The 518991-nt window shown below is 41.8% G+C and overlaps 1 protein-coding gene, 2 long non-coding RNA genes and 1 pseudogene across 6 annotated transcripts; 1 reads left to right on the top strand and 3 right to left on the bottom strand.

Moving 5' to 3' along the window:
* Nucleotides 1-74599: 74599 nt before the first annotated feature.
* On the bottom strand, nucleotides 74600-112713 carry LOC142830294 (uncharacterized). Of its 2 annotated transcripts, XR_012905448.2 has the most exons (4): nucleotides 112443-112713; nucleotides 107643-107823; nucleotides 77909-78093; nucleotides 74600-75977 (listed from the first exon to the last, which is right to left on the bottom strand). It is a non-coding gene; the product is annotated as an uncharacterized LOC142830294 (long non-coding RNA). The 2 variants fall into 2 exon arrangements; XR_012905447.2 differs by lacking the exons at nucleotides 74600-75977; nucleotides 77909-78093 and adding an exon at nucleotides 101640-104081.
* Nucleotides 112714-140825: 28112 nt separating this feature from the next.
* GALNT13 (polypeptide N-acetylgalactosaminyltransferase 13) lies at nucleotides 140826-485108 on the bottom strand. Of its 3 annotated transcripts, XM_075933416.2 has the most exons (14): nucleotides 484839-485108; nucleotides 462156-462270; nucleotides 461477-461726; nucleotides 337281-337449; nucleotides 303147-303313; nucleotides 300703-300910; nucleotides 298022-298192; nucleotides 286194-286311; nucleotides 269720-269900; nucleotides 211061-211200; nucleotides 205915-206013; nucleotides 179526-179660; nucleotides 152919-153117; nucleotides 140826-145985 (listed from the first exon to the last, which is right to left on the bottom strand). In XM_075933416.2, exons 3-13 carry the CDS (start codon nucleotides 461616-461618, stop codon nucleotides 152932-152934), a joined length of 1716 nt encoding a protein of 571 aa, XP_075789531.2. In that variant the 5' UTR covers nucleotides 461619-461726; nucleotides 462156-462270; nucleotides 484839-485108; the 3' UTR covers nucleotides 140826-145985; nucleotides 152919-152931. The 3 variants fall into 3 exon arrangements, with proteins under 3 accessions (XP_075789531.2, XP_075789533.2, XP_075789532.2); XM_075933418.2 differs by lacking the exon at nucleotides 152919-153117; XM_075933417.2 differs by lacking the exon at nucleotides 462156-462270.
* Nucleotides 409319-411860, bottom strand: LOC149524050 (uncharacterized; annotated as a pseudogene).
* A 2990-nt stretch (nucleotides 485109-488098) lies between the features above and the next one.
* LOC106732197 (uncharacterized) lies at nucleotides 488099-495329 on the top strand. Its single transcript, XR_012905166.2, has 4 exons — nucleotides 488099-488237; nucleotides 489038-489123; nucleotides 490080-490197; nucleotides 493011-495329. It is a non-coding gene; the product is annotated as an uncharacterized LOC106732197 (long non-coding RNA).
* Nucleotides 495330-518991: the final 23662 nt, after the last annotated feature.

Raw genomic sequence — 518991 nt, 5'->3', positions numbered from 1 at the left:
TCAAAATAACTAAATTTGACTTAATACCTTCCGATTTTACAAAATTGAAATAGCGTGTCCACACTACGGGGAAGCCTCGAAATTAGTCCAAGGCAGGCTCCATTAATGTGGATGCGCTACCTTGACTTAGAGCTTCAGGAATCACTGGGGAATAATTAATTCAATTTATTCTGGGCAGTAATTATTTTGAAATAGCGGCACTGGAGCATCCACATAACGCTATTTCAAAATAACTATTTTGAAATTAGTGTTATTCCCCAAGGAAAGCAGGAGTACAGATTTCAAAATAAGCAGCCTATTATTTTGAAATAATGGGTGTGGTCCTTTCAAAATGGGTTACTCACAGGAAACTTCTTATATCCTGAATAATATTTATTATATATTTAGGTTTTAATGGGTTACTCATAGGGCTATTTATTCAGGAAGATGATCCTTTAGGTATTTTGACTAGTGTTTCATTTATGTCCAAATCCGCAGACCCATGAAGAGCAGCATCTAGCTCAAATATTACTGTTAAACTTTTCGAATCAAGGCCTGCATGAGTCCGATCTGTTACACTAACGGTTTTTCGTACAGGATTAATTACATTCATTCTCCTACTTCCATCACACGGAGTTTGTCTGAATGATTGTTTCTGATGAAGTTCCATTCTAGAGGCTGGCCCTCATCGAGTACATTACAAGGGTGGTATTTGACTGTCTCCTCAGTAACATTGTACCTAATGATCAAGTTCTCTAATTTCTGTGGACAGACTAGCATAAAAGCAGTCGATATTTTATCATCTTTTCTCAATTGGAACTGGATTTCAATCCATCCTTCGTAAGGGAATTGGCAGTTTTAAGATCAAGCCCATCTTCTATTTCCAGTAACGCTTCAAGCTTTCTAAGACATGTCCCTGGGAGATTATCTTCCACCCACTGACTTGAGACCATGCACACAAGTGCTGCAGTGTCCCTTCAAGCTTTTTAGTATACTTTATTGAGGAAATACCATGCTTGCCATATGTCACTTTCCAACCAAATTAGCTGTTTTGGATTGCTGGGTATTAGATGACAAATGAAAGCTGCTACTGGTAAAGCAGATACAGTCTTAGTTTGGTAGCTTCTTTCTTATGATTTTCCTGACTGACATTCTGAGTGGCAGTGGTCTTTCCTACCACATGTGAAATAGTGGGTACAGAGTGTTGCTTCTGCCAGATTCCCGACAGTTAGCACATCCTCTTCTTTGGGGTTGCCTGCCTGAATTTCTGTTCTTACTGTAACCCTTCTGCCAGATAGCACTGGCAGCAGCCAGGGCCGGGTTCAATATCTAGGGGTTCCTTTTCATCCATCCCACACAGAACTGGCTCGAGCCTCCACACAGTAGTCTGGGAAATCCACACACACACCCCTGGGCACCTCTGAGAGGCAATGCTTCCCCACTCACAAGAACAGAGTCTGAGCATAGAAAAAAAACTTTTTAACAAAAGAGGGAGAGAGGTAATATGGCATTAACTTGGGAAAACACCACAGACAGAGTTATAACCAAGCTCAAGCTCCTTTGCCTCTCAGGCTCGCAAGTCCAGCAATATCCCTTTGGTATATATGGTCATGCCAATTTTCTTCCCCAATTTGATCTCTGAGGAAGTGGGTCTGGCCCACGAAAGCTCATCACCTAATAAACCATCCTGTTAGTCTTTAAAGTGCTGCATAGTCCTGTCTTTTGTTTCAGCAAGACCAGACTAACATAGTATTACATCTCTATTACAAGTCCAGCAATGTAAGCGTTCCATTCACATGCCCTTTCTCCTCACCCCACTCACAGTTGCTGCCCTTCATCAGGGCAGACCAGAGCTCAGAGGTGATTTTCAGAGCTTACCCCCCACCCTTGGGGGGGAGGGGAATAGGAGGTATCTCACCCACTCCATTGGCCACTCGCCACTGCTTCTACCAGCCACCCACCGGCTGCTCCCACCAGCAACCCTGCTGCCCGCTTGCTCCTGCCAGCCACCCTGCTGGGCACCTGCTGCTGCTTCCGTGATGGGTCTGGCTCTGGGCCAAACCTAGTGATTTCAGCTCTCTATCAGTTTCTCTGTGATTTCAGCTCTTGACCCAACATCTAGGCTGGCCAAAAGATTCCAGCTTCCACTGGAATAATATTTCAAAATAATAAAGAGACTCCTTATGGAGTCTGCTTAAGTCTATCCTTAGAACAGGGGAAAGGGAGACAGATTGAACCAGACTTACAGCTCACTCCTGGAGGGCATGTAGCTGGCTAGTTCAAGTTCCTTCCCCCCCAAATTCAGTCCACTTTAGTTTGGGGCTATGTCTAGACTGCATCCCTCTGCCGACAGAGGGATGCAAATCAAGCACTTCAGAAGTGCAAATGAGCCTGGGATGGTTTATTAGGTGATGAGCCAAGTATAGATCCTGAGGAGTACAGGATCTGCCAAAAAAGCCCCCGCTGTCGGCAGAAACGCGGCAGAGCCGAGGCTACAATTACTTTCACTTTCAACACTGAGCCTGATCGGCACAGCGTCGGAAAGTGAGTATGCAAATGAAGCCCAGGATATTTAAATCCCGGGCTCATTTGCACTTCCGAAGTGCTTGATTTGCATCCTTCTGTCGGCAGAGAGATGCAGTCTAGACACAGCCTGGAAGAGAGAGGCTTGTCCATCCAAGACTCTTTACAATGACAGTGTCTCTCCTGCAAGCACTGGTGGTCATATTTTATAATTCCTACATTTGGGGTTAACATGGTTTGTGACCCCACAACAGCCAAATTAGTTACAATACACAACATTCTATTCCAACAATTGACCATCCATCAGGCCTATAGCACTGGATGAACTGGATTTACACAACCACATCTACGATCGCTTTCATATTCCAGCGTGAGCGGTATTTACATATCAACAGTTGATTATCGTGCAGGGCTAAATGAACATAACCACACCCAGGAATCCTTTCTCCCTTTCAGCTGGCTGCATTGGAAGCAGTGGTTCAGACACTGCTTACATTACTATTATTGGTTCTTTTGCTGTGCGTCTGGACAGCTTGCTCATATATTAATTTGGGCTTCCACACCTTTGATTTCATGAGTTCTGGCCTTTACTTCCCATCATTCATCACGGAATCACCTTTAGAAACTTCTTTTTCCTTGGAAGGCATGCTGCTGTCTTCTGTGATCTGTGCCCTGTGTATGATGATTACACAAAAGTACAAGTTGCCTTAGAAAATTATCACTTCCCCAACATTTGTTGTTTCTCTACCTCATCACCTACAGCAGCATGCAGCTTCACAAAGTCCAATCTGCAATCTAATTATCTTTTTCAAATAAGGCTGTATATCAGTCCAAATGTTGTCATTCTGCAGGCCTGACAGGACTGAATGGAGGAACATATTTTGTACAGGTTCAGATCAGTTCTGCCTCTGAGGCTTAGTCCTTGGTGAACTGCCCTAATTATAGCTTCTGTGATCTCTACCTCTGTGTAACTCTTTTGAATGCCACTTTCAATCTGATACACCAAGCTGCTTAGATGGGAGTCCCCACTCTTTCCAGTTATTTTAAAGTCTTTCTTTAAAATGAGTTCTGTTTTCTGGGGGGATGGTAACAGATTTTCCACAGAGGTCTGGCTTTTAATGTCTTTAATTCTTTAGTGAAACAGTATTTTCAAGTAATCGAAGGCTACGTTTAGACTGGCCACAAATTCCGGAAAAGGGATGCAAATCAGGTAAGTCAGCATAGGGAAATCCGCGGGGGATTTAAATAAACATGTCCGCCGCTTTTTTTCCGGCTTGGGGAAAAGCCGGAAAAAAAGCGTCTAGACTGGCGCGATTCTCCGGAATAAAGCCCTTTTCCGGAGGATCTCTTATTCCTACCTGAAAGAATAAGAGATCCTCCGGAAAAGGGCTTTATTCCGGAGGATCGTGCCAGTCTAGACGCTTTTTTTCCGGCTTTTCCCCAAGCCGGAAAAAAAGCGGTGGACATGTTTATTTAAATCCGCGGGGGATATTTAAATCCCCCGCGGATTTCCCTATGCTGACTTACCTGATTTGCATCCCTTTTCCGGAATTTGTGGCCAGTCTAGACGTAGCCTTAGTGTTTTAGTATACTGTTTCTGAGTTGTCTGTACTTTGGTTTTTCCATTTGCTCCTCTTCTGATGTAGCAACAAGATGTAAAATCTTGGTTTTTAATGCCCAGGGATGTAGACAACCCCTGATTTTCCAAGTTTTCCTGTCCATTTGAGTAGCTTCTTATATAATTATAGCAAGATTTTTTTTGCTGCAATTCACTGCAACTTGTTCCAGAAATGACTAGAGAGCCACAGACTTCTCTTAAATGTTCATCCATTAACAGGTGTAAAAGTCCCTTCTACCTCCATATGCAGGTCCTCTCTTTCCCAGCCATAGTGCTTGCAAATAATTAATTTTTTTCTGGCATTTTTTCTTGAACAGTCTACAGCAGCTTCAGGTAGGCTTTTCTTTCAGTGAGGTCAGATCATTTCAATGTAACTTCTCTGCCCTGTGCTCATCCCAATGTTATACTGCTGTTAAAACTAGAATTTTATCAAACTTATTATTTAAAAAACAAATTAATACAGATTTCACAAGCCCTATTTTGGTGCAATCCTTAGATCATACACATCTCTTCTGTTTCAATCAGAGCCATCCTATTTCACTCCCCCTCCCCCCCCCCCCCCCCCCCCCAGCAGACCTTCCATCCTTAAAGGGACAGGTCACAAGTAAATATAACCCTGGCATTTCCTTATGAGTGCTACAAAGCCATCTGGTTTAATGGGCCTGACTTCTCTAAAACTACTATGAACTATTTTAAAACTGCACATTTAAGTTCAACTTCATCAGCAAAATTAATGGACTGTCATTTTCAAGACCTCTGGTGCTATTTCACACTGTTTAATCAGCAGAGTTGTTTCCAAGAGGGCATAAGCACAGTTGCATCCATTTTTGATAAGTTAGAGGTCAGACTGAAGTACAGTATCACATTTAAAGAGCCTTATCCATTTTTTGACAAGTGATGATTTATTCCAACCATAGAACATTCAGTTCATTATCCAACAGAAGATTACCAGCCTGTCTCATGATTTAGAGAGTCTGATGGATGGTAAGGAGTACAGCATTTACTGTACATAGAAATAAGTTTAATAAAATGAGCTAGCTTTTAGAAGACAAAGAACAAAACAAAAGAAAAGGTAGTCAGTAGAGGAAAAAGGCCCCATTCCATTCTCCATTGGTGTTTATTTCCAAATAGATGGTGGTTAATATGACAGCTAAACAGATTAATACATACTTTCTTTTCATAGATATCTTTTCCTCTTCAGCTGTTTCATCTGGTTTAGATTAATGTTCCCCTAGTACATACTCTTCCTCTTTCCTTCCCCCAACACATTGGCTGCGTCTAGACTGACAAGTTTTTCCGCAAGGAAAAACTTGCCAGCTGTCTACACTGGCCGCTTGAATTTCCGCAAGAACACTGACGATCTCATGTAAGATTATCAGTGTTCTTGCGGAAATGCTATGCTGCTCCCGTTCGGGCAAAAGCCCTCTTGCACAAATGCTTTTGCAAAAGAGGGCCAGTGTAGACAACGCGGTACAGGCAGTCCCCGGGTTATGTGGATCTTACTTACGTCAGATCCCTACTTAAGAACGGTGTGAGGGAACCCCGAACTAGCTGCACCCCCCCCCCCAGCAGACCGCCGAGATGCGCCGCAGCGGTCCCGCTGCCCACGTCCTCCACAGCGAGAAAAGCTGCTCCGCGGCTCCCAGGTCTGCTGGGGGAGGCCCCCCAGCAGACCAGGGAGACGCGGAGCAAAGCCGCGGAGGACGCGGGCGGCGGGACCGTGGCGTGTCTCGGCAGTCCTGACGCCCGCGTCCTCCGCGGCGAGAAAAGCCGCTCCACGTCTCCCTGGTCTGCTGGGGGAGGGGGGCGCAACTAGTGCGCCCTCCCCCCCCTCCCCCAGCAGACCAGGCTTTTCTCGCCACTGGTCAGTTTCAGCAGCGGCTGAATCAGGACGCCTGGAGTAGAGCAGCTGGGGGGCTGCCGGGTTGGTCCCACAGTGCTGAGGTGCGGCGCTGCGGGGACCTACCTGGCAGTGCCCCAGCTGCTCTGTCCCAAGCGTCCAGATTCAGCCACTGTTGAAACTGATCAGCAGCTGATTCCAGGAAGCCCGGGGCAAAGCAGCTCTGCCTCGGGCTTCCTGTAGTCAGCCGCTGGTCAGTTTCAGCAGCGGCTGACTTGGGGACACCTGGGGCAGAGCAGCTGGGGTGCTGCCGGGTCGGTCCCGCCGCGCCGAGGGTCGGCGCTACCAGACCAACCCAACAGCACTCCAGCTGCTCTGCCCCAGGCGTGTCCGATTCAGCCGCTGCTGGTCAGTTTCAACAGCGGCTGAATCTGGACGCCTGGGACAGAGCAGCTGGGGCGCTGCCGGGTTGGTCCCAGCAGCGCCGCACCTCGGTGCTGTGGGGACCAACCTGGCAGCACCCCAGCTGCTCTACCCCAGGTGTCCCCAAGTCAGCTGCTGCTGAAACTGATCAGCGGCTGATTCCAGGAAGCCCGGGGCAAAGCAGCTCTGCCTCGGGCTTCCTGTAGTCAGCCACTGGTCAGTTTCAGCAGCGGCTGAATTGGGGACACCTGGGGTACAATATGTACCAGTTCTGACTTACATACAAATTCAACTTAAGAACAAACCTACAGTCCCTATCTTGTACGTAACCCGGGGACTGCCTGTATTGTTTTGTGCAAAAAAGTCCCAATTGCGAAAATGGCGATCGGGGCTTTCTTGCACAAAACCGCGTCTAGATTGGCACGGACGCTTTTCCATGCCAATCTAGATGCTCTTTTCTGCAAATGCTTTTAATGGAAAAACTTTTCCATTAAAAGCATTTGCTATAAATCATGCCAGTCTAGACATGGCCATTTTGTCTTATCAAGGTCTTGGCTAGTCTCACTATTTATTGTTGATTACATGGGAATAGTCGTGAACAAATATACTTTGTGCTTACAAACTAAATCCATGCCTATTCTGTGATTGGGACATTCTTGTATACAGCATTGTTGCATAACGGGCAAACACATTAAAGAAAAAAAAACATTGAATTAATACAGAAAACAGAATACAGTGTTTTCATAGACATTGCCTTATTGGATAAGTTAATATTATCCATCTATAGCAGCGGTTCTCAAACATTTTGGGCTCCAGACCCCTTTACATGCGTAAATATTTATGTCGAGCCCCAGCTGTCCACTGATTGTACGTGTTGTACCTATAGATGTTTCCAGTTTGTCAACCTCGCAGAGCCCCTGGAGATGTCTCGTGGAGCCCTGGGGCTCCGCGGAGCAGTTTGGGAAACACTGATCTATAGTATCTGGTTTTGTGTTTTGTGTTATAATAGACTGATGTTAATTTTACTTTAGTCAGATGATTGGCTATATTGAAATCAATGCACTTTTGTGACACATTTCTAGTCTTATTAAAGTGTGAACATATGCTATAATTATGAAGGGCAAATGAGTAGCCATCTTTATCACCACACATCTCTTCCTTTTCAATCACTCTTAGACCAAATTCAGTCATATTTTAGTACTAAATTTCCCTTGTTCTAAAACTTTGTTGCAGACCAAATCAGAATAGGTCTGATATAGGGAGAAAAAAACCCACACAGAATATGGATTTTTATATATATATATATATCATTACTGTCTTCCTCAATAGACCTTAAAAATGGCTTCTGAGATAACATGGTAATAAACCTCTGCTGACAGGAGAGAGTAGGCCAATCTTTCCCTTAATGCCTTATATAGTCACATGGAACTCAATTTGATGGAACTACACAGAATGACCGTAAAGGTAGAAATTGGCGGTACACAATGAAGTGCCTTGATGCATATCAGTTCTAAACATCTTCCCTCATAGCTATGGCTTTATATCATCCTTTTATATTATTTGTGCCTTCATTTTATAGTAATGTTTAATTTTTCATAAACATTGTGGATTCACTACACTAGGGAAGTTGTTCTGAATATTCACCTATGGGATATGGGGAATCTTTTATGCAACAGAAGGTCCTTTTTGGTTTAAATAAAAGTTGTCAGCTGTTCCAGTTTTTTATTTCATACAGAATACTAATCAGTCACTCACAAACATCAGTGAACGGAGCTATTTTGAATATGGGTATCTCTTGAGGATTACCTAATACTGGTCTGCAGCAGTAGGCAGGCAAAGTGATTGCCAAGAATCCAAAGACAGCCAGAGAATCTTGAGCTCAAAGAAAACCAGTATTTCTTGGAACAGTCATCTAATTTTTATATAGTTTTCTATTTTATAAACAGTATTTCACTTATAAGCTCTTCAATTTTGCTTGTTTACAGGTATATAGCTCCACAAATTGAATAGTACCAGTATAATTACATCCATATACAACTGGAATAACTCTGCTGATGTCATTGGAGGTTCCCTGGATTTACGTTGCTATAGCAGAGATCAGGATCTAGCAAAATAAAAATTGGGCAACTAGTATGTCCTTTCTTCAGTTGCTGCCACCACCTAGGGTGTGTCTAGACTACATGCCTCCTTCGACGGAGGCATGTAGATTAGCCAGATCGGAAGAGGGAAATGAAGCCGCGATTAAAATAATCGCGGCTTCATTTAAATTTAAATGGCTGCCCCAATCTGCCGATCAGCTGTTTGTCGGCAGATCGGGGCAGTCTGGACGCAACGCGCCGACAAAGAAGCCTTTCTTCATTGGCACAGGTAAGCCTCGTGAAACCAGGTTTACCTGTGCCGATGAAGAAAGGCTTCTTTGTCGGCGCATCGCGTCCAGACTGCCCCGATCTGCCGACAAACAGCTGATCGGCAGATCGGGGCAGCCATTTAAATTTAAATGAAGCCGCGATTATTTTAATCGCGGCTTCATTTCCCTCTTCCGATCTGGCTAATCTACATGCCTCCGTCGAAGGAGGCATGTAGTCTAGACACACCCCTAGTTACAGACTTGGCTGAGCATGAGCTCATTCCATTAGGTTGCCTTGTATAGCTGCACAGAACACAATGCCTTTTCACAGTGAAGACAGACAAACATTACAAACAGCAGCTTTTGAAGAGAAGGGCGGAGAGTGCAAGGTATGGCTCAGTTCCCCTTTGAGCAGAACCCAGGAGGCAAGGAACTAAGATACTTTCACACCTTCCATTCCTGCTTCTCCAACTTCAAATCTGTGCTAGTTTGAATGACCCTATCAGGCTATTCAAGCAGCTGAAGATCAGAAGAGTAGCATGCTAGCCACACCACAAGGAAAGAGAATAATGTAGAGCTGACTATGCCATCTGTGAAGTCCCCTCCATCAGAGGAATCAACAACTAGTTGTTTAAGGCAGTGGTGGCCCATGAGTCATTTTGTTTACCGTTGCCCTTGCACAGGGTTGCCAGATTCTGCTGGTTTTAATCTACGTAGTATTTTTTTCCCTACCAGTATTACCATGCACCTTCTGGGTGTAGTGTACTGTCTTGTCTAGTGGCGCTGAGTGCTTCCTCTTCATCCAATCAAAATGTTGCTCAGTGACCGCTGAGATGAAGGAGTGCTACTTAGGCAGCCCACTCAATAGCCTAGGTTGCCCCTCGTTGGTTTAAGATGTCTTGCCCCCTGCAATGTCCACCGTGCAGTGCTCAGAGGCAGAATCTATCCTCCAACCTTTGATGCTTTAAGTTGACAGAGTGTAGATGTTGGAACACTTCATGCTTTGACATGGAGCAGCATTCCTTTGGTGACAAATTAATTAATGCATATCATGCTTGGTGATTTAACTCATCTTGTGTGGCAACCCAAGTTATGCCTGACCGGTCAGAAGCTCATGGCCAAGATAAGTTTAGTGGATTTATCTAGCAAGCCTGACAAGGTTGCATTTCCTTTTAAACAAAAGTATTAAAGGTCACTGAATTGCCACAACTGTCCTTGTAATACCAGCATCACTGACACTAAGTGAGGAAAGGGAATGACTCTGTCACTCAGAAGACCAAACCACGTTCTGACATTTGCACGGAAAAAGAGAAAGACAGTCAGAGAAACATCAACACTTGAAGTATTTTCCTTCAAAATGCAAGCTTCACTAAAATGTAATTTATTCTTTAAGTATGCAGGATGAGAAATAAAGTGTCTTATGTAACAATGGTTAACTGTATTTTATTTCTAAAATGCAATGTCTTCTATTACTATGAAAAGTAAATGACAATGCAAAGCCACCTTTTCACCTGCAGTCATGCACAATTTCGCCAATCTGTTTCCACTGTAGTCAGAACAGACTACAGTTTCAGTACAAAATTGTAATGAAAGAGATTTCCCCACTCTCAGAGGTAGATTCCTTTATGCATTGTTCCAGGTTTCAAATTCATTTTACTTATGCATCATAATTTATAATTATACAAAGACCAAAAATTAACACAGCATATTACAAATACAGAGAAAGACAGGTGTTTATGTATAAAGCTAAAGAAAGCAAACAGTTTTGACAGAAAGCAGCATAAAAACTCACTGGTGAGATGCTGAAGTTGGCAAAGTAGGAGAGCCAGGACAGCACAAAGTTGTGGAACCTAAGAGAGGGGAGGAAAAAGAAGAGAAAAATGATGACAGCAGAGAGGTTCAAGGACAAAAGTAGGAAAGCAGGAGGACATCTATGATCTTAGTCAAAGGCTTTGTCTACACTGCCAGTTTTTTTTGGCAGAAAATATGCTAATGAGGGATTCATTAGCATAAATCATGATCTCATTAGCATATTTTCTGCCATTTCTTTTTGTTCAAGGGGTTTTTGTGCAAAAAGAAGCTGTGTGGACTTTTTTTTTTAGTGCAAAAAACTCATTTTGCGCAAGATCCTTATGCCTGTCCTGGAGAGACATAAGGGTCTTGCTCGAAACGTGGTTTTTGCACACAAAAAAGTCCACACTGCTTCTTTTTGTGCAAAAACCCCTTGAGTAAAAAGAAATGGCAGAAAATGTGCTAATGAGATTGCAACTTATGCTAATGAGTCCCTCATTAGCATATGTTCTGCCGAAAAAACTGGCAGTGTAAACGTAGCCAAAGAATTTTGGTGAGAGAAGCAGCATACTGAAGATCTAATATGGAGTTTTAAGACATTGCAGTGCTATCCAATAGAAAAGGCAAAAATCATGGCTAGTTACAGCCTGTGAAAAGGTTGGTTACATCCTCAGGTCTAGTTGAGATCTGCGTGGTGCAGGACCCCAGGCAAAGTGGGGTTAAGGTTGTATGCTGCCTTTTCATCCTCCCTGTAAGGGGACAGATTGGGGCGGGCTCACTTCTGCCAAATTAATCTTAGGTTTGGAAAAACTTGAACCCGGCTGCATACTCCAGAACTTTGGAAAAATTAGGATAAGGAAAAAGGATGGTGTCTAGAGACACAAATGAAACTGAAGCATAGCTTTCCTCCAGGACAAGTGAAATCAGGTATGCTGATGAGGACAAAAGGGACCTGGTGATTAAAAAACAGTGGCAGCCAGAGCCCAAGGCCCTTTAAATTACCACTGGAGAGTTGCACGGTATTCTCCAGGTGGCTCTGAGGACTGGCTGTGGGAGGAAGGGAGCCAGCGTGGCATGCTCCGGGAAGTGCTGAAAGCTGGCTGCTTCCAGCCTTGCCCCTTCTGGGAATGTGGAACTGGGCCCTTCTCACCTTGCCCAGGGGCCTGGCAAGGCTGTCGGTCCCCTGGGTGAAATAAGACTCCAGCTATAATACTTGGTTTTGCTACAGCTTAATTCATTGTATAGCTGTGTCACATCAGTTAAAAGACAATTTATTAGCAACTTCTTTTATGTAAATTCTGCTACTGCATGAGAGTAAACATGGATACATTATTTAAATGGGTGAAATATAGCGTTCTTTACTAGAGTTCTGTTTCAAAACAACAATTCAAACTGTTTCATAAACAATGGTATAAGAAAATGTGTTTCTGACACTGAGCTTGATATACACACATTTCATCTGTATTTAGAATTTTAAAACCAACACAGAAATGATAATTTTTTTAAAAATCAATAAACAGGAAGCCAAGTCTTTTTTAGACAACTATTAGTTTAAGATTGTGAAAAAAAATATGTCCAAACACCATCAGGCCAAGCAGACCTACTGAGAGAAATTTAGGGCTTCAGTGCATCATGTTCTTTGGGGCTCTACCGCCTTCCATTTCACTTTATTTAAAAAGGACATTAAAGACATTTGGGGAGGTAGGCGGAGCTCACAGACCTATTATTATTGTTTTCATTCCTCCTCCTTATCAGCCTGAGTAAAGCTTAAAGAGATGGTTTTGCAGTTCAGGCTTAGGGCTAAATTGTCAGTGTACGAACTGTCTGGAGTGAAGGGTAGTGCAATGTTGTGCTGCTTCTCGAGTAGCTTGGGCTGGGAGACAGTGTGGATGCTCTGCTTATTATTTTGAAATAAGGGGGGTAATTTTGAAATAACTCCCTATTGCTCCTCATGGTTACTATAGCTAAGCCTCCACTCCTTCCTGCTACTTGTTACTTCCAGGAGGTGGGATTTAGTGGCTCTTTAGAAACAGCTACTCCTTGTGTGTGGCAAATAGCATTACAGCACCGAAGCACAAGGAAGTAAAGACACACTTTACAGCTTATTCTCTTTCCTTGCATAAGGTCCAACATCTGGGTAGTAATGAGTTGAGGTAGGGACAGAATGAGCAGTTTAACTTGGAATTTCTATGGTTCTGCAAGTTGTAGTTTCCTTGGAAAAGGATTTTAGTCTGGCTGCATAATAATAATATTTAACATTGGCTTTTGCATTTCAATAATGTCTGTTTATTGCACAAGTCATATTTGCATTGTTAGATTTCAGTTTATCATTTCTATTTTGTCTGTGGGAAACAATCAGTTTTTCTCTGTAGATGAGCTGAAAGGGAAAAAAAAAGAGAATCCATGACACAATGTACTGAAAACAAAACAAAACAAAACAAAACAAAAATCAACAACAAACCCCTTTTAACGCCTCCCCCAATGTATTTATTTATTTGAATCCTCTTTTGTTTTCTGGTCAGCTGCATTCATTACTCTACTGATTGAGACTGTGAATAACTCAGCATATTAGCCTGTGCCCTTTACACAGTACATTTCCAACAGGGAATAAAGGACAAATTTCCCAGTTCTAGCTCTCATTCTTCTGAATTCTTGCCAAGTGTACCATCTTTATAAATGAAACTGTAAGTAATGGAAAAATATTTCCAAGGTCACAGCTCAATAAGACTACAGGACCAAATTAATCAATTAGCCTGTGAATGAACTTCAGCAGAGTTTGAGCCATGTTTACTGGATGAAACCAATGACCTTTACAAAGACAAAGAAGAATTTTTACTTGAAGTCAATGGAGTTAAGCTAGCAATGACTCTGTTACTAAAGCTTTGCTATTGTCAGCTATTCCTAATCATGGAATAAATAAGGAAACAAATAACATGATAGATCTGTGTTGTTATGTTCCTGAACACATTACTGGAAGATGATGAGATGCAACAGTAATGATGGTAGTGCAAGAATTTATATAGAATTCAAAAGAACAGAATAATGCAGAAATAAGGTTATCAAATTTAAAGTGGACAATTATAATTAATTTATCATATGATGATCATGGTTTAATATGTCAGTTTCAAACTGACCATACTAAAATTTGGTTTCAAAGATGATGGATAGTTCTTATGAAAAGATTTAGTCTGATATAAAGGCATTGATAATACTCATTAAAACATTTCCATTTCTAACCCTTCCAAAAAACACATCCTACATATGTTAAGGCTGCTCTCAGTTCTTCCTAAGGATCAGGGAAGTACAAATGAGGCTTTAACTACACAAGCTGCACTGAATATTTGCCCCATATTTTGATGCAAAAACATTTCTAAATAAAATTAAGACACAGTGATTTAAATAAGCTACACAAACTACTTTTTAGAACATTTTTGTAACTATATAAATTTCTACTGAAATGGAAGTGCTGGCAGTATTCATTTTTGAGTGAAATTAATATATTGGTTGTCAAACAACAATCCATTTGCAGTGGATTTTCTCTTGATCCGATGGGCTTTCTGTTGAGCCGGAAAGCACTATTACTTCAATATGTGTTTTAATCATAAAAAACAGCATGAAAACAATTTAATGAAAGAAACAATCTAAAAGAGAGTCAGGTATAATCCAGTTGAGAGAGTCATGACTGGGAATCAAGAGACCATTGCTTTGGTGCAAGTCATGCTCTCTCAGTTTATGTCTTCACTGCAGGGCTATTTTGGGATACTTCTGGTATCCTGAAATAGCTATTCTACATCTTTGAAACAAGCCCAGTATTTCAAAATATAACAGGCTCACTATCCCGACATCCCTGTAAACCTCATTCTATGAGGATCAAGAGATATAGTGGTTTATTTCAAAATTATTACAAAATAAGCTATTTCGAAGTTACCTTGAAATAAACTATGCAATTTGTATAGCTCAAATTGTGTAGCTTATTTTGAGATAAAGGTGTAGTGTAGATGCACTCTCATTGACTTAATGTCTGATTGTTGGCCTCTTTGTACCTTTATTTCCTCATCTGTAAAATAGAAATAACAATGCTTGAACAATTTTACAAAATACTTTTTTAACTAGTGCTAAACACTGATATTATTAAAAACTACTTTAAAAACAGTATATTATTCCTCATGAGACAAAAGAATCAATATAAGCAAATAGATTCTAAATAATGATGGCACACAAATTAATGTTTCCATTAGAAAGGACTCTAAAAAATAAAGATGATCATGATCTAGAATCCTGGATGCTACCACCTTGTCCCCTTGGATTTCAGAAAATATCCAATATAGATATAAATTTTGCATTTTGAATTAATCTTTGCAATAACTTAAACCAGATGAAGGGATGCTAATTTCTGATCTAAACTTGCTAATTGCCACATATCCTATGCATGTCAATGCACCGTACAACACAGCATATATTCTTCCAAGTGCTGCAACATCTTGATAGTCTGGAAATAGTAACAGATAATTAAGAAGAGAGACCTTTGCTACTGCGTTCAGCTGCTAAATAGGGCTTCTTTACATTCTCAAAATGTAAAGACCTTGGCAAATTTTGTGACAATATCTACTTGCACTCTTTAGTAGCTTGTAATTATTGATCATATTTAAAGCACTGGCACATTTTTTAAAAATATGAGAATCTATATGGTGAGTCACAATATTTGGTTATAGTCGGTGTAATATACTAATAAAGCTGTCAAGATTAGGATATAAATAGATATATGGAGCTGGATTGTGATCTCCCAAAAATGTATCTCGTGAGTAACTCATGAGTTGCTGAGTACCCAAAACAAACATTTAAATCAATGGATTGAAGACTCTGGCTTCTTTGTCTCTGCTGAAAATCAGCTCACTTATTTAGGTGCCTAAATATTGACATGGATGCACATTTCAAAATTCTGACCTACATGCTTGTGAAAGTTGTTAGTTTATTATTATTATTATTATTTATATGGTGGTAGTATCAAAAGTATTCAGTCATTGTGTGAGGCACTGCACAAACAGATCACAAAAAGACTTCCTGTTCCACAGAATTTATCATTCAAGGTTGACTTCTTGTTTTCCTCTTTGAATCTGCAGGACCAGTACAATAGAAACAACAATGCTGTAAGTCTTCTCCCTAATTACACATGTCCAATGCACTTAATTTGTGTGTACATATAAAATGTATGTACCTTTGAGTTTAGAGCATAGTGAAGTACCTCCATTCAAAAGAATTCTCTTTCATTCAGTTTAATTTGTTTATAGCACACAGCACATTCCGTTTCCTTGTTCATAGATGCAGAAATCAGTACATTTACAGCACAGCAGCCCTGTCACCTATCATCTCATGTAGTAGCTTAAATTGGAATAAAAGAGACTCTGTCTTTGGGCTTTCAGGTTGCCACCTGTTTCTCTTATGGTTCTTATCATGCTGTATCCTCTCTTTAGACTCTCCCTCTGTAGTTAAAAAATAACTAGCCCTAAACTTGCGCATTCAGCTCGTCCTGTGTCTCCTTCTCCTGGTCCCTAATTCCTTGTGGAAGTCAAACCAGTAATGCAGGACCCAGATTTATGAGTAGAATTTGGACCAACGAACCCTCAGTTCCTTCCAGATTGGCCTCAAGTTTTCTATGGAATGTGGTCATGGACTTTGGATGTTTCCCTTGTAAATATAAAAAGCCTTTGGGCCAGCTATTCAGTTGTGACACACCTTTAGTAATGACAGCGATGGCAAGAGAGATCAAAGATGGTTTTACATCACCTTTACACTCCTTGCTCCTTGGGACAGCCAAGGGTCAAAATGGGCTCAGTTCAGCACATAGATAACTATTCAATTCTGATGGCTTGAATGACTCCTAAGCTATGTCTAGACTACGCTTTTTTTTTTTAAAGAAGAAAAGCAAATTCCACAGGAATTTGCATATCTTCTTCCAATCTGACTTTTGAAAGCGGGTCTTTTGAAAGTGAAAGTAGTCTGGATACATTTTTTTTCAGGAAAAAAAAACCCTTCTTCAAAAAATTGTTCTTCCTTAAAAAATGAGGTATACGCAGTTTTTCGAAAAAGGGATTTTTTCTGAAAAAAACGTGTCTGGACTACTTTCACTTTCGAAAGACCTGCTTTCAAAAGTGAGATCAGAAGAACATATGCAAATTCCATGGGATTTGCATATCCTCTTTCAAAAATAAAGCTTAGTTTAGACGTACCCCTACGGAGTTGTTATATTGTTCAGGGATTGTTGGAGTACAGCATACTTCAGCCATGCCCCTGAAACATCTTTCCTGGGAGAGGCCTCAGTTATCAATTCAGAGCAGCCCTTTGGCCTTTTTGCAAGACCAGAGTGGAACAAAATGACTGGAAAGGGGGCCAGACTCTGGCTTCCAGACTTCTAGCCTATTCTGTAGATAGCTGACATACCACAGAGTTTCCACATTTCATCAGAAATTGTTGAGTTGTTTTTGTTTACCAAAATGATGGGGCACATACAAATACAATGTAAAAAAGTTGCTGAAAATAAAACCAAACTCTTCAAAAAACCAGTATCTCTAGGATGCCTAAACATCTTCCACCTCTCATAGACACCCGTACCCCACCGTTAGGATTAATACAAAAACAAGTTCTCTTCTGTACTTATTCCTGGGGCCAAGTGCCCTCAAAAGCATGCATTTCAGTGTACAGGTACATTACAAACTTAGCCTTGGGAGGAAGTGGTGTGTTTGAGTGATTTGGTAGCTAATTGCTCCACAAGTACCCAGAAATGGTATTGCACCTTGTGCATTCTGGGACACTACTGATAGTGAAGTCTTGGAATGGAGCTGCAATGTCAGGCGCAGGCAGAGAGCACATCAACAAAATGTACAAGGGGAAATGTCCCTTTTGAAGTAAATGCAAATGTCCAGGCAAATTCTTATTTTCAGGTGAACAAACTTAGCCACTCTTAATGATAAAGTAACTGTACTATGGACTAACACGGTGACCCCCATCTAATTATTTTTGGTGCAAATCTGTGTGTATTTGAGTCTTAGCAGAAGCAGTAACAGTGCCTCTTCAGTAACTATGAGTCATTTTTCTTTTTGCAGTGAGGATTTCAGTGTAAGTTATGGCTGCTGCTGTTTATTAAGTGAGAACTTATAGTAAATTTATGTCTGAAAATAGCAAAGAATTAGGACCTTAGGGTATTTCTATATTGCATTCCTCTTTCGAGAGAGGAATGCAAATGCAGCCGAGCAAAATTGCAAATGAAATGCAGATTTGAATTTCCCGTGCTTCATTTGCATAATTGCGTCTGGTCACTATTTCAAAATAGTTTCTTTTTTCAAAATAAGGTATTTTGAAATAACACCCGGATGCGATTATGCAAATGAAGCACGGGAAATTCAAATCCGTGCTTCATTTGCAATTTCGCTCGGCTGCATTTGCATTCCTTTCTCGAAAGAGGAATGCAGTGTAGACATACCCTTAGTTTCCAGAAGGTATACTATAATTTGGGAATATTATAAAGTGTTCAGTAAAGTTTTTGCTCATTTCATATTATTTTTAGTCCACATTAGGAAGGACTATTTTGTTTTTATCATTTCTTTCTTGCCCTGTAACATGCTGAAAAATGACATCTGGTCCTACTGTTCCCAAGTGGGTTGCTTGACATGTTCCAGAATGAATACAATGTTTGAACATTTCTCATTCAAACCAGCTTGAGATGTTGTGATATGTTTTGCTTTGTTGGTTCCTTCAAAATGAACTTAAAATAAGCTTTAAATTCCAAAGCGAAATTATTTTCAAAGAGCATGACTGAAAGCAATCCACAGCAATGTCACATGAAACAAAACTTTATAATATGAAACTGTTACTGAAATAGCTATCAAGGTCACCTTATGGAATCAGATTTTGTACTTTTTACAAAAACCTCTCAAACAAATGCAGCATTAGGAAGGTAACATGAGTGATCTGAGCACAGGGCTAGGAGCTAGAGATTCCCAAGTTCCTTTACTGGTTCTGTGGTCTTTGAAAAACATTGATTTCAATGGAAGTAGGATGGGGCCTTCATGTTTGTACAGTGTTTTGAGGATGAAGACAGCCAATAGCCCATAAAAAATCGAATATACAAAAAAAGAGATATGTATCCTATATCACCATAACAAATAGATTGATGCAAATGCAATGAGGTGTCCTGTGGCATCTGTGAAAGTAGAAAGAATTATATTGTAAGAGAAAGATGAATTATACTGTAATATGTTTGTAGGTATGCAGATCAGAATGAAGCCAGGTGTGCCTAAGGTAACAGGAAAAGGAACATTAGGTGTTAGGCAGAAAGTAATTAAGGTAACCAGAGAGATATGGACAGGAGATTGCTGTGTGCTTGATGTGGAAATGAAGATACTTGACTAGTCTCATACTAATCATGTGAAGTTTTACCACCTTTTAATCTTGTTAAGTTGGCTTTCTTTTGACTGTATAAATCTAAGGGGTTTGAGCCTTGTATGGTACTCACATTTTCTGGATGTATTAGCAGAGCGGCTTTGCTAATAAACAGAGTGGTCTGACAAATCTGTGAGTCCTGTCTGACTTTGACACATCTTAGGGTACATCTACACTGCGGGCTAAAGATGCGAATTAGCACACTCAACGTCAGCTATGTTAATTGCATAGCTGAAGTCGAAGTACTTTAACTCGGCTTCTGGTGCTGTCTTCATAGCAGGAAGTCGAAGGCAGAACATTCTTCCTTCCACTATCCTTATGCCTCCTGAAAAGAGGGTTACAGAAGTCGGAGTAAAAAGCTCATTATTTTGAAATTATTTCAGAATAATGGGGTTGCTGTGTAGATATGCACACTGTTATTTCATAATAATGCCACCGTGCAGACATGACCTTAGAGACTAACAGATTTATTAGGGCATACGCTTTTGTGGGTAAAATCCACTTCATCAGATGAATTGGCTTGGAAATTATAAAGGCAGGGGCATCTATAAGAACAACAAAAGAAGTTATTTGTCAAGTGTAGGAGTAGGGTTAGATATATTGGTTTTGAGGAAAAGAGACAGATCAGTGATTGGCAACCAAAAATAGGGAGTGGGCCACGTGAGGGGCCCTTCTTCATCTTAATGGCCACAGCAACCAACAGCCCACTGGGATTCCCCCACAGCCTGTGTCTGTCCCCCTACTCAATTAACCTAAGACTATAAGAATGACCATACTGGGTCAGACCAAAGGTCCATCTAGCCCAGTAGCCTGTCTGCCAACAGTGACCAGTACCAGGTGCCCCAGAGAGGGTGGACCGAAGACAATGATCAAGCAATTTGTCTCCTGCCATCCTTCTCCAGCCTCTGACCAACAGAGGCCAGGGACACCATTTCTATCCCCTGACTAATAGCCTTTTATGGACCTAACCTCCATGAAATTATCTAGCTTCTCTTTAAACTCCGTTATAGTCCTAGCCTTCACAGCCTCCTCTGGCAAGGAGTTCCACAGGCTGACTACGAGCTGTGTGAAGAAGAACTTTCTTTTATTAGTTTTAAACCTGCTACCCATTCATTTCATTTGGTGTCCTCTAGTTCTTCTATTATGGGAACGAATAAATAATTTTTCTTTATTCACCCTCTCTACACCACTCATGATTTTATATACCTCTATCATATCCCCCCTCAGTCTCCTCTTTTCTAAACTGAAAAGTCCCAGTCGCTTTAACCTTTCTTCATATGGGACCCGTTCCAAACCCCTAATCATTTTAGTTGCCCTTTTCTGAACCCTTTCTAAGGACAAAATATCTTTTTTGAGGTGAGGAGACCACATCTGTACACAGTATTCAGGATGTGGGTGTACCATAGTTTTATACAGAAGCAGTAAGATATTCTGTGTCTTATTTTCTATCCCTTTCTTAATAATTCCTAGCATCCTATTTGCCTTTTTGACCGCCGCTGCACACTGTGTGGAAGTTTTCAGAGAACTATCCATGATAATTCCAAGATATTTTTCCTGATTTGTCCTAGCCAAGTTAGCCCCCATGTATAGTTGGGGTTATTTTTTCCAATGTGCATTACTTTAGTGCACTGAGCACTGGACCCCTGCACTTATCTTCTTCTGCCCCTCCCTCCCAGCACTTTCAGAGTGCACAAATTGCCTGATTTACTCTCTGTCCCCACTCAACCCCCTCCTTTCCATAGCTTGAACAGCAGCAAACAGCTGATTTGCAGTGTTCCAGCTCTAGGGGGGGAGGGGGGGGGAAGTAAGGACAGAGTGCAAATCAGGGCAGGAAGTGCACACGGGCTGAGGTGCCCTAGTGTGCGAGAGCCACATTGGGGAGGGAGACAGACAGGGGGTCCACAGGCTGTAGGTGGAGCCTCATTAAGCCATATGTAGCCCATAGGCCACAGGTTGCCCACCACTGAGTTAGATGAAAAAAATAGTGGCTACAGAGGGAACCTAGTCCTGATCACACTTATCCGTTCACTGACTTCAGTGCAGACTCCTCATTCATACAAGTGAGATTAGAATCTGGCCCAGATATTGTAATGGGAAACATATACTGTGCAGGTCCACATAAATCATGAGGTTAAACAGGACTAACAGAGGCCATTATGGTCAAATTCCGACTTGATTTAAACAAGGTGCAAACCTAACTCAGCCCCAGCAAGTCTTTGAAGTTTCATCTGCATAGGCGTATGCCAGTTTTTAAATTTAATCTCTCTGAAAAATTCTTCTTAACCAATTGTTTTCATTTTCAGATGCCTCCTCTATTGATTTATCTCTAATTATTTTGAGGACCAAGGTGGCCTTCAGCGATTTTCAGTGAGTTTCATCCTGTATATTTATCAAATTACTCATATCATGAATCTTATAATGTTTTTTCCTCACAGGGAAAACAGTTAGTCCTGTGCTACATTATAAAAAAAAGACAAGCTTTAGAAGAGAAATAGACAAGGATGTACATGGTAAAAAAGCAACATCTTCCATATTCTTAACAAAGAAAAGATTTGTTGTTCTACCTTCATCAAAAATATTGATTTTTGTTTATAGATACAAGAATCATTTTGCAAAGAAGTTTAGCTATGTGGATTTTTTTCTTAATCTTCTCTCAGGGTGTGTCTACACAGCAGGGCTTAACTTGAAATAAGCTACATCAATTGTGTAGCTTATTTCAAAATAGCTTATTTTGAAATAGGGAGTTCTACACAGCACATATTTGAAAATAGAGCACTCTTCCTCTGACTTCCCTTATTCCTCATACAATCAGGGTTACAAGAGTCAGAATAAGAAGTCCTCCAGCTTGACAGTATTTTGACACTATTTCGAAATAACTGCCTGTTGTGTAGACGCAGACGCAGACTAAGTTACTTCAGAACAGCGCTAGTTATTTCAAAATAGTGTTTTAGTGTAGATGTACCCTCTCTGGAATAGGCTTAAAGGGAGACTGGGCTATGAGTCTGACCCAGCAGTCCTTTCTCACATCACATGCAGCAAACAGACCCTGTAAAGAACATACATATTATTGGTTTACAGCACAATGGAAATGGCAAAAGAATCTGAAAAATGATTTGCAAAATATAGTTAAGAAAGAAAGCAGAGCAGTAATAACTTGGGAACATAAAAATAGCCACTGCCCTCCATATCAAGATAGTCATTGTTAGACATTTATCTGAACGGGAGCCTCTGAGTGTTCAGAATCTTTGAATATCAGGTCAGTTAATTAGTATTCTATTGATATATTGTGTATTTGCGTGTATATATATATATAGTTGGAGCTTAGCATTAGAAACAAAAATGTGAGTGTTACTTTGTTTTCCCTAAACATGTATTACCAGGATCAGCTCTAGAATATTCTCTCTGCAGTGCTCCATATACAGTACTTAGCAGAGAACTCACAAATCATTTATATTACTCCTCCTCCTCTTCTCCCTGAAACAAAGTAGGTCCATGCTTAGTTCATAGCATGCCAGCCGATATACTCAGACATTAATTATGTGATAAAATGTTTCATTGTCCCCAAAACTGCCTTTGTACAGTAAGTAGCATTAACTTTTTACACTAAGATAGTCAGATTTTAACTGGTTCAAAGCAGCTTTACAGCTAACTTAACTAGTTCCTAGAGCTTTCTACAGCATGGGGATATTCCTGGCTAGTGCAGGGCCTGCTTGAGTAATTTTATGTTATCCCCTTTACATAGCAGACATTTCAAGGGAATGGCTTTGAGGAAATTGAGGGAACTGCAACCTGCATCTGATGCCCTGTAGCTAAAACAGCCTACTAAAGTTAAAGTCATTAAGGGAATGCAATTAAACACCTGCAGCTGGCCCATGTCCACTGACTGTGGCTCAGGCAGTGCAGCAGTTTAATTGGTGAGTAGACATTCAGGTTTGAACTGCAGCAAGGGCTTTGGGACCATGCTCCCCCCAGTCCAAGAGCCCTGGAGTCTCTCCTTCCCAGGGTCCCAAGCTTCTTTGTTTTGGACTTCACCAAGAAGCCCGATGATGAAGAAATGTTTAACATAGTGAATATTCGCAGAAAAGGGGTAGGTTTAGAAGATAAAATAAAAAAGAACAAGTTAAAAATTACTTAGAAAAATTAGATTTATGCAAGTCACCAGGGCCTGATGACATGCATCCTAGACTACTCAAGGAGCTGATAGAGGGGTATCTAAGCCTTTAGCTATCATCTTTGAAAAATCATGGAAGACAGGAGAGATTCCAGAAGAATGGAAAAGGGCAAATATTGTGCCCATCTATAAAAAGGGAAATAAGAACAACCCAGGAAACTACAGACCAGTCAGTTTAACTTCTGTGCCAGAAATATAATGGAACAAGTAATTAAGGAATTCATCTGCAAATATCTGGAAGAAAATAAGATGAGAGGTAATAGCCAGCATGGAATTGTAAAAAACAAATCATGTCAAAACAATCTGTTAGCTTTCTTTGATAGGATATCAATCTTGTGGATAAGGGGTGGATGTGGTATAGCTAGACTTTAGTAAGGCATTTCATGGTCTCGCATGACCTTCTTATCAATAAACTAGGCAAATAAAACTTAGATGGGGCTACTATAAGGTGGGTGCATAACTGGCTGGATAACCATTCTCAGAGAGTAGTTATTAATGGTACACAATCATGCTGAAAGGACATAACAAGTGGGGTTTTGCATGGGGTCTGTTTTGGGACTGGTTCTGTTCAATATCTTCATCAACCATTTAGATATTGGCATAGAGAGTACGCTTATTAAGTTTGCAGATGCTACAAAGCTGGGAGGGGTTGTAACTGCTTCAGAGGATAGGGTCATAATTCAAAATGACCCGAACAAACTGGAGAAGGTCTGAGGTAAAGAGGATGAAGTTTAATAAGGATAAATGCAAAATACTCCACTTAGAAAGGAACAATCAGTTTCAGACATACAGAATGGGAAACAACTATCTAGGAAGGAGCACTGCAGAAAATGGTCTAGGGGTCATAGTGGACCACAAGCTAAATGTGAGTCAACAGTGTGGCACTATTGCAAAAAAAGCAAACATGATTCTGGGATGCATTATCAGGAGTGTAGTGAGCAAGACAAGAGAAATCATTCTTCCACTCTACTCTGCACTGATTAGGCCTAAATTGGAGTATTGTGTCCAGTTCTGGGCAACACATTTCAAGAAAGATGGAGAAATTGGAGAAGCTCCAGAGAAGAGCAACAAGAATGATTAAAGGTTTAGAGAACATGAGCTATGAGAGAAGACTGAAATAATTGGGCTTGTTTAGTTTGGAAAGGAGAAGACTGAGAGGAGACATGATAACAGTTTTCAAGTATCTAAAAGGGTGTTACAAGGAGGAAGAAGAAAAATTGTTGTCCTTTGTCTCTGCTGATAGAACAAGAAGCAATGGGCTTAAACTACAGCAAGGGAGGTTTAGGTTGGACATTAGGAAAAACTTCCCATTAGGGTGGTTAAACACTGGAATAAATTGCCTAGGAATGTTGTGGGATCTCCATCTCTGGAGATATTTAAGAACAGGTTAGACAGACATCTATCAGGGATGGTCTAGAAGGTGCTTGGTCCTGCTGTAAGGGCAGGGGACTGGACTTGATGACCTCTCAAGGTCCCTTCCAGTTCTAATATTCTGTGATTCTATGATTAAACTATAACCTCAGTATCAATAATATGAGAGCTCCGTGTACCTTCTCATATCTTGTTATCTCTTCTGTTTGGCCAGAGTGGCAGAATGCTATTTATTTTTTATAGACTTTTTCTCAGCTTGGACTAAGGAAAATTATGGAATCCAATTTAGGAAGAGCGAGGTAGTTTTCCTTAGTTTTATGATTATATTCCAGTTTGATATATTTTTCCAGAAATAAGGAGGCCAGGTACGGGTCTATATCTTTGCGAGTCTGTGTTTAACACTTGACAACCACAGTACAGTAAAGTGTGGGGCCAAATCCTCACTGGTGTGAACTAGTACCGTTCCATAGAGCTCAAAAGAATACTGAGGATCTGGGCCATAGTTTCTGCAAGAGAGGTACAGTAAAACTCTAATACTCCAGCACCCAATTGTCCGGCACTCCTGATAGTCCAGCATCAAAATGGCAAGTGTTCCTGACGAAACCAGGACGGAACTCAGAACCACTCAGGTCAGCTGCTGTCCCATGGGTTACAGCAGGAAGGAGAAGTGTTTGGCTCCAGTGAAGGGGAAGGGAAGGGGGATTGGGTTACAGCAGAGAGGAGAAGTGTTTGGCTCCAGTGAAGGAGAAGGGAAGGAGGAGGGTAATTGGGTTACGCACAGCATCCCAGCCAGCTGATTGAAAAGCTGGACACTTAGTGCACGTGTCCCAGTGCCTGAAAGGAGACACACGTCTATATTCCGGGACCCAAGCATAAGGTTGCAGGTGGGGAGGGGGATTGTGTTGGGAATATGCAGTACCTCCTGATACTTGGGCACCACCTAGGTCCCAAAGGTGCTGGATTATTGGAAGTCTACTGTAATAGCAAATAATTTTACTTCTTAGATAGGGTAAGCAGAGTGCCTGCTAATTTAATCATTTCCAGGGGCATATTTATTCTTCTATGCCCTAATAAGATTTTTTTCCTTTGGCCTGAATTCAGTTCAGAGCTATTTTAATATGGTTCTGCTTATTGTGTATTGGCCCAGTTCAGAGGTGCTAAGTGCTTCCTCTGAAATGTGACTAGGAGTTGAGAGCACTCTGCAACTTGTAGGAAGAGCCAGCACTCTGAGTGATCCAGGATCTAATCCTATTCCCACTGAAGTCAGATGGAGTGTTATAACAGATCCCATGTCACCCTAAGCCATTCAATATGTTTGCAGTTTAAAATATTCCAAAGATTATTTATTTTGATATGTACATTCAGCAAAAAGTATCCTTTGCTATAGGTGTTCCTTGAGTAATCTAAACAACATAGCTATAAAACCAAGCTACTCCTGTAACCCTGCTTCTCAGCAATAATTAATACATATCAGAAAATACATGTGATCTTTACAATCTCCCACAAGTTCTCTCTCAGCCCTCATAGATAGGCCTTGAAGAAGATACCAAAAGTTGATAAATTATCACCGTTTCGGACTGGGGGAGCAAGTTCCAAAGATAACCCAGCCAGCCGGCTGCTTTTCTCTAATTCTGGTGGATCTGGCTGGAGTGCCTCTGCTAATTATAAAGATGTCAGTATTGTTCAGGGAAGAGAGGCAGACTTTCTTGTACATAAATCACAAGCTATTTAAGACTTTATATGTCAAAAGCAATACAGGACTAAAAAGTAGTATTTATAGATCTGTCTATCGAGGCCCTTCTTTAGTTCCCTAATAACATAGTAGAGATGGGTTGGATCACAGGGGTCCCCCTTGGGGTTCACCCACTGTGCTGGTCATGCCACTGAGCCCACATACCTGCACTCTGGTGCATCCTGTCACCCTCCTGTCCTGGGCCAGAAGCTTGGATCTCCCCAAGAGAGTTGGGATAACAGGTTCCCACAGCAGAGCAACACAGATACTGAGGCTACATCTACAGTACAAGTTTTTGCAGCAGAGAGTATGCTAATGACAAGCTCACTAGCATGAGTCGTGATGTCATTAGCATATTTTCTGCCTATTTTTGTGCAAGGGGGTTTTGTGCAAAAAGAAGCAGTGTAGCCACTTCTGTTTTTTTCAATAAAACACTTTTGCACCAGATTCTTATGCCTCTCCCAGGCTACACTGCTTCTTTTTGTGCAAATGCTCTGGCCTGGGTTTACAGTTCTCTGTGTCTTTAGAGTTCTTTGTTTTCAGCTTTCTTCATGTGTATCCTCTTAAAGTGGGAAGGCAATTTCAAAAGTCAGCTGACGACAAAAGACTTGCCCCTCCGGGCAGGAATCCTTTCTGTAGTTTCCCTAGACCCAGGGAGATATACCAGATTCAAGATGGATTCAATAACAGGTGGCATGGTCACATGTCTTTCTAGGACCAACCACAGCTGGGCGTACAGGAAAAACAAAACCATTCACTGAGCCTAAAGTATCAATAATGGCTTTTACGAGAGTACCTGGACTAATAGAACAGGTTCCCACTTAATATTTCTAACTTCACATACAAGAAAGATATATATGCACATACATAGAATATACAGATTCAGCAGATTACAATTTTAAAATGGTATGTCACATGATGTTGTTGCCTGTTAATCATAAATCAAGATCTGGGACGTTATAATTATAAGGACATACGAATCCAAAATGGAGTTTGTGGACTGAGGGACATTTAAAATGGAACCCAAAGGAGCTGAGAGACTTTTGCCACCAAAACTTAACATCTGCACACAGTGAGAAGATCTGCACTTGGCACTGATTTGTTTGCACCCAACACAATTTTGTGCACTAGAGATGCTCCAGTGGTTTTCCTGCCTTGGGACCTTTATAAACTCAAGCCCCAGAAGAGATCGGGTTCTGTTCCATTTCCGCTCGCTTGGTTTGGTTCGTTCATCTGCCTGACCATTACAGCAGCCTGCCGTTCCTGAGACCATGGTGAAGGCCCGGGATCTACTGTGGGACGGATCACCATCTCCAGCTGCTCACAGGGTGCTTTGGCCCACCACTGTGGCGATTGCCCAGTACAGTGGACCCCAGCTACTTGTGTCCACAAAGTAACACCTTTGGACTGTTCCTCCCTTGAGGCTGTCAAGCAGCCAATGGGTAGCAGGTCCTGAGCCTCGGCTGTCGTCTCCATCCTAAACATACTGGCTGTGTCTACATTGGCACCCTTTTCCGGAAAAGGGATGCTAATGAGACACATCGCAATTGCAAATCCGCGGCATTTGCATTTACATGGCTGCCGCTTTTTTCCGGCTTGGGGATAAGCCGGAGAAAAGCGCCAGTCTAGAAGTGATTCTCCGGAAAATAAGCCCTTTTCTGAAGGATCTTTTATTCCTACTTGAAAGGGTTTATTTTCTGTAGAATCACGTCTAGACTGGCTCTTTTCTCCGGCTTATTCCCAAGCCGGAAAAAAGCAGCAGCCATGTAAATTCAAATGCCGCGGGGGATATTTAAATCCCCTGTGGATTTGCAATTGCGATGTGTCTCATTAGCATCCTTTTTCCGGAAAAGGGTGCCAATGTAGACACAGCCAGTATGTTTAGGATGGGAGCCAGCCAAGAAAAAGAACATTCACTCTTCCTGCCTCTCCCATTTTTCATTCTTTTTTCTTCATCCTCCTCCTATATTATCTTATCTTATAAATATTTCTAAAAGTTTGTTTGTGTTTGTTTGTCCTGAAAGATCTCCGAAACGGTAAGAGCTAGGAACACCAAATTTGGTATGGATACTACTGATTTCCTAACTTAAATAACTGGATTGTTTATTTCTCAACATCGGTTCCTCCAGTTCCCCCAGAGCCCTAATTGGGCCCACTGGTAATTAGCTTTTAGTAGCTCCTGATCATAGAAACACAAAGTTTTGCACGGATACTACTGATTTCCTAACTTCAATAACTGGGTTGGTTATATCTCAAAATTGGTTCCCCCAGAGCTCCAATTGGGCCCACTGATAATTAGCTTTTAGTAGTGCCTGATCATAGAACCACAACATTTTCCATGGATACTACTGATTTCCTAACTTCAATAACTGGATTGGTTATATCTCAAAATCAGTTCCCCCAGAGCCCCAATTGGGCTCACTGATAATTAACTTTTAGTAGAGCCTAATCATAGGCATTTGCTGGACTCTTCTGTAAGTGTGTCACATTAACTACAACTATGAGATCCTAGAGAATAAAGCATGTGGGCAACTGCAGCACTATCAAGGGAAAGCCTATGGGGGAGAGGCTGCAGTGGGGCAGAGAATCAGCAACCTCCCCTATACTAGGGCACCAGCAGGTCTCCAGGACAGACCCAAATGTAGCTGATGCTGGCTGGGGTCTAGCCTTGCTAATTGTGGCTGGGAGAACCTCCAGCTATCACAGCCTCTCAACATCTTCATGCAGCCGGGCTCCGACTGAACCCCTTCTGGAAACTAAAGTTGCTTCCCTCCCCCCCACACCCAAACGAGCCATCCCACTACTTGCCCTCCTTTGGGTTGCGTGTGTTCTCCTGGCAGGGGTGTGTGTAATACCGGCAATTGCAACAGGCATTATGCACTTTGCAGGATTCAGCTCACAGTACAAAGAGGAGGTAGGTAGGAGGACAAGGTTTTGAGCATCATGGAGCCTGAGGAGGACACGATACACTCAGAACAGCCTATTCTCATTAGAACAGGTACGTTCAGGTGCTGCACCTGGATATCACTAATTGCACCTGGTCTGAAGGTCTTTCACTTTGTCTGATCAATGCAACTGGTCCAGCTGCTACTAGGAAGTCCATTCAGGTTACCCCATGGAGCGTGCACTGAAGGCACTCGGGGACTGGCTACTTGGGGAACAGTGATTTGCTGCTGCTGCTGCTGCTGCAGAACCCAGGAGACATCCCCTCCATTTCTCAGGGCTTCTGGCAAGGAGGCTGCAGGCATTGGTTTGCATAGAGTCTTTAAGGGAAGAGGACCTTTCTGATTTGTGCGGATTGAGAAGAGACACCCTATGGGATTTGTCATTGTGTAAGCACATGACTAGCAATGTTAATTTCTTAAAATAATATAGCAGAGAAAAGTATTTCCAATAAAATATGCTACGTTAATGTACTTGACGTAGTTCATTCATCACACCTTTTACTATATTTTCCCCAGGTGACGCTGGGTATTTCTGTTAGTAAGTAATAAGAAGTAAATGAAATAAAGTGAGGTACATTGATTGTTTTTGTAGTCTAATATTTTTCTAATTTTTCTCGGTGGAGCACTTAATGATCTTTCCAAATATTGTTTGCACCATTAGCTAACTATTACAAAATGCTTGGGATAAGAGCACTTTATAAAAAAACCCATAACAACCTTTCCTCGGTACACCTGAATGGAGTTCTCAGCGTACAGTTTAAGAACTTCTGATCTATCTGAAATCTAGTATAGAATATCTCTTGCAACATTTCTCCAATTAGAGTGCCCCTCAACCGTGTTTTTTTTTTTTTTTTTTTTTTTTTAACTATGGTGAGGGTATAATTTGCAAACATAACAGCAGATTGCCTTGATGGCTTAAAAAAAATCAACCAATTTCTCATTTCTATTATCCCATTTTTCTTTATCCTCAGAAAATGGGATTCATTAAGACTTCTAAACTGCTTTCATCCTCCAATGTCATAATCTTCTACTCAAATTTTACATATTACCTGTGTTTTTCTGTTTATTTACTAAGAAATATTCTATCACATCCAATGAAATGGATTTTGGCCATAATGCAATATCTTCAGGGTAGGTTTCTTCCCTTACTTCAACAAAATTACCAATATTTTGTAGTTCCATTGCCACTTTCGAGAGTCCACTTGTTCAACTTTTGCCGTCATCATGGTATCTCCACAACTCGGGAAGTGGTCAAATAAATGAGATGTTTCCTCGCCCATACTTTTTGATGAATGTCCTCTATTCAATATTTCAAAATTTTTAAAATAAGTTGACAAACTATCTTTTTGCCTAGCTTCGACTTTTTGCCTCACCACTTTTTTGTGTGTGTGTTTTTGACTGCCAGACTCATAGTTTCGCTTCAAGGGTCTAGACTGTGCTTGGTCCTGCCGTGAGGGCAGGGGACTGGATTCGATGACCTCTCGAGGTCCCTTCCAGTTCTAGTGCTTTATCATTATATGGATTATTGCTAAAAAACTGACCTTGATTTTTAGGCAGATTAAAAATGTCTGAAAGATCAGAGGTGGAGCTACAGGTGGGCCATCGTCTGGACCACCCATTCCCCAATTAGGTTTAACACCGATGGAACTGGAACATTTTTAATAGTGGGGTGCTGAAAGCCAGCCCCTGCTGATAGAACAACCAGGTACCTGGGCAAAGTGTGTGTGTGGAAGCAGGTCTGGGCCCCCAGAAGGGCAGGGCCTCGGGACCCAGCACAGAAGCAGAGCTGCCATGGTGGGTCCGGAGAAGAAAACTGACTGACAGAGGAGATATGAAGATCTCCATGGCCACAGAGGACAGCTTCAGGCACACCAATGGGCACATGTGCGCCACCTGAAGGTGAGGAGGGTATCTTTCCATTGGCCATCTGAGTGCCCCACCTCCGTGCTCCGGGATCTCCATCTCCCAGCCTCTCTCCCTCGGGCAGCAGCCATTCGCCAGGTGACAGCCAACAGCAGTGCAACATTACAGAGGCTGGAGAACTCAGGAGGAGGGGGCAGCGCAGCCATGCAGCCAGCTGCCGGAGAGAAGTGGCACTTTCCCACTTCAAAATGCGGCTTTTTCCCCACCAGCTATACAGCTTGCAGGCTCTCCATCCTCCAGCTGCCCCCTTCCTGCCATGGGCAACCACAGCCGACCACTCTCCCCACTCTGCCAGCAGCTGCCACTCCTCAGGTGGTGGCCAGCAGCATGAACATGGGCTGGAAGGCTTGAGGGGAGCACAGGGTAGCTACACAGCTGGCAAACAGAAAGAAGCACTTTCCCACTTCAAAGCACCGCTTTACTGTGCTGCTGCCCTGTGCTCCTCTTAAGCCTTCCAGCCCATGTTCATGCTTCTCGCTGCTTCCTGCCAGCTCTCCTAAGGCTGCAGCCTGAGGGTGAGCCTCCCTGTTCTTCTGCCTCTCCTGGCACTTCCCCCCTGCAGAATGGCTGCGCTCTATGAGAGGAGGAGGGTGCTGGAACCAGTGCTGGACTGGCTGGACCTGGAGGCCCCATGTCATTGGGGGGACTCTGTGCCAGGGCACAGTATGTTTCATTGTAACGCCACCCCTGGATGATCTATCGTTGCACAGTCAGGTTGTAATATAAAACACAAAGCTGCATTTAGGCTGTGATTCAGCAAAGCACTGAAACACATGCTTCCCTTTAAGCATATCAGTGTTGCATGCTTAAACATGTGCTTCAGTGTTTTGCTATACTGGGACCTTAGTTTACGTACCCTTAAAAGGTACATGTATAATTAAAATAAAACCATATATTATGTCTTATCTTTTTCCCCCAACCAATCTTTTGTGAAGCTGTTACTATATTCATATATGAACACTAAGGTTCAAAGAAATATTTAAATTGGAGCAAAAAATACAAGTGCTGGTTTAGAGTCACTCTGTGATCACATATGCCTATTTTATACTGCAAAAACAATTATTTTCTGGTTTCATTCCCTTCCTTTCTTTGTTCCACTGTCTAGCTACGCCATTCCTTTTCATTTAATCTTTTTCCTGTTTATCTGGAAGAGCCAAAAGAAACAGTTACAGTTGTGTGTTTGTGCCAGAAGGATTCAGTCACTGCTGTTCAACTCCTCCGCAGGCTTCACAAGGTATCTTTCTTTCGATTTATATTTTCCCAGTCCAAAACTGAAAAGCTGCTCAGGTTTTTGGTGATTAGGAGTCTCAGCACAGTTCTAATTTTAATGAAAACAGGTATTGTATTTTTATGTGCACACACATATAGCTGCCTAGGTAGCATGGAAGCATGTATCTTGCGTACATACACCCCATTTGCAATATTTGTTCTAGGTGGAAATATCTAGATTTAATAGTTCAATGATTTATCTGTGTAACCTTAGTCATAGTTCTTTTCAACCTATGACTCCCTGCAGAACAATTAGAGACAAATTGCTGTTACTGCATCAGTGGCTGGACACATGCTCACATATGATGGATCCAGTTTTACAACCAGCCTGAAAGCCAGCCCCCACAATTGCACCATTTGATGCAAACAAAAGCTGCATTTGGTAAAACAGGACTTGGCATATGAAGATGGGTTACTAAGCCTTCTAGTCCCCACTGATCTAAAAAAATATATAGATTCTGTACCCACGAACATTTGTACACACACAATTTGAGAGTAATTTTCAAGATTGGCATTGAAAATTTATTTATCAGACCAGTATAACCTGGAAATATTATAGAAGCAATTTATGAAATATCTTACTATTTTTTACACAGTTAAGTCATATTTGTACAATAAAACATTTCCAGTAGTATTTCATACTGTGTTCTCAGCATATTATGAAAGGACTGCATATGCAAACAGCAACAGGCTTATAAAACCATAGCAACCGTACCTCTGAATTTACTTTATAAAGCACAACTTTGCTAGTCCATTAAATAGCTTTTTCCATTGAATTAGAGCTATATACAGATCATCAGAGTTTATAATAAAAAGGCAAATATCTACTGCAAAGAGAGACAGAAATTAGTTCCTTATGGAAACTTTATATTTTTTAGATTACTAGGAGAGGGGGAGTAAGGGGGTTAATGACATTTGAAAGATGTTGATTTGGATATTTTGGGGTTAAAAGGCCAAAATGTGAATAATTAGCAATGAAAGGCCCAATTTTGTTGTCCGTTGCACAGGGTATAAATCAGGAATAGCTCCATTGAGTTGAGCTGCACTGTTATAGAATGTGTTTAAATGAGATCAGACCCAAAGGATTCACTAGAGAATGAAAGTTTAAAAGAAATGAAGTCAAATTAGGACTCTATTCCTATTTTAGAGCCATTACAATCTATTGCTTTCATCTCTAAGAAGTAGCCAATGAAAGCTGGTAGTATTGTTCTTTAATTTCTGCCATTTGTCAATGAGCAGACATACATCTTTATAGTTAGCAATTGCTGCCTCTGTTGCCATACACTTGATATATGAGGGAGATCTTGGAAATGCAAAAGTATAACTATAGGAGAAAAGGACTGAATGACAGAGTTAATTGAATTTCTCTGCTTTCATGAGTTTAAGTTACAACTTAGGCATCACTGTTTTCTGCCTGTAAAACGTTAATCCATAAGGAGACACTCACATCTAAAACCTCTCCTAAAGAGAAATGAGCTGTAATTATGATTACATCTTTTATTTGCTCTGCCATTGGAGTCTCATAAAGCAACATTCTTTCTTCTACATTTTAAATAACCGTGTGATGGAAGGATAATAGAGCACTAGTCATCCATGGAGCACAAGAAAAAGTTCCATTACAGTGCTGTACTGTAGTAATAACTGGGATTAAAAATTATCCTAATTATAAGATGAACTGTAAAAAAGTACATAAAATGTAACACAATAACCTATCAACAAATATTGGTAGGACAAGGCATGAATGGGAGACAGCAAAACCGAATGAGTCTAAACAAAAAGGCCTACCGATATAACTCAATGACTATCTTTTTTATACTTGATAAAAAACAGAAGACATGGAACTAGAAATTGGAAGCATGCTCCTGTACATACACCCCATTTGTAATATTTGGAGCTGCAGCTCCAAAACTGACATAGTATTGTAACCCCCTTTTTTCTCCCTGGGTTACTTGGGAGTAGGTCACACTCACAGGTGTGCCTGGGTGCCTGATGGTTTTAACCCAAAAGGAGATCCTGAGCACCCCAGGGGTGATGGTGTTTAGTTGGGGAAAGCCCTATCCACCCCCTTGCTGCAGTCCCTTGCTCGTAATGAATGTACAATGGTGGTGCCTCCACCTGGCTGGCCTTGTACAAACTTACTGGTGTGCCTTGAGAGCCTCCAGGAACATACTCATTCCAGCTATAATATGGATCTAATTCCAGAACAACTACAAATCATATACATTTAATAGATTACTTTAAAATAAACAATCTTTACTTAAATAAACAGGGGTTAACAGATTAACAATGAATAGCATTAACAAAGTGCACAACAATAATTAGAGCTTATATATCTAGCCTTTGTACTGCCAATATTGATCCCACCCCAGTGTGCACACCCCTGGACTCACAGTCCCAGACTCTTGCTTGCCTGGGCACGCTTGAAGAACTGCGGCTGTAGTGGAGATTCGGTCCAAAGCTAGGCAGCAGTTCTGTCCCAGGCAGCACTTTCCCAACAAGGCCCAATTACGTTCTGCCTCATGCTGTGCCTAGCAGAAGCAGCCTGCTAGATTCCAGTTCCAAAAGGCATCTAGTCCCAGTCTGTAGCTGCACTCCAACAGCCCCTGGACTGGAGCAAACTCCTCCACAGCAGCATGGCTCCCCTTCGGTTCCAAACTTCAAGGGCAGAGTCCCAGACTGGTAGGCTTCTCTTTTCATGCACATGGAGAGCCTCTGATCTCCCACACAAGAGTCCTTCCTTCCTGTTTTTCCCAAGGGCTCATAGGAATTGTAGTCTGGATTTCAGCATATGGGTTCTTTCCAGAAAAAAAAGAGGCCCTTTTAGTACGGGACTACGGTATCATGAGCTTTTGTGAGGAAAACCCACTTCAGGTGAGCTGGAAGTGAAGACGTGGGTTTTGCCCACAAAAGCTCATGATACTATGTATATTTTTGAGAGTCTCTAAGGGTGCATCTACCCTGCACCATAACTCAAAATACGAGATGTAATTTGAGCTATGCAAATTGCGTATCTTATTTTGATGCTATTTCAGAATAGTTTATTTTGTCATTTGGCGCTATCTGTACAGCACCAAATTTCGAAATAAAGCACTATCCCAAAAGGTCCCTTACTCCTCATAGAATGAGGTTTACAGGGACTTTGGACTAGCGAGCCCAAAATAACGGGCTCAAAATAGTAGGATAGCTATTTCAGGATATTCTGGTATCCCGAAATAGCATTGCAGTGTAGACGTACCCTAAGGTGCCACAGGACTAGGGATGTAAGAGTGTAGGCGATTAACCGATAAGCAAAAGCTTATAGGTTAATGCTGTAGACAACATTCACTTCCCCCTCCCCCTCCTTACCTGTAATTTTTTTAGCAGGCTGGCCAGCAGGCCAGCTCAGTCCTGGCTTGTGATAGGTCCGGATCCCCTCCTAGACAGGAGCTGTTGCCACCATTCACTGCTGCCTCTTTCTCAGAGGCAATAGCACAGGGCAACAGGCAGCCAGTCTGTGAGGGGAGCTGTTTTTTAAACCCCACCGCGGAGTGGTAGGGACTCCTTGGGAGTGAGGCCACAGTACACTGGCTTCTGGCCCCACCCTCAGGAACTATAGAATAGTTGACTAACTGATAAGAATTCATGAAGTTACTCGACTATTCAATTAACCGATATTTAACATCCCAACACAGGACTACTTGTTCTTTTTTAAAGCTAGAGGGATAGCCATGTTAGTCTGAGACACGAAATTGACCTGAGAGACATTAGGACCAATTAGTGGACAAAGTAATGAGGAGATAAGCTATTCCATTCACCACTTTCTTTGTGGGTCCTTAAAGACATAGATGGAGAGAAAGAGATGAAAGAGCAAATAGAGGCTACTGAAACGAAACTCACCATCAAGGCTGCCTCCCTACTACTTCCTGGGACCCCGGGATTTCATCATCCAGATCTTGAGAGATGTCCCAGTTGGACCACGAGTAAGAACGGGATCCAGATGGAATCTCAAACTCTTCCAGGGCCCCCTGACTTCCAAATACCATCTGGGATAAAATGGGATGGGCTTTAACAACAGCAGTGGCAAAAACAGCTCCAGTTACTCTCAAATAACTTCTTTTACCAAAAAGGACAATTATTACCATCTAAGAGGCTGTCAAACAAGGGAGTTCTTCTTTCTAAAATATGCTACATCTTAAGAGGACAAGAAATATTAAAATGAAAACTTTAATTAATGATTTACATTTCACATGCTTTCACTCTTTGCCATTTGCACTTTATCTTTAAGATTGAAAGGATGCTTTGTGGTGCGTTTACCTATGGTATTAAGAAGTCTGAGGTCTCTGTATACCAAGCCCCAAACCTTGTTTAATGCTGTTTAGGGTAAGACATTGACTGGGTAATGCTAACAACTTGGGCCTGCTTATTTTATCTAAATTAATACAACAGTACTACCGCCTAATTACCAGAAACCACTACCAAATTTGTATATCATAGCTAGCATGGATTCTGACATTCTGACATTTTTTATTTTCCTGACAAAGTATTTTATACTATTTTGTCACCACTTCAGAAATTGCAACTGATACCAATAACTCATTACTTGGTTCATTCTTACTACAACACAGTGCATCACATGGCATTCTCATAAGAAAAGAATCACTTATGAAAGTGAAAAGGGACCAAGTATGAATGATGTAAACTTTTAACCTACACAAAGTTTATGGTGCCATTTCACTAGTGTTTACAGATAAAACAGTGGGTTGATAGGGAGTGAAATATATTTCTGTTGTTGATTCCAGTTGAGCAGTTAGAGCTGAAATACAGTGAAAATATTCTACCTGGGAAAAGTGGCATGTAAAAGGCTATTAGCTGCAACTCAAATACTCTCCAATTTTCACATCTGATATATTAGTGAACCAGCTTTTTCCCAGTTTACCCTAAGATAACAAGTGCATATACTGACAGATTATCCTATCACAAGAGATTGCTGTTGGCTATAGGAAGGTTGTTACTCAGCTGCAAAATAGTAGATATTTTCTTCTAGTGACAGTAATAGGATCATTGTAGGTCACATACAGTGCAAAGCAACACCATTTAAACGCACTCTTGACATTGCTTTGACAATGATGCCTGAGTAAAATACTGCCTTTTAAAGCCAGTTAACATGAATGACCACTGCCTGAAATGAAGCAGAGACTAGCATCATAGATGGTAGCTTCTTGTATAGGTTCTGTAAATATTCCCAAAAATTAAAACTAAATTGCCAGAAGTCAAGCATAAACAAAAAATCCCATAAAAAAGAAATATGGTTTAGACAAAAATGAACAACTTTTGTTTCTTTTTGAATGTTGACTGCAAGATCTTCCAAATTGACTAAGTAGCCTGTAGCTTCTTATGAGTTAGGTAACTCATCCAGTATGATATTAACAGTAAAAATAACCATTGTAATGAATTCATCTATTTAGCTGAAATAAATTATCTAATCTTTTTTCATAAATCTGCAGTGTGTAGCTACTACAATAGTTGCCATTAAAAAGTCACCAGCATTAACCAAAACTGTCTGGTTATTCAAGTCTAAGAAATACCTGTGGCATCAAGGACTCAAGCATGGAGTGGCAAACATGCCTTGTCACCCTTACTACTCCATCCATAAGTACAGGCAGTCCCCGGGTTATGTACAAGATAGGGACTGTAGGTTTGTTCTTAAGTTGAATCTGTATGTAAGTCGGAACTGGCATCCAGATTCAGCCGCTGCTGAAACTGATCAGTTTCAACAGCGGCTGAATCTGGATACCAGTTCTGACTTACATACAGATTCAACTTAAGAACCCCAGGCGTCCCCAAGTCAGCTGCTGCTGAAACTGATCAGCAGCTGATACCAGGAAGCCCGGGGCAGAGCAACTCTGCCTCGGGCTTCCTGTAGTCAGCCGCTGGTCAGTTTCAGCAGTGGCTGACTTGGGGACGCCTGGGGCAGAGCAGCTCGGGTGCTGCTGGGTTGGTCCAGTAGCGCGGCCGCTCCTTGGCGCTACTGGACCAACCCAGCAGCACCCCAGCTGCTCTGCCCCAGGCATCCTGATTCAACCGCTGCTGAAACTGATCATCAGCGGCTGAATCAGGACTCCTGGGGCAGAGCAGCTGGGGTGCTGCCGGGTTGGTCCAGTAGCGCCAAGGAGCGGTGCTGCGGGACCAACCGGCAGCGCCCCACCTGTTCTACCACAGGCCCCGGGCTTTGCTCCACGTCTCCCTGGTCTGTTGGGGGGAGGCACTAGCTGCGTCCCCCCCCAGCAGACCAGGGAGATGTGGAGCAAAGCCGCGGAGGACCCGGGCCGGACCGCGGCGCTTCCAGATCAGCACCGCGGTCCGGCCCGGGTCTTCCGCCGCTTTGCTCAGCGTCTCCCTGGTCTGCAGACCAGGGAGACGGGGAGCAGCTTTTCTCGCCCCGGAGGAGGTAGGCAGCAGGACCAGGTGTCCCGCCGCTCCAGTCCTCCGGGGCGAGAAAATCCCCGTTCGTAACTGCGGATCCGACGTAAGTCGGATCCGCGTAACTCGGGGACTGCCTGTAACCTTATGTTTCCTTTATTATGAACTTTAATCATAAAGCTACATTACTAGTTTAAAAATCCCTACATAAAAATATACATTAGTTGGAGAGACACAGCTGTGAATACACTATGAATAGATTACACCCTTCACCCAGTGACGTTTTCACCTGCTCTTGCCCTGCGGGTTAGTTCAATAAATTGTGAACTAGATGATATTTGTTCAAAACCAGATTTATTTCATTATGTTTTTCACTACTTTATGTTTGTAATACTGTAACTGTAATCCCTCGCCTTGCTTGTTTCTTCTTGTTTCTTGAATTTGTTAAGTATTATGGTTGCTTTTTTAGAAGAATTTTTTCAGACTTATCTATTCATTGAAATAAGGTGACAGTTCACCACATTCTTTGATGTAGCCACATTCTGCTTTTAATTGCACTTATGGTAAATCTGGAATAATTCCACTGAGCCTCATTCTCTTTTCACTCAAACCAATTTTACACTGCAGGAGTTATTACTGAATTGCACTGGAGGAAAGAGGCCTGTTACTTAATGTCCCCCAGAATAATACTTAATGTTCCCTTGAAATGCAAAAATACTTTATAAGAAAATTATTTTAGGCTATTCCCTCCCCCCTTTTTGAAGTGGATAAGTGCATTTGTTCCCGCAAACCTGAGGCATCAGTATTAGTTTGAGCCATTCAGTGGGAAGAAATAGCTCCCCGTGAAATATCTCCCTCCTCCCAAAACTATGTAGGATTTAAGCCACTCCTCTCCCTTTCACATCTGTGTAAATGTGGAGCAACTCCACTGGAGCAAGTATAAAAGGATAGTGCAAAAGTTCACTGAATGATCTAGACCTTGTCTCCAAAAAGTTATCTGTGTTTAATAGAGCAGGCAGTTTTGCAGACCTCTGGAAAGAAACATGCACTGCTATCATAAGTAATCTTGCTTTTTTCCCCCTCATGAAAAGTAGAACCTAGGATTAAATTTTTTGGTTATTTTGGTTTTTTCCCCCCTAGAAGTCACAGAGAAACATCCCCTGGGGTACACCTACAATAGAGTACACCTAAGTATTCCCTTTTCTTTTTTATGGAAGTATACAGTTTCTGATAAAAAACAGAAGTAAAAAGAACATAGATGGTTGAATGCCTTCCGTGTAGGCACATTTATTTCAACATGAATGAGAAACAAAGAATAGTATTTGAGTACTATAATAGGACTATAATAGAGTTTAAAGAGAAGCTAGACAGAGTTTAAAGAGAAGCTAGATAATTTCATGGAGGTTAGGTCCATAAAAGGCTATTAGCCAGGGGATAAAATGGTGTCCTTGGCCTCTGTTTGTCAGAGGCTGGAGAGGGATGGCAGGAGACAAATCGCTTGATCATTGTCTTCGGTCCACCCTCTCTGGGGCACCTGGTGCTAGCCACTGTCGGCAGATAGGATAGTGGGCTAGATGGAACTTTGGTCTGACCCAGTACGGCCGTTCTTATGTTCTTTGTAATGTTTCATGCCATCTAATTTAGGGACACCTGGGGCATGCTTCCCTAGAATTTTTTTAAGTAGGTTCTTGTATTGTGAACTATAAGTGCTCATTTTAAAGCCAGTTACTTTGTGAACTAGGACAAAAAGCAGATGCTTTTTTCCCCCTTTGTGTTTATATAGAATTTGGTCTTTACCATCACTTTTCTATACCTCTAGTCTCTTTTTCTTTGTTCATTGAGTCCTGATATCTCAGCTTCATTATACATGCAGCTCTGGTTTCAAAGATCTTATTTATTTTTATTTCCTTCTCCCTTTCACTTGTTTCTCCAGGTCTCACTCTTAATGTTCTTCATTCCCCCCCACTCCCATGCATCTTTTTTTTAAGTCCCACATAAGTTATTCATTTGCTTTTAAATTCCCTCTATTGCTTAGCAACATTACAAATTTAATCTGTAAACCTGAACCACTAAATTTTCACATGTGCAAGTAAATACACAGGTCAGGTACTCAATTCACTATATGTCTGAGACATCTACAAATATATATATTTGTACAAACATAAGACCCATATGGCCTTTCAGCCACTTCATGTTCTCTCTCTTCACTTGAATAGTTCACAAACAATTTACTATATATATATATATATATATATATATATATATATAGTGCTTTTTTGTAAGAAAAAGGGTGCCAGTACTCTGGGGCAAACTTGTGGAGCAAAAAATTTTAAAAAGAAAAACTTGATCCAAACAAACAACCACACCAAGGGCCAAAGAAAAAACACTGTGCATCCTGATCAGGTTTCTGTCAGGAGCTGAGCCACCCCAAGAAAACAGCTGCCGGTACATGTGGGGGAAATCCCACTCCCTTTCTGTGGGCTGGGAAAATAGGTGATGGTACATCTTTCCGGTCAATACCATCACAAAAAAAGTGCGTGTGCGTGCGTGCGTGCATGCGTGCTCTTGCTCCCCCCTTATCAGTTGTTCATCCCTCTCCACCCTCCCTCTCCACACACTCCCCCACAGAGAAGGTTTTTAAAGAGATCTCATGGCAGCCTGAATCAGCTTCACTTGGTCCTTAAATGATTGGTAGCAACCCTGTCTCAGCTGCCCGTCATTAGCCAGTGATAGAGATGCAGCCCTGTTAGTCTGGTCTAGCTGAAACAAAAGACAGGACTATGTAGCACTTAATACTATACTAACAAGATGGTTTATTAGGTGATGAGCTTTCGTGGGCCAGACCCACTTCCTCAGATCAGTTTGTGGAAGAAAATTGGCACGACCATATATACCAAAGTGATACAATAAAAAAAAACACATAAAAAATTGACAAATCAGATTTTAGAACAGAGGGAAGGTGAAGGAGGAAGGTTAGTGTCTGTGAGGTAATAATATAAGGGGTGATAATTGGGGAAGCTATCTTTGTAATGGGTGAGAAAATTAGCATCTTTGTTAAGGCCCATACATAAAGTGTCAAATTTAAGCATGAATGACAGTTCTGAGGCTTCTCTTTGAAGTCTGGAGTTAAAATCTCTTTGAAGCAATATGCATGTTTTAAGGTCATTGAGAGAATGGTCAATCTGGTTAAAATGGCAAACAACAGTTTTCTCTCTGTGATGTCTGTTTTACGTGCATTGATTCTTTGGCAAAGTGTCTGAGAAGTTTGTCTAATATACATAGCAGACAGACAATTTAGGCACATGATGGCATAAATTATATTTCTGGATGAACAGGAATATGTGTTCTTGATCTTGTAACTGGCATGGTTAGGTCCAATAATGGTGTCAATAGAGTAAATATGTGGACAAAGCTGGCACCGGGGTTTGTTGCTAGGGAAAGTTCCAGGGTTGATATTAGTGTGGTATGTCCTGTGGTTGTTGGTAAGAATCATCCTGAGGTTTGGTGGTTGTCTATAGGAGACTATGGGTCTGTCTCCCAGAGCCTCTCGGAGGGTAGTATCCTGTTCCAGTATAAGTTGTAGTTTATTGATAATGCATTGGACAGGTTTAAGTTGGGGGCTATAGATGATGACAAGTGGTGTTCTATTGTTGATTTTCTTGGGTCTGTCTTGAAGTAGATGGTTTCTGGGTATTTGTAAGAGCTGCCTCTCTGCCCTTCTACCAAGACCTATCAAAATATACACACCATTACATGGTTGAATTTCCAATATATTGAAAATAACCCTCATATGTTTGAGCACATTGTACTAGGTTTTTGTCCAAATCAAGTGGCAACGCACTTTACAATTTTTAAAAAAAGTAGTGTTATGGCAAGAGTCACCTAATGGAGCATTACACATAAACGTTCAAGTTCTTTTTCTTAGCGTATGAGCAAATGTTCAGTTTTGGGAAGGTCTTCTGTATGTTATGTTATGTTATGTTATGTTATGTTATGTTATGTTATGTTATGTTATGTTACAGATCTGGGCAGAAGGAGCAGTATGAGCAGCAAGAGAGTTTGCTTCCTGCCTGGACACTGCTGTAGGGCTGAGGTTCCTGAGAAAGGGGATTGCTCTGTATGTTGTTTTTGAGCAACTCTGTTCTAGCAATAGTGTGTGTACGTAAATAAAAATAATCAAGCTATTCTTACAATATCTCTAGACTCTGATTTCTGCTCTTCTTGAAAACACCCCTACATGGTCCCAGACATCTGCTGCCACTTGGTAGAGGTAACAATATATTATAGAAAAAACTTCTAGTGTTCAAAGGCCATTGCTGTTCAAAGACCAGGCATAGCTTGAGCAGTCACAATACAAACTTTCCTGTACCATTCCACCAATATGCTTTAACTTTGACCTGCAGAGAACACTCTTAGGATATGTCTACACTACGAAGAAAAGCCAGAAAAAGATATGCAAATTGCAGTTTACAATTTGTGTACCTTTTCCCGCTTTTCTTTTGAAAGAGGCTTACGGCACCAAATTTTGGAAAAACCTTCTCTTCCAAGCCATCCCTTCTTCCTTGTGAAACAAGGGTTACAAAGATGACGAAAGAACACGTCCGCTTTTTCAGATTTTTTTTCCGAAAAAGCGGATGTGTTCCTTAGACTTGACATAGCTTTTCCGGGATTCCTCCAGTATCCCGGAAAAGAGCTGCAGTCTAGATGTAGCTTTAAATGCAACTACTAGTTCAGTCTCCATGGCCATTCAGGCCTTTACTTTTGTGTCAAGATTGATACATTAGGTTTTTCTGCAACACGCCTTACCGTACTATGGACCTTCCCGCAAGAGGTGACTTAAGTGTCCTTTCTATTTACTTTTCTTGGTGCTTGCTATCAATATTTAGAGCATCTTCTCCCCTCTTCTGATGTGGGCTGGATCTTAGGTTCTTTTTCCTGGCACTTGGTACCTCCACTAAAAGAGACTCTACACTGTGTCAGATACACAGGATTCCCACGTCACAACCCACAAATCTGGGTCCTCGGGATTCCCAACCAACTGATATCTCCTTGCTTTCACCCAGTAGCTCACTACCTGGGGGAGACACCATGAAATTTGAAGCTACAGTTGGTAGCTGACTTTGGGCCTTGATTGGAGGAACCCAATAACATCTGATTGGTCAGGCCTTCCCACTTAAATTCAAAGAATGGCACTGGGAATTGTCTACACAACTGGACACTATTGGGCTGCTACTCAGACCACTTACCCGGTGCTACAGACTTTAACCTGCCTGATTCCTAGTAACCTGACTTTAGCCTGAATTCTTGCAACCCCAAATAAATGCCTGACCCTCTGCCTATTTCCCAGTAATGTGAACATGACACTTTTGAGCAATGTAAAAAACCACTAGACCTAGCATCCTACATGCTGGCCATGACATCGTATCCCTTACAAATTCATAACAATACTCTTAGCTGTAAAGGAGTTTAAAATCCAGAACACAGGAGGGAATCATGTAAATCAAACAAATACTAGCAAAGGAATTCAATTTCAAAAAGCAATATAAGAGAAGGAAGAGTTTACTGGGTCCAGAAAAATAGGATTTGGGAAAGGAAGGAAGGAAGGAAGGAAGGAAGGAAGGAAGGAAGGAAGGAAGGAAGGAAGAAGTTTACAATTAATACAAACTAACAGTAAACACTAATATGTAATGCAATTCCCCTAACAAATTCCTCTAAACCCTAGCTCTCTCCCTGACACTTTCCTGAGGTGGATGACACAGCTGCTGTTACCTGCCTTAGATAATGTGTCGCAGTGCTGTGGCACTGGCCTGTGTAAACAGAAAAGTCACCCTACTTTACCTCCCCTTCCCTAGTGGAAACAAGCTCACTTGTTTCCATGCTCTGGAATCTTCTTAGGCTTTCAGCTGGTTCTTGGTAGCCAGTGTTGGTGCTGAATTGTCTCTGTCTGTCTCTGGGTACTAGTCACTGCAGTGCAGGGGCTGGCCGATTCACGCAATGCAAAAACTCTCTTCAGAGGAGGAGGGAATTCATCAGAGACTTGGGGAACTGTGATGCTTGTCATAGTTCACAAACTCAGATGCTTCATTTCTAAAGTGAGGCTTCAATTCTCTAGTCAACATGCTAGAGCTGTGCTGCTCTGACTCGCCATTGGTCCAGTAGTCTGTTCATATTGATCTCCCCATACAGAAACCTCCTTATTGGTCCCAGGAGGGATTTCTAATATTTCTCTCCCCACCCCTGACTCCACCCATGCAGAGAATAGAGTCAAGGGGCTTTGGCAGACATCTTTGTTGTAGAGAGCTCCCTACAAAATCAGACTGGAGCTATAGGAGATGGGAAATCCAGCACAGCATTTAATTGTCAAACACCTAAGTAATTGCATTGTCATCAAAGCCATTAATGTCGAGTACTTGCCAATGCAAAGATTGCAATGTCATATGTGTTTAGTGGCATTATTGTTATGTGACTACAAGAACTGACATGTTTGATCAGACCACATGTCCAGCTAGCCCAGTATCCTGTCTCTAACAGCAGCCAGTACCAGATGAATTAGAGGCAGGTGCAAGCAACTTCACAGTCGGCAGTAAGCCCTGAGGCATGAGGTTCACCTCATGACAGGGAACCAAAACTAAGCCCATCAAACTCATTGTACATAGGCCATCAAAAGCCATCAAAATAATTAAAGGCTTTAAAGAAATCATTAGCTAGACTCTCTCACTCCATTATCATAGATCATCTTTAAAAATAGCATATAACAAGGAATATTTTATTGTGAACTGTCTTGGAGACAATTCATTTGAACATAAGTTTGAAGACAATAAGATTTCAGAGTTTCAGCAGTGATGCTGCAACTATACATTGTACTCTTGTTAGGTTGTCATAGCTGCAGTGCTGACAGACTTTTCGTCTTGGCTTTTATACTGTGAGCTGGCTGCAAGACTTTACATTAGGACCAAACCTGGTATCTAAGATTTCCATAAAGAATAATTTTGGAGGTGGAGGGAGAATTATATTTGGGGTTTGTCAACATCCCTCTAATCCAATTGCAGTATTTTATTTTAACAAAATGGGTCAGCATATCCTGAGTAACCTTGAAATGTCAGGCTGAAATTTTAAAATGGGCTGTAAGTCTGGTGAGTATTCAACTATTAATTTTGATTGGGACTTGGACATCTAACTCCCTTAGGCTCCTTTAGAAATCCCAGGCTAAACCATTAATAAAACACTCCAGCTACACTCCCTGGCCACTTTACAAGATTCATCTTTTCTGAATATGAATTGTAAGCAGGATGGATGCGTAAGACTGTTATAAAAATGAAATCTACTAAACAGCAATCTAGGTTTATTTGGTCCTGCCTCAGCACAGGGGGCTAGAAGTGATGACTTCTTAAGGCCCTTGCAGCTCTACATTTCTATGACTGGACAACTTACATTATAAACTTACCTGTTCTCAGAGCCTTATGATAAACTAATAATTTATATAATACTTATAGTTTTCTGAGACCAGTGATTTCTTTTCCCATATCTTGCACTGGATGTTATACCTATACCACTGTTTAGTTTGGTTCATTATTTCTCCTCCTCCCCCCTTTTCATTTGTGTTGTGTATTGTTTTCATACTTCATTTTGATTTCTCTGTATTTCATTTTGCTGTTCCTTTGTCCTGATTTTCTTAGTATTGACTGTACTATCTCTTCTTGCCCTTGAGAAGCAAAAGTGAAATGGAATGTAAGTGCATGGATGAAACAATTCTTCTGTATGGCTCATTGCAGTTTTAAAGGACTCTGAGTTCTTACGTTCTCTGAATTAGAGGACAGTATAGTTAAATTATGGAAACAATTACTGAGACAAGAAAAGCAACATTTAGATTTTCTTGATCAACTAATGGAATGAAATCCCAGAATACTCTTACACTACAATGAGAGAGCAAATCACCTCAGGATTGGACAGTGTCACAACTTTTGTGGGGATCACAGGGAAAAAATATAAAATAAGTAACCTCAAATGGACATTGTAAGGTGACAAGTCACTCTGTAGCTGGGCTCCAGCCAATCTGCCATTCAGGAACCAGTCTGGTGACTCCCAGGGTGGGTCACAGGAAGAACAGCAGCTTAGTCTGGTAAATGTCCCACCAGGGCATGGAACTCTGTCTTGCTTGATGGTTACAACAAACTCTTCAAACCTTAGACTGTGCCATCACTGTTCTTGCTGTTGCTCTGCTCCTACTCTGACTCAATCCCTACTCTCACTCCAGCCTAACTCCAATCCAGCTCTGGACTCCAGATTCCAGCTCCAATCACTAGGCCCGAGAGCCATGGCTCAACCACCAAATCTGACTATGATGCTGGATTATTTGGGATAGAAGCAACAAGGTGTGTGGTACATAGCAGGAATGAGAAGAATGTGAATAGTGGTGAAAACATGAATATTAAATATGCATACATGATAAAACAATCATGTAAAGAATTTGAGAAAGTGGCACTATATTACCATATTTTCCACTTGGCCATCAGGCTTGTATGAACAAAATATGGTCTGCTTATAACCAACGCTATTTTTATCTTCCTGCAACAGGACCAAAAATATAATGTGTATTAAAGGAGGTAAGTCTCCTTTCTATTATAGCTTTCCCCCCTAATTCTGTATAACTCCCTCTGCCAGGGGCCATATTTAAAATCTGGCTAGTTAGAAGCAAAGCTGTAGCAAAGGACAAATATTTGTGGCATGAATGATCGAAGCCATAGCAGTACTTTGAAGCACAGAAAATTTATTTTAACATGAAGCTGGAGAGCTTATTACCTCTGCTCCTCTCTCTCATAGTAAATTGTCTTTAGACAAATCTAAATCTTCTACTTCCAATTTTATATTGAACTCATATTTTTAAGTAGCATCGTGAACTGCCTCTCCTAGTCTGTGCCATTCAGCCTTGGCCTGTTTCCTTCCTCTGAGTCCGTAACTAAGGAGATGAATTAAGTCAACACACTGTAGTGAAGGAAAGAGAGAGGGAGAAATGAACTAATTCTGCAAATACTTGATTAAATGATCCCACATTCAGTTATGTGAAATGGAAAAGTTAAAACAAAAATAGCCAAGGCTTGGGAATTGTAGAATTGCCTCCCCCTGAGGAGAGGGCTTTATGGCCAAGTGCTGTGGGTATTTCAATCCCTATCTGTGTAGCCCATGCATTGAGGGTCATCTTCTCTATTTGGCTCCTTAGATTCCCTCCCCCCATCAGTGAAAAGCTGCACAGAAGGCATTAATGTACAATCTAGTAGTGGTAACTACCACAGGAAACTTTGTCTCCTTGGAGATCTGCAGGGCTGCTCAGAGAGGCATTCCCACCTTCCTCGCACTGCCTCCCAGTAGCTAGCCATTTCACTCCCCAAACCCGACAGGAAACTCTGTAGTGTTAAAAAAGAGGGACATTCACAAGCTTGGGTGGGAAAGAGGGTGATGTGTCACTTTCCCGTTAAGTATGGACTATTTGACATACTATTACTTTTATCTACTTGTTGCGCATCTAAAATTGAAGCAGAGGATCTGGCCAATTAATTCTAATTTATTTTATCTCATCCAATATTTTTATGCCTGGTGCTGAAGCATAAGTAGCACACTTCCAGTGTGCCTTATAAAAGAGTTTCCTCTTAGTTATTTTTTTAAACTCAGTCTTATTTTTTATTCTTATATCTATATCTATGTCTCAGAGGTTTCTGACTGCCATTGTGTCTGTCAGTGACTCTGTTTGTTCAAGAACTCCTCCTAAATGGCAAGAACTAGGACCACCACATTTGGTACTCAGCTTCCTCTTCTCCTAACTTAAAGCAAATTCAGGGTTTGTTTGTGCCAAGATAAAAAGAAGCCCTGGGAAAGCTGTTTGGAGGGACGTGATACTGAGAGTAGCCACTGAGGGCAGTGAGCCCACAGGGCAAAGCTATCCTACAGAGTGTCCACTGTGGACAGCTATACCACCAAGGGAGTGACTGAGGGGAGAGAAAAGGCCCCGATGGCTTGGGGAGTGGGGAGAGGCAGAAAAATAGCCTGTGCCAGATGGGACCCCCCCATCCTGAGTGCCTCCTCACCCCCCAACCTTCATTTACCCCCAGCCTCATGCTTGCTCCTCGCCCTCCCCCCTCCCCGCCAGCTCAAGTTCCTGCCCTGACTGCTGTATCCTCCACACAGCCAGCTGTATGCCCTCAAGGACCCAGGCAATGAGGGGTAAGTCTGCTAGTTCAAAAAAAAAATCAAAATATTTCCTATAGACCTGCAAGAATTTGACTTTAACAAAGGTTTTTTATTTTTAACAAAGGCTCAAGATATTTTACTGCTTGAGGTTAAAAATTATGATAATGGTTCCAATAAAGAAGGAATTATATTTACCACAAACAAAAGTTTGCTATATAGGATAAGACATCATTGTGAGGTGAATATGAAAACATCGTCTCTTTCCCCCATTTCATTGCATGGTAGTGATACATTGAGGTCAACGTTCTCCTTGAATTACTCAAAAAAACACAAAAAAACCCAACCAAACAAAAAAACTAACGCTACTGCACAAGATTGTTATAAAAATAAAGCATCCTGCTAGAACTATTATATATCTTATTTAGGGAATGTCATCTACTAGCATATTACTGTTCACATATCATCTGCTGCACTTAGCAGAATGCTTTATTTTTATAACAAAGAGTTCTCCAGTGGCACATTTTGCTAAAGATACGTGGGGGAATTTGATATAATTTTGCAAAATAAAATTATTTAATATTTGTATATTTTTATAAATCGATTCTAACAAAGATAATATTAGAAGAGTTTTCATACCTGTAGTGAAAGCAATGAACAACCTGCATGAAATAAGAATTCACACATGCAATGGATTTTTATTTTAGTATGCTTACCACTTTTCATCTTCAGATGCTTTAGAACCATTCATTAATACTCCCAACATGCTGGAGAGTCACAGTTGATAAAATAGTGAGCACTATTTACTCCATTTTGTATTTCCAAAGTGGTCAGTGAATGTCCAGATTCAAAATTCTAGGTGCCAATTCTGCAATGAACAACAATTTGGGTGCACTCATGCACTGGTCTAGAACCTCATTGAAGTAAATGTGGCTGCACTAGAACATAGAAAACCCACTGTAAAGTTGTGGGCCCTAGTTCTTATCTCATAACTACAAATCACAGTTTGATTGTTTCAAGCACCATTCAGACCTTGTGACTGAGCAAGGAACATAAAACAGGTATTTTGCAGCTCCTCATGTACACTAAAACATATGTTTATTAAATAAATGCATAGTTAGATGTGCTAGTGCAATTACCACACTTTTGAGAAATTACTGATTTGCTGCTAGATCTAATTTAACTATGGGTGTGTCTAGACTACATGCCTCCTTCGACGGAGGCATGTAGATTAGCCAGATCGGAAGAGGGAAATGAAGCCGCGATCATTTAAATTTAAATGGCTGCCCCGATCTGCCGATCAGCTGTTTGTCGGCAGATCGGGGGAGTCTGGACGCGATGCCCCGACAAAGAAGCCTTTCTTCATCGACACAGGTAAGCCTCGTGAAACCAGGCTTACCTGTGTCGATGAAGAAAGGCTTCTTTGTCGGGGCATCGCGTCCAGACTCCCCCGATCTGCCGACAAACAGCTGATCGGCAGATCGGGGCAGCCATTTAAATTTAAATGAAGCCGCGATTATTTTAATCGCGGCTTCATTTCCCTCTTCCGATCTGGCTAATCTACATGCCTCCGTCGAAGGAGGCATGTAGTCTAGACACACCCTATCTGTCATTGTCCACTAGAAGCACAGAAGAGATAATATTATTATTAGCACCACTGTTGGACTGTTAACAACTGAACACACCATTCTTCTCACCCTCCCCCCCCCCCATGTAATATCAAATTATACTTTGCAATTCTGCTGCTGAAGAACAAAGATTTAACTTGTTACTAATAGCAACTGTATATACCTGGACCAGCGCTCGGAAGCTATCAGTGCTATATTCAAAGATATTTAGGGTATGTCTAACTATAGCAAACTCAACAGCATGTCTCAGAAACTGGGTCTACAGACTCAGGCTTGCACTCTGGTGCTAAAAATAGCCATGCGAATGAATGTTTATCCTTGGTCTGGAGCTCCAGGGGGTTTTTTTGGTTTGGTTTGCTGTTGTTGTTTTTTGGGGGTTGTTTGGGGTTTTTTTAGGATTTTTTTTAACATGGATACAAGAATTCTATGTAGCCTCTCAATATTGGTGTCACCAATACCATGTGCAGAGGTAAAAATCACTACTTTCCATGATACAGTTCCCTACTCTAAGTGTAGTAGGCTCCTTGAAGGAGGGAGGAGGCTAGTGGTAAGGATTCACTCAGGCACAGGGTAGTGGTAGGGGAGCCCAGGACCTTTTCCAGGGTCTGAGCAGCATCAGTACCATTGATGAAGAAGAGTGAGGGTGGACTCTCTGAGTTACCCTTCCTCTTCTTCTGGTCCCAGATAAGGAAAATGGAAAATTAATCTTCACCATCAGCCCCAGCCAGGCTCACCATGCTGCCCTAGTACTTCAGGGAGGTGTTTCTAGCAAAGGATCTTGGCGCTCCCACTCCTCTGGGCTCCAACTCAGGGCCCTTTGAGGACTATCACGGTGTGGTGTTTCAGATGCTGCTTGTAATTATTAGAACTGAGAGCATTGGCTGTTGGGAGTCTGGAAGCACAGGAAACAGGAAGGAGTGGGGAGAAGACTGGCAGGGGCTGAGAGAGCTACTGAGGGATGCAGCAGCTTTGTAAAGAGGTTCCACTTTTGGTAAATAAAGTCCTGTTGAAGTTTGTTAGTACCTTGCTTGCATGATACAACATTTTGGCAACGAGGATGGATCTTCTGCCTCTGAACCCACCTGCACCCTATCTGCAAAGCCCAGGTGAGCCTCCAATTGCTTTTACTGCCTGGATTCGTATGTTTGAGATTATCTGCTTGCAGTCAGCGCTACAGAGATTTCTGAAGTAAGAAAGCATGCTCTACTAATCCACTGCCTTGGAGCAGAAGGCAAGCGTATATTTTATACTTTTCCCCTTGCAGATGATAAATATGAGACAGCACTCACTTCATTAAAGAACTTTTTTGCACCAGAAGTGAATGTAATAGCTGATCGCTACAGATTTCACCAGCGTGAGCAGAAACCAGGGGAGACTATAATGCAGTATATTGGTTTTCTGAGGAGTCTGATTGTAACTTGTGACTTCGGGAATATGGCAGATGAGATGATTAGAGACTAGCTCATTGAGAAAACAACCAAGCTTTGTGTAAGAGAACGCTTGCTTCTAGATCCACAACTTCCACTGGAAAAAGCAATAACCACTGCTACCCAAACTGAGTCAGCTATAGCAGAAGCCAAAATAATGAGCATGGATACAGGAGGCCCAGTCCAGGCTGTAACGCCTTTGCAGAAAAGTCCACTATCACAGCAGACAAACAATTACAAGGAGAAAGCTAATGAAAAACCACAGAATCAGCAAATTCAAAGCACAGAAAAAGCATGCTTTCACTGTGGCTCCCCACAACAGCTCGCAAGCTACACAAGATGTCTTGCAAAAGTAGCTCAGTGCAATCATTGAAAAAAGATTGGGCATTTTGCTAAGGTATGCCACAGTAGCCAGTCCAATCAATAGGTGCATGCAGTTACAATACCAGATGTTACTATGCTGAGTGTGGACAAAATCACTACTGCACATATTCCAGAACAGATAAGGAGCACTATAAATGTTTCTGCCACACCTTCAGGCAAATCACATCCTATTCAGCTAATGTTGGACACTGACTCAGCAGTATCTATACTACCTAATTCCATCTATTTGCATTACTTTAAAGATGTGACTTTTACTGAACCCAAACTTCACTTGGAGTGCTATTTGAAAAACCAAATTCCAGTACATGGCTGCTTGCTAGCAATGGTGACTTTTGGTGATTGCTGTGTAACTGCAGAGTTCTACATTGTCCACAAAGGCACTCCTATCCTTGGCAGAGATTTATTGGCTGCTTTAAACCTCAGGGTAGTTAATGGAGGAACTGACCTTCCTCAGCAAAGCATTCTTGCAGTACACACACCAGTTTCAGCTGGGACCCAAGACCAAGTTGAGGAGAAACCTGGTTGTGCTTATGGGTTTGTGCACAAAGTTAAAATGTGATATAATGTGATGCCTGTATGACAGAAGTTATGGTGCTTGCCATTTTCAGTCAGGAAAGCTGTTTTAGAGGAACTTAAAAAACTTGTACAAAAGGACATTATTAAAGAGATTGACTCATCTGAATGGCTTTCACCTATAGTGGTGACACAGAAGAAGGATGGAGGCATTTGCCTTTGTGTGGACTTAAGGGAGTCAAATGAAGCTATTGTGATTGACAGCCACCCACTGCCTCACACAGAAGTATTTGCAGAACTCTGTGGGGCAAAGATGTTTTCTACTCTTGATTTGCAGAGCCCATACCACCAGGTTATGCTGCATGAAGACAGCAGAGATCTCACAGTATTTATTACACAAGGGACTATTTCATTTTAAACATGTTCCATATGGTCTTGCATCAGCCCCAAGTGCCTTCCAAAAAATGATGTAATTGATTCTGAAGAATCAACATGGAGTTCAGTGCTATCTGGATGACATTATGATGTTTGGAAGACTTCTGAGGAGCATGAGAATAACCTGCAGTCTGTACTAAACTTCATCAGCACGGCAGGCCTCAAGCTCAACTTGTCTAAATGCAAATTTAGACAAAAAGAACTCTCCTTTCTGGGGCATACCATTTCACCAGCTGGACTAAAACCTGATCCAGATCATATCCTAGCAATTTCAAAGGCTCCTCCTCCAACAGATTTGCAAACCTTACGTTCCTTCTTGGGTCTTACCTCCTGGTGTACAAAATTTATTCCGAATTATGCTTCTGTCATTGAACCATTATGAGAATTACTACAGAGAAGTGCAACATTGGTGTGGACAATGGATGCACAAGCTAGTTTGGAAACTGTGGAAGACTTGATTGTACATAATCCAGTGCTTGCACTATTCAGTCCTGCATCGCCCACAATTGTGACTACTGATGCTTCTGATTATGGACTTGGGGCCGTCCTCACACAAGTTCATGAGGACAACATGGAGAGAACTGTTGCATTTGCTTCAAGGACACTGAGTGATGCTGAGAGAAAATATTCTACAGTTGAAAAAGAAGCACTTGTCTGTGTCTAGGCTACTGAAAAATGAAGAACTTATCTGTGGGGCCTCACATTCAAGTTGTGCACAGACCACAGCCATTTGACAACATTGCTAACCATGAAAGGACTAGGAAGAGTAGGAAATCGTATCGCTAGGTACTCTGCAGGAATACTCTCTTTCAATTATGAACTGGAATATAAGCCTGGAAACCAAAATGTGATAGCTGGTTGCCTTTCTTGCCTGCCTTTGTCTTTACCAGATGGTTCATTGGAGGATGAAGTAGTTGTGCTTATTACAAGCACTCTTACTGAGGTAACAAGAGAGCAATTCCAAGCTGCTCATTTGGCATGTCCAAATCAACAAAAGCTATGGGAATTTCTGACAAAGAGATGGCCCAGTAACCCTAAAAACCTTGAGCCAGTTTTGCTGCCTTATATTAGAATTCAAGATGAACTTTCTTTGATTTATGGCTGTGTGCTACTTCTGCCAGAAGAATTACAGTCAAAACTCATATACCTGGCACACGATAAACATCAAGGAATTGTCAGAACCAAAAAATGACTATGGGCTCTGTATTGGTGGCCAGGGATGGCCTCCAAAACTGAAGCAATCATAAAATCCTGTGTCAATTGCCAAATGCATGATAAGACAGCAGTGACATGTACCCCACCATTACAGCCTGTTCCTCTTCCTGATTCTGCATGGGAAAAAGGTGCGATTGACATGGTAGGATCCTTTGATACTGCACCAATTGACTGTCGTTGTGCCATTTAAAAGACTATTTCAGTAAATGGCCTGAAGTAGTGTGTATATCACAAATCTCTTCTGCTACAGTAATTAAGTTGCTCTCTACTGTTTTTAGCAGGGAAGGTAACCCCAAAGAACTGTTTTTGGATAATGGTAGTCAATTTACTTCCCTGGAATTCAAAACTTTTTTAGCAGGGGGGAATATTTTACATAGAAGATCTTCCCTGTATTACCCTCAAGCCAATGGGGAAATCGAAAAATTTAACAGAAGCTTGAAAGAGAGTTCGCAAATGGCTAAACTGGAAGGGCGATTGTGGATAACCTTCACTACTGATTTCTTGCAAGCATACAGGGCTACATGACATGCCACAATACAATGATCACCCACAGAGTTACTGCATGGAAAACAGATGAATGCTAAACTGAACATTGCTGGACTGTTAAAGTCCAGACTTGATGCACCAAAAGAGGATGATGTGAGAAAAATAGTTGAACAGAAGCAAGTATAAAGCTTTCACAGACAAATGGCAGGGTGCTAAGGAACCAAAGATTGAGTGTGGTTCCTTTGTTAGAGTAAGAAAACCTGGAATTCTGCGCAAAGGGGACCATAAATTTACATCTCCCCTTAAAATCATTGAAGAGGGAACCTTGCGCCTATCAACTTTCTGATGGGTATGTATGGAATGCTTCTTATCTTACACCTGCATATACACCAAGAAGAGATGAGGCCAATACCCAGCCCATGTTGGATGACTTCACAATAGTACCAACACAACAAGACATTGTACTAGAAATGGGGTTTGAGAGATGGTCTGTCAGACCCAGACAACCACCTGTTTGGACTAGAGACTATATTATGTAGTATTTACAGTGTAATATTTCTGCCAACAGTATAGTGGCTTGTTCCATATGTGTTGCTGTGGTTAGAACAACGTTTGTTTTATAATTGAGAGCGCTTCTTAAGAGAAAAGGGAATGTGGTGTTTTAGATGCTGCTTGTAGTTATTAGAACTAGGAACATTGGCTGTTGGGAGTCTGGAAGCACAAGAAACAGGAAGGAGTGGGGAGAAGACTGGCAGGAGCTGAGTGAGAGCTATTGAGGGATGCAGCAACTTTGTAAAGAGGCTCCACTCTTGGTAAATAAAGTCCTGTTGAAGTTTGTTAGTACCTTGCTTGCATGATACAACACACTGCTCTCACAACTAGGGCTGCCCTCCCTAGGCCAGTTCCTATTACCCCTGCAACTGTCCCAAAGTTACCATCTGGGTGTAAGAAGCATGATGGATATCTGCTCACCAACAGGCATCTTCTGGCATCTGCGTGTAGCAAAATCACTCTTCTCTCTCTCTCTCTCTCTCTCTCTCTCTCTCTCTCTCTCTCTCTCTCAGGATGCAACTGGAGGATGGCCTTCCCTCCTCAGCCAGCTCAGTCCTAAGGCTTTCCTCCAGTGGGGTAGTCTAAACAAAAATAAAGGAGATTAACCTAGTCCAGAATTTGTATGAGAGGAAAATGAAGCTGCCTCCCTCTCAAGCTGTCTTTGAAGCATGGCCTCCATTTCCTCAGGGAGGGACCTTTGGGCAGTTAATTAAGGAGAGATTCTACCTTCCCTCAGCTCTTCTCTCCAGAATCTACAGGTCTGCTCTCTTCCCTGGTTTGTCACTAGGGCTACTGTACACTACAGGGTAAGCCTCTTCTGAAAAAAACTATCAGAAAAAAGTATGCAAATTGCAAGCACAATTTGCATACCTTTTTCTGATAAATCATTGTAATGAGCACATTTGCTACAAGTGTGGCAGGCTGGGACTGGCTGGACCAAGAGTAATTCCTTAACCCCTTCCTAAACGCAGCTCTTCACACATGGAAGTTTATCCATGTCACTACTTTTTCTTGTTGCCCGTCTCTGAGCCACCTCTGTTTCAGCTGTATCATTTTTTGTGATAGGAAGGTACGGCCTGAAAACAATATTCCAGATAAAGACATAGCATGTTAAGATATTTGGGTATGTCTACACTTTGTTGAAGCAAAAAAACACTCCTTTCTGTTTAGGCAGCTAACAAACAGCTTTATTAATTAATAAAGCACAGCATGAGCCAAACGTGGTCCCAGCAGAGCCGGGCCCAGTAAATCTGTTTAATACAATCAATCCTAGTATCTTTATACCCTTAGCCAAACAGTCTGACGTCAGGGCATCCAATTACAGAAATCCTCAATTAAACTTGGAAAAACAAAGCCTTATCAGCAAGATGGCAGACAGGTACGAGGGAGTACATCTCCTGTCCCAACCAGCCCAATTAACACATACCAATAGCCCATCCTGTAGGCTTCTTCTCACGGGGTGACAGAAAGTTCACTCTGGTCTATGTGCTTAAGAGAAAAGTTGAAATGGTTTCTGTTATACAAGATAGCTTCTAGCTAAATATGAAATGGTTTCTATAGCTTCTACAACTTGCAGCCTAGTTCGAACTAAGGCTGCAAATGTAGGCATTCGGAATTGCAAATCAAGCCCGGGATTTAAATATCCCATGCTTGATTTGCATGTTCCCGGCCGGTTGCCATTTTTGAAACTTACAAGCCCTAACTAACTGCCCATGTCTACATACTGCAGGGAAACGGGCAATCGAAATAAAGCCTTATTCCAAACTACCTGTTATTCCTCCTGCAATGAAGTTTAACCGGTAGTACGGAATAAGGCTTTATTTTGAATGCCCGTTTCCCTGCCGTGTATAGACATGGGCAGTTAGTTCGGGCTTGTAAGTTTAAAAAAAAAAAAAATCCCAGGCTTGATTTGCAATTACGAATGCCTACATTTGCAGCCTTAGTTCAAATTAGGCTGCAAGTGTAGACATACCCTAATGGTTATATAGTATTTTGGGTATTATTTTTCCATCTGATTCATTATGCTTTGTAACATTATGCTGCTGTCCAACAAGGAGTTTTCTATGCCCCTTTAAAAATGTTACACAGTTAATACTAAATTTTGTAAGTCCACTGCTTGTATTTAATTGGTTAATAATAAAGATCCACGTGTATTACAGAGAAAGAGTGTATTTTCAATTCAAATTTTTCTGGCCGAGTTGTACATAATTATTTTCTAATTTACAAAGCAAGCAAAGATGCTTTGGGTTGTCCCCAAGCCTCCTTTTTGAAGCTTCAATTCTTTAACACTTTGTCAGATGGACTTAAGGTTGTCAAAAAGATGTGTAGTTCCCTTTTTTCTGGAATGTAGGCTGCTAAATTCATATTCAGTTATGTTCATCTGTAAGTGTCAGCATATGCGGGTCAGAGCATTATTTCTTTCTTGTTCCACCTTTTCTTTTCAAATAGCCTACCATTGCTCTATTGTCTGGCAGAACTTGTTTTATTTGTTCAGGTACCCTAGGAGTGGAACTGACTGAAGATCTTGTCACAGATTTGGTGTCCTTTGAAAAGTGTTTGGGAGAAAAAGACAACTCCTTTTTCTGTCTACTTCAGATTAAAAAGGAGGTTAAGCTATCACGGGCTCAGAGGTTAAGCTATCACATTTAAGGCTATGCACAAAGAGTAATATCTGTCTGTGGATATTACCTCTCCTGCATGGTTTGGTGGGGTAAGAGGAATAGAGCATATGCTTAGGTTGCTTCCACGTCACAATTTCCGCAAAGGGATCTCCACAGAATCAGGATCCATGCAGGGTTAGGGACCAGGTAGGTCATTAGAGAAAGCCATGCTTAGTTCACACCAAGTATGGGTGGATTATTTGGAAGAAATTATTTGTTAAAATTTAAGTTTCTGAGCACGGATGAGCTGTATTTTTCAAAGGCTTATGACTTGGGCAAACTTGGATAGATTTTTGGGCATAGCAAAAGGCACATCCCTGACAAAAGATCTCCCTCTGGCAAATATCAAGTCCCCTCCAAAGCACAAGGGCATTAGGACATCTCAATAAAAAGATCACTTGAATTTGTTAACATGAGAAAAATAATTGATTTGTCCTAGCTTTGTTTTTAGAATTGCCTGAACCAGTTGGGCTGAAATTTTTACTCAATTAAAAAAAAAGTTTATTCCATTTTAACATAATTATAGAACTAAAAGTTGAATATTTCTTATAGGTTGCCTGTTTAAATTATTTTATATGATTCAAAATCTGCTGACATCTCTAGATCATATTCAGATTGTGATAGCAACCCTTTAAGTGTCCCATGTGAAAGCATTTAATTTGGATTCAATAGATTTTTTTGAGAGTTCTTTTCTTTGAAAGACTGCAGATATAATGTGTGTTATGAAATATGGTTTTTGAAGCTTACAACAATCATTCAATCTTATATAATATGCCTCAATGTATCCTGTCTAAAATAATGCTTTTTCTTTGATAGTCAATACAGGAAACTTATAGAATGTGTTTTGCATGTATGACAGTAAGAGCATTAGGAATTCTTCAAACCCTGCAATTTCTCTTTGCGGTGCTACTGCCACTCCCCCTTTAAGTTTAAATAAATTATAGCCATGACTCACCCCTAAAAGCTTTCCGTTGTCCTTTGAATTATAAAATAAATGTACATCTCAAGGAAGAATAAAATGTTGTCACTGCTTATACTGAAGGAAAAAGTTGCAAAACAAAGGTACTCTTTACTCTGGATTAAATTAATGGAGATTGCCTATCTCCTAGAACTGGAAGGGACCTTGAAAAGTCATCAAGTCCAGTCCCCTGCCTTCACAGCAAGATCAAGTACCATCCCTGACAAATTTTTGCCCCAAATGGCCTCCACAAGGATTGAACTCACAATCCTGGGTTTAGCAGGCTAATGCTCAAACCACTGAGCTATCCCTCCCCCAAATTAGTACCTGGTTAATTTAAAATACAGTAAAACTGAACAGTCCGACATTCAATAGTCTGCCACTGGCATTGTGTGATGCTGGACAATGCTTGTGCTACAATAAAAAGGGTTAAAAACACTTTATATATATATAAAACCAGCTTATAGTACCTCCTGATAGTCCGTCATATCCGATAATCCGGCACCACCTAGGTCCCAAAAAGGTTCTGGATTATCGGGAGTCTACTGTATTTTGAAAATTCAGTTTTCTTTAACTATTATTTTGGTGATACTGCATTAATTTTTCCTAGCATTTCTTTATGACAGTGGCTGAATTTCTGTCCTTCACTTAAGATGTAGGTTGTTATAACCTATTCAAAATATTTTAGAAGCTTTTTCATAAATTAATAGAATACTAGAACTAGAAAGGATCTCAAGAAGTCATCGAGTCCAGTCTCCTGCCCTCACGGCAGGACCCAGTAACGTATAGACCATCCCTTCTCTTAAATATCTCCAGAGAAGGAGATTCCACAACCTCCCTGGGCAATTTATTCCAGTGTTTAACCACCCTGACAGTTAGGAACTTTTTCCTAATGTCCAACCTAAACCTCCCTTGCTGCAGTTTAAGCCCATTGCTTCTTGTTCTATCCTCAGAGGCCAAGATGAACACGTTTTCTCCCTCCTCCTTATGACACCCTTTTAGATATCTGAAAACTGCTATCATGTTCCCCCCTCAATCTTCTCTTTTCTAAACTAAACAAACCCAATTCTTTCAGCCTTCCTTCATAGATCATGTTCTCTAGACCTTTAATCATTCTTGTTGCTCTTCTCTGGACCCTCTCCAATTTCTCCACATCTTTCTTGAAATGCAGTACCCAGAACTGGACACAATACTCCAACTGAGGCCTAACCAGTGCAGAGTAGAGCGGAAGAATGACTTCTCGTGTCTTGCTCACAACACACCTGTTAATGCATCCCAGAATCATGTTTGCTTTTTTTGCAACAGCATCACACTCATATTTAGCTTGTGGTCTACTATAAGCCCTAGATCCCTTTCTGCCGTACTCTTTCCTAGGCAGTCGCTTCCAATTCTGTATGTGTGAAATGGGTTGTTCCTTCCCCTTGGAGCACTTTGCATTTGTCTTTATTAAACTTCATCCTGTTTACCTCAGACCATTCTCCAGATCATTTTGAATTATGACCCTATCCTACAAAGCAGTCGCAACCCCTCCCAGCTTGGTATCATCTGCAGACTTAATAAGTATACTTTCCATGCCAATATCTAAATCGTTGATGAAGATATTGAACAGAGCCGGTCCCAAAACAGACCCTTGCAGAACCCCACTTGTTATACCTTTCCAGCAGGATTGAGAACCATTAATAACTACTCTCTAAGAACAGTTATCCAGCCAGTTATGCACCCACCTTATAGCAGCCCCATCTAAGTTGTATTTGCCTAGTTTATTGATAAGAATATTGTGCAAGACTGTATCAAATTGCTTACTAAAGTCTAGGTATACCACATCTACCGCTTCTCCCTTATCCACAAGACTCATTATCCTATCAAAGAAAGCTAACAGATTGGTTTGACATGATATGTTCTTTACAATTCCATGCTGGCTGTTCCCTATCAACTTACTACCTTCCAAGTGTTTACAGATGATTTCCTTAATTACTTGCTCCATTATCTTCCCTGGCACAGAAGTTAAACTAACTGGTCTGTAGTTTCCTGGGTTGTTCTTGTTTCCCTTTTTATAGATGGGCACTATATTTGCCCTTTTCCAGTCTTCTGGAATCTCTCCTGTCTCCAATGATTTTCCAAAGATGATAGCTAGAGGCTCAGATACCTCCTCTATCAGCTCCTTGAGTATTCTAGGATGCATTTCATCAGGCCCTGGTGACTTTCAGGCATCTAACTTTTCTAGGTGATTTTTAACTTGTTCTTTTTTTATTTTGTCTTCTAAATCTACCCCCTTCCCACTAGCATTCACTATGTTAGGCATACCTTCAGACTTCTCGGTGAAGACCGAAACAAAGAAGTCATTAAGCATCTCTTCCATTTCCAAGTTTCCTGTTACTGTTTTACCCTCCTCACTGAGCAGTGGGCCTACCCTGTCCTTGGTAGGCATATATGACTATGAATATAACAGGATAATATATTGTCAATAAATGTGGCATTTTGCTTTATCTCCCTAAATAGATCCTGCAAAATTATTTCTGGTATAACAAAGTGAGATGGCTTGAGAGACCCCAGCATAGAGATTAGTGTCAGGAGTCAATGAGACAGGAAGGGTTATCCTGTTTATTGCACCCAGTGTAGCATGTATGAATACCTGCCCTGTGGACAGGTGGTGCATATGTGCATTTGATGCAAAGAAATCCTGGCCCTCAGAGACTGCATACAGGCTTTGGAGGCCAGGGTGGCTGAATTGGAGGTGCTGAGGGAAGCAGAGATGTACATAGATGAGGCTTTCTGGGACACTGTAGTACTGTCCCATCACCAATCAGGCAGCCCCTGTGCTGTTAAAGAGGGTGAAAGACTCAGAGAAGGAGAACATTCAACTGGAGCAGAGGGGAATCATCCCATAGTTGGAATACTCCTTCCAGATGATGTTGTGGTATCCTCTCGCACTGAGAATACCTCTCTAGGGGAGGGAACTCTAGTCATTAGGAAAAGGCAGGTGTTAGTAATGGGGGATTCAGTCATTAGAAATATGGACAGCTGGGTTTGTGATAACCAGGAGAACTATCTGGTGACTTGCCTGTCTGGTGCAAAGCTTGTGGATCTCTCCAGAAATTTAGATATACTTATGTATAGTGCTGGGGAGGAGCTGGTGGACATGTTACATGTAGGTACCAAGAACATAGGGAAGGGTAGGAGAGAGGTTCTGGAGGTCAAATTTAGGCTGCTAGGAAAGTGTAGGGATTAATGGCGGAAGAACTTTATATGCGAAAGCATAGGGGTGGTGAGGCACACATCCTCCACCCTCCAGCTGTATCTGATGAGCCAGAAACAAGCCTTCAGGAACACACGCCATTTAAGATAGGTGGCGGTGCCATTATAACAAAAACAAGTTATAGGTAAGAGTAGGAGAAACAACAGGAGCATATAACAATCTTGCTTAACCAGATGTATTAATCATGTAAACAAGGTCAAAGGACAAGCAGTACCAGATCGATAGTCAACAGCCAAGCTATACCGTAACAAGTGATAGATAACCCCCAGAAAGTTCCAAACTGCAAAACAAGGGTGAAAACCAGTATATAAGCTGCACAACAGTATGGCAATTTGGACCTCACTGATGGACTCTGGTACTGGTGCCTTGGAAGCCTAGACAACCTCCTATTTGTCCACAGCTGAATGAGGTTCCCAGCTTGCAGAAGGGATGTAAGAGCCACTTTTCCTAGAATGTTCATAGAATCATAGGACTGGAAGGGACCTCGAGAGGTCATCGAGTCCAGCCCCCCGCCCTCAAGGCAGGACCAAGCTCCGTCTACACCATCCCTGACAGATGTCTATCTAACCTGTTGTTCTGTTGTTCTTTTAGTTAAGGGGTCTGGCTGAAATCTGTCAGGAAATAAATGGCTTGGTACTCAGAGAACCCAGTGTCAGACCTGAGAATTAGTCTTTTAGGCAAAAGAAAGAGATTGAAATCCAGAACTTCTATGGTAGCATTCTCTGAAATGCGCAGGGCCAGATAGGCAGGCAGAACTTCAGAGTTTAATTCATGGATGAGACGATTTTGTAGGGAGGAGATGCATTAGGAACTTGGGATACTTTTGAGAAAGGGGGAGCCTATACAAGAAGGATGGGCTCCACCTAAACCAAAGTGGAACCAGACTGCTGGCACTTAACATTAAAATGGAAGTAGAGTAGTTTTTAAACTAAGGGATGGGGGGAAAGCCAACAGGCGTGGAGTAGCACATGGATTGACAAAGACATCTCTTAGGAAAGAGTCTATTAATAAAGATTCTCTATGTTCTAGTAAGGAGGAGAGGATTGAAGATGATAAAATATGGCTAAGATCAGATGAGAAACAATCAAATTAATAATCATGCCATTCAAACAAATCAGGAAATGGCAGACAGCTAAATAGTGACAAATTTTAAAGTGTTTATACAACAATGCTAGAAGTCTAAAAAATCAGATGGATGCGCTAGAGTGCCTCCTATTAAATGTAGACATTGATATAACAGACATCACAGAAACTTGGTGGAATGAGGACAATCAATGGGACACAATAATACCAGAGTACAAAATATATGGGAAGGACAGGATGGGATGCAGAGATAAAATTTCTTGATACCTTAAATGACTGCTTCTTGGAGCAGTTGGTTCTGGAACCCATAAGAGGAGAGGAAAATTCGTTGAAACTATAGTAAAGGATAAACTTGTCAGATACATAGATTAGATTAACATAATTTGTTGAGGAAAAGTCAACATGGCTTCTGTAAAGGGAAATCATGCCTTACTAATCTACAAGGGTATGTCTACACTACAGCTCTAATTCGAACTAACTTAATTCAAATTAGTTAATTCAAAATAAGCTAATTCGAACTAGTGCATCTAGACCTAAAAACTAATTCAAATTAGAGTTTTGCTAATTCGAAATAGCATGTCCACATCGAGTGGACCCTGAACCGAAGTTAAGGCTGGCCGGAACCAGTGCCAGAAGGGCATCAGGTTAAGACATAGAGTGTGGAGCTGCTGCCTCAGGCTAGTCAAGGACTGTGCTTAAAGGGACCCAACCCCCACCCCGGACAGACAGTTTTTAGGGTTCCCCGCTTGCTTGTCTAACTCAATGAGGGACAGCAAAGCAGTCCTGTCTTGGAGTGCCCTGAGTGCCCACACTCGGCACATCACAGCAGGCTTAAATCTAATAAAAGAAAGTTCTTCACACAGCGCATAGTCAACCCGTGGAACTTCTTGCCACAGGAGGCTGTGAAGGCTAGAACTATAACAGAGTTTAAAGAGAAGTTAGATAAATTCATGGAGGTTGGGTCCATGGAGTGCTATTAGCCAGGGGGTAGGAATGGTGTCCCTGGCCTCTGTTTGTGGAAGGCTGGAGATGGATGGCATGAGACAAATCGCTTGGTCATTGTCTTTGATCCATCTTCTCTGGGGTACCTGGTGCTGGCCACTGTTGGCAGACAGGATACTGGGCTAGATGGACCTTTGGTCTGACCCAGTACGGCCATTCTTATGTTCTAAGCTCAAGGTAAGGGGTTTCACTGGAACAACTTGATTTTCATGGAAACCTGCACCTGGGTTCGCATGTGGCCTTTGGTGGCCAGGCTGGCAGCTATTCTGCCCTAGACAGCCGCTTTCCTGTGCCTAGTGCAGAGATTATGGACGTTGGAGGCCTCCCCCCAAATCTCGATGAGGTCCACGTTCTCCACACTAGGCCAGGCAGGCGCCCGCCTCTTGCAGCCCTGGGCAGGCTCCTGTGAGCCTGGTCCTGGGAAGAGGCGGAGGGCGGGGTGGCAGCAGGTGGCTGGCTCATGCTGTGCCAGGTGCAGGGTCTGCTGGCTGAGTGCTGGCAGGCTTGCAACTGGCACAAGCACTGTAGCCAGACCGTGCCCCTTTAAGGGTTCCAGGGCCGGGAGGGGGGCAGAAGATTTTCCTTAGTGTGGCCTAGAGTGGCCACCACTAGTTCGAATTAAGTGGCTATACAGCCCTTAATTCGAACTAGGCGTTACTCCTCGTAGAATGTTTACCTAGTTCAAATTAAGTGCTCTGCTAGTTTGATTTAAATTCGAACTAGCAGTTTGTATGTGTTGCCCCTATTAAAGTTAATTCGAACCAACAGTCGTTAGTTCAAATTAACTTTGCAGTGTAGACGTACCCCTAGAGTTCTTTGAGGGGGTCAACAAACATGTGGACAAGGTGGAAACACTGAATACAGTGTACTTAGATTTCCAGAAAGCCTTTGACAAGATCCCTCACTAAAGCCTCACCAAAGGCTCTTAAGTAAAGTAAGTTGTCATGGGATAAGAAAGAAGGTCCTCTCATGGATGGATAACTGGTTAAAAGACAGGAAACAAAGGGTAAGTAATAAACAGTAAGTTTTCAGAATGGTGTCCTGCAACAGTCTGTACTGGGACCAGTCCTACTCAACCTATTTATAAATGATCTGGAGAAAGGGATAAACAGTAAATAGTGAGGTGGCAAAATTTGTAGATGATACTAAACTGCTCAAGGTAGTTAAGACCAAAGCAGACTGTGAAGAGCTACAAAAAGATCTCACAACAGTAAGTGATTGGGCAACAAAATGGCAAATGAATTTTAATGTTGATAAATGTAAAGTAATGCACATTGGAAAAAATAATGCCAACTATACATACAAAATGATGGGGACTAATTTAGCTATAACTACTCACAAGAGAAATCTTGGAATCATTGTGGATAGTTATCTTAATCATCCACTCAGTGTGCAGCAGCAATCAGAAAAGCAAACTGAATGTTAGGAATCATTATAGAGATAGAAAATAAGACAGAGAACATCTTATTACTTTCATATAAAGTCATGGTACACCCACATCTTGAATATTGTGTACAGATGTGGTTGCCTCATCTCAAAAAAGATATACTGACATTGGAAAAGGTTGAGAAAGGGCAACAAAAATGTGATTAGGGTTTTAGAATGGGTCCCATATGAAGAGACATTAAAAAGACTGGAACTTTTCAGTTTAGAAAAGAGGAGACTAAGGAGGGATATGATAGAGGTCTATAAAATCATGACTGGTGTGTAAAAAGTGAACAAGTAAAAGTTATTTACTTGTGACATAAGAACTAGGGGTCACCAAATGAAATCAATACGTAGCAGGTTTAAAACAAACAAAAGGTAGTTTTTCTTAAGGCAGCTCACAGTCAACCTGTGGAACTCCTTGCCTGGTGAAGACCAGGACTTTAACAGGATTCAAAAAAGAACTAGATAAATTCATGGAGATTAGGCCCATCAATGGCTATTATCCAGGACAGGTAAGAATGGTGTCCCTAGCCTCTGTTTGTCAGAGGCTGGAAATGGATGACAGGAGAGGGGTCACTTGATGATTATTTGTTCTGTTCACTCCCTCCGGGTCATCAGGCATTGGCCACATTGGAAGAGAGGATAGTGGGCCAGATAGACTTTTGGTGTGATGCAGTATGGCTGTCTGGGGAAATAGCAGCACATGGAAGCCTTTTTGTTCGCCTGCAGGCTACACCCCAATCATTCCTATTGACTGAGAATCATGGCCAAAGGAGCAGTGCATGGGGGGAGGGTCAGTGGCTGAAAGCATAAGGCAGTGCGAAGCCACCTGTGCCATCCCCTCAAACAGGAGCAGTGCCAGGTAAGCGCTCCAATCCCCTGCCTGCTCCCACAACCAACTTCCTGCCCAGATCCCACATCTCCATTCCCAGCTCACTCCCTGGCAGCCTCCTCACTCATACTGAATCCCTCATAACGGCCCCACCCCAGAGTCCAGAGGAGCTCCATAAAATGTGCTAGCCTTGGGCAGCCAGAAGAGTTCAGCTGGCCCTGGCAGGAGGTCCTGCTCTTGATGCCCCACCCCCAGGGCTGGCGCTCAAGCGGAACTCTGGATCCCTGAGTTGCATGCGTGAAGTGCCTCTCTTTTCTGCTTCTCAGTGGGGGGTCATGTCCCGTGTTCCTTCTACGCTACACAGCAGATTAAACACCCGTGAAACGATGCTGCACAGTTTAGAGGGAACACTGGTCATATCAGCAAAGTTTGGTGGTGGTGGTAGTGGTGGTGGTGAATATTTGGTTTTTGGTTTTTTTGCTTCTCACTTGTGTGTGGCCCCCCAACAGATTTTTCTGTGGGTCAGTAGCCCTGACCCAAAAAAGGTTCCTCAACCCTGCATTATGGATGATAAGCTCCAACAGCACTATTGCCATTATCTAATCTGGTCTCCTGGGTAGCCCAGGCAACAATACATCCCCCAAATATTTTCTAAATATATTTTTGAAGAAAGCACCTTAATCTTCTATTTGTTAAGTGAAATAGAATTGAAAGTGCATTTAGATCTGTAGCACTGTTAAAAATGTGTGGAAAGCAATGTTGAATAATTTAAAACTATAGTTTGAAAATTGAAGCTCACAAATTTAGAAAACAACTGTCCCCTCCAGAAGATAACAATATAGAGAATAGCAACCTTTGGAAAACAATGTCCACTGCTTGTTGGAAATGTAGTAAATAGGATGAGACTTTAATAGTAATGTTCTAGGATTATGAAAAGCTGCTTTTAAAAAAATTCTTTAGAGGATAAACTTATTTGTTAATATTTTACTTCTTGATAGCCTCTATTGATGAGAGTAGTACAATTTTTCAAAGGAAATGTTATTGCACTAGTAACTTTTTTTCTCCAGTTGCCTACACTAATGAGTAAACCATAATAATGTATTCTAGTTTTACTGCACTGTTTTTCCTATGATACTGTCATAGGACCTATGAGATATTATCACAGTAGGAATCTATAAAGTTGGAATTGCCAATGTGGAATAACATTTAAGAAATCAGTATGCTAGCTCATCAATTTCTGATCCATGGGATCAGATTAATTTCAGATCTTTTCACTTTTAAAGTAGTACAGTAATTGATGGAAGGAATGATCACCATTACTTAGTGTGGAATAATGTGGTATTTTTCTGCTTCCTGAACTTCCAAAACTTAAATTTAACTGACACAACCCAGAATTAACGTGATGCTCTAGAATATGCAGTTTTTCAGAGAATCTCATCAAATGGAAATCCCATTGTGAACCGCAGTGTATATACAGTCACATGGATTCCCTGAATGATTACAATTTATATAACTGTTTTAACTTTACTTTGATATTTATGAAATATCAAAACAGTCAATTTTCTATCTTTATAATTTAGACAACCTTTTACTGTGGCTAGACAGATCAGTTCACACAATTAATTAATTGTAGTATATCTTTGCAGTGTCAAGTGTCTAGAATTTAAGGTTCTGTTAGAGTACAATAATTACTAAAATGGAAACAATATAAATGGTAATACTTTGATATAAATATGTACACATTATATTATAGGGAAATATATAATCACACAACTTCTGTGAAGAAGAGAAATAAGTATAAAGTGTATGGGTTTAATGCTTTTCTACCAACTGCTATTATAACTGAATGTGCCATCCCCCCACCCCTCCTATCTGCCCTTTCAGCTTCAGTTTGAACAAAGTTTCTATAATTTTGAATAGCTGTGGTCTAAAGAGTTCCTGTCCAGAAAGTCTCCAATAATGTTACATGAGTGTTAAAATCACATTGCCTTAATAAGATCAATTGTATTCCTACTTATGAATATGTTTGAGTGCATGAGGAAGTGTGAGTGAGAACTGCCAATCATGAGGCAGAACAGCATGCAATACCTCTTATGTCTGTAAGGAAGTGCATAAATGGATGTAACAGGTGGCCAGGTGGGGTCTTCCCTCAGAAAGATGTAACAGCATGCCAAACCTGAGACTGAACTAGAAGCAGTAGAGCCCTCTTGAGAATCTGAAGGGACTTTGAGGACTCTCGTGTCGCCTTGTGGCCGATCTCTGGGGAAGCTGTGGGCTGGCCAGTCTCAGCCGCCTGTGAAATTGAAACTAATTCTTGCTGCCTGCAGCCTACCTCCAAACTGTCATCATGAACGTGATGTGTGTGTATGAGTATTGCCATATCATAAAGAATCTGTATTAATAAACAAGCTTTGGTGCTGCTCAAGTTCACCCTTTGTCTGGGCTTGTTCCTTGGCTGATTCCAAGGGCAGACAACAGCTATACCAGAAATAATTACAGTATAATGAACTAATATAGCATCATTGTGCCAGTCAAATACTGTTCCATAAAGAAAAGTGAACTGTATTCTTAAATATCTTTAAAAACCTAAATCATTGGGGAAAAAAACTTTAAAAAAAACAATGAGTGGCCCTGTAGTACCATAGGCCTGGTGGTAGCGTAGTTCCTTCGAAATAACCCCCTTTAGGTCAAATTTATAAGTGAAGCGTCCACACTACCAAGCCCATTATTTCGAAATAATAACGGTTATTTGAAAATCTGTACTTCTGCTTTCCTTGGGGAATAACATTAATTTTGAAAGTTATTTTGAAATAGCATTAGTGTGGACACTCTGGTGCTGCTAATTCAAAATAATTGGCCTCCGGAGGCCTCTCACAGCTGCAGCTCTGACTGCTCTGGCCACAACTGGCTTTTCTACTGCTCCCCTTCTTCTGAGGAGCTTAAAACTCCTGGCAGCAGAAGAAGGGCTTGTGCTACGTTGGAGAGTACTGAGAACCACATGTGACAGGAGCAAGCAAAGGAGCCATGAGCAACCCCAATGCTCCCTCAGAGCCTCCCATAGCTGCCAGCACTCCTGCTGCTCCCTTAGCTGCCACTGGCAGGAGAGTTCTGGTCTCGATTGGTGTGGAGATCCTGGATCTCATCAAGGTCTGGGGGAAAAGACAAACCTCCAAGATCTCTGCACTAGGAAGCAAAATACAAAAGGTCTACGGCTGGATCACCACCAGCTTGTCTGAGAAAGGCCACACCTAGACACTCAACCAGTGCCAGATTAAGATTCAAGAACTCCAACAGGCCTACCACAAGGCCAGGGAGCAGAGTGGACGCTCTGGGGTGGCACCACACAGCTGCTGCTTTTATAAACAGCTGGATGCAGTCACCTCCCCCCGAATGTCATGGAGTTTATCCAGGACATGCCTGATGGCAGCCTCCAGGAGGGCGAGGTGGCAGATAAGAAGGAGAAGGAGGCGGCGGCCAACCAGGCAACGATGCCTGCCAGCCAGGACTTGCTCTCTCAGCCTATTCAGCCTGGGGGCCTCACAACAGCCTTTGCAAGTGGATATACATAGAGCACCAATCCGGAGCACTTAGCTCCACTGCACTCTCGCACAGGAGCCCCTCAGTCCTTCTCACAAGGTTCCTGGAGAGGCCTGTCTTATTCTGGCCTCCGTGGTGGGACACTTTCCCATAACAAGCCACCACTAAGGAGTTTGGGGTCATGGAAGCACACACATGGCACAGGGTCATGCCTGCACTCAGGCAGCATTCGCTCTTGGTGAAGGTTGGTGATGTGGAGGAGACTGATCCCCGGCATGGGTAACTGCTGTGGGGAGGAAAAGAAGGGGACCCCAATAGCACTCACTCTAGTAAGACATGTCTGCCACTCACACACACCTCCCCCGACACCTCTCGCCCCCTCCAGCAGGCAGGGATAGAAGATCTCTCTCTGCACGATGCTGTCAGTGCTGGATCTGGTGTGTGCAGGACACAGAAGAAAGCCAAGCTGCCCCACCCCCCTGCCCCACCTGCAGGCTCCTGGCCTGGCTGGCACCTTCCCATGCCTTTTTGTTCCTGGGCCGTGCCATTCTCTTGTCCCTGCTTGTCCCTGCACCCCCATTCTCTCCCCTCACCCATCCAGTCCCTCCCCTGCTGTGTATACCCCCAATAAACAGTCCTGTTTAAAAAAAAATGTATTTATTATTTGCTCTGCAGGGTAGGGATGGAAGATAGAAACTGAGGGCCAGGGAAGGGAGAGGTGTGGGGGGGAAAGGCACACAAAGGGAATGCAGGGACTCCTTGTGGAGAGGCACAGGGGAGAGTCTCACAACTGGCCTTGCACAAAACTCTCCCTCAAGGCCTCTGATGAGCTCAACCCCTTAATGTGCTCTTCATATGGCACTGGTGTCCGGCTGCTCTAATGCCCTGGCTAGATGATTAGCCTCTGCCCCACACCTGGCAGAAAAATCTTCCCCTTGCTTTTGCAAAGGTTGTGGAATGCACAACAGGCCCAAAGAAAGAAGTTCTGCAGCCACTTTTGGTTGTCCCATATCTGCAGGATGATGCGGTCCCACCAGTGTGAGCTCATCTGCTGCCAGAACTGGCATTCTGCAGTGTGCAGATGCTTGAGGGGTATGCACAGCAGCAGGAGCACCAGGACCTGGGTGAGCAGGGCCTATGATCCATGCTGCGGTTTGTCCTGCAGGTACTGGTCTTTGGCCTGCTGGAGCAACATGTGAGCAGTCTGGAAGTATTGCGCCATGAGGTGCAGCATGAGGCCCATGAGTTTAACACTGCTTTGCAGCACCTCTGGCTCTATGGTGTGAGTGCTATGGCTGCTGCAAGGGCAACCAGAGCACACTGTGTCACTTTCGTGTCTCACAAGGGGAGAGGCAGTGGAGGAATGGTGTGAGAGATGCGGCCATACAGAGTAACCCCTGAAAGCACAAGTCACAGTTCACCTGACCAAACAGCCCCAGGAAGTATCTATCCCCCTGGTGCCCTCCCCAGAGTACTTCTGGGGGCTCTAAGTCTGAGGCAGGCTCCAATCAGTGTGGACACACTATTTCAGAATAATTCTAACTAATGTTGATGTTCCCCCATAGTGGGGACATGCTATTTTGATTTTGTTAAATTGAGAATTATGTCAATTTTAATTATTTTGAAATAATTTCCTAGTGTAGACATGCCACTAGAGAGTAACAAAAATATAGCTAGTATCATGAGTTTCTGTGGGTACAACCCACTTCTTCATATTTGTCATCTGAAGAAGTGGGTTGTGCCCACAAAAGCTCATGATACTAGCTATATTTTCGGGTTAGTCTGTATGGTGCTAGAGGGCCACTTGTTTTTTAAGGTTTTTTTGAGTTACAGGCTAAGATCGCTACCCCTCTGAGACTAAATTGTGAACTGTCTACATGATGCCTTTAAAATTACATTGTCATTTCAAATCAAAATCATATTTGAGAAGAAATTTCATTTTTACTAACACTGAAAGTTCTGTTCCCAGGACTAGATGGATCTGTCCCCATCTTGTCTTTCCTGATGGTTTCCCTGGCACACTTCCATTGTGTCCAGGACAAAATTGGTGATGGGTCATTGTGAATCAAATGGATATTGTTTTCTATCTGAATCTAGTAGCATTGTCTCAGTTTCTGTGGGCAAACTGTTTGGGGAAAGACCTGAGAAATCATAAAGGGTTTACACAACATCTATTTTTGACCTTTCATGTTTAATAGCCAATTTATTTTGTTTAGTTGGTTTATTTTTTTAAATAGTGTGAGCAAATAAGTCTATTTTGCCATACTACTTCTGAAGTGTGTGCCTGCAGTAACCCATACAGGAAAATATAAAACAGTGATTATTGTATCCTCCAGAAAGGCAGAGAAGTATATTAAGGTTATAGGGTTAGGCGTTTGTTATGTAATTGCTTTAAAAAAGAAGGAATAGGATGAGGAGAACAGAGCATAGGCAAGCATAGTCTTTTCTTTCCTTTCCACTTGTCTAACACATTCCTCTTCTTTTCTGTATCAGCAAAGAGTCACTAGGGTTGCTTTTGATGTGGGAGGGGGGAGGGAGTAAATCTTCAGAATGGATTACAATGTGTTTAAAAGAATTAAATGTCACACTGGGCCTGACATACTACTAAACTGGTCTTTGGCTAAAGGTCTCTCTGTGGCTAGTTGACAGGAGTGTCTGCTTTCAGCAAGGCTGATTCAGTGGTGATTAGGCCAGGCAGACAGACTGGGTTATTAACAAGAAGACTGTAAAAGGACAAATACAATAGAAAGAGAAGAAGCTGCATCTTACACTGACTATAACTGTACAGTTGGTACACACTGTCTTCCCTGCTGAATGGGGAAGTGAGGCATATATATTTGAGTATGCCTCAGATATGAGGAGACATACCCATGCTAGCTCTGATGGAGCTAACTTGCTAAAAATGGAGTGTAGCTGTGGAAGCGGGAGACAGTAGCTGTCCCGAATATAACTCTATGTGAGATCATAGGCACATACTTGGGGCAACTAGCCCCTCCCACTGATGACTGCTATGTTCTGTTTTTAGCCAGATTAGCAGGAATGTGTCTCCTCCAGTTGGGAACCATATCCCTTGCTCCAAGTGTAGGCAGTTTGTGTGTTTGGCAGGTCTTGGGCATGGAGGAAGAAGAGAAGGAGTAAGTGCACTGGAAGAAAACAAGCTAACAAAGTAGAGAATGACAATATCTGAGAATATCTTAATAGTGAATACGTCTGTGGATTCCACTAGTGAGCAACTTACTTTTGATGGGAATAATGCAGCTAGAATATCAGATCCCCACTTAGTTGCACCCTAGTCTTTAAATAATACCATTTAATGTAACCACTTGAGCAGTAACATACTACTCAGGGTGCATGTAGGTATTAGTATCTGGACCAGCAGAAATAATCTTTTGTTAATTTTTGTATGCTTTATATTGTTGTACCTTAAAATAAGTACTATGTATGACAGATAGGAGGTATGACAGCATCAAATCCTGAAACCAAGTTTGTTTCAGGACTGTCAATTGTATTATAACTTCCTGTGACTCAAACTATTATGTGGATTAGAGCATCATTTTATAGTTGGACTATAGTTGTCCAAGAATCTACAGTAGACCCATCAAAACCCCTCAACACTGAATGACTGTTCCCTACTGGAACAATGGATTTGCTAGTGATAGGGCCATTAACTTCATTTGACTTCCTACACCGAAGCTAACAGTGGGACTGGAGCCTAGTATTTTCCTTAGCTGAAGCACCAGAGATAAAAAAGAGGACAGATGCCATTTAGAAAGGTAGGTGTTTATCTGAGCCAGAGCAATTACACATGCAAAAAGACACAACTAACAGGACTGGAAGAGCTGCCTGATGTAAGCAAATTGAGCGAAGACATGGGAGCTGCATTCAAGATTTTCATTGTGTGTCAAACATTGCAACTCTCTGTGTGTTAAAAGTAAAGTATCTCTAGTTCAGAGGCTCCTGTGTTAACACAGACTTCCCTGTTTTCCTGCCAAATTGTTCCTGCGTGGGTTAACTAAAAACCATGGGTCCTACATTCAAATGGACTCTTGGGAAATATGTCAAAGCAATTAGGGACTCTGATGGGCTGATTATATTCCAAAAACAGTTTAAGTGGCCAGATAATGGAGTCCCACTGCCCAAGAAGAATGTCAGATATCGGTTTTGCATGTTGAAGGGGCCTTGGAGACCCAGAACTAGGTACAGCAACTAATCTCTTCTGAGACCCAGGAGGTCTGAGAAATACATGGGAGCTGGGATCAGGTCTATGCAGAGAGGAGATTAGATCAGGTTGTGACAAGGAAGAAGTTTGTTTATTGACTCTAGAGTGACTTGGACTATACTAAGAAAGGTTGGCTACTACCGGTCTTACAGAATGCTTTATTTACCTGTTCCTAGTTGCAGGGGATGCAATGGAGGGCAAAGGTAAAATGAATTAAAAGTTGGGTTGTTGATGTCACAGATTATTATTTATTCACTGCAGATATCAGCTCAATGAAAACACCAGGTTGAATCCTCAGGTACATCAGAACAACACTCAGCATATTGGAAGAGGATTGGGGAAAGGGAGTGTTTTTCCACCCTGATTCAGGGGACAGCTATGTGCCAGTTTGTCTCTCTATATAACTTACACAAGCACTAGGATTATTTCAAATTGCATTGTCTCTTAATAGTTCTCAAGGGGCTGTTACATCATTGGGCATCTCTGGAATATAGAATGTTCTAGTCACAACCTCCCTGACCTCAGCATTTCCCATTGTGAGAAAAGAGAGATGGTCTAAAGCCTTTATACTAGTCAAAGCCCCACTCCGCTCCCCTCCCTACCTGCTCGCTTTTCATTCCTTAGATACACCCTTTGAGCAGCTGGAATGTACAGCCTCTCCCCGAGTTACGAACAAGTTACGGACCAAACACCTGGCTGTAACTCGATCTGTTTGTAACTCAGACCCCATTGAGTTACATAGCGACCGTGCTGTTCGTAAACATGGGTTGCATTCGTAACTCGGAGACCGCCTTTATGACTTCTCCATGGGAGCTTTGGTCATGAATGCGAACAGTCGTAACTCGACTGTTTGAAACTCAGGGACCAGCTGTTCTTCACCCCACCAGAGTGGCACAAAGAGCACTAACAACAAATAATCATATTAAACAGACACTAATATAAATTCCAAATCTTCCAAACATCTTGAATTCCTCCCTCTAGGTATAAATGTGGACTAAATAAGAATGCTTTTGCTGGAGATCATGCAGCAACCTAATATTACTGGATCACGCCCCAAAGGAAACAATTAACATAATATAAAAATAATTGGATTATAAACTTCCACTTTATAGCAGGTATTCTTACCATTTTTTCAGCACTATTAGATTCAGCTAAATGATGGATTTTCATTGCTTTTTATCTCAATCTTGGAGGTCTAGAGTGGTACTTTTCCTATAATTAAGGATTGGTATCTGGAGATGGCAGAGGTGACTTCTTATGAGCATTTGATATAGAAAATGAATGTTAAAATGTCAAATTTTGCATGTTTAAAATTATCCTGGATGGAATCAGAGAGGGGGGAGGGGGTCAGAGAGTGAAGCACAGAAGAAAATGGAGTCAGGGCAACATGGCCTCTGTTTTCTTCTTTCCTGTGAGCTGGAATGAAAGATTAGCAAGAACTTAAGTTTAAATCCATGAAGCACAATTTCATCCACTCCAATTCTTTCCCTTTTAGTCCTGTGCATCCTCCATTCCATATAAGTGCATTCATTCCCCCCCCCCCCTCTGCTCACTCATTCTACACTCCACATTTGTTAACTCTTCCTCTCACCCTCATTCCCAACCTCGTCCTCTGCCTCTTCATTCTGTCTTTCTTCCTTGCTACACAATCTCCCTCTGTGTAGGAAAAGGAAAGAGAAAGGGTGTGTCTAGACTACAGTTTTGTCGACAAAAGTGGATTTTTGTCGACAAAACTATACCTGCGTCTACACTACCACTGAGTTCTGTCGACATAACATCGACAGAATTCAGCAGTTTTGACGCTGGTAAACCTCATTTTACGAGGCATAACGCCTTCTGTCGACAGAGTTCTGTCGACAGAAGGTGTTATTGCATGTAGGGTTGTGTCTAGACTACAGAGTTTTGTCAACAAAGCAGCTTGCTTTGTCGACAGAACTGAATGTAGTCTAGACGCTCTTTGTTGACAGAAGCTTTGTCGAAAGTATCTGTTGACAAAACTTCTGTCGACAAAACCCTGTAGTCTAGACGTACCCAAAGGGTGGAGACAGAGAAGAGGATACAGGAATTGAGACAAAGAAAAGGGACTGAAGGAAGAATAGTTCTGGAAGCCTTCCCTCATACCAGCAATATGATAATGGAAACAAGAACCCTTGATCCCCTTCCCTCTATCCCCAGAAGATCACCAGCTGAGATCACTACAATTATGAGAGATCACTATCACTGGGAGAGATCCTTCAGTCCACTCAAGGTTCTTCTGTGGTTATCAGCTGGTAACAGCTTTTGCTTAGAGCAAGGAGATACATGAATCTCTCCTTTATGCAGATTTCCTCCAGAACAGCTAATCAGCAGACAATGGTTTTCTGTGCAGGATACTGCTTTAAAATGTGAGAATTTGCATTCCCCTCCCCCCTCCCCCAAGTATTTCCTTAACATTGTTCTTTGGTGTCTGGCACATTAATTAAAATAGTCTTTTGAAGCTCGTAACACTTCCCATTACTTTGGCCACATTTCTCCCCTAGAGAAGTTACCTGCAATAGTACAAGAATATATACATGCTGCATTAAATACAATGGACTCTGAAGATACTTAAACTTATTCAGTAAAGTTTTTGAAGGATATTGAAGTAAATTGTTCTGTCATTTAGGGAGAATGTGACCGGAAGAGCTGCCTCCCCAGTATAACTATGCATGGATCTATACCTGTGGTTCTCAAAGCATGATCCACATGCTACCAGAGGTCTGCAATCATCTTGCTGCTAGGTCACAGGCTTGGGGCTTGCTTGCCCCCTTGCAGAGGGAAGCCCACACAGGTGCTTCAGCCTCCCCTCATCTCTCCCTTCCCCCCCCCCCCCCCCGAGCCTCACAAGTTGGCTCCAGCTCACAGGGGAAAGAAGCAGGTCCGCGTGCTGCTCTTCCCTTCTCCCTCCCCCCCCCGAGCCTCACAAGTTGGCTCCAGCTCACGGGGGAAAGAAGCAGGTCCGTGTGCTGCTCTTCCCCTCTCCCCAAGTTGGAAAACAGCAGTGCAGGAAACTGCTTATCTGGAGGCTTTCCTTGATGCTCCCATTGGCTGGAATCCTGGCCAGTCCCCCACACTCAGCCTGCTCCTGCACCATACTTCCTGCCCAGACCCCACATGACCCTCATCCTATAACCATTTTGTTATCATCGGTGGTTGGCTGATGCCCACTGTCCTCACTGGATCCTATTTCGTGTGCTGGCTGATAACTCACTCAGATGGAATAGAGACAGATGGGAAATACACTGGATGTGATTAGTTGTCCTACAGTCAACAATGGCCATAATCTGATGATTCACAAGAAGCACTACAGAAGAAAATTGTGTACTAACCTGCCCATGGTGGAAATCTCTAGCCACTGTGGTTAGAAATGGGCTTATCTTCTGAAACATGCAATTTTATAATCCCCTTCTCATTTCTTTTAAAATGCTTTTTCAAGTGCACTTGATTCCCAGTAGAGAATGAATGTTCTCTGCAGATGATGTAACTACTTTTTGTTGCTCTTTTCTCTATACACCTGCAGAGAGAAAGGGAGAGAGAGAGAGAAGAATGTCCTTATTATATGACCATTTTACAGCATTTTTTCTTTTGAAAAAAGAGTTGGAAAAAGCCATCTGGGACTGTAGAATAGGAATTCCATGTATGGTAGTTGGCATGTTACCCACTCCCCACCTCTCGCCTCCCCTTCCCCCGTTATGTTAGCTGCACATAGTACTGTACATATATTTTTATGAACACAAAACAAAAATAAAAACTTTCAATCAGACAAGATGAACAGGTGCAACCCACACGCATACTGGGTGTGGTTCACTGTCCTGTGTAGTGACACATCGACCACTTATAGAGATAAGAATGAGTTTGTTCTACAGCCTTAGCTGAGAGCCAGCTGGCTTTATAGCTCAAGCTCATGCACTAAGATCCAGAAGTCCCAGATTCAATTTTGCCTGTCGGGCACTACTCAGACACTTGTTTATATCATCACCTAATTAAGTTGGCATGATAAGACTAATTAAATGTGGCATACATGTTTGAGACATTGAACTCAAAGAAAAAATGCTCTCTTTACATATAGATTTGAATTTAGGAACTGAAGCTAAACTCCCAGATAGATTATTGTGACTGTATACAACAGATCAGTTGTTTCAATACTTCCAATAATCAAGCTTAAAACTGGTCTTCTTATGGTGAAGTAACCACATTAATCTTCCAATCTTTCTCAGAGCCACAATCATTAAAATTGATCTGGTTATGCAAACTCAGGGATACATATATAATTCTGGGAAAACAGGGATTGCAAATTATATAAAGAAGACAGACTACTTTGCAAAAATGCTATCACTAGATCATATATCATAGTCCGCCTTCTGTCCTTATTTGCTGACTCGCAGGGTTGCATAAGTATAAGTGATGACAGAATATGATGCTTCAGTTCCCTCATTCATTTGGTTTTGTTTCCTTGACCATGACAGAGAAACTATTACATGGCCTAATGGATTGTCACCACAGATTCTATAGTATTAAAAATATCATCCTTAACTCCTTTGGAAAAATAATTATTTGGAAATTGGACAAATCACATATTTTCTATTATTATATGGAAAAGTATAAAGCAAATGAAAGCATATAAACTATATGTACGTTTAATTCATAGTGCTTTTCATAAAAAAATCTAGAAAAAACTTTACAAGCATGAATTAAGCTTCTCTACAACAGTGAAAGTGATTCAACACTGGATCAAACTACCAAGGAATGTGATGGAGTCTCCATAATTTCTAGAGGCCTTTCTGAAAGATATGGGTTGGGTTTTTTTCAAACACAGGTTATTGGTCTCCATACGGGGATGCCCAAATAACATTCCATGGCCTGTGATAAACAAGAATCAGACTAAATGATCTAAGGATCCTTTCAGGTCTTAAAATCTCTGAGGAAGTTAAGTATGATCATTTCTAGGTTACAAATGTGTAAATGGGCACTGAGAGCTTAAGGGCGATGCCTAAAGTTTTAGAGCAAGTCAGTGAAAAATTCAAGAATGGAACTCTGGCACATCAACCCCGGATTCTGTGTTCTGAACAATATTCCCAGGATGCTATGTAAAGAATCGCGGTACCTAAACTGAAATACCAATTATAAGTATTATGGCTGAATTTGAGAGATTATGCACAATTGAACATATAACCAACTTCCTTCAACTGTGAGCCTGTACACAAAATAAACCATTTAGGGAATGAATTTTCTTTGTGTGTTCTGAACAACAATATTAGCCCTTATACTACAAAATTACAACTGTTTTTTACTATAGCAAATGTTGGTGCACTTAAAATCCCCCCACAAACTTCACATTCCAGTTGATAATGCTTGTTTGGTAGTAAGCAGTTTGCTGGAATTCCATATCTAAAATCAGCAGCTAATGGATTATGCGGGTGTGGGTGAATATACTGCTTACTTGGTGGTACTTATCTTCACTTGGTGGACCTGATTCACTTCTGTATTAATCCAGATTTATATAGGTGTAACTTCACTGAAATAACATAGTGGTGAATAAGGTCTAATATGTTGGTAGAATGGATCTACTAAACTTCAGCCAAATTATTTTCCATGTGTTTTCTCCTGTAAATTATACAATTCTTCAAAATTAAATCATTTAAAGCCTATTACTAAAGATGGTGTCATGTAATATTCATAAGACTACATATTTCTGAATTCCTCTAAAGCAAAATAAGTCACTTGCAGCTCTTACATTAGTGCAGTCCGGAATGCTTAAAATTCCACCTGACTTGCACAGAGAATGTCATTGAAGAGCAACGTATTTCTACAGTGTGATAAAAGGGGTGGGGAAAGTCTGTCAAACAAACAAACAAAAAAACATTTAAACCTTTAAAGTTCATTTTTTATTAATACCATAATTAAAAATATTAATATAACAGATCCACATCTCCTGTTAAGATACAAGAAGCAATGAGGCTGCACATTTAATGTAAATAAAGGTTACAACAGAAGACAGGGAAAAAATAGAATGAGCATATTGATCTACTATGTTATAATCCCTTCATATCACTCTAGTGGGCCACAGCAGTCATAAAGCTTGGCTGGGCGTAAGAGTGGACTCAGTTCCTCGATCCATTACATTTTATTTCCCTTAGTTCCTAATGTTTTATCTACATAACAGGCCTGAGGTAAGGAGGGGGAAAAACAAAAGAAAGCTCATCCCCTATGATCCACATCATTATCTTGATGCTCTGAAGGGGTAAGACTTCTGTTAATATGTAATTACCACAACAACAAGGCCATTAGAAATGAATGTACAGATTAGATTACATGATAACCTGGATGTAAATGTAAAATCCAAGCAGTTCTTCCCCCCCATGATATCTAATGGTGTCCATTAATATAATAATACCTATCATATGTACTTTGCAGAAGAACATTCACTCTAATATTATTTCTACCTGCCTTCCCAACAAGATATTATTTTCAGCAATAGCTTTGGATTTGTGAAGTAATACCAAGACAAACTTTAACTCCTGAACCTTTACATCACCTTCTTCAGCTCTCTGTGGGATTCTTCTTTGGATACTTTCCCATCCAAAGTATTTTCTTGCCTTTCATTTTTTTCTGTCATTATGCTGTCAACTTTTAGGCTATGTCTACATTGGCGCGATCTTGCGCCAAAGCAGCCGCTTTTGTGCAAAAACATGCTGTCTGTCTCCACTGGTGGGGAGTTCTTACGCAAGAACACTGATGTTCTAATGTGTGAAATCAGTGCTTCTTGTGCAAGAACTATGATGCTCCCGCTCAGGAATAAGCCCTCTTGCGCAACTGTTCTTGCGCAAGAGGCCAGTGTAGGCAGGCAACAAGAACTCTTGCATTAAAGAGTATTTGCACAAGATCATGCCAATGTAGACTTAGACTTAGGGTTTTAATGTGAATAGGCAGATCAATGTTGCACCCACTGTTGTGTGTTTGCCCCAAATTTGGTTCAAAGTGGGCCATGTGAGGTGTTAAATGAAAGCTTATGCTGTGCTGACTATCTAGACTGCTCATGTATTTGTACAATCTCTGTGTGTAACATTACAAATATGGTCTTTGTATTTATATTTTACATTTTATCTGCTGGGAGGGGTGGTTGCTCGACACTGCATGGACAATGGCTCCTGAGTGCCACCAATTGACACCTGAGAAGCACACACCTGGGGACTCCACATGCCTCCTTGCCTAAAAAGGAAAGAAACTGGTTTGTGGGTCATCCCATTTTGGAAGGCACCAGCACTTAGGAGAAGAAGATTATAAAAGTACTATGAGGGTGCCTCCATCTTGTCTTTAATCCTGCTATGGCCAGAGAGCCAGGAAGGATCTGATGACCCATCCTGACATAAGATGTACAACAGAAACCTTTAAGTTGACAATTTGTTACATCTCTGCTAAGAACCTGCATCGAGAACTGGGTGATTGATGTATGTAATATATTCTCTTTAACAATCTCGCTCTTAACCTTTTCTTTCTTTTTTTATTAATAAACTTTTATATTTTAGTTTCTAAAGGATTGGCTCAGCGTGCTTTTTTGGGTAAGATCCAATGTACAAATTGACTGGGGACTGTGGCTGGTCCTTTGGGACTGGGAGAACCTGCTTGGAGTTGTGGAGATTGGTTTTATAACCTCTCACCTGCCATCTTATTGTGGCACAGGGAAGGCTGAGGTGTCTAACGGGTTTTGCTGGTGAGGTTTTTTGCTGGCCCGAGTGGCAGCTGAGGTGCTCTGTGTGACTGGTTTGGTGCCTTATAAGGAAGGACCTCAGTCTTGGACTCTAAATAGCCCTGGTTTTGAGCAATTCCCACTGATCTTACCCTCTCAGTGGTGCCCAGACCAGCCTGTTATATTACATATGCATACTCATAAGAGTGGGGAGCTGAATTAAGGCTGCAATGGTAATCTTTAACTCTGATATTTCCTAATTTGAATGTTTGATTTTGCAACCTTAATGTCCTTTACACGTATCTTGTTTTGTGTATTATGTAACAATAATAATACTTCTAACACACTTATTAAGTTTTAAGATGATACCAAGCCAGAAGGAGTTGCAACTGCTTTGGAGGATAGGGTCATAATTCAAAATGACCTGGCCAAACTGGAGAAATGGTCTGAGGTAAATAGGATGAAGTTTAATAAGGACAAATGCAAACTACTCCACTTAAGAAAGAACGATCCTTTCATACATACAGAATGGGAAGAGACTGTTTGGGAAGGAGTACTACAGAAAGGGATCTAGGGGTCATAGTGGACCACAAGCTAAATAGGAGTCAACAGTATAACACTGCTGCAAAAAAAGCAAACATGATTCTGGGATGCATTAACAGGAGTGTTGTGAACAAGACATGAGAAGTCATTCTTCTGCTCTACTCTGCGCTGATTAGGCCTCAATTGGAGTATAGTGTGTCCATCAATTTCAAGAAAGATGTGGAGAAATTGGAGAAGGTCCAGAGAAGAGCAACAAAAATGATTAAAGGTCTAGAAAACATGAGCTATGAAGCAAGGCTGAAAGAATCGGGCTTGTTTAGTTTGGAAAAGAGAAGACTGAGAGGGGACATGATAGTGGTTTTCAGGTATCTAAAAGGGTGTCAGAGGGGGAAAGGGGGAAATTGTTCTCCTTGGCCTCTGATGATAGGACAAGAAGTAATGGGCTAAAATATCAGCAAGGGAGGTTTAGGTTGGACATTAAGAAAAAATTCACAACTGTCAGGATGGTTAAACACTGAAATAAAAGGACTAAAGAGGCTGTGAAATCTTCATCACTGGAGATATTTAAAAGCAGGTTAGACAGACATCTATCTGGGATGCTATAGATTGTGCTTGGTCCTGGACTTGATGATCTCTCTAGTATTCTATGATTCTGTGATTTTATGATGACTAGAATGGAAGGATTGCAAATTACAGTGGCTCATGTAAGTGTCTCTTACTTTATAAACAGGTGAACAATATGGAGATGTTAAGTGGGTTTCCTAAATCACATAGCAAGACTCTATCATCATGGACAGATTCCAGAACTTGTGATTCTTAGTCGTGCTCTCTGGACCCAGTACATGAGTCAATCACAGACAGCTTGAACAGGGCAATTCATTTTCAGACAGCTGAGCAAGGAGCACAGATGCTGAAAGTTAATTTGAGTTTTAATTGAACGTGTTCTTAGAAATGCACCAAAACATATAAAAAGGGTGTCATTTAATTTCCTATGGGAACAACCTGCCAACTTAGCCAATACAGAATTATAATCTCCTAACTTTCTTCTGCTTTTAGTTGTTCCTTCTAAGCATCACTGCAATAGTTGCTGGCTAGAAATGTTAGCCAAGGGACCAGCTTCCTTATCTCTATTCTCCTCATTCTTTCCTTATTAAGCTGGCAAAACATGTGAGGCCTAGAGGCATATGTGATGGCGCGTTGGGGGTCCCCCGTCTCCTGCACCCCGAAATGGCATGAACAGACTGCACCAGCCGGTGGAATAGAGGAAGTTTATTGCCTCTCCAGGATACAGCACAGCACAGATGTAATCTGGTCACAGAGCTGGGCTAGGATGCCTCAGGCCCCCTTGAGATGGGGGAGACTGGGCCCCTAAACTCCAGCCCCTTCCCCTAGGCTCTCCTCCATGCTCTCAGACCGCAACTAACTAACCCTCTTCCAGCCCTGCCCCCCAGCCAGGGCAGCATTCCACCTTCCTTTGTTCCTCTCCATGGGGGGTGTCTGGCCACTGGTTCAACAAGTTTGGCATTACCTCTGGGTCTTGCTCCAGACAGCAGGGGTCACCACATCCCAGCAAGTACCCCCACTACGTCACAGCATATGCACGTATTAACTGGGGTGGGAAAGAGAGAGAAGTTTATCTGTCACTCTTGCATACATTCATGATTAGCAGGGTAGTAATGTTGCTTCTTTTTAAGTCCTTGTTCACAGTAATAATATGGATATGAACAACATGCTGTTACTGCATTATTAAAATTCTATTAAGGAAATGTATTAATTTGATTTCTGCAGTAGTTTTAAACTTAGAGGTTTTTTTGTAGAAAAATGAAACATCTCTTCTGCTTTTTGGTCACAAAACTACTGTGTGGATAAATGGTGTGGAAAATTTTAAACAGCTTCAGTAGGGCCACTAATCTTAGTGGTACAGTTATTCAGTCCTTAAAAACTGTGAATGAGAATTAGATTGTGTTTGATATGTTCTGTGGGTCAAATTTCCTTTTGATTCTACACTTCTCTAATTTTTTTAAAATAAGTTACTTGACAATTAAACTGGTTCCTGTCATAATACAAGTCTCTCTTCTCTCGTATGGTTTAAACCATTTGACTAGAGAAGGATGTCGACACAATCCACCCATACACTATGCACTTCACCACCACTGACTCTATATACTCTATGGCTATGTCTAGACTGCAAGCCTCTTTCGAAAGATACTTTCGAAAGAGCCTCTTTCGAAAGAGAGCGTCTAGACTGCACGCGGAACTTTCGAAAAAGCAAGCTGCTTTTTCGAAAGAAAGCACCCAGTGAGTCTGGATGCTCTCTTTCGAAGAAGCCCTATTTACATTCAAGAACGCCTTCTTTTGAAAGAAGGCGTTCTTCCTTGTGAAATGAGGTTTACCGCCGTCAAAAGAAAAGCCGCATTCTTTCGATTTAATTTCGAAAGAACGCGGCTGCAGTCTAGATGCAGGTGAAGTTTTTTCGGAAAAAGGCTACTTTTTCCGAAAAAAACCCTGAGTCTGGACACAACCTATGGGTATATAGAGAACACTTATCTACTGATGCTTCAAAAACTCTCACACTCACACAGTGCCTTCTTTTTTAACTTGTGTAACATGAATTTTATTTCAAACAGTAGCATTAGTAAAATATGCTGCTTCAAGTACTTTCCACTTCTGTTTTCCAATAAAAAGTGATCACTAGTGAGAAGAAGCCATTGTAAAAGAAAACAAACCAATAAAGAAACCTGAACATAATTTCAGGCCCGGAACCTTATACAAGCGTAATTAACCATCAGTATTATTCCATCTTCACCATCAAGAAACATTGAACAATGGGGTCTTATTGTAACAACACAAAGGAACCATTACTCTTCAGAAGTTGACATGAGGCAGTTTTCTGAGGATCCCCTTGCAAATATGGGCATAAGGAGTAGGGGGGAGGAGGCTTGTTGCAGCAGGCCAGTCACCCAGCCTTTGCAGTGCATTTCTCAGGGAGAAGCAGGTCCTTTTGAAATGTGGCTTTGCTTTTGCTTTTGCTTTTGAAACATGAGAAATTATACAGCTAATTGGTTTTTTTAAAGTGCAAGGTGAAAAGTATGAACATGCTGTGACTGTACATCTCCCTCTCTAGTACTTTTAATAAAGAGTAATGGAAAAGGGGTATATGGTGGTTTCTCTGTCATTAATGATCAAATCCAAAATAATACACACATATACTCACATATATCTTTCAGGGCTGTACTGGTAGTGAAGGTACTCGTGCCATAATTTAGACAGCCTGCCTAAACTAGAGCAGCCTCCATGGAGCTGCCTCACATTTCTGTAGAACTGCATGCTGCAACATACCCACCCCACCCCTTATGCCCATACTTGAAAGGGGATCCTCAGAAAGCAGCCTTATTGCTATTTTCTGCAGTACCTGAACCTAGGGATCTTCTAATAACTAGGGTCAGCACTTTGAAAGCCCAATTACACTCTTATAGAACTTTTATCTAGTATAAAGCAGACAGAGGATGAGGACCTCACATATACGGTTGAGAATGAATTGTCAAATCTAAAATACCAAACCAAATCCCTTCTAAATATAGGGTGTTATAAGGAGGAGGGAGAAAATAGTTCTCCTTGCCCTCTGAGGATAGGACAAGAAGCAATGGGCTTAAATTGCAGCAAGGGAGGTTTAGGTTGGACATCAGGAAAAAATTCCTGCCTGTCAGGGTAGTTAAACACTGGAATAAATTGCTTACGGTGGGTGGGGAATCTCTATCACTAGAGATATTTAAGACCAGGTTAGACAGACACTTGTCAGGGATGATCTAGACAGTTCTTGGTCCTGCCGTGAGGGTAGGGGACTGGACTCTGTGTTCTCTCAAGGTCCCTTCCAGTTCTAGTGTTCTATGATTCTATAGATCCAAAGTAGCAAAGAACATTTTTTCTTACTAAAAGGCAAATACAAAGAAAAAGTGCTTGTAGGCTTAATTTACAGAGATACCTCATCAGTACAGGAGACATTCAATATAATTATACCTTGGAATGGATGGGAAATGGATATTTATATATACCCACTACTGGATTGTGACTTTCAAGCAAGGGCTACTGAAGAACAAAAGCAAAAATTAATGTGTCATTAGTGGAAGACAGAGTGAGAAAGGTGGACTGGAGAGATGAATTTTAAAAAGCAGAAACTAAAAAAGTATGAGCCACATTAGGAAAGGCATCACACCTAATTAGGAAAGGGATAGCTCAGTGGTTTGAGCATTGGTCTGCTAAACCCACAGTTGTGAGTTCAATCCTTTAGGGGATTGTACTTGGTCCTACCATAAGGGCTGGGGGACTGGACTCAATGACTCCTTAAGGTCCCTTCCAGCTCTATGCGATAGATATGTCACTTACATAGCTGCCAGAATAAATGTAATATTGAAATCTCTTGAAACAGTCCCTTTAATTCTGACTGATGTCCCAAAGTGACTCACCAACTATATTACAAACAACAACATTTTCCAGATGAATTTCAACTTAAGTAGCTGTTCTGGATATTTTAGCCCTAATTCAACCTAAATGTAATTCCACTAACTCCAACAGAATTATACTGGAAGTGAATTTGATACATCTTTAAATATCCCAAAGGCTCTATTTATAAGTGACTCATGGTTTTATATATGATTTTTCATGTAATTTACATGGGGGAAAACCTTTTTTATGGCCTCTACCAAATAAGTAAAAGAAAACAGCTTTTCATCAATATGATTGCTACACAAAATAATATTTTAGAATACACCCACTATAGATCTTTTAGTCCATTTAAAAATGGACCAGAAGAAGAAATGGGAGGAATCATCATGCACAGTGAATGTTGTAATGATTTAAATTCATTAAATATGACAAGAAATTCATAAGAAACTTAAGCCTCTCAAGGTATTGAAGTGTGGATGGCAATGGTAGCCTCTTTTCACTTTAAAATCTATGAACCTAAGTGTTATTAAGGCAACCAATCGACAAATTCACTGCATATAGCTGTACCATGAGCAAAATGAAAGAATCTAATATGTCACCATGTCTTTAAAAATCAACTAATCTGGGACTACAAACACTATTCACCACTATCAAGATTATATGGTGGTTATGTGGTATTATTAAGGGGAATGTCTACAGTAGAAAATTATTTCCAAATAACTTATTTCAAAATAATAACTCCCCAAATAACTATTTCAAAATAAGCTTATTCCCTGAGGAAAGCAGGACTACAGAGTTTGAAATAACCAGCCTGTTATTTCAAAATAACTGGCTTCGTAGTGTGGATGCTCCGCTTATTATTTTGAAATGGGGAGGGGGTGGGGTGTTATTTCTAAATAATTCCTCAGTGTAGACTAGGTATGAAAAAGAGTAGTTGAGTCAATTACTCACATTCCCTCCCCCCCCTTGCCTCCTCTAGATCAGAAACAGCAAGCGAGAAGAGCAGGAGCTGGTGCTGGGGGGGGGGGGAGGGGCACTGGCTTTTAAGCCGATGGTGCAGGGGGACAGGAGAGGGGGGGGGGGGCCAAGGGAGGCAGAAGCATGCAGGAAACCTGGCATGAGTGGAGACTGAAGCAGTCCCTGCTCACGCCGGGTCCTGACTGCTGCACCTCTGCCTCTTAAATGTAGTAAAAGCTGCCTGGATCTTACTACATTTAAAAGACAGAGGCGCAGCAGTCGGGACCTGGCATGAGCAGGGACTGAAGCAGTCCCCACTCAAACTGGGTTCCCTGCTATACCTCCCTCCTTTATTGACTAGTCAATGGAAATTCCATCAGCTACTCAATTAGCTGATTAATCAAAATTTAACATCTCTAGTGTAGATCATGGCTAAATGTCAGAGATATGGTTACTGTATCTGAGTACTCTGACTGCTGTACTCTTCTCTTGCACACATTTGAATTTCTTTTAAGTTTAACTTTCCCTCTGAATTTCCTACATTTATAGATATTTTTATAAAGGTAAAATTATTGTGGGGATGTTGCAGTTAAATTATTGATATGTACAAAACTTTATATTAACATAGTGTAATTCCAAGGTTGAACTAAGGGTCAAATTGGGTTCTACATTCTGAGAATGTGTGTGAATTGTAAATCCTTCTAGGTATATAGTTATACCATGTCTTGCTTTTGTTAGTTGACTTAAAAAGAAATTTTGTCTCAATTGTTTTGTAGGTGTCAAAAGTCGGTCTCATTAAAGTCAATGGAAATTTTATCATTGACTTCAATGAGATCAGAATTCGATTATTGGAGTTTATCCCAAAATAACCTAACAAAAAACATAGATCTGCAAGAGTAAGAGCAATAACAATGTAAAAATATGCAGGTATAGTGAGATCATATCCATTTTATCTCCTTTTTGAAGCATACATGAAGAGAAATGTATTATAGTGTTGCTGATTGCTGCAGCACATGAATAGTGAATGGAATGCTGTCATGTAATGATTATGTAAATTAAGAATTTTGCACTAGAGTTATTAAGCAATTTTCTCTGATGCTAATGTTCAGCACCGAGAGGCAAATTTTCTTTTCTATGTTTCGGATAATCAGCATTAACTTTCATACTTTTTAAGCCTTTTTCTCAAATTGTAATGAAGCTGGTTAGTCACACAACAGACTAATGTGATCCTAGTTATGAGGCAAGGTAAGCAGAATGACATATTGCAGAGGACTTCCTGATTCAGATACGGATATAGCAGGGCTTATATTTAATGTAGATTGATTGTGTTCACTGCAAAGACTTTCTATCTCAGAGTTCATTTTTAATGGAATAATATAAAAAACGTCCCTATTTCTGTTTAAAGAATGTTCAAAGCAGCTGATCTTTTCCTTACTTAATTTTCTGTATCTAGTAGTGAAAAAATATTTCATTTCCTAGAGCCATAATATGTGTCATTCAGCTATGATATAAATGGAAGGAGCACAAATATTCTGGCTTCTCTCTGGTGCAAAGTCCAAGACTTATTAGTTAAATTATTAACTCATATTTCCCCTTAAGAAAAGTCCCTTTTAGAGCAACTCACTGAGGGCAACAGTGGGTGTCCCAAAAGTTCTGAATGTCAAGAAACACCAATAGCATTAGATGTTTCTGTTGCTTCAGCCCTTCTCTCTGCTTCTTTGATATCTCTTCCTAGCATTGTAGTGGGGAGGAACAGTGCATGTTATCTCTGAACACTGTTTTCATTTTAAATTTTGAATTAGTTCATCCAACTACCGAAGTTGAAGTGTCCACAGAGCACCAGGATTTTCATGAAAAATTCATTTTCACTCTAGCAATTCAATAAAGCCAAAATTGGCAGCATTACCTATCACCAACAGTAATGCTTTTTGCAGCAACAGCAAATGGAGGAGAGTTTGCAAGAAAGACATTTATAATCCCTGTGCAACATAATGCTTTATCTTTTGGTCTTGAAAATAGTTCTGAGTTATTTCTGTGTGCCTCTGCCCCTTCCCCTGTAATTTGTGAGAAAGGGATACTTGAAAATAAATGCATTGGGTTAATAAATGCTCAGTTGAAATAATTAGTGTATTTTTCCCAAAATCAAGGTACAAGCTGTTCCATGTTAGTGTAAAATGCATAAAGCAAGAAAATTAAGCTGAGAGCACAGACTGCAAACCTAAGCCAATGGGTATTAAAATATTCTGTTCTCAGAAGTGGGAGTGGCAAGGCTAATTATATATGATCTTAAATGACAAGAACTGGCAGAACAGAGTGATGAATAAGGAAAGACTCTTTAATATTCACTATAGCAAAACTAGGAATCTAGTGCACTGATAAGCACAGGCAGAAGGGAGCACTGCCAGTGGATAATACTTCCTGGTACTCAATTGTTATTCTGGGGTTTTGGCCAAATCTCACTGGAGCTGGTGGGCATAACCACTGCCCTTCATTCAACATAAATGTGAGAAACAATTAAGCTTCTTTATGAAACCAGATAGCTGAAACAACAGAAGCAGCCACCCAAAACACAGGCACATGGCAAGGCTTATGTAGAAGGTGACGCGTATGGCCCCAGAGGTTTTCCTGGAGACTCATACAGCAAACATAGGGACTGAGGTATTTACTGGTGGAGGCATCTGTTAAAGGGAGACAGAGAGAGAAAGAGAGAGCAGAAATGCACCAGGTACTGAGAAAAGGAGCAACGAAGCCCAGTCACATCCAGAGAAGTCTTAGTAGAATAATACTGAAGAAAAAACTGTGCGTGCACTTTGGGGTAAAGAGCTTGGAGTGGTGAACAGACACACTTATTCCTGCTGTATTCAAGGAAACGGAATTTTGTGCTTTCTTTAGTGAATAAAGATGATTACATCAAAGAAGTATCTACTCCATCAATTTCTCCTAACAGAAACAGTGTGCAACCCCCCAAAGTTGGCTAACCACTGGGGTTAAAAAAGGGGGTAATAATATATTTAATGGCTAGCTCTGAGAGAAGCTAGCTAATAGCCAAATATATTTCTTTGTATTATTTCTATTTCTTTTCTCAGGATTCAAAGAAGAACTAGATAGGTTCATGGAGTATAGACCCATTAAGGGCTACTAGCCAAGATAGGTAGGGATGGTGCTCTTAACCTCCGTTTGCCAGAAACTGGGAATGAATGATAGGGGATGAATCACTTGGGCTATGTCTAGACTGCAAGCCTCTTTCGAAAGAGAGCGTCTAGACTGCACGCGGAACTTTCGAAAGAGCAAGCCGCTTTTTCGAAAGAAAGCACCCAGTGAGTCTGGATGCTCTCTTTCGAAGAAGCCCTATTTACATTCAAGAACGCCTTCTTTCGAAAGAAGCACTTTCGAAAGAAGGCGTTCTTCCTCGTGAAATGAGGTTTACCGCTGTCGAAAGAAAAGCCGCATTCTTTCGATTTAATTTCGAAAGAACGCGGCTGCAGTCTAGACGCAGGTGAAGTTTTTTTGGAAAAAGGCTACTTTTCCCAAAAAAACCCTGAGTCTGGACACAGCCTTGATGATTACCTATTCTTTTCATTTGTTCTTACTTGGCACTGGCCACTAACAAAAGACAGGGCTAGATGAACCTTTGGTCTGGCTCAGCACAGTCATTCTTATGTTCTTACTAGGGAATTGTGCCCCCTGCTTGCTACATTTGCCAACTCTCTTCTCGCAGGGGGGAGGCAACACCCACAGCTACTGGAGAAGCCCAGGCTGTGGTTGTGCCAACCCAGGCCTCTTCTTTCTTTGCACGCCCATGCCAGCCCAGGCCCCTTCTTCCTCACCTCTGCACCTCCCCTGCCCACACCACCCCCACTCCCCGTCACCACCAGCCCTAACCCAAAACACAGGCACATGGCAAGGCTTATGTAGGTGACCCGCATGGCCCCCAGAGGTTTCCCTGGAGACTCATACAGCAAACATAGGGACTGAGGCATCTGTTAAAGGGAGACAGAGAGAAAGAGAGAGCAGAAATGCACCAGGTACTGAGAAAAGGAGCACCAGGCCCAGCCTGGCCCTGGCCCTGCCCCTTGTGGCCAGGGAGTCCAGGCTGCAGCCATGGAGCACCCGCTCTGGCTGCACCAGCCTCAGCTTTTTCATCCTCCCTGCTCCTGCCAGGGCCAAGTCTGCACCAGTCCCAGCTCTCCTCCCATCTCCTCCCAGCCCCAGAAGCCCCAGCTGTTTCCCCCCAGCCCTGGTCCTACCCTCTTCCCTGGTCTCGCCAGGCCTAACTTTCACCCCCCAGCCTCTGGGGGGTTGGGCCAGGCCGAAGCCATGGCCAGACCCAGCTCTCTCCACCTACCAGAAGGGGGTTGGGCTGCCCCCACCCCAAGCAAGGAGGAGGGGGGAAGTCTGCATGGCTTGTAGTTTCCTCCAAAAATAGTGGGGAGTGGCCGCATGTCTGGCAGCTTCACAGTGAAGGCCACAAGGCTAAGGGTGAAGGGAGGGGCTGTGGGACGCAGAGTGATGCATGATGTCACTGTTGTCCCACAGGAAGATTTTTAAGGAGAGCGAGAAAGATGTAACTGGTTCAGTGGAGGTTTACTGTAAATGAATTCTACCTACATCACTACAAAAGTATGGATTGTATCCTCCAACTTTATTTCAGCAATAGAATATTCAACACAAATGGTGACAGTGCTTACCCCTAGTACACACCAGATGGTTTTCTGAGAAACTGGACAGTGACATGGCTACATGACAGCTGTGTCTGCTGCCCTACACATTTTGACAATGCCAGCATCCACTGGCTTAGCTCCATACTTGAAATTATTAATAGCAGTAGAACCCCAGCTGCTCACAATCTCAAACTGACTGTTAAAGGACTCCATTCAACATTTGTTTTGTTGAAAGACAAATTAGGTGTTTTTGATACTCATCTTTAAAAATCTGAGAGGTATGAGCAAAGCAGCCATCACCATGCTGATGGCCAACTGAATGGCCAATGAACACCCATCGTTCAGGTGACATTGTTGCAGTCAGGCTACGATGTGAGGTCTACATCAGTGGATATGTGCCCCAAGAGTGTTTTGGTGTTGCTTACCTTGTCAAAACATGTGGGAACAGCTCTTTTATTCCACTACTGCTGACCTAACCCTAGAAGCACAGAAGGAGCTCCGAAATAAAAGCAAAGGAAAAATTAGCTGAACATTTCATATCTCTAAAGCAGTAGTTTTCAAGCTTTTTGACCCATGGACCACCTGGCTCAATGCAAACCTTTCCCCAGATCACCAGTTGCAAATGGAAACCTTCAATTAATTACATAATTACACCCGAGCTATTTTGATACTGCTGCAGTTAGGGAGAATGGTTTGATTTAAATTATTAAACAGATAAACTAACATGAGAAAGTTAAAACACTTTATCAAACTTCATTTTAAATAAAGTAAAACATTAATTTATGTCCAACACAAAAGATTCCCATATTTTCCTTATTTATGGTAGGGATGGGGAACCTTTTTTGGGCCTGGGGCCACGGACCAACAGAAAAATCAGCTGGGGACTACACAAGTGAGAAGCAAAAAAACTCCTCCAAAAACTCCCAACCCTCACTGAGGTGGCCCCCAACTGAGAAACCTGACTCCTCTGGAGCTCCAGCCCAATGGGGGAAGGGGAAAGGAAAGGAAGGACTGAGGTTCAGGGCTTTCCATAAGCCAGATTTAATTTTCTGGGATTCTAGAGTTAGTGTTGCCCTATTTGAATACTCAAATAGTAATGTATTCTCTTTGGGTATGTTTGTCTTTTTGTGTTTGCTTGCCCTGAATAGTTTGATGAACATGTTTACAGGTGGGAAAATTTGCCAATACAACAAATTTTAAGAATCTATTAGAAAATAGTGAAGACAAGTTTTCAACAAATTTTCAACCAGTATATTTGATATTTCATACTTGAACATTGATTCTGGCCCAGATTGAGAAAAATGAGTTAGCTTATGTCTAACGTTAAGTCAGTGGGCTACTCACATGCTTAAAATTAGACTTGAACTTAATAACTTTTCTGAATCAGGACTTCTAAGGCAGTGTTGGGAAAAGAAACAAAACAGTATGAACCTATGTGCTCAATGAAACCTAACCAACACAGATTTAATTTCAAGTACAAAATGCTCACATGATCAATCATGAAATTAATTTGGTGAACAATATGGCATGAATAAATTTGAGACAACCACAAGCTGTTCATAGATAATTTACTAGTAGAAAATAATTGTTATTCAGTGAATGTCATTTATTTCCTACAAAACTCATAGACTTTGAGGTCAGATGGACCATCGTGATCATCTAGTCTGACCTCATGCACATTGCAGTCCACAGAACCTCATCCACCAACTCCTATAATACAGCCTTAACCTTCGACTGTGTTCCTGTCTTCTAGAATGGGTCATGATTATTTGCAGGGGAGGAAGAAGCAAGAGCTGTGTAGGTTTGCCACATGCAGTTTTATCAAAAGGAAAATCAAGGTCTAAATTTTGCATTATACTGTGGTAAATATTTCCCAGACTGTATTGTAAGAGAAACAGAAAGGAGAGGGAACAAATGGAGTTCTACAGAATAATACTGATCAAAGGAGAAATTTCACCGTTTATTCTCTTGAATACCACCACCTCATAAGCCCACACTGTGATGAATGGCACATGAACACAATAGTTTCTGCTTGCGTTGCCATGAGAACATTGATTATATTTGTTGTCTATTACATATGGTAGGTTTCTCACTGTACTACTTTACATAGTGACAAAAGAAAAGCCACAGGACTGTCTATTACTCATTTGTACCCAAGTTCACAGCAGGAGAGGTTGTTGACCAATGCAATGAAGCTTATGAGACTGCAATGAATAGGCATTCCTTTGAAATGGGGTATGCATCATGTTAAATGTTGTCTAGGAAACAGTGATACCTTGAAAATCTCATAGAGAAATGAGCTGAACTAGTACTAAAAATGAAAATAAAAATACTTAATTTCCTGTCTGGGAATTTACGAGTACATGTCTCAATATAGGTTTTTGTGTTACCTGCATCTGTCATAGCTAACTGTCTATATCAGTGCTCAAAATAGGCAGGGAGAAGACAGAGTACAGGTACTCTCCCACACTCCATCTTTTTGAGACAACCATGACTCCAATGGGAAGGTGCAACTTGCTCTCCAACTCTGGCGGGAGAGGGGCTTCCATCTAGTCCTCCAGACCTTGAGGGTCGTGTTAGAGCACAGCAAGCCCACAGCTTCCATGATTCCCTGCTCACCTTTGGGACTGACCCTGGGTGGCTCTGCACCTCTGAGGGAGTGGCTGACACTTCGAGTCACAACAATTCTCTATCCCACTCCCCCATGAAACACACACACTTCACCTCCCTGAACACCCAGGGTGGGTCTCCACGGGTGCCAGATGGTGGGTCTCTTTCAGGTGGAGGTATGAGGGTTTTCTGTTATTTTCATGTAGAAGACTTACACAAATCCAGGGGTACGTCTAGACTACAAGCTTTTGTCGACAGATACTGTGGACAAAGCTTCTGTCGACAAAGAGCGTCTAGACTACATCCAGTTCTGTCGACAAAGCAAGCTGCTTTGTTGACGTGACAGTGTAGACGCAAAGGACAGTGTAGATGCAATAACACCTTCTGTCGACATAACTGTCAACAAAAGGCGTTATTCCTCGTAGAATGAGGTTTACAGCCATCGACAAAACCGCTGAGTTCAACAGAACTCAGCAGCAGCATAGACACAGGTATAGTTTTGTCAACAAGGCTGTGTCTAGACTACATGCCTCTGTCGTCAAAGGCATGTAGATTAGACACATAGGCAAAGTCACATGAAGCTGTGATTTAAATGATCGCGGCTTTATTTAAATTTACATGGCTGCCGCTCTGAGCCGACAAACAGCTGATCAGCTGTTTGTCCGCTCAGCGCGCTAGTCTGGATGCTCCCCTGCCGACATCAAAGCCCTTTGTCAGAAGCCCCGTTATTCCTCGTGGGATGAGGTTTACCAGGGCTGCCGACAAAGGGCTTTGATGTCGGCAGGGGAGCATCCAGACTAGCGCGCTGAACGGACAAACAGCTGATCAGCTGTTTGTCGGCTCAGCGCTGCAGCCATGTAAATTTAAATGAAGCCGCGATCATTTAAATCACGGCTTCATTTGACTTTGCCAAAACAACAAATCTACATGGCTCCATCGACGGAGCCATGTAGTTTAGACGTACCCCAAAAGTCCACTTTTGTTGACAAAACCCTGTAGTCTAGACACACCCCAGGTGCTTATGCTGGCTGGAGTGAGGGGAAAGGGTCTATTTCAGCCACCTCACTGTGGGCACCCTACTCTCCCTAGACCTATAGCCAAGGATACTTGGGGGTCACCTCCAAAGTTGGGCCAGCTCACCTGCTTCACCTCCCATCCTGCCCAGAGAGGTTGACACTCAAACTCATTAACATCAGTTCCCTGATACCATGTCCAGGGAAGATGTGTGTCCTTTAGCAGGCATCTGCCTTCCTCATCACTCTGGATTCTCAAAAGTACCTGGTGCAGGGCAGGGACTTCAGTATCACACTGGATGTGTGGATCCCGCTCAAGCCCCAGGGGATTGTTAGTTGTTGGCTCCTTCACAGAACTGTGAGCATGGTCATGGAGCTAAGATGGTTCATGATCTCCCCCTGCACCTGCAGCAACAGAGAGAGCCTGGCATACATTTGTGGAGGACATGCTATTCTGCAGATCCTTTCCCAGCACCTCCAGAACTTCCTTCTAAAGTTCCAGCTGCACTTTCCCTTCCACCCCCCACCACCTGAGCCACACATTCCCTGGCCATGTCCTCATACATTTACAAGACCACCTCATCAGCTGTCCTCCTGGCCCTAGCCTACATGGCCATACTTCTAGGCTAACAAGAAGGAAGACGGATGAGGTGGAATTTAATCTACCTCTCTGCATACCTTCAAAGAACAGCGTCTTCCCTCTTCATTCCCATCCCCATATTTTTCATTTGTCATCCCCTTGGGGGGTTTTGGGTTCTGTAGTTCCTCCCCTTATGCTGGGGGGTGGAACTTTAGGAGTGAGTAGACTCACATCTGCCACTCCCCAGTGCCTCATAGGGCCTCCTCCTCCTCTTCTGCTTCCACCAGCACTGCCTTCTCAAAAGCAGAAAAGAATTGTCAGCATACTGCCTAGCAACCAGCATTAATGGCAGCAATTAATATCAACTTCTGTTGGGGTAGCAGCTAATGGTAGAGAAGGACAAGTGCCCTCTCTAACATAGGCACTGCAGGCATTAGCTGGGGACCCTGCAGATTGTCAATGAGTGACTCCCCTGGATTTACAGCGAGGTCTTTAAGATCAGTTGTGTGTTTATAAGCTCAAAGGGGTATCTGAATGAGACTGTAATAGGAAAAACAACAAATAATCTAGTAGCACCTTAAAGACTAACAAAATATGTAGACAGTATTATGAGCTTTCGCGGGTGCAACCCACTTCTTCAGATGACTGGAGTTATAGTCAGTACCACTAGCATTTGGGGGAACCAAATGCACCAACAAAATCATAAGATGGCTCCTGAGTGACAGCCAGAAAGTGGGGCAGGATTGTAAACAAAATTAAAAAGTCAGAAATTAAAAGGGCAGCCATTCCCTTCCTCTCCCTCAATAAAAACTGCCAAGGTCACAAAGCAGGAGTGAGTTGTCCTAGCGCAAGCTGTGCCCTAGATATTGGTAATGTGTACATCATTGGAATACATGCAGTAGCCCAGCATGAGATGGGCTGGACATTGTAATAACTGTGTTATAACCTGGGCTACAGCCAAGTCACAAACCCTTAGTCTCCATCTGTTTGGCTCCCCCGCCCTTCCCTGTCTTTTTCTTAATTTCCAGACTGTACTCTGCTCTGGATCCTTGTGCTGCCCAGCTCTGCTTCTATGTCACATCTCTATTCCCACCAATACAGCTGTTTATCACAGTTCCCCCTGCAGCCCTATAGGCTGCCCTTCTTTGACCCCCTTGTGAGGGTATCCTCCTCACCCACTCCCCAAGTAGCTTGTCAGTTCTAGTCTCTTTTCCCCCTTGGTAAATTTTTTGTCCCTTTTCCAAGTCAGAGACACATTAGAGGTTCACAGTACCAAATGTAAGAATTTTTTTTAACATGGACAAGACAATGGATTTTCCCCTAACCTCATTCTGACAAACCGCCAAAGCATTTTTAACATGGAAAAAAGTTGGCTAGACACCAACACCTGGTACACAAGAATTCACCCCAATCACTAAAAGTCTGTCAAAGTTATAAGCAACTGAAAACAGTTTTTTGTGGGAAATATCACGTGGCTTCATTTCTACCCACACTGCCTATAGTCACGATGGCTATCTCCATACACAATATTTTGCATTTAGTTTCAACCTCCTCATCAAAGTTTGACTTCTTCTTGAATGACAGCTTGTCTTTGAGAATGTGAGATGATGCTATGTGAACTCCCTCATATTCTCTAGGACAGATAAACCTTGACATACCTTCCCCCCCCCCCCTTCCCAGTGAGTAAACAAGTTGCCAAAACATCTGCCTAAGCAGCTGGTCGCACATAATTGGAATTTAAGACCAAACAGGAGTTCAGAGCACTGAAAAGTATGCCTGCTATCTTGCAGCAACCACAGGAGAAGAAATAAAGTGCTCATCTCATTTTAGCTGAGCTATTCACTATCCACAGGAAATGATTTCTCAAGGATAATGATAATCCAGATACAAACATGGTTTTACAATTTATCCAGCTACAGCATTTGTGGGGAGGGAGGGGAAAGGTAGAACATATTTACAATGTAAAGGAAATGCAGCTATAATCTCACTGATAGGAAATAGAAAGCTTCAGTGGGGTAGCTGAGTTAGTTTGTAACAGGAAAAACTTAAAAAACAAAAAAAATAGTCTAGTAGTACCTTAAAGACTATCAAAGCATGTAGGTGGTATCATGACCTTTTGTGGGCACAACCCACTTCTTCAGTCCTATCCTCAATATTCAGATTCATTGAAATGTCAGGAAGAGAATAAAACTGACAACACTGAATGATTCCTATCTAGAAAACAGAATACTTGGCCTTATTCAAAATGGTATAAATGGAGGCAACTGAAAACATACACAATTCCTGGAGAAGCTGGAAGGACCTTCCCATAAACCAAGCGCTAGAAGAAGATTTTGCATTATTTTCCTCTGCCTCTTACAGAACGCTGCAAGATTCGCTCACAACCTGAGAGAAAGAGAACCTGAAATCTCATCACCGTAACATTGGTATAAGAGAGAGAATATTATAGCACTCATTGTCAGAGTATCTGCATTTAATTGCTCTAAACGTGTTGTTAAATTGTGAAAAACGATACAGCTATTATGAAAGAAGATTAATCTTTATCCTTCTTCTCTTTTGCTGCTCTGACCAGCTTTGATGTTTTTATTTTATTTTTTTTACAATGACAAACATACAGGACCCACTCCCAATCCCTTACCCACATGAGCGATACCAATGATTGTATATATATACACGTTGCAGGATAAACCACTCTTCACTGAGTTTGTTTTAATTTGGTAATTGGTTTTAAGTCTCAGACTCAGTCATTTGTTTTGGAATTGTCATGTGCCAAATCCTCAAAGTGGAATGAAAAATAAACCCAGTTTTAGCTGAGAGGGGAAAGGGTAAAGTGCATTTAAAAATGATAGCCTCCTACATAACTTCTGCACTCCCGATCATTTTGATGCAGTCACATCATTTATTTAAATTTTCCTGGCAATTCAAACGGGAGACATGATATCAACCAAATTCTGGCAATGTTTTTATCAGCAAAGCTGTGAATCACTGTGAATTAAATATGAACTCAAACCCATAGTTGTGAGCCAGATGAGATGTTCCCCAAAGGGATGTTGGATCTAGGTTTTGGGTTTGCCCAATGCAGAGAAAGAAGACCCCTGAAAAGTATTAATCCAAATCTAATTTTTCCAAAAAATCATTAGAATTTGAATCTGGCCATTTTTTCAGATTTGCCTCTATTGAAAATTGAGGTTTTGAACAGCTGTTAAGACGTATCTAATTATAATACCACTGTTTTACAAAAAGCACTGTCCTGATCAGGCTGAGCCAGGGAGAGGTACCAAGATGACACAACCACCTATACTTGCTCTAGCTGAATCTTGACCACCACCTGGAATGTAAGACTTTATCACCATCACCCCTTGTGCCTCCTTTTCCTTTCCCCCATTATATCTTCTCTTTCCTTTTGCCCTCATTTAAGAGTCAACCATAGCCCGCCAAGCATTTTTTGGAACACTGGTATGAACTATGATCAGAAGGGCAATTACAAGCAATGCCATGCACAGCCTGATGCTGGTGTAAATTTGCCAGGTCTCAGGACAGGCTGACACACCATGTGTTGTACCTTGTGTTTTTACAGCAATCAGGTTGCAAGTGATACCGAGAGACAGAAGCTGCATTTTATAGCTTTGCTATTCTCTTGCTTTGTGTGTGCGTTTGTCTTGTGTCTACTATGGTCATTTGTTGTTCCCAATAATTTGATGAGGTGTGGATCAAGAAAAGAGGCTCAGGCTTTAACAGCAGCATGTCCGGCCCATCTCAATCAACTTCTCTTTTCCTCCAAAATACAGTTATTGCCATCTTTAATGCCCTTTTAAAAAATTCTGAATTGGGGTGGGGAGAAGTAGCATTCTAAAAACTCTCCAGCAAGAAGGAAAGGAGGGATATTAAAATAAAAGCCTCACTTGATACTTTGCATTTCAAATGCTCAACTGTTTTTTCTTTTCTGTATATTCAACAAAAGGTCAAAAAGATTTTTTAATGATGTGTTTGCCATGGTATCAAGCACGCTGTGGTCTCTTTCCAAGCCCTGAACCTCATTTAAAACTGTTTAATGCAGGACTGTGACAAGATCATGTTAATGTCTTTGACTCTTTGGGAGCCAGTTCTTCCATCAAAAATAATACAGTATAAAGGATGGTGGGAAATAAAACTACATAGTCTATGAACTGCTTCATAAAATAATTCCTTTGTCCTAGTGGAATCAGGTTCATCATCAGTCATCTGTCACAGGATCAGAAAGAGGGAGAGGAAAAGGATTGAAGAGTTACAGAATTACATACTACCAAGGAGGTAAACTGTACACAAACTGTTCCCTATTCACTGGAGTATGGGGTATTTATGTGGGTCTCTCACCAATGCTCCTGTTTAAGCTGTTCTACATCATATTAAATAACTAACTGTTAATGGAGTCAGGAAAAAAACAACTGCAGTCTTACGTGAGAGGGGGAAGGAGGGCTTACTTGAGAGGTGGGAAAAACTTGACCAAATCTCTTCTCATCACACTGAGTGGAGACTTGATCTCCTACATTCTGGGTGGGTTTTCTAACCAGGGATCTAATGGTTGTGGAGTTAGGCAAGTACTTAAACCACTCCCATAAACCACATCTTAAGCACTTAAGGTGCCTGATTACAGGAGATAGGTTCCCAGTTGCAATTTGTAAGCAGGGATAGGCACCTCCCTGTAACCCAGACTTAGGTGCCTAACTTAGGATACACACTTCTTCCATCAATCCCATTCTCAGGTGACTCTCGCCTCATTCATTGCATAGGGAATCTAGGCCCCAACTGGAAGCCACACACCTGTGATTTTCAAGGTGCCTAAAAGTTAGATATTATAATGCTCAGTATTACAATGTCTTAAGTCTGTTTGTGGAGACAGTCATGTGTGTCATTTATGCTGTAACACATAAGATTAAAAAGTTGATACCTACTGAAAGTTCAACAAGGTGTCTGTTATGGTCATTTGTTGCTCCTAATAATTTGATGAGGCACGGATCAAAGTTTCAAAATTATGTTATTATTTTGATTTACAAGATTAAATGTTGGGTCCAGAATAGCTAGATGTGAACAGAGATGACCTTCATAACTTCAATATTTTAAAACTATTAAATACTAGTTTCCCCTGCTTTTGCCTAATGATTTACCAAAGGACCAGAATGGAAGTGTTCTCAGCCCTCAAAAGGAGGGGAAGCAGTGTTGAATCTTTCACTTTTTACCAAGGACTTCTTAAAGGTTTGGACTTCAGCAGGTTTTTCAAAACCAAAGAAAAATAAAACATTAAATTAAAACAATTTGGCTAAATGTCCCCTCTCTCTTAATTGAGGTGTGGGAAGATAATGCTCAGATTTTAATCTCTTGTGATGTCCTATAATCCCGCTTAAATTTGTAATATTCCATAGGCTTTTCTGATGAAAAGAAGGAAAACAAGACTGAATATTTCAGTTGGAAAAAGACAAACAAGAACAGTCTTTTAAGGAATACAACCTCAAGAAGAGCAAAATAGCTTTAAGTTCTTCTCCTTTCATCATAAAGCAGGAAAAATGTTTGGTTTTTGTTTTGATTTTACAAACAACGTGTTTGGCATTTCCCCTCTGCAGTTTTTGTGGAAAGCTGACACTCAAGAAATCTAAACATCTTGAAAATAAAACCTTTTTTAAACAAGCGTCCAAAGGAAAGGCATGAGAACTAGTGAAATGCAAGGGCTAATGGGGTTGTGCGCGCCACAGGAGATGTGATTTTAAAAATGCACTAAAATGGAGTGCATTAATTGGCCCATGTAGACCCTCCTGGTGTGATTTAATGTAGTATTATTTGAAGCAGTATTACATCAAAGGGCACTAGGGGAGTGTTAGTGTGCACCACTATCTACCACTAGTGTGCATGGTCTATCTGGATCAGTTAATGCCCAACATATCGTGTTTAGAAATCAGACCCGCATAGAGCACTTTATTCTGCTGTGTAGACAAGCACCAAGATCTTGTCCTCAGCCTCCCACTATTAACTTGTCTGTTTTTTCCTCATTATAAACTGCAACAAACACTACCTGCCAAAGCAGTAGATCTGGAAAAGGTGCTGAAGCACTGAAAGAATGCTCAGCTGGCTCTCTGGCGGATAAGTGCAGTGTTCTGTTAATCACTAGTGTACAAGATAATTAAGTTATTATTAAAGCTGTTATCCTTTGGCCAACATTATCGCAGTAAGATTATACAATTGTGCACTCACATAACAGCATATGCTTCTTGGTGATGTTTAACTGCTCTAATGATAACTAAAATAGCCATCATAAATCATTTGCTGGGCACCTAGAGTCAAATCCTGCTCTCTCCAATAGCAATAGCAGTTCTGAGTCCTTGGATGTCAATGCTAGAGATTTATGCTAGTAATAAGTGCAGCAGACAGCTTTCTAGGCACCAAAGCTTAAACGATTCATCTTCTCTAAATCAGTAATCATATGCATCCCCCAAAATATACCAGGGACAAGAAAAATGTTCTTGGGGGGGACAAGGGAGAAGGAAATTCACCCATAGCCATGAAACAAATTTTTACTTTTTTAATTTTAACCCTTACATGTGGATGTAATTAAGTATAAATCTACTGTATCCCCTCAGAGAAGGTACTGTTATGGTAAATGATTGTAATAGCATGTGGTATCTAATTAGGTATTTATCTTAAAAGGTGTAATTGGCCTCCAAGAAATTATGAAAGTAATTTGAGCCAATATCTAGGTGAATTGTCCATTGCTTGCAGACAGATATCTGAGCTAGTCAAAACAGACAGCAATTTTTGGAATGTGATTTGTGCATGAGCCTGTGTATGAAAGCTTACTTGGCAAAAGCACACAACATCAGCCTAATCCTATTCCCATTGAAGTCAATGGCAAGACTGATCTTGACATCGACAGGAACATAGTTATGCCAACAACAAGCATTTAACTGTGACCTCTTAATCCATAGTCAGCCTCACTTCCTAGTCTTCATGCAGTAGAACAATCCTGCAGTGTCTCGGCTTCTGAGAAAAAAAGTAAAAAAAGTGAAATTTTGTGCAGCACCTCCAGGAAGCACAGCATGGAAAGCACAATCCAGGTGGAAGGATGCCAAGGGTGACTTTCAACCTTTGCATCCTCTGGAATCTTGGATGTTCCAGAAGCTGTAATGGTCTTCAAAGAAACAGTCTTGAAAGCTAGTTCAATTTCTGGTAACTTTTCTGATTATGTCTATAGCTTGTAGTATAAACCAGAAGAGCAATAGTGGTTTGCTGTGAACTGACACCTCCCGCTCCTGGCTTTTCCCCTATTCCTGATCTTGCATTGGGGTGATTCTAATAAGTTCTGCACTAAAGGAATTCTCCCTTCTCCTAGAATGCTGTTTACCCCTATGCAATACCATCATATCTAGTTTTTAAATAACACTTTCCATCAGTTGCTGCCAAAGCATTTTTCAAAGGAAGTCAGCATCATTATCCCCATTTTACAGATGGGGAAAGTGAGGCATACAGAGGTAGAGTGACTTGCCCAGGTTTGCCAGGTAGAGCAGCAGCAGAGCTGGGAATAAAATGAATGTTTCCTGACTTCCAGTCCACTGCTCCAGTCATTAGCAGAACCGTTTGTCAATTATTTTCATTTACAAAAATGAAGAGATGTGTTAATTTTTGGTAAAGCCTATGTTTTAAGTTGACACTTTGCAGTGTCCCTTTAAATAAAAATGGCTTTGTTAAAAATGTGGAATAATGCCAATTTAAGCTGCCACAGTAGCCAATATGCATTTCCTGATTTATAGCCCTAAACAGTTCAGAGCTAGAGCCATAGCATAAACAACCACAGTGAAGTTCAGCACAGCAGGAATTAATAAATGATGCATGTCTGAAATGAGAGAATTGCTGCTTGCCCGGGAAACATCAACAATGCTCTGCAATCATTGTTCTACCAAGTTGTTTGCGGTAACGTTTAGTTCAAATGCAGCCGAAAAAGCCTCTTGAAGTTTTGAAGACTGATAATAAAAGGTAACAACAAACTCTTGACCCTCTATTTTTCATCTCCTTCACTTGCCTTTTTGCCTGACTTTACTGGTTGATGCTGATTTTTGGGCTGATTTTTAGTGGCATACAGGGTAGAAATGGCTCCTTTGAGTGAACACTAGGCCCCTTCACAAAACAGTGTCCCTAAATAAAAGTTTTAATTATAAAGCTCCTGCTCCTCCAGTTTTTTGGTTTATCACCTTGTAAAATTGGTGGTATCTATTGGTCTTTTTTGCATAACGCATGCAGTTACAACATCATTGAGGTCAATGGAGTAGTTCCCATGTATACTGGACTGATGCAAGCCCTAAAATTCAGTGACAGATTAAAGTGATTGTAGAATATTGAGTATCACCTTGAGTAATTACTGACACTGGTTATTTCCCTCTCTTCCCATGCAGAAACCAGACTCCAAAAGAAGACAAAGACAAAAACCTAGTCTGTTAGTTTTCAGGTAAAAATAATTTCAATTCCTGTACAAATCATCCACCCCACTGATCCCTGGTCTATACTAGGAGTTATTTCAAAATAATCCCCCTTATTTCAAAATAATGGTCACAGTGTCCATACTACCAAGCCCGTTATTTTGAAATAATGGGCTGGTTATTTCATAATCTGTACTCCTGCTTGCCTCAGGAAATAACATTTATTTCAAAATAGTGTTAGTGTGGATGCTCCACTACTGCTATTTCAAAATAACTACTCCTCAGAGTAATTCAGAGTAATTACTCCCCAGTGCTTCCTGGGGCTCTAAATCAGGTTCGTTCATCTACAATAATGGACCCTGCTTTGAACTAATTTTGAGGCTTCCCTGTAGTGGGGGGACACTATTTTGATTTTGTTATTTTGGGAGTTATTATTTCTAATTTAGTTATTTCAAAATAATTGCCTAGTGTGGACATGCCCATAGAGAACACTCTTAATGATGGGGGCTCTTATCTAAAAAAACCTTTAGTTTTAAAGAAAACAAATTGGTGTCCTTACTACACTTTCCCTTTTGAACCCTCTCTTCTCAGATAATTTCTGCTGTAAGTTTGCCAGCAAAAAATTAAAGAAAATTTCAAAGGGGAAAATAAATATATATTGGATTTGTCAATTAATTCTTTCATTTAGAGAAAAATGGCAATCTGAATAAAAAGAGTAACAAACCACACTATCATCATCCGACTCCCTAACTGCTGAATAAAGTCTGAGAAAAGTAATCCTCAGATGCCCAAAAGAAACATTTCATATAGTCAATTTAGAACCTTCTCTGATTTCACATTGATGATCCCACAACAGAATTAAGCATCAAAGATCCATGAAAAACTCTATCAGAGATACAGAATGAGATGGAGACTATGTGGTAGGATATGCACACCCGGTCCTTCATTGGGGGGAATGGTGACTCTCTGGGCATAGTCTCCTAGACTTTCTTGGGTTCTCAATGGCCAGAGTCAAAGAGACTGCCTTTGGGGTCAGGGCTGCGTAACCTAATAGACCAAGACAATATGGCTGTCCATGAGTGCAGGGCACTGTGACCTAGTGGTCAGAGTCAAAGTCACTGTCAAGTGCAGAGCTGTATGACTAGTGGCCAGAGTCAACATAGTGGCCTTCAATCACATCCCCCAAAGGTTTTGCAAATTAGTATTATAGTTTACAGTTGCTCGAATTGTTCTAATGACCAGCTAGACTGAGCATGAGTAAGAGAGTTGGGCTTCAGTCAGATGCATCCAAAGCTTTGTTGATGCAAAATAACCCAAAGCCCCGCAGCTCTCAACCATCTTTTATAGCAACCAATTCTCATGTAAACCTAGGGACTCTGCTGTCATGCTTGGTTTGTTAATTACAACCTGATTGCTCTTGCAGTTCTTTTTCATCAATACCATTTTGTTCTCACAGCTATCCTCTAACTCCTTATTTCGTATTTTGTTCTTGATTTAAGGCAGATGCCTTTAGCACTTTAGGGTCATTAGTTTGCACACACTGTCCAGCCATCAGAGGCACAAGATAATGGTGCTAGCATCTTGTTTCTTCATTCCCTCTTTTGTAACTTGCTGGCGTCTTTTCTCTTATCTACTTACATTGCACACATACCTCATTCACACAGAACAAAAGCAAACTTTTAACAAAACAATTCTATCACACAAAACAAAGCCATCTCCAATGTTATTGAATCAGTATAAAACTTTAATGCACAAATTTATATTAAAATAATTTAATTGAGTAAACTTATAATAAAAAACTAAACAATTTCATCCCAAATCAATTTTACCATACACAGGGTAGTTTGACCTAGTAGCCAGAGTCAATACGGCAGCTCTTGAGCATGGTGCTGCATGGTCTCATGGCTAGAGTCAATAAAATGGCCCTCAAGTGGAAGGTTGCCTAACCTAGTGGCCAGGGACAATACAGTGGCTCTCAAGCATGGGGTTGCATGGTCTAGTGGCCAGACCCAGGGGCTGCCACTGAAATGTCAGCCAAAGTAAGGAGACTCAGGCCCACCCAACTCCCTCAGTGGCAGAGTGATCCACCATTGGATAAGCAGGGAATGCAGCCACAACATGTTGACCGTACCTGGGTGGGATTGATCAGTCATTCCAACTCCCGGGGCTGCTTCCCAACTTGCTTCCAAAAGCTGTTGTCCATATGATGTGAGGGTTTCCAGGCTCCGCAGCACAAGTAGCTCTCTGCAACTCCAGCTCCAGCCAGTCAGTAGGTTACAGGTCTCTGGTCTAGCTCTCAGCATCTCCAGCTCCTACAAACAGGGGCTGCAGTGACTCTTGGGCTGCATCATCAACCAACATCTTTTTTCCTTTTTGGTCAGTCCTGATTGAGTGGGGCTGCTCTCCTGTAAACTAGCACAGCAATTGGAGCATGCCCAGCACAGCCTAAGGGGTGGGATTTCCTCTGTCCATAGTCTAGGGTTAACCCTTTCCAGCCTAGTGCAGCATATGTTCCCTCATCTTATTCCTTCATGTGTGAAATAAATGTTTGTGTGTACAGAGGCATGTGCAAATGTGCACCAACAGTAGAAACAAACGAACAAAAAATCTACTGTAGGGGCTCTGCTAATCAGCTGGGCAACATCTGAATCTCCCCCAGAGTGCCCGCACAAGCACACAACTTACAGGGAACATTGTCTTTCAGGCACACTTGTACATACAATACACGGAGAAAATCCATAGACGTTGAGTGTGCTGTACCTTAATGATGCAAAATAAACTATATAGAAAAACAGGAGTTTTCTGTACCAATTTCTACACTTTTTTCAGAAAGCAGGGACATTTGAGAGAGCTGTCTATGGAAAAAGACACCTTTCGGGTGTTTCACTAGATCAGCATGTTTTAAATAAAAATGTTCAGCACTTCTCAGCAAATCTGTCTTTAATACTCATCTTTTTACCAGGGGATCTTTAGTAATTCTGAACTAGATTTTCTGCTCCTTTTAGATTCTGCTGGACACAGTGAAAGGGGCTGCAGGAGACCAGATTGCAGCTGCCTAATTATGAGGTTACTTCCATTTCCAGTGTAGATTAGCGACAGCTTGTGACAGTTGTCAGTGAGCCATCCACCAACAAGGGATTGCTGAAGAACAATACACTCTGGCGACACGCTCTCCATTAGCACACTGTGTACACCTCAGGTTACAGAGAGAGAGGAAAGATGGTACGGAAGCCAGCTATAATGGCTTTGTTTGCAGGTAGCCCCAGCTGCTGAAAGACTCCTCAGCTTGGGAGATCCATTAGTTTCTAATCCCGCACCCTTTGTTCCACTGGAGAAGAGCAAAGAGGACAGATTATGCTAGAGAATCTTGTCCTCAATTTTAAAACAGAAAATTCTTCCTGCTCCACCATAAACAGGATAGAATAGGAACATTTAAAATAATTCAAAAGCAGCTGTTAGAACTAAAGTTTCCCCAGCAAGTACAGAATTTCTGACCCATAGGAAATTCCTACATTTCAAGATTGTTTTTGTACAAAATTGGGACAGGAAATTGAAATCTCAATTTTTTTCATAGAACAGACTCTGAAAAAGTTTTGATTTGGTAAGGTCTAAATGTTTTGACATTTTCAAGTGAGACAAAATGTTTCAGCATCCTTGAAGCTGAAGCACTTCATTCTGATTTATTGAACTAACCCTATATTGTTTCAGTTCAAGGTAATTCAATTTTTAAACTGCTTTTTCTCCATAGTGGCACACTGCCTTATGGAGGCTGTGCTTACAGTTGGAGTTGGCTGAAGGCCTTCTTGTTGAATTAGTTAATCATATTTTAGTTAGGCTTGAAATGATCAGATTATCAGTAATGTTGACACTGGTCGATTTCACTGTACAGACACAAGGTAATGGAAAAATATTTCCAGTAATTATAGTCAAAAAAACACTCCAGAATTCAAAGTTTGATTTAAGGCCAACATTTTGACACATGCTGACAGCTTGTGTTTTAATGGTTATAAAGCATTTAATTTTGTGAATCTCAGCCTCTGTCATTAATTGTTGTCTTTTCCCACCTTCCAATTTCCTGCAACTGTGAAAATTTAAATAGAAAAAATGCTTACAAACATCAATATTATCCATCAATTTTTTAAAACATTATTTTAAAAAATCCCTAATTAAAATAAATATTGCTACACTCACTTATACTGTATTTCACATTGAAACTACTCTTACCAGGTTGAAATCCTTTTCAAATGATACAGCAGAGTTCACAGAGCAGTTAATCCTGTAAACTGTGTGCACAACAAATTACTGACTTGTGCCTACAAACTAGCAGTTAACAGCCATGAGAGAAGAGTTCTGAGGAAGTTTTTTGGAGATAATCTTCTGCAGTAGAACTGGATTCCTCTCTAAATTGCCATGATGCTTTGAAATGAAATATTGATTCATTTAGTCATACAACACAAAGGCAGGTCAAGGCATTGCTAGAACTCTTTGTATCTCGTAATAATAAATTATTGATTTGCTCAATATTTCAGAAATATTTACGAGATGGTTGAGATTGATTTATATTTACATTCCAGTAACATTTTGTGACTATTTCAGAATCTTTAATAAAAATTCCAAATTGGAAAATATTGGTACACTTTTTAATCTACAAGAAAAATCACATAATTGATTGTTTGCCTATATACAGTATATGCTTTATTTTAATCAGATAAAGAGCCCCACTGACGTCAGTGGAACCAGATACAAAATTTCCTTGGGATCTGTTAGCATGGACCCCAATGGTTGTCTAGAACCCTGCTGGACATGGGGATCAATGGTAGTGGATTTCCTTTGCATTATCTTAGGTAGCAGAGAGTGTTGGATTGTATGTGCCAATAAACAGTGTGCTAGAGGATTGTTTGATCAAACTAAAACTATTTCCAATATATCAAATTACTAAGCACCATGAGAATTAAAATAATTTTCACAATGGCTATGTCTACACTGCAGAGCTTTTCCAGGATACCTCTTAGAAATCTGACAGCTTTCAATACTGGTTTTAAATGAGTTGACAGAAAGTAGTTTTGTTTAGAATTAGTTCTTCTTTACTTATTTTATAGGCAGACAAAATCTGGGAGTTTATTATAAAGAATAATCTCTTTACCTCACATTGCCAGTAATCGCCTCCCCACTTGCATGTAATCATTGTCGCTATCACATCAAATTATTTGTCTTCATTTTCAAGGCCCTTCATCGCCTGTCCCTTCCCTCTTCACCATCTCTCATTCACGATGGAGATATCAGCCCCTGTGTCTCCAGTCCACACAGGATACCAGCTTCCTCCTTTCCTCACATGTTAATGGCCCTCAAAAAGCAACTTTGTGTCTTCTGCTATGCTGTCCCTTACATTTCAGAGTAGTTCTTGGTAAACATCTGCAAAATTACCATATTATCCATCCTCAAATCTCCTCATTTCTGTGATGTCTATGAAAAATCTGACCACTGGGCTGCCAGTGTTCTGAGACCACTGCTTATCAAGCTGACCAATTTTATCTTACTGTTCACTTGAACTCCCCCATCTGTCTGTCTGTGTCCATCCGTTGTCTTTTGTAATAGCAAGGACTATTCTTTTTGTTCAGATCTTCTCCGGCAGTTAGCACAATGAGTCCTTGGTGCTGACTATGGATCCTAGGTGCTACAGTAATACAAATAATTAACAATTTCCTGACCAACTAGTCTCCAGCAAACACTCACATTGTTCCCTGTCACTATAACAATGAACAGATCCACCAGCCTCATATAAAAAGACCGGCTCATTCAAACAGTCAGTGACAAACACTGAAACAAAATTGCTCAAATTACAATAGTGTATAATTCCTATCTAATGGGTGTTAAATGTATTCAGACAGACCAACTGCATTCTCCTGACTTTAACTTGAGGCCAGGAATGAATTATTTAATTTGATAAAATATATATGGAAAAGTGAGAAGTAACTGATTATGATTACTGTAGATTTAGTAAAGTATGTGTCAATCTGTTTCTTACACTCTCATCCTACAAAGATTTATGCAGATGCTTAACTTTTACTATAAGTGGTTTTATTGGCTTCTATGGAACTACTCACATGCATAACCATTTGCAGAATCTGAGTCTTAATCCTTCCAAAGAACATTGCTTATAAAAGTCAGCCCCAAATATAGGCTCTGTAAAATCAAGTAATTTTCTACAGGCAAAATTTAAGATTGCTAGATTTTTTCTGGTGTTTAATTTCTATGGAAACCATTTCTAAAATCAAATATTCCCTTGAAGAATTTGCAACTCAAAATTGCAGTTCTGTGTTCTTCTGAAAACCTGAAAGTGAATGTGTATAGGAGCTAAGATAGTAGGCACCAAAAGGTAGGTCTATTTTGTTTGCTCAAGAAGAGGCAAGTTCAAATAAGAATGTGAGCAATAAAGATCACGAAAGCATTTAAAATATATTTTAAAGCATAAAGTTATTAGCAACACAGGGTAAAACTAAGGTAAGACGGGCACCTGCACAGGAAAATGTAGTGGAGTAATATTTTTGCCCTTCCCCCATCTCTTTCCTTCCTGCATGGCCAGCCAGAACTGGTTGGGGCCCAGTGCAGAGTTAAGGCCACTTATTACCCCCTAAGCCTGTAGTTTGGGAACAGTCCCACTACCAAACCCCACTACCTTAGCCAATGCTGTTGATCTAATGTGCAGAAGCAAGGGAGTGGAAGAGCTGCTGGAGGAGTGGAGTGCAAAATTGTGGCTCCTTGAGTTGCCCGTGGAGTAATGCACAAACAAGTTACCCCTTTCCCAGGGCTAGGGCCTAAGGAGGCAATATAGCCCATAAGGAATATTGTTTTTTTAAAGGGAATGTAATGGGGTCGACACTTGCCTCCCACAAGCACCCCTGTTTGGCTGAGTGCAGGTTCTTTCACTTACCTTGGTTTTTGTTTAAAGCCTTGTAGCTACTCAGCCCTCCAGCTGAGTCACACACCCTTGCATGAAATCACAAACCCCTTCCAAGGTACACCTGTAACCAGGGCCCACCCCAGTAACCCTTTAAAGAGTGTCTCCCTAAGTCCTGTCTCTTTGTCTGTGTCCTCACTCAGTAAGAGAGTGGTGCCTCCAGGATGGCTACACCTCCTTAATTACTTCCCACTCACAGCTGTTCTTGGCTCTGCCAGCCAGTCAGACACCTTGACCTTCTCCCTTCCAGGTCTGGGCTGCAATTGAGCTGCTTCTGGTCCTGCAGCTTCTTTTGTAGTCCCTCCTGCCTTCTAATTGGCTGGTTCCTCCACAACCACTCTGGAGGGCTTCTCTATAGCCTTTTTGGCCTGAGGACCTAGTCCCATTACTGGGTGTTTTAACCAAACACAGTCCTTTAACAAAAATGGTAGCTTTTCTATTTCCCATGATTGTGTTTGTAGTATTATAAGTAATCGATGGCCATCTTGGACTTTGCAGTAACTAGACTGAGCCCCAGAGTAGAGATGGAAAATTAAGAGGCAGCAAGAATAAAATCCAGAAATGCCTGCTCAAAGAGCAAAGGGGTATACAATTAAGGAAAGGCTTCACACAATAGCTAGGACAGGAAAATGGTAGAGTAGCTGCAACACGCCCCACAACTAGATGTTCATTATAGTTCTTGGGATTCAAATTAATTTTATTTGATAATTTCCAATTTATTTTTCTATACTTTTTAGGAAAGGAAAAGGTAATTGAAAGGCAGTCACACATCAAAGAAGTGGTAAATTTAAATAACATTTTTTATAATATTCCATTTTTGTGATATTACTCAGTGAAGTCAGTGAGAATTGGACAAGGTCACACAGAACAAAAAAAATACCCTTAAAAATAAGTAGTCATTGTATCTCTGGACATTAAAACAACACTATAAAAAGGAAATGCCTCTCTAGATTATTACAGCTACCTTTAATGTAACCTGCAAGTGAAAGCTGTAACATGAATCATACTCCATCATACTCTAGAAATATTAATATTCTTCAATGGAAAACATTCCCAGAAACGTAACTCTTTCCCTTTTGACTTAGCATGTTGGTTAACAAAGATTAAACAGCGATACCCTCATTTAAAGTAGTATAAATCAAAATTTGATAAATCTTTCATAGTTAATATTTGAGGGACTGAAAAAGAATGAGAAAAAATTAATATATGATTTATTTGATGGATAATAAATAGAAACTATCAGGGATTTTCATGTTAGAAAGGCTTTTCTCATAATTTCACCTGGCCTCTGCTTTATTCTCTTGATTACAGTAGTTTAAATTAGCACACCAGCTTTATTTTAATACTTCCCTATATCTAATAGCCTGTTTTTCTTGATAATGATAGCATAAAATAAACACAAATGGAAGTTATACAAAATCAGATTCCATAAATACTGATGTGTAAAAATCCCTTAATGAAATCCAGATTTTCCGTGTACTTTATCATAACATGGAACTATATTTTAAGAGAAAAAAACAACATGTTTATAGCCTTTATTCATTTATTCCGTGTTACTGAATGGATAAAATGGAGGCTACTGAATTCATTGTTAATTCTTCCCGTTAGAATTGATATTAACATTAGCCATAGCTCTCTTTTATATACACTGGTAATTTAAACTTATTAGAGTTTGAATCTGACAATACGCATTGTAAAATCTCATGAATGTCAATAGACATCATACACTTAAAGCACTGATATCAGTATCTTGCCTTTCCCCCTGTCCTGTTATTGGATTTTAATGTGAGCAGGCACGTCATTGCTGCACCCACTCTTGTGTGTTTGTCTCATCTGAAGAAGTGGATTTTGCCCACAAAGGCTCATGATACTATATGTATATATATTTGTTAGTCTCTAAGGTGCCACTGGGCTACTCGTTACTTCATAGACTTGTCTTACTATTATCTGTTCTAGAGATGTCCATTGAATAGAAGGCTTTAGTCTTTATTGCTAGTTAATCCAACACTTATGAAACATACCAAATGAGTAAAGAAAAAATGGGGGCAGAGAAGATAAGACAGGGATACAATTTCCTTTGTTCCAGAAAGCACTGGCAGATTTGAAGGCAAATTTGTTGTTGCAAAGATCCTGCAAGCTTCAGACTCTCATCGACTTCAATGAGCTGTGAATCAGGCCCTAAACTCTGGAAATTCCATTTACTACAGGATGATTCTCTATATAAGGTCTGATTTGGAACCCTGTGAAGTCATTGGAAAGACTAAATATCAACTTCAGTGGGCTTTGGATCAAACCCATAGTAGCTACCCACTAGAACCTCACCTCCTCCAAGCTGACTCCCATTCCTTCTGAAATCTTGTAGTGCCTCACCACACTGATTTTGGCCAGGGACTCAGTGGGCTAAGTTGTGGGAAGAAGAAGCCTCTTTCTCATTTAGCAAGCACATTTGGCTGATTGAATGTTATTCCCTCTTGCTGGGGGTGCTGTATCTTTGAATGCATTTTAACACTGACTTTTCTCAAATTCTCAGCTTTCATTTATAAGCACACACATGCACACAAATATGTGCAGGATAATATATGCAAGTTTCATTGGCAGTAGTCTGCCAGTGCATCTTTTCTAGTTTTGTGACCCAATTCATTTGTGGTGAAAGACCACACACACTACATCTACTTTCCTCTCCTAGAGCAGTGTGGCAACCTCCTTTATGAACATCTCCCCCAATCCAGGATAATCCCAATCATAATCAGAAATGCTGATATTTCTTTTTTTTTTCTTCGCCACATGGAAAATGTGGGATATTTAGGAACTAGCTGAAAAGATTTCAAGCACAAAACCACATTCTTATTCTTAAACTATGTTCAAACTTTTGTTCCTCACACTATACAACTTGTCACCTATCAGACTTTTGGCCAGAATCAATTACAGACACCGGGATACAACTTATGCTATAGTAAATTTATTCTGAAGTCTCCTACCATATTTAGTAGACACCTGGCATTCAATTAGAGAGTTTAAGAGAGTCCAAATCATTATGCTTTCTTTCTACAATATTAAATATGTGGAATGCATATAATAAAGGTAATGGTTGTAGAACTTTAGATTAAATGTGCTACATTCTTCTTGCTTTTGTTACCTGACAATACAATATCTCCAAGTAAATACATTGTAACAGCTTATCAGTAGCACTGGAAATACATTTTTTGCTAGGCAAATAGTATTCCTTTCAAACAAAGCTATATCTACAATTTCCAAAGGCGGAGCAATATAATACAAAATAAATTGTGTCCTTCTCTAAAAATGGACCTTATCAAGAGTAAATTTTTAGTGTGTGCATGAGGCAGAAGGAAGTTTTTCTCAACAGTATTTTGGAACTAAAAAAAAGGAACCTGTTAGAATGGATTTCATCACATTCTAAATGGCACAAGCATGATATAAGAGTTTTGAGCCAACCTGGTTATTTCTAATGTGTAGTTATGCTTACAAATTATTAACATTTATTATTTTTAAAGAGATGATTTTAAAATATTACCGAATATATGGGAATGTTTACACAGCAAAGTTATTTTGAAATAACAGCCATTATTTTGAAATAACTTTCCTAGCATCTATACTGTCAAACCGCTATTTTGAAATTAATTCAAAATAGCGGAGCACTTATTTCAAATTTGGTAAACCTCATTCTATGAGGAATAACGCCAAATTCGAAATAGCTAAATCAAAATAAGCGCTATGTAGATGCTTATTTCAAAATAGGGGCCTCCAGCCCTTTCCAAGGTGCCCTGGTAGCCACTCTGGGCTAAACCAGGAAAACTCTTCTGCTCCCACTCAGCCCCAGAGGCCTTAAAGGGGTAGAGTCTGTTTGGCCACAGGGCCTGTGCCAGCTCCAGGCCTGCCAGCCCAGAGCCCAGAGGTGCTGCCCCAACCCAATTGCCAGCATGAGCCAGCCAGCCAGTGCCAGCCAGCCCTCCACCATTCCCTAGGAGCAGTCTGGCAGCTCCCAGGAGCCTGCCAGGGGCCGGAAAAGGTGGGCACCTTCCTGGTCCAGTGCGGAGATCATGGACCGCATTGAAGTTTGGGGAGAATCCTCCAATGTCCATGATCTCCACACTAGACACAGGAATGCAGCCGTCTACAGATGGGTGGCTGACAGCCTGGCCACTAAAGGCCACATGTGCACCCAGGAGCAAGTGTGCATGAAGATAAAGGAGCTGAGGCAGGCCTATGCCAGGGCCACAAGGGGCAGCTCCCAACCGGGGGCAGACCCAGACCCCTTGCCCCATTTCGATGCCCTGTACTGCATCCTGGGGGCCGGATGGTCCGTGCCCCCGAGGTGGTCATCGATGCTGGGGCAGAGGCTCTTGACCAGGGCGCGGAGGAGGAGGAGGAGGACAACGACAATGGCCAAGAGTCGCAGGAGCCTGGAGAGAGCGTGGCACTCACCTAGGACCCCCAAGCAGGACATGATGGTGTGGAGACCTGCCTTCCTCGCCTTGCAGAGGGGGGCTGGGCTTCACCTACTGTGTCTCCAAGGATAACTGACCACTTCTCTTGTTTCTTCACAGCCACACCATCTGGGAGTGCAGGGCGCACCACCCCGCCCGAGACAGCCTCCCGAACCTGGGCCAGCAGGCTTACACGGAACCAGGAGGAGTACCAGCAGCAGCACCTGGGGTTACTGCGAAGGCAAGTCCGCAGCCAGGAGCACTGGGTGCATGAAGACCCTCAACTGCGGAAGGAGAGCTTGCAGGAGCTGCTTGACCAGGGCTGTGCCATTAGCGACCATCTGCAGATCCTGGTGCAGAGATTGCTGCCTGCTGCTGCTCCAGCCCTTGTGGCTGCCCCAGCAATTGCCCCTCCTTCCACTCCTGCTCCCCCTCCCTACCCACCCCACCCTCCATACCCACTCCCCTCCCGAGGATGCCAAGGCCCCCGCACCCACAGTGCTGGGAGACAGGTGGGCTGGCAAGACACCCAACCATGAGCTTCTCCTCCCCCTTCCTCCCCATGCCTCCTCCTTCCAGCTCCCTTCTCCCAGGTTTCCCCCTCCCCTCTCCTACTCACCCCAGTTATGGTCAATAAAGAGAGTTTGGTTTTGGCAACACATGTTTTTATTTTACAACAGGAAGGGGGGTTAGGGAGGGGAAAGTGGAAGGATGTGAGGAGTGGGGCATGCTAGGGAGACTTCACTCGTCCTCCGGGTGGAAGCTTTCCTGCAGGGCCTCCCGGATACAGATAGTCCCCCGATGGGCCTCCCAGCTGGCAGCCATGTAGAGACCAGCCAAATGGTCAGCCTCTGCCATCCAGGCTGGCAGGAATGCCTCCCCCTTCCTCTCGCACAAATTATGCAGTACACAACATGCTGCCACCACGTGCAGAATATTCTGCTCGGTTAGGTCCAAGCGGGTGAGGAGGCATCTAAAACGGGCCTTCAACCAGCCGAACACCCCCTCCAGGATGATGCGGGCCCTTTTGAGCTTGGCATTAAAGGCCTGTCTGGAGGGGTTGAGGTGTCCCATGTAGGGTTTCATCAGCCAGAGTTGTAGCGGGTAGGCTGCATCCCCCACCAGGCACACAGGCACGGCCACATCCCCGACCCTGATGTGGCGGTCAGGAAAGAAAGTCCCAGCGTGCAGCCTCTGGTACACGGAGGAGTTGTGGTAGACCCACACATCGTGTGCTCTGCCGGACCAGCCCACGTTTATGTCCACGAAGTGGTCAGACCCAGCCTGTAGGATGACCGGGAAGTATCCCTTCTGGCTGATGTACAGGGAGGCCTGGTATCCAGGGCACGGATGAGGATGTGCATCCCATCAATTGCCCCCCCATGGTTGGGGAAGCCCAGGGTGCCAAACCCTCGATCACCGCATCCAAATCAGTGAGGCAGATGACTCTGTGGAGCAGCACTCTATTGATGGCCGTGACCACCTGCAGAGGGACACACAAAACCGAGAGTCACTGGGGTGCCAAGGTGGCTGAGTCTGCTCCTTCCCTGCCACTGCCACACGCCCCCACTCCCTAGGAGCAACCCCACCCCCCCCACCCCCCGCAATCCTGGCCACCGCGGGCAGTCCGTAGTGTGGCTGGGACAGAACAAACTCTCCCAGGGAGGGGACTTTCACCACCTTCCCCGCTTTTCCCTAGGGCAGCCCATCCCCTCCTTTAACCCCCCCCCCTCCTGGCACAGTGGCTGGAGATTGCCATGCCTGCATGAGCACTACTCTGACGGTGGATCTCCCCACGCCAAACTGGTTTGCCATGGATCGGTAGCTATCCAGCGTGGAGAGCTTCCAGAGGGCAATGGCCACATGCTTGTGGAGGGGAATGGCGGGCCTCATGTGCATGTCCTGTCGCCACAGAGCAGGGGCGAACCACTCACAGAGCTCAAGGAAGGTGTCCTTCTTCATCCTGAAGTTTTGGGCCCATTGTTGGTCTCCCTAGCACTCCAGGATGATGTGGTCCCACCAGTCGCTGCTGGTGTCCAGACGCCAGATGCGGCAGGGCATGCTGGTGTCTGGGTGCTGCTGTTCCTCCTCCATGACCCCCAGGGAGGTCAGGAAGAGGGTCTGGGGGTTGGCAGCCTGCAACAGATGCTGCCAGTCAGTCTCCAGAAATTGCAGCCAGGCTTGCAGCAAGACATCCGAAATGAGCACCAGAGTGCCCAGGGGCAGCTCTGGCTCCATGTTGCAGAGTGCTGTGTTGTCCTGAGTCAGGGAAACCAAAGCAATCAGAGAAAAAAATGCTTTGCTGTCCCTCAGCGAGGTAGGCAAGCAAGCAGGGAAAGCTGAGAACCGGCTGTCCAGGGGGGCCCCTTTAAGCACAAGCCTCAGATAGCCTCAGGCAGCAGCCACACAAAGCAACTACTGACCTGATGCCCTGCTGAAACTGGTTTCAGCTGGCCTTAAATACAATTCAGCATCCAATCGGCATTTTGTGTGTAGATGCATTATTTCAAAATAACTTAATTCGAATTAACTATTTCAAAATGAGATATTTCAAAATAATGCTGTAGTGTAGACATACCCCATGAGTACTAGAAAAACAGTGTTATGTCCTTATTTTAAGTACAAATCTTAATGCAACCTTAAATATGGAGTCTCCATAATTAATGTGCGTACTGTTATTATACTAAAATCTTGTTCAGAATCCTTCAATGACAAATTCATAACAAATTAATACAACTTGGAATATAGGTACTACAACTGCCATTTAGTCTCAAATAAAAGGGATCTCTCAATAAATTCTATACAAAATGCTGCATTGAGATTAATGTCACACAATTTTAAGCATTCAACAGTCATGACATTATTAGGGTTGCACATGCAAGCTTAACTCTCTTTCATAAGGCATACAGCATATATATGGTGGGGCAATCTGTAGTACATGCTCGTGCAGTATTTTTCAAATAGTAGCTTAAAATCATAACAGTGTTGAAAACAATCTACACCTTCTGCTATGACAGCTCATAAAGTGCACCCCTAACTGTGAACAGAAAGCAGCTCAGTTTAACATGGAGCAACATATTCTGAAGTGTAGTCTCTAGTGACAATTCCTGAATCACAAAAACGAGGTCTCAGTTTATAAGAGGGGTGCGAGCATTGATGAATCTGCATAATAAGGGAGAGATTTTCTAAGGCACAAAGGAAAGTCAGGGACCCATCTCCCGGTAACCCTAATTCTCATCAGCTCCTCACACTGATGTCCAGCTGCTCTTGGTGCCTCTGAAAATCATCTTTTAGCAAAGCAAAACTTCTCCAACAGGACCAGATTTTAAACAGTGCTTAACACCTACAATAGGAGTTACCTGTTCTCCGAAGAGCTCAGCTCATATTTAGTCTCTTCAAGAGGTGCCAGATTTTCAAAAGTGCACCCTACTACTGCCATTGTGATGTTTACAGGCAAAATTTCAAGAGTCCAGTGTATTGGCCCTTTCTGTATATTCAACATTGAACCTGGTTGGGGAGGGGACACAGGATCCATTCTGAATTGAGATTTAAAATCCTGCTAGGATTCCTTTCTGGAGAACAAAGATATTTTATTTCAAGGAAATTCTTGCCCCTCACTCAGTACGGAATATCAATTTATACCCAACTTTCCATTCTCTCCTTTATCCCTTTCTCCCTCCCCCAATACTTTTTTAAAAGGGTAAACAATAGTTATAATGGAGTATTCTACAAAGATTTAAAAAATGATCTAACTTAACTGCCAAACACTATTCCTTAGTGTTTTGGGAGCAGCATAGGTCCCAAAACATGGAGAGTTAAACAATCCTTAGGAATGTGACAATCCTTCAAAACTATGGTAAATCCAAAATACTAGAGTGCTAGGTGTTTACAAAAATTCAAATATCACCTGCTTTAAAATAAATCTCAGCTACTGATAGCACATTGATCTTATTGAGTTCATCGGGGAGAAGAGGAGTCCTTACTTTAGAATGATAATTTTTTTTAGAACAGACCCTGGAGTAGAAATAAATAATACATTCATAGCCAATTCCATGTTCAGCTATGGAACATCTATGCATTTCTGTTTAATAAGTGTCATCTGAAACATGTTGCACCATTCTGATATGACAGTTTTCTTTGTCATCTTCTCTTGAACCCCCAAAATGAAATTAATGTATCTCTTACCCATGTATGAACTCTCTCTGTGTGTATAAAAAACAATGTGAAAATACTTTAGACAAAACTCTCTTGAACTTGTATCATCTAATGCTCTCTTAGAAGTTTTGCTGACCAGTTGATTTAGAAACTTTCCTGAACATTGCTATGCAGAGGCAATAGAGACAGTAGGGTGATGTGCAGCTCCCCATCTCTGGTGAGAGAACACCCCCGTCTTGCCCCATGTATGCTCACTACGTAGAGCTAAAGCTGGCATGACTTCTTCCCTAGTGCAGAGTGCTCCCTTTCCTTTTTCATCATGCACCTCTCACTTAGGAAGGGAAAAATTAAGTTAAATGAAATGACAAACTAAAAAAAAATCACCCTAGAATGTAAGAAATATTTCAGTATAACCCACCCCTGTGCCTATACACACACTGCAATGTATTGGACTGTTTGTTTATCTACTTCCCATCTTTCACATTTACCTTTGCACATAAACTGAACTAGCCTCCTCAAGGCCCCTTTAGTACCTCCAGGAAGCCAGGCAACAAATAATGACTAGGTCAGGGGAAAGAGAGAAACATAAGCCGTGTCATATTTTTTAATGGGTTCAGAGCCATCAGGTAGAGCACATATCACTACAGCATTTCCATTTTCTTAATTACAAGAGACAATGTGTGAGGGCCTTAAGAGACACTGTAGGCTTTTCAAAATAGGAACCACATATTTTTGCAGTAAAAATACATAGATAAGACAACTGAAGCAAATCAAGAAGGATGGAATTTAACCAATAGCAAATGCAAAAAAGTTAAATAATCCAGTATATTTAAACTAAAACCCCACACATTAAATAAAATAGGAGAAAAAATTCAGTCCAACTATTCATTGATAGAGGTTAGTTCTCTTAATTAAATACATCCCTTTAATTCCTTTCCCCTCTCTTGACTGAAAGCTGCCTAGCAACTACCTGCTTTAAACCCTGACGTGGGTTCCCCTCAGGCCCTGATCTTAGAAGGGTATTCACTCTTTTATTCAGCCAGGTTTTCCCTCTTCAGAATCACTAGGAAAAGAGAAGGCAGACCAAAACAGAAATACACTAAAAATGGCTTGATGAGCAAAGAAGAAGTATTTACTGTGGAATAGGCACCAAAATTCATTTTAAAAAGATAGTTATTTTCACATGATTATTTAAATAAACAGTTCTGACAAAGCTGGGACAATCACAATTAATAACAATAAACTGGCAGCAGTAACTTTTTGAAAATAGTATGTGAAAGTGGCCTTAACAGTTTAGTTTGATCAAAAAACACAATATATTTGGAACAAAGTTTATTTTTAATTAAATAAAATTATTCTGCCACCTGGCATCATTTCTAAATAAACAGCCAAATGTTTTTGTACCTATTTTATTTCCCCATGCATTTTCATATTGGAGTGAATAATGTTGGTACAATCCTAGCCAAGCAGAAAAAAAGTAATTTTAATTATATTACTTATTCCTTTAAAATTATATGTTTTGCTTTTCAACCACTTCTTGCTGTATTTTTAATTAGATGCTATCTGAAGCCCATATAATTGGTAAATTGCAAAAATCTCCCTGCATTAGAGCTGTGAGATTAGTGTTTTCAGAAAATATTATTCACTATCTACATACTATAGAGAGAACTGGTAAAGAATATGCACATACACATCAAGGGCTAGCTAATAACATTATTTAAATTAAAAATGTCAAGTAAAAATCCTGTCCTTAAAAATTATTTGAAATGAAAAGTTCAGCTAGTGTAAAATACAGACGTCTATCTATTTACTGGAGCAAGTTTGACCAATAGAGTCCACCTGTACGCACTGCACTGTCCTCTCTTTGCAGTTGGGTACAATTCAAGGTCCTCTTTTTAACTAGAAAGTTCTTCAAGTTGCCAGACATGACTTCTTGAGGTTCCCCTGTCTCATCCTGCCATCAAGATATCTGGAATCATCTCAGATGCTCATATTGATAGTCTGTAGATATGGTCTCTTGAGAAAGGGACGGAGGGAGGGAGTTGTCTCTGAGGTGTCCCTCTCTGGAGAGCTTGTGCCCTCCTTCACAATCTTCAACATACTTATGAGGTAGGGAAGAGTTATTTCCATTTTACAAAAGGGGGCCAGAGGCAGAGGCCTGGTCTACACGGTCAGCTTAAGGAACGCCATCCAGCTAGGCAAAATGCGTAGTGGGGTTTGGCATACATTAAGCCGAGCTGCCGCCGCATCTTCATTGGGAGGCCAATGGAAGCACATGCTCTTATCAGCTTCCCTTACTCCTCACAGAATGCTGAGCACACAACACTAGCAGGAGTAGTCCTCAGCGTTCGATTTGGGTCTACACTAGACCTGCTAAACTGAACACTAGAAGATCAACTTTAAAAGGGTCCATCTTCTCCATAGTGTAGAGAAGCTCAGAGAGACTAAGGCCCAGATCCTATTTACGAACCGACCTCCTATTGAAATCGCTCTCACATTATGGGATTTTGTTTCTCCTTTCACCCACGGTGGATTCATTTACCTCGTCACTATTTCCTGTGCTTGCCTCTCATTATCTCTCTATATCAAGATTTCAATGTTGACTAGTTCTTTCCCCCACTCAGATTGCACAGATTCACAGACTCTTGAACCTAAGCAGCATATACAGGCAGTCCCCGACTTACGTGGATCCGACTTACGTCGGATCCCTAGATACGAACGGGGTGAGGCAACTCCGGCACATGCGCAGCAGCATTCCCGGGGCTCACTCACCTGGGTCCTAGGATCCTCCTCCTTCTCGGGCCGGCTCCGACTGGGGTCCCGCAGAGCTGCCGGGCAGAGGAAAAATGCCCCCCCCCCCACCCCTCTGCCAGCAACAGGCTGCCCCCTCCCCTGAGCAACAGGCTGCCGAACAGACAAAAGCAGCCTCTCCGCCCCTCCTCCCCTCTATACATGCCGGGCTTCCGGAGCGCAGCAGCGTCCCCGGGGCTTGCTCACCTGGGTCCTAGAATCCACCTCCTCCTCCTCTTCGGCCGGCTCCAACTGGCCTCTGCCTGCAGCAGCTGGCCACAGGGACAGGGATCCCGCAGAGCTGCCGTGCAGAGGAAAAGTGCCTCCCCACGCCCGCTGCCCCCCCCCCGCGGCCTCGCATCCTGCACGCCTCCCCCCTCCCCCCCTGCCAGCAACAGGCTGCCCCCTCCCCTGAGCAACAGGCTGCCGAACAGCAGACAAAAGCAGCCTCTCCGCCCCTCCTCCCCCTATACATGCTGGGCTCCCTGGGCAAACAAAGACTCCACCAAAACAAACAAAGTGCGTGGCCTCATTGTGTTAGCAAAAAAAGGACCCTCCTCCTAGAACCCTGGGTGGTGTGTGGAAATAAAGCTATTAGCTCAAAGCATGGTGCAGAGCTGTTTGGTATTTGATGAGTTACTCCTTTAGTCCTGAGTTTGTCACAGGGACAGAAATAGATGTGAAATCTTCTGAACAGGGGAACAGACAGCAAAACAAACATTAGAGGGGAGTTAACCTTTCCCTATGCTATCCAAAACTAAAAAAAATGTTTGGCTAGAGTTTCCCCTACAATATGTACCAGTTCCGACTTACATACAAATTCAACTTAAGAACAAACCTACAGTCCCTATCTTGTACGTAACCCGGGGACTGCCTGTAGTCATTTTCTGCTTTAGTGAGTGATCAGTGCACCAAAATAGGACACAGCACAAAGTTAAATGGAAGTGCACGCTCACCACAGCCACCTGCCTAAAATACACCGTTGAAAAGTTATTCATTATATATTGTATAAACACTTTTGCTGACCTAGCTGTTTACTCAACTGTTCTCTTTCCTTGCTAGACAAGCAGGCATTTTTTCACATGTCCCAACACCTCATATATACATTCCAATTATTATACCTACATCAAGGCTTGTCACCACGTGTCACTCAGAAGCCTAGAATGCCCGCTGAGTCGCTATCAAGTGAAGGAAACAGCCACTAACATGGTTGAGAACTCTTTTGTTCAGAACATCACAAGGTTCAGTCCTCACTGTGATTCACTATGTCACCAATCTGTTTTTAAGTTCTCAGGTATTTCGACTTTACCAATTACACTAGTGTGAGACCAGGGCATGTATCTGTGCCAAGCCAAGTATCCTATGCCATTCTGAGAGCAGAGGTAACTTCAACCAATTACCACCCTTCACTACAGCTAACGTGCATGCAACTATCCATGCAAGACTGCATGGATTACTTGGCACAACACCAACTCCTTTGTGACAGCATGAGCTTTCAGCTGCTACTCAGTAAATAAGAGTTACATCTTCTAGAGTTAAGAAAAGCCATCAGGGTTAAGTCTGTAGAAAACCACTTGGAATAGGAATGAATATCTGAGCTTTTTAGAATCATTGTTTTCCTTTTGGGTCATGACCATCCTCCCCCAAATTGCCTCTCTAGTCATAGGAGACATATTTCTTTCTAGGGATCAGTTCCTATTATAAGCTCTCTCACTCCATCTGTTGCATTTTATCTTCTGTCACACCTTATGGCTCACACAGAGCTCTTGAAAGGACAGCATGTAAGCAGAAATAAAACCTTAGTGTTTGTTTTAAGTGAAATCCCAATGAACTGTTGAGATTTGTGTGGTTTAAATGAATTATAAAAAGCATTTGCCCTGGAACAGAGAACCAGACTACGAGCTGAGACACATCTGAGAAATAAACTAGCTCACATATTGTGTTAGTGTCACAGACCTTTATTTCCGCTGGCAGTATTAAATGTTTGACTGTGGAGTCCTATTCCAATATTGTTTTAATGCCTAAGCCTACCCAGCATGAAAACCCTTCTGAAGCAGTATCTTTAGCTACACATAATGCATGCAGGGTGCTAGCAATACAGGGACATTTAGTCTTTTTGCAAATTACATTTTTTCTGATGAGCTGAAGAAAAATAAAACTTAACAGTTCTGGTTGCAATGCTCCCATAGGGACAAATAAAAGCTTTATTTTCTTGCCTAACATCACATCAACAGCAGAAACCCATGTTCTTTATTATTTGCCTGAGAAATCTTCCCCCAGTGATAAAAATGGGTCAACTGCTATTGCCATTATAAATAAGAAAAAGGATACTTCTAGTCCAGTTAGTTAAAGGGTGTTTTACAATTGCATTTTCTAACTTACTCTGCACCATACAGTTCAGCACTACTAGTAGTGCATTGCAAATTATTCCACACCTATTATTTTATTTTTGATGTGGCAATTGAGAAAGATTGTATGCCTTAGCCTTGCCATGTGATGCAAAACATGTCTGAGAATTCTATCCTGAAATAGGAACTGAAGAAGGGATATTTTTAAATGAAAGTAAAGCTGTTGAGTAAAAGCCTCAGAAGAAGTTCCTGAAAGATACTGTACCTACCTCCTACATATGATTAACTTCTGAATAGATTACTCAACAAGAGCAGCTCCCTTGCTGGTGTCAGTGTAATTACCTTCTAGATCTATCTCTATACCATGCTGTCCATCCTTGAGCCAGCCATTTTTACTGACGAGGTGACAAGGGCAGGAACCAGAAATAAGACTTATGACTTTGAATAAAAAGACAGTCATCCAATGACCCTGTGGGGGCAGTGCAGAAGGATTGGAGAATAGCAGCTATGACTGGAAAGAGAAGCAGGGACTCAAGCAGAAGAATATATTTGACTTACAGGCAAATGTAAGTAATCAGAGATGTAAGAATTCTACTGAACGAAAATGTATCCTGGTACTCTACACAGAAACATGGAGGTAAAGTGTGGAGCCTTGTGCGGTGTTCAGCTGAGAGTTTGGTTCACCCTATCACAAAAAGCAAAGGACTCCAATACATAGGCTACTTCCAGACTGCATCCCTCTGTCAGCAGAGGGATGCAAATCAAGCACTTCAAAATTGCAAATGAGCCCGGGATTTAAATATCCCGGGCTTAATTTGTGTACTCACATTCGGGTGCTGTGCCGATTATGCGCCTTTTCGAAAGTGAAAGTGAAGTCTAGCCGCGGCTCTGCTGACAGCGGGGAGCTTTTTTGACAGATCCTGTACTCCTCTTTTTCTGGAGTGTGGCCTCAGTCACTTCCACATAGGGTGCTGGAAAAATTTGTGTAGTGGGGATGCTGAGAGACATTGAACCAAACAACAAACCCTGTATATAATGGCAGCTACTTTAAGATGGGGTGAGATGGGGTGCAGAAGCACCTCCAACAACCCTGGCTTCAGCACCTCTACCCCTGCATGCTCCAATTGCTTCCCCCAGATGTTTTATCACTAGAGAAGAGCAGTAGGGATGGAGATGGCAAGAGAAAGAGAAACCTAAACCCACCTACTTCACCAGTTTCAACTCAGGGACCATAGGGACTTATCAAAGCATCCCACGCAGTTTTTGAGTTACCCCTAAATTATATTTGTCACAGATAATTTCCTACTAGCATGGAGTACCTCAGTTTGTGACATGATTGCTAACTTAGCAGACTCTCCTTAGATTGAGTAGGACACTATAAGGCCAATCTCTTTTTGAGCTTTCATCTTCCAAAGAAAGGGGGGAAATTGAAACCTCTTCCATAGAGCAGCCTTCACAAGGCTGTTGCCACTCCTGACACAGCATCAGCTTTGCTTCCTGATGTCACATGCAATGTATGCCACCCTTTCCGTGGCTATCAACATCCTTTTAAACTGTTCCTTCACTGGGAACATCCCCTGCACTTGTTAAGGGGCCTCTCTAAACCAGTATTGCTCCACTCCCAGATCTAATCCAGTATGGGGCATGAGGACCCAATCACAGGGTTCTACTGAGCCAAGACTAGGGTGTAACAAGACAGTCCCCCAGTCATGGAGAGCTTACAACCTCCACAGACAAATATTAATTTTATGGAAAGGAAAATATCCTCTGGGCCTGTGCTAGGTGCAAGGCTGCATGTTTTTCCAGGACTTCATCTCTTATAATAAAGAATTGTTGCACTAAGAGAGTTGAGACACCCAAGGAAAGAGGCAGGACGTTTCAGTTCATTTGGCAGTATGCCTCTGGCATATTACTCATTAGAACCCTCACCAATTGTCAACATTGATTCACTGGGGACATTTCTTTTTCAAATTGTCCAGTTTGCTTTGTTTGTTCACATTTAACATAATCACCTTGCTCCATTAGGAGAAAGCCATTCAGGGAAGCAGCTGAGTAGAGTAAATACGTAATAGCATAACCAAAGCAGCATGTCTGTCTCTTGTGACTCGGCTTCTTATAGTATTGCTCCTTCCCACTGACAGCACTACTCTGAAACGCCCACTCTCAGGGTATGTCTACACTACAAAGTTAATTCGAACTAACAGCAGTTAGTTCGAATTAACTTTCATAGCGTCTATACATACAAACCGCTAGTTCGAATTTAATTCGAATTTAATTCGAACTAGCGGAGCGCTTAATTCGAACTAGGTAAACCTCATTCTACGAGGACTAATGCCTAGTTTGAATTAAGTAGTTTGAATTAAGGGCTGTGTAGCCACTTAATTCGAACTAGTGGGAGGCTAGCCCTTCCCAGCTTTCCCTGGTGGCTACTCTGGGCCAAACCAGGGAAACTATTCTGCCCCCGTCCCAGCCCAGGAGCCCTTAAAGGGGCATGGTCTTGCTACGGTGCCTGTGCTAGGTGCAAGCCTGCCAGCACCCAGCCAGCAGACCCTGCACCTGGCACGGCATGAGCCAGCCACCCGCTGCCACCCAGCCCTCCGCCTCTTCCCAGGACCAGGCTGGTGGCTCCCAGGAGCCTGCCTGGGGCAGCAAGAGGGAGGCACCCGCCTGGTCTAGTGTGGAGATCGTGGACCTCATCCAGGTTTGGGGGGAAGCCTCCAATGTCCATGACCTCCACACTAGGCACAGGAAAGTGGCCTTCTAGGGCAGGATAGCTGCCAGCCTGGCCACCCAGGGGCAGGTTTACATTAAAATTAAGGTGGTCCAGTGAAACCCGCGACCCTGAGCCCTGAGCTTAGAACATAAGAACATAAGAACGGCCGTACTGGGTGAGACCAAAGGTCCATCTAGCCCGGTAGCCTGTCTGCCGACAGCAGCCAACACTAGGTACCCTGGAGGGGATGGACCGAAGACAATGACCAAACCATTTGTCTTGTACCATCCATCTCCAGCCTTCCACAAACAGAGGCCAGGGACACCATTCCTACCCCCTGGCTAATATCACTCCATGGACCCAACCTCCATGACTTTATCTAACTTCTCTTTAAACTCTGTTCTAGTTCTAGCCTTCACAGCCTCCTGTGGCAAGGAGTTCCACAGGCTGACTATTTGCTTTGTGAAGAACTTTCTTTTATTAGTTTGAAGCCTGCTACCCATTCATTTCATTTGGTGTCCTCTAGTCCTTCTATTATGGGAACTAATGAAGAACTTTTCTTTATGCACCCTCTTCACACCACTCATGATTTTATACACCTCTAACATATCCCCCCTCAGTCTCCTCTTTTCTAAGTCCCAGTCTCTTTAGCCTCTCTTCATATGGGACCTGTTCCAAACCTCTAATCATTTTAGTTGCCCTTTTCTGAACCCTTTCCAAGGCCAAAATATCTCTTTTGAGGTGAGGAGACCACATCTGTACACAGTACTGAAGACATGGCGTATCATAGGTTTATACTTCCCCTCCTCCTTCTTCCCCTGGCTTCCCCCTTCCAGCTCCCTCCTCCCAGGTTTCCCCCTCCCCTCTCACACCCTCCCTGTTCCCCTCTCCCACCTCCTTTTCCCAGTCTCCCCAGAGGTTAATCCCCCCCCCCCCAGTTTTGTTAAATAAAGAGAGTTTCTATTTTTGACCACGTGTCCTTTATTTTTTACATCAGGAAGGGGGGCTAGGGAGGGGTAAGTGGAAGGAGGTGAGGGAGGAATGGGGTACGAGCCCCCGATGGGGAGGACTGGGGTGGCTCTGCAGTCTCCTCGGGGTGGAAACTCTCCTGCAGCCCCCTTACTAGCCCCCTCCCGGATGGCAGCCTGCGGCAAGTGCAGCCAGGCTGATGGCCGAGTGCTGTGATGTGCCGAATGTGGGCACTCAGGGCACTCCAAGCCAGGACTGCTTTACTGTCCCTCATGGAGGTAGACAAGCAAGTGGGGAACCCTGAGAACTGTCTGACCGGGGTGGGGGTTGGGTCCCTTTAAGCACAGCCTTCGGCTAGCCTGAGGCAGCAGCTACACACTCTAAGTCCTAACCTGATGCCCTGCTGGCACTGCTTCCGGCCAGCTTTAACTGCGGTTCAGGGTCCACTCAATGTGGACATGCTAGGTCGAATTAGCAAAACGCTAATTCGAATGAGTTTTTAGGTCTAGATGCACTAATTCAAATTATCTTATTTCGAATTAACTAATTCAAATTAAGTTAGTTCGAATTAGTGCTGTAGTGTAGACATACCCTCAAGCTGCAGCTGGCACAACACCACATATTACCAAGATATATGCATAAAATGGATGGAGAATAATTCAAAAAGCAAACTCCTCTATATTAATGGAAGATGAATTATAGAGCACCAACTTCTTAATTTCCAACTATGACTAATTTGTTCTGGTTGGCATAACCTCATGGAATATGAAGGAGATATTATCATAGGAGCAGAGAAAAACTGAATTGTTCAGATTAAATGCTTAGTACCTTTAGACAGATAGTTTGATTAGATGCACCAGACTGAATTTAGTACTCAGAAGTGTCTATTGAATGGAATGCATGAGGATATTAATTTAAAAGAGAAAAATAAAGATTCTCAGGTCAGATTCAGAAGCGAGTCTAAGGCATTTTTATGGACAGCCTCTGGATCGTCAGCATAACTTAAACTCTGCTTTCACTGACATCCGCAACCAGCCCCTTTCACCTACCTGGCTGCCTTCTGCTTAGTGTGCCGGCCTGCAGGAGAGTCCCAGGACAGCACTTCCTCCTGCAGCCAGGAGCCCCAGCCCACAGGCTCCTTTTTGCCGGAGCGGTGTAATGGTGAACTTCACATCCGTGCTTAATCCATCCCACTGTTCCATTCCCAGAGCACAGCACTAGTCCTGGGGAAATGTAAGCACTGTGGAAGAAGTTCAAGTTATCCTTGACTCTTCAAATGCACTTGCCTGGCCTATCACTAGGGGTATGTCTAGACTACATGCCTCTGCTGACAGAGGCTTGTAAAATAGGCTACCCAACATAGTCAATGAAGCAGAGATTTAAATATCCCCAGCTTCATTAAAATAAAAATGGCCTCCACGCTGTGCCGGCTCAGCTGATCGTCGGCACAGTGCGCGAGTCAAGACGTGGATCGGTCGACAAGGGAAGCCTTTGTCGAACGCTCCCTTATGCCTCGTGAAATGAGGTTTACAGGAGCGGTTGACAAAGGCTTCCCTTGTCAACCGATCCACATCTTGACTCATGCACTTTGCTGACGATCAGCTGAGCCGGGACAGCGCGGCAGCCATTTTTATTTTAATGAAGCTGGGGATATTTAAATCTCCGCTTCATTGACTATGTCGGGTAGCCTATTTTACATGCCTTTCTTGGCAGAGGTATGTAGTCTAGACATACCCCAGAATGACATTTGGGGTAAGGGCTGACTGGAACAGGGTGGCCATAGAGCAGGTGCACCTGCTTGCTGCCACATTTTAGCCCTTTGGTGACAGACCCAGATACTAGGACCTTATAGTGCAAGGCCTTTGCCCTCCAGCAAGGGAGTCTTAGCTTGGGCAGTGGCACAAACCCATTGAAGCCAATTGTGACCAATACACACATGAACATCTGAGCCCTATAATGAATTTTCAATTCAAGATTTCCAAAAACAGGAGCTCTTCAGAAAGTTAGGCCACTTATTGAGATTCCAAACCTAGGATTTAGGAGATTAACTTTAGTTTCCCATATCTGAAAATCTTGGCCTCCATTCTTAAACACAGATGACGGTATCCTTCCCTCTGAAAGAGATTTCTATTGTTAGTTTCAAACATTTTTCTCGTGTCACAGATGAGGCGTAACGATTTCCCAGATCATAGGAGATGCACTTTTGATTTGGTGTAAAACACTGAGTCCAAGTTTGATGTTTGGGTGTCAGAATGAGTGAAGAGTCTGGCTCCACACAGATCTGTCACTTGTAAAAAAGAGCCTAGTCTGGTACAAGTAGCTTTCACTAAGCCCTACATCCTTGATAACTAAAGGCTATTCTGTTTTGGAAAACATGATTTATAAGTTTTCAGATGACCATAAATCTCCACTTATACACATTTAGAATCCCTTATTGACCTCGGGAACTTGGGAAAATCAGTCATAAAATATTGCTGTCGTTATTCTCCTCTGAAAGACTACATGTTAATGCATTACAGACTAGACAGTCTACACTCAAGTTAAAAAGACGGTGCTGTCTGCTTTTTTACAATACAGTACAGCAAACTATTCTGACCTCCTGCCTGACTACAGAGCTGAATAAGAAAAGATTACTTACTAGTAATTGTTTGTCACAATCCTACCTTCTCCTATCCAACCTGATACCCATTGCACTCACCATTCTCCATCTGTCAGCAAGCAGGAGGTAAGTAATAACTGGCAATTTATATGTTGACCTCCACCTGCTTACTTTTTTTTACTAGCTAGGCACTTTCAGTGTGAAAGAGTATGTTAGAATAATAAAAAAATATGGTAAGAGATACTAATGTCATGTATCCTGCATGATCATTGGTATACTACCTGAACACAGAGACCAATGAATCTGTGGCTGAGTACTCACCTAAGGTGACATTCAGGGCATTGACTGGCTGAACTCTGATTCGTCTGGAGATGAGGGTCTGGTTGATAATGACAGATGAACATAAGTGGGGATGAGCAGAAGCTGCCCAGCAGATGGAGGGAGCAAACACTGTAGCTCTCCAATCCTCAGATGGCCACTCTCCAGTGGCGAGCAACTTGAAGAAATTGCAGTTTGTTTTTATTAGCTTGGTCCTAAGCGAGGAAGACATAGACCATAATCTATCTCGTTAGTAGTCTAGGTTTAGCTGAAGCCCCATGTTTACCTGCAGAACAGTTAGTACTGGGAGCAAAATTCCAAATTCTTTTGTCAGGAATGGTGAGATGAGGCAGAGGGATATTTTGATCAGGAGAGTTCAAAAATCTTCCTCCTGAGCATAGGTTTATTTTTGATCGTATAGTCAGGCCATTGGCTGGGAATCTGAGGGACAAGGTCTGGCAAAGAACCTGCTAGCATGCAGAGCTGGCTACTGGGTTTTGCATTTAGAAAAATTGTTTCAAATTTTGAAAAAGTGTTTTTTTCTCAGCATGTCCCCATTCATTCCTTATCTAACCATCTTTACTAACATGCTTCAAATTGATCTCCTTTTGCATCCAGCTATTGATCTAGATCGCTGCTCTGAGATGGGGAGTATAGAAGAGGGAGGGTACAGTGTTTTCCTTATGTTCCTCTATATGCTTTTCTGATACAGAAAGCAAAAAATGGTGTGTGGTATAGCTAGTTGACTGACATTTCTTGCTTACAGAATACAATAGATGGAGCTTGGAATGCTGAACATTATGGCTACTGGCTAGGATAAGAAACCTAGGATATGACAAATAATGATATCTTTCTATAGAACTTTTAAACCAGCCTACAGAATGTAATAGATAATACCTTTGCTATCACTTAATTTAGTAATTCTACAGAAAAGCAGCACTCTACAAAATGCTTTTGGACTTTTTCATAAAGGTAATAACAGGTATTTAAAAGTAATAAGAAAAAAGTTCAGGACATTATATTTTTCACTGTAAAAACTATAAAGCCTGAAAACTTGATGGGTATCATGTTATACAATACTTATTTCACCTGTCTCCAAATAGTACAGATGTAATTAAACTTTCTTATATATATATGTTACTCCCAAGTATACACTGAATATAATTATGATCAAGAGATTGAGAGCTCTCAATGAATCAAAACTGGAAGTCTTATCGTTCACTATAATGGGTTTGGAACTAGGCTTTGATTTTACAATTTATATATTAGCCACATCCATTCTGACTTAATTAGCACTGTTGTCACACTCTCATCTCTGTATATCTTCAGCAGCTAAGGAAGCCCATTGTAGCTCATGAAAGCTTATGCTCTAATATCCTCATAAATATAAAAAACAATGAATAGTTTAGTAGCACCTTAAAGACTAACAAAACACGTAGATGGCATCATGAGCTTTCGTGGGTATAACTCACTTCTTCAGATGAATATAAAAAACCCCCTAAAACAGCTGCTCATGAAGCTCCCTGATACTGTTCAGGACCAAATGTACACTCACACCTCCGCTATTCCCCGACCAGGAATTTTCTATTTGCTACCCAAGATACACAAACTTGGAAATCCCGGACAACCCATCATCTCAAGTATTGGCACACTTACAACAGGATTATCTGGCTATATTGACTTTCTCCTCAGACCCTATCTTCGAGACACCACCGACTTCCTGAGGAAACTAAAAAATATCAGTAATCTTCCTAAAAACACCATCCTGGCCACCATGGACATAAAAGCTCTTTACACCACATTTCACATGAAGATGGATTACAGGCTATCAGGGACACCATCCCTGAAGACACCACTGCACACCTGGTTACAGAGCTCTGCAACTTTGTCCTCACCCACAACTACTTTCATTTTGGAGACAATTTGTATCTTCAAGTCAGCGGCACAGCCATGGGCACCCACATGGCTCACAATATGTCAACGTCTTTATGGCTAACCTTGAACTCCTCAGCTCTCACTCCATAGTTCCCTACTCTACTCCAGTCTTCTGAAGAAATGAGTTGCACCCACGAAAGCTCATGATACCATCTACATGTTTTGTTAGTCTTTAACGTGCTACTAGACTATTCATTGTTTTTTAAAGTTTTTCTAGTTAGGGAATAACTCGGCTACCCTCTGAAGATCCTAATAAACGTGTTAGTTTTTAAGTGCCACCAGATGCCTTGTTGTTTTTTTCAATTATGTTACCCTCTAATGATCCCGTTTGCTTGACACTGAAGCCCAGAGTGATACAAGCAGGACTCTAACCTGTGCTTTTGCATCAGAGGAATAGTTTGCATCTACAGAGTTGCATAGGAAACAAGCTAAAGAAGGGTAATGTGGTGTGTACCTTCAGCATCAAACACAAGCCTGCTGGAAAGCTTCCTTAGTCTACATTAAGATCCTGGCTCAGCAAGATTGAATTGGGATGATTTAGATGTTTAAAGATGGACGTGCTTAAATCCTTGATTGAATTGAGGCTAAAAAAGAAGCCTTGATACAAGCCTTGGAGCAGATCAAATTACATATTGACTCCGTCTCTTTAGCTATGAGTGTAAGCATGTATAGTAAGTAAATGGCAGGTTTAATTAGAGATATCTGAGCACACTAGTGCAATAGGAACATTGATGTTTTAGACAAAATCTAATAGATTAGAAAAATGCTTAGTACGCAGGCTGACAAAATATATTAAATTGCTTGTAGAACTGTTTGTATTCCCAGAGGATGTGTCTTTATAGACAATAAATGGAACACTGTATACTACAGCCCTCCAGGGCTGGTACTTTTTATGTTGTGTGGCTGTTTCTACTAAAGTCAACCACTTGCAAGAATGAGGCAAAAATGGCCAAGAAAACCTTGAGAAAGAATCATCACTGGCTCATCCCTTTGGGGTTTGCTTTGATGATGATGTGCTACTACTACTTAGATCAAAGGACTCAATCATTTAAGAGAATACATGCTACAAACTACATTATTAAGACAAATGTATCTGAAATTAGTGGTTTCTGTTTCTAAAATCACAATAGTTTGATGGCATTTGGCAAATTAGAGTATGTCACCATGAATTTGTGACTCATGCAAACATGGTTGCAAATTTCAAAAAATGGAAATTTTATTCATTTTCATAATTTCTTTAGGGCTGACAAGTTCTCTTTATCCCTTAGCATCTCCCTTATGGCAGCCACAATATCTATACGGATGTTCTCTCCGTTTTCCCACTTCAGGGCTGTGAAGAGCTGCACTAGAAGCTTTCTTATGGTTTGTGTGGGTATGATTTATTACCATAAAAAACTGAAACAGTACCTAAAGTCCCCAAATACCATGCATTAACACAACACACATTTAGCTCCGGAGACGTGTGTGTGTGTCTTCAGTTCCAGCGTGTGTGTGCGTATGTGTGTGTGTGTGTGTGTGTGTGTGTGTGTGTGTGTGTGTGTGTGTGTGTGTGAGTGAGAGAGAGAGAGAGAGAGTGTGTGTGTGTGTGTGAGAGAGAGATACCCTCCCTGGCTCCTTTTAACTGGAATGCTTTCCTACCTGTAGTTCATGCAACCCTCTCCTGGCTTGTATAGTCTGTTCTTTGGTTTGGACAGGTCAACGGAAATCCCTCTGTTATTTCTGTGGCTCTCAGCTTTCTCCAGTCTCAGGAGTGGCCTAGCCATATTACAAGACTATGCAGAAAATATGTTCCCTTGACCAGTGAAAGTGGATGAGCCTTAAAAGCCAAGTGGTGCAGCAGTAGGGCTGGTGCCTCCTGGAAGTTACACTCCGGGTTACCTCTCTCTCACCCATCTGGAACCAGTCCAGACCAGCACCAAGTCTCTGGTTTCACTAATGTGGGACTCTCTCTCAGGCTATGTCTACACTATGGGTTTTGCCGGAAGACGCAATGCAAATGAAGCACTGATTAGAATTTTCTCATGCTTCATTTGCATAATCTCTTTGGATTTAGGTGGGTGGCCTGGGGCAGGTAGCTGGGGAGAAAGGGTGGGGGACAGAGGCAGGCTCTGACTATGAGGCACTTATCTAAGCAGCTCTCTGGCAACAGCGCTGCAGGAACTCTGCCTCTGTGCTGGGCAGGCTACTCTACATGGCTCTGTTCCACCACAGGGAGAGGGGAGTGAGGAGATTTCATTTGCTGCCCCCGCCTTCAGAAAAATTTCTCATCTCCTATTGGCTAGAAATTGGCCAGTGGAAGCTTGGGGATTTTGCTAGGGGGCGAGGACACTGCGTGAAGCTTTTTCCTCCCTGCCCAGTTTGCAGAGCAAGTAGCAGCCTGCTGCTTAAAGCAGGTGCAGCTGCTCTATAGTAAGGGTGCCAGAAAGGTAGCTGTGGACCAGATCTGGTGGCTTGGTGGGCCCAATCTGGCCCGCAAGAGGCTCCTTGTCCACCCCTGGAATAAGGTAAGATTTGGCCTGCCAATGTTAATTAACACATTAACATGACCGTACATTAATCATTCGTTAGTGAGTGTCATGCAGCTGGAGTGACCTAGTGAACAGATATAGAGTATAAATAATTAACATTTTAGTAGTAAGTTCTGCAACTTGAATTTATCCTTGTTGGTTCTAGTAAATCCATATTAAAATAATATGGACCGATGTCTTGTGATTGAACATCAAATGCAAGTTCTAAATGCAAAGCTAATTAAATTTATGGTATAACTAATGCTTAATTACATTTATGATATAACACAGTGGTATCGTGTGTCTGTTTGCCTGCATATTATGTGTAAGGAGACTCTTACATATCACTTTACAGTGAGGACAAATGTAAGTCAGATTCAAGAGCCCATTGAAAATCTAGGGTACACTACCTTTCTAACTACATATGGCTTTTCTAATAGTAGTTCAGGAGAAGTTCAGGGTTGATTGTTTGCACATTAATCATGTAATTTAGTTCCCCAAGAGGAGAACAAGCAATGTGGTTTGAGACGTTTGCAACAATATTGGAAAAAAATTAGTAAATAATCAGTAGGTAGCCATCCTGTCGGGGCAGGAGGAATGACTGAATGACCGATCACTTATGTCCACCATTTGTAACACAGATATGCAATACGCTGAATATCAAGCTGCTTTTGGACACTCATCTAGTGGCATACTGTCAATTTGTTTCAATCTTAGTTTGTTCAGATGTTTGTTGCTTGCTACGGTTATCTGACATATTGCATCCTCGGGAATATTTTACTTCAACATACTCTTCCTGGTGTTTCAACCAAAACCGTTTGCAAACTGTGGCTAGTACAGAAAATAATATGGCATCTTGCCTGCCGAATGCTGCATCTTGGATGTTATGTATCACATCTGGTCCCCATGGTCTGGAACGATCTCTGCTTATTGAGTGCAATTGGAGGTGTTGGTTCTCAGTTCTTACCTATGAACCAGTAAATAGTTTGGGAACCAGCAACCTGTGAGAGTGCCCCATCTTCACATGATACCACAGCAGTTGAGATGAGCTGAACACTAATGTGCATTGGTAAAAACTGGAGAAGGTGGGTGGCAAGGTGTTAAAAAGGAAGGAAATCTAGAATGATTTAAAGGGGTGAGTAAGGGCTTATTTGTCTTTAATCTTTAATATTTTATTGAATGGGTGATACTGTATTCATCTGAAGAGAGTTGTAAATATTTTTAAGTGAATCTACCATAAAACCATAGAAATGTAGTCCTGGAAGGGACCCCTGAAGGTTATGTTGCCCAGCCCCCAACACGGAGGCAGGACCATTCTCAACAGGTGTTAGCCTAACCAGTTCTTAAACATCTGTATTCAAAAATGAAATGTATGTAATTTTATTAAAATAATTAATGCTGTTACATACTTACAAATACAGACTATATTTCTGCATTGCATTATGTTCCATGAACTGTTCACAAACATAAAAGCATATAGTATCAGAGCAACAGGACCAAATGTTGCAGACTTTACTCAACAACACTTATTAAAATAAGTTTGCAGCCTGTCTGCAGGAACAGGAATCTGATTTTGTGAGCTGTTGAATGCCCTCAGGTCCACTGACTCAGGGATTTGCTCTTAGAGGAATTTTGCCAGCATAAAGACTCCAGATTTTGGTTCATTGTGCCAGGACAAGAGAAAATATAATTTTATTAAGGAAAACAAATTGTGGACTGTGGCTTCTTCTCTAATATTAGAACCACAATTAGCATTAATTTATTAAATTTTTGAGTGCAGAGCAGTAAAGAAACATACCTCAATTTCTGCATTCAATACTCAAATAGGGGTTTTTTTGTGAATCATCTATCGGTTCACATACTGTAATTAACACAAGCCCTACAGTTAATTGCATCTTTACAAAATAGTTTCATAATCACTGTAGTGGTTTCAAAATCCTTTTAATTTCATACATGTGCTGAATGTTGTATATAAACAAGTGTTCATCAGAAATAAATAGATGAGTAAACATTTCTTAGGCAGTCTAGATCATTTTAGAATGAGAATATACTGAAGGTATTTGAACTCTGACAGGGAATTGTTTGGAAGAGATTTCTGCCTCTTTATTTGCATAGGTAAGAGTGCCAGCATTCATGGAGATAGTTTATCATTCTAATTAACAAGCTAAGAAGAAATCAGTACAATATATTACACTACAAAGGGAGAGTTTGAAAGAATTTTTTGTTAAATGTCTCTGAAATTGCCGCTATTAAAAAAATCTTCAGCAGTGCTGTATAAATTACTCAAAGAATTGCAGACCAAAGCTAAATAAATAAAAAAATAAAAGTATAACTTACCCTTGGTATTTCACGAGGTTAACAGAGAAATCTGAGATAATCAAGCAATTAGAATTTACAATAGAATTCAAAATAATCTAAAAATGGCTTGCCACTATTCTTCCTGAAATTTATTATGAATCACTTTCTCTACTGAAGTAGGATAACTTTAACTGAATGAATATTCTTCCTCTCCTGGTCTCCTGGGATGGATTTAATGTTAATTTTATTCACAAATTCTTTATTTTTCTGATAGCCTCTCTCTTTGCCTCTTACTAGAAATTATTTTGTCACTGCACCATCCAACATTTTTTACCTCTTGTCATTAACATAGATTATACTGAATATCTGTTACTTTAAGTATAAAATGATTCCAGATTTCCCTCATTTCTCTGTAATCAGAGAGTATTGTTATGAGCTATGGATGAAAAGCCTCATGAATCAGCAATCGTGATTGCAGCATAAGATTGTCCAGCTTGGTCCCTTTAGTCCTTTTTTAAAAGAAATGAGAAACAACACATGAATTTGGATGAAAACTATTTCCTTCCCATTAACAGAGTTTTTGAAAAGTGTACATTTGATTAAATACATGAACAGGATGTATCATGCAACTTGAATTTAGGGAAGTTGATCTATTAAGAATTGGCCTTTATGACACCAACCCATCCATTTGTATATGTTCCTTTCTTTTGGTGCTACTTAGAGTTGCCAACATCATGACTTTACAGAAGAGGCTCTTCTCTGAGGCCCCACCTCACTCACTCCATCTCCCCTCCCTCCATCACTCACTCTCCTCCACTTTCATTTTCATGGGCTGCGGAAGACATGGGAGAGTCCAAGGTATTTGGCTGAAAACCAGACACCTGACCATACTAGTTCTATTGTAATTTTATTCATGGACCATATAGGGAAGAATTTGCTGTACTTAGGTCCTGTAAGCAGAACCTCCTTGAGCTGAGCTCTGCTAATAACAGTAGAGCTCCATATAGTTCAGCTTCCAGGACTGAGGTTTTGGTTAGTACCACATGTAAGGTGCTGGCCATCTGTGACTGGACAGTTCCTATGCACTTCTCTATTGTACACCATGCTACCAATAGCCACTCTGGATATTTCTGTGCAAATTTAGAATGTGGGTAAGGGAGCTTCAATAAAATTCTATGTATTTGAACATAACAGTCTAGTTCATAATATAGATCATCAATTGAACAGGAAAGACATAACTGTATATTTATAAAAAGAGAACATACACCAGAAGAAAACTAAACTGGTATATTTTTATTCTACAAAAATGTATAAATATTTAAATTTACAGCAAAGAGTAACATTAGACCATTAAATAACTGTTACAACATTTAAAATGTGTAATTCTTTATCCACAATCTACTTTTATAAATTTGAGTTTCTGTCTCAAGCACTTATTCAGGATGCTTTATAAGTGAGTCCTCTAAATAAACTGACACCCCAGCCTCTCTCTAGCTCAAAGAGAACAGAAAATACACAAGGGTCTATACTTTATAGATGCTTTTATTTTTTAACAGAGATTGATTTGTATACTTAAAATCATAATAGCTATGTTTGAAAATCAACACATTTATCAAGCTTCCTGAATACGTGCCATTGGAGAATGAAATGGGGACTTCAAGATATTTGAATGAGACTTGATTTAAGAAGTTATTGAATGTAAGAAAAACACTGACACTAAAATTCACATAACTTCGCTAAAACACATTTCTGGTGTTCATTCAACACCTTAAGATCATTCAATAGCTTATATTTAGTAGCAATTTAAACATGGTGTATTCCTACCAGATGTGTTCAGATACTGTACAGGATAGCAGCTGACTTATCTATTCCATATATTGAAATACAGGAAACAGAACAATGGTTAGTGATACACAAAGAGAATTCTGAAGTGATAGCTGTCACAATAGTTAATTAAATCTTTGATGGCTTCCTGAATTATGGGCATTAAAGATTTTCAGATGATAGATAAAATGCAAAAGGATTTGTGGATAGTGACATTTCCAACACTTAAGTCCTTTTTATTTCCCCACACTGTTCGTACCAGTGAAAACAATACAATCTATTTAATATCTTTACTCTTAAGCATCTGAACAAGAATTGCCTCATGTGAGACTGTATTCAGCATCTACAAATCAGATGCAACTAAAATTTGTGATCAGATATGATCTCTGCTTTCAAGTGTAAAATACGTAGGTTACCAGTACAATACTTGTCCTTTCTTTAAAATGTCATTCATGCTAGTTTGCAGTAAAACAAAAATCAAAGAAACTAACAAAAATTATTCCAAGAATAAGGACATTACATCAGTCCACAACAACCCTTCCAGTCAAAACTAACTTAATAAAACTGTCTTATTTCACTTCACATATTTTACAACAGTTCTCTCCTCTTCAAGTAATTCCTGAAGGTACAGGGGTAAAGAAAAACTGCAGTACTTTTGCCCTATTTACAGAAATAACTTGCCCTTCAAAATGCTCACTTTATCGAATGGTGTTAACACATTGCTCTAGACTTCTGTCCTGCTTTCATTCCCTGAAAGCAACTCTTGAAAAATATGAGAACTGGAATATCTGTTCCACTAATAATAATATAATATTTAGCATTTATATAGCTCTTAACATTTTGAACACGCTGTACAAACACTATTTGTTATTCTTCACAAGACCCTGGGAGATAGAAAAGAATTAGCTCCATTTCACAGATGGGGAAACAGATTCAGAGGTTAAGGTCTAATTTATTTTTCAAAAATATCCTTTAATTGTGGGTGCTTCAATCTTGGGTATCTCATTTTGGACACATCAAACTAATTCAACCATAATTAAAGACTGCTTTTGAATAATTTTGGCCTAAGTGAAATGCCAAGGCCTCACAGGAATTCAGTAGTAGAATTTGGAATTAGAACCTAGAAAGTTCCTATTCTTATGTTTACTTGACTAGCTTCAGTACAAAGGAAAGGAAATAGCATTTTACCTCTCAAATTGAATGAGAACTAATATGGTCCTTAAATATCTTAAGATCAACACAATAGTCACTTGGTGCATGGCAGGTCATCTCTCCTCATCCAAGTTGCTTATATTAGATTTCTTTCTGGTGGCTTATTTGGTTCCCTCTACTTTTACATAGGATGTAAACTTAGTGCTCAATCCCACTGAAGTGAAAGGGCATACTCACAATGAGCAAAGTTAAATATTTCAGATGTGCTTCCAGCTCATCTGAGGAAGTGGGGATTGCTCATGAAAGCTCATGATAGATATATATATGTCTCTAAGGTGCCACAGGACTACTCAGTTTTAACACTTCATAAGAGTTTGCAATATGGGGCCTATATTCAAGCTGTAATGCAATTCTGACAAGCCTTTGAACAACATTTCTGTTCTAAGCATCAGTATTCACTATCATCCATCAATCAGCATAAAATAAAATAAACAAATGTATTTTTTCTTTTTTCTAAGTCAAGCAGCTCATCTATAATATAGCAGTGCAACTGTTGATATAATCAAGGTGCATCAATTGTAATCAAGTAGTATAACAGTCAGAATTCATTGCCAGTCCACTTTATACAGAGAATAAGGTATTAAATACCGTAGTACTGCATGCCAAGCAAAGAAAGTTTCAAAAGTTTCATGATCTGTATTTGAAGCTCTGTTCTTGAAATCAATCTAGATATGATGCCAGTCCCTCATTACTTTCCAGTAATGTCAAGAATAACGTGCAATGAGAAATGGACAGTGCAACTTTACAAGTTGCAGTTAGATACGTGAGATATTATTTAATATGATATGTTAGAAGTTAAAAAAGATGGCAGGCACTACCATATGCACTCCTATAATACTGTTAAAGGGTGTTAAACATTCTCATTAGCACCACTATTGTTACAGCGATACTATCAAGGCAAGTAGCCAAATATTTCATCGATCAGCATGAATTTCTAAATAACTGTGTGTGTGGACCGAGAGACCTTTGAAAGGCGATGATTGAAAAAGCGATAATTTGTTCTGCATTAAGCTTGGCATTTAAATGATTTTGTTTGTGATTTTTTAATGTTCCTTTCATGTAGTAAAATTATAGCCGCGTTCAGTTTTGATAGCTGTTCAGTTACGATGTGAACAAATTGTGTGTGTGTGTATGTGTGTGTGTTAAAAAAGATATGAGGAATTGAAAAGCAGCTACTGTGAATGCATAGTAATGATTTTTCAAATTTAATATGCATTTGCTATTCATTTAATGATCCATATCAAGAAAATGTGCATGAAATATCAATCCATAGTATGCAAATACATGGCACTGTTAATATACATTCACCAAAGGAGCCAGTTCACACAAAATGAAGTCTGTTTCACCTTCCTGCTCCTAATAATGCAACAGGTTTTGTTTGATAAACTGTGGGTGGTTGGTAGAGATAGGATCTATCCCCTGGGTAGGATGTTTCTCATGTTGCTCAGCAGCCCTTCTGTGGTACTGGTTCTGTTGTACTGGGATCTCACAGGACTCCTATGCCCCTGGGCAAATGACATACATTAAGAACTGGGCTTGATTAGTTTAGAACAGAGAGGACTGAGAGAGGACTAGCTGTTTTCAAGTATTTAAAAGGCTGTTATAAGGAGGGAGAACAATTGTTCTCGTTGGCCCCTGAGGATAGGACAAGAAGCAATGGGCTTAAATTGCAGCAAGAGATATTTAGGTTGGACATCAGGAAAAACTTCTTGCCTGTCAGAGGGGTTAAACACTGGAATAAATTGCTTAAGGGGGTTTTAGAATCTCCATTACTGGATATATTTAAGAGCAGGTTAGACAGACACCTGTCAGGGATGATCTAGACAGTTCTTGGTCCTGTTGTGAAGGTAGGGGACTGGACCTCTCGAGATCCTTTCCAATTTTAGTATTCTATGATTCTATGATTAAGCCTGTTGCTCAAAGTCTAGCCACAGCATTTCTATAGGAGACCCATTATGTGGTGATATGCGCTGGTGGATTAGCTCAAATGTGTGTTATGAATATGTAGGAAAACAACACAAAACATTTTTGCAAACTCTTACTGTGTTGTTGATATGGCATTGGTTCCTATGAAGCCTATGAAGACTACAGCACATCAGCAGCACATTTTTAATACTCATGTTAAGAAAAAGAACAAAAGAAATTAAGACACAAACTATTATTTAAAAATATAAATAAGCATCTATCATAAACATATGAAAGCAAGAAAGTTCTGAGTTAGAGCTCAAACTCCATCCTTAGCCTGTCCCTTTATGCTCTGATATTGCAAAGATCTCCAAACTTTGGATGCCCTTGTATACATTAGACAGTCTGCTGCTACACTTATGCTCAAAACTAGGGGCTACAGATTGAGCTTCAGACTAGCTTTTCACTCAGATGGCCAAATTCTTCGATCAGTTCCATTCTCCACCCATGCAACCATTTAGGGTTAATGGAGGTGCACACTGGTAAATGAGGCCCATAGTGATTTCTATTCTGACTGTACAGAAATCATGGGTAATACCAATTTGCATTAATCTGGGTTAGTCATGTAAGTTGCCTACTTCTTAATATCATTCAAATGTCTTTTATTGAAGTTTCATTTGTTATACAGTTTCCGTTTTTACCGCATTCTTTGTTCAGTTTTGCTATTTTTAAAAGAACTGCTATGTATAGCAACTTCATTGTTCCTGGCACAACAAATGAAACATTCGTTATGTACAGTAAATGTACTGCTCGGTATCCATTTCAGTTTAATCCTTCATTGAGTACTAAATGACACAATATAGCAAAAAATATTCTCACCGTGTTGCTATGGAGGACCAGAACAAATTTATTAAATTTATAAATCTTTCACAATATAAGTTTGTGTCATAAGGCATTTTCATCATGTCACTTCCAAGCAACATTATGTGACATAACCAGAAACACCCTCCTCCTTTCCCCCCAAAAAAACCTTTTGATATTAGGCTCCAAGGTTTTTCTGGATATACTTTTCCAAATGTATCTGGCATTGATAGTAGCAGATAGTATGCTATTTATAGCTTCTAATGTGCTTCTTTTGAATGGACACAGCTTTCAAAGAGGCATGTGCAAGCATGCCATAACAAGCAAAAAAACAAATGACTTTGTTCTGACAGCTGGACTTCTCAGAGGGCTTCAAGGCCTTTCAGTTCACCAAGAACAAAGAAAGGAGAAGGAATATCCTTTCTTCTGATTTAGATAAGTGAAGAATGAAAGCCTAGACACCTTGCAAGGCCTGAAAGAACATGGGAAGTCTCATTTAGGCACCCAAGGTCATGTTACGTAGCAACCACTGTTGAGATCGACTTTCATTGCAGTCCTTCATGGTTGGAACCATTTTGTCCTCCTCAGACGGCTCATCAAGACACTGGTTGCTGTTGACATGCCGCAATGTGAGCCGCTGTAAAGTCAAACAAAAAGAAATGAAATAATTGCTTAAAGATTATTAAACATTCTGTTCACAACATTAATTATTTCCCTCTTAATCTAGCTATTCTAGATGTTCCAAGAAAGGAGCATTTCATCCTCATCAAATATTCCTGTGCCAACCACCACGTGGTCACTACCACTTGCACAGCTTTATCACACAGTGAATGCTAATACAATGCCACCAGGCGGAACTGAACCTGGAATCTCTGGAACTCAGTGTCCCTACAGTGCTAAAAGCCAGCTGGCTCTCAACAGCTGGCTCAGCTGGCTGGTGCTCTGTAGAACACCCTCATTCTTTCTCTCTGCAAGTGGTCTAAGTGCCACTGCGTGGGACAGTACATTCCACCTCGTAGGTAAGTGGGTTACATTAACACCTTGTATCACATCACTTTTCACATTTCTGATGGAAGTAAAGGGCTTACCTTCCTTAAATGTTATGGCTTTGACTCACACTTAAAGTGAGGCACTGTGATGTATGGGTAAAAAATATACAGAAAAGGTTCCAATTAATGCAAGTGAATATTATTACAGAACTATTATGTTTAAGTTCAAGAAATCAAAGGTCTAGAGGTTCAGTCTAGACCAAGTCCTGCCCTACCTTTTTATTCTCCTCACCTTTAAATTTGTGGAGATTATAGTGTTTGCACCTGAGGGTAGATGTTACACACATCAATGGTAAACCATTGCTTCAAAACTGAGTCCTTAAAATATTTTTTTCAGTTCTATTCTTAAAAAAATGTTAGCAATGCAATCACACTGCAGTAACATTATTAGCACTATTATATTATTGAGTGGAAACCCCAAGGCCAGAAAAGCAACTCAACATGCCAGGGTAAATTTCCCTTTATTGCAGTGCTGTTCAATTTGCATTCCCCCAAGGATTTGACTTGATATAACTGTGGTGGGTCTTTGGTTATGGGGTTAGTCAAGGTAATGACAGGCAACTAGATTTGGCAGCATTCTTTCACACACTGATAGGGAGCAAACATTGTCGTGATGGCAGTCACTGAAAGTGCAGTATGGCTCCAAGCCTATTCTATCCAGGAAATGTTCCCCTCCCTCGCCTTTCACAGGAATCTGCCAATGAAGAACTCTGAGATGGAAATTATTTGGGGAAGCAGAAAAATCAGCCCCAAAAGTACATGATCAGTCAAAAGAGGGGTATTTTCTATATACTCAAATCTGTATTTGATTTCTGATTGCAACAGACTGATCTTGGTTCATAGTTTATCAAGACAACACCATGGGTACGTCTAGACTACAGGCTTTTGTCGACAGAAGTTTTGTCGACAGATACTGTTGACAAAGCTTCTGTCGACAAAGAGCGTCTAGACTACATCCAGTTCTGTCGACAAAGCAAGCTGCTTTGTTGACATGACAGTGTAGACGCAAAGGACAGTGTAGATGCAATAAAGCCTTCTGTCGTCAGAACTCTGTTGACAAAAGGCGTTATTCCTCATAGAATGAGGTTTGAATGAGGTTATTCCTTGTAGAACTGCTGTATGTCAACAGAACTCAGTGGCAAGATCTCAGCATTGGGTCCTCAAGAGAGTGCTGAGGTCATTTTCCATATAATTCCCAAAGGAGTGAGAAAGGTATATGCAGGTATAGTTTTGTTGACAAAAGTGCACTTTTGTCAACAAAACCCTGTAGTCTAGACACACCTCATGTGTACAATGTTGCTTATACACACACATATACTTGAGCAAGAGATAAACTAGGTACACTTCAAATTTGTTATATGAGTAAGCATACAAAGTACTGGAGACTCTGTATTACAGTACCTCCAAAGGAAAGCAAGGAGCTTTCCTCTTTCCTCCCTTGAAATCTGTACACATTATTTTTAAATATGGAGCATCTACCTATCTAAAACTCGTATATATCCTTTGTTGGGAGAGCCAAAGGAAGCTAAAACAAAGCATTAGGAAACTGCTGTATTTATTAAAGAACTTGTTACTAGTTCTGAAACACCTTGTATTGTATCCACAGATGGGATAACATTCCAGAGTAAACCTTTATCTCCATGTAAATACACCCTAAATTCCTCATCTGCAGGAGAATTATATAACCCATATATTAAAATATACAGTAACAATCCCTGACTCTAATGTTGTAGAACAGCAGTGTCAGCCATATGACCCAAGGTGAAATTTAATCTGTCCTTCCAAGAGATTTAACGCCAACTCATCTGTCCCCCACAGCAATGGCATTCATCATGTAAATTTTATTCAAGCGCCTTGCTCCAGAATTTATTAGAACACTGGGTTATTGGATAAAATACCATTCCTTCCCCTCCCCCAAACATGTTCATTATTTAAAAGCAGCTTGAGATCTATCGACCAATCATTATATCATGTAATGTTAATTATCAGTAGCCTTTCGAGGTTAATGTTTGTCATGAACTCAATTCTTCTCCAGTAAAAGCCCCTCTGTTTACTGAAGTACATGACAGAAAAGTATTCTTTGGTTTCTGAAAAAAATTTAAGGCTTCTTCCCCCTTTTTGCTCTACAGTATTGCAGAGCCCATTCTGAAATGCTTATGTGATGTGGTCAAAGAAGGCTAAAGCCATTCAACTTTATAGCAGCTAAGGGATAGATTATGACTAACCTTAATGAGGCCACACATGAGAAACAGAGGTGTAGGATCCTTTTCTCTATGGCTGGCAAGATCTCAGCATTGGGTCTTCAAGAGAGTGCTGAGGTCATTTTCCATATAATTCCCAAGGGAGCGAGAAAGGATTTGGCTAGCAGTAGTCTGGCCCAATGGGACGGGAAGGAATAAACTGCAGCTCGATAAAGTCAGTAGGAAATTACCCCCCGCAACTCCCCCCCCCCACACACACACACTGTCAGGAATCAGGGCCTGCAGGGTCCTCAGTCTGCAAGCAGAGCCTGCAACAAAAAAATGGTGGCCAAGGGGCATCGCTGACCTGGAATAGGTAGCCTGACTAGCTATACTGCCTGACTAATGTGAAGAGTCAGCAGACTGGCTCTTGAGCCCAGCAGCAGAAGCTCAGGGGCTGCTCAAAACTGGTCTGTGACTGTGTCCCACTCCAGATAACCCAGTTCTGACCCTCAGCTCTGTCATTCACCTGGACTCAGATGTCAGCTCTGACCCATGAGTGTGATGCTGAATCTAGCCATTAGGCTGGAATGCCCACATCCCTATCACTGACATAGAGCACAACCAAGGTGCCCAGGAGGAATTTTTCCTCTGAGATACAATGCCTCCAGAACTGGTGCAGCCAAGTAGTGCCTTTCACTCGCAGTGCACAAGATGCACAATCTAGCCCCAAATTCCTCCTGTTAAATGTAACTCTTAGAAGGTGTCCAACACATCAGGAAACACACAATCATTGTGATTCAGACCATTTACTTTGTGCTTTTGGAATGTAAAACCCTTTCCTGGAGAATAAAAACAGCCCTACTGTGACTCTGACTTGTGGACAATCCCAAAGGAGAGACTAATCTAAGAATATGTCCTCACTACACCCCCCTCTCCAAAAAAGTGTTAGTTAACCAGAATGAAAACAGAGGTGAAGACAGAGCAATTCATCTCCTAATTTAGGTTAGTAGCTTGGGCTCAACTCTAGCTTCCCTATAGACTTCAACTAAAGCTGCTAACTTGAGTTGAAAGCTGAACTGATGTTTCTACACTGCTGTTTTAACTTGATTTAGCTACTACAAGTTAGTAAGTGAGTTAAAAAAAACACTCCTTTTTGCTATGGAGACTTATCTTGGGAAACAAATGATCCTGCTCAACCATTTCTTCCCAGAAAAGTACACACAAAGCTTTGAATAAGTTGCATTGTCTTATTTTAAATGAGTGGGTGGATAAATGAACTATCATTCAAAGCTACATCTAAATTGCTATCTGGAAGTCTGTGTATTGTATGCTGTCTGCTGCAGTAATCAGTGTACCAGAGCTCCTTCTGTGGCAACCAATGTATCTCATAGATGCTTGCTACTTAATACAAATCCAGCAGTAGGTAATATTTTACATGGGTGCTTTTCAAACGTATGGTTCCCAAAGTGCTTTATGAAAACTAGCATTTTCATACACCACCTCTGGATTGCAGAGAAGAGAGTGGCAATCAAGTGGAGTGTGTGTATTGAAGGGCACATGCAAGAAGTTTTAGGCAAGCCCCATGGCATATAAGATATGCAATAGAAACATAAGTGTCTACATGAAGCAATTAAAATCTGTTTTAAAGTCCTATCTAAAAGACCCTCACACATTAAACTGCATTCTCAGTGTATTTGCCTCGGAAATATGAAGGGCTGAGTCAGTCCTGCTGAAATCCAAACTTAGTTCTAGGGATGTTGGATATTTCCAAGGCCAAAGGCAAGCCCCACAGCTCAGGTTCAATGTGTGAAGGTCCAGGTGAGCTGACACAGCAGCTGGAAAATGTGGTGGGACTGTATCCAGCTTTTTATTGGGACACAAAGGGCTGGATAGTTGGTGGCAACATCATTACTGAGGATGAAAACTGTTATTGGGTAGAGGAATGGAGACCAGGCAAGAGTAATTCTCCCCATGGGGCAAAACTGTAAAAAGAGAGACATCTGGTAGGTGGTAGGATATCTCTAGAAGCTAGACCACATTGATTAAGGGACCTCATGAATTTAGGCTGCAAGGTAATAATAATTTACTGGTTAATCACAGCAATGAAATTATAACCAATGGTCTTTAATTCAGAGAGCTGTATTTTATTCTGCATGTTCCTTGGGTGGCCTCAGAAACCACAGAGTGACATGCTGTCAATTTCAGTATATCCTTGCCAATTCAGTTTGTTTAAAATGTTTTTAGATGCTATTTCTCCAAAGACTTGAGCAAGACCTGTAATTATATTACCCAAACATCTCTCCTCTCCATTGCAGAAGATATTAATTCACTGTTCATGTTGGATTGACATATGTCACATTTCAACATTTTATGCAGCACATAATTTCTCCTGGGACTATTCTTTAAGAAAAGCTTTCCCAGAGGCCTGCTCCTCAGTTCAAAACAAACTGTTACACAATTCCCAAAGAAAGGCCTACATCTGTTTTACTAAATCATTCAGGGCCATTTAATACTCGCTCAGCACTGTGAGATAAGCCATCTTTTGCTAATCACAAGAGGAAAGATAGTAATGTTAACAGAAGTTGCTTGTTTATTAAATAACCCTCTTCAAAGCATTAAAGATATTTGACTTATATGTTTTTAAGATCAATTAAGCTGCTCCCATTCTCTACTATAAACAGTAATGCAAAGAAGCATATAAATGATACTGCTGCCTCCATCAGTTGCTCCTTTTTATTCAGTGTAGAATTTCATATAAGACTAGCATAACATTGAGCTTTCCAATTGTCTCCTAAAAGCATTTTTCTCCACTGTATCATTATTAATGCTATTACAGAAAATGCTCCTTTGTTTTGAAAGCAATCAATTACTCTGGGTAAAATAAGACACATACAAAACAATCTGGAATTTCCTTTTATATCCAGCATCAGAATGATTACACTGAAGTAGCTTTAGTTATAAAAACACTCTGAAACAGAGCAATCCTCTGTGTTTTCTTACTCACCAAGTATAGGTAAATAAATATCTTCTGATGAGCATACAATTCACTTGCATTATGACAAACACAATACAATTAAAACTGGAGATCCTTTTATCCTAGCAGCTCTAACATATAATTATAAATATCAAAGTGATGGGAAAATAGTTAAGTATTATCAAACTGCTTAGAGGAAATGATTATTATGAATCATTTTATCTGAAAAAGATACCAATGAAATGTTATTTAAATGAAAGGTGAATTAACATTTAGAAATATTTTAAGACATAATCATGAGAAAAACAATTTCAGTGTTTGTTTGTTTTTTTGCTATATAGATGTTTACAGTATATACTGAGAAACTGTATCTCAGCATACTACTAAATAGCCAATGCATCACAAAAAATATTTTGCTCTGAACTATTTATTTTGTTAATGGACCATATACCTCACACTACGTTCTGCTCACTCACAAACAGTATACACTATACAACTTTAATTTTTTTCACAAAAATGAAAATTAACTCTCTCCAAAGACAATCTCAGAAACAAGATTCTCCCAGAATATTATTTTAAAACAAGATACTTAAACATAAATGGATAAAATTCTGGAACCTATATTCAGATAACACTTCTATCAATGCTATGACTCTGATTCTGGAGACTCCAACGAACATAATTTTAAACACATGAGCTGTGTCAGAGGGTAAAATGGGAATGTTGCCATTGATTTCAATGTGGCCAGAACTTCACCCATAGACTTCAAATATATTACGCTTATGGTTAAAGGGAAGCATATCCGCATTCATAGGGTATGAGGTGCATGTAAGAAATTAGGCTTAAATCCTGAAAATTAATGTAAGTGGCCCAACTTCTTCTGATAGGACTACTTAGTGAATAAGGCAAGGAACATTTAGCATATTTGCTCAGTCATGTATGACTCAGTCAATGGCAAATGGTTGCTTACGTTTTCCATTAAAAGTAGATTACATTTTGCTAAATGGAAACACATTAAAAAATATGAGTTTCTGAACATATCCATCTGTCACAGAGATCATATTTTCATAATTAGCAGTACTTGTGTAGGTTGGAATACACATCTATAAAAGGATCCAGATCCTTAGATGGCGTAAATTGTTAAAGTGCCATTGAAATCAATGGAACAGCAATCTGGCCCCAGATATTTAAAGTTGCATTTAGGTGATAAAAATCAATACTAATTTTTCTCTACAAAATAACAATAGTAATGAATATAGCAACAAAAAAGGAAGGGAGATGAGATAACAGGTAGAAAATGGAAGACAGTATTATTCAGAGAAAATCATGATTGAAATACATTTATTTCACTCTTCAATACCAACCTCGAATAATTTGCTAAAGGAAATAATCAGTGGGGCTGTAAAAAATATTCCTAAAAACTTCCAGCCTTGTGTAGTTTCTTATCATCCACATTTGCAAAGGGCTCCCATTACAAGTCTCCACGGTGGGACCATGGGTGCCATCCTCTATTTTGCTTATTGTCAGACACGATTGGGTGATTATATGAAGAAAGGTGTGGGTCTGTGTGACAGAAAAATTGTAAAAGCAAATATAAAGAGAGGAAAAACAAATAAAGGATGATTAGTGAAGTGTTCTATTATGCATCTACAACGGTATAACTGGGAAATTATGATAAGGCAATATTCTCATCTAACTGCATTTGTGAGCACTATTCCTACTGTTGGAGGATATACTTAAAACTTACAGTGTTTGGATAGTTTTAACCCAAAATGTGAATGTGCACAACCACAAGTTCAGGGTCAGATCCATCATGAGGCTCTGGATCAGTACATACTTCCAGTGGGACTTTTCTTGATCTCAAGGGACCAGTCCACATAAAGCTCCATGCAGGAACAAGGAATTGGTGCAAGTGAACTGGGAGCAATTACCACAAGGCACAAATAATAGAACAAAATGTTTGACAATGCTGGGCAAGGGGTGTGCTGAGAACGTTGCTCACTACACTTATTTCACTCGTTTTCCCTCCCCCAAGCCACATTTTTTTGTTTTATGTTTTTTTGTGAGTTAACATGTAGAAAATGGAAGACAGCATCCTGGTGTCTCTACATATGCTAAGAGGAAAGTTGTTTTTTTTTAATTGCATGTGTGCCCTGTGCTTGGTGCAGTGGGTCCTGATCCATGATTACTACTGAAATGTAAATAATAAATACTATAATGAATGCACATGTTTCACATAAAAATGTTAGACAATAAGAATTTGACTATCAGGCGTATTTTCAATTCCTTGCCCCTATATTTCCATATAAAATCAAAATCATAGTCAAACAAAATAGGAAAGATACATTATGGCAGAATTTAGCCTGTGAACAACAGCAGGACATACTATAAAGCTCTTTATCACAGGCCCATATGCAGGAATTTCTGTGGGGGCTGCTGTTTTTGTAAATGTGGACTGCAATTTTTTCCAAAAGGAGTTCAAAATAGTCATGCAATAAGTGTACATGAGAGGTTAATGGAAAACTGGAGTGGAAAGAGTGATTATGAAAATGGTTTTGTTATAACATACTAAACATGTTTACAGCAATTATAGTTTTATAGAAATTATCTTCTGGGATCATGATGGGCAATGCTGCTGCCATGGCCCCCTGCTCCCTCAGTCACCTCTGCTTGCTGCTGCTCTGCCTGGCCAGTGCTGGGTGAGGCTTCCAGCCAGCAGGGCTGGACCAGGGCTACTCCTCATGCGTGGAGAGTACTGTCCCCCCAGGCCTGCTGCATTGCCATCAGTCCTGTCCTCCCATTGCCCTGCAACATAGTGCTCTCCCCTTGCCCTAGCACAGTGGTTCTCAAACTTTTTGGTCTGTGACACACCTGGCTCAATGCAAACCTTTCCCTCGACCACCAGTTGCTAATGGAAACTTGTTGTTAATTACATAATTATGCCCAAGCCATTTTGCTAGTGCTGCAGCAAGGGAAAAGAGTTTAATTTAACCAGAAAGAAAGGAAATACTAATTTAAATTATTAAATTGACTGAGTGCTTTACCTTTCTCGTGTTAGTTTATCAAACTTCATTTTAAATAAAGTAAAATATTAATATATGTCCAACACAAAAGGTTCCCATGTTTTCTTTATTTATGATGGGGTGGGGAAACTTTTTTGGATCGGGAGCCACTGGCCCACAGAAAAATCAGTTGGGGACCACACAAGTGTGAAGAAACCCCTCCCCTCCAAAACCCCTCAGTGATGTGGCCCCTCAACTAAGACACTCCTCTGGTATTCTAGCCCCACTGAGGGAGGGGGAAAGGACGGAGGACTGAGATTTGGGGCTTCCCATAAGCCAGATTCATTCTTCTGAAGTTCCAGGGTTAGTAGATTTTGTGGACCCCTAAGCTCTGGGATAGGGACAAAATGGGGGGTTCAGTGTGCAGGACAGTGAGAGGAATGGGCTGTCTGGAAGTAGGGTGTTTGGCCAGGTGGAGGGGACAAAGGGGGCAAGGTGCAGTGTCTGGCCAGGAGGGAGGGTGCAGGAGTGGGCCAGGGGTAGGGTGTCTGCCTAGGGGGAAGGGTCCAGGAGCAAGGGAGGGTGCAGGAGCCAGGTGGAGGCAGGGTGTCTGGCAGGGCAGAGGGTGCAGAGCAAGGGGGATGCAGGGGCAGGGTGTCTGACTAGAGGGGAGGGGCAGGTGGGGGGTGCAGAGTCTGGGCATATGAGGGTATGTGAGGGGGCCTTACTTGCCTTCACACCACCTACTGCTGCTCCCACTGGCCAGATTTCGGAAGGTGGAAGGGCAGGGCTGGAGCCCCAGCATAGGCTCAGAAAATGGGGGCTGAGCTCAAGCCGTGGACCACAAGGAAGCCAGCCGTGGAACCCCCTCTTGCTTCCTTGGGGGACCATAGAGAGATATGTTCGCATCCTTAGCACCTCCTTGGGTACAGACCTGTATCTAGTAGCTTGTATTAAATTGCTGACAATTTTGGCACATTATTATGAAAAATTTATATTTTCCCATAATTCACCATTTCAGTGGTGCTCAACAAGGAGCTTTATAGAGATGTTATTCTATGTAACTAATGCACTGAATATTTATTTCCTTCTAACTCATGCTAGCATGTGTTGTCCCTCTGTAACAAACTCATGAGGGTTTTAGCAGAGTTCATACTTCAGAGATTTGCCAATCAATACAACAGTGAGACCACACAACCTCAGTCCAGGTTTAATGTATTTTGCAAACCTGGAGGGAGGATGTTTACAAAGTGCAGTATTCAGAGATTCCTGCCTCCTTCTCATACGGCTTTGTTGCTTTCAACTCAACCTAATGTCTACTAGATTGCTAGACTGACCTTAGCTCCTGTCATCCTGTTGTGGGGAAAAGAGCAACCCTTCCTGCCAAAGACTCACAATAACCTCTGGTGAGATGGATTCTTTGTTTTGACCACAATCAGTCAAAGCTCAGTGAATTTTGCTACATTTCACTTCTAATACTTGTTCTGTTTTAATTTAAAATGCAAAACTCAAGTTGGTATGAAATCACAGGAGGGAACCATCCTGAAATCCTAAACTTATGACCTACACATTTTTGGATGAATGAACAAGGTATCCTTTTTTTGAACAAATAAGAGAATTTAACTTTTGCTGGGAGGAAAATTTTCATGAATAGCTCCTACAGATTTATAAAAGTTGCATGTTGAATCTAAAGGACCACAGCCTTTTGCAAATCTGTATAGAGAGTTTTATGTACGTAGAGTTCAACCAGCTGCTTTAAATTTTTTCACTTGAATTAAAACAGAATAGAGTAAAGCAACTTTTTAATGTCTTGAACCAATATACATTGGATCTGTACAATATACAGACTTTATATAGACTCTGCGATGTAACTGCAGGGTTTTTTAAAATTAGTTTAATGCTAGTAGGAAATGCTGTCATTAAAAACGGAAAGAGCAGCACTCAAAGAAAGAAAAGGTTACTTGCCTTGTAACTGTTGTTCTTTGAGATGTGTTGCTCATGTCCACTACAATCAGGTGTGTGCACGCCGCATGCATGGAGTTTTAGAGCTTTTTTTCTTAGCAGTATCCATAGGGCCAGCACAGGGAACCCACTGGAGTGGCACCGGCATATCGGTGCATATATACCCCTGCTGGCCCCTCACCCCCTCAGTTCCTTCTTGCCTAATAGCTCCGATGAAGGGGAGGTGGGTGAGATTTGGAATGGACATGAGCAATACATCTCGAAGAACAACAGTTACGAGGTAAGTAACCTTTTCTTCTTCTTCGAGTGCTTGCTCATGTCCATTCCAATCAGGTGATTCCCAAGCCAAAGGCCAGACGGTGGGGTCAGAGAGTAACAACGTCTATTTGGCCACAGATTGCAACATCGCCCTGCCTACTGATGCATCTTCCTTGGCGTGTTGTGTAATCGCATAATGTTCCGAAAAGGTATGGACTGAAGACCATGTGGCTGCCCTACAGATGTCAGTGATTGACACCTGAGCCAAGAACGCCACGGATGCCACCTGCACGCTTGTGAAATGTGCCATCAGTGCGGGGAAGGGGGGTGGTTTCTTTAGCATGGTAGCATTCTTTAATACAGGAGGTAATCCATGAAGATAGGCACTGGGCCGAAATAAGGGATCCTTTTATTCACTCCATGATGGAAATAAAAAGCCGTACAGATTTATGAAAGTTGTTTATCCTATGTAAAAAGTTATGGACCTCCTCACATCTAGACAGTGCAAAGTCTGCTCCCTAGGTGAAGAATGAGGCTTAGGGAAAAGCACAGGCAGGAAAATGTCCTGGGATGTATGGAAGTAGGATAGCACTTTGGGAAGAAAGGCCGGGTGAGGTCGTAATAGGACTTTATCTTTGAAAAAGACTGTATACGGTGGCTCTGAGGTCAGCACTCAGAGCTCTGATACCCTTCTAGCCAAGGTTATCGCTACCAAGAACGCTACCTTCCATGATAGGTGTAATTAATTAATATTAGCGAATTAATTGTTTTAGCGAACAAGTGGCTAGAGGCTCAAATGGAGGTCACATGAGACCCTTAAGGACCACATTAAGGTCCCATGGTGGAACCGTGGTGCGTGTACCTGGTAACAGTCTGTCACTCCCTTCCATGAATCTCTTTACCATGTGATTGGTGAATACCGACCTCCTGCCCTCTCCTGGGTGAAAGGCCATAATTGCTGCGAGGTATACCCGCAAAGAGGAGGTAGCAAGGGCCCTGATTTCTGAGATATAACAGTTAGTCCAATATCAGCGGAATACTGGCTGTGGTTGGTTTGATTCCCCTTCTCAGAGTCCACGCTGTGAATTTCTTCATATATGGCCCTTGTGGATGGTTTCCTACTTTCCAGTAACACTCTCTGGACCTCTGCTGAGCAATCCCATTCTAGTGCAGAGACACATTCAGGAACCAAGTTGTGAGATGGAGGGCTGTCAGCTTGGGATGGCATAAGGTTCCTTGCCCTAGGTCTTGTGTAATTAGATTTGGGACTAGAGGCAGGTGTACTGGTTCCTTTATTGTCAACTCCCACAAGGAGAACAAGTGTTGTCTTAGCCACATCAGCAGTATCATGATCACCATTGCTCTGAACCGTCTGACCCTGAGAAGGGTGCCCTGTATCAGCAGAAAGGGAGGGAATGCATACAGGGGCTGGGGAGGCCAATTTATGTAGAGAACATCCCTTAGAGACCCCACGCCTTGACCCATGAACGAGCAGAAGTTCTGGCACTGGGTATTGGTCCTGGAGGCGAAAAGTCCAAAAGGGGATAGCCCCAGTTCCGGAAGACTTCCTTTAAAACATCCCATCATCCTCTCATGGACTTGAAAGGATCGACTGAGTTTGTCTGCTAGAGTATTGCTGGATCCAGGAAGGTAAGTTGCCTGCAGCTGGATGCCCCTGGAGATACAGGTTTCCCAGAGCCACAGGGCCTCCCTGAACAGAGGGGAGGATCGAGCGCCCCCTGCCTGTTGAGGTAGAACATGGCGGTGTTGTTGTCGGTCAGCACTTCCACCATTCTGTTCTCCAGGTAAGGCAGGATGGCATGACATGCTAATCTGACAGCCCTAGCTCTCTTATGTTTATGTGCAATCTCAACTATGTCGGTGACAATAACCCCTGCGTCCGGACAGTCTCTAGGTGGGCTCCCCACCCAGCATCTGACGCATCTATCACCAGTTGCACTGACGGGACTTGTTTGGTGAAGGGTATCCCCGCACCTACTACGTCTTCCTGTATTCACCAGTTTAAGGCTAGAAGTACCCCTTCTGGGATCATGACTACCATGTCCAATGGGCACTGCACAGATTGTGGACTAGTCATAGCCAACTCAGCAGTGGATGAAGCCTGAGCCTAGCATGGGTCACCACGTACGTGCAGGCTGCCACATGGCCCAAAAGTCGCATGCAGTTGCAGGCCATAGTTATAGGTGATTTGTGAAGGTCCATGATCATCCATCTCAGGGTTTGCAATCTGTGATTGGATAGAGAAGCTGTCTCCAATGTGGAGTCTAAATGAGCTCCCACAAACTCTATTATTTGCGTGGGTATTGCGGTGGATTTTTCTTCGTTTATTATGAGGCCCATCTTGAGGAACAGACTTCTGGTGTTTGCAATGTGTCCCATCACTTGCTCTCGGGAAGATCCCTGTATCAGCCAGTCGTCCCAGTAAGGAAAGACGTGTATACCCTGGCGCCTCATAAAAGCCTCAACCAATGTCATGCATTTTGTGAATACCCTCGGCGCTGTGGATAGACCGAAGGGCAGGGCTGTGAACTGGAAATGGTCTGTGCCCACTACAAATCTCAGGAACCTTCTGTGCGCCGGGGCAATGGTGACATGGAAGTAGGGGGGGCAGAGGTGGGAGTAGTTGTAAAGGGGATAGAAAATCCCTTCGCTACCAGGCTCAGGACCCATTGACCCGAAGTTATGCTTGACCAGGCCTGGTAGAAACGGGAGAGGCGGAAAACAAAAAGGGGTTGGAGTGGTGCACTGTCCTCAACCGTGCCTTCAAAACAGTGGTTTGGACTGGTGTCCCTGGGACGTAGTTGATCCCCTATCATGCTCGGACCTGCTGGCCCTCCGTCTCCCGCGGGGTTGATCATGCCGACCATTCCCATGGCCCCTTCTCCTCCCCCGATCTATACTGAAGCCTCGCAGGAATGGCCTCAAAGCCAGTCGGGGGTTCAATGGTCTTCTTAAGGGTCTGGGCGTATGAATCCCCAGAGACTTTAGGGTCGCTCTTGAGTCCTTCAGACTGTGTAGCTTAGAGTCCGTTTATTCAGAGAAAACTCCTCCCCCTCAAATGGAAGGTCCTGCAATGTGGTCTGCACTTCAGGGGGCATGCCCGATACCTGCAACCACACATTTCTCCTCATTACAACGGCCGTAGCCATTGTTCTAGCCTCTGAGTCTGCGGAATCGAGGGCCGCCTGTAAGGTCGTATGGGCCACCGTTTTGCCCTCCTCAGTTAGGGCTGCAAATTCTTGGCAGAACTCCTGAGGAAGCCAGTCCCTGAATTTGTCCACGTCTGCCCAGGTATTAAAAGCATACTTCCCCAGCACGGCCTGTTGGTTAGCGATATGCAGTTGTAATCCTCCAGTGGCGTATGTTTTCCTGCCCAACAGGTCTAACTTCTTGGCTCTTTTGCTTTGGGAGTGGGACCCGGGGGACCCTGGTGCCTTTCTGTGTGGGATGAATGGAGGCAGGAGTCAGCCATAGTATTTTTGACAGTTTCTCCTCTGTCCTGTTAAGAGGCAACACTATCCTCCCAGGGATACTGGCAGAGAGGATGTCCACCATCGGGTCTGACTCTTGTTGGACTTCCTCTACCCTCACTGACAGGTTCGTAGCCAGCCTTCTCAACAGTTCTTGATGTGCCCGTGCATCCATTGCTGGGAGCAAGGGAGCTGGGTCTGTGAAGGCCTCATCAGGGGATGATGACAATGAGTCTCTCAAGATGGGGTCCCCCCCATCGGCTCATCCTCATGCTGGCTTGCCCGTACACCACTTTACCTGCCGGCTCATGCATCGTAGTCTCATGGGCAACCCCATTGGCACTCATGTCACTTGCCTCTATTGGTCTAGAAGTAGATGCAGTCATTGATTTTTCTACCTCTGATGCGGGGGCACAGTAAAGTGGTGTTGCCAATGGAGGGGACCCCTGTCTTGAGGGTTCCGACACCGAAGCCATAGGGGGTGGCCCCTGGGCCTGATGGTATGCCCAGGGTGTCCAAAAGGGTCATTGTTGCAGTGACCAGGCGTACATTTGAGGCCCCATCTCTTGTGAGGTTCCATGATAGGAATGTGAACGGCGTCTGGACCTTGACCTGTAGGAAGTCATGCCCGATCGTAGGGACTCTGCTTCTGACTCAGATGAGTAGTCCAAGGCTGACCATGGGGGGGCAGACCTCTGCTCCTTTTGCCATCGCCCTTCGTTTCCCATGAGATACTGAAGGCGGTGCCGGAGGCAACAGGGTCTGTGCCGGTGCCGCATGCATGGGTGCTGTAGTTTGTGCACACGGACCCAACGGTGCCAGGGGGGACATTAACTGCTCCCAAAACTGACCACATGGTGGATAATGGCAACATCGTAGCCCACGTCAACAGCGATGTGACTGGCTCCAGCGGTACCGGGGATGGCGCATGGCTCTGTGCCAGGGTTGAGATCGGTGCGGGGATTGGCATGCGCATGGGGCTGGTGCTGCTGCTGCTACTGGTACCGCTGTCGGTTCTGTATATGGTAACAGATACGGTGCCGAAGTCAACAGCGGAGCTGGTATAAACAGTGACTGCAGTAACCCTGGCTCTGTACCCCATGGTGGTGCCAAGAAGTGTCCTGGAATCCAGGGGGTAGGAGTCCCGGGACACACAGATGCTGGTGGTACCGGGAACTGGGAGGATGCCACTGACGAGGTCAGCACCAGCATAGTAGCTCCCCAGTGCACCGCAGTAGCAACTAGTACCAAGGTGTTCAGATGTTGTGGGTCTGGTACTGCAGGCAGCAGTGGCTCTTGAGCGGTCATTGCTATAAGGTCACGTGCCACATCAAAAGTTTCCGGGGTCGAAGGGATCAGTTCTGGGAGTGGTCCTTCGGCTTCTTCCCTCAAGGGAGAGCTAGTATGGCCCGACTCCTTACATGGCTCCTTAGGTGTCTTCGCTGCCGAGAACCCCATCTTTCGGCGTACTTTTTGGTCCCTCCTGACCAGTGATCTTCCTCTAGCGTCCTTCGGTCTCCTCTGCACCAGGGAGTGGAAGCGGTGTTGTGAAGCCTCAGTTTTATGCCTCGCCAGAGCCGTCAAGCCCTCTGGAACTGAGGAGGGGGTACCCTGCACCGACTGAGGTCCCTCCGGTGCCGGCGGCTGCAGAGTAGACTCTATGATGAGCCTCTTCAGTCTGGCGTCTCTTTCTCTCCTAGTTCTGGGCTTGAATCCCTTACAGATTTTACAAATCTGCTTGGACTCTCTCTCCCCCAAGCACCTCAGGCAGGAGTCATGGGGATCGCCACAGGGCATAGGTTTAAGGCAGGACACACACTGCTTATAACTGTGGGGTCCTGGCATCCCCTCCCCGGCCGTGGAGAGGTGCCGGAGATAAACAGCCCTTCTTATAACAACTTAATAACAAACTATTTACAACTATATACTAGAGAATTAACAGGAACATTAACTAATTACAAAGAAGCTAGGGGTAGACTGATTGTCTAGAACACTCCAGCTACCATCATTGGCGGTAAGAAGGAACTGAGGGGGTGAGGGGCCAGCAGGGGTATATATGCACTGATGTGCCAGTACCATTCCAGGGGGCTTCCCGTGCTGGCCCTACGGATACTGCTAGGGAAAAAGGTTCCGAAACTCCATGCACGTGGCACGCACACACCTGATTGGAATGGACACGAGCAAGCACTGGAGAAGAATTACAGCTAGTCCTGAATGAGACCTTTCTTTAAAATCATATTTCATATAACCCCTAAAACAAAATGATAGTGTTTTATGTATAACTCATTGCAACCATCCCACCTTTTGTTCCAAAGTAACTAATAAAACACATGGAGCCTACAAAAATTCAAGAACAAATGTCCTTATAATGTCATTTTAATTAACCAGAATGAACATCAATTTATGTTTTTGTTTCATTATGTATCATGCTTCATGTTCATATCCCTCTCATCTGTCTACTCTATTAATGAGAAAGCATTGTTACATAAACGACGAGGAGTATACCCACTTCGTCTTTGCCCACGAAAGCTTATGCTCCTACACTTCAGTTAGTCTATAAGGTGCCACAGGACTCCTCGTCGCTTTTGCAGATTCAGACTAACACGGCTACCCCTCTGATAATTGTTACATAAACAAATTAATGAAAAGATTTAATAATCTCAATGTATTGCATATTTATATGTACATACTGTATATTTAGAAGATTCAACAGCTAGGTACAAATACTGGGATGCATTATTTTAATAGACAGACCAATATATTTTCTCAGACAAGCAGGGTCAGATCTGGCAGGTGGTGTAATTCAGCACATTCCCATTGTCATCAAAAGAGCTCTGTTGACTTATGGCAGATGAGAGTCTCCTCTTAACGTTTTTCTTTTTAAAAGTGTAAACTCTGTATTTTTTTTCCATTTAAAAATGCTTGGGTCCTTTTGGATCACTTGTAATCAGACTGCAATTTACCTAAAGATCAGATTTATGAGCCAGCTGCTCAGGTGTTATAACTTTGTATAGCTTCACTGACTTCAGCTTATTGGCCCCATAAATGTACAGTGTCAGATCAGCAGAAGCAATAGTTATTTTAATGATGCACACAGGTAAATGTGAAGTTAATGGCATCACTGCATGTTAAGTCAGTCATGACTGCTAAGGCTTATCAGTTGATATAAGAATAGTTGCTCAAATTATTGGAAAGATATGCTTCTATATAGTTCTCCATTATCATTCTTTCTTGCATATTGTGGGGAAAATGTATTGTCTTTGAACAATATGTGTTTCATTACTAAAACCAACGCAAGATTTGCTGCTATAGGCATAAAGTCCAAAATAGGTTTTTGTTTAGCAAAAATCAGTTAAGGGTTTCAAAGGACATACATATTGCATTTTGTTGGAGAGAAGCAGACTTGATATATAAATGTACTCCCCCTGTGCCAATTATCAACCTAATTTTTGTTTTCTGATACATGCATAGGGCCCCAACTACATTCTACTAGATGTCCTGGATACTTACATGAGGGAACCATGACTCAGTATTCAGGAACTTGTGTGTACATCTTCCATCAATAACAAGTTTTGAAGATGTACCCCTGAGTTATCAGTCTCTCTAAAAATTAATGCATTCCACACAAAACATGTACACTTATGGGAACTGCACACTGAGTAAATGAAAAGTTAAGATTTACAATCTTGAAATACAGTCTACTGAAAATGTTGCATCACACCACTAGAAGAAGAGGGAAGTACTCAACTAGAAATTATCACAGGAACTGCAAGCGTTGGCACACTTACCTCAAAGCTATATTCCCATTTCCCTACAGACTAATGGAAGCACAGAAATATGAAAGAAATGAACTCAGGGAATTTTTGTAAATCTTTCAGTGAATGCTTATCCAATAGGTTTATACTATAATAACTTTAGGTGATGCAAATTTACCACAAAGGATCAAATCTTGAAATATTTATTCATGTGTTATATATAAAGGATAATTATACAATTTTTTTCCAGAAAATATTGCAGGTTTATAAAAGATAAAGGTTTATAATTTTTTCTTGTACATATTGCCATATGTTATAAGAGACACCATACACATTAGCACCACTTTGATTTTAATGCAGAAATGCCATTGTATTGGCAAGTTACATGAGCACAGGCACAGATTTGTTTCATAGCCTTTTCATATGTATTTCATGGGCCTAAATGTTACTGTAATATAAATGTTACATCATTCAAACCCAGAATGCCAGAAACTCTTGAAGTTTGTGAGAAGTTTAGATACTACACTAATGAGGAAAACAGAGGGAGAGAGAAGTTATGGGGTTTGGCTTGACTGTGCAAGTCACAATCTAGGTTGAAGCATCTGAGCTGGCTTCAAATACAGGATTATTAAACAAAGCAAGAGAGGTAGCTATTCAAACCTATAACCTTTTCAATACTGATGAATGTATATTGGCTAAACTGGACAGTCTCTATGAGAAAGAATGAATGGACACAAATCAGATATCTGAAAAGGCAACACACAGAAACCTGTTAGGGGAACATTTTAACTTACCCTGGCATTCATTAATGGATCTCAAAGTCACCATATTGTTTCAGGCCAATGTCATAAGCCAATTCCACAGGGAGGCCTCAAAGCTCAATTTCATTTATAAGTTTGATTCCTTCAACAGAGGTATGAACAAAGACATTGGCTGGATGGCTCACTACATTCCACATCCCAATGACATTAAAAAAGAAAACCAATGTGTACTTAAGAACACTTAGTGCCTTCTCTATTAGCTTCATGTAGCATAGACTCTCTAATTGAATATTCTTTTCCCTTTTCTTCCCCCCATCCGTTATTTATTTAGAAACTGAACCTTTAATAAATCCATTCATCTGAAGAAGTGGGTTGTGCTCACGAAAGCTCATGTTACCGTCTACATGTTGTATTAGTCTCTAAGGTGCTGCAAGACTATTTGGTTATTTTTTTACACTTTTTTACATTGTGTACTTTAGCCTACATTTTATGGGAGAGCCCAAAGGAAAACTGAGAAATTCTTTTGTCTCAGCCTATTCATATAACAAGTTGGTGAGGTTGTCCTTTTAATTAAGTCATTAGATTTCAAAGGGGAAGCAGTCCAAGAATCTTACTGTGCTATTTGAGAAGTGGGAAATAACATTAAGAATCAATGATGAAAAGGATGCCAACTCTGAATCATATCTCGCAGAAACACTTAAATAAACAAAAGTATACTTTATGAAGAAATTAAGTACACTGCCTTGGCAAATAACTTTTTCAAGTGGTGGTCTGCATGCTGCAGGTTTACTGCCATTGTTGTTTTCAGTAGCATCAAATTCCCCTAATTTGGAATGATGCTCCCTTAAAATTGAACAGCATCTCTACGATCACTTATGCAGGGTAGGAATTATTTAAACCACCAAAGAAAAGATTTAATGTTGTACTTTTGTTCTGTTTTTATAGGAAACCTTATTTACATGCACTGCTTTTATCCATAAGAATATCAGCTGGGATAAGCTAAAGTGATGATGCTCAGTGAGGATGATTTTCTGGGAAAGTCACTCAGCTTAAATAAAAGATTGTATTTTTTAGATATATTTGCATACAGGTGTCCGAATTCCCAGTCCTAACCAGTACCAGCCTACATGACATGTTCAGTATAGTGTCCACAGACTGGTACTGTCATGCATCCATTCTTATGGGCAAGTACATGCACGCAATTTATGACCTCGCTGCTTATAACCCAGAGGCAGGCAAAATATGGCTCATGGACCAGATCCAGCCTGTCACACACTCATATCCAGCCTTACATGATACTCTGGATCACCAATGTCCCGATCAATGTGGGTCACTTTGCCTACCACACCCCCCATACACTGATCAAAGTGGCTGGCTGCTAGGGCCAGCATCTGTGTCTCTGTGTGGCGCATCTTTTTGGGGTAGGGATTTCCATGCCCTGCTTCCACCCTCAGCACAATCCTCACAAATCCCATTGGCTGGTTTCCAGCCAATGGGAATTGCCTAGGTCATATTTGCAGGCTTGTGCGGCATGCTGAGCACCCCGCCCCCAAGGGACGGGCTGTGCAGAGACGCACACATTGGCTCAAGCAGGTGGCCACTTTCAGCAGTGTGTGTGTGGGGGGGGGGGGGGCGTGTAGCAGGCAGGGTGCTGGCCTGAGAGTTCCACTGAGCTGCTTGCCAGGAGCTGCCTAAGGAAAGCAATTCCCAGGTCACAGCCCCTCCTGCCCCAGGTCACAACCCAAACTCTCTGCAACCCTTCCCCATGTCAGAATCCTCTCCTACACCCAGGCCTGCTGAGAGGGGTGGGGATAGGAAGGGAACAATTATTCCAGGGTCCAGTGATCCAAAAGGGACTGGTGGCTGGAGCCCAGGGTCCTTTAACTCACTGCTGGACCACTGGGAAATGCGCTCTAAGGGTTGCCTGGGAAGGGGGGCTTAGCACAGCACACTCTGGGTGATGCTGATGGCTGGCTGCCCAGCCCCACCTCAACCCACCTCTTCCACCTATGGCTACTCCCCTTCCAGGAACGTGGAGTCAGGCCCCCTCCTACCCTACCATGGGGCCAAGCAGTCCTGTCGACCTCCTTGCCTGCACCCAACCCCCCCCAACAGTGCACTCCTGTCTGCATCCCAATCCTCTGCCCCAAGTCACAACCCCTTCTTTCACCCAAGCTACCTCCCAGATCCCACACCCCTTCCTGTACCCCAAACCCACACCCTGAGCTATCTCCTGTACCCAACTTCTGTCCCAGACCCTGCACCTCCTCCATTAATATCATAGAAAAATGCGGCCCTTGACAACTTACCAAATTATTGGAGTGCCCCCTGCTATAAGCCCATCCCACCTCCCTCTTCACTCTTCCAATGAATGAGCTAAGGTGGCATTTGTCTCTAACCCAGACAGTATCTAGTCTACATTTCCACTGGAACCATGCCAGGTCTGTGTTTTTCACAGCCATGAGGATTTCATTCCAAGCACAAGAGGGTGGTAATAAACATCACAATTGCGTCACAACAGGGAACGGAAACAGCTTCAAACAAAATAAAATGCCACCTGAGGTGGATGGCCTGCGAGTGCAATCACCCGGTCTTCCAGTGGGTTATTTGTTTCTTTTGACCCTATTTGGAAGCTGCTTTGTTTTTGTTTTTTGAGTCAATGAACAAAAACAACATCGAGGCTCTTAGCGACAAGAAAAGACCTGTCTAAATCACTTTTGACCATTCACTTCGATACATAATGTGAAAATAATCTTTGTAACTGCAGTGGTAACCCTTCGTGTCAGTGCTATATTTATCAAAGGCACACTGGAGCTACAGCAGACTCCTTGGCTAGAGCACTGAGCTATCATTTTTCAGTTTTTAACAACTGGCCTTTTTGTAGTTCTCATCAGTGGAAAAATCCTGTCCACTGGTGAATATTTGATAGATCCTCAGTCACAATTACCTTTGGTCTCCTCTGTAAGACAGTATTTAAACTCAGATTTATGTGTCTTTTCTCCTCAAAAGGTGTGCATACCAGGTCAAGTATTGCAACCTGTGTACAAAACACGTCCACCAATTCAGCATCCATTATTAATGATCACTTTGTGCTACTGAGGTTTGCTAGGCTCTAATACATGCTATAAAACATGTTAATTGGCCCCACTCAATGGCTTAACTGAAGTGATGTGATTAACCATCCAGTAGCAGTTACTTGGTAGCCTGCCCAGTGAGTCATAAGCTTGATGGCAGGCACTTTACCTGCTAAAGCTTATAGGGCCAGATTTTTAAAGGAATTAGGAAGTTTTTAGAATTCCAAATATGCCCCTATTTGCATCGTGAGATGTGTATGTGTCATAGGGACTTTAGCACCTTCTTGATCACTTCTTAACACACACATATGCACGCTTCAGACAAAAGACTGATTTCCTAGGGCTGGCAGAAAGGAAAGGCTTAGTAAGCTACAAGAAAAGATAAATTCCTAAGTCAGGGCCGTCCAACAGATGGTGACCTTGCCTGGTCTGTCGCTTCTAATCCAGCACTTTTTTTAAGGACAAATAAGTATTGGTTTGTAAATCTCACAGGCCAGGGTTCAGTCCTATCTCTTGTCTGTTATATGTGTTTTTTTAAACCACTAAACTTCAGGCAGCTGTCATTCAGTTAAAAAAACAGTTTTGGTTTCTCTCTAGAATCCAATGACCGAGGGTATAAAGGTGATACATGGTGTATGTGTTGGGAGGTGGAAGTCCATCTGAGGGCTAAGGCAGGCTTTGTGCACTCTTGGAAGTGGCCAGCACCATGTCCTTGTGGCCCTGCGGGAGAAGGCCCCTCCCAAGTGCTGGCTCTGCAGTTCCCATTGGCTAGTAACTGTGGCCAATGGGAGCAGTACCTGCAGGAAACCACCACATGGAAACCACCTGGCTCCCCCACCTAGGAGTTCCTGCCAGAGGAATTTGCCAGTCACTTTTAGTAGCCATCCACTATAAGCACTGCTCACTCATTCTCCATCCTCTGCCCCAACTCAGAGATAGAACCCAAACTTTCTCGCAGGGCCCAACCCTTGCACTCCCTGCCCCAGCCTGGTGGATGTGAGTGAGGGTGGGGAAGAACCAATGACAGAGGGAGAGGAAGTAGACTGAATGGTGGTGGGGCCTTAGAGAAGGGGTGGGGCAAGAGTATGGCCTCAGGGAAAGGGCAGAGAAGGCGCATGGCAAAGATCTTTGGTTTGTGTGATTAGACAGTTGGCAACCTTGTTGGGTGGGCATGTGGAAACCTTAGCTATGCTGGAACAGTGTGTTCAGTAGGGCAGCCGGTAGCTTACTGGACACCTGCCAATGCAGACACAGCAACACACTAATGTCTAGCTTGGGCTGAGGTAGAGAAAGAGGAGCAATAACAGGTTATCGGTCTCAGCTTCTCTTCCTTTTCTCCACTTCTGGGCTGCCCTGTCTGTACTTGTGGGAGAGGACAGCCATTGTACACGATGTAGTCTCCTAGGATCAGCCAGCCCAGCTTCTATCTGCTCTCCTGGGGGTTCCCAGAGCCCTCGAGGTGAAAAAGTAAAACCCGAGGGAAACAAGTGGCCCCAGAAGACAGGCTGTTCATCACTGACAGATGCTGAGTGCCATGGCTCCAAACTTGCAAGGGCCTGAAGTCCTGCTCACTTCTTACTCAGGCACAAGTGAGTAGGGATGGTTACCGAGTAAGGACTAGAACAGGACTTCAGTATATGTCCTACTGTCTCTGCCAGTTGCAGGGGCTCAGTGTTTTCCCAACCAAAATCTACTTTAATTCCATTCAGAGCTAACACTTCTTATCTTTAGTTCGGGACACCTATTGCACTTTAAAGAGCTTGGGAGTGAACTGAGGGCTCATGAAAGTGATAGTCTTGTAGTGCTGAAGTGAGGGTCAGTGCTGTGCAAGACGGCTCATACAGCTTAGCTCCTGACCTGCAACACCCAGCTATGCCTTGTCTTCCATCTCACTTAAGTGGAGACACTCTATTGTGTCATACTCGTGGGGTTCTTTGAGTGTCACCTTGTTCTACTTTCTCCTGTACACTCAGTGTGAAGTGATCGCACTATGGAGAGGCAGTACACATGACAGCAGCCCGCCTTAATGAAGCGCGGTGGAGCCATATTTTTAAAATATCAAGAGATGATATCGCTCACATGTAAGGAAAATTTCTTAATGACATTTTATTGCAATAATGCTATCATCCCAAGAACTAACTGCCTCTTGAGCTAAATTAAAAACGTTTAACAATGTATTTACCAGTGATTCAAGCATTCACTCAAGCTATTCACTCATTTGTAATTTTGGGCAGAGTAGCCTGTTTCAAGACAATTTAAATCTTTGCCTCTCAATTGATGTGTGAAAAATAATGCCTCTTTTTATGGGCAACTCTAACATTTCCATCTAGTATACACATCTTGAATCAATATCATTGCCATGATTCTTTTTGTTCCCCAATAATTTTGTAAAGACCCTCTTTCTTACTGCTCTTAGCTCTGCTGCCCACAGATTTATCTTGATGTTCCTTGACTTCATTATCAGAAATTCCTAATTTCTGATTTATATTCATTATTATCAGCTTTCCCATTCTTCCAGTTTAATCAACCCCAAGCAGTGTACTCAAAATCAAGCACTCAAAAATCATGAGTCAGGACCCAAAAAAATCTTAAAAACCATAGCATTTATATGGTCTTTTTATTTCTGAGTCTTTAGGCTGCCTGCACTTCACAATTTCATGCTTTTCTTGCCATCCATAATGGCTAGAAACTTACTTTTGGAAAAAAAAAAAAAAAGAGAGAAATTCTCATGCAAGCTCTTGATTCCAGCAGCGTGGGTTTAAACCACCATAGCTACTAACTGATAATCAATTAAATGAATGCAACCACTGGACTTGAAAGGATCGTCAACTTTAAGAGATGTATGATTTTTGCCCTGGAGTCTTTGTCAGTCTTTCATTTAAAAAGTCTTATGGTGACCATATTTCCCTATGCTGAATACAGGACAACTGGTAAAATTACTCATATTCAAGTGACTTGAATATCAATCAAACATAACCATGCAGGACCCATGTTCAAATTAACATCAGGTTAACTGAGCCCATATTAAAAAGAAATACTGAAGTCTTTTTATTTACCTTCTTATTTGTAAGGTTTGCATGGGGAGAGGTGACACACAGTCCTGTACTCCTCCCCCACACAGGGATGGGGGTGACTGACCAACCTGACCCAACCCTCCCTGCCCAGTGCTCACCACAGTCCATGCTTCGCTGGGACCCCAGGATGGACTGGATTCTTCTGGTACCTGGTGCTGTGGCTTCTGGGGGAAACATGTGGGCTGTACAGGGTCACAGCACCCCCCTCCCCCACACACACTTCCGTCAGGGTTCACACCAGAGAATAGATAGTAGCAGCCTTTGCACTGTGTGGGAGAGAAGGGATGGGAGCTGATTCCAGCTGCAAGAAGGCTTGGGTGGGGGCTAGGGATCACCTAGCCCACCCACTGAAGAGCACTCCCCGCTCCTCTGTGGCTGGAAGTAGCTTGTCTCTTCCTGCCTCCAGTGTCAAAAGGCAGTTAACATCTCCAAGCTGCTGCTGGCCACTGACATAACCCAGCCACCTCTTTCCCCTGTCTAAAATGCAGGCAGGAAAGGGTTAAGCCCTAAGGATGCATTGTGCTCAGAGGCTCAGAGAAGCTGAAGCAGGAGCTCCAGGGAACCTAGCCAGAGAGGTAGCTCAGCAGGAGAGGCCTAGGGGACAGAGAAGTTCCACATACCTGGGGGCAGGACCTAGGGTGGGAGCAGCGTGAATAGGCTGCTATGCCCTTGTCTGTGGGGCTGCTGTGGAGCATGTGGGGTTGGGGTGCAAAGAGGCTGGAAATAGTTTGCTCCCCACCACTGCAGAGCTCAGATGGGGTATGTCTACACAGCAAAGTTATTTCGAAATAACTTTTCTAGCATCTACACAGCCAAACCACTATTTCAAAATAAATTTGAAATAGTGGAGCGCTTATTTCAAAGTTGGTAAACCTCATTCTACAAGGAATAACGCCAAATTAGAAATAGCTATTTCGAAATAAGTGCTGTGTAGACACTTATTTCGAAATAGGGGCCTACAGCCTTCCCAGGGTGCCGTGGTGGCAACTCCAGCCTCAACCAAGAACACTCCTCTCCTTCCCCCTCTCCCTGGAACCCTTAAAGGGGTAGACTGCAGTCACTGCCCCATACCCAGTGGCCCTAAAACATGAGTCAGCAAGCCACTGGCAGCCAGCCCTCCACCGCTCCCCAGGAGCAGTCTGACAGCTCCCAGGAGCCTGCCAGAGCCTGGAGAAGGAGGGCACTTTCCTGGTCCAGGGTGGAGATCATTGACCTTATTCAGATTTGCAGGAGATGCCCCCAACGTCCATGATCTCCGCACTAGATGGAGGAACGCGGCCGTCTATGGCACGATAGCTGCCAGCCTGGCCACCAAAGGCCACAGGTGAGCCCAGGAGCAGGTCTGAATGAAAATCAAGTTGGTCCAGCGAGACTCCCAACCCTGAGCTTCCCCTCCCACTTCTTCCCCTTGCTTCCCCCTTCCAGCTCCCTCCTCCCAGGTTTCCCCCTCCCTTCTCCCACTCTCTCTCCTTCCTCTCCCGCCTCCTTTTCCCAGTCTCACCAGAGTTTCATTCCCTCCCTCCCCCGAGTTTTGTTAAATAAAAACAGTTTGTGTTATGAAAAAACGTGTATTATATTTTACATCAGGAAGAGGAATTGCAGGGGAGTTTGGGGGGGTAAGTGGAAGGACGTGAGAGAGGAATGAAGCACAATCCCCCAGTGGGGCAGACCAGGGAGACTGTTAGTGCCCCTCAAGGTGGAAGCTCTCCCACAGGGCCTCCTGGATACTGACAGCCCCCCAATAGACCTCCCGGATGGCAGACTGCAGAAAGTGCAGCGAGGCTCGCAGCAACGCATCCAAGAGAAGCACCAGAGTGCCTAGGGGCAGCTCTGGCTCCATGCTGCAGAGTGCTGTGGTGTCCCGAGACAGAGGTAGGCAAGCAAGCAGGGAAACCTGAGAACCGGCTGTCCAGCGGGGGTGCCTTTAAGCACAGGCCTCAGATAGGCTCAGGCAGGAGCCACACAAAGTAAATCCTGACCTGATGCCCTGTCAGACCTGGTTCCATCCGGCCTGAAATGCGATTCAGTGTCCACTCAGTGTGGATGCGCTATTTCGAAATGCATTTTGTGTGTAGACATGTTATTTCAAAATAAGCTATTTCGAATTAACTATTTTGAAATAGCTTATTTCAAAATAACGCTGTAGCATAGACATACCCATGAGGGGCAGAGATGCTTCCCCATGCCCAGTGCTGTGTGGGGCTTTGGCACATGCAGGACTTGACTCCTCCTGACCAACGTCCTGGGCCAGAGGGTCTTGTGCTTTCCCTGGGTGGCAGCCCAGCCAGAGGCAATGGGGGAAGGAAGCAGCCTGCCAGCCAGGCTGTTGGTGAGCGGAATGATCTGACCAGGAGCTGTTTCTCCACACAGCACTGGGAGCAGGACACACTTTGTTGGGAGAAGGGGGTTTGATATGGAGGAGCAGCAGGGATGAGAAGATGAAGGAATACGACAAGGAGAAGACAGTGAAAGGGGAAGCAAATATAGGGCTGATGGGTGAGCAGCAGAGGCAATGCATAACCAGCCTCTGCCAACCCACACTCATCAGTAATCAGCCAGTGCTGGCTGGAAATGGGGGTACGGTGGGGTGAGAGCCTGTGGGCCAGGAGCTGGCATGCAGATGGGACTGCACTGATGGACCAGGAGAGGGAGTGGCTGGCCCTGCATGCTGCAGGTTTGCCCAACCACCAGCCTTGCAAATCAACAGTCACCAAACCCACCATCCCTCTTTTGCAGCTGGAGAACAAGGATCTGGCCAGCAGTAGGCCCCACCAGTACTGATGGGAGGGGAGAAACAGGGACAATTAGACCATTTTTTAAAACGTAGAGACACCTACAGGAGGGTTGAAATATGGGACTGTCCCTGATTATTTCTCACTTTCTCCAATACCCAGGTACGGCTGGGCCATGATTTAGGGAGGTAGGTGATTTTGACATCACCTGCTTTGGAGAAGACATTCTAAATGAGCTAAGCACTGGCTTAGAGCCGCTGATGCCAAAAAGCTGGGATTTAGACACAGGCAGATAAAGAATCCACATTGCTGAACTCCATGTGAGCTCTGTGCATGACTGATTATAAGTGCAAATCTTCCCGCAGGCATGGAGGTTTTCTTTGCAGCTGAATCTGTGCTAGTCTGCTCTTCCAAGCAGGGGTGGGGGAATGAGTCGTCCTTCATTGGCTTAGAGCTCACTTCTCCTCAGGAGCCGTTTACACTGACAAGGAAACTGAGGGGAAGATCCACTGTGCATAGCACAGCAAAGCTATTGCAGCAGCATGGGTACACGACAAGTTCAAAAGACTCTCCAGCTGCCCTGTACCCTAGGGAGAAATCGTCTCTTCACCACCACATCACCAATCCTGAGGACAAGAGCCGGGGGCATCTCACTATTCAAGTGAGGTGCTGCTGCCAAGAATTTGAACTAGAATTTGAACTACTCACCACTTACCTACAGTGGGACCAGGTGTATTAATAATGCTTTCCTAGTACAATTTAGCAGTGCTCTGGATGAAAAAGTGGCCTAGTGATGGGTTATGGTAGCTGAGGTCTCAAGAAGTTTGATGGAAGCATTCAAGGCATATAATCAGTCCTTGCTGAGGCTTTTGATCTGACCTTCAGTATAAGATCTGTTGGGTACATGGTGCTGAGCACCACAAAAGTCCATAACAAAACTCCAGTGTCTCTCAAGATTTGGCTCTGCCTCTTGACCCCAGCATGTAGGTCGGCTCATCATTTCAAAGTATCTATCAGAAAGCTATAACAGAGTATAACAGCTGTTTGGTCTACTGAGTGAGACCAACACAGATAAGGACAGCTGTGTGGGAATACTGTTCAGTTCTTTTTAGGCTTCTTCAATACCTTTTATGCCCACTTTAAGGACTATGAGGCTAGTTTGGAGTGGGGGGACCACTCTAGGTATGAAACACTGACTAGAAATTGACATGAAAGCATGGATCACATCCATGTGTATCTTTAGTATGAGACCTGACAAGCATTTATGGTGCTTCTTTCATGTGGGCTGTCTTGCAGTCACATTCTAGTGCTGCTGAAAACATACATGCAACAAGGAAAATATATATATAAATCCAGATAGTATGTTGACAGTTCCCTACAGGGAAATTTCACTAGGGTAAGGTTACCCTGAGGGAAAATGTGGTAACTATGTGCCAAAAGGAAGGGGAAGAGGAACAGTTGAAGAAAAAATGAGTGTCTGTACATGCAGAATAAGAGTTTCTCAGACATCTGTGCATAAAATGGATGGCTGTAAGCTGTACAATGTAAAATGCATCTCTGTAAGCTATGTGCTTGAGCAACCACCCAGGAGAGATTCAAATCCCAGCCCAGGGAGGTTGTGGAATCTCCATCTGTGGAGATATTTAAGAGTAGGTTAGATAAATGTCTATCAGGGATGGTCTACACAGTACTTGGTCCTGTCATGAGGGCAGGGGACTGGACTCGATGACCTCTCGAGGTCCCTTCCAGTCCTAGTATTCTATGAAATGCCACCCCACAGATTAGCAGAGTGCCGTGAAGTGGTGCGCATCCTCACATGCCTCAGAGCACACAACAAAATGTATTCCACACATATATGGAAAAAGTTAGAGGGAACATTGAAGACAAGCGAAGTAATAGCTGACAATTATGCTTCTTTAGCAAGTGGTCAGCCTAACTCTTGAGCTATGAGCCTCTCAGATGCCAACCACACATACTATGAGCCTTTCAGATGCCAACCACACATATACATCCAAGAATTGGGGCCTAACATGTAATCCTTCTCTGAAGTTTTTGCACCGATGATTTATAAGAGACATATGTTCTCCACGGAGCTTTGTTTAGATATCAATTTTATCCTCAAGGATATGTTAAACGCTTTCTTTTTGCATTACCACAAACAAATAATAGATATTACATATAATCTCTGTAGGTTTGGAAGTACAGTTTTTGGAAAATGTGTAGTAAGGATGTTTTGCAAAACATCAAACTACCCACTAAGATGATATATAGATTACCCCTAATGTTGATGAAATAATTGACCATTGGCTCAGGACATAACACCGAGCATAGTTACTTTTTTCCAGCTTGTAGCATAAAGTCATGCAAAATTGTTTAATAATATTTCTTTAATAAGCACATGGACTGCAACAGGTAGTAACAGGTGGCCCAATCCTTCCACAGATATCAAGGATGGGGAGAAGATTTTAACTTTAAAATGTACCAAACCCATTCCCATAAGGCAGAGGTGACTGAGAAGAGAACTATGCTCAGTGTTACAAAGAATCACATAACCTGACAGATAATACAGTGTGTTCTATAAAATAAAGTCCATGAATAAAGCATGCAAAAATTCTATTTCTCTACTTAATGTAACTGCTTGTGTTTTTCATGTGAAAACAGATGGCAAAACAGAGCAATGTTCACAGAATTCTCATATAAAACTGAACATGAAGCACAGTGACTATTTCTTTTTTATTAGCGCCATCTAATGGTTGATTTTGTTTTTATAACTGGCTTATAAAGTCTTCCATTATGCTAAATGTTATGTTTTATGTTGGATCCCTCTAAATAGAAAAGATAGCATATTAAAAGGAAAGTGATGGTATGGTTTGTAGAAGGAAAGCCATAGATAGAGAATGTGCTAGAGAATTTACATGTCTAATCATTAATAGAATTAAAGTAGTTTTCCAAACAATTGTATAGGTGTTATAAACACAATATTTTTTTTAGACTTACTCAAAAAAAATCCAATTTGGCATTTGTTAAGGCTCAGAAGAAAGCCACAGGCTCCCTTGACTCTAGCTAATCAGATTAAGAACCAGATTCTGATCTCAGATCTACAGAAATGTATCACTGAGTATCCTGTTAAATCAGCTACTGCAGGCAATTCATACTAGTAAGAGGATCAGGATTAAGGCCATTATCTTTGTGGAAGCTTATTTTAAGCCAAGCTATTCAGGAAGGGGAGGATTCTATATTTATTAACAATAATGCCTCTCTGAGTTTGATTTGGGAAAAATATTTTGAAATAAAATCCATTTACAAATGAGAACTGAAGTGAGGGAGGATATACTTAGAAACATCCATGGCACAGTGGATTATCAATATGAATGCTAGGCACTATATGTACCTCAGCAAAATCAATAGGAGGTGACTTAGAATCATAAAAGATTAGAGTTAGAAGAGACCTCAGGAAGTTGTCTAGTCCAACCCAGGACCAAGCCCAACTAAATTATTCCAGCCAGAGTTTTATCAAGCCTAGTCTTAAAAACCTCTCTATGGATGGAGATTCCATATACTCCCCCTTTCCCCAAGACAACCCATTCTAGTGATTCATCACCCTCCAGTTAGTTTTTCCTAATATCCAACCTAGTACTCCCCCACTGCAATTTGAGACCATTGCTTCTTATTCTGTCACCTCTGAGAATAGCCTGGGTCCGTCCTCTTTGGAACCCCCTTTAGGTGAGTGAAGCCAAAACCGGACACAATACTCCAGATGTGGCCTCACCAGTGCCAAACAGAGGGAAATAATCACGTCCCTAGATCTGCTGGCAATGCTCCTGCTAATGCAGCCCAATATGCCATTAGCCTTCTTGGCAACAAGGGCACACTGTTGCTTCATCCAGCTTCTCATCCACTGTAATCCACAGATCCTTTTCTGAAAAATTGCTGCTCAGCCAGTCAGTCCCCAGTCTGTAGCAGTGCTTGGGATTCGTCAATAGGGTCAGGATTTCCTACTATAAGTAATGTGCTCTCAAGAGATGTTCCGATAATAGGAACATACTAAAAGTAAGTTCCAGGGAAAACACAAGTGCCTGGCTGCTAAGCAGGGGACACTGTCCACTCTTCTTCTTTTACAGCAAGTTTGTACTTATTTAGATCTGAGATGCATGCAGACCCACTGGCTTCACCCCCATTCTTTTTTCTAGAGCGCTGCTGTTATTGCATAGTATGCTCAGGAGTCCCGAAGCCCCTGGCACACATTCTCTGCTGATTCAGACTCTTACGTGCAGCACTCACCCAGTAGTGAGCAGGTTTTGGACCCTGCACACTTATAGTACACACCTGAAGTTTGTATCCAAGTAGCATTCATTTGTGGGCCTCTGGTCTTAGATAATTTAAACAGCTATGAAGAATTTACTAAAGATCCAGCGTGCTTGGAATTAAAATATGTGCACAGATTGCAAACACATTTTTTCAGTACACCAGTTGGCTTGGATAAATTAGGTCTGACTGCTTTTGCATATGAAAAAGAGACACATAACTTGATAAAATAGGTCACCATGAGCATCAGGAAGTTATATCAGAAAATTCCCCAGTGGTCTTGCTCTTTCTAGCTTCAGATTCATTAATGGGCAGAGAGCTCCTTTTTAAAAATAAAACAATTAAAGTTAATGATAGAAAGGCCATTTGAGCTGGTCTCATGAGCCTGAAATACCTCAATTCAATAGCCTGAATAGCTGACATTTAAAGTAAATGCCCCAAGTAATCAAACTTTTGAGAGTTGAGCTGCATTTCTGGAAAATCAAAACCAAGCTAGCCCTGTTCCACTAAGTTTTACAAATCTATGCTTTGTATTTTGTATATAATGAGAGTTAAAGCATTCTTAACAGTTTGGGGAATGAGATGATTTTGGAAACAGTCAGTTGCTTGTAGCACTGTGTAAATCTATTGCCTAACAAGAGCAATTGATCCAAATATAAATGACTATTTGCAATTTGCAGTCTCTTAAATTGCACAGATGAGTGTTAGATCAAACTTTTTACAACAAGCAGCCTGAATTTACAACAAGTATACCAAACCTATGGTGGAAAAAAGTAACTCTAAGGACTGACTGTGCAAGTGTTGAGGTTCCTCAACTCCCACTGTTTTGAGGGTACTCAGCACTTCACAGAACTGAGCCAATCAAGTATTTCATTTACATTGTGGGACTGATCCTGTGAGGTGCCTAACACTTTCTACAAGGTTCCAACTCATTTCAACTCCAGCAAACTTCAATATGAATTGAAGAGGCCCAAAATTTCTTAATCTGTTGCCTACAATGGGACTGCTCTGCTCATTGCTTAAAGATGCATTCCCTCTCCCCAAGATCAGAGTCCTGTAAAGAAAGCTGCCTATCACAGTGTTTCTGATGTTAAAATCCAGACCCAAGCAACTGCCATTTAAGACCTGGTAGAAAAAACAGTAGCATTTCGAAATTTTTACTGTATTTTTAAATATTTAACTTTTCAATGCACATTTCTGAAAAAGCAAAAACCTGTACTGTGTTCTATAACTCTACCAAAATTACAGTAATTTTTCATCTTTTTTGTGGTTTTGGCTGAAAAATTGAAAACTGAACACTTTTCAACCAATTGTATTTAGTTTAGCACCCTGCATTCCTAAATTAGTAGGAAACAATCCCATCACAATAAAAGTATGATAAATTATTCCCACTGGCCACTATCAAACTCACAAATTATTCTATGTGACCAAAAACTGACAAATGTATACTTATAACACACCTATGCCAAACAATAGAACTGAAATTAAAATGGGTAGCAATGGATATGAAACATTGGACCTCCAATTTTCTGCTCTAGTTATTAAATCGTTATATACCTCAGCATCATACTCCCAGAGCTGATTTCCTCTCATATGATGGCATTTCAACATGATCACAGGGCCATTGAGTCTAGAAACATCCAAGCATAAATCATCTGTGCGGATCTCTTTATCAGCAGTAAAGGAAAATACCTGAAAACATAAAATGATGAAAGTTACAGGGGGTTAAGGACACATACTTTTCCAAATGATTACTGACTTGTACAAGGTATGATTTTGATTTACGTTAGTGACCTTTCAGCAGTTCCTTCTCTGATGTTGGGAAGGACTGAAAAATGTTGTTGTGTGTTTCATAGAAGTTTGCATAAGCTTCGCTGTACGATTTTAAGAAATCAATGTATAATAGAAAATGAGTGAAAAGCCCTGAGCCATCGAAGACTTTCACATGTGCTTAACTATATATACACACAAGTATTTTGAATCAAAGGTGCAACTCAGAGTATAGAGTTAAACAAGTTTAAGTCTTTACATTGAAAGAACACTACAAAAAGATGAAGTAATAATGCATCACCATAGATATGGGTATTTCAGAAACCATTTCACAAGATCTTTTTTTTTAAACAATGTTTAGGCTAAGAGCACCCATCATTTGAAGAAACTGGGTGCTCTTAGCCTAAACACTCAACTTCCCAATTTCCTGTACCAAAGATTATCATGTAAGGCAGGGGGTTTCCAACCTGGGGTACGCGTACCCCCAGTGGGTACGAGAAACTTGTCAAGGAGGTACAGGGAATATTTGGTAAATAACTAGATTATCCTAATTGAAATATTCTAAAAGTAGCAGTGTTAGTGAAAAAAGTTGTGGATTCTAGAGTCTAGAATTTATTTCCTTTCATATTGAATAGGGGATACGGGAAGGTTTACTAAAAGCCAAGGAGTACGGGGACCAAAAAAGGTTGGGAACTCCTGATGTAAGGTATAGAGAGTTACATCTTGGAATGAGGAACATTGAGTAACTTGATAAAATGGAGAGGAAAACAATGGGTCATCATAAACAAAACCATTTCAAGCTATTTTTCAGCACATGCATTAGAGGGACTGCTGTTTTACAACATCTTGAATAAGTGATAGTAAAAATCAATATTTGCAACTTTTTAGATAAAAATGGAAGTAGTGGTAAATTAATAAAACTATTACAGGCAGTCCCCGGGTTACGTACAAGATAGGGACTGTAGGTTTGTTCTTAAGTTGAATTTGTATGTAAGTCGGAACTGGTACATATTGTAGGGGAAACTCTAGCCAAACATTTTTTTTAGTTTTGGATAGCATAGGGAAAGGTTAACTCCCCTCTAATGTTTGTTTTGCTGTCTGTTCCCCTGTTCAGAAGATTTCACATCTATTTCTGTCCCTGTGACAAACTCAGGACTAAAGGAGTAACTCATCAAATACCAAACAGCTCTGCACCATGCTTTGAGCTAATAGCTTTATTTCCACACACCACCCAGGGTTCTAGGAGGAGGGTCCTTTTTTTGCTAACACAATGAGGCCAGCACTTTGTTTGTTTTGGTGGAGTCTTTGTTTGCCCAGGGAGCCCAGCATGTATAGGGGGAGGAGGGGCGGAGAGGCTGCTTTTGTCTGCTGTTCGGCAGCCTGTTGCTCAGGGGAGGGGGCAGCCTGTTGCTGGCGGGGGGGAAGGGGGAGGTGTGCAGGATGCGAGGCCTGCCGGGGGGGGGCAGCTGGCGTGGGGAGGCACTTTTCCTCTGCCCGGCAGCTCTGCGGGATCCCTGTCCCTGTGGCCAGCAGCTGCAGGCAGAGGCCAGTTGGAGCCGGCCGAAGAGGAGGAGGAGGTGGATTCTAGGACCCAGGTGAGCGAGCCCCGGGGACGCTGCTGCGCTCCGGGAGCCTGGCATGTATAGAGGGGAGGAGGGGCAGAGAGGCTGCTTTTGTCTGCTGTTCGGCAGCCTGTTGCTCAGGGGAGGGGGCAGCCTGTTGCTGGCAGGGGGTTGGGGGGGCAGCGGGCGTGGGGAGGCACTTTTCCTCTGCCCGGCAGCTCTGCGGGACCCCAGTCGGAGCCGGCCCGAGGAGGAGGAGGATCCTAGGACCCAGGTGAGCGAGCCCCGGGAATGCTGCTGCGCATGTGCGGGAGTTGCCTCACCCCGTTCGTATCTAGGGATCCGACGTAAGTCGGATCCACGTAAGTCGGGGACTGCCTGTACTCTATAAGGTCTTATATAGATGTATCTCTACTTATTTGCTCATTTAACTGTGGACATCTTCAGGCAGAACAAACAAAAGGCTCAGTGTTTTGACATGATTATTAACTCTTGTACCTGAGTAAACATGGAAAACAAATCATGCCTATACTGGCAACATTTAACATAATTATTTCTACAGTCACATTTAATATACAGAAGTAGCAGTGTACCTCAAGAGTTAAGACAAGGGGTTGAGATTCTGCTGCTGCACTTCAAAGAGACTGTTGACTTAATACATGGCAAGCCGGGATACACTACATGGCAATCTATGGTATTCTAGCCTGCTGTGCACTAAATGGCCACGCGAACTCCATTATCGCGTGCATAAATTCTGTAGAGTACTTTGACGTACCGGTCTTCAAGCAAAATATTGTGACTAACACATTGTGTCACAGAATGATTTGGACAATAGCTATACACAGAAGTAATGTCTTAGTAATTATATTGGACAATGTGTAATAACGCAGTCAAAATCACTGAGCATTGATATTTCACTTACAAAGGGCAAATGTGGCTTAACAGAGATCAATACAAATGATTAGAGCATTGTCAAAATATTTAATTTTGACAAAACAAGGAAGTAAATACACAGCTACTGGAAATCTTTTCAAAGTTACTGATGTACAATCTCTATGGGATTAAACTCAAGGCATCCAAATAGGAAAAAAGTTAAGCATGGTAGAGTCATGCGTTGCCAGAGGAATACAGTACAAATCAAAAACTTGGGATTGCTCTACAAATCCCAGATAACTCTCACCTAGTATACAATGCTATATCTATCTATTGAGATGGCCAGTATACTTCTAAACCGATGTAATTGCCCATGAGATATCTATCATCCTACAAGAAAACCATTTTTTTAGGGCTGTCAATTTATCTTCGTTAATGCCTGCGATTAATACAGGACAGGATTAATGCATTTAAAAAATTAATGCGTTAATCTCAGGCGTTAATGCTGTGCTGCCCTTTGAAATGCAGCTCCAGCGCTTCAAAAGGGCAGCGCTGCATGAAGCCCGGGGTCAGCTGGGCTATGTCTAGACTCAGGGGTTTTTTCGAAAAAAGTAGCCTTTTTTCGAAAAAATTTCACCTGCATCTAGACTGCAGCCGCGTTCTTTCGAAATTAAATCAAAAGAACGCGGCTTTTCTTTCGACGGCGGTAAACCTCATTGCACGAGGAAGAACGCCTTTTTCGATGGAGATCTGTCGAAAATAAGTGAGTGTGGACGCAGGGAGGCCATTTTTTCAAAAATAATGGCCTCCAGGAAGAAGCCCTGGTGGACAATCTGGGGCATGCCTTGCATGTCTCTGGTTCCTGTCTGCAGCCATTTCTTAAAGGGACAAGCACCCTCACAGCCACTTGTGGCAGCAAAGCAGCCAGAGCACACGGCTGGTTAAGTGCAGCATGTCTCAGCCCCAAGACCCTCCTGGCCCTTCTAGAGAGCCTTCTGGGGACCCAACCAGGGGCTCCAAACGCCAGGCACCATCATGGTCTGGGCCAGAGCTCAAGACCCTTCTCGAGCTCTGGGGAGAGGAGGAGGCCTTACAAGCCCTAAAAAGCAGGCGGCGAAATGCGGACATTTATGGCCACATGGCAGAGGCCCTGGCCCAGAAAGGACACTACCCCCGCACCCAGGAAAAGGTGCGCTCCAAAGTTAAGGAGCTGCGCCAAGGGTATGTGAAGGCCAGGGAGGATAGCTCCTGTTCTGGGGAAGCTCCCCACTCCTGCCCCTATTATACTGAGCTGGACCAGATCCTGGGTGGTGGTGAAGCACACACACCACAGCGTCTCGTGCAGTCAGGCTTGGCGGACCCTGTGGTGGACGCGCCAGAGCAGGACCCAGAGCAGTCTGGAGACTGGGACATGGTGCCAGAGGAGGACAGTGAGTATTTCCATTAGAAATACATAGGGACAAGAAATATGACAAAATCTTGTTAACAGATATTTGAATTTTATGAACAATGTGCTTAATTACAAAATAAAGAAAAGCAATGCATTCAGCTACTGTACATGCTACAAAGCTATCTTTCTCACTGGAACCATGTCTTCATGACACAGAAGATTGACGCTGCTGTGGTTGATCTTCTAGAGTTCGATTTAGCAGGTCTAGTGAAGATCTGCTAAATCAAACTCAGAGGGCACCCCAGTTGGCACCCAGTAATCCTGCTCTTTAAGAGAAGTAAGGGAAGCCAATGGGAGCATGTGCTGCTGTTAACCTCCTGCTATGCGGGTGGCGTGGAAACACAATTTAAGATACGTTGGCTCCAGCTACGTAATTAACGTAGTTGCAATTGTGCATCTTAATTCCACCTTCTGCTGTATTGTAGACCAGGCCTAAGAGAATTTCTTCAGGAGAAGCAAAACAGGTAGTCCTTATAATAGGCTAAAAACAGATCCCAAAGTTTTGGACAAAAGCTATTCGCATTATCCATGCACAATAAAGCATATGGAAAATACTTAGAAATGGGTTCCCCAACCTTTCTTCAAAAGCTCAAAAATGACTGCAGGATTTTCTAAAGCAGCACATCCACTTGCACTTCTGACCTAATGCTCATAGAGAAATTTCAGAACACAAATTATGTTTTTGGAGAAATTTATAAACTGAATATAACAAAAAGAATATTGGTCCTATAAATCTTAGTAAGTATTGATATAAACATAGAACCATAGAATCATAGAATTACAGAATCCTAGAACTGGAAGGGACTTTGCAAGGTCATCAAGTCCAGTCCCATGCACTCACGGCAGGACCAAGCACAGTCTACACCATCCCTGATAGATGACTGTCTAACTTGCTCTTAAATATCTCCAGAGATGGAGATCCCACAGCCTCGCTAGGCAATTTATTCCAGTGTTTAACCACCCTGACAGTTAGGAAGTTTTTTCCTAATGTCCACCCTAAATCTCCCTTGCTGCAATTTAAGCCCACTGCTTCTTGTTCTATCATCAGAGACCAAGGAGAACAATTTTTCTCCCTCCCCCTTGTGACACTCTTTTAGATACTTGAAAACCACCATCATGTCCCCTCTTAGTCTTCTCCTTTCCAAACTAAACAAGCCCAATTCTTTCAGTCGTCTCTCAGAGCTCATGATTTCTAGACCTTTAATGATTCTTGTTGATCTTCTCTGGACCTTCTCCAATTTCTCCACATCTTTCTTGAAATGTGGTGCCCAGAACTGGACACAATACTCCAACTGAGGCCTAATCAGCACAGAGTAGAGAGGAAGAATGACTTCATGTCTTGCTCACAAAACTCCTATTAATGCATCCCAGAATCATGTTTGCTTTTTTTGCAACAGCGTCACACTGTTGACTCATATTTAGCCAGTGGTCCACTGTGACCCATAGATCCTTTTCTGCAGTACTCCTTCCTAGACAGTCGCTTCCCATTCTGTATGTATGAAACTAATTGTTTCTTCTTAAGTGGAGTAGGCTATGTCTACACTGAGGGGTTTTTTCAGGATCCAGAGAATGTATTTGCACTTCCGCTTATTTTGCAGAAATGCAAATGCGCTCTTTCGGAAGCCCCTGTATTCCTCCTTCCATGAGGAAGAAGGGGGCTTTCAAAAGAGGGTTTTTTTCTGACATTTGGCCCTATTTAGATGGACCAAATGTCAGAAAAGCCTCTTCCGACAAAAGAATCGGAAACAGCTACGCAAAATGCGGAGTGCATTTTGTGTAGCTTTTTCCGATAAAAACATGTAGTCTAGACCTAGCCGTACTTTGCAACATAGCACTCTTCCAGCAGAACTGGAGTTGCAGCATGGTTTAAAAGGTGTAATAAAAATGATTCCAACCATAGTTGAAATGTTCCTTAATTGCCCAATGGTTCTTTTCACACTGAGAATATTCTTCAGTATCCAGATTATAAATTTCACTCCCCCCCCCCCCCCGTCAAAGTATGGACAAATTCTGTCTGACAGGGCTGGATAACATATATTTAGAATATTAAATACTTACCTAGGGAAGTGAACAAAATAGGTAGGCAGAGCCTGACAAGTACTCAGAAGTTATCTACTTCAAAACAGGACCAACAAGGAAAACAATAAAACACCACTGGTCAACAATAGCCCCCCAGCTTAAACCCTCCAGTGCATCACTGACAATCTACAACCTATCCTGGAAAAGGATCTCTTTCTCTCACAGACCCTGGGAGATAGGCCAGTCCTCACCTACAGACAGTTCCTGCCCCCAATTTTAAGCACATACCAGCAGCCACATACCACATCACACCTCAGATACACTCACCCAGGAACCTACCCCTGCAACAAACCCCATGGTCAACTCTGTCCACATTTCTATGCAAGCGACACCATCACAGGACCTAGCCACATAAGCCACATCATCAGGGGTTCATTCAACTGCACACCTTCTAATGTGATATATGCCATCAAGTATCAGCAATGCTCCTCTGCCATGTATATTTGCCAAACCAGACAGTTCTCTGCACCAAAGAATAAATGTACACAAATCAGACATCAGGAAAGGTGACATACATAAACTGGTAGGGAAACATTTTAACCTCCCTTGACATTCAATAATGGATTTTAAAGTAGCTATTCTTCTACACAGGAGTTTTATCATGCAATTAAAGAGTGAACCTGCTGACCTGGAATTCACTTACAAGTCTGACGCTGCCAATTTAGGCTTGAATAAAGATATGAACTGGTCTTAAGGCACTACAAAGGCAATTTCCCCTGCCTTTGATATTTGCATTTACATATTGAAAGCTATGAATGGGACACACCCAGCTTGACTCAATTAGCTTAATTAACACTGGTCCTACAATTGACAGGTAACTGCTTTTGCTATTATATATACTCCGATTATGTAATACCCACTTCAACTCATCTGATGAAGTTGGTTTTACTCATGAAATACAATAAATTCATTAGTCTCTAAGGCTATGTCTATACTGGGATATTATTTAGAAATAACTCCCCAGTTTAGACATGCCCTAAGGTGCCACGGGAGTGCTCGTTGTTTTTAAAGTTATAGACTAACATGGCTACCCCCTCTAAGATATATTTAAAATGTCACAGACCTGTCTTTAAGCAATCATTCAGCAAAATAAGCTCATCTAATATGTGTGTTTGATTGCTATGATGCACACATTTGAACCGAGCATTTATGTATACATACAGGGAGAGCTTTTTTTTGGCCACCAAATGCAATAACTGAAATCAAAACAGAATGGCTGAAAGGTTTGGATTTATCTGAGAAGCCACTGGGACTATTCATTTCCTGAAGTTACTGGTTGCTGAGTGTAATGCTACTGTAATTACCCAAGAAGTCCTCTGGTACTTCTACACAATACACAAGTTTTTTTAAAAAATATTATATTCCTTACCTAAAATTCATTTGATACATAAAACTTAGCTGATATTAATTTTGCAAGAAACAAAACCTTTAGCCCAAGACAACTGTAATTATAATTACAAAAAACAGAAGAATGACTACAAAACTCAATGCTTAAAAAAGAGGAACTAGCACTGAAAAGTGTATATCTGATTCCAAACTTTTCTACATTTGTGGGTACTGAAAGCTATAGTTTCAGCTTAGGCTCATTTATCCACATCTCAGTTACATAATCTTAAAACCCTAAAATCTGTTTGAACTTGGCAATTTTCTTCTTTCCTCAAAGAAGTTTTTGTATTTGCATGTTATGAAAAGGAAACCATTATTATTTTGAAGTCAATTCCTTTATGCAAGTTTACATTTCCTTTTTATTAGCAGTACAGTAAAACTCCAATTGTCCGGCATCCAGTGGTCTGGCACTCCTGATAGTCTAGCACCAACTGGAACCCGGAAGTGCTCCAGCCAGCCGGACAATTGGAGCTGCTCCATGCCGCTTCCCCAAGTCCACTGCTGCTGCTGCTGAAACTGACCTGCAGCAGATTTGGGGAAGTGGCGCTGAGCTCAAGCCGGACCGGATGGCATAGACGTTCGAGTCCTTAGGGCCCTGGGCTGGGGTCCGTGAGAGAGGCGGGCCCATACCCCCTTCTCCCCACCTCGGGGGCTAGCGAACTCTCAACCTAGAAGAGACCCTACGGGCCAGTGGTGAGACAAACTTGGACGCCGGAGGGTGATTCAAAAAGGTGAAGGGAGCACGGGACCAGGGGAGGGGTGGCGGTGCCAACGGGGCACCCTATAGACCCATTTACAATTAGTAAGTAATATTTTACTAACACCTGAATAATTATTTCATAATATTAAAAATGTAGAGTTAAATGGAGCTTTTAGCCATGTGTAATGGATGGTTCATAGCTACGCTGTTCTAAGAGGAAAACAAGGAGTGATTCACAGATGATCACAATTCCTTCAACAGTGTTCTATGATGCCACAAAAAGCCATTTGCAGTAGCCTTATTTTGCAATGTAGCTTCCTTGTCAGGACACTAGATGTCAGGGTAAAGTTGTCACCTATCCAGTTTTTCCCAGGGTCATTCCTTTTTTGAGGCAGCTCTCCCAGGAAGTCACTAAGGGTGCTCAGTATTCATAGCTGGTTGTCTAATTTTATTGGCTAAGGATCAACCCCAAATGTCCTGGGTTTTTGTACCTTTGAAGTGGCACAAAGGTATTCCATCCTATACTATTCCTCACCTACATGTTCTGTCTATGAAGATGGGAAGATGAGGAGAAGAGCGCGGGCTACCGGGAAGTAGAGGATACAATGGAGAACATGCCCCCAATAATTGTGAGGGGTAGAGAACTTTGGCCCTGGGACTGTGGGAGGAGGGTGGGGAGGAGGAATGAGTTCCTCTGGGCCCTGAGGCAGCAGCTGGAAAGGGGGGAATGAGAAGGTCTTGGCCCTAGGGCCACAGCAGGGGCACAGAATGTGCTTTTCCAAAAAGAGTTCCAATTAAAATTTCTGTGTAGGCCACTGTTGGGTACTCAACCTCTACATTCAGCCTCATCTGAAACTGTAAATTGGAAAGCCATAAACTGTGAAGTGACTGCACATGGGGAGGGGGGATGAGACTTACTCTCCCTCACTAACTACACAGCTGTGCATGTCTGGGTAGCAATACAGCCCTTAACTTCTAATCATTTGTTTTAATGTACTGAACATATAAATAGCCCCAAATTCTGCCAGCTTTACTCATGTTGAGTAGAATCTCACCCATAATTAGGCAAATTCTAAAACTGTGCATTACACACACCAAAGCCCAGAATGGAATCTGCCTTCATTGAATAGTTTGTTTCTGTGGCAACCAAATACACTAGTAGTCTGAGGAGGAGAATTAAATATTATAACTGAGAAATACCTAACAAAAGCACAGACATAAATGTTATTTTGTTTGGTTTCTCATGCATCTCTTTATCTAGATAAAATATTTAACTACAATAACTGCATGTTGCAATATCTACAAAGAATTTTAAATTTGTTGTTATTAGTAAAGCTAAAGTGTTTCACCTATTCACCATAAAGCTAATTTGTCTTCCAGAATATGGGTTTATTTCATTATGCACATATCATACGGTATCTGTCTATCCAGTATATATTTTTGTAGTATGAAATGTTTTACAATTTCTAATTCACTGACCAGATCTACTGCTTAATAGTGACCAAACTACTAGAGAAGAAATTGCCATGATACTGAAAGAAAAATATATGTCTAATAAGAATAGCAAGTAACTGCATAGCAAAGAAATTAGAGGAACTAAAGTCTGAAACCTTAGATTTAAAAAACCTTCCATATAGACTTTTGTTGTTATGGAAGAGTTCCCCCAAATTCCTTTCCTTAGCATCTGAGCCATCTTTTAGTCTTGAAAGTTAATGCTGTGATGTTGCTAGTTTTCTAACATAGTTTCGTTTTTCATGAGCTGGCAAGAGCAAATGAATTTGGCCTCTACCTTAATCTCTCTAACTAGAGTTGCTCCAGGGGGACATATATTTGAACAGTTACATTTTAATAGTTTAATTCTAAGAGGTTTTCCACAATAGCTTAAGATGAAAGATTTTTCTACATTAAAATGTTGGGGTCACTAAAGACTACTGCTTGTTTCTCTATAGGACTGACGCATTGTGATTCCAAATGCAATGACTGTCATCATCTTTGTTCCTTAGATGCTAATCACATCCAGTGGAATGGAACTGAACCAAATGAAACATAATAGAACAGAACAAGATTATCTGGAAAGGAATCACAACATTCATTTCCCAGTCCAGGGTCTAGTTATTGTATGTGTTGCTTTGTTACCCAAGAAACCTCACAATCTGTTACACACTATTATATGATATGGTAAGAGTTATATAACAATGATTTACATCTATATCACTCATGCTGACTGATTCCAAAGTGGCAAGAGACAGAATTCATCCAAAGGCTATTGCAAAAAATAAGGGGTTTTTTTTCTGATATCCTTAGTGATATTACATACCTGTATAGCCAATCATATGACTCATTTCCCACAAAGGCCATTCATCAAATTTCCACCTTCAAAAGCCATTCCATTTTTTAACTTGTCTATGAACAATTTTTCAGCCAGGGACTAATGTTACATCAATGGATATAGATAATAACTGAATGGGTACCTGGATTTATAGAATCCATGCCCAATACTTTAAGTTAGCAGACCATGAGAAAGAAGCAGTTATCAGCCGTAGTCCCAAACTCTTACCTCCTTTTCCTGGAAATACCTCTCCCCAAAATTCCCCCACCAAACAGAAAAAAAGAAAAACAAAAAGACCCTCATTACATATCTGTACAGTTACCATTCTTCAAGATGTGTATGCAGATGTGTATTCCACACAGGAGTTGTTCAGCTTTGGCATGCTGGGCACCAGCATCCCTGAGTGAAATATACATTTGTAATCATTAGAAGAACCAAAAAACCATCATTTTTCATAACTCTCCCAACAGATCATAAGAAGCAGAGCTGACACAAACACCAGAAAGGAGGAAGTATGGTCAAAATGTTGAGTAGACTCATAAGTAAGTTTTTATACAAGCTTCTTAGTTCTCAGATTAAAAAAAGTAAATTTCTAGCCCTCAAACCGTGATGAAAAGCTTGAATATTAAGCACACCGGTTCCAATACCAGAAGGCAAATTAAATTAACCCAATATTTATTATTTTCAAATCATCATGATTTTAAGCCAGTCTCGTGATTTGAGGGCTATAAATCAGAGGTGGTTTGCTAGGGTTAGCCCCTGGTGGTCTGTCAATGCTTTATTTACACATACTTGCAGATCCCATTGGCCATGGATCACCATTCCCCACATGGCAAAAATGTGACATCACTTCCCACCACTCTCATTCATCCCTCTGATGCATTTATAAAGAGCAATCATATATCGCCATAGACTTCATCTGATTAGGTTAAACAAGCCAATCACCTTAAGTCCCCTCTTATGAGGTAGGTTTTCCATTCCTTTGATCATACTAGTAACCCTTCTCTGCTCCTTCTCCAGTTTTAATTCATCTTTCTTAAACATAAGAGACCAGACTTGCACATAGTATTCTCAATAAAGTCTTACCACTGCCTCTGCTGCTTCCAATACAGGTTTCCCTGTTGCAAAAATTCTTGTTTCTAATCTAATCTAATCTTGCAAGGAGGTTTAATAGTAGTTCGAATTAGGAGCTTTAATTCCAACTACCTAGTCCGTGCCACGTGTAGCCACGGGCAGGTAGTTCGAACTATGGGCATTTAAAAATGGCGTCCGTCTGGGAACATGCAACTGAAGCCTGGGATATTTAAATCCCAGGCTTCATTTGCAAGTTCGAACTAGGGTAGAAGTGTAGACATATCCAAAGCTATTACTCCTCAACTGCTCATTACCAGTGTTCCCTCTCAACTGTGCTGCAGCACAGCTTCACAAGTGATTAATCAAATCAGCCCCACCCAGTCAGAGGTTCAGGATTCCATTCAGGGAGCTGACTGACTAGGTGGGGCTTATTAATCACCTGTGAAGTTCTGCTGCTGTGCAATTTAGAGGGAACCCTGCTCATTACCCCTTTAAAAGCCGAAGCAAAGTATTTGTTTAGATGCTGGGCCATGCCTAGATTATCCTTAATTTCCACCCCCATCCTCAGTACTTGGCAGTCCTACCTCTTCTTTTCTTAGTTTATTTATACCACATCTTACTATTGCTTTTAACTTCCTTTGCAAAGACCAACTCTGCTTGGCTTTAGACTGTTCTCACTTTCCCCCTACTACACTTTCTGAAAGTCAAGAGGAAGCTTCCACTTGTTAGAAGCACTTTCTTAATAACTTGTTTCAACAACACAGTTAACTATATTAAGTCAAGGACTGATACAAATTTGTACCAATTTCCCTCTTTGGGGATTTTGAGTAATACTTAAAATTCTATTATTCTTTTTATGTTTGGACTATGCAACATGGTGCTTATTATATTCTGCATCAAACATCTGCATCAACAGCACATTTATCTACACACAAGCTTTTGGTGGGTGTGATCTCTAGGGGGAAAAGAATATCAGTTTAAATGTTCCAGAGTTCCTTACCACACAATAAAACAAAGTATATGTGATTGAACTCATTATGCCGTGCTCTGCAGACTATCATGTACGAAAGATTGTGACAACATTATTCTAACTAGACACTCCCCCAGAAATAAAGTTTTAAATGGACAAGGTTTGTACAATCACTGGATCAGATTTAAGAGTAACAGACTTTCAATGCCTTTTTGCCTCATGAAGGACCAAGCATAAAATAATGGGAATATGCTCCCCTCAGCTGAAAGCAGTGGGTCTATGTCTGGGCAGGTGAAAAGGAGTAATGGCTCCTTGAAATGCCCCCACTGTCCGCGGTTATGAGGGGAAGGACAATGGGGCAACACCACAGGTGAGCAAGACAGAACCAGAAGGCCAGCTCAGATCAGATAACATTTACTTATCTTATCATGGGGAAGATTACTTATAACCTTATGCCCTCAAGGTGGAATTTTTGACCACCGATCTACAGACTAATAGGAAGGAGACAGGCAGTGTAGAAGGAAGCAGGACAAATGCCGATAGTATGATGCAATGCCAAATTAAAAAGTAGACAATCATCTATGGACAAAATTCTCCTCTCAGTTCCACAAGACATTATTGTATGGATCTCAGAGGAAATTTGCAGCAAATATATTTTAAATATATTTTATTAATTCTCTGCAGAGTACATAAAATAAGATTTCTAAGCCCAGGACATTATATCTATTGCTTATATATAGTGCTTTTTTTTTTTTGGTAAGAAAAAAGATGCTGGTACGCTGAGGCAAAGTTGTTGAGAGAGAGAAAAAAAGGAAACTTGTTGAGGAAAAAAACCCAAAAAAACCACACGCGCGCGCAACTCTGGGGGCTGAAATGTGGTTGCGGCCCCTTTAAGAGCCAAAATGCCACACCGGGCGCTGGACAAAGAAAAAAAAAACCAACCACGCTGCGCATCCTGAGCAGACTTCCATCAGGAGCCAAGCTTCCCCAGGAAAACAGGTGCCGGTACGCACAGGGGAAATGCCATTCCTTTTCTGCGTGCTGGGAAAATAGGTGACAGTATGCCATCACAAAAAAAGCACTGTATATACATATATATTTAAATACTCTTCAAATAGTGAAGAAATGTTCTTTCAAAACAAACAAAAAAGCTTCAAAATCAAGGAGCTGGCAAGGACACTCCTTAATGGACACTACTCAGAAACATTGCAGGTGCTCCCAATCGAATTTATTCTGGCTGCCATACTAACTATCCCAAGTCTCCCAATTATTTTGAATTCACCTTTCCTAAATTATTTAAATCATTCTAATAAAAAGTACAGGCTGTGAAAGACTCACCCCCCACTCCCCAAGCTTTATGAAATGGGCTTATAGACATGAATATACACAACTCAAAGATGTTTTGAGCGAATTATTTCGTGTAACCCATCAATCTTCATGTCATGATCTGCTGGTTCTGTTTATCTTACTTTGATATATGTATCATTTGTGTGTGTAAAATGGAGTGGGGAATACTTTTTGGGTTTCAAATGTGTGAATGAGGGACATGGAGGAAGTCTATCCTTCGAAGTCTTGATGAGCAACTGTTAAACAATCTCTTTTGTCCTTAAGTCTGAGAAGGGCTTGGTAGGGAATGGCCTCAATTCTTTAGCAAAAAGAATAGGAAAGCATGGGCCTTCGTCTTTTGGATGGGCTGCACCTGGAGGAAAGGAGCCAGAGACCCCAGGGTGAGGGAGACAGCCCTGGTTTGGAGAGGCAGATGGAAAAGAGGTTTTAGGGTGAGTTTGAAAAGTTTGTACTGAGGTTTCAGGGTAGAATTAGCCAAGTGTTTTTGTTTCTTTTGATTTGTAACCGACTTTGCTCTGTTCTCACTTATTACTACTTAAATCCTACTGCTTCTACTTAATAAAATCATTTTTATTTTCTATCAAATCCAGTGTAAATAATGGTTACCGGGGGGGAATGGGGGACCAGAGTGTACATTCCCCCTTTCATTGTTAAAGGTAGGTGGCTTACCTAATTCTTTGGGATCTGATCCCATTTGGGGAGTGGTATCCCAGGAAGCTGGGCCCTAAACAGCACTCTCCTTGGACCTGAAGAGGTTCATTGTACATACTGCTTCTCAGAGGGGCAGAGATCTCAGCTCGGGGCCTTGGCTGGGGGAGACCAGCGGAGCTGCCTCAGCAGGACCGGAGGTTGAGAAACCCCAGAGAGAGGGAAGGTGACCATGTCAGCACGCTGGGAGGCACCCCTGAGGAGTCATCTGTGACCGCACCCCATCACACAGGCAAAGTGCTTTCTCTTTCCTCTCACATTATGTTGATTCACAAAGACATTAATTGATGAAAGCCACCTTAGGCAAAGCTGTCAAACTGAAGTTGATTATACCACTAATTAAAGAATACATGCATATGTTACAAAGTTTCCAATTAGGACTTTTAGAGAGGCAAAATGTTACAGAAGATTTATGCATACTCTGTTTACTCATTTTCAAACTTAATAGTTAATTATGAAATCTTATAGTTCATCAAGGTATTTTAGCATATGGACAAAACCAAAATGAAAATGCATCAAATGTAAATATTTACTAATGAATAGAATAGACAAAGCATAATCAGACATTTGGCAATACTGTATTTGAAAATGATATTTTAGTATGTTTAGTAACCATGACTTTTCAAACACTATGTTATTCAATGGACAAGCAGTTAAAAACAGTCAAATGCCTTCTTGAACCAGGAATTAGATGAGGATATTTAACTGAATGAAATTAACTCTTATCTAGCAGATTTTTGTACCGACAGCAGCGATTTCAAACTTGGTCAAACCAGCGTTAATGTTATAAAATATACTAATGGAAAATTTACTGCACTGTTCTCTTAGCTCTAATAATAATCTACTATATATTTGAGAGACTTTGTATGTCTGGCTGTCTGTCCATATGTGAATCTGTTTGTTCAAGAACTTCTCCTAAATTGTAGGACCACCAAATTTGGTATGCAACTTCCTCTTATCATAACCTTAAAGTGAGGTAAGGGTTTGGTTGTGCTAGGACAATGGGATTTGCCTGGAATATGATTGTTACTCATAAAATGAATAGGGTGGGGTCTACTAGCAGGCACAGTTATACTGGAGAATGACCACAGCGGGGAGTGTACAGTAAGAGTGTGGCTGGCTGGGGACAGGGCTCTGAATATTGCCAGCCAACTTACACAGTTAAGATTCCCATGCTGGTGAGCCCCTGGCTGGGCAGTATGCCCACCCCCTGTCCCAGGGAGCCATGCCCAAGCAGCGCAGCTCCCGCTGCACTGGGAAGCCACCGCCTGGGCAATGTGGCCCCCAGTTCCAGGGATTGGCCAGCTTCCTGCACCTTAGGCCTTCCCCCAACAAATGAATATATTCTGCAAAATCACCAATTTGTCTTTCTTTGACACAAATTTCTTACTTTAACGTCCCATTGCAATTAACCTATTTGCCCTGTGTGAATTAATGTGTTTAAAATACATTTGTATAAAATGTTAAAATTACTGCTGCATTATAATTAAAATATAATTGGGTGAATAATTATTACACTTATAGGACCATATTGTGATTTTTAAAATAATTCTATTGAAATTAATGTCAGGTTCTGCTTAAAAACAATGGCCCAGTATAGCTCTTAGTCTTTATGATTTGGCAAGGTATTTATGGCGTAAAACCTTACTTTACATAACATACATTATAATTGAACATTCACTGAAAATTCTCTAATGCAAGATAAAACATACATTTGTAGTTACACTCAAAATTGAGTAGATACTCAAAGTTAAGCATATTCCTAAGAAAATATTTTTCAAGCATCAAGACTTTTTTCCATGTAATTGTATACTTATTAGCATGTTACAAATAACTATCCTCTAATTGTGTGGACATAGAATGAGAATTTCATAGATAGCTAACAACCACTAAAGATTAGTTACTTAGAATGTTACCCTGGAGAAAGGGCTCTTCTTACAATAAGCTACATGCTTTAATCATTCAGTTTCTAATCTAAGTGGTCAGTATAAGACATAGGGGAAAATGGTTATGTCATACCTATGTTTGCTAAAACAAACATATAACATACCTGTTCTAATGTCACTCTGCAACATCTACCCTGTGACGTTTTATTAATAAAATGAGGAGAAAATCTGTCTGGATTTATTTTGGATTCATTAAGAGCCCAATCCCACACCACAGAGGAAATTCTCAGCATCGTGAAGGATTGGGTTCGAACTACCACATATACACTGCCACACACACTCAATCTGTGTCACAAAGTCTGTGTCTCACACACAAAGTGTCTCTCTTTCATTCTCACACACTTTCTTTGTCTGTAGCCCCAAACCCCTCCCTTTCTGCCTGAGGACCTGCCCCTTCTGGGGTGACCAGAGCTGGCATGTAAATGATTGCCCACTCCTGCTTTAAAAAGTCCTTGCTTTCATAGCCATCAAAGTTGCCCTTGATCTAAATGTTGCTTCCTTCTCAGAAGCAGCTGCATATAGTTGAATCTTTCAGTCTTTCATTGCTCCTGAATTCTGTCCTTTCCTGTGCAAGGCAGTGAGATCATGGGAGACACCGAGCAGCAGTTGACAATCAGTTGGCTTCTTAACAGGCTACAAGCCTGAAGTTGAATTTTGCTGAAGTGGAACAGGAGCTGGCAGCCAGCGTCAAGGGGCTCACGTAGCTGAGTTCTTCCTCTACAAGTGGTGATCACCATGGATGGAAGAAGGAGAGAAGGAAGATCTGTCTGACCTTGTCTCCACAGCCACTGAAAGGTGAGATGAGTCCCAAATCTGTGCAGCCAGTAACTGGGGAAAGGAGAACTGAGGAGCCAGCATAAGCATGGTCACTTTTTATTTTTAAAATGTAAAAGAGGACTTGAATAGAAGTAGGTTTCTCTCCAAGAGTCCTGCTTTTATTGTGGCCACACCACTGGGTTGACTACAGCTCTAGTGTTTAGTTACTGCACAACTGCACGACAGGGTGAAAGTTGTAAGTATTTACCCAGTGATCTCCTCTCTCCCACTTCTCTTCAATTGTCCTCACTGTTTACTGATCCAAAGGGCAACTCTACTTTCTGCACGATTAACCTAGAGCATTAGAGCCCTATGAAACCTGTTAGAGCCTTAATAGAACTATCCTGTAACTTTTAGTTAGAATAAAAAAATATACTGTTTCAGATTTCACTGAAAGAAAATACCCTGGTCAGACTTAGACAAACATTGGGACATAACTCACAGCAGATTCTGGGGCCATTCTATGGACTTCAGCATGGCACCACTATGTTGCATATTGTGACCTCATTCCCATATTGCCCTTCTACATCCATGCTAGTGCAGGAGTCCTCAAAATGCGGCTTTGGATGGATATTAGTAAGTTAGGATCCCTTTATGCCTCACTGCAGGGGTGGGGAAACTAAGGCCCAGGAGCTGGATGTGGCCCCAGGCTTGCCTGGATCTGGTCCTCAAGGCTCAGGCTTCTCACCTGTGTCCGGCTGATTTTTCTGTGGGTCAGCAGCCCCCGAGCCAAAAAAGGTTCGCCACCCCTGCCTTACTGGCTCATAAACCTGATGTGAAAAGGCTGGAGCAGTAAGCTCTCACCCACAGCCACCAAACTGATAACATTTTTTTAGTTGCTTACTGCCTGGCTCTATGAGGTGCTGTTCATTTCCAGAGATAAGCTGAATGCTGTTCTCAGATGCATGGAGGAAGCTCTCAGCACCTTGTAGGACTCTCCAAATCAGCAACTGCAATATTTAATTTAGGTTGACTCGGCATTTATTATTCTTAGAAGAACAAGCCCAAACTGATTAATAGAAAGAATTAAAAAACTGAAGAGGGCAATTGCTGAGAAGTGGTTCAGTTTACCATATTTATTCCATCATTTAAATAGTTCTGAAATTTGTATCTGGATAAAACAACAGAAAGAATTTTTATCTAAAGCTTCCCTCTCAGTTAGGAACAGTCATTTTTCTGCTTTTGCTTTTACAAGTCAGACTTACAGACAGCTATCAATACAACATCCTTCTTGTGCATGAAATTCAGAAAAGTACTGTCCAAAGGAAAAAAAAGATTTGGCAAAAGCATTAATCACTAATGCTTCCTTAAAATAAAATAGAACGTCAGCCCCGAATAAGCCGCTACCTTTAAAGAAATCAATTTTCAGCATTACCATGTAACACTCTCTTGTGATGTCCTGATACAGCAGGACAAGATAGAGCTAAGCAACCATGACTAAAGAATCCCTGAATAACTTCCTAGAATATGGTAGAGTGAATGCTGACTAAGAAAGGATTAGAAAACTGTGATGTTAAAATGGAGAAACAAGGATTGCAAAAGTGACCACAAACATCACTGTGTAATACCCTGAGAGCACTTTACAAACACTGGATTCATAGTAACTTACAGCACACAAAAAGTTATTGAGGGAGTTTTGAAGGACAATCCCCTTCTTTCATCATAGAATCATAGAATAATAGGACTGGAAGGGACCTCAAGAGGTCATCGAGTCCAGCCCCCCGCCCTCAAGGCAGGACCAAGCTCCGTCTACACCATCCCTGATAGATGTCTATCTAACCTGTTCTTAAATATCTCCAGAGAGGGAGATTCCACCACCTCCCTTGGCAATTTATTCCAATATTTGACCACCCTGACAGTTAGGAATTTTTTCCTAATGTCCAATCTAAACCTCCCTTGCTGCACTTTAAGCCCATTACTCCTTGTCCTGCCCTCAGAAACCAAGACGAACAAATTTTCTCCTTCCTCCTTGTGACACCCTTTTAGATATTTGAAAACCGCTATCATGTCCCCCCTTAATCTTCTTTTTTCCAAACTAAACAAGCCCTGTTCATGAAGCCTGGCTTCATAGGTCATGTTCTCTAAACCTTTAATCATTCTTGTCGCTCTTCTCTGTACCCTTTCCAATTTCTCCACATCTTTCTTGAAATGTGGTGCCCAGAACTGGACACAGTACTCCAGCTGAGGCCTAACTAGTGCAGAGTAGAGCGGCAGAATGACTTCACGAGTTTTGCTTACAACACACCTGTTGATACAACCTAGAATCATATTTGCTTTTTTTGCAACAGCATCACACTGTTGACTCATATTCAACTTGTGGTCCACTATGACCCCTAGATCCCTTTCCGCCATGCTCCTTCCTAGACAGTCGCTTCCCATCTTGTATGTATGGAACTGATTGTTCCTTCCTAAGTGGAGCACTTTGCATTTCTCTTTATTAAACCTCATCCTGTTTACCTCTGACCATTTCTCTAACCTGCTAAGGTCATTTTGAATTATGTCCCTATCCTCCAAAGAAGTTGCAACCCCACCCAGTTTGGTATCATCTGCAAACTTCCATGGAGTTTCATGCTGTGAGGTGGGTTATCCGTATTATCTTTGCATTTTCTGGCAGAGATGCGGAGACAAAAAGGTTAAGTGGCTTACCCAAGGAGAGAGAAGGGGGCTCAGAATGAGAAATGGAATTAGGACACATGAATTCCTGGGGTGTGAGCCTCATCTCTGCTCCAGACTCTTATAAACTGGGTTAAAGGTCAACACGAGGTTAAAGGGGCCCTAAAAGTGTCAAATGTAGCTGGGGGAGATGACCTTAGTGCAGATATTACAGAGATAGTGGAAAGGCTCCAATAACCTCACAGCAAACAGTGGCACAGGGGGAATATTGAGGAAGGAGGGCAAGAGGCAGAGCTTTATTGTGCAGACCTTGCCAGGGCTGAGTCTCGGCACTTCTAGGCTTAGCTGCTCATAGCCCCTCGGCTGGCTGCATTAGTTATGAACAAAAAAATTACTTGAGCCCAGGATTAAATGCTTGAACCCTGGCACTTTTTTCATTACAAGTTAAGCATTGCCACGGTCTTTGCATGGAGTGAGAGGAGGAGGGCTTTAGCACTCAGCACATCTTGTGACAGGCAAAGACCAATCAAAGAATCCCATGTTACCCTATGGGAGGGTGGTGAGCCTAGGGTTTGCACTGTTTGGGCTCTGAAGGCTTACATGGCAATATGGTGGAAGGAGGGAGGCCCTGCTTTTGTGCATGGGGCTGGGAGTCCCTTCAGGGCATGTCAACTTGTTATCATGTTGTGATGGGGGCTGACGAGATTGGAGCTGCCAGCCCATAGATTTGGTTCTCATTCATTCACAACAGGCAGCATCACAGATAGCTTTGGAAGCAGGCTGTCCAGGCAATCGGGCATTGGAATTCTAATTCATACTAAATGCATTAATCTGTTGGGTTCTCATTCAGGTGCTGGATAGCCAGCCATGCAGACAAGGGTCTGGATCTGCAGGCACGGTATTGTCTTTTGGGCATATAGGCATGTATCCAAGTCACCTGAGGGCTGGGATTCGGTGGTGAAACAGCAATTAGTTGGCATTCATGGAGGGGCATGTTATGGGATAAACTGATACCACTGTTGTATGCTGTATGAGCCCATCACTGACCATCATATATATATAATTGATACACATACAAGAAAATGAGTTGGAACACTTAAAGGGGTGGAACTAATGCTCTGAATAAAGAAGGACCTGAACCAAATCCTGGAAATTTTTCCAGGCCTTAACATTGTCTGGTCAGATATGCTTCAATGTAGGGGCTGGCAGGAAGCCATGAACCCTTCCGCAGTAGACAAGACTAGGAAATGCAAGAACATGGAGGGGCCGAATTCCTGGTACCTTTGGGTGGGATAGTAACTGTTACATTCTAGCAAGGTCTAAGGGTGCCATAATTATTTTGGGATATTGGTGTGCAACAGTCAGATTCAGGTGCTGTCATATCAAAAAGGGCATTGAGAGATGTCTGAGCATCTGGATGCATGTGAAGAGGAAGCAACCAAACGTATGGCTGGCGCCTCCTTGTGGTGGATTTTCAGTGCACGTACCCCATAAAAAAGCCACAAAGTAACAGATAAATGGCTTGGGGAAAGGACTTAAGGAGAGATGTTTGATAATTAAGCAAGCTGGGGGTAACTGAGGACTCCTATGATTGGTATGGCATGGAACCAGTTCCCCAACACTGTAGTCCACCTTACAAACCACCCCCCTCCTAGAAAGAATAAGACCAAAAGAGATATTGCAACGAATGCCATAAGAATATAAGAGGATGTTGTGAAGACCAATACTTTAATGGGGTTCAAGACAGAACTAGATAAATTCATGGGGTTAGGTTCATCAATGTTTATTATCCAGGATGGGCAGAAATGGTGTCCCTACTCTGTTTGTCAGAGGTTCGGAAGGGGTGAGAGATCACTTGTTCTGTTCATTCGCTCTGGGGCACCTGGCATTGACCACGGTCGACAGACAGGATACTAGATTAGATGGACCTCTGGTCTGACCCAGTATGGCCATTCTTATGTTTTTACGAAATTCAAGCTTTTTTTGTTTATTTAATTTACCTTTATAAGAGGAAAAAAGAGTGATTGGTTATGCACTCTTGCTTTTCTTATAAATCTGTGTGGCTAAGGTAGACATTTCCCATCTATTAACACAGAGTGTCCATATTAATAAATGTTAATGTTCAAAAAGACAGCTTCTTTTGGTAAAGCTAGCACGTAGCAGTGGCAATTGTACACTTGCATTAATCTCAGTTCAGACTTCTTTTATTTCTTTTCCTTGTGTGTGAATAAGAGTACGATTAGATTACGGTTATGAGCAAAAGTTCTATTTCTGAATAACCACAGTAACAGAAGTTATTTCCATGGTAACATAATAAAAGAGTAGCCATGATGCTTATGGAGATTATTACAGGCAGACAAACCATACGGCTGAGTAATTCTCTAAGGGCACATCTACACTGCAACACTATTTTGAAATAATTAGCACCATTCCAAAATAACTCAGTCCACATCTACACAGCAGGCAGTTATTTCGAAATAATGTCAAAATTCTGTCAAGCTGGAGGACTTCTTACTCTGACTCCTGTAACCCTCTTTGTACGAGGAATAAGGGAAATCGGAAGAAGAGTGCTCTATTTCGAAATAAGTGCTGTGTTGATGCTCCCTATTTTGAAATAAGCTACGCAATTGACATAGCTCAATTTGCTATTTTGAGCTGATTTCGAGTTAAGCCCAGCTGTGTAGACTTACCCTAATGACCAGTAAAATCAACTGATTTCAATTAAAATAACAAAAATCCTAGAAGTCAGCTCTTGCAAAAGTGGATTGATAATGAAGCTTTACCTAATGTTTGATGTTGGTAAGCATTAATAATGACTCACTTATTGCTAATGTTCCATTTAATCAAAAATCTATCTGCAGGTACATCTTTAATTGCCCTCTATCCCTCTCCTCCCCCAGCCCAAGCACCAATGGGTGAGGAAATTTGATGGGTCTGGCAGTGAAAGGGAAACAGTCCCAGCAGTAAAGATGATATTAGCCAAGGGACAACAGGCAGTTCCTCCCCTTGTGAGGCTCTGGCACCCACTGAGTGAAAGAGGTGCTGATTAGCTAGCATTCCTGAGACCCCAGGATTTAGATCAGCACAGGGGCCATGTGGAATCTTTTTCAGCTACATTCCAGCAGTCCACTCTACACACTCGAATTAGGAATGGAGACCCAGCCTGACAGATCCTGCAGGGTCTAGCCAATCGTCTGCTTAGGAGGTCAGGAAGACATTTTTTCTCCCTTGGGCAAACTGGCAGAAGACCTGAGAGTTAATGCCTTCCTTGAAGCACCTTCAGGCCATGATGAGTTAAACAGAAACATGCTAAGTTACTGAAGTGGAACAGCTGATTTGTCTCTGCAGCTGCACTGGAAATTGGCTGCATAAGAGAATAAAACAAACTGTTTCCAAATGATAAAAAGCTAGAATTTTTATAATGGGTCTTGGACTCATGTGACAGGTTGGGACTATTTGGCTCTTGCAAGGTGAGGCCTCACCCTGCTGCACTGTTTGTCTCCTTCACAGAGGGGAAGGTGCTAAGATTCAGAAAGAGCTGAGTTTTGACAGGGAAGGTAGTCTGCAGATATCCTATCCCATGTTATGGGTTATATGGTACAGCGCCCTGTAACCCCTGAATGAGCTATGGCTTCCTATGGTAAGGAGCCCCGTAACCCATGCACTGGAACCAATTAAATGTCTGATAGAAAAAAGGATGGGTGATGGGGAGGTGGAACCCTTCCCTCTGTTATAAAGTATAATAAAAGTTGTGGCCTGCCATCTAATTCCATGTGTTATGCTAGCAGACCCTAGTCATCTAGAGCTTAGTGCATGAGCTTCTATTATATGAACTAAAAGCCACCTGGCTATTAGCTAAGGCTGTAGAGCTAACTCATTCTCTCTGTAAGTGGTCTAGGTGCCATTAAAATGGACAATATACCACACCCAGACAGTATGTGGGTTACATGTGTATGCGTCTGTCATTTTGCTGCTGTGTCCACATCAAGGCATATATGTTCTTTCCACTCAGATACAAGTACACAAAATCTATTGACTCTATTGAAAGCCACGTCCCCACAACGGATGGAAGTATTTGGCCTCTGGGTCATAGGAAGATTTTCCTTTGCACAGAGGCCAGTTTTAAAAGTTGCAGTAAGTTGTACTGTACAATTTGTAGCTTTTTTTTAAAAAAAAGCAGTTAGTTATTAACTTATCAATGCATCTCAATTGGTGGTGAGCAGTTATCTGAATTGCACAGGTCTGCATAACCATGAAGCCTCTCAAAGCATTTTATCCTGGCAACATTGCTAAAACGAAGGACAATGATTTCTTAACCCAGAATACATCAAAAAAATCTAACACACAGTACTACACATGGATTCTTAATCACCAGAGCTAATTTTCTTAAATACTTTAAATACATTTTTCATAAAAGAAATGTTAAAATATATGGTTTTTTCTAATACTTAAGCCTTCAAGTCCCTTGAAATGCTTCTGAGATGTAACAGTTAAGCACATAAGAACAGCCGTACTGGGTCAGACCAAAGGTTCATCCAATGAATCTGGTATTATTTTTGACATCCTTTTCAATCTGAAACAGTTCTATTTCATAGCTGTATTTTGTTAGCTATACCATCAGTCCCTCTAGCACTTGCATTCTGTCCTATTTCTCTTTCTCCTTATGAATCCCCATTAGTGATAACAGGAGTCATATATGAGCACAGAAGGATAATGGATCCCTATATATAGGTCAAATATGAGCGGTTCATACTGAGTCAGCAAAATTAATGCCAGAAATGTAAGATAATTCATTTGCATAAGCCAATGTCAAAATGTGAAAGTGCAATGGATGAATTCACACACTGCATGTGCATCTATTGTGCTTATTTTGGAAGCCACTAGTGTGTATGTTTGACGGATAAAAATAATCTGCAGATTTGAGAATTCTTCAGTGGACTGTGACGCCAGCCCAGGGAAGCTCAGAGTCTGAAGAAAAATATTAGATTCCAATCCAGCAAACACAACTACCAGCCATGTGAATGCCAGTGGGAGCACTCAGGGCATGTGTACACTGTGGTGTTATTTCGGAATAACTGATGTTATTGGAAATAACATAGTCCATGTCCACACTTCAAGCAGTTATTTCAATATAATGTCAAAATTATGGAGGACTTCTTACTCTGACTCCTGTAATCCTCATTTTACAAGGAGTAAGAGAAGTTGGAGGAAGAGTGCTCTTTCTTGTACTTCCTGCTGTGTAGACAACACCAAAAGCCGAAATTAGCTATTTCAACTTAAGCTACACAACTGATGTAGCTCAGGTTGCATAGCTTATTTTGGCTTTAGACCTACTGTGTAGACATACCCTCATAGTGGTAAGCACAGTTGCGATGACTGAAGCTATGAGTTCAACTGCAAAAACTCAGTGCAAGTTCATAAGATGTAACAATAACCTGCAACAACAAACATAGCTGGGGAAAGGAATGCAATAATCCTAAATAAAAAGGAGAAAAACTGACTACTTGAGCGACTGCTACCTCCTGTGAGATAGGCAAGTATTATTAATGATTATCATAGCAATCATCACAACTTAATAGCAATAATAACAATGACAATAACAATAATAAAGCAAAATTATTACTTATGACAGGTGCCAAGTTGACATCAAATATAGTCAGCAGCTGTGCAATGATCAGTCCCAAAACTAAACAACCTGCCTGAATCCTGACCCTACCTGGAAGGACCAGTTCTTGAGTATTTCATTCTCCGTGTTCATTCAACTCTTAGCCTCTGCTAAAGCTTTGGAACTGACACAAATTACTGGTGAAACAGGCCTTCTGAGTACTGTTAAAATTCAGAAGTGTTCTGAAGATCAGAAGTAAGCCTGAAACACTGCCTTAATCTTTCATTATTTTGCTCAATAATTGCAACCATAGTTTTTATTTTGTAACCTCTAAATATAAAGTGATTCTAAAATTCCTACATTTCTGCTGCAATATGAAAGCACAATTAGATAAAAGGAAACTGCTTCAGTGCTGCCAGAAGTAAAAGGTACATGGGACAAAACACATTAGTTGTTGCCCTGTGCACATGATGCATGCATATTTAAATACCATCATTTAAAATTATCATCCCACTCTGCATCAGCAAAAAAGCAGCAGACAAGTGTTGAAGAGTGAAATTTTAGCTTTGACTCTTTTTTAGCTTCAGCATTACGTTTGGTGAATTTAAATCAGGCTGTTAATATTATTTAGATGATTGTTGTGCCCTAATTTCCACAGCCACAGATTAAAGAACTTCATTCTTTAGCCAATTACTATGTAGCTAATGATTTATTTTACCTGATTTCCTCCCATGCCATGGCAGTTGAATATACCCACTTTTTCATTTTCCTTGCGGCCCATGTTATCCAAACATTGGTTGGTCTCAACATTTCTGATCTGAAGAAAACAAAGGTTAAAACAAGGGTGAAAACAAATGCAAGTAGTTAAAAGGAAGAGAAAAATAATATAAGCCAGAAGACACTGCAAAAAAACGTTAGGATTAAATTGGTAACAGATGCCCTTTGAAAAATACACCTCCAAACCTCACTTTGTATGTGAAAAGTAGGTAACTGCATGAGCAACGAAGCCATCTGAGTGTTCAGTTACATGATCCAGATGCACCAATATTTCAACCTGAAACGTGTATGTATATTCCCAACTTTGAACAACGAACACCTCTTAGCATGTGAAAAATATCACAAAGCAACACACCACATTTAAATGGTTTGTATCTATAACTGCATAGATAACAATTTACCTCTCCTTTTATGTCAATGGACTCTTTTGTCTTAATTATCTTATAAAATATGGCCTTTCCTGCAGAAAGTGATATGGGACAAAATAATTTGTCTTAAAAATTTGTTAAAAGGATGATGCTTACTGGGTAACAAGTTACCTGTTCACATTCCTAGATCCAGCCCATCACAATAAGCTTGGCCTCTTCAGGGACAGGTTCTCTGGTGTACATGGAAACAAATACTCTGCTCTACAGGTAGAACCTATGGTTTTGCTTGAGGAACTGAGTTCATTTACAAGAGAGTACAGGTTGGACCTCCCTGGTCCAGTACCTTCGGGCTCTGAGTGTTCCTGAACCAGGAAGTTTTCTGGACCACGGGAGGTCAGAGCTTCCCTGCTTTCTGTCATTGTCTCTGCATCTACAGTCCATAAAATGGGGATTGCAGTACAAAGTCTGTAGCAGACTTCATGTATGATTCAAATGAAGGGAAAGGGAAGGTTCCAGGACTAGGCTGTTCTACTATTAAAAAGCAGAAGCAGCTTCAGCAGCTGGAGACTGAGGACTACTCCTATCATGAGACAGGAGCAGATGGACAATCTGCTCTTCATCTGTCGTGAGGGAGAACCCTATTTCCCAGAGTTGTTGAGGAAGGCTGCCTGTCCAAGCTTTATTTACCTTTTCACAACAGCATCAAATTATTCACTCATATTAAATGTGTGATCCATTATAACAGTTAGATCCCCTTCTGCAGTGCTGCTGCCTAGCCAGTTCTGCATTTTGAATTTGATTTTTCTTTTCTACTTTACATTTTTGTTACTGAATTTCATTTTTTTTTATTTCAGATCATTTCTCTAGTTCATCAAGATCATCTGAATTCTAATCCAGGCCTCCAAAGTGCTTGCAAACCCACCCAGGTTGGTATCATCTGTAAATCTAAGTATGTTCTTTTATCACACTGCTGGGAATAGCAACAGCCGTGTGCCACAGTTACCTTTCTACTTGAGCAAGAGTAAGAATTAGTTATCAGCTTGTGTGTCAGTTCTCTGCCACACAATCTCCCTCACCAGCAACCTGCTTAGGGGCTCTCCTGGCCCAAACTTTGCCTAGCAGGTAACAGTCAGTGAACGCCAGGTCTACCAAGCTCCTTGGGTAGGTTTTATGCATTCCCAGATGATGGGTTCACTGTTCAGGACATCATTGCTTATTCATTTAATTATGGTAAATATAGCTAAAGCCCAGCAAATCTGTAGATATCTGCTTTGTATCTGCAGATAATTTTTGTGTCTGTGAATCCCAATTTTGTATCCATGCAGGACTCTAAATATAGCCTTCCCTTCAAACAAAGCACTGAATTGGTTGAAAGTAAAAAAGTTCATTTACAAAAAAGCCCTGATTAAGTAATACTAAGTAAAAGGAATGAAGATAGTGATGTCACAAGCAAGTAAAAGAGAAAACATACATCCAAAGACTAAAATTTAATTTAGTGAGGTACAGTCTTTTTTCAAGATGGTTTATTTCACCCGCGGGTTCCTTTCCACCTTTTAACTGACCAGCTTAGCCAGGAGCTATGTCAAATCAAATTGCTTGGTTTCTTTGTCTCCTAAGGTGGAGAATAAAGATAGTCTGTCTCTCAGTCTCTCTCTATCCCCCCTGCCTATATCCTTAAAGGGATTTTTTGTTATACAAGTCAGGAAGGGCTCTGGGGATTCAGTCTTCTGTGCATCTCTCTGGGACAAAGGAGCCTTGTGAAGTCTCTGCATTTCAAGTTCAGGATTACAATTGGCCCTGCTGGTTTAGCTTGATAGCTTTGTTTAAACATATTCCTTTGTCTAGGTCAGACCTGTAGATCATTTTTACCTAGGCTAGGCTATGTGGCCTTACACATATTAGCAACACCATACAAAGGGAATTCATAATTCATATATAACATTTACATTTTACAATGACAATGACCAGCACTGTCATTCTACTTTATCCAGCACTGGTAAGGCAAAATCTGAAGTACTGCAACTAGTTTTGGGCCCCCCGCTACAGAAAGGGTGTGGATGCATTAGAGAAGGTCCAGTAGAGGGCAACCAAAATGATTAGAGGGCTGGAGCACATGACCTACAAGGAGAGGCTGAGGGATTTGGGCTTATTTAGTCTGCAGAAGAGAAGAGTGAGAGGGGATTTCATAGCAGCCTTCAACTTCCTGAAGGAAGGTTCCAAAGAGGAAGGAGAGAGGCTGTTCTCAGTGGTAACAGATGGCAGAACAAGGAGCAATGGTCTCAAGCTACAATGGGGGAGATCTAGGTTGGATATTAGGAAAAACCATTTCACTAGTAGGGTGGTGAAGCACTGGAAGGGGTTATCTAGGGAGGTGGTGGAATCTCCATCCGTAGAGGTTTTTAAGTCTCTGCTTGATGACAAAGCCCTTGGGCAGGGGGCTGGACTCAATGACCTCGAGGTCTCTTCCAGCCCTAGGATTCTATGATTCTATGTCTGCTTTCTTATGATACATCACAAGGCATATTTTGTACAACTATCACTGCACTAGTGTGTAGGCTGTGAATACAGAGATGCCTATAGTCACAACTCTCAACTCCATTCGAGTCAAGTCAATAATGAAAATATTCAATAGTACTGAACCCAGGACATACCCTCCTCGGCATTCAATTTGATATGACCTCCCAGTTTAACAGCAAACTATTGATAAGTACTCTTTTAGAATGTTTTTTCAATCAGTGGAAAACCCACTTTACAGTAATTTGAGCTAGGCCCTATTTTTATTGTTTGTTTACAAGAATGTCATATGGGACTATATCGAAAGCTTTCTAAATTTCAGGAGTATCACATTTACTACTTCACCCTATCCATTATCTCATCAAAGAAGGAAATTAGATTGGTTTGGCATGATCTGTAACAGAATAGACTGATTTAAACCATAATTTACATATCACCAAAAATCATTGATGTAAATCAAGTTCCCACTGATACTACAGATATTTCTGGAAACAAGGATGTAAATCTGATCACTAAACCATGTTACAGCTCAGTACAGCATTTTACATCATCTAAGAGGGTATATGTTGTGTAATTCTTTTAGATGACTTGATTTTGATTAATACACATTACTTGTATCAAGCTGCAGATGTAGCATCTGCACATGTTTATGAGATTGTAAGTGTAGGTTTAGCATGTTTGTGATAAGATTTAATTGTAACTTATTTTTAAATCAAAATTTTAGTATTTTATTGATGATTTTTAAGAAAATAAAAAAATCCAGTTATAATAAAAAAAATTGATCTGATTTTTTAGTAATTTGATCTAGTATTTCCGAGGCATCAAAGTTAGGTTGATAATTCCCCAGATCCTCCTTTTCTTCCTTTTTGAAGATAAGAAATGTTTGTCCTTCTCCAGTGTGCTGGATCTCACCTGTCCTCCAGAAGTTCTCAAAGATAGTCAGGAATGGTTCAAAGATTGCTTCAGCTAGCTTCTTAAAGGCTTTAGAGTGAAATTTATCAGTAATATGAATGTGAATAATATAACTCACATAAATAGCCTTTAACCTTCCTGTGTTTTGGCAACGGATCCTCTCCCCTTGTTGTTATTAATTGTGTTAAGCATTTCATTACAATTAACATTTTTGGTGAAGACTAACACCAAAATGCCATTAAGCACATCAACTTTTTTGGTTTCATCCATTATTTGGTCTCCTTCACCATTACATAATAGATGTATATGGTTCGGTCTTTCACTTCTGCTCTTTTCAAATTCCTTGTACTATTGACTGGTTTATAGGGGCAAAAATCCACCTTTGTTGCTCGGCTGGCAGCCAGCAGCTGAAATTGACAAGCAAGAATTTTAGTTCACAGATGCTGCCTGACTTTTTCTTCCTGTTTCCATAGAAACCAAGGCCATATTGGTGAAAATAAGGTGTTTTAATAACTATTTTATAATTTTCACATATCTGGGTTTGCCATTCTGATATTCTCTTCCAAACCCCTATTATTTCATGCCTATTAAGTATGTTTTCTCTGTGATATTTTTAACACTGTGTTTGGCTTACTTTTTAAATAGTTAGACTAAAAACCCTTCTGTGGTTTTTACTTTGCATAGCAATTCTGAATTATTATGTTGAGATTATTTACCTGAATGTAGGAAAAACACAATTCCTTTTGACTGCTGTGCTAACAATAGTTATCTTTTCACACAAGTATTTAGAGCTTTTAAAAGTCAGCTCAGATAAATAATTTTAAATAGTACATTATTTGACATTTAAAGAGTCCTCTGCACTTTTCTCTATTTAAATCTGCTATTTGTTAGGAATATTTGTGATATTCAGCTGTAATCTGCACTACCAGATGAGAGGGCATAAATAAACCAACCAATTTGTCATAAATGATCTCAGTTATATTGCTCTATCCATAATCACGTACATACCACTGGAAAGTATGTTCTCCAAGTACAGTAATGCACATTATTTTCACTTTTAAAATATTAGTCACAAGCATTATTTTTTCAACAGTGTATCCAATTAAAAAGATAAATCTTTTGGTATGAACATTCATGAAGAGATTTCCCCTTATGCAAAATACAAAAGAAAAGCAGCATGTTTAAAATAAAAAGATAGATCAGATGTGGGGAATTATTTCCAATGATTTAATTGAGAAAGCTTCAGAAACAATTTACTTTTTTTTAAATTTAACCAAAAGAAATAATTCATACCTCACCAAGTGAGTAATAGCGTCTTGGAATCTGAGAGTCTGGATAGATGTTTTCTAGGTACCATGAAAACGGTTTACACTTCAGATTTTCTCTTAGTGCTTTTCTGACTGATACATCGCCATAATCCACTTTGACAACACCTAGAATTTTTCAGATAAATACATAATTAATGTATAGATTCTTTACAGCTACACAAAAATATCACTGATCATTTTATCATTTTCCAATTAGTATAATTATAGCTCGACAATATACAATTCCATGTAGCAGCTGTTACAACAATGAGATTTTTGCTGCCATCGGCAATAGCAAATTAAAGACTAATAAAAGCAATATTTATTCTATTTATAATACATTAATATAGAAAAATATAGCCATACAAATATCTTGATTCTCATGTTGGACATTTCATACCATGTGTCATTAACTATTAATCTAATGTCTTAGAATCAAAGTTAAGTAACTGTTTCATTTTATATTAGAAGATTTCAAAGCAGATAGGCTATGTCTACACAGCCCCCATTTTGCACAAAAAATATGCATAATTAATGAGGCTCTATTTTTGCACATTTTTTTCAGGAAGAACGGCTCTTGCACAAGAGGCTTTTTTTTGCACAAAAAGGAGCTATGCAGATGGCTCCCTTTTGCGCAAAAACCTCTTGCGCAAAAAGGTAGCCTAAATTATGCGCGGCGATATTCCACGCTTCTCCTCATTTGCATATTTATTGCTCAAAACAGGTGCAGTATGGACAAAGCCATAATGTTTAAGTTCTGTCATTCACACTGTTCCCTTTTGCATTTACCATTGGTTCTATGTGCTTTGATTTTTTTAAGAAAGAAAGAAAGAAAAAAACTAGCTAATTTTAAGTGCCATTTTAAAAAGCATCTTGCTGGTGTGTCCAAATTTAATAAATTGATTTGAGAAAAATAACTCAAAAGGAAGATAGGTTGTTTTAAGAAAAATAAGTTCATTGTCTTTAAAAATTAGTTTGTTGTCTTTAAAAAATAAACCGACTGTCATACAGAACACACTGTCTTATCACACGTATGGAAGTAACAGTGCTGCTTTTTTCCGATCAATTTTGTTATTTCTGTGGGAGAAAATCCTGCCTTTCCTTCCCTCTACTGTATGGGTGCATGCAGCCTATGAGGCAGTGAAAACTAATGCTACACACCCGCAATAATACAACAAACACAGTTCAGCTAGTACAAACAGTTTAATAATTTAATCTTTATAAACCAACAACAAATGACTACCCCAATGAAAAAGAGAAACAAGGAAGAAATTGTGCCTTATGGAAGTGCTCCAGAAACACAATGCCTCATGGTGCTGCTGTAGTGTGATATAGTTAAGGCTCATCCATGAGTAAGGTGCAGTGTTCACTAAAATAAATACAGGTTGAAGCTCTTTAGTCTGGTACTCGCTGGTCTGGCAACAAATGGTCCAAAATGATCATTTTAGTTTGCTGGATGTCCACTTCTCACAGGTGTGGCCATGTTACTCATGGTCCCATAAAGTTTGCTTACAGCCACCAGTCCTGGCTCTTAGTGGTCTGTGCTGTTATTTAGATCTAGTTTACCCTTAAATATCTTCTAAAAGACCAATAAGCAGTAAAGTGTTGGTAATGCTACTAGACAATATTGACATCCCATGGTTCAACAAATTCTCTGGTTCAACGCTAGTCAGGTCCCGAGAGTGCCAGACTAGAGGGGTTCAATCAGTACAATCAGTATACAATCTGCTTTTCAGCATTATGAAGTTTATTTCTTCTTACAGTCAATATATGCTCAAAAAGTTAAGTTCACAACAATCTTATTTTCATTTTATTTCCATTTTTTTTTATTACGGGATTTGACATTCCAGAAATTACAACACAATTTATCCCATAGCCACTGAAATCACCTCCTTGACATTCCTACTTCTTAAATATTTCATTTTTTCTTGGGGTTGTTTTTTTTGCCATTTAAATCTATTATTCACCATCTCTTTTTCTTTTGTGTTTGGCTGTTTCTAAAGGACTTTTCTGAAAATAAATAAAATGGACCAATATTCTCCAGAGGATCTGTCATTACATACAGGGCCAAATTTTTCCTCTCAATTATATCTGTGTAAATCCAAAGTAACTCAGTTGATTCAATTACTCCAGGATAAGATGAAATCAATAAGATTAAATTCAATAAGGCAAGTGTACTACATTTAGGAAGGAAAAAATCAAATGCACAAACAGAAAATTGGGAATAACTGGCTAAGCAGCAGTACTTCAGAAAAACATCTAGAGCAGGTATGTCAAACTCAAAGCCTACTGAGGGCCGCAGAAATGAAAACTGATAGATTTTAGGGCCACAGGGCCACCAAAGAAAATGTACTTTGTTGGAAAGTCATGGCTATTTATTATTATTAGATTATGTTTTAGCTATTTTATAATACTGCAATAATTTGATGTGTAAAATTGTTATTTGCTCATATTAAGTAATGTTAAAATTAATTTAACATAATTTTTAATGTAAATATAAATTTAAGGAACTTTTAAATTTTGTATATGATACATAACTGTTTTGTTGAAATAAAAACAAGTATAGACCATGGTTAATCAAAGAGAACAGGCTTCTTTGAAAATTTCAGATACTTTGTAAGTTTGAGATTTTGCATAGATATAATTATTCATGCAGTTGCAAAAAACGGACATTAATTTTATATCAATAAATATACATTTTGTGATTTTAATTGGGAATACATAAATAAAAAACAAAATATTAACAAAATAACTTCTTCCTTGCCCCCAGAGCCAGGGACTCCCATACCCCCGTTCTAACCCAATCCCCCTCCGCTCTCCCAGAGTCAGGGCCCCCCCAACATAATGCCTCTCTCCTGCCCCAGAGCCAGGCACTCCTAGCCCCCCCAACCAAATGCCTCCCTGAGAGCCAGGAACTCCCAGCTCTCTTCCCCTCCCCCCCCAACATAATACCTGGGTCCCAGAGTCGATGTTGCTACCTGAGGTGCTGGGTTGGCGTGAACACAGCGGCCAGCTTTGAGCGCCTGCTGGAGTGCCCAGCGCAGAGCACCCAGCCGGCCGTGAGCATGTGCACAGAGCAGCCCGGCCCACTGTGAGCTGTTGCTGCAGTGCAGAGTGGCCCAGCCGGGATGTGAGCGGGCACTCGAACACGTGCTCCAAGCGGCCAGTGGGCCGCACTTCCTTCTTTTATAAAAGTGTTCTGGCAGGCCGCATAATATTTCGATCGATCTGCATGTGGCCCCCCAAATACCAGTTTGACATGCCTGATCTAGGGGTTACAATATAAAACAAATTAAATACCAGTCAATCATGTGACACTACTGCCAAAAAAGGCAAATGTCAACAGAGGATAGTGTTAACAGGATGTAAGAAATGGGAGTAATTGTTCAACTCTTGTTGACACTGAGATCTCAGCCAAAGAACTGTGTCCAGTTTTGGGTGGTACATTTTAAGAAAGATATGGCATTCAGACTTGAATTTTAAAAAGTTTCTATTCATTATTTTAGTTGATAATTGTCTCACTCCTGCATGTAGATTTGATTTGAAAATTAATTAAATTAGTTTTGTATTTTGTTCTGAAAGTACTAAGACTTCTGGTCATTCTTGACCGATCTGTTGTGTTAAACAAATTCTATAGTCCAGGGCCAGCACCTGTATTCCCCCACTAATGAGCCTTGCTCTTCTGGTCAATACTTCCTTGGTTTTAATGGAATCTACCTGGTATGGGTGGTCATAACTACAGAGGGAAGGTATTCCCTCAGTTACCTAGGGACAAGTCTATGGAGGGCTTTGAATGTTAGGACTAAGCTCTTCCACAGGCCTCTGTATGGAAGAGGAATCCAATGCAAAGAGCATAACTTGATGGAGATATGTTCATAGTGACCCATCTTGCTAAACAGGATTATTGAATTTTGAACCAGTTGATGCTTTGCTGAGTTTTATACCAGGGTGGGCTGCTTCACTCCTAGAAATAATGGGTTGTAATATTCAAACCTAGTCATGTAGCCAAATCTATGTCTAATAGCATGGAATAGTATCTGGCCACTTATAGATGGATGTAGATTTTTTATTTTATTTTATTTTTTTGGCCACCATGGCTATATTGATTTTGAGAGGATTCTGCATGGTCATCTCACACAGTTCAGATGGGGCCTAAAACAGAGGTTCTCAAATTTCTTTACAGTATGGGCCACAATTCAATAGCGATACCTGCCTTCCTATTACCATCAGAAAGCATCCATCTAGCAATGACAATAATTAATTATAAGTAAGGGCATTAACAGATAAGAACTCAAAGCATTTCAGATGAGTTATAATAAGCACTATGTGATCATGAAGAAGTCTGCAGACTTTCAGCAAGGTATCTACAGCTCAGTTTGAGAACTTGATGCTTTCATAACACAAAACAAATGAAGGGAGAAGGGAAATGCAAATGAGTAAGGTGACCAGATGGTGACTGGCTACAATCTAATAATATATCCCTCATTCAAATTAAAGGAATATAAAGATTGCCTCTGTCTCAATTTCACAGTACTTAATTTTTGATTTTTGTGTGTATATATCATGGTAGATCTGAATGATGAAAAGGCAGTGGTCTTATGAACCATATACAAGCCAGTGTTCTATATGGGCCAAATTCTGCCCTTGATGATGTGCCCAGTAAGGTCAGAGAGAGAAAAGTTTACATCTGAGAGCACAGTATGGCCCTAATCTGATTTTCAAAACTTGCAAGTGTTTCTATAGCTTGTGATTTTTCTGTGTTTACTACTCCCTTATTTTAAACTATTTCAGTTCATTTACCACATTGCAGCCTAACATTGAAAAATGAAACATTAGCCACTTGAACTGTTTGTTTGTTTATTTTTTTGCAGCACGCAATAATCTGGATCTTCAATTTAAAATAACTATGCAATAGTATATGCTATTTTATTAACTGTCAGTGTATTGCCCAGTTGCATTTAATTTCCTAACTACAATCATCCATAAGCGACATTACCTACAGCAGACTGGCAATTACTGCAGCCTTTACATGTTCTCATATGGCTATGTATGTCACTGGATAAGCTTCCTGAGAATGTCAACCTCAATAAGAAACACATTTGATGGTAGTTATTTTAGACAATGTAACACAAATTGGAAAAAGTAGTATAAATCTTTTCTGACAGAAATTTGATTTTAGAGATGCTGGCTGCATCTCTCTTGTTAAGTAAGAGGGCTATGTGTGCTATTAATTGCCCAGTAGAGGATGTTAAGCATACATCTAATAGAAACCTCTTCTTGGAAATAAAGCATGCCATTCCTTTGATATGCCCTGTTACAAATGAGGAAGACTCCTAACATGGAACTTTGGATAGCACTTGTGGTTTTATGCTATTCCTTGCTAGGGTGGTAGCAAAATAATATTTCACCCGCTATAAACATTGTCTTGAGGGAAATACAACAAGCTGACGTTCTTTCTTTTTTTCTACTCCCTTATCAAGTTGTTGTTTTTTTTTTTTTTTTGCAGCTCTGTCCATAATTTGTCAAAGAGGATCACAATAGTAATCTAATGCCAGGCAATGTGAGTTCTGCTGCCACCCATCCCATGCCTCAGGGAAAGAATGGGAGAGAAGAATAATGGGAGAGAGCAGGTAGGCCATTCCAAGGACACTTGCTACATAGTCTAATTTGAGTTATTTTACAGCAGAGAATAAAAAAACCCAGCAAAAACCATGACTGTCTAAAGATCATGCTGAATTAGTAACTGACAATATTCTACAGCTTGCTCTAATTTTATATGCAGTATAGTTATAGATGTATCAGTTCCAGGATATTACAGTGATGCGGTGCATGAGGTAATATTTTTTATTGGACAAATAAAAAAAGAAGATTGTGGCTAGAAAAGCTTGCCTCTCTTACTAACAGAAGTTGGACCAATGAAAGATATTGTATCAACCACCCAGTGTCTCTAATTTTAGATCACAGATAGCAGTGACTAGGCTTCCACTGTACCTCGTGGAAAACTATTTTTGTCTGTTTAATAAAAGTTTGATTCATTATCTTATTCTCAGTCAGAATCCCTTGGAATACCCCATCAATAAATCCTTTGGTATGTGCAGCCTTCAGATACTAGTAGATAGTTATTATAACCACTTGAGTCCTCATCTAGTCAAGATATACTTCTTTGTCCTTGTCTGAATTTCATCCACTCTCCAGATACCGTAAGTTAGTGAGATGACTAGAACTAACTGGGGATTTTTTTTTCCATTGGAAAATGCAGATTTGTTAACAATGAAACATTCAGAAGCAGGCCAATGTTGACAATTTTTTATGTAGGAAAAAAAAATTACTATACCCAATCCGTCAAGCAATCCACAAGCAGAACTCATTTGTAACCACAGTGAATCATAGGGAACTAGTAGGAATGGGCCAAAAGATTAAAGACAAATGATTCAATTAAGCCAAAACTGGTTTTGTTTTATTTCTATTCCATAGGGTGTTTTATATTATGTAAAGTGTTCTCAGACTCTTCATTTTTTAAGGAAAGGTCTCTTCTCTCAACAGAAATAGTCATTTAACTCGGACAATATGCCATCCATCAGGATATGCTAATAGCTGCTGATCCTACTGTATTTGAAAAACAGTACTGAAGAAGTTTAGCATTCTGGCTGTTTCATAAAACACAGTATTAAACAACAGACAGGAAGTCCACAATTTAGAATTGCCACAAAGGAAATCTGCAAACAAAATAAAACAAAAACTAGCAAAGGTGTGATCCCCCAAACTACATTCATCTCTCTGAGGAAACCTGGGTAACACCCTACCCACGTAGTGTGGGGCTGTATAGGGATGCTACCAGCAGACTGGCCCATCATTGTGACTTCTCCCCTTTTCAGAGTAATGAATACAGTCTAAAGGCTACAGTAGAGGGAAGCATTGGGGATAAGTCAGATGGAAACCATAAAAAATGCCATCAGACAGGATCAGTGTCCCTAACTCCTAAAGCAGGTACACAATGGGTAGCCATGTTGCACCGGCCCGCAGAATGGAATTGTAGCTAAGATGACTGTCCATGGGTGGGAAGGTGGTTATCCTGTGACTTCATGGCTCTAGTCTAGATCTAGATTGAGGGATACTGAGTTGATATTTACACACATTGCACCCCTCACCTGCATTAAAGCTCCATTTCTGAGAATGCATGTAAATAAAGTGAATATTATCCAGCTAGAAGGTCATAAAAACCTGTACAAAAAACCTTAAATAACATTGCACTTCTCTTACACAGTTTAAAACATGCATCATGCTTTGATTATTTGTTTGCTTATTCGTTAATTAAATCCCTCAAATAAATATAGCTCTAGATAGGTCAGCATTTAGAACAAAATGAAAAATCTAGACAATGTAGCATTTCTATAAGTACATAAATGCATTTGTGGATGTATTGAGTTGTACACTGTCCTTTACACATAACATCCAGCAGATGGAACTGTTTTCCCATTAAAAACTGAAGCCAGGTAGTCAAAATTCATTAGAGAGGGATGGAGATGAAATACTGTCTATGCTACTGGTAGATTATGCTGCTGTATGCCCAAATCTGCAGATCTTACTTAGGCAAAAATGCCATAGAAGTCAATCAGATGAATTCTGTAGTCTTTATTGAGTCAAAATTTTGGCAAGAATTCTGAGTGAAAATTATTGGATCTGATCTTATACATACCGCTAATGAGGCAACAAGTCTCTGCTCAAACACTGTTCAGCTATTATAGGTGTAACCCATATAGAAGCAATGCCAATTATCACAAATTTTAATGCAAACCTTTCAATATCTGATTATTTTCTTAAACTCTTGGGTCCTGGAATCATGTTATTATCCCTCCTTCCAAATTTCTGGCCATCATTGTTCTGGAGAAAAGCTCAGGCAAAACAAGAACACCACAATTTTAAAAAAATGATTTTTAAGCCAACCTTACAGTTGTTTGTGGTTGACTCATAATATGAGTACTTAAGTACCTCTTAATTTCCATTAGATTGAGTTTGTTTGAGACAGAAGAGGAGAAAGAGCAAGCACTCGTGTGCGCATGCATAGGGAGTCATGGTGAAAAAAACAAATAAAAGTCTTTGAGTTAACAACACGATGCTCATTGTATTCTCTTATGCAGAGAAAGCCCTGTAACCTCACATCATAACAGCTTTTACAGGAGAAAGAGGACTACGCTGTCCATTGGTGGTATGTGTGTGAGAAACACAGTAACAGAATCTACGCAGTGGGGCTGGGACTGAGATTGCTTGAGGAAAGGAAGATAGCTGTGGGGTTGGAACCTGACAGGACCCCTTGCCACAGGGTGATTCTCCTGGAAAGGCAATACACCTGTGTTTGTATTATCTGTTCTGCACGACCTCTTTCAAGACATCGAGCCACAGCACAACCGAATCCAGGGGGGACACCCTGATAGCCCAGCCCCTATTTGAAGTGCACTGTGGAAGCATACAGAAAATGCAGGGTCAGAATATGGACAGTGGACCTCTACGTGAATGGGTCCAAGCATCTTGTAGATCACCAAGTATCTTCCAGATTTGAATGTGAACAATTCCCACAGCCATTTGGAATAAGGGAAGAGAACTTCAGCAATGGACTCATGCAGTTTTCCTGCTGGAGGAGGGAGTAGTGTGGCCCTGTGTTACTTAATAACTGATCTGAAAGTATAGTTGATATCATGACTATGGTTTGCTCTTTTTCCTGCGCCTTTGGTTTCCTGACTCTTGTCTATTTAATTATTATTTGCTCTCATTATTTTAACTGTGGATTTGTATTTACACAAACACACACAAACCATACCTAAATGTTGGTCAATAAGATCATAGCTACACAATAAAGATACATGTTATATAATGTTATTCTTGGAACAGCATCATTATATACAATTTGGTACCAGGGGACAAACTAACCACTGCATCTGGACTTCTCCCTCTTTTTTATTCGTCCACTATTATTAAGAAAATACTAGCAAACTGAGTGCTAAGTGTTCCTTTGTGGGATTGCAGTCAAAGCAAATATATGAACATTGAAACAGTTCTAGCTTTAGAACCCAGTAGCATTTTGATGATTCATTCTCAAAGCCTGACAAATATAAGAAAAAGAAATGGAGGGAAAGGGGAATTATCAGAGAAACTGTTATTCTGCAAAATAAATCCCTGCAAGTCAACTTCATCAGCAGCCATTATACTTAGTCCATGATATATTTTCAGACAGTAGGACTCAGAGACTAATGAATAAAATTCCACAGAGGTACCCAAAATCATGAAAATCTGAACGGTTTTACATTATGGATTACCCCATCCCCACTGCCCAAATTACAGAAGGTGAAGATAGAGTTCAGTCTCCACACCTGGTAGGTCATTAGTTTTCTCCTAAGAAAAAATGCCACTGTCCTCATCAAAATGTGGGTGAAATAGATGGGGATAGAGCTGAAAGGCAACAGTCCCAGCAGCAAGGAAGGAAGATACATACCAAGGGACAATAGGAACCTCCTATCCCAGGAATATTTGGCACCCACTCTCTAGCTAAGGGAGAGGGGTGTTGATTTCCCAGCTCCCAGGATTTAGCGCAAGGCATGTGGAGTCTGTTTTGGCTACATTCTATCCACTTGAACCAACAATGGGAACCCAGCCTGACAGATGCTGTAGGGTCAAGCTGATCTCCTGTTTAGAGGGCCAGGAAGGAATTTTTTCTTCCCAGGGCCATTTGGCAGAGCATCAGACAATTTTTTGCCTTCTTCACAGCAGCTTCAAGCCACAGGAGGTTAAGTAGGAACACACTTAGTACACTTTGGAGTTAATGGGGTAGAGTTGTTTACTTCTCACAACTTGGGGGGTATTTTCCCATGCAGTTCAGAGAATAAAACTAAAGGTTCCGATAAATAAGAGGCCTGGTATTTTGATGATGGGGCTTTGGCTCATGAGATAGGGAGAACTTGTAGCCACTACCCTGCTGAATCCGCTGTTCCTCTCATGCCAAGGTATGGTGCTAGAACACAGAGAGAGCAAGGTCCTGGGGTAGGAGAGGGATAGGCTCAGGAGATATGAATTATATAGAAAGACACCCTGTAATCCCAGCACTGGAACCAATTACAACCCTGGTAAAGGACATTATGGATGATGGGGGGGGGGTTTAGCACCCCTCACTTGTGATAAAGTTTAATAAAAATGTCAGCCTGCTGCTTAATTCTATGTATGTGGGTCTGTCCTCAACCGGTCACGGTGTTCACATCAATGCCAGTTAGGATCCGTTCTGAAGGTCATTTTATTATGTGGAAATTTGTCCAGGAAATATATTTTAAAACTGACTTAAAGGGTGCATAAGGACATTTTCCCTCATTAATCTCTGAAAGGTTTAATGTTTCCCAAATAAGTCATTATCCTAATATAACTTCCTTTGCAGCACACTGAGAGTCTTCTCTTTCACCTCAGAGTGCTTAACCCTGTGAGTCAGTTAATTAGCATCCGGTTAGTGTGTATTTCTTTTGCTGAAGTCCTGATTATACATGTTGAAACTCCCTTGTCAGGAAGCCTGGTAATATAACTACTGAAAGGCAAACTATCATTACGGTTTTTCACCTCCAAAACTATACAATTAACTTTGACAACTAAAAAAGTCTTCAAAATGAAAACGGAATCAAGTCTAAGAGGAATGTTATGCTCAAATAGCTGAGCTGTTGCTTCTGATGTGAAATACTCTTTTCTGTAATTTTCTGTGCTAGATCAGAATAGTATATTCTGATATGACAGAGGCATCTTAAGTGGGTTTAACCCAGTCTAATGGTATCATGAGGAGCTATATCACACTGGAAATGTGAAGCTTATCCCGTAGATTGTATCCTCGCCGTCAAATTTATATCAAAACAGGAAAGACTCATATTAGCAGCAGTACCAGCATCTCTATCAGGCTGCCTCTGGGAAAAGATACAGATATAGAGTAGCTATGCTTTAATTATATGAAACATCTGTTGATTGACACACTTAATATTCAACACTAAAAGAAAAAATATTTATTCTTTAAGATGTGGCAATATTTTGTGATGTGGTAGATCAGGGAAATGGTACAGATACAGGAGGAATAATACACTTTTCCAAGCACTCTTCCTGGATCAATGATGAGAAATAAAATGAATTAGTCAGTGTCAGAAACCCCAGGTGCCAACACGCTTACTTATCTGTACCCAGAAATCATAATCTCTAAGCATTTTCTTACCTGAACCCACTATCATCTACTAATCCTACCTACTAGCTGAATACTTAAAGTGCAGTATTGCTCTGAAAAGGAACTTTGTAGAACAAGTTGGACCTTGTGAGTTTACAATAGGTAGCTCCTGTCTCTGGGAGACTCTGGCACTCACTGACCAGCTAAATGAAAGTAATAATCCTATGTTAGTCATGTTACCACTGAGCAGGCAAAAAAGTTGAGTGTGTAGATTGGTTTATCTTTGGTTTTCATAATTATTGGTGTTGCATGGAATCAAAGAGAGACCATATTGATTTCCAGAGTTCAGGTGGAATTTGTAGGGGTGGCAGTTTGAGAGGCCTCTTGTAAATAAAGTGCAAATTTGATCTGGAAATCACCATTTTCACTTTTTCAGAGAGTCACTTTTCAATGTCTGAAGAAAGTAGCTGGTTGTAGTGGGGTTAGAGAGGGAAGGAGTGTGGTTATCTGCCTAGTCCATGGAAAAGACAGGTTTGTACAGGTTGAACTTCTCTAAACCGGGGCTCTCTGGTCTGGCAACATATTCCAGGACAAGAGAGTCCTAGTGGAGGTCTAGTGGCTGGGAGCCCAGGAGCGGAGGGTCCGGTAATGGGACTGCCATCCAGTGATACAACTGCCCAGCAGGGCTGGGAAACTGAGGATGGAGTTACTAGCCAACAGTGCAGCTAGGGACTCAGCAGTCCCTCTGGTGCCCAGAGGAACTGCCCAGAGTGGTTGGGAAGCAGTGGGGCTGCTCAGTGGGGCTGGAGATCAGCACCAGGCAGAAACCTGGTGGCACAACTGAACCCTGGCCATGGGGCTGCTCCTCGGTAGCTCAACTGCCCAGGGGGGACCGAGAGGCACTGGGGCTACCCGTTGGGGCCGGAAGCCCTATGCAGGAAGGGGCCTGTGGCAGGCGGGAGTAGCAGCAGGCAGGCCATGGCTGTGGGGCCACTGGCGAGGTGGGGAGGGGGAGCCCAGAAATGACCTCCTGCAGTTTGGCAAAATCTTCCATCTGGGAGCAGTCAGGTCCCGAGGGTGCTGGACCAGGGAGTTCCAACCTGTACTACTTTTTTTGTGGCTTAGAATGCCAGCCACTCTTGGGGAGAAGCTTTAATTTTAGGCAAATAAAAGCAAAATACAAATGTTGGTATTTTGCAGATGATATATTAAAGCTGAACACCATGGAACAAAAGATGTTTGAATGATTATAACATTTTTAGATCACAAGCAATACAAGATAAACTTACATGTTCTTTTTATGATCCAAATCAGAAATGACATGTCTCTCAACTCAAACACTATGTGACTTACAAGAACAACATCCTGTTTCTATTTTAATGAATGTTTCACACTGTGTTTTTTTAGTTGGTGATCTGCTAATCACAGATTAACTATATTTCTCATGTGATTTCACTCACAAATTGAAAATTCTACATACAGTAAATACAATCAAGAGACAGTTTCTCCTTTTTATTGCATTAAAACAAAACAAAACTCAGCTATTAATACTTTTCCTTTCAGGCTACCCAAACAGACTGGCATAACCAGAACTGCCTCACATTATAAACATGAATGCTATCATGCACAGGTGTATATCTATCTATCTGTCTATATTTTACTTTGAGCAGAAAACTAATTTGTATTGATTTTGAGTAAAACTTTATATTCCCCTCTGCTCAATTTAAAACCAAGCTATTATGAATCAATACATTAATGTCAGTGTGCACCAAATAATCAATTCTTGGAGAAGTTAGGTGGAAATAGGAAAATAATTAAAGTGCAATAACTGTTTACATTTAAACAAGAAGAGGGCTGTGTCTAGACTGGCAAGTTTTTCTGCAAAAGCAACTGCTTTTGTGGAAAAACTTGCCCGCTGTCTACACTGGCCGCTTGAATTTCCGCAAGAACACTGACTTCCTACTGTCTGAAATCAGTGCTTCTTGCGGAAATGCTATGCTGCTCCCATTCGGGCAAAAGTCCTTTTGCACAAAGCTTTTGCGCAAAAGGGCCAGCGTAGACAGCTCAGATTTGTTTTGCACAAAAAAGCCCCGATTGCGAAAATGACGATCAGGGCTTTTTTGCGGAAAAGCGCATCTAGATTGGCACGGACGCTTTTCCGCAAAAAGTGCTTTTGCGGCAAAACGTCCATGCCAATCTAGACGCTCTTTTCCGCAAATGCTTTTAACAGAAAACTTTTCCATTAAAAGCATTTGCGGAAAATCATGCCAGTCTAGACGTAGCCAAGGTGAATAAAATGTGCTTGATGACAGTAGAGAAAAAGTATCACATGATCTGAATGTAATATTCAAGCCTATAAAAAAGGAACAGTTTTTAAAAGAAAGCTGATTAGGGAAAGCAGCAGATGATTTTCAAGTAGGCTCCCCTGAAACCCCAGTCACACATACTTTTGGATAAAATACAAGGTGATGAAGATGGAGATCTTACTATTTATTACCATATTGCTTAGAGGACTAGGGCCCTGTTGTGCTATGCTTTGTACAAAGAGTAAAAGACAAACTATGTCCCAAATAGCTTATATTTTATGAATTGCAAATGGAGAGTAAAGAGCAGGATTGTAATCTTGGGGCAATTTAATAAATTAAAGACATCTGTACATACATGATAACATTCATTATTTATGGTGAAATCTGTGCCCTTACTAAGCAACTTCTTTTTCTAAAAGACATGTATGTCGAAGTGGGGTGTGGGAGGAAAGATAGATTGATGGTATAGGAGAGTGCCAAGGTTCTGGTGGCATGATTTTAGTGTAGTTGCAATTCTCCATAAGTGGCTAAGGCACCAGCAAGTGATGCAGGTCATTATTCAAGTTGTCTTTAAAAAAAATCATTTCCATTGTCCCAGGCCATCAGTTAATCTGTATGTGTCACATACTTTTTAGAAAATATTATTTAGAAATCTACTGGAAAGTTTTAAAACACTCTACATAACACTAAATATATCTTTTTGTTAGTCTCTAAGGGTACGTCTAGACTACAAGCCTCTTTCGAAAGAGAGCGATAAGACAGCAACCAGTATTTTCAAAAAAGAGAGCCACTTTTTCGAAAGGGCACCCAGGAAGTCTGGATGCTCTTTCGAAAAAGCACTGTTTGCATTCAATAATGCCTTTTTTCAAAAGAGCACTTTTGAAAAAAGGCGTTATTCCTCATAAAATGAAGTTTTCTGTGGTTGAAAAAACTGCTGCGTTCTTTCCATTTAATTTCGAAAGAACACGGCAGCAGTCTAGACGCAGGTGAAGTGGTTTTTTTTTTGTTTTTGTTTTTTAAAGTCCACTTTTTGGGGAAAAGCCCTGTAGTCTAGACACACCCTAAGGTGCTACAGGACTACTCACTGTTTTAAAAACTTATTTGATACTGATTTTAATATCCCTCTGTCTGCAAACCTATATTCAAAAGGAGAGGAAAGTTGGCTCAAGTGATCTTTAGAAACTAAAAAATTCTTATACCAGCTCTTTGCTTCATAACATGTATGCTCATTTGAAGCTGTGATACATTCAATCCCACCAGAAAAAGAAGTGTCATATTCCACTGAAAGCATTTAAAAACTAGCATTAGAAAGTTCCTATTTTTTTTTTTTGGCTCTGCTGAGTCAAAATAAAATTCTGCAGCAGAGTATCAACAAATACCACACTTTTTCGTTCATGAATATTTGTGCATAGATTTTGATTTGTATCAACTGGTAGTATTCAGTAATATTTAATAGTGTCTAAGGTCAGTTTCCAGGTTTGAACATGAAGAGAGCATTTACATCTTTGCTATTTGGCTGAAAAGCTTTCTTTTTCCTCACACATACACACACAAATAATGAGATGCATATAAGTCTGGCTATTATTTTTTATAACCATGGAACATTAACTTCAACTCATATTAGTCCCTATAGTGTAATTTCTTTTCCTCCTATTGTGCACTCTATTTTCAAACTACATAAAAATGCATTAACAGAATATTCTTTAAGTTGAAAAGTCAAATACTTCAGTGTTAGGTTATGCCAAATGTATGCATGCCCATGAAATCTAATTTTGCCCCTTGTGCGTCCAAACAGAGGTCTTGTGAAAAAAAGTAGTGTGTAATCATGTAATTAGAGGCTGCATGAGAATGCATACATGCAAGAACACAGAATGAGGGTTATACAGACAGCTATAAAGCTGGCATTTCCTAACATTTTAGTGCTTGACTTTTCAATATTAATTTAATGTTGGGTGTTTTTTTAAGAATGTAATGCTCCACATGGTGCTGCTGCTTCGAAATGCCGCAAGGAGTCCAGCACCAGGCTCCCTGGCATTTCAAAGCAGCAGCGCTGCATGGAGCCTGGGGTCAGCTAGGGAGTCCCTAGCTGATCCCAAGTTCCACGCAACACTGCTGATTTGAAATGCTGTGAGGAGCCTGACGCCCGTTTCCCGTGGCATTTCAAAGTGGCAGCGCTGCTGGAGCCTGGGGCTAGCTGGGGAGTCCCCAGCTGATCCTGGGCTCCACAAGTGCTTTGAAATGCCAAGAGGAGCTCGGGACCTGGTGCCCTAGGGCTGTTGCTACACTTTAAAAGCAGAGGCGCCCTATCGACTAATTGAATAGTCTATGCAAAATGCATTGATTATTCGATTAGTCAATTACCTGATACTTAACATTCTTAGTTTAAACCAGCGGACACCAACCAGTAGATTGGGATCTACCAGTAGATCTTGGAGCCTCTGACAGGTGATCCTAACTAGTTTGGCCAGGAAGCTATTAAGTGCTGGCACTTCAGTTGCCTCTCCTCTCACTGTCATGCTGCTCCTGCCCTCCGCCTTGGACATGTCCCCCGGGAGCCTCCTGCTTCTTGTGCAGGGTGTGGGAGGGAGAAGAGGGAAGTGCTGATGTCAGGGTGTTCCTCCTCCCCCCACTCCTGTACTCTATCCCCTTCTCTCTGTGTGGAGATAGAGGGAGTTTGGCAATGCAAATCTCTGTCAATCTCACATGTGTATGTGTGTCTGTCATTCTCACAAACACAACACATACATGGGAAGTTGTTACTCCTTTACTGCTTTCAAGGTGTGTTATTTTTGGTTTTTGACTCGTCTGTGCATTTAATCATTTTCACTTCTCTCAACGCTTAAACATAATTCTCTGAATAGTGAGTTCTAAAATGCCTAACCTGTTGTGGCTGGAGTAATTATCCCTGTGGTAACTGCTCTTGGAAGGGGCTGGCATGTCCCTGCAGCCCCTGAGAAAGGCAGAGCAGGGGGTCTCCACATGCTGTCCTTGCCTTCAGACGTTACTGATCAATGTGAGCTGCAGGAGTAACGGGGAATTATGGCCTCAGTGCCAACCATGGAGCCGTTGCTGTACATGCCAGCTGCTTTCAGAAGGGGTGCAGGGCCAGGGCAGGAGTATGCCTGCCTTAACCCCACTGCTCCACCATCCGGAAGCCATCTCAGTTAAACAGTGCCCAGCCAGAACCTGCTTCCTGAACACCTGTCCCAGTCCTGAATCCGCTCCCAAACTCCTGCCCCAGACATGAGTCCCCCTGCACAAACTCCTACCCAGCGCTTGCACCCTGACGTCCCTTCTAGACCCTAATCCCCTACCCTGGGCTAAGCCCGGAGCCCCCTACACTCCAAGCCCTATGGCCCAAGTCCTGAGCCTGCATTCCAACCCTCTACCCAGCCTGGTGAAAATGATAGCTTCCCCAATTATCACCTCTAATATCATTAGCTCACAGACATTTACCTCCCTCCCTCCCCTCCACCTCCATCCCCCTTCTGTTCTGAAATGTGATTTGTCCTTTTCATATGTGTTTATTTTTTTTTAATTGTATCCTTTGGTATATATGGTTGTGACAATTTTCTTCCACTATTTGATCTGAGGAAGTGGGTCTGGCCCACAAAAGCTCATCACCTATTAAACCTTCTTGTTAGTCTTTAAAGTGCTACACAGTCCTGTTTTTTGTTTCTGGTGAAAATGAGTGAGGATGGGGATGGAGTGAGCAGGGTGAGGCCTTGGGGAAGGGGTGGAGCAGAGGCAGGGCCTCAAAGAAGGGGCAGGAAAGAAGTGGGTCAAGGGTGTTTGGGTCTGAGGCAGATCTTACATTGCACTTACATTGAAAAAGTGAACTTGTGGTTTAAAAGGTTGGAGAGCACTGGTTTAAACCATTCCCAGCACTGCAATACTGTCCTCTACCACTTAACTCCAGGACTCACTCACTCAGCTGGAAGCAGCAAGCTAGAGAGGGATAGACTGTGGTTCCAGGTACTGAATCTGAAGTGTGGTTAAGCGGATAAACCCAGCCCAGCTTGCTTCTCACCACCACCCCCATCCCTTCTGCTACAGCTGTTATAGCCGTTCCCATGGGTTCCCAGCACATTGTGCATTGCTGCTGCTATGGCAGCAATCCAGCTTTATAAAAAGTTGTGTGATGTGTTGTTATTCCGGTATGCTGCCAAAAAATATTCCCAAGGCACAAAAGCCAGCAAAAGGAAATGGCAATTTTTAGCATTTTATCTGAACAGAAAAAGAACAAAAAAAAGTTGTAGCCTGAGAGCCTCTTGCCAAATACCATAGGCTAGCTTCAAACAAGGAAGCGTGAAAGCGCCTCAAAAAGCAAGTCATAAAAGTTTTTTATAATAGAAAATTAGAGGCAACCTGAATATAAGGGACACTACCAGTTGCTCCTTTAAAGCATGGGGCTTCCATCACTTTTCTTGGTAACTTAGTCAACTGCCAGAGCGAATGAATCAGCAGTAACTTTTTTTCTTTTATCTATATTTTCCCCTGTATTCTCTCTCAGATAATCTTGTGGTTTCGTGCATTACAAGTAACTAGAGTAATGTGACTGATATACTCCATTTTAGGCCCGTCCTAGAATTCACTTCAGCTATGTAGAGAATTCACTTCAGCTATTGAAATCACTGTGACTCCTGGGAGGTGGAGGAGAATTTTCCATCTGCAGTGTACTGCTTCTTAATTATGTTATTAAAGACAGAGAAAAATAGTATCAAGGGAGTGCCTTCTCTCCCCCAGATCCTTTCTTTGTTATGTGCAACAGTAAAAAAAGTTTTTGCTCCAAAACATTTACTTACTGTTTATATAAGAAACTGAAGCCTTTGCACTCTAGTTTTTGTGATATCTGGACATTTAATGAAGTTATGACATCACATGAGACAACAGTCTGAAAGCAGACCGTTCAATGTAATTTTCCAAAGCATTTTAGACCTGGGTATACAAAGGGGCTTAGGTGTTGTAATGTTCAGAAACTCACAGGAACAATAATGTAATGTACAAAGCCCAACAGGTGCCTATACAAAGCTAGGAGGGAGATAGGCTGCCTGCCCTGACCTCCACCCCTTCCACCCAAGATTCCACCCCTTCTTGGGGAGCAGAGACACCTCCCACACCTTGCTCAGGGGCTCAGCAAGTCTGTCGGCACCACTGGCAGATCCTATCTTATAGCTTTTAGTCCAATGGCTAGAGCACTCACTGGGTGTTGGAGACCTGGGTTCAGTTTCCCCCTCAGCTTTCAGGGGAAGAAAGGACTTCATCAAGTGCTCTTACACCTGGGCTACAGGATATTCTGATGCTGGCCTCCTATTTTCTAAATTCTCCTATTGACGGTCTCCCACTCTGTAAGAATACTTACAGTTAAGTAGCCAGATGGAAATAATTACTCTATGCATTACTGATGCATCTGATGAAGTGGGTCTTTGCCCACGAAAACTTATCCTTCCAATAAATCTGTTAGTCTATAGGGTGCCACAGTAGTTCTCATTGTTTATGCAGATTCAGACTAACATGGCTACCCCTCTGATACTTTAGCAGTTAAGGAGACCCATCTATGAAGGGGAAAACCTGTGGTGCAGTCCCTCCCATAATTCTAGATATTTATGCACAGTGGAGCAGCTTCAAAGGAGAAAATAGGAGCCTCACAGCCCAGTGCTCTCCTGAGAAGTGTTGGAGTCTCTGGGAGAGCCCTGTTGAAATCTGTCTCCCACTCAGGTAGAGGGGAGACTGAAATCCTGGTCTCCCACAACCCAGGTGAGTGCTGTAACCATTCTGCTAAGAGTTAAAAGGTAGACTCTACTCCCTGCTTCTCCCTCCAACAGGTCTAATACCTCCCGGGCAAGATACAGTCCCACTCCACTATCTTCCCAGGGTTTAGATGACCACATACCTAGAGTGAGGCAGAAGTGTGCATACCCAGTAGCAGAATCTTAGGCATTGAAGGAATTTTTATCCTGGAAGCATAGGTGCAGAGTGAATTTAGGCATCGCGGGGGCTAGGTGGTAGATAAGCAAAAGTCTTGTGGTTACGATAAAACCTAAAAATGGGACTTAGGTGCCTAAGTTCCTTTGCGGAACTAGGCATTGGTGACTTTCAGCATATCCCTTGAAAGGTTTGGAATCCTACGTCATTTAGGCTGTGTGTAGACTACATCCCTCTTTCAACAGAAGGATGTAAATTAGACACTTTGAAATTGCAAATGAAGCGGGGATTTAAATATCATAATCATGTAATGGCGCTCTTTCAAACAAGCGCCATTTTGAAAGTAAAACCGCGGTCTAGACGCGGTTCTGTCGAAAATGGCAGGCTTTTTCCTGGCAATTACTTCCAAATTACCTTTCAGTTTGCTTATTCTTTGCATCATTTTTTGAGGAGTATAGATCTTTCGAAAAAGCCTGCCATTTTCGACAGAACCGTGTCTAGACCGCGGTTTTACTTTCAAAATGGCGCTTGTTCGAAAGAGCGCCATTATGTGATTATGCAAATGAAGTGTGGGATATTTAAATCCCCACTTCATTTGCAATTTTGAAGTGCCTAATTTAAATCCCTCTGTCGAAAGAGGAATGTAGTCTAGACACAGCCTTAGGCACCTGTGGCGGGCCCCTCCCGCCTGCCCTTTTGAGTCCAAGGCCCCCTGGCCCGAGTCCACAATGCAGTTTATAGCTGGCCCTTTAAGCAAGGCCAAGGCCCTCCGGCCTGAGTCCATAGTGCAGTTCAGGGTTGTAGCGGGGACGCACCCCAGGTAGGGGGACCCGGGCCCACCCTACTCACCGGGTCTCAGCCCAGGGCCCTGCGAGCAACCGGGTAATGGGTCACTCCCTTGGCCGGGCAATCCGGCCGAAATGCGCCAAGGTTCTCTGGGCGGGAGAAGCGGCTCCCGCTCCTGCCCTGGGCCACTTCCTACCTGGTCCCCTGGGGTTCCTTCCCCTGTACTTGCCCAGCTTGCTGCGAGCTCCGTGCTGGCGTTCCCTCAGCAGGCAGTCGCTTGGTTACACCAACTTGCCTCCGCGTCCCTTCCGGCCTCTCCTGGAGTCCCCAGCAACAGCTGAGTGGGAGCTCCCTGAACCGGCCCTTCTCCTCCGGCTGTCTCCCCTGACTGAGTTCTTCCCCAGGCTTTTATAGCACAGCTACAGCCCGGGTATGCTCGGTAGGGCTGTGGGGGAGGGGCCTCTGCAGCCAGGTAAGCCTGGCTGGGCCCTGCAGGTTCAGTGCGGGGCTGTCTCGCCCCGTCACAGCATCTTTAAAAAATGTCACCATTAGTTTGCTTTTGTTATTATTTAACCCTAACAAATTTCAAATGCCTTAACACTAAAAAGCTAGTATGATAAGATTTAGTGTGGAGAACAAATGTTATAAATCTTTAAGTTAACTTTTAATATTCCCTAGATTACTTTTCAATGAATGTCTGTGCAGCAAACACATCTGTAGAGAATTCACAACACTGGGGAAAAAATGAAGAAGGTGTAACCAGTGTCTTAAGGCCTGATGATTTTGAAATCTGAGTAAAACACTGATTATACCTTTTGATAGGATAAGTGGAAAATCAGAAGAGTTCTGGTTGCAGATATATGTGATTTAGAAACAGCTGGAAGTACATAGATGGTTCAGGGGAACAACTATTCAAGACAGTTCATGGTAAAGGATGGTTTAGGACTGATGCAAAGAATAAGCAAACTGAAGAGTAATTTGGAAGTAATTGCTTTAAGTCAATCTGTTCAAGCCTCCTCACTCTCAATCACAGCTTTAAAACTTTTTGCAAATCTCAAGCTTGACAACTGGGTCAGGTTAATGAAGACTCAATTAACATTTAGAGGCCAGGCAGAGAACACAACAAGAAACAAAGCAAATCACCCTATGGGGAAAGAAAAAAAAAAACACACAGCAGTGTGGTTTTCCTTCCTGCTGGTGGGATAATGAAAAGAGAAACAGAGAGAAGAAAGGAAAAATGACAGTGGAAAATGCAGCAAAGTCAGGGCTTGTTTACTCAAGAAAGCTTTGCCTTTTTAATTATACTTATAGTTACTGCAGAAAAATCTTTAGCATAAACAGTTACACAACATTAAAGTGCTTATTCACTTCAGAAGTTTAGCTTATTTCACTTCAAAACTCAGAATAAGTCATACAATCATTAAAGGGCATCTTTATGCCACTATAGCTGAATCTACATGAGGCCACACACATACACCCACGCATACAGGGCTCCTCGCCAAACTATACAATCTACTCGCCTGTGGCGAGCATATTTCAGCCACGCGCCCTGTTCATTTGCGGCGCGCGCATGCGCAATGTGGCTCTTGAGCATACACAGTATGTGGCTGGTGAGTGGTTTTTGCCACCATTTGTCAAGCCCTGTATATAAAGAGAAAGAGAGAAACTCACACTACTAATTGACATAGTTTTCTATCAGTAGCTTTCATAGCGTAGACCAGGCCTTAAATAGAAAGGGAACCCAAGAAGCCGTAATTTCAATTATTAACTTCATTGTTAACACCTAAAATTGTTACTTCCTACTTTTTAAGGCCAAAAAATAAAATACTTCTGAATTTTAAATACTCTGAAATGAATATAGATGTTCCATGAAAAATTTCAATCATTTTTTTAAATCTAAAAATATTACAGAAATGCAAGTCAGTGCATATCTACTCTTTCCTACTACGCTCTGTTAAATATGAAATCACAGCTAATCTTGCATTTAATTTTTCAGTATCAAAAAAGTTTTATCAAGAGACCATACAGAGCTCCAGAGAACCATACACTTAAATACTGCTTGAACAAACTAAATTTTATGCCAAAATTATACAAAAGATATGCACAGAGCTTCCTCCTTGGGAAAAGAGAAAGTAAAACGCACAAGTACACTATAATTTCTTAAATTTGTGAAATGTAAGTTATTAAATATCATTAGATGGAAATAATGTCCACATAAAAAAATCAAATTAATTAGCAAATCTGGCTCAATGCCATTGCTTCTAATCTCTCAAATTGAGTACCAGATTTTACTTAAGTGGCATTTTATCTAAGGGTATGTCTAGACTACATGCCTCTGTCGCCAGAGGCATGTAGATTAGGCTACCCGACATAGTAAAATGAAGCGGTGATTTAAATAATCGCCGCTTCATTTAAATTTACATGGCTGCCGCGCTGAGCCGACAAACAGCGGCTCAGCGCGATAGTCTGGACGCGCGGGTGTCGACATCAAAGGGATGAGGTTTACCTGGCTGGTCGACAAATACCTTGATGTCGACACCCGCGCGTCCAGACTATCGCGCTGAGCTGACAAACAGCTGATCAGCTGTTTGTCGGCTCAGCGCGGCAGCCATGTAAATTTAAATGAAGCGGCGATTATTTAAATCGCCGCTTCATTTTACTATGTTGGGTAGCCTAATCTACATGCCTCTGGCGACAGAGGCATGTAGTCTAAACGTACCCTAAGAAAGGCTAGACTGGCTTAATTTTCAAAGTGACAAGTCAATTGGGGTGTAGGGTTACCAGATGATTTTAAAAAAATCCCACACACACTTGATCTCAGATGAGGGGGTAGGGGAGAAGGGAGTGGACTTGATCTCAGATTGGGGGGGAGCAGGGCTGGCCGAGAGGAGATTGGGGGGGAGAGCGGGGCTGGCCAGGGGAGATCGGGGGAAAAGAGGGAGGGAGGAATGGCTGGTGGGTAGCAAGATTGGCCGGGAGGAGATGGGGGGGGGGGGGAACAGGGCTGGTCGGGGGGAGATCAGGGGAAGGAACCAGCCGGTGGGAAGCAGGGCTGGCTGGGAGGGAGTCAGGGGGGAGCAGGGCTAACCAGAGGAGATTGGAGGGAGGGGGGGGTAGGGGAGAACCGGCAGGAGGGGAGCGGGGCTGGCCCAGGTAAATGCAGATCCCGGGGTGCTGCCTGTCTCGCGCATGGCCCCAGGGATTCCATCCGTCCCAGCTCCACCTCCATCCCCCTTCTCTCTACTGTGTAGTTGCATACTGCCTGGCTGGTAGACACGCTCACGCAGTGTGAGCGTGTCTACCACCCAGGCAGTGCGCAAATATGTACTGATACTCATGAATGATAATAATAAAACTTACTGAATTAGAAAATACCGGACATTTATATGTCCGGTATTTTCTCAATTTGTTTCCCGGACAGAAAGCTCAAATACCGGACTTTCAAGTAACTCCCAGGGTCTTAAAGAGGCCTGATAGTCAGAGAATGGTTCTTCAGCATTTTCTAAATATCAGGCTCCTTTAAGGATTTAACTAAAACTAGAGGCAGCAAAATTCACCAGTCACTTCTGGTCACTATACTGTATTTAGATCAGTAAAAGATTAACACAATCTGTAATATTAGAGCACACTATAATTTGATGATGTTGGATATTTTGCCAGAAGCTGGGAATGGGTGATCGAGGATGGCTCACTTGATGATTACTGTTCTAATTATTCCCTCTGGGGTACCTGGCATTGGCCCTATTGGCAGACATGATACTACGCTAGATGGGCCTTTGGTCTGATAATGTATGGTCATTCATATAGTCTTATTTCAAACTTTGGGTGACAAATGGTGATTATCATTAAAATTATATGATAATATAATATTAAATGTCATGCCTAGAAATATGTTTTCAGAGAGGACTCAGTGAGGGTCATGTGAATCTTCCCTTAACACAATGTTGGTTTTTTTCCACAAAAATCTGTGTGTCATTTTTAAGGTATATCTTAAGGTAATATTATAACATTTTGGATTTTCTATCTAAATACAAGTATTACACAAATATAATACAAAGAGGAAGCTAATTAAGTGACTTAATCTTTGTAACCAGATGCATTTTAATTAGAAAATGGAAATTATCTGCATCCCAGCAGAACAGAAAACAGAATTAGGTCTGGCATATTGCAGAAATGAAAAGATGACCCTAGAACTCAAAAACAATCACCTACAGTGCATGATATATGGGCTAACTCATTGGAATCATCCGCAGAGCACAATGATTTATTGCAATATGCGTTTTGTGTTTCTCTGAAACGTCTTATGAGCTGGCTAAATAACGAATAAATTTAATGTAAATTACACACACTTCTGAAATCCAGTGACCTTTATTTTACACCTGTATCAGAAGCAGACATGTTAATTGGCAGCTCATAAACATTCGAATCAGGCATAATACTAATGAACTTGGCTATGGAATTCTCAGTCATGCTTCTTTTGCACTGAACAAAAATATACGCACAACTGGCAACAGAGCCAAAAAACCCTGTCTGAATGGTTCTTAGAGCACAATGTAAGTAAAATAATATACATTAATGTAGTGTAATTAGTGTGAAATGTAACGACTTATGTAGATTCTAAATGCATGGTGAACTATATGTATTAAACTGTACAATTTTAAAGACTTAAAATTCTTTTAAATTCTAAACTACTGTTACTCAAGAAAGTGAATGGAAAATGTCAGTACGTGAGACAAAGAAAGCATCATCTTTCTTCATACATATACAGTGTCTTCTATCTACTCCACTGAAAGCATTTTAAAACATTAAAAAATTCACTAACTCTTGAAAAACACCTATTGGGAAGGTTATTGTCACATTCTTCTTACTGAGAAATAAACTGAGGCTCGATGAGGAACTGATTTGCATACAGTGGTAACTTTGGCCCAGATCCTGCAAATGCTCATGTGCTTAATTTTACTCACTTAGTAATCCTTTTGAGGTCAATGGATTATTCATGTCACTAAAATCAAACATGTGTTATAAGTGTCTGAAGAATCAGGACTATAAGGCTCTAATTCAGGAATGTACTTAAAATGTGCTAGTTCCCTATTTAGAAGAGCACTAAAATGTGCATTTAATTTAGATACATGTTTAAGTCCAATTACCAGACTTAAGGATGTCTCATATAGGCCCATGATGACTAAACTGCAGAACAGAAAAAGAGCCCAGGACTCCTGCTTCTGTCCCCCATTTTAACCAACAGACGACAATGAAAATTTAAAATAGAGTATTAAAATCATTCAGGCTCTAAAAAGAAAGAACTTAAAGCAGAAAATGATTAGGTTACTGAAACAAAACCAAGTTTATATTCAAAATGATTACCAAAAAATCCTTTTGAAATAAATATGCTCAGAGATTACAGGTCCTCTTCCCGTCCAGTAGCCCTTGCTCCTGTGAGTATTGTTGGTGACATGAGTCATGGTTGTAGGATTGGCAATATATTAGAGGTGTGATAGAGGGCTGATTTACTTAAAAAGGAATATGTGTCAAACAGCATAACAATCAAGATGCATATTGGTTTTCTACTGCTGTTCACTGTGGGGTACAACATCTTAATGCTGGATGTGTTATTGATCCATGTGTTGAGAAAGACAATATTTTCATATAATAAAGACACATGAAGCTATTCAATTCTGTAGGAGATTTATAGCATACAATTTAATGCTTCTTTAAATTAGATCTCATTTTTAGTTGGTTCTTTGGTATTTCTTAGGCTCACCCACCTTTTTGAGCATATAGTTTCCTTTTCAATCAATTAAAATTTCACAGAAAAAAAAACAAAAGGAAAAGAAAAAGTAAGGAAAGAAAAAGAAAAGAAATGTAAGGATCGGGCCCACCATGGTACCATCGCAGACCACCAGGGGTCTGTGGCCCACAAGTTGGGAACCACTGTCTTATAATATCAAAAGATCAGCATACACATGTTCCCCAAAACTAGAATACAGGGAAACCAGACTATGGCTATAACAAACCCGTGCTTTAGCCTAAGAAAGTGATTAATTTTCAAACCAACATACTACACACAGACTGCAGTTATTCAAATACTTTGTCTCTGCTGTTCTCCTTTCCAAGCTTTTTTTTTCTGCCTCTTCAGCCCCATCCTTTTTCTTATCTCAGCCTCTCCACAGAAAATTTTCAACTATACCCCAACATGGATTAGAAAACCTCAATAGCTTTGTCTTTGGTTCAGTTAAGCATCCAAGAGTCTGCATGATTACTTAAAATGTATTCACATTTTCCACTAATCAAGAATGGGAAAAACTGCACTAGACAGCTCATCTGAATAGCCATGTTATTGAGATTTCCAGAACATCCAGCTTCTGTTCAAGCCAAAATAACAACCCAACAAACAAGATAAAGGCATGAAAACAGCAGCCTACATCATCTCCTTTGTTCTGATCTTAGCCTAGTCTAGGAAATTCAGAAATTAAAAGAAACTGAAAAGTAATGGACAAAAAGTAATCTCACTTTTTCAGAACTCCCACAAAGTCTGAATTCATTTCTGTTTTCAATTAAATGGCTCACAAATCCTTAAAAGCCCTTTTTCTGAATTGGGGCACAGCCTGAGAGAATTCTATGGATATGTCTACACTACCGAGTTTTTTTCCGGAAAAACACCCATTTTTCCAAAAAAACTTCAATTACATCTACACTGCAATTGTGTTCCTCCAAAAGAAAATCATAAGAACAAAGGGGTTTTTCTGACATAGGTAATCCTCATTCTACAAGGAAGAAGCCTTTTTCCGAAAGAGCTCTTTCAGAAAAGGGCATGTGTGGATGGGGAAGAGGGAATTCTTTTGAAAGAAGAGGAAAGAGGAAAATGCATAGGTGTCCTGGTGGCCACTCCATCCATAGTAATCGTAGCAGAAATGCAAGATAGCATCCATTCAGTGTGAACGCTATCTTTTGAAAAAGCAGATAGCTTTTTCTATGTGCTTTGGCAGTGTGGACACTCTCTTTCGGAAGACATTTTTCCAGAAGATCTCTTCTGGAAAAGCTTCTTCCGAAAGAAGTCTGCAGTCTAGACATAGCCTCTGTTTACTAGTGATCACCTCTAGAATCAAGTCCAAGTACAACTCCAATTGCGATACACAGTTTAAAAGCAATATGGGATCAATAGAGAGTGGTTTGAACCGCAGAAAGACATAGACCAGGTACACCATTGACTTCTGGCCTCTGCTTCCCATAGCTCCCATTGGCCTGGAACGGAGAACCATGGCCACTTGGAGCGGGGGAAGGTGTGCCCGTGAACAGTCAACATCAGCAATACGCCATTGGATTACCCCAGCCAACCCCTGGTCTAATCAAACAAGTGTGCTGAAGTAACCGCGAGGCAAAATAGGATTTTCTGTTTTCCAAATCATGATGATAATTTTACTTTAAAAACCTTCAATGTATTTCAAATTCTTATTTCATATTATCTAACACATTATTCAATTACACATTATTCCATGAATGTGTTACTCTAGTATTTTTAACGCCATTCTGATGAAGGAGGTAACATATTTTACTTAGTCTCAGAGGAGTAGCCCTGTTAGTTTGTAACTTTAAAAAAATTAGTGGTCCTGCAGCACACTAGAGGCTAATAAAAAATGTATATAGAATTGTGATCTTTCGTGGGCACAACCCACTTCTTCAGATGAGTGTAGCAAGATGCACAGAGAGGTACTGAAACCCCAAAATTTAAAGCAGAAAAAGAGGGGAGAAGGGAAAGAGAAAGAAAAAAAGCTTTTACTTTTACTTATATATCCTTAAGCAGCTAAAAAATTGCTATTTGTCACTTAAAAAATTAAAGGGAGCATAACAGGATGGCTTGTTCAGTGTCTGTCATTTAAAGCAATTAACATCTGTTCATAAAATATATGCATATTGCATGGTGTAATTTGTTATGTTGATTTCAAATGTGTCATTCCTAAGGCTATTTGACCAGACAGTAATAGTAACACAAGTAATTTATACAGTAACTAGAGGGCTGCACCTGCTGCTTTCTATGCTCGCCAACCCCTCTCTGTCAGCCACAGCCGGATTGTAGCCTCTCCTGCTACCCGTACACAGCAGGAGGGGGGCTGCCACCAACCCTTTCTGTGGCCACATGGGGGCTGGAACATGGGGCCTACCCCAGGATTGGGGCTGGGGACAGGACGCTGTGGCCAGATAGTAGCTGGGCCCCAACTGGGGTCTTGTTGGCCAGGCTTCATTTTAAATAAAGTAAAATATTATGTCCAACACAAAAAGATTTCAACATTGTCTTTATTAATAGTAGGGGTAGGAAACATTTTTGGGGTTGGGGGCCACTGATCACAGAAAAATCAGTTGGACCACACAAGTGAGAAGGAAAATAAGCCCCTCCAAAAAAAAAAAAACCCGGCCCTCACTGATGTGACCCCCAACTGAAACACCTCACTCGGGGGGGGGGGGGGGGGGAGGTAGGGGAGAGAGGACTGAGGTTCAAAGACTCAAAGGCCAGGTTAAATCTTCTGGAGTTCTATGGTTAGTGGATCCTGCGGGCCCCCTAGGCTCTAGAGTAGGGCCAAAATGAGGAGCTCAATGTGTGGGACAGGACTGCCGGTGAGTGGGATAGGGATGGGAGTGCAGGATATTGGCAGGAGGGGAGGTGCAGGCTGGGAGTAGGGTGTCGGGCCAAGGGGGGGCAGGAGCAGGCTGGGGCAGGGTCTCTGGCTGGGGGAGTAGGACAGGAGCAGGCTATCTGGGTGGCGGGCAGGGTGTCTGGCCAGTGGGGTGGAGGGGCAGAAGTGGGTTAGGGTTAGCGCCAGGCAAAGGGGGCCTGTGCTGCTCAGGTCAGTGCTGCTGTGTGTCTCCACGCCTGCCTTGCAGAAGTGCTGCTCGATGCTGCAGCCCTGAGTGTGGCTGGAGAGAAGGGAGCAAGTCTGGGCTTGGAAAATGGGCTGGGCTTAGGTCTCACCAGGGCAGCTTGGCACTGGGCTTGGGGCACAGCAGAGACACAGAGAACCTCGCCCTGCACCTGATGCTACTCTTGAGCCTGCTGGCCCAGCAGCCTGTGAGCACCAAGAACAACTATGCATGCAAGTGGCTCTGGAGTAAGTCATGGCACGCCGGGGCATGGGAGCCTGCCTCTGTTCCTGGTGCAAGTGGGCCACCCTGGGCCTCACATCAGCTGACGAAGCCCTGGACTGGGGGTAGGTCACCCAAAAGGCCATGGCCAGAGCTGAGCAGGCAGGACCTTTGGCAGGTGGAATCTGTCCAAGCTGGGCTGCCAGGCAGCTTTGCTGCTCCCGGAACAGCAAAGAGCAGTGTCCAGAGCAGAGCCTCTGGGATGCAAAGTGACATGATGACATCACCCTGTCATCGCACAGGAAAAGTTGTTTATATAAACACAGAGAGAAAATGGTGACTCAAGTTATCTGTATTCTGGGAATATAAAAGAAGGATTTGTACAAAAGACAGAATTATTTATATCACAGTATTGTCTTGAGGCTCAAAACAGGACTGGGCCACACTGGGCTAGGCATTGTACATACATCATAAGAAGCAGTCACTGCCTCAATGTTCTAGCAACCTAAATAGACATGGCAGATAAAGGGCTGGAGTGGAAACTGGGGCACACATAGGTGAAGTGTCTTGTCCAAGGTCACAAAAGAAGTCAGAGGCAGAACTAAGAATAGAATGTGTACGTTTACCAATTTCCAGTCCAACATCTTAGCCTCTAGACCAAGCTACATATAGTACAAGTACTATTCATATTTTGGAGTTAAAATTTCAAGTACAAGCTACATGAGATCCAATCCCTCACAGAGCAGTTCACGGTAGAACACCAACTGAAGAACAACTTCTAGCCAGATCATTGCTTATGGAGAAAACAAAACCAATATCCTCTCTCTGATTTTAGATTTCTGGAAATGCAATTGAGTGATCTTTGCAAGCAGCAGATTGTAGTAAATGACACACAAGATAAAATCAGATTTTGATCTGTTTTGCTTCATGAGTATTAATTATGAATAGGGCCACGTCTGTTTGTCATATCATGTTTGTCTTGTAAAACATTTTGGAATAAAAAGATAAATGAAACAGGAGCCTCTCTCAAAAAGAAAAATTTTAAGCTCTGATTTAGTGGGTCAACAACACAGATTGCATAACGTTAGGAATATATGGACAAGGGCAGGATCAAGAGAGTAAGTGGCGGTAAAAAATGAAAACTTTATACTCTACATTTAACTAACCTTGACCATGAATTAAATCTTGTGAGAATTAAAGCCAAGCAGCAATCAAGCCGTTAGCCGGATATACAAGTTTAAGAGAAAGAAGTGGATGTAAGCCAAATGGGGAGGGGAAAAGAACATTACATTTTCCAACAATATTGTATCAGTCTTGGCATGCAATTTGTAAGTTCTCTAGGTTGAAATCCTGCACTGATGTTTATTCACCCCATGAAGCCTCTCCGAAACCAGTGGCATGTGAGGTCAAGAGAGAAAAGAGAAATGAGAGACAAGGGAAAAGACAGTAGAGAGGGCAGAAGCAGGGAGAAAGAAAGGAGCAAGGGAGTGAAGAAGAAAAGTATAACAGTTTGGTTTGACCCAAACCAAATATTTTATTTTGACAAACAGAAAAGAACTGGTTCAGAATTTGAAAGTTGAAGGCAACTTAGGTGAAAGTGATTATGCTATGGTAGTTTGCAATTCTCAGGAAAGACAGGAAGCAAAACAGCACAATAAAGATGATGGATTTCAAGAAGACAGACTTTCGCAACACCTGGGAGTTGATAGGTAACTTTTCACAAGAAGCAAGTCGAAGGAGCAAGAAACATGCAAGAGAGTTGGAAATTTTTGAGAGAGATAGTATTATGGGCAAACTATCCCACTGTATGGGAAAAACAAGTATGGCAAGACACCATTCTGGCTTAACCAGGAGGTCTTCAATGACCTGAAACTCAAAAGAAAGTCCTACAAAACATGGAAACTGGGTCAAGTTACAAAGGATATATATATATATATATATATATATATATATATATATATACACACACACCGAACACACTTACATAGGGACAAAATTAGAAAGTCCAAGGCACAAAATAAGAATACATTCTATAAATACATTAGAAGCAAGAGGAAGACCCAGGAAAGAGTAGGTTCATTGAGGGGAGAAAAACAGCGACAGAAAATATGAAAATAGCAGAAATGATAAATGTTTCATTTAGATTAGTAGTGATTGGACATCTAACATAGTGAATGCCAGTGAAAATGAAGCAGGACTAGCAAGAGTGTTGTAAGCAAGGCTCCATGATGATTAGGCCTGCACTGGAATATTGTGTACAGTTTGGGATTTAAAGTTTCAGAAATGAATGGATACATTAGAAAAAAACCCAGATAATAACAACAAAAATCCTATGAGGAAAAATTGAAGAAAAAACTGGGTTTGTTTATTCTGGAGAAGAGAAGAATGATAGGGGACATGATAGCTTTCAAGTACCTAAAACAATGTTTCTCAAAGTGGGCCATGGGCCCACTTTGGGAAAAGCTGCTAGCAGGCCCCTGGTTTACCTAAAGGGTCTATAGCCACAGAGCTTTGTGGTTCCCATTGGGTCCAATTCACTGTTTCCAGCCAGGGGAGCTGTGGAAAGTGGCCACCCAAGCCACAGTGCTTCTTGCAGTGCCTCCTGGCAGGAAACGGCAAATGGAGCCAATGGGAACCACAAGGCTCCACGGCTATGGACCCTTTAGGTAAACAAAGTGGTGCAGAACCCCTAGCAGCTTTCCCATTTCCTTTGAGGAATGCTGAACTAAAAGGTTGTTATAAGGAAGAAAGAGCAAAAATTGTTCTTCTTAAACTCTGATGATAGGACAAGAAGCAATCAGCTTTAATTGCAGTTTAGGTTGGACATTAGGAAAAATTTCCGAGCTGTCAGGGTGGTTAAACACTGGAATAAATTGCCTTAGGAGGTTGTGGAATCTCCATCACTGGAGATTTTTAAGAACAGGTTAGACAAACACCGGTCAGGGATGGTCTAGATGGGGTTTGGACCAGACATGAGAGTAGGGAACTGGGCTAGATGACCTCTTGAGATCCTTTCCAGTCTTTCAATTCTTTGATTCTATTTTCAGAAATTCCAGCAAACTGAAATTCGTTCAGTGTTATTGTAGTCATGTTGGTCCCACAATATTTGAGAGTGAAAGTGGGAGAAATAATTTCTTTTATTGGACCAACTTACAGGTGAAAGAGACAAACTTACAAGCTTATACAGAGCTCTTCTTCAGATCTGTGAAAGTGCAAGACTTGTCTCTTTCACCAACAGGAGTTAGGGCCTGCCACTGCCTCAGCAAAACCAGTTATTTAATTCAGTTCTAATAGGAGGCTCTATTACCTCTGTAGCTGGCACCACTAATGCAATGCTGTGTCCAGTTTAGAAGTTCACAGTTCAAGAAGAGTACCAATACATTGGAAAGAAGTTTACACAATAGCTAATTAAAGGACTGGAAAACATGCCTCATAGTAACAGATTCTCCGAGCTCAATCTAGAACATTCGAAAGAATAGTTCAAAGTTAACATAGAGAAGACCACAGGTTATAAGTGCCTACATCAGGAACAAAAAATGTTGATATGAGGCTCTCCTTTCTAATGGGACAAGTTCCATCAAGTTCCAATGGCTGTAACTGTTTAAACAAATTCAAACTGGAAATCTGATGCAAGATTTTAACAGTGAGGTTATTCACAATAGGAATAATGTACTAAGGATTGTGGTGGATTATCCATCACTGGCAATTTTTAATTAAAGATTGGGTGTTTTTTCTAATTCAAACAGGAATTAATTCAGGGAAGTTCTCAGGACTGTGTCATACAAAAGGTAAGACAACTAGTTGATCATAGTGATCCCCTCTAGCCTTATATCTCTGAATATTTCTTTGAAATCAAGAAGTGTACATAATTTCATGTACTATACTGAGGGCATCTAGAACCTGCAAGTAGTTCTGTAAGACCATATTTTAAATCAATGGCTTGTGGATTCAATTTATTGATTATTTCAAAATAATGGATTGCAAACATACCAATTTTGTTGCTGCCTATCTGATTGAAATTTAAATCAAGACAGCTATTGTTAAAATCAGAGTTTAATAAAGTCAACCTATTCTGAAAGCGAGGAAATACATGTAAAATGCATTTTATAAGGTATACTGAAGCAATATGTCATATTCCTAGCCAGCAATAAGCTTTGAGCAGCGTGAACATACAAAACCCTTCAAGGCACACCGGAATGAGCCATCAATCTGAGCTGCTTCTCCTTGTTTACGCAAAAGGAGAGAGGCTCAGACAGCATAACTGATCAGCAAAAAGGAGAATTTATTGCTGTTCAAATCTGTTCAACCAAGTCTTTGGGACCTAGAATTTATATCGAGATTTTTCTGAATTCTGGTAATTCAATTTCCACTGTTAATATGTGTGAATCTGATTTTGTTTTAACTGGATGAGATTAAAATTTAAATCTTGTGCCTAAACATTAAGTTTACATTTTATTTTCTCAGCTAATTGTTTCATGGATAGCAAATTATTTGCAAAAATTGTTTATGCACCTGGCTGAGGTGTAGGCCAGCCTTTTACCTCTGAGAAAGTGGTTTTGGCCTCCTTTTCTAAACTTGGAGAAGCATATTTAGGTAAGGTCATACAGAAACTTATAACTTTATATACAATGTTGCCACACATTTTACCAGGACAATAATGACCAGCAAATTATGAGTTTTCAATTGATACTTCCCACGGCATACTTTGTACAAAGTTTGCCATAATCTTGTACGAAAGTTGAACATAGAGATATGGACTGCCACACTCACCTACCATATTTGCCTCAGTTTCCTTTTATTTAAAAGATAGGTAACCACTCAACTACTTCAAGCAGGTCTTGTAAATTATAGTTAATATTTATAGTGTTCTGGAGGTAAAAAGATGTTGTGTAAATGTTATTCTTTTTCTTAATTTCAGGTAACTCGGTAACAGAAGTAACTTTAACGCTTAACTGAAGAACTAGAGCATATAATATAGGGAACAATTCTGAAAGTGAGATGCGTAAGGCAACCTAACAACTTCCAACCCTAAATCACTGAATTTTTTCCATTCTCAGTTTCTGAGAGTCTGATGTATCTTTTTGACATGTTTTTGCTGTTTCCTCTTTTCTTTACTGAATTAGATAAAATGAATTACAGTGTTTTGGCTATAAGGTACACTTTATTTCTGAAGTTATTAACTTTTCAATAAAGAACCTGAGATTCATATTTGTAAACATAATTTATATCCTTTTCCACTTAGTATATATCAGTGTGTCAAGAACAAAAGAAAGTCTTCAGGGAACAGCATGCACTTTTATTCTAACTAGAGCAGGGTGAAGAATACGTATTAACCATTTTATTCAAAGAATTTAACTTTTTTTCCTTTCCATGAACAGATTGTGATTTTTCTCAAATTTGTTTTTCAGAATTAGTCACTGAGTAATTTATGTGCCTAATTCTTAACCTGCAGATCATCTGTTAAAAGTTCGTTGAGACTATTCTATATTCATATTTGATTCATTTTAACTGAACACAGTGGCCACACAATATACTACTGTTATATGGCTGGATGAATATGACACAAATAAAGATTATGATATGAACAGTTTCATATATAAACTCAGAATTCACTTTCTGCAGATGCTATCCACTATTTGTCTAAATTTTTCAGGTTCCATATATTTCAAGCACCTAAAAGGGTGCTTGAAAAAAAAAAGAGAAAAGAGAAAAATTATTCTCCTTAACCTCTGATGAGAGGACAAGAAGCAATGAGCTTAAATTGCAGAACAATGGGTTGGACATTAGGAAAAACTTCCTAACTGTAAGGGTGGTTAAACACTGGAATAAATTGCCTAGGGAGGTTGTGGAATCTCCATCATTAAAGATATTTAAGAGCGAGTTAGATAAACATCTATCAGCATCTAGATGATGCTTGGTCCTGCTGTCAGTGTAGGGTACTGGACTTGATGATCTCTTGAATTTACTTACATTTCTAGCATTCTATGATTTTGGCTAGTAAACTCATTTTTAGAACATTTGCTGAAAACACACAACAAAGGCCACTCCAAGTGACTTAATTTAAAAATTCAAACACAGAAATATGATGCACTATTTGAACAGCTCTAGTTTCATTTTCTTTACCACCACATGCACATTATTTAAGTATGACTTGTAGTAGCTAACTTTAATAAAAAAAAAAGGTCAGTAAAGTCAAAGAGGACTTTGAAAACTAGAGAAGGTTCAGAGAAGACCCACTAGAATGATTAAAGGATTAGAAAACCAGCCTTAATTCAGTAGACTCAAAAAACTCCATCTATTTGGGTTAAGAAGGAGGATCATAGAATCATAGAACACTAGACCCGGAAGGGACCTTGAGAGGCCATCAAGTTCAGTCCCCTGCCCTCACAGCAGGACCAAGCACATTCTAGACCATCCCTGATAGATGTCTATCTAACCTGTGCTTAAATATCTGCAGTGATGGAGATTCCACAACTTCCCCCGGAAATTTATTCCAGTGTTGAATCACCCTAACAGATAGCAAGTTTTTCCTAACGTCTAACCTAAACCTCCCTTGCTGCAATTTAAGCTCTTTGCTTCTTCATCAGAGGCAAAGGAGAACAATTTTTTCCCTCCTCCTTGTAAGACCCTTTTAGATACTTGAAAACAACTATCATGAACACTCTCAGTCTTCTCTTTTCTAAACTAAACAAGCCCAATTCTTTCAATCTTCCCTCAAAGGTCATGTTTTCTAGACCTTTAATCATTTTTGTTGCTCTTCTTTGGAACGTCTCAAATTTTTCCACATCTTTCTTGAAATGTGGTGCCCAGAACAGGATACAACATTCCAACTGAGGCCTAATCAGCGCAGTAGAGGGAAGAATGACTTCTCATGTCTTGCTCACAACACTCCTGTTAATGCATCCCAGAATCATGCTTGCTTTATTCGTAACAATGTCACACTGTTGACTCATATTTAGCTTGCAGTCCACTATGACCCCTAGATACCTTTCTACGGTACTACTCCTAGACAGTCACTTCTCATTCTGTGTGTGTGATACTGATTGTTCTTTCCTAAGTGGAGTAGTTTGTATTTGTCCTTATTAAACATTATCCTATTTACCTCAGACAATTCTTCCAGTTTGTCCTGGTCATTTTGAATTATGAAAGTTGAGGGATGATTTGCTTAGTCTCTAACTACCTACTTGGGGAACAAAAAATTAATAATTAGTTCTTCAATCTAGTGGAGAAAGATATAATGGTCTCCAATAACGATAACGTGAAGCTATTAATGATGACCTGTACAGCTACCCTTACCCAAATCATTTCAGGTTGGATAATCTATTGAGTAATAATCAGAATCATAATAAGAATATGGCTACACACATTATAGCCGCAAACTATTTAAAATACATGAAATGATTAACTTTTTTTATTAAAAGGTTGGTATGGGAAGGGGAAAAGAGGGTGCTAGTGAAAAAATGGAACAGGCAAAGTATTACTTATATATTTTCCCAGACACCCTGCATATGCTCACAGCTACTTACCTACCAACAAGATATATTTCTTTGCATATTCAGTGCTTGTAGACCATTCAGACTTCTAAGGGGTTTTTAATTATATTATGCATAGGATTTATAATAGCTATTGCATAAATATGATATTTAGAAATGTTATTACACCTCAGTAAATAATACCTATCTCCTCAGCCATTCAATATCAAGGTGACAGGATGCCAAAAATAGAGCTCTTGGCATAGAAAGGTTAGGACACTAATCATCTTAAACAGATAGGTTGGTTAAAAAAACCATCATCTACTTCTTTAGATTTCACATAAAATGTGAATATTCTTTCATGTTAAGAACTGGAGGCTGGCCTGACATGAGTAATTAACACATGAAGGAAGGACTCCTTTTTTGGAGGATGGAATTAGGATAATTATTAGTCTGGAATAAATGTCAACAGGCTGAAAAGACAATGTCTGAGCCACACAAGATAAGAAGAAGAATACTCAGGGAACCATTTATTAAAAGTGGACAAGATACATTAGAAATGCAAAAAGAAGGTCAAGCCTGGAGAATGCATGGACATGCTGCACAGGGACCAGTTCCTGCAAAGTGACCAAGCCAACTGAAAAATGTGTAGTGCATAGTAAAAATACAACAATTGTTTCTTTGTAAATCAAGGGAGCTCAATTACCTGAGTAAATATTGGTCTACACAGTGTTTGTTCCACTATGACTATATCAGCTTAGAAACTCACATTGTTAAAGTGATACAACTTCCCACTGTGGATAAAATTAGACCAGGAAATAAGAAATACTCATAAGCATCCTTATTCCATCAGACAGGGGCCAATTTGTTTGTACATCTGGACCCCTTGTTCTATTTATCTGAAGAAGTGGGTTGGGCTCACAAAAGCTCATGATACTATCTACATTTTTTGTTAGTCTCTAAGGTGCTGCAGGACCATTTGTTGTTTTTTACGTTTTTTGGACTACTCGAATCCACAACATTTTGTCAAGAACTTGATCTGCAAGAATTCACAATTGGAATTGTCATTAAATATTTTAAAGGTGAGCTTATTTCAAAACTCTGGTTCCTACAAAACCTACATCCCATACTTGCTGAAGAGAGCCATTTCATGTATAAACTGAGCTCTCTGACAGGTTGCTGTTATCAGTGGAGTCATACTTCTCTGGTACACAGCCTCAAGACAGCAATTTACAGCGATTCATCAAGACTTTCCCCTTGAGGCATAAGTATTATGTGTACTCCATACTTATATCAAGGGATATGTTTAACACCTCACAAGTGTGAATAACCATCCGTACTTCTTTCTCCTAGGATATAAGTATTGAAGTGAATCAGTTCCCAAAGGACAGCAAGGTAGATAAGCATGTATCTAACAAGAGCTTCAGAGAACTAATTATTAAAATGAAGCTCTCTTTATTCTCATAAGGTATGTCTACACAGCAAAGTTATTTCAAAATAACTGTACTAGCATCTACACAAGCCAACCGCTATTTCAAAATTAATTTGAAATAGCAGAGGGCTTATTTCGAACTTGGTAAACCTCATTCCACAAGGAATAGTACCTATTTCGAAATTGCTATTTTGAAATAAGCACTGTGTAGACATGGAATAAGGACTATTTCGAAATAGGGGGCCTCTAGCCCTTACCAGGGTGCCCTGCTGGCCACTCTGGCCCCAACCAAGAAAACTCCTCTCCTCCCCAGAGCCCTTAAAGGGGTAGAGTCTGGCCACAGTGTCTGTGCCAGCTCTAGGCCTGCCAGCCCAGAGCCAGCAGTCGCTGCACCTGACCCAGTGGCCTCAACATGAGCCAGGCTGCCAGTGCCAGCCAGCCCTCCACCACTCCCCGGGCCCAGTCCCCTAGCTCCTAGGAGCCTGACAAGGGCCGGAGAAGGTGGGCGCCTTCCTGGTCCCGTGTGCTGATCAGGGATCTCATTGAGGTTTGGGGGGATGCCTCCAATGCTCATGATCTCCGCATTAGATGGAAGTACGCGACTGTCTATGGCAGAATGGCTGCCAGCCTGGCCACCAAAGGCCACATACAAACCCAGGAGCAGGTTCGGATGAAAATTAAGGAGCTGCGGCAGGCCTATGCTAGGGCCACAGGGGGCAGCTCCCAAACAGGGGCAGACCCAGAGAGCTGCCCCTATTTTGACACCCTGGACCACATCCTGGAGGGCAGGACGGTCTGTGCCCCCCAGATGGTTATCTACTCTGGGGCAGAGGGCCCTGACCACAGCACGGAGAAGGAGGAGGGGGGCCAGGAACTGCAGGAGACTGGAGGAAGCATGTCACATAGCCAGGACCCCTGAGCCGTCCCAGTGGAACTATCACCTGTGTCATCTGGGGAGGCGGCAACATGAGTGCCATCACTGTCCCCTTATGGGGGGGGGGGGGAAGAGACCAGGGACCATGCACATGGGCCTTGCTGACCACGGATCATGCAGCAACCTGTCCACATGCAAGCACGTGGGGGCCTTGGACTGTTAGCCACACGCGTGTGTGAAGAGACATGACATGCTCCTGAGCCTGGGTGGGACACAGCAGGACTCCCCCCTCCACAAGCCCCCTCTACACAGAGGCAGGGGACATCTACTCTCCCCTCTCCTCACACACAATATACTGCACAGGGGCATGGGTGCAGTCCCGGGGCAGCTCCTACTCCTGGGGATAGCAGGACATCCCGAACATGGCCTCTGTGCAAGCACATGGGCTCTGATGGCGTGGAGACATGTCATCCTCGCCTGGCAGAGTGGGGCTGGGCTTCATCCACTGTGTCCCCAGGGATAACTGACCACTGCTCTTGTTTCTCCATAGGACCAGCTGCGAGTGCAGGGCACACTACACCACCCGAGACATCCTCCCGCACCCGAGGACTCCACAGGCCCACCCGTTCAGCGGAGGGCTACCAGCAGGAGCACCTGGGGGCACTGCGAACCCTGCACCACACCCTCAACCACTGGGTGAAGGAAGACCTGCAGCTGAGGTGAGAGCAGCTTGCCCAGGACCATGCCATCTGCAATCACCTGCAGACCCTGGTGTAGAGCTTGCTGCCTCCTGCCTCTTCAGCCCCTGCTGCCTCCCCAGCTACCGCTCCCCCTTCCACTCCTTCTCTCCTTCCCACTTCTTCCTCCACACCCTTCCCATCCCTGCACTCACTGTTGGGCCGGTGAAACCCCCCAACAAACCCTGAGCCCTGAGCTTCTCATCCTCCTTCCTCCCCTTGCCTTCCCCTGCCAGCTCCCAAATAACTATTTTGAAATAAGGTATTTAGAAATAACGCTGTAGTGTAGACATACCCTAACAGTATTATCTAGAGATCTATATTATACAGACTTACAACGTATGAGAAAAACGTATTGAATCTCTCTCTCTCTCTCTCTCTCTCTCTCCCTCTCTATAAATTCCTGTGTGATGACAATGTGACATCACATCACTCTGTGTCCACAGGCTCCTCCCTCTCATGGGCTCCATGCCCGGACATTGTCTGGGGATGGCAGAGACACCTGGCAGGCCAGCCTGGGCAGATTCTGAGTCCTGTCCCCCTCCCTCCCCAGCCAGACACCCTGCCCCTAGCCTGCTCCTGTTCCCTTCACCCCTGCCAGTCAGACACTCTGCCCCCAAGCCTGCTCCTACCCCCTTATCTGCTGCTGACCCCTCCCTCCAGGCTGGACACCCTACCCACAGCCTGCTCCTGTACCTTACCTCCTACTCAGACTTTGCACCCTCAGCCCCTCCTGCATCAGACACCCTGCCCAGATCCTACACCCCCATCCCTATCCCACTCACTGGCAGCCTTGTCCCACATACTGAACCCCTCATTTTTGGCCCCACCCCAGAGCCTAGGGAGCCCACAAAATCCACTAACCCTTGAACTCCAGAAGAGTTAATCTGGCATGAGGCCTTGAACCTCAGTACCTCCCCTCCATGGGGCTGGAGCACCAGGGTATTGAGGTGTTTCAGTTGGGGGCCAGATCATTGAGGGTTGGGGTTTGGAGGGGCTATTTTTCCTTTTCACTTGTGTGGCTCCTGACCCAAAAAAGATTTCCCACTCCTGCCATAAATAAATACAATGTTGAAACCTTTTTGTGTTGGACATAATATTTAAATTTAAAATTAAGCCTGACCAACAAGGTCCCATCTGGCCGCAGCATCCTGTCTCCGGGCCAGATCCTGGGGCAAGTCCCATAATACATCCCCCATCTGTCTGCAGAAAGAGCTAGTGGCAGCCCCCATCCTGCTGGGGCATGGATAGGAGGAGAGGCCACGATCGGGCTGCGGCAGACGGAGGGGGGTTGGCCACTGTAGTGAGCAGGGGGTGCAGCCCCCTCGTAAACAGAAAAAGAACGTTAAAAACGCTGGATATGACTTTTGACATCCAGAATGACCTATACAAGAAGAAGATATAGTTACTTAATATTTCATCTACACATTTCTTATAAAGAAGATCTTATAATTAATAACTTCATTTTCTGTGTTCCTCATGAACTTCATTACCTTTGTGCTCCATTTGCAGCCTTCACTTGATGAAACATGATTATATTGTCTGCTACTTAAGAGGAGCAGTGCCAAATTGGAGAAACTATCCTTAGCAACATATGGATTAATGAGATTAACAGAGAGGACTTTCTTAAAGGAAGAGAACCTCTCACTTAAGAATAAGAGCTTCAGAGAAAGACTTTGATTCCCAGCATATTTCATTCTGAAGCATAGGAATGAGGCTCTCTGGCTGGCAGACCAATCTTTCTGAAGACAAACCACAGGTTCTGTTAGGCTTTTTTCTTGCTTTATAGTTTATGGCTATATCCTCAAGCACGTTTTGCATCCAGGAATTTTAATCCTCCCTTACTGTACCTTTCCATTCACGACTAGAGGAAGAAACATTTTCCACTGATTTTTTTCCCCTTTTGCCACATTTGGGTTTGCAAAAATTGCTTGGAATTGAAGGGGGTAGACGTTTTGATCAGAAGACAAGCTCTGACCCCAAAATTGTTACCTTTTTTGGATCACTGAAATTTTGTAAAAAGTTAAATTTCAGATTAATTAAAATCATTTTTTCAATTCAGCCAGAAACCCCAAAAATAAGATATTTGCACAGCTCTCATTAGCAGTATTAATATTTAGTACCACAGAGTCTCTAAGTATGAATCACAATGCTCTGTTGCTTAGTGTTTGCAGGATCAAGTCTGTAATTAGGCCTCTCTCACTTCTGAGTGGCAAAAGTGAGAGAGACCTAATTAAAGGTGACACCACTCTACCACCTTCAAGTTTTACTCCATTGTTCACATTTGTGAGCTTTTCTTGCTTTGCTATGAAAAGTGGGCAGACTCAAAAATTTGTGAAAAATAAAACTTGGGAGTGGGAGTGGAGGAGGCAAGTACAAAATTGCATTACATGAACAGGCAAAACACACTCCCAAAATGTTTGTGAAAAAAAGAGTAATTCCGAATTTGGGCTGGTTCTAATCATGGCATTGTAGATATACCAGTCTATAGGCCAGTGACTACTGGGGTCAGCAAGTCTGACAGCCATTGTGGGCCATAAGCAAGGTGAAGGAGGCCCTGCTCCACACCCCTGGATGGGGTGAGGCCTTGGGCACAAGGGGTGGGGCTGAGGGCAGTCAGGCCTTAGTGCTGTCCACACTGCAGTACCACCCTCCCCCCAGCCCTCAGAACCATGCAGATTAGTGCTCTAAAGCAATTCAAAGGGGCTCAGGGTTCTGGGTGCTACCACTGCTGCAATAAAATCTCTGGGCCCCACAGCAATTGCCCTATCCTCCACCTCCCACTCCCCCCCCCCCTCTCCCCGCCATTGGCAGGCCTAACTAGGATTCATCGCCTACAGAGATTAAAGTCACTCCAATGTGAGAATCCCAAACCATGTAAGTTTTGAAATGGTATCAAGGTTATTGTGCAAAGCCCTCTGCCTTGGTGTGTAAAACTGCACAAGTTAATCATGTATTCAGCTAATCATACATTTCCTTCATTGTGTTAGAACTGTCCCTGTTTATGGCGGTATAGATTTACTTACCCTACCGGAATTAAAAACGCAAACACACACCATATCTATTCAATTACTGAACTCTCTGAAAAAAAAGATGAGCCAGATGAGATGAACTGATGAAAAAAAAAATTGATATAAAACTTTTAGGATAACTGCATGTATATTTGTTACAGCTCAACCTTGCTGCCTCAGCTCTGTTTTGTTCAGTTTTCTTTTATGGCCTGAAGCCAATGGAGAGATTCTTTTGTATCTGCTACTCTTCTTATGTAAGAAAATTATCTTTCTGCTTGCCCGTGCTGCTTCTCTTTTTACTATGTTAAATAGTACAAATTATAATGAATACAGTTATTGTTTAAATGGACTTTTGAAAAGGTTATAAAATAGTAAAAATATATTCCAAATATTAGTTTTGTCAGATGATACTGTTTGTAGAAAATAGAGTATTCCTTAATTTGGTCTGATTCTTATGCCATACTCCCTACTATAGATATATCAGTCTACAGGCCAGTAGCTACTGGGGTCCATCATGGATGCCGGGCAAGGTGAAGGGGACCCTGTTTCACACTTATAGTTGTTATTGTTGAAAGCAGGTCTGAAAACAGACTTGTCCCTACAAAACATAACTCTTCTTTCACCTGAATATGGTAGCAATCTCCTATTTCTGATACCAGAATGTTAAAGTCTGTTCCCAGTTACACCAATGTAAATCAGGAGTACTTCTGCTGATCTTGGAACTTACAGGAGCATAACAGGGCAGAATCTGGCCCAGCAGTTTTTGAAATGGTTATCAATGGTACAATTTTCTGCAGGATCAACACATGTATATTTGGCAGTTGGAAACACAAGTAAAATAAAATTTGAGCCCTATGGAAAGTGAATAGCTATGTTTCAAAATGTTCCTCAATATTTAAGTATTACAGTTAAAAAAAATCCAAACAATTCAGGACTTGATTCCTCAGTCCTGCAAGTGCTGGTGGTACTGCTGAACTCCTGGCTTGAAATAGTTTCCATCATATGCAGTATTAGAGTGTCATCACCCAGGATATATGAATTATTCCAGCACCTCCACAGTACTCATGCCACAAAACTACCACGAATTTCAGAGTTCCTGTACAATTAGGTTATTTAATGTTTTATTCACTCTTCTGCTTTGATTTCAAGTATGTGAAAGCCCATGTTCAATTATGAAAATTAATAACATTTCATGTGGGGGAGGAGAGGACAAGATGGGGTGGGTGGTGATTTTAAGAATGAGTGGCATTTTCTTCAATATGATTTTAAGAGAAAATAATTTAATGATTAAAAATGCTTACACAGGAACATAGGTTTGTAATTAACATTCTCTCTAAATAAGCCTGAAAGCTAGATTTGTATTTTCAATATCCATTCACTTAGCCTAAAGCATTTGCTTTGTTTCTGGAGTAATTAATAAATCTAACCTCTACTCTCTGCGTTAGAAAGCTGCAGCTCTTCTAAACTTACTGTAATTAAAAACTTAATCAAACTGTAAAATTCTGCAAAAGTAATCACAATTTAACACTGAATTATACAAAATGGAATGCTACAAGCTCATCCTAATTTTCCTAACACAGAAGCAGTAATATAAATAGAATCTTTAAGTCATAAAAAACTTTATAGAATATTGTTATCCAAAGTTTATCTGAATCTTTAAACACATAAATAATCATTTATGAACAATACTGATTTAAGAGTTTATATCCTGGGCCAAATTCTAATTTTGGGACAGGAACATATTGTACAAAGCAGAAGCCACGAAGGAAAATCCACAAAGGAAAGTAGACTTTCCAGGGGCCTTTTACAATGCAAGCAGGGGTGAAAGTAAATTACAGGTACTGTCATATAGAAACACTCCCCCTCCCACCCTTGGAGAAGGCTCAAGGCAAAGGTTGGGGGGTTGTGATAAGACAATATCTGTAAAAATTAAAAGTCTTAAAGTGTGGGATGGAGCATGGGGGGCTCAGGGCAGAGAACAGGGTGGGGGAGAGCTCAAAGCAGGGGAATGGGGGATGTAGAAGAAGTGAAGACAGATGGGGGTGTTGGGAGTACAGTAGGACTGGGAGTGCAGCCATCATGCTGCCCAGCCGCCCGATTCCTGAGGCTGACGGAGGTGGTGACCATACTGCTGGCTGCCCGAGAACTGGGGCTGGAGCCTGGATGTGTTGTGGCCATGCCACCCATAGCCTGTGGGTGCTGGCTCAGGCACGCTGGGGTGTCACCCCTCCCAGCTGTGGTGCTGGGCTCAAGAGGTTATAGAGGTGGTGTTTTGGATCCCTGTGGGGGAAGAGGATAGAAGGGGAGGTAGAAGGAGAAGGGTGCTACCCATGACCAGTACCAGCACGAGAACCTTGCCAGTGCACAGTGGTCAACAGCATCCAGAGCCCCACCCCAAGCCGGCCACTCTCTTACCAGTGCGCTGCACTGGGTCACATTTGAATGTAAGCTGTTTAGTGTCTCAGGCAGATGTCTGTAACCCAGCTAACTTGTTTGGGGTTGGGGAAGTTTGACAGCAAGTTCAGGGACACTTGCTGTTATGGAGAGATGCAAGATGGAGAGGCAGATGGAGATCTAGAGAGAGAGAGAGAGATGAGTGATAACCAAGAAGGAGCTGAATCCTCATGCTTTATTTTTCAAGGTAGTCTACAGCGTCAGAAAGGTCACTGTAGCTTGCTTGGAGGGGAGCTGTAAAGGTGAGTTCCAGGAAGCTGTCCCTCTGTGACTCTGTAATCCACACACTCTCTGGGTGTGGTGTTCTGTCCCATCTAGTGGCACCATGCAGTGAGATGATAATAAGTCTGCTACAGCCTTAGCTAAGAGGCTTGTAACTTTTAGCGGATGCAACAGCTGCACATGCACTTAGCCTCAGAGGTCCCAGGTTCAATCCTGGCTGATGACAACTAGGCAGGCCTGACAAGGGGAGTGGGGAGGAGGTAGGGAGTGCAGCTGCAAAAATGGCCATTTCTCAGCAATGATTCATGTGCTGCCTGGCCAATTAGCAGAGCAGAATCAGCAGCATGCATTCAAGACATCCCTCCCCCACATTGCTCCATCCCTCAAAAATTGTTCTGGGAAATTTTACCATAGGTGTGCTGCTGTCAGGACCCAGGAGGTGTCACCCAGCCTCTGTACCCTATCTGTTACAAGGGAGAGGGTATAGACATAGCCGCTCAGGAGGACTCAAGTGGGACGGAGCTTACCTCATGCATCCTAGGGTGAACTGTGTGAGTACCTGCCTACCTGGATTGATTTCCCCAGCAGCTAGATCACAATCCCTCTCTCTCTCTCACCTGTCAGTCTCTTCCTCCTCCCACTCCCTTACACACACACACACACACACACACACACACACACACACACACACACACACACACTCTTCTCTTTGACAACAAACACCATCCTGTCTGGCTGCATGTTTGACACATACACTCCCGGTCCAGTCTGTCTCAGTCTTTCTCTCGCTCACCTCCCAACACACACTTGAATTATTGTTGTTATTTCTTAGTACTTCTTGCAATGCAGACATATTCAATGTAATTTTATTCTTTTAAAGTAGGTTATTTTAGTGTTTAGACTGGTCTACACATTTCATCATTTTTATTTCTCTTACACTCTAAATGTAATTCTTTGAGTAGTGTGTTCTAAAATGCCTAATCTGTACTGGCTGAACTAATTATCCCTATGGTGACTTTTAAAAATATATGTAGTTAGTGAGGGGGGGGGGGGTTGTTTGTTTCTACTGGTGGGGAACATCTGCACATACAATTTATTGCTCTCTGGAGGAGAAAAAATAGGGCTCATGCCAGCAGTGCAGATGGTAGCAGTTCAGGAAGCCAACTGCACAGGTGCAGCATTGCTCAAATGTCAAGCCAACTGCATCACAGTGTTGGAAAGGAGCAAACAGGTGACCCAGAGGCAGATGGAGTAACACAGACGTCTTTATTGCAGATACTCATTCCACCTCAGACCCCCAAACCTTGGGATGAGTAAGCAACAAAGGGAGCCTGAACATAAGGTGTGTCTACACTGCACCCTTTAGCTTGAAATGAGCTATGAAATTTGAGCTACGCAAAATTGTGTAGTTTATTTTGAGTTAATTTCAAAACAGCTTATTTTGAAATTTTAAACAGAGCACTATTCTGAAACGTCCTTAATCCTTCTGAAACGAGCTTACAGGGACATCAGAATAGCGTGCTGTCAAGCCGCGGAAGTATCCCAAAATAGCACAGCTCTCTAGACGCACCCGTACTCTTTTATTTTAGTTAGCAAGAAAGTACACCTATACAGGCAGTCCCCGACTTACGCGGATCCGACTTATGTCGGATCCTCAGATACAAACGCGGCTGCCCCAGAGTACACGGACTGCGGGACCTTGCGGTCCTGCCGCCCGTGTACTCTGGGGCTTTCTCTGTGTCTCCCTGGTCTGCAGACCAGGAAGACGCAGAGCAAAGCCGCGGAGGGGCTCGGGCAGCCCAGGGACTGAGCCCAGGGACTGAGCCCCCCCCCCCCCCCCGTGGCTTTCCCGCGGCTTTGCAAAGCCGAGGGGGGGGCTCGGGCAGCGGGGCACCCCAGGCGCACCTGGGCTGCTCTGCTGCCGGCTTCCCCGCGGCTTTGCAAAGCCGAGGGGGGGGGCTCGGGCAGCAGGGCACCCCAGGCGCGCCTGGGCTTCTCCGCTGCTGGCTTTCCCGTGGCTTTGCAAAGCTGCGGGGGGGCTCGGGCAGCGAGGCAGCCCAGGCGCGCCTGGGCTGCTCCGCTGCCAGCTTCCCCGAGGCTTTGCAAAGCCGTGGGGGAAGCCGGCAGCGGGACAGCCCAGACGCCCCGCGGCTGTCCCGCTGCTGGCGTCCTCAGAGGCTTTGCTCCCCGTCTCCCGGTCTCCAGCAGACCAGGGAGACTGGGATCAAAGCCGCGGAGGACCCAGGCAGCGGGACCGTGGTGCGTCTCGGTCCGCCGCCCGTGTCTTCCTGGTCTGCTGGGGTGGGGGGATACGCAGCTAGTACGCCACCCCCCCCCCCCCCCAGCAGACTAGGCTTTTCTCCGGACGCCTGTGGCAGAGCAGCTGGGGTGCTGCCGGTTGGTCCCACAGCGCCGCTCTGGGCGCTACTGGTCCAACCCAGGAGCACCCCAGCTGCTCTGGTCCTGATTCAGCCGCTGCTGGTCAGTTTCAGCAGCGGCTGAATCAGGACGCCTGGGGCAGAGCAGATGGGGTGCTGCTGGGTTGGTCCAGTAGTGCCGTGGAGCGGCGCTACTGGAGCAACCCAGCAGCACCCCAGCTGCTCTGCCCCAGGTGTCCTGATTTAGCCGCTGCTGAAACTGACCAGTGCTGACTACAGGAAGCACGAGGCAGAGTTGCTCTGCCCCGGGCTTCCTGGAATCAGCTGCTGATCAGTTTCAGCAGCAGCTGACTTGGGACGCTTGGGGTTCTTAAGTTGATTCTGTATGTAAGTCAGAACTGGCGGTCAGTTTCAGCAGCGGCTGAATCTGGACGCCAGTTCCGACTTACATACAGATTCAACTTAAGAACAAACCTACAGTCCCTATCTTGTACGTAACCCGGGGACTGCCTGTACATTACATCAGGGCTACCCAACCTTGGAAGACCCGGGGGCCACAATGATACTCACAGCACATGCCGAGGGCTACAACTTAAGCGTGATTGCATATGTGTGCAACTATTTATGCAAGTAGCTTCTTTCACACTGACTGGACGAATAGAAAGATTAATGCAAGACTACATAAGACTACACAGGCACCATTTAAGTCGATTCAGCTGATATCAATAAAATGTAATATTTACCTGATTTCCGCCCATATGACAGCACTTTTAATGAGCAATGACAGTCCAGGAATTTAACTACTAAAATGCATATCAACAGAAGATGATTATATTGACTATTTTTTTGCTTTGGCTGTCACTTTCAGGACACGCGTTGAGCCCCGCATAAACTCAAACCACATCACGGGCCACAAACAGACAGGCTGCAGGCTGCATGAGGCCCACAAGCTACGTGTTGAGTAGCTCGGCATTACATCATTCTATAAATCCCAACTTGATAATGCAAACACCTACATAATCCATAAATATAACCATATAATGACTATTATTACACCTGCCGCTGTTCATTTATTTACTAGATTTTGCTGAAGTCAGCTCATTATTTGGGTGTGAAAGATCCATGACCCTGAAGGTATATTTCAAAGTGATGGGGAACAAAAGTGGGGAACAGGGAGATGCCATTGCTTCACAGAAAAGGCATTAATTAAAAACATAGAATCATAGGGCTGGAAGACACCTCAGGAGGTCATCAAGTCCAGCCCCCTGCCCAAGGCAGGACCAATCCCAACTAAATCAACCCAGCCTGGGCTTTGTCAAGCTGAGACTTAAACACCTCTAGGGATGGAAATTCCACCACTTCCCTAGGTAACCCCTTCCAGTGCTTCACCATCCTCCTAGTGAAGTAGTTTTTCCTAATATCCAACCTAGACCTCCCCCATTGTAACTTGAGACCATTGCTCCTTTTTCTGCCATCCATTACTACTGTGAACAGCCTTTCTGCATCCTCTTTGGAACCTCCTGCCAGGTCACAGCTGCAGCTTATCTCTACAAGGCACAACTGCAACATTCACCTGCCCCTAACAAACAGAAAGAAGGATCAAACATGTCTATAAATCTGTCAACGCAGTGTCTGCCTATACTGGGCCCCATAACCATAGCAATCACTACTCAGACCCTAGATTTAAATTTGCATTCCTTAACACTTAGGAGGCCCATTGATCGCTCTGTCCTGTGGTCTGGAATTGCTGTCATCAGGCATGTGATCAGGGTCCAAGAGTGTTACAACTGCACATTTCTTCTGCACATTTAGTTATGGAGGTGGCTTCCATGACTGGGCTTGGGGTCATCCGCATATGTTAGCACAAACTCCCAGGTCTTTTGTGGATACTTTGTGGCACCTTCTACTCAAAGTAATTTGTATGAATGGAAATACACTGCTCCTCTTCCCTGAAATCAATGTAAAAACTCAAATTACTTTAATGGGAACAGGATTGTGTCCTTTTCCCCTCACCTGAAGGGACTAAAGAGATACAATTTGACCCTTTATTTTTATCACAGGCACTTGTAGTTAATCTTAGATGAAAATGCTCACATTTTGAACTCTGAATGCTCTCCAGCAGGCAACAGGGTTTAAAAAATTTCTATAATGTGAAGAGGGTTGGCTAGAAAAAAAACCGATGACAAAATAAGACATTGCACGAAGAATAAAAGATGTCAGGCAGGAAGCAGTAGTAGCAATCAAGCTACCCACACTCAGTTGAGAAAAAGCAGATAAAAGAGTCTTCCCTCCCTCCCTCACCCACCAGACACACACAGTGAGAGGTGAGACAAGGCTGAGAGTGAGGTACCCCACATGTTGGCCTGCGGAGGTTTGCTAGAGCTATAGTAATGTTCCCACAGATTCCCCCCTCTAGTGATGACTTTAAGGGAATCCCAAAGACAAATAAAAAAAGGCACATTCCGAGTAGCGGTGCTCAACTGGAGCCAACTGTTGGGATTCCCTCAAAGACCTTTTCAACTTGGCTTATCCAGAACCACTCAGGGCTCCAAACCACTCAGGTTCTAGATTTCTCTATTTGGGTTCCTTTATTTGTCAATACAACCAATCAACACTTTAGTGTCAGATCTGTAGTTACACAGACAACCTCTTCCTTTATGTACATTTTACTGATTACATTGGATTTGCTATGCATTACACCACACATTTTTGGAATGGCTTGGTTACTTTGCAAGAATGCCCTGTCCGTGTGTTGCTCACATGAAACCTGATCTTTACATTCCAAGTTTATGCTGTCCATAGTCTCGAGCATCAGGCTGTTGCTGCTTATCTTAGTTAGCACACACATCCTGACTCCAACATACTGTCTGTCAAGTCCCTATTTACAACTTAACCTTCAATTTACTTGCCTAATTATGCCCACTAAGAAATAAGTTAAGCCAAACCCACAGGAACTAAGGCTAAGAAACTATGGGGCTCAAGGACCTTTTTTCTGTGATGATTCTAGCCCCACAGTCCATTTTGTGAAGGGAAGGAATAGCTTCCCATCCCACCATGAAATGATATTGGATATCTTGGATAGTTTCCCTTCCTTTTTGCCCCTCCAGCAGAGTTCATTGCAGAAAAGGGCAATCCAGATCCAGGGCATCAAACTGCAAGATGATCAGCACTATGCACTGAAGACAACCTCCTATTTACATCTATGTTTGTACATCAAAGTACAAGTGACCTGCCTTCAAAAGGAGAGGTGCCTGCAAATCTCAGTTAATTCAAGAAAATTGGTCAGTGCTTATAATTTCTGAAAACCTGGTGACATATAGTTAGGTGACTAAGCATGGATTTGGGAGGTAGAGTGAAAATAACTTCTCACTCTACGTGCTGTATCCTGTAAGCTCTACGTGTTACAGTAAGCATAGTAACAAAACAAATTCCAAATGTGACCTCAAAATAATCTTTTTTTTTTAAGAGAAAAATCCATTTGTCTTCTTGTCCAAGATAGAAGTCCCTATGAAGAAGCTCTAAAATGTCCATACATTTAAGCTCTTAAAGGACAGGTGCTCCATTAAAAAGCCATCATCCAAAAGCATTGTGCGTCAAGGCGTTCAAATAAGCCATTTTTCATTTAGCTAAATAATGGAATTTTTAAACACTCTACAATACAGGAAGCTCATTAATGTTCCCCCATCCTGCCTGAGGCAGGATATCAACAATGTACTCAATGTATCAAGAAAAGATCCACACACTAAATAATACATCACTGCAGGAACCAACATTAAGATATCCTCATGAATAATTATGTTGCAGAATGGGGTAAGGTGTTCCATTCCACATTCCAGTATTTTCTTCTGTACTAATTACATGTACATTCAAAATCCAAATGCATATCCAAAGCACCTAATCCCACAGTGTTTTCACAAGATGGGGGAAAAAATTCTGTAGGGGCAAATTAGGAAATAACCGTGTCTGAGGTCCTTTTCAAACACGTGATGCGAGGGAACAAATTAGGCCCTTTTAAAATACACAATGTGGAAAAAATGGAATAGTTCTTTTGTGGGGAAATTCTAAATCTAATTAGCATCCCAATTTTACGCTGCCTTGTACTTCAGGGTCTGGTGAGTATTTGAGGTTAATCCCCAGTGAAAAATGCCTGTTTGCCTCTTGCTCACTTCTTGAGATACTTTATTTCTGGCAGGTTGGATATTAGGAAAAACTTTCACTAGGAGGGTGGTGAAGCACTGGAAGGGGTTACCTAGGGAGGTGTTGGAATTTCCATCCCTAGAGGTTTTTAAGCCTCAGTGTGACAGAGCCTTGCATGGGATGATTGAGTTAGGGTTGGTCCTGCTTTGGGCAGGGGGCTGGATTCAGTGACCTCCTGAGGTCTCTTCCAGCCCTAGGATTCTATGATTCTAGTTGTAGAATGCCTCTGGGAGCTACTGGGTTCCTCCAACTCCCACTGAGTAAGCATCACACAAGGCTCCCCCAAAATGTCTTCATTGTAAAGACTGGCCAGAAAATACTCACTTAAATAAAATTTATTTTTTCTGTTCACTATATTTGTTTCCATATTAACATATTACTTATGGCAGTTTGATAAGTCCCTCTGGGGAAGTGGCCCACATGATTAACAGAAGTCACAGAGTGAGAAGAGTGTGGAAAGAAAACACAGACAAATTTGGGGAGCAAAGGGAGAACAAGATGAGTTGGTAAAAAATGGGCAAAATTTGGATCTACTTTTCCATTCTGCTTCTTTTTTTAATTAATTTTGTATGTTGATGACCTCCTTGAGCTCAATTCTACATTCCTCTCTCATCCAATTCAGTGAAGTTCAGTGGAAGTATTATGTAAGAAGGTACACAAGATAAAACCCAATGTGGGAGTCTACTGTAATCTAGAATGTCTATGTATGCAAATTGCAACATTAAACAGAGAGGTAAGGGAACCCAAGTAGGCAAGAAACAAAACAGAATGGGAGGAGGGAGGGCAGGGACAAAGGAAATCAACAAGGCATGCATCACAGTATCACAATATGAAGAGACTCAACATTGGCTCTGGGAGATATGGAATTTAACCCTCTTCCCAAAATATCCAAGCGCCCCGGCATTCTGCTTTACAAGATCAGTGAATAGGGGGTTGCTTCTAGGAGTAAAATAAAAATGACATTGGTTGGCTAGTCTTCATAATGGAAATGCTGACAGATTTGTCTTTAGTGATAGAAACCACTATCACAATTGCAATTCAGTAATTTTATTCCAGTCTCTTCTTGAAAAATAGAATAATATAACTATGCTATTGTCTATGTCACTATCTCAACCATTTACATAATAATGCTTTTTACCAATAATGTATCCAATTCAAAATGTACTTTTTGAAGTATTTTAGAATAAAATGAAGGTTAATGTGATTTTCTCATGCATTTTGAGTGCATTATTTCACCTAACTGAATTAAACAACTAACCCTTGTAAGCCTGGGGCACCTGCTGCTAAGATGTAATGTAAAAGCATCTAGAATGGCAGACTCCTAGGATCAAGGTATTATTATTTCCTTGCTTCATGCCCCTATAAAACAAAACTGTACATTTTAATTGATATTATTAAAACAATGTATTGTAACATGTTCCAGTGGCCCTAGCAATGGGATCTTAATGTGTTATCAAACTGTATGGAAAAACAGAACTTGTAATTATCCATTCTTTTAGAAAATATATCACATAATATGGTAGGTAATTTTTAAAAAACTGTACCTTAATTTGGTCAAATAGAGAGGTAAAGCATATCATACTCCTTCCCCTAAAACCGCATCTTTATCATTCTCAACACATTATTACATTTCTCTTCTACTTCAGAGCAGAAAAGGAAAAACAGACGAAAAAAGAAAAAAACCCTATAGCTATTCCATGACATATATGCTGATGTTGATTTGGAGGGGAGTTGCTCCATTAATTTATTTATAATATTTTTACTGGATGGTAGGCTGACAAAATATTTTAGAATTTTTTAAATCAGATTTTAAAAAAATTAAGGGGTTCAGATGCTCTTTTTCTCAGCATACTCATTTTTTGCACATGAATATCTTGGCAGAATACTCATAAGGGGTGCGTCTAGACAGCACCGTTCTGTCCGAATACACTATGTCAGCATTTCCCATACTATGGGCTGCGGCCCAGTACCGAGCTGTGGGGAAAAAAATACCGGGTCTCAGCTTGGCTGCCGGGAGGGGAACAGGATGGGGCGGGCTGGGAGGAGGTGTGTGTGTGTGGGGGGAAAACAGGCCGCTGGGAAGCAGGGTTGGGGGCAGCAGGGCTGTCCAGCGGAGATCGGGAGGGGGGCGGGAAAAGGCGGGTGGCCGGCGGAAGCAGGGCTGGATGGGGGGCGAGGGGACTGGATGGGAGAGATCAGAAGGAAGAGGACAGGAGAACCAGCCACCAGAAGCAGGGCTGGATGGGGGCAGCGGGGCTGGTCAGGGGAGATCGGGAGGAGAAGCAGGGGAGAATCAGCCGGCTGGGAGGGGGTGCAGAGAGTGGGCAGGGTCATCAGGGGGAGCAAGGATGGCTGTGGGAGACTGGTGGATTGGTGGGTGCAGGGGAGAACCAGCCACCGGAAGCATAGCTGGATGAGGGGAGATCAGGAGGAGAAGCGGGGGGAGGGGGAGGAGCGCGAATCGGCTGGCAGGTAGCGGGACTAACCCGGGCACATGAGTGAGTCCAGCCCTGGGGATTCCATTTTGTCCCCCCCTCCTCCCATACCCTCCCTGAAGTAGTTGCGAACTGCCTGGCTGGTAGACACACGCAGCGTGAGCACATCTACCAGCCAGGTAGTTCGCAGCTACGGACTGATACACCTAATAATAATAAAACGTACCTAATTAGAAAATGCCGGACATTTAATATATCTAGTATTTTCTCAATTTGTTTCCCGGACAGAACCCTCAAATACTGGACTGTCCGGTACAAAACCGGACACCTGGCAATCCTACCCTTCCTTGCACCCTCCCTCCTAGCCAGATACCCTACCCCCAATCTGCTCCTGCTCCCACCTCCTGGAGTGCCCATACAGCACCAGGTCCCCCAAGCCTTGGCCCAGGCTGGGCGGAGGATGCAGCTGGGTGAAACACTGAAAATGTATTCATTTTTAATTCTTTTTTTTAAATGTGTTTAACAGTACTGAAAAAAAAACAGGTTCCAACTAAAGTAAAAAGTTTGGAAAACCCTGGTCTAGCCAGCTTTCTATCCATCTTACAGTCCATTTATCCAATCCATATTCCCTTAACTTGCTGGCAAGAATATTGCAATAAGCCATATTGCAAGAATATGGCAATAAGCTTTGCTAAAGCTGGCACTGGGGGCTTTGGGAGGACCAGAAACAATTGATTTCAATAGTCATCATTTACTTAATGAATATGCAAATATGCAAATTAATGTTACCAGTCCTCCAAAAGCTCGTGAATGGATTTACTGGCCTCCGTGTCAAAAAGTTTGGGAACCCCTGCGCTATGCAATTTACACTACGCAAATTGAATAGCTTATTCTGAATCTAGGTTGAAATTTCAAAATAAGGCACCATTCTGACAAACCCCTTAACCCTCGTGGAATGAAGGTTACAGGGAGGCTGGAATAGCACATCCGCTATTTCGGGTAATAGCGAGCGCTTTTAAAGATGAGGCTTTCCTATTTTGGGATACAAGTGTGAAAAACCGGGACAGGGACTAGGGAATAATTGGCACCTATATAAGACAAAGCCTCAAATATTGGGACTCTTTCTATAATACTCATCGTAGAATAGACACTCGTGTTAAAAACAAAACAAGTGTCTTCGGATATTATGAGATGCAGCTTGGTCATGCTCAGAAATCCTGGAAGTCAATTTTAACAACACAAAGGGCCATTAGACTGACAGGACTACATATTTCAGTGCATAGCTGAGATGATGGAGAAGGGAAGAGGAATTTAGATTTATTATGAACTGGGGAATCTTTTGTGGAAGGAGAAGTCTATACAGGATGGATGGGCACCACCTAAATCAAACGAAAGTGTGATCTTTTTAATGTTATACGCATGCAAACTAGAAGTGGCAGGAAGCCAACAGCTCAAGTCCCGCCCTCCCTCTCTCCCATGAGGGACAGGACATCCAACACCCAGGCCGCCCCGGTGTAAGGTGTCATAAGAGACACCCTGAAGCTAAGGAGGTGGGGTGGATCGTGGCGTGGCCTGGGAGATAGGAGATACGGTTTGGACAGAAAAATCCCATGGGAAGGATCCATTAACCAGGATTCTCTGTATCCTAGTAAAAATAAGAGGCTAAAAGTTGATAAAGTACAGGTAAAAAATGAAGAGAAAGTTAAATGAAAGAGTCCCCATTCAATTACATCATGTGATGGTGAACAACAAAAAAGTAATTTATTTTATAAGTGCTTGCATACAAATGCTAAAAGCTTAAACATGAAGATGGGTGAACTTGACTGCCTGGTATTAAATGAGGGTACTGATATAATAGGCATCGCAGAAACTTGGTGGAATGATGGCAGTCATTGGGACATTGCAATACCAGAGTATAAAATACGTAGGAATGACAGAATAAGTCGTGTTGGTGGTAAAGCTGCACTATATATGAAATAAAGCACAGAGTCAAATAGAAGCCTTAGATGAATCAAGCTGTAGCATGGAATTGCTATTGATAGAAACGTCATGTGATACAAGATGAGTACAGTAGTAGGAACATAATACCTATCACCTAACCAGGATGGTAATGGTGAGTGTGAAACATCAGGGACATTGGCAGGATCTGTAAAAACAGAAAATTCAATAATAATGGGGGAATATCAGCTCTCTCTACACTGGAAATCCTATCACCTCAGGACAGGATTCAGAAATAGTTTCCAGACACTATTAAAGACCGGATCTGGTCTAAGAGGTAAATATAGTTGAACTACTTAGTAATAGCAACCATAATATAATTAAATTTAAATGTAAACAATCTTGCGTGGAAAAAATATCAAAGAAGTCTACCACAGTAGCATTTAACTTCAAAAAAGGAGACTACACAAAAAATGAGAAAGCTAGTTAGATGGAAATTAAAAGTAACAGTCATAGGAATGAAATGCCTACAAGTGGAGTGGAAATCATTTTAAATATATGTTTAATCTGAGCCTCTAGTATCATGTATCACACATTAAAAAGAATAGTAAGAGGACCAAAAAAATGTCACCCGGCCTAGGTGTAAAAAAAGTGGTTAGAGGCAAAAAGGAATCCTTTAAAAATTGTAAGTCAAATCCTACTGAGAAAAACACAAAGGAGCATGAACTCTGGAAAATTAAATGTAAAAGCAGAATCAGGGAATCATAGAATACTAGAACTGGAAGGGACCTCAAGAGATCATCAGGTTCAGCCTCCTGACCTCATGGCAGGACCAAGCACCATCTAGAAGATCACCCTGATGGATGTCTATCCAATCTGCTCTTAAAATATCTCCAGAGATGGAGATTCTACAATTTCCCTAGGCAATTTATTTCAGTGTTTAACTACCCTGACAATTAGGAAGTTTTTCCTAATGTCCAACCTAAACCTCCCTTGCTGCAATTTAAGCCCATTGCTTCTTGTCCTGTCCTATCATCAGAGTATAATTAAGAAGTCCAAGAAAGGATCTGAAGAACCAGCAAAGAATTCAAAATCTAACGGCAAACACATTTTAAAGTATATCAGAAGAAGGGAGCCTGTCAAACTATCAGTGGGGCCACTGATGTGATAAAGGAGCACTTAAAGACGAGACCATTCAACAAGGCCATTGTGGAGAAGCTAAACAAACCCCATGCTCCTTGCTCAAGGCTTAATTTTAACATCACAGTCGAGCCCTTAATAAATGCATTAACACTAAACACGATACACTACCTTTCAGGTGCTATGAACACCAATTCTTCAGCAGATGTTTCAAATGACATGTTGGTTATATTTGTGTGCTTGTGCCCTGATGCTTTTATTTTTGTTATTCTATATATTTTGGAAGCATTATTTGAATAACTCATGGGAAAAAATTGCATACTGCTTTGTTCATAAGAGGAAAATACTGCTTATTTACTTTCTGAATACTCTATGACTCTGTCAGTTAATTGAACAATGTACAAAGATTTGTACATCATAACTTTTGCAAAATACTGAATTACAATAATCATGAACACAAGAACATGTTTAAAACACAATATTTTACACACATTACTCACCATTATTACATCATATCAATTTCTGTATGAAAAGTAATAAGCAAGATACACATGATCATTCCCTCGTTACATGTTTTTCATATACCACTTAATTTGGACTAAGTGAAAACATCAGACTTTTCCTGGACATGCACAGAAGAGAGAACTATTAGTGGGGTCTATGCATGACATCAAATGGAGGATTTAGATACATTTTGGCTCCTCTATTGCCAAGTCACTGAATACTGCTCTAGTCCAGGGAGTAATGCAGAGCAGTTCTGGAGCTGCTCTAATTTGTACCAGCTGCAACTTCCTTCAAGGGCTTAACAGAATGCAAGACTGATCTGAGCATATTCCTTTTCTTCTCAGATTTAATACAGCCAAAGAACTTTCCCTCTGGTGTGAAAGCAAAATGATAGAAATGATCTCATACAAGAGTCCTTAAGGCCTTTAATTTTTTCTAGTCTGAATAGGCAATATTTTTTTAAAAAGAAGATAGAAGAATTTGAACACTTGAAACTGACATGTAGAAAGAATAATATATATGCACATATTCATTTTTCAGCTAGATCTACATGTCATAAAATGATTACAAACTGATTTCTTACCTGGGGATATTATGTAGAAGAAATCTTTAAACTCATCCATCCAGACTTCTGCTAGTCTTCTGTTGTTTTTATTGATAACATGACCAGTGCCACCAGGAAAAGTATAAGGAGTTGCCTTACGAAACACATGTCCGACGTGAGAGCATGTTACAATCTCCAAGGAGCCTCCACACTGCCAAATCTGAAATAAGGCAAAATATTTGAAATCACATATACAAAATACCTTGCAAAAATTCTGCTGCAAGAAGCAGCTGGTTCTAAGAAAATGATTTTTTCCACCTTGGAAGTATATAGAGCATTGAGGGGCAACCAAGCTAGTGAGTGGGCTGCATGAGTGGTCCTCCTTCATTTCAGAAGCCCACAAGATTGTCTTACAGTATGGCATCCCAAGATAGGGTAGTGTCTCTACTTGCACTTGCATACATAGCAGCTATTGATTGGATACAGAGAGCACACAGCTTTCACAGTCAATATTGTGCGCAATCAGCACACACCTTACTTCATATGCCCTTGTTTCAATGTGTGTCACTTTAATAATACCAATAGGGGAAAAAAACTTATGCGGACGAAAACCAGCAGAATCTTAACAACCCTAGACATGGGCAATGATAAATGTCTCATGGGCCACACACAACTCCAATGGGATGATACAGAGAGTTATAAATCAATTTTCATACAGCGTGGACTCAATTCACTAATGATAAAGTATGTGCAAGACCACATAGACTTTAGTCATCTTGTGCAAGCTTACCTGACTGGTAGACATAGCCCTATCACTTAACACACACACTTCTAGCACCCTAATTTATGAATGCTATAATTATGCTGTGCACTAGGATTGAATTTAGGATATCAGAGATGTTTCTGTCTTTTTAGTTCACTCTCCAATTCATAATGTTTTATAACCCTAGAAAAGAGATTTGGTAATTTTTACTGGCATTGTGCTTTTGGCCACTTAGAAGATGGTGCAATGGTTCTTGATCATTCTATTCTATTCTATAAATACAAAGACACCATAGTCAACATCCTGCTACACACATGAAATACTAGGCCAAAACATATGCTCCTTGGGTCCAAAACCAGAGTCCTATATATGGTGAGCTAGGCAGCTCAACTACCTTAAGCTATTAAGAAGAAACCTATATAAACAGAAGAAAATCTGATAACCCCATTAAGTGGAAACTACTGGTTTATCTAGAGTCCTGGAGCCAAATTTTGTATTCAGTTACATCAGCATAATTCCAGTGGAATTACACCGGTATAAATGAGGGGAAAATGTGATCCTAGGCTTTTAATATTTCATCTGTTCTGCAGACTTAACAACACTGAATAACAGTGAATTCTAAAAAACAGCCACCAGGAGGACCAACATAATTTTAAGGTTCTTGGACTATACATGGGTCAGTGTATTACATCTTCTTGCCTGTAATCTTAGTGCTCCTCCCCAGTCTCTGTGCAGGAGACTTGAGGAGAGAATAGTTTCTTCCTTCATGTCTCCCTTCTGCTTCCCAGCACTGTCTCTGGAGCTGCCAAGGAGCCAAAATTAGGGTATCAGCTCTCAATGGCTGATGTATATTCCTGTCTAAAATGATAACTTTTTAACATTAGATTCCAATAATCTAATTTCTGATTGAGTGTGGTAGATCTCATTGAGAATAACCTAAATAATCAGATTTTTCCTCTCAACCTCTTGGGCTGTTTGTAAAAAAGCATTGGGAATATTCAAAAATCTTTAACATATTTTTCTGGGGAGTCATAATTCACTCCTCCTATGTTTTAGTATTCAATAGCCCTACAATTTGGAAGAAAAATACCACTCTGGTCACAGACATTGCCTGCCAGTTTTGAAGCTGTGATTTAATGTGAATTTCAGAGGCATGGAGTAGGGGGAAATGAAGGGCAAGAAGGAATCACATTTACAACAAAAATATTTACAATCTTAAGTATGTAGTGCTACTGCCACTGCATAATCTAGATTGACATGATTCCAGAAATTGAAGCAGTTTAGTAGTGTCACATTTCTAATATAGCATTTTCACTCTATCAACTAATTACCTCTGCATAAATCTATAATGTGGTTACTACAATTATACTTCTCTCAGTTTTTCACCTCCCAATGCTTACTCATATCCCTTAGTACTACTCCCTTCTCCATATTGCATATATTATGCAGTTTCTTTGGAGCTCATACTTCATTGACATTCATTCCTTTTTGCTGTAAGCAAAAGGTGGCAGCAACCATCAGATTCTTCAAGGTTCTATTTCCCCATATGTATCACTTTGACTTTCCTCACCCGACAGCATAGTTTATTAAATGAATTTACACCTCCTCCTAATATTATAAATACATACATGCATGCATATATACAAACAAAACTTCCCGGAATCTCTGTGAAGAGAACTGTTACTTTTTTGTAATTGGGACTCCTTGGAATAGACATAATGAACTGCAGGAATAGAAATGTTGTTGCCATAGTAACGATGTAGCTCTTATTTGATTAGGGCTAAACCCTATGGTATAATTTCACTAAATAATGTATTCTGGAGGGGTCAGCAATAACGACGGAACATTCTTGCATTTTATATTCAATGACAATTAGTCAATATAGGTGAAACTTCAAGTCGACATTCTACAGAACAGTTGCTAATTTTTTTTAAAAAAAAGGGAATGCATGTGAATATTTAAATATTGCTGTCTTTATTTATAAACCAACACCAAAATACTATATTTCATTTATTTCAACATTATGCCTCTCATTAAGCACCAACACTGAAATACACTGTTAGTGTCACATTATTCTCCATTCCTCCTCCCACGGATTATACTCTCTACCAGGAAATTCCCACGATATTTGTTTTAAACCTGTATTCTGAACTTTTCATTGCCCTGATATAACCTCCTCTCCAGGAAACTTTGCATAGGATTACAGAGGTGTCTACTTCCCATTGTGAAGAATATAATTTTAACCTTTCAGTCTTTTTTTGTTCCTTTTGTAAACTGCTTTAAAGGAAATGGACTACTATCATCATATAAGACTATATGGAATTTGTATAGACTTGACCATAATTGGGATGACAAGCAACCTGTTAGTACTTTGTTTTGATCACTAGCTAGTCATATAACTGCAGTTGAACACACCTTTGGGTGGGAAAGAAGTCTGGAATTGTGCAATTATATGACCAGTAAGTGAACTCTGCTTCACACTACAATAATTTCATTTCTTTCAGTGACATTTTACTAACTGGCTACAACTCCTTTCATTTAACTTACTGTATAGTAGGACTTTAATTTCAATTTATGTCTGGAGGTTCTGGGGGTTTTGTTCTACAGCCTCCTTCAAGTGAAGGCATATAAAAATGTAATGGAGAGATTCTATTCTTGAGTTTTGTGTTATCAGACCTATTAATGCCCTGCCCCCATTAATGCAGTATCTAATTGCCACTCGATCTTTTAAAATATATTTATCCACCCAACATCCTTGGAGGTAGGGAAGTGCTATTATTCCAGTAACTTTCACATAGTGATAATTGACTGGATTGATAAGTTAATAAGTAAATTCATTTAGTCATTTCTGAATATTGGTGACATCATAGAATTTTCAGAAGCCTTCATGGTTCATTACTAATTTTGAACACTCAGTAGCAACCTTCAACTGATCTGCTGCACCATCCATCCACTTGCTTCTTATCCCCTACTACCAAGGCCCTTCACCTTTCCTTCCATAACAATTTTCTCAAGATTATTTCCATCTCTGTGACTAATGTGACCAAAGTACATAAGTTTATATCTGCTGATTTCCAACATCAGGATTTGCTCCTCTCCAATAATATTTCTAATATAGGCATTATCTTTTTTGCCATCCAGGAGACAAGCAAAAGTCTTGACCAGAAGCATATTTCTAAAGTTTCAATTTTCTTCTTGAGAGCACCATTAACTTCCCACTGTGTCAGCAGATCTTCCTATTTAAAATTGTGGGCCAAATATTCAGCACGCAATGCCTTACCTGGAGAGCAGGCTGAGAATGATAGTGAGCCCCCTATGAGCCCTCTTCACGGACCTTATTCCTAGCGCCTCCCACCCAGAGACATCCCTCCACAGAATGGGGCCCAGAGCAGAGCCCTGTGTGGACCCTAAACCGTGTGGTTTGGGGCCCATCAACAACCCCAGCTTTGGACCCAACCCTTGGGGCCATCAGGCAGCCTTGATCCTGGAACCCCATCTGGCTGCCCTGAACCTCTGCCATGCCTGGGCAGCCGAAAACCCAGACCTCAGTACTTGGGCCCCATAGCCTTTAGCATTCAGGTGGGTCACAACTGTATGCCAACTTGGCTGCATGTGGAGAACTGCTGCACTCATCACATTCACAAATTGCTATGGAAAAGCCCACCTTCTTCAACTTTGCCAAAACTTCCCTGAATTAACTACTACAAGTAGCAGTAGCAGTAGTAGTAATATTGTAGTGCCCAGGAGACCTAATGATAGGCCAGTACAAACACAGAATAAAAAGACGATCCTTGCCCCCAAAAGACTTCCATTCTAAGCAAAAGACAAGTGAGAACAAATAGCCAGAATAACAAACTCACTTGCATGCTATGATATGAAGGGACCATTCAGATGTATAAAAAGTCTCATAAACACCATGATTTATCCTGCGACCCAAATGAGAACCTAATGCAAAACTTTGTCTATAACTGTGTTTGCTTCACTACCCCACCGCCTCTTGAGAAGTGGGCAGCTGGAGTCAACACCTGTCTGAAGTCTCTTGTGGTCTACAATATAGCATGTCAGTGTTTGATCCCGAAGGTGAAAAAGGTGTGAACAATGACAATGCCCATATTGGGAACGGCTGCAGTCACATAGATGATAAAAGACGTTTTGGGCTTTGGCTGCTGAGAACAGCATGGAACCAAAGTAGCCCAGAATGGAAACCAATGTGATAAAAGATGTGCACACCTTCCTGATAAATGATGAAGAGCCTGACTCATCCCACCACTTCATGTTTTCTCCTTCCACAAAACATCATTTCTTGCTTTGACTTGGTACTGTCAAGACAGTTCACTTACACACTAGCAACCAACCAGAGGGACCTGAATATATTTTGCACTCTATGAATATCCAAAAGTGAAACATCTCCAACATGCTCCTGTCTTTTATAGCATAAATCACTCTGATCTATTTAAAGCAAATCATATTATTTGATTCAATTTTTAAACTCTCTCTACAATTTCATAGAACAGCAATGATGCTATTGGTCTTTATATTGACTATCACACTGCAGAAAGAATATCCAGGTATGACAATATAGTCAGAGTTTAAGCCACTACAGAATTCCTGAACAGTTACCATGGATACTTAAAGTTGGCACTTAAATAAAAATTCAGTGAATATCTGATGTCTGGTAAATCACACAGAGGTAAGCAAGGCAAGGCAAGCTTCTTACTGACAAATACCCATCTGTTGATACAGCTGCTTTATGAATTAACCTTTCTAATTTCCAACCTTTTAGAACAGAATAACATGATGGCATAACAAAGGCGGTTACTAGAAACAACACTTCTGGACTGTTGGTGAGAGCCTCATTCTTGAAGTCAACTATACTGCATGCCTAATTTCTCTTTTCATGATAAAAATACATTAATTTTATAGCAAAACCCACAACTTTATTAGTTTACAATTAATTCTAGTTTTTATGTTTTAGGTTACGATTTCAAGAGATGTGAGTAGTGAAAAATACTTTACATTCATCACTAATATGTTACACAGGATTTTAGAAAGGGAAATTAATTTGATTTTTACTCAAAAGAACATGTTTATCAGAGCATGTATTGATGAATTAGATCATTCATCATTCACAATATAGATGCAGGCATAGAAATCACCGTGTAAAAAGACATGTTTTTCAACACACGAAAATGACTATAATCAACACAAGAGACATCTGCCTTGATAAGGAAATACATAGAAAATTATTTGAAAATAGACATAATAGCTGTTATTAAAATATGCTGTGATAATCAAACTAGTTAATTCAATGTCCCTTTAATAACTGCAGGTAACTTTTCACAAAAATGAACTGATGCAGTATAGATAGTGGTACACATATTTACACTTGGAAAAAAGGGAACTTAGGTGCACAAATCTTTCTGCATGCACAAATTAAAGAGCAAAAGTAAGTGGGAATCTGGGACAATGGATGTCTATTAAAGCAATTAAGCACGTTTGATGCACTCTGTTTAAAAAAATGTGCTCCAAAAATTAGTTAGCAGAACTGAACACTTATGGAATATTTGAAAAACCCTTTGGGCTAGTTTCTCAGAATGACTGTTTGGCAGATACTGAGTGACTAAAATTATGCATACAAATACGTAAAATAATTTTAATATTACCATGTACTTCAGATTGATTTCTTAAAATAAGTAAGTGTGCATGAAATTTTTCCAGCCTCGCTATGAGGCTCATATGATTTTGTCCATAATTATATACAGGCAGTCCCCGAGTTACGCGGATCCGACTTATGTCGGATCCGCACTTACGAACGGGGCTTTCTCGCCCCGGAGCTCGCAGGCAGCGGGACCGCCCAAAGCGCAGCGGTCCCTCCACCTCGACCTCCGGGGCGAGAAAAGCTGCTCCAGGTGCCCCTGGTCTGCTGGAGATGGTCCCCAGCAGACCAGAGGCACCGGGAGCAAAGCCACAGCGGCAGCGGGGTCCCGTGCCTCTGAGGCTTTGCCACAGCAAAGCCTCAGAGGCGCGGCACCCCGCCGCCACTGCCGCTTTGCTTCCAGTGCCTCTGGTCTGCTGGGGACCGTCTCCAGCAGACCAGGGACACCCGGAGCAAAGCCGCAGCGGCAGCGGGGTCCCGCGCCTCTGAGGCTTTGCCAGAGCAAAGCCTCAGAGGCGCGGGACCCCGCTGCGGCTTTACTCCCCGTGTCCCTGGTCTGCTGGGGGTGGGGCGCAGCTAGTGCGCCCCCCCCCCCCAACAGACCAAGCTTTTGTTGTGGACCCTGGGGTAGAGCAGCTGGGGTGCTGCTGGGTTGGTCCTGCAGGGACCTACCTGGCAGCCCAGCTGTTCTGTCCCAGGCTCGAGATTCAGCCGCTGTTGAAACTGATCAGTGGCTGATTCCAGGAAGCTGGGGGCAGAACAATTCTTCCTCCAGCTTCCTGTAGTCAGCCCCTGGTCAGTTTCAGCAGCAGCGGCTGAATCTGGAACCAGTTACGACTTACATACAAATTCAACTTAAGAACAAACCTATAGTCCCTATCTTGTACGTAACCCGGGGACTGCCTGTAGTGCAATCTGGGTCTTTCAGACAGCTAAATCAGTGATTATGCCTAAAATAGTTTACTTAAACATTTAAATGACCTGTGTAATCACTGCAATTTTGCACGTGCAAAAATAAAGGCCCAGTTAAAATCAGGCTAAGAATTTGAAATTAATGATACTTTCTGCAGATTTTGATAAATAATAATCCTTATTATTCCCTGATTATATCAGGAAAGAAAAATCCAAGAAAGTGGTGCAAGCTAAGAAGCCTGAAAATGGCACAGCTATTAAACACATCCTTAGGCATCTGAACAGTAGCCACATGTTTTTCAGCACTGGTAATAAGAGGCATATAGTAAATAGGATAGGTGTTGGTTATGCTGACCTTTACAGTTTTTTCTGGAAGAGGTTTTAGTACTGTGTAAGTGTCTCAATGATTTTTATTACTACTTTAATGGGAGTGTTTCTAAAGATGAAAGAATTCTATACAGGTAACAGCTGAATTAAACAACCTTTCCTCTTATTGATTTATTTGGATTTCTACAACAACAACAAGAGACTGTCTATACAAAGCTCTAAAGATACCCAAGACTAGATTAAAAAAAGACTAAAATATTTTATTCTCCTCAGAGTATGAGTTTAAACTTTGTTTTGGCCTTGACACATACCATTTTTCTAAAGGACAACCCTTTTCCCTCACTTAAACTCCCTATTTAATGCTCCACTCACCTCAGAAAAGCCCACCAACAGCTATTTAAGACTTTTTTTCTACTATGAGGAGGCTCTAGGCATTCCCTTATGGGAAAAACCACACAGAACTGAATACAAAATGAAAACTATTTGAAACATCCTGTAGAATTTGAGGAAATTAAATCGATGCTATAGAATTTTCTTGAATGGATTTTTAAAAACCCAAAGAAACAATGTAATATAGAATAAAATCCTAAAAGACTTTTCAGTAATTCCTATAAAAGTCTGTTAAGTGTCTACAACACATTGGTAGTTTGAGCCTTAATTGTTTAGATCTTTTCCAGAAAGGTCTCAATTACGCACTTTGGCCACTTATGCTACTTAGGAAAATGTAATTAAACACCTACCTGGCTAACACCATTTACACCACTGGAAGATTTACTCCTGAATGTCTAAATGTTCCATTTACTTGTACATGGTAGAGTGAGCAAAGTGAAAAATTAGCAGCTCCCACACACCACTATATGCAATCCTCATGCAACTATAACATGTTGTTTTACAGCCTAAGGCATTTAGTGAAATATGAACTTTGGTTTGTGAACTGCTTCTTTAAATCAGTATCAGGAAGCTATACCAGAGACAGGAGGATAAAGCCGTAAGCATAAACTGTACACTGCAACAGAAAGGCAGGGGGATATATAGATTTAGAGATATTTTCTTTTATTAAACTGAAAATCTTTATTCATTATTAAAGGAGGTACATTGCTAATGTTGCATGACTTGCTACATACAAAAATCATTAAAGGGACAGCACCAAAGATCAGTAGCTAAAAGATTATATTGATTTATCTGAAAATACAAAAGTCACATTTGGTTGTGTAACCATTATCTTTTGGGATATTTTATGTAAGTTTGTGTGACTATTTTCCCAATAGAACCGATAAACATCTCATTGTGCATCATCAATCTGTATGAATCGAGCTAAGTCTTGTCTGCAAGTAATAAGGGAAACAGGATGACTCCAATATGTACTTCTGTGGAAATGAAAACTTTGTGGTACCATTCCGTTTGCACACATACACTCTACAGTTCAAGGATCTCTGTACAGTGCAATTATTCCTTCTGGCTGATTCAACATACTAACTATTAATGTCTACTGATTACACTCCTAAGCTTTTACTGAAGTGAATGAAAACATGAATGGCAGCTCCTCATCCATCAGGATAAAAGTAGATCATTGAATACTGATGTGCCTTCTTGAAGCCAGTTTCATGACAGAGAAATCAATTTACAGATTAGCTGTAATATCTAGTCTAAATTTACAGTGGACAAAGTATTGACTGAGAAAGGAACCATGTAATCCAATGAATCCATTTAATATTTATGCTTATAGATTATGCCTTTTTCAGTGGGAAGTGGGAGTACAAGCAATGCAACTCAGAAAGCAGTTGTAGACATAGGCCCAAAAGGAGTTTGAAAAACTTTATATTTATGTATCCTGATGCCTTTGTGTTTACATTCCTAGGAATGGTGCATTTTTAGTCAGAAGTGATATTAAGAATACACAGTTTGCTCTACTAATTTGGGAAGTTAAAGATCCTCGAGACAACCTTTTTGTGTCAACTCGAATGCCACATTAACAAAAAATCAGGTATTAAACGATCTCAGAGATGCCACTTGTGGCAGACTCATACTCAATCCTTCTCAAGAAAACATTTGGTTTTGAAATTTTCTGAGTATAACAAAAGTTCCAGCAGCAAACTTCAATCTTTACTGCCAGATTCAAATGCTTCTGCTTGAGAAACATACAGACCTTTGATAGAAATGTAGCCGTGTTAGTCTGGTGTAGCTGAAACAAAATACAGGACTATGTAGCACTTTAAAGACTAACAAGATGGTTTATTAGATGATGAGGAAGTGGGTCTGGCCCACGAAAGCTCATCATCTAATAAACCATCTTGATAGTCTTTAAAGAGTTACATAGTCCTGTATTTTGTTTCATACAGACCTTTGACTGTCTTTGAAGAGAACAATTATTACTCTGTGATTTCCTGCAGCTTTTGAAAAATATTCTTATCCATCACAATTTTGTTTTTAAAATTTTGATGATTAATATATGTGGACCTTCAACCGGAGTCTTTGGTTTTTACAGCAGAAAACAACAGCCCAGAAAAAAAAACACCTGTTTAACACAATAGTTCAGCTAAGGGAATATACCTACATCCCACTCTTCAGAATATTTCGCTTTCAAGTGCTTTTGTTTCTATTTTATGCTCTATGGGATCATTAGCTGACAAAGAAACATTAAGGAAACTGTTTTGCTAAGGCACCTCTGAGATTGAAATCTCTATACCAAGAATAACAAAATAGTGCATGCTTGCTCTTATAGACTGATACAACCATTACTTTAATGATGACTCAAGTGCACAATAAGGAAAAAAAAACAAACTAAAAAAATCCCAACAACCCCAAAATGTAAGTCCTGCTTTCATCTCAGAAGCCTCATTATTAGAGTACAATAGGCATACTACAGAGAACATTATTGCATTAATAAAAATAGTCTTTCCCCTCTTCAAATTGTTTTGTAACATTTTAACTCCTTCCTTGTGTATCAACCTTTTATTCATACAGAACAAGAAAATTTGCATGGCCAAATTAAACATGGTTGATGGGACTCTTTTTTTTTTTTTTTTTTAAAAGAGGAGGGATTCCAACATGGTCACAATGTTCTAACTAAGGGATACAAGCATGAATGAGTCAAATGGACTGTTAGAATTCTCCAACTGTATGTCAGAAAGGGAAACAAGGGATGACAGTAGGAAATTACCACTAGTAAATTATGAAGGATATTCATTCGGGAGAAAAATAAAACACTCACATGAGCATCAAGCCCATTAAGTCTGCGGGAAAAGAGTGAAGTAACATCAAAATCATGTCAAGCATCCACCAAACTAGGAGCACCAAAAGTTCATTAACACTAGTATTCTGCATTTTGTCCAGCATCAATGGATCTCAGGCAACAGTGAGAGGACACAATGATAAAAATGACAGAATATGCTGTATTAGTGCTTCCATTGTTGCTAGCACTAGTAGAGCTGAACTGGGGATGGAGAAAAAGTGCAATACATTGACAAGATCTTGACGTTCCCATCTACAGTAGATTTCCAATAATCTGGCACCTTTGGGACCTAGGTGGTGCCGGATTATCAGATATGCCGGAGTATCAGGAGGTACTCCGACAGGGGGCTGTGATGGGACTGCCGGAACCCGCACTGTGTCCAGGGGGTGGGTGGGGAACGGCGTGGCGAGGAGTGAAACCTCCACCATTTTGCAGGAAGGCAGGGGAAGCCCCGTGCAGCCGCTGAGAGTTTGCGGTAGGGGACTGGGCTCCCCACCCCCGAGACTGCAGTAGTTATTACCGAGCAGGGGGGTGAGGGGCGGCGCTGCGGGACCAACCCAGCAGTACCCCAGCTGCTCTGCTCCGCCGCTTCCCCAGGTCCGCCGCTTGTCAGTTTCAGCAGCAGCGGCGGCGGACTTGGGGAAGCGGCGGAGCAGAGCAGCTGGGGTGCTGCCGGGTTGGTCCCGCAGCGCCGCCGCTGCTCCTACTGAAACTGATGAGCGGTGGGCTTGGGGAAGTGGCAGAGCAGAGCAGCTGGGGTGCTGCTGGGTTGATCCTGCAGTGTCGCCCTTCACCCCCCTGCTCGGCGATAACTACTGCAGTCTGGGGGGTGGGGAGCCTGCCCCCCTCCCGGAAACTCTCAGTGGTGGTGCAGGGCTGAGCGCAGCCAGAACGGGGCAAGTTCGTGGACTTAGCTCTCACAGCTGCGTGCGGCTTCCCCCGCCTTCCTGCAAAATGGCGGAGGGTTCGTCCCTCGCCGCACCGTTCCCTGCCCATCCCTCAGCCCCTGGCCAGATGCAGTGCGGGTCCCGGCAGACCCGTCACAGGGGTATAATTCCCTTCCCCTCTTCTCCCCTTCCCTTTCCCAGCTGCAAGCGTCCATGGGGCTCACAGCAGCTCCAATTGTCCTGCTGGCCGGAGCAGTTCCGGGTTCCAGTTGGTGCCGGACTATCGGGAGTGCCAGACCACTGGATGCCGGACAATTGGAGTTTTACTGTATTTCCAAAATGTACTATATGCTGTACAATACCAAAGTTTACAAAGATGAAGCACAACACAATATTGTGCATGATGACAAAATTAACTTAAGTGTACAAATGTACACAAAAGGGAATGAAAGCACTTTATGAAAGAAGGAAACATTTCCATATCCATAACTGACAGGTAACAGTGGGTGTCAATGGGCACCTAACATTGTCATCAATACATTTTTCAGTTAACAGGCAGAGGTCAACACAAGATTAGCTTTCTGTCTTTCTTTTTCTCATCAGCATCTGAGAAAGTGAGTTTTAGCTCACCAAATCTTATGTTCTAATACCCTAATAAATGTTTGTCCTTAAGTGCCACCTGAGCCCTTGTTGTTTTTGCTGAAATAGACTAATACAGCCACCTCTCAAACCTAGTCTCTCTTAGGGTACGTCTACACTGTGCGGCTATTTTGGGATACCAGAGGTATCCCGAAATAGCCACTCTGTGTCTTAACAAGTTACCTGTTATTTCAAAATATTTTTCAAAATAACGAGCACACTATTTCAGCATCCCTGTAAACCTTGTTCCAGGAGAGTTAAGGGATGTTTCAAAATAGTGCGTTATTTTGAAATTTCGCACTGTGTAGACATGCTAAATTTCAAAATAAGCTATTTTGAAATAGAATCAAAGTAAGATAAGCAATTTGCATAGCACAAATTGTGTATCTAATTTTGAGTTTAGGGTACTGTGTAGACGCACCCTTAGTGTTGCAGAATGAATTGGCCATACTTTCATATGCATTTCATATTACTACCATTCTAAAAGGTAAAGACTTAAAATTTAAGTAAAAGACTTAAAATCTTATCCATTCTTAACTTCAAAAGGAAAAAAGACACTTTTTCTTTTTCAAATTTGTCTTGATTATTGGTAGAACTGGTCAAAAAATTTCTTAGTTTCAATGTTTTCGACAAAAGAGACAAAAAGAAAGAAAGGAATAAATGTTTTAGAAAAAAAAATCACCAACTTTTCTCCAAAATTTCGACATTCTAAGCATGTCTGACATGCTTTCCTGAATGGGGTGTTTGACTTCATTAGGACTACTAAAGGCTTAAATTGTTCTACTGAAGCTATGTTGATTTACACCAGCTGAGCCTCTGTTCCTCAGAATGAGTTATACCTCTAAAAACAAAAAATTGTTATCTCTCATTTTTAATTTGTTCCCATTGGTATTTTATTAATGAATTCCTGCTTGATGTCAAACTTTTGTTTTAATTAGGTCACATACTCTGCTTCCTTTTAAATTGCAAAAGCTCTGAATACCAAGAAATAGCTTAGCGTTAATGCTTTCCATTTCCATGGTAATCTCATTGCACTGAAAACATATTATTTTATTTCTATTCTTGGTACCTTACTCTTTTATTATTAGTTTGATGCTTATTTTTCAAACAGGTGATTTTTCTTGAAGTATAAATGGGCAAATCTTCTGAAGTATGACATAAAATAGCTTTTTTTATACGTTGCCTGGAGAGTTCATCAGAAAATTCATAAGCTTATTTTTCCCAGTTTTAATGAGTGTGGAAGGACAGCTCTATTTGTGAAGCTTCTCTTCTTCAGACAACAAGAGCCTCTATTTATTACTAGCACTTGTTACTGCCCTTGACCATTTCAAATATTCTAGAATGACTTTTTTAACATGAACTTGGCAAATAGTGTCTCATGAAATAGTGCCACAATTTATATAACCTGAGCCAAATGCTAAGGTCTTTCCTTAGTCTTTTCTTAGATTAATTCTTATTAATTTTTCTGAATGGGAGGAGAATATGAATTGAGCAAAGACCTCAGGGTCTGACTGTGTAGACAGATATAAAGAAAGTATTCAAAGAGGGAAAATTATATCAGCAAATGCTTTGCTCTCCAGAGAATGGACTACTGTCTGATCAGTTAAGTGTCATCGCAAACCTAACACACAGCATGAAATCTTAGCCCTACTGAAGTGAATGGAGCCAGAATTTCACTCTGCAGTAAGCTGTCTGTCATAAGTAATCATGTTCTTTAAAACAATTCTCCATTTTAATAGGTTTTACTTCCCATAGGAGATCTGTTAGGAAGAGAGTTACTGGGTGCTTGAGAGACAGACAGAGACAGAGAGAGAGGCTGGTAAGGAATTATAAATTACTTTGTTTTTGCACTTTGAAAAAAATTAAAGCAAAGTCAAAACGGAGAATTATGTACAAATCAAGGCCTGAGGCTTCATCAATATCTATATTTTTGTTAATAGGAGACCAAAAGTCTTTATAAAATGTTTAGGCTTAGAGCTTTAAGGAGATAGATGCTATAAGATGACGGCTAAGCAATTTCTCCAGGTTTCCTTCTTGACAACTTTATGGAGGAGAGAAGCCTTTTTAATAACAGGACATGGGTCTTCTCAAAGACAGTAGATTAAATGCCCTGGAATTAAAACTACAATTGGCAGATCCCTGAAAATCTGCAAATATCCATAAAAATGGTCCATGGATCAGATGTAGATACAAATTTTGTATCTAAAGCTCTGCAAGTTTGCTGCTATCCATGGGTCATTTTTGCAGACTGAATGCATGTACAAACAGGAATATCTTCAGAGGAGTAGCCGAGTTAATCTGTAACTGGAAAAACTTAAAAACAACAAATAGTCTAGCAGCACCTTAAAGACTAACAAAATATGTAGATGATATCATGAGCTTTCGTGTGTACAACCCACTTCTTCAGATGATTGGAGTATTAAAAGTTCAGATCCATGAATAAATAAGGGAAGTGGGGGGGGGGGAAGGGAAGGGAAGGAGAGTAAAGAAAAAAATAGTGAATTGGATTGTTCAAGTTACAAGAGGCTGATAAGAACAATTTGCACCTCTATAAGTACCCATTGTTTGTTTGGTTGGTTAAGTTATTAGGATGTGGAAGGTAGCATGCGAGCCAGCCGATATCGAATGAATAAAGATATTGGCTGGCTCGCACACTACCTTCCATATCCTAATGACTTAACCAACCAACCAACTGGTACTTATAGAGGTGCAAATTGTTCTTATCAGCCTCTTGAAACTTGAACAATCCAATTCACTATTTTTTTCTTCTCCCCCTCTCTTTCCTCCCCACTTCCCTTTTTTATTCTTGGATCTGGACTTTTAATACTCCAGTCATCGGAAGAAGTGGGTTGTGCCCACGAAAGCTCATGATACCATCTGCATGTTTTGTTAGTTTTTAAGGTGCTGCTAGACTATTCATTGTTTCTTAAGTTTTTATAGGAATATCTGTTAGGCTTTTCTTTAACAATTATAGAATACTGTGTCCAGGTTCACTGGGCCATGGTTTAATTCACATCAGCAATTTTAGTTTCAAAATGCCTGTTCTATGGGTTAAGACTACTCATTATAAATCTCAGACATTAATTTACATTTATACCCAGCCAATGGGAGGATGAAGGGGTAAAGGGAACAGGTGTCCCGAGGCCCAGCAATTCAAATATGACCAGGGCTCTGGCCACTGTCACTGCTGAAGTAGCAGCAGCGGCAGTTAGAGCCCCAGGTCCTTTAGATTGCTGCTGGAGTGCTGTGCCACATGCTCTGGGCAATGCTAATGACTGCAGGGGCATCACCCTGCTCTGGGGAGTGCTGAGGGCCGGCTTCCCTCGGCTCCTCCCCTTTCACCAAGCACGGAGCCGTCCCCCCAACCTTGCTTGGCGACCCGTAGAGACTGTCTGCTCCTTTGTACCCAGCACAAAGTACATTTCTCTCTCTCTCTCTCTCTCTCTCTCTCTCTCTCTCTCTCTCTCTCTCTCTCACATCTGATACTTTAAAGCAAAAAGACTCAAGGCAAAAGAAACTTAGAAGGATATAATTTTTTTCCTACTTCACTGAATAAAATATGTATGCTTTAACACTATGTAGTTAAGATACTGCCAAAGTCTCCATTGATATCTTCTAGAAGCAATGATGTCTGCTTGACAAAACTTTATGGATAGAAATTTTATTTTATTTTGCACACTACTCTGCCTTGTAAAAACTGCAATACATCATATCATATTTATTATTCACATCTTTCCTAATCATTTATTCATCAAAGCCTCAATTTTCCAATTTTCATTTGATTTAAAAGGTAATTTACAAAATAAATGCATTTCATTCAAAGAGATTTTATTCTTGTTGGTGGCAAAACGCCTGTATCTGACAGAAATCAAGTCACTATGCTGCAGGATATGAAATTCCGCAGAGAGCATGGCTCATATTTAAAAAGAATAGAAGGCATCTGTAGTTATAGAAGGAAGGCATCTGTAGTTATTTTTAGAATTTTAAAATAATCCAGAACTTGCATTTTAGCTAAAACAGAAGTGCCTCATCTGCAATGTACATGCCATTATAGAATAACTGTTGATTGTCAGAAAATGAAGTAAAATGGGAATTACCCTAAAAGACATTTCAAGATTCTCTCCACCCCAGATATCCATTCCTGCATCGTAAGTTCCTATCTCTTCAAAGTAGTTTCTGTCAATAGAAAATAGGCCACCAGCCATAGTAGGGGTCCTAGTTGAAAACAAACACAAACAAAACAAAACAAAGGAAAAAAGAAAAATACTTTTTGAAAGACACTGTGAACTTTAATAATTTATATTATAGCACAGTCTCCAGACCTTTTAAATAGAAAATATATCCTAATTGCATTAATTAAAATATATAAAATAATAATATGGTTTAGAATTTCTACTCCAGCAGTAGGCCCAATAATGCATTTCTTATTCAGGAAAAAAAAACTCCCACTGACAACGAAAGCATTACTCGAGTAAGAAGTGCAGCATTATTCTGTACATGAAATTCTACTTCCTTATAATGCACCTAAAAAAATCAATTTAAGTGGATGGAATATTGGCCTTTTGCATCTGGAATAGCAGTTTAAATCCAATCTAAACTGCTTAGTGAAGAGAGTTTAATGCCTGTAGCTCTTCTTTTTGAGAGACTAAATGTTCATAAAATTACCAGGCATAATCTCTCTTAAGTGGATTATAAATCTTTACAACAGACAAATCCAATTAGGGTGCAAATTTTCTATGAGTAAAAATATCCTGTTTTCCTGCAAAGATTGTTTTATAGTTTAAATCTACATTAATGACCAAAGTTTATCTGAGATAACAGAAACATATATTATGGAAACAGTACAAATTTCAGGCTTCACAGACACAGCTCTGGGCTTCTCTTAGCATAAGAATAAAGGCTGAGATAATTTCATAACCAAAAGTTTTATCAGCACAGCTATGGAACTGTCACCCTAAACACTAGTGCACAGCGAAGGGGGGAGGACAGAACTAACAGGAAATCTAAGTTAGAACTTGACCCTATAAACATGGCTATGCAGAACTTTAATTATATTTTCTAGTATTTCAGACTGAGGTCTTTATGTTCTATAATCTTTCACATTGAAAATGTGGCCCTCCACACTTCAGTTAATCTATAAATTCCTTATGGCAGGATTGTGACATGCCCTTACAATACCATGTAGTGGAATAAGAAGGTGCAGGAGAGTGTCAATCCTCTGCATGTGCAAAAAAGTGGGGCACCATGTGGGAAGGATAGCAACTACTGTGGAAATACTATTCCATTCTTGTGTAAGTGAGCAAGCAGGGTCTGGGGGGATTGACTGACCCGCTCCTGAAAACTAGTCAGCAAATTTGAGACAGTGTGGAGGCTGAAGTGACTGGCTTCTGGTATAGACCAATAACAGATTACAAAAGGGGAGGCAAAGAACACATTACTGTCTGAGTCACAGTTAATTGTCTGCTCTGCTCTGATGGTGTTGCTAAGCCCTGTTCCTTACTAAAGGCAGGTTCTAAATCTACACTCTTGCCTTTAATATTTAAGGTGTTGTTATGATGAAGCACTTAAGCATAAGCTTCATTTTAAAGCATTCCATTAAAGTAATGAAATGTTATGTGCTTAAGTCCTTTGCTACATCTGAGCACAAAAAATGAGAATAACTATTAATTAGAGACGGGTATTCAAATACAGAAATTAAATAGTTGTTTTATTCTCAGAATTAAGAACTATTATAAAATGAATGACACTTGATTAAAATATACATTTTTAAGTAATATTTTCTATTACACTGCATACAGATACATATATAGATGAACAAACAGCTTTAATATAAAGCTGAATAAAACATTTAGTAAATTGAACAATTAATTTATTCAGCAAGTTCTCTGTTACACAATGGAGTGTTTGCAAAGGCGGAATATCAAATACACAGTATATTTACAATTTGTAATTTGCTCCTTGACTTTGGTCACATATGTCATAGGCTTCTCCTCTTTGAATAGATAAGCAATGCAATCACTTCCAACACAAATACTTGTGTGTGTGAATTTAAAATTCAGTGTCCATGAATACTTGTGACTGTGACATTGCAGATGACTTTCTGAAAATGCAGATGTCATTTTGATTGCTCAAATGAGCATAGCTCAATAGAATTAATTCAAAAATATTGATGAGTATTTAGGGAAATTGTTTGCATTACCCATTCAGCTCTATTAAAGTACATATATTTATACACACTAGGGCTGTCAACTGACATGTTAACACCTGAGATTAACACAGTCCAGGATTAGCTCGTTATTTTTTTTAACGCATTAATCGCAGGCATTAATGCTGCGCTGACCCTTCGAAGTGCTGCTGTGGCGCTTCAAAGGGTCAGTGCAACGCGGAGCCTGGGATCAGCTGGGGACTCCCCAGCTGACCCGGGGCTCCACTGCACCTTTGAAACACACAGAGGTGATGTTTCAAAGGAGCAGCCACCTCGCAGCTGAGCCAGGGATCAGTTGTGCGGTGGCTGTCCCTCAGAAATGCCACCTCCATGTGTTTCAAAGGGGCAGTGGAGCCCGGGGTCAGATGAGGGACTCCCCAGCTGATCCCGGGCTTCTGGGCTGCCCCTTCAAATGCATGTGGAAGTAGTATTTTAAAGGGGCAGCAGCACAAAGGTGGCATTTTAAAGGGGAGCCGTGGAGCCCAGGGTCAGCTTGGAACTCTCAGCTAATCCTGGGCTCCCCGTGGCAGTGAAACCCAGGGTCAGCTGGGCACTCCAGCTGATCCCAGGCTCCTAATGTGCTGCCCCTTTGAGGTGCCGGGGTGGCGTTTCCAATGGGTAGCGCAAAGCAGAGCCCGGGATTAGATGGGAACTCCAACTGATCTTGGGCTCCGTGTTGCGGTTCAAAGGGGCAGCACTGCATGGAGCCTGGGGTCAGCTGGGGATTCTAGCTGATCCCGGGCTCCATGCAGTGCTGTACCATTGAATCTTAATCGCTTGACAGCCCTAATACACACCCAAATACCTGGAAACAGACAACTTTGTGCACACTGAGGGACTTCTTTCACTCTTATTTTAGCACCAACACAACTTCACTGGTGCACAATAATAACAGGAGTGCTAGTATGCCCTGTGTAACTGCCCTGGTGGTAAAGAAAGCTGGTTACTGGTTTATACTATCAGTCCCACTATTGCTAGTGCCAGTGAGCTACACTGCCAAGAGATTTCCTTGAAGTCCTCCATGTAGAAATGTATTTTATATACCCATAAATATATTTTGTAAGATATATAAAGCTGACACCATATAGTATATAATTTTAACAGCATTAGACATTAAAAATAACGCTGCCATAAATACCTCTCATTTAGCAAGATATTTAATGAATCAAGGAATTTTGGCTTTGCATAATTATTTCCTATTGTGCCAGAGTTTACGATCACAACTCTTCCTAAGATAGCATAGCTCAGTAAAGAACAACCAAATGATATTGAACCTCTGCATTTATCTACATTTCATAAGTTGTTTTTCTCCCTATGCTCTCTACCCTGCAAGCTCAGATAATTAACTATCTGTCATTTCAATATAGTTAAGCAGCTTTGAGACATGGGATGACTTAACTGCCCTCAATCTTGCTAGATTTCTGCCACAAAAATATCAATGACCCTCTGAGATATAATGACAAACAAAACAGATGTTTGTTGAAACTGAACAGATGCTAATAATTTTTGGCTATGGCCCCTTACTTGACTGGAGCATTTTACTGTACAATATTGTAATGGGTGATTATCATCAAGCAGGGGAAGAAACAAAATTTCCTGTAATTTTTATATACTTCTTCATTTTATGTTTTAGCAAGTGCTTACCAATACAAAATATTAGCTTTATATGACAATTATATTAGTGACTAATAACAATCTCTATTTGTGTGTGAAATCACTACATTTAAACCTAAAACTACTTAAGTTTACTCAGTTTTATTTATATATTTAAAACTGACCAGGTTCATCAAGAAATCACCATTCACAAATGTTTTGTAAAAAACCTGCATGTAGCATTGCATGAACAAACATAAGCCAAAATATGAGCACTGTTTTGCAAATACACGTCAGAAGTTATTTTATTGAAATGAGTCGTCCCATTGGCTTTTCAAAGTAGAGATTTTCTCATCTTTGCATGGAATTACAATATTAAAGCCCCAATGTTTTGGATCAAAATCTGAAAATTTTCATTTTTGCAGATTTATTGTGAAAGCAGGTGACTCGCAGCAATTTCAATTGAGTTTTAGTTTGAGATTGGAGGAGGGGCTTTTAAAATAGTGAGCTTGTGCATGTAAATCAGGAATGGGCAAAATATGACCCACAGGCTGGATCCAGAATGCCAAACCTTTGAATCTATCCCATCCCCAAAGATACCCTCAGATAGGCTCCCTGCCTGTTACACCCCCACACATTGTTCAAAATGACCAGCTATGGAACCATGTGCATCTCTGAATGCTGAGCACTCCTGGGTAGGGCTTCATGCGCTGCCTCCCCCACTACATAATCTTACAGATCACCTGGGGCTGGAACCAGCCAATAGGAGCTGCCTGACTCATGTTTGCAGTTCTGGCAGCTTCCATTTCAACCCTTCTCATAAGTCTCCATGTTTTTTCAACCTATCTATTGTTTTTTATCATCTAGCCCCTTCAATCCTAATTTAAAGCCCTCCTCACTGGGGCTCTGTCTACACTGGCGGGTTGTTGCACCAGAAGTATGCAAATGAGACTAAGCGTGGAATATCGCCGAGCCTCATTTGCATACCTAATGAGCCGCCATTTTTGCAGAAGAGGCTCTTGCGCTAGAAGGAGCTGTCTACAATGCCCCTTCTTGCACACGAAAAACCCTCTTGCACAATGCCGCCATGCTGATTATTTTCAGGAAAAATCCCTCTTTCGCAAAAATGGTGGCTCATTAGGTATGCAAATGAGGCTCGGAGATATTCCACACTTAGCTTCATTTGCATACTTCTGGTGCAACAACTCGCCAGTGTAGACATAGCCCAGGTTAGCCATTGTTATTGACTGCCTCAACAGACAGCCAGAAGTGCAAACTATACACAAAGACAAGGTATATGTAAGATAAATAAGGACATTAGCTATATGAAATCTGGAATAAGGATTCTATTCATATCGGTCCTTATTGGTATCAGACATCATCCAGTTGTTGGGAAGGAGAATGAGAAGGGAACTAAAAAAGGTATGCTCCCTATTTTCTGCATATATTTGTTCTTTTATTTTTATTCATAGTAGTTGGCATAGTAATAAAGTGCCTAGAAAGAAAACAAAAATGCCTAAAAGGGTGAATCAAATTTTAGCACCTGGGGGATGAGCTTTTAAGGAGGAAAAGGAAAGATGGACTGGCATGGACAGCTTTAACATGCATAGCACAAAAAAACTGGTATTTTTGACATCCTAGGTATGAAGACACAAGCTGTGTTTAAATTGTTCTCAGCACAGACACTCTTCTGTTGCCTGAGGCATGATAATAGGTTGGCACACGGACAAAAGCAGGATTGAACTCTCTCAAAGACACAGGAGCTTTGCAGAGTGAAAATATAGTATGAAAGACTATCTAGAGGAAAATATTAAGGAAGTAGCTCTGTTTAACAAGAATATGAGATGTGGTTAATCCTGTGCTTCATCATTTGGACAGTGGTAAAACAGCCACTTGACAAAGGTATATGGTTAGTTATTTCCTAGGGTTTGTTACTCCATTTTAATTAGTCACAGCTGGATGCTGAATTGATGTCTGTAATTATTTATATGAAGCTCTGATTTATAGTTCTTTTATTTTGCATCTAAAGCTAAACAAGAATAGTGGTTTCAAAGTTATTGTAACTGCTACTCAAACATACTCCTGCTGTCTTTTGATTTAATAACTTCTCCTTGTGTTCTGTACATTCTTTCAGCTGATGGTTGTTGGTTTTATAATTTCTGTGTTGGTTGCAATCATGAGAAACTACTTTGGCTCCAGAAATCAATCTACCTTTGGGGGATTTGCCCCACTTTGCCCCCACCCCCACCCGTCTCCTCCTATTTCCCTCCTCACTCAGTAATTTTAGTTTTTGGTTTTTGGTGCTTTTATTAAACATTAAAATAATTACATTTGTGGGGAAAAAGAAAGATAACAATCAAGCCTGAGAAAAATCCAGTGAACTCAAACTTTAGTAAAGGTTCTGATTTATTTTTCTCTTTGAATTTTGGTTGAAAATTGTTGGGTGGTTATTAATATCCAAATGTATTCTTTGTCCCCAGTGTAAGCTAGTAACCTTTATTTCACTTCTCAGCTGAAAGAAAAAATGTAGAATATGTCTGGAATGATGAATAATGTAACATAGCGTTAGTAGACAGGGTACAGGGCAGCAGGAGGAGAGAGTTGGATCTAATTCCAGGTTGGGTGTATGGTTTTGGGCTGGTCACTTACTACCTCTACAGTCAGGGACTGAACAAAGATATTAACTGGATGGGCCGTTATATTCAATACCCAAATGACATAAAAAACTAAGTATCAAACACCTGCAGCCCATTCTATTAACCTCATTTAGCATGGACACTATAACTGACAGGATTTTTTTTCCTTTCTCTCCTCCCCCTCTCTTTTCTTTTTCTGCTTTACATTTTTGGAGTTTCTGCACTTCTCTTGCTCCACTCACCTGAAGAAGTGGGTTGAACCCACAAAAGCTCATGATGGTACATATTGTTATTCTCTAAGGTGCTACAAGACCATTTGTTTAAGTTTTTTTTTTTTAACCTATAAACTGGGGACAGTATCCAACTTTGTAAAAGTGCAAGGAGTTCTTTGGATGAAATGCATCATGTAAGTGTAAAATTATTATTGGAGAAGAGAAGATATCATGTTGACCTTATAAAAAAATAGGTAAACTTCCTAGCTGTGTGGTGAGGAAAAAACAAGAAAGGGAAAATGGACATTGGAGCGGTGTTTAACAGGAAAAAAGCATGGGAGCAAAATAGGGGACACATTTATTAAGAAGAATGACAGCAGTGACTGTACATTGGTTCAGAGCATTTACAATTTGCTGTATCAGAATTCTGAATGCTGTAGTGGGAGCCGGGTGGGCAGGCAGCCTGGCTCAGTCCCTGATCACACCGGGTCCGGGACCAAACCCCCCGTGGATCTGCAATTTAAAATGCAGTGGGAGCTGGAGGGCAGGCTGCCTAGCTCCTACTACCTTTTAAATTGCAGAGCAGGGTTTGGTCCCAGCATAAGCCAGGACTGAGACTGCTCCTCTCCCTATCGAATAATCGAGTCATTGATTAGTAAATTAACCTAATTTGAACATCCTTACTGCTTAGAGTTTACTGTCAATTTCATGTTAAACTTATTTTATAGACTTTGTTTGTCTGTCTGTTTGATCAAGAACTCCTAAACGGTAAGAGCTACAACCATAAAATGTGGTATATAGCTTCCTCTTATCATAACTTAAAGCAATATAAGGGTTTGGTTGTGTCAGGAAAATGAGTTGGCCCTGGAATGGGATTGCTTCTCATAAAACCAAACAGAAAAGAGATAGAATCACCAAAGCAAGTACAATCCTCAAAATTCACATAACTGAGTGAATGTTGAAAAAGATACTGAACCAAGATGAGCCAAAAAAATAGGATGAACCTGGCATAGGATTGCTTCTCAATAAACTTTACAAAAAAGATAAAACAGAGAAATTTGGAGTAATGCTCTGTTTCGTCACTACTGGGCAACACTGAGTAAATGTAAGATGACTGAGCTCTGGTAAGACTTTTCTTCATAAGAGAGTTGAGTGACAGACAAGTGAATTATCCAGCTATTTCTTACTAAAGGTGGTAAAGGTCTTTAATACTTCAATACTAGAGTGTATGCTTGTTGCTATTCAGTACAAAAAGGGAAGGTAAGTATTGATCAATATTACCTTATTATAGATAATAGATACTTTATCTAATACTCTTCTTTCAATTAACTTTCAGCGCACCTAAGAGCAAAATTTGGGTGCAATGCTTGTATTATATATATAGGTGTAGCACAAAGTCCAGTGTGTTTCAGCAGCAGCGCTGGGAACTACAAGTTGTGGACTACAAACTGCAGCATGTTGGGAGAACTTCCTGGTTCCTGCCAGGATGTGTCCTCTGCCCCCAGCAGGGTCTAGCAGGTACTGTGCTAGAAGCAGCTCGCATGCTGAGAGGAGGGGCTGCTGAACTGTAATCCTGTTTTATGTTTTTTACAGAATAAAGCCTGTTCCTGGTGGTTTGTCTGAGTGGGTCTGGTCTGAGGAGCATACACACACAATATACACTGTGCAGAGCACACCAAGCAGCCTCAGGCTTAGCCTCCCACAACGCTAGCAAACAGGAGGGGTATTCTTTACACATGGAAGAAAATAAAGTCAGTGGTGTTACACACACCAATTTGATCTATTAGACTGAAAAACAGGTTTAAATACAAACTCACAGTACTTTATCCAGATGCTTATAGAATGGGAAAATCGACCAGAAGAAATGATTTGTTGCTTAGATTTCACTGTTTGTGAATGCACTGTCTGTGCATGCCTAGAGTTAATAATTGTTTGTATGCCAAAATAAATAACCCCAATCCTATAATTTAAGTAGTACCTTAAGACATATGTTACATTTTCCTATATACCTCTGCCTTACTCACTAATTATCTCCAGCGGGCCTACTTTTAACACTTCAAGCTAAAACCAAAAAGTACTTGTCAAATACATATCTTATTCTGTCTTTTCCCAACCTCTTCAGGATTTTTATTTTAATAACAGGATTTGTTTCATTAAAATCTGTTGACTAATTTTGTCTCAGGACCAATCTATAAAATAGTAATGTTTGTAGAATATCAGCAGTTAAGCCCTACACAAACCAGCCAAAATACCAGGAAGTTTCTCAAAAACACAAACTCTTTCTCACTGAAGGAGTTGGTAACCATGGAGAGGAGAGCACTGATAAGGGCTGGTGCCAGAAGCATTCTTTGAATTCCTTGAAATTCCCCAGAAGACAGTATTATTATTCAGGAGCTGGGTAGAGTGGACAGGTGGAACAAGGAAGTTGACCTATGAAACACTGTGAAGGGATATGAGGGAAGAAAGCCCGTACAGGAGGGGGCATGGAAAATGCAGCTACTTGGTGTGGGGAAGAGAGTCTGAGCCAGTAGGGATGGTGATAAGATTTAATTCTGGAGATTTTACACAAACATCTCAGCATTAGTGAAACAGCTATTGTGGGGATTTGTAGATAACAATAGTAAGATTTGACCATGGGGAAAATAGTTTCCTTATTTCTAATTTTGCCCTTTGGGACAATACTTGCTCCAGGCCAGGTCATCAATAGCTCTGTGTGTGTTCATGTGTATATATTGTACAGTATACACAGGTTGGCCAAGAGAATTTCCAGGCCCCTGGGCAATGTGGGGGAGCAGTTCCCACGCTCCCAGAAGGGGTGGACCCCAACGCCACCTCACATTAGCCTTCTGAGCCACCCACAGCACTGTGTAGCACTGGCGGGGATTTAAAAGGCCATGGACTCCGGCGTCTGCTGCTGTAGCAGTGGCAGTGGCTGGGAGACCCAGGCCCTTTAAAACTGCGGAGCCCCAGGGCAATTGCCCCCCCCTTTGGTAGAACTGTTTAGACTTCTAGAACAGTGTTTCTCAACCTTTTTTTTTATAAAGTACCCCTTTAAATATATATATATGTACCCCCAGTACCTACAGTTTTCAGACACAATTTTTTTCTACTGTTGTAACACATTTGTTTAAACAACTTAATCGTAGCCGGGTGGGCAATGACATTTTTAGGTGTAGAAAGTACAAAAATAATAAATCATGTAAAACTGAAAACAAAAATTCAGTTTTCTCCCAATTTCAGTTGTGTTGACGTACCGCCCCAAACTTCTCTCAAATACCCCCGAGGGTACTTGTACCACTGGTTGAGAAACACTGGTCTAGAACACCTTTTAACATCATCTTCATTATGGGCCAGAATCTCCAGCTGAGTTATAGCCCTTCTGCACCATTTAGGTGCTACAAAAGGAGTTATAATCCAATTGCAAACACTCAGCAGAGAATTCATCTGACAGAGGCTCCTCTGCACTATAGTCAGGCCCTCAACTTCTGGTCTCCAGGCCCTCTTCCTGGGAAAGAAGTGTGTCACAAATGAGGATGACATCTGGTTGAGCTGTGCTCTGCTACCATACATCTCTACTGCTATAGGGTCCATAAAGGATCCATCACTGTCATACACTAGTGCTGCTAAGAAGCATCACAAAGTGACTGTGGAGCTGGGATCACTACAAAAATCATGGAGACAGAATCAACTTCCTGACAGACATACCTGAGTCCAATCCCCCAGTACTTAGGTGCAGGAAAGCACTAAGCCCTAAATGTGAAGCATTGCTAACATTTATGGTAGTAATTATTTAAATAGTCAACATTTATTATCTGTGGTACTCATGGTACTGTTTCCTTACACTAGGAATTGGAAATAATTGTAGTAACCATCCAAAATTGCTGGCAGTTTAAAAAGGGCCATTATGTACTCTCCAGAGTCCAATTCCTCGAAGCAATGTCCAAACAGAATTTGGCTTAAACTTTCTAGTCAAGTATGTAAGAACCAAATCCTGATCCCCTTAAAGCTGGCTAGAAAGGCAACCATCATGGAGGAGTCCTCAAGTAGTACAGAGCAGCCATAGGTGGCTTTATCCCCTTCTCTCCAGGCCCTGCACCAAAGGGATACTCAATGGTGAGAATAGACTCTTGGAGGTTTACTGCAACAAGGCAGTTTGGATCCAGGACTGAGGGAACAGACAGATGTCAGAAAGGCACCTTTGCTCCCCGCTCTCAGCTGTGCAAGAGCATTTAATCCTTATATTCTACATACCAATCTGAATAAAGATTCTGTAGTTTTTATGTTTCCTAATAAATAAACGGAAGAAAAAGAGGGTTCCTGATAACTTCACTGTCAAGAAGAAATATTTTTAAAAACCCACGAAAATCCAAGACTCTGTACATAACATTGTAACAGAGAATTACAGATTTCTGCCCTTTTTAAACAAATAATTATGAACATTTCTTTTGTTATCCATCGTCTTGCCTGTCTCTTTCTTTTGGCTATTTCAACCTGAGCTGGATTTCTCTGTTTGTTGCACGCTGTCATGGGTCATGCTGGACTGGGAATTTTCTAACCTTCGTTATGCCTTACACATGTTTGAAATCACTGTATCCACTTTTCAGTATTTTTATTAGTTGTCATGAGGACCATTAGAGGTATTAGAATTGAACAAATAATTCACAGAAAATAATTTAATCAAACAAGTTTCTCAAATGTAAATTAAAGTGAGCCACCAAATGCTTTCTTTAACTAAATCTGAATCTGTAGATCACGAACAATTCATTAACAGTGTTCAATACTAGAATGGGAAATGTTGTTTGCACACATATTGTAGATAACATTTCCATTCCCTGACTGGAAGAGCATAAATTTTAGAATCAAGTTTCTATGAAAAATATTAGAATTTTACAAGTTTGGAAGCTGTTCTCCACAAGTAGTTTCTAAATACTAATTTAAAATTAATTGTCTTCATGAAAATGCCAGGCAGTGAACTTCTTCAATAGAGAAACTTAAGAAAATTAATGCAAAGGAGACACAAATATATCCAAAGCAAATTCATTTTTTTTATTTTATTTAATACTCACAGAAGACATTCAAGGCATTTGCTCAGCTTTGATAACTATATTGCAGTTCTGTGAATAGGTGAGAAAATGGAACCTTTATGCTTTCTGGAAATGTATATATTTAATTTATTAAAATCTCAATAATTAAGATGATTAACCACAAATAAAACTTCAATGCTTACAATTATACAATGCAGTCATAATACACAAGCATCCTTTGCTCATTCTCCTTACCTTACAGGCAAGGTTCTGTCTCCTTTCCTTCTGTCCATCTCTCTCTGAGGAACAGGATACCAGCGAAAATTAAGTTTCCAGTTAAAGCCTCCATAAGTCATGTCTGACCCAGCCATGTATTCAAATGTATCATCGCTGATCACATCAATGATTGGACAGACAACAGTTTTTCTATAAGAAAAAATATTATTTTTAAATAAGAAATTTCAACTTTAACACATATTAATAGGCTAGAGACCTCTTTCTGTCATGGCTTCTCTGCATATGAATCAAGACCCTCACTACAGTTTATATACTGGAAACAAGATTGTGCAAAAATTAATTTACTCGGGTTCACATTTTTTGCAAATCCCCATTTTTGTTTATAGAGGCTTGCACTCCCTGAATTTCACTCCAGGTTCAACCCTCCCAATTTCAAATTATAGCCAGCTTTAAGCTATCGGATTTCAGGACTAATTCATAGTAATCAAATAGGAGGTCCCTAGAGTTTCCATGCAAATGCATTAAGCTGATACAAATTAGGTCAAAAATTAATTTAGGTTGACTCAAACCTCAGCAAATCTGTGGTGAGTTTCAGATTTGGAATAAAATTTGAAATTGTAATGAAACATTTAATTTTAATTTCATCACTTACTCTTTACAAATATTTTTCCATGACTTCTATACATATTTCCACCCTTCAGTGCTCTATTATGGAATGCATAATTGACCTTTAAACTGATGTCCATGTTAACAATGTCAACTCAGAAGTCCAAACATGGTACAGACGATAGAACTGTCCATACACAGCATAATCTGTGCATCTACTTGAAGTACCAACTCTACTTGCAGTAACATTTCTCAGTGTCTTCTGTATCAGTATGAGTCCTAGCTAAAGAGAATCCCCACAGTTAAGACAGCTTTTCAAATTCACCTAAATTTTGCTGATGCTATGGCAAGCTGACCGCTGTAGCATATAGCTTTAACTTTCCTGCAAGAGGTGCTGTACGTTGTAGTTTTATCCCCAGTGGGATAGCTATTCTCTCTGCTATGCTTGATGTTTTTTATCAGTTCATAATTTGTAACACTGTTTGTAACATGAGTCACAAAGCTTAAACAGTAAAACTCCCTTCTATAGTAGAAACATTGTAGTTAAACTTTAAAAGATACAAATGGTGCACCACAATCTAAAATACTGTTCATTTCCCTAACACTCCAATAACAGCTGCATAAAAATTATTGTAAACAATTAGTAAAGTATATTATATTAAGCTGAATCCCTAAGGCTACAAGAGTCGGCTTTCCTTCTTCCCTCTTGTGCATCTGGTGGATAAATTCCGGCTGGCAGACCAAATCTGGTCCACTAGGGTTAGCTCCTGTCACCATTTCAGACTGCTGATTTCTATTCCCATACACAGATACCCCCCTCCTTCAAGGAAGGGATATTGCTGCATTTCGTGCCCCAAGAGCAAAACAAAACTACTATTTGTAAACTTTCCCCACACCTTTGATCACCACATATTTGCACAGTTACCCCCATCTCCTTTCCCTATGCCCTATTCTCTGTCGAGACACCCTCCACATCGACCACATGTTGCTCCTTCTCTGCTCAGCTAAAGAAGCTCCTTAGTTGTTACTCTAGCATTCAACTGATGCTGGTAACTGCTTTCCTCCAATGCATACCCTGACCACAGGTCTTCCCTCCTCCGCACAGTCGCTCATGATCCTCCAACCCAAGAGACACTCTGTCCATCTGTAATCCCAGGAGCTACTGTACTGTACTGTAGTGGAGCTAGTGTAGCTAGATGTTGTTGCTCCTCTGCTCTCTGGGTCACTCAGGGATTGTTTTCTTGCAATCCTTCTGTGGTTATGCACTTCACAAAGAGAGGCAAAGAGCCTTTTTTGATCTTGAACACATTTGAGTTTGTAGATAGGAAGGCCTCTCTCTCTCTCTCTCTCTCCGTCTCTCATACATACACACACACACACACACACACACACACACACACACACACACACACACACACACACACACACCATTGCTTCCTCAACATAAAATGTAAGTGCATACAATTTGCATTTTAGAATAGCAAAAAGTGATGATAGCAAAGCTTTTGGCTCTGATTTCTGTTTGCAACTGAGGTCTCACTTAAACACATCAGCTGAGCAAGTATACATTGTACTGTCCACTTGGAACACAGGATAAGCATCAATTCCAATTGTTTGTGAGCTCAAAAGAGAAGAAAAGATGGGGACAGTGGATGAATGCACCGCACACATAAGCACTCATTAGCCAAACCAAGATGGCAAGTTAGTTTGCCAACCAAATGTTGAATATGTACCACAGAAATAAAAAGGCATAATTTATTAACAATTATTACCAGCCACATTGACAGAGACACTGTGGCAATAATGATACAATAACTTTTAAAGCATCTTAATCCATTTAAAAATACTTCCTGAAAAATTATTTTGGGGCACAAATGTGAGACAAAATGTACAGAACCATTTTTTTTTAAACTAAAAATGTTGTTGGGCTGATGACTTGTTTTCAGTGTCTTCAGGCCAAAGAAGATTATTTTCCTAGCAGAGATATAACCATATTGAAAATAAAGGGCTATAAAAGAACCTCTGACAGACCCTTAACAAGAGAGTTGTAACAGATACCGTCATCATGCAGCAGAACATAAATCATTCCTTACCTGTCTTCCTTTATTCTTGCCAGCAGGGGCTCAAGCCAGCCTATAGTACATTCACAATGTGCATCTAGGAAAGTGATGACCTGGCCCTTAGAAGCCGCTGCTCCTCTGAGCCGAGCACGAATAAGTCCTGACCGTTGTTCCATCCTAATAATTTTTACTGGCACTTCCAAATTTTTCACATAATTTTCTAATGAGGACTTCAGAAAATCTGCCATATGCAATTAAAAAATAAAAGAAAAATTTTGGTTCAAATTAGATTCAGTGAGAGTTCAAAATAGAATTCTATGGTTAATACATCATACTGGTCACTCAGAACAATTATTTAACAATATTTTCATGCATGAACATTGAAAGAATGAAGGCCCTGGAAGCACAAGTCAGGAAATAATCCGAGACATGTTTGATGATTTTCTGAAGAATGAGAGATAAGTTTCCAGGTGCTGGAGGCTTATCTTAGAACACTGCTCACATTCTAGGATTACAATGTAGGCCATGCTGTTATGATCGATGCACTTGTGGTCAATTTAACAAGCCTAGTAAAGACCTGCTAAATCAATCACAGAGAACACTCAGGAAGTCTGCCAAAAGGAGAGAAGTAAGATAAGTTGATGGGAGAGCATCTCCCATCGATGCAGAGCAATGAATACAGTGCGGTAAGTCAACGTAACCTGTCAAATCCAGCTATGTTATTCACTTAGGACAACTTATTGTGGTAATGTAGACAATAGGGATATAAAAAAGTGATTTTAAAAGGTAACCATTTGACTGCAAAAATCTTAGTGGTCACCCATGCTGCAGGCTCTGCCATATAAAGCTCAGCTTTATACGGCAGAGCCAGCAGCGAAGTCTCCCAGGGAAGCAGGGCTACCAGCCCCTGCTGACTCCACTCCTGAGGGGAGGCTTCATGAAGAGGACAGAAGGCCTAGGAAAACCTTCAAGGTGCCCCTTGCAGTGTTTTTTGACCATTTCCTTCAGGGGACAGGTTTTGACACCCATAGAGAAATCTAGCAACACAGCTGCTAAATCCTGCAGTTGTCATGGTTGGTACAGTGCAGTGCAAATATTTTGATATCCAAAGGAAATACACTGACAGATTTTTTGGCCTTTCATCAGTTCTATTCTTTTAAATTTATTTTTTTAATCACTAACACTGTCAAAAGCAGATTTTTGTTACTGAAAATTGTTTTTTTTTCTACCCTCATATAGCCCCAATTAGTAGTTTACAAAACTATGTGAAATTCAGGCTCAATATAAATTAAACACAAAAACTGTTATTCACCAAAGATTCATCTGAAGAAACTGTTTGAGCATCTGACATTCGGACAGGATTGAAGCTCAAGAGTGAGTTGTTTCCTTGTTAGAAGAGAAATGAGCAGCAGACACAGGATGCCATGAGTGTTTACTTAAGCTGTGGGGCAGCACAACTTCACAGGTAATTAATCAGCCCCACCCAGTCAGAGGCTCAGGGCAACCTGCAAGAAGCTGACTGACTGGGCAGGGCTGATTAATCACCTGTGAAGCTGAGCCATATTCCTCATGATATTCTTTATCTGGAACCATTGCTCCTGCTAAGGTGCACAAAAAATTCTTAAACTGCCCACCACCTCTGGAGAGCTATGCAGCAGGTGGCTGCTCCGGTGGGCGAGGATGGCTGAGACGATGTGGTGAGGGAGCCGCTGCGGTGGGGAACCAGAACCAGAACACAGCCATGTGGCAGGGTTTGTATGGGGAGGAGGCCTGTTTCAGTGGCTGGGGCTGCCATGTGGTGGTGGTGGGGTCGGGGCCTGTTCTGGCACTAGGGACCGGGATCAGGACCTGCTGCATGGCGAGGGAATGTCTGCTCCAGTGACCGGGAATGGGACATGTCGCATGGCCATGGTAAGGGGGCAAGGGTCTGCTCTAGCAGCTGGGAACGGGACATGCTGCATGGCGGGGGGTGTTTTTGCTCCAGTGGATGGGAATGTGTGTGTGTGTGTGTGTGTTCATAAATTGGGTGCTACTGTGGCACACATCCAAACCAGCACACATGACCTTAATATTGGTGAACAGGCCAAAACTCACTTTCTCATGTTTAGAAAATCTTAGAGGGAAACACTGTCTGGAACATTGGAACAAAACTCTAATTGTAACAGCTCTGGGTAAACATTCAATCCCTGTCAGACTGTCTGCCAACTACTGACTCAGGAACATCCAAGTCTTAGCACCTCCACAAATACATTACAAACCTTTATGACCAGATGTCCAACACGGTAAATGAAAAGCATCATTATCACTGATCTATTTAATCCAAGAAAAAAAAAACCCCCGTTTTTGGAGCTAAGGATCAAAACTCCATTGATATACAATTCCTTCTGTTGTGTTCTCACATGCGACACTAACAAAATATGTAAATCTCTATCAAATTATTATAACTATCCATTAGAAGAGTAGAGCAAGAGTCATACCTCTTTCACTGGCATCATCTACCAAGATCACCTCAGAAAGCAGATTGTGTGGGGATCGGTTTATAACACTGTAAACAGTTCGAAGCAAAGTACTCCAGGCTTCATTATGAAATACTATAACTACACTTGTATTTGGGAGTTCATCAGGGTAGACTTTTGTCTTGCATCTGCCAAAGAGAAAAAAAGAGAGGTTAATTTATTTATAAATTCATTCGTCAGTGTGATGTAACAACAGGACAAGTTATCAAGTTCTGAAAATTGAGCCTCAAGATTGCTGGACAATACACCATTCAGTAGGATATGAATCTCTCTCAACTTTCCCCAGCCACTGTACTCCCACCATGACACCCCTCTCAACCCTAAAAAACCCCAACAAAAATTTTCAGGCACAGGGTTTTTAATACTGTATTCTGGTTAGGAAAAAATCATCAGCAAAAACAATAAGGCTGCAAATAAAAAAAAGTAACCTGATCTCTTAAATGGAGAATTAGCATTTTCATCCAAGAAATAATACAGTGCATACACAAACAAAATGTGTGAATGATGAGTTGAATATCTCAGTTTGGATAAAATGGAACCCAACACTGGGTTAGTTTCTTAAAACTAAAACCTAAAAACAAATATTTTTCAAAAGAAATCAATTTCCCCATTACACTAAGGATGGAAATAAAACTTTTATCTCTATCCTCCAAAAACTTTATTTTTTGTGGATTGATATTATGGAACTCTTAAAAACCAACCATGCCTGGTTTTAGTAGAGGAAATTCACCAGAGGTGTTTTGCAACCTAAAATCAAAATATAGTCTCCTTTCCCCAGCTCTAATATGTGTACCTCACATGCATGGGCAGATACCATAACACTAATAGCACTTGTCAACAAAGCTAAAACTTTAATTTTAATATTTTTAGCATTGCTACTTATAGCAATCTTTTAGATATATTGATGAATATTAGTTTATGTACTTAAAGTCATTTTATGGCTCTATTTTAATCTTTGTGACCCTAATTTCAAGAAATCCCTTAAACACATTCTTAACTGTAAGTTCAGTGCTTACCTGAAGTGACCTCCCATCCCTAATTGTGTAGGACAATCCCTAAATGTACATTTTAAGTCCTGCTCTGAATGATTCCAGGATAACATTTGTCCTGCATCCTGTCTGTACCTGCCCGATGTTCAGGGGTGGCACTAGCCTCTTCTTGGTGTATTTATAGTGAGAAGGAGGATGAGGTTGCCCCCCCTCCTCCTCCCAGCACAAGATCCTACCCTACTGCTTCGCCTATTCCCCATGAAGTCCTGCCTCTGCTCCAGGGCAGAAATCAGGATTGGGCATTAGTAAGACCTACCTAGGGAACCCGAGTCGCTGTGGTTCTCCTCATCATCCCAGACATCAACCTCCCCTGGACAGTGCACCTCAAGGAACGGGGGCTGCTCTTGGCCACCACACCTACAGCAAGCAGAGTGTCCAGGGCTCAGCCTGCCTAGTTCTGGCTTCTAACATGGCCAGGGACACCTGAATATGTCCTGTTTTCACATTTTGAAAAGGTGATCTGCTTACCAATCTGGAGGCCTGTCTGTAGCAATGATTTCTACTGCAGGTAAGTACATGTTTAAAGAGGAACTTATAAACATTTTATTTGAAATGTTTTACATCTGAACATTTATGTTAACTTAATGTTACAAGCAGAGAAACGCTTCTGTAGTCTATTGGCCTTTTCTGACTTGGTATGCTCAGGGCCGCTGAAAGCGGGGGTGAACGATTTAAAATCCTGGGGCTGCAGACTACTGGGCTGTTTCCACAGCAACAGCAGCAGCCAGAGCCCTGGGACCTTTATATTGCCACTGGATCCCCGCATGGCACAGTCCAGTTGGTACAGAGGACTGACTGGGGGAAGTGTGGCACTGGCATGGCCTGGGAAGTTGAGGGCTGGCTGTCCCTAGCTCCGCCCCTTTTATCTAACACCCTACCCATTCTGGAGGCCCAGAGCTGGCCCCCCCGCAAACACACACTGCCTAGGGCCCGAAGTCTGTTAAAAGCCCTGGATATGCTCTAATTCTCACACAAGAGCATTGTATCTCTACGGTCCGTAGTATTTTAATACTTCCCATGCTGCAGAGAATCCATACAGCTAAAACTGTATGTTGTGTTACCTTCCTAGTATTTGTAGTAGGTTAGTCAGTCAAGTTACTTTTTGATTTAGATGTCAAACTAATGTTATAATTAGGGCACTGAAGAAACATCTAAGGGTCCATATGTGTTCCCCAATACTTTGCATAACTAAACTCAGTAAAACTTTCTTTATGTAAGTTTTTATGTCAATGAGGAAAGAAAGAAAGAGTCACAATGATAGCCTTCAAAATTTAAGTATGACATAGCAAGATAAGAAATATAGAAAAATCCACTGGTTTCCATATTATAGTCAAAATTCCATAATGCACTCTAGAAACTAGAGCAAAGAACCTTTGTTGATTGCTTGTCTTATCCATATGATAAGATCGATTATGGAAGGAGAGTAAAATCAGGAATCATGAAAAATTCACATGGACTGGAAATTGTTCTTCTCAGATTGCACAGCTATGTATAATGTTGCCATCTCCACCGATAGATAATGCCATTTTTAGATAATGCCATTTTTACATGAATCCTGTAAATCTAAATCCTAAGAGATAGGCATCTCTTAGGATTTAGATTTACAGGATTCATGTAAAAATGGCATTATCTATCTGTGGAGATGGCAGTAGTTTATTTTGAGTAACATAAAAATAAGTGATCAAAACACGATCACTCAGAAAGAAAACATTGTTATTTTTGCAAAAGTTAGTAAATGTTTTCTTAAAATCAAACAATGCTCAGTTATCCACCGAAGAGATATTATGGTTGAACTGAATAATTAAATTCAGTCAATGAAGTCTGAAAAGTAAGAATGTCAATGCAGAAGAACACAGCTTTAATTACAAAGTTGGCTAATGACCTCATAATGTAGTAGTTGAAGGGGTTATTTTGAAACTGTTTATTTTTCCTTTAGTATTATACATTGTTCAATATTTCATAAGTGATTGATATTTGAATTTATATAAAATAGATTTGATTATAGCTACTTGAAGCAAACTATTAAAATGAGATCGTGTAGTCTAAACTATTAAATTATTTTATCATGGTGCTATAATGGCAAAAACAATAAGAAAATCATTTCTGTGTTGATTGTCTTTAAAAGAGGTGGATATTTGCAGCATTTTTCTCTTCCGCAGTCTTATAGCATTTTATTTTAATTAACTTCTTTACTAATAATTACTATTCTAAAAACATATGCTCTAGCTCAAATAGACGTTGTTAACTTGATGTAGAAATTACTGGGTGAGGTGTATTGACCTATGTTATAGTGAAAATATTTAGAAATATAAAGTACAGGCAGTCCCCGGGTTACGTACAAGATAGGGACTGTAGGTTTGTTCTTAAGTTGAATCTGTATGTAAGTCAGAACTGGCGTCCAGATTCAGCCGCCGCTTTGCTTCCTCTCCCTGGTCTGTTGGAGACCAGGGAGAGGGCCCCGTTCGTAACTACGGATCCGACATAAGTCGGATCTGTGTAACTCGGGGACTGCCTGTATGTTCATTTATGCTGTAAAATGTGAAAGCTAACTAAAGTAGTGATGTTGTATAGTGATTAATTTGCTAGTTGAGTGGTCGCAAATTCTCTTTAAAAATGCAGAGCAGCAATGGGGGGCATGGATGGGCAGGAAGGCTTGTGCTGACAGCAACCCACGGGACGGGCTGCCACTGCTCTTTTAAAAATGCAGAATGGCAGTAGGGGTGGGGGTTCTGCTGAGACACAAGCGGGACCAGCTGCCGCTGCTTTGTGCCTTTCAGAATGCAGAGAGGCAGCGTGGGGGACCAATCTTTGTTCAACAGCTCTGCTCTGTCCCTTTAAGAGTGCAGAACAGTGGGGAGCGGTAAGGAGGGGAGAGTGATCTAATAGTCGATAGTGCTACCCAGTGAGCTGCTGCTTATCTGGTACTCGACTATTCGTTCACATGCCTAAACTAAACATTTCAAATTTGTCTCCCACACACAAGCAAATATCAGAAAAATGTATTGCCTTCAATACATGTATATAATCCTGCAATTAAACTTTATTTCAATTTTTATACCATTTTCATTTGCATTGTTTAAAAATATTGTGTATTAAAGTTTGTGCTTGAAAATATTGAACAGAAGTTTAATTGGTATAACAAAACTAAGTATAATTCTATTCCTGAGTATCTTTCTAAAATCAACTGCTGGGAGCAGGAAGTAGAGCAATAAGTCATCTCACAGAAAATTGCGAGTACACATCTTAGCAATCAAGCATGACCTTTATTATGGAAAATTACTAATATACATATTAAGGAAGTAAAAACACATTTCTTTATTCAAAAACTGAAAAGCCATCTAAAATAGGCTCATTTGTATCTGGCAAAAAAATACTGGGAAAACCAGGATAAAACCCAAAAATGTATTTTAACAAAGGAATAGAAGAAAAATAATTAAAATGTAGAAAACTAGGTCATAAAAGAATAATTTCCGTCATTCACTTATATTAGCAAATTCATCTGTGTGTAAATTCAAGACGGTTAGTGAAAATAAGAGAAATGTGAAAAAAAATCCTCATGTTAACCAACTTAAGTGGTTTACGGGCCTGTCTCACAGACTGAAAACATCAGAATATATAGATGCATAATACAGACACACCCAGATATACAAAAGGAAAATAGAGAACCCTACAGATAACAAAGTGGTCAACTATATTTCAACATAGTATCATGTTTGAACAATAAAGTATGCAATCATTTATAGAGACACTACAGTGGCCTAAGATAAGAGAGGGACAATTAGCAGTTTGACTGCTAGATTCACACCTGGGACCTTGATCAATATTGTATAATTAATGCATACACCTGTCATTTTGACTTTCTTATTGAATGTGGCTGAAATTTGTCATTGTGTATTATAGTGGTGCGCAACCCCTAAGGGGGTCGCGGATGTCTTTCTGGGGGAGGGGAGGTTGCCATAGCCGCAGGCATGATCTAAGCATTGTGCCGTGCTACTCAAATCCCCTCGGGAGTCACGACACGAATAAAATAAAATATGGGGGTCATGGTTGAAAAAAGGTTGCACACCACTGGTTTATTACAATTGTATAGTTTCCTGTATACAAAACAGACAATGACATTGGTGAACTGTTTAACAAAAACACACAAAAATTAACAAATAATAAATGTTGAACCACGGAAAACAAAGAAAGTCACATGGACAGAGAAATTATGTGTGTGCGCTTTCATTCACTTTCCAGATCAGCTGGGCAGCTTGTATGAATAAATTGTGATGTGTTAGGATTTTGACATCTGAACTTCTCACTAGAGATTATTAAAACTACCCAATTCATTTAATTTAGGTTGCTTGATTTCAATGGAAGTCGTAAACACTGCTACTTTGCCTAAGCTGCAGTATTAAATCATAATTTGCAATATCCCAGTTTTATTTAGGGTGTGTCTACAGGGCCAGGCTTAACTCGAAATAAGCTACACTAATTGAGCAATATCAATTGTGTAGCTTATTTTGAAATTGAAAGCATCCACACAGCTCTAATTTCTAAACAGAGCACTCTTCCTCTAACTTCACTTATTCCTCGCACAATGAGTATTACAGGAGTCAGAGTAAGAAGTCCTCCAGCATGATAGTATTTCAACATTATTTCGAGATAACTGCTTGCTGTGAAGACATGGACTATGTTGTTTCAAATAATGCTAATTATTTCGAAATAATGTTGCTGTGTAGATGTTCCCTTAGGGTATGTCTACACTGCCACCCTAGTTTGAACTAGGGTGGCTAATGTAGGCATTCAAAGTTGCAAATGAAGCCCGGGATATTTAAATCCCGGGCTTCATTTGCAATTTCGAATGCCTACATTAGCCACCCTAGTTCGAAGTAGGGGGCAGTGTAGACATACCCTTAGAGATCAGGTATCTGCCATTAAAGCATTCAGAGGTGTATTTATAAACTGGGCTCTGGGCTTTCTTCTCCGCAATACAGAGGGAAACAAAGGAATAAAAAGAAGGCAGAAATATCCTAAGCAAAGCAGCAGCCCTCTAGCACATTTTACTCTTCTCTCCTTTCCTCTGCATTAGCATGAGTTTGAGGCCCTATACATCTAGGACTGAGGCAGTGTATTTACATGGCATTAGCATTGTCAATCCCAGATATTCAAAAATCATGAGCAAAGCCCAAAAATCTTGGTATTTTTCAAATAAATAATATCTTTTAAGTTTTCCTCTTTTGCATTCTAGTTTTTAAGTATGTATGGTGCACTCAGGACATTTCTGTTTAAATTTTACAGCCATAAAGGCTAGCCACTCACTTCTTTGGTGAAAGATACGGTTTTCATGCAAATCTCGATTCCAGCAAGTGGAGCTTTAAGAAGAACACTAGATATCGCGAGACAACACTATGGCATACTCTCAGCAAACACCAAGAGAATTTCTGAGCAGAAATCCAAGTAATAATTAATGTTATATTAACTTTCCTCCAAAGCCTCAATTTCCAGTTTGAGGGGGACAGTACATCCTGAGGCGGAGAAAACCAGAAACAGCCAGGAGAGTTCTGCATTGTTTGAGTTTGCATTCCTCACAAATCCTGATGCTTCAAGTGAGCTTCCTACTCACCTCCCCATGGGGTTTCCATTCTCCTTTTCTGTTTGGAGCCTGTATTGAAGAATCCCAGAAACTAAACTTTTCAAAGTGTTCAAGCTAGATTCTTGTTTGAACTTCCTGCAGGGCTTATCAGGAGAGACTTGCGAGTGCAGTTGCATGGAACAATATAGCCTTAATACTTATTCCTTTTCATGATATTTTTCTTGATTTATATTTATTGTACAAATTAAGCGCCAGTTGACTGAAAAATCTCCTTGCAACAATGTACAGCAAAGGCGCTCACTTTCTCCAAAGCAGAAACATTCATAACTCTTTGGGCCAACTGTAAAAAAAGACTGTTACCTGTGTGTTTGACATTGCTATGATAGCTGCTAGAATACTCTGTGCAGTTCGCAATTCAAGAAGGACATTTATAAATTGGAGAGTGTTCAGAGAAAATTCATGGAAATATTAGAGAATTTACCGAGGGCTTGATGGATTCTCCATCACTGGTAATTTTTAAAATCAAGATAGGATGTTTATCTAAAAGATCTTTAGGAATTATTTTGGGGAAATTCTCTGGGCTACAAATTACATCAGCGGTCTCAACCAGGGGTACATGTACCCCTGGAAATAAAGTATGCAGAGTTCTTCCAAGTGGTACATCTAAACATCTAGATATTTACTTAGTTTTTCAATGGGCTACATAAAATCTACTAGAAAAATCAGTACAAACTAATACTTCATACAGACAATGTCTTGTTTATACTGCTCTGTGTATTGGAATGTAAGTACAATATTTATATTCCGATTGATTTTATAAGTATACAGTAAAAATGAGTATACACTATTATTGAAAAATTGTTGTGATACTTTTGTACTTTTATGTCTGATTATGTAAGCAAGTAGTTTTTAAATGAGGTGAAACTTGTGGGAATGTAAGACAAAATCAGACTCCTGAGAGGAGTACAGTAGTCTAGAAAAGGTTGAAGAGCCAGTATATTACAGGAAATCTTTCTAGATGACTACAATGGTCTATTCTGGCATTAGAATCTATGAATCTATATGCATGTTGTGTTAGTAGACTGCTATTGACCAACCACTAAAGGAGGATCCAGTACAAACGGATAATGTATTACATAGCATTTTAATCTTTTAACTGATTGAAGATCTATGTGAATTTAGAAGCTTCAGGGGGTAGCCGAGTTAGTCTGTACAGAAAAAAACAACAAATGGTGTAGTAGCACGGATTTCCTCTACCTTCCTGATTTTCTATACCCTCTCTCCCGTCTCCCCTCTCCCCCTTCTACTCCCCCCCTTCTCTCCTATTTATTTTGGGTCTGCCCATCCTAAACTCAAAACTCAGGTCACCTGAAGAAGTGAACAGTTTATTCTGAACAGTTTATCACTCAATTTAATGACATTTTACTCACTTGATACTATATATAGATGTGCAGAAGTTAAAGACCTTTCACTTTATATTGCTGCAATGATTAAAAGGATTCATGTTCTATTTTTTCCCTATTTAAAGGTGCACCGCATCAAAAGAGCGATGAAAAAATCAGCTACTGTTGATCCTGTAATTATAAAACACAAAAGAACCACTCTCTGCTTTCTCCAGGTCATTTACAATGCTTTCAGACAATTAGGAATATACTAGTGATTGAAATGTTTTCCCAAAACATCACTTTTGCTTCTGTAGTTGTCAGGTGTTCCTTTAGGAATATACATGGGCTGCATCTAGATTGGCATGATTTTCCGGAAATGCTTTTAACGGAAAAGTTTTCCGTTAAAAGCATTTTCGGAAAAGAGCGTCCGTGCCAATCTAGATGCGCTTTTCCGCAAAAAAGCCCCGATCGCCATTTTCGCGATCGGGGCTTTTTTGTACAAAACAAATCTGAGTTGTCTACACTGGCCCTTTTGCGCAAAAGGGACTTTTGCCTGAATGGGAGCAGAATAGTATTCCCGCAAGAAGCACTGATTTCTTACAGTAGGAAGTCAGTGCTTTTGCGGAAATTCAAGCAGCCAGTGTAGACAGGTGGCAAGTTTTTCCGGAAAAGCGGCTGATTTTCTGGAAAAACTGGCCAGTCTAGACACAGCCATGAAATATATACAGTTGTTTAAGTGAGGGGGGGAAGGGAACACATTTTCCAAGATGAGCAACATGTAAACAGAGTGAGACTATATCTTTTTACCACATTTCCACTTGACTATGTAGAAATTACATTAACAAACTGGCTTTTTTGCGCAAAACAAAACTGAGCTGTCTACACTGGCCGTTTTGTGCAAAAGCTTTGCGCAAAAGGACTTTTGCCCGAACGGGATCAGCATAGTATTTCCGCAAGAAGCACTGATTTCTTACAGGAGATCGTCAGTGTTCTTGCGGAAATTCAAGCGGCCAGTGTAGACAGCTGGCAAGTTTTTCCGCAGAAGCAGCTGCTTTTGTGGAAAAACTTGCCAGTCTAGACACAGCCGGAGAGTGCTAGACACTTGCCAGTCTAGACACAGCCGAAGAGTGCTATACTGAGCTCCACTCAGGCCTAGTTGCCTCCAGGGATGTAAGCGACTAAGCAACTATCTGATAAGCAAAAGCTTAGTCACTGGTCACTCCCCCCACCTGCTGCCTCTGTTACAGCAGGAGCTGGTGCTGTGGGGGCCAGCTTAAAAGCCAATTTTCCCCCGTTGCGCTTCAGACTTTTAAATGTATTAAGAGCCTGGCAGCTCTTAATACATTTAAAAAAGGCAGAGATACAGTGAGGTTAGCTCCCAGGGCAGGAGCTAATCCCGCAGCAGCTCTCCCGCTTATCAAGTAGTCAATGGAAAATCCATCAACTAGTCGATTAGTTGGGTAAACTAAATTTAACATCCCTAATTGCCTCAGTGTGCTGCTTGCCAGCAGTGAACTCAATGGAATGCTATATGTGAGTACAGTTGCTAGGTGCCCAAGTATGCATATATTCATAAGCATGCACATAAGTAACTGCATTTGAAGTATTAGTTCTATATATCCTGACGAACCCATGAACAGAAATTCCCCTCTATGTTTTACTGAACAGGTTATGCAGTTGAACAATCCTTTAGCATGGATTACAGAAGTAGATAAAGAAAACTTCATTCCCATCCCCAAGTTAAAAGAGAAATATGTTCACAAAAAATTTAAGATGTGACTATTTAACGTATTCCTGCCACCACACATTTTGCAGGAAAAACATTCAAAGCCAGGTGGTGTGCCATGGCAGAGTTTCGGGAGGGCAGGGTGGAGGGAGGGCGAACAGTTGTGCACACCGGGACATGGCTTGCTTTTCATCCTGTTCACCGGACTATCAGGGAATGAGAGGACAGTACATGCATTCTGTGCATGCCTCTCTCACCTGGCTGGTGAAGGGACTTTACCAGCCAGGTGTGAGAGGCATGCTCAGAATGGAAGTACTTTCCCCTCACTCTCTGATTGTCCAGGGAACGGGATGAAAAGTAAGCCATGTTCCAGTGCGCTTGGCTGCTACATTGGGAGAAATAGTGTTACCATATCCTCAAGTTGAAGAGAATACTAAAGCAAACAATAGGTTAAAAAAACCCAACTGGCTGTGCTCTCAATGCCACTGATTTCAGGGATTTCATCTTAAAAGTTACTCCCCCATGAAAAAACACTCTAATCACTCAGTGTGTACAATATCAGAAAAAATCCATTCAACTCCCTGATATCAGATAAGCCTAAAACCACAGCTGCATTAGTTATCACCGATCATCCCTGCTTGCTTGCAGTCCATGATCCTCTCATTAATTTAATAATAAATTGTGACAGACCGGGCCGTGTCTGGGCACAGCTGAGGGCGTCCGCTCAGGGCGAATTGCTCAAATCCGGGGCTCCTTACAGTCCCCAGACTGGTGACCTCTCCAAACAGGCCACAAACCAGTCCCACAGAGCGCTTCAGCAGCCTGCCAGAAGCCTCATGAGCAAAACCCCTCCGACATCCCAGCAATATCCGTGCCCCAGATGGCCCCAGGCCTCATACACAGGTGGGGGGTCCTAGCACCCAATCCCACCTATCCCGAACAAGTCCTGTCCGGTTCCAAGAAACCAGCCACAGATTCCTGGTCAATTTACCCTTTGGACCTTACCCACAAATCACGCTGGGCCAATCCTTTAGCATCTAACAACTAAAGGTTTATTATTACAATAAGGAAAAGCATGAGAGTAAGGTTGTTAAAGGAATAGTACGTTACATGCACCGAATCTCCTAGTTCTCGATGCAGGCTCTAGCAGAGATGTCACAGCTGCTGGTTTAAAAGTTCTTGTTGCACATCCTAGGATCAGGATGGGTTCACAGGTCTTCCGGGCTCTTCCATCCCTGCAATGCTGCCTCTGGGATGAAGTGCTGAGCTGAGAACCAAGATGGCATCAACCACATGGCCTCTTTATACCTCCTTCCTGGCCTCTTCTTGGCTGCAGGAGATCACCTGGTCCTCAGCCTCTCTCTGCTGGCCGCTCTTAGGTGTCCGTCCTCATGCTTTAGGTGCGTCCTTCACCCATTAAGTGCCATTGTCCCACAGGGCCTCGCTAATTAGCATGTCCACAGGCCAGGGCTCTGCCCACTGCTCAACCACATGCAGAGAAATATTCAGTATCCACACAGACTACAGATTCCTAACTACACACAGAGACATTATATAACCACATAAATAGCTTACATAGGATTATCAGATAATAAGCTTCTATTCAGCACCTCACATGGCCCCCTTCTATACTATTCTTGGGGCCAACACCCCCACCTATTAGTGCATCAGTGATCTGGCTGCTCACCTCAAGATCCAGGTACTATAGAAGTCTTTCCTGAAAAATAACTGGAATAATGACTTGGAAACTAAAAATCCATTCAACTCATTGATATCAGATAAGCCTAAAACCACAGCTGCATTAGTTATCACCGATCATCCCTGCTTGCTTGCAGTCCATGATCCCCTCATTAATTTAATAATAAATTAAATCAAGGAATGGGAAGATGTGTCATAAGTATTCTAGAGCTGCTGGGAGTTGTTACTGTCTTCCTAGTTATCTTGTATATTATATTTAGTGTAACCTAACTGGGTTTGCAACTGTACATCTTCCATTAATGTATACTTAAGAAAAATATGTCCTGTCTCAATGAATCGAGGTACATTAAAGGCTCTAGAATCTTTTCTGGTACCATCAGATCAAAGGACAAAGAACAGGTCTTATTTATTGTCTAAAAATGCTCATGCAAAGTATCACAGAACAATGAAGAAGCCCATTATTCAAGGGGTGCAGTCTCTTACACCATGTGTCAAATGCCCAGGATTTTTCTACACTCAGAGTGAATTTCTCTTTCATTTCACTTCAGTGGAATGAAGTTGTCTTTATTCATTTCCTTAATCCATAATAGAGAACTGTTAATCTTAATGCTGTGTTCAGTATAACTTAGAGGATTTTTTTCCATTCCATTTTTACTAGACACAAATCCTCTTAAAATATCTTTGGCTCACCCATCATCCCAATAGACAGAAGACCTATTTCTTCAGCAGTCTCAAATGCAGCACTGGAAGATCCTCAGGAGACAGTCCAAGAATACTTTATTCTTCTCTCTCCGGCCCAAGGAATTTTTCTCTTCCAATAAAGTAGCAGCTTTGGTGTGGAAGCACAGAAATAATTCACAGGCCTGCCTTTGCAGCTAGGATGAGACAAGGAAATCTTGGAATCAGTGATTTCCAATAATCTCTTTCTTCAAAGGCACTGCCTAGACCTGAAGCTTAGAAGGAAAGTCACTGTTCTAAGGTCTGAGCCAAACGATCAGCGACATGTTTTGACAGGGATCAACTTCTGAAGTGAGGGGAAGGCAATATCACTTAGGCCATGTCTACACTAGGAAAGTATTTCAAAATTACTAAATTCAACTTAACTCCCAATTTAACAAATTTGAACTAATTTCCCTCTGGAGAAGCCTCTAAATTAGCCCAAGGCAGGCTCTATCAATGTGGATGTGCTACCTCGGACTTAGAGGCCCAGGAAGCACTGGGGAACAATTAGTTCAAATTATTCTGGGAGTAATTATTTCAAAATAGTGGCACCAGAGCATCTACACTACCATTATTTCAAAATAACTATTTTGGATTTAGCGTTACTCCTGATGAAAAGCAGGAGCACAGATTTTGAACTCCGTAGCCCATTATTTTAAAATAACGGGCTTGGTAGCGTGGATGCTCCACATATAAATGGGGGTGGGGAGTTATTTAACATAAAGTCCTAGTGTAGATCAGAGCTTAGATTGGCAACCAGTTAAGTCAAGCTTCCTCATGTTCCTTCTAAAATTATACACAGGACGTCTTTTTTTCAAGTTCTAAAGCAAAATTAACATGGCAGTAAGCCCAATATGGACACTGTAATGGCAATTCAGAAGCAACTATTTGTGTCAACACCATCCTCGAGGAGAATGTTATGTTCAGGGGATGGATGACTGTATCAGAACCAGGATGACCTAGGTGGTTGGAACAGGAGTCTTACCAGGTTAGAGTCTGAGGACAGAAGGCAGAAATAAGCATCAGGTGTCAGCAGGAAGGCAGAGTTAGCTACTAGAAGAAACAAACATTGCAGAAGAAGCAGTCCTACTGAGGGAAAACCCGGTTGGCATAAACAACTTCCTGTTTCTGATCTTGGTCTAAAAGGAAACTGTGAACCCATCAGGATTCCCAATGTTCTTCCCCATCAGATTCCAGGGCTGGAGTCCTTTGTCAGAGTCCAAGATCTATCATCACTGACAGGTTGTTAGTCACATAAAATTCCATAGAGTCTTTTGTCGTAGTAGAAAAAAGCTTGAGTTGTACTTTCTAGGAAATCTTGAACAGCTTTAGAAAATAAATGCAAAGGGAACCTTTTACTTGGCAAGTACTCTGGTGAGACAATGGTTTGCTTAATGCTCATTTGTAAAGGAAGGGGCTCTTTTTTCTGAATTCACATCTCTACAGAAAATACTGACACAGCCAAAATCATTGCCTTTTCTTTTAAACCATTGTCATTGAACCGGCAAGTGCATTATATAAAGCCATATAAAGTCCTGATATGATTTACACTGAATGCACCTACAATATACACACGAAATGAGAGGTTAGTGATCCTCATTATTCCTTTAAGTGGCACTTCTAGAAATAACATTTCTTTGTCACAAACTGAGTTACTAGGACTGAAGAGAGTCATGGTCAGATTATCTCTAAAAGGAATGTTTCTGAAAATTCTCTCTCTTAGTAAACAGTTAGCACATTAAAAAAATCAGCCCATCAAAGTGCAAGAATTTCCTTATAAAACATTAAGTTATACTGAACACATGTAGTTCTCTGATCATACATAACTATTGCTTAAAATGGAAGAGGGGGGGAGGGAGAATTCACCCAGAACAGTTTATACAAAATCTAGGAAGTACTTAAGGAAACTGAAAACTTTATAATGAACCCGATGATAATATTCTGAGAATGAGAGAAAGAATGAGTGTACTGGAATTCTCATATTCTGGAACGTATTTCAAAGATTGAGGTTTAATCAATCAATTGTGATTTCCTCTCCCTATCCACCATAGCTATATGTAAGTCTCAAATCCCACAGGAACTACAGAAGTCAGCTTGTGACAGCTTTACGGAATGAGCTATCTTCTTCAACCAGGCACCTGAGACAAGAGAAGATAATGTGATGCCATAAAACATTCTGTTAACATGTTTCAGGATGCAGAGGTTTGGACTCAATTTTAATTACATAAATTATTCAAATTGCAACACTTTTTATTTTAAACCATAATTTATTCAAATGAAATGTAAACATTTTTTAAAGGGGGATTTACCTCCCTTCGAGGGAAGCAGCACCATAAAGTAACTGCATCTTCATTATCTTGATGAATTTTATTGAACCAACCTCTGTAGAACAAATCAATTTTTATATCCAGCAGAAAATAGATGTGAAAATATGTCATGAAAATGTCTGTCATTAAAATGGCTCTCTGGTGTTCCACTATGCAGTGTAAGTAGGTTTTTGCAGGAACAAAGACCCTTCACTCACACCTTCTGTTGTCACCACTCATAATGATGACATACTTTTAATGTAGCCTGGAATGCCAAAATTTCCTTAGGGATTTCAAACCCTAAATACAGCATTAATATTTTAGAAGCTACTCCATGTGAGAATGCCATTTACTAAAATCTGAGTTATTTTAAGTGGAAACAAGGTAATGTAGACAAAGTACTTAAAAACAAATGCCGTAGTATAGAGGGAATTTTAAATCTTTATATTTAAAGTGTCCTATATGGTGGAAGGCCTCTTTCTAGACTCTCCAAACTATATGTGATAAAGCTGAATGGACAGATTTGCAAACAAATACACCCTATACAACTGAATGAAAGGGGGATAAAAGACAGGAAACAAAGGGTAGGAATAAATGGTAAATTTTCAGATTGGAGAGGGGTAACTAGTGGTGTCCCCCAAAGGTCAGTTCTCGGACCAATCCTTTTCAACTTATTCATAAATGATCTGGAGAAAGGGGTAAGCAGTGCGGTAGTAAAGTTTGCAGATGATACAAAACTGTTTAGGATAGTCAAGACAGAAGCAGACTGTGAGGGACTACAAGAAGATCTCACCAAACTGAGTGATTGGGCAACAAAATGGCAAATGAAATGTAATGTGGATAAGTGTAAAGTAATGAACATCGGGAAAAATAACCCCAACTATACGTACAGTATGATGGGGGCTAATTTGGCTACGACAAATCAGGAAAGAGATCTTGGAGTTATGGTGGACAGATCTCTGAAAACTTCCATGCAATGTGCAGCGCCGGTCAAAAAGGCAAATAGGATGCTAGGAATTATTAGGAAAGGGATAGAAAATAAGACACAGAATATCTTACTGCCCCTGTATAAAACTATGGTACGCCCACATCTTGAATACTGTGTACAGATGTGGTCTCCCCTCCTCAAAAAACATATTTTGGCCTTGGAAAGGGTTCAGAAAAGGGCAACTAAAATGATTAGGGATTTGGAATGGGTCCCATATGAGGAGAGGTTAAAGCGACTGGGACTTTTCAGTTTAGAAAAGAGGAGACTGAGGGGGGATATGATAGAGGTATATAAAATCATGAGTGGTGTGGAGAGGGCAGATAAAGAAAAGTTATTTATTAGTTCCAATAATAGAAGAACTAGAGGACACCAAATGAAATTAATGGGTAGCAGGTTTAAAACTAATAAAAGAAAGTTCTTCTGCACACAGCGTGTAGTCAACCTGTGGAACTCCTTGCCAGAGGAGGCTGTGAAGGCTAGGACTATAATAGAGTTTAAAGAGAAGCTAGATAATTTCATGGAGGTTAGGTCCATAAAAGGCTATTAGCCAGGGGATAAAATGGTGTCCTTGGCCTCTGTTTGTCAGAGGCTGGAGAGAGATGGCAGGAGACAAATCACTTGATCATTGTCTTCAGTCCACCTTCTCCGGGACACCTGGTGCTGGCCACTGTCGGCAGACAGGATACTGGGCTAGAAGGACCTTTGGTCTGACCCAGTACGGCCGTTCTTATGTTCTACCAATCACTAAAATGGGAATAGAATCAAGCCCTAATTTGGCAAAAAAGGAAAGCATTAGCAACAATGATTTGGCCAATAGCTTAATCAGAACAAATCCATAATGGAAATTAGAGACCAGGAAAGGCTTTTTCTTAAAACACCTTTGGTTGCTAATTTTTCCCCACCAAGTAAGATAACCTTTTTGCTTGATTTCCAGTCCACCTGTTGCTATAGCATTTCTTTGTTTTTACTGTGCTTTACTGAGAGATCCTCCCCTTTTCTGTCTCACTGTGAATGATTATATATTCACAGTACATTTAAAAAACGTTCAGTGCTGAATCTAAAAATATTCTGATTTATAACTGCAATAAGGGGAACAAGGGAAGGAGGAAAATCAGCAGTCATTTTCACATGGCACTATGACTGACATTTTATATGCTACAGGCTTGATCATGTCCTCATTTTATTGCTCTGTGATAACCTACAGAAACTAAGTTTGGAGCCTTTAGCTGAGAGGCAAAATTTTGTGTCACTAAGTAGAAAGAAGGGAGAGGATATACTTGTATGCCACAGACATTTAGTTCTTTTGTCAGTGTGAGCTAATAGGTATAAGGTAGTCTTCAATGCCATGCTTCATAAGGCAGGTAACAGATGTATTAGTCTTAGAGCTTCCTCTGTAAATTGGATTTCTGTCAAGATAGCAACAGCCACAAATCAAACAATCATTCTATGATGCACTAGATTTTCCAAACACACCCAGAGCAAATCACTTTCATGCAATGCTCACATTTATCGTCTTTATTAACTACAGACAATCTAATTTTGTAAATTCACAAGCATTAGTATTATGTTATTAATGTTTGTCAACTCTCCTTGTAAAGTTATCTGTCATGACTTCTCCATGCTGATTAGATGTATCGTTGAATGACTCTTAGAACTGAAAAATCGCAACTCTGCTTTCTACAAAATTTGGAAATGTTGTCTTCCAGTTCTGCACATTATGTGTTCGGTTAGCTTCTCCACAATTAATAAGCATTCATAATAAGCAGAGAAAATGTAGAAAGCAGTAGCATCATGTAGGTACTTCTAATCAATACAAGATAAAAACCACGAGTAATAATTTTAAGCTATAGAAACAAGGAGAGTGATTCCATGAAGCAAAGGTACTTTATTTCTGACTTTACAGATTTTCATTAGAAATGAAGGGCCCCTGGCATGGGTGCACTAAATACTATGACCCACTCCCTTGTCCTCTATCAGAGGGCTAGCCAAAAACTTATTTGCCAGCATACTCTCAGGATTGGGCTAGCATCTCAGCAGACCCTCACTTTCTAAAGAAGGAAGAGAAAGGACATAACTTAAGACTGCTTCCTGATCATTGTCTAACATTGCACCCATTCAAACACAGCACAGCTGCTGTTCCAACCTAAATCACCAGTTCCTATATTCGTGAGGGAATGGCATAGCTAAGCATTAAGTCCATACATTTTTCTGTAGTATGGAAATGTTCCTCTCAGTTACTGATAAAAAGCTGTGCTGCTAATCACTTGCACTGTGGCTGTCCATGCTTAGTATTCAGTTACTTTTAGGAGCAAACCTCTCATCATTGGAGGTTCTGAAAAGCAGGTTGGAGAAACACCTCTCTGTGATGGTCTAGGTTCAACTGGGTCCTGCTTCAGTACAAGTGGCTTGACTAGATAACCTCTCATTATTTTTCCCAGTCCTACATGTCACAAATATTGATCACAGATATGATCTGAAAAAGTAGCATCTCATACTCCTGTATGTTTGAGATTGTGTTCTTTAGCTTGTCACTGTCTATTCATATTTAGAATAGCATAAACTAACAGTTTTGTGTTACTGTGGGTATGTCTACACTTGCTCCCTAACTCGAGAGAGGGATGTAAATACAGTGTACTGAAATTGTTAATGAAGCGCGGGATTTAACTATCCCACACAATTAGCATAATCATGTCCGGCCGCCATTTTGAAATTGCATTGTTGCGAAATAAAATGCCCTATGTAGCAGCGTTATTTCGAGAGAAAAGCCTTCTCTCGAAATAACTGTTACTTCTCATACAATGAGGTTTAACAGTTATTTCGAGAGAAGGGTTTTCTCTCGAAATAATGCTACACAGGGCATTTTGCAATAATGCCGAACGCGATTATGCTAATTAAGTGCATGATATTTAAATCCCGCACTTCATTAGCAATTTCGGTACACTACATCTGCATCCCTATCTCGAGATAAGGAGCAAGTGTAGACGTACCCAATTAGAGTATCATCTTTTAGCAAGGAAATGAATAAGTTAGCTTCATGTTGCTGTGTATAATTGCAGGTTCTTTTCACCTCTACAGAATTTGGTTAGTTAGTCTAACATTTCCCTCCAGGACCCATGCAAAAAAGCTTAACTTTGTTAGTAGCAACAATTGTTTGAGGTCAACAACTGTAATCACAGTAAATATCAAATTTCTAAGCCTTGACTTGCCAGGCAAAAGGGGATTGCTCTACATGAAGGAGGCAATTTCATGCTTGAATAATTTTGCACTATTAAATCAGAAAAATGGGATCACAGCCAGTTCACAAGGAAGATGCTGCCACAAGTAAATCGACTACCAATGAGCATCACTATCAATCTACTGTAAATATATGGGAGCTTTACTTCAGGGACACCAAACAAAAGAGAGGAACCCAAAAACCACAGCATTCACTGAAAATGATAAGCAAAAAACCTTTGTGTGTCTTTTAGAAGTCTGTGCATGATCATGGGCTTTATAAATATCTTCAATATCATTATTTCTGTTCTTCATTTAGATTTATGTGAAATCTAAAATTAGGGTTACAGAGCAGTTTTTCTTGACATCTATTGTTAAGAGGAGCAGTAAAATTTTAATATAACCATCCAAAATAACTCACCTTTACTTATTCCCTCCCCGCACCTTACTACCTTTAAATGTCTTGGATGTGGGAGCAATGCATTTTAAGATACTCTGATGTTAATATGGTGGAGGATATGGTGGAGCTAGAGAGATGGCCAGAGGCAAAATTCTTAACTTTGTTTGAGGAGGCACACAATACATTAATGAAATCTGTTTGTCATAGGAAAAATAAGCAAAATCAAATATTGTTTTACACTAATTACCAAGGCCATTTAACAAATATATAGCTAATAATTAAAAATACATTTAAAAACCAGCAGCTCTGAATCATTTAGCTTATAGAGCCAAATTTGTTTTAAAAAAATCATAAAAGGATATGTCTCACTACTGCTGGCCAAAACCACCAGGACCATTACTTTTTACAAAAACAAACTAAAAATCATTTTGTTGTCAGATACCTCAATCTTCTCAATACATCACATTTAAATGAAGAAATACTAAGGGAAAAAAACCCAAAAAGCGTAACTGTACAGGGATTGTGGAAAAGTAACCAGAATAGTGTAACAATACCAACAGAATTGTATGAGAGAACTTTTCTTGTTTGAGCTCCTTAAGGAAATGAGTTCTTTATGGTCTCAGACACACATTTAGGCTACATCTATACTACAAGATTTTTGGGCAGAAAATATGCTAATGAGGGACTCATCAGCAGGAGTCATCACATCATTAGCATATTTTCTGCCATTTCTTTTTGCGCATGGTGTTTTTGTGCAAAAAGAAGCAGTATGGATGTTTCCTTTTTACGCAAAAACCCTGTTCTGCACAAGATCATTATGCCTCTCTGGCACAGGATCTTGCACAAAAAGGAAACATCTCTCTAGTTCCACCATATCCTCCACCCCTGCGCAAAAAGAGATGGCAGAAAATATGATAATGATGTCACGACTCATGCTAATAAGTTCCTCATTAGCATACTGTCTGCCCAAAAAGCTCCTAGTAGATGTAGCCTTAGGATCTCACTAATAGAGCCATTCACATATGGCAGCATCAACATTGCCTAAAATTTGGATGTCCTCCCTTGTTTTAATAGAAATGTCAAGTTCTTTTATACCTGAATCTAACCTAGTCTGCTCATTTTAACTACCTTTCTCTTTCAAAGTGCAGTGTAGTCCATGTAAAGCAGTCACACAGTAACAAATGAATCTATGTTTAGAGTAGCTTGGAACATTTTCACTCTACATTTTCTGTTGGAAACAGCCATATCAATGAATATTTTTGTAAAATCATACTAGTTTTAATTAAATTCCCTTTGAAAAAATTCTAAACTGCAAAAAAGTTTCAGAATTTTCAAAATTGTTTCAAAAGTTTTGCTTGAAATTTTAACATTTGATATTACTTTTATTTTGTGATGTGTCAGTACCAGTAGTGCATAACATCATATGTTAGTACATAACAATTAGAGGAGCAGCTGTATTTAATATCTTTGTGTTAGATAGGACTCACTGTTTCTAAATCCTAGGACACTGAAAATAGCTCTCTCTCTCTCTCTCTCTCTAATTAGATGGAAGTGGTGAAGTGTCAAAATGTTTTAATTCAACATAAACAAGTGACACATTCAACAATGATAGACACAGTTTGTCATCAATACTAAGGAGCAATTGCCTTTATTTTTAAAATGCAATATTTTGGTTATTAGGTCTTATTTGATATGTCAGTAATAGTATTAAAGTGTATGCCATGACATATTGTCCACTACTTAAACTTGCATGTCATGAAACAATGTAAAAATGTGTTTAAAAATATAAAACTAATGGGGAAGGATCATTTTTGAAACATTTCAGATTTTCTCCACAAAATAAATTTTCAGAATTCCTATTTTGGGGGGAAAATCTGAAATGTTGAAATTTTACACGAAATAGAAATTCTGAGTTTCAACCCACTCTTGACATATTTTTGCACTTTCAACCATTTAATGATTTAGGAATTCTCTGAACAAAGGGCATTTTCAAAAGTGAACCTCTGTTCACCCTGAAAAGAGGACTCTCTTGAATTAATCAAATGTCTCAAAAGCGAAGCAATGTCCAACTCCTCCATGTAATGTATGCTTTGTATCTGGGGAACTACATGGTTCAGATTAAACGTACCAATATATCAATATTTGGAAGTACACCTTCTTCAGAATTGTCACTACTAAATATCAGACTGCCTGGACCAATGCATTTTTCAACGTCACTCACATCATGGGGTAAAAACAGTCTTATTTACATTACCATGGCTCCAAAGAGTAGTAGTCATGTATCTACACCCTATTGTGTTAGATGTGATACAAACAGAACAAAGAGATGGTTCCCCTCTCCCAGGAGCTTATTGATACAACTTCACATACTGAACTTAGATTTTTTTTATACTGATGCCAGTGACTGAAGCAACCTCAAATTATATCCAAATACTCCTGATGAACATTCATATTTTCTTGTCCTCCACTACCTGGATGCTCAGCTGATAAGGATTTCAAATTCTAGTACTGTTTCATGGCTATGGCAGATAGAAGATGTTGCATAAGGACCTACAATCCTTCACTTGAGACAAATATTTTATATAAAAAGAAAATTATTGCTAGAGTTGAAGAAATACAAAGAATTCACTGAATATTATGCTAAAGACAAATTTCAAAAATTGTCTTTTCTGCTTTGTAGCCTACTGCAAAGTAAAATCTGCCAGTCTGTATTGAATCTGGCTCTAGGGAGGCATTCCAGTATAAATCTATAAAGGCAAACTCCAGTAGTTCTAGAAGGTTGCACACAGACTAGAGATTTTCAGACAGTGAATAGCTTGCTAGCAGATAGGATACTAGTTTATTTTTAGGGCCAATTCTACAAAGAAAGAGCTAGAGAAAACACTTAATATGATAGATTTATTCAGTTAGATAAGGAAGTATTTATACTGCTAATACGCTCCTTCTATGATGAAAATAATTTCCTGTAACTGAGTTTTTGAGGGCTTGGGAATCCTGATTCCAAAATACACATCTAGAACAAACTATAGAGCAGTTTTGCATTGATGTTGTTGAAGACTGATTAGGGTTTTGTAGTTGCTACTCAAACAGATATAGAGTTATGTTAAATTGAAGTTATCTGGGATTAAAGTGTTTTGCTGTCAGGTTATACCAGTTTTTAAATGATAAAGTAATCAGTAAGCATGTTTTGTGCAGTGTGAGGATGAGACTGTTCAGACTGCAGACTGGTGTAGTGCCTATTTATTCTGAGGTACTGGCTTTTTCAAATTTAACTCTGCTTTAGTGTTACAGAGCTAAACACATTTTCTGGTAAACATTTCTTATATAAATATGATTCTTAGATCATATTTCCTATACTAAATTTCGAACCCTGTCTCCTTGACACACTTAGAACTCTTTTTTAGCACATTCTATTTCTTTCTAGTTTTATCTCAGATTACATAATCAATAGCAGTAGTACTACACATTCTCTCTAAGGGCACATTATTTTGACATTATGTCAAAATAACTACTTGTTGTGTAGAAGCAGACTATGTTATTTCAGAATAACATCAGTTATTCCGAAATAACACTGCTGTGTAGACATAGCCTAACATTGCTGCGAAGTTAAAATTCCTTAAAACCCTCCTTTGCCTTGATGTCTACAAAACAAAACACAAAACAAAAACAAAATACTTGACAAGGGTTAGGCAGTTGGTATACTCACTGAAACCACTGCTTAACATATTGGCCAATTGAACAGGTCAAACATTTTTATCAGAAAGTGCAAAATTTGTCAAACCTGGAATGTTTTGCAGAAACCCCTGGGCCTCGCCTTCTTGTCAATAAAAAGTTTGTAACTAGGGTCCACAACTCTGGGGTAGCCTTGCTATGCAGACTGTCCAAGGACTGGTGACTCCAGGGCTTCCTAGTTTCTGTGCCTACTGGCTACCCAGCTGCTCAGTGCTTGCAGCAGCTGTCTCCGGGGCTCATCTACCGTGAACATTTGAAAGCTGTGGGGGTCCTCAGGCAGGCTACCCCAGAGCTGTAGACCTTAGATGCCCTGGCAGCTAACTGAAACATGCATGATTCATACCAGTTTCCCTGCTGCTCACCACTAAATTGAAGAGGTAAATAGACCACTGATAACCAAGTGAATAGTCACAAGAATCATGTCATGTGAATAGTCACAAGAATCATGTCAGCTAGGTACCAGGAAGTAGATATACCTTTTGGATACACTATATTTTTGCAGGACATTTTTAAAAATGTAAATTTCGAAGAATTACAATTTCCTATGAATTAGAAGTCCCAAATTTTGACCAGCTCTACTGGTTAGTTGAACTCCACATCTGTCCATTCTCCTGTCTCTTGTCTTCTACTCCAATTACAAGTTCTTTGGAGAAGGCCTTCGGTTTTGTATGTATAGGCCCTAGCACAATGGGGGTCCAAATTTAAGACTGAGGGTCGTAAATGCTTCCTCAGAACAAACAAATAACTTACCATGGAACATTTCTAGTGCATAATGGTTATCCACAGAAATAGTAGCTGCCAAATGGCATAGCAAACGGGGTTTATCTGGAATTTTCCTCATCCAGGCATACTTCCTGAAAATCAAAGACAGGCTCCCAAAACATGGAATTATGTTGCCTGGGCCAGTCCTCCCCCCCAGAATGGCACTAGACAGGGACTTTTAAAAATACCTTAAATTCCTTTGAATTTAGGCACGTTCTCAGAGACTTAGGACATGATTCTGCTCTCACTTACACAAGTGTAATCTGGAAACAATACAGTCACAAGGGCATAATACTGTGAAAGGGACAACGGAATTGAGTACTTATTTCTGTACTGGGAAAAACAGACAAAGGAAAAAAGCTGCCGCTTTTAATTGTCCCATTTATTGTATGACAGTATGTATAAAAAACCCACAAAACCAATTGAAAAACAGTCTGTACTTTCTTTGTAGGGAACTGACTTTGATCTCATACAGAGGATCTCTTATTTTCTTCTCATAATTAGAAGTCTTCTAAGGTGATGAATTCTAATAGTTTTGCTTTTTCTTGTTCACAAGGTAGGTACATTTCCAAACTTTCATTTAACAATAATTTCTAGCCGAACTAATTAGTTTCATCTCTCTGATTTTCTAATCCATTTTCTTCTTCAAAAGATTATACAGTTTAAGATGGGTAATTGAGAAGATCTGAGTAGTTTGCCTTTTTCTCTGCATATCTTGCTTGCTCAAAAATAAACAAATGAAGTAGCTTTTAATCTTACAACTTGAAACAGCTTGAGCAAGAAAGGAATTCTGAAAAGGGTGATCCAGCACGACTCAAAAGCTAGGAATAAACTAACAACAATTCATAAGACAAGTGAAATGAAGTGGATATAATCATCACTACATACATCAGTAAATCCAAGTAATAAATAGTGTCAAAGTTCTCTTGTGGAGTGTTTCCTTCCTAGACAAACAGCCATAGGATTCCATCAACACTTTACCCCCCAACCATGTAATGAAACTTAGCATTTGCCCTTCCACTACAGCATTCCCAGAAGAATGGAACTTGCAGTCACTGACAGCTGCAATTATTAGTGATGTCAGGGGCTAGATGGATAACCATTTAACCACTAAGAGACTGCTTATAGGTTAATGGTCCCAATTAATCACAACACCCCTCGCCCCTGTGCTGTGCCATGGGATGCTGGAACAGCCTCTGTCCATGGGAAACTGTATGAGGCAGAAATGTGGCATGGCAGGGGGCTCCCTAAGAGCATACTGGCTGCTGGTCCTGGCCCAGGGGCATCGAGTAAGAAATTTAGTGGTTACACAATTATTAAAATAACTGCTCCTAGCTGCCACTACCTGCAACTGAATGCAACAAAATAGTTGGGTTGATACAAACTAAAGTTTTCAATATCTGAAATTTTAGATGAGTAAAAATTGCTAATACCTTAATTATGATCCTGTAATATTTTTTATTTCAAACAATGCTTAAATGATATTGTTTTTTAATGAAGGCTATGAAGAAAGCAACACAAAGTACCATCTGAGAATAAACCCAGCTGCTTCAAAAGAAAGTGTTTCTAGAGCAGAAAACTAAAAGCCTCACCACTGTTCTTATATAAATTTTTATGAACAGAAGCAAATTTACATGAACCTAAAATGATGAGAAAATCCAACTCTAATGAGTTATGAAGCATATCAAATGTTCTTCACAGACTACTGTCAGAGGCTCATCAAGAAGGAGACTGACAGTGATTTTTAAGCGGCTTGAGACAATTCTTAGAAATAAAATGAAAATCATGGTTTTCTATAGTAAATGAACGTAATTTTCAAGATTTCATACTAGTATAATGTGCCAAATCAGACTTGGAAGAGAAACAATATAAAGATTAAATTTCTCTCCTGAATTGTTAAGGATTTGCTGTTTACATTGAGAAACACTCTTTTGCTAAAGACAAAAGCCACACATGAAATTGAACCCACAAAAGGTGGTTTCAGACTCAGTATTGTAACACCTAGGGTATGTCTAGACTACATGGCTCTGTTGACAGAGCCATGTAAGCTAGCTTACTCGACATAGTCAATGAAGTGGGGATTGAAGTGGCCACCGTGCTGTGCCGACAATCAGCTGAGCCGCACAGTGCGGGAGTCTAGACGGGGATCGGTCGACGAGGGAAGCCTTTGTCGACCGCTCCTGTAAACCTCATTTCACAAGGCATAAGGGAGTGGTCGACAAGGGCTTCCCTTGTCAACCGATCTGCGTCTAAACTCCCGCACTGTGGCGGATCAGATGATTGTCGGCACAGCGTGGCGGCCATTTTTATTTTAATGAAGCGAGGATTATTTAAACTAGTTTACATGGCTCTTTTGACAGAGCCATGTAGTCTAGACATACCCCTAATGTTTAGGTCCTTTCTATCCACCGGAATCAATAGCCCCAAGTTGGGGACCCAACTGTCCTACTGAACATGTGAGGAGAGTTAGACTTCTACAAAAGAGATTCACAGGATCCAGCAAGCTGAGAAGGGAGTTAGCAGCAGCAAAGGGCAAGAAGATAATATTACTCAAGCCCTTTGAGTTTCAACACAAAGGGAGTTATGTACCTAACCCTGGGCCTGAGGGAGATGCCTCCTTGTGCTCAGGATTCACAGCTTTGAACTCTCTAAGGGTACGTCTACACTGCATCCCTAGTTCGAACTAGGGATGCAAATGGAGACAACCGAAGTAGTTAATGAAGCGGGGATTTAAATATCCCGCGCTCCATTAACATGATCTCGCCGGTGCGCTAGTTCGAATCCCAGCTGATTCGAACCAGGAAGTGCACGCCGGGACGCGTTAGTTCGGACTAACGCCCTTAGTCCGAACTAATGTTACTCCTCATTTTTTGATGTTACTCCTCATTAACTACTTCGGTTGGCTCCATTTGCATCCCTAGTTCGAACTAGCGGGGTAGTGTAGACGTACCCTAAGATATGTATCTAAGCCCACTTGGTCTGGTCTCAAAAGAGAAGGAAATGCAACCGCCCTCCCACCCTACCCTTTGAGCCCAATATTCTGAGCACTTCTCTAGGATATGGGAGACCTACTTTGCCTGATGCAGAGCAGAGACTTGAAGCCCAGTCTACCACATTAGAAGTGAATGCACCCCTGACCACCAGGCTATTTTCTGTTTTGGGGTGGTTTTCTCTTAGGGTATGTCTACACTAGCCACCCTAGTTCGAACTAGGGTGGCTAATGTAGTCATTCAAACTTGCAAATGAAGCCCGGGATTAAAATATCTCGGGCTTTATTTGCATGTTCCCAGGCACCGCAATGAGGAATAACAGTAGTTCGAATTAGGAGCTTTAATTAGGACTTTGTGTACCAGGTTTCTTTGTTGGCCCACCTTGTTTGCATGCGTCCAGCCCCATAAATGTCCAGTGAGCATAAATCAGCTCACTGTCACACACAACTCCATCACTCTTTCCTAGATACAAGAGTGACAGGAATGGCACTTTGGGCAGTGGGAACTGGCATTTAGGATGCACGCACACACAAACTTACCATTCTTGGTACCCGGTGTTACAAGAACATTATTTCCCACTCATCTATGTTGCCATAGTAACAGCAATTCGAAAACATGGATTTTCACAGGAAAAGCCTGCTTTTACAATCTTGCAGGTATGGCAGCTTCAATACCCAATGCAAATCAGACAAATGCCCACATCAATACAAATATGTCTTACTGTCATATGCTCACTATATTAACCATGAAATCATATTCCTCCCAGTAACAAAACATTGTAAGTTGGCATTGTAAACAATTTAATACTCCCTAAAGACAGTGTATGGAAAGCATCTGTCTGAAGAAAGAAAAACAGAGTGTTTTACATCTCTCACAATACTTTTCATCTTTCGGCCAAAATTTATAAAAAAAAACAAAAAAAAACCTTCTTTTGATCCTGGAAATGCATTTAGACATATTGCTTACAGCATTAATAGAATGCTCCATTTCCCTTATACAGAATGTAGCTATCCATTAGATTGTAAATTTCAACCTGTTTCACAATTTTAATATTTTCATACTTTGCAGGAGAACAAGTAAACTTTCAAAAGATCACCGAGTGCTTTGGGTTTTACATTTTCCTGTTTTAAAGATAATTTTTTTATAAAAAAAGGGAAATATTTTCTTGGGTACATTAAGAGTACAAAATACATAAAATAGCATATAATATATGTTATTCAGTCCCTGATCCTTGGCTAGACCTGAAGACTGCATGGCACAGATTAGGACAAGTACATGCGTCCCCCACACTTATGGCCTAATTGACTCCTGGAGAACCATCGTAAGTCAAGCCGTTGTAAGTCGAACCCTTATTTCTGTAGCCAGACAGAGCCCCCCCCCTCCCCCGCCCCCCGAGGTGCACGGAACACACAGGACACAGAGAGCAATAAAATCATCAGTCTTTGATGCCTTGACAGAGGCCCAGATATGCTGGCTCATCTGACCTTGGATAACTGTAAACACAGATAAGAGAGTGTGGCCAAGCCAACAGACGACCTAGAGGTTGCGAGAACTGCCCTTGGCTGGCACCTATGTTGATACGATCACACAGCCGTCCCTGGGAGAGGAATCTCCCGCTGAAAAAAGAATGCCCAGTACTCCCAATTTAGTTATCTCCCTTACAAGTGTAAATTAAGTTCACAACTCCCTTGTAAGAACTGGCATCACAAAGATGAACCAGCACCATTTGGCACCATAGATAAGAAAGAGAATACGTGACCACACGGGTATAAAGATAGACCCAGCAGCACACTCACTCTGAGCGTCAAACTACCATCTACCTGCTGGTCGGGTTAGGTAATTGCCTCCCGAGGTCCACATGGGGACGCCCAGCCTCGTATTCGTCTTTCCGAGGAATTGAGGGACCGATCCTGGCCTGACACGCTGGAATCAAGAGACGCAGAAGGGGGTAAAAATTGTACCTGTACATGTCCTTTTGTTTTAGTGCACGCATACAATAGAGCTCTTTAAAGATTAAGCTGTCACTTGGTACCATTATTTTTTCTATCTTCCTTTTCCTTTGTAACCATTTTAAGATCTGTACTTGCTAGCAGTTAAGAAGTAGAACAATAGCCATCGTAACCACATGCTTTATAAGCCTCTTTAATAAACCTGTAACTGTTTAAGCCTTAACCTGACTTCTCCTGTTGCTGTAACAGAACCAAATACAATTAAAAGAACTCCAGCCAGCCATAGGGTCAGATGCAGGCAGAGCTGGGCATTTGGGTCCTGTCACCTCCACGGGACAGACCCTTGGGGCATCCATCAGCCTTCCCTAGGCTGCCCCCTGCGAAGGGACCCCGTCCTAACAGCTAAAGACTCGGATGTAATAAGCTCTCCCTGCGAACTCTTGAGGCACCTGTCAGCTTCCAATAGGCTGCCCGCTGCGAAGGGACCCTGTCCTAGCAATTGAAGATTCGGGTGCATAACACACACAGACCACACACACTACCCCGGCCATCGGCTGACAATTTCCCAGAGACACAATGTTATAAATGGGAGGACCATTTTTGGCCCGCTTTGCCTCCTGGCAGTTGTAGTCCCCAGTGTGCCAGGCCCAGTCGGAGGGGGCAGTGCTGGGTGGTAGGTGGCTCCCCATGTCCCAGAGCCAGTGGTGCACTGCAAACTGCACCCAGAGCCAGCTGAGGCCTAGGTCAGGCGGTAGGTGGCTCTGTGTCTCCTGGAGCCAGCGGCGCAGCACGAGCTGCGCCCAGAACCAGCCGAGGCTGTGGGCGACTGGCTGACCTTGTGGCTCACTGTGCAGGTGGGCTTGAAAGGCCAAACTAGGCTGGAGCAAGGTAGTCGTAAACGCGGGGGATCATAAGTCGGGGGTTGCCTGTATTGCAAAGCTAAGCTGACCTCCAGTCTGATCTTGGATGTAAACTGGAGCAGTCTGATTTGGGCTTTAAGTTGTCCCAGCTGCTAAAGCCCCATGGTACAGGGAGTAGTGGAAAGCAGACTCATTCTGGCCATGGCCTCTTTCAGTTAGTGTACTCCCTACACCAACTCCAGGCTGGGTGGTGCAGGAACTGCTACACTGGTTCTACATTCCTAAATGGCCAGCTATGCTAGCTGCACAAAAATCCACAAGCTATGTCATGCAAACCAACAAAACCAAGAGTGGAGAATCAGGGCCTTGATTTTCATAAATGGACCTTTTCAGCTCTGACCAATGAAAAACATCCAATGTCCTTGGACTAATTTCACCACAAAGCCCATTTGCAGGTGCACACAATAACCCCAGACATCACTGTAACAGATAAGTTAAGGTTTGCCAATAATTACAATATAATTACCATAAATATTGCCTTGTAGAGAAGAATTCTTTAGTAATAGATATGACAAAGTTGTCTAAGTGTTGGTTTTCAAATTACTACAGCTCAAATTCTACACATGCATATTTTATGTGCAAGACTTACCCTAATAGCAGTGGTATATGTGCTGTGGGGTATCAGGCAGGAGTATTTTAAATCCTACTGAGTTCGAGAGGCTAATGTTTAAATCAAACATATCAATTTATGCTGAAATGAAGATTCAATTTGAAAAGAATGCATAATTGGAGATTTAGAAGGCTTAATAATGTGTATGCATTTAATTGTTATCACTTATCTGAAAAAATGTAAACCAAACCAAGTTGAGAGTTAAGCACAGGTAATGATATTCTAGAACATTCTTTTTTAAATGAGAAGCAATTTAAAATTGATTTTTATAATTTTCAGTTCTCACACTTTTCCTAAATAATCTAGTAATCAATCCTACAGACATTCACATGGAGTAAATCAACTCCTGAGTACTCACATTATTCGGGTTGAGATTTGCAGAAACAGGCACTAAATTATTAGCAATAAGTACCAGCAAATCAGATTGACTAATGAATACTGTTCTAAGGGAATGCTGATTAGGGAAGATACAGCAACATAACTGAAATGATCCTGTTTCATATGCCAGCTGCTGACACTCTTGTAGAATGATAAGCCTTAGGGTAGATGAACTATTTAGACAAGCTTTCTTATCCTTGCTTATCTATTCAAAAAGCTTTCATGTGGTAGCTCATATCCTAGAATTCCCACATCAAAACAAAACATATGGAATACATAACATGTTTATTTAACATTTAAATATTTAATTTATCTGCCAGTTGCTCTTTTAGTATGTTTTTTAAAAGAAAAATATTTTGTATTTTTGTGCAAATAAGCATGAGCTCAGGCATGCATGTGGATTTTTAAGTACTTGGAGCCTGATCTGTCTTCTTTTTTTAATGAAGTGTACTTGTGGAGGAAGGGAGAGCTAGAGAGAATGCAAAGAGAGAAAAATAGCCAATCTGTATAGGAAGGGAAGGCCCTTCAAAACTACAGTAAAAGTGGGATCCACTATGGGAGTCATTTGAGAGAACAATCTTAGCAACTTATTAGATTTACATGGGTGCCATTATCAAAGTTTCTAGGGGGCAAAATAGAGAAAAGAGATGAGACCGTGAGAATTGGCAGTAGAAAGATAAAGTTCAGCCAGCACCTTATTTCCGTACAATCTAAATTGACCAAAGCAAGATATCTCCTTTCCCTTACCTCTTACCCCCACCCCCTCAAAAATCATCATCATTGCAAATCCAAAAAGGTTGTAGCCTCTTTGCAGTTCAAGCACCACCTGGACTGAGCTCTCTAGGTAGTTCTGCAAGACTGGCTGTTCAGTATGTGTCTGTCACTGGTGAACTGACCATACCATCAAAGCTTTGGCAACCATACAAGTGCTGACTATGTAGTGACAGTCTCTGGTCAACTTCTTTGTAACATGTTATCTTCCATCTTATTATATCTGTCCCAAGGAAGTCACCAAAAGTGAAGCAGCATTGATGCTGGCAGTCACTGGGATCCACTATGGATAGCTTCAGTGCTGATCCTGTCCTGCCACTACATGTGGAACAGGTAATGAAGACAACAGGAACAAAAATGTCAATTTACCATTTTCCAGTCTTCCTTTGCACCTACATTTCAGTGTTACACAATCAAGTTGTCATAAACAGTGTCTATAGGTCCCTTAGTAAGTCTGATGTTGTGCCATCCCCATGGAGACTACTGAAAGGTCTGGAACTTGGCTGCTACTATAGGACATGTAAAACTTACAAGCATTCCTGCATTGTCTGTGACACTGCCAAACTATTAGACAGTTGCCATGTGATCAATATGCCATCTGGACAGATTAATACTGAGCTGGTTATAATCTACTGCCAAAGGCTCCTTCAGGGACTTATTTTTGTTGGATTGATACTTTGGTAATTACCAAATAAAACTTTTTATAAAATGTGAATTTTTCAGGGGAAAAAAAACCAGGTAAATGTTGAAATGACAGGTCTTGCTTATGCTGCAGTATCTCCATTATTGCATGGAAATCTGGACATAAACATGTTGGGGGACAGGAGGATATTTTTCCTTCTATCTTCCTCATTATGTTCCCATTGCCATAGCCAGTCATATGGATTTTTTTTTTTTTTTTACACTTTCTTTGAAGAATTAGATACAGCAATGCATAGGAAATTTTATTTTGCACAATAACATTTAATACCACGTGCCCTTTGACTTCATTAAAAGCAGACCTTTTGAACTGAGGGAGAGTTGCTGTCACCAACACTAGTAGATAATATCCAAGCTACTACATAGATTAACCACTTGTGGGCAACTCACATCGACACTCACAAAACTAGCATGTTACAGAAAATTCTTCAAGAAAATTTTCTATGGGTAGCAAATCTGAGCCATGTTTTTATAACTCAGAATCATACTAATCTATAAAGTCCTGACTGTTCCAAGACCTTATGATTTAAGCCAGTATGCCGTCTTAGAGTGGCATCTCCCCCAATCCCGTTAGTGTTTCAATGCCAGAAACTAGGTTCGTAACAACTATGAATTTCTAGACCACACTAAATAACTATGTCATATGCATCAGAGGGGTAGCCATGTTAGTCTGTAACATTAAAAATGAGTGGCCCTGTGGCATCTTTGACTATGTCTACATTGTATCCCTCTTGTGCAAAAGTCTATGAAAATGAAGCTCAGATTAGCATATTACAGTGCTTCATCTGCATAATAAATTAGGGGCCATTTTTGTGCAAGAGGCTTTTGCGTAAAAAGGATTCGTCTACACAGCTCCTTTTTGCACAAAAACACCCTCTTGCGCAAGAGCCGTTCTTCCTCATTTTTTCAGGAAGAACAGCTCTTGCTCAAATAGGGGGTTTTGCGCAAAAAGGAGCTGTTTAGACGACTCCTTTTTGTGCAAAAGCTTCTTGCACAAAAACAGTCCCTAAGTATTTATGCAAATTAAGCATGACAATATGCTAATCCATGCTTCATTTGCATAGGCTTTTGCTCAAGGGGGATGCAGTGTAGATGTAGCCGTGAGACTAATTAAAATATATAGAATCAGATTAATAAAGTGGTTGATACAGCCTGACATTGTACAGTAGTAAAATGACATCATATGGAAACACTAACAATTTTAATATACAAAAGTTTCTATTACAATACTACTCTAGAGATGCTATTGGAGAAAAATGCTGCTGTTGTCTTCTCAGGATGCCTTTTTATCCTTTGGAATTAGTTCTTACTGCCTTTTACCTTTTTTTAAGAAGATTTTCTCTCTCTCTCTCTCTCTCTCTCTCTCTCCACCCAACGTGTTTCAAACAAAATTATTAGAGGGATTGGTTTTCCCCTACAGGTACTATCGCTGGTACTAGAGCTTATATAGGTCACAATTGTCCACTGATAATTTTAAAAAATACAAATAAAAAGGTAACTATAGAAAATTTGATCGAGTCTAATTCTCAGTATACATACCCCACACACTCTTCTATTGGCATTGACAGGCATTTCATAAGCCTATAGAATATCAATCATAACACTTTCAAGCAGCTTCAACCAAACACTGAAAACAATCAGGCTACGTCTAGACTGGCATGAGTTTCCGCAAATGCTTTTAACGGAAAAGTTTTCCGTTAAAAGCATTTGCGGAAAAGAGCATCTAGATTGGCATGGACGCTTTTCTGCAAAAGCACTTTTTGCAGAAAAGCTTCCGTGCCAATCTAGACGCACTTTTGCGCAAAAAAGCCCCGATCGCCATTTTCACAATCAGAGCTTTTTTGCACAAAACAAATCTGAGCTGCCTACACTGGCCCTTTTGCGCAAAAGCTTTTGCGCAAAAGGACTTTTGCCCGAATGGGAGCAGCATAGTATTTCTGCAAGAAGCACTGATTTCTTACAGGAGATCATCAGTGTTCTTGCAGAAATTCAAGCGGCCAGTGTAGACAGGTGGCAAGTTTTTCCGCAAAAGCGCTTGCTTTTGCGGAAAAACTTGCCAGTCTACACACAGACTCAAAGTATTAAACTATCAAATATTGAGCCCTATTATGCCCTGAAATCAATTAAGAATCCTGAACAAATAAATATTGGTAAAAAAACATGGCCCATAATGTGATTGAGCCATTTGTGTTGAGAATTACACAGTGCATTGCAAACTCACCCTTCTAATCTTACATCTGGCAAACTTCTGTTAAGTGCAATCAAGTCACTGGCCATAAGGTTAAACTGGTTGATTTTAAACAGCTCCTTCATTTTCTCCTGGTCATCTTTGGGAATGAGCACAGCCTTTCCCATCTCTCCAGGTCCTTCTTGGTTCCTTGAAATAACAGCTGTAACACAAGTTAACAAAATACACAATTTTAATATTTGTGTGTTGGTTTCATTCTTCACTAATAGAAGACTTTCGTCATCTATCAACATGGAGTGATTTAGAGAAAAATAAAGAGTTGGCTCAGCACTCCGGCCTGAGATTTTTACCCATATCTGGATCTGAACTTGAAATCAAGCCCTGAAAAATGTTTAGGATTTTCCACCCTCTTCTAATTTCTGGCAGAGACTACATACAATAGTGATGAATTGTGTATCTCATGATACTTATATCTATGATTGTGGGTGTCAGTATCATCGTCCCAGTGAAATTTTACAGATACAAGAGGGTTAGACAAGATTTGTACAAGCAACCAAATTATCTGATGCTTATGAAAATTGAATCCAAACTTCTAACCTTTTGAAATTCATTGTTGACTGTTACACAAATGCTAGCCAAAAATAAACTAAGCCCAGACTGAGCAGACTGTAAACATACATTATCCCAATGTATCTGTGTCAATACTGTAAAATCTTAGAATATGCTTTATATAACATCTGATTACAGGTATTTGTACATATTGCACATTTTAACCTATGTCTTACCAATTTTCTAAGTTTATCATTATCAAAATAAAAAGTATATTGAACTTGAGACATAATTACAATATTATACAAGACAAGAGAGTGACAACAAACATTCCACTGAAAAACAATGTAACCAGTACAAACAATGTCACTATGTACCTTCTATGTGTATTTAAATGAAAAACATCTCCAAGAAAACTAAGTTTTTATTACTAATTACTTACATGTAAAAGTCAAACCATTCTTTAAAACAAAATCAGCATAATTAAATTGATCTTCAGTATCAAGTTTTATCGGATGACAAAAATAATTAAATCATCATATAAAAACATTACTATATGGCCCTGAACCTACAAAGCAAACTGATTGGATCAGTTTATGTTGAAGGATTGGTGAAGGAGGAGTATGTGTCAGTTCTTAAAGTTAAAATCAGAAGATACCCAGAACTATTAGTGAGACAAATTTCCACAGAAGTTGTCACACAACCTCATACAAAATTAATATTTTAAACAAAAACTTACAGTTACTGTTAAAAAATCTGACAGCAAAGCAGATTTTTATTAAGAATGGTTTCCTAAACCCAATATTGTCTGCACATTTACATGTGCTGGGAGGAGGGGGAAGGAAATTGCTTCAGAAAGGGGAAGCAAGGCAGAGTGATGATACCAACTCATTTCCAGACACTGGAGGGGCTGAAGAGCTGAAAAGGGGCAAGTCCGGCAGGAAAAGCCCCTATTCCCAGGATCAGGCAGAGCAGCTAACTCTGTGGAACCTTGGCATGTCATGGCAGCTAGTGTATCACAGAGCAGTGGCTCCACACACATGGCAAAGTTATGAGAGAAGTCTGAATGGATTTCATGGATTTCCAGGATTGGGAAAGCCAGTTGCAAGTATGGCACATCACTGGAGGAGTGCATTCTGTGATCATCTGGCATCCTCAATAATCTCGATTCACTCATTACTCATAAATATGTTACACACAGTCACACAGATTGTTGGGGTACTTTCTTAGTTTGAAGATATCTAGCAGGTCAGTCATGAACCAATGGCCTCATACACATCATGCTCTGGAATTTTGTCCAGGTCCTTAGGACCATATCTCAGAGCATACAGGAGATGCCCAATTCAGGCAAACATTTTTAGTGCTTTCAGGGCCTGTCTGCAGGAGGGGCTTTGGAACCATTTGATGCACACTGGACTGGTTATTTGCAGGAGACTGTGCATGGGGGTAGGGCAATTTTGTTTTTAAAATCACTTCTTAGGATTGAAAATTGTGAGGTGGTGAAAAGTAGTCTCCCTCTTCTAAGAAATAGAAATTTAAATCCAGAGTTTCCACTGTCAACCCCCATAGACCCAGACATATTACAATGTGGGATGGGGGGGGGGAGAGATAAACTGCTTTGACCAACAACCCACAAAAAGCTGAATCTCAAGGAACCACACCAAAAGCGAAGGAAGAAGGGAAAAGGACTCCTCCTCTGAGGCACTGATGTCAGCTCTGGGAGGGGTAGGAGCCAGTTCACATTCGCCAGGGGTAAAATCCTAGCCCTAGTGAAGACATTAGCAAGTGTGGCAAGGGACTCTCATGGGATCAGGCTTTCAACCCTGCCAAGTCTCCATAGCATTCCTATCAAATATTCTGCTTTAAAAGGATGTCCCACTTATTGATCTATTAGCTTGTCCACTGACAGCATTAACCTGAGAATTTCTATAAGAACCCCACTCCTAAGTGATATATTTAAATCATAATAATGTAAAAAGTACTCTCTTCCTGAACTGTATTCATTGTGTGACAGAAGAGTCCTACAAGTCGTTACCAAACCAACTGACAGCAATGAACTCAAAAGCTTTTTGAAGGACATCATTAGGATAAACAGTTAGCTCCTGATCCTGAAAAAAACCCAAAAAGCTAAAAACCCTAAGCACACACACAACCCAGTATTGTACATTACACTGCAGAAATCTATTATACAATATTGGTGTCCAGTTTCCTGTTAATTTCCATCCAGAGTTTGCTTGAAAAAATACAAAGGTAATACAAATTTAATTGGGAAGCACTGACAAAGCACCTTCCACTAACATCTAAGTACAGGTAAATAACCGTAAAAATCAGCATTTATGTCATGTCATTTAAAGCCTGACACAAACCAATAAAAACAAAATATTTGAAGTTCTCTCCAATTTAGTTCATCCACGGATACATAAGTCTACCAAGAGAGAAATGGAATACGTGAGTGTGATCTGCTATAAAGATATAATCAGAATGAGTGTGACATGGTTGCATTACCCATGACTGGAAAGCCACAAGTGAGTTAATCATCACACTCTGGTGCAGATAAACACTTGTTATCACAATATATATTCTGAGTATCTCTCACATGTTTATAAGGAGGTAGAAACCTACTATTGCAGGAATGGTTTAAAAAAAGTTACATATTTTTATAACAACTACAGAAATAATTTAGAAAATTATACAATTTAGTGACAATATCCTTACTATAGGATTTCTAACTATCCCCATTTTGCATAGGACTATGCCAATATGGAAAAGTCTCATTCAATGTAATAGGATTCCTTAGAAATTATGGGCTCTTACATACAACCAAATTATCTTCACTTGTAGCTTGCCAGTTTAGTTCATGAATCATGACTTCCTCCTCAACAGTCTGTGCAGTACTCCAATAGCCACATATTATTTGACAAATAGACCTCCTAATATTTTTCAGAGAATACAGTTGCTTATTTTTCAGAAGGTTCACTGTTCTATTTCTCTATTCATGTTTTCAGTTCATTTGCACTGGAATGAACTGGCTTGGTTTTGAAAAAACTGCAGTGCCTAAATGCCCAGAAGGGGGCTGTCACTTATCAGAGTTTCCTCTGTAGCCAATTATTTATTAACATATTCTTGTAACAAAAGAAAAAAACATGTAAAAGCCTTTCACGCATCATCATTGTTCTACAGGAAATTAAGAACTTTTGATCATACTGGAGAACTATGAATTCATTAAATAAAGTAGACATTAGTCCTGACTAGGTGAATTTAATAAATATGAACTTACAAGTTTGACTTTTTATACATTATGGACTACAGATTTTTTGTGGGAGGTTAAATGCTATGTAGATGAGGGATGTGAAATACTAGTCTATCAGAAAGAGGCAGCAAGGGGGGGTGAAGGTGGAGGAGAGGATTCAGAGCAGCAGTGCTGGGTGGAGCTGCTGCTTTGAAACACCGCAGGTAGACCCAGCTGGCCCTCAGCTCCGTGCCACCTTTCAAAGTGGCAATGTCGTGTAGAGCTGGGGTCAGCAGGGGAGTCCCCAGCTCCATGCGGTGCTACCACTTTGAAACGCTGTGGGAAGCAAAGGGCCAGCGGGGGACTCAATCAGTCCCCCTCTGGCCAGTGCTCCCTGCATCGCTTTTGCCTTTGAAATGTAGCAACAGCCCTGGAGCTGTTGCTATACTTCAGAAGCGAGGCTCCCTTATAGACTAATCAAATAGTTCAATTAGCCTATTAATCTAAATGTGTTAAATTAGATGTTAATCTAAATTTAACATCTCTAATCTAGACTTCTTTGTTCACTTTGTGTTTAAACTAGAACTGTGGAGACAAGAATTTAGTACAGATTATTTAAAAGCATATGTCAATTTCAGCCCACTTGTATATTTCAAGAGGAAGAATCAATAGATTTCACCATGATTGTGATCTAAAATGAAATTATCAGAGAAAGTCTCAAAAACTGGGGCCAGTTCAGAATTACAAGTGATGATTTTGCTCCATAAAATGTCCTACTTCTACATGTATAGGGCAATCTCACTGTTTAATGTGCATTGGAATCAGTGGCATGCTCCCTAGAGTTACTAAGCACCAGAGCTGCTGCTAAACTAAATGCTCATTTAACACCTTATAAAATGCTTTTCTGAATCTGGACAGAGTCGCTGGCTCTTTGGATCTGGCTCTGGGGACTAAATGATAAGTAATCATACAGCTCTATATGGCTCCTAATTGCTGGGTTTTACCTTGAAAGAGACACCTATCTCACAAAAGAGAAAAAAAGTAGTCACGTTGTTTGGCTCTTCAGTTGTCCCTGATCAGCATTTGACAGTCTCTTACCACCAGCAGCCACATGCACATTTATTTTCTTGTTCACTTTTCATTCTGCTTTAAGCACACATCCCCCTTAAATCCATCTTGGAACATGCCACTGACATGATAAAAAAATATGTCCAGTGAATGTTGAAATGCTCCCTACCCTGGCCCACACTTTTTGGTGAAAAGAGAAGGTCAGACACTGTTAAAACCCAATCATTGTGTAATCAGAAATTGTAATAGGGTGGGGTTTTCACAGCCTCAGAACCCCTTCCCACACTACTCTCTCAGAAATATGTTCTGCTTCTTTTTTTGCTGAATATGTCTAGAGAAAAGCCTATACTCTCTCTGACAGCAGCATAAAACTGGCCACAGGATGCAGTAAAACTTAAGAAACCAGGGAAGGAACATTCAGGGCAAAGGAAGGAGCAAAATAAACTGCCCTATCCTCCAAAATATAGCATAAATAAAAAAGAGGGGAATGATAAGGTCCCTAATTTGAGTAAGGCTATCTGGAAAATGGCAAAGCAAATATATTATAGCACGTCTTCAAAGGGTTCATATCTGTTTAACATCAGAGAAGTGGATAAGCATATGTCTGGTCAGACAGCTAGTTGCCACATGCCCAAGACTTCATTCCTCTCTAAAATGGAGTCTTCCTTAAAAGTGTGCTGAACTAAGGAAGAAGTTTGTCCCTAGCCTCTTCTGCAAAAGAATCAGGCCAGGATGGAGACATCCATTTCTTCTGCCTCCACCTCCTGAAAAATTACAATAAAACCAAGAAATGGACCATAATGTTCCACAATACCCCTAAAAGAAATTTGTGCTAATATTTCAAATGTTAGTAGTCATCAACAGACACTCATTCCGCTATGCACTGGAGTGAAAGATGCCATCTACCTGGCAGGGAAGCCTTTCAATTCAGGACCTGTATTTAGTTGGTGTGTACGTTCCAATCAGTAGATTAGGTACTGTACTATATGAACTGTACAGTGTTTCCTTGCTAGAGATGTGATCAGTTTCATAACTAATATTCAGTAAACACCCAGGAAGCAGCTTTGTTGGAAAGAGAGCGCGCATATTATAAACTGAACTGGCATACAGCTCAGACTGAGTCTACTCAGGCTTCTAGAAACACGTAGTTCACAACGGAATATTCAAAAACTTAAACATGATAAACATAGTAAAGTTACATCATCCATACTATATCTGGTCAGAGGTTTCCCACCTTCCTTCTCTCCTAGACAGAAATTGTAATTTTTTGGGTTAAAAAGAATACACTTAAACACACACTTAAACATTTTTGGTCTTGAGGTTGTTTTTGACAAGAATTCTGCAGAACGCAGACATTTAATGAAAAAAAGTCTTTAGTTGAAATTAGTTGAAAAACATTTGATCAACCCTATCATAGCTCACTGCCACTGACTATGATACCCATTCTTGCAGAAGTTCACCTCTCATGAAAATGTAGTTAAATACAGTCTGTGGAACGTGTTCCTTTATCTGCTGTGACAGGATGTTTCACTTCATAGCACTAGGCACAAAACAGCAGGAAGAGAAATACTTAGTATTTAAACAGGCTAATACCAATCTAGTGGAAATCCCTTGATAACAGAATTAAAAACAATTTGTGTGAACAGGTAAAGGCCAGCAATACAGAACCTTCCCACAAGCAGTATCAGCAGAAGGATCCAAGAATGTCATGGCGATACATGGTTCACTAGTGAACAAACTTTTCTGACTGCCATTCCGAACATTATAAATTAACAAGACACAGAACAGGCTTGCAACTCACACACGTATTCTTGAAAGCTTGAGCTGTATACTCTTCAGATTGGAGAATCACAACATCCTGTTGTTGCTCTATAATTATTCATTGAAGTGCATTAGGGTAAATCTTGAAAAGGAGATTTTGCTATATTCTAGTTTTTGTTCTGCAAAGCTAAACAACTTCCTACAGAGTCTGTACTTGTGCTGTGTACTGTAACTAAAATAGATTAAATTTCATCCTTAGATGATACATTCTTGCTATACATAAATATAAAATACAGCCCTAATGTGGTTATAATGCAACAAACCAAACCTATGTACAATATTCTATATAATCTATATAATCTAATATATAATCACCTACCATATATTTTAGAGATATTGTGTGTCTGTCCGTCCAACTGTGAATCAATTCAAGAACTCCTAAACTGTATGAGGTAGGACCACCAAATTTGGCATGCAACTTCCTCTTATCATAACTTAAAGCAAGGTAAGATTTTAGTTGTGCCAGGACAATTGGATATGCTTGGAATTCATTTGTTTCTCATCAAACAGGAAGGAAAGCAGGTACCAGTTATACTCCAGAAAGACCACAGGAGGCAGCACCTGTCACTAAAGAAACATGTGGCCCACATTTTTCTGAGAGTTTGCAGAAGAAAGGGCATGATCTTCAAAAGTGTGATCCATATGTTGAACTGAAGTCAACAGGAGCTGTGGGTTATCAACAATTCAAAAAATCATAAGATGTAGATCAGACACTTTCTACCCTAAAGGTAAAATGGCAATATCTGGAGCTCTCCTGGAGAATTTCATTACTAGCATGGAAAAACATTTTCTTTAATGATCACACAGTGTGCATATCTACTACACAGCAGCTACATCAAAAACGCATGCTTGTACTTCAATAAATGTTCCTTGAAGAAACTGAAATGAATATTGGAGTGTAGTGAAATTCTCAAAGTGCTTGTGCATTTTATGTTCATAACATGAACAGCTACACATTTTTATATTAACTTTTATTTTTCCCCACCAAAGAACTGTAAACCCAGACACCCTTAGCTGTCAAGTCATTCTAATCTACCTACGGATTTAAAAAAAAAAAAAAAAAAAGGAGGGAATGCTTTTTGTTGACCTTTATGTGCATTAGATCTGGATGCAGCGAGAAGACCTGAGACTGCTGACAAGAGGATGCAATGCTAGTCAAACCAAGAAAGCAGTATTCCCTGTAAGTTGTGCGCTTGTGTGGCCACTTAGTTGATTAGCAGGGCACCCAACTAAGGGCATAAATAAAGGGCAGATAAATTATCAGGAAGTGCATGGTTGGCCATGGGATGAATATTAGTGAGTGTGTGTGCTAGAGGTAACTAGAAGAAAAGATTTTTGAAGAATGATGACATCCGAGATGCACTTTACTTTTTAATACTTCTTAAGAATTCAGATATTTTGATTTATATATGTCCATTAAAAATTGAATGTCTAGCCTTTGCTCCAAGCATCCTTAGATACACTAGGTAGCACCTTCTTTGACCATCTGGAAACCATAACAATAACCCCCTAGCAAAACCCTCAACTTAAAATATTTAATTTCTCCCACAGATGTGAGAAAATACAGTGGCCTTTGCAGTATGCTCTGTAGGTCAACTGACTAGGACTATTTTGGACAAAGGGGAGAGCTAGTTCTAAAGCTTTGGGTCCTTATGATTTTTCTTGTATGACTAGGATGCCAACTTGGATACCTCTGCTGAGGCAGCATAGAGAAGTGTGGGGGTTTTAGGCAAGAAGATCCCAAGCCATTTTAGGACTATATCAGTCAAAACCATCACCTGGAACTCTACCCATTACTTATAAAAGTTCAGTTCATTAACTGAAAAAAAAAAAAATACGGGTGGGTAATTGGCATTATGCAGATAGATGATTAATCTATGAATTCATGCTAGTTGTCCCACAACTAGACTGTATTTTTTCATGATAGTCACTATTGTGCCTTTGGTACTTCACTTAATCTAAACATAGCATCATTACTGAAAATACTCTTATTAGGGAGACAATGATCTCTCTCCCCCCCTCCCCCCGCAGAAAGTTCAAATCCCATGGTAGTAGCTGGGCTAATACCCCTTTGCTGGATCCTAAGTGCAGTACTAAAGGTGTGCTTCAGAGTCAATGAAATTCACCCAATCAAATTAACATCACAACTCACCCCACTTAGGGGAAGCCCTGCAATTCTGCAGCATAGCATGAGCACCTACAAAGAGGTTTACCAGCGTCTTCCATTTCTGCTGCATATGGCAAAGCTGGGCTCCACTTAGACTACTCCCAAGCAAGCTATGCCAATTACAGCATAGGAAAAAATTTGTACCAAGTTGGCCTGTCAGTTAAACACCTTCACAGGGACTCACTCCTCCGAAGAAGCCAACAGTAAAGGGGACGAAACGGCTACATTGAAAAAATGGCCAAAGGCTCCCCAAAGCCGCTGAGTAGTTTCCTTTCACAAAGCATGAGTCAGTTTTACCCACCGAGAAGTGCTGTTCTTTTTAAAAGCTATTTAACCTGCTGTAGCTTGATGGCTGTATAGTGAAGAGTAAGAGACCCCATTATATTTGTTCAAAAGAACAGGGAATAAATTTGGCACAATGGCCAATGTGTGTTCTTTCAATAAAACACATCCCAATATACAAGGATAAGTGAGCTATTGTTCAGCTTACATAATCACTGCTGTGTTTGCTTACACAGCCATTGCAATACCATTTTAACTAATTGTTTTTAAGCACGTTGTGTGGTACTTTGAGCTGCATATATTATTTAATTTGGCCATTTGAAAATAAAAATGCACTAGCTATGTTTCACTTACAGTGTATACATGAGATCAAAATCTAAACAAACTGGTGGAGGTATAGATGTGCAAGTACCAATTGCATTTTTTTAAGTTTTAGCTTTCATAAACCACTACAGCTTACTGTTTATCTATGAAGAGCCAAGCAGTCTCTTTTTCAAATTGAAAAACACTATAAACACATGACCAGGTTACCAGTATTCCTGGATTTCAGTTTGTGAATTCAACATATACAAGGTCAGCAACTATCTCCAGAATAATCTCTGGAATCTCAAAGCCTTTAGTTCAGAAAGGCCCCAGGAACTTTTAAAATCCAGAATCAGTAAATTTGGATACTTTGTGACAACTGCTGTTTACCCAATTCTCACAAATACTTTAGGAATCAAAGTCAAATTTATAAAAGGCACATTCAAATGGTTTAATGCACTGCAGAGCTATAGGGTTGCCAGGTGTCCGGTACTGACTGGATAGTCCAGTATTTTCGCCTCCTATCTGGTAAAAAAGAATTCAGAAAATACCGGAAACCTAAAATGTCTGGTATTTTCTGATTTTTTCCCCCTGCCAGGAGGCAAAAATACCAGACACCTGGCAACCCTACGACACACTCAGCAACTGGGCCCAGCCCCCGGACACGCTCCCCCTCGCCCCCGCTTACCTGGTTCCGGTAAGGGGCCATGCTGATTTTTTTTTTTTTTGCTTAACTGCTCTTGGAATCCTTCACCCTCTCCTCCCCCACCCCAACAACTTTGGTCTTCCTCCTTTCCCCCCCAACAGAATTTTTCCCCTTTTTTGGGAGGGGGGGCCTTGGTATTTTTGGTTAAACCATCTGGCAACCCTAGAGAGCTATGCCATAGATAAGTAATTGCTGTTTGTAAACAGCAGCAGCAGTAGGTTTTGCATTTGTTAAATTCTATTGTAAAATACTGGGTTACCATTATACTTTACATTCTATCTTACTAAACCTGTAGTGTACATATTTTTCTCCTATTTTCAAGAACTACTGACCTGATCTAGAGAGTTAAATGAAGTTAATTTTCCATTGGCTTTAAAGAATTCTATATTGGGCCCACTGCTCCTTAGAGATACAATGTACAAAGCTTCTGAAAGAAAAACATACATTGGAGATCTCATATTTGTAATGAGATTCCAGGATTCACAGAAGTTACAGCCAGCTGTCCAGAAAGCCAGTTACTCTTTGTAGGGAAATGAAGATCTGGACTAAATCGTCTTTCAGTATAAAATGGTCTTGTATTTCTCAGGGGTTCACAGTGCGAGACCTGGCCCTCGGCCATTCCAAGACCAAAAGGTTCTTCGAAAGGACCGAGAAAAATAACCTTTTAGTCTTGGAATGACAGAGGGCAAGGTCTTCAGCTGTGAACCCCCGAGAAATACAAGACCAAGATGTTTTATACTGAAAATGAAGTCCTCCTCATTCAGTTATGAAAACGTGATTAAAAAAAATAATCAGTGAATCTAGAACACCATGCCAAATTGGGATACAATCTGTGAAATCTCCCCATCAACTATAAACACAGCAGCGTGAAGACAGCAAATGATGCAATCGGTCAATCATTTTATTTATAGTCTATCAGTAAGGTAATTTTTATCCTCAAAGTAAAAAAGAAATCACTACATTGAAACTGTCATGATACTTAGCATTTATGTTTCACTTGGCATATTTAAAGCACTGTACAGACATTAAGGTCAGAATCCTCAGCTGGTGTGAACTGGGAATTGATTCCATGAATTTTCATGGAGCTGATGTACATGAGGGGAGGATTAGCCCCTATGTAATAAATGACTGCAGCAGCCTTATAAGATAATGTCAGTCTATGATAGGCATTGTATGGGTGCGGAACCAGAAAGGCAAATTGATTTGCTAGGACCACACCACTGAGTGGCTGAGCCAGGATTACAATTTATGGATTTATCTTCATACCATCTACTCATTTCTTCAGAACGTTCTGTCAGCCCTTTAATATACAGTGTGAATTAAAAATGGGGAGGGAATAATGTATGTTGTACACAAGAATCAGACCATTTGCAAATTATTTAAAAAGAGGCCTCTGCAATAAATATGGACAAGTTACTTAGCGATACAACAGCATAATTGGACAAGGCTGGAAACACACTGTAAACCAAAGCAGATTCAAATTTTCCTAGAAGGGATACGGCCTCTGATGGCAGCTAACCCTCAGCGCACCCAGACCGTGCCATGTACTTCCTTCCGCCAGGGGGTCTGGTGGTGATTTAAAGAGCCTGTAGCAGTGGCTGGGAGATATATGAGCCATTCTGAATCTCCAGGCCCTAGGGCAGCTGCCCCTGTTGCCCCCTACGGTAGGAGGCCTGGTTTGGATTATAACATAATGTAGCGGGTACACTCACTTTTACGCACAGCTGACTCACTTTTACGCACCGGTACTAGTAGCATAAAGTTGTAGTGTTGGCTGCCCTTGTGAGGGTAGGTTAAATACATCAACCCATCATTTTAATTCTAATTTATTTTTAGGGGCTTCTCTTGTGTTTATACTTCTTTTTTAGCTTCTATTTCATTCTGTAACACCTATATTCATATAGTGTGTTTTTTGAACAGCAGGTATTGTGTACTAATTTCAGTCTATAAATCAAACTATTCTAAATATTTGAAAGGGAAGTGCTGGCAGCATCAAACTCCTCTTCCCCTGGGAGGGGGAAGTTTTCATGTTGGGAGGAGGGATCTGTTAACAGGTTATGGCAATCAGATACTTCCTTCTAATGCATGCTCTGGGCTATTTGCATGGGCGTCCAGGAAATGGATCTCTAGTGAGTTATAAGATCAAGAACACATATTCCTGCGCACCCAGAAATATAATTTATGCTATCATGTGCCAAAAGTATCCGTCTGCTATGTACATTGGACAAACATCTCAGACACTTCACCAAAGGATCAATGCCCACAAAACAGATATTAGACAGGATCATAAAGAAAAAACAGTTTCTTGCCATTTCAACCAGAAAGGACATTGTCTCAATGACTTAATTACCTGCATCCTGCTTCAAAAGCCTTTTAAGACTTCACTTCAAAGAGAATCCTCTGAACTGTTATACATGCTTAAATTCGACACTTTACACTTGGGTCTGAATAAGGAATATAAATTACCTTACCCATTACAAAGATAGCTTCCCCAATTATCACCTCTAATATCATTAGCTCACAGACATTTACCTCCCCCCCCCCCCACATCCCCCTTCTGTTCTGAAATTTGATTTGTCCTTTTCATATGTGTTCGTTTTTTTTTAAGTTGTATCCTTTGGTATATATGGTTGTGACTATTTTCTTCCACTATTTGATCTGAGGAAGTGGGTCTGGCCCACGAAAGCTCATCATCCAATAAACCATCTTGTTAGTCTTTAAAGTGCTATATAGTCCTGTACTTTGTTTCATCTACACTAGACTAACACGGCTACATTTCTATCACTATTCTGCATTCAAAAGGTGTGTTACATCCTGCTTCAAAAGCCTTTTAAGACTGCATTTGAAAGAGAATCCATACATACAAGATGGGAAGCGATTGTCTAGGAAGGAGCATGGCGGAAAGGGATCTAGGGGTCATAGTGGACCACAAGTTGAATATGAGTCAACAGTGTGATGCTGCTGCAAAAAAAGCAAATATGATTCTAGGTTGTATCAACAGGTGTGTTGTAAGCAAAACTCGTGAAGTCATTCTGCCGCTCTACTCTGCACTAGTTAGGCCTCAGCTGGAGTACTGTGTCCAGTTCTGGGCGCCACATTTCAAGAAAGATGTGGAGAAATTGGAAAGGGTACAGGGAAGAGCAATAAGAATGATTAAAGGTCTGGAGAACATGACCTATGAAGCCAGGCTTCATGAACTGGGCTTGTATAGTTTGGAAAAAAGAAGATTAAGGGGGGACATGATAGCGGTTTTCAAATATCTAAAAGGGTGTCACAAGGAGGAAGGAGAAAATTTGTTCCTCTTGGTTTCTGAGGACAGGACAAGGAGTAATGGGCTTAAAGTTCAGCAAGGGAGGTTTAGATTGGACATTAGGAAAAAATTCCTAACTGTCAGGGTGGTCAAATATTGGAATAAATTGCCAAGGGAGGTGGTGGAATCTCCCTCTCTGGAGATATTTAAGAACAGGTTAGATAGACATCTGTCAGGGATGGTGTAGACAGAGCTTAGTCCTGCCTTGAGGGTGGGGGGCTGGACTCGATGACCTCTTGAGGTCCCTTCCAGTCCTATGATTCTATACATGCTCTTCAGCCATATTGCCAAGATGGGCAAACAATCCCTGCATACTGTATTCTCCCTCCACTCAGGTTAGCCTGGCCACCCTAACTCTATAGTATAAGTATGAAGAGAATTCATGTGGTTCTACTCCAAGAATGCAGACCCCTATCTCTAGAGCTGAAGGAGGAACAAATAGCTGTTAGCGTAGGGACTACGACAATAGGTGAGTTTTAAGTGAATGCTTTCACTTTACCTGGCATCAGCCTCGGGGTCATCCTAGAGATTTATGGATTTGCAGGACTGAGCCATACCTGAAAACTTCACTCTACAATTAGTAGTATAATGCCATCAACTGTGGTTGCTCTGCCGGATACAACAGTTCTCAGTAGATACTGTATGTTTGACTGTGATGAAGAGGATGTACACTGCAAATATTTCCTGCAGGCTGTGTGGAAGTCTTGCATGCTGAGAGCAACAAACAAATCAAGCACCTGCTAGAATACCTACGCCAGAGCTACTGAACTTTGGAAGCCCCAAGGGCCACAGCTGATACTCACAGCACATGTCAAGGGCCACAACTTAAGTGTGGTTGCATAATACATGCAAATATGTATGCAAATATATGCAAATAGCGTATTTCACACCGACAAGCATGAATATAAAGATTAAGGCAAGACTATACAACACACAGGCCCCATTTAAGGCAGTTCTGCTTATATTAATAAAATGCAATACTTACCTGATTTCCACCCATATGACAGCACTTTTAATGTGTAATGACAGTCCAGGAATTTAACTACAAAACGCATATCAATAGGAGACCATTATATAAACTACTTTTTTGTTTTGGCTCCCACACGCGGGCTGCAAACAAAGAAGCTGTGGGCTGCATGCGGCCCACAGGCCGCATGTTGAGTAGCTCTGACAGACTTTTTCAGAGGAGGGTATTCAAGCTGTCTAGTTTGAAAGTTGGTACAGGTCTTCTGTCTCACTTGTGGTTGATAACTATATGGTTTGAGACAGGAAACTGGAGTATATATTCTCAGAGAACACCAAGTGACTTTAGAATTCTTAAGGGAATCCAAAATGTCATCTGTCTGCTCAATGAATAGTTCCACTGACTTGAATGACATATTCCATGGTGCACTGCACTTTATGTATGCCCAAAGCTTGCTGCCACAAGACTCTCTTCATCCTAACAACCATAGACCTAAGGCATCTATAGCTGAACTTAAGGAATGTCTTCACCACCAACTGGCCTTGTTTTATAAGGTCTTGAGTTCCTCAGGCTGTCCTGAGGGAGTTAAACCAGGAACAATGACGTTCTGCATCACATGAAGTTATATTTTGTAAATATGCATGTTATTTTGTGCAGTGAACATGTGAGAAGGCAGAAAAGTATGCCTTTCCTTGAAAGGGCTTAATTCATTGAGAATACTCTTCACTGAATTAGTAGCTGTGGCGCATACAAAAAAAATCCATCAGGGATGCTACATTCAGATGACCATAGGAGCACCCAAATGCCTTCTCCTAGACCAGGAGTGGGCAAAAGGGCCTCCGTGAGCTGGATCCGGCCCACCAAGCAGGTTGATCTGGCCAAAGGAGACCCTGCCACTCTCCTGCCCCCAGGCCAATTAGCACCCGGGAGAGCGGGGGAAGGCGCATGAAGTTTCCTCCACCCTGACTGGCCCAGGGGCAGAAAGGGGAGCGCACAAAGTGTTCTCCCACCGCCAGGGGCATAGGCACCTGGGAGAATCTTGGGGGGGTGGAAGGGACTTCATGTGCTCCTTCCTAGATCTTCCAAAAAAACTAGACATTTTAGACACTTTTTAATACTATCAGCAAAGAGTTATATAAGAAAGGATAAAGAACAGAATAAGTGAGAGCATAGAGTTTCCATGTAAAATCTTCCACATGGGCACAAAAGACAGAGGGAACAACATTAGAAGTTCAAGCAAACATTTCCATAAATCCTGAGCTGCTTCTGCACTATGATTAAAATCATAGGCTTCATTCCAAGTATACTGCCAGCTACAGAGAAGGTATTTTATGCTCATGTCCCTGAGAACTAATCTTCATATTTCATTAGAGGGTCATCAGATTTTATTAAATCTTTTCTCTCTCAGTATATGCAATGAAGAGCCCATTGAAGTCTGCATGGTATGAAAACGATTGGTTTTTACTAAAATTTAAAACTAATCCAGAACTGAATCAAAAATAAAGTATAAAGCCAAGGCCATTAGCAATGCAATGGGAAAGATGAAGTGCTCCCATTGGATTTGAAAAGGTTGCAAGTACTTATCTATTAGGCATATCCAGTAAGGTATCAGTTCCTGGGGGATTATTACAAATCTTGGGAGGCAATAGTATTAAGAGAATCCATGTATGTGGTTCTACTCCAAGAATGCAGACCCCTATCACTAGAGCTAAAGGAGTAGCTAGTAGCTGTTAATATAGGAACTATGACAATAGGTGAATTTTGGGATTCAGTCCAGCAGAGGACAGATCTACAGCTACAGCAGCCAATTCATTCTAGTATTTTCTTTATCTCTCCCTCCTCCCTTTAAAAAGCATCATAATTTAGAGAAAAGGGAATATTAATCTATGCAGTTAAAATAAAATCTTTTTTAAACTTGTAGCAATGTAGTTTTTGAACACAGATCTCTGAAAGCACAATTTTTCAGGCCATGCAGTGCAGGAAAAATATGCAATCATTGTCCTCTCCATGTGAACTGGGTAGCAAGTTTCTTTAAAAAAATATTGCAGCACTGGTCTAATATCTGCAATATTTCAATTAGTTTTCAAATAAAAATGAAGATCTTAGTTTCACTCATTCACTGCAGTTTATAATTGTTTTACATAGCACTTAGGGCTCAGATTCAGCAAGATACTTCACTGTGTGCTTAACTTTTAGCATATGAGTATCTCAATTTTAATTATACCATCACACGCTTAACATTGCACCCAAGCTAAGTACTTTATGAAATGAGATGGTTAAATCCTTGACTCAGTTGAAGTTTGGTAATTTATTCTGAGACAGTCAGTCAATTTGCCTAAAGGAAATTAGAATCGTTCAAGCACAGAAGTGTATTGCTCTGTTATGACTGGCCCCTCAGTTAACATAATCAGTCAACGTGCCCATGAACTAGCAGTTGGGGTGTGTGAAAGACTTCAAGAATTACAGAACCTATACCACTGCGTGCCATTAGTGCAGAGCAATAGCATGTAGAGCAAGAGACATTTGGAGAATAGTGATAAAATGCAGCAGCAACAGCAGGGGGAAAAAATCAAATCTGATTCCTCAAAGGAGTATTACATGCAAATTTAGTCCTGATTTTCAAATCTATTCTGTACAACAGGAAATTAAATTCACACAGAAGCCAAAATGGCAAATTGTTACAAACCGTCATAACAAAACCTCAAAAAAGAGCTAATTTTTGGGGCACATACAAGAATTACTTTTCTTAAGAAAAGAAATAGTTTAGAATGACGAAGAGGGCTGATTAACTGAAATTTAAAAAGGGAGCTAAATTTTTACATGCTAAATTTATTTGCTCTTATGGATTTCAAATAAAAAAAATATCCTATTTTTGCATACTTCATGGACTTCATTCTCCCAACTCTACCCTCTTGACTGAATAAAATGAGTCTACAACCCATAAAACTCATCCTATAGGACTATATTGTACCAATATGTATTTAGGGATAAGAGTGAATAATGATAATCTGAGCAAATTAAACTTCAGCAAATGTCAGTGCTCATTAGTATTTTAGTTTTAATTTGTCATTCTGTGGAACTAAGGTATTTTTCAGAGATTTGTTTTTCGATATGACAAAAAACTTCACTCATCTATAACAATGACACAAAAGGCAGGCAAGACTGAAGAATTTCAATATTTACAAAGTTTAAACTTCCAGGGTTTGAATTTCTCCCAGAGCTAACTGGCTGTAAGAGAGAAAGAGCAAAGAATAGGATCAATATCTAATGGAGTCTTGAGATTTGATGTCATCTACATCATATCACAAGAAGAAACCCAGATGACTTGTGCTTCAATAGCTTGAGATATCACAGTGAATGTATGTCTTGTAGGCAGAAATAATTTTTGTAGTTGTCAGGTTTAAGGCAATATCGTAAAATCACAGATGAAGGTACACAGTGGTTACAGATATTTAAAAAGGATACCAGTTTATGTCAGCAAAATAAGTGGGTGCAATATTGGGATTTGATTTTAACAAATAGGGAGGAATTAGTTGAGAACTTGAAAGTGGAAGACAGTATGGGGGACAGTGATCATGAAATAATAGAGTTCATGATCTTAAGGAAAGGTAGAAGGGAGACCAGCACAATTGAGGTAATGGATTTCAGGAAGGCAGATTTTGATAAGCTCAGAGAACTTGTAGGTAAGGTCCCATGGGAAGCAAGACTGAAGGGAAAAACAACTGAGGAGAGTTGGAAGTATTTCAAAGGGACGTTGTTAAGGGCCCAAAAGCAAACAATTCCGCTGTGTAGGAAAGCTAGAAAATACGGCAAAAGACCAGCTTGGCTTAACAAGGAGATCTTGCATGATCTCAAAATAAAAAAGGAGTCCTATAAAAAATGGAAACTAGGACAAATAACAAAGGATGAATATAGGCAAGCAACACGGGAATGCAGGGGCAAGATTAGAAAGGCAAAGGCACAAAATGAGATCAAACTAGCTTCAGGCATAAATGGAAACAAGAAGACCTTTTATAAATACATTAGAAGCAAGAGGAAGACCAAGGACAGGGTAGGCCCATTGCTCAGTGAGGAGGGAGAAGCAGTAACAGGAAACTTGGAAATGGGGGAGATGCTCAATGACTTCTTTGTTTCGGTCTTCACCGAGAAGTCTGGAGGTGTGCCTAACGTAGTGAATACAAGCAGAGAGAGGGTAAGTTTAGAAGATAGGATACACAAAGAACAAGTTAAAAATCACTTAGGAGAGTTAGATGTCAGCAAGTCACCAGGTCCTGATGAAATGCATCCCAGGATACTCAAGGAGCTGATAGAGGAGGTATCTGAGCCTTTAGCTAGGATCTTTGAAAAATCATGGAAGACAGGGGAGATTCCAAAAGACTGGAAAAGGGCAAATATTGTGCCCATCTATAAAAAGGGGAATAAGAACAACCCAGGAAACTACAGACCGGTCAGTTTAACGTCTGTCCCAGGGAAGATAATGGAGCAGGTAATTAAGGAAATCATATGCAAACACTTGGAAGGTAATAAAGTGATAGGGAATAGCCAGCATGGGTTTGTGAAGAACAAGTCATGCCAAACTAATCTGATAGCTTTCTTTGATAAGATAACGAGCCTTGTGGATAAGGGAGAAGCGGTGGATGTCATATACCTAGACTTTAGTAAGGCATTTGATACAGTCTCGCATGATATTCTTATTGATAAACTAGGCAAATATAACTTAGATAGGACCACGATAAGGTGCGTCCATAATTGGCTGGATAACCGTAGTCAGAGAGTTGTTGTTAACGGTGCTAAATCCTGCTGGAAAGGGATAACAAGTGGAGTTCCGCAAGGGTCTGTTTTGGGACCCGTACTGTTCAATATCTTCATCAATGATGTAGATATTGGGATAGAGAGTACGCTTATTAAGTTTGCAGATGATACCAAACTGGGTGGGGTTGCGACTTCTTTGGAGGATAGGGACATAATTCAAAATGACCTTAGCAAGTTAGAGAAATGGTCAGAGGTAAACAGGATGAAGTTTAATAAAGAGAAATGCAAAGTGCTCCACTTAGGAAGGAACAATCAGTTCCATACATACAAGATGGGAAGCGACTATCTAGGAAGGAGCATGGCAGAAAGGGATCTAGGGGTCATAGTGGACCACAAGTTGAATATGAGTCAACAGTGTGATGCTGCTGCAAAAAAAGCAAATATGATTCTAGGTTGTATCAACAGGTGTGTTGTAAGCAAATCTCGTGAAGTCATTCTGCCGCTCTACTCTGCACTAGTTAGGCCTCAGCTGGAGTACTGTGTCCAGTTCTGGGCGCCACATTTCAAGAAAGATGTGGAGAAATTGGAAAGGGTACAGAGAAGAGCGACAAGAATGATTAAAGGTTTAGAGAACATGACCTATGAAGCCAGGCTTCATGAACTGGGCTTGTTTAGTTTGGAAAAAAGAAGATTAAGGGGGGACATGATAGCGGTTTTCAAATATCTAAAAGGGTGTCACAAGGAGGAAGGAGAAAATTTGTTCCTCTTGGTTTCTGAGGACAGGACAAGGAGTAATGGGCTTAAAGTGCAGCAACGGAGGTTTAGATTGGACATTAAGAAAAAAATCCTAACTGTCAGGATGGTCAAATATTGGAATAAATTGCCAAGGGAGATGGTGGAATCTCCCTCTCTAGAGATATTTAAGAACAGGTTAGATAGACATCTGTCAGGGATGGTGTAGATGGAGCTTGGTCCTGCTTTGAGGGCGGGGGGCTGGACTCGATGACCTCTTGAGGTCCCTTTCATTCCTATGATTCTATGATATGCAGAAGCACAGCATGGATCAGGAATCTGACAGTCCCTCTCCAATGTTCCACATTTCTGGGCACCACAATAGCCCAATGGGGAAGTTGACAGTTTGGAAGAATTCAAAGAATAGCAAAAGATAAAAATTTAGATCTTCTTGGGCTAAAATTGAAAAATACATATTAATGGTTTGGTTAAATGATAAAAAGAACCAGTAGAAGCTCTGCCTGCATGTGGATATCAATGCCTTGATCACATATACAGCTAAGTACATACTGTAAATGAGAAAAAAAAAAACCAAGAACAAAAAAAATCTAAACATACTAGTTTGAAAAAATATTTTAAAATGTGCCCCTTTTGCATCTACTTTCTGCAAACATCCTAGTGACTAAAACTTTGTCAAATACTCATTATACAGCTCTTTAACATGATACGGCTAGGGTTTTTTTTTTTTTTGGCAGAAATTTTGCCAATACTTTTGAATTATGAATAAATGCAAGAAAGTTTATATAAAAGTTAGAGAGAGTAATATGCCTCTCTCTGGCTAGAAAAGGGGTTAAAACAGGCTGGAGGGAGTCTGCACAGAGTCCCAGCCAATCAGAGTGAGGCTTATAAGGAGCCAATGAGAAGGCAGCTTGCTGGAGCATCCCTGCTATAAAGGTGCTGCTCAGCAAAACAGAGGGCAGTTAGGTCCTGACCAGCAAGGATGCAGGACCAGCTTCCAGGGAAGAAGAGGCAACGTCAATACAGCAGTGCTGGACAGGCTCAAGGGACCTAAAGAGGGAGGCTCCAGCCTGATATCCCTCAAACTATGGCCTTGATACAAGGGACGGTGTCCTGGGGAAGTGGCCCAAGGAGTGAGAAGCAGTAGAGGGGAGTGAAGAAGGGTAAGGCAAGGCTGCCACCAGAGGGTCCGTAGGCCGGGACTCAGTAGTGGGCAGGCCAGGGTCCCTCCTTACACCCTTACTCTGAAGGGTGGACTTTAGAGATTGTCTTGCCACTGAGATGAAGGGCAAGAATAGGGCTGCACTTGGCCATAGTCGCAGGTGGTGAGACTGAGGACCGCTAATAACCCCAGAAGGGGGCAAGAAAGCAGAGTAGAAAGCACTGTTGGAGGTCAGTGTCCTTAAAAGTGCACGGGGGATCCTGGGAGTGACCTGGGTCCAAAGTCAAACAGTGGAGACAGCGCAGAGCAATGATGGGTGAGGCACCAGTCAGGAGAGGGCACCCTGCTGAGATTTCAGAACAAATTCCCAGTGTGACCAGCAGGTGCCACAGTAGCGAGTCAGACCCTGCAATAGAATTATACTCATTTTTGCCAACAGAAAGAGGTAAAACACCAATTATGAAGTATTCATGGATTATTCATCCTGGTCCAAGCCCATGGAATTGGAAACAGACTATGAGAACCAATAACCTGTATAAGTAGTTTGTTGTGGAAAGAACAAGAAACATTTGACATGGATATAATCAGGACAGACTTTATTAGATGTTTGGGACCACCTGGAAGATAAACATACAGTGCAGGTAACCCCTTGTTCATTTCGTAATTACCCTGGAGTTTTTACCAGCTCCTCCTTTTTTTCCATCCAAGACTCTCGAGCAAATTTGTTGCTGATACCTTGCCATCCACCCCCCCTCATAGGAGGTTTAAGTTGAGCTATAAGAATGGGAGGTTGGTTCCAGTGTTCCCAGTAAGCTATGAACTTCGGCAACTGCTCAGGAGAGATTCAAATGTCACCCAGCTGATTAGCAGAGTGCCAAGAGCTGGTCTTTTGTTTCTACTGGTGGTGCACATTCTTAAGTGTGTATTAAAAAAACTTACTCCACACTTGGGTGGAAAAAATCCACACATGGCTGGAAAAGATTAAAGGGAACAATGGTTGGCTCCCTGCCATACCAATCATAGTAGTCCCCAACTGCCAATTGTTTAACAAACACCTCTTTTGAAGTCCTTTTTCCAGCCACTGTATACCTTTTTCTATGGAGTACTTGCACTGGACATCTACGCTGCACTTAAATAATGAGTTGTGACATATGGCCTACCATATCATGCCATGCACTAACAGAGCCATTCCTGAACCTGCTGTAGGGAAGAGAAAAATAACCAAACTGCGCCCAAGCCAATATGGAGACCACAATGACCCCTTTTGTAACACTTCTCATCTCCTCCACCCCAGCCTCAGCCATAAAGGATCATTCCCTTCATTTGGCCACTCAAAAACATACTACCTACCCCGCTTAAACATTCTGGGTGGTCAATGGTGGGCCAAGAAGTCATAATTAGAATGAAAAGGACAAAATTGAGCAAAGAGGGGGGATTAAATTAATGAGGGGCCAAATTATCTGCAGTAGTAGCGTGGAGTAGTAATCCATTGTTACACACACAAACTGAGGAAAATTCTTCATTCAATACATTTAATACTGGACTGGAAAAACTACTGAAGGATATAGAACAGTCTAGCTTGGGCAGAAGAATAGTTTATACTAATAAAGAGGTTTCCTCTAGCTTCCTAGTCTGTTATTTTGTGATCATTATGGAATCCTGAAAGGTTAAAGGCATGAGCTAAAGTCAATGGAAAAGCTTCAACTGACTTCAACGATGTTTGGATCAAGCCCTAAGACTATATGAACCACATCCTCAACTAGTGTAACCTCATTAAGTCCACTAAAGTCAGTAGAATGACACTAACCTACACTATTTTTTAATTATCTTTCATGATCTTGACACAGGCGCTACCTACAAATTATATATATACTACCACATCTTGACAAGTCCTACTATATATCCCTGTATAATTACAGCAGGGGCTATATATACTTTATATCGAAGTATGAATCTTGTGACGGCAGGATTTTATTTAATTATTACAAATAAATAACACTGAGTCTTCTTAATATATTCAAGCAGGCTTCAAGTTCTTTTCAAATATGCTTCCTCAAGGAAATTTGTCTATCAAGAATCGTCTTACCTTCAAGCACAAGATTAACTGCTCATCTCTTCAATGACCCTTTTGGCATATGCAGGGATAACAAAGCTGACATGCAGCATGCCCCAAAAGAAAAAAAAATGCTACTTTTCAAGCACTCTGCCTGAAGACATTTCATCATCTGTCACAGCATATAGGCATCTTTGGAAGTGAAAACAACCCACTCATGGGTTGTTATAAGTGCTGAAATCTTTGGTAGACTGCAGAAGAGAAATAAGTGAGGGGTAGCAGCAGTCAGTGGATTTCAAAACCTAGGCTTTAATGATTCAGAAAATGCTTCAGACAGAATATTGCTTGTGTATGTATGTGAATGTTCAAATGATACCAGAGTTCAACACCACACTGGACATGTTTACATGTATTTAGATCTTTGATATGTATAATTAAGCTGTGGTAACTATAGCTTGGGTGTAAGTAAATATTCATGAAATCCAAGATTGAACTCTTAGTAAACGCCTACACTATAGATTTTTGAACATACAGAACTCTTCTGTATTTTCTACTTCTCAGTTACCTTGTTATTTCTAGTGATAAAAATCCGACTGCTTCATAGAGAGCAACACAGACAGAAGGAGAACTCAGCTCTTTTTGGTCTTTGGTATCGTTGGATATAGATCACCAGGAGTGTTTCCTGTGCTGATGCAGCCACTCGGGAGAAATTCAAATGCCACCCAGCTGATAAGCACAGTGCCCACAGTTAGGTTTTTTTTTATTTCTACAGGTGGTTCTGATTCACATACGCCTTGGTATGCATAAACAAATCTGCACACGGAGGGAAAAAATCTGCACATGAATGGAAAAGATTAGAGGGAACACTGATCATGAACCGAATAAACTAGGTCCTTCAACCTAGAAAAGCTTTGAGCAAACAAATCCCCAGTTTAATCTAGATGTAAGAATGAATACTAGGGAGGCAGGCTATCTCTCAAAGGCAATTTCAAGTTTCTTTCCTCAGTGAAATACAAAAAGATAGTAGTACAGATTACTTACCCAAGAGCCACCTGAGTAATTGGCAAGCATTCATTGGACAGCAAGGTAGTGTTCTGTTTGTTTGTAAATCTTCAAACTATTACACAATAAAGATAATTGAATAATATGCATAAACAGCCAATGAACATATTTCATCAGCATCTCCTTTTTATCTTTCTTGCTTGTCTTCTTCCATACTGTGCACCCACATGGCTGCCCAGTGGTCCCAGAGCCCCAGCATGGTGCGCATGGCTGTTTAGCGGGTCCCAGAGCCAGGGCAGCCATGGCTGCTCAATAGGGTCGGCAGGGCAGCAGGAGATGAGGAACTGGCTGGAAGGCCAGTGGGCAAGAATGGGGGCAGGTGGCAGGGGTCTAGAAATGACCTCTCCTGGTATAGCAAAATTCCTTATCTGGGACTGGTCAGGTCCCGAGAGTGCTGACCACGGAGGTCCACCCTGTACTATTAGTTTAAAAAAAAAAAAAGCAGACTTTTCCAAAAGGATAAAAATTAAGACTATCGCTTTATCCTTATGTGATCTGTTTATAAATTGTGACACTTGCCATCTTTGCCAATACTATGAACTGAACCAGGGAATGTATAATGCTGACAGGTGGAACCAAATCTGGGACCCCTGGAGCTTAATGCATGAGCCTCTACTGCATGAGCTAAAAGCCAGCTGGCTCTCAGCTAAAGCTGTGGAGCAGACTCATTATTCTCTCTAAGTGGTCTTGGTCCCACTAGGTTGGGACAGTGCACCACACCCGAAGGGGCATGGGTTAGATATACACAACTAAATGACACTGAAGATGTACCTTTTGGGGATCAGGCTCACAGTGAGCTGAAATACACACTAAATCATGGGTTCCATACTTCCTCTGGGGAAAAGGAATATCCTGAGAATGTGAGAGTCACCGTAGTTGAAATCCTAAACAAATCCCCACTCACTCGATTGTGTTGGTCATGAAAGCCAAGGGATTCAGAAAGGGACTTCCAGAGTTAAGTCACTCTTCAAAGCTGAATCTCACCCACCTTTTCCCTATAGGTAATTTAAAAGAAAAACTCCAAATATTGGGAAGACCAAGGAAACATGTCATTTGGTTAGTTAATTTAGAAAAAAATAGACTGCTTTGGAAGTTAGTAACTCCTCCATTGTAAGGTAGTCTCTGGGAAGGGGCAGGGTATTTAAGATTGATGAGTCTGTAATCTCCTATATATATTGCACATTTATGGGAGGCCTCGTACCTTCCTTCCTCTTAAGAGACACATTGACCAGTAAACAATTCCACTTTGTTAAACAGTTTCATTTCTACTCCCAAAATAAATGTTGAAATAAATGTTGAAATAGTAAGTGTAGACTAGAATTGAAATAGGTACAGTATATAAATTAAACGCATAGTGGAGTACATGTATCTAGAAATTTTAGTATTGTCTGCTAGCTTTTCTACATTTCTATTTCTCCAATTTTCTCTCTATCAGTACAAGCACTGTATCTTTACAGACACAGCTTATGCATTATGCAGTTCCTAATTATCATGGATTTATTTTTTATTCCAAAACTAATATGAGACATAAAAATCAATCTTCCCTTTTTCATTTTCAAAGGAATTGTTTTGCGAATGGTTTAGACTTCAGTAGTACTGTGTCCAAAACAAGTCCCAGAATTAAATACAACTAAATATTAAGGTTTAAATACACAGGGATAAATTGTCAGATTACAATCTGCCCTGAATAAGAACTCAGGTGGCACAGAGCTACATTGTCCCGGGTACAGATCAGGGATATTGTTGTGACCCAGAATGCTCCTTACATCCAGGGTAGAAGTTGCTACTAAGTTCCAAGCAATTTCATATTTTTATGTAGAAGAAAAAAGGTACATCATCATGCTTAATTTTTTTTTTTTGGGGGGGGGGGGGGATACATCAGCAGCAGATTATATCCCCTGCAGTGCTGGCCCAACAATATTGGCTCACAATGGGAATGGAACCAAGGCACTGTATAGTCCATAACCTACCCAACGCCTGCATATTAAGGGAAACACCAGCTACAAAGACACTTCTGTCCTTCCCAAGGACAGCAACATAGCAGATGCTACCCCATATAAAAGGGTCAGGATTCCCTTACCATTATTTTGTTTTCATAGGGCAAGAGATAATTTTGACAATCAATCCTTCTGTGTGCAAAAAATGATTTAACACACTGAAACTTAAATACATAGAAATCTGCAGAATTTACAAAAACAGAAAAACTACATGGAGCCTCCCTGTTCTATTAAGCATGAAATTACTGGACTGTTAGCATTAAGACATAATGCTGAAGCCAAAAAGAAAGCAGATTCTGGGATTTCGTTGAAAAATCTTGTCTTGTGCTACATGAATTGGCTGACAGCACTTGTGAGAGTAGAAATGAGGCAATGTTTTCTCACAGTACTCATACTGGGCCTGATCCACAGCCTGAAATCAAGAGGTGTGTTTGAAAGCTTATGGAAGTCAATGGAATCAGGTTTGCCTAAAGGATGTTCCCCAGCTAACACATCTTGCAACACCTCATGAGTTTGCTTGTGCAATAGTCAAGTCAACAGGAGTTTCACCACCATTTTTATTGGGCACAACACATTGTCACAGTGCTGTAATCTCTGCACAGTTCAAGATGGTAAACAAGACCCCCACCTGTCGGACGACTATAAAAATAATGTACCAGTGAACTTTAAAAGGAAAGAGGCCACACAGAAAGAAGTGACTTAAGTGCAATGAAAAGTGATTGAAAGGGTCAGGAAAAGTTTTTTGAGCTGCTAGTATATTGCTCAGTTGCTCCCTACTTTGGCACCCAGAAAAAAAATCATTAGATGAGCAAACTCAGTAGATGGGGGCTAAGAAGTACAAATTTAAGTATCTATATAAGGACACATTCATTGCAGTTATACACACATTTTGCAATCGACAGCATGCACTATGGGGAGGGCATGCCAATTCTTTACTGTAGCAGACATGAAAGGTGCTATGGAACGCACTTTTCTAGACCCTCTTAGCCATTCTGCAGTGTGTGACTGGATGGAGGATGTTTTTACTCATTAGAATTACTGTAAGCCCATGATACCAAAAGACAGTGCTGAAAACATAGCTTGATGTTTGGCTAGCGCTTCCCTCTCACACATGCTGTGAAACGAACGTCAAGCTATAGCACCAAGCTTCACCTACCCCACAAAACCATCAATGTAGAGGAAAAGTTCAAAGTAGTAGTTTCATGCCATGATGAGTTACTGCAGCAGTTGGTGAACCTAATACTGAAGAGCAGAAACTACAACTTGATACTATTGCTCAATAAGAACATCATAGTTGATACGGAATACAGAGGCTATACTAGGTTAACCTCAGAGCACACTAGTGCTGTAGGATCAGCTATGTGAACACTGCCTTTATATAGAAAATATCAGGTACTATTTTGCTGAGCCATTTCAAACAACATGAAATCCAATTCCTTCATATTACTTGTCAATGAGATTATTGTCCAAACCACATGTGCTAGGTCCTTTCCAAGATCTAGCCTCCAGAGTTAGTTGATAACAAATGCAGGTGACAATACTACATATCAAGCAAGGCTCAGAGCAGTTTGATACGCTGGGACCCACTTATAGCAGGATAGTTTTGTTCAGAAATAACTTCTATGTGGCTGTTACATGGACACAAACTGAAGGGAGAGGACCTATGCTAGTAGCAACTGTGGAAATGGTGGCCCAGGAGGTAACTGATCTACTGCAGTGGATTGTAACTAATAGCTTGCTACTTGGAGGTTTTTTCTGCATCCTGGGATAATTCTCTGTTTATCTCCATAGTAAATCCAAGAATAGGAAAGGAACCAGCATTGCATTCTACATCAAAACACAGAATTTCTTGCCATCAACTCTGCACAAAATCCAACAAACAAAAGGGTCAACCACAGGCCTGTGTTCTTTATGCCAAATTCCTCTTGCTGCTCACAGCCTCTAATCTTAATCCAGAACATAAAGACTTCTAGTTTCCATCACACACTAGCTTTCTCAATAGCCTGCACAAGTCAAATATCATTAATTTGATCATTCACTTCACAGGGTTCTTCCATGCTAGCATTTCATATCGTACAATTAAAAAAAAATCTGTAGCTGTTGTTCAATAATCTAGTGAAATGGACTAGAAATTAATGCAGCCTTTCTTGCAGATCTACATTTTCAATGCTTCTACTATAAGAGCTGTCTAGAGATATGCCAAACTGCTTTGGGTCTCTTGTTGGCAGTTTCAAGCTAGACAGCCTGAAGGCTATAGGAAAGAATCTGGAATGCTGGAGGGGAAAAATTAAATTGGTGCTTGGGTCTGACTGACAGAGAAATAATTTCAGGAAGCAAGTAGCAAGTGAAAAAAAATGAATCACCTTAGGACAGCTATAAAGCTATTTAAAGAATAATGATTGCAAACTTTTAGAGCAAGGGTCTGAGAAAAAGCATAATTTCATCTCTCATTAGCATGCCAAGTGATGACCCACAAAACTGTCAGATTATTTACACACACACACACACACACACACACACACACACACACACACACACACACACACAGATGCATTTCAGCATTTGCATTTTATAGAATCGGGTCATTAAAAGGAAGACAACTGGTTAGATCAGCTGCAGCTTGATGACTGAAAGTTCCAGCTGCCTCTCAAGCCTCTTGGACCTCAGCTCACACTGCAAGCATACTGACTCAGTTTTCTCACTTCTCAGGGCTGTCAGTGAAACTTATACAACAAACTCTTCTCTGGAAACTTATAACAAACTCCTGGAGGCTGGATTCGTTAACATAAAATAAATCCCATTACATAGTTCTCAATAAATCCCATTTTTTATCAAGTCCATACTAACAGTTCCTTCCCATAAAGGGTCTCCCAGAATCCCTACCTGCAGCCTTTTGCCCTAATGGTTCAGCTTTGCCTTCTGGAGTCTCATCAATCTCAGTGCATTCCCCCTTTTTTCTAAAGCTTCCTGATGCTCTTTATATGGGAATCAGCTCCTCTGTACCAGTTGCTTCTACTGCTTCATCATCCCAGGTGTGGTAAGCTCAAGATTTCTGGCCCTTGTAGGGACAGAGCAGCCAATTACATGGTGATTATTTTAATTTTAAAACAATCATCGAAGTGTGTAGTGAAGTACAGAAGGGATCTAAGTCTCTGTTTATAAAGTATTTAGCAATATCAGGGAATGTGTGTGCATGTACACAAACATCAGAGTAATTGCATGTGAAAATAATATAGCCCTTAAAACATAGACTAGGGCCAAATCAAGGACAAAATAAATACACACTGTGGTAAACTGCTTTAGCTATGAGGATCCAGATTTCCCCATGGCAAGAGCCACTGAGCTAAGTGAAATGTCAAAAGCACTGATCAGCTAGAAGCTGTGCAAGCTTCCACAAAGAAATGATCACATCACTTTTAAAGTAAAATGTTTCTGTTGGTATCAATCTTACTTGTTTTGTTCATGAGAATATCTCTAGCAAAACAAGCTCCCCAATATAGATTCTGATAAAACTCAGAGTCTAATTAAATAGCAAACTAGTTTGAAGCACTTCAATCGTCTATTTTTAGATGTTCAGCAATGATTTTAGAGATAGGAAGTCACAGATAACTGAGCTGAATATTCAACATTTTCTCAAGAGGATAAAGATAGGTATCCATTACAGGGCTTCTTTCCCCATGTGATTCTAAGCACAGAATGAACACTATCTTTTATCACTCTAGTGGTGAAAAGGGAAATACTGATTTTCTTACAACTGTCTGCAGATTTTTTACATGTTTTAATTATCTAATACAAGTACTTTAAGACACAAGATATGTAGTGAAATAGAATCTGACATGTGGTAGTCCATGCAGTTCTGCACTGAAAAAATCGTAACATGAAAACTTAAGTAGTTGCTATACCATTATATACACAATATCTAATTTGCCTAATTAATGGTGAATGAGAAAGATCTAAATATATCATTACAATTACATTACAGGCAGTCCCCGAGTTACGCGGATCCGACTTATGTCGGATCCGCAGTTACAAACGGGGACCTCTCCCTGGTCTCCAGCAGTCCAGGGAGAGGAAGCAAAGCGGCGGAACACGTGGGCAGCGGACAGCCCAGACGCGTCTGGGGCTGTCCGCTGCCCGCGTGCTCCGGGGCTTTGCTCTGCTTTGCTCCCTGTCCCCCTGGTCTGGGCTGCCCGCGTGTTCCGCCGCTTTGCTCCCCGTCCCCCTGGTCTACAGCAAACGGCGCGTCTGGGCTGTCCCACTGCCCCCGTGCTCCGCGGCTTTGCTCCGGACGCCTGTGGTACAGCAGCTGGGGTGCTGCCGGTTGGTCCCGTAGCGCCGCTCTGGGCGCTACTAGACCAACCCGGCAGCACCCCAGCTGCTCTGCCCCAGGCGTCCCCAAGTCAGCTGCTGCTGAAACTGACCAGTGGCTGACTACAGGAAGCCTCTGCCCCGGGCTTCCTGGAATCAGCCGCTGATCAGTTTCAGCAGCAGCTGACTTGGGGACGCTTGGGGTTCTTAAGTTGATTCTGTATGTAAGTCGGAACTGGTGGTCAGTTTCAGCAGCGGCTGAATCTGGACGCCAGTTCCGACTTACATACAGATTCAACTTAAGAACAAACCTACAGTCCCTATCTTGTACATAACCCGGAGACTGCCTGTATTAGACTCATTTTGTTGTAATTTTATAAGAAATTATGCTATTTTGCTCTTGCACCTAAAAAATGTTGTTACTGGAAGACAATAAACAATTATAAAAAAAATTTTCATAGGTGCTTAGTTCAAACAGCAGTAGTGTCATTTGATCTCCTCTTATATGTGACAATTAATCCTATGCATTCATTTTCATTGCCAGTAGTCTGCTTGAAGCACCAGAAAAAAAACCTGCAGGCTGCAAGAAAAGAAATGCCCTCCTTCCTCTCTAACTCTCAATTGTACCCCTAATAGATGTAGAATAGAATAACTGGTGCAATATTCAGAACATAGTAGTGTAACTGCCTTTTTCCTCCCTGGGTTACTCAGGAGCAGGTCACACTCACAGGTGTGCCTGGGCGCCTGATGGTTTTAACATAAAAGGAGATCCTGAGCACCCCAGTGGTGATGATGTTTAGTTGGAGAAAACCTATCCACCCCCTTGCTGCTGTCCCTTGCTCATAAAGAACATACAGTAAAACTCCAGTTTTTCGGCATCCAGTGGTCCGGCACTCCCGATAATCCGGCACCAACTGGAATCTGGGCATGTGTCTTAACTACATGGCTCCGTCGATGGAGCCATGTAGATTAGGCTTATCGGCAGAGGGAAATGAAGCCGCAATTTAAATAATCGCGGCTTCATTTAAATTTAAATGGCTGCCACGCTGAGCCGACAAACAGCTGATCAGCTGTTTGTCGGCTCAGCGCGCTAGTCTGGACACTCCCGCGCTGACCTGAAAGCCCTTTATCGACCTCCCCGTTATGCCTCGTAGGATGAGGTTTACCGGGGAGGTTGATAAAGGGCTTTCATGTCGACAGGGGAGTGTCCAGACTGCCCCGATCTGCCGACAAACAGCTGATCGGTAGAGCGGGGCAGCCATTTAAATTTAAATGAAGCCGTGATTATTTAAATCGCAGCTTCATTTCCCTTTGCCGAACAAACAAATCTACATGGCTCCGTCGATGGAGCCATGTAGTCTAGATGTACCCCGGAAGTGCTCTGGCCAGCTGGACAATTGGAGCTGCTCTGCCCCCGGCTTCCCCAAGTCCAACACTGGTCCGTTTCAGCAGCAGCGGACTTGGGGAAGCCATGGGCCAGAGCACCCCAGCTGCTCTGCCCCAGGCTTCCCCAAGTCTGGTGCTGCTGAAGCTGACCAGTGGCGGACTTGGGGAAGCCAGGGGCAGAGCAGCTGGAGTGCTGCCCACGCTGCGCAGTTCCCCGCCGACCCCTCATCCCCAGACCTCTCATAGCCCCCCTTCCGGTACTCCAGCATATCCAATAATCCGGCACTCCCAGAGTCCCAAAGGTGCCAGAATATCGGAAGTTTACTGTATAATGGCGATGCCTCCACCTGGCTGGCCCTGTACACACTGGTGTGCCTCGGGAGCCTCCAGGAATAAACTTATTCCAGTAATAAACTGGATCTAACTCCAGAACAACAATTACAAATCATTAATAATATACATCTAATAGATTGCATTAGAATGAACAATCTTTACTTAACTTAAAGAAACAGGATTTAACAAATTAAAGTACACAGAAGTAAAAGGAACTTATCTGGCTGCCATTTGCCTTGCCAATATTTATCCCACCCCAGAGTGTGCACACCCCTGGACTCAGAGTCCCAGACTCTTGCTTGTGTGGATGCGCTTGAAGAACTGCAGCGGTAATGGATATTCTCTGTAGGCAGTGTGTATGTGGGTCCACGATATGCAGCAGCTCTGTTTCACTGGGTTGGCTTCTCTCTGAATCTGAGGTTTGTCCCAGGCAGCATTTTCCCAAAGATGCCTAGTTACTCACAATCTCCTTCTAGCCACAAGTACAGCCAAAGAGCCTCCCCTGTAGGGCAATCAGAAGCAGCCTACTAGATCCCAGTTCCAAAGGCTCGCTGTCCCAATCTGTGACTGCAACATAACAGCTCCTGAACTGAATCAAACTCCTCCACAGCAGCCTGGCCCCCTTTCTGCGCCAAAAACAGAGGAAAGAATCCACAGACTGATAAGTCTTCCTCTACCCACCTGGAGAGAGAGTCAGATCTCCCAACAAAAATCACTTCCTGGTTTCCTCCAGGGCTCATGGGAATTGTAGTCTGTGGGGCTACACAAGGTTTTCCCGGAAAATTAGCAGAGGCACCTTTAGTAAGGGGACCACAGTAGGAATGTTTTTCACATGATTTGATTGTCACCAGCATAAATATTCAGTTTCTCAATAGCTGCCCACAGACCAGGAGCGGAAGAAGGGGCAAGGCATTAGCCAACTGTCATGGGATCCACTCACCACATGGTGCTATCTCCTGGTGGCTCTGGGGATTAACTCTTGCCAGGTGTTGCACGCTCCTATGGCTATCCATTCTCTCTTTCAACCTTCAGACCATCTCACTCCCACAGCTGCAGCTTCCTGTTCATGGCTTGGCCTTCCAGTCAGGTCACTTAGGTCCATCGCCCCCTTCCAGTGAGATCAAAGTCCTTCCACTTTGAATAACTGGCATCTTCCACACCTTGTGAAACTCCCAGGCCCCTGCTCTAGAGTAGATTCCAGCCCAAGGACCCTATAATAAGCATCCAATGTTTGTACAGTCCTACCCCTTGTTTCCCTTAGCTCCCTCCCTCCCAACTAACTGACTAGACAGACAGTCTCCCACTCTTTCTGAGTTTGCAGCCCAAACTCCCTCCCTCACAGGAGTGACTGCAGACTACTTCCTTTTATCCAGCTGGCCCCTGGGTAAGGTGTGTGGAGAGTGGGAGGAGCAGTTTTACATTCACAGAAGGGACTGAGTCTCGGGCAGAAGGGATGGGACTGGAGGCAGCCAGCTTTCGCTGTGGCTCAGAATGCACTGTGCCTCCCCAGGCAACCCTCAGAGCTGCCAGGAACATGCCACGCAGCACTCTGGCAGTAATTAAAAGGGTCAGGGCTTCTAGCTGGCACCGCCAATGCAGTAGCAATAGTGACCAGGAGCCCCGGGACCTTCTTAATCACAAGGCCATAGGGTAGTTTCTCCCTTTGTGCTCCCTGCCCCTGTTGATGGGCCTGCTTATAGCCCATTCCTGCTTAGAACTCCTGGGCTTTATACAAGCCGCCTCTCATTCCTGCCCAGCTGAACTTATTTCCAATGAGTGACTTGTTCTCCATCTCCTTCTTCATGTGCAGCCTGAGCAGTTAAATGGCCTATCTATCCATATACTAACTCCTGGAAGCAGGGGAAGAGGGTTGGCTAAAACAAAGCTCTCCTCTCCTAAACTAAAGCTATTAGGGTGAAATGGTAGCAAACAACCTTTCAGATTTTCTGTCATTCTGCAAGTGAAAAGAATAGCAGGAAAACTTGAATTATCTCTACAGAAAGTACAGTATTCTAGCCCCTTTTCCAGGCTTTGGACATCTGTTGCAGAAGTGCAGAAATATGAAACTGGTACTGAGGACAAACAATCCACTTGGTTTAAAAAAAAATAAGAAGGGTTTGATTTTTTACTACTTCTAAAAAGTTGACCATTCCCTATGAAAATTGTATTATGGCAGCATTTTTAATCATTCCTCATGTACAGCTATTTCAATAGCATTGAATTATATTAAAATATACTATTCCATACTATAATTGAAACAGTTTCATAATAAATTAACTACTTCTGAATTAAATTTTCAAGACAAGATACAATTCATTTTTAAAAAGGCACTAGAATATGAAGGGACAAAATAGAAAGGGAAAAAAAATCTCAGCATGATACATGGAGATCCCAACTTGCAACCAGTGTTTCCTATAAACTGCGCTTGGGGGACACCCAGGAGAGATCTAGGTGCCACCCAGCTGATTAGCAGGGTGCCCACAGCCGACAGCACATGTTCCTATTGATAGTGCACATCAACACTTGCTTTGGTGCACATAAAATTTATTCTGCACATGGATGAAAAAAATTAGAGGGAACGTTGCTTACAACTCCTATTAATATTAATAGAAGGATGAAATGTATTACAGGACAGGGACTGAGAATCTGGCCTACTGGCACCTTATGTTTTCTTCACACTGATTCATTGTCCCAATATCATTCTGCCCAAATTAGAAATCCTTTCTCCCATGCACTTCTTACACAATGCCATGGCCTAGAATCATTAAAGCCAACTCTGTAATCATTAAAACCAACCTTGTTACTTATTATCTCAAAGAAAAAGAGGCTATCCCTAAATAAAACAATTTACAATACTTATGAATAGTGCAATTGCTTATTGTCCAAACTGTCATTTAATTCAACACCCTGAAGGTCCGCAGAAGAGTTTCATATTGAGCATTACCCATTATTCTAAGTGATATCTGATAAAACATTCCCTGTGCAATTACATTAAATTTAGCAGCAAAAACATCAGTAACTTGTTCATAGAAACAACATTCTTTTGTCTAGGTTAGTGAAAATGTTATTTGAGTTAAGGTTTCCCCTTTTTCAAAGAGCCTTTGTACTAAAGTTACATGAATAATTCTTATCCCATAACTTTAAGAAATTTGACTATATACATCAAAAGACATTATAAATTATCCCTGGCTTTAAGTGTGGAAGGTTAAAAAAATGGTATTGGATGATGTATAACAAAAAAATCAGCAACAGAACCAATTTCAGCTTATATACCATTCAAATTTTCAACCACAGCAAATTCAGCATTCAAGCTAACATTCAGTTTTCTGCAAGTTTTTATCCCAGTTAAGCTTGTTTCCTTTGAATATTCACAGATTTTTTTAAAAAAAGTCTAAATATAGTTAATTCATTCCAAAATTGGAATGGATATTCGCAGAAATTTTTTTGCTAGAGTTGCTCAACCATACATCATTTATATTATCTCTAGCCAAAAATAAATGGAATGATGAGATTCTAAAACCTGTCTATGGGATTTCAACACCCAATTCTGATTTCTCTCTAAGGGAGACTGGGCATCCAAGTCTGTTTGCTTTGAAAGGTAGGTAGCTTTGAAAATCTCAGACATTTATTTTAAGTCCACATAAAATGATTTCATTCATTCTCTATAGATGCATATACAGAAGGGGCTCTCTGCTCACAGATCATCCTAATTCTGTGGCATATACCCCACACTGCCCAGCTATGCAGAAGCACCTCACACAAGTTTCCTGGGTGTGATATAGATAGGGGTCCAGCTGTGTTCCAACACAGTCTTCCCAAAATTACATGGGGATTTGGCATTTTCCCTTCACAGTTTAGACAACAACCTCCCTCAAGGTGATTTCCAAGAGCACAAAACCTGGGGTTGGTGAGCTGGATCAACAATGCAGTGGCAAGAGAGGGATGTGCATTGACGCCCTCCTTTCTGCTGTCTCTCTAAAATCTGTGCAGAGGAATTGGAGAGAAACACTCACTGCTTCCAATTGGCCTTTAGTATGTCAAGTATCAGAAACTGTAAGAGCAAAGCAAGGGAGGACATTTTATAGACTCATAGGACTGGAAAAGACCTCAGAAGATCATTGAGTCTAGCCCCCCTGCCCAAAGCAGGACTAACCCCAACTCAAGCATCCCAGACAGGGCTTTCTGGTGAAACAGTTTTTCCTAATATCCAACCTAGACCTCCCCCACACTGTAACTTGAAAATGTCAAGTCTTTAAAAATAGATTTCACCCAAAGCAAATTTGTCTTATATTGACAGTTTCTAATTAGATCCACAGATACTGGTCAGATGTCTGTTTTAAATCTTTCTGAAGAACACATCAATACAGTTAGACGTCTGTCCTTTTAGTGGTTACGTAAGTGAAGCATTTAGCCAATTAAACTGAAGCTTAAGGTTTTCAGAGGAAATACACTGTGTCATTTAGTTTCTTTAGCTGCCCTACTTTAGCTTTCTCATGGGAATGCACTTATTTAGTGTCCAAATCAAACCGTACATAAAAAAACCAAACTGTTTCACACATAGTCTAGGTAACTTGCCTTTTTTAAAATCTTCTTTGTCATATTTGTCTCTGTATACCCAATCGCTTCAGGAAAACACGATGTTGGGGACTGCATAACTGATTCCTTTTGCTCAGGGCACAGGACTATAAATCAGGTCTCAGAGTCAGGACTCCAAGATTCCACTCCCAATTGACTGAGACCTTGGGATCATATCTTAAATTATCCATACATGATGTGAAACTGCTGTCAAACTTGCTGTCACAGAAGCACTGCAGGGCTTGCGTTGTTTGCAAATTAATTTGAGATAATCAGATATGTCATTATTCAAATAGGACATCACTATATTAATTCTTGATCACACGATTCAGATATCTAATTTGGCCCTTGGATTAGTTTTGAAATACACCCCACAAAGCAGATACTAAAATCTCTAGTAAAACATATTTTAATTCTTTAGAGTCAGGAAAAAAATCAAACATATATTTCATTGTTCTGTCTTCTAGTTCAAGTTATTGCTTACAAGTTTTCATTTTCTTACAGATTTTAAAGAGGAGTCAAACCTACAGAATATGACTGAACAAAAGTCAATTCCTCAGTTATAAATGGGTGTACAGGCAGTCCCCGGGTTACGTACAAGATAGGGACTGTAGGTTTGTTCTTAAGATGAATTTGTATGTAAGTCGGAACTGGTACATATTTGGGAGGGGGGAGCTGGAGTTAGGTGGAAAAGACCCTGATTCTCATACAACTTCCTTATTCTAAGAAAAACACATACTGTTTTGATATGAAGGTTTTTTTGGTTGATATTTTAATTAAAAATTGATCATAAGTTTCAGTGTTTCATGCTATATCCAAATCTTCCTTTTGGGGTACCTGAAAGATCCCAGTTATTTATTTAATAGTAAGAATCTTTGTTTTTTATAACTAAAAAAAGTTTATTCAATGCATATTACTGTTCCAAATAGAATTTGCTACAGATGGTTCAGTGAAATGGGTATTAAGTGTACTCAATAGTCATTGGAGAGCACAGTGAAATATTGATACAATCAAAGCTGTTGTTGTATTCTGCTTAGCAGAAAATGGAAATCCCTTCCTGCGAAGTGTGTGTGTGTGAATTTATCCACAGGATTAATTTTAAAGAAAAATTCTGTGCTGGGAACAGGAGTTTAGCCACAGGTGGGTCCTCACTGTCCACTCACCCACTTTGCAACCAGACCCATCCCCTCGGGGCTTACCCTGCTCCGCTCCAGCCAGGGTGTGGGGTTGGGGCTTATCCCCTCTTCCCTTCTGTCCTGCTCCTCCCCATTCTTGCCCACCCACACCACTGGGTAATTTTTCAGCTTCACCTCTACCAGGTTGGAAGGGACTTGTTAATTTCACGTGACGCTAACAAAATACTTGCAGCTCTAGTGCTGAAGAGGGAAAGAGCTGTTGCTCCCAAGGTGGGGACTGTAACACAATGGGTCTCACTGCCTGCTGCTCCTGCTGTTCCCTAGGAAATTAATTTTTCTGCTCTGGAGTGCCCCCTTTTGGCTGGTGTCTTGTTCCATAGTGAAATTAACTACAGTATGTCAGGCGGCGCATCCTCCGCTGCGAGAAAAGCCACTCCGCGTTTCCCTGGTCCGCTGGGGGGAAGCGCCCCCTGCGCCGCCGGAGGTGGCGACAGTGGGGGAGGCACCTCGCACTAGCTGCCCCCCCCGTTTGTAATTAGGGATCCGATGTAAGTCGGATTGACGTAACCTGGAGACTGCCTGTACTAAAATGCTTAGTTTATTGCATATAGCAATAGCCTTCATGCTATTAAGTGATAGGGTGTGTCTACACTACATCCCTCTGTCGGCAGAGGGATGTAAATGAAGCATTTCGAAAGTGCAAATGAAGAGGGGATTTAAATATCCCATGCTTCATTTGCATAATCACATAATGGTGCTCTCTTGAAAAAGTGCTATTTCAAAATTGAAACCTAAAAATGAGGTTTACAGGATCTTTTGAAAAAGCGCCGCAGTTCTTTAGAAAATGAGGCACTTTTTCGAAAGAGCCTGTAAACCTCATTTTTAGGTTTCAATTTCAAAATTGCGCTTTTTCAAAAGAGCACCATTATGTGATTATGCAAATGAAGCACAGGATATTTAAATCCCCGCTTCATTTGCACTTTAGAAGTGCTTCATTTATATCCCTCTGCTGACAGTAGTCTAGAAGTCGCCATAAATATTAATATTAAGAATAATAATTATTAGTTTCATAAGTAGAAATTGGTGCCCTCTAGATTAAATTACTCAGGTTATAAAATGAAAAATTTGGAAAGCTTCTATTAATGCAAATGTCTCTTCAGTACCCAAGTACTTGATTAAACCAACATCTCTGAGAATCAAGCCCCTAGCTTATGGACACCGTTTAAAAAAGATATTTTGTACTTCTTGCCTTTTTTAAAAGGTTCTTTCTTCACCTTATCCTACAGAGATTAAAAATTAATGGTCTGAAATCCATGTCTATATTAGTGTCATCTCTGTAAATCTCAATGCTAGTTCCATTTAGGGCTTCTCTGTGCAAAGGTATTCCCTATGTGGATACAGTAACTCAAGGGAGCAGAATAAGTTTCTGGAACTGATGTCTGAACTGTGTCTTTGTCAAGACTGATCTGCAGGTATTGGATATCTGAGTCGTGAAAATCTTAGTAAATATTTTAAATGAATCACGTGGAACAAGGAATGCGTAAGAAGAATATGACTACCATTTTTCACATATAATATCAAAATTCTCATGAGTCATGAAATTATTTTGTCTAAATTCAATAGTTCAGCGTCCCTGGATTTACAGGCGACCCCTGACTTACGACCTCCCGCATTTACACCCACCTTTCTCCAGCCACCACCTCCACCTGACACAGCCCCCATCCAGCTCTGGGAGCAGCTCGCGCTGCACCGCCTTCCCCTGCCACAGCCCCCCCAGCTGGCTCTTGGAGCAGCTCGCACCGTGCTGGCTTCCCCTGGCACAGCTCCCAGCCGGCTCTGGAAGCAGCTCAAACCATGGACAACTCCTCCCAGGAAGCAAAGTGGGCCAGGAATGGAACCCCCATTTTTATCATTGCGCCTATGGGAAAAAAGGGTTTGACTTACGACAGTTCTCCAAAAACCAATTAGGTCATAAGTGCGGGGGTCACCTGTTTTTTATGTCTACAGGATTCCACCATCTACATGCACTGCAAAAAAACAAACAAAAACAAAAACCCACACACCCAACCCATATAACACAGATGTGCACAACTTATATCAATGCAAAATAAAGATTACATTTTTAACAAAGTGCTGGATTCCCTATTCCATTGTTATCTCTTTATTCTTCTCTAGAAATCCAGTGGAAATGACTACAGGGGAATATTTTGACATTATGCCATTCCTGTGCCCTCAACAGCTCTAGTCAGAGGGTCTTATTGAGAGAGGAAGAAACAGCTGAAGCTTGCTATTCGGATATTCTTAACTGTATAATATTAAGGGCTCTAAAAGGCAACTGCACCTTCTCTGGTTTGGAACCGGTCAGGTCCTGAGGGTGCCGGATTAGAGAGCTTCTACAGAACTGTATTAAATCTGATAACATAGAACAGAAAACTTGCAGTATGCAAAATATGATCGGCTTTTACACTATAGCAATATTTATTCTAAAATATATATGATTGAAGTATTTTGACATATGGAGGCCTGATCCTCTACTCAATTATATATGTATGCTTGTATCTATAAAAATATTAAATCAATGTTATAATCTAATGATCCAATATCAGGCATTCTTTCTAATTAGTATCACTGTAATGTACATTTATGTATAAGATATAGAGGTATCTACTGTAACTCTCAGTTGCTGTAAATACTTTTTAGGTTTCTTTTTTGCACTCTTAAAACATGCCTGTTTAAAAAAAAATTATGGAAAACAAGTGATAAAGGAAGCATCAGCAACAAAAAATGCAACAAATTTGCCATTGTAACTCATCGTGTAAAGAGTAAAAAAATCCACTTCAAATATAATGGCTTCTCCAGTTAAGTACCATTCATCTTCAATAAGGTAAACACAGTACTCTACTTTGTTAAACTATGATTATGTCAGTGTAATTTCAATAGCTTTTTGTGGGCAATGCCTATATAGTCATATTGATAGGACTCTTTCAGGTATAAAACTAACAATACCTACAGTTTCCCCAACTGACCTTACATGTATAATGTTTTCAGCATGAAAATATGTAATTTCAAAAAACAGTCAATACTTTGGCTAAATTGATCTCCCTAGTTATGCTCACATTGTGCTATGCAGGAAAGAAAAAAAGAAGTAAAAAACATCCACAAGTGCCTTGGTACAGATTCCTCAATGTGGGATATACAGAAAATCGCTGCAAAAAATTTCAGAACATGAATAGTCTTCACCTCAAGTTGTACCTGGATAATAAGGGGCTTAATGCTGGCTCAGGTGCACTAGCCTAAGCAGCTCTCAGTATCTGACATTATTAAACAGCTGTGGGGTCTGCATTCAACACAAGTTCCACAGGGTTTTTAAACAAAGCATCAAGATGAAAGGGGACATGCTAAATGTACAATATTCAAGATAGGCCTTTCCCAGAAATCTTTTTTTGTTGTTGCAACGTTAGATTTGCTGCTTTTACAAGGTCCATATCTTGAAGTACAGAGAAAGGTCATCACCAGAGGGACACTGAAGGGAACTATTTATTACAGGGGTGTCCAAACTTTTTTCAAAGAGGGCCAGATTTGAAGAAGTGAACATGCGTGAGGGCCGACCATTTTGCCTGACATTCTTTGAACCATTAAAATTAAATGCAAATTAACTATTTTATGCAAAGTTTATTGCAAACGGCATACTTTTCATTTCATCACATGGATGACAAATCTAAACAGGTGTTAAATCACTCTGCCTTTCATATCTGAAGGCCAGATGAAAAAAAAATCCAGGAAGCTGAAATATATGTCAGGAACATTGTAAAGTACATTACATATTATCAACTTTTAAGTTCAAAAAATATGAACAGGAACATAACACCAAGTATCCATGTTGTGTCCAAATATATTTATAACTGATTTAGACCAACTGACATTAACTGAGATTTTACAATGTATTCATCTCAATTGAAAAAAAAACTTGCCTACACTAATGTGAAGGGTGAAACTGAGATCTGGACTGCAGCACAGGAGAGCGCAGGGCACACTGGCCTCACGGCGGCACGGGGGCAGGGCGAACCCGCAGCCAAGCGGGGGAGCGGGGTTGCGGACGTGCCCTACATGGCAGGCTTTAGGACCGCAGCGGCTGCCATGGACGGCGGTGGCGCAGCCAGAAGCGGCGCGCTGTGCGCGCCAGTTCAGAGGAGCGCCAGGGAGCCAGGAGAGGGGGAGGAAGCGGGGGCTGTCCCCGCACTCTCAGCCCCAAAGCAGAGGGCCCGCGGGGTCGGAGAGCGCAGGGCACGCTGGCCTCACGGCGGCCCGGGGGACAGGGCGAACCCGCAGCCAAGCGGGGGAGCGGGGCTGCGGACGTGCCCTACAGGGCAGGGTCTAGGACCGCGGCGGCGGCGGCAGCGTGGCCCGAAGCGGCGCGCTGTGCGCGCCAGTTGAAAGGAGCACCGGGGAGCCGGGAGAAGCGGGGGCCGTATTAAATCCGACCGCGGGCCGCAATTGGCCCGCGGGCCGGACTTTGGACATGCCTGATTTATTAGCTTACCACATCAGAATTAATGTTCAATGTACCTTGGACTTCTGAAGTAATCTTCAAACCTTATTAGTTGTTGTTTCTTTCATCTTTTTCTGCTTCTGATTTTATTTTCTTGGATTATTTTATAAGGTTCTTTTAATTCCCTAAGGTTTTTCTCCCTTACCCCTCCTTTGTTTTGCCCTTTAGATAAACAAACAGACTTGGTGCTCAGCTTTTCAAAATAATTAAAAAAGATATGGACTTGTCTAATATGGATCCATGCTTAGCTATGTCTTCTACTAAAAACTATATTAAAGCTAAACCAACTTGATTTTCTACAAACAAAACTTTACTTATTTACAACTGCCTGCCATTGCTGCTGAGGAAAAATGGAAACCAGTGAATCTGGTGGGACTTGTTCATCTTCTCAGCACTTCTGAGTTTTGCTGCTTAGCCATGAGGCCAAAAGCAGAAGGAAAGAGAAAAGGAACCAATCTCATAGCCAGAGACAAAGTACATCTAACTGTTCCTTCTCCTTTCCTCAATGTTTTTTTTTTCTTTTGTAGAAATACACCAGCTGCACATAATTTAAATTGTGTTTATTTTCCTTGGATCAACATAATCATTTGTATAAACATCCACTTTGTGAAATAAAGAAACGGATGACAGAAAGTAAAGTGCATTTCATTAGTCCAGTCTGGAGATGATAAAAGCACAGTCCACATCAAAGAGGAGCAGGTACAATCACCACAACACAGATGAAATAAGGGCTTTCTGGACCTTGATGCTACCAGTAAGTTGTCGAGCAGTATCACCAAACTGTGGTCCCATCTAAATGACAACAACTGGACTTGAAACCTTTCTTCTCCATAGCAATAAGAGCAAATGCCCTCCCTTACATACTCTTCTTAGGATGGCGTTTGGAATTCACCCAAGGCTTCCACTCCACTTGAGCATTTTAAAGCAATTGCAGCAGAACAGAGGCTCCATTCACAGGGATGAAATTCACCCAGTATGTGCCCCACAATCAATCAGTACAACCTCGTTTTATATAGACTGAGCCTCAATCTATCCAGTCTCATTTGAGGGCAGCATTAGATCCTTCCCTAGTATGAACAAACAGGAGACTCCTTTGCAAATAAAAAGGTTGGATAAAAATCAGATTTTTTTTATTTAAATCTGATTTTTGATGTAATAATTTTTGAGGAAAAAAAAAAACTATCTAAAGATAGTTTTAAGATGTAATATATCTCAGATATCTCATCATGGAAAAGGGATTATAAATTCTAATTCTATAGAATGAGACAGTATATTTTAAGAAGTATTTTTAAGAAAAGCTTTGTAAATGATTTCCAGTAAATCATGGATAAGAGACTCAATCTTACGGGGTTTCAGAGGCTTCTCTATAGATTACTTAGGTTAATCTTTCTATGTATCCAATGGGACTCAGTGCTCAGTCTAGAAGATACCATCAGAGATGCTTAGTTTTGCAGTTCTGAAACTGGATTTGTCTCTCCAGAGATAACATGCTTATTAACAACAAAAATGTTTTAAAATAAATTATAGAGGTGAGAAATAACAGACCTCAACCTTATTGTCCCTCTGAAAATTTGGATACACAGAGTGATTCCCTTACCTCTCTCTAAAAGTGCAAAGCTTCAAAAAGTTAAATGAATAGAAGACTGTTGGGGTCAGAATAGATCTAGACAAGAAGTCCTCTGTAGATAAATGTGAGAAAAAAGTGACTGACAGTAGAAACAGAAGTGAAACTGTTAAAGCAGCATATTTCAGAAGTCTTGAGATCTTTAGGAGTATAGCCTTCACTGATTTGAGATCTACCATACCAATCTCTCACTGGAAGGGAAAACCTATAATGGCAGCAAACAGTAAGAGACTCCCATTTGGGGAATATTTTAAATAAATTTTTCTGCCTGTGGGTAAAACAGGCGTGCATGCGACATGCAAACAATGCAACAAGGAAATGCAAGGCCTGGCTGATCCAACGAAACATCATGAATGTTCCTTCTCAGGAGGAAGCTGTATTGAAGATAATGAGAGGAACATATCTGAACACGCAAGATCTTCAGGTTGGTAAACTTTTTTGTTTCATACTTCTTTCTTAAGGACTACCTGTCTTCCTTCTGGACTCTTCTTGAATTTTCATGTTTGAGAAAAATATATAATTGTTACTCTATGGTACTATCATTTTTAATGCTGCATGCAGTTGTGATAAAAATAAGCAGATCTTCCTTTTACAATTTCACCTTTAAAGTAGTACTGAGTGTCAGTGAATGCAATGAGTAATACTAAATTAAATAATTGCACTGACTTATTTTGTTTAGGAGAATCCATTCTCAACAGACAGGATTTTGAAAACTATCCACCTTCAAGATCACCATCATTTTCTATAGTATCAGAGTTATCTGCCAATGATAGGGTTTCAGTCACATAATCTATGTCACATATCCACAGTATCACCTGTAGCAAAAAGAAAAACACAAAGAATTTCCATCATCCAGAAACAACCATAGATAAGTTTGCGATAAGAACCAGCAGATTACAAAACAAGGTAATTGATGAAAAAAATGCCCAGTTTGTTTATGCAACAAACTTTCCTTTCTGTATGATTGAGAACCCACACTTCATTACCATGGTTCAGTCATTAAAACCAGGATACTTCTGCTTTGCTGGGTGAAGTGTAACAGGCAAATTGCTGGATAAAGTACATGAAAAAGAAATTGAGCAGTGTGCAAAAAGTCTAGCTGGTAAAATGGTTAACCTGAGTCTTGATGGGTGGAGCAATGTCTGTGCTTCTATGACAACACAAGGGAATGTCTTTCTTATAGTAATAACTGACCCATCAAGACATGCACACGCAGGAGAATACTTAAAGTAGCAGTAAAAGCTATAACAAACTGTGAAAAAAATTCAAATGTCTATTATGTAGCTTGGTCATAGACAATGCTGCAAATGTATCCAAGATGAGAAAAAATTTAGAAGAGTCCCAAGCTAATAGCATACGGTGCAGTGCTAAGTTGATGCACCTCCTAGCCAAAGACTTCAGTGTTCCAGAAATAAAGGCCAATATTGTTGAAATTGCAAAATTCTTTTGTAATCACCACTTTACAACAGCTTCCCTGAAAAAAGTGGGACGAACCAAGCTAACTCTCCCACAAGACGTGCAATGGAACTCAGTATTGCAAGAAATGGCCTAATCAGATCACAATTGATGAACAAAACTGTGAAAAAAATAGATGACACTGTCATATCCGAAATTCTCAACACTGGACTTAAAAGAAATGTTGAACATATGCTGAGTTCCCTGAAGCCTATCTCAGTAGCCTTGAACAAAATGCAGGGAAATAGCTGTTTTATTGCTGATACTGTTGCAATTTAAACTGAGTGAGATCATAAAAAGAGAAATATGCAATGACAAAGCTAAACTATAAACATTAAAAAATGAATGGAACAATTAATATCTCCCACTCATTTTCTTGCAAATATTCTCAATATTCGGTACCAGGATCAAACCTTAACTGCCGACTATGACATGGGCATTCAGCAATCATCCCTCCATAATGCCAATCTATAATACATTTCAGAGCTAAGGGTGAACTATTCAAGAAATATATGTTTGCTGATGATGTTTTAAAGCAAGTCATACAGAGTGAACTGGTGGAAGTCACTGAATCCAACTGCTTAAGAGACTCCTGAACTGATAATCTCACTTTTAACTGGAGTAAGCTTCTTCTGCTGGAGTAGAAAGAATATTTTCTTCTTTTCGACTAATTCATTCCAAGTTGAGAAATCGTTTGAGACCTGAAAACTAGGAAACCTTGTTTTTCTTTTCTGGATTATGAACAAACAGGAAAATGAAGGTGAAAACAACTGAGTTAGTGGCAGAAGCCAATATTTAAGTTTCTCATGTTGACCTAGCTCTGACAATCAATTTAATGTTGGGTTTTTTTAAATATTTCATTTAACTATTTTAGGTAAACTATTTCAACAAAAACAAACCTGATTTTTAAAATATATGAATGTTTAACTAAATTTATAAATTCATATGCTTGTTTTGTCAAAATATATGTTTGCTGTTGAAGAAAAAAATCCAGAATACATAACATTGTTGTTTTAGTTAAAAAAAAAAAAAAAGTGCTTTTCTGATGATGTTCTCCTTCATGGCAAGATAATCTTCCAAATGAGAGATTTACCTGGTGAACTGGAGATACTTCACCTCCCAATAACTACATAAATATTTCCTTCAATTACCTTTGGTAAATGAAATAACCAAATAATCATTCTTTTTGTGATAAAGCTGTAAAACTAATCTGAAAATTTTTCAAAATAAACCACCGTTTAAAAAACAGATAGGCTGCATCTAGACTCGCATGATTTTGCGGAAATACTTTTAATGGAAAAGTTTTTCTGTTAAAAGTATTTCCGCAAAAGCATGTCTAGATTGGCACGGATTCTTCTGCGCAAAAGCATCCATGGCCAGTCTAGACGTGATTTTGCGCAAGAAAGCCCCGATCGCCATTTTAGCCATACAAGAATACTTGTGTAAGTATTCTTGCACAAGAAGGCTTTTTCCCAAGCGGGAGCATGAAAGCTTTTGCACAAGAAGCACTGATTTTGTACATTACAAAGTCAGTGCTCTTGCGCAAATTCAAGCGGCCAGTGTAGACAGCTGGCAAGTTGTTGCGCAAAAGTGTTGTGCAAAATCTTGCCAGTCTAGACGCACCCATAGTGTGTACCTTCTAAAAATGAAACCTGCATCTATCTCTGAAGAATAATAATATTAAGGTTATAACAACTTTTATGTAGGAAACCATGATTAAATTGAGTCTTCCTGACTAGTGATTTAAATCAATTTGATTTAAATCAAATCCATCCTGCAAATAAACAGAAATTCACACTTGTGCAGATAGCCAAGGCATAAATATAATAGCAAAATATATGGACCATTCAAAAGCCATTTGAGCCCACCTTCTGCTAGTTTTTTGTTCAGGGTGACCTTCAGCAGATTCCATGCACCACAATTTTATACCAGTAATGAATTTCCAGGAAAAAACATGAATGAATTCCAGTCACAAAAATAGAGGCAACATTTACTATGAGTGAAAATGCTTTTCCTATTGACTGATTGATTGACTGTTAGTATTAGGGGATGAATTCTAAGGGTGGTTACAAAAGGGCACTGCTCTCAATTGGTCTCAGATTAGAATAGGGCTATGTCAGCAGCATGTCATCTATATAGAATCCCAAACAGGGTACTGAATTGTAAGTATTAGGCTTCAGTAATTTAATGTAGCATACTGTGCAAGCTGTAATACAAAAAAGACCCCTACACTTCTTTACCTAATGGCTGAAATTTACAGGGAACAGAGCCCTATTGTTTGTCATGCCACTACATTTTAATTATTCACTTTTCTGCCAAATACTGTCACTACCTGCTATGAGACCTGTGATGAGAGAAAATGAATGCAGTTGTATTCTTCTATAGTTAATACAAGTTTAAAGAGCAGAAGAAAAAACATGCATTGAAGACCAGTATTAAGAGACACTGATATAAAAAACAACAACTCATGGTTAGGGCTAATCTTGATACTGTAAGCTTAAACTTCAGAATGTTTTCTTGGGCAATCACAAGCACATTAACAAATAGCATTACTTTTCAGCAAATAATCCCCATTACTAGGGCATTAGCTACAAGAAATTTTATCATACATCTTTAGTATTACAAGTTATCTAGAAAGCTTGATCTGCTTAAAAAAATAAACCACCACCAGAACAATGCAGCATCAATGAACACACAAAACTATCAGCATTTTGATAACAGGTGAACACTGCAATTAGCATTCTCTCAGTAGACCATGGGACAGAAAGTCACACTTAACACACAGAATATTGCATTGATCAAGCTACTGTGTGCAGCGTCAGAACAATAATCTTTCAGACAAAATTGGCATCTGTCTTTTTAATGTATTACCTACACACTAGCTTAAGCAAAGCATTCCTTACTGCTGCTGTTACTCAAATATGTGCAGGAAACTACAGACCCCAAAAAGATTTTGGCAAAGACCACAGGAGAATGAATCAAGTTTTCTGTCCCAACTGCCTGAACTGTAGAGGTATTCAACCATGTAAGCATGTGGCTGGCTTAATTAGAGTAACAGGGCCTAAAATGGAAGCCAACCCAGCCATGTAAGAACTTGGAAACTAATTACATCAATAGGCAAGTAACCAGGTGCAAGAGACAGGAAAAACTGGAGATGTTGATAGTTAGTGGCCAAAGAGAAGATGCTATTTCTTAACTACTAGGAAGAAGTTATTTAAAATGGTTTTCTTTTAGTTTTATTATGTTATTTATTTACCACTAAGGTTGCTTAAATGAAGTAAGCAGTGCTGGAGTAATGGACTTTCATTCTGCTTTTCTGTGACCTGTTAAGCACAAGAATTCATTTAAGCACAAGAGCTATATTGAGTATCGTAGACATACAGTACATTTTACAATAATAAAAACATTTTATTCATAATAGAACAAAGTCAGTGGCCTGAAGAGTTTAGAGTCTAAACACCAACCTCACATTTATGTCTCCAGTCTCATTCAAGCTTTTTTGGTTTGTTTTCCCCTTTGATATGAAGATGGCCAGTCTGAAACACTGACTCACTGTAAAAGAACAATTACTGGCCAAATCAACTACACCTTTAAGTGGTCCCTCGGACCACTGTATCACTCCATCCACCATGGCTTAGAAGATCAAGGATCAATCTTTAAAAATCTGGCTTCTATGTGTGCAGACACAAATACTCATGTAGATATTTTTCTACCATTAATGCTTGAAAGCACAATAAATGGAGGCAAATTTAAGATTTATTTGAAAACATGGACCTGTACTTTTCATCCAAATAAATGTCTGCATATAACAAGCAATTCAACTTTTAAACAATTCGAATTACAACATAATAGTGTTGTTCTTCAAAATATTGCCAAACTGTATTTTACTATGTTTAAAGATAATGCTGTTTGTTTTGTTAGCTTTATTTTTATATGTATTATAATGAAAGTATTTTCATATATTTTCATTATTTTTTTCTTATCTAAACAAAATTTTAGAATTTTAAAAATTGAGGGGCAATAAGTTAAGTCATGAAAAAATAAAACTCTAAATATATACCCTAGGGTAAGAAAATTAAATGTAATGTTAAGAGCTAAAAAACTAAAAGAAAAGATACTAAGAGACGTTAAAACTACCAGGATAATTTTATCGATCGGTTAATGTATTAAACTACATCCTAATGTAATCTGATCAATAGTCTAGTTTGTGTTTAAAAATGTAAACACTACCAAACTGCCATTGGGACTATTCACTATATGATTAAAATAGATTATTTTAGAAAGCTGTTAAATAATGATTCATTTTATTAAACGTTATTATTTACAAGAATATTACTTAAAAAAACAAAAATTCTTATGCTTTTAAATTTAATTACATGTCTGTAGATTTATAATCTCAATGGATACACAATACACTAAACCTTTAGGCCAGCCTTAAGTGAACAGAGAATTCTTTCCCTATCTCCAATTCTGAGATTTAATTATAAATGTCTACATGCTGTAGTACATAAGAAAGTGGGTACAATCTTTAATTATATGAGAAAGTTCAACCTTTTAGAAAAATACCAACATTGTATTTTTTCTGAACACTATATTGAGAACAGATACAGGAGAAATAAGGCCAGAATAATATATCTGAACTTGTGTAATCGAGTTATTTATTTTTTAAACTTTTTGTCACCCCACCGCCACCCTCGCTGACATTAATTAGGCTATGTCTACACAGCAGCGTTATTTCAGAATAACTGACATTATACAGGCAGTCCCCGGGTTACGTACAAGATAGGGACCGTAGGTTTGTTCTTAAGTTGAATTTGTACGTAAGTCGGAACTGGCGTCCAGATTCAGCCACTGTTGAAACTGACCAGCAGCGGCTGAATCAGACACGCCTGGGGCAGAGCAGCTGGAGTGCTCCTGGGTTGGTCTGGTAGCGCCGACCCTTGGCACGGCGGGACCAACCCGGCAGCACCCCAGCTGCTCTGCCCCAGGTGTTCCCAAGTCAGCCGCTGCTGAAACTGACCAGTGGCTGACTACAGGAAGCCCTGTAGGGATAACATATTAATGTATTGAAAATGATTCCCCCAAATGGAAGTGACTCCCCATAATTTGTTCCCCACAACTTAAAGTGTTTAGATTTATTATTAATTCTTCTTATTATTATTATTTGTTAAGATTGTTAAATGTTTAGATTTATTATTATTATTATTGCTCCTTTAGAATATAATGTATTAGGTCATGTAACTTGGAACTGTTAAGAATATAATCCTGTGTAGCCAGAAACAGCCCCCCCCCTCCCCGTCCCAGGGCATGCTCAAGCTTGTGCAAGGGGCTGCTTGAAAATGACATTGCAGAGATACATTGTAACAATGCATTGCCAAGCCCTGTAATTGACTAAGGGCATTGTTACATAATTGACGCCTGTTCTCTTTAAAACATTGTAACTTTACTCAGCACTCAGAGAATGTTTTAAGCAATACCACCCAGAAACTTTTGTACCTATAACTTCTATTATTATACAAAATACTGTATGGGAAACATTAATTAGGGAATGTATGTAAGAGAGAGAGTGTGCTTGGACGATGAGTGAATGGTTCTGAGAGGTGCCAGCCTGAGAATACAGCAACAAAGGGCTGAAGAAGGCGTCAGGTGCCAGTGCAACCAAAAGGTGTCAAGTGGAGAAAACAAAGTACTGGAGGTCCACCCGATGAGATCACTGACTAGCACCTGGCAGCCACCCTGGAGACATCAGCATGATGCAGCAATTTCCATAGACTGGCATAGGAAGAAATTCCTATAAGAACTGGACTAAAAAACTATGGAATCAGAGTCCAAGGTTCTGCTGCCAGCCTACCAGGAGCTTCAGATGCGCATCTGATCAGGACTTCGCTCCCCACTACCATCACTTGTGTACAGAGTACCTGGCCAGTATTCTGTCACAAGCCACTTCCAGGCTGGTAACTATACACAGAACTTGAATGAATGGATGTATGAATGAATGTGTATGTATATATAGATAGTGTATAAGGGTTAAGTAGTGACAGGAATAAGTAGTTAAACAACGTTGTTTGCTTCTATCTTTTCTTTATTTTTTTATTATTATCTTTACAATAAGTGTGGCTTTTTGCCTTATCCCCCTCATAAGATCCTGCTTGCTTTTATTTGGTGTAACAGCCCGAAGCAGAGCTGCTCTGCCCCGGGCTTCCTGGAATCAGCCGCTGGTCAGTTTCAGCAGTGGCTGACTTGGGAACACCTGGGGCAGAGCAGCTGGGGTGCTGTCGGGTTGGTCCGGTAGCGCCGCCCCTTGGTGCTATGGGACCAACCCGGCAGCACCCCGGCTGCTCTGCCCCAGGTGTCCCCAAGACCAACTGAGGTGCTGCCGGGTTGATCTCGCAGTGTCAAGGGGCAGCGCTAGCAGGCCAACCCGGCAGCACCCCAGCTGCTCTGCCGCAGGTGTCCCGATTCAGCTGCTGCTGAAACTGACCAGCAGCGGCTGAATCGGGGATGCCTGGGGCAGAGCTGGACTATCGGAAGGGGGGGGCTATGCGGGGTCTGGGGTGGCATCCCCCCCACACCACCCTAGACCCCTCATAGCCCCCCCTTCTGATAGTCCAGCATATCTGATAATCTGGCACCCCCTGGGTCCTAAAGGTGCTGGATTATCGGAAGTTTATTGTACTAGTTTAAAGGAAGTTGGATCAAATCCACCACAGCACATCTCCTATTCACTAAAGAAGGGCTCAAATTAAGGATGAGTGAACTAATTCAAATTTCTGAGACTCAGCCTGAACTTCAACTCAAATTGTGAAAACAAGCTATTATTTTATGTTACAAAAATGTAGATATGTACTCTAGCTCCTTTCCCATCCAGGCTATTTTCTATAGAGTTCATAGAGGCCAGGTTGGCTGCTTTCTTCAAATTCTTAGCTTTTCTGGAGCATCTCTGTTTCAGAGGCTTTCCACAGGAGGTTTACAAATCATTAGTCAACTGGCCAGAGGCTGGTTGAGATTAATAACTGAACGCCTTCACTCAATATTACCAAGCTACCTGCAAGTATTTGAAAATGAATGATTGGGGCAAGGGAAGAAAAACATCAAGATTGAAGGACAGTAAGTGGAGATTAATGGAGAGAGGATAAGAAAGAGAGACAGACTTCTAACAGCATCCTCCAATGAACACGGAATACTTGCCAAGCATAACAGCCCAAATATGCACAAACAGCTGTGACCAGGCTCCACTCCACCCTGATGAGGTGTACTCAAATTCACTTATTTGATCCCAAGTACAAAAGCACTAAATGCTAGCATGGAACAATAACCTGGTCTGCTGAAAAATAATTAAATTACATTCAATAAATTAAATCATAAAAATACTACAAGTTGAACCTCTCTAATCCAGCACACTCTAGTCTGGCAATATTTGTGGTCCGGCATGATTTTAATTAGCTGGATGTCCACTTATTGTGGATGTGGTCAAGGTTCCCACAGTCCTGTAAAGTTTGTTTACAGCCACAGGCTCTCAGTGTTCTGTGCAGCTATTTAGCTCTCAATTCTGCCTAAATGTCTTCTAAGAGCCCAGCAAGCAGTGGAAGTGCTGGTAATGCTGCTTAGCATAAGCATGTTTTTTATATTCTATCTATTTATTTCCTTGAGCCAATACCGTAAAATTATATAACACTAACACTTTGTTATGAAGAGAGTGGATAAGCCTTGGCTAGGCCTAAGCATATATAGGATCTATCAGTACAGTCATACATTTTTAAGCATAATTTCAAGTGCTGTTCCATTTATTTGCTGCAGTAAAATAAAAAATAAAGAGACTCACTCGGCTACAATATTGACCTCCTGTGGTTCAGCAAATTGTCTGGTTCGGCACCAGCTAGGTCCCAAGTGTGCCGGACTAGAGAGGTTCATCCTATACAGACAAACTTCTTTAAACCCGTAAGTACAGCAGTATGCAAGCAAACGTGTAAGTGTGTTTACCATTACAATCATTTATTTCAGAGGTTGATACAATTAAGTTCAGGGTAAATGTTCTAATAATACTGCATGTTCTTTAACCAGTGATCCTACCTGTCTCTAATTAAAGGGCTATCAGCTATACTATGATTTTTTCAGTTTTTGCTAAGGAAAAAGTTGGAAGTAAATCAGAGAACGTTGACCCAGCTGATATCAAAATCACTCAGACACGAGTACCTGTTTGTTTATAGGAATTCAGGTTTTTTTTTAAAAAAAAGTACAAACTGTGCCTGCCTTCCAAAGAACTGCTAGGTCATTAATCCATTTTCCATGCTCCTCCAGCCCATGCTCTCTCATCAGGCTCTTCCCAGAAACAACTGTTCTACCCTGAATAGTGTTTTCTATACTAGAGAACACCTGCTTTCAAGATAGTTGTCTAGCAGTAGACTCAATCCCTTCACAAAGGACTTTAACGCTCTGAATTAGACAATAGTTCTGACATCTTTAATACACTGGATTAAAACAATCATGCATAGCAGTTTCTGACTCTGCTACTGCTGTCATGTTAAGAGAGTGCATTCTTTAGCCCAAACAGTCCAGGCTTATGCTTTTACATACTAAAATCCTCACTCCTCACAAAGTATCCAAACAAAGTGCAGAATTTGCTACATTGGGCTACACTATAATAACTAAGAAACTTCATTTAAACATCCCCTTAAGTCTTGCCAGCCTTAGTCAGCTGGCACAGGCCAGTAGCAGGTGTCTAACTGCAGTGCAGAATACATATTTTGTTTCCAGAGTCAGGAACAGAAACTAAGAAACCTTATATGGAACATTTCACAGCTGTCTCATAAATAACCCACCAGCAAATATTGCGTCTCCCTGTCAGGGCAAATTCATATATGGGATTACAGGATGTTAATGACCCATGTAGGAGTGAAAAATATACAAGTATTGAAGTTATTTGCCTGCAACATGGAGACCCAAATTCAAAGCCCATCTCCATATCAGGCAGGAGGAAGAACCAAACCCATGTCTCCTACATCCAATAAATCCCCTGAACGCTGAGCTAAACAGTTATGAAAAATGCTCTTTCTTCCACAACACCATCTGAGTCCCCAAAACCTTTTTATGGGCAAAAACTATTCAGCAAATTCCTGAATGGTTTTAGATTAACCAGAACTGCATTTTTTGGGGGGTGGAAGGGGTGGGGGGAGAGAATGCTAATATCCAAAATTTTTTGCCCAGCTTTACACCTAGTCTTTCACTTTTAGGTCATGAGTCTAAATTCTTCCTAGCTTGCTGGGGATGAAAAATTAGTTACATCTAACTTTTGTGTGGTGTCCCCTTATGACAGAAGTTTGGCCAGTTCTAGTTCCACCTGCCATGTCACATTCACACTCATGCTTTTCTTTTGACTATCTATAAGCTCTTTTAAGACTGGGATTTTTCTTACTTTTGACTTGTGGAAGGATGCAAAGGGACGCATGAGCTAATGGGAAGGGAGAACATGACTCCCCCACATGACTCCTCCCTGCCCCACCCCAGTCTGGAGGGAGGAGGCTCTGTCTGTTTGGCTGCTCTTCTTAGCAGCTAGCCTCTGGAGCCACTCCCCAATGCTGCCTGGTGCAACACAGCAGCTGCCTGCTCTGGGGGGGAGGAGGGGGGGAGGAGGAAGAGAGGCTCTGGGTCCTCTTGCAGCAAGGTTCAAAATCACCTTACTCACTATAAATTTGATACAGACATTAAATAGGGAGGGGGAATTCAAAAATCAGAAAAGAGACCAAAAATATAAGGGTTGATTTCATGAGGGGGAGGGTTACATTATTTTTGAGCCAGTCTCATGATTTATTTGCTGTCCAACTCCTGATTTTTGAAATGCTGTAGTAGGCAATAGGGCATTACTCTTCTGATGTTGAAAGGCTCTGAAGTGGGAATTAAAGAAAGGAAATAAATGAAATGAATATGGCTCTGATACCAGTAGAATCAGAGAAAGGAGTTCAGAGCATAATGGGCAACCCAGAAGAAGGTGCAAAGGTGAGAACAGAAAAGAATAAAGGCATGCAAGGACAGAAAGAGGAGAAAATAAGAACAGAGACCTGCAGGAGCTTTAACTTGATGTAGAATGAAAGAAGATACTAATGACAATACAAAGAGGTCAGTGCAACAAAATCAGATTAACAGAAAAGAAAGGCTATTTTAGTTGCAGCATTTTTTTGCTTCTGGGAGGGAATGAGGTGAGAAGAGGCTAGACCTAGAAAGGAGGTGGTTGAAATTACAACTGAGTCAGAATGTCCCTATCCCTCACTTTCCCCCCTTCCTTAAATTCTTCCAAAAGGGTGTTTGCAAACTGATTTGCTATTTCACCTGATAGAAACTGGTGATTGTTTAACAAAACTGAATACACGCTGAGCATTCTAAGGGCATAGCAGCATTTGCATTTGTCTAATCAGCTTTTGTGTAGGGCAAAATTCCTGTATCTTCATATATATTTTTACTTCTCCAAATTATCACATTAAATATACCCTGGATGTCCATTTTTAAGAATCCTCAAAATCATCTAGAAAGTGTTCTCAGATTCCAAACTACATCCTTCTCTAAGTACAGTGCTATTTTTAAAAATCATAAATGTCAGTCATAAGAACGCTGTTACAGAATCATGCTATACTAACCTGAAAGTAGCCATCTTAGAGCCACACTCAGGATAATCTAAGGTTTTATTTTCTTTGGCCTATTCTATATTATTTTTAATACAATATGAAATTTTATCAATTAGCAAGAATGCTGCCTCAAAGAATGGCTCACTGGTAAGCAGCTGGGCAAACACAGATTCTTGTGATCCACAAAATTATTCTTCCATTTGACAGCCTCATACTTTTTTCAAAGGACATGAATAATTTTTGTTTTACTGAGCTCTATAATTCTTTCTTGTTTTTACATTAGATACGCTATAACTTTTTAAAATCTAAATTTACAAAAAAAGGATCAGATTTTGCATATATGTGACAAAAGATTTAAATACCTTCTAAAGCTCTACAAAAAGAAATTTAATATTAAACTTTACATGTGTGTAGTCATTTCAGTGTAATCAAGATTAACATTTGGAATACACACATGGTAAGACAGAATTTAGACTTTCTTTTTAATTCTTACTTGGAAAAATTGGTCCTCAGACTAATTTCTAAAGCACAGATTCATAGAACAAAAATATCACTATCACTACTGAATTAGATTGGAAACTCTGGACATGTGTGCACCATCATTTTTTCTCTCTTCTTAACCCTTCCAGCACAATAATGCAATCAATTTGACTCTACTCATAGACTTTTCAGGACAATTTGCTTTTACTAATCAATCATTTTATCTCTATTTATCCTTTGTATTAAACCCTTTGTAGCAAAATATTAAGAGGTAAACAATAGAAACACTTGTTTCTGGACTAGAATATGATGTTTACAGATGTTTGGAAAGGCTAGATTATATCCATTATCTTAGTGACTATGTTATTCTAAAGATGAAATCATTTAAAATATCTTTCTACTGTAATAAGATTCACTTTGAAACAGACAAATCATAGTAATAACTCATCAGGTGCTGCAAGCCTTCGTCACTTTCTAATGTGGGTTTTTCTGTGGTGTTTGTCAGCTGAGTTAACAGCCTGGAATGGACATTTGCCTGCTTTACAGCTCCTTACAGGAACTCAGCCAGGGAGAAGTAAGAGGGATTGACAAGCCAAGATTTACCCACAATCAGAGTGATGAGGAAAAGAGAACTAAAGTGGTCAAAGGTTAGCTGAGATACCCAAAGTATTGTGGGTTGGATTAAATAAAGTGAATTTTCCTTCTTTCAGTTTGTTCTGCAGTTGAACAACACAGAATGTTCCTAACTGGCAGTTTGGTAAGTAAAGTGAGTTTACTGTGCACTTAGTGGTCTCTTTAGAAACTGTTAGGGAATCCTCTGAACTGTCATTTATGTTAAAATTCGACACTTGCCAACAAGGACTTAACAAGACTTTGAACTTTCTCACCCATTACCAAGACAGTTTCCCCAATTATCACCTGTAATACCATTAACTCCCACTCTCCCTACCTTTAATATCAGCAATTCACAGACACTTACCTTCCTTCCTCCCCCTTCCCACCCCCCCGCATCCCCCTTCTGTTCTGCAATGTGATTTGTCCTTTTCATATTTGTTCATTTTTTTAATTGTATCCTTTGGTATATATGGTTGTGACTACTTTCTTCCACTATTTGATCTGAGGAAGTGGGTCTGGCCCACGAAAGCTCATCATCTAATAAACCATCTTGTTAGTCTTTAAAGTGCTACATTGTCCTGCATTTTGCTTTAGCTAGAAGAGAACATTGTTACCTAATATCTCCAGAAATTGGGGTCAAGCGTTCTAATCCTATTAGTGATTGCAGATAAGGGAATCCCAGCCACCAGCTGATGGGTTTGTGTTTCAAAACATCATTTGCTAGGAACTCACATACTGTATATACAATACATTCCTTCTGAAATGGTTTAAACCCTTGTACTATTACTACTACTACAAATAATAATATTAAGCTATTAACAATACCAGAAGGAAATCACACACCTGGTAGGATTTTCATAGAGCTGTAGTTTATTTTTGTTGCCTTCCTCTGTTTTTGGTTAACTAGTTAGGAGCTTGCCACCACATAGCAAAAACCACCACCACTTTTGTTGAGATTCTTAGCCCAGGGGTCACAAAGCAAGCATGACAAAACTTAACAACGAATGGTCCTGCAGCACCTCAGAGACTAACAAAAAATGTAGATGGAATCATGAGCTTTCATGGGCACAACCCATTCATGATTCCATCTACATTTCTTGTTAGTCTCTAAGGTGCTGCAGCACAATTCATTGTTTACGTTTTTTCTGCTACAGACTAACAAAGCTACCTCTTTGAGACTTTTGAACAAGCATGGACAGTGACTCTTCTCTCACTGTTGTACCTCAGCCTTCTCTGGAAGGAGTGCCACCATGAAGAGGGTGAGGTGCCGAAGCATGACAAGTAAAGTACAGCAACCATTTGGGGGGATAAGAAGAACTGTCAAATTATTCATTTTACTTTTAAAAATTAGAAAAATCTATTATACATGTTTAGTCTGACTTAATGAGAACATGGTGATTGACCAGAGATATATCTGAAAAGTAAGTAATTACCAAGTAATTTCAAGTCTGATTATATGTATGTATTCTCTGTGGATAGACTGCCAGCCTCCCTATATTGTATTGTGGATGCAACCAAAGGAGGATATAATGGGGGAGGGGTGTTATCACTCCCAACAGTTCTAATCTATTGCAAAAGAGAACAAGAATAAGAAATAAAATATCATTTTCTATCTCTGCTCTTGCCTGCTCTCCTTTCTATCTCCAGAGCAACCACCTGATCCTACTATAAGAATCTGAATCTAGAGAGAGAACTAAGAATATGTGAAAGCATGAATAAAGCACAGGGTGAATGTCTGAATATAAGTGTGATAGCATGGGGGATCCACTGAGGTTCATATGTGAGCGAATACCAACAGCAGAGTAAGAAAAGATTTAGATCCAAGTTCCCACTAAGCCCTATGCAGGGGCTCAGCCTCTCCCCAACCCTGAAGCTGTTGCAGCAGGTGGGTGCACATCTAACCACTAGCCTCAGCGCACAGCTGCTACAGCCAGGACCATGGCTGGACCAACTCTGTGCTGTGGCCAGTGGGGAAGTCGTTAGCAGCAGGTCCAGCACCTAAGCAGAGAGATTACAGGGCTCCATTCATGATGGAGTCTCATGCCCCACCCCCAGGATATCTGTTGGCTGCTTCCAGGATGCAGTATGCCCTAGGAGAGGCACGCACCAGGTAGCCTGCCTTAGAGCCACAACTTGGGAACTGCTCTGAGCCCCGCCACTCCAAGCCCCTCATTACTAGCCTCACTCAGAAGCTCATACTGACAGCCACCTTAACCCCCAGCCCAGAGCCCCTCCCCAAACTGGAACCTCCTTCTGCACCCAGAATACCTCAACCCCAGCCCCATCCTAGAGCCCACATCCTCAACTGGAACCTCACATTTCTGCATCCCTACCCCTCTGATCCAGCTCTGAGCCCCTCAAGCCCAGCTCCATCCCACAGCCTGCACTCCCCAGTTGGGCCCCTCACACTCCTACACCCCCAACTCTCTGTCCTAAGCCTCAACCCTCTCCAACATTCAGGCCCCACTCCCGCCACATGAATTTTGTTATAGAGACTAACATGAAGGTGTTGTGTCATACATAATTTCCGTGTTGCATATCACCTCCACATTGCCCCTAACAAAATTCATTCTATTCAGGGGTAGAAAAAAAATTAGATGGAACACTGACTAGGATAGTCTTCATATTTCTAAATCTAATTTTTAATAAACAATAATTGACTCCTACATCTATCTGTTGCTTTATTTTAGGAATGTGGAAGCCTCTACAGAGAACTTTTTTTTTTATAAAAGTGGCTTTTTCCAAGCCATAGATTGCTGTCATCAATGGTATCATTATCTCAAGGTGTATGTTAAGGGCATCAATTGAGTCTCCTAATAATGAGGAAAATGATAATGTGAACAGATGTGCATATTTCTTTTTGACAAAGAGAACATTCCAAGACTAATCATGTTCATTCTTGATAGAGCCAACTCGCTGTTTTGAACTGAATATATTTTGTTGCTATAATAACATTTTCAAAGTATTTCTTCACACAAAAAATCCCCTTAAGTTAGCAATATATACAGTGTGTGTCTGTGTGCCAGCAAGTCTATTCGAGAAATCCTCCTTCCTCTTCTCATAACGTAAAGCAAGGTCAGGTTTTGGTTGTGTCAGGACAACCAGGACCCCCAGAAAAAGGACAGTTTTCCATAACATGCAAAGGAAGGGGCTTCTGTTTGGTGGGATCTGATAGGAGAGTGGACAGAGGGGGCAGCAAGCCCATAGGGGAGAGCTATCCTGCAGTATCTACTGGGGCAGCCATACCACCAAGGGAGTGGCCAGCCATCTTGCCTGCCAACAGACTGGGTAAGTGAGGCCCCCAGCCCAGGAGACAGCCCCTGCCAGAGCCCCTCCACCCATGCTCTGGTTGGAGCCAGGGGGAAGGAGAGAGCTCCTCTCCTGCACACCCTGGGCCAAGGTGGGGGGGGGGGGGGGGAGAGAGAGAGGCCTGGCCTCTGGTGTTATGCCAGCAGGCAGGGTTCACAGTCCCTGATGTCCTGGGCCTCCCTCACTCTTGCCTTGAGCCCCTCCTCACCTCCTGCCCTGACTCCTGCACTCCCTACCTAATGCCCTGAGCCCCTCCTCACCCTTAACCCTCACTCTCACACCCTCCTATGCCCGGCCTCCTGCCTTGTACTCTGCCTTGTACTCTGCCTAGCTCCAAGGCCCTGAAGAATCCAGGCAATGTTGGGTAAGTCTTCTAGTATGAAATATTTTAAACAACATTGCTGGTTTCTTCAGGATTTTGTGTGTTTCTGTCTCTTGGTCTTTTAGAAGGGTAATGATAGAGCTCAAGAGTGTCACATCACAGCTTGAAAATGAGAGCTGGTATATTTGAAATTCACAACACACTTACATGAACCAACAAATAGAAAAAAGGGTGGGAAAAAAAGCTTGAATATACTTCAAGAAGGAACAGTAAGACAAATGCCAGTTAAAGAGGAAAACCAACAGTGTAATTAAAAAGCAACATTGTTCCTTTGCTTAAGAAAAGCAAGGCTATACAAAGAATAACTAGAACAATGAGAATAATAGTCATAAAAATTAATCTGGAAAGAGAAAAGGGACAACAAGAGCACTATCAGTAGAAGCTAGTGAAACAAAAATAGAAAGATTGTAGAAAGATAGTAGTCATTGAGCTACTCATATGAATCTGAAAATTTAACAGAATAGCTAGGAAAACAGAAATCCATATTTCTAAACTCCACAAATCATCTATTTTCAGCAACACATGAAAATTACAGGCTACAGTAAGAAAATATAAACATTTTTTCTTTTGTACATGTTTATGAAGTTGACATCCTGCATATGTTTCAACAAATATGTATGAATATAATAGATAAAAAAGTACAGTGTTCACAAACATAAGATATTTAACCAATGTTGTGTTAACATCACCATTATGGCAATAAATAGCGTAGAGTCTAAAGATTAACAAGCTGCTAAAAAATAAAAATGGGGTAGCACATAAAAGTGAAGTAAAAGGTAGAATAATGTCCATAAAAGATTAAAGTAAAATGTCAGTTTCTAACTGAAATAGTATGCGTGGGTCCTGAACACGCACAATGCACAAGATAAACACCTATTGATATTGATGCTATCGCTAGCCATTTTGCCAGAGCATGTACAGTTCAAGCACTTGATGTTCTGAATTTTTTTTTTCAGTGATGAAATTTCAAAGAGTAACGCAGCCATGTTTTGAAAGATTTTGGGGAATTAACTAAGAAAGTTAAGGAGCACAAAATGAAAAACGAAAAACAAAGGTTAAAAGGATAGATTGAAAAGAAAGTTAGAAAAATGCCTTTTCGAATTATAATATGTAGGCTAATGTGTCACACTTTTAGCAAGCCTTTCATCCAAAAGTACTTCACAAACATTACCCGGTTAAGCTTCATAGTGTCCCTGTAGGCAAGGAAGTATTATTATTACCATTTAACAGATGGTGAAACGAGGTAGAGAGAGAGGAAGTGGCTTGCCCACAGTTATGTAGGGATTCTATGGTGGAACAGCCAGAAATAAACACCATGAACACAAATAACAGAAGAACACAACATTTTAATAGATAATATGCCTGAAACTCCCATTTCCTTATTTGTAACAACTGAGCTATTTAGAACATATGAGGATATTGTTTAGTTACTTACATAGTTTTATGATTCTATTATTATTCAAAATCTTAGCTTTGAAGAATTAAAGTTTTTAACATTATGAGAGGTTAAGACTGACTCTCCACAAACAGCATTTAGAAAATGAAGACAGATAGTAGTTAAACCAAAAGAGTTGATTTCCCATGGAATATGATTTCCAAAGCAGCTGATACCACTGTATTAATATTGAGTTAAGAACTGTTTCCTATTAAGAATAATTTGTATTTGATAAAAGCAGAAGTACAGACAGTTGGAAACAATCAAATAACTTGGTGGGAAGTCAAAAAAATCAATTTTGTTCATAATGACAATAAATGGTCATTGAGGCAGGCAAAGAGAGCGAGGCTTTCTCTAGGACAGTGGTTCTCAATCCAAGGGCTACTTATGGCCCAATCAACATACAGCTTAACCCATGTGACATCCTCAAGGCTATACAGATACATAAGAATGCAAGAATGGCCATACTGGGCCAGATTGAAGGTCCATCTAGCCCAATACACTGTCTTCCGACAGTGGCTAATGCCAGGTGCTTCAGAGGCAATGAATAGAATGTAATCATCAACTGATCCATTTCCTGTCATCCATTCCCAGCTTCTGGAAAAACAAAGGTTAAGGACACTATCTCTGCCAATCTTGATTAGAAATTAGAACTGTGGAGAAGGATGCGGCACTCAAGCTAAATATGGACAACAGTGTAACACTTGTTTCAAAAAAGCAAACATCATTCTGGGATGTATCATTAGGAAGGTTGTAAACAAAACACAAGTAGTAATTCTTCTGCTCTGCTCCACACTGATTAGGCCTCAACTGGAGTATTACTGCATGCACTTCTGGACATCACATTACATTTCAAGAAAGACATGGAAAATTGGAGAAAGTCCAGAGAAGAGCAACAAAAATTATCAAAGGTCTAGAAATGACCTATGCGGGAAGATTGAAAAAACTGAGTTTGTTTAGTCTGCAAAAGAAAAAACTGTGAGGGAGGGCATGATAACAACTTTCCAAATACATATTACAAAGAGGAGGGTAAAATTGTTCTCATTAGCCTCAGAGGACAGGACAAGTAATGCATTTAGACTGGAGCAAGGGCCATTTACATTGGATATCACGGGGAAAAAATCCTGTCAGGGTAATTAAGCACTGAAATAAACTGCATATGGAAGTTGTGGAATCTGTATCATTGGAGATTTTTAAGAGCAGGTTAAACGAATACCAGTCAAGGGCAGTCTACAATAGTTACTCCATCAGGGAACTGGACTAGACCTCTTGAGGTCCCTTCAAGTCATTGCTTGGTACATCCCAGATATGAAACTTAATAAAGTTGTGGCCTAATTAAACTACCTTTCAGAGTCATGCCTTTCTTCCAGTCATGTCAGATTCCAAAAAAAAAAAAAAAAAAAAAAAAAAACCCTTTATGCTTACAATGCTAAGTTTTCAATACAGTGTGCCTACTGCAGAGTTTTCAGTGGTATAAGATAATCAGCAATGGAAAAGCACCTTGCAAGATAAAATGAGGGAGGAGTTCCCCAAAGGCCTCTTTCACCAGCATGCACATTAAGAGGCATACATTCATTGTGCAGCTATGTTACCTAAGTAATCCTGCCAGTGCAGCTCTTATTTCCTTAGAACTTTGGTAAAAAATATGCTGTCAAACTGCACCCAAACTTCACAACATTAGTAACATGAAACAGCCAAGCCATATCATATCATATAACCTGGAGGACCAGTTTTCACTGGAACATTCAAAGGAATCTTTCTAAGTGGAAGGAAGGTAAAGCTGTACAGAAAACACAAAAAATTTTTAAGACAGTGGGCTTGTATTCTCTCACATACACAGTCCTTTCACGAAAACAGCTGAACCATTTTTGCTTTGATTTTGAGTCCATCAAGTGAAATTATCAAGGGGACAGTAGAAACAGAAAGCAAGAGATTAATTATTATGGTAATACCTAAGCAACCTTAAATACATTTGTAAGTTGCACTTTCATCACAATATTTGTTACATAACTTCACTCAAAAACAAAATATAAATCTTTAGACTCTACAAGTCCACTCAGTCCTATTTCTCCAACCAATCACTAAAACAAGCAAGTATGTTTACATTTATGGGAGGTAATGCTGCCTGTTTTTTTACAATGTCACTTGAAATTGAGAACAGGTATTTGCAAGATGCTGTTGTAGCCCAATTGAAAAGGTAATTATCTTTCACATAGGCTAAACATTCACATGCCTTTTCATGCTTTGACTTACAAACATTTGCACTGTAAAAATGATGCAATAAAAATAATATAAATTGAGCAATCTACGCTTGGTATTCTAAATTGTAATTGAAATCGATACATTTGAAAATGTAGAAAAACATCCAAAACTATAATAAATTTAAATCTGCATTCCATTATTGTTTAAAAGTGTGATGAAAACTGTGATTAATCATGATTGATTTTTTTTAAATTTTGCTATTAATTACATTTATTTTAAATCTTTTGACATTTAGTAGTAGGGGTGCCAACTTTTTAATATTTAAAAATGGAACAATCCCAAAAGGAGTGCCAGAACCTGTCCTGTACCAACACTTCCCCCGAGGCCCTGCCTCTGCCCCTTCTCGCCAAAGCCCTTGTGCCTGTTGCTTGCTGCTTTTCCCAGTACCTTGAGTAAGGATGATGACTCAGTTCCTTCCCACCTCCCCTACCTGAAGTAACTAATGTACAGTCAATAGAACTGATCATATGCTGTCAAGGTAAGGGATAGAAAATAAACAGTTAGTAATGTAACTCTATAACTGTTAAAATCTTAATTACATGCCACAGGTTCTGAGGCATAAAGTTTATGCTGCAGAGCCCACAGCGCAGCCAGCTCCCTGGGAGTGGGGCTGGCAGCTGGGAGCCGGTGCACACCAGGAGCCACCTTATGCTGGCCCCACTTCCGGGCAGCTGGTTGACATCCCACACTTCAGGCTCTGATAGAGAGCTAGCTGCACCGGATGGCAGCTGGCTCCCTGGGAGCAGGGCCAGCAGCCAGTGAGCATCAGGAGCCAGCTTATCCACACCCGGCTCCCAACTGCCAGCCCCAGTCTCAGGGAACTAGCTGCCAACCTCATAATATGGGCTCTAATACAGAGTCAACAGTACAGGGCAGCAGCTGACCACCCTAGTTAGTAGCTTGGGAACTTTCATATAAAACCTGGTGTTTGCCTAAAGTTATACGGTATCTCCACAATACAGTAAGTAACTCATTCTAGGAGGAATCACAACTCCTAATAGGTAATAGGGTTTAATTGTATTTTCTTGTCTTTATAGGGGAAGCAGCCACTATATCGAAGTTGCCTCACACTTTCCATTGTAACTACTTCTACTATTTACAGCAAGCTTTTGAAATTCCTGAGGAAGTAAGCAGTAAGTCTATAGACCTACCTTTTGCTTGTCCCATAACATTCTTTCAAGCTTGGCTGAGATATGAACTGGTAGAAAAATTGCCCTTTCCCTTCTGCTTTTTCCTTTATGAGCATCCCAAAATACCCAGTGCACAGAACAGGGTACAGAGCTAACTACAAATCAGACATTTTCTAACTTGTGAATTCAAAGAATGCTCTTTTAAGATTTTTCATACGTACAGTACATCGTTTCCATATTTCCAAAAAATTAACATATTTGAACTGTATTTAATTGAGTTCTCTTTAATAATTGTTTATGATAATATCTTGATTTAAGCAAAACTCAAACGAGGTTTTATATATTGACAAATTTGAATGATCAAGTATACTGACCCGTAATACTCCTTATTTTCCATTTTAAAAAATCATGGAAGAAGATATGCAAAACATTTGGAAAATTGCTATTATACATTCATCAGCATATTTCATCACTAGATCAAATGTTACTCTTCAGGTAGTACAGGCAGTCCCCGGGTTACGTACAAGATAGGGACTGTAGGTTTGTTCTTAAGTTGAATCTGTATGTAAGTCGGAACTGGCGTCCAGATTCAGACACTGCTGAAACTGACCGCCAGTTCTGACTTACATAGAGAATCAACTTAAGAACCCCAGGCGTCCCCAAGTCAGCTGCTGCTGAAACTGATCAGCAGCTGATTCCAGGAAGCCCGGGGCAGAGCAACTCTGCCTCGGGCTTCCTGTAGTCAGCGCTGGTCAGTTTCAGCAGAAGCTGACTTGGGGATGCCTGGGGCAGAGCAGCTGGGGTGCTACTGGACCAACCCAGCAGCACCCCATCTGCTCTGCCCCAGACGTCCTGATTCAGCCGCTGCTGAAACTGACCAGCAGCGGCTGAATCAGGACCTGGGGCAGAGCAGCTGGGGTGCTGCCGGGTTGGTCCAGTAGTGCCCACGGGCGCTGCAGGACCAATCGGCAGCGCCCCAGCTGCTCTGCCCCAGAGTCCAAAACAAAAGCCTGGTCTGCGGGGGGGGGGGGCACACTAGCTGCGCCCCCCCCCCCCCCAGCAGACCAGGGACACGGGGAGGAGAGCCGCAGCGGCCTCTGAGGCTTTGCTCTGGCAAAGCCTCAGAGGCGAGGGACCCCGCCACGGCTGCGGCTTCAGTCTGGGTGCCTGTGGTCTGCTGGGGACGGTCCCCAGCAGACCACAGGCACCCTGACTGAAGCCGCAGCCACGGGGGGGTCCCGCGCCTCTGAGGCTTTGCCAGAGCAAAGCCTCAGAGGCGCGGGGAACCGCCGCTGCTGCCGCTTTGACTGAAGCGGCAGCAGCGGCGGTTCCCCGCGCCTCTGAGGCTTTGCTCTGGCAAAGCCTCAGAGGCGCGGGACCCCCCCGCGGCTGCGGCTTCAGTCAGGGTGCCTGTGGTCTGCTGGGGACCGTCCCCAGCAGACTACAGGCACCGGGTCTCATGCGGCAGCAGCGGGGGTTCCCGCGCTTCTGAGGCTTTGCTCTGGCAAAGCCTCAGAAGCGCGGGAACCTGCCCGCTGCTGCCGCTGGGGTCCCGGTGCCTGTGGTCTGCTGGGGACGGTCCCCAGCAGACCACAGGCACCGGCACCCAAGTGGCAGCAGCAGCGGTTCCTACGCTTCCGAGGCTTTGCTCTGGCAAAGCCTCAGAAGCGCGGGAACCCGCCCGGTGCCCCTGGTCTGCTGGAGACGGTCTCCAGCAGACCAGGGGCACCGGAGCAGCTTACGAACGGGGCTTTCTCGCCCCGACTTCCGGGGCGAGAAAGCTCCGTTCGTAAGTGCGGATCCGACGTAAGTCGGATCCGCGTAAGTCGGGGACTGCCTGTATAGATTTTTCAAAAGCGCAGACCAAAATCAAAACCCCTTCCACACATTAGTTGCCCAAGGATCTAGGTATTAAGCAGAAATATGCCATCAGAGGCTCACTGCTCCATCTTTTCATAAACAAGTAAATATACCACGAGAATTAAGATAATTGCCTGCATACATTCCCATTTATCTTTAGTGGACTAAACACTAACTGCCTGTCCTGTAGTAGGAAAGCTGCCCTTCTTCCTGGTTTACTGTTACATGAAGTCGGGTCAACAGAAATCTGACCCTCTGACCTCATCTATACAGCAAGTTAGGGCACAGCAAACCAAGGTCTGAATCTACAGAAGTGTGCTAGCTTGGCTTTCCCTGACTAACCATATGTACCCTGTTACCATGCATTACAAGCACTAGAGAACTTCTAGCACAAGAAAGGTAGCAGGGTCCACACAGCCAGTGAATGCATGGCAAACTAGTACACTGTAGATTCATAGACTGACTTGCTGTGCACTAACTCACCATGTACACAAGACCACTAACCCTCAAACCTACTGAGATTAATAATATTCTGAGAGGGAGGAAGAGGAGTAGAGGATAGTAGGGGCACTTAGTTTTAAGTGGGGAGGAAACTGGACATCTCATAATACTTGGCAACAGATACAGAGCTAATCTGACTTCCAAGTCTCTAACAAACCTATAAATTGAAATGTTTGCCCTGAAGAGCAAGATAAATGAAGACCCTGGAGACTGACAAAACAATCCTAAACATTTTTCTGAACTGTTGCTCCACTGTTAATATAGCATGTAGATATTTCTCTTGTTAACAGTGAAGAAACAGCCTAGATTATTTTTAAGATGACATTTGAAATGTAGTGCTTTCCCATTAATTCTCTTCAGCAATACATCCTTTAAAAATCAGGAGTTCCCTTTAAAACTAGCACTATTATAACTAGAATCTGCAGTGAGTTCATGTTCTAAATATTTATTACCTCACAAGCATATTTTCTAGAAGACATCTTAAAATGATGTTTTGAGCTGGGTGAAATCTTGTTATGGGTTAAGTGAAAACTACAATTGTCAATTAATCACAGGCAATTAACTGAAAACAAAATTAATATGCTAATTTTTTTAAACACATATGTCTGGGTGGGAAGGGAGGCATCATCTTGCAGATGAATCCAACAGAATCTGTTCAGATACAGTAACCCAGTCCACCTCCAAAGGGCAGAGAAATAGACAGGAGAGAAAGTGGCTCATATTCTGGCTTCAGCAGAGTTGGGATCTTCATGCCGCTCACAGGTGCAAGCACGTTGGTACGGGCTGGTACTGCATACTGGCAAGAAGCGGTCACCAGTACTGGCCCATACGTGGCTGAAATTAAAGCACTGGTACCCAGTGCTGTCTGGTCCCCAGCAGGGACGTCAATGAGTAGTTGATTAAATGATTAACCGATAAGTCTAGGCTTATCTGTTATTCTAGTCAACTACTCATATTTTGTCGTCCCCCCCTCTTGCTGCCTCTGTATCAGAGGCAGCAAGTGGGGGGAGCAGGAGCCGATGCAGGGGGGAGCTCACTTGCTGAAAAGCCGGTTTCCCTCAGCACCGGCTCTGTGGTGCCACCAGCATATGCCCGCCTCTAGCAGAGGCAGCAGTGTGGAGGGAGGGGCGGAGGAGGAGCTGCCATGAAGCAGCCTCTGCCCGTGGCGGGCCCAAATTCCAGAGGTGAAATCCACCTTCCTTTGCAAACAAAGGCTCATTCAACTGAAGGAAGCTCACCTAGAACAGTAAAAGAAGGCAAGCCTGCAGAGCACAGTACCAGAAGCCACCATGCTCCTGCATACGTTGCTGCTTGTTTCCTCTCCTTCCAAACACTGAATACAGATTTCTGAGATGAAACCTCTTCAGACAAGAAGCAAGCTCAGAAACCCAACACAAGAGCAGCGTCAAGAATTCAAATTTTTACTCCACTAGTCATTCTTTTCTTATCTCCAGGAATACTGACTTTCTGAAATAAAAAAAAATTCTTATCCCTTCAATAAGCCAAGCCTCCCCTAAAGGAAACACATATAAAATGGTATATGTAATAAAGGCTAACCCAGAAGCAGCAGGAGAGAAAACAAGCCTCCTGAAGAATTCACTCTTCTACTGAATGCCAAAATCCTGAGGTAAAAATCTTTCCATATCCACAGCAAGAACTTTATGGATTTGAAGGCTCTAAAGTTTTACTGTGTTTTATTTTTGAGTGCAATTATGTACAAAGAAATAATTCTATATTTGTAAGTTCAACTTTCATGGTAAAGAGATTGAATGACGGTACTTATGAGACAAGCTGAAATATTTTTTCTTTTATGTGTGACTATGGAAGAGCTAGAGAGAGAGCTGTTGGGTTGGTCTTTTGTGTGCTTTCACCCTATATCATACAGATTTCACAGGGGAGACCAATATTTCACCAGTTGAGGGTTCTGACCCAAAATGAAATTGTGGAGTGGTCACATGCTTGTTTTAAGGGGTTATGGTATTGCCACCCTTACTTCTGCACTGCCTTCAGTGCTGGGCAGCCAGAGAGTTATGGCTACTGGAGAGGCACTCACCTCTGAAGGCAGTGTCCTGCCAGCAGCAGAGCAGAAGTAAGAATAGCAATACCGTACTATGCCACCTTGATTTTTTGTGCTGCTGCATTCTAAGGTAGAGTTAACTCACCAGCCATGCAATCCTTACTTCTGTGCAGTTGCTGGCTGTAGCTTTGGCTTCAGAGCTGGGCTGCTGGCCAGCAGCCATGGCTCTCAATCCGCTCAGCTCTGAAGGCAATGCCAGCACAAGCAGCAGCACAGAAGTAAGGGTAGCAGTGCCACAATCCCTCCTGCTTGAGGTCTCCTCATTGTGGAGCAAATTGTTCTCTTTTCCTCCTTTGGCTCCACTGTAGCCTGTTGAAGTTGACTAGCATCTTCCATGTGCATCCTGTCAATGAGATCCTCATGGTCCTAGATATTACACAGACAAGCCAACTCCTTCTTCCTGAGGTATTCCACTTACAGACACCTTTCATACTAGGTGATTCCCCCATCCTTCAAGAGCAAAAGGCAGGCCACATTCCCCAAAAGATCAGGCCATGTATAGAAGCTTTCATGGTCAAGATACCTATCTGGCCAGGGTTTCCATACATGCAGAAAGAGGAAGAGCTAGTAGTGATGCTGGCATTTTTCCCCTCTCATATTAAATTTTTCCTTGTAAGCTAAAGAAAAAGCAACCTCCCTGCTCTCCTCTGCTGCTAAACCCAGCTAGCTAACTTAAGCTAGCTAAAATTCCTGTTCAGGGTCCCTTCCTTCAGTAAATGCTTTGCACTATATGCCATAAAGATAGTAAATTCAGACACTGTTGAATCCACAGGAGAAACAAATTCTATATTCAGGGTCTTTGGATGTGAATGTTTAGCTATGAGCTAAAATACAGTATTTCATATCATATGTGGATATGTCACAGGAACAAAAGTAGGGATGTAAATTCCCATTTAATCAGTTAACAGGTTAAATACTATGTATAAACCGGTTAATCACATAAATGGGGATGGGCTAGGGGCCAGGGCCTGGCTAGACTCGCTGCAGGCAGGGGCTACTCCTGCCGAGCTGGAGGACCTGCCATGGGCAGGGGCTGCTCCAGCCAGGACAAAGTGCCCTAATCCTGAAATGCTTGACAAAAGCAATAAATATCTATATTTTACACTATGCTGATTTCTAAAAAACACCATGCTGATTTCATAGGTTGGAACAAATGTTTGACATAGTGTCTAGCCAAGACTTTCCTAAGTATCAAATGCCTCAATTTTATTGGCAGTCAATTAACTCAAGGTAAAAACTCTAGTAAATGCCACACCTCATGAATGTAATTGGAGAGGTGAAAATGTTTGTGAGACAAAACAATTTAGAGTCAAGATAAAGGAGAGTGTGAGGAGCTTCAGAGGGGTGTAACAAAGATTGGCTGATTAGACACCTTCTGCAGCAGATTATTCATAGAATCGTAGGGTTGGAAGAGACCTCAGGTAGTCATTGAGTCCAACCCCCTGCCCAAAGTAGGATGAACCCCAATTTAGGGTTACCATATTTAAACTTTCAAAAAAGAGAACACTCCTGAGAGGGAGTATATCTGCATCACTACAGCCGGTCCCCAAGCTGTGAACGGTCGACTTACAACCGTTTGCAGTTATGACCAAAAATATCATAAATGTCAGACCCCGAGTTACGAACGCAGTCGCATGTAACTCAATGGGGTCTGACTTATGAACAAACCGAGTTGCAACCAATTGTTGGTCCGTAACTGGTTCGTAAGTCAGAGACAGGCTGTATCTACCAACGTTGTACTAATGTGTTTTACATATAGACACACACACACACACACACACACACATATATATATATATTTTTAATACAACATGAGTTGGTAGATACTGATACAGTTACACTCCCTCTCAATAGCGTTCTCTTTTTGCTCCACATCCCTGCAAATCACAGTTTTTAATTGCTCAGCTCCAGCTCCGCACTGGCACCAATAGTGACTGCTCCTACTCCGCTCCGCGCTCCGACTCAAATTAAATTTTAACTAAATAAAAAAGTGCATACTGTAATTTTGAAAAAATATTTTTATTCAGAGTTTTAAAACAATTTAAATGTCATCAACAATGATACAAACTAGAATCATTCATAATACAATCTATAAAAAATTATTGCAGCAATCAAGTCGTCTTTCATAGCCTGCTGCAGATCATTTAAAATTAACTTTAAAGCCAAAAACAGTCGCTCTACACTAGCTTGAGTTGTTGGCATGCTTGAAGCAATTCTACAGGCAGCCTGAATACGGTGTGGGTAGCTGTGAATGGCCTCAAAAACAGACTTAACTTTTAGCCCAACAATAGACTCCATCGCCTCACAATCTTCTCAAAAGTTTCTCTCAAATAATGCTTCATTACAATTATGAATCGCAGAAACTCTCCGGCATCTTTCTTGTTTATCCAATTCCTTTTCAAAGTCGTCATCTTCTGAAGAATTGGCACTTGAATTATCTCCATTTCCCTGTGATGGTTGAAGATGTCTCAGGGATGGACGCTCGAACAAGTTCAGAGTGGAGATGGAAGTTTGAGAACAGCCTGCTATTTCTGAAGCATGTGAACTTTCTGAAACCACAAATTCGATTGTTGACGACTCCTTTTGTTGTGTTTTGTTTTCTTCAACATCTTTTGCCGAGTTCAAATGTAGCAATAGATTTTGTTTTTCAAGTCGTTGAGCAATATCAAGGAGCCCTACCTTTGGCTTTGGTATTTCCCTGGAGGTAAGAAGAATTCGATACTGTGGGTCAACAAACTCTAGCAAGGAAATTAATATTGTTGAAAGCTTCTCTTCGCGTTTCTGCATAGAGGATAGAATTCCTTCTGCAATTTGTCCATTTTCTTGCAAGAATTTTGACAGTTTTCGCCATTCCTTCATTAAAACTCCCAGGGTTTCAACAGCTTGAAGATTCACTGTTGTTTGGTTTGGCTTTGCCAATAGGTCTTGCAGGTTCTTCACTTCGTCCCATTCAGCTTTTGTTAACTTGAGTTCTCTTGTTCCAGCAGCAGCCACTCATTCACAGTAAGACAGAAAAATGAGAAGCCGATCAATCATCGCAAATGTTGAACCCCAGCGAGTCACAGTATCCAATGATTGAGTTACCCCATGTAGATCAAGCAGAACACTTTGAATACTTGGGGTTTGTAGTTTGACAACGACTCGTCGAATTTTTGCCAGAAATTTCTTCACATGTTCTTTGTTCAGTCCATCTCAGATTGCCAACTGAAGAGTGTGAATATCACACCTCATCAGTTGGACTTTTGAGTCATCCTCATGAAGCCATGTTGGAAGTATGAGGCTGGGGTCATTAACCTATTGCGCAGCAGCATCCATGTTGAGTTCAATTTCATCCATTCCTTTATTTCCTTCATCAGGCAAAATAGCCTCATTTCTGTCCACATCCCTGTTCTCAGAGATAGAAATGGTTTCATTGTCCTCCCTGAAATTTTTGACAGCACACGTCATGTTTGCTGCATTGTCAATGCAGATGCTCACCACTCGCATTTCACTGATCCCAAATTTTTCTAAAATAGCTTTTACTTGACTTTTCACATAGGAAGAATTGTGATGCCCTTCAGTGTCGATCATGTCTAAGGTTTTTACCACAGCTTTATCTTTTCCTTCTTCATTGTACTGAGCTTTGATTGCAAAGAAATTTCTGTTTCCACGGGTTGCCGCATCCATTTTCAGGTAGCACAATTTTTGCTCCAAAGATTTCTTGAGCTTTTCGCGACCAGACTCAGCTGTGCTGACAACTAAATGACAAACCGCATCATGCCCCGTCAAAACATGAAATTGCTAACCCATTTCACCTGCAATTTTTTGGAATCCTTTGTTCTTTAGCCTGAAGGAAGTGAGCAGTGTTTAACTCAAGCAAACCATTTCCATCAGCCCCTCACAGAAAGTATTGGCATCCATGGTGACTGTAACCTTTGAGGACTTCAAGTATGAGTCAAGTTTTGTTTGCTCAATTTTGGGTTTCTCTTCAGATGAAGCGCCGCAAAAAATCTTTTCTCCCGGAGTTTTCAAAGAGCCAGATGAACATCGTTTAGCCACGTCAGCTTTCTGTTTTGTCTCATCTTCCTAGTCCTTTTTTGTAACCAGAGCCACATAGTTTTCAGGATGGTTACGTTTTACATGCCACCAAAGGCTGAAACTTTTCACGGCACTTGTTTCACTTGTCTTGAAGCTACATAGTTTGAGCTTGCCATTCATTTCCTTTTCGACCTTGCATGTTGCTGATATCTTCTTTGATTTTCCCAAAAGCCCATATTTGGGCTTTTTAAATTCAAAAGATGTGATAGAGATCCTTTTCCGTAAATCGGCTATCAGTCATGGGGGGCAGATTTGATTTTTTTGTTGAAACCACGGCCAAATCTTCCTGTGCTGCTACCGCATCCAAATGTTTCTTATGATCTTCGAAAAGCAATGAACAAAAGCATTACATTTTTTTATAATGTACCTGCTTGTGATAGCTTAACCACGTAAGGTACTTTGAATTTATTTTGGATTTTCTGGACAAAAATGATCGCATTTTCTTTTTACACAAAATTATTATTAAAGTATATTTTAACATGTTTCTTGCAGTTTTAATGAAGTAAGAAGTATTTTTAATATACATCATTAATATAAATTTTTATTTATAAATTGCAAGTTAGTTTTTCTTATTTGAAATTCTGCAGTAAAAATATTCAAAATATTTTCCAAGTTTTTAATTAATCTCTCAAAAAATATCAATGAAATTTGGTATGTGCTGTAGCATTAGTATGTGCTATCGCTGTTCTACAACATTAATTGTTGGGAAGTAACGAGGTTACACATTACAAGGTTGAAAATAAACGCATACTAATCTAACTAACTAATCTACGTGAGTACATACTCGCCTAACCTTGGCACAAGGGTGGGAGCAGTCTGCAGTGTTGCCGGATGTCTGATAATTATCTGATTCTTTAATAAAACGTATCTCCAAAAAACTTTGTAATTTTGTATCTGTACATTAAATCTTGATTTCGGCCGAAGTGAGAATAACTGACATATTACGTAAAGTGGTAAAGTAGATGTTAATATCAATTGTTATACAATCTGATACTTTTTGGCACCTTTAGGACTTGCTAAAATATTCATTTTGGATTGAAAATGAAAAAAAAAAACTGGAGCAGTGGAGCAGTCAAGATTTTCTGTGCTCTGCTTCAGCTCTAGGCAAAAACCTGCAGCTCCACTGCTCCGGGCTCCACTCCAAAGCCCTGCTTTTTTGAAAGATCAAATATGGTAACCTTACCCCAACTAGATCTTCCCCGCCAGCACCTCCCTAGATAACCCATTCCAGTACTTCATTACCCTCCTAGTGAAATTCTTTTTCCTAATATCCAACCTAGACCTCCCCCACTGCAACTTGAGAACACTGTTCCTTGTTCTACCATCCATCACTACTGAGACCAGCCTCTCTCCATCTTCTTTGGAATCTTCCTTCAGGAAGTTGAAGGCTCCTAAGAAATCCCTCCTCATTCTTGTCTTCTGCAGACTAAAAAAGCCCAAATCTCCCAGCCTCTCCCTGTAGGTCATGTGCTCCAGCCCCCTAATCATTGTGATTGCTTTCTACTGGACCCTCACCAATGTGTCTACATCCTTTCTATAGTGGGGGGGGGGGATCAGAACTGGAGGCAATACTCCAGATTTGGCCTCACCAATGCCCAATAAAGGGGCATAATCACTTCTCTAGATCTGCTGGCAATGCTCCCCCTAATGCATCCAAATGTCATTAGCCTTCTTGGCTACAAGGGCACACTGTTGACCCATATTCAGCTTCTCATCCACTGTAATCTCCAGGTCCTTTTCTGCTGAACTACTACTTAGGCAGTTGGTCCCCAGCCTGTAGCAGTATTTGGGATTCTTCCATCTTTAGAGCAGGACTCTGCACTTGTCCTTGATGAACCTCTTCAGATTTCTTTTGGCCCAATCCACCCATTTCTCTAGGTCACTCTGGTCCCTAGCCCTACCTTCCAATGTATCTACCTCTCTCTCTAGATTACTGTCATCGGCAGACTTGCTGAGAGTGAAATCCATCCCCTCATCCAAGTCATTAATAAAGATGTTGAACCAAACCAGCCCTAGAACCAATCCTTGGGGCACTCTGCTTGAAACCAACCGCCAACCAGACATCGAGCCATTGATCACTACCCATTGAGCCCAATAATCCAGCCAGCTTTCCAGCCACCTTACATTTATCCAATCCATACTTCCTTAACTTGCTGGCAGGAATATTGTCGGAGACAATATCAAAAGCTTTGCTAAAATCAAGGTTTATCACATCCACCAACTTCCCCATGTCCACAGAGCCAGTTACAGGCAACCCCCGACTTATGATCACCCGACTTATGACCCCCACATTTATGACCATATTTTTCTTGCGAAAGAGCTCCTAAACCCCCCAAATTCACATCCTCAGCTCGCATTTATGATGGTGTATGACGCAGACTCCACACGTCATCCCAAAACAGAAAACAAAGTTAGTCAGAGTCACCCGTCTGCAGCTGCTGCTTGAACTATACACATCTCCGCCACACCAGTCTTCACTTTTTAGTTATTTTTGTGCATTATTTGAACTATTTAGTTTAATTTTTCTTCCATTTCTGTAGTCAATTTTGGTATTTTTAGGGTATGAAATGGGTTTCCAGGAATGGAACCGCCATTTATAACTTTGCGTCTATGGGAAATAAGGGTTCAACCTACGACAGCTTGACTTACGACGGTTCTCCAGGAACCAATTAGGTCATAAGTGCCGGAGTCCCTGTATCTCATCATAGAAGCTAATCAGGTTGATCAGGAATAACTTGCCCTTGGTGAATCCATGTTGACTATTCCTAATGACTTTCCCCTCTTCCTAGTGCTTCAAAATGATTTCTTTGAGGATCCATGATTTTTCTGGGGATTCAGGTGAGGCTTACCAGTCTATAATTCCCTAGATTGTCCTTCTTCCCCCTTTTAAGGATGGGCTCTACATTTGCCTTTTTCCAATTAACTGGGACCCCCCTGATCTCCACGAGTTTTCAAAGATAATGGCCAAAGGCTCTGCAATGACATCTGCCAAATCCCTCAGTACCCTCAGATGCATTAAAACCAGACCCATGGATTTGTGTATGTTAAGCTTTTCTAAATCGTTCTTAACCTGTTCTTTCACCACCGAGGGCTGCTCACCTCGTTCTCTTACTGCGTTGCATAGTGCAGTAGTCTGTGAAGACAGAGGCAAAAAAGCATTGAATACTTCAGCTTTTCCCACATCATCTGTCACTAGATTACTTCCATCATCAACTAAAGGTCCTACACCCTCCCTGATCACATTCTTATTGCTAACATGCCTGTAGAAACCTTTTTTGTTACCCTTCACATGCCTTGGTAGCTGTAATTCCAATTGAGCTTACGCCTTCCTGATAACTCCCCAGCATTCTCAAGAAATATATTTATACTCCTCCCTGCTCATCTGTCCAAGTTTCCACTTCTTGTAAACTACCTTTTTGTGTTTAAGCTCACCAAAGATTTCACTTCTAAGCCAAGCTGGTCACCTACCACATTTGCTTTTCTTACTGTACATTGGGATGGTTTGTTCATGTTGCCATTTATTTAACCTCCCTTCTCCTATGTAAAATTTATGACACTATTTACTACTTGTTAAAGTGATCAAGGCCATTATACAAGGAGACACAAATTATGATAAAGTAGTTGGAGCAAGAGTGGGCAAATTACGACCCATAGACCACATCTGGCCCATTGAACCTTTTCATCCAGCCCTCAAACTTCCGCCAAGGCTCGTGGTTGGGGACTTGCACCATTCTGGTATGTGAAAAACAGTTCAATGCCTCACTGAATGCAGGTTTTATGCTTTCAATTACAGAATGAGTTTCAATTTGAACTGTATACACTGACTAGAACTTGAATACCCTCTTATAATGTTTTACATGCAAAATGATCCAGTTAAAATAATTAGTAAAACAAAATATCTTCATTTAAGAAAGAGAACCTACACTATGAGAGAAAACTTCAGAAGCTTGGCTTGTTTAGCTAAATAAAATAAAGGCTATAGACAGTTACAGCTGCTCTCTATAAATATAATAGAGCAATGGTCACCAGCCTGTCGATTGCAATTGACTGGTAAATCCTAGAACTTCTGCCAGTCGATCATAATCCCCAGATAGGATACCTCTGCTTGGGAGCCAGCCAATGGCACTGGTACTTATGGACATCAGCAGCTGTGCAGCACATTGAGATCCCTCAGCATTTCCAGGAACAGTGTGGAGCCAGGCAGAGGCAACACACCTGAGCCCTGCTGTGCTACCAACTGGGAGCTCCTGGGATAAGTGCTTCCCATCCTCACCCTGTCCTGCACCCAATACCACCCCAGCAGGAGGGAGGGAGAAGTGCAAGCTCTGGGAGAGAGTTTGGGTGCAGTAGGAGACTCCAAGCTGGGACAAACTCCCTCCCAGAGCTTTCACTCCTCCTGCACCAAAACTCCCTCCCAGAGCGTTGGAGTGCAAGAGGGAGTGAGGGGTGTGGGCTTTGGCCATCAATAAGCTTAGGTTTAGTTTTGGAAAAGCCTTCCAAAAGGAGAGTAGTGGGAGCTGGTTTCTCAAGACAGAGGCTGCCAATTTTATGAAGGGGATGGTACAATGAGATTAACCACAGTCCATCCACAATTGCAGATATTGCCAATGACTGGAAATGGGGCACTAGCTGGAGATACTGAGTTACTACAAATAATTTTTCCCCCAGGTGTCCAGATGGTGGGTCTCGCTCACATGCTCTGGATCTAATGGATTGTCATATTTAGGGTCAGGAAGGAATTTTAGCCCAGGTCATATTGTCAAAAACTCTGTGGGGATAGGGTTGCTTTCCTCTGCAGCTTTGGATATTAGTCACTGGCTGGTGTGAATTAGACTAAATGGAAGATTCTCTGAAGTATTTAAATCAAAATGTGAGGATTTGGTAACTTAGAGACTATGGGTGTATGGCAGGAGTGGGTGGTGAGATTCTGTAGCTGTAGATTCTACAGGCAAGAGTTCAGACTAGATCAGGGTGCCCAACCTACAGCCCACCAGAGCATTTTGTAAGACCTGCGGCCTTCTTCAACACAAAATTCTAAGGGCCAATTCATTAGTTTTATCATAATGTTAGCATCATTTTAGTTTATCCAAGTTTGTAAACAGACAATACAATAAATACAAAACAATCTAAATGTAAACTATAAATAAAATATAGGGTGTGTCTAGACCGCAGGGTTTTTTCAAAAAAACTGGCCTTTTTTCGAAAAAACTTCCCCTGCGTCTAGACTACTGCCGCATTCTTTCAAAAGTACAGGTAGTCCCTGACTTATGAACAGGTTATGTTCTGAACACCTGGTCTTAACTTGATTTGGTTGTAAGTCAGAAATACCCTTAAACGCGCTGCTCGCGCTGTTCGAAAAACTTAACGTATATGGTCCTCAACTCAAAAATACATATAATGGGGTTAATGGGAGGTTGGTGGTAAGTACAGGTGGTCGTAAATCGGAAGAACATGGCAGTTTTTTCCAACCATGGAAAACCTTGTTTTACGAGGAATAATGCCTTTTTTCGAATGTGCTCTTTTGAAAAAGGTGCTATGTAATGCAAACTGTGCTTTTTTGAAAGAGAACATCCAGACTGCCTGAGTGCTCTCTTTCGAAAAAGCAGCTTGCTTTTTCAAAAATACTGGTTGTAGCCTAGATGCTCTTTTTCGAAAGTGGCTTTTTCTAAAGTAGCTATAGTGACTCTAAATCTTATTAAAACATGTATAATCTATCTGGCCCACATGAGGTTATGCTTAGATTAGGTGCAATAAGCTTGAACACCACTGCACTAGACTGTGATACTCCCTTCTGATCTTAAATTCTATGAGTCTACATGGAGCAAATGGGTTACAAAAGCCTAATTTTACTTTGTATACTTTAAAGAGAATAGTTAGGAGGAAAATAGTTGGATCCATTTTTGTTTCTGTATATATGCAGAGAATAGAGTAGGAAGCATAAGTGCTCAGGGGAATTCATTAGAGGGGATATTGGTAGTTAAGTAGGTCTCTGTAGCTGCTTGATGCCAATATTGAACCATTAAATTAAAGGTAGACAATTATGCAGGAGAGAGAAGAAAAGTCAGGTGTAGATGGCATGCCTAGAACACAAGCTTTTTGGTGAGTTTTTCTAGCACTCTTAGTTCACAATGATTGAAGGAGACAGACTGAAAAACAAAATGGTATAATTCTGAGGTATAAATTATAATACTGAGTAACCAAAGTAGTTGCATATTATACATTTAAAATGTTTAAATATTAGGTAAACTTGTCTACAAATGGCATAAGGAGAGAACATCTATTGCTGACAGCAGACGCTGCAAATACAAATATACATGTGATTCTAATTTCCTGACATGAGTGTCATTGACATTTTAAAATACTAGACAAATAGAATATCCTTTCATGTCAAACTGCCATTTAACTTAATAAAATGTATGAGTAGGCATCTTGTGTTTAAAAATAACCTTTAGACACTTCTCATTCAAAAATAATTAAGGGCATGATTCATCACAAGAGAGTATATTGCAAAGTAGGGAAAATATTTAAGATCCAAGCTTAATTATTCTATGAGAAATTTAAAAGAAACAGTTATTGTTTTTACTTTAGAAAGGCAAATTACTGTATCTGTCATACTTACAAGGGTGAGGAACACTTTGCCCCATGTGATGGATTACAATTACATCTGTTAATGTACTGTAGCGAAACTGCTTAGAGTACTACAAAAAGTACAAGCAAGAATTAATTCAGTTCCTTTTGTCAAGGACATAAAATCAGTCAGAGAACAGGAATAAAATGAGCTTTCATCCAAAATAAAAAAGGCATGAAACACAGACAGACCCACCAACAGCAATTCAGGGTCCCAAGGCAGAAATCATAGAATAGAATATCATAGAATACTAGGTCTGGAAGGGACTTCGAGAGGTCATCGAGTCCAGACCCCTGCCTTCATGAGCCTCCTTTCCCCTAACCTCCCCCGGGGCCACAAGCCCCCTTCCTCACCCAGAGAAGCACCAAGTATTCTGCCTGCCCGCCCAGAAGAGCCCTGGGCTGGCCCAGTCCCATCCCCCACTTGCTGGGATGAGCTCCAGAGCAGCTGCACAGAGCTTCCTCTCCTTCCTCAGTAGGGTTGCCAGATGGTTTCAACAAAAATACCGAACACACTTGACATTGCATCACAATCTACATTACATCTTATTTAGAAAATACCAGACATTTATATTTTCTCAATTTGTTTCCCGAACAGAAAGCTCAAATACTGGACTGTCTGGTTCAAAACCAGACACCTGGCAACCCTATTCCTCAGACTAGGAATGTAAAATCCTGTTTAATGAATTAACTAGTTAAATATTATATTTAACAGGTTAACCAATTAAATGGGGGTGAGTAGTAGGGCCCGCTCCACCCCTGCCCACCACACCCAGGCCAGAGTGGTGCTCCAGCTAGGCTGGAGTGACTTGGCCTACATCACACCCTGTGGGGCTGGAGCAGCCCCCCACCTGCTCTGGGCAGAGGGCTACTCCAGCCCTGGAGGGTTAACCGTAACTGGTAAGCATCATCTAGTAAGGGTAACCAGCTAACCATTCACATACCTACCTCAGACTGAACCTGTCTGGTCTGGGGAAAGCTGTAGAAGTGTCTTTTGATTCAGAGATGCTTTTAATGTGTCCCATGCAATTTCTGGATCCCAGAATCCAGCCCAGAAACCTGCACAGGATATATCAAAACATATTTGAATCTAGAGATGCTTTTTGGCAGAGCTACTGTAGCAACAGCCAGGTCCCCAGGCTCTCTTCAATTGCTGAACTCCTGGGCAATTGCACAACAGATCTGATTATTACAGATTGGCATTACGCTTTCATACCTTTCCTCTACAAAGCTGGAATTAAAGCTTTCCTAGCAAACTTGATCACATTTCTAGCTTGAATGGTTAAAAATAGATAACTGAGTTGACTCATTCTCTAAGATCAGTTCCTTTTTAGAGCAAGCTTCTGTCAGCACTGGTATAGTAGGTGCTTATCCACTCTTAATTATAAAGCAGACTACGTGTTCACACCTAAGACCAGTATTACATCTGTGTCAATTAGGAGAATGTAACTGAAGTCTTAGTTCAAGTAAGCAGAAAGAAATGGAGTACAGAAGTCATCCCTGTTTTGTACAGGAGTGGACGATGCTTACACTACATCTGCATCTGAGCTGGGTACGTGATTCCTAGCCTGTGTAGGATGTAGCTATGCTAGTTCTGCTTGAGCTAGTGCCTAAAGACAGCAGTGTGGCTCTGATAGCAGCTCAGCCACATGAGAAAGCTGCCCAATACTTCCCAACCCTTTTGGTACTTACTCACCGGGTAGTCTGAGTTGCCATGGACACACTGCTATTTTTAGGCACTAGCGACCCTGTGAGAAGCCAGAACCATACCTCACGACTCTAATGTGGACATACCCTTACAGTGCATGCATAGGGACTTCTCCAAAGGGCATAATCATGTTTTCTGTCTTCTCTCACTTACTCTGCCCAAATCGATAGATTTCCAAAAACAAAACTAAATATACTTGGAAAGTAGATCAGCTGTGGAGCGTGTAATTAACAAGAACTCAGGGGAGGAAACGGCTGCTTCTGAAATAGACAGATAACACCATACTTCCTGCCAGTAGGTTTCTGCCAAGATTTAAGCAGAGGACCTTTCCATAATTATACCCATGAAGTCACCATCAACATATGGGTAAAGGAAACGGATTGTGTTACAATTAAAAATGTATTTGACCAAAGTAGGGTTATACCAGTTTTGCCAGCTGACATTTTTTTAAAGAAAAGGTTGTGAGAAAATTCACTTAAAATTACATTGGTACATATATCAACATTTATTGTTATTAAGAGCTTATTGTTACCAACTTGCTCACTAGGCTCTGATCCTGCTCCAGTGTCACATACAGTGGCATGAACCCTACTGCAAAAAGAGTCAACTATATTGTAGTATATTTCATTTTCAAATGACAATTTTTCCTAATTTAATAAAAAGTATGCAAAGAGAATTTATGACGACTACATATATTGTTTTAGAGTATTCATATTTAAAAAGATATACAAAGTCAGAAGAACCTAAGAAAACTACTTTTACACAAAACATTCTTAACCACAAATTACTTTTTATGTATTGGATAATTCATTGAGCTTTTAAAAGCTTTATTCCACAGGAATACAAATCAGAATTCAAAAGGATTTCCGTGAAGAAGTCTTTTACATTGAAAACTTTGAAATTAAAAGTGACATGTACAATCATACAAGACTGATATATGCAAGTTAATGTGAACTTTATTGATCCCATATAGTATCATACAACATTTAGTTTTACTATTCTTTCTACCCTAATCTTTCCCCCTCAAAAAAGAGAATGATTTTTTTTCCTATTACTAAATATTCAAAGTAGATGACACTTTTCTGTAAAATGCTTCTACTAGCTAGCAGATTGCAAAGAGATCAAGATACCAACATATATCCTTGTTATTATATGGTAATTGGACATTTAAAGGTTGATTGATTTATTTTTTTTTAAAAAAAAGAACAGAATAGAATCCCAAGGACAAGAACGATGACATTAGAATACATTTCACTGAGATTCTTTTCGAGTTCCTTATTATGCAAATGAAAGCTCATTTAGCTTGTCATATTTGGTAATCATGGAATGTCTAGAGCTTAAAATCTTCAATTATGGTGCACGTGTAATTATAATTTTAAATTCCATAGTGTACATAATTTTGAAGTAAAAGTCAAAGTGTGTTTTTTCACTGGTAAGCTTCATTAACACTTATTTTAAGGTTTCCCAAGACTGTTGAATGACAGATGTTACTGCAGAAGAGAGAAAAGCAACAAACACTTCTTTGGCAGTGTGAAATTGGAAGATGACAATGCAACATATCACATGTAACAATGCTATACCATCATCTCACTAGCTTATTTTTTCTCTTACTGTTCCTAAGGTTTCCAAAGTGTGATTTTGTTTCTTAAATCCTGTCCAAGACCATTCTCAAGTGTTAACATTAGAAAATAAAACCTCAGTATAGTAGAGTAGTTAAGAATACCGAAGCCACGTCTACACTACAAGGTAAAAGTTGAATCTAATAAGGTAGTTTTATCGCCACCCGATTTTGCAAAGTCAAAGACCTATGTTCTCATTGTAGGGAAGAATCTAATATAGTCCGAAGATGCATGTCCCCATCAAGGAGCCTACTGTCGACTCAGAGCAATGCACCATGGGTAGATTTGCATTCTTGGCTATGCTCCCAATGCCCACTGGGACAAAACTCTGCCGTATGTGGTTATGGGCTTATGTTTTTAGCATCCCATAATGCACTCATCTAATCCCTCCCCCCTTGCATGAGATCAATGGGAAGTAGTGTGCTCAAAACTCTTTGTGCTCTGGTATCCCACATAGATGCCAAAGCAGTGCGAGCATGCATCCTGGTCTACAGCAGGATGTGTGCCGTGGCGCACCTAATGGTGCACTACTTCAAGAGCATATCTATGTTGCTCCGCAAGGAGAATGAATCATGGCTTGGCATGAAGTCACTGCTCATGCAAGCAATGATGCTGATGCAAGCACAGCCACCAGTCACCAGTTAATCCTGTGGCATATCTGATTGAGACACACTCTGACCTTGGAGAAGCATGTGGCAATAGCCCTATGGAAGCTAGCAATGCCAGACAGCTACCAGCCAGTCAGGAATCAGTTCAGAGTGGGGAAATCTAAAGTGGGGGCTGTTGTCATACAAATAGCCAAGGCATTCAATACCATTCTGCTATGGAGGGTTGTGACTCTGGGAAACAGATACCATAGTGGATGGCTTTGCTGTGATGGGCTTCCCTAACTGCAATGGGGTGATAGATGGAACACACACCCTCTTCTTGGCCCCTGACCATCTTGTCACAGAGTACATCAGCTGCAAGGGGTACTTCTCCATGGTGCTGCAGGTGCTGGTGAATTACAAGTTCTGTTTCACCAACATCAACCTGGGATGGTCAGGAAAGTCGCATGATGTGTGCATCTTTAGGAACTTCTACCTCTTCAGAATGATACCCGTGGAACTTTTTCCCCAGATAGTTAAATTAGAATCAAAGAGGTGGAAATGCCAACTGTAATCCTTGGTGATCCAACCTAGCCCTTGCTCCTATGGCTCATGAAGCCGTACACGGGTAGCCTCAACCCCAGCAAGGAGTTGTTTAACAGGCTGAGCAAATTCACAATGGTGGCTGAATATGCCTTTGGAAATTGAAAGGATAAGTTTAGGAGGAAACAAACAGGGAGGAATTAGTAGGGGAAGTATATGTGGGTGGCAATCTGGGAATTAGTGATCATGAGATGGTCAATTTCAGGATCCTGACCAAAGGAAGAAAGGAGAGCAGCAAAATACAAATCCTGAACTTCAGAGAAGATGACCTTGACTCCCACAGGGAACTGATGGGCAGGATCCGCTGGGATAACAACATGAAGGGGAAAGGAATCCAGGAGACCTGGCAGTATTTTAAAGAAACCTTATTGAAGGCAAAGGAACAAACTATTCTGGATGTGCAGTAGGAAAAGCAAAATATGGTACATGACCAGCTTGGCTTAGCAGTGAGGCAAGCTTAAACAGAAAAAGGAAGCTTACAAGAAGTGGAAACTTGGACAGATAAATAGGGAAGAGTATAAATATTATTGTTTGAGCATGCAGGGGTGTAATCATGAAGACCAAAGCACAATTGGAATTGCAGCTAGCAAGGGATGTGAAGGGTAAAAAGAAAGGTTTCTACAGGTACATGAGCAATAAGAGTGGTCAGAGAAGAAATGGGACCCTTACTGGAGGAGGGAGGTAACCTAGGGCATATCTACACAGAATGGAAAAAGTAAAATTAAGCTACGCAACTTCAGCTACGTCGATTGCATAGCTGAAGTCGAAATAGCTTAATTCTGCTTTTAGCACTGTCTACACAGCAGGAAGTTGAAGGAAGAACACTCTTCCTTCAACTACCCTTACTGCTTGTACAATGAGGGTTACAGGAGTCAGAGTATGAAGTCCTCTAGCTTGCCATCATTTCAGAATAATGGCTTGATGTGTAGGTGGGCTTTGTTATTTCAGAACAACATCAGTTATTCCAAAATAACGCTGCTGTGTAGACATACAACTAGTGACAGATGATGTGGGAAAAGCTGTCAATGCTTCTTTTGCCTGTCTTCACAGACAAGGTAGGCTCACAGACTACTGCATGAGGCAACACAGTATGAGAAAGAGGTGGGCAGCCCTTGGTGGAGAAAAGCTAGACAGACACAAATCCATGGGGCCGGATCCAATGCATCCAATGGTGTTCAGGGAGTTGGCTGATGTGATTGCAGAGCCATTGACCATTATCTTTGAAAACTCACAATCATGGGGAGGTCCCAGACAATTGGAAAAAGGAAAATGTAGTGCTCATCTTTAAAAAAAGGAACGAAGGACAATGCAGAGAACTACAGACTGGACAGCCTCACCTGAGTTCCCAGAAAAATCATTGAGGGGATTCTCAAGAAATCTATTTTGAAGCACTTGGAAGAGAGGAAACTGATCAGGAATAGTCAACATGGATTCAACAAGAGCAAATCATGCCTGTCCAACCTGATAGCCTTTTATCATAAGGTAACTGGCTTTGTGGATATGGGGATGGTGGGGGATGTGATATATCTTGACATTAGCAAAGCTTTTGATATAGTCTCCAACTGTATTATTTCCAGCAAGTTAAAGAAGCATGGACTGGATAAATCGACGGTAAGGTGGATTGAAATCTGGCTAGATTGTTTGATTCAGTGGGTAGTGATCAATGGCTCAATGTCTGGTTGGCGGTCAGTGTCAAGAGAAGTGCCTCAGGGGTCGGTTCGGGGACCAGTTTTGTTCAGCATGTTTATTAAATGACCTGGATAAGGGGATGGATTGTACCCATAGCAAGTTTGCAGATGACACCAGGCTAGGGGAGAGGTAGACACTCTGGACCCTAACCCTACCATCCAATGTAACCTAGACAAATTGGAGGATTGGGCCAAGAGAAATCTGATAAGATTCAACAAGGAGAATTGCAGAGCCCCGCACTTGGGATGGAAGAATCCCAAGCACTATTACAGGCTGGGGACCAACTGGCAAAGCAACAGTTTGGATGAGAAGCTGGATATGAGTCAACAGTGTGCTCTTGTAGCTAAGAAAGCCTGGGCTGAGATGATTTAGTTGGGACTGGTCCTGCTTTGGGCAGGGGTTGTTCTCGATAAGGGCTCTTCCAATCCTATGATTCTATTAAAAGAAACTCGTGGCTCTCTGATTCCCAGATGGCAGTCTCCTCCTCCTCTTCCTCTGCCACCACACTGATGCCAGGGGTGTCTTAGCCAGTCTCCATGTTCACGCTTGGGAAGCTGGGCACTGCCAGCAGATCTAGAGAAGTTATCATTCCCCTTTATTACACACCGATGAGGCCAAATCTGGAGTATTGCTTCCAGTTCTGGGAACACATCACAGAGAGGATGTGAACACACTGGAGAAATTCCAGTGGAGGGCAATGAAAATGATTAGGAGGCCGGAGCACACAACTTACAAGGAGAGGCTGAGGGATTTGGGCTTATTTAGTCTACAGAAGAGAAGAGTGAGGGGGGATTTGATAGCAGACTTCTAGTATCTGAAGGGGGATTGCAAAGAGGATGGACAAAGGCTGTTCTCGGTGGTAACAGATGACAGAACGAGGAGGAATGGTCTCAAGTTGCAGTGGGGGAGGTCTAGGTTGGATATTAGGAAAAACTATTTTACTAAGAGGATGGAGAAGTACTGGAATGGGTTACCTAGGGAGGTGATGGAGTCTCCATCCCTAGAGATTAAGTCCTGGCTTGCCAAAGCCCTGGCTGGGATGATTTAGTTATGGTTGATCCAGCTTTAGGGAGGAGGTTGGACTCGATGACATCCTGAAGTCTCTTCCAATCCTATTCTATGAGGAGGAGCTCCTGGCTCTCATGAATTGCTGACTGGCCAGTCTCCTCCTCTACCACCTCCATGCTGACAGCAGGAGTGTCTAGACCAGACTCCACGATCACGATTGTGAAGCAGGTCATTTCCCCCCCCTCCCCACCCCCGAATGGCATCCAGCTACTCACAGAAGTGGCACCTGTGTGGTGCTGCACCAGACCATGCATTAGCCTCCTTCATCTTGTGGTAGGACTGCCTAAGCTCCTTGATTTTGACTTGGTACTGCTGAGTACCCCTGGAATACTCTTTAGCCCTCAGGCAGCTTGAGAACTTCATGTAAATGTCTATGTTCTACTTGGTGGTTCAGAGCTCAAAGAAAATGGATTCATCTCCCCACACCTCAATGAGTTCCAAATCTCCTGGACACTTCACACTGGTGCTCTTCTGTGCCCCTGGGAACTGGAGCCCATGGGAGCAGAAGTATTCAACCAATTCAAAGGCTGCAAAGATTCTGAAGTCACGTCAGTGTATGCTATGGTGTGCTGCTTGCTCTGAGATGTGCTCACAACAACTGTCCACATAGGAAATGAAATTTGAATGTTGTCAGAGCTTTTTCTGTTCACCTGAAAAGCGGTAGACACACAAGTTCTGGCTGGAGCGGAGAACTGTACGATGCCTCCCGGAGGCCAATGGCCTCAACTTTTGCCAGCTGTGTCTACACTACCGTAAATTCAATCATGCAAGATCAGGAATAGGTTTACTCCTTGTGAAATCAGGAGTACCTGACTTTGAATTCAGTGGCTCTTAAGGTCGACAAGACAGGCTTGGTAGTGTGAATGCATCGTTTGGAAAGTCAACCATATGTGGCTAAATTCGATGTAAACTCCTAGTGTCGACCCAGCCTGAATGAAGTAAAAACAACCCATCATACCAGTTGTGTATTTTTTATAAACAGGAGTGGGAGAATCTGAAGGTAACTTGGGCTTCACAATCAAAAGTCCTAATCTTGCAATCACTGGACTATCATTTGAACTTATGTATAGAACTCCCCACCCCCGAAGTCAATGGGTCTGGCTGCAATGCTCAATCACAGATTATAGTAAGGGTCACTGTTTTATACCACATTCATCACCACAATCTCTGCTGCTATAAGTCACTCATGTTTCTGTAAAAAGTTTTCATTACTTGCTTTTCTCTTAAAATACTGTTTTTCAAGTGCTAATACATTTCTAACCAAGTGAGGAGGAGGGAGGTGTTCTGCAGATAGCACAGGTTAGAATGTAATGCAACCTCTATTTCTCTGATTTATATGAGGAATTTAAAAACAGCAAAGAAAAACCTACAAAACATCCGGGAAGGCACTTTTTGACAAAATAGACTCAAAAGTTTTGAGCACCTGTTCCAAAGATCTCTACATGATCCTGAGATGAACAATTTGCCAAATCAATCTAGACATGAGAGAATGGCTTCTTTGCCCTGCCTTCCAACTCAAATAGGTTTAATATTTTTTCTTAAACATAATATTGTAGCAAATACAGAGAAAAATTCAAAAGCAAAACAAACTCTGATATTTACACTATGTAGAAAGTGCACAAATACATCTCCTCCACACACTGCAAATGTCTAACCACTCTATTCTTTTAAATTTGTGGTTTCTTGAATAGAAGATCACACAATGAAGAGAGATGGTTTTAAATAAAGCTGTCATCTCACACTATATTCTTGTGAAGACAACCAGCAGTAAGATCATTTAGTGTATTTCATTTTCTTAAGCTATAAATGATTTATAAATATTTTAGTTTATTCATACTTTAGATTTCAGATGACTTTTTGAACTGAAAACTAACAACAACAAAAATATCAGCGTAACTGAAAAGTAAAACTATTACAGACCTAAAATATTATTTTGAAATCTTAGGGTTCGCAATATTGGGGATTCACAATTTATACCACTACCTGGAATTTTGGGGTGTTTTTGTTGTGTTTCTGTATGTGCTCCCATTTAAAGCACATCCTTAACATCACACACAAGTTGATGTCCCATTAAAGACAGTGGGAGTCCACATAGGAACAGGACTACACCTGTATATAAGCCAATGTAGGGATTGGGGCTTAAGATAGAATAATGAAAATGAAATCAACATAAAAATCTGGAATAGAAAAATAAGTACAAAAAACAAACCTTAAGAAATTTCTCTACAAAAAAGTACAATTTGGTAGACTATACCTTCTGAACTGTAACTCAGAAGAACAAGGTAAATACTCTCTTCAGGAGGTTGCCATCTGTGCAGAATAAGATTATGTTCCCAGGAGAAAAGAGCATATGTTAAAAGATTGCAGGGATAATATTTGTTTTCAGCATGGTGCACTTTTGCACTCCAAATCATTAATGAATGTTCTAAATTAAAATATCATTGAAGCCTACTGCCCTAAACTTCTATAAAATTAAGTAACTAATTACCTGACAAGTGCTGCAATGTATTTTTATTTATATATTTTACAATGGACTGAGTGCACAAGGTTCAAAATCATTATTAACACATCAATCAATGTCAATGAAAGACTCACCCAATCATTCATTCCAGGAGCTTATTAAATAGCAGCCTCCTACTTCTGGAAAAGCCTTATAAAAGAGGGGAATTTTATGTTATATCTTTATGTAATTAAATCTGAGGATTAGCAGACTAAGAATAAAGACAAGTGCTGTGAGCTTTAGGGTTTTAGTGGATCTCAACTATCAAATAATCAATCACACATGGGGAGAAGTGATCTCTAGAAAGGGAAATGCTCAAACTTTCAGAGTCTTCATAATAGGTTAAAAATCCATCTCTTAAACTTCATCTAGATATCAAATTATCAAAAGTGCAGGTCGCAAACATAATATATTCCTCATCACAGAAGCTGTTTACTAGATGAACAGGTGCTAACTCTAGATGGCCTGGAAGTGTAGCCCCCATGTAGAGCACATTAGAGTAATCCAGCTTTGAGATGACAAAGGCATCTAACACTGTCTATATCCAAAAGAAAACATCACTGTTTTCTTGCCAAGTGCCAAAGAGTAAAAGCATTTTTAGCTATTTCTGATACTTAAATAAGCTGAGAATAAGTGATACTGTATTTTGTTATTTCTTCAGTAATGTTGTTCCAGATTTACACCATCATCACTAAGACCAGAATTTAGAGAATTTAGCTCAATACACTGAAAAGTACTACACAATATAAACACTTCAGCAGAACATGTCCTGGACATTTCTGACTATACAAAAAATGTTGAATGTATTAAATCCTTGTATTGCAAACAGATCAATATCTGAGCCCATATAACTGAGTTTATTTACTAGGATGAGGATAGTATGTTGTCATCCTTGTAAACGGACCATAACATTTTATTCAACAGTGTAACAGCTTTTCTATAAGCCTGTCACTTTGATGCTTACTGTTACACTTGCCTAAATGGATAAATGCTGAAAATTCATTTGCTCTTGCAAATGTCAGTGAAATATGATAAAGATGATATTGTTAATTTCTACCAGCATGTATTTGTTAAGAGTTTGGTATCAGCTTGAAAGAATGCCATCAAGCAGAGATGATACCACTTTACTCTAGTCAGTCAAGCAGAGAGTAATTAACCATCCTTCAAAGTAAAAAAAATAAAAATAAAAAAGGAAGAACTATCCATAAGCATAAGTGATTTTGCTAATAATGATTTGATAAAACAGAGTAAAAGTCAGTACTCAACATCATGGTTATTCAAAAAGGTTTGCAAAATTACTCTTTATGAGTATCTGTATTAAAGTGTATGTAGCACTCACTCCCCTACAGGTGCAGGCCAATACCTTCTAGTCTTGATTCAGGACTGGGTGGCTCAGGAAATTGGCAATGGAATATGGCATCTTTCAGGCAATTAAGATAAAAAACACCTGAATAATAAATCAGAGATAGGCTAGTCATTTCTTTATATGAAGTGAGTTGGTGGTTTTTACCCAAAACCAATGGATATACAACATTACAAAAACAGTACAAATTGGCAGTATCTGTAAATAATTCACAACTTACTTCATACTAGTATCTCTGTTCTTGTTTTTTCCCCATTTCCTCTTGCTCCTTTTTCTCCACTCAAGCTTTCTTTCTAACTGCGCCCCTTTTAACCTTTCCTTACTCTGACTCTGTTAATTTCTCCATGCATTCAATAATATTTGGAATAATCTCACACTTGTACACCACTCTATTACAGTAGTAATTCAAACCTTTCCATGAAGCATTTTTCCAAGAAAGACCTTCAATAACAGTAAAACATTAATTACAGAAAATAACTAGGTATGTATACAAATGTTAAACATGACATTTTATGCAACTGGGGCTCCATGGGAAAAATCACATTCTCCAAATAGCATTATTCCTCCATCTGCCTCCCACAATAGTAAATCATTTCATTGTGTTCTTAACATGTTCAGATTGTAAAATTCACACATTAGAAACTGTCCTGCTTCTCTTCTTATCTTGCATAGCTGTTGTACTACAAAAATTTAACAAGAGCAAGCAAAGAACTTAATAGGCACAGAGAATGAAGTGAGTCCCCCCTTTAGTCCTTTACAGTGATGTCTCAGAAATGCAATGGTACTTGGGTGGACATAGAAAAGAACGTCATGCAGCTGCCCCCTTTACCATTTTGGAAACAAGTTCATCCTACAGAGTTAGTATAGTGCATTTCATTAGCAACGTTTTTAAGTCTCTTACATTTAATTCATAAGATTTATGCACAACACAGGAATGCAGAGAGCCAATTCAAATGAAAAATTTATTGAAGAGCTCTTCAGAACCCAACAGAAAACGTACTATGTCTCAATCACTCAGGCTAACAAATTTATTACATTTCAGATCACTGTGGAAGACAGAATGGAGAACTAAATGTAAATGGACAAGTACAAATGTGATCTACTCCTCTGGTCAGTTTATTGTTAGACCAAAGATGCCTGGAAGAGAAAAACAGGTGCACTGGTGAGCCTTAAAAAGAAAACTGAAAGACAGATTCAGTTTTCCTCTGTAGAAACTGGACCTTGACACAGAATGAAAAAAAGAAAAGGAAAATCATCACAGAACTCTATCCTTAAGCAGCATAATTCCTCACCACAATTACCAAGGACAACTGAATGGATTAGAGAGAACCTGTGCAAGATAAGAACGAAGGACAAACAGAATTAAGAGGAAATTTTCTAGGACTTCTTTGAAACATTCCACTGATAATGGGATGAAAGAGCTGCTGAAATCCCATAAAACAAGTGTCTTTCAAATTTTTCCATTTAGAAACAATAATCCTGGTCACCGCATCTATCTGCATTTCTGAGAGCACTACCTGAAGGCTGCGTTCCACTGACTACTGGAAACAGATACTGAGAAGTCATCTTTTCAGGTTCAGTTAGCTCATCAACAAGTTTCCCCTGCCCTCCTGGATCTTATCTGGATCAAACTTTATTCAATCCCATCACAAAGACACTGCTACCTAGGGCAGATCTGTACAAGGCATTGTACACACAGAGATGACATCTGAGTCTTTGATAGGTCACATCCTCCTTTAATGGCCTCATTTGAATGATGAATATAACAGAGAATTGGAATGATCTCTGAAAAACCCTACATATGAGAGCCTTTGGGAACAAAAAACGTTCAATGCAATTCTCCAGAGTCTATCCATAAAGAAAGTAGAAGCAGGATAATAGGTTTATTATATGAGCTGAGTGTATATCTGAATGCTCATTAATTTTCCCCTTTGCTGTTCATTTCTATACTCTTAAATATGTTAAAACCCACTAATAGTGTAACAATCCTTGCTATATGTTCAGAGTAACATTATTAAAGTTAACAACATTCCCATGTGAAAGGCAGGGCTAAGTGCATGCTGTGCTTATAGATAGAGCCCTGCAAATCCATGGATAGCTGCAGATGTGGATAGCCAAAGTTCATTTTTGTACATATGGATATGGATCTGAATACAAATTTTTCATCTGTGAAGGACTCTACTTATTGGGTCATATAAACTGCAATACTGTTCCCATTAAGTTTTCTACACAATAAATACTTCATAATCTTAACTGACATCTAAAAAACAAAGTGCAAGTCAAAATTTTCAAAAATAATAGTAAACTGAACTGATACAATTTTCAGAATACTCACCCCCCCCCCCAATTTGGCCTCTTTTAAATTACTTAAAATGGGTACCCAAAAATGTAAAATGACCTCACTCTCCAGTCCAGTGGTCTCCAACCTTTTTACACCCAAGATCACTTTTTAAATGACAGAACAAGCCAAGATCTACCGCTCCAGCCCTTCCTTGAAGCCTCGCCCTCTCTATTCTCCTCCTCTCCATCACTTGCTAACCTCAACCCTTACACTGCTGGTTTTTTTCCCAATTCTTCTGTAGGAAGAGGTTTTTCCAATATTTGGCCTAGCTAGACTAGACAAATATCAGAAAACCCCCTTCTTTTGGAAGCCCCCTTAATCCTCATAGAAAGAGGAATATAGGGGTGACTGAAAGATCATGTTTGCTTTTCCACTAAAAGAAGCAGAAGAACAAATGCATCCCTGGGTGCAAAAGAGTTTTTCTGGGATCTCCAGAATTCTGAAAAACTCCTGCAGTCTAGCCGTACCCCTGCTGGGTTGAGACAGGATGTGTAGGTTCTGGGGTGGGAATGAGGGATTTGGGTGTGGGAAGGGGTGAGAGGTACAAGCTCTGGGAGGAAATCTGGATGCAGAAGGAGGTAGATAAGGGGACACTGGCTCGGGGAGGGAGTGCCAGGCCAGACAGTGTTGGGGTCAGATGTAGGGTTTGGGTACTAAGCAAGCCACAGACTTCTAGATGTGAGGGTTCAGGAATTTGGGTTGGGGTATATGAGGGGCTCAGGGCAGGGGGTTCCAGTGTATGATAGGTTCCAATGTAGGGTCTGAGGGAAAGGGGAGTGCAGGAGTGTTATGATGCTGTGGCCATATGGGGGCTTGGCCCCAATTGGGGGTTTGTTGGCCAGGCTTCATTTTTAAATAAAATACAATGTCAAACACAAAAAGTTTCTGCATTGTCTTTATTTCTGAGAAGGGCAGGGAACCTGTTTTGAGTCAGGGGTCACTGACAAACAGAAAAGTCAGTTGGGGCCACACAAGTGAGATGCAAAAACTAACCCTCCCTCCCCCCCGCCCCAAAGCGTCACTAATGTGGCCCCAAGTATGTTGGTGGGAGCAGGGGACATAGTACTGGGGAAGGGTGCTAGTGGGTGCTTTGGCAGGGGACAGAGTTCTGTGGGTGGGGACAAGATGCCAGGGGTGGGGGGGAGAAGAGAAGGAACAGGGTGCTGCGGGGGGAGGAGGGGAAAAGAGTCCTCTGCACCCGCCTCCTCCCAGGATTTCTCCCTCTCCCTCTCCCCCCCCCCCCCGAGGGAAGCTGGCACGAGCCTCCTCCAGGCCTGACTCTCCCCTCCTGCGGAGCACGCCTCCGCCAGGGCCGACTCCTCCCCCCCCCCCCCACAGCGCAGGGAAACCCCCACGCGCGCTGCCCCTGGGGCCGACCCCCGCCCCCAGCGCAGGAAAGCCCCTGCGCTCCTCCTCTGGGGCCGATGCCCCCTCACACAGTGTGGCCAGCACGCCGCAGACCTGAGGGAGGGGAACAGCCAGCGCACTTCTGGAACCCCCGGAAGTGGCACAAAGTTGCAGGACTTCTGTCCACCCCGCAGGAAGCTGGCACTACCTCCATTGTCTCTGGAGGTAGGTAGTGGGGCTTCTCGGGGGTGGGGGGAAATTGGAGGAAGCCCAAATGCCTCGCGATTGACCGGTCAAGGCGATTGACCGGTTGCTGACCACAGCTCTAGTCCTTGTGTTTGCAAATGTAATTGTGAATTACCTGTTTGCTTGAGCCTGCAGGTAGAGCAAACAATAGTTTAAGAAGAGTACAGACTCTCTCCACTCATCTAAATTAGGTGTTAGCTGTTAAGTGATGACAGTTATGTATTCATATTTTTAAACCTATGTCAATACTGATTATTTCTGAAGAAACATCAAATATATTTGGCTGTTTGATGTATGTATTGGTGTATAGTGGTGTGTGGTGCAGTGAGGCAGGTAGTTTTTTATAAAGGCTTGCTTGTGTGGGCAGTGGGGCGTACAATCCCCTCTTTTTCCCCAAATTTAACTTCACCACTTTTTTTCCCCAAAGGGAAGTAGAAAAGATATACGTCCTCCCCCAGTCTCACAGAAATTGACTGATGAAGACTCCCATGCCTTCAGATACACCAAATTCCCCAATTACCTTCTCATTGGCTGCCAAAACAGACGGGATCCCCTAACAACTTTTACAGTGCAATAATTATACAAAACCTGCACCATGTCAAAAAAAGACGGTTACTTACCTCGTAACTGTTGTTCTTTGAGATGTGTTGCTTATGTCCATTCCTGTTAGGTGTGTGTGTGTGTGTGTGCGCCCTGTGCAGAATTCCCAGAAGCTCTTTACCCTTAGCAGTACTTGTCGGGCCAGCAGGAGAGCTATCCCTCAGCCCCCTCAGTTCCTTCTTGCTGGACTTTCTGATGAAGGGGAGGTGGATGAAACTGGAATGGACATAAGCAACACATCTCGAAGAACAACAGTTATGAGGTAAGTAACCATCTTTTTGTCTTCGAGCGCTTGCTTATATCCATTCCACTTAAGTGATTCCCAAGTATCTCCACGGAGGCAGGGTCGGGTTCCTACACTGAAACGTAGTGCAGCACTGCTCTAGTCCTGTCTAGCCTGTTGCATAATTGCACAACAGCTAACGAAGGTATGGACCGAAGAGCAGGTGGCCACCCTGCAAATGTCTGTGATCGGCATCTGTGCCAAGTATGCCATGGAGAAGGCCAAGGCTCTGGTGGAGTGGGCCGTGAGAGGCGGCACCAACTTCCCTTTCAGGTCATAGCATGTCCTGATACATGCCATAATCCACAAGGATAGGCATTGAGCTGACACTGGACAACCCTTTATCCTGTCTGATATAGAGACGAAGAGCTGAGTAGATTTACGAAATTGTCTCATCCTTTCTAAACAAAAGACAAGGGCCCTTCTAATGTCTAGTGTGTGTAATACTTGCTCCCTCCCATCCACATGCAGTTCTGGGTAAAAAACAGGCAGAAATAGATCCTGAAGCATATGAAACAGGAACACCATCTTAGGCAGGAAGCAGGGGGGGGGGGAGGGTGTAGACATAGGGTCACCTTATCCTTGGAGAACACAGTATACGGCAGCTCTGGAGAGAGGGCTCGCAACTACGATACCCTCCTAGCAGAGGTGATAGCCACCAAAAAGGCCACCTTCCAGGACAAGTGGGAGAGAGAGCAAGTAGCCAGTGGCTCGAACGGTGCCTGCATAAGGCCCCGGAGCACCACGTTCAGGTTCCACTGTGGAACAGGCTGCCTAACCTGGGGGTAAAGCCTATCCAGGCCTTTCAGAAACTGCTTAACAATAGTGTGGGAGAAGACAGAGTGTCACCCCTCACCCTTGTGAAAAGCCGCAATGGCTGCTAGGTGTACCCTGAAGGATAAGGTAGACAACCGCTGTTGCCTGAGGCCAAGGAGAGTCTAAACTCAGTGGGATGGGGGCTGACACTGGGTCCCCTCCTTCCTTTGCAATCCAGATTGAGAACCTCCTTCACTTGGCCCAAAAGGTCGCCCTAGTGGAGGGCTTCCTGCTTTCCAACAGAACTCACCTCACCGAGTCTGAACACGCAGCCATGGATCTTCCAAGCCATGAGGTGGAGAAACTGCAGGTTCAGATGACACAGAAAGCCCTGACCGAGCTCCTGCATCAGCAGGTCCAGGACCAGAGGGAGGGCAATGGGGTCTTCCACTGATAGGTATCACAGCGTGGTGTACCAATGTTGTCTGGGCCGTGCTGAGGCAACAAGAATCAGCATTGCTTTGTACCTTTTAACACTGAGGAGCACCTGGTGAACCAAGGGGAGAGGAGAGGGAAAGCATCTGGCCACTGCATCACCAAAATATCCCCTACTGACTCCGGGTCTTGTCCCCAGTACGAGCAAAACCTGGGGCACTTTCTGTTGAATCGCAAAGCAAAGAGGTCTAGAAGGGGAGTTCCACACCTGTGGAAGAGAGAGCTAACCACCTCTTCCTTGAGAGACCACTCATGCTGAGAAAGCTCTGCTGAGCTGATCTGTCAGGTGTTGCAGGCCCCTGGGAGATAGGTGCATCTTCTGCGCAATGCAGAAGTCCCAATGGGCTAGCGCCTCCTGGCAAAGAGGAGAGGAGCGAGCACCACCCTATCAGTACAATACATTGCCGCCATGTTGTCCGTCAGAAGGAAACACAGTTGCCTCTCAAACAAGGGAGAAATGCCTGGCAGGCCAGCCAAACCACCCTCAGCTCCCTGACATTAGTAAGTAACCCCCTCTGCCTTGGACCACATACCTTGCGTCCACAGCTCGGCCAGGTGGGCTCCCCAACTGATGTCTGAGGCATCCGTGCCCAGTTGCACACGGGGGGAGATGGGAGGTCTGGGGGAGCGGAACCCCATTGCACACTTCGCTCTCCCTCAGCCACTAATCCAACGTTGATACGGTCTCCAGAGGAATGGTGACCACAGTGTCTATGTGGCTGCAGGCTGGCCTGTAGACCCTTGCCAAGCAGGCCTGGGGAGATTGGAGGCAGAGTCTGGCATACTGCACCACGTAAGTGCATGCTGCCATGTAACCCAACAATCTCAAGCACTGTCTGGCCATAGTCATAGAGGCGGCCTGAACGTGTCAGATAATTTCCTTCATGGTTTCAAATCTGGGGCTCGGAAGATACGCCCACCCTCTTATGGCATCTAATATTGCACCCACAAATTCTACCACCTGAGCAGGTGTGAGGGTCAACTTTGCCTTGTTCAGCAAAAGATCTCGTTGTGAAAAGGTCTGTTTAGCTATTGCAATATAAACCTGTACCTGGTCTCTGGAACGATTCCTGATGAGCCAGTCATCTAGATAGGGATAGATGTGTAGCCCCTTCCTTCTCAGGAAGGCCGCTACTACTGCCATGCATTTGGTAAACACCCTGGACGCAGTGGACAGGCCAAATGGCAGCACTGCGAATTGGTAGTGGTACCTTCCCACCACAAATCGTAGGAACTTCCTGTGAAGAGGGATGATGGAAATATGAAAGTATGTGTCCTTCAAATCGAGGGCAGCATACCAGTCCCCTAGATCGAGCGATGGGATGAGGAAGACTAACGTCACTATTCTGAACCTTGACTCTCTTATGTAGGCGTTGAGCCCTCTCAGGTCCAGGATGGGGCACAGGCCACCTTTTCGACTTTGGGATGAGGAAGTAATGGGAATAAACCCCCTTTTCCTGAAATTGACTGGGACCTCTTCTACTGCCCCCCCAGAGATAGGAGTGAGGAGACCTCTGGGCAAAGGAGGTACTCATGAGAGGGATCCCTGAAGAGGGACAGGGAAGAGGGGAGGGAAGGGGAAGATGAGAGGAATGGGATAGAATATCCCCATGCCACAATATCGAGGCCTCATCGGTCCAAGGTGACAGTGCTCTAAGAGCAGTGGAAAGGGGACAATCTAGTGTTGCGGCTGGTACGTCAACCTTGGGTGTACCTTCAAAAAGCCAACCTCTGGCCCTGGGACTTATTGGGGGGTACTTGGTTCTGATCAGAGGCCGAACAGGAGAGTCTCCTTAGGCCCCTCATGTTATTCCTCCTACTCCTGCATCTGTTGTCAAACCTGGTTCCTTGATAGTATCCCCTCTGCAGCCTCAGGTTCAGTGAATGATGCTGAGGAGTGGGGATGTGAATCCCCACGGTCTTCAATGTTGCCCTAGAATCTTTGAGGCTGTGGAGCTTACTATCTGTCTGTTCTGAGAACAGCCCCAACCCTTCAAAGGGAAAGTCCTGGAGTGTCATCTGCACCTCTGGGGGAATGCCTGAGACTTGAAGCCACTAGCTCCTGTGCATAAACTATGCCCGTGACCATGGAACGCGCCACAGAATCCGCCATGTCAAGAGCAGCCTGAAGGGCCGACCTGGAGATCACCCTTCCTTCCTCTGTGAGCGCTGCAAATTCCTGTTGTGAGTCCTGTGGGACCTGGGCTTTGAACTTGACGATGGCCACCCAAGAGTTATACGCGTACCTGCTGAGCATAACTTGCTGGTTCGCGATCCTCAGCTGGAGTCCAGCCGTTGCATAGGCCTTTCTCCCTAAGAGGTCAAGTTTCTTAGGCTCTTTACTTTTAGGGGTAGGACCCATTTGCCCTTGCCTCTCTTTGGCAGGCGGCCTGTACCACTGCTAAGCCAGGTGGTGGATTGGCAAACAAATGCTCGTGGCCTGCTTGTGGCACAAAGTATCGCCTCTCGACTCCTTTCTGAGTCAGTGGTATGGAGGCTGGGGTCTGCCATAGGCTCTTGGTGATTTTAGCCACAGTTCTATTGAGAGGGAGGGCTATCCTTGCTGAAGCATCCGCCGTAATTATGTCCACCATTGGATCCGCATTTTCTTTAACCTCTTCAGCCTGCATTCCCAAGTTTTGGGCCAGGCGCCTAAGGAGGTTTTGATGTGCCCGCATGTCCATGGTTGGCATAGCCAGAGATGGGTCCGCCAGAGCCTCTTCCAGCAATGAAGATGAAGAGTCCCTCAACAGGGGAGGCCCTTCTGCAAGCATGTCCACTCTGGGTTGGGAAGGCTGCATCAGGGCCTGACTCAATGCAGGCTGCTGCTGCAGGCAAACCGAGGTCCCCGTCGACCCTGGAGGGCTGGCTCTACTCTCTGACCTGGGGTCCCTCATGAGCGGGGTAGCCGAGGGGACACTGCGTGCCGAGTGTGATGAGGCCACCACTGACCCCAACCTTGAGGAGCCCTGGCCCTGGGGTTCAAAATAGCCAGTGAGGGGGTTGTTGCCATTGAGGCAGCCATGATTTCACCATAGGTGGGCTGGAACCTCCTTGACTGGTGCCACAAGCCAGACCGGTGCCGAGACCTGGACCGGTACCCAGATGTCAATCTATGCAGGGACCTTGACCTCTGCAACCTGCCAGAGCATCGTGATGAGGCTCTGGATGATGGGGATTCTGCCTCCGATTCAGAGTAGTCATCCAATGCGGACTATGGTGGTGTCGCAGCCAACTCCTGGCTCCTCTGCTGGCTGTGCTGAGCCACTGCCGATGGCTTCCCTCGGTATGGTGCCAGCAGTGTTGGCAGGGGCATGGCCGCGGACACTGGTGCCGGAGGATACAATGCTGGAGTCATCTGATGAGTGGCTGTCCTGACCTGAACCGAGGCCTACGTCGCCAGGATCAGTGCTGGTAGTGTAGCTGGTGCCAAACCCAAATTTCCTCCCAGTGCCTGGGGAGGCAGTGACGAAGGCGGTGCCAGAGCCACCATGACTTCCTGTCACTCTTGGCCTATGTGGACCTCTGCACCACATGGCTCCAGTCCTGGCAATGCCGTCAGCTCAATCAGCTCCTGAGCTGTCTGGAACATCTCCAGAGACCACAGCTGTGGGACCTCCTCCACCGACAGGTCCTGCGTTTTTGGGCTATTTACCCACGTGGAGCTCAGTTTATGCCAATGTCTGTCCTGAGACGGGGTCCTGGGTCGCCCCTGTCGCGGACACACCCCCTGGTTCCTTCTGGAGGGTGATCTCCCTCTCTATGTCTTCTTGTGTGCGTCCAGTGCCGGGGACTGGGAGCAATGTCTCAGTAACGGCCAGTGCTCTGACACCGTGGGGCGCTTTGAGGAGTGCACTGGGGTTGGTCTCGGAAGTTGTGCACACATCACTGTTGGTGCCGTCTCCGGTGCCTTGGGCTGTAATGCTGACTCTGTTAAGAGAAGCTTAAGTCATGAGTCGCGGTTCTCGGCTTGAAGAACCTGCAAATTTTTCAGGAGTCTGTGAGGTGTGCTTCCCCAAGCACTTCAGGCACTCCTTATGGGGGTCTCCACTGGGCATAGGTATCAAGCAGTGCTGATAAGGTTTGAAGCCCTGGGGTCCCTGTATACTCCCCACACCATAGGGAGGGAGGAGGAAATGAAGACGAGCTCTTTCCTAACTAATCTATACAAGATGGGAAGCGACTGTCTAGGAAGGAGCATGGCGGAAAGGGATCTAGGGGTCATAGTGGACCACAAGTTGAATATGAGTCAACAGTGTGATGCTGTTGCAAAAAAAGCAAATATGATTCTAGGTTGTATCAACAGGTGTGTTGTAAGCAAAACTCGTGAAGTCATTCTGCCGCTCTACTCTGCACTAGTTAGGCCTCAGCTGGAGTACTGTGTCCAGTTCTGGGCGCCACATTTCAAGAAAGATGTGGAGAAATTGGAAAGGGTACAGAGAAGAGCGACAAGAATGATTAAAGGTCTAGAGAACATGACCTATGAAGCCAGGCTTCATGAACTGGGCTTGTTTAGTTTGGAAAAAAGAAGATTAAGGGGGGACATGATAGCGGTTTTCAAATATCTAAAAGGGTGTCACAAGGAGGAAGGCGAAAATTTGTTCCTCTTGGTTTCTGAGGACAGGACAAGGAGTAATGGGCTTAAAGTGCAGCAGGGGAGGTTTAGATTGGACATTAGGAAAAAATTCCTAACTGTCAGGGTGGTCAAATATTGGAATAAATTGCCAAGGGAGGTGGTGGAATCTCCCTCTCTGGAGATATTTAAGAACAGGTTAGATAGACATCTGTCAGGGATGGTGTAGACGGAGCTTGATCCTGCCTTGAGGGCGGGGGGCTGGACTCGATGACCTCTCAAGGTCCCTTCCAGTCCTATTATTCTATGATTCTATGATTCTAACAATTAACTTTAAACAATGAATAATTATTTACACTAGATAAGCTAAGGGCAGGCTTGCTATAGCAAGACAAGCGTTCCAACAACCATCACGGGCAGTAAGAAGGAACTGAGGGGGTTGGGAGCCAGCAGGAGAATATATGTTGGCCCCCATATATGCTGGTTAACTCTAGGGGGCTCCCCTGCTGGCCCAACGGGTACTGCTAAGGGTAAAAAGCTTACAGGAATCACGCACACAGAGCGCACTCACGCCTAAGTGGAATGGACATAAGCAAGCACTCGAAGAACTGAAAATATGGGGTATTTTAAAATAAAGCCTATATTTATGTAATATTAGCACCTAAAGATCCTGAAGCTGGCAGTGACACAAATTCCAATGTTTCTGCTGTAAAATTTAGGTCGGTCATTGAAAAACCAGGGACTTATGATCTTTTCATGAACTTCAGTAAGAGCAGATTCAAACTCCCATGGTCTTCAGAGAGAACAGGATCAGACTTACATTTTAGCAGAGTACAGAAGCTTCAAGTTCAGATATAGATTTCAATCTTTCCAAAACTATGGGGTGTCAAATTCATTATGCTGCTATGTCATTTAAAAATTATGACCAAAAAGGAAATGTGTATTTTGAATAACCATAGATTTGAATGTATTTAGACTGAGGGTTTTGTTCCAATTGTAGTTTGTACTACAATAAAGTATGAAGACTTCCTTAGCAGTTAAGGTTTACCGGTGGGGGCTGGAGCAGCCCCCAGCTGCTGTGGGAAGGGAGCTGCTCCAGCCCTCTGGGTCTCACCAGGGATCCAGGGGTGCTCCAGCCCGGCAGGAGCAGCGCCATCTGCAGTGGTGGTGGAGGCTCCCCTGTTCATCCCCATTTAACTGGTTACCCAATTAAAACATTGCATTTGGCTGGTAAACCAATTAAATGGCATTTTACATCTTTACTTGGCAGTCACATTTTAAATTTCTTTAAAAATAAGTAACTTAGTAAAATAATTGTAGCAATCTTCACTTCTACAGTTACAGATACAGCAAATGAGTCAATTTGCACGCAATACTTGGAAATACAAAGACATTCCTTCACAGGGACTCTCTAAAAATAAATGGAAGCACTGACCGGAATTTATGCGCACAGAGAAAGGTATCTGTTAAGTAACAAGTTCCCCTCAACCTTTTAGAAACTCTGTTTCATACGGTAAATAGCAAAGACCTATAAAAAATTCATTTTCACAACATCCAAATCAATGTTTGAATTTTGTCAACAAATTTATGACAAGATTTCTGTTTAATGTAAATATTATTTCTTCCATATATTATGCCCATATGGTATGTTTTTAAAAATGTGTACTATTGTAAATGCAGACTGTCCAATGCATACAGTAGTTTCAGATAAACATGTTTCTATGGAAACAACTGAAATGAATGCCTCATTTTCTAAACTTGGCTATAACCCCAAACTTTTATTACAGCATCCAAATGTTTCATTAACTTGATTCACATGATCACAACACAGCCTGTTTCTCTTTAAAAATAGGAGTACTTTATCAGTTTGAATAAAGTAGAGTTACTGTCACATTGAGAAAATTTTCCTCCAAAATAATATTTTAATAATTTATCTGGCAACTTGGTCTACTATTACCCTATATTTATAGTACTCAACATAATTACCATTAGCATCAGCATAGTGTTTACAACCTTAGCCTACATCTTGGGGTGGGGGAGGGAAATATATAAAATGCGATGTACATTAAATACAAAAAAAGTTACAACAGTAAAGAGTTTCTGGTCCCAGATGGATAAATATTACAAACAAAAACAATTTAAAAACATTTACGTTGCAAAGTCAGGTACTCACAAATTAAGAAATAGGTTCCCGAGCAATCTTGATTTGATCTATTTGTGCATATGCAGACTAGACTCAGGACTTTAAGTCCAGAAGGGACCACTGTGATTATCTAGTGCGACCTTCTGCACATTGTAGGCCACAGGTCCTTACCTACCTACTCTTGAAATAGATTCCTCACCTCTGGCTGAGTTACTGAAGTAATCAAAGAAGAAATTACTTACCCTGTTCAGTAACAATGGTCCTTTGAGATGTGTATCCCTTAGGCGTTGGTGAGTCCTCAAATTTTTCACCTAGCAGTGCCTTCCTACACCACGAATGTCGTATTGTGCTGTTTTTGTCCATTAGTTTCGTGCATGATGCAAGTGTTCCTCCATTCCTTTTCTACCAGAAATTCTCTAACAGACTCCAAAGTACAGGGGAGGAAAGTAGGTAGTGGAGCACTCACAGGGACACACATCTCAAAGGACCATTGTTACTGAACAGGGTGAGTAACTTCTCCTTCAAGTGGTGTCCCTGTGGTGACTCCACTCAGGTGACTGAAAAGCAGGATCCACAGTAGTGGGGGAGTGTCTTTGGAGTTATCAGCCAGAGGAAGCAGGGACGGCATCGCCCACAGATGTGGTAGATTCTGGTCCTTGCTGTAGTGCAGTGTTTCCCAATTTTATTTGGCCATGGAACCCTTTTGAACTCAAAAGAATTTTGTGGAACCCCTGACTGACTGCGCTGAGTAGTAACATCATCGTCCCCACTCTCTGGCTAAAATAGCATTACACAGGGACACTTATCGTGGCAAACACAAATGAAAATTGTTTTCAATAAAATTCATAAATGAATGAAAATTCCATTCCATTACAATAATTCAGGTTATAATGGAATTTTCTTACGGAACCCCTATTTTCACTTCACGGAACCCTGGGGTTCCGCGGAACACTATTTGGGAAACACTGCTGTAGTGCATAATGTTGTGCAAAAGTATGTGAGGAAGACCATGTAGCTGATCTGCAGAGGTCAGCTACCAGCACGTTGTGTAAGAAGGCAGTGGATGCAGCTATCACTTTGGTGGAACGTGCAGCGACCTACTGCAGTGGTTCTTTGTTTCAGAGTCTGTATCAAATATTTATGAAAATTGCTATCCATCTGGATATGCATTATGTGGAGACAGCTTCGCCCTTGGTAGGGCCGGACATAGATAAGAAGTCTACTTAATTTTCTAAAGGGTTTAGTCCTATCTATGTAGAATAAGAGCACCCTTCTTGTATCAAGGGTGTGTGTGATATCTTCTCCCTCAGAGAGTTGTGTGATTTGGGAAAGTAAATGGGCTCATTGCTATGGAAGTCAGAAATGACCTTTAGTCAAAACTTAGGATAGGATCTGAGGCTAATCTTATCCTTGGCGAAGAACGTGTAGAGTAGGCCTGACCCAAGGGCTGTGATCTCACCTACCCTTCGTGCTGAAGCGATAGCAACAAGGAAGGACACCTTCAAGGCCATGTGTTGCATTGGAGCCCATCACTAAAGGTTCAAAAGGTGATCTTGATGAATCCTACACAAGGTTTAGGGCCCATGCTTTCAATAAGCCAGCTAGGATGAGTGAACACCGAGATATCGTTCACCGGATCATGAAAAATGGTGATGGCCAAGAGATGAACTCTTATGGAGCTGATGGAGAGCCCCACATCACTGAGATCCATGAAGTATTCCAGTATGGTAGGTATTGAGGAGGTATGTGGTTGTAGATGGTGCTGGCTGTTTTAATCGTATATTTCATGGAAGGGCGACGACTGCTGGGGAGGATCTGTTTCCACTTTCTGGGAGCAGGCAAGTTTGGCATTCTGGAGCCATGGAGAAGCCAGACAGTAAGCTTCAGATTCTGAGGGTTCAGGTGGTACATTCGCCTGTTGTGTTGAGTTAATGATTGGGAAGTGACAGGGAGTTGAATAGGTTTAGCAACTGACAGGTAGTGGAGGTAAGGAAACCAATGCGGTTTCGGCCAATATGGCAGTATTAAGATGACCTTCACTTGATCTTCTCAGATCTTGCAGATCGCTCTGGGGATCAGGGGAATTGGAGGGAATGTATATGAAAGAGGACCCCTACAGGATATGGTGAACGTGTCCTCTGCAGAGTTTTGCCCTGGCCCTCTTGGGAACAGAAGCAGTGACATTTGCAATTGATTGTCATGGTGAAGAGGTCTTTGACTAGGATCCCCCATTGCTGAAAGACAGGCAGGATGATTGTCAGGCTGAATTCCCACTGATGCTATTAGGAAAATTGTTTGCTCAGGTATTCTGTTGATCTGGTATGTATATTGCAGTCGCTGTAATGTTGTTCTTCGTGCACCAGTTCCAGAACTTGATTGCCTCAGCACATAATGATCAGGACTTCCCGCGCCATCTGTTGATGTAATACATACAGAGTATTGTCCGTGAGGGCACGTATGGTATGATTCCTGGGTCAGTGGTAGGAAATGGAGACAAGCGTTGCAGACTGCCCAGAGTTCCAAAATATTGATGTGCAGCCTTGTCTCTTGGTGTGACACGGGGCCCACAGTGAGCTCCCCAGTCTAGAAAGGAAGCGTCCGTAGTGATTATCCACGAGGGATCTGGACGATGGAAGGAAACTCCAGAGAGAAGGTTGTGTAGGCAGGTCCATCATCAGAGCGATGTCAACACTAGTGTTGTAGGTGCAATTCCTTTTGTGAGACTGTGCCAATTGAAAATATACATGGATGCTGGGAAGACTTGTAGGCATCTCATATGGAGTCTTGTTAGGGACACCATGGAAGTCACGGCTGCCATGTGTCCCAGGGCCTGTAGGCATGTGTGGATGGTTGTCCCAGGGTCCTGAAGAATGGCTGTTGCGCAGTGTTTGAAAGTAGTTCAGGGGGAGAAAGGCCCTGGCCACCACAGAATATAGTAGTGCTCCAGTGAACTCTATTCTCTGGATAGATTTCTGTACATTTATTAAAAACCCTAAACGGGTAAAAAAAATCTCAAGTAAAAGTCTGTCATATCATTGTATGTTGTGGAAAGGACCCCTTGATAAAGCAATCATTGAGATATTGGAACATGATGACTCCCTGCTTTCTGAGGAAGGCTGTGACTACAGACAGGGTCTTGGAGAAGACATGTGGTGCTGTCGATAGTTCAAAATGGAGGACACGATATTGGTAATCTTCTTTGGCCATCACAAACAGAAGGAATCTCCTGTGGGCTGGGTGTATTGTTATATGAAAGTGTGTGTCTAGAAGGATGAGGGATGAGAACAAGTCCCCCTCGTCCAGTGCTGGGATAATGGTTCACAATATTACCATCCTGAACTTGTTGCATACAAATTTGCTGAGTTTCCTGAGATCTAAGATTGGCCTCCATACCCCTGTCTTTTTTGACATGAGGAAATAGTTGGACTAGAACCCTCTTCCGTAAAACTCTGGTGGAGCTCACTCCATGGTCCCTAACCTGTGTAGTTCTTTAGCTTCTGCTTGTTGAAGGGGCTCAGAGAGGGGTCCCTGAAGAGAAACAGGGAAGGAAGGGGATGGAAGGAACAGAGAGTATAGACAGGAAGGGGATGGTGTAGCCATTTCTTATAATCTCAACGACCCATTGATCCATAGTGATGAGAGCCCATTGGTGGTAAAAGGGCCTCAAACAATGATGGAATATGTGGATGACACACACCGGATATAGGGGATGGTCACTCATGCCCTAGACCAATCCTTCAAATTTGCAGTTTGGGATACAGACGCCTGGGCATGCTGCGCCCTTCTTCTATTCGATCATTGCTTGGAACTGTTGTCAAATAGCCTCTGATGCTACCTTTGGTAGGAGGTATCTTTTGTCCAAAGCTCATGATACCATCTACATGTTTTGTTAGTGTATAGTGTATAAAGTGCTACCAGACCATTTGTTGCTGTTTTCCCCTTAATGGGCAATGCGTAAATTCTGAGTGTCTGGAGGGTTGTGCATATATTTTTCATTGAGTGGAGTACATCATTCATTTTGGCCTCAAAGTTGACCCCCATCAAAGTGCAGATCGGCCACTTTAGTTTGAAGCTCACCTGGAACACCAGATGACTGCAACCAAGAAGCTCAGCACATAATGATGGCTGTTACAATGGATTGGGCCACTGTATCTGCTTCATCAATGCTTGGAGCGCATTATGGGCAATGGACTTGTAGTCTTTCATGATGGACTGCAGTTGTGGCCTCTTTTGTTCTGGGACATCATTGAGCAGCCCCAAAGCCTGATGTATTTAGAATAATCGTAATTAGCCAGGAGGGCTGTGTAATTAGAGATTCTAAAACTGGAGCACAACCAATTAATAGACTTTCTTCCCAAAAATACCAAGCCTTTTGTTCTCACTGTCCTGGAGTATTGATTTGTACTGTGTTTGTCTACATTGGTGACAGACAGACTCAACAACCAATGAGTTTGGCTGGAGATGAGAGAAGAGAAAATCCATGTCCTTCGCTGGGACAAAGTATTTTTTATCAGCCCTTTGGCTGGTGGGTGGAATGGAGGCTGGCATTTGCCACATGGCTTCTAATGGTTCCATAATGGTTTTATTTATATGCAGTGCAATCTTAGATGAGCTGAAAGGTTATAAAATTCTTAACAGCTTGTGCTGGTTTTCTTACACTTCTTGTAAGGGTGTGTCTTGCAACTGCGCTATGCTTTTGAATAATTCCTGAAATTGTTTCAGGTTGTCTGCTGGAGAAAAGAGGACAGAAATACCACTTTGTCAGTGGAGGACAAGGATTGCTGAAGTGGAGACTGGCTGTCTGAATCAGATTGCGGTAAATCATTTTCTTCCTCACCTGGACCGGTTTTAGTCATAGCTGATGACAATAGCGGAGGAGGAGATGGAGAGGATTGAGTAGTCTCTGAGGGAGACTTTGCTGGCGTACAAATTGGGATAGCCATAGTCGAGTGATGAGATTGGTGCTGATGAGATGGTTGAGGATGGTATTGGACCTCTCAATCTGAAGGTGGCCACTGAGGTTGGTATTGCTGAGGTGGATACAGCTATGGGTAATTGACCCAAGGGTATTGAGGACAGTAGTATGAAGGTTGGTGACTGCTTGAGTGCCACAAGCTCGCTGAAGCCATTGGTGACGAGTGCTGTGAGGAAAAACTGGCCGTCCTGTCCAGTTCCAGATCCAGTACCCAGAGAGGACAGCGTACGGGAGAATGAAATATTATCAGAGGGATGCTGGTGCAGGCTAGATTCCTCAATCCTAGGGGGAATGCGGAGGCATCTTATCTATGGCACCAGTGAGGACACCAGCGAAAGTGGTGCTCGGTGCCGGAGCTCTAGTTCACTCAGATTAGGCTTTGGCACTTGCGGTACCAAAGAATTCGTGTGTGCCGCTGAGCACCAAGACTTCACATTGGTTGCAGTGCCCTAGTGTCCTTCAGCACCAGCAGAGGTGGCATACTGACAGTGCCAGAGCGGTGCCCTTTCTTTTTGGTTCCAGCTCAGCACCGTTCATTGGTGCCATCTTTCATTTATGCATTGTGCCAGATATTGACAGCACTGGCGAGCACACAGCATGCAAAGTGGACAACACAGCCGGCAAGGAGCATGCTGGAGAGTCTCAGGACTTATGGGAATCCCTTATGGGTGACAAGTTAACCCTTTTTCTCGGTGTTACAGGTTCCAACAGGGCTGCTGTCTTGCCTTCTGGCGGCTGAAGAGATTTCTGCCAGAGCAAGTTTTTAAGCTTCATCTCCCAGTTGTTCCTGCCCTGACAGTCATACTTCGACAATGTAGGCACTTTTGCACCACATGGCCTTCACCCTAAGCACTTTACACAAGAGGCATGGCCATCTGAAGCAGGCATTGAGTCTTTGCAGGAGTCATATTTTTTAAAACCAGGAGAACCTAGAATAATGCTGAACCAGGGTGAAGAATTTGGAGTGGAAAAAACAAGAGGAAAAAAAACGGAGTAATTTTTTTTAAACAGAAAGTAACTAAACGACTAACACTAAGTGGAGTAAAACTACAAACAAGTAACTGAATGTTCTTTATCTTTTCTTAGCTGATGAGAGCACTGCTGGAAACACCGTCTCCTACAGAGGATGGTAAAAAAAAGAACAGAGGGACATTTGTGCTGTGCTGCATGAGCAGATAACAGACAAAAACAATCTGAGAGATCTGCTGCACATGCGTGGCTTGGGAAGGCACTGCTAGGCAAAAAAAATCTCTGATTGCCAGCGCAAGGATGCACTGACACCTGAGTGGAGCTCCTTCAGAGACACAACTCGAAGGAGAATCATGGTTTAAAGCAAGGGTCGGCCACCTTTTCAACCCAAAGAGCCAAACTACATCAATAAAGAGCCAGTATAAGAATACCCATTTGAATGACTGAAAATATACAACTTATTATTTATAACAAATCAATGACTGATTATTAATAGCAGCATAAATGAAACTGTACACACAGACTTTATTTAATGGGACTTGTGTTGCTGTTGAGGGTGCAGTTTGTGGATGTGGAGGTAGAGGAGTCAGGGCTTGGGTGTATCAGAGGCTAAGGGCAAGGAGGTGAGGTGTGTGGGAGGTGCCAGAGGCAGGGCAGAATGCTGGGGGTAGGAAGTAGTGTGTGTGTGGGGGGGGGCGCATTACCTTGGCTGATCAGAGCTTGGCTTCTGCACCTGGGAAGCAGTAGCTGGCCACATGCTGGGTCAGGATCAGCATAGCCCCCCTCCTAGCAGTGCTGCAGCAGAAGAGGGGCTGCAGTCACCAGCTCTTCCAGTGGCCAGATGGGGCTAGACCATAGGGTCTATCTCAGGAGCAGGGCTGGGGACAGGACTCTGAGGCCAGATGGGGGCTGGGCACTTTTACTTTCTCATGTTTGTTTAAAATGAAATTCCGCAAACTAAGTCAAATACATCCAACACAAAAGGTTTCAATATTGTCTTTATCCGTGGCAGGGGTGGGGAACCTTTTTTGGGTCAGGGGCCACTGACCCACAGAAAAATGAGTTGGGAACCACAAAAATAAGAAGCAAAAAAACCCAACTCCTGAAAAAAAAAAAAAAAAAAAAACCAACCCTCACTGATGTGGCCCCCAACTGAGACACTTCACTCCCCTGGAGTTCCAAGCCCATGGGTGGGAGGGGAGCAGGGAGGACTGAGGTTCAAGGCCTCAGGCCAAATTAACTCTTCTGGGGTCAGTGGATTTTGTGGGTCCCACTCAGCTCTGGGGGGGAAGGCAAAAATGAAGGGTCTAAAATGAGGGGTCTAATGTGGACAGAGCTACCAGCAACTGGGATAGGGTTGGGGTGCAGGATCTCAGTGGGAGGTAGAGTGCAAAAGCAGGCTGGGAGTAGCGTGTCTGGCCAGGGGGAGGATGCAGGAGCAGGGTGAGGGGAGGGTTCAGGAGTGGGCTGGGTTTAGGGTCTCTGGCCAGCAGGGAGGGTGCAGGAACAGGGTGCAAGTGGGTGTGTGGCCAGGGGAAGGGGGAAGAGCAGGGTCCTGGCCCAGGGAGAGCATGAGCGACTGGTGATGCAGGTTCTAGGCAGCACTTCCTTTTGTGCTCCACACTGCTCTCAGGCTCCCCGTCCCAGGCATGGTTTCCTGATGTTTCTACTGGTCAGCTTCTGACCAATGGGAACAAAGGGAAAAGCCTCCTGACAGCATGTCCCTGTGCTGTGGTTTCCCCCAGGTGATAGAAGGAAAATAGCAGAGTATCAAGCTCTGCTTCTTCCCCAGTCGCACAGCAAGGCTTGGGATTTTCTCCACACACACAAGAAGCCGGCACTGGCTCCAATCTTGTGGGGGGCATGAGGCTGGAATGCTAGCATGGGCTCCCTGTTGCAGAGAGGAGGGATGGGGTTACTGAGCTCAAGCTGCAAGCCATATTTGGCTCATGAGCCGTAGGTTGCCAAACCCTAGTTTAAAGACTTCCAATTACAGAGAATTCACCATTTACACTAGAATAAACTTGCGATTGACTAAGTGATAGTGCTCCGTGCTATGGAGCAGTGGTTCTCAACTCGTTTTAGTCCACAGACCACCAGGCCAATCAAAACATTTTTGTGGACCACCTCCTTTTCAAGATATGATAAAAAAAGAAAAGACCACGAACATTTTTGTTTAAAATTTATTTCTTATTAACTGATTTTTGGATTCTCTTCTCACTGACAAGCTTTTCATTGTTTGGAGTGGTACTTGATAATGCACAACGAATATCACTTTCTACTGCAAGCCAATTCCTCTGTTTGGACTTAGCGTGCAAACACACACAAAAATCCAGTCTCACACATGATGCAAATAGCAAAAGAAATCTGACTGCACGTGCTGACAGATTTGGGTAACTCCTGGTCATGCTGGCCCAAAATTTGTCTATGATCGACTGCTGGTACATGTCTTGAGCTGCAAAATCATTTTTCAGATCCAAGAATTCCTCGTGCAGATCCTCTGGAACACTATTAACATTGGTTGTAAATGGATTCCTGATGAAAAATAATCCATTCCTTGTCCTGTCCACCTCTAGAAAGTATCGTTGGAATTCGTCTCGTAGCTTCCCTAAATGTTCGAGAATTTGTGTTCGAATGGCTTCCTTTTCCCCAAGCATAGCATCCACATACGGAAATGGAATCAAATTATTGCCTTCGGCTCTTACAATCTACGGTTCCAATTTGTTAAGAAAAGCCTTGCTGATGCTTTGGTGAGAGAACAGATTTGTACCTTTCCCTCACAGCTGAAGATTCAGTTTGTTCAAGATTCCAAAAATATTGACAAGATATGCAAGTTCTAAATCTGACTGAGTCAGCACATTTCAGAATTCCTATTTCCCTTGAGCCTGGAGAAATAAATCCAACTCCTCTCTCAATTGAAAAACTCCGTTGAGTACGTTCCCTGCTGACAACCACCATACAGAAGTATAGAACACCAACACAGAGTCGGAAGCCATGTCCACGCAAAATCTTTTGAACACATAATTTGATGTGAGTCACCACTTTCACTAACCCTTTGAAAACGGTGTTCAGTTGATCAGGCAATGTTTTTGACGCCAAAGCTTCCCTATGAATGAAGCAATGAACTCTGGTTACCATTGGAGCATGCTGTTTCACCAGGGTTTGGAAACCTGATCTTGAGCCCAGCATGGCAGGTGCACCATCAGTGGCGACACCCACAAGATTTACCCAATCCAGACCATGTACTTCAAGGAAATTGTTAACAATTTCTATCACATCCTGCACCTTTGTGGTGGAATCAAGAGTCTTACAAAAAGCAACTCATCTTTGAAGTCTCCCTCAACCATGTATCGTGCGAACACCAATAGCTAAGAGCACAATGTGACGCTGGTCGATTCATCCAATTGTATGGCCAGCAATGGAGACATCTTTATTTCATCCACAACTTGTTCACTGATGTTCCGTGATATTTCATTTATCCATCTCGATACTGTCTCATTAGAGAAAGCTATATCATTCAGCTTCCTTGCTGCTTCCTCACCAAGAACAAGCCGCACCATCTCTTTTGCACAGGAGAGCACAAGTTGCTCTACAATGGTATGAAGCAAAATGCAGGACAATGTAGCACTTTAAAGACTAACAAGATGGTTTATTAGATGATGAGCTTTCGTGGGCCAGACCCACTTCAAGTAGGTCTGGCCCACAAAAGCTCATCATCTAATAAACCATCTTGTTAGTCTTTAAAGTGCTACATTGTCCTGCATTTTGCTTCTGCTACCCCAGACTAACACGGCTACATTTCTATCACTATTCTACAATGGTATGAGGCTTCTTGGCCTGTGCAATTTTATATGCAACAATGTAGGAAGTACGCACTGAATTGCTTGTCTTACAGTAGAATGCACTTGTTGAGTCGAGCTGCTACAGTTTCAGACCTGATAACCGCCGCTCAAAATAATCTTCATCCTTTTGCAACAAGTTGGGGTGACACTTTTCGAGGTGGCATTTCAGCTTTGCCGGCTTCATTGAGTCATTCCCCAAGACTTCGAAACAAATAACACATTGTGGCAAATCCACGCTTTCTTTTTCTTGAAAAGTGAAGCCGAATTTGACGTAGTCGTCCGAATACTTGCGCTTGACATGTCTTTCTGTCATTGCCATTATAAACAAACAACACCACACATGTAAAACAGCATATGTAGCACAGGACGAACAACACAGCAACTGCTCAGCTCAACGGCAGCAGCTACAATGACGCTCAGAGCCTCAGATGGATGTTACTGGCAACACAACGCGGTTGCATCCTAGGTGATGCTATGGATGACGCGCCGCAAGCTTGTGAACATGGCATAAGACAGCCTAACGGCAGCGCCTGCTCATGCCGTGTGACTTTGGACAATGTTCCTGTGGGCCACCAAAAAAGTCACCGTGGACCACCAGTGGTCCATGGATCACCAGTTGAGAACCACAGCCGTAGAGAAAAGCAAAACACCACAAGGTTGCTGCTGATCTGAGCCTGAGTAAAAATCCTCCCTGGCACCAAATATGGCAAGCAGTTAAGACATGTGGGCAAGACCTATCAGGCATATAACAGGGAAAAAATTCTGTATAAGGACTCAGACCCCTTCCTACCTAGTGTTTCCATTCTGATAACTAAATTACATGTCCACTTTTCAGAGACTGGAGGAGGCAGGACTTGTCTCACTCAGTGCACAGAAATAGAAAATACTCTCCGGCTTATGAATTTAGTTTTCCCAAGAGTACTGGACTGCAAGTATATTCATCAGTGAGCTTTCAGTCATCTCTGTGATGCACTGAAAATCTAGCTAATTTCTGACCCAGATTTTCCTTCTTAGGGTAGAACCATGAGAAACAAGTGAATTTTTACCCAGGACAATTCCCAGTTTCTCCCATCCTTGCTCTTCATTCAGTTTTTCTTCAAGACTATGACCCTGGCTACTAGTCCCCCCAACTGTACCACATCTCCATTGTCTCCCAGCTTTCATCTCTTTCCAAAAGCTCCCCATCCAAGCTTAACATTCTGTCCCATCCCCACTGCCTCCAGCTCTTTGCTCAGCTGGTTCTAATTCTCCCCCAAAATCCCATGACCCTTATTACTTTGGTCTCCCCTCTCCTTCTTCCTCCCACCCTCCAGGTTCTCAAAGGAATTTTCCTTGTCCAGCCAGTCCTAATTTCCTCCCAGTTCCTCATTCAGACTCAGTCTTCCCACCTACTACCCCCCCATCCTCTCTCTTCCTTTCTGGGCTTCCAGTCTCATTACCCACCTACTCCCACCATCCCAATTCCCCTTTCTGCCATCTGTCCACATCTCCCACACTAAACCCTTCCAGGCTCTGTTTCCTAACCATCTCTCCCCTTCATTTAGTTGGGGTAGGTACTGTTCTGAGCAGGGGACTGGATTAGATTATCTCCTGAGGTCTCTTCCAACCCTAATTTTTTAGGATTCCTTCCACCTAAATCTACCACATTTCCTCTATATTTGAATCAGGCAGCTTCCTCCTCCACACTGCCTATGCCTAGAATTCATTAAGAGCACAAGAAACAGTCTTTCTGCTCTTAGTTTAGGTTCTCAGACATAGTATAGTCTGCAGTTGCCCCAGGCTTCAGTTGCAAAGAAAATACTGCTCAAATGCAAGCTAGAGCATTTTCAGTCCATGAACATTAATTCTGCTATTGAAAACCCAAGAAGTCTCTACTGAACATGTGCAAAATGACTTTTCAAAATTTGGGTAGATTTTCACAGAAGGAGTGCCACAAAGGAGATCTCTTTCGCCAAGTGTCCAGACCTTGGTCTCCAGCGAGGGAGCAGTTGAACTTTTAGGATTTTTCTTTATACGTAGCAAGCTCATACATTTTTCCTTTGACCTTTTTCGAAAATAAGGTTATCCACTTTGGCTGCAATTTTTCAAAAGTGAAAAAACTGAGTCAGACCCATGGCATGGAAAATTTCAGCCTATACAATACAAGCTTGGTAATTTTAGTCAACTGAAACCAGTTTCTTATAATAGGGAGTGCCAGCAACTTAGCTCTGCCTATAATAAAATATATTAAGTGACAGTTCTGCTTATGTTATATTTTCTGCTTCCTATCCTGTCCGCCCCCCCTCCTTTTTTTTTTTTTTTTAAACACACGCTAAGGATACTAATACTGGTGCTTATAAATTCATCTAATCCTACATTTTATTATTATTCATGTTTCAGTCTACTCCTATTACCACTGAATTCAACAGGAGCAGGAAAAAGCCTTTTCCGTTGTAATGCTTATTTGTGACCAGATCTCAGCAGCACCTAATTACTTCAAAAGGAGATGTTTAGGGCCTGAGGCAAATATTAAGCAAATGAACTTGTAAGCAATGCAATTCAATTTAATGTCATCATCCTATTAATTTAAAAGGGGGGGGGGGAGAATGCAGATTAGATTTTTTTTCAAAGGTTTCTTTAAGACACCAGTTAATGTTTACTCCTCAGTCTGTCTATCATTAAAGTTATGGGACTTTTGAGGAGGAAATACTCGTTTTTATCTAGAACTGGACAAAAACTGGAAACCTTCTTTCTGTGAAAAATTCTCATGTGTTAGTTTCAGTTTGAACTAGGATGAAATGTTAAAAAAAATAGTTTTCCTCCCTTCCCCGGAAGGGGCATCAAGCAAAACTATGATCCAGGAGAAACAAAACAGAAATTTTTGGGTTCCATGCTCGAGTCCAACTACCTGGACTAGGAGGCACACTTCTTGCTACTGTGTAGACATACCATGAGTTGCATGTGGTCCAGGCCTAGCCACTTCATATAAAGAGTGCAGAGCTCAAAGGGCAGAGAAAAGAGATGACGCTGTTTCTCAGCTACAGCGTTTTACATGGCAATATTTTACCTGAGATTTCTTAAAGTGGAAACTACTCATGTAGAGAAGAGTTGCTTTTAAAATTTCCTTGGGACATTCTGTTCCAAGTTAACAGCTCCCATGCACATTTATTCAGCTACAGGCAGAGTTGGTGGCTACACCTCTTGTTAAAGTTGCCTAACACTTTTCAGAATGCTTTTTCAGTTATGTAGAACTATTAAAATTTTAACCTTTGGGGCTGAAATTTTTCTGGCTGCCTCACACGAGTTTCCCCATGTGCACACCTCAAAAAAGGTTTGGCAATTTCTACAAATTAGTTTAGGGAAAAGATTATTTTGCTATTTTTTCCCAGCTATTTAATTGACAAGGGAAGCAGGGACTGAAATTGAAGGATGGGATAAAGCAGAGGTACAGCTGGATTCCTTTTATTTTTCCAATGAAAATTCATCCAAAACGCCCAAGTTAAAATCTCCAAAAGTCTCAATTCACACATGCTCAGCAGAGACATGTTAGACCTATTCAGCCCCTAGTACGGAAGGAAATTTTGAAAAATTTAGCTGCCATGCTCTTCTATCCTGCATTTACTCATCAAAATTTGTAGGAGGTACTCTATTTCTCCTGTGCTCTAAATGCTGACAGCCACTGTCACTCAGGAAGTACCAGAGGGAGAGGGAGAAGTACTACAAGAGACTTTTTCTATATTTCTAGTTAAATATATAAATTTGCTGGTTAAATAACAACATTTTCTAACATTAAATCTTAAATATGTTTACAGTAACCACCAGAAAAATAGTAAATTTATGGAGACCCTTTTGCTGTGGAAGCGTCTAGATTTGTACTTTCATCTGCATATGACATTTTATTGTTTTAAATATATGATTGTGATAGTCCTGTACAATAATTTTATGACTACCTCCAAAAGAGCACAGAATAGCTGTCGCACACAAAAGCCAACACAAATAATTAAAGTATACCTGTACCCATTATTTTAAAAAGGTAGACTAAGAATACATGTACTAATTATTGTAATTTAAATGAGACCATAACCCAGTACCATAAGGTCACTTAATCCATTACTCTTGTCATTAATTAATAAAGGGAAGAACTTCTATTTCTGTACAAATATTTTTGTAGCCATGAGTAAAACAAGTAGCTATTCTATGCCCTCTAATCTATAATAAATATTAAATCCTCTAAATTAAGGTGTCAAGTGTTCTTGTTCAGACTGAGGCATTAGACTAAATGATTGATTCAAAGAGTTGATAACATAACAGTTGTTGCTGAATTATGTGTACTAGCAATATGGAACAGCACATGTCTAGTATTATCCACCAGAATATGGCTGTATATCTTTAGATTTGCTGGCCAGTATAGTAGAGGCCAAGTGGTATCAAATAGTATGTATCTGCTGTATTAGGTCGGGTCAACTGAAAGCCATCTTCATCTTGGCAAATGTTATCGGAAATGTAATGCTTTCTTTACACCATATGTTTGTTCCAATGTTCTGAACAAGCATCTTGGTGGAGAGACAATAAAGTAAAAACTGGATCACATCAAGAATATTCCTTTAAGAAATAAGAAATGTTTAATTTGGAGCTCTCTAATTTTAAATACTATTTCCCCCCCATCTCATTGCCTTAAATATTAACCTCAACATCATCCTAAAGAAACTTACTGTTTCCTGTATGCTGAGTAGAAATATATTATTGTCCTGGTCCTATAAACTGATGGAGACAACCAGATCTCAGGGTTCTGTAGCAGTTTGCAGAACTATAGTCATTAAAATGTTTCTAAAATGTCTATTGTAGACTATTTCAAACAAAAAAATTACAACATATAATTTTCAAGATAATTAAATGTGTCATGCAGTAGCCCAAGGAAATAAAAGATTCTGGAACATCTACATTTTGAATTTTAAATACTAGAGTCAACACATCTGACTGGATATTCTATATAAAATGGGGGTGGGTGGGGAGAATTCAATAGGCCTGCTCCCACTCCCACTAAAGCATATGGCAAAATGGATGTGGTCATTAGTCTCTGGAAGTAGGTATTTATGGGATACAATTCAGGTATTGATTTCACTACTCTGAAAATACTGCTGAAATAAAAAAAAAACGCCAAATGAGTGTCAGACGTTTGGATTCTTTAAGTTACAGCTGCCAGTCAGGAGGAGGGAGAGAGAGAGAGAAAATGTCTGCAGCACTTACTAAGGCAACTATTCATTAAGCAAGTTAATTATTTTTCACAGTCTTTAAAACTAAAAGCTTTTTATATAAATGCTATATTAACAAAGCATATTAAACTTGACATTTAGAAAAACCTAAACCAGGCAATTCCAGTTTAAAAGAGCTGCTCTGATATCACTCAGCATGTGGTTACCAAGCAGAGGGTCTTAAAGGGCATGGGTCTTTATTCACAGAACCTGCAATTACAAAGCAGAAGCACATAGCTAAGGATGAAATCAGATTTTCATAGTTTTGTTGCTTCAAGTCTGAAATTTAAAATTACATTTACAGTTAAAAATCCAGGCAATGCACAAGAAATTTTCTAATTACATTTATTGAGTTGCTAGGTCCCTAATATAACAGGAATATAATTGTTACAGTTCTGCAGTAAACACTGTTAACTTCAAGTATTTTTCTAGGAGCACAATACTATACACACATATTAACAATGACTCCGTATTGTATTTGCCAAAATTCTGAACAGGAGGTTATTATATATTCAGTACAACTCTTCCTTCACAAAACCCAGACACCCAGTTGCAGTAATACTACAATATAAGTTTAATAGCTTCAGTGGCAATGGAGAGAAGAATTCTGCAGAGAAATCATGTCACATCTATAAGTCATTAAATCCAATAAAATGAATATTAAAAATAATAAAAAGTAGACACCGGGGTTTACAAGAAGATTCCTAATGCAACATAGTTTTACAGATTGCTTATAAAATAAAATCTAGTGGATGGTGTAGGGAGGGATTTAAAAATAATTTATTTGGAAAATCAGCAAAATGTTTAGCCCTTGCTGGTCAGATGCAAGCATTTCAATAGAAATTCTGAAGAGAAAAAAGCCAAGTTCATAATTAAACTGACATTTAAAAAAAAAAATCAAGAACAGACTTGACATCAAAAGAAAAACCAAAATATAATTCCCATTTTTATTTTATTTTACAGAGCAATTAGCAAGCAATTAGTTAAGTATAATTTTCTGTGACAAGCATGTTGACAACAGTATCTTTTGAGAAATCTCTACCCTGTACTTCAGAGGTACTCAGAGCTCCCCTTTCTGTGGCTCAAGATAAAGGCAAAGCAAATTTTAGTTACAATAGGCCAGATTGTGATCAAGTATTCCCATTAAAATCAAAACACACCAGATCACCCAGAACAAAAACCTGAATGCAAGACATGAAAACAAATGAGAAAATACCACAGTAGACATAACCATATATCCCTAGGAGGCTTTTGAGCATATTTATTATATGGTTAGAGCTTCTGGTTAGTCTTTATTTAGTTTTGTAGTTTCTAAAATGAGTGAAATCCTCCAAGTCCTTTCTCAGACAGAGCTATTATTGACCAAAGTCTTTATTCAACGTTTTTGTGACAAATCCAATACACATACCAAGAAAGAGAGAAATCTTTTATACTTTTATTTTACAAATGAATATTGGACACAAAAATCAACTCAATCACTAGCTGTAGCCTTTGCAATAGAATTGAATTTAGTTATTTAATTATAAATCCATGAAACACTAAACTCCAGTAAAAAGAATGGCAAACATATCTATTTTCATAGCATTCCTGAGAAGCCAGATTTTTACTGACCGACTACTTTTGGCAACTGATCTGAATCAGTTCAACAAAGTGACAACCTATCATTCCAAACTAATGTGATCCCATACACACAAGAAAAAAGTGGTAGGCCAAATTTATTCTCACTTCTGTCCACAGATCAGTGTATTAATCTACATATGTATTTATTATAAAACTAATGGCCTTGTACACGCTCTTTTGCATACGCAGCAAAAAATACATTGTAACTATAGTAGTTAAATGGGAATCATCCCAATCCCAATAGAGACTTGAACTACTCTGCCTCCCACACAGGCTGTACCTACATTCTCCAAGGGTGCATCTCTACACCGCAAGTCTGTTATTTCAATAAATTCGAAACAGACCACTTATTTCAACTTCTGTAAACGTCATGTCACGAGGAATAGCTATTTTGGAAGAGTTATTTCAAAATAGCGGTAGCATGGATGCTCCACTGCTGCTATTTCGAAATAGCTCCTCCTCAGGGCCATTCAAAGTAGTTATTCCCCAGTGTTTCCTGGGGCTCTAAATTATGGTAGCACGTCCACATTAGGGGAGCCTACCTTGGACTAATTTTGAGGCTTCCCTGTAGTATATACGTGCTATTTCTTCCAGAATAGCTTATTTCAAAATAACCGTGAAGTATACACGTACACCAAGAGAGGTGAGGAACTAATTCAAAATGAATAATTTGACTCTTCAGTTTGTTAGTTTCAACTGATTAAGGGGATCCAATGTATTCATTAATCAAAATTCTCTCTCAAATATCAATTACTTTTGAATTGAAAATAGTGTTCTTTGAAAAGCATAGGACAGATGGCACAATGTTATTCTTTTTAGCCAGTGAGAAACTTTAGAGCCAAGTTTGCAATACAAATATTTATAATATACCTTCACAATTTCAGCAGGGTAGTCATGTTACTATGTTTCAGCACAAAGAAAGAGGAGTCACGTGGCACCTTAAAGACTAACACATTTATTTGAACATAAGCTTTTGTGGGCTGTAACCCACTTCCTCAGATGTATGAAGGGGAAACTTCAGTTTGCAAGGTATATATACACATGCAAAGATGGCTGTGTTACATTACTATGTGGAAGACTAGCCTAAAGAGGTCAATTCAGTCAGGGTGGATGTGGCCCATTCCCAACAGTTTATGAGAAGGTGTGAATACCAAAAAGATTATTTTTTGTAGTGAACTTGCCACTCCTAGTCTCTATCTACAACCTATCATGGAAGACAATACTTCACTTTCACAGACTTTGGGAGGCATGCCAGGCCTCACTTACAGCAGTCTTCCCTCGCCAACTCTGCAGTCTGAAGCAAATACTCATCAGTAACTACTCATCAGCAACTATACAACACATCACAAACCCCGGAACCAAACCCGGCAACAATTCCTGTTGCCAATTCTGTCTACATATCTACTCAAGTTACACCATCACAGGACCAAACCACGTCAGCCATGCCATCAGGGGCTCATTCACCTAGACATCTACTCATGTGCTATCTTCCATGTATATTGGGCAAAACTGGACTATATATGCAAAAGAATAAATAGATACACAGCAAACATCAATAACGATAAAATTAAACAGTAAGAGAACACTTCATACTTCAGCCAAAAAAAAACCCCACTCCTTCAGAAACAGACTTCAATGAGAAATTGCAGAGCTGGAATTCATATGCAAACTTGACACTATCAAATTGGATCTCAAGAGAGACTGGGGGTGGCTAGATCACTACAAAAGTAATTTTCCCTCTTTTGGTATTCACGCTCTCATTATCAACTGTTGGCAATGGGCCACATCCACTCTGAATAAATTGACCTCTTTGGCACTGTTGCGCCACATAGTAATAGAACACATCCATTTTGCACGTGTATATATGCCTGCCAAACTGAAGTTTCCACTCCATACATCTGAGGAAGTGAGTTCCAGCCCCCAAAATATTATGCCTAAATAAACATATTAATCTTTAAGGTACCACTGGACTCCTCATTGTTTTTCCATGAAAAAATGTACTTTCCACAACTATTTCTGTTATCTCTCAAGATTCTGTTTCTATTTAGGTAACTGCCAGTAAAGCAAATTATTGAAATATTTCAAGAAAGCAAAACAAGCAAACCACAAATATAGACGAAACAAGTTCATTTAAATCATCTGAATGAGCATTAGAGGGAAGGAGGTTTTTGGGTGGATACGGGAGGAGCGGGGGAAGGGAAGAACAAAGGAAAAAAGGTTGTCTAAATATTTGCCAGTCTCTACCTTCTGTTCAGCTACAATTAAATCAAACATGATCCTAATGGCTTTGTATGGAAGACTAGGTATTTTTTCTTTTTTTAAATTTATGACTAGAGCTAAATCAAACTATTCATTCTACATGCATCATAATAAATGAAATTACATAGACTTTGCATATCAACTGATTTTCATGTCAGTCAACAGTTTTTATGAAAAAATTCTTCTCAGTACTGTGGTTTCTCCTACACAAGTACTTTCATATAAATGGGACTTATTTAATTTTGTTCATATCAAATTGTCTGAGCTGCTAATATGCTATTTGTCTAATGCTAAGATAAATTAACATAACCAATAAGCTGAACCAAATACAATAAGAAGAATCTTAAGCATTCTGAATCGAATATTTATGCTAAGGATGGTAAACTTGATTTTTTTTAAATTTGAACAATGCATTATGTAACAGTCCAAGTTCCAGGTCAGAACAAATACTTCTAAAAACATCTGTGACCTTTGTACATAAATTTAGAACTTGGGCTTACCCCTTAGAGCAGGCAGCAGTGATCTCTCTTTCTTGTCATCACATTTGTTACATTCACTGAAGTACAAGAGTAAAAAGACATCCACAAGCACCCACATCAGAGAAGTGGCAAGAACCACCTTGCAGTAGACAAATCTCCTCATCTCTTGACTTTGTTTCTAGTTCACACACTGAGTAAAGATGACTATTGCTGGGATGTATCCAAGCCACACAGTTAAATTCCAGTATGAAGGTGAAGTCGAGAACATCCACTGCAATTAAAAAAAAATGTTGTAATTACCTAACAAGAATACATGGTTTAAGGTCCAAAATTATACAAACATCATTCTAAGATGCTTTTACTCTATTTTAAATATTAACTTATTTTGTTTTACTTCTATCTAAATATCCTCTTTGTAGTACTAACCATCTTTCAAAGAATTGCTTCCTTTGTTTAATAAGCCCAGTTCTTATTTTTTCTTGTGTTGGATTTTATCTTTCCCAGAATCTGTAAACACAGAAAGCTGAAAATGCACACCACCACTTTAGCACCAGATTTCACTGCAGGAAGTTGTCACAAGATATTATAACAACCTACATGGAACACTGCCTTTAAAAGAGTATACTTGGGCCAGGAGATTACTCTTCACTTCATCATTTATTGTAATATATTAAAGTTAGATTCTAATTTCCACACCTACCATTACAAACAGCATTCCATGCAGAGATGGGAAATCATATAGGACACTTCCTGTATTGATCCAGGTTTCAAAAGCAGTGTCCTAATGTTCAGCAGCTGGATACCTTACTGAGGGCCTAATAAAACAAAATATGGCATCTATTAGAACTTACTTGCATGTGTTTCCCAAAACTAAATGACAATTTAGTGAGCCCTTATTTGCAAGAGCATGCTCCAGTGTGAGGATCTAAATGTTAACCTACTTAAAAGATTGCATTAAAGAAAATTATGGCAAACTACTTTCTTGATATTGGGGGGAAATCTCTGTTGGCTTCTCAAAAAGAAGGTAGCAAAGAGAGTTCATCTTCTTTGGGTGACACAGCTAACTCAGGACCTAAGTTATTGTACATGCATGTATGCCATACAATCCTGTACCAGTCTGCTCCCTTCTTGTAAGAATCTCTCTCACTAGAGTACTGGGACAGGATTCTTGTCTATTTCAATATTCTCCATGCTGATTAAAAACAAAAGCTAAGGATGCAATTCAAACATGCACTCCCTCAAACAAAACCAAAGATGGTAAACCTGATTTTATGCTAGTGAGCAATGAATGGCCCTTCAGAAATGTTTTTCCCATTAGCTTTGCCCTTATCTAGTCCCTGTTCTATATTCTGTTAGTATCAGTGTGCACATAATTCTGCGGAACATAGAAGCTAACACACTCTTTTGTCCCAATAATCTTGCAATTCAGTTATGTCTCAAAATATTTTGCATACACCTTTGTTGGTGGACCACCCCTGAGTGGTTTCCATTGGGGTGGAAGGAAGAGGGAGAAGGGTTGGGGAAAAAAGCAGGAAAATGTGCTGCTCAGGAGAAGTTCTGGAGCACATAAGAGTACAGGCAGTCCCCGGGTTACGTACAAGATAGGGACTGTAGGTTTGTTCTTAAGTTGAATCTGTATGTAAGTCGGAACTGGCGTCCAGATTCAGCCGCTGCTGAAACTGATCAGTTTCAACAGTGGCTGAATCTGGACGCCAGTTCTGACTTACATACAGATTCAACTTAAGAACCCCAGGCATCCCCAAGTCAGCTGCTGCTGAAACTGATCAGCGGCTGATTCCAGGAAGCCCGGGGCAGGGGCTTCCTGTAGTCAGCCACTGGTCATTTTCAGCAGCTGCTGACTAGGGGACACCTGGGGCAGAGCAGCTGGGGTGCTGCTGGGTTGGTCCAGTGGCACCCAGAGCGGCGCTACGGGACCAACCGGCAGCGCCCCAGCTCCTGTACCACAGGCGTCCGGAGCAAAGCCGCGGACCATGGGGGCAGCGGGACAGCCCAGACGCGCCGTGGCTATCCTGCTGCCCTCGGGCTCCGTGGCTTTGCTCTGCTTTGCTCCCCGTCCCCCTGGTCTGCAGACCAGGGGGACGGGGAGCAAAGCGGCAGAACACGCGGGCAGCGGGACAGCCCAGACGCGCCATGGCTATCCTGCTGCCCTCGGGCTCCGCGGCTTTGCTCTGCTCTGCTCCCCGTCCCCCAGGTCTGCAGACCAGGGGGAGGGGGAGCAGAGTAGAGCAGAGCGGCGGAACGTGCGGCCAGCTGACAGCCCAGACGCGTCTGGGCTGTCAGCTGGCCGCGTGCTCCGCTCTGCTCCCCCCCCCCTGCAGATCAGGGGGAGGGGGAGCAGAGCGGAGCACAGCAGAGCGGCGGAACGCGAGGCCAGCTGACAGCCCAGACGCGTCTGGGCTGTCAGCTGGCCGCGTGCTCCGCTCTGCTCCCCCTCCCCCTGGTCTGCAGACCAGGGGGAGGGGGAGCAGAGCTGAGCGGAGCAGAGCAGAGCAGAGCGGCAGAACGCGCGGCCAGCTGACAGCCCAGACGTGTCTGGGCTGTCAGCTGGCTGCGCGTTCCGCCGCTCTGCTCTGCTCCGCTCTGCTCCCCCCCCCACCGGTCTGCAGACGGGGGGGGGGAGCAGAGCGGAGCGCGCGGCCAGCTGACAGCCCAGACGCGTCTGGGCTGTCAGCTGGCCACGCGTTCCGCCGCCGCTTTGCTTCCTCTCCCTGGTCTGCTCGAGACCAGGGAGAGGAAGTGCCCCGTTCGTAACTGCGGATCCGACGTAAGTCGGATCCGCTTAACTCGGGGACTGCCTGTACTTAACAAATGGCCACTAGAGCAGCAATAGGCAACCTAAGTCCAGTGAGAGGGATGAATGAGTGGCCCTCTAGCTCAGTGGGCTGCAAGACTGTTGTAACCAAGAGACTGTCCCCCAGAATAGTTTTGCTAACTGTATTTGCATACCTAGAATTTGCAGAGGGGGCAGATTGAACTGTAGCAGCACTTGGATTGGATGCAGAGGGAGCACATGGATCTTACAGTCATTATTGTGTGCAATCAGCCCACACCTCACATCACATTCCCTTGCTTTGTGCACCTGTCACTTTAGTAATACTGATAAGAAAAAAAAACCATGATACACAGAAACCAGCAGAATCTGATAACCCATGTGTTGGCAACTCTGCACAGAGTCGCCATGGCCCACATAGATGTCCCAGCATTGCACTAGAGCAGTGTTTCTCAAACTGTGGGTCGCGACCCTCAGGGGAGTCGCAATCAACTTAGAGGGGGGTCGCAGCAGGATTTGGTTTTTAAACTTACGACTTCTCTTCCCCGGGCCATGAAGAGCGGCAGGGCGGAGGAAGGCAACCGCCAGCAAGCCGCGCAGCATGGCTGCGAGACTCCAGGAGCATGGCTCAGCTGCAGGAGGAGGAAAGGCGGCAGGAGAGTGAGTCCGGTGCAGGAGCACACATGCGAGGGGCTGAACACATCCCCAGCTGGGAGAGGGCGGGGTCCCTCAGGCAGCGGGCTGGGGGATTCATAGAATCATAGAACTAGAAGAGAGCTCAGAAGGTCATCAAGTCCAGCCCCCTGCTCTAGGCAGGACCAATTCCAACTAAATCAACCTGGCCAGGGCTTTGTCAAGCCGAGACTTAAACACCTCTAGGGATGGAGACTCCACTACTTCCCTAGGTAACCCATTCCAGTGCTTCACCACCCTCCTAGTGAAATAGTTTTTCCTAATATCCAACCTGGACCTCTCCCACCACAACTTGAGACCATTGCTCCTTGTTCTGCCATCTGTCACTACTCAGAACAGCCTCTCTCCATCCTCTTTGGAACCTCCCTTCAGGAAGTTGAAGGCTGCTATCAAATCCCCCCTCACTCTTCGCTTTTGCAGACTCAACAGACCTAAGTCCCTCAGCCTCTCCTCATAAGTCATATGCTCCAGCCCCCTAATCATTTTGGTTGCCCTCCTCTGGACCCTCTCCAATGCGTCCACATCCTTTTTGTAGTGGGGGGCCCAGAACTGGACACAATACTCCAGATGCGGCCTCACCAAAGCCGAATAAAGGGGAATGATGACATCTCTGGATCTGCTGGCAATGCTCCTCTTAATGCAACCTAATATGCCATTAGCCTTCTTGGCTACAAGGGCACACTGTTGACTCATATCTAGCTTCTCATCCACTGTAACCCCCAGGTCCTTTTCTGCAGAACTACTACTTAACCGGTTGGTCCCCAGCTTGTAACTATGCTTGGGATTCTTCCGTCCCAAGTGCAGGACTCTACACTTGTCCTTGTTGAACCTCATCAGATTTCTTGTGGCCCAATCCTCCAATTTGTCTAAGTCATTCTGTACCCTATCTCTGCCCTTAAGGGTATCTACCTCTCCCCCCAGCTTAGTGTCATCTGCAAACTTGCTGAGGGTGCAATCCATCCCCTCATCCAGATCATTAATAAAGATATTGAACAAAACCGGTCCTAGAACTGAACCTTGGGGCACTCTGCTAGAAACCCACCGCCATCCTGACATCGAGCCATTGATCACTACCCGTTGGGCCCGGCCTTCTAGCCATCTTTCTATCCATCTTACCGTCCATTTATCCAACCCACAATCCCTTAACTTGCTGGCAAGAATATTGTGGGAGACCGTATCAAAAGCCTTGCTAAAGTCAAGGTATATAACATCCACTGACTTCCCCATGTCCACTGAGCCAGTTACCTCATCATAGAATCTAATCAGATTGGTCAGGCACGACTTGCCCTTTGTGAATCCATGCTGACTATTCCTAATTACTTTCCTCTCATCCAAGTGCCTCAATATGGATTCCTTAAGGATCCCTTCCATGATTTTTCCAGGAACCGAGGTAACACTGACCGGCCTATAGTTCCCTGGATCATCCTTCTTCTCTTTTTTGAAGATGGGCACTACATTTGCCTTTTTCCAGTCATCTGGGATTTCTCCCGATCTCCACGACTTTTCAAAGATAATAGCCAAAGGCTCCACAATGACATTTGCCAACTCCCTCAGTACCCTCGGATGCACTAAGTCTGGACCCACAGATTTGTGTATGTTTAGCTTTTCTAAATAGTTCCTAACCTGTTCTTTACCCACCACGGGCTGTCCATCTTCATCCCATCTTGCGCCACTTAGCGCAGAAGTCCAGGAGCCAACCTTGTCCGTGAATACAGAGGCAAAGAAAGCATTGAGTACTTCAGCTTTCCCCACATCATCTGTCACTAGGTTACCTCCTTCATCCATTAGGGGCCGCACACCCTCTCTGATCACCTTCTTCTTGTTAACATGCCTGTAGAAACTTTTCTTGTTATCCTTCGCATCCTTAGCCAGTCGCAATTCCATTTGCACTTTCGCCTTCCTGATAACCCCCCGGCATTCTCGAGCTATACCTTTTAACTCCTCCCTGGTCATTTGTCCAAGTTTCCACTTTTTGTAAGCTTCCTTTTTGTGCTTAAGTTCACCAAGGATTTCCCCTGTAAGCCAATCCGGTCTCCTACCATGTTTGCCTCTCTTGCTACGCGTCGGGATGGTTTCTTTCTGTGCCTTCAATAAGGCTTCTTTAAAATACTGCCAGCTGTCCTGGACTCCTTTCCCCTTCATGTTAACATCCCAGGGGATTCTGCCCATCAGATCTCGGAGGGAGTCAAAAATCTGCTTTTTTGAAGTCCAAGGTGTGTATTTTAATACTCTCTTCTCTTCCTTTGGTCAGGATCCTGAAATCTACCATCTCATGATCATTGCTTCCCAGGTTGTCACCCACCTCTACTTCCCCTATTAGTTCCTCCCTGTTTGTGAGCAGAAGGTCAAGCTGCGCACGGCCCCTGGTCGGATCCTTCAGCACCTGTGTCAAGAAGTTATCCCTAACATTCTCCAAAAACTTCCTGGATTGCCTGTGTACTGCCGTATAGGTTTCCCAGCAGATGTCAGGGTGATTAAAGTCCCCCACGAGAACCAGGGCCTGCGATCTGGAAGCTTCGCTCAGTTGTCCGAAGAAAGCCTCATCTACCTCATCCACCTGATTCGGTGGCCTGTAGCAAACACCAACCACAACATCAATGCTGTTGTTTGCTCCTTTAAACTTAACCCATAGACTCTCAACAGGTTTTTCTCCCTCTTTATACTGGAGTTCAGAGCAATCGTAGTGCTCTCTTACATATAGTGTAACTCCTCCTCCTTTTCTCCCCTGCCTGTTGTTCCTGAACAGTCTATACCCTTCAATGACAGCGCTCCAGTCATGTGAGTCATCCCACCAAGTCTCTGTTATCCCAATTAAATCATACTTCTTGGTCTGGGCCAGGGCCTCCAGTTCTTCCTGTTTGTTGCCCAGGCTTCTCGCATTAGTGTACAAACACTTCAGGTAACCAGTTGATCGTCCTATCTTCTCCATTCGAAACATGGGTCCTCCTTTCTTGACCCTTCCTCTCTGCATTTCTTCCCGGTATCCGACTTTCGCACTCCCCTCAAGGTTTTGGTCACCGTCCCCCGACAAACCTAGTTTAAAGCCCTCCTCACTAGGTTTGCAAGCCTGCCCGCGAAGATGCTCCTTCCTCTCTTCATTAGGTGGATCCCATCTCTTCCTAACAATCCTTGCGCCCGGAACAGAGTCCCATGGTCGAAGAAACCAAAGCCCTCTCTGCAACACCATCTGCACAAACACGCATTTACGTCCTCAATTCGACGATCCCTGCCCAGCCCTTTCCCTTCAACAGGGAGGATGGAGGAGAATACCACTTGCACTCCAAAATCTTGGATCCTTCTTCCTAGCGCTACATAATCCGCAGTAAAATGCTCAAGATCATTCTTGGCCGTATCATTAGTTCCCACGTGGAGAAGCAGGAAGGGGTAGCGATCCGAAGGTTTGATCAGCTTGGTAAGCCTCTCAGTGACATCCTGAATGCGAGCTCCCGGTAAGCAGCACACCTCTCGAGATTCCAGGTCCGGACGGCAGAGGGATGGCTCAGTCCCTCTTAGGAGGGAGTCCCTGACCACCACCACCCGTCATTTCCTTTTGGGGGTGGTGGCCGTGGAACCCCCATCCATAGGACTACACATCCCATGCCTTCCAGTAGATGGTGTTCCCTTCTGGTTTCTTCCTTGTGAGGTCCCTTCCAGAGCTTTCAGCACTGCAGAGCCTGTGGAGAGAGCTTGAAAGCGATTGCTTACCTCTATAGCATCGGATTGGGTCAGGGCAGAGGCAAATAAGGGCACGTGGGGGTCAGAGGAGGCAGCAGAGGAGAGGGGGAGAGAGAGAGAGAGAGAGAGAGGAAAAACACACACACACACCCACCCCCCAAAGGGACGCGGAGCAGAAAAGAGGCACAGAGGAGAAGGAGATGGGGGGGAAGGAGCCTGAAGCTGGGAAGGGCGTTGAGGACCACAAACACCTTGAAGGAACCCCAGGAGCGCAAAGAGTCTGGTGAGAAGGGGGAAGGAAGCGACCCAGGGCAGTGAGGGTGAGGGTCACACAAATTCATTTAACATTTTAGGGGGTCGTGGTATCACAAAGTTTGAGAACCCCGGCCTACTGGAAACAGTCTGATTAACCAATCTTACAGAAAGTGTTCTTATTTTAGCAAGATTTTTCTCCTATTTCCCCCCACACTAACATCAAATATCCTTCTGCTTATGGGATACTTTCTTAGGTGAATCTATTTCAAGCTTGATTGTAAGTCTCACTTTGACAGCAGTTGCTTGGCAACAAAATCAGCAGTCCTGTCCCTAGCACCAATGGTAGCTGTATTTCTCAAGGAAGTGATTTTTGATGGAATTGAGCTAAGTTTCCAAACCACTGTATTGTTTCACTTTAGTGAGCACATGAGGTTTGTATTTACTAAAAGTATTTTTGTATTATTTTGGTTTCTACAGAATGCCTTTATAATTTTGGTTTCAGAACTGTTGCAAATTTCTTTTCAGCTTCAGATTTCCTTAGAAACTGAAAAAGGATACCTGAAAGGTTCTACCAAGAGCTTTTTAATACCTAGAGTTAATGGGGGAATGCATGCACTTAATCAAGTAAGAGTAAACAATCCATTTCCAGGATTTCTGGTGGTGTGTGAAAGCATAAAAGCTTATCCTCCAAAAGAGAGAAGATGTCTCTTCTCCTGGATAGTATAATCTTAAATCCATTTAACAGGAGATACCACTTTACCAGATGGCAGCAAAGCTTTAAGGGACAAGTTATTTATAAATGGAGGAACACTAAATAAGGTTACCTCAACTGCTCTCCAGACAGGAAAAAGCACCAAAGCGTGCACCATTAATATCTCCATTGCAAATAAAGTATGCTTGCTTTCCCATAGAATATTGGATATAACAACATCTTCCAGCTAAATCAACATTCTTATTCTATATGTAGTAAAATACTAACACACTATATAAATATACAGGCAGTTCCCGGGTTACGTACAAGATAGGGACTGTAGGTTTGTTCTTAAGTTGAATCTGTATGTAAGTCGGAACTGGCGTCAGCCGCTGCTGAAACTGATCAGTTTCAACCACGGCTGAATCTGGATGCCAGTTCTGACTTACATACAGATTCAACTTAAGAAACCCAGGCGTCCCCAAGTCAGCTGCTGCTGAAACTGATCAGCGGCTGATTCCAGGAAGCCTGGGGCAGACCAGGGGGACAGGAGCAAAGCCGCGGAGCACGCCCGCAGCGGGACAGCCCAAGCGCACCTGGGCTGTCCCGCTGCGGGCGTGCTCCAAGGCTTTGCTCCCCGTCTCCCTGCAGACCAGGGAGACGGAGAGCAAAGCCGCAGAGCACTGCTGCCTCCTCTGACCCCCACGTGCCCTTATTTGCCTCTGCCCCGACCCAATCCGATGCTATCGAGGTAAGCAATTGCTTTCAAGCCCCTGCCAGATAAAACACTTTAATTTTTTGCTTTACCATCTGGAAGAGCAGAAGATCTCTATTTGGTTGATATCTTTATGCACATGTTATTATACATTAACTGTATATGTTTCTCAGGATTATAGGTATAACAGAATGGTGGATAAGTGAATAAAGAAATGTAATTCCTTAGCCATCTCTTAGGACCTTAACACTTTATTTGCTGTCATTTCATTATTTAGCTGGGCCCCACTACATTTTAAGACTGCACTAACATAATTTTAAGTATAAAAAGCCAGTATATGTGGCCAAGTTTCCTGCCATCCCAATTATAGTCTTCTGGTTCTGACAGCTTTACTACCTGAATGCACCACTGCAATTCTGCCCACTGCCATATCCAAACTTCAGCAGCTAAGTGATCTTGTCATGCAATATCTTGCAGGTTCTCTCAATTAATTCCCCTCTCCCATTCGGCCACAAGAGAGCCACAGAGCACTGGTATGGTAATAGCAGGGTGGAGTATGTATGTGAACATGCTGCATCATTTTAAAAAAAGCAGGACATACAGAATGTCCACACAACATTTGCAGAAGCACTTTTTGTAAGACACAGTGATGGCAAAGTACTCAAATCAACACAGAGAATATGCCAGAAAAGCACTCCACGCAGACAGCAGAATTGTTTCGAGTGGTGTGGAGCCTCTAACAGTTTGGCTCTTGTGCTGAGATGGAAGAGCCCTCAGCAATCCACTGTGATTTGTTTGTGAAGCATTTTACAGCTAAGATTGCTCACATCCAGTCCAACTTGGATTCTGGCTATCATGTAAGCAGAGTACAGAATGTATCAAGCACACCACCTAGTTTTTCTTCTGATCATTTTCAGCTTTTGAAGACCATGGATATGGACAAGCTGCTTGGAGAAGTGCAACCGACCACATGCTCGCTCGACACCTGCCCTTCATGGCTTATTAAATTAAGCTGGGAAGGGGATGACAGGTTGGGTCCAGGGGATTGTTAATCATAGAATACTAGGACTGGAAGGTACCTCAAGAGGTCATTGAGTCCAGTCCCCTGCCCTCATGGCAGGACCAAATACTGTCTAGACCATTCCTGATAGACATTTATTTAACCTACTCTTAAATATCTCCAGAGATGGAGATTCCACAACCTCCTTGGGCAATTTATTCCAGTGTCTGACTACCATGACAGTTAGGAACTTTTTCCTAATGTCCAACCTAAACCTCCCTTGCTGCAGTTCAAGCCCATTGCTTCTTGTTCTATTCCCAGAGGCCAAGATGAACAAGTTTTCTCCCTCCTCCTTATGACACCCTTTTAGATACCTGAAAACTGCTATCATGTCCCCCCTCAATCTTCTCTTTTCTAAACTAAACAAATCCAGTTCCTTCAGTCTTCCCTCAACAGGTCATGTTCTCTAGATCTTTAATCATTCTCGTTGCTCTTCTCTGGACCCTCTCCAATTTCTCCACATCTTTCTTGAAATGCGGTGCCCAGAACTGGACACAATACTCCAACTGAGGTCTAACCAGCGCAGAGTAGAGCGGAAAAATGACTTCTCGTGTCTTGCTCACAACATACCTGTTTATGCATCCCAGAATCATGTTTGCTTTCTTTGCAACAGCATCACACTGCTGACTCATTCAACTTGTGGTCCACTATAACCCCTAGATCCCTTTCTGCCATACTCCTTCCCAGACAGGGAAGGAATATAGCAGAATGCTTCTCTTAGATCTGGGATGGTTCCACTCACCGCGAAAGAGATGGTGGTAAAACTGTCTCTTAAAAAGCCTTCCCTAAACCCATGCAACTTGAATAACTATTGCCCAGTCACCAATATTCCCTGCCTGGGCAAGATACTCAAGTGAGAGGTTGCGTTGCAACCCTAAGATTTCTTGAAAGAAACAGATTATCTGGATGCATTTCAGTCTGGCTTCAGGCCTGTTTTTTAAATGGAAACCACCTTGGTCTCCCTGGTAGATGACCTACGCTGAGAGAGAGACAGGGGAAGCGCGTCACTATTGATTCTCTTGGACTTCTAGGCGGCTTTCAATACCATCAACCAGGATATCCTTCTGGAGCACCTGGCAGAGTTGGGTATTGGAGGCACTGCTTTGTGGTGGTTCCGGTCTTACTTATCGGGACGCTTTCAGAAGGTGGAGGTAGGGGGTTACTGCTTGACCCCATAGCGAATGTGTTATAGGGTCCCACAAGGTTTCCTCTTGTCCCTATGCTGTTTAACATCTACATGAAACCACTTGGAGAGATCATGAGGAAATTTGGAGGATGGTACCATCAATGTGCAGATGACATCCAATGCTATTTCTCTGTGACATCAGATCCAGACATGGAGGCTGTGATGGACTGGATGAGGTCAAATAAGAGGAAGCTGAATCCAGGTTAGACCGAGGTCCTGTGGATTAGGAAGCCATCTGACCAGGAATGTGCTGTTAGCCGTTCTAGACAGGGTCACACTCCTACTGAAGGAATGGGTGTGCAGCTTAGGAGTCTCCTTGGATCCTCTTCTTGCATTTGAGAATCAGATTTCTTCAGTGGCCATGAGTGCTTTTCCGCCAGCTGCTGTGCTCTTACTCCATTTAAAATGCAGAGGCTCTGCAATCAGCACGAGCCAGGACTCCTCAGTCCCGGCTCGCGCTATGACCAGCAGCCTCTGTTCGCGGTGGTCAGGGGATGATGCCAGAACAACCTCTGTTTACAGCAATCAGGGCAGAGGCTGCTGCCTGAGGAGCCCCTGCCTGTGGCCATTCCTGGCCGTGGCCATCCCTGGCCGCTGCGAACAGGAGCTGCCTGATATCAACAGCCCTTGTCCATGGGGGGCCAGCTCCCTGCTGGGATCCCTGCAGACAGGGGCTGCTTTCCAGCAGCATCCCCAAGCCTCCCGCCCACTGACTCTGAGAAAGCCAGTGGTGGGCAGGTGACACTCCCAAGGTGGTGCTGGGGGGAAAACCAGCTTTTAAGCCAGCTCTCCCCAGCACCTGCTCTTGTCCCCCAGTTTGCTGCCTTTCAGAGTCAGCAAGGGAGAGGCACCGCACACAGCACAGGGTGAGTGGAGACAATCTCCCGTTCACCCTGTGCTCCCTGTGGTGCTTCTGCTTTTGATATGTAGAAGAGCAGAAGTGTTTCAAAATCAGAAGTGTCGGCAGTGGGATTGACGCTGTCCCCTCATGCTGTTTCCCCGCTGTGTCTCTACCTCCCCTGGCTCCCACAGACACAGTGCTGCGGGGGAACTGGCTTATGAATTTTATGAGCACACTTATAATGATATCCCAAGAGCTTGAAGCCAGTGGTAGAAGAAAAGGGGCAGGCAATTCCACAGCAGCGGCTATGTGCCATTTCAATATTGCAATGTTCCCTGTAAACTTGGGCAACCACCCAGAAGACATTCAGGAGCCACCCAGCAGATTAGCAGAGTACCCACCATGCCCACAGCTGGCAGTCTGTGTTTCTAATGGTGATGCACATCCACACGTGCCTCGGTACACATAACAAAATTTATTCTGCACGTGGATGGAAAAAAAAATCTGAAGGAACATTGGTGCAGTTCATAAGAAATAATCAGTTTATACACTCCACTCTGCTATACCAAGTGCAGTCTCCAGCATCTCATCTGAGCTCAAAGACATAGAAAATAATTTCAGTTTATATCCCAGATGAGTCGCAGAATGAATGTGGCTATCAGCCACTTAAGGCTGCTGAGGAATTCGCTAAACATTCAGAATGTACAGAATGGGTAATATTGCAGTAACACTTGGAGAAACAGAACTCAACACAAATTCCATATTCATGCCAAGTTAACTTTAGCATTAGTGACAATTCTCAATTGGATAACACAAAAGGGAAAAAAACTGCACGGAAAATATAAGCACGTTTGTATATTGGCACCGTGACACCATAAAAGATATAATTTTCAAAGTGTGCTACAATGCACATGACAGATGTCTTTTATACTTAATCAGTTTTGCTACCAAAGCACAAATCACACAAAACAACAGTCCCAGAAACCTTCCCAGATACTTTGGTATTAGTAAGTCAACTCTGCAACCCAATCTTCTTGAACCGGGCTTTTGGAAAGTAAAGTGCATTTTATACAGATTTCTTATTTCAAAGTTAAAACATGTTTAAGTTACTGTGAAACCAATTCTCAGTATACTTTAGTAGTCTGCAAATATCCTAGGAATAGAGCAGAAACAGCATGAGGCATCATTCGATTCCCACAAGTAATTTATTAATTTATAAATAATTATATGCACAAATTATGATGGAACTGACAGCTTATCAAGAACTCAAAACAGCACCTTTTCACATTTGATAAGAGACAAAATTAGAATTTGGTTCTCCTAGCTAAAAATCAAATCAACATAATTTTGTGTCTTAGAATTCTTTTTAGCTCCCACCCCCTATCTCATGAGAGTCTCCTACTTTACATTTAAAAATAGACTTATTCTTCATTTAAAACCCGTATCTGCAACTCTCAGATATTAGAGTGAGAAAAGACCTATTAGCTCCTCTAAGGAATTCTCCTTCCAGTGCAGGGATATTCATTATAGCATTTCTTGTTGTAGCCATGTTGGACCCAAAATATTAGAAGCACAAGCTGGGTAAGAAACTTAAAAGATAAGATATTGTCTTTCACCAACAGAAGTTGGTTCAATAAAATATACTACCTCACCAACCTTGTCTCTCTATTAGTTACAATATATTTTGTGTTGTGATGTCCAAGCTAGATTTTAGAAGCCTGAGTGACGAAGCTGACAACAATTTTGAAAACTATTCCACATTCTGATAGATCCTACTAAAAGGGCATCCCCTTCCCTACTCCAGTACTCAACCTAAATTTTATTTTTTTTAAAACTATTATACTACTAACTTACATGCATTATCACATTTCCAAACAAACAAAATATGTATTTGCTTATTCCCTTGCTCAAAGTTTACCTTTTCAGATATTAACCTAGAACCAAAATACATCTGCTCCTGCACAGGGATGCTAGTATGAGAATTTTCAGAGTCTCTTCTCCCACAGCACAGGAGGCTGCCAGAATCCAGCCTTAAAGCACTGGGGAAGAGAAAGACATTGACTTGTCAACACAACCGCTGTGTTCCAAGCCTCGGAAGAGTGTACTGGCATGACTGGCCCCATTGCACTGGCAAACATTAGCTAAGATGCTATTTAAAAGGTGTTGCGAGTGATATTGTCAGGCACGTTTCTAAATGCCAAAGGTGTACACCAGCATAGTGCTTCCCCCTCCAGGGTGTTACGATACTGAAGGTGCTCCCCTGACTCCCAAGTGTTACAATATAGGCCACAGAGAAGCAACACTTAGAAAAACAAGTATGGAGTTTTGCTCAGCCACTATTCAAGTACAGAAACTCTACTGTAGACACGCTTAGGACTTCTAGCCTTTGGACACTGTGTAAGCTATTTCACCAGCCAAGGAAAAGACACAAACTCCACACCCATGTCCTTTAAGGCCTTTTCTTCAGGACACAGTGTATTGTTTCTTTTAAAGGACATAAAATGGAAAATAAAACAAAACACTAGTCACAATCTCCAGAGGCTTTCACTGACTCAACCAGTCAATGGGAATCAAGTTACATTCTTCACCTAAACCTTGCCTCCACTTCTTTAAATACCCTCTCTACCCATGTAATGGAAAGCGTTAAGAGATTCTTGCCTAATATGCGGTTATATTTTGTCACAGTCTATTAACAGTGTTGTTTACAAAAGTGATGTCTTCATTAGGGATGCTAAATATCAGTTAATTGAATAGTCAAGTAATCTCAAATTCTTATCGGTTGCTGAACTATTCTGTAGTGACCAGGGGGTGAGGCCAGCAGCCCCTGTACTCTGGCCCTACTCCTAAGGAGCCCCCTGCCACTCGAGGCTGCTACCTCTGTATCAGTGGCAGCAGCGTAGAGTGCCAGGCTGGAGCTGGTCTGCGAGGGGAGCTAGTTTAAAAACCAGCTCCCCTAGCGGACTGGCTGCCTGTTGCCCCATGCTGCTGCCTCTGATACAGAGGCAGCAGCACAGGGTGGCAGCAGTCCCTGTCTGGGGAGCTGGTCTGAGCTCCCAGGCCCAGTGCTAGCCGGAACTGAGCCAGGATGCCTGCCCACCTAGCTCCTAGAATCATAGAATACTAGGACTGGAAGGGACCTTGAGAGGTCATCGAGTCCAGTCTCCTGCCCCCATACACTTTACTAATACACTTTAAATACAGAGCCACAGCAGCAGTAAGTCCCAGACCCGTCGCAATCCAGGACTGAGCCAGGCTGCTGGCCAGCCTGCTAAAAAAGTTACTGGCAGGCGGGGAGAGAAGGCGGAGGAGGAAATATGTGTAGTCTATAGCATTAACCTATAAGGTTTTGCTTATTGGTTAATCGCCTGCACTAATACATCCCTAGTCTTCATTTTATTCTTCAGGTTGCAAGTGCTGTCTCAATGTTCTGCAAAGGTGCATTAGAACACCACATATATGCACATTGAGGCTGGTCTGACATATTCAAGACATCCACCTGTTATCCACACAGGGATAAAATATCACACTGACAGCCAGCTACTGAGATCATGACCTATGAGAAAGCCAGAGGACAAATATCTGAGAGAGAATGTGATCAAATGGTTTTAAATTATGTAGGATGTCCCCACTAACTTTTACATTTGTATTTCTTTATAGTATTCACTAGCATAGATGCAATAAAGTTCCACGGTGTTGTGGAAGTAGCCAACCTGCAAACAATCTGAGCTGTGTCATCCCGATATTCTACATGTCATATAACTAAAAACTAATAAGCCATAAGTAGATGAGGCAGTTTGTCCTCTTTTGTATGCATAAAATGCCTATCAGCATATTCCCTGTGCAACAAAGCTTTTAAACCAGCTTTTGAACCTGTAAATAAAGTTGAATTGATATACAGGTCACAAGTGGCCTGCTGATGGGTTGGCAATAGCACTTCTCGCTTTTGTTACTCTAAGCTATATTGCATTAATTACCTAAAGTTCACTCTCCATCTCTTCTCTTATAGATTGTTTCTGAGGGTCACATTTTCATATTTTGAGACTGTTCAGTTACTGTGACTACAAACTGGTCAAAAGTCACCAAATTACACACTCTTGTGGTATAAAGCATCACTGTTTTTATATTTTGAACATTATTTGTCAAATTCTCTTTTCATAATAAGTCCACTGATTAATAGAAAGGTGTATAACACCACAAATGGCTGTATTTAGTGGTGAAAATATAGTAACTCCAAAGAAATAGTTAGAGGGCTAGTGCCACCTAAACAGGGCAGGCTAGATATCAATAACTGTTTCCACATGCAGCCAGGTTCCACCACCTCCAAATTTCCATGACAGTACAACCTCTCCCCGAGTTACGAACGAGTTACAGACCAAACACTTGGCTGTAACTTGATTTGTTCGTAACTCAGACCCCATTGAGTTACTAGCGACCACGCTGTTTGTAAGCACGGGTGGCGTTCGTAACTCGGGGACCACCTTTACAATCGCTCCATGGGAGCTTTGGTCGTAAATGCGAATAGTCGTAACTCAACTGTTCGCAACTCAGGGTCCGGCTGTAATCCCATGGCTGCTTTCAGTAAGACACAAACCATCTTGTAACAAGCTACATAGGCCAGGAGGAAGAAGAACTCAATTACTGGTTAGGCAAAGCAGGCAAGACCATGAATGAGAAATGGAGATACCTGATTGGTGGATTGAAGGCATATATAGGTGGTATAGTGTCACTGATCAAACTAAATCAAAGCTCCATGCTACTCTGCAGCCAGACCAAAAGCAAAATAGGGTGGGGAGAGGAGGAAATCTACTCCTTTCAACTTTTTAGTTATGCACACTGCTAAATGCTATAGTAAGAGTTACCAAATTGAAATGAACTTTATCAACGTTTGTGGAACTGACTCTTATGCACAGAATATGTTGGAGAAACAGCTCTCCCAAACAGAATTGTTAACCATGAAGATAAACTGCTAATTTGCTGTCTACTAGAAAAAATACATGCATCCCCATACCACAATTTATTCATTAAGTAATGTAATGTGCTCTTCGTTGTTACTATAAATGCATTTAAAATGGAGATATTCTATAACCAAAAGAAAAAAGCAATTAATAGCAGATTAGTACAGGATGCACCGCTATAAACTAGGACTCTCTGGTCCAGCAAAATCCGTGATCTGTCAGGACCATGGATATTCCAGGATAAGAGTACCAGTGTGCTGCAAGAGGGGTGGGGGCAAGTTGAGCTGAGCTGACAGGGGGAGGGGACAGGAGCTGGGAAGTGGCTACATTGCAGATGTGGGGAGGGAGAAGCCAGGATCTGAAACGAGGCTTACAGGATCTGCCAACAAAGGGTTCTGGGGTTGGCAGATCCCTGTCTAGACTGCCACGCTGTGCCGACAATCAGCTGATCAGCACAGCGCAGTGGCCATTTTTATTTAAATTAAGTGGCAATTATTTAAATCGCCGCTTCATTTCCCTTTTTCGAGTAAACTAATCTATATGGCTCAGTCGACGGAGCCATGTAGTTTAGACATACCCCTACGGATTGGAAGAAATATTCCTGGGGGTACATCCCCTTATCTAGATATCTGTCTAGTTTTATAAGACTAATATTTTACATAACTTGTTTATATTCCAATTTATTTGATAATTATATGGTAAGAATAGGAAAGTAAGTATTTTTTTCCTGAAACAATGTGTTGTGATGTGACACTTTTGTATTTTACATCTGATTTTATAAGCAAGTAGTTTTTAAATGAAGTGAAACTTAGGGGTAGGAAAGACAAATTAGACTCCTAAAAGAGGTACAGTAGACAGGAAAGTTTGAAAAACACTGCTGTACAAGACTGGCAATAGAAGACAGTGGCATATAAAAATAAGCAAACAACTCTTGGAAACATAGGTCTGCAGAAGCAAAAAGTGGAACTGGAAAATGTATGCGTGATTTAAACACAATATGTTGAAAGCAAAATTCTTATGAGGTATTTAAAGAAATTTAGTCTTCTATGTGTAGTGTAGTGCTGTTTTCTTCTACTTCTTTATACTCTGTTCTTGGTGTCCTTTCTCCCCTTCTTCTGTCTGACTCTTCCAATTCCCTTATTTTCTCCTATTCCTCTAATTCCAAACCTCCAGCTCATTAACTGCACTGTATTTTGGCTGCTGTGCCTCCAAATGCAGTTTAGCAATTACTCCAACAAATTCAGATTTATGCTGTGTAATTGCAAGTAAAGTTCACTAAAAATAAGCCAGATCCCTATCTTTCAAGGGTACCTCATTCAGTATCTACAAGATAGAAAAGGAGCATAAGACACCACTCACTTTTTCAGAGTTGACGTTTTCTGGTTAGATCATTTCTTTGCTCATATGCAATGCAAACAAAATGCCAGGAGGCCAAAAGTAACACACATAATGAATAAATTATGTTTTTATAACCTTAAAACTGACAAAAATTGAAAGACTTCTTGAAGTCCAGCAAAAGGTTCCATCTCAGTGAAAACTTTCAAGTTCCAAAACTAACTAATGAAAGACTAGATCCATTCAGTATAAATGTTACAGTATTTCTTTATAAATGGCAAGTGTATACAATTTATATATTATAATATATAAAGCTCATCCTCTATTTCTCGCCTTTGTGTTTGATTTTATTGAATTATTTTTTCCCCTCAAACTCATTTTAAGCAGACCCCTAGAAATTTTCAGCCCAAGTGATCTGTGAAAAGAAGAAACAACTAAAAGAGACCTCTTTAAACTGAAAATACCCTTGTAACCTTAGCTATCCACCTATTAATAGTACAACAGTATATTTAATATTACTCTACCAACTTCAGAGGCACCCACTCACTATTTCTCCAAGAGCTGTCTGGCATGGCAAGCTTCCATAGGGCAATTGCTACACGCTTCTCCATGGTCATAGCAGGTCTTATTTGGATTCTCTGATTCCTCAGAGCAGGGGCAAGTGATTTGCAAAGTTCTAAGAACGTGGCCTTATGCATTCAGAAGTTCTGCAGCCGCTGCTGATCGTGCAGTCTCTGCATCACAATACGGTCACAACAACCAGTATGAGCTTGTCTCACAGCACCAGAAACAGCATTCCACTGTGTGCAGAGGATTGACTGGAGGCTATGCTAGCATCAGTGCCAGGCTTTGCATGAGTGACTCCATACCACACCGAGCTTCATCCTCATCCTGAAAGAGTGACATGCGTACATTCTTCAAATACTGCACCATTAGGTGCACCACAACACATACAACCATAATAATGATTTACGGAAAACTAGGCTCAATGCTTGCACTGCTACTGCATCTGCACAATCAACCAGGGCACAAAAAGGCACAAGTATACTGCCTCCCCTTTATCTCACACAAGGGAGGAAGAACTAGACGAATGCATTTTGGGAAGCTGGCAACATGAGCCTATAACCACTTTATGCACAGTTTTGGTCCCAATGGACACAGTGAGCATAGCCCAGAATATAATGCTGCCCACAGTGCTCCGCTTTCTGAGTCAATGGTACGCTCCCTAATGGGGACACACTACTTCAGACTACATTCAATTCTTCCTCACACTGAGGACACAGTTCTTCGATTTTGTATCATCGGTTGGTAAAAAATTCCTCCATATCTCATAGTATAGATGTGCCCTAAATAGTAGGCAGTAAGAATCTCACTTTCTAATTTTTAACATCTTTAGGACTATGGATGCCAATAATATTTTGAGGGTAAGTTATAGAAGTATAAATTTACTGAAAAATTAAATGGCACTCATGCAAATATGCAGTCATACTAAAAATAATTTACACAGAATATTAATGTTTTGTCCAGTATATGCCTCAGCATAAAGAATTTAAGAACAAATTGAGGGTGGCTATTATTATTTCCCAGGGATGTCTTATGACTAGCAAAGGGCAAATTTAGTGCAATACAGGCAGTCCCCGACTTACGCGGATCCGACTTATGTCGGATCCGCACTTACGAATGGGGCTTTCTTGCCCCGGAGGTCGGGGCGAGAAAGCCCCGTTCGTAAGCTGCTCCGGTGCCCCTGGTCTGCTGGAGACCGTCTCCAGCAGACCAGGGGCACCGGGCGGGTTCCCGCGCTTCTGAGGCTTTGCCAGAGCAAAGCCTCAGAGGCGCGGGACCCCCCCGCTGCTGCCACTTCAGTCCGGGTGCCTGTGGTCTGCTGGAGACCGTCCCCAGCAGACCACAGGCACCCAGACTGAAGCGGCAGCAGCGGGGGGTCCCCGCGCCTCTGAGGCTTTGCCAGGCAAAGCCTCAGAGGCGCAGGACCCCCCCCCCGCTGCGGCTTCAGTCCGGGTGCCTGTGGTCTGCTGGGCCAGAGCAAAGCCTCAGAGGCGCGGCACCCCGCTGCGGCTCTGCTCCCCGTGTCCCTGGTCTGCTGGGGGGGAGGGCGCAGCTAGTGTGCTTCCCCCCCCCCCCCCCCCCCAGCAGACCAGGCTTTTGTTTTGGACTCTGGGGCAGAGCAGCTGGGGCGCTGCCGATTGGTCCTGCAGCGCCGCTCTGGGCACTACTGGACCAACCCGGCAGCACCTCAGCTGCTCTGCCCCAGGTCCTGATTCAGCCGCTGCTGGTCAGTTTCAGCAGCGGCTGAATCAGGACTCCTGGGGCAGAGCAGATGGGGTGCTGCTGGGTTGGTCCAGTAGCACCGAGGAGCGGCGCTACTGGAGCAACCCAGCAGCACCCCAGCTGCTCTGCCCCAGGCGTCCGCAAGTCAGCTTCTGGTGAAACTGACCAGCGCTGACTACAGGAAGCCCCAGGCTCTGCCCCGGGCTTCCTGGAATCAGCTGCTGATCAGTTTCAGCAGCAGCTGACTTGGGGACGCCTGGGGTTCTTAAGTTGATTCTGTATGTAAGTCAGAACTGGCGGTCAGTTTCAGCAGTGTCTGAATCTGGACGCCAGTTCCGACTTACATACAGATTCAACTTAAGAACAAACCTACAGTCCCTATCTTGTACGTAACCCGGGGACTGCCTGTATACAAAAAGGGGTCAAAGGAAAACACTGGGAATTACAGATCAGACAGCCTAACTTCAATTCCTGGAAAGATATTGTTTAATTTTTTTTCAAATCAATTTATAAAAATCAAGAGAACAACAGGGTTAAGGAATAAACAACAATGATTTGTCAAGAACAAATCAGGTCCAATCATTCTAATTGCCTTCTTTGACAGAGTTACTTACCTAGTGCATTGGAGGAAGCAGTAGTTATGATATATCTTGATTTTAGTAAAGCTTTCCAGGAGGCATAATCCTGGATTTTCTCATAAGAAAACCAGAGATATAAAACCTAAATTAAACTAGTATATGGAGGGTGCACAACTAGTTCAAAAGCTGGATGCAAATTATCAGTGGTCCACTGTCAAACTGAGAGGACTTATCTAGTGGGGTCCCAAAATGGTCTTCCTGGGGAGCACAGAGTAAACTTACAAAATCTGCAAATGATGCATAGTTAAACAGATTGATGCAAGCAAATCAAATACACAACTACAAAATGGGGAGTAACTGGTTAGGCAGCAATTCCGCAGAAGAGGATCCAGGGATCACAGTGGATCACAAATAGAACAGGAGTCAACAATATGATGTAGTTGTGAAAAAGGCACATATGATTATAAAGTATAGTAACGGGTATGTTATACGTGAGACCTGGAATGCAATTATTATGCTATGCTCCGGTGAGTACTGGGGAGGCCTCAGCTGGAGTTCTGTGTTCAGTTTTGGGCTGCATCCTTTAAGAAAGATATAGACAAACTGAAGAGAGTCCAGGGGAGAGCAACAAAAATGAAACAAGATTTAGAAAACTTTACCTAATAGAAAGGGTAAAAAGAGCTGGGCATGTTTAGTCCCTAAGAAAAGATATGAGGTAGGACATAGCAGTCTTCAAACATGTTAAAGGCTGTTATAAAGATGACAGTGATCAATGTTTGCTATGTCCACTGAAGGCAGGACAAGAAATAATGGACTTAATCTTCTGCACTAAGGTTACATACCATACTGGGAAAAGCCTTCCAGCTACCAAGATAGTGAAGAACTGGAGCAGGTTATCAAGATTGTAGAGTATCAGAGGGGTAGTCGTGTTAGTCTGAATCTGCAAAAGTGGCGAGGAATCCTGTGGCACCTTATAGACTAACCGAAGCGTTGGAGCATAAGCTTTCGTGGGCAAAGACCCACTAAAGAGTGTAGTATCTCCCTCCCTGGAGGTTTAAGAATATCTTAGATAAAGACGTATCAAGGATGGTGTAGGTGTAGTGTACTCCTTCGTCAGTACAACGGAATAGACTAGATGACCTCTCAAGGTCCATCCCACGTCTAAATTTAAATGATTTCTAGGATCTCTTACACACAAGTTTGTACCTTCCTTGCTCCCTGACTCGTATTGCACTCTCACCTTTCTTTTCCCATCCAGTGGAAAATCAGCCCAACTTGTCAGTTTCAGCCCCACTGTACAACCGCTGTGAATTGAACATGATATATCTTTACACTAAATATTTAAAAGAATGAACATTGAACAAATAAAAGGTGTCAGAAAGTAGGCATACAAGGACAAAAATCCGCCGCTGAGTTTGTGAATTTTTTGCCATGTTTTTGTTTTGTTAATTAAGCGAACCCGCAATAATTATCATAATTAGAAAACTCAAGTCAGGTTCTGTCTGGAGTCTGAGATACCTACACAGCAGCAGCAACTCAGTGAAGATACAAACAAATACCTCTATTCTGAGCCCCTACTTCCTCCTACTACCCTTCTCTATAGCCCTACAAGCTGCTACAGCCAAGGAGCAGGTTTCAGCGGGCGTACACACATAAAATCCCAATCCTATCAGTAATGCTTTAGTGCATCCAGGAGCTAAACAAGGAAGACGCCCTCTCCCTCGGCTACACAGCGGTAATAAATGTCCCCGGACCGCGAAGACAAAGATACCTAATTTCACACCTTAATCCCCTTCTTAGGCTGCAGCTCTCCCCGCCCCACATCCCATCTCCCGCAGTTGTGCCGAATGACCAGCGTGGCGGGGAAGGAAGATGCCCCATCTGCTTGTCAGGCAGCGGCGCATCGCCCTCAGCGTCCGTGGGAAGACTTTATCCGCCCGCTGGCAGGCAGCTCAGCCCGCCGCGCACCGAGGAGGACAGATGCCTTCTGCCGTGTTCGCCCGGCGCAGCCCCCCTCCAGCTGCAGGCAGCCCTAAGCACCCGGGCAGATGCCGGATACCGCCTCAGAGCCGCTGCCTTCCTGCAGGCGGCACGGACCCGAGAGAAAGTTGCTGCCGCCGCCGCTTGGCTTGAAGGCTCCGCAAACCGCCCGGCAGCGCCAGGAGCTACGGCCACGGCGCCTTCCTCCCACAGCCCCCCACAAGAAAGTTGGAGGCACCCGCCCCGCTCCGGAGCCGCCGGGCAGCCCTCGGCGCGGCTCTCCGCTGCGCACCGGGGGGCGCCCCCAGCCCGCTGAGCCGAGCACCCGGCGCCAGAGCTCACCTGGTCTCCGCTCGGCGGGGCGCGAGGCTTTCACACGCCCCCCGGGGCCGCACCCCGCTCCGGCCTCTCCCCGTCCCCGAGCAGCGTCTCCATCTCGCAGCCGCGGACGGGAGGCAGGAGAGGTGAAGGGGAGCGCGCCTGGCGCACTGTCACCTCTGGCGGAGCCACCGCGGCGGCCGCTCGGCCACGCCCCCACGCCGCTCGGCCTATCGGAGCCGCCGGGGGCTCGCACGGGGCGGAACCTTTACGTCACCAGCCTCCCCCCCTCCCCCCGCGCGTGCCGGCGCAGGCTGCAAAGCACCTTTCCAGCCCAGCCGCTTCCTCCCCCCCCTGCTCCGGGGAGGGGCTCGCACTGGGCTGGGGCCTGCACGTCACAAGGCCCCCTCTCCCCAGGGTCCGTGCGGGCGCCCAATCGGCTCCCGCGGCTGGAGGGGCGCGCGAGTCCCGCGATACGAGCGCAGCGCCGCAGAGTGGCCGCGGAGCGAGCGAGCGGGCGGGGCGGGGCTTCTCGCAGAGGGGGGCGAACTTCGGGCCGCTGCTCTGCCCGCTGTAGACCCGGTAGCGCAGCGGCAGGGACGCGCCCGAGGTGCCGCTCGCCTGCCTGCCCCGGCCCTTCTCATCGCGTGTCCGTGACTTCGGGCTCGTTCCTTCACGTGCGCGGGGGAGGGGGGGGTAGCTGCCATCAGGGGACCGCTGTGACTGCTCAGCCACACGCCTGGCACGTCTCCCGCCTAACTTCACGAAAAGTTCCCCAGTCTGCGCGGCCGCCAGGCTCCACGCGTGTGCCTTAGAGCCGCCGACATGCGGGGCGTGCGCTGCCTGCAGCGCGCCTGCCCTCGGCACAGACGGGGATGGGGTTTGCGGGATTTGTATAAACTCTTCCCCTCAGGCAAAAATAAAATTGGTGGCACTGTGGCCGGTGGGCAAAACAAGCCTGCTAGAGACGAAGCCGTATTGCACACAACAGTATTTCGCAGTCAGTGTATCAGCGTGTGGGCTGAGGACATGCTCTTGCCTTGATTTTTTATCTCAGAGGGGTAGCTGTGTCTGCAATCACAACGAGGAGTCCTGTGGCACCTTAACCACTAGGGCTAGACTGGCATGATTTTCCGGAAATGCTTTGAACGGAAAAGTTTTCTGTTAAAAGCATTTTCGGAACAGACCATCTAGAGTGGCACGGATGCTTTTCTGCAAAAGCACTTTTTGCGGAAAAGCATCCATGCCAATCTAGATGCACTTTTCCACAAAAAAGCCCCGATCGCCATTTTCACGATCGGGGCTTTTTTGCGGAAAACAAATCTGAGCTGTCTACACTGGCCCTTTTGCGCAAAAGGACTTTTGCCTGGACGGGAGCAGCACAGTATTTCCACAAGAAGCACTGATTTCTTACCGTAGGAAGTCAGTGCTTTTGCAGAAATTCAAGTGGCCAGTGTAGACAGCTGGCAAGTTTTCCGGAAAAGCAGCTGATTTTCTGGAAAAACTGGCCAGTCTAGACACACCCTAGGACAGTGGTCCCCAACCTTTTGGGGCTGCCGGGCACCCGGGGGCGGGGCTGCGCACGTGCCCGGGGGCGGGACCAGCCATATGCCGTGCGCCTGGTGCCGCCGCCACCGATGCGCGGCACTCCTGGGGCTGGCGCCACTCCTGTGCCATGCTCCCAGGGGTGGGGCCGCTCATACGCCGCACGCCCGGGGCTGGAACAGCCCATGTATCGCACACCCGAGAGTGGAGCCACCACCACCCATGCGCTGCGTGCCCAGAACCGGTGCCTGTGCCACGCGTCCAGGAGCCAGCAGCATCCATGCGTCACGTGCCCAGGGACGGCGCCGCTCCTGTGCCACGCGCCAAGGGATGGGGCCACTCATATGCCGCGCACCCAGGGCCAACACAGCCCATGTATCACGCACCCGGAGGCAGGGCCGTCCATGTGCCGCACGCCTGGGTTGGTGCCGCCCATACACCACATGCCTGGGGCTGGCACAGACCTTGCGCCACGCACCTGGGGGCAGGGTCGCCCATGTGCTGCACGCCCGGGGCCGGCGCTGACCCAGTGCCACACGCCCGGGCTGGCGCCGCCCATACACCATGTGCCCAGGGGCAGGGTCACCTAAACACCCATGTGCTGCGTGCCCGGGGCCGCCGCTGCCCCTATTCTGAGCGCCCAGGGGCCGGCACCATCCATGCGCCGTGCTCCCGGGGTCGGGCCCGGCCCCGATCACTTGGTGGGCGCATAGAAATGGCCCGGCGGGCACCATGGCGCATGGGTGGTGGTGGCTCCACCCTCGGGTGTGCGATACATGGGCTGTGTCAGAGGCAGCAGCGTGGGGCAATGGACAGCTGGTCCATGAGGCGAGCTGCTTTTTAAACGCTTCCCTTGCAGATCAGCTCCTGCCTGGCATCCCCCACTGCAGCCTCTGATACAGAGGCAGCAGCGCATTGTGGCAGGGGGCTCCTTCAGAGTGAGGCCAGAGCACACTGGCTGCTGGCCCTACCCCCAGGGACTATAGAGTAGTGGAGTAACTAGTAAGAATTCATGTGGTTAATCGACTATTCAATTAACCGATATTTAACATCCCTAGTTAGGAAGGAGCTTCTTGTGCATGTGTGTTACTGCCATATTGTCCATTGAGTAGGATTCACATCTTTCTCTTAAGTACCTTATACAAGCTTATTTGAGAGAGAGGATAACAGAACCGATTGAATGGTGAAAATGCCTCATGAATAATTTAGTTGTAGCATGGCAGAACAAAATGCCATTTTGTGCTTAACACTGACTCATATATATAAGTAAAAGAAAACATTCACAGAGAATTACTTATGACTTGCTAGAAAAATCTGCAACTGTTTGACAAGATATAGCACCTGGCCAGATAAATTTTGGAATTAAAAACCATTCAGACCACTGATTTATTTACCCCTTTGTCTGGAAAGTTTTACAGAATATCTAGATCAGTGAGTGGCCCTTCTTTGTCTCAATGGGCCACAAGATTATCATAAGGAGGATGGTCTCCCGAGATAGGGTAGTTTTGCTAATTATGCTTGTGTACCTAGAATTTATGGAATGTACTGATTTTATGAATCTGGCCTGCGGAGACAGCAGGGAGCCCGTCAGGCTCCCCTGCTTGCCCTGTGCACTGTGCAGAAATGTGGCTTCAGGGCACCATTTCTGTTTTAAAACTGTAGATGAAGTAGGGAGGGGCGTTTCAGGAGCCATCCCGCCCCCAGCACAATCCAGAAACCAGCCAATGGGAGCTACTTGTTAGAATAACAGGCAGCCAACAAGAACCATGTCCCTTCTCCTGGGCTCAGTTATTCAGTGAAGCACATGGCCAAGGGAGCAGGCAGGCTGGCTGGGAAACATTTTAAGCTCTGCAGGCAGGCTAGTTTGGCAGCTGGCAGGTAAGTCTCTTGGACACCCCAGCCCTTTCCTGCCCCCCTCAACATACCCAAATCCTCTGTCTGCCTCTTATACTCATACCCCCTTCCAGATCTGGCACCCCAGTCTCCTGCCCCAGATCACAATACCCTCCTACCCTAGGTCACACCCTTTGCACTCCAGTCCCCTGCCCTTGGTCACAACCACCTCCTTCACCCAATCTCCCTCCTGTACCCCAATCTCTACCCTAAGCTCCTTTCTGCACCAAAACTACATCCCAAACCCCGCATTGCCTCCATTCGTATCATGGAAGAGTGCAGTCCTCAACCACTTGCCAGAGTGGCTCCCCATCAAAAATTATTGCCCACCCCTGCTGTAAGGGGGTGGCTATGGGACCCAAGGTAAATTTTGGGGTGGCTATAGCCGTTGCAAGAGCTAGTGCTGCTTCTGTCTGGCTGACTGTTAGGGAAAAAAACGTAATTTATTATTTATCTCAGTATTCTGATTGGTCTGCATTTTAATGCAGCTCTTCAACTGCTGAACAATCAAGCACTCTTATGTTATCTAAGTCCCACCTTTTTAGACTCACAATAACAAACCTGCATGCTGCATACTACAATTCCTAAAGTTCAGTTTCTGTAAAGTGGTGTTAATATATATTTTGTTTGGGAACAGTAATCATTTTGTCGTATATTTACAGTGCTTTCAAAGTAAGTACACCTTTTTCTTGCAGTGTAATGTATGTCATTTTCTAAAAAAAAAAAAATTAGATTGAAATTACGTATTTTATAGCTGTTTGTTTTGTGCCTTGTGATTCCCTCAGAGATTGCAACCCCCAGTTTGAGAACCCCTGATCTAATACAATCAAGTGGCCCAGGTCACAGGAATGACAGAAGTGGGTTTTACCAGGTAAAATAATCATTTTTACTGTGTGGAAAAAACTAGTTAGAGAGCTTAAAGCATTTTCTGTTTAAAAGTTCTTTAATGTCACCACATTACACTTAGTTACATATTCAAATTATGATTACATAGGGCAGTAGATACAAGGTTATACAAATAAAAAGTATATCTGTAGTGGTTGTAATGCTAATTATTATAATGAACATAAAAATGTCTTTTCAGTATTCTGCTCAATGAATTTTTTACAGACATGACTCATTTCTATAATATTGAAAACTGAAATATAAGTCAAAATATTCAAATATATAAAAGAATGCCGAGTTGTATGCCTGAGGCATTAAGCAATAAAAAGCATGCAAATATACAGACTACCAGCCCCTTTGGGCATCCTGCATTCTACAGCAGAAAACCAACTTTGATATAGTGGATAGATTGAGCCTAATTTTCGGTTTTGAACAGAAATATCTAAAGTTTTTTAAAAAGTCATTCTGTACTTGCTAGAGATAATGGTTTTTCCATTTCCCAATGTAAATAAGATGTGGAGGCAGGAAAAGGGAATAAGGGAATTTGTGTGCAGCCATCTCGGTCTTGTTAACAAGAGAGCAAGAGTCAGGCTAAGTCTGTGGCCTGACAACGCGAGATCTGTAATTAGACGCTGCCTTCGCCTCTCACCTCTATACGGAGATAAGGATAGAATGCTGACTCTGGCAGGGACCTTGAGATAAGGAGCATCTGGGTGGAACTAAATAACTGTTAGCCATAGGTGTTTGTAATGGGAAGGAGACTAATTGTTATTGTTATTATATCTAATAGACAGTATATAAACTGCTTCATAATTGCTTGTATTCGAAGATCTGCCTTGGAGGGGGGGCTCCCCCCCCCCCCCCCCGTCTGAACCAGTTTTTCCCTTGCTGTGGCTCGTAATAAAACTGCCTCTGGCTACTTGTTGCTTAAACACAATGCAGAGTGAAGGCTTGTTTTCTTCCACAATTTGGTGCCGTGACTTGGATGGCAACGCCCGATTGAAGACAGCGACAGCAGCTGCAGACCGTCCCCCTTCACCTTCAGGGCGCCAAATGAGAGGTAAGAGACCTTTTGAAATCTCTACTGAGGTGTGGAGGAGGACTGCCTGTAGGGTCGTCTGCTTCTTGTGGGCTCATGCCATCCGAACTTTTTGAATCTGCAACAAGGTCAGACGCAAAGCGGTTACAAGGAGACTGTTTTGTTACACCCAAGTAGGCCTACGTTTATGAAGTGCTAGGAACTGCTGTGATTTTGGTGGTGCCACCCCGGGTACGGGAAGAAAATTGTATTGCGTCCGGACATAAGGCACCTGGGTTCATGCAGTGCTGGGAACTGCTGTGGTTCTGGGGGGAAACGTGTTGTTTGCCGCCCCAAATATGGACGAGGTCCATAAAGAGAGATGCATCTAAAAGTGAGAAAATTTCTGTGTGAAAACCATGCTGAGTGTGAATGTAATGAGTGAAGCGTGAATGCCGCTGCCCACGTCTCTGAGAAGTAAGCTGATTCCAGCCGCACCAGGGCTCTCCCACGAGGGAGTTCTGAACGCAAGGGGGGTCAGCCGAACCTCGAGACCGAGCAGATATGTGAAGGAGTGATGACTCCCCTTATTTCATGAGCTGCTGATAAGGTCTGACACTCTATACCCAGCAGACCCCTTCTTTAGTTTCCTATAAGCCACTGAACGGACGGGGAGTGGACAGGATACTCCCCTGAATGACTAAAATGGATGGGGATCAGTCTAAGCATACCCCCCCAGACAGCTGAAAGGCACCCCTGCGTACTACATGTACGTGCATCATGGTCCAAGGACCTGTAAGCATTTGACAGATTGACAGAGAAAGAAATTAAAGCCCTGAGGGATGAGACTGAAGCTCAGAAAAGCAAAAATCCTCCCTGCAGTGAGAAATGTAACTTACATGCAATTGCACTGCCTCTCCCAAGCTTAGGGGGGAATTTGGCCCAACATTACCCCCTCTACTCCTCTCTATGCCCAGCCCTATACGGGCCCTTACCACACATCACTGAAGATAGAGAGGAGGCACAGAAGATAATTGAAAGGGATTAGATCTTCCCTATGGAAAAATGGGCTCTAGTTACAAATCTGTCCGATCCAAAGCAAAACACTGAGTTTTGGAATAGACTTAACAGCTTGTGGGAAGTATTCCTCCAAATTCTCAAGGAAGGAATGCCTGCCGACGATCAAGCCATATTGGCCCTAGGCATTTTGGTTGGATACATATACACAAAACACAACGCAGGAGTAGGAAAGGGCTGCCAAGCAACTGTAGGAGATTCTCAAGACCTTGTTAGCAAATAGATAACAACAGCCTCTCTGGCTGGAATCGCAGGCAACCCAAGGATGTTTCACAATGCACAAGTGAGGGCTGTCCAGAAAAAAAAACAGTTAAAACCTTTCCCTCACACACTGTTATAATTAGCTTGAGAGCGTAGGAGGACGTAACCCAAAAGCCACCCTAAAAGCCAACTAGTAGGAATTGAATTTGAAAGTGTAATCACTAGAAGCTAAATCTGCCCTAACAAGGAGACACATTCTGCAACATAAATCTCCTTACAGAGCATGGTCGAGTGATCCACCCCAGAGTCAGCAGCATAGATCAACTGCTGCAGCATGGATGTTATGAAAACCCTATACTGACAAGTTTAAACTTAGTAATAGTTGACTGTAATAATACACATTTGGATTTACCTATTGAAAAGAATTAGGAGGTGTGGGGGCTAATGGGAAAGCCCACCCTCCTTACCAAATTAATACTGGACAAACCTGTGTCATTGAAAAAAAAGGTAATTTAGCAGGAATTAAGATGTATCATAAGAAGAAAAAGCATGTGAAAGGAGAAGGCAAAAAGTTTGGAGCCCTATGGGCATAGTTGAAGGAATAAGGAAAGGAATACAGTCATTGGAAAGTTAAATTAACAGGAATGAGAAACGTTTTCTTTGGAAGGACAAAGCAAGTGATTTGAAGGTATGTGAAGGTGAAAAATGGACTCTGTGGGAGTGTAGAAGGAATTAAGCGATTGTTGTAATATATGGAGGGAAACCTGCTTTAAAAAGTGACTCCTTGTTTCTTGCAGCCTCTTTCAATAATCCAGGCAAAGAAACAATCAAATGTAAACATTTGGCTACAGACACTTTTGTTAAATCTGCAAAAGGAAAATAAGGAATTCTATTGACACTTAACTGGCTAACTGTATAAAAGAATGAAATCTATACATTCAATCCTTAAGGTTAAATTTACTCTTTAAGAAAACAAATCATTGTTTTAAGAATCCAAGCCCTGAAACTTCACTGTGTCTCTGTTCAAGGCTGAGTTGATAACACTTTTGGCTTGCTTTCAAATCCAACATTATATGTGAATATAGGCTGCCTGACTATTTCAAAGGAATATAAAACACCTGTCCCCTCAAATAAATTGTCCAAATACAAACAAAATATTTATAAGCGCCCATTTAATAAAATTTAATGTCAATATTATTACTATAGTCTTAATAAGTAACACTGTATATGATTCTTTTCAGGAAAAGAAAAGCTTTTTGCTTGCTGGAACAGTAACTGACCAACACCTTGTGCTAAGGAAAAGCATTATAGCTTCACACATTAAGCCTGATCTGTAGCACAAGAGGGAAACTGAGGCATGCCACTGTTGGGGAGGGCTAGCAACTCAGAGGTAATTCGAGGGAGTGGAAGGTCACGAGTACCGATGAAGCGCCCTTGTTCTTGTAAAGTTGTAGCTCACTCGCCCATGGAAGTGGTAAGGAACTAGCTGTAACTGGTTCCCCTAACAGATCTTAGGCAGTATTTTAAGTTATAATGGACCACACTGACGGGGGTAAAAATGTTTTCTTGTCTTTCAGATCATCAGAATGCGCTGGTGCCAGCTGAAGAAAAACAACATACAACAACAACAACAAAAAACCATGGTTCTGTGTCATGACATAAGTTTGTGTTCTGTCCAAGTTTGTCTTGTGTGTCTTAATTGTAATACGTATTGCAAATATTGTTGTGTGTAGGATATTGTTTTAATGAAAGGATAATTTGAGTAAAGCAGAAGCATTAATTTAAACAAAACAAAAATTAATAATTGGCCTAATCAATTGGCAACTCTAAACTTAGTCAACTGGCAACTTTAACATTTAGTGAAAGGATAATAGTTTGGTAATTGTTTAGGCTAGGAGAATGTTGACAATGTCTCCACAGGTGTACAAAAATAACTGGAAGGAAGCAAGGAGTGCATCACATGAACAGAAGGACTCGAAGTGGGGTACCAGCCCTCTCCCCCACCGGATTGGTTTTGCTTTAATGGCTACACAAATAAATATTTAGCTTCTGCAAATTTGCACACCAACCATAAAAGTGGTTTGGCCAGAGATAATAAGACATCTATAAAACAACACGGGCAAGTGGGACATCAGCATATTTAAGTAAAAATGCCCACAACAATGAGGAAACTAGTAACCGCACCATTTCAATAACAGCTACTTGCCCTGCTACTCATTGGTGCCTGATGCCTTAAAAGGCCTCAAGAATTATGGAATTGCATGGGTTATCAATTAAACATCTGTGAACCATGCTTGGTCCTATAAGAGAAACAGTGACTCTAGTCAATGTAACCTCCTTCAAGTCACATACATAGAACAAATACACGCTAATAGCAATGGGGAATACACGGCCTTGGGCCACCCCTCATTCACCCATAATCATTTTATTTATTGTAACAACATGAACACTACGAGGACAAAGAATACACAGTCCTCTGAGTTCAAGTTCGTATGGAATATTGTGGGAAAGAAGCTAAACACTAACAGCAGGCCATTGAAGTTGGACCTACTGACTCCCACTGGGGCTTTCCACGTAAAGCCCAAACAAAGGTAACCCCTGAGGCATGGCTGTCATTTGTTAAACAATGGCCATTGCTAACTTGCCCTCATTTGGGTATTATTAACCAGGTCCTTAAGGACAAAATAGAGCCTCCCAATTGTGCATCATGCCCTGAACAGACCCCTGTCCCAGAACCAGGACAACTGTTACTGGTCCTTACCTTAGCTATGTTCCACACTGGTATAGACCAGCTGTGTGCTAGACTGGCTAATCAAATTGGCAAGTGCCTGATTAGGCAATGACGGGGCTTAGCAGATACCATCGCAGATTGGTTTAGGCCTGGAAACTCTGTCAGCAACACTTATGTCATAGCCCAGAAATTGTATAGAATCCAGGCTAGATGCAGTAATATCCAGTGCCCGTAAAGGCCTAGACACCAGCCAAGCTAACCAAGTGATCCTAAATAGTTTGAAGGATCTGTCCAGCTCTGTGTCCACTTCACTAGACCTAACCAGATATTTGGACCAGAGACTAATTGGATTGTTAATTAATGGAACTAAATTAAAAGAATTAGAAGGCCAGTATTGAAGAATAAGATAGCTTAGACCATCCAGCCCTTATGGTGGTGAGTCCCCATCTCCCCCGTGCCTACCCATGGGAGTGGGGAAGTAGAGAATCCATGAGGACCCAAAGGCCCACCTGGACAGGGCATAGTATAACCATTTGTTTTTGGCCCCTCTGGGGATTCCTCACTCAGATCAGATCAGAATGGTAACCACCCTGCTTGTAACAAAGCAGGAGCATATAGATAAAGTTGAGAGCATTGCTTATTCTGAAGTTGTGGGAGCCTCCCTATATCCAGGGATTGTTGCACCCACTTTGATAAGGACATTTTATGTACCTGCCCATTTAACATCATGACGAATCTGCCTAGGTTTGATGTGGTTGTCTCAGAGAAACAAAAACATCGAGATGGTCCAAATGAACGGTCCAAATGAAGAGAGCAAGAGTCAGGCTGTGTCTGTGGCCTGACAACGCGAGATCTGTAATTAGACGCTGCCTTCACCTCTCGCCTCTATACGGAGATAAGGATAGAATGCTGACTCTGGCAGGGACCTTGAGATAAGGAGCATCTGGGTGGGACTAAATAACTGTTAGCCATTGGTGTTTGTAATGGGAAGGAGACTAATTATTATTGTTGTTATATCTAATAGACAGTATATAAACTGCTTCATAATTGCTTGTATTCGAAGATCTGCCTCAGAGGGTGGGGGTTCCCCCCCACCCCCCGTCTGAACCAGTTTTTCCCTTGCTGCAGCTCGTAATAAAACTGCCTCTGGCTACTTGTTGCTTAAACACAATGCAGAGTGAAGGCTTGTTTTCTTCCACAAAGATTAAACCATTAGTTGCTAGTGCTTTGTCCTAAACTAGTTTACCCTGGACATTATCAACTCTGCCAGATAAGGGCTTTTAGCATTCCTGAGTACAGTGAAACTCCAATTGTCCGGCATCTAGTGGTCCGGCACTCCTAATAGTCCAGCACCAACTGGAACCAGGAAGTGCTCCAGCCAGCCAGACAATTCTCCGCACCACTTCTCCAAGTCCGCTGCTGCTGCTGCTGAAACTGATGAACGGCGGACTTGGGGAAGCTACGGAGCAGAGCAGCTGGGGTGCTGCCAGGTGCCAAGCAGGGGGGTGAGGGGCGGTGCTGCGGGACCAACCGGGCAGCTACCCCAGCTGCTCTGCTCAGTTTTCAGCAGCGGTGGATTTGGGGAGGCTGTGGGGCAGAGCAGCTGGGGTGCTGCCAGGTTGGTCCTGCAGCACCGCCCTTACCTGAGCAGAGCTGCGGGACCAACCCGGCAGCACCCCAGCTGCTCTGCCCCGCCGCCTCCCCAAGTCTGCCACTACTGAAACTGACTAGCGGAGGACTTGGGGAAGCCGGGGGCAGAGCAACTGGGATGCTGCCCAGTTGGTCCTGCAGCGCTGCTCAGGTGAGGGATGGTGCTGCAGGAGCAACCCAGCAGCACCCCAGCTGTTCTGCCCCACCGCTTCCCCAAATCGCTGCTGCTGCTTGCAGCCCCAGCTGGCCTGTCACCAGCAGCTGTGCAGGGCTTCCCCGGTCAACCGCCCGCCGACCCTTCTTAGCCCCCCTGCTGAAGTACCTCCTGATACTCCGGCTTATCTGATAATCCAGCAACCCTACGGTCCCAAAGGTGCCGGATTATCGGACATTTACTGTACTTGCTGTGGGTGCATCTACACAACACCCTAAACTCGAAATAATATATGCAATTTGCATAACATCAATTGCATATCTTATTTTGAGTCTATTTCAAAAGACTTTTGAAATTTGGTGCTGTCTACACGGTGCCAAATTTCAAAATAATGTGCTATTTTGAGCCATTTCTTAACCCTCGTGCAACAAGGTTTACAAGGATGGTGAAATAGCATGCCCATTATTTCAAAAAATATTTCAAAATAAGGGGTGTGTTTTTTAAGACGTGGGGTAGCTATTTCGGGATACATCAGTATCTCTTCTGTGTAGACATACCGATTATCACTGTCTCTTGCTCCAAAACCATAGAGGACCTAGCCATTTCTGGGATCCTTGGACTGTAGTTGTGTGTCTATGAACTCACTGCCAGCCCTGGGCTTGAATTCACCCCTGATTATTAGGAACTATTGCCTATTTTTTTTATATTACAAACTTTCAAGATTTTTGATGAAAGCAATCATTGTAGAAACATGTACCCAATGTGGATATATAAGAATTTTGCTATCTTGTTTTTTCTTTTGCTAAAGAAGATAGATGGACATTATATACCAGCAGAGCAATGGTTACATACAGACAAATGTTTTATTAATCTCTTCTTGTATCATCACACTTAAACTAATGAAATACTTCTCTCTTGTGATTAAGACAATTTCAGTTTGATTCCATGATACATTCAGTAAAATCTCACTTTAAAAAAAAATCTCCCTCATTCAAATTGATAGCATTGGCTTCGTAGCTTAAGGGCCATGTAGGGATCTCCCACAGAGAAAGTATATCTGGCTTTCCTCAGGGGCTTGGGGAAAATAATTGTTACTGTACATTTTAAGAGAAACAACTGTCATTGATTTTCTTCATTACCAAAAAACAAAAAGCAAAAAATTGAAATCCTATCCAAAACTTGTTTACTTCTAGTGTGAAATAAATGTTAAGAGTAAAACCAGAAACTTAGAATTTTGTAAATACAAAATGTATTTTCATTTGTATAATGGATGGGTATACTTGTTTAAAAAGAATATAAGAGTTTTCTCTAGTAAAGGGCTAGTATCTTGTTAACATTCATTACAAGTTTATTATTTCAGTACTTCTCAACAAAGCTGTTTTTGACTTTGTGTCTGAAGTACAATTTTTCATGACTTGTGCCTTGTCATTAATTTTAGAGTAGGAGTGATTTTTCACTTACAGTAGCTCTTAGAAATAAGAACATAAAATACATGGTCCATTTAAGTGGAGGGTGAAAAGAAAAAATTACTTATGATTTTCCCAGGTGCCAGGTCTACCCACTCATACTGAAGTGCTTTGTCCTAAACTAGTTTACTCTGGACATTACCAGGATAAACTAGTCGTTTACTAGTCAGGGATAGTAGTTGCTCTCAGTTTACTATAGAATAGCCAATTGCTTCCTCGATAATCTAGGAGATTTATCATAGAATGTGGAACTTTCTAATTTCTGTTTCACCAGTGTGAATTTGGCTACCACAGTCATGACTAAAGTCATTGTTGAACAGCTTCATTCAGTCACTCATGTTCCATGGTTGGCTGATCTCATCTACACTGCACTCAAATTCTGAAGGACATTGATTACTCCTGCCTGGGGGTATTTCATGCTGGGCTTTCTGATCCTGATATCTAGATAGATGTATGTGTAGTGCTAAGGAGTAGCTAGTGGTCATGGTACATGTAGGTACCAAGGTCATAGGGAAGAATAGGAGAGAGGTTTTGGAGGCCAGATTTATGCTTCTATGAAAGAGATTGAAATCCAGGACCTCTATGGTAGCATTCTCTGAAATGCTTCCAGTTCCATGCGCAGGGCCAGGTACGCAGGCAGAACTTCAGAGTCTCAATGCATGGATGAGATGGTGAAGGGAGGAGGGGTTTAGATTTATTAAGAACTGAGGAAACTTTTGGGAATGGGGGAGCCTATAAAGGAAGGATAGGTTCCACCTAAACCAAAATGGAAACAAATTGCTGATACTTAACATTAAAAAGTTAGTAGGGAAGTTTTTAAACTAACTGGGGGGAAACTGACGGGTTCATAGGAACACATGAATCAGGTAGAGACATCTCTTAGGGGAGGATCTTTTAATAGAGATTATCTACGTTCTACTAAAAAGGAGAGGATGGAAGAGGATAAAGTAGGAGTTAGCTCACATGAGAAACATCAAATGAAAAAGAGTCTAACATCAGGAAATGGCAGACAGATAAATAGTGACAAATTTTTAAAGTGCCTATACACAAATGCTACACGTCTAATAAGATGGGTGAGCTAGAGTGCCTCGTGTTAAAGGAGAATATTGATATAATAGGTATCACAGAAACTTGGCGGAATGAAGACAGTCAATGGGACACAGTCATACCAGAGTACAAAATATATCAGAAGGACAGAACAGGTAATGCTGGCAGGGGAGTGGCATGATACATGAAAGAAAATGTAGAATCAAATGAAGCAAAAATCTTAAATGAACCAAAATGTTCTACAGAATCTCCATGGATAGTAATTCCATGCTCTAATAGTAATGTAGCAGTAGGCATATATTATCGACCACCTGACCAGGATAATGATAGTGACTATGAAATGCTAAGGGAGATTAGAGAGGCCATCAAAATAAAAAAACTCAATAATAGAAGGGGATTTCTACTATCCCCATATTGACTGGATACATGTCACCTAAGAACATGATTTAGAGATAACATTTCTTGATACCTTAAATGACTGCTTCTTGGAGCTGCTGGTTCTGGAACCCAGAAGGGGAGAAGCAATTCTTGATTTAGTCCTAAGTGGAATGCAGGATCTGGTTCAAGAGGTAAATAGAACTGGACCGCTTAGAAATAGTGGCCATAATATAATACAAATTAACATCCCTGTGATGAACAAACACCTCAGCAAGTGGAAAAACACCTCAGCATCCCAATAGTGTGGCATTTAATTTCAGAAAGGGGAACTATAAAAAAATGAGGAGATTGAACAGAAATTAAAAGGTATAATGACAAAAGTAAAATCCCTGCAAGCTTCATGGAAACTTTTCAAAGGCACCATAATAGAGGCCCAACTTTATATATTACACACCCCAAATTAAAAAATACAGTAAGAGAACCAAAAAAGTGCCACCATGGCTTAACAACCAAGTAAAAGAAGCAGTGAGATAAAAAGGCATTTTTAAAAAGTGGAAGTTAAATCCTAGCGAGGAAGATAGAAGGGAACAAACTGTCAAATTAAGTGTAAAAATGTAATAAGAAAAGCCAAAAAGGAGTTTGAAGAACAGCTAGCCAAAAAAAAAAAAAAAAATCAAAAAGTAATAGCAAAATGTTTTAAGTAGATCAGAAGTAGGAAGCCTGCTAAACAACCAGTGAAGCCTCTGGACAATCAAGATGCCAAAAGAGCACTCAAAGATGATAAAGTCATTGCGGAGAAACTAAATTAATTGTTTGCTTCAGTCTTCACAGCTGAGGATGTTGTGGAGATTTCCAAATCTGAGCCATTCTTTTAGGTGACAAATCAGAGGAATTGTTCCAGATTGCGGAGGTTTTGGAACAAAATGGTAAACTTAACAATAACAAGTCACCGGAACCACATGGCATTCACCCAAGAGTGCTGAAAGAACTTAAAGGTGACATTTCAGAAATATTAATTGTAGTTTGTTTACCTATCCTTTAAATCAGCTTCTGTACCTAATGACTGGAAGATAGCTAATGTGATGCTAATATTTTAAAAAGCATCTAGAAGTGATCCTGGTAATTACAGACCAGTAAGTTTAATGTCAGTACGGGGCGTTAGACTTGAAACTATAGTAAAGAATAAAATTGTCAGACACATAGATTACCATAATTTATTTGGGTAATGTCAAAATGGTTTTTGTAAAGGGAAATCATGCCTTAATAATCTACAGAGCTCACTGAACTGCGGTGAGCCCCACTCGCCAGCTGCGCTGTCCGGCGATCTGCACATGCGCAGATCGTTCTGCGCATGCGCAGATCACCCAAACCTGGCTCTTCCAGGTTACAATCTACTCACCACGGGCAAATAGATTGTATTATTTCTTGATCCCTGCTAATCTACTAGAGTTCTTTTAGCTGGGGGTCAACCAACATGAGGACAAGAGGGAGCCAGTAGATATAGTATAATTAGTTTTCTAGAAAGCTTTTGACAAGGTTCCTCACCAAAGGCTCTTAAATAAAGTTAGTTGTCATGAGATAAGAAGGAACGGCCTCTCATGGATTGATAACTGGTTAAAAGACAGGAAACAAAGGGTAGGAATAAATAGTTTTCGGAACGGAGAGAGGTAACTAGTGGTATCCCCCAAAGGTCCATACTGGGACCAATCCTATTGAACCTAATTATAAATGATCATGAGAAAGGGGTAAACAGTGTTAGAAAGCAGGCTTTTTCTGTCCATGGCCTTCGCGTATCGCCCATCCTGCCACACAAGGCCCCTCACAGAAAACCCAGACTGTGAGATACTTAGAGAAGCATGGGAAGCACAATGCAGCTTTCTGTAAAACGGAATTTGGCCTTGTAGGCATCATAGAACAGGGAGGTGAGCATGAAAAAATAGAACACAAGCTGCAAGAGATAAATAAGACTCTCTTGACAAGTCCTTGAAAGCAGGGAGGTAGGCATAGGGAGATAAGACGCAACTGCCATGCACACAGACCATGCCCACACCCACCACTGTCCACGGGGCCATCAGGCGGGCATCATGAAAAATCCTATAGGGCAGTATTTCACGTTACCTCATTACCAGCCTATCAGGCCCGGCCAAGGAACTAACCCTAATAAGGTACCGGATATCAGGTTATGTTATAAAAGACCCTCAACCCCTTTGTTCGATGGAGGTTCCGTGTATTGAGGGCACGTATCTTTTTTTGCCCGGCTAAAGGATTGATCACCCTAAGGCTGCCTTCCCACCCTTCGAGTCAAATATAAGGGTGCACTAGTCCTGAGCATGCTCCGAGTTCTAGTGTGTCTTTGTGTTATTATCGATGCTGGATATGTAAGTATTGCTTAAATGTATTAGCTATTGGTTTAATTAATAGTTAAATTGTGTTAATTTCACTGTGTAATTCTGTAACGTGTATCTAAGTTCTGTTAACCACACTGAGTAAATCGTATAATTTTGTGTTGTGTAGTAGTGTTGTATTTAGGTTAAGTGTAAGTGTTAGGAATAGAAGTCCAAGAGTTGTTAAGTTGTAAAAGTAGATTTATGACTAACTCCACCAGCTGCCCTAAAATAACCATAGAGAAGCTGGCTTTAGATGGAGTTTTCATTATCATTATATTGTCTTTGTTTTTGTATTTTTATTAAGTGAATTAGAGATAGTGATTTAATATAAGTAAATTGTAATCTAAGAATTGTAATCAGTTAGGTATAGTCGTGTTCAAGTTTTCTACCCTGTAAAAGCATTAGGCAAATGTTAGTTAAAAAGACCATTTTTTAATTGTTAGTTTTGATAAAAGAATCATTCCACTTAATAAAAATCATTTGTTTTACACCATCATCCAGTAGTTTTCACTGGGTAATCGGCTTTAACCCTTGAGGCTTCCACCACATCACCGAACCAAGGTGTAACAAACAGTAAGATGGCAAAACTTGCTGATCATACTAAACTGCTCAAGATAATTAAGACCAAAGCAGATTGAAGAATTTCAAAAGGATCTCACAAAAGTAGGTGATTTGGTAAATGCAATTTCATTGCCCACATTAAAACGTACATTGGAAAAAATAATCCCAACTATATATACAATACGATGGGGACTAATTTAGATGTAACTACTTGTGATGCGGTGTCCACACCCTGCACTGAAGCGAGTGGAAGCACCATGTTATGGGGCAAGAGAACTCCACTGCGACTGCCTTGTGCCGCTGTAGGGACTGGGAGTGCCGCGGCCTGAGATGAGGGCGTCCCACCACGGACGCTCGGCGGCACATGCGCTCCTCCAGCCAGGACTATAAGCGGCTCTGAGCCGGGAGGTAAAGGGGGAGGCACTCGGAGGTGGAGTGGCCTGCGTGCCAATGGGGAGATCGCCCCGACCAGCTCTAGCGGAGCAGGGGCCGCTACGTGGGGAGAGACAGATGTGGCTGGAACCAGTGACCAAGCCAGGGACCCCACTGCATAATTCAAAGTGATCTGGACAAACTAGAGAAATGGGCTGAGGTAAACAAGATGAAGTTTAATAAGGACAAATGTAAAAAGCACTCCACTTAGAAAGGAACAATTTGTTCACACATACAGAATGGGAAGCAACTGTCTAGGAAGAAGTACTGCAAAAAGAGATCTAGGGGTCATAGTGGACCGCAAGCTAAATATGAGTCAGTGTGATGCTGTTGCAAAAAAAGCAAACATGATTCTGGGATGCATTAACAGGAGTGTTGGGAGCAAGACACGAGAAGTCATTCTTCTGCTCTTCTCTGCACTGATTAGGCCTCAGTTGGAGTATTTTGTCCAGTTCTGGGGCACCACATTTCAAGAAAGATGTGGAGAAATTGGAGAAAGTCCAGAGAAGAGCAACAAAAATTATTGAAGGTCTAGAAAACATGACGTACAAGGGAAGACTGAAAGAACTGGACTTGTTTACTTAAAAAAAGAGAAGACTGAGAGGGGACATGATAGTTGTTTTTAAGTACCTAGAAGGGTGTTACAAGGAGGAAGAAGAAAAATTGTTCTCCTTGGCCTCTGAAGATAGGATAAGAAGCAACGGACTTAATTTGCAGCAAGGGAGCTTTAGGCTGGACATTAGCAAAAACGTCCTAACTGTCATGGTGGTTAAACACTGGAATAAATTGCCTAGGGAAGTTGTAGAATCTCCATCATTAGAAAAATTTAGAAGCAGGTTAGATAAACATCTATCAGGAGTGGTCTAGATGGTATTTGGTCCTGCTGTTAGGGAGGGGACCGGAGGTCCCTTCCAGTTCTAGGCTATGTCTACACTGGCGCGTTCTCACACAAAAACTCTTTTGCAGAAGAGTTCTGCAAAAACTCTTCCAGAAGAAACATCTACACTGGCATGTGCTTTTGCGCAAGAGATGTGCTTTTGCGCAAGAGCGTCCATGCCAGTGTAGACGCTCTCCTGCACAAGAAAGCTCTGATGGCCATTTTAACCATAGGGCTTTCTTGCACAAGAAATTCATGTTGCCTGTCTACACTGGCCTCTTGCGCAAGAACAGTTGCGCAAAAGGGCTTATTCCTGAGTGGGAGCATCAGAGTTCTGGCGCAAGAAGCCCTGATTTCATACATTAGAATGTCAGTTTACTTGCACAAGTGTAGATAGGCAGCAAGTTTTTGCGCAAGAGTGGAGGCTTTTGTGCAAGATCGCACCAGTGTAGACACAGCCTTAGTGTTATATTATTTTATGATTCTATGACTTAAAGACTTAATTCAAAATAAAACCTGCCATTATGCAAAATCCGTATATCAAGTTAGATCACATACCTCCCATTATTTCTCAGGCTTGTTTGGAGTAAGACATATTTGACAGATGAAATTATTATTATAAAAAAATGAATTTTTTCTTTGACTCCCCAATCAATCACTCTGTCAATAAGATATGTTTCCACTACTAAAACTTATTTTTCAAATCCCAAACTTCTGTTAGCAACTGCTTTTTCCCCTGCCTTTGTCCATCTAATGTATTTTCCTGTGCATGGCACATTTTAAATACAAATCTTATATAGAAAGAGTGGTTTTAGGAATTATTTTTATTTTAATGGCATATACAATTCATCCAAATTTGACTTCACATACTTTCTATCTATCTAGGATTTTAAAAAAAAGTGAATATTCAGCTTAAAAATTAACAGTAATTAAAACCACAGTGTAACTTCTGTATCTCACAGTGAGATTGAGTTAGGAAGAGTTAAGTGAACAGGGCTTGGGCCTCAGCACTTACAATAGATATACTATGTGTAGGACAGCAAAGTGCACTATAAAAGGAAAGGCTAAATTTCTCTCGTGAGATCTGTTTATGTTTATTTTTCCAGGCCATTATTAAATTGTTGTTTACACTTCTCACACCATTGCCATTGGAAAAATATATTAATTTCTTTCAGAAAAGCATTTGTGAATCCACTGATAAGGTTACAGTACATCCCTTTCAGTTAGAGAAAAGTATCTGTATACAGGCAGTCCCCGGGTTACGTACAAGATAGGGACTGTAGGTTTGTTCTTAAGTTGAATTTGTATGTAAGTCGGAACTGGTACATATTGTAGGGGAAACTCTAGCCAAACATTTTTTTTTTTTAGTTTTGGATAGCATAGGGAAGGATTAACTCCCCTCTAATGTTTGTTTTGCTGTCTGTTCCCCTGTTCAGAAGATTTCACATCTCTTTCTGTTCCTGTGACAATTGGATTTTGAATATTTTGGGTTGTCTTGGAAAGAAGGATTGGTGATAAAGCTTCAGTGGAGACACCTTTTTCCCATGACTAACAACTACCCCAGACTAACACGGCTACATTTCTATCACTTTTTCCCATGATAACTCTTACAGGAGTGAATTTCCCTTCCTAGGGGTAGATTTCCCCTCACTTCCTGTTGTCTCAAGGACAGGAAATGAGAATAAATCTTTCTAATGAGGATACAAACAGCAGTAAAACCTCAGGTGGCTCTAACCCCATACCAAACTAACCAAAACTTAAAAATAAATAAATAAATAAATAAATAAATAAATAAATAAAATTTGCATGGAGTTCTACTTTAAATGCAACTTGGACAGATGTTTGTCTTAACATATTCTTTATTTTTAACAGTGCATGTAAATGCTTAAACGTTTCAAATACTGTACTGTACTGTACAGTACAACCTTAAACAATCTTGGTAGAGGATGATGGACTTGTTGGAGAGGATGGGACTGGTATTAGAGAGTCAGAGTCAGATTCTGCTGCTGGAGTCAATTTCTTGAAGTAGGCATCAAGGGAGGTTTGTTTAGAGCTTTTTTTCCCCCTCATCATAAATAGCCCAGTAGCATCTCAGACCTTCGGTAACTGTGCGGTAAACTTTTTTGAACCTCTCTGTATCAGGATCTTGCTCCTCTAACTTTGCCATTCCTGCTTCAATAAGATGAAAAGCATCAGCTAACTCTTTTGTAGAAAATTTTTTCAATTGTGGAGTTTCTAGGTCCTGGTTTTCTTCCCTAGATTCTATCTGCTGCTCTAGTTCCATAAGGTCTTCATTGGTTAGTTCTTTGCCATGGGAGTCGAGTAACTCTATAATATCATTTTCAGTGATGTCCAACTGCAGTTCATTACCAATAGCAACCACAGCTTGCCTGGTTTCAGCGATTTCCTCATCTGTAAACCCCAGAAATTCTTCTGTGAATTGGGGGCACAATTTGTTCCAAACTCCTCTCATATTTGTCTCTTTCACTTCATCCCAAGCATCAGCAATATTGTTGATGGCATCATAAATGTTATAACTTTTCCAGAAATCCCTTAAGGTCATCTCATCCTTTTGGGTAGCCCTGACAGCTTGTGAGAATGTCCTCCTTAAATAATAGGCCTTAAAGGAGGCTATGACTCCCTGATCCATTGGCTGAATTAGTGATGTGGTGTTGGGGGGTAGAAATACCACCTTTACATTGGGGTGCATGTCATCTAAAGTGTTTGGATGTCCAGGGGCAAAGTCAAGGAGAAGGAGAATTTTGAAAGGAATGTTTTTGCCCAAGCATTAACGTTCAACAGCAGGGACAAAATGGTTCGAAAACCATTCTTCAAACATAGCAAGTGTAACCCAAGCCTTTGAATTTGCCCTCTAAATAACAGGAAGAGATGCCTTAGTGACATAGCGTAGTGCCCTCAGATTTAGGGAGTGATGCACTAGCAAAGGTTTCAGCTTTAAATCCCCAGATTCATTACCCCCAAGTAATAAAGTCAGCCTGTCCTTTGATGCCTTATGTCCTGGTGCACTTTTTTCCTCTTTTGAAATGTATGTCCTCTCAGGCATTTTTTCCAAAACAAGCCAGTTTCGTCTACATTAAAGATTTGTTCTGGCAAATAGCCTCCATCGTCAATAATATCTTCCAATATCTTGGGAAAAGAACTTGCAGCACTGACATCGGCACTCGCTGCTTCACCTTGAACTTTAATATTACGCAAATTTGCTCTTTTTTTAAAGTGATTGAACCAACCCTTGCTTGCAACAAATTCTTCATTGCAATCACCTTCACCTGCTGTACAAGTAGCTTTTAAATCATTGAAAAGGCTTCGAGCCTTTTCTTGCACTAAAGAAAGACTGATAGGTATATTACGCTGATTTTGGTCTTCTATCCAAATTGTCAACAGCCTTTCCATCTCGATAATTAAACCACTGCGTTGCTTGGTAATAATCGTAGCATTCATTGGGGTATGGCCTTTCACATGCTCCATTATTCTATCTTTATCTTTTAAAATTGTTGCGATTGTTGACTAACTGTAACCACACGCTCTGCCAATGGATGATGGTTTTTCACCTCTCTCTGATCTCTTTATTATTTCTACTTTTTCTTCCATGGTGATGGTTTTTCTTTTCTTTGCTGTATCACCAGCACTTGCATCAAATTTGTGTTTTGGAGGCATTGTTGCAGGGTGCAAAAAACACTGTACAGTATGTACACAGGTTCTGGTCAGCGGGACACCGGCCTTTTAGCTATCTTCAGTGGGGTACACTGTTGTTACAGCCCCTTATCTCTCAGGAAGCTTTTTCAGCAGCCCACCTCTGCCCATCCAAATCATCGGCTGCGCTGCGTGGTGACAGGGAGGAAGAGCTGTCAGGACCGCAGCTGGTCGCCCACAGAGTCCCCGGAGCCCCCCCTCTGGCATTCGCTCAGCTCATTCTTGCTTCCTCTCCTCCTGTGCTCCATCCAACCCTGAGCCCCCTGCCATGTCATTACTACACAGAGAACCCGGGGCTTGTCTCTGTGCCGCCCAGTTATTCCAGGTCACTCCCTGGCCCACGGCTGCCCTTGTGACTGATTGCTTGCGCTCTTCTGAGCCACCTCGCGTGTCCAGCCAGGCCCCACGTCCTCCAGGAGCCGGGGCCGCAGCCACTGCAAAGCAGGGCAGACATACAGGCGCTGGGGACAGGATGCTGCAGGTGGGAAGCAGCAGGAGGTCTAGCCAGGAGCTACGGGGTGTCCTGGCACCTCCTGGTGGGTGTCCTGGCACCTCGGTCTGGCCCTGGCCTTTGCCTGGGTCACAGAGCAGCAGCGAGGCCTTGTCCTCTCCTCCGGAACACCTGCGCAGGTGTTCCCCCATGGCTCCACCCTCTCCACCCCAGCTTTCTCCACTCACCCTCTGTGTCCTCCTTCCAGCCTAGGGGGCTGTATGAGAATGGTTAACTTTACTGTCTTCTCATTCGAGTTGAGATGCTAATCCTGCAATAAACTCAGGACTAAGGGAGTAACTAATCAAATACCAAACAGCTCTGCACCATGCTTTGAGCTAATAGCTTTATTTCCACACACCACCCAGGGTTCTAGGATGAGGTTCCTTTTTTTGCTGACACAATGAGGCCACGCACTTCGTTTGTTTTGGTGGAGTCTGTTTGTTTGTTTTTGCTGCATGCGCAGGGAGCCCGGCATGTATAGAGGGGAGGAAGGGGAAGGCGGGAATGGGAGCGGGGAGGCTGCTTTCGCCCGCTGATTCGGCAGCCTGTTGCTGGGGGGCGGGCTGAGGCCGGCCGGCGGGCGGGGCGGGCAGGCTACGAGGCCGCGGCAGGCAGTGGGGAGGCGCTTTTCCCCCGCCCGGCACCTCTGCGGGGCCCCTTTCCCTGCGGCCAGCGCGGAGGCCGGTCCGAGCCCTGCCCCATGGAGCCCGCAGGCCGGAGGAGCCGGCGCTGGGGGGCGGGCTGAGGCCGGCCGGCGGGTGGGGCGGGCAGGCTGTGAGGCTGCAGCGGGCAGTGGGCATGGGGAGGCGCTTTTCCCCTGTGGCCAGCTGCTGCTGCAGGCGGAGGCCGGTCCGAGGAGGGGGATTTCCCCAAGGAGGAGGAGGAGGTGGATCCCAGGATCCAGGTGAGCGAGCCCCGGGGATGCTGCTGTGTGCGAGGGTTGCCTCACCCCGTTCGTAAATAGGGATCTGACGTAAGTCGGATTGATGTAACCCAGGGACTGCCTGTATACTCATTCATAAGATGACTATTTTTTGGAAAAAATACTGCTGTAAAGAGCAGGGATCGGCTTATGAATGGGTTCTTCATATTTTTTCATTGTGGGGACGGGTCGGCAAACTTCCAGTGGCTCCCACTGGCTAATGACCTTGGTTGCATGTAGTTCAGCCATACAGTCTGCCCTACCTGCCTGCCGCTGCAATCCTAGTGATGGCTGCAGGCATGGAGCCTCTCAGCTCCCAGCCCATGCTGTTTTTATCAGTTTTCCCAGTATGTGCAGAACAATAAAACACCTTTCCTAACCAGATGAGGTTCAAATAAAAAAAAAATAAACGTTGCAAGTTTAAATATATCATGTATTGGTTCAACTATACCAGGAGCGATGGCAAGATGACTATGACAATACCCTCGCTACCAATTAATCCATCCAGTTTTAGTTTTATAATTTTAATGCTGTAATTTTATGATATTAGAATTATGAGTATGCCATCAGCAAAATGGATAACTCAGCTTGTAGCGATGAGCGATTATATTTTTGCAAATGATCAAACTTAGTGAGCTATAACAAAAACTATCAAAATCAGTTAATCCAAAACACCAAAATGTAATTCTCAGAAGGACTAATTTCCTTTAAGATCGATATATTTTTCAAGATATAACCACTTAAAGGAGATAGCAAATAAGTAAATCACAGAAGCCACATATTTTGTTAGAGTTATTAGAGCATTTCTTTCTTTCTTTCAAGGAAGGAAGGAAATTTTAAATGTACCTGACTGGTCCAGAACAAGGATATTTGCTGGACCAAGAAAGGTCCCTCCCCTCCTGCCCTCCTGGCCTCTGCTGCCACCGGTTTAGGGCTCCAGCCTGCCCCCACTACTGCCCCAACCCCCTGTGGCTCTCTAGATGCTGACAGCCCCACTGCTGCCAGGCTGTAGCGCCACAGCCAGAGCTCCATAGCCAGGGCAGAGGTCATCAGCCACCTGGCTATGCGACCCTGGAACAGAGCTTCCTGGCCACTGCGGGGACTGGAACTCTAAGCCACTGCTGAGGCCAGAACTCCTCGCTGTGTTGTCTGTTCCCACAAAACACACACTGATGCCCCCTAACACGCTCCTGCTCTGCCACCAGACCACCCTGTTGCTGGGCTATGTGGTCCATGCTGGACCACGGATGTTGCCAGACCAGGGGTCCTGGATAAGGGAAGTAAAATCTGCCATAGATGAGGGGAGTACAAAGAAAAAAAGAATATTTAATAGGATGCTGCATAAAATACTGACCACAAAAATTAAATAAGGGCTGAAATTTTGCTTCTGAAACTATTCACAAGGTATCACGATGAGTGATTTCAACATAGAATATCTCTGGGGGAGAACATCCTTCGGTACAGATTGCATATAATGAAAAAAATTGCAAATCTATGTTAGATACAATGTTAAAATATGCTTTAGAACATACAGAGCTTGTTCTGAGGGCTGTTTGGCTACCAACATTGTGTGTCAGTAAACAATACTAATGAGATCATATTAGATTATTCTGTTTTTTACTGAGATAAATAAATATACTGTCTCCTTCAAATAAGACAAATTGTTTATGAGCATTAAAAATGAATGAATGTTACAATTGTGCTGTAGAAAATTAGATTTTGAGTTACAGATGCCAAGCAACAGTGTCTCTCAAATCAGAATTGATCAACCAAAAAGAACATGGTCAAAATTAATTGGCTGTAGTGGGAGTCTGTGGGCTGCAGATGAGAGAAAGGAAAATACTTACAAGAATGGTACCCAAAGAAAAAAATATGTTCTGCATTGTACAATCTCATGATCAAAAAGAAAAGGAAATACCAGTCTTAACAATATAAACTATTGGAATAACAAAGAGGCTAGATTCAGTCCGGGGATAGTTCTGTGGGTACAGGGTACAGAAAATCTGGGGTGGCAGAAAGTCCACTCTACAATGGAGTGGAGCCCCAAAATTAGGCAGCACTTGCTTGGGGTGGGACATGTCCATCCATTCAGCTGTCAGGGTGAATTCCCAGAGGCAAAGCGACCTCTGCTGGCTCTGGGAGGTGCTCCTTGCAGCACAAATAGAATCTAAGGCCTAGTATACACTGAGCTTTCGTACCATTTCAATTTAATGTTACTATCTTTCTAACTGTGCAAAACCAAACACCCTTATGCTTGCCTCTTCCCCTCCTCTTCCCTGAGGTCCCACCCCTTGTCTGAGGCTCTGCCCCCACTCTCTCCATCTCCCCTCCTGTCACTGCTCTTCCCCACCATTCCTTATTTGCTTATTCTCACTGGGCTGGAGCAGGGGATTGGCACACGGGAGAGAGTGTGGATGTCAGCTGCAGAATGGGCTCTGAGGTGGGGTTAAGGTGTGGGGTTCGGAGAGTAGGAGGGGGTTCTGAACTAGGGCAAATACCAAGAGTTTGGGGTGTGGGTTCCAGGAGGTAATTGAGTGCAACTGGGGTTTCAGGCAAGGGAAGGAGTTTAGGGTGCAAGCTCTAGGATGGAGTTTGGGTGTGGGAGGGAGTCTTAGGGTTAGGGCAGGAGGTTGGGGTGTGGGATGGTGGCTTTTTGGAAGCTGCAATATGTCTCTTGGCTTCTAAGGAGAGACATGGCCAGGCAGCTCTGCCACAGGCGCTGCTCCCACAGCTCCCATTAGCCGTGGTTCCCAGCCACTAGGAGCTGCAGAGGTGATGCTTGGGCTGTTCCTCTGCTTCAGACACTAGGGACGTGTCTCTGCCTCTGGGAAGCGATGCAAAGCCAGGCAGGGAGCCAGCCAGGGACTGGGAAGGAAACACCCCTTCCCTACACTGTGGGGCCCACCTCACTCTACACCCCTTCCCCAAACCCTGCACCCACTTCATCCCCTTGCCCCCTCCCATTAGCAATGCAGCCCAGAGCATTACAGGTGGGGGTCTGGTGCAGCAGCAGCAGGGATCACTCCCCCACCACATTGGCGGCGGAAGACAGAGTGGCCTGACAGCCTGCTCCACCATGTTCCAGCCCACTGTGCCTGCTTCTCTGCCTCAGTGGGAAGCCAAGTGCCCTGCGGAAGGGTGCTCTACTTCCTGCTGCTGCAGAGAAGCCAAGTGCAGTGGGTTGGGAGGTGCTCCTTGCAGCACAAATGGAATCTAAGGCCTAGTATACACTGAGCTTTCGTACCATTTCAATTTAATGTTACTATCTTTCTAACTGCAAAACCAAACACCCTTATGCTTGCCTCTTCCCCTCCTCTTCCCTGAGGTCCCACCCCTTGTCTGAGGCTCTGCCCCCACTCTCTCCCTCTCCCTCTAGGCCGTGCTGGCTGCTGTCACCGCCCGCATGGTGAATGCAGGGGGGTGACCCTTGCTGTTCCCCTGCACCAAGCCCTTGTAATCCCTCAGTCCCTCCCATCCATAGGATGGGTGGGGCGGCTATGGTTCCCCAAAAGCATGGGGTCTGGGTGGCCGCCCCAATTCATCCTCTGGACAGGACGGCTCTGCTGCTGCCAGCCCCACTCCAACTGGAATTTTAATACTCTTGTTAACAGTATTGACCAGAGCTGCCAGGGTCCCTTTTCAACCAGGCATTCTGGCTGAAAACTAGACCCCTGGCAACTCTACTTTCAGGCTGTGTCTAGACTGGCAAGTTTTTCTGCAAAGTCATCTGCTTTTGCAGAAAAACTTGCCAGCTATCTATGCTGGCCGCTTGAATTTCCGCAAAAGCACTGACGATCTCATGTAAGATTGTCAGTGCTTTTGCAGAAATACTATGCTGCTCCTGTTTGGGCAAAAGTCTTTTTCCGAAAAACTTTTGCGCAAAAGGGCCAGTGTAGATGGCAAAGATTTGTTTTCTGCAAAAAAGCCCCAATCGCGAAAATGGCGATCGGGGCTTTTTTGCAGAAAAGCGCGTCTAGATTGGCCACGGATGCTTTTCCGCAAAAAGTGCTCTTACGGAAAAGCGTCCTGCCAATCTAGATGCACTTTTCCGAAAATGCTTTTAATGGAAAACTTTTCCATTAAAAGCATTTCTGGAAAATCATGCCAGTGTAGACGTAGCCTAGCTGTTTAAAAGCAATTAAAATGGTACAAACACCCTACTTGGACACAGTAATACCCATAGCATTACTGACAGTGCGGGAAGCATTCAGATTTGAGGAAGTAAGCGTATTGCTATAAGTGCCTTTATAATAGTAAATAGTCCATAGTGAGTGGGGAGTTGTACCATTTAATTATCTATGACTATAAACCAATATAGTTAAGATGGTACAAAAAATGGGAATAGAAGAGCCCTTTGCCTTACAATAAAGGAAAAGTTTTAAGGTAGATAGGTCACTCCACAGTCTAAACAAGCATCTGTTTGAATTGCTGTTAAAGGGACAACCATACTGCTGAGGCATTATGGTACCATGGCAAAACAAAAATGGTGTTTGCTTGTCTCTGTTCTGTAATAGCTAAGGCAGCGCTAGTGTGCTGCTGTCATACAGAACAGATTTGGATGTTATAGGAAAATTTAAGTTTTAGTATCCCTAGTAGCTTATTAGAGCAACATTAAAGGACATTTATAAACCATGATTCACAATTTAGCATTTTTGTTCAGAGGGGATTTTTCCACGTGTTGTGTGTTTTCATAGTTACAAAGTAATTATATTAAAATATGTGAACAATTGAATCTGATAATGAAGTGTGAAGTGCCTAATGTTTGGCTTATCATTAAAGTACTTAGTCTTTCAAATATATTATGTTCCAAGATCTTTTCCACACTCATGCATTATACTGCTTTAACTATATTAGTACTGTATAGTTAAAATGGTACATGTTACAATTAAGGGCTGCTGCACCTGACCTGTATTTCCTTCCTTTTGTCCATCAGGGGTTCCCATTCTCATGCTGTCAGTTCTTCAGCCATTCTTTCTAGAGCAGTGAAACCACCTGCTGCACCCAGGGAGCCCGCAGGTCCAACTAACCACACCCTGTTATACCTGCACTCAGTGCTAGGCCTGGAGGAGAGAAAAAAGGAGAGGAACTGGCTCAGCTAGGGGCTTACTAACAAGAAGGAGACAGTTGTATCCCGCCATGAGGTGAAAGGATCACTAGCCTGCTTGCTGAGGCTGTCCCAAGGAAATAAGTGGTGTCTCCCTGGATAAAGCAGATGGAGAGAGAGACTTAGAAGCAGCTGACTTAAGAGGTAACTGCGTAATTAAAGCACATAAATAGACCTTGTAGGGTTCCAGCCCTGCTGAACTTACTCAGAAAATTAAATCAAAGCAAATTACAAGCAGCAAAGCTTCACATGCAGTCCTCCCCTTCTATAGCAGAACAGAGAATTGATAAGACATACAAGAGAGCTACTAGAGAACTTCTGTGAGCAATGACACAGCCATTAGCAATGTAGCAATTATATCATCTGTCTGCTGCATTCTGCAATGCCCTGTGAAATAATGAGCCAGTGGAACTTTCTGCAATTATGCATCATTGCACAAACACACTGTGGCACTTGAGGATGTGATTTACATAAACACAACTGCAATAGGTATAGTGCTTACATTAGAAGTGCTCCATGCTCATATTTCCAAGTGCAGAAGGGAACAGAAGCTGAAAGATAGTGACACCTGACATAGGTCGGAGTAAGTGTCATGATTTCAAGGGGAAATTATGTTTTAGAATAATTAAACCATAGAAATATGGGTCTGGAAGGAACTGCAAGAGGTAATTTAGTCCAGCTCTCAGTGCTGAGGCAGAACCAAGTACTCCTTGGCTATCCCTTACAAGTGTTTGTCAAACCTGTTTGTAAAAACTTCCAATGATGGGGATTCTACCACTTCCAATGGAAGCCCACCTATTTCACTGCTTATCTTTTGTTTATGATAACAGCTTTATCCTTGTTTGGTAATTATGAATGTCTTGCAGTCAATCATCATTTTATATATGTTATTAATTAAAATAAGGGAGTTTGTGGAGAGAAAATTATTAAATTCTTACTATTAAATACTATTGTTTGCATTACTGGTGAAAGATTTATCATTGTGTAATTAGAAAGTGTTTATTTTTCATATGATTTACAAGGGGGCTATGCCAAACCCCACCTCTCGCTGGCTGCTTTTACTGTCAGAGAGCCTGTTAATCTTGTACTGAGCCCAGCTGTGCTCTCCATGGCCCCAAGTCACTCGCACCCTTCTCCACTCTAGTTCCACCACGTCTCTGAATGGGCCCCTCTATCCAAATGCTCTCAGCCCATCCTGTCCACTCATACCCTTCAATCACCAGCCATTGCCCACCGCCCCCCAGCACCTGCACCTATCCCGCGCCTGCCCCCACCCACCAATAAAACAGTTTGTGTGCAGAGTTCAGAGCCTCTCCTGGCTGCTAGCACGGGGCAATGGAGAAGTGACCTGTCAGGAAGGGCTATGCTCGGCGGGCTTTTGGGCCTCACCTCTAAATGAGAGCAAAACACAATCTGTAAAATGGGGCTCAACTCCAAACGATTCCCCTTTGTTCCAGGTGCTCCTGAGCACCCAGCTTGCTAGTGAGGGGAAGGGACTGGGTTACATGCAAGAAGCCAGGTAGGAAAGAGAATTCGCCACTCTCTGTGCCTGGTTACTGCCCATCTCTGCAGGGCAGCAGCGCTCCAGATGTGCCCTTCCAGCTGGCAAGCGAGCTCCCGCTGTAGGGCTGGGATATGATTTGTGCAGACAGGGAGCAATGGAGAGACACGGAACCAGGCAGGAGCCCCAGCTTTATGTGTCCACACCCTGTTGAAAGCCAGATTTGGGTCACACGGGAAGAGAACCCAATGGGGTAATCTGGGCTGCTAGTCCTTATCTTGAAGCTCCATGGTCCACAACCCACCCCCTTCCTTTGGTCACTATCCTCACATCCATCCCTATACTCCCATCACCCTGCCTCCATTCCTACACCCACCATCCTCCCTAACCTCTCCCTTCCCACTCCACACTGCCTATCCATACCCCCATCTCCTTCCTCTGCATCCCCACAGTGCCCATCCACCTGCATCCATTCCCCCTTACATCGCCACTCATCCCCACATGCACTCTATCCTCCTTCCTCCCTCCATACTCATACCCTAATCCCTCTCACAAACAGGCAACCTAACCAGTAAAGAAACGGCACCAGGCCTGTATGCATACATTTTTGGGGTAAATGTGTACCACTTTTTTTTTTAAATGTGAAGTTCAAAATAGACACACAATGAGTGTGCATAAGAGAGGTTAATGAAAAAAAATCAGTGGTGACATCAAAGAAAGTTAGTCTGAATTTCTAACCCAAACAGACCCTGGCCCCTGCATATGAGGGTGGGACTTCTCGGAGGACTGCTCTAGGTGCTATGACAGCAGGATCTGGGCAGCTGCCTGGAGAGAAGAGGCAGCAAAGGTGACATTGCTGGGTGCTGTGAAGTAGGAAAGGGGGATGTCTGGGGGCAGAAGAAATGGAAAGGAGGCTGGAGGGAGGTGCAGAAAGTGGAGGTGCCTTTGGCATGCCAAGTTGGGAGTCTGTGAGGGGGCAGGAGAGGGGCTGAGGACATGGATAATGGAAAGAGGTCCGGGGCTCCATGCAGTGAGTAGGGTCTCCTGGTGCCACTATGTGGAGGCAGATGCCCCCTCCCCAGCTACCTCATACCCACTCGGTCGTGTTGGCAGCTGCTCTGAACACTGCTGGGCTTTCCCTTTGAGACGCCTCAGGGGTTGCCGGGCTGCAACAGCTGGTTCCACCGGGATGGGGCTCAGTGCTGTGCTCAGGATGTGGCCACTTGGGGTGCAGCGGAGGATGGGGCCGCAGGCAGTTGGACACAGGGTGCCTTGCCCTGCACCTGGCGCTGCTCTTGAGACTGTTGGCCCAGCAGCCAGTAAGTGCCAAGAACAAAAGCAGCGTTGCCCGGGAGCAAGTTGTGATGGAGCTGATAGTACAATTCTTAGCACTGGGTGAGGGGAGGGGCCGGGCCAACTCCATACACACACTCACACTCACTTGGGGGGTAATGGCGCTGGAGCTGCAACTTGGGCAACCAGAGCCAGCCGGGCCACTTGGACTGAGGAACGGGGCGCAGGGGCCAGTGTGCAGCCAGCAGCAGCCTCTGAACATGTGTCTCCTCCAGCCTGGAGCATGAGCCAAGCGCCCATACACCTGCATGCATGCCCTGCGGCACCAGGCAAAGGGGATCCAGGCTGCTCAGGCCAGTGCTGCTGGGCACCACCTCACCTGCCTTGCAGAAGTGCTGCTTGCTGCTGCAGCCCCGCACATAGCTGGGCAGGAGGGAGACAGGCTGGGCGTGGGTCTCCTCTGAGATACCCTTAGTGCTTCACTTGCTAGCTGTGCCCTCAGCAAGCCTGAGACTGCGTGTGACAGGAGCCTGCCTCCATTCCCAGTGTGAGTGGGCTGTACCCCGGGCCTCGCAACAGCTGAAGCAGCCCCCATGGGCTGGGAGACGGGCCGTCTGAAAGGCCACGGACAAAGCGGAGCTGGCAGGACCGTTGGGAGCCAGAATCTGCCCAGGCCAGGCTGCCAGGTGGCTTTGTTGGTCAGTGTCCGGGGCAGGGAGCCCATGCAAATGATGTCATTCTGTCATCCCACAGGAAAAAAAATGTATTATAGAGAAAGATAAATGTTAAAATGATAACATAAGGAGTGTATTATGGATGTATTGCCATTAAAGCAGCATGCTTGATATATTATGTATAGAGATCTCTTCCCAAAGTAAGCTATACTTGATGCTCAAAAGACATTCAGATTTCTGCAACAGAAAGCATAAAACCCTTTATTCTTCAGGTTCCCATTTTAGCTGATCCTGGCAGGAGTGAAATTACACAGGATGAAGCAAAAGGAGGCCTGCTGTGTGACGGGGTGCAGTCACAAAAGACCCCTTAGGGCTGCTTCCCGGGGTGCTGATAAAGCCATTGATACTTGCCTCCTCTGGGGCTATAACTACACTACCAGGTTATTTTGAAATAACCCCAAATATAACTATTTTGAAATAAGCTTATTCCTCTTTACAAGCAAGAGAGTTATTTTGAAACAACAAGCCTATTGTTTCAAAATAACAGGCTTGGTAGTGTGGAAACTTACCTTGTTATTTCTAAATAATTCCCCACTGTAGACATGCCCTAGGGCTTCTCACCATCCTGTCCTTCTGGGCCAGATCTCTCCTTCCATGAAAAAATTACCTGGTCAGACCCTACCAGTTGGGTTGGTCACATATCTTCCTAAGACCAACCACTGCTTAGAGTAAAAGGATAAAGGAGGCTGTTTACAGGTCATCACCCAGACGTTGAAGGAAACTCTTGATGCCTTTCATTTGCACATAAACTATTTCATATTTCATATTCATATTCATACTCTAACTTTACATACAAGAATGATACATACACCAATATAGGATATACAGATCCAGCAGATTGCGACATTAAAATAGACAGGTTACATGAGGAATTTGTCCAAAGCATCTTTGAGCTATGCATATTTATATCCATAAGTCAATTTCAGAAAGCATGGGGAGGGGGGTTTTGTCACATTGTGTCATTCTATTGGGCTACGTCTACACTGGCCCCTTTTCCGAAAGGGGCATGCTAATTTCACAGGTCGTAATAGGGAAATCCGCGGGGGATTTAAATATCCCCCGCGGCATTTAAATAAAAATGTCCGCCACTTTTTTCCGGCTTTTAGTAAAGCCGGAAAAGAACGTCTACACTGGCCCCGATCCTCCGGAAAAAAGCCCTTTTCCGGAGGATCTCTTATTCCTACTTTGAAGCCTACTTGCAGTGTAGACACGCTCTTTGGTTCTTTCGGAATAACTGATGTTATTCTGAAATAACGCTGCTGTGTAGACATAGCCACAGAGACAAAAGTGTCAGAAGAGTAGGCATTGGAACAAATTGATGGAATCAAAAAGTAGCAAGTTGCCAAGACCAGATGATATTCATTTAAGAGTTCTTAAGTAATTTTAAAGGAATAATTGAATGAATGTAGCAGAAGGTGTGTCTATCATCTTTTAAAAAGCCAGTAATGAACAATCCTTGGAATTACAAATTACCAGTTGAAATAATAATTAAAAATAAGGCTATAAAACACCTCGATGATCATGATCTGATAGATACAAACCATCATGGTGCCTAACAGAAAACTGCTCACAGATCTGCTACAACTTTTCTTAACAAGTCATCAAAATAGTGGATGAACAAGAACAGGCTGATAGTCTTTAATAAATTCTGTGCAAGATGCTATTCAAGACACAAAAATAGAGATAACATTCTGTCCATAGATTAGACATTGTCTGAGAAAGAAAAACATAGAATTAAACTTTGGAATAACTTAGGCCTGGTCTTAGAAAAAGGTCAAAGAAAGATGTAAGTTATGTAGCTGGAGTCAGCATATCTTAATACGTGCCCCCTATTTTAATTTATACCCAAGCTATATCCAATATACAAAATTCCAAATCCTGCTTAAATTATATGGGTGCATAACTCCACAGTTGAATTTGATCATTTATGTATAGAACGCTATGGCTACGTCTACACTGCAGGCTTTTTGCGCAAGAACGGCTGAGTGCAAGTAACATTCCTGTGCAAGTACATATACAGTAAAGCATTAGAACAGAGGGCTTCTTGTGCAAGAGCTCTGACACTCCATACGAGGAAGAAGCCTTCTTGCGCAAGTGCCCTTGCGCAAGAGGACAGT

Source organism: Pelodiscus sinensis, chromosome 7 (assembly GCF_052426305.1).
Source record: "Pelodiscus sinensis isolate ZL-2025 chromosome 7, ASM5242630v1, whole genome shotgun sequence".
NCBI classification, from domain to species: domain Eukaryota; kingdom Metazoa; phylum Chordata; order Testudines; family Trionychidae; genus Pelodiscus; species Pelodiscus sinensis.
Note: the sequence above shows the minus strand (reverse complement) of the source record. Positions and strands in the feature narration are given on the sequence as shown.

Bases quoted from the DNA above. Each gene is read 5' to 3' on its own strand.
- GALNT13 (XM_075933416.2), bottom strand. From the start codon at position 461,618: ATGAGGAGATTTGTCTACTGCAAGGTGGTTCTTGCCACTTCTCTGATG. The intron at 303,314-337,280 runs GTGAGTTTGCAA...TCTCTTTGGCAG, and splicing joins CCAGATGTAAGATTAGAAGG to ATGCAAGACAAAAGTCTACC. The intron at 179,661-205,914 runs GTAAAATAAATC...TTATGTTTTCAG, and splicing joins ATGGCATGGGAGGAAATCAG to GTATTTTCCTTTACTGCTGA.